The following is a 421,683-nucleotide window of genomic DNA, read 5'->3' on the forward strand; positions in this document are numbered from 1 at the left end:
AGTGCTTTATTGGCAGTGAAACACTCTGATGCTTCCTGAAGTGGTAAAAGGCACTATATAAATGCAGGTTTCCTTTTCAATTGACATAGAACGATTGTCCAGCAAGACCAGGAGCCGGTATGACCAGCTGACTGGGGTGGGGTGTGAATTCCCAGTGTGGACCAAGGCTGCTTCTCTTCAGAGGCCACTGAATACACTGTTGGAACTGGCCATTGGAAGAGGGAAGCCCAGTTACACAGTGGTTAGCACTGCTGCCTCACAGCGCCAGGAACTCGGGTTTAATTTCAGCCTTGGGTCACTGACTGTGTGGAGCTTGCACGTTCTCCCCCTGTCTGCGTGGGTTTCCTCCAGGTGCTCCGGTTTCCTCACACAGTCCAAAGATGTGCAGGTTAGGTGGATTGGCCATGCTAAATTGCCCCTTAGTGTCCAGGGATGTATAGGTTAGGTTATGAGGTTACCTGGATAGGGTAGGATGCATAGGGGAGGGACATGGGTAGAGTGCTCAAGAGAAGGGCAGGTGCAGACTCAATGGACCAAATGGCCTCCTTATGCACTGTAGAGATTATATGAATCCATAAAATTTGATTTTGGGATCTTTATTTTTGTGTTAGTTGTGCGAGCATACATAAAGAGTTCGTCCCATCATCCTGAACCATTCCCCTTTTTGAAGTTGGCATCCAATTCATTTTTGAAAGCTAATATTGATTCTACATCTAATACCTTTTCAGGAAATGCATTCCAGGTTATAACCACACTCTGAGCAAAAAAATAAACTTACCCATATTTCCTCTCAGGCTTGTTTACCACTTCTGTGCTCATTTACCTACCCTCCTCTCATTAGGAACACTTTTTCCCCAGATACTCTATAAACGCCATCATCATATGATTCTCACATCGAGAATTGGTCTGCCGCATCAACATATAGGGATAGATGTTGGTCTGGGCGCATTAATTGACAAGTGCCCACTTAATCCAAAAGGCCCAAAGATTGTTGAAAATTAAACGCCAGGCTCAGGCCATCAGAATACTCACGACAATGTTCCAGATTTGGTTAAATCACCATGGCAACTCACCCAAGCACAACTGTCAGCTATGCCTCATTGGTTGTGTTGTCACCAGATGGTTGTGGGTTCAAGTCCCATTCCAGAAGCTGGACACAAAAAATCAAGGCTGACACTCCAGTGAATTACTAAGGGAGCACAGTCAGTGGTGTAGTCTTTTAGAGGAGACAATACATCAAGACGCCCTTTGCTTTTTCAGATGGATGTATTTCAAAGAAGATAGGGGATCTATCCTCAGTGTCCTGGCCAATATTTAATCCTCAACCAATGTCAGATAGCAAACACAACTGGGAAAAGTTTAATATTCGCTCTCCAGCCCCTCCTAATGGCTGGGAGAGCCATTGGCAACCCCACCGCAGTCATTTCTCGCAGACCCATCAGGATTAAGCCCCTATCATGAAGCCCACTGCTGCCATTGGAGCTCTCAGTCTGACTGCGGCAATTTCCTGGCAGACATTTCCAAGCCTCGTATAACTTGTGGCCGATCAGACGCCAGTGCTGACAGCTCAACTGGAGTGGTGCTCACTGCCAGTACAACTGGGGATGAAGATCATCACTGGGACCCTGGAGTGCTGGTGAGTGGAGCAGGGTCATCGGTACCAATCAAGGCGACCCAGGCAATGAAAACAGGGGTGTTGAGTGTAAAGGGCAGTGGAGTGTCTTCCTGAGCTCTCTCCTTGCTGTCAGTGAATACCCCTATTGAGCACAGGATATCTGAGAGTGAGGGATGCTGCATCAGGCAGTGGGTATGTCTGTCAGAGTTTTATTTGGAAGTTTGCCCAAATAGCATGACCTCCACCCACAACTAGTTGAATAATAACCATGATAGGATGAGACCTTTAAGTAAAGTGGCAACGTAAGATCCACAATCAGTCTGTCCACCCCAAGTTTTCCCAACCATCTCTGGGGGGGGAGCAATAAATTCCATCCATTATCTGGTCAGTATCATATTGTTCTTTCTGGCATCTTGCTGTGTGTAAATTGGCTGCTGCTTTGCATGCAAAAAACAGTGACCACGCTTCAAAAAAAAGGGGGGGGGGGCTTTCAACGCATTGTTATATTTAAAGTGTTTGGAGCCTGTTTTAGGAGTTTGCATGGGACACTTTACAATCGTGACCCACAAATTCAACAGGAAGGATAATGCCTGCTCAGATTAGATTCACTGCTAAATTGCTATCCCTTCCATCTGTGCTTTTCAGTACAGCAAGTTCTGACTTCTACGACAACAAAAATTGGTTTTACATTGCCTGCAAGCCTAACCTTGAAAGTCACTTTTCACCCAGTGACGGAAATGTTGAATACTAAAATGGGTCAAAAATTAATTCAGTAGCTGAATTTGAGAACAATGCTAAAATGAAAGTGAGGCCTTTCAAGAGTGAAATATTTGACAACTGCAGTTTTCAACATTGAGGTCCTTAAGTATTTACTCAGTAAGGGTACCAAGGGACATGGAACAGCGGTGTTTACATAGAGTTGAGGGACCGATCGGCCATGACACAACTGAATATAGGATCTGTGTCAAGCTGAACTTCTACTCTTAATGTCAATGTGTTCTGAAACAAATTTCATTTAAAATAAAATAAGGGAATTGTGCTATTTTTTGTTTTTGTTTGGGTCTGTTTTTTATATGGCATGTCTGGATACCTATCTGTCCGCTTAGGAGTCTCCAAATTGGAGTCATACCTGACACAAAAGAACATTGTTGCGGTTGTTGGAGGTCAATCATCCCAGTTCCAGAATATCACTGCAGAAATTCCTCAGGGTAGTGTCCAAAGTCCAATCACCTTCAGCTGCTTCATCAATAGCCTTCCTTCCATCATAAGGTGAGAAGTGGGGATGTTCGCTGATGGTTGCACCAATCACAGCTCCTCAGAAACTGAAGTAGATCACGTCCAAATGCAGCAAAACCAGGACAATATCCAGGCTTGGGAAGACAAGTGACAAGTAACATTCAGTGCCAGGAAATGACCATCTCCAACAAGAGAAAACCTAATCATTATTCCTTGACATTCAATGGAATTACCATCGCTGAATTATCCCACTATCAACATTCTGGGAGTTACCACTGAACTGGAATAGCCTTATATATATTGTAGCTACAAGTGCAGGTTCCCATACTGGCCTCCCCGAACAGGTGGCAGAATGTGGCGACTAGGGGCTTTTCACAGTAACTTCACTGCTGCCTACTTGTGACAATAAGCAATTATATTCTAATTATTATTAGGTGAGGATCTAGGAATCCTGTGGCAAGTAACACCTTCTGACTTCCCAAAGCCTGTTCACCATCTACAAGGCACAAGTCTGGAGTGGGTTAGAATACTCCCCACTTTCCTGGATAAGTGCAACCCCAACAACACTCAAGAAGCTCAATACCAGCCAGGGCAAAGAATCCCGCTTGATTGGCACTCCTTCCAGATACATTCACTCCCTCCACCATCGATGAATATGAGCAGTAATGTGTGCTATCTACAAGATGCACTGCAGGAATTCACCAAGGCTCCTGAAGCAGCAGCTTCCAAACCCATGACTACTACCATCAGGGAAGACAAGGGCAGGAGACACATGGTAACACTACCATCTACAAGTACCCCTCCAAGCCACACACCATTCCGATTAGAAACATATTGCTGTTCCTTTACTGTTGCTGGCTCAAAATCCTGGAACTCCTTCCCTAACAGTACCATGAGTGTACCTGAACCACAGTGACTGCAGTAGTCCAAGAAGGCAGCTCACCTTCACTATCTCATGGGCTATTAGGATGAGTGTTAAACACTGGCCGAGCCACATCTTCTGTAAATTAATTTTAAAAGATCGAATATCGTGAAAGTCACATAAATAAAAATTTGCATTGCCTGAAATGAATTGGCCACCAATTCCATTGGCAAATTATAATCTGCCTCAGCTCGAAGAACTTGAGTGCAATTTGAAAATGGTCAGTGCTTACAGACACCCAAACATGCCTGGCATAGTGGAGCAATAGAAAACCAATTGCTCAAGCAAATGCTTCTTTGACCTCTTGCCATTCCCAAGAATAGCAGCTCCTTGTTGATCATTACACAACAGTCAAATATGGGTTTAATTGTTTGCCTCATCCACCAGGAAGACAAGCAGCACATTGCATATAATAATAATCTTTATTGTCACAAGTAGACTTACGTTAACACTGCAATGAAGTTGTGAAAATCCCCTCGTCGCCACACTACGGGTGCACAGGTGGAGAATTCAGACTGTCCAATTCACCTGACACCATGTCTTTCGGGACTTGTGGGAGGAAACCAGAGCACCCGCGGGAAACCCACGCAGACACAGGGAGAACGTGCAGACTCTGCACAAACAGTGACCAAAGCCGGGAAACAAACCCGGGTCTCTGGCTCTGTGAAGCAACAGTGCTAACCACTGTGCTACCGCGCCGCCCAATGCGCAATGTGTGGGCAGTATCCCATGGTGCATTGTATGAGCAGTATCCTATGTCCAAGGCATGGACATAAGCCAATGTAGTCAATGAAGAGTAGACCTGGGCACATATTTGTGATGACCCATTTAATTTTGGTGGAAAATTATTCTATTATATTCTATGATGGGGTGATGGTCCCTTCGCTTTCTATGGATGTTCAAGGATGGCACGTTGGCACAGTGGTTAGCAGTGTTGCCTCACAGCTCCAGGGTCCCGGTTTCAATTCCGCCTTGGGTGACTGTTTATGTGGAGTTTGCAATTTCTCTCCATGCTGGCACGGGTTTCCTCCGGGTGCTCCGGTTTCCTCCCATAGTCCAAAGATTTGCAAGTTAGGTGGATTGGTCATGCTAAATTGCCTCTTAGTGTCCAAAAGGTTATGCAGGGATACTGGGTTTTAGGGATAGTGTGGAGGCGTGGTCTTAAGTAGGGTGCTCGTTCCAAGGGCTGGTGCAGACTTGATGGGCTGAATTTCTGCACTGTAATTTCTACGATTTTATGATTCCTCGTAAAAAGCAACTTGTTCAAGGCATTTATCATGTGACCAAGCTGCCTGGGAGATTAACAATAACAAAATCATAGGGTAAACAAGAAATATATTGCAGGGAACAACTCTTCCAAGCAGTTCAGTTGAGAGCAAGCTGGCAGAAGGGAACATCCTTTTTAGCAGAAATCAGCTGAAATCATGGTGTTGCCTAAAAGACTAACTGAAGGGCTGTGTGAACAGTGAGATGGAATTCTGAGATATGCAAAGTTGAGAAGTGAGAGACAGCTCTGCCATGCAAGATGCCAGGGTTAAAGAACATTACAATCAGGAGAGTTCTAATCCACGGTGGCTATGCTTCAGATATTAACATTACTTGTGTTAAGCTGGGAATCTACAATCATAGAATCATAGAATTAAAGAATCATGGAATTTACAGTGTAGAAGGCGGCCATTTGGCCCATCGTGTCTGCACCGGCCCTTGAACACTAAGGAGCACCTAACCTAACCTGCACATCTTTGGACAGTGGGAGGAAACGGGAGCACCAGGAAGAAACCCACACAGACAAGGGGAGAAAGTGCAAACTCCACGCAGCCAGTGTGGATGGTTGGAGGACATTTGAAGCAAAAACATTGCCGGAAGTAAGTGAAAAGCCTAAGGAATCTCAATCCTTACATAAACTTTTTGAACAGAGCAGCACGGTGGAGCAGTGGTCAGTACTGCTGCCTCACGCCGCTGAGGGCACGGGTTCGATCCCGTGTGGAGATTGCATATTCTCTCCGTGTCTTACTGGGTCTCACCCCCACAACCCAAAGATGTGCAGGGTAGGTGGATTGGCCACGCTAAATTGCCCCTTTGGAAAAAAAGAATTGGGTACTCTAAAAAAATGTTTAAATCTTTGGAACAGCACTTACAGCAAGAGATTAATAGTCCAATTTCTGATACGTTTCTGACTGGAGTTTTTTGGGGGTAAGTCAGATGGGTGTGGAAGAAAATTTGAGTTCAGAAGTTCAGTTTAGAATATAGGTAACTGCGTTCTATGTACTTTGAATATCTTTAACATAACTGATTATTTAAGGTAGACTACAGTTATTAGAAGTCACTCCCTTTGTTGTCTGTGTGGTAAATTTCTTTGGTTTTACCAGTGAACCTTGTGGCTTTGTTCTTTTAGTAAATACCTGGGTTTTAGGATTTCAAAAAATAACAATGTTTCTGGTTTCTATAAAGATAACGTATTTATCAAATACTTAAACCCTTAGCACAAGATGTATGAACAGTAGGAAAAGCTAAAAAACAAGGTCTGAGGCAAAGCTACTGAAACTATCTAACACATTAGTAAAATATTCATTTTATGGACATTACTCTTCCATTATAGAATCAAGTTCAATTGAAAACATCTGGAATATCAAGCTAGCTTAGAAATGGTGAGCATGGGACAATCATCAGTTGTCATTAAAAAACCATCTGGTTGGGCAGCACGGTGGCACAGTGGTTAGCATTGCTGCCTCACAGCGCTGAGGACCTGGGTTCAAATCCCGGCCCTGGGTCACTGTCCGTGTGGAGTTTGCACATTCTCCCTGTGTTTGCGTGGGTTTCACCCCCACAACCCAAAGATGTGCAGGGTAGGTGGATTGGCCATGCTAAATTGCCCCTTAATTAGAAAAAATAATTTGGTACTCTGAATTAAAAAAAAAACATCTGGTTCACTAATCACCTTTAGGGAAGGAAATCTGTCATCCTTACATGTTCTGGTCTTTCTGTGGCTCCAAACAACAATGCAGTCGACTCTTAGCTGTCCCCTGAAATGGCCGAGTATGCCATACGGTTCAAGGGCAATTAGGGATAGGAAACAAATGCTGTCCTTGACAGTGACACTCACAACCCAACAAAAAAAGAAAAAGAATAATAACAAAAATAATTCTCCCACTCCTCTCAAAAGGAAGGAATTAACCATGCGCCTGTTTGCTCTGAATTTACTGAAGATTTATTTGAGAGGAGTTAAAATTACAAAAAAAAACATCCTCTTCTCCAGCATGTGCCCATGGTGCTGTTTACCACTTGCAACATCACCAAGATCACTAAAGCGACAAATCGTCCTTGAGGCACGTTAATCGTCTACAGAAAATGACAGGGTAAGAAAAATAGCTGTCACTATCTGAGTAAAAAAATGTACTACATCAGTTTCTCATCATCAGTCTTGTATTAAGCTGGAAATAATCATTCACTTCATGTAGTCCACACTTTACTTATGGGCAGAAATTACAGCTCTTTACATGAAATTGAAAAAATAATTATTTTAGGGAAAAATCTGTATGGAACATTATTGTTCTTTATGTTTCTTTTCGTGATTTTATTTTTCAGAAGAAAGTTAGGCGGGAGCTATAGAAAAGAAGATACATGTTCTCTTCTATTTTTTTCCCTTTGACTTCCTCTTATCGTTCTTCCTTTGCCTTCTGAGTGGAAAACTTATATTGCAGTGTGGTACCAACAGTGGAAGCTGCACCTTGACAAGTGACCATTCATACAGGTCCGTACACACACATACACACACACACACACACAAAATCACATACATACACACACATGTACACACACACATACATACACACAAGCACATACACACACATACACAAATGCATACACATACACATATTGACATACATAGACATACATACGCACACACATACATACACATGCACAAATATACACGCACACACACATACACATATATTGTTGCACGTTTTACTATGGGCGTAAAACGCGTTTATTGGAGTGTATTAACACGCCTCCGAGTTCGACGTGTGCTTAACACTACTAGGCTCTGTTCTATGTAATTATTTAGCTCTGGAGTCGCCAGTTGCCGTATAGGCAACGTCACAAGTATTCCAAGGTCAAGTTCAAAGTAATAAAGACGATACACCGATTAGTAAAGTTCAAACGATCAATATTTATTATACAGTTATAATAAATACTCATGCACACACTAAGAGACTAAGCTATAACTAAACTTAAGCAAACAGAATACTTATCTAACAGGAACAGGCAAGGTCAGAGAACGAGGCCTTCGTCCTGGTCTGGCACTGCAGCCTTCAGCAAGCGTTCTGGTACTTGGGAGTCTAGTGGGCTTGGATCGCGTAGCGAGCGTTGAACTTACGGTTTCGGCGGCTGGTGCTCAACGGCTGGAGTCAGGATGCAAGATGTCAGTCAGAGCCGGAGCACGGGTTTAACAGACCGGGGCTCTGTGGGGGATTTGCTTTTATACCCCTCTCTAATGTCCTTGCCCCCTTCTAGGCGGGCTCTACCTTTCGGTACCGATTGGAACGTTTCCAAACGGCTACCTTCGAAATCCTCCAATGCGGGGCTTTCCTCGATGTTGGGGGGTGGTTTCGATATTTGTTACTCTGGTGCCATCCTGTCTGCTCCACCAATTAAGTGCTACATTGAGATGGAAATGTTGCCATTGTGTGTGTGCCTGGATCTGGGCCGCCTCATCAGGATGTTAAGCGCTTTGCCATTAACACCTTTGGCTTGGAGATCTGCACCTGGCCAGAAAACTGGTTTGCTGCTTGCAAAATGCTAATTAGTTGAGAGCAGGCTGTCTGTTCTCACTAAACAGGCTTTCCCTGCTGTCATCCATTTCAGTTTGGCTCAGTGTCCATTTTGCGTGGCCAGCATGGCTACATTCCCTCCTTGTGATCCTCACAATCATACTATTGTGAAGGATCACCTACGTACTTTGCCTTCCTTGTGTTCTGACCTCTTGCCAGTTCCTGTTCTACTCTGTCTTAAACTATGGGAAGAAGAGAAAAAATTTTTTAACTAACATTTCTACTTGGCCCTATGTCAAAGGGACATGCATTACTACAACTGGGAACCTCTACCTATCACTATTAACCTTAACCTTAACTTAAACATTTAATCACTCTAAAACCTTAACCATTCACACCACAACATCACACTTCCCAACTCGGCAGTCGAGTATGGAACAATATAATACATGGCTGAATTTTTATTTACAGAGTGTTGTAATCAGTGAGGGGTTGAGGGGTTTGGTGGAATCCGAAGATGGGGGATTGAACTCTATAGATGGGTGAGGTGCTGGAACGAGAGGCTCTCCTCTTCCATTTCCTCAACCTGAGGGTCTGCACTAGGATGATGAGGATCGCGATCACCAACAGTGATTCGATTATATAGGACATGGAGTACCACGTCATGAATTTAGTACACCAGGTCTGAACCTCGCTGATCAGAGCTGAGCACTGGGGGTTTGCTGTAATTGAAACATTTACGGTGGGGGTTGTGGGGGAAACGTGTCTTGTTTCCACACATATACATATGACATTAAACAGTAATAAGTGGGCTTCCATCATTTTGCTGTTCTTCTTCTTTCTCTTCCTTCTTCCTCCGGTATTGACAATCCTGGCTTCGACCTCTGTCTCGTCCTTTGAAACCTTTGGGATCAAGCACAGTATCTGTCAATACACAGTTTAAGACCTTTACTTGTTAGTGCATCTGTCTTTCAAAACCCAATTGACCCTTTAAAATGACTGGCTAAGTCACACCCTGTGACTCCCCTCATTTTTTTTTTCAAAAAGCGAATTCAAAGACCAGCATACACCTAACAATCCTTCCTTCTGCGAGCCGTCTCGCAGGCTTTGCTGATTTACCATCCGAATGTTCCCGGATGTAAATAGCATGTGGGATGGTGGCCGAAGGGCTACCTAACGTAAAATGAAAACAAACTTTGAAATAAACATCCGAATGAGTTGCGTATGGGCCGCGACGGGTACGAGTTGGATGGGATCCCCGGGTAGGGCGTGCTGTGCCATACCCGAGCTTGGCTGACCAAGGGTTGGTTCTCAGACAGGGCGGGTCCTCAGTGCCGTTTGTCCACTGCCTGAGTAACCTGGAAAGAAACGGGTACGAATGTGTTGACCATGACTTGCAGCCTCTATTTCGCCGAATAGAGGGGCACCTACAAAACCAAGGGAGCCAAGATGCTCCAACTGAGGACATCACTGAAGTTCTCAGAGATATCTGCGGACAAGCTATTTGGCGTGTAGCCTTACAACTTTGGAAAGGATCTCCAATCAAACCGAAGTTCTCAAAAGTTTCGGCAGACAAGCTAACGTGTATGTGAGGTGGTCACAATCTTTTCAGCTGAAAAGAAGATGTCCATCCTCCAGCTGAACAATGTACAATCCTGAGACAAACAAACATAAAACGACGACAAACATACGTGCAGGTTCCATCAGAAAGGACATCGTTTCCCTCAAACGATTCCTATCTTACATCATCTGGACACCTCACTTTGATTCTGCCTCTGTGAACAGGGTCACAAAGGGGTTGCCGTGTCGGGAGTCAGACACCGTGTCATCCTGCTCTCCCGGATCCCACACCCTTGTGTGGATCAGGCATGAAACTTTGGAATTGTGTGACCGGGGGTCACTCTCGTCATTGCGGACAAGTCTGTATGAGTTGTCCCTGTGCCATTGTGTAGTGTCGAGTGTGTTGTCGGGGTAGTCGGGGTCGGGTGGTGGTTCTGGATATTTGAGGTAAGTGACTTCCATGGGGTCACTGGAGTCGGGGTCGTAGCTGGTGCAATGTGGGCTGTATGGCTGTGTGCTGTCGCTGTCTTCAGAGTCAGTGTCAGTCCTGCTGTCTCTGCTGTGGCAGCTTGTGGGCGTGTCGGGGCGTGGTCTGTAGTGGTCTGTGGGCGGAGTCGTGGGCGAGTCCGTGGATGAACTGGTCTGTGAGGGGGATGGTGGAAAAGTGTCTCTGGTGGGCGGGGTGAAGTGTTCTGCTGCATCCAGCAGGACATGGTGAGCATGGTTGGCCTGTGTTCCATATGCCTTTAACTGGTTTATATGGAACCACGCGGTCTTCCCATTAGGATATTTGATCCTGTAAACGGAGGGGCTAATTTTGTCCGAAATTGAGTAGGGACCGGAATATTTTGGAGCCAAAAAACTGCTGGGGTTATAAACAGATAACATTACCTGGTGCCCAACCTGGAATTCTGTGGTGTGTACGGTCTTATTGAAACAGGCAGTACGTTGCTGTCGGCGTTTCCCTAGCTGGACTGCGGCTGCGAGCTGTGCAGACCTCACAGTCTCAACTAGATCTTTAACTGCCTTTTCATGTGTGAGGGCCGTCACTTCGGGGCTTGTCATGTCCAGTCCTAAAAGGAATTCTGTACCTTTCATAGGGCGTCCGGTCATGAGTGTATGTGGTGTGTATCCTGTAGATGTGGAGACAGTGTTCCTTATGAACATAAGTGCAAATGGGAGCACTGAATCCCATGTGGAATTGTTCTCTTGAACCATTTTCCTGAGGGTCGTTTTTAGGGTCCGATTCATGCGCTCCACAATCCCGCTGGACTGTGGATGATACGCAATATGAAAATTTTGTTTGATGCCGAATATTGTCAGGACGTTCCTCATGACCCGTCCTGTAAAGTGAGATCCCTGGTCCGAATCGATACTTCGGGGTAAACCCCATCTCGTGAAGATGTGGTGGGTCAGGATCTTTGCAGCTGTCTTTGCTGTGTTTGTTCGTGAGGGAAATGCCTCTACCCATTTGGTAAAGGTATCTATCACCACCAGAACGTATTTATAGCCATTCCTACAAGGGGGCAATGGACCTATAAAGTCGATCTGGAGGTTTGTCCAAGGGCCGTTAACTGGGCGAGTATGCCGAAGTTGTGCTTTCTTAGAATACCTCTCCGGGTTATTCTGAGCACAAATCAGGCAATTCTCTATGTAATGTGTGACATCAGTCCTAAGATTAGGCCACCAACAGAGTTGCCTGAGGTGCCTCGTTGTTGCATCAATTCCCTGATGCCCGTGTCCGTCATGGAACAAGGCAATCATCTGATTCCTGTCCTGCTTCGGGACCACATAAAGTTGGTCCTTAATGATCACACCCTCATGTGTGGTCAGTGTGTGTTTAAAGTGCTCGTACGCAGGCACGAAGTTTCCCTTGAAAACCTCCCTGAGGTCTCCGTCCTGTTTCTGTGCTGCCACGAGATCTTTAACCTCTGTTTGTGAGACTTGTACTGCGCTCACAGGGGCGCTAGCTGGTGCGCTAGCTGGGGGGGTCCATAAGTGTCCTCTCCTGGAACCTGCCTTAGCCAATGCGTCGGCTTTTACATTCCCAGGGGGTGATGACCTATGGTGGCTGCGAACTTTTATAATGCCGAAGGTCCTGTCCTTCGCTTTCTCTAGGATATGCTGGAGTAAGGGGGCTGATGGAAGGGGTTTTCCGTCTGCGGAGACAAAACCTTGTGTCCTCCACAGGGGCAGAAAATCTGTTAGGCTATTGCAGACATATAAGCTGTCTGAATATATGTCTGCTGGGCTGGGGAAAGAATCGGGGTGGTCCACTATATACGCTATGGCTGCTAGCTCTGCTGCCTGCGCGCCTAAGTGACCTGGTAACTTAAGAGCTATCTCTTCGAGAGCGCGCCCCTGCGCGTCCTCTACATAGATGCCGCATCCTGTGATACGCTCACCATTTAAAACTGTGGAGGAACCGTCTACATAAATCCTCAAGGGTCCACACGTGTCTGTGGGCTGGGGGCTTTGTTTTGGGTTCCCTATCTTCCTGGGGGGTGTTTTTGCTAAAAAGGGTCCTGTGTTATGCAGGGGAGCTACAATTTCACAGTCATGGGGCTGTCCGGGGTATTGGAGGTTGTCTGCTAAGTATGTGTGTGTGCGGGTCCGTTTCACTGTAATGTCCCGTCCTTGTAAAAGTAGGGTCCACCTAGCTGCCCTAATCTGGCTAACTGAACCGTCCTTCAGTCGACCGTCTAGTAGTAGCTGTGTGGGTGTATGTTCGGTTAGAATGGTGATGGGGTTTAGTCCGGTTATGTATGAGAAATACTGCACTGCCCAGAAGACAGCAAGGAGGTGCCTCTCACAGGCTGAAAATCCTTGTTCTACCGGGTCTAACAGTCGGGAGGCATAAGCCACTGGTCTTAGCTGCTCGTGCCGTTCCTGAAGCAACACGGCCGAGAGGGTCAGATCGGTGCTCGCTACCTCGATTGCGTACGGTGAAAGTTGGTCGGGGACTAGCAGCGCGGGTGCTGCACTAAGGGCTCGTTTCAACTCTTCCACAGCGCCTGTATGCTGCGGAAGCCATTCCCAGGGGGCTCCTTTCTTAAGGAGGTCTGAAAGTGGGGCGGCTTTTGTCGCGAATCCGTCTCTGTGGTTCCGACAATAGCCAACCAGTCCTAAAAACGACCGGAGGGCTGATACATTTTGGGGAAGGGGCAATTTGACAATCGAATCAATTCTTTTGAATTCAATCTCGCGTTTGCCGTGCGTGATGACTGATCCCAAATACATCACTTTACTTTCCAATATTTGGGCCTTTTTCGGGTTAACTTTACAGCCAATTTCAGTTAAGAGTTCCAGGAGTTCGGCCAGAAGCGAAATGTGCTCTGCCTTTGTGTCTGTCTGCAGTAGTAGGTCGTCTACATACTGTACCAGACATTCGGGTCGGGAAAATTTTTCTAATCCACTTGCCAGCTGTCGGTGGAAAATGGAGGGGGAATTGTGGAATCCTTGTGGGAGGCATGTCCACGTGTACTGCTGAGTTTTGAAAGTGAATGCGAATTTGTATTGGCACGCTTTTGCCAATGGTATTGACCAGAATCCATTACTGATGTCCAATACCGTGAAGTACTTGGCGTTGAGACCCTGCTTGAGCATGGTCTCGGGACTAGTAGCTACCGTTGGGGCTACTGCGGGGGTTACTTTGTTGAGTTCCCGATAATCGATGGTCAGACGCCATGATCCATCGGGCTTCCTCACTGGCCAAATAGGGGCATTGTTGGTGGAGGCTACCGTTCTCAGTACACCTTGGTCCAACAAGCTACCTATAACTTTTTCTATTTCCACCTCTGCCTCGAGGGGAAATCTGTATTGCTTTTGCGGTCGGGGGTCCTGTCCGGTAACATGAACTTGTCCAGTCATTCTGCCACAGTCATGACGGTGACTTGCAAATGCTGTCCTGTGTTTGTTTAGTAGGGCCTTAATTTGTCGGTCGGTGTGGAGTGTAGTCAGGTCGAATGAGTACTCTCCCACTGCGCTAATCCGATTAGCGTAGTCTCCTACTGTGAGGGTGGCTGGGGCTCTGTCTGATCTAGCCATTCGCCAGACACACTGGTTCACTGGGTCGAACGACAAGCTGTGTGTGTTCATGAAATCTATCCCCAGGATGTGTTCTGCTGTCCTGGGAAGATTTACTAGAACTACGGGGTGCCTTATGCTAATGTTCCCTAGCTGGATCGCTACGGGTGCTGTGATATGTCCCTGCTGCGAGTGTCCGGTGAACCCGCTAAGTGTGATGGTGGAGGTGGTCGGCCACGTGTCTGAGTGTGCCGTGGTTGTGGAGTTAATGGTGGTGCGGGATCCTCCTGTGTCCCACAGTAACTCTATGGGCTTCCCTTTGACTTTTGCTGTGACTACGGGCCTCCCTGATGAGTCCCATAGTGTGTCACAGACCCAAGTGGGGGAGCCCGAACACCGTCAGTTCGTCTCGTCCACATTGGTGGGTCCTGACTGTACTGCTACATTGTGGATGGGTTTTGCTTTGTTGCGGTTCAGAGTGCCTGTCTGCTGGCCTCTCTGAGATCGCTGGGGTGCATTACACTCTTTTGCCCAATGCCCTAACTGTCCACAGTTATAGCATTCCTGTCCTTTCTGTTGAGGGCTGCTCTTGCCTTCATTTACCCATGCGGGCTTCTGGTGCTCTCTGACTGCTTGGATATCTGCAGCAGCCTGAGCCTCTTCTGGGGATCTAACTTTTCCTTTTCCCTGAAGCGATTGCTCCCAAGCGCGGGACAATCTTTTCAGGACCCATTTTTCGTTATGGGCCTCTTCTGAGGGGTCGTAACTATTGCAAGCGCTCTGTCCTGCTTCTGTTGCGTGTGAGATAATTGTGCGCGTCCACTTAACCATGTTTTCACGGGTTAAATGCGCTCTATCTAGCTGTCCGAAAACTGCGCTGAAATGAATCCACAGCCTTCCTGCGAATGCTGTGGGGTGTTCGGATCTCTTCTGCCTGCACTTATTCAATCCTTCTACGGGGTCACCTCTATTGTACCCGATGGCATCTAAAATGGCGGTGTGCATCTCCTCTAGGCTGCCTCCTGCCACGTTCTGTGGGTCGGGGAGGGCTGCTACTACGCTCTGGTCTAAGCTCAGCACGGTGAGGGAACTGCAGTTGAGTGGTCTACATGGATTTAAGTAAGGTTTTGACAAGGTCCTGCATGGGAGACTGGTGAAGAAGATAGAAGCCCATGAGATTTATGGAAATTTGACAAATTGGATATAAAATTGGCGTAATGGCAGGAAGCAGAGGGTTATGGCCGAAGCTTAATTTGTGACTAGAAGCCTGTGTCCTGTGGTGTACCCCAGGGATTGGTGCCCGGTCTCTTGCTGTTTGTAGCAAGCATTAATAATCTAGATGTGAAAGTAGGAGGTATAATTAGTAATTTGCAGATGACATTAAAAATGGTGGTGTGGTAAATAGTGAGGAGAGTTCTTTAGATTACAAGACGATAGAGGCGGGCTGGTCAGATGGCAGAACAGTGACAAATGGACTTTAACTCTGGAAAGTGTGAGATAATGTATTTTGGGAGGACCAGCATCTTCACAACAAGTGGGAGTATACTGGGAAGTACAAAGGATCTGAGGAACCTTGTGGTGCATGTCCCTCCAGGCAGCCTTAGTAGATAATGTGGTTAGTAAGGCCTATGAAGTACATGCCTTTATTGGCCGTGCTGAGTAGGAAAGATGGCTAACATTGTGCCGTGAGGCATGATGGTAAAAGAGGACAATGGCTAGCATTAAAGAGGCCAACAGAGAAAACTGCTGATCTCTGCAAAACAAATTCATGGGAGCAGCCAGAATGACTACTTGCAACAGGGCATTTTGCTGATAACACTTGGTTTTGGAACAGCGAGAACAAGGCTGTCGCAAGGACAAATGAGGCCTATGTGTGCGACAGGATTGTTAATATGAATGAACTATAAACTAAGAACTGAAACCTTATAAATAAGCAGCTTTTGAGATTTCAGCAGCGATAACCTGGGATTAACATTCGCAAGGCAGGAAGATTACAGTGCACACTCTCCAGAGCAAACCTGGCAACGTTCTCTCCACTGAGTAGTATTTTTTTGTTCAAATTGTGAGTCATGAATCTTGTGTAAATGTTTAAATAAGCACATAATTGAAGTCTTAAGTGAGTTAAATAAAAGCTGTTTCAAATCAAATTGTTGCGAGAACCGAATTGACTGTTTTGTCAGTTGCCACCAGCAGAGGGCAGCAACAGCCGGGACAGAGAATATAAGAGTGGTGAGGTTATGATTGAGCTGTATAAAATTCTTGTGAAGATACAGCTCGTGTACTGTGTGCATTTCTGGTCGCCACACTATAGGAAGGATGTAATTGTGCCAGAAAGACTGCAGAGGAGATTCAGCAGGATGTTGCCTGGGTTGGAGGGTTCAGCTATGAAGAGCGGCTGGCTCGGCTGAGGATGTTTTCCTTAGCACAGAAAAGGCTGAGGGGGGACATGATTGAGGTGCACAAAATTATGAGGGCCACAAATAGGGTAGATAGGAAGGAACCTTTCCACTTAGTAGAGGGGTCAATAACAAGGGGGCATAGATTTAAGGTAAGGGGCAGGTGATTTAGAGGAGATTTGAGGAAAACCATTTTGACTCATAGGGTGGGGGGAAATCTGGAATTCACTGCCTGAAAGTTTGGAGGAAGAAACCATCACAACATTTAAGAAGCATTTAGAGGAGCACGAGAAACACCACCGCATTGATCAAATGCTTCAAAATGGAATAAGAATAGATAGTTTCTTGATGGCCAGCACTGGCACGATGGACTGAAGGACCCTTTGTGTGCTATAGAACACTATGATACTATTCAGAGAACAACATGGTGTTCTGCTGGCAAATTTTAGCCAGCAGAGTTCAATTCTAGCTGCTAATGGTGTGGCAAAGGGAAGGAGAGGCCAGAGTACAGAACAAGTGTAAACAAAAACATGGTCAATATTGGAACAGGCTATTGATGTGCATATTACCGGTTGCAGGCACTCGATGTGAAACAGGGAAAGATAAATAGTGCTAATATTCAAATCGAAACGTGTTGACGATACAGTCTCTCAGTTGATTAGGACATCATGCCTTCATCGTGCTTTCACATTGCTTGGATGCCTCCCAATTTGGGAAGTTAATATTTTCTACAAAGTTTAACATGCCAGTCTTATCCTAAAGAGTGCAAGAGAGCAAAACATTAACTGTTGCCAACTTCTTTACCATTATCAAATGCTACTCTGAACCATATACTGTTACTCTGATAATGTCAGCTGGTTTATTTTTGCTGGGTACTCATTCTGACAAGCCAATGATCCAAATGTCATTATTTTTCAGAGCTTTGTAAAATAAAACATTTTGAGAATGTTTGATTTACTCGGTTCACAATCACACAAGCAAATGAGATGCATCGTATTGAACTTACACATGGCCAGTGGGAGACAGGACCGTTGGTTAATGCTGCTTCCATGAGATGTCAGTGACCATTCAAGCCTTTTCCCTTGGCCAATCCTGTAGGGCCATTAACATATGTTCAAGTGCGTAATGGCATTTGTGGGCAGGTTGATGCACCACGTTCCCAACTGCATCCAGTACCCCTTTATTGAGAGGGGGGAGCTTTCTGACCTTGATGTCAAATGATCTGGCACGCCATGCCCATATTGTTTTGAATACTGCCTCCATGAGAGCTTCTGAGAATGTATGATGTGGAGATGCCGGCGTTGGACTGGGGTGAGCACAGTAAGAAGTCTTACAACACCAGGTTAAAGTCCCGAAGCATGGCACATTGGCAAGACCATGCAGACACTGCGACAACGAATGAACAGGCATCGTGCGACAATCACCAGGCAGGAATGTTCCCTTCCAGTCAGGGAACACTTCAGCAGTCAAGGGCATTCAGCCTCTGATCTCCGGGTAAGCATTCTCCAAGGCGGTCTTCAGGACACACGACAACGCAGAATTGCCGAGCAAAAACTTATAGCTCAGTTCCGCACGCATGAGTGCGGCCTCAACAGGGATCTTGGATTCATGTTGCATTACATTCACCCCCCACCATCTGGCCTGGACTTGCAAAATCCTACCAACTGTCCTGGCTTGAGGCAATTCACACCTCTTTAACCTGGGGTTACCCCTCTCTCTGGATCTGTAATGATTTGATTACCCGCAAATGCTCGCATTCCAAGCATTGTCTGGCATCTCTGACTTTGTCTTTATAAATGTTTCTGGAACATACCTCTCCATTCGCCTGAGGAAGGAGCAGTGCTCCGAAAGCTCGTGTTTGAAACAAACCTGTGGGATTTTAACCTGGTGTTGCAAGACTTCTTTCTGAGAATGTAGGCACCTTGATCATGACAAACATTTCTGGTGCTGGTTCACTATCTGTCATGTCCCATTCATTTTCTACCTCATGAAGCTTTGGACTATCCTCCAAGTCCATTAAGCTGCAGCAGCCTTTCAACAACAGCAGCAACCAACAGATTCCTCTCTCCCTGGTACAGTGACAGATCAGTAGGCAGCAAAGTTCCTAGTTTGAACCAGCCCTTTGTGCTAAATTAGGCCACTTCCATCCAAAGGTGCCATCATATAAGTGGACAGAAACCTATCTGGATTTTTCTCCAGTGGATACAGAAAAGTCAAAGCCAATATTCCAGTACATGAAGCATACTGTTGGGTTATCTGACAGCATCTATTGTCAAAGCTGAGATTGTCCCGCATTGTCTGTTTTTGTTTCAGATTCCAGCATCTGCAGTAATTTGCCTTTATCTGCTGCGCTATCTGGTCTTTTTTTTCATGAAGTTGGGGAGAGAGCAAGAGTGAATCTTTCTCACATTGTTTACTTATTGTTGAATCATTTTTATGCCAATGCCATACCATAGACAATGAGCAAATCACATGCCATTGCAACTGGGCACATGCCATGGCAGCTTTTCGTATTTAACAGAACGGATGAATTTCTCCTACAATGGCTGGTGCTTTTTGATGAAGCGTCACTTGACTTGGTTAGACACTCACTGGACGGTGAGATCAAGCCCCGGTCTGCGGCTTGATCTTAGCTCCTTTTGACCCAGAACTGAACCATTTCATATTTTCTATCGCAGCGACTGAATTGACTTGAGAAAATCACGATGCATTTTTCAAAAGGTAGTCCAGCAAGTTTGGTACGAATGCAAGGAGCATTAGCCCAGATCTGGCAATGCATTCAAGTGATTGCTGCTTTCACTGTCATTTCATTTTCAGCTTTCATTTATTGCTGCAACTTAAACAAACGTCACGTTGAACCATTAAAATCCGTTAACCACCCCCCTCCCCGCCCCTTTAAGGTCTCACTAATTGCCATCGGCAATTTAAAACTCGAGCACGAGGTGGCGCGATTTCTCTGCACACTCTCCTGGAGGCTGTATTGTCAGCATTGAAAATAGCAGTTTTCAACTTTTTTTCTTAAAAGGCCGTTTGCCATCACATTACTGATGTATCTTTACAATTGTATTGCACCGAACAGGACCCGGGCCAGGGGAGAGGAGAGAAACACAAGAGAAAAAACCCCTCAAGCTTCAATGTAGGAGGGCAACAGGGCTCAGTTTAATTGACTTGCTTTGGAGATGGTTTCAGATACACAAGTACCAAAATACCCCAAAGTTTGCTATAATTGGATAGGCTGACAGTCTGGTTTAGTCTATAGACGGCCGCTGAAACTCTACACAGTGAGCACTGCCCCAAACTAGAGGGACTGAAGATGATCAAGAGATGAGGGATTTAATGATTGAGGAGGAAAGAGGCTGGAGAAGTGGTTCATTTCTCAAGGTTATTGCCTGTGGACTTTACACTGTGTTTAGCGGGATTTCGTTCTTCAGCAGACGAACTTCAAATTGATGCAGAGTGCGGTTTTGTTTTCATCTTTGGAAAAAAACTTGGGATTGGTGGAACTGTCACTTTAAAAACCTCACGTTCCCTTTGCCTCTTTGCTTAGTTTAATACATTATTTTTGTTTTAAACCTCATGGTCATCAGGACTTGATCTTGGAAGTCCATTTTAAGAAGAGTAAACTTTATTGCAGGTAAGAATTTAATTTGAAACCAATATAATCATCATCCTTGCTCCCTGAGATTGAAAGGTATTCATCTTATGGTAGCTGCTTACGAGTTGGTAGAATGCCGAGTTTAAATGCTTAGTGCAAAACATTAATTAGTTGTCTGCGTGCATATTTAAAGAATTATACCATGGCGTTTGTTTAACCTTTTATGTCAAAATAAGTGTATTCACCATCAGCTCAGTTGCCATGTCCCATCTGATGTTATGTTGAATTTTACATAATTTTGAGAACTAAACATTATATCAATTTGGGAGCATTATTTTGAGTTATTTTGGACATGCAAAGTGAACTAGAGGCAATTGAATGCTGGCAGGAAGTTTTGAGGGCAAACATCATATGGCAGCACGGTAGCATGGTGGTTAGCATAAATGCTTCACAGCTCCAGGGTCCCAGGTTCGGTTCCTGGCTGGGTCACTGGCTGCGTGGAGTCTGCACGTCCTCCCCGTGTGTGCGTGGGTTTCCTCCGGGTGCTCCGGTTTCCTCCCACAGTCCAAAGATGTGCGGGTTAGGTGGATGGCCATGCTAAATTGCCCGTAGTGTCCTAAAAAAGTAAGGTTAAGGGGTGTTGTTGGGTTACGGGTATAGGGTGGATACGTGTGTTTGAGTAGGGTGATCGCTGCTCGGCACAACATCGAGGGCCGAAGGGCCTGTTCTGTGCTGTACTGTTCTATGTTCCTTTCCAATCCTTGGCTCACATTCAAACTCCAGGATACTTGGCATCTGCTGCCTCCTGCCAGATCTCTTGCCAGATGCTGCCTGATCTACTATAAAGACCAGTGCATTGTTGCCAAAATGTCTTAGCCAGCTTTTATGTATAATCTCTCGGTGTGTTCACAGGTTTGATACTTGCTATTGCAGGCAGTTTTTTCCTGCTTTGGGCACCCAGTTGTCATTACCAGAGACAGAGATAAAACATACAAATGTACCCTCTAACTCAGAAAGAGTGCCCCTTTCCACATCGGAATGATATTTATAATACCAAACCAACTTTCTTTGATGATCTATCTAAACACCGAGTGATGTGTCAGTTCTTGTGTCCGAGGGAATGGCTTTCATCCGAAAAACAAAGAAAATAGGAGCAGGATGAGGACATTCGGCCCATCAAGTGTGCGCTGCCATTCAATACGATCATGGTTGATGCTCTATCTCAACTCCACATTCCCATGCTTTCCCCACATTCCTTTGTGCCTCTAACGCCTAGAAGGGGCTTTACCAAAGCTTGTGCATCCAGCCACTAGGGGATACTATGGACCATCCAACTGTCCCTGTCCACCAATTCCTTGTTTTCCCATTCTTATTATCAAATTCTTCTTAAATATATTCAATGATTTGGCCTCCACAGCTTTCTGTGGTGGAGAATTCCACAGGATCTCCACCCTCAGACTGAAGACGTTTCTCCACATCTCAGTCTCAAAGACCTACCCCGTATCCGGAGACTGTGACCTTGTTCCAGACCCTCCATCCAAAGGAAACAACATCTCTGTATCCAGTCTCTCCAGCCTTGTCAGAATGTTTTACATTTCAATGAGATCCCTTCTCATTCTCTTACATTCCAGTGAATATGTGACAAGTCGACCCAATGTCTCCTCATACAGTAATCCTGCCATCCCAGGGCTCAATCTGGTGACTATCTAAAGCCCTACCTAAACAGCAGGTCTTACATTAGAGGGTGAATTCTTCCACATTTGTCTCCATCTAATGCCCCAGATAAATTCCATGTTTTGCGATGGTGGCAGTGTCCTTTCGCACTGTAACAGAGTGGCTCCAGTGTAACTATGTGACGCCATTATGACATCTGATACTTGGGACATGGGTTTAAGTCCCATGCTATTTAAAGATAATAATAATATGGATATCATGCAGAGGACTTTCCAAGTTGTTGAAAATCTCACTTGGCATTAGAAGCCAGTGGATTGTTCATTGTTTTTGCTTCAGGGCGTTGCCTTCCTAAGCTCAGTATGAAGGTTAGTAGTATGTCTGCTACACATTCACATCACTGTTACCCTAATGTCAGTTATTAAAAGTAACCTGTCTCTTTAGTCTGCCCAACTACAACTATCAACAGCAAGAAGGGGGCTTTACCAAAGCTTGTATGTCCAGCCACTAGAGGATACTGTGGAACACCCAACTGTACCTGTCCCGCAATTCCTCCTTTTCCCATTCTTATCAGCAACCCTGTAGATAATTACCACTGGTTATTCTTGGTGCCTTGTGATATCAGTAGCAGAATGTGTAACTTAGTCCCGGATCTTAGATGAAAGCACTTTGGAACCAACATTGAAACAGTGTAACAAATGGGCTCTACACTGGAATTAAATTGTAATGAATTCTAAAGAGCCTAGCCTGAGTAAACAGACTGTTTCAATAACATGACGTACATATGATTTCTTGGAAAATGCTTTGGGCATCAGTCTGTATTCACAGAGTGAAAAATGAGCAGGATGAGGTTGAGATAAGCCCAAAGTATCTGGTACTCAAGTCAAGTCTACTATTTCTTTAGCCAAATCTAGGCACTATCTAGTGACTGCTCGCAGAGCCAAACCATGAGTAGGTATCAAGATCTGACGACCTTGATCTGACTCCCATGGCAGACTAGCTAGTCTGCTCTCAATATCTTGGTTTACATTCATAGGGGAAGTACTGAATGGGTGTCACTATGAGATCATACCACAGCAAATCTCCCCTTCAAAAATAAGTTAAAATTGGGTAAACAATCAAATCATAGAATCAAACTACATAAATATATAGGACCATTGGAACAGCAGTAGGTTATTTGGCCTTACCTCTACAAGCCGTTCAGTGAGATCATGGTTGATCGGCAACCTAACTCTACCTATCCACTGTTGCCCCATATCACTTATTACCTTTGGACAACAAAAATCTATCAATCTCAAATTGATCTCATATCAACTACTGTTTCTGGAAGAGAGTTTCAAAGTCCTACCACACTCGCTGACATGTCCGAAGATGTGTCCTTCATCCTAGAAACATTGAAAATACTAGGTTGTTCAGCCTTTCAAGCCTGCTCCGCCATTCAGTAGGATGATGACTGACCCTCTACCTCAACACCATACTCCCATGCTCTCCCCAAACCCCTCCATGCATTTAGAGGCTAGAAATCAATCTATTTCCTTCTTTAATATATTCAGTGACGTGACCTCCACAGACTTCTGTGGGAGAGAATTCCACAGGTTCACCACCCTCTGAGTGACATGGGTAGGCTAACAAAATGGGTAGTCAAGTGACAGATGGAATTTAACAAAGAGAATTGTGAGGTGATGCTTTTTGGCAGAAGGGATAGGGAGTGACGACATAGACTTAATGATAAGGACACTGCCACCATCACAAAACATGGAATTTATCTGGGCCATTGGATAGAGACAAATGATATATTGAGGGAGTGGTTCGCAAAGCATTAGGGATCTTGAGCTTCATTAAAAAAAGGATATTGGGCAGGATTCTCTGGCTCCCAGCCGCGTGTTTCCCAGTGGCAGGAGCCGCTGGCGGCAGGATTCTTTGCGCCCACTGCTGTCAATGTAAATTCTCATTGAAGCCACCCCAGGCCGCTAGGAAACCCAGCGGTGGGGATGCACTGCCAGCAGGACCAGTGAACGTCTGGAGAATTCTGGCCATTGAGTACAAAAGCAGGGAGGTTATGCTGAACTTTTATAAAGCTCTGGTTAAGGCACAGCGAGGGAGTTGTGTCCAGTTCTGGCACTACACTTTATAGAAAAGGTGTGAGGCTCCTTGAGAGGGTGCAGAGGAGATTTACCAAGATGGTTTGATGGATGGGGGATTTTAGATAGAAGTTAGGCTAGGGAAGTGGATATTGTTCTCTTTGGTGCATGGAGATTTGGTAGAGATGTATAAGATTATGCCAGGCTTGGGTGTGGGAGATAAGGAAAAATGTTCCCATTAGCTGATAGTACAAGAACTGTAGACCCCGTATGTGCAATAAATGACTCTATGATTTTATGTTTCTATTAATATTGCAGTCATTTTTAGCTTACAGTCTCCATGAAACTATTTTCAGATGTATGTAGTCACTATTTCAGCAGTAGCTTAAATAGAGCAAATTTATTATACCCTTCCAAAAGGACTGTGAATTTGGAGTGAATTAAGTTGGTTTCTCTGAAGGATCTCATCAAATTTTCTATGATGCAACAAGAATTGGTCAAGTTACCCATCAGCCTGCTGTTTCTCTGCACATGCTCTTGGCATGTTAACATCTCATTAAAGGGATTTTTGTTGAACAAACTAGTTAAAAATAAACTTTGTCACAGCATATAATCAGTGTATCTGTCTGCTTTCCATTATGGCTGCTGAGTAGGTTCACTGTCTACTTTTATTTTTGAAACCACATTAATCATTTGGAAATCTTTGAGTGCTGCCTTCTCTGTTTAATTTGGCAGTCCATTTTGGTGCCAAAGTGGCAACAGGCCAGTGGCTGAATTCTAATAGCTACATTTAAAACGGTAAAGGGATTCAATCGGACCAATATGAAGAAATCCTGAAGAGAAATCCAGAAGTAAGGTAGCGTAATCTTACCACTGCAGTTCGACCATTTACAGCTGAAAGCAGGTGGCACTTTTACTTGAATGGGTGGTAATCTAGGCTTAGTCATACAACTCTTACATTCAAAACCTGACCATAGAATTTGAGCATATGAACTTGGCTGATGCTCCAGTACTGAAAGAGTGCTGCACTGACAAAGGTGTCATCTTTCAGATCAGACATCAAACAAAAGACCTGTCTGTTCTTTAAGTCAGATGTAAAAGATCCAATGGCACTATTCGAAGAAGAACAGTCTAAACCGTGGAGTAGATTTTTCATCTTCACCACAAGGGTGCTAATCATCACCTGGCATGTGTACACAACAAATAATCTGGCAAGGAGCTTTGCTACCAGTCACAGAACCCACTGGATTTTCCTTCTATTTAAAGGTGCTAAAAGCACAAAGTTACCATATTGATACTATGAGTGCTATGCACCCTCGAGTAGTCACCAAAGTATTTCCATGGATACACCTTGACTGTATTAACAAGTAGCACAACTGCACAACTTTTGTGACCTGCTATATAGAATTCTGTACTATCAATCATGGCCTTTTTGGTAGTATCAGGAAACAACAACCTTTGCTGCTTTTCCACCATGTAAACCATAGGCACTGATCCGCATGCTCCCTTCACTTTCACAGCTGAGATCAACTGACCTGGAGTCTTCCCAGTTCACTTTGCTCACATGCCGTACATTTTATGAGCTATGCAGAAGACCAGTTGTGATCTGATTAACAATTCAGATGAGAGAAATTGTAATAAGTTTGGTATCTGGAACCTTGAAAAAAATGAACCAGCTTGCTTTGGGGTCAAAAAAATAAACCAGATGAATGACAGGCCAGTCAGCATTCCACAAAGAGAAAAGATAATTCTACCTTTTGTCATTCTTCCTGCTGTCCCTATCCAGCAGTTTTATTGCAGACATCTGCCATTTGCAATTTAAAAAATATATATCATTTTTAAAAATTCATTTATGGGATGTGGACGTAGCTAGTTAGGCCAGCATTTACTGTCCATCCCTGGTTGCACTTTTCTGAAAAGAAGATTGAGAGGGAGCATCATTTTAGGTCCTTCAGGATCACGGGATAATTACTGACAAAAAAGGCCATTCATCCCATTTTTGTCTCCCCTTCATGAAGGATCCTACATTCACCTCATTGTAGCATACTTTTGTTCCTTAAATGTTTTTACCTCGATCATCTCCACCTGGAAAGCTTAATTCCATATGTTGATCACTCTTTCGCCAAGATGGATTTCTAGCTATCATCCCTAACTCCCCCACACAGCCCATATCCTGCATGTCACCTCATGATGCCCCCACCCACAAAACCATAGCCACTCACACACCCCCATGCTAACCTATGTTTCGTTGCCCACCTCCCATCGCCTCTGCGCTGGCCTTCCGAAAAATCACCTACCTAGGCCCACTCCCCCGCCCTATCCCCATAACCCCACCTGCACATTTCTGGACACGACTGGACAGTTGAGCATGGCCAATCTACCCAACCTGCAAATCTTTGGACTGTGGGAAGAAACCTGAGCACCTGGATGAAACCCAGGCAGACACAAGGAGAATGTGCTAACTCCACACCAACAGTCACCCGAGGCCAGAATTGAACCCGGGCTCCTGGCACTGTGAGGCAGCAGTGCTAACCACTGTGCTGCCCTTATTTTATTGACCATCCAGTGGCGAAAGGGTCTGGATCTTACTGGGAGAGGGCATGATGGCACCTGATAGGATGCTAGGACAGTAGTAGAGGGTAGAAACAATGTTGACTGAGAATGACAAGAGATTTGGGCAGCACGGTAGCATGGTGGTTAGCATAAATGCTTCACAGCTCCAGGGTCCCAGGTTCGATTCCCGGCTGGGTCACTGTCTGTGCGGAGTCTGCACGTCCTCCCCGTGTGTGCGTGGGTTTCCTCCGGGTGCTCCGGTTTCCTCCCACAGTCCAAAGATGTGCGGGTTAGGTGGATTGGCCATGCTACATTGCCCGTAGTGTCCTACAAAAAGTAAGGTTAAAGGGGGGGGGTTGTTGGGTTACGGGTATAGGGTAGATACGTGGGTTTGAGTAGGGTGATCATGGCTGGGCACAACATCGAGGGCCGAAGGGCCTGTTCTGTGCTGTACTGTTCTATAGATTGACTTTCAATTGTGCCACTGAGAAATGAATAAACATTTTGAGGCTTTATTCCAAGGTAAAGGAAGTAATTGTGCAAAATTTGTGCTCAGGATATTAAGTGGGAGAGTCTATAATAGGTAGATTATTAAATTGTCAATGAGGGAATGGTATAATCGACTTCTTGCTGCAGGTTTTCTCATATTGTTATGTATCCACCCATGTAATTGCTTGTGAATTAGGCCGACAAGTTGACAGACTGTTGTACCATCAATTCAATTGCACAGACGTTTCACACTCTAACATTTTGGACTTTGATTTCAACTGATTTGGGGTAAAATGAGAATTAATAGTTACTGTCTCAACTATGCTGGTAAAACCCAGCACCCAAATTATCCTGCAGTAATAGCACCATTCCTATCACAGTCAATGTGGTCAATTGGGGAATTTAACATGTGTTCTATTTTCCACCCAAACCTCACCCAAATTATCACCATCGCTATTTAAATCTTAGTGTGAGCTCCAGAGCAATATCCCAGAGATGTATCCCAGATTGAGGAGACCGTTCTGTTTGCCACAGCTGAAGGTTGGTTATACTTAATCTATGTATTAATCATAGCTGCATGGTGCTCTGGAGACATTGACATGACTTTAACTGACTTGTTTAATTGCTCTGCAGAAAGTACCATTGTAGAAGGTGGATGTAAATTTTCGAATCGGAATACCTTTAGTCTTATATTTTGTAGGGGATGAAAGAAGGAAAGAAATACTTGCATTTATATAGTGACTTTCATGACCAGTAGACACCTCAAAGTGATTTACAGCCGATGAACTACTTTTGAAATGTCATTACTTCTGTAACATAGAAGTGGCAATAAACAACATGCTCTTAGCGAACACCTATAAAGAGCAATGTGACCAGAAAATATTGCTTTGTAATTGAGGGACAAATATAATCTTAGACTTTTAAAAATTATTTCAGGAGATGTGGCCATCGCTGGCAAGGCCAGCATTTATTGCTCATCCTTGATTGCCCTTGAGAAGGCGGTGGTGAGCCACCTTCTTTAATTGTTGCAATCCATGTGGTGTAGGTACACCTGCAGTGCTGTTAGGGAGGGAGTTCCAGTATTTTTATCCAGCGACAGTGATGGAACAGCAATACAGATCCAAGTGAGGATGTTAAATGACTTGGAGGTAAAGTTGCATGTGGTGGTGTTGCCATGAATCTACTACCCTTGTGTTTCTAGGTGGGAATATTGCAGGTTTGGAAGGTGCTGTCAAAGGAGATTTGGTGAGTTGCTGCAATGTATCTTATACCATCTACAAGGTACCATCTCCACGATACAGTGCAGTTGCTTTTGTGTTGGTGGCAAAGGGAGTGAATGTTTAACGTAGTGGATGAAGTGCCAATCAAATGGATTGCATTGGCATGGAAGATGTAAAGCTTCTTGAGTATTGTTGGAGCTGCATTCATTCAGGCAAGTGGAAAGCATTCCATCACACTCCTGACCTGTGTCTTGTAGATGGTGGACATGCTTTGGGGAGATAGGAAGCGAGTTACTTGCTGCAGCATTTCCTGACTTTGGCCTGTTCTAGGTAGCTGCAGTATTGTTATGGCTTGTCCAGCTCAGTTTCTGGTCAATGGTAACCCCAAGGTGTTGATAGTGGGAAATGCAGTGTTGGTAATGCTGTTGAATGTCAAGGAGTGATCATGAGACTCTTTCTTGTCATAGGTGGGCATTGCCTGGCCTATTCATCTTTGAAATAGTGTCATGGGATCTTTTACATCCATTTGAGTGCACCTTGGTTTAAACTCTCATCTGAGAGATGGCACCTCTGGCAGTGCAGCATTCTCTCAGCAATACGCTGGCAGCCTTCAATCTGGTGCTCATATCCTGCAGCTAGACCTGAAACCAGAATTTTCTGAGCTACAGGTAAGAGTGCCACCAACTGTGTCACAACTGAACACAGGAAATGAGGGATGAAACACGAACTTACTCACCAGGTTTCCAGACTAAAATTGACTTCTTTTTTAGACTTGACTCAGGATATTACACTTCTCCCCTTCTCAGGAAAATTGCGGAGACATGTTATCTCCTGGTTCAGGATCTTCATCTTATTCCTAACTGGTTAAATTTCCTTCCAGGCAGCATCTGATGATCATTAGATAGGCAGTGGTCAACCATGGTATAAAGCAAATTTACTGATGCTTCTCTCAGGCAGTCCATACATTTCATTTCTTTATGGAACAAAAGAAGCAAAGATGATCAATTCTGTTGCCCCTGGAGGGGCAACTAATGGAACGCCCTATATGAGAACCCACTCATGTCCCTAAACAAGAAAATGTTTCATTCGATTAAGGTAATGCCAGTCACTTTATATCCACCAACCAGGAAACTTTCATGATATTTTCATCATCATAGAATTCATAGAATTTACAGTGCAGAAGGAGGCCATTCAGCCCATCGAGTCTGCACCGGCTCTTGGAAAGAGCACCGTACCCAAGGTCAACATCTCCACCCTATCCCCATAACCCAGTAACCCCACCCAACACCAAGGGCAATTTTGGACACTAAGGGCAATTTATCATGGCCAATCCACCTAACCTGCACATCTTTGGACTGTGGGAGGAAACCGGAGCACCCGGAGGAAACCCACGCACACACGGGGAGGATGTGCAGACTCCGCACAGACAGTGACCCAAGTAGGAATCGAACCTGGGACCCTGGAGCTGTGAAGCGATTGTGCTATCCACAATGCTACCGTGCTGCCCATATGACATAGTTATATATTCAGTTAGCTGACTGATGAAAAGGGTTAAGATTAGGGTGAACAACAGCAGCACGGTGGCGCAATGCATATCACAGCTGCCTCATGGTGCCGAGGTCCCAGGTTCAGTCCTGGCTCTGGGTCACTGTCCGTGTGGAGTTTGCACATTTTCCCCGTGTTTGCGTGGGTTTCACCCCCACAACCCAAAGATATGCAGGATAGGTGAATTGGCCATGCTAAATTGCCCTTAATTGGAAAAAAAAATGAATTGGGTACTCTAAATTTATTTTTAAAAAATTAGGGTGAACAATCATTTGCAGTCATGATTCCTGCAAGGATCACACTGACTGAGGACCAACAGATCTCATGGGAGACATGTCAGTACAAAAACGTGTCATTGGTTAGATTGAAGATTTGTTTTATTGGCTAAATCAATCTTGTATGGGACTGACGAAGATGATGATGAAGACTGGGACGAGGTGGTCTACATTAACAGTTTAAAAGGTCTGTGCAGGAAACAGAGAATGTGGAAGATCACAGCCAAGAGAGAAAAGAGGACATAGCTAGTATCCGATACTTTTGATGAATTAATGTTGACACAACATGAAGAAGGAGCCGTGCTCCGAAAGCTCGTGTTTGAAACAAACCTGTTGGACTTTAACCTGGTGTTGTAAGACTTCTTACTGGACACAACAGATGAAGCAATTTGCAGACAAAGTCATCTGCAAACCAACACTTCACCTGTCATGAAAGCCATTACAAAAGTCCCTCTTGCTAACAATTCTGTGATTTGGGTGACATGGTGGCACAGTGGTTAGCAATGCTATCTCACGGCGTCAGGGACCAAGATCAATTCTGACTTTGAGTGACTGTTTAGCATTTGCACATTCTCCCCGTGTCTGTGTGGGTTTCCTCTGGGTGCTCCGATTTCCTCCCACAGTCCAAAGATGTGCAGCTTAGGTGGATTGCCCATGATAAATTGTCCCTTAGCGTCTAAAGGTCAGGTGAGATTACAGGCATACGATGGGAGGGTGGGCCTGGGTGGGGTCCTCTATCGGAACGTGCAGACTTGATAGGTCAAATGGCCTCCTTCTACACTGTAGGTATTCTATGTATTTACTTCACAAGACAAATTTATTTCAATTAGCATAACACAACTTACAAGGATCCAGAGAAATGAATTCAGAACTCTTTGTGGTCAAGTTACATTAACAAAGTTACATTCATCCAAAGAGGTTAAGCAATCCACAGAAATGGTGATTCCATATTAGGATGCTGTGAGATTTGGAGGGGAACTTGAGGCAGTTAGTGTTCCAATACACTTTTTGCCTTTGTTCCTCTAGATGGGAGAGGTCCTGGATTGATGAGTTGCTGTCTGGATCTTCAAACTAGTGCACAGTACAGGTACTGAGCACCAATGGTGGAAGGAGTAAATATTTAAACGGTGGACAGGGTGCCGATAAAGTGGGCTGCTTTGTCTTGGATGATGTCGAGTTTCTTGAGTGCTGTTGGAGTTGCACTCATCCATTGAATTAGAGGGTATTCCATCACATTCCGACTTGTACTCTGTAGATGGGGGGGGGGGGGGGGGGTATATGCTTTGGAAAGTCAGAAAGTGAGTTACCTGTTAAGCTCCAATGGTAACTCTGTAATACAAATTAGGAAGCAGTTCTTGATTTCTTTGACTCCAAGTTTATTGTGTTCAGAAATCACTTCTCCAGCAACACCACAGTGCCATCTGTGTCCCCATTATATTTGGCGCAATCTATTAAACAGTAAATGCAGTCCATTAAACAACAAGCACAGCCTATTAAACAATTAAAACCCTAATTCTAGCTTAAATACTAGGAGCTTTAAGTCATTCCTAAAATTACTCATGGTGGAATCTCTATGCCTTTGACCTACTATTGTAGTTGCAGTATTTGGATGGTTGGTCCCGCTATATTTCTAGCCAATGATGCTTATGATGGGGAAATTGATGATGGTAATGTCATTGAATATCAAGGGGAAATAGTTCAGATCCTCTCTTATTGGAGATGGTCATTGCCTGCCACTGATATGGCTCGAATATTACTTGTTATTTGGCAGCCCAAGCTCGACTGTTGTCCAGGTCTTACTGCAGGCACATGTGGGCATGGACTGCTTCAGTATCTGAGTAGTTGAAAATGTTACTGAACACTATGTAATTATCAGCGAACATCCCTACTTCTGACCTGACACTCAAGGGAAGGTCAGTTGGACCGAGGAGAATTACCATATCCCTTGGGTTACATGTCACTAATGTGTAACCATTGCCACTGGATTACACATCCCTGAAATATGTCACATCTTTGATGAACTGCTGCCTGGGACTGAGAAGATTGGCCTTCATCCAACAAAGTGGTCCCCTCCCCCTGATTGGCATTGACTTCAATTTTGTTAAGGCTCCTTATTCCCACTAAAATTCGCAGCCTTGATGTCATAGGCAGTCACACTCACCTTACCTCTGGAACTCAGTTTTGTTGTTCATGTTTGGATCAAGGCTAGAATGAGGTCTGTCACTGAGTGACCCTGGTATAACCTGTTTTTAGATGAAAATTCCAAGCAAAAGGATGAAAATTACCTCCATTGCCTGTTTGCAAGTTCAATGTCCCAATCTTATGGATTGGTCTGATTTGAGCAATCCATATTGTCCTTCCGATGGCAAGCAGCCACGTGGAACTTTAACACTTCAAGGGAGAAAGCAGACTGGACAGAGAAAAAAAAAATCTAATTACACTTTAGATTTACAGATTCAAATAACCATTGCACCAACACATGTAATTATGGTTTACACAAGTTCAATAATGTTACAGGGTCAGCCTAGACCATTTCAATCATCTGGCAAGATTGCTATTTGTTGAATAGAATGTTGGGAGCAATTTATGAGTTAACTATTAATCTCTTTCTATTTTACCACAGGGTTTAATGTCCTAACATTGCTTCTCAGTGATAAAGAATGGTCCTTCGAGCTATGTCTCGATTTTCATTTATCATCATAATTCTCTCGTTATGGGCTGGAGACGGAGCAAATGCAGAGAGAGCAGGTATGGTGCTTGTTTGATTATAGAAAGTACAACTGATCAGATAGGATTTTTTTAAAAATCCCTGTTCTGAGAGAAACAATGCTTCGTTGTCCACAAAGTTGTCGAACTCACAACACATAAAATCTCCATTTTACTCAAATATGAGTGTGATTTAGAATTTGGTTCCTTCGTTCAGCTCAACATTGTTATATTCTGAATTTTCAAATGCTTGTCTGATTCCATTTGTAATGTAGCTCTGATTTGGAAAGTACTTACGACAATTAAATCAGTGCAAAAAGTCATCTAACTTCTCACTTTGCGGGCAGCACGGTGGTGCAGTGGACAGCAGTGCTTCCTCACGGTGCCAAGGTCTAAGGTTCGATCGTGGCTTTGGGTCACTGTGGAGTTTGCACATTCTTCCTGTGTTTGTGTGGGTTTCGCCCCCATAACCCAAAAATGTGCAGGCTAGGTGGATTGGCCACACTAAATTGGCCCTTAATTGGAAAAAATGAATTGGATACTCTAAATTTAAAGAAAAAAATTCTCTCTTTGCACTGAATCTGGGCCCATTTGTCACTGTTCCAATCTCCTTTCTCACTGATCTTCCTGCCCAGTAATACTGCTGAGATGATAAGTTCGCCAACCACCTTACCATTGCACTTGCTCCAACAATTAGGCCGGCAGGTCTTAGGAGAACAAATAATAGAAAAGATATAGTTCGAGTACATTAGATGGGTCATTCTTTGTACAATGTGTGCAGGAGGGTTTCCTGACACAATATGTTGACAGGCCAACAAGAGGCGAGGCCACATTGGATTTGGTTTTGGGTAATGAACCAGGCCAGGTGTTAGATCTGGAGGTAGGTGAGCACTTTGGAAACAGTGACCACAATTCGGTGATGTTTACGTTAGTGATGGAAAGGGATAAGTATACCCCGCAGGGCAAGAGTTATAGCTGGGGGAAGGGCAATTATGATGCCATTAGACATGACTTAGGATGTGTTGGTTGGAGAAGTAGGCTGCAAGGGTTGGGCACACTGGATATGTGGAGCTTGTTCAAGGAACAGCTATTGCATGTTCTTGATAAGTACGTACCAGTCAGGCAGGGAGGAAGGGGCCGAGCGAGGGAACCGTGGTTTACCAAAGAAGTGGAATCTCTTGTTAAGAGGAAGAAGGAGGCCTATGTGAAGATGAGGCATGAAGTTTCAGTTGGGGCGTCTGATAGTTACAAGGAAGCGAGGAAGGATCTAAAGAGAGAGCTGAGACGAGCAAGGAGGGGACATGAGAAGTCTTTGGCAGGTAGGATCAAGGAAAACCCAAAAGCTTTCTATAGGTATGTCAGGAATAAAAGAATGACTAGGGTAAGAGTAGGGCCAGTCAAGGACAGTGGTGGGAAGTTGTGTGTGGAGGCTGAGGAGATAAGCGAGATACTAAATGAATACTTTTCATCAGTATTCACTCAAGAAAAAGATAATATTGTGGAGGAGAATGCTGAGACCCAGGCTATTAGAATAGATGGCATTGAGGTGCGTAGGGAAGAAGTGTTGGCAATTCTGGACAAGGTGAAAATAGATAAGTCCCCGGGGCCGGATGGGATTTATCCTAGGATTCTCTGGGAAGCCAGGGAAGAGATTGCTGAGCCTTTGGCTTTGATTTTTAGGTCATCATTGGCTACAGGAATAGTGCCAGAGGACTGGAGGATAGCAAATGTGGTCCCTTTGTTCAAGAAGGGGAGTAGAGATAACCCCGGTAACTATATGCCGGTGAGCCTAACGTCTGTGGTGGGTAAGGTCTTGGAGAGGATTATAAAAGATACGATTTATAATCATCTAGATAGGAATAATATGATTAGGGAAAGTCAGCATGGTTTTGTGAAGGGTAGGTCATGCCTCACAAACCTTATCGAGTTCTTTGAGAAGGTGACTGAACAGGTAGACGAGGGTAGAGCAGTTGATGTGGTGTATATGGATTTCAGTAAAGCATTTGATAAGGTTCCCCACGGTCGGCTATTGCAGAAAATACGGAGGCTGGGGATTGAGGGTGATTTAGAGATGTGGATCAGAAATTGGCTAGTTGAAAGAAGACAGAGAGTGGTAGTTGATGGGAAATGTTCAGAATAGAGTTCAGTTACGAGTGGCGTACCACAAGGATCTGTTCTGGGGCCGTTGCTGTTTGTCATTTTTATAAATGACCTAGAGGAGGGCGCAGAAGGATGGGTGAGTAAATTTGCAGATGACACTAAAGTCGGTGGAGTTGTAGACAGTGCGGAAGGATGTTGCAGGTTACAGGGTGACATAGATAAGCTGCAGAGCTGGGCTGAGAGGTGGAAAATGGAGTTTAATGTGGAGAAGTGTGAGGTGATTCACTTTGGAAAGAATAACAGGAATGCGGAATATTTGGCTAATGGTAAAATTCTTGGTAGTGTGGATGAGCAGAGGGATCTCGGTGTCCATGTACATAGATCCCTGAAAGTTGCCACCCAGGTTGATAGGGTTGTGAAGAAGGCCTATGGTGTGTTGGCCTTTATTGGTAGAGGGATTGAGTTCCGGAGCCATGAGGTCATGTTGCAGTTGTACAAAACTCTAGTACGGCCGCATTTGGAGTATTGCGTACAGTTCTGGTCGCCTCATTATAGGAAGGACGTGGAAGCCTTGGAACGGGTGCAGAGGAGATTTACCAGGATGTTGCCTGGTATGGAGGGAAAATCTTATGAGGAAAGGCTGATGGACTTGAGGTTGTTTTCGTTAGAGAGAAGAAGGTTAAGAGGTGACTTAATAGAGGCATACAAAATGATCAGAGGGTTAGATAGGGTGGACAGCGAGAGCCTTCTCCCGCGGATGGAGGTGGCTAGCATGAGGGGACATAGCCTTAAATTGAGGGGTAATAGATATAGGACAGAGGTTAGAGGTGGGTTTTTTACGCAAAGAGTGGTGAGGCCGTGGAATGCCCTACCTGCAACAGTAGTGAACTCGCCAACATTGAGGGCATTTAAAAGTTTATTGGATAAGCATATGGATGATAAGGGCATAGTGTAGGTTAGATGGCCTTTAGCTTTTTTCCATGTCGGTGCAACATCGAGGGCCGAAGGGCCTGTACTGCGCTGTATCGTTCTATGTTCTAAAGGAAGTTTTAAGGGATTTGTATTGGCAAACATTAGAAATATGGTGGACGGGATACTCTCAGCCCTGGGCCGGGCCGGAGAATCCCTGCAACTGGACCACGCCCCCCGACGCCGGCATGCGATTCTCTGCAGAGTGGAGAGTCGGCGCTATCGGCGCCGGCGTGGTTGGTGCGGTGCCGGTCGCAGTCCACTCTACGCGGCCGGCCCGCCGATTCTCTGGCCGTGATGGGCCGAGCGACCGCCGTGGAAACGCTGAGTCCCGCCGGCGCTGTCCACACCTGCTCTCAGCCGGTGGGAACTCCACATGGAGGAGTGGGTGTCGGCCTGTGGGGTGGGGGGTGGGGGGGAGTGGGGCTCTGACCCCGGGGTGGGGGGGCCTCCGATGTGGCCTGGCCCGCGATCGGGGCCCACCGATCGGTGGGCCGGCCTCTCTGGCTGGGGGACTCATTTCCTACGCGCCGGCCTCTGTAGTCCTGCATCATGTTGCGGCGGGGCCGGCGATGGAGTTTACAATGGCGTGGACACTCTGCCGCGGGATGAGAGAATCCTGCCCGGTATGTTTCTATCTGGGTCCCGCCGTACCCATTTTCTAGCAGCGGGATTCTCTGAACCAGCAGCAGACTTCAGAGGCAAATCAAACGTTTGATGCCATTTTAATAACAGTCTGGGAACCAAGAGTTAAAATGAAATGAAATGAAAATCGCTTATTGTCACAAGTAAGCTTCAATGAAGTTACTGTGAAAAGCCCCTAGTCGCCACATTCTGGTGCCTGTTCGGGGAGGCTGGTACGGGAATTGAACCATGCTGCTGGCCTGCCTTCAAAGCCAGCGATTTAGCCCTGTGTGCTAAATTGTGAATAGTTTGTGCAGCAGTCAAGACAAAGAAATCCTGAACTGGGTGAGACATAGACATCGAGACGGAGAACACAGTGCAGAAGGAGGCCATTCAGCCCATCAAGTCTGCACCAACCCGCTTAAGCCCTCACTTCCACCCTATCCCCATAACCCAGTAACCCCTCCGAACCTTTTTGGTCACTAAGGGAAATTTATGACGGCCAATCCATCTAACAGGCACATCTTTGGACTGTGGGAGGAAACCGGAGCACCCGGAGGCAACCCACGCTGACACGGGAGAACGTGCAGACTCTGCACAGACAGTGACCCAGCGGAGAATCGAACCAGGGACCCATGCGCTGTGAAGCCACAGTGCTATCCACTTGTGCTACCGTGCTGCCGACGGTGGCATAAAATCCTGGATTGGATTCACTGTCAAAAGTGGAGCCGAATCTTTGTTTAAAAGATTCATTTGGGAAACATTCGGATTTCGGAATGCAAACATCTAATGGAAAGTATTATTGTGGAAGAAGGTTTTAAAGCAGCTTTATGGGTGTGAAGTTTGGAAACTCTCACGTAACAATCACCTGGGGGGATGCTGAAGAGAAATCCACAGACTCTAACTTGGGTTCGGAAATGAGTATGTGTATTTACCACAGCCAATCTGTGTACATAAAGGGACTTTGTGTCAATGAGACTATTGTAGCTTAAGATGTATTTTGTCAGGAGAAGACAGGAGTATTGTATCATAATCCAAATTTTTCATGTTTAATCATTTTATTCTTGTTGTAGCAGTCCTGTGGCTCTGTTCCTCCATGTTTTGTATTAAGTAAGTAAAAGTTACAGTCTTTTGAGCCAGGGTTCATTCTGGGATCTTCCCAACCAGTTATAACACCAACTGGGATCATAACAAAAGCACAATGGACCTGTGAGTTGGACTCTGTATGTAGTCTTAATTTGTTATTGTGCCTATCAGTAGTGTGGGCGGCACAAAAGCATGGTGGTTAGCACTATTGTCTCACAGTGCTGGGGACTCGGGTTCAATTCCGGCCTTGTGTGGTTGTCTGTGTGCAGTTTGCACTTTCTCCCCGTGTCTGCATGGGTTTCCTCCGGGTATGTCGGTTTCCTCCCACATACCAAAGATATGCAGGCTAGGTGGATTGGCCATTCCCAAATGCTGCTTAGTGTCCAAAGATGTGTGGGTTAGATAGGGTAGGGGGTTGCAGAGATAGGTACCCTTTCAAATCAATTCTAACCGACTCAATCTCTCCTCATATGCCGGTCCCACCAACGCAGGAACAGTCTGGTAAACTTTTTCTGCACTCTCTCTATAACAAGAACATCCTTACTCAGATAATGAGAGGAAAACGGCACACAATATTCCAGGTGTGGCCTCACCAAAGTCCTGTATAATTGCAGCAAGACATCCCTGCTCCTGTACTCAATCCTCTCGCAATGAAGGCCAGCGTATCTTTTGCCACTTTATCGCCTTCTGTATCTGCATGCTTACCTTCCATGACTTGTCTACCAGGACACCCAGGTCTCATTGCACATTCCCCTCTCCTAATTTACAGCCATTCAGATAATAGTCTGCCTTCTTGTTTTTGCTACCAAAGTGGGTTACCTCGCATTTAATACTGCATTTGCCATTCAATTGCCCATTCACTCAACTTTCCCAAATTACACTGAAGGATCTCTGCATCCTCCTCACAGCTACCATCCCACCCAACGTGGTGTTATCTGCAAATTTAGACATATTACATTTTGTTCCCTTATCTGAATCATTAATATACATTGTGAATACAATATATTAATTCTGGATTCACATGTCGGCCAGACCAGGTGAGAACAGCAGCTTTTCTTCTCCAAAGTGTATTAATAAACCAGATGAGTTTTCACAATTGTTTCATGGTCACCATTACTGGAACGATTCAATTCCATATTATTATTAAAACGCAGGTCCCCAGAGAATTAGTCTGGGCCACTGGATTATTAGGCCAGAAATATGACCACTACATCACCTTTTACCTTTGGATGCATAGCAACTACTGTCATGCGCAGTCCCTCTAAGTGAGCCACTCGATTGGCAGTCTCAGCTTGGTTTCTGGAGTGCGCAGTAACAAGTTCCAAAAAATTCAGTTCATTTGGGCAGCAAAGTTCAACAAATCTTAAAACACATTCTTACACTTCCCTGTTGGCAAACATGCCAGTAAATGCCCATTACAGCTGTAGTTTAAGACCCACAGTAGCAGATGATTTATCACTTCTGACAGATGAATTGGCGATTTCAGGCGCTACTCAAGCTCATAGGTCATCTACAATGTAAACGTTAGCGATCACCCTTGGCTCAATGGTAGCACCATTGCTTGAGGCAGAAATTCATGGATTCAAGATCCCACTCCAGAGATTTGAGCACATAATCTTGGCTGGCACTTTAGTATCATGCGGAGGGAGTGCAGCGTTGTCAGAAATGCCTTCTTTTGAATGAGATGTGAAACCAAGACCCTCTCACTCTCAGGTAGATGTTAGCAAGCCCACTTCACTATAAAAGGAAGAGCACCTCTGCCCTAGCCAAAATATATCCCTCAGTCAACATCACCAAAACAGGCCACGAGCTCGTCTCTGTGCACAGGGCCTCACAGGGCACAAATTGATCTTCACTTTTCCTACATTACAGCAGTGACTATATTTCAAATAAATCCATTAGCTGCAAAAACAACTTTGTGACAATTCTGGACGACATTGTATAAATGCAAGTTCTTTACTTCTTATTTCTTAAATTAGGTTAAACTCATAAATGTGGTTGGGTACAGTGTTTGTGGTTCACCTCATGTTCCCACCACCGGTTCCAAAACCGGAGATCGAAATTTGGACCAATAGCTTGTAAAGTAATAAATTTTGGAAGTTAAAAATAGGAAAGAGGAATGTACCATAAATAGCTTGAATTTAAATGAAGTAAAGGAACAGAGAGACCTCTGTGTGCAGATACAGAGGTCATTAAAGGTAGCAGCCACAGCTGGAAAAAGGAAAAATGGTTTTCTTGTTTTTTCTTATCTAGAACTTTGGAACATAAAAGCAAGGAGATAATATTGAATGTGTACAAGGTGTTAATTAAGCTGCTGATGAAGACTGGGCCGCAATTCTCCAACCGTTGGGATTCCCTATTTACGCCAGCAGTGCACCCCCATCCTTGGGTTTCCCAGCAGCATGGGGTGGGTTCAATGGGAAACAACACTGACAAGCGGCGCGAGTATAGAATCCCACATCCAGCGAACGGCACGCCACCGAGAAACACACAGCTGGGGGACGGGAAGATCAAGCCCCTTGTGATTACCCAGTTGCAGGAAAATGATTAAATAAATGGAAATGTGAAGGGCCACAATGATATTAAGCTGCTCATTGTGGACAGCATGGTGGCACAGTGGTTGGCACTGTTGTCTCACAGCACCAGGGACCCAGGTTCGATTCCGACGTTGGGTGACTGTGTTGGGTTTGCATACTCTTTCTGCGTCTGTGAGGGTTTCTTCTGGGTGCTCTGGTTTCCTCCCATCATCCAAAGGTGAATTTGGCATGCTAAATTTTCCCTTTGTGTCCAAAGATGTAAAGATAAGGCGAGATTATGGGGATAGGGCGGGGGGAGTGGGCCTAGGCAAAGTGCTCTTTCAGATGGTTGGTGCAGACCCAATGGGCTGAATGGCCACTTTCTGCACTTTGGATTCTATGGAGTCATCTACCTGATGCGATCCTGCCTCTGAGCGATTTTGCCAGAGATGGGAGTCGGTTGCTGAGGACCTGGGTTTGATCCCGGCCCCGAGTCACTGTCCGTGCGGAGTGTGCACATTCTCTCCATGTCTGCGTGGGTCTCACTCCCACAAACTAAAAGATGTGCAGGGTAGGTGGATTGGCCATGCTGAATTCCCCCTTCATTGGAAAAAAAAGAATTGGGTACCTTAAATTTATTTTTTAAAATGTTTAAAAACTTGTAAAAAGATATTTGAATTTCCAGTGACTGACAAAGTGGATCATACAATGATACTTCAAGTTCTAAGACTTTTACTGTAACAAACAATTAAAAAGCAACTGTATATAAACATTACTCAATCTGCAAGTTATATTTTAAATTACAGAAATGTTTCCCCATATACTTTTCAAAATGACTGAAAATCCCCCAACATGGTTATACTTTATTCTGTCCCTTAAGTAGACACTTTATTCTCATTGTTATCGTGTGCTGGTCAACAGTCCACCCACAGTTATTATAGATGTTCCTGCTATTGCCCACAGGAGTGAATATATTGAAACATCTTCTGGGTAAATCAACTGCTTTCAACTTTAACCGCCCAAGTTTGTTATAAGGCAGAATTTAGAGCAGCTCACATGACCACTTCATTCTACCATTGCACCTTAAATAAAATGTAATTATGCATTAGTTGAATAGAATTTGGCAGGTGTCTTTTGAAAGCAGCACAGTCCATGGTCAGGCTGCATCTTGAGTACTGTATTCAATTTGCTTCACCAAAAGGAAAACATTTCAGGCCATGAAGGCCATGCAGAGAAAGGCAAAGTGACAGATCCCGAACATCAAAGGATTGTACCAACACAGACTGTAGAAGCTAGAGCCTTTTTGTCTTGAAAGAAGAAAATAGAAGTCTGCGGGATGGGATGTGGGCCTTACAAAAGTATACAAAACATTAAATATTGCATAAAAGCAAATTACTGTGGCTGCTGGAATCTCAAACAAAAACAGAAAATGCTGGAAAATCTTAGCAGGTCTGACAGCACCTGTGCAGAGATAACAGAGCAAACATTTTGAGTCTGGATGACACTTCGTCAAATACTGCAGATCAGGGGCGGAGGAGGGGAGTGGTGCCAACCACTCAGGGGTCGGGCCTCCCCAAAGGTGGGGAATTCTCCCCACCTTTGGGGGCCAGCCCCGAGCCGGAGCGGTTGGCACCAGAACACCGGCGCAACAAACCGGCGCCCCCGGCAGCGGGGCTGGCTGAAAGGCTTTCGCCGGTCCGCGCATGCGCCGGCAGTGACGTCAGCGGCAGCTGGCCGCTGACGTCACTGCCGGCGCATGTGCGATGTGTGGTTCTCTTCCGCTTCCGCCATGGCGGAGGCCGTGGCGGCCCCGGAAGAAAATAGTGCAGCCAGGGCACTGGTCCGGAGTCTGAGCGGGGGGCCCCGATTGCGGGCCAGGCCACCGCGGGGGCACCCCCCGGGGTTCGATCGCCCCCCCGCCCCCCCCCCCCCCCCCCCAGGACCCCGGGGCCTGCTCACGCCGCTGAGTCCGCCGTTCCAGAGGTGGTTTAAACCTCGGCGGCGGAAGAGGCCTCCCAGTGGCGGGACTTCGGCCCATCTGGGCCGGAGAATCACCGCAGGGGCCTCTCCGATCGGAGTGGCGAGATTCCGCCGCCGCCACTTCCCGGGTGGCGGAGAATCTCTGCCACGGCGGGGGCGGGATTTTAGGCGCCCCCAGGCGATTCTCCGACCCTGCTGGGGGTCGGAGAATTTTGCCCCAGGTTAATCCAAAACCCCACCTTAAATTATGCCAATATGTCAGGCATAATCCAGAACTAATGAAAGGCATGTTTCACGTAGGTGTTAGGAAAATCAATGGATTGATCAGGAGTTAGGATGGTAGTGGAGAAAACCTTAGGGGGAAACTATTATTATCTGGTGAGCAATTGAACTGGATTGGCTTCAGTTCAGTTCTTTAAATATATAAAACGAAGAAGGAAGCCAAAGTAAACAAATGAGACAATTGGAGAATGAGACCGGTGAAATTATGTATTTTAGGATGACTGGGGAAATGATAATGGGGAACTAGGAAATGGCAGAAGGGTTCATTAAGTACTTTGCATTAGTCTTCACAGTTGAAGACACTAATAATATTTTGTTCCGAATCCCGCTATCAGGTCGCAATTTTGAGTGGGTGGCCTGATACTGAGGTCCAGTAGCTAGCCCCTCTTCACCCATCATGCAAAACCTGTTCCCCCCCCACCCCCCCCCCCCCACCCTCCGCTGGCAAGTAGGGGCATCTTCCCCCCCCTCCCCTCCCACCCACCGGAATTCGTGGGTCACCCCATTTTTTGCACACGCGTATTCGGGCCAGGGGTACTCTGCGTGGGTGTTGAGGGGGAGCCAAGGGACCTCCCATAGTGCGTTCGGGCTGGCGGGTGGGGGGGGGGGGGGGGTAGGTCGGGAATCACTTTGGGGGTCTCGAGGATGGAATGTTATTGAAAAATGGTATCCCGATCTCTTGCTACACTGGGGAGTTCCAACGAGCAGAGCTCCCCAGTGTACAAAACGGGGCTATGTGAGGCCTCGGCAGCAAATTTCCCACTGAGGCTCCTTATTCAATGCGAGTCACGTTGAATAGCCATGTGTTTCTCGACGAGCGCTGGGAAACACGTGGTTAAACGCGCTCGCTATGCAACTTTGTTTCCATTTGGTTGAATCGAGCCCATAAAAGCAAACTGTAGCGGATGCTGGAAATCTGAAAGAGAAACAGAAAATGCTGGAAAAGCTCAACAGGTCTGGTAGCATTTTTGTTGCCAAATCTGCTGAGTTATTCTATCATTTTCTGTTTTAATAATGGGTGGAGACATGTAGCGTCGAGAGTCCATGCCCTTTGTACTGTCATCATATTTACAAAATAACAACATGATCTGTCCAAGTAAGGATAGTTTGTGACTTTGTGAGTGGAATTTACAGGTAGCGTTGCTCCCATGATATTGCTGCTCTTGTTCTTCTGGCCTGTCGAGCCTACAGGATTGTTGACACAATTATGAATGTTCCACGAAAGTATAATGAACGTCCAGTCAAGTGTAACATTGTCCCTGAAAACATTTTAGCAAGGACATAACCTTGCAGCTCCCTACTTTGTGCAAAACTAAATCTAATATTGGTATTCAAAAGGAACTTTCCTGCTGGGACTGAATGATGCATTGTCCTTTTCTATCCGGCCTGGTTTTGAATCCATTCCGTTATAAGTGATGAAAGTTTCCAATCCCTGCAGGTTATCAGGGCTTTCTTGAAATGGATTTGGCCAATTGTAACTGAATTTCTAATACATGGACCTATTAGATTGTAAATTTCACACTGACTGCCCATGAGCACAGCAGATGTGGAACTGTCACACTCTCAAAGTCCAGAATGTGAGAGGTAATTTTACATTTCCATCAAAGGCCCTGTGCGATGGAAGCATACGGGCTGATTTTCAGCTCGTACCCCTGCCGCCAGAGAGAACGGCAACGCGGGCGGGAAATCTGGAGAAAATTGGGAAACGTTTCCTTAATTGTTCACGCCTCTTGTTGGTGATGTCACAAGGTTCACGCCCACAAATGGTGCAAACCTTATTTTAATGGCTTTAAATACATTTGAAAATGATTAGGCAGTCCCCCTCAGCCACATGAACCCCCCTTCTGAACATTCAAACCTCATCAACAGCTTTTAAAAAACAAGATTGAGTCGAGGGGAACCCCTGGTGTGGGGGGTGGGGGGAAAGACGTAACTGTAAGTATATTCACTGGCGGGGCATGGATTAGAGGGGAGGGACATGCCCAGACAGTGCCCCTTGGCACTGCCCCCAGCACTGCCCCCCGGCTTAGGTTGGCATGGACAGCTTGCACTGCCAGGTTGGCACTGTACCAACCTGGCCAACTTGAGCCAAGGGGCAGTGCTGGAGGAAGTGCCAGGGGCAGTCCCTCTTGGGAGGCACATGGCGTGGGTGTGGTGATCCACTGTGTTAACTGTGTGCATCTGTATTAGGGGATGTACGGTAGTACCTATACTACAGGTTCGCCGGTAGTCCCTGCTGGCTAGCTCCGCCCACAAGGAGCCGTATAAATATACATGACCCCTCCTGATCAGCCAATCTGCCAACTGCATTAGGAGGCCACGCATCTGACTGTAATAAAGCCTCTGTTGTACCAATCCGAGTCTTTAGTACAATTGATAGTGCATCACTGGGGTTCCCATTATGCATTGTGGGAGGGAGCAGCTTCAAAGCTATTGAGGCATGGGGGGAAATGTGCAAGTACGGAAGGGGCGAGGGCAGTGGGAAGGGTAGGGGGGAATTCCGATGATACTTCCACGGTGGGAGGGCGGAGAGATCCCAATGATTGTGGGGGTGACAGGAGACAGAGTCCTCTGATTGTGGGGAAGCAGAGTGGGGAGAGAGATCCCAATGCTTGTGAGGGGGAAGGAGAATGATCCTGATGATTATAGGGCAGGGAGGAGATCCAAATGATTCTGAGGGTGGGGGTGGAGAGAGATCCCAGTGATTGTTGGGCTGGGAGAGTTGATGATCAGTTCTGATAGGGTGCCCTTTAAAGATGATGCCCCAATCTCTGTGGAGCGGTCCTTACTGCTTCTATCATGCCAGGCTGACGGTGAAAACCCCGCCCACTCATTTGTTTTGTCAGACAGGCTCAATATCAGGGGTGAAAACTGATCTGTGCAGCTGGAGAACTACACGCCGGTTTTCAGTCAGTGCCTGACATTTTGAAAAATATGGTCAAATACCACCCATACAGTCAGACATCAGGGCTGGGATTCATCCCTACCCGGCGGGGCAGGGGGTCCCGGAGTGGCGCCAACCACTGCGGTGTCGGGCCTCCCCAAATGTGCGGAATTCTCCGCACCTTTAGGGACTAGGCCCGCGCCGGAGTGGTTTCCGCCACGCTGACTGGCGCCAAAACCGGCGCCAGTGGCTGATCGAAAGGCCTTCGCCGGTCCACGCATGCGCCGGTGCATCAACGGCCGCTGCGTCACCACCGGTGCATGCGCGGTAGGGGGAGTCTCTTCCGCCTCCGCCACGGTGGAGGCAGTGGCGGCAGTGGAAAAAAAAGAGTGCCTCCATGGCGCAGGCCCGCCCGCCGATCAGTGGGCCCTGATCGCGGGCCAGGCCACTGTGGGGGCACCTCCCGGGGTCCGATCGCCCCGCACCCCCCCCCCCAGGGCCCCGCATCTCGCCTTCCACCATATCCCTTATTTATTGACATCATTAAATCCCTACTGTGCAGAATGAGGTAATTCGGCCCATCAAGTCTGTACCGAACCTCCAAAAGAACACCCCACCTAAGGTCAGATCTCACCCTATCCCTGTAACCAGTCCTAACCTTTTTTGGACACGAAGGGGCATCGTGCTGCGTATTATAAAGATTAATATGAACTCAAACAGTGGCACAGTGGTTAGCACTGCTACCTCACCGCGCCAGGGACCCGGGTTCAATTCTGGTCTCGGGTGACTATCTGTGTGGAGGTTCCACTTTCTCTCCATGTCTGCGTGGGTTTCCTCCGGGTGCCCCAGTTTCCTCCCATAGTCCAAAACTGTGCAGGTTAAGTGGATTGGCCATGCTAAATTGCTCCTTAATTTCAAAAAGATTGGGTGGGGATTACTGGGCTATGGGAATAGGGTGGAGGCCTGGTTTAAGTAGGGTCCTCGTTTCAGGGGCGGCTGCAGACTCAATGGGCCGAATGGCCTCCTTATACACTGTAAATTCTGTGATCCTATGAAAGTTTCCTCCCACAAGTCCCAAAAGACGTGCTTGGGCGGAATTCTCCGACCCCCCGCAGGGTCGGAAAATCGCCCGGGGCCGACGTAAATCTCGTCCCCGCCATGGCCGGAATTCTCCGCCACCCAGGTATTGGCGGGGGCGGGAATTGTACCGCGCCGATCGGTGTGCCCCCCCGCGGCGATTCTCCAGCCCGCGATGGGCCGAAGTCCCACCGCTGAGAGGCAGCACGGTAGCATTGTGGATAGCATAATTGCTTCACAGCTCCAGGGTCCCAGGTTCGATTCCGGCTTGGGTCACTGTCTGTGTGGAGTCTGCACATCCTCCCCGTGTCTGCGTGGGTTTCCTCCGGGTGCTCCGGTTTCCTCCCACACTCCAAGGATGTGCAGGTTAGGTGGATTGGCCATGATAAATTGCCCTTAGTGTCCAAAATTGCCCTTAGTGTTGGGTGGGGTTACTGGGTTATGGGGATAGGGTGGAGGTGTTGACCTCGGGTAGGGTGCTCTTTCCAAGAGCCTTTTCAGACTCGATGGGCCGAGTGGCCTCCTTCTGCACTGTAAATTCTATGAACCACCTCTGGTGGCGGAGGGATTGGCGGCGCGAGTGGGCCCCCGGGGTCCTAGGGGGGGCGCAGGGCGATCGGACCCCGGGGGGTGCCCCCACAGTGGCCTGGCCCGCGATCGGGGCCCACCGAACAGCGGGTGGGCCTGTGCCGCGGGGGCACTCTTTTCTTCTGCCGCCGCCACGGCCTCCACCATGGCAGAGGCGGAAGAGAATGCACCTGCGGTGACGTCAGCGGCCGCTGACGCATTGGCGCATGCGCGAACCGGCGAAGGCCTTACGGCCAGCCCCGACACCGGCCGGCGGGCGTCAAAGGCCGTTGGCGCCGGTTGTGGCGCCAGTCGGCGTGGCGCCAACCTTTGGTGAGGCCCGACGCCGGAGTGGTTGGTGCCACTCCGCTACGCTGGGACCCCCCGCCCCGCCAGGTAGGGGAGAATCCTGGCCCTTGTTAGGTAAATTGGACATTCTGAATTCTCCATCAGTGTACCCGAACAGGCTCCGCAGTGTGGCGACTAGGAGCTTTTCACAGTAACTTCATTGCAGTGTTAATGTAAGCCTACTTGTGACAATAATAAATATTATTATTATTAAGCTAAATAACTGCCTGTTATTATTTAACCTGACTGTAGAACAACAACATCTTGCAATTATGTAGCACCTTTAACAAAATAAAACATCCCAGGTTGTTTCACAAGCAATTTAAAAGTGCTTAAACAAAGTTGAAGTTCAGGAGATATTAGGACATGAGTAAGGCAGGGCTAGATTTTAAGAAGTACCTTAAAGGTGTTGAGAGAGGTGGAGAGAGGCAAAGAATTAGACAGGCACTTCCAAAATGTAGGCATGCTGAAGAAGTGATGACAATAGGGAATACACAGGAGACATGAATTGGAGGAGTGTAGAAATCTCTGAGGGGTGTAGAGCTGAAGGAGGTGAGAGGGATTAACCCTGTCATTTTTGATAATCAACACAGTAAAACAATTGTTCCTGAAGCTTTTTTTTAATAGGTTGCCATTCAATGTTTGTCAGCTTCTAAGAATCCCAAGAGGGGAAATAGTTTAAAGTTGAAGTGTTTGGCCTAAAGCAATGAAATTTCACATCAATCAAAGTCCAATGCTGCTGTTACAGTGCTCCACCTGGTTTCTCGGAGTGGAGAAAGACCTGAAAGGAGTACATTGAGATACAAATCACCTAATCCAAGATTTATACTCTAACAGTGCTCCAAAAACTTTAGTTTAGCAAATAATATCAATTTGTAGGGAAATGCTAAGGAATTGGGACTTAATTCATTTGAAAAAAATTTTTTTCAAAGTGTTCTGATTAGTTTTCATGATTGTGAAAGGAAATTACAAAATCCAGACCATGGCAAAGAATTCTAACATCGGGAACACAGTTATGTTAAACAGTTATGGTGTCACTTTATTTATTGTTGGGAAGCAGGAACATGTGTAGGCCATTCTGCCCCTCAAAGTTTTTCTAACATTGTGTTAGATCATGGCTGATTAGACCCTCAATTCCACTGAACCTAATACTCTCAAACTTTGTTCAAATCCTTTTTTTTAGCACATGCAGTAATCACCAATCCAGACAATAACTTCAGCAGTTGCTAAATAGAGCTCTCTGAGACCTCCGCTGCATATTATCAGGGGGCCAGTCTTCAATGAAATGAGTAATTAATTGGGCTGCTCCGCAGCTGCAGTCCGGGTTCCCTGCAAGGCTCCACTTGTGCCAATTTGTTGCACAAAGACCTTGACCAGTGTGGAAATGGTTGAGGAGAACCCAGCGTTGGCATGGCAGGTTGAGGCCGAGTGGGCAGGCTGTGGGATCTGTGATGAGGAAATGTTGTATAACGGTGACAGATTGATTGCATTCCTGCTGCCGCAGGACCTCTGCTGTTATTCCTTGGCATGGTGGTCTAAGCCATACAGGCTGGCGTGATGTGAGGTGAACAGCAGGTGGATTGGTAAGGTACTTGTATAGTGGGAGGCTTGAGTTGATATAAACCTTATCCAGGGGCTTTCTTGTTGCAAACTCCCTCCTTATGTAAGAGGGCAGAATGTTGCTCAGACTGGGAGCCTGGGGAGTTGAGTTGATTGGAGGTTATCTGAGATGAGGGTCGAGTAGACAATGGCAAGAGTTGAGGTCCTTAAAGTTTGAGCATCTGCACCCATGAAGAACCAGCAAGTTTGCTGAGGAGGTTGTTCTGCGTTTTGACCTGTGCTGCTGTCTTGCTCAGATGCTCTTTGTATATCAGTATTCGGCCAAGGGTAACATCAAGGTGAACAGCTTGTTGTTTATGATTCAGTTTCTTATCATTCCTGCCAGTTGCTGACTTGCATCGTCCTGACAGGAAAGTGGCACAATCCCTGGTCAGACAGCACATTGAGATGTTGAGTTCCCTCTTGGCGCTGGCATTATGGAGTGGTGTATAGTTGAGACTGTTGTGTTGCTGTTGGGCTGAAGGTTCTGTACTTTGCAGTCATTGGCCAGCTTTGCAATCATTACTTAATGTTGCCCCTGGTTTAGAAAATGTCCCAGCCTGAGAGCCACAGCAGATATTGTCAGCATACATTTAGTGACGGAGTTAGATCTAATGCAATGCCTTTTCTCTGCACGGTCTCCATGACCTGAATGTTTCTCTTAAAGTTCAGCAAATTATATATAGTACTCAAGATGCAGTCTGACCAGAGATTGTGTGGTTTAATAAAGAGATCTTCTAGCTTCTACCCAGCAGATGCAGAAATATAGTTGAACATCCTGTCCAGTCCATTTAATTCTGCTCTGTGCTTTCAGCAGCAACAATTTCCTTGATTGACTTCCATAACGTCAGTGGATGATTGTCAGAAACTCTGGAGAGACTTGTAAACAGGTCTTCAGTTGAGTTTCCACTTAAGTTACATCTTGTTGTAATCTCGCCCAGCTCCAGTTTAATATCCAATACATTTCTCCCTCTTTAATTCTGATGACGAGTCAAATGGACATGAAAGGTTAACACTGTTTTCTCGCCCTACAGATGCTGCCAGACCAACTGAGTTTTTCTGCATTTACTGTAAATTGCCTTATCTTCAATTTAATCTCCCACCCACGTACCCAATGAGAAATGTTATTTAAATCCTTTTTTGGAGTTTAACTGCAGGATCTATCTCGACATTCTTCCCTTGTTTAACATTGTTTATGAACTTGACCAGTTTGCATTGATTTTCTCATATCCACATTTATCTTAACAGCAGCTCTTAAAACATTCTTCTGCTTCTGAGCCAAGGTGGTGGTGCATGGGAGTGCCAAGGGGTTATTTTCTTGATAACACTTTGGCATTGACTTTTAAGAGATGCATGGAGGTTGCCATGTTCTCAGATTTTGCCCTCCTATTGCTTCACTTCCACTCAACATGTCTTATGTACCTCTCACTATCGGTACCAGGGTGAATAACGTAGCTCAGAAACATTCAATGACTACAGGCTAACATTTTAGCCCATTTATCTTTGCCTTGAACTAAGATAATGGATGGGATTCTCTGACCCCTCGCTGGGATTCGGCAGGGCGGGAATCGCGCCGCGCCGTTCGGCAGGCCCCCCGCAACGGTCAGCGGGCTCCCCGGGGCGATTCTCCGGCCTGTGATGGGCCGAAGTCCCGCCGTTGACTAGCCTCTCCCGCCAAAGTGTTATCAAGAAAATAACCCCTTGGCACTCCCATGCATCACCACCTTGGCTCAGAAGCATAAGAATGTTTTCAGAGCTGCTGTTAAGATAAATGTGGATATGAGAAATCAATACAAACTGGTCAAGTTCAGAACCACCTCTCTTACCGGTGGGATTGGCGGCGTGGGCGGGCGCCGGGGTCCTGGTTGGGGGGGGTGGGGCATTGTGAGCCCGGGGGGTGCCCACACGGTGGCCTGGCCCGCGATTGGGGCCCACCGATCGGCGGGCAGGCCTGTGCCGTGGGGGCACTCTTTTTCTTCCGCCTTCGCCGTGGTCTTCACCATGGCGGAGGCAGAAGTGACCCCCCTCCCCTGTGCATGCGCGGGGATGACGTCAGCAGCCGCTAACGGCCCGGTGCATGCGCGGACATCCGCCGGCCGGCGAAGTCCTTTCAGCCACGGCTGGCGTGGTGCCAAAGGCCGTTCACGCCAGCCGGCGGAATGGGAGCCACTCAGGCTCGGGCCTAGCCCCTCAATGTGAGGGCTTGGCCCCTAAAGGTGCGGAGACGTCCGCACCTTTGGGGCAGCCCGCGCCTGAGTGGTTCACGCCACTCCAACACGCTGGGACCCCCCCGCCCCGCCAGGTAGGGGAGAATCCCAGCCAATTTCACCAAATCACTGCTAGCAGACTTACCCCATCTCCTTCGTCAGTCTTTTCAACCTTATTAGTGCCTGCACTACCGGCTACAATATTGGTTTTAAGATAAGGTGAAATCATAGGTAGTCTCCTCAAATATCAAACAATTAGTCCTACCTTCAGGGCTTGATTCGGAATCCAGTACCCAATATGTTATGAAGTAGTATAGACTTGACAGCATCGGCTGGAGCAGCGGACATACTCCGGCACCGACCAAGAGCTGAATACCTGATAACCGTTGACGCCGGAGTGGTTCGCGCCGCTTTTCACGCCGTCATCAGAACTTGGCCACGGGATTGGAGAATCCCGGCCCTGTTGTTTCTTTTTATTCACTGATTTGTCCTTCAACTTCTTTCTTCATCTGAAAATTTCATTCCAAAGATGAGTCCAAAGATGTGCAGGTTAGGTGGAATGGCCATGCTGAATAGCCCTTAGTGTCCTAACAAAAGGTTGGTTGGGGTTACTGGGTTCCAAGGATAGGGTGGAGGTGTGGGCTTGGCTCGGGTGCTCTTTCCAGGGGCCGATGCAGACTCGATGGGCCAAATGGCCTCCTTCTGCACTTTAAATTCTCTAATTTTATAATTCTATGATTCTATGATCCCTGCTGGATTGTGTTCCATAAACATTGGCCATTTTTCTTATCGTCACTCAAATGGTTACACTTCTTCATTGTGCCTGGCAGCATGTTATTAAACTCTGTTGGGGTGGGGGGAGAACTTGAGCCAGATCCTGTCTCCACCTTAACTGACCACATTTGTGTGTTTTCCGGTATGGCAGACAGAGCAGCAATTAAATCCTGGAGATTTTGGCAGATTTATCCATTCCTTGGGACAGTTGGCACTGAGGTCGCCACTAACGTGGCTGTCTATCAGAACAATGTTGACATCTCAATGGGATCCGAGCCCTGGGGATATTTGTGGTGGAGTGTCTTCTCACAGGTGCTCTTTTAACGCTCACCATGTCTAAACACAAGGAGCAAATGTGACCATATTTAGCAAAAGTGAACTGTCTGGCTGGCAGCTTTTACTTCTGTGTTCCCCTTTCATCATTGTGGCTTGATTATGATAGACATTGTCGAGCAGTGCTCCTGGTTGCTTGGGCGGAACACTGTTGCAAAGTATACCAATTTAGTTGTGGGGTGGCCTGTAGCCAGAAAGGGCAGGCCCCATTGCTAACTTCGTGAACTCCATTTTTCAGATGTCTTGGGCAGCTAACCTCACACAGGCATTCGTCCCCTTGAATATGCTAATGTAGGGCCTAATGCCTGTTTCAGACCCCTTTACGAAATTAATTAACAACCAATGACACAATTGTCGGGTCGACCATTTTCAATGTTTTCAGTAATCGTTGCCCAGAAGGTGAAAACAGTTCAAACCCGTATTCTTATTTCCCATTTTACTGTTTTTACCTCTGGGTGGGCTACCAACAGGTAAACTGTATAGTGTTATAAAATAACCTTTCTGTGGAGCTGGAAGTTCCAACTTTTGCGTTGGGAATGTTTGTGCTCTTGTAGACAGGAGCAGAAGGCAATCTTGGACAGTTTACAATTAGGTGTGTTTAAGGTGTGCCCAGAATGCTTGAGCTGATCTTTAGCAATCTAAGACCTTAGTACTTGAAATTCAGTCTTGTTATCAATTGGAACAGGAGATGATGGTTTCAAGTCCAGAGACACACGTGCATCATCTCAAACCACAACCAGGACAGTGCCGGGGGAGTGCTGCACTTTTGGAAATACGTCTTTTAGATCTTTTAGATCATACGCTAAAGCAAGATCCCTTTGCCCTATCAGGGAGATGTAAAATATTACATGGTGCTATTTTGAAGAAGATTAGAGAGGTTCTCCTGGGTCCAAGTCAATATTTATCCCTCAAAATAAGAACAAAAAAAATAAGAAAAAGTAGCAGTAAACAATATCACACACTTAGGGCAGCACTGTGGCTTCACAGCTCCAGGGTCCCAGGTTCGATTCCCCGCTGGGTCACTGTCTGTCCGGAGTTTGCACGTTCTCCCCATGTCTGTGTGGGTTTCCTCTGGGTGCTCCGGTTTCATCCCACAGTCCAAAGACGTGCAGGTTAGGTGGATTGGCCATGATAAATTGCCCTTCGTGACCAAAAAGATTCGGAGAGGTTATTGGGTTATGGGGAGAGGGTGGAAATGAGGGCTTAAGTGGGTCAGTGCATACTTGATGGGCCGAATGGCCTCCTTCTGCACTGTATGTTCTATGTTTGAACCCCGCTGCCATTCAATAGAATCTGGATGATCTTCTACCTAAACTCCACTTTCCTGCCCATTCACCATATTCCGTGATTCTCAGAGACGCCAAAAATCTTTCAATCTCAGCCTTGAAAATACTCAATAATGGAGCATCCATACTCTCTGGAGTAAATTCGCGGGCGGTATTCTCCGCTCCTGATAAAAATCGGGATGGCTGTCGTGAAATCGTCCGCGCTTCACGACGGCCCGAAACGGACCTGCTCCCGAGCTATTCACTCCCCAGAAATGGGCTAGGAGCGGGGCCGCGGGTGTCACGCGTCAAATGACGCGAAAAGGCTGCGACTCCCGAATGACGCCACAATGACGCCGCTCCGCGTCGTAAAAAGGCGCGAGCGTCCCCCCTCTCCCTCCCTCCCCCCTTCTCCTTCTTCCCCCTTCTCCCCCCCACCCCGCTCCCTCTCTCTCTCTCCCCCTCTCCCTCCCTTCCCCCTTCTCCTTCTCCCCTTCTCCTTCTCCCCCCACCCCCTTCCCCCCACTCCCTCTCCCTCCCTCCCCTTCTCCTTCTCCCTCCCTTCTCCTTCTCCACCAACCCCCCTCCCTCTCTCTCTCTCTCTCTCTCTCTCCCTCCCTCTCTCTCCCCCTCTCCCTCCCTCTCCCCTTCTCCTCCCCACCCCTTCCCCCTCCCACTCCCCCTCTCTCTCTCTCTCTCCCTCTCTCCCTTCCCCCCTTCTCCTTCTCCCCCCACCCCCCTCCCTCCCACCCCCCTCCCCCCCCCCCCCCCACCCTTTCATGTGGCACTTTATCAAAACCCTTTCAGAAACCCAAGGGGAGGTTTTAGCATTGTGGTAATGTCACTAGACCTGTAATCCAGAGGCCCAGGCTAACACTCTGAGAACATGGTTTCAAAACCCCACCGTAGCAAATGGTGGAATTAAAAAAAACGTGATCAATACATCTGGAATTGAACACTAATCCCCATAATGGTGGCCATCAATTGCTGTGAAAACCCATTGGTTCGTTAATATCCTTGGGGAAAGGAATTCTGTCATCTTTATCTGGCCTGCTCTGGCCAACATGTGATTTCAGATCCATTGCAATGTGGTTGACTTTTAATTGTCGTCTGAAATGGCCAAGCAAGCCACTCAGGTCAAGGGTGATTTTGGGTGGGCATTGAATACTGGCCTTCCCAGCGAGACCAACATACAATGAAAGAAGGGTGTACTACACCTGTTGCCCATCCCTCTTTACCTACTCTACTTCATAAAATACTCTTATCAATTTGTCAAACACCTTTTCCCTTTCTTGACTCTGGCTGACCATACAATGGTTTTCTCAGTGCATTGTTAGAACATTCTTAATAATAGATTCCATTTCCTGACCACTATGTCAGACCAACCACTCTGTAATTCCCTCTATTCTTTCTCAACGCTTTATTCAATTGCAGTGTTACATTTTGCAACGTCTAATCCATTGGGACCATTCTTATTTCCTGGGCATTTTGGAAAAGCATAACCTGTACATCCATTATTTCACCAGCTTGCTCTTTTAGAACCCTAGAATGTAGCTTCACCAGTCATGGGGATTTGTTGGCTTCCAGTCCCTTACACTTTTCGAATGCTGTCAGCGGAATCCTCCAGTCCGCAGGCAGCGCACCCACTCCCACCAGTTTCTTGACTGCGCGAGGTGGCCACAATGGGAAATGCCATTGGCCGGCTGCAGGAACAGAGAATCCCGTTGCTGGCGGGGGTGCGCTGGTAAACGCCGTTGGAGGACCAGTGAATCCCGCCCTGTTCCTCTGTTGGGATTGCTTACTTTACGTTCCCCACTCTTATTAACCAATTGGTAACTCCCTTTATCAGGTATGTAAAGTATATCCTACATTGTTTTTGTTCAACGTCTTTGATATTTCCTCATTCCCCGTGATAATCTCTCCTACTTCCACTGCCACAGGATTAAGGCTTACTTTAGATATTCTCCCCCTTTTTATATACTTGTGAAAGCTCATGAAATCTATTTTGTTGTTCTGGCAAGTTTACTTTCATATTTGAAGGTTATCCTTTGCGGGTTTATAAAAATTTCCCAATCCTCAGCCTTAGTAGAATTCTTCGCAGCATTTTAAGCTTCTTCCTTTAATCCAAGAACATTCTTTTTTTAAATATCAATTTAGAGTACCCAATTATTTTTTTTCTAATTAAGGGGCAATTTAGCATGGCCAATCCACCTAACCTGGACATCTTTGGGTTGTGGGGGTGAAACCCACGGAGACACGGGGAGAATGTGCAAACTTCACACGGACAGTGACCCAGGGCCTGGATTCAAACCCGGGTCCTCAGCACCTTGGTTCCAGTGCTAACCACTGTGCCACATGCAGCCCTCTATCCAAGAACATTCTGAACTTATTTTTTTTTCATTGATTTTCTTTTTGTTTTTAATAGCATTTTGAAAAACAGTGTTTTTCATTTATTTAACTGCTTCACATTTTATTTACCACCATATTCAGTTTACCCAATCATCCTTAGCCAGCTTTGCTCTCATGCCAACAATATTGACTGCTTAAGTTTAAGATTCTTGCTTTGGACTTCAATGTATCACTCTTATACTTAATAATGCAATTCAGTTGTCTCATCAATATCTTTTCCCACTTATTTTTACTATGAGATGACCAATTAACACTGCCTTATGTATAATATTATATCTAAAATAGCTTTATCCCAGGGTGGTTCCATAAAGTCTTATTCGACAAAACTGTTACGATAGCATTCTGCATATTCTACACTACCTTCAGTGATGGAATTTGTTTGGTATGCATGAAGCATAGATCCTGTCGCATTGTGGTAGCATTCCTACCTCTGGGCCAGAAGATCAAAGGTTCAAATCCCACTTCACTACTTGATGGTCACTCAAGGGGCATTCGTAATAAGGTTGATTATGAATGAGTGTGTCAATCCTTCCAATATAGTGGTGAGCACTGCTGCCTCACAGAGCCAGGGACTGTGGTTCAAATCCAGCCTTGGGTAACTGTCTGTGCGGAGATTGCACTTTCTACCCGTGTCTGCGTGCGTTACCTCCGGGTGTTCCAGTTTCCTCCCACAGTCCAAAGAGATAGAGATAGAGAAATACAGCACAGAACAGGCCCTTCAGTCCACGATGTTGTGCCGAACTTTTGTCCTAGGTTAATCATAGAATTTTGGACAATTTATCATGGCCAATCCACCCAACCTGCACATCTTTGGACTGTGGGAGGAAACCGGAGTACCCGGAGGAAACCCACGCAGTCACGGGGAGGATGTGCAGACTCCACACAGACAGTGACCCAAGTCGAAATCGAACTTGGGACCCTGGAGCTGTGAAGCAATTGTGCTATCCACAATGCTACCGTGCTGCCCTTAAGAAGTTAACCTACACTCCATTATTCTACCCTAATCCATGTACCTATCCAATAGCCGCTTGAAGGTCCCTAACGTTTCCGACTCAACTACTTCCACAGGCAGTGCATTCCATGCCCCCACTACTCTCTGGCTAAAGAACCTACCTCTGACATCCCCTCTATATCTTCCACCATTTATCTTAAATTTATGTCCCCTTGTAATGGTGTGTTCCACCCGGGGAAAAAGTCTCTGACTGTCTACTCTATCTATTCCCCTAATCATCTTATAAACCTCTATCAAGTCCCCCCTCATCCTTCTCCGTTCTAATGAGAAAAGGCCTAGCACCTTCAACCTTTCCTCGTATGACCTACTCTCCATTCCAGGCAACATCCTGGTAAATCTCCTTTGCACCTTTTCCAAAGCTTCCACATCCTTCCTAAAATGAAGCGACCAGAACTGCACACAGTACTCCAAATGTGGCCTGACCAAGGTTTTGTACAGCTGCATCATCACCTCACGGCTCTTAAATTCAATCCCTCTGCTAATGAACGCTAGGAAACCATAGGCCTTCTTCACAGCTCTATCCACTTGAGTGGCAACTTTCAAAGATCTATGAACATAGACCCCAAGATCTCTCTGCTCCTCCACATTGCCAAGAACCCTACCGTTAACCCTGTATTCCGCATTCATATTTGTCCTTCCAAAATGGACAACCTCACACTTGTCAGGGTTAAACTCCATCTGCCGCTTCTCAGCCCAGCTCTGCATTCTATCTATGTCTCTTTGAAGCCGACAACAGCCCTCCTCATTATCCACAACTCCACCAATCTTCGTATAATCTGCAAATTTACTGACCCACCCTTCAACTCCCTCATCCAAGTCGTTAATGAAAATCACAAACAGCAGAGGACCCAGAACTGATCCCTGCGGTACGCCACTGATAACTGGGCTCCAGGCTGAATATTTGCCATCCACCACCACTCTCTGTCTTCTATCGGTTAGCCAGTTTGTTATCCAACTGGCCAAATTTCCCACTATCCCATGCCTCCTTACTTTCTGCATAAGCCTACCATGGGGAACCTTATCAAATGCCTTACTAAAATCCATGTACACTACATCCACTGCTTTACCTTCATCCACATGCTTGGTCACCTCCTCAAAGAAGTCAATAAGACTTGTAAGGCAAGACCTACCCCTCACAAATCCGTGCTGACTATCCCCAATCAAGCAGTGTCTTTCCAGATGCTCAGAAATCCTATCCCTCAGTACCCTTCCAAGATGTGCAGGTTAGGTGGATTGACCATGCTAAATTGCCCTTTGTGTCCAAATATTATGTGTAGGTTAGATCAAGGGGTTAATGGAATAGGGCTCGGGACTAAACTTTAATGGAGTTATCTTTCAGAGAGTCGGTGCAGACTCAATGGACCATGCGGTCGGCCCGCCAATTCTCCAGCCTGGATGGGCCTAGCGGCGGAAGAAAAGAGCCGAGTCCCGCCGGTGCCGTTCTAACCTGCTCTGGGCCAGCAGGACATTGGCATGTAAGGGTCGGGTGTCAGCCTTTGGGGGGGAGGGGTGAGGGGGGGTCCGACCCGGGGGGGGGGGGGGGGGGGGGGGGGGGGCTCCGATGTGGCCTGGCCCCAGGATCCCGCGGCGCGCAGTTCGCACCGGGATCTGCAGCTGGAGCGGCGCAAACCGCTCCAGCGCCGTGCTAGCCCCCTGTAGGGGCCAGAATTAGTTGTGGGAGTGGTCCGTTCACACAGTCGTAAAACGCGACGGCGTTTACGACAGCATGGACACTCTGCCGCGGGGTTGAGAATCCTGCCCACTGATTCTCTGATTCTATGCCTAATGGCCGGCAGTAACAATGGGAGATGTTCCTTGTCAGCTATACTGCAGAAGATAACATCACTGCAGCACTTTGCCAATCCAATGGAAGCCCATAGTCACTTTTGAAATCCCAGATGATGTTATAACTGGACAGGAAGATCCCAGAATGGAACCCTGACTATAGGACCGTAACTTTTGTTTTTTTATTAAATGTGGCGAGACAGAGTAAAGACCGCTAATTAGTTTCAAAAGCAAGAAAATAACACTCAATAAACATGGGAAAATTGGATTTTAATACAATACTACATTACTCCCCCCTTAGCTTAACAAATACACACAGCTTTAAAGATTAAAATAGATTAAAAAGCACATCTTAAACTACAATGGTCTGATGAACACAGAAAGTCGCATTTAAGCACACAAGATGACTGTGGTAAGACACACTCCTCTCTGAATCCAAGTATTTGGATCACGGCAACCGGATTCGCATTGCTTTTCGTGCTGAAATTAACACTTCGTCTAATTTTGGGAAAATTCCAGCCATTGTCTTAAAATATTTCAACACTATTCTTTGCATGCACCTTATTCACTGATGCACAATTTCCAATAAACTCTATTTCCCTTCCTGTCCTATTCTTGCCTTTATCCAAATCGCGAGACTCACTGTTACCTTGACTTTCTCTTCAGATTTCTAATTTTCCCTTCACCTGACCCCTTTCTCCCCACTTTTAGCTTCAAACCCTATCTACAATCCAGGTCATACAATTTGCCATGTTGCTGATCCTGATCAGTGTTAGTAGAACCCATCCCAATCAAACCCTCTCTTTCCTCAGCAATGGTGCCAATGCTCCATTATTCAAAACGCCTTCTTACCACTCCTCTTTTTGAGTGTAATTCTCAAATCTGCTTGACTCTGTGCCAATTTGCAGATGGCTCAGTTATCAATCCCAAGATTATTATCGTTAAAGTTCTGTCAAATAATTTAGAACCCAGCTCTTCAAACCATCTCATTCCTAGTTTTACCTAAATCAGTGGTTTCTTCATGGACGGACCCTGGCAATTAAATCCTCTGTTTCCTTTTGAAAACTCTTGTCCAGCCATTAGGAGATGTATTTAACCCTCACACAATCATCAGTACTGTCAGACACAGAGAACAGTACCTAATCCCCTCACTACCCTGTCCAATATCATTGGTACGTGCTTTCACACTCCCTGCACTTGAATGGTTTCCTGCATCACGGTGCTGTGGCCAGTTTGCCAATCCACCTGACAGACCTTCTTGTCACCCACAAAGATAGCAAATTACCTTATGCTTTTGATCAAATTCAAGGGCTGAGGTTCCTCCATTACTGAAATATATCTGGTAATCATCATATTGCTCTCTGTGTGAACTTGCTGTGCACTAACTGGCTAGTATGTTTTCATAGAACCATAGATTAGAACCATAGAATTCCTACATAGCAGAAAGAGGCCATTTGGCCCATCGAGTCTGCACGTCCCTCTGAAAGAGCACCCTACCCAGGCCCACTCCACCCTATTCCTGTAACCCAATAACCCCACCTAACCTGCACACCTTTGGGACACTAAAGACATTTAGCATGGCCAATCCACCTAACCTGCACATCTTTGGACTGTGGGAGGAAACCCGAGCACCCAGAGGAACCTCACGCAGACACGGGGAGAATGTGCAATCTTCAAACAGATACTCACCCAAGGCCCGAATTGAAATTGGGTCCCTGGCTCTGCGAGCCAGCGGTGCTAACTAGTGTGCCACCATGCGACCCTCAATATAATGTTTCCTGCATTGCAACAATGATTATACTTCAAACATACTTCATTGGTTGTAAAGTGTTTTTTGATACCTACTGATGTCAAAGCAAATATAAATTCTCTTGGGCAGCACGGTAGCACAAATGGATAGCACAGTGGCTTCACAGAGCCAGGGTCTCAGGTTCGATTCCCCGCTGGGTCACTGTCTGTGCGGAGTCTGCACGTTTTCCCCGTGTCTGCGTGGGTTTACTCCGGGTGCTCCGGTTTCCTCCCACAGTCCAAAGACGTGCATGTTAGGTGGATTGGCCATGATAAATTGCCCTTAGTGACCAAAAAAGGTTAGTAGGGGTTACTGGGTTACGGGGATAGGGTGGAAGTGAGGGCTTAAGTAGGTCGGTGCAGACTCGATGGGCCGAATGGCCTCCTTCTGCACTGTCTGTTCTATGTTGTTCTATGTTTCTTGCTTGCTTGTTTTCTTTCTGACATTCCTATGCTGAAGTTCAGGATGTATAAATCGCCAAGATCTTTGATGATGTGTGAATGGACTGTCAAAATCACCTAGCTGTGGGCCATTGCCATACCCACCTTAAACCTGGGCTCAGTCTATGCTTATTCGTTTAATGCGTTTTCTCAAAAGGAAAAAGCTGCAGCAGGTTTCACTCTGTCACAGAAACACCTCTTTATCCAGAGATGTGCCTAATGACAGGGTGCTGCATAGTCAGGTCAGTTGATAGGTTGAACTCAGCTGTGTTCATTCAGTAAACTGCAGTGGTGTTATTTATTGTGAATGACATGCCAGCTGGAACATAAATTTAGCCTTCTTCCGAACGATGGGTAGCCTGTGGCTTTTGGCCTTAGGTTCATCATAGTTGGTAATGGTCCTCAATTTGTGGAGCAACAGAGTGCAATCATCAGCGAACACCATTGAATGTATGATGGTTTGTTTAATCTTGGTATTTGTTTGTGGCCTGCAAAAGTTGATTAGCTCTTCTTCCCGGCAACTATCTGAGCATTACCTTGGTGTCATGTTTGACCCTGAGATAAGCTTCTGACTACATAGCCGTGCCATCAGCGACACTGCCTATTTTCACCTCTGAAGGATTGCCTGACTCTGCCACTGCCTTGGTTTATCTACTGTTGAAAGCCACATCAATATCTTTATTAACTCAGGACTTGACTATTCAAATGTACACCTGACTGGCCGGCCTTCCACATTCTACCCTGCCTGCTGAATATTCATAGAATTTACAGTATGGAAGGAAGCCATTCAGCCCATTAAGTCTGCACCCACCCTTGGAAAGAGCATCCTACTTAAGCTTATGTTTCCACCCAATCCCCATAATCCAATAACCCGACCTAACCTTTTGGGCACTAAAGGCCAATTTAGCATGGCCAATCCACCAAACCTGCACATCTTTGGACTGTGTAAGGAAACCGGAGCAGCCGGAGGAAACCCACGCAGACAGGTGGAGAAAATGCAAATTCCACACAGACAGACACCCGAGCCAGGAATTGAATCTGGGACCGTGGAGCCGTGAGGCAGTAGTGCTGACCACTGTGCTACCGTGCTGCCCACTCTGTCACAGAAACACTCTTTTATCCAGAGATGTGCCTATTGACAGGGTGCTGCATAGTCAGGTCAGTTGGTAGGTTGAACCCAGTTGTTTTCATTCAATAAACTGCAGTGGTCTTATTTATTGTGAATGACATGCCAGCTGGAACATAAATTTAGCCTACTTCAGAATGATAGTTAGCCTGTGGCTTTTGGCCATAGTTTCATCACAGTTGGTAATGGTCCTTAAATATTACAGTTGGACCCTCTCTGTCCGGAAGCAAAATCGGTGGCGACCCACTCAACATTGTCCGACCAACAGCTGTAACATGCTGTGAGTGGGCTAAACAAGGGCTGAGTGGGTTTTCCACTCCTTATTAGAGAGACAGTACTGCCCTCAGCCATCTCCATCAGTCCTGATAGCACCAGGAGGAATGTGCGGGCACTGCCAGAACTGCAATGAGAAAAAGAAGTAGGTCCATGTATCCTGGAGCCAGATAGGTCCAGGTCTAAGACAGGGAGAGACTGGGCAGGTTTGGAAGGGGGATAGAAACATAATGGGGGATTCAATCTTAGGGGGTCACGGCCCCTTATCTGCAAAGGCCAGCCCCGAAGAAAGAACCCCCACTTCATTCCTGCTCTTTGAAGGATTTATTTAAATAATTGTGCTGCCCATTACCATCCAAATGCCCACACCAAATACTTTATGTGGGCTGCGTAATATCTGGGTCAATTGGCAGGGTAATAAGCCGAATTGACCCATGATTATGTAATTGAATAGGTAATGTGTAGTGTGAGGGGTTAATTTCAAGGGTGAGTGGGAAGATAGTAGGGTGAGTGTGCTGGGCATCTACCCTATTTTATGTACCCCTTGCCAAAAAAAACGCCCGACAGGGAACATCATGCAAAACTCCACTGCCTATGACCTTACTCATCCAAAGTTCCATTCACCCATCACACCTATATTTGCTGACCTACATTGGATTCTGGTTAAGCAAAGCTTCCGTTTTAAAATTCTCAGCTTTGTCTTTAAATTTCTCCATGGCCTTACCCCTCACTGACTCGGCAATCTCCTCCAGCCCCATAGACTACCTTCCTCTAATTCTCACCTCTAGAACACTCCAACTTTAATCCCTTCATTATTGGTGCGCCTTTCTCAGCTCCCGAGACCATAAATTTTGGAATTTCCTCTCTAATGTTCTCTACCTCGTTTTCCTCTTTGAAGGCACTTTTTAAACCTTCTCTCTACTTCGACCAAGGTGTTGGTCATCGGCCCAAACATCTCGTCATACCTCCCGTGAGGTATCCTGGGACATTCTATGGCATTAAAGGCACAATATAAATAAAAGTTATTGTTCTATTCCTTCAGCATGGCCAGAGAACAGGCCAAGTAAGTTATATTTGACTCTGTTGGTAATAGAGAATGCATAGGATCTTGCCACATTTAGAACTCCTTTCTCACATCCCATCGTGCATTTTTGAGTAAAATTAATACATTTGTCCTCACAGACATGATGCCTTCCTTGTCTTTGGCTGAGATTTTGTACGTAGCTTCATTCAACTTTGTCCGCCAGCTCCTAATCCATTTATCACTGATGTGTTGCTGCAACGGCCTCCATGAATTCCTGACAGAACGTTGACACATTTCCAGTTTTGCCATGGTTATGACAGCATTTTGGTATGGATGAGAGGTGATGCGAAGCAACACCTTAAACCAGATTTGGGATCGGTCCATTCAACAGTCTGTTCCGCACTTGGCACAGGTATCTTTTACAAGGATACAGCCAAGTACTTGTTCAATTCCCTTAGTCTTCTTAGCTGTAGATGTTTTATTTCCACACCCCACTCCCCCCCATTCCGAAGTGGAGTTCTGCCCCAGGTCCCGCATTTCAAGTTTGTAGACCACCACTGCTCAACCATTGATGCTGTTTCCCCTTCTCAAGTTCCCGCAATTCCTCCCAGGATCCAACTTCCAATCTCTCTCCCCACTCAGCCTCCAATTCTGTTTGACCTCAGTTTCTCCCTCCCCAACCCACACTTAACTGAGAACCCCTATGTTACTTGCAACAACCCGATATACATTGGCTCTTCGCCAGCTGGTTCAGCATGTTATGAGAGCTTAACATTTAAATGACCTGAGGTCCAATATCAGGGACACCTTGGGTTTCAGATTTTAGATACAGGAATCAAACTCTGTGCACACCCATCCCCATCCGACCTGGTCCTTGCGAGTGCTGAAAAACAAACATCTCAAATTGTCTGTACACTGGACAGTGTTCCTTTTATTTATTTTCAAGACATTTTCAATCACAATATTCTAAAATCTACCTATTACTTCCTGATTTGCACTGAAAGGAGAAATGAAAATGGGATCTTAGATTCATGAAAACTCACCCTATTTGTTACATCCTCACCAATTGCTGATGATGCGAACACCTACAGAAGGAAAAAAAATCAAGAGATTGATCTCATCTATTTTTCTATTATTTTCAACTTTGGTGCCTTCACTGTGGTTGCTCAAAATAAACTCACCTACACATCTGTACCGCACTGGGTGGCGGGGATTCAGGGGGCTGTGGGGTGTGGGGAGATTGGGGAACACCGAGGCTGGGTCTGTCATGGGCTAGTTCTTTTAATATTCAAAAGCAGATTGGCAAATTTCCTAGAACGAGATTCTGATGAGTTTTTTTAAAAACCATTATTGGTCGGAACTTTATTCTGTTAGGAAAAGAATTCATGCTTCAAAATGTGATGCGAGTTGAATATTATCCTTCAGGAACAATTTGTGACTGCATTTCACTTCATGTCACCAGTCTTCAGGAGTTTAACACTCTGCAAAACATGGTATAGCTCTACGTCAATGTACGCAATTATTGCATCAGAAAGGTCACGGACAAATGTAGATAGGCTGAAGGTTTACCCTAATCAATCACCAGGACTCCTATTTACTGTCTAACTGCAGACACGTTGAAAATAAAGTTCCACTAATGATTTTCTTGATAGAAACACTGTCTGACATATTAGTGAGCTGTACAAATCAGCAAGGTCTTGGATTCAATCACAGTCTGTGTTAACCTCAGTTAAGCTAAATGTAGAAATGTATAATCAGTGCTCCCTTGAACTGATGAGGAAAGTAATCATCCAAAGTTACAACCACTGATCACTGTCCAGTGTCCTCTGCTGCAAGATGTAATTTGGGTGATGATAAGATTGACCACCCAGGATCAAATCAACATCTTTGAGAAAGGAGGAGGAAAAAGGTTCTTGGGGACAAAAAATACACTCCAGGAATTGCGCGCTTAAACTTGGCTAACGCTTTAATGCAGTGGTGAAGGATAAGATGTTAAACTCAAACCTGTCTGTCCTCTCAGGTGAATGTAAAACATTTCCATGATGGTAATTGTACAAGAGCCGATGACAACAGCAATATTTTTCCATCAACTGACTAATTCACTCATCAGTTATCCACTTGTTCATTTTGTTACCAATTATGAGAGTACCCTAAGTTCAAGTCAGTTGCTGTACTTCCCCACATTTCAAAAATGATGCACTTTAAAAAACACTTCATTGACATTAAAGGCGCTTTATAAAGATAAATGTTGTACATCCCTTTTAGCCAATGTACAAAATATTGCAATGTGTGAACTGCATTACATAGAACATAGAACTTACAGTGCAGAAGGAGGCCATTCGGCCCATCGAGTCTGCACCGAACCAGTTAAACCCTCACTTCCACCCTATACCCGTAACCCAATAACCCCCCTAACCTTTTTTGGTCACTAAGGGCAATTTATCATGACCAATCCACCTAACCTGCACATCTTTGGACTGTGGGAGGAAACCGGAGCACCCGGAGGAAACCCATGCAGACACGGGGAGAACGTGCAGACTCCGCACAGACAGTGACCCAGCAGGGAATCGATCCTGGGACCCTGGCGCTGTGAAGCCACAGTGTTAATCACTTGTTCTACCGTGCTGCCCATTATTTGGCAATGTGTCCCAAACATTTCTGCTGACGTTTAGTCAAAGGTAAAAGATCGCCAATGGCTGCGGAGGGATAAGGGAATGCCACACTGTGTGAATGGATTAGTGCCACTTGGCTGGAAATCCCAGGATAAAAAAAGAGCAACAAAAAATTTGACACGAAAGCAAAACTTTGGGAGTAAATTATCTACAATAAATCCACAGAGATGACAAAAATATCCACTCGGAGCTTAAAATAAAAACATGGAGCAGAACCCAACAAAGCACACATCTCCGTTTTGAATTGAAATTATGCCTTACATGTAATATATGCTAATATAAATTTTAAGTGAAAACACTTTGAAAACCACTACTGGAAGCCCTTTTTCGTTCAGGAATCAACATGCAAACAGCTTCCTTTAATACTTCAGTCTGATGAGGGCAGGCTTTAACAAACTGTAAAACGAGGCTGGAACTGTGTATAATAACAGCCTTCAATTGTGCTGTACATCACTTTAAGTGGACCTCCTCTCAAAACAAGCTCAAAAGGAGCTAAGTGAAAGGACTAGGCTTTCCTTTATCTTTCTGGAATCCACTGTTTCGAGGCAGCATGTTGCAGTGAAATGCTTTGGGGAGCAGTGCTGATGCTTTTCAATGTGAACCATGTATTACTTGTTGACTCTGCTTCTTTTAAAGGCTGCAAGAATGTCCACTATGACCTGGTCTTTCTGCTGGACACATCCTACAGTGTGGGCAAGGAGAACTTCGAAAAAGTCAGGCAGTGGGTGGCCAATTTGGTGGGGACGTTTGATATTGGTCCAGATAAGACGAGGGTAGGAGTCGTAAGCTACAGCGACAAGCCTTACACGGAGTTCAACTTGGGCGCATACCAGAACATAGAAGATATCAAGCAGGCTGCGGCAAGCATCAGATATCGCCGAGGAAATACTGTAACAGGGGAGGCCATTGGCTACGTCACCTTGAATAGCTTCTCACAACAGGCAGGCGGAAGACCCAATGACCCGAACATTCAGAAAGTGGCAATTCTCTTGACAGATGGCAGAAGTCAGGATGAAGTGTTACCCAATGCCACAGTGGCTCACTCTGCTGGCATCAGGCTTTTTGCCGTGGGTGTTGGTGACGCCCTTAAAGAGGAACTGGAGGAGATTGCCTCAGAACCCAAATCAGCTCACATGTTCCACGTGACCGATTTTAATGCCATTGACAAGATCCGAGGAATACTGCGTCAAAGACTGTGTCAAAGTAAGTACTTACTATTTGTTATGTGGTGAAGCATATGAGGAAAGACGATGTCACCTGAAGGTTTTGAAAAGCATTTAAGTTCTTTTAAATTATGAGTTCCATGTGCATGTGAACTTTTAAAATGTATTTTTAAAGGTATGTGACTGCAATCAACTATGTCAACCTGCCTGGGTAGGGAAACAGATATAATTGGGTAATCAAAAAGTATCCTTCGTTGCCAAGTTGAGTCCATATAATGTGAGATATTGTCAACTCTTTATCTTATCTGGGCCTGAATTACACCATGGAGTGAGAGGCAGGTGCTAAATCAATGTTCTCCTGCAGTTTGGTGTGGCATGAAATCACTCAGCTTGTCCACATAGGTGGTTTAGGGCTGTTAGGAGATGGGGCTTGTGCGAGCAAGATGGCTGGTAGAGGTCGTAAGTTCAGGGGGATAGAAGTGGTTTGGAAGACTGCTCCTCCTTCTCTCCCCCCCCCCCCCCCCCCCCCCCCCCCCCCACTAAAAGCCTGCCTGATGCTTGAATTGGAACTTTCTTCTGCTAATCGTCCACTTATCAGGTGAGATATGCTGGGACTGGCAATTGAAAATCCCTTCATGTGTTCCCTTTGGTGAGATGTCTGTCGCTGAAATGAGTATTCATAATTGGAAAACGTACGCTTGCAAAACTGCCACGTCAGCAGCAAAGGTTATTAAATTTGTCAAATTGACTTGTCTGAACTCCTGTGGATTTCAGTATGTATGAGGGAAAGCTGGATAGGCACATGAAGGAGAGAGGGTTGGAAGGATATGTTTAGGTGAGATGAATTAAGATGGGAGGAGGCTCTTTCGAAGCATAATCACTGCCCTAGTCTTGTTGGACGAAGTCATTTGCTTCTATGCTATAAATGCAATGTGATGTCTGTTTATGTTTGTGTCAGCAACTGCTGTCAAGCTAATGTGCTGCCCCATTCTTGCTGTTCCCCTCCCCCCAAAAATGTTGCAAATCTCAGATCGGAATTTTAAAAAAAAATGTTATTCAAGGGTGATTGAACACTTATGGGGGAAAGTGCAGATTTGTTTGACAGTGGTTCTGCAAATTTCATTAGCAACAGTTCAAAATATACAAGGGTACAGAAAAAAAGGTGTGGATTCTTTCCGTACCGAAATGGATTTTGCTCTCCTGATTTGAGCAGAAAGTTGGCAAATGAAAGTTTGCGGCATGAACCGACAAGGTGCCAACTCACTTCTTTTGGATCCTGAAGACTGGCAGCGATTTGCGCTGGGGAGTTCTTCGGGGCTTTTCCCACTCCAGCATTTGTCGAAGGATCGGGGTACTTGGGAAACTCCATCTTTGCAAAAGCAGGATTCATGCACCAACCTTCAACCAAATAGCAGCAGAGCAACACAAGCCCCAAAAAGTAGTTAACCCCCGTGAATTTAATGTTGGTAGATTGGGTAGCGGTCTCCAATTCGGGCTCTAGCAGTGAACATATTAGTGTCCTTTAGCCACTGAATTCGCCAGTTGCCAAAAAAAGAAGTATCATCACGTCTGGCCGAAGATAAGTGAGGTGATCGAAAATATTTCTACCCATGATTTATTTTCAGGGCTGCACAGTCAAAGGAAAACTAATGACAGATCGTTGCATTTTCACTGGAGGAAAACATTTCATTATTCATGAAACTAGCAAATGACTTGAAAGAAAGTAATTAAAGGGCACCGTCTTCATCTCCAGGGCGATAGCTGAGGCAGGCCAGCCATGAATCAATTTTGATTCAATGATGTAAGGCACATGGAGAGTGACATTCTCACAATGCAGTGTTTTCATGTGGATTACACCATACAGCAGGCATTTGGCAAAGGAACAGATCACAGGTTTGTCAAACGTGTTCTCATCAAGGCTATTCCCCTTTACTTAATTTTGAACTCCAGCAAGCCACTTGGCCGATGTGTATGCTGAATTTTCAATGCTAATCGAAGGAGGTGTAGTAAAAAGCTTGCAATCTTTGGCATATGAATCTAAAATTAGCCACTGTATGCACTGGTTCTGCGCTGTGTCACTGTCCTGGTGTCATTTAAGTTTCAGCAATCCTTGAACTCCTGAATATTTAAAAGACATCAGAGACTCATAGGAGCACAGAATCCCAACATGACAGAAAGAGTCCATTCGGCCCATCGAATCTGCAAAGACCCTTTGAAAGACCACCCTATCTCATGCCCTGTAACCACACCCCAAGGGGCAATTTTGCACGTCCAATCCACCTAACCTGCACGTCTGTGGACTGTGGGAGGAAACCGGAGCACCCGGAGGAAACACACGCACACACGAGGGGGAAGTGCAAACTCCACACAGACAGTCACGCAAGGTGGGAATCGAACCAGTGTCCCTGGCGCTGTGAGACAGCAGTGCTAATCACTGTGCCGTTGTGCTGCCCACATGTCACTAATGAGCATCTTTCAAGCGTCTCATTTCATTGTTTTATGCTTCAATATTGCTGGTTTGGAACTGCCTAGAAACGGTATTTTCTGCAGAACTTCAAGGATATCATGGCACGGCATTGCGCCCGGCAAGAATTTGGATGCTGCAGCAGGAGAGGCCAAAATCGAGATTCTCGGCAGGCACGAATCATTTTGGAATCTAACTGGCCTGGTCCAGATGGCGTGTTCCAGACCCTGCCGAAATATGGCACAACTGTCATTAATCCTGATTTTCATTAATTCCCATCTCATTATCGAGATAGAAATTGAATGTATTGGCCTCCCGGGAGTTGCATGAGAGGGAAGGATCATTTTGTCTGACATGAACAACTCATTTGAGACAGGTCGTCTGGATGAAGGGGCAATGGATCCTCATCTCTGTGGCACAGGCCAACCTCGCCATCAGTGAATACTCTTCTTAGTCAACCCCTCGATCTCCAAGGCTTGTTCCTCATATGGAGTGAGGACTCGGATCTCTGGGACTCAGCCCTCCCACATTGGCCCAGTCCCACTTATTATGGGTTATCTTCTCCTGCCGCGACAAAGAGAGGGGAATGTGAGCCACGTGCTTTACGGATCACAGGTCTATAGCAGGTGGCATGTGTGGGCACCCCAAGTAGACATGAAGGGGTTGTGCTGGTGGGTACCAGGAGGTGCTGAGGAACAAGCATGAAGATTGGATGTGGGGAGGTTGTAAAGTGTCAGCCAGTGATTTGTGGGGGGAGAGGGGGTGGGGCTGGGAATTTGAGGGGCGGCAGGTGGAACGGATGCCAGGAGACAGGCAGTCACTTACCCTTGCTGCTCAGTGGAGGTCGTTGGTCTTCTTCCGGCATTAGACTCTGGTCCTCCTGGTCATGCTGCCCACACTGACAGCTGCTGCTCTTGCCTCCTAGGCAGTGTTGCTGCTCCAGTGGATTATAAGTCTCTCTTTATGCCTGTAGCTCTTCTAACTTGTTCTTGGGATGTGGGTGCCATGGGAAAGGCCACAATTAAAAAGGGGCTGGTTTAGCTCACCAGGGGCTGGTTTAGCTTACATGGGGCTGGTTTAGCTCACTAGGGGCTGATTTAGCTCACTCGGCTAAATCGCTGGCTTTTAAAGCAGACCAAGCAGGCCAGCAGCACGGTTTAATTCCCCGGACAGGTGCCGGAATGTGGCGACTAGGGGCTTTTCACGGTAACTTCATTGAAGCCTACTTGTCACAATAAGCGATTTTCATTTCATTCATTTCATTTCAATTATTGCTCACCTCCCTGGCCCTGTGAAGATGCTGGTGGTGGGCTGTTAGCTTTACCTGATGCAGCCCTCTCAGAGATTTCCAGAGTTCTGACTGATAATACAGAGACAGCAATATGCATCCAAATCAGGATAATGGTATTCCTACAAAATTACTGCTTTTATTCAACTGGATGTTAGAAGTCCCAGGTGAGGGAGTGAACTAATCTAGGTAAGTAATTTAAATTTGCCATGGGGAACTGGGTGTTGCCGGCTGGGCCAGCATTTATTGCCCATCCCTAATGGCCCTTGGAATGAGTAGCTTTGCCAGGCCATTTCAGAGGGCATTTAAGAATCAAACACATTGCTGTGGGTCTGGAGTCAAGTGTTACCAGACCGGGTAAGGGCGGCAGAGTTCCTTCCCTAAAGGACATTAGTGAACCAGATTTTTTTAATGATAATCGACAATGGTTTCATGGTCATCATTGGACTTTGTAATTCCAGATTTGTTTCAAATTCAAATTTCACCATCTGCTGTGGTGGGATTTTAACCCGGTTCCCAGAGTATTGTCCCCATATTGTCCCCAGGCAGCACAGTAGCATTGTGGATAGCACAATCGCTTCACAGCTCCAGGGTCCAAGGTACGATTCCGGCTTGGGTCACTGTCTGTGTGGAGTCTGCACATCCTCCCCGTGTGTGCGTGGGTTTCCTCCGGGTGCTCCGGTTTCCTCCCACAGTCCAAAGATGTGCAGGTTAGGTGGATTGGCCATGATAAATTGCCCTTAGTATCCAAAATTGCCCTTGGTGTTGGGTGGGGTTACTGGGTTATGGGGATAGGGTGGAGGTGTTAACCTTGGGTAGGGTGCTCTTTCCAAGAGCCGGTGCAGACTCGATGGGCCGAATGGCTTCCTTCTGCACTGTAGATTCTATACACTGGATTACTTGTTCAATGGCAATACCACCACGTCAGCATAGTTGCAGCGGTGTGTCATGTCAATGGTACATTACACCATCCTGCGTTGCTTAGATGATAACTCTGTCCAATTAATCTTGCTCTTTCCCCATAGCTGGGTATTTTTGTCTTCCTTTAAATATATTTGAATAAGAAAATGGGCAGTTTTGTTTCAACAGAAGGGTGGTGAACATTTGAATTTTTCAGATGTTTGAACGGAAACTTTATCTGATTTTGAAAATGTTCCAGTCAACTAACATAATTAGGGGCCTCACGGTAGCATGGTGGTTAGCATCAATGCTTCACAGCTCCAGGGTCCCAGGTTCGATTCCCGGCTGGGTCACTGTCTATGTGGAGTCTGCACGTCCTCCCCGTGTGTGCGTGGGTTTCCTCCGGGTGCTCCGGTTTCCTCCCACAGTCCAAAGATGTGCGGGTTAGGTGGATTGGCCATGCTAAATTGCCCGTAGTGTAAGGTTAATGGGGGGATTGTTGGGTTGCGGGTTACGTGGGTTTAAGTGGGGTGATCATGGCTCGGCACAACATTGAGGGCCGAAGGGCCTGTTCTGTGCTGTACTGTTCTATGTTCTATGTTCTATAATTCAGTCGTTAAACATCCTAATTGATTCTACCTAAAAAGAAAACCTGGGCAGGATTTACTGTTCCCCGGCGGCGATTTTGTAATCGGCGATTGGGCGGAGAATCCTTTTTGGCGCCCAAATCAGGGGCAGTGACTATTTGGGGCAGGTTTTGTAACCTTTGCCCTCTCCGAAACGCACGCCATTGGGTTGGCGTTAGCGCGTCACCGGAAGGCCCTCTCTGATGCTCCGCCCCCCCATGGACCGTGTTCCCGACCGTGCGGTTAACGTGTGGTCTAGGCGGACGGGAACCTGGCGTGGCGGCTACGGACTGTGTCCCGTGAGAGCCTTGTTGCTGACAGTGGGGGGGGGGAATTCCACGAGGGCTGGGGGGACTGGTGGGGGTGGCCAGGGGGGCCACTATCTGGCAGGTCGGGTCCTGGCACGGCCGGCACCAGTTTTCAGCGCAACAGCTGCAGGCCATCACCGTCCGCATGGGCAGCCACGGACCTGGCCATTCTCTACCCGTTTTTACCATGGGAGCCAGGAGTTCTATGCGGCATCACAGGATCGTTGAGGGGTCGGCACCAATTTTTTTTAACGTAAAATGCCACAGATCCTCCCCACAAAAATGGGGAATCCAGCCCCAGATCTTGGCCCAATATACGTTGGAATGTAGCTTTGTCACATGTCGGTGGTTATTATTCACCTCAATGAACATCACCTATCTCACACGGGTGCCAGCATACCTTCAGATCATTCAGGAAATATTATCCATTTTAATCAGCGCAACTAAGTAACATCTGCGCCTTTGACTGCTGACATCTGCCAAGCTGTTGACACTTAGCACTGGGCTAGTGAACAAAGCCTGTGTGAGTTTGGTGCAGACAGTAATTCACAACATAAAGATTGCCAGGCCCAGAGTTAGAGATCTGCCTTTCTCAGTGTGTCTTGACACAAAACATTATTTTTTTTAAAGCATGAGTAACTTTATTCGTGACAGAATTGACATTTAAATAGTTGAATTATTTAGTTCCCCAATATTATCTTTCACAACAATGGAAAGTTCCTGTAAACTGGCTGTACTCTCTCCCACACAGCCACCCCACACACACTCCTCCATCGCATCCCTTACTGCTTCCTCCCAGCTACCCACCCAACTACGAGAATAAAAGGAATTAAATTAACAAATGGCATCGGCCTCTGGCGCCCACCTTTTCTGGCTGTAATGGAGGTAAATTCATCCTGACAACACAGATTTAGTGAAGCATGTCTCTTTCTGCATTCCATCATTTATCTTAAAGGGACAAACACAGGCACCACAGAAAGTGTTGAAAATGAAGGCTTATTAGTGCATTGGCATGGGCCCCCCTCATATTCTTCCAGTGGTGGACAACTAGATCCATTGTGAGGCTGTATCAATCAAATTATAAACTGCAAACCAGCTTTGTTAAAAGTAAACGTCAAATGGTAACTCAGAGCCAATGCAGCAGGTTGCCCTTGGTTACTGAATGTCACCGTTTTAAGGAGGTTTAAATGAGAGAGAGATTCTGTAACCATGGAAGAAACAGTTGAATATGTGATGTGAGGGCTTTAAGATCTTTCTCAACGGATGAATCTAAATAGAGAAACAACAATGCCATCTTCCGATATCAGAAAGTGTTATGAAAGGAATACTTTAGGTGCAGTAACTGCTTTATTCAATCTTGGGATGTGAGGGACACCGGCAAGGCTAGAATTTATTAACCATTTCCAATGGCCCTGTTGCATCTGAATGGATCAGTGGCTTGCTTGGCTACATCAGGAATGGGAATGGAACTACATATAGGTCAGACTACTACTACATCCGAGTGAATAGGGGTCGAATACCTCCCCTCTTTGCCCTCTCCTCATTTGACCGCTACAATTATTTTTGTTTGAAAAGGATATGCTTGCCAATTCAATGAGTACTTAATTGTTTACGCACTATCATCAGAAAATACTAAATTGGACAAATTTTCTTGGGTTTAACAAAGAAAGAGGTTCGCTTTATTATATATAAACATGTCTCAGTAAAATAATAATATACAAACCAACTTTTACACACACATATACACTTGAATTCACACGCACAAATATAGATTACAAGGTAGGAAAGAATAGATTAGCCAGATTAAAGCCTATAAAGAAATATAATAACATGCAGTTTTTAGTTTAGCGACCGTCTGACCTCGGGTAGAATTCAATGGCCTTGGTGTTTCTGATTTAAAGATACAGATGACTGACTTGGTTGTTCTTCGGGAGATGGTTCTACTGGAAAATCTCAGTCTGCAGTAGGTGTCCCTCAATGATCACAGTCAGCACATGGGGCTTGAACAAATGGTTTGGAGAAAGAAAAAGGCAGAGGCAACCCCACTTGGGTCTTCTCCCCAAGCTGTTTGTCCTCAGATCTGCTGAGAAAATGTGTTTGAAAACAATAAAGGGGCTGGCTAGTCATGTGAACTTCCATCTCCAATTGCCAGGGGATTTTAAAAAATGCATTGTCTGTGTATTCCAAGAGAGAATTGATCAGTTCCTGTCTGGAAGATAATTGAGCCAGGGTCCCAATGCCCAAGAATTAATGGCCCATCTCCAACAGTTGAACTCCTCAGGTGATTGGCATAGATGCCTTGCTAGCGAGACAGGAGATTTCAATCTTTCGCTCTCCCCTCAAATCACTGCCTTGATGAGTTTTGCAGACAGATTGACCCCAATCGAATAATTAGAAAGAAAGTGAAAGTCACGATGGTCCCCGAGGACCATGGGCTGCTCTCCCCTTTTGAGAGAGAGCTGACTGGTGGTGATTTAACCTGAGGGTCACCACACCTCAGGCGAGGGGCAAGGTTGAGAAGGCCGGGCCTTCATGAATAACTTCAGCCGGTCGGGGAATTGAACTGACTCGGTTGACTTTGTTCCGCATCACGAACGAGCAAGCCAGTCAACTGAGCTAACCGAATTTAAATATGGAAAGCATAATAATGCAAATTAGGTTTAGCCATCTTGGGTTGTGTGTTCAAACCACTTTAGTTTCTATGTATGTTTACAAAAGCTCACTTCAGATTTCCATGCAGTAGATTTAAATCGTTAGTTGGCACTAAACAATCTTCATGATACTCCATGGAGGTGATAGTATTCTTTCTTTAAGGGGTTTTAATTGGGCTTTTATGACAATCTGACAGATTCATGGTCACTTTCAATGGCATCAGCTTTTTATTTCCAGATGTTTTCAAACTAAATTAAAAGAGTACAATTGTTATGGTGGGAATTAAATCCCCGTTCTCTGAATTGCTACAGACCCCAACATTTTACCTTTCAGTTGAAGTCAGTTTTCTGCCTTGTCATAAGTGAAAAATTACCCTTTAGCCTCAAAAATTATTATTTTCTAGAATAATCACTTCAGTCTTTTTATCCGGACAGTAAATAAAAGGGAACGTGACTTTACATTGTTAGTTCTTGGTTGATATTTGTAAAAATCAGTTGGTCGTAATCTACGTTCCTGAGAGTAAGGGCACAATTCTCCGGCCCCGTTGCGTTCTCGCTCAAGCGTAATGAGCCAGGTGAATAGCGGGAAGAAGCCAAAAACGAGATCCGCGCCAGGTGCCAAATAGTTTGCGATGCAACCGGCCCGCACCCCTCGGGGAAATCGGGATCTCGCTGTGGTCAGAAACCAATTATCACCACTTAAGCCCAATTTCCATACAGTTAACGGGAGCCACCCAATATCCACTGGCCTCCCTCCACTGGCCTCCCGTCATTCAGTGATCTCCCCAGCAAGTACTCATGCTGGCACCTTAGTACTCCCTTTTAAAAATGTGAAACTGGCGGAAGGGCTTCTGTGGGGAGCCGAGAAGGTGAGCAGTCATCTTTGTTGACACACAAAGAGCCCGGGGGTGTTGGGACTGCCACCCCAGTGCTCGGTGGGAGGTGAGGGATCCTCGGCTGGGGGTGGGGGACCCCCGCAGAGGTGGGCTGCCATCGGGGGGAGGGGGGTGAAGGTGCTCTGGGGAGGTAACCGCTTGAGGCACCACCATGCCAACCCCTGGATTGTGTGTACCCTTTCCGGCGGCAATCCCTGTCCCTACCCTTCTACCCTCTGGGACTCGTCCAAACGGCTATGGATCTGCTGGAATATCGTTGCTCCCTATCATCTCCATCAGCCCCGAGTACCTCTGTACCACAAGCTCAGCATCAGGCTGGGACCCAGCTGGGTCTTGGGGTCCAGCAGCCCTCCAATTGTTATCTCGCCTGGGGGTTCCTGCCTCCACCTGATTGTGCCTTGGAGGCTGTCCATTAACATGTCCCACCGTGTTGCGTGTATCTGCGCCGGTGGAGGGTGGGGATGACAGCTGTGCCGCGACCACAGTTGCATCCTCGGAGCTTCCCTCCGAGGGGTTCTCCTCGGACTCAGGCGATAGGGCAGCAAGGGCAGCATGGTGGCACAGTGGTTAGTACTGCTGCTTCATGGCAGCGAGGTCCCATGTTCGGTCCAGGCTCTGGGTTACTGTGCGTGTGGCGTTTGCACATTCTCCCCGTGTTTACGTGTGTTTTGCCCCCACAACCCAAAGATGTGCAAGGTAGGTGGATTGACCACGCTAAATTGCCCCTTAATTGGAAAAAGTCAACTTTAAAGAAAAAGGAGAGGGGGTCACCCGGGATGGGCCGCCGCCATCGGCTGGAGGACCGACGGGAAAATAGACATGTGATCAGTGGGAGGGATGGATCAGTCAGTAAGGCAATAACAACTCACATTTGACAGGTCCTCCAGGTGGAGTCAAGTGGTTCCTCACATCTGCGGCGTCCACCAGCCTCCGCATGGCTGACCGATCAGTCCTTGGCCACGCCGGTCACCTCCAGGGCCCACTCTCCGTAGGAGGTGAGGATTCTTATGACTGGCATCCCTCCACCAGTATGGGCCTCTCTCGACGGTTATGGAAGAGCTTTTCCTGAGGAGACACACAAAGGGCATTGTTAGCCATATATGTGGTTGACAGTGGTGGGAGCGGGGGTGTGAAGGAAGGCTTGGGGGAGGTTGAGGGGGGAGTGGATGGAGTAAGAGTTTGGGGTCACATGAGGATTTGGGGGGTGGATTGTCTCTTGGCGGGGGAGGGGGGAGGTTGGGGGAATTGGTGTTTATTCACCTGTGCTACCTGGTGTAGGTCATTGACATTTTTTCAGCACTGAAGACCAGTCCTCCTTGTCACACTCCACAAGCTGCCACCACCTCATCCCAGGCAGCACTGACTGCCTTGTGGCTGACTCTCTGGGACCCTCGGGAGAACAGGAAATCCCTCCTGGCCTTATGGCGTCTAGAAGTCTCCCTAGGTCAGCATCTCCAAATCATAGGGCTGGTCTCCTCGGCGAGCTGGCTGGGGTTGGCTGAGCAAGAGCAGTTTAAGCGCTGCTTGACCTTGTTAGCGGGGGCTGGTGAGCACGGTCCCAGCAAATCAGCTGGCGCGCCTTAATTTGCCCGTAATTCCTCGTTAAGTGAAGCAATTAATGTTGAATTGTGTTGCCAGCATCGCTTGGCCGAGTGCCGACAACCTCGTGGCAATCCCCGCTCGCTACCACACTTACAAATGTTTCTGGAGAATTGTTCCCTAAGGATTGACGCCGAGGCAGGACTAGTGGACATCTACAGCAACAAAACTGGCTCCCCATATGGAACAATTCACCGACCATTGAGGAGCTAGTACCAGCGCAATGTGGAACCCGATCGATTTCAATGGAAAACGGTGTCGGATTCACCGGGGTTAGGATTGACACTCGGGAGGCTGACAAGCTACAGTCGTATATGAGCACTCCATTTCCTGCACACACAGCAGTCCAGTCAAGAAGATGGCACTGGTTACGTTGGAGCGCACCCATCCCGTTGATGGGTCGCAGGGGCCACAGGGTACCTTGGAGAGGTGTCCTGGAGAGGCAACCATACGACTCATGGCACTAAGTTCACAGTGGGCAGTCAGCAGCTTACACAGCCGCATGGCTGCCTGGCAGTGTGTGGCAATGGTGTTCCTTGCCCGTCCACTCTAACTTCACAGCCCACAGCCTGGCCACACCTCCCAGCCCTGGCAGAAGTCCCTAGCCAACGCCACAACTGTCAGGCACATTATGCCGATATTGGACAGTTTCCACAACCCCTCTCTCCCCCTCGGCAGCCATGGAGCCTGTTTCCCAATTTTTGAAAGCACAAGTGAAAATTGCTGATGGGAATTCCCCCAGCGGAGGCAGAGAATCACGGAGGCCCCAGAGAATACTGGGTCAGGCCCGCTGATGATATGCCAACGGCGTTTACTGTACATGCAGAATGGAATGCATTAACACCGCTGTTGAGGCACAGGAGAATGGCAATTTGGTGTGAACCCGGTGCCTGACACGATTTTGATGTCCATACCGATTCTCCGCCCAATTTCCTGTCCCGATTGCGGCGGCAGCTGATAGAGAATCACGTTGTAATTGGCGCTAAGCAACCTTGTGGGGGAAGAGCATTGATACACATTGCAGCAAAGCAGTTACATTTGGAAGAGGCAGAAGCATTATGGCACTTTGGGTAAGAAGCAAAAAAGCATTGCGATTCAACCAGAGACTAGAGAGAGAGCATCAAAATCAGCAGGGAGAAGAAGCTGTGGACACTTGATTACTTTTACCCCCAGAGTGTTGAGACTAATAATTGTTTGTGATGTTCAGAATCGGGCTGTCACACCAAGGGATGGAACTTACGTTACAGCTGTGCAGAGCTCTGCTGAGACCCCATCTGGGGTATTTCATTCATTTATGTGCACGGCACCTTTAGCAAGGATAAATTAACCTTGGAGAGTTTGCAGTGCAAATTCATCAGAGTAATCCTGGGCTATACGGATTAAATTGTGAAAACAAGTTGCATAGGCCAGATTTATATTCCCTCGAATATAAAAGATTAAGCGGTGACATAATTGAGGTGTCTGAAGTTGATTAAAGGACTTGGTAGGGTAGACAGAGAGATATTATGTTCGCTGCCGGTCGAGCCTGGAATAGGGTAGATATATCGTTAAACTTAGACCGAGGGATAGTGTCGGAAACCACTTCTTCACTCAAAGGGTGGAAATCTGGAATACTCTCACAGTAAAAACACTGTTGAAGTTAGGTGAATTAAACATTTTGAAACTGAGACCGATAGATTTTATTAGACTAGGTTATTAAGCGTTTCAAAACCAAAGCAGGTAGTTGGATTAAAGATACCCATCAGTTTCACCTGGTTAATGCCAGATTATGTTTGAGAGGCTGAATGGTCTAATCCAGTTCCTAGGTCTGAATCTTCCTGAGAGTTCGTGTAGGAGGGGTAGAGCTCTCCCGAACTGAATGTCCTTTTCATTCCTGATTGATGCTCTGAGCCTGTTAGAACCTTACCAGTTATGTCTATAGATTTATGATTGGAGAGGAGCTGCATTGCTGACAGATGAAAGTAATCTTGTGTGGGTACAGACTTTCTGTTGGCCACTAATATAATGTGGGAACTGTAATGAGCACATTGCAAAGCCCCGAGGGATAAACCAATCAATCATGGTCGTGTCAGATGGTGACCCTTCAACGGAAACCATTTGATGTCGCGTCTGAAAGATATACTTGGAATACTTTCAGTGCAATAGTGAGTTTCTCTGTTTAGAGACCAAAGTAATTTGTATTGTGTCAAAGGTCATGGCATATCAGAAGTGTTATAGTACATTACTGAAGTTATAATAGGATACTTAATAGATCAAGCAGATGCCATTCGACTCTCAAAAAAAGGGTGATAAATTTAGGTTTTTAGGTTGCCTGTTACATAAAAAAAACTCTCTTCATCCTTCACAACACCATGAACGTACTGAACTTTGATCCCTATATGCCCTTGACTCTAACTCTATGAGCTAGGTAAGCTGTTCTCCCAGATTAGATCTTGTGCTGTATAGTGGCAGCACGGTAGCACAAGTGGATAAGCACTGTGGCTTCACAGCGCCAGGGTCCCAGGTTTGATTCCCCGCTGGGTCACTGTCTGTGCGGAATCTGCACGTTCTCCCCGTGTCTGCGTGGGTTACCTCCGGGTGCTCCGGTTTCCTCCCACAAGTCCTGAAAGATATGCTGTTAGTTGAATTGGATATTCTGAATTCTCGTTTTGTGTACCCAAACAGGCGCTGGAATGTGGCGACGAGGGGCTTTTCACAGCAACTTCATTGCACTGTTAATGTAAGCCTACTTGTGACAATAAAGATTATTATTATGAAGCATCTATCCCTCTCCCTCCATTTTTAAAAACCCTAATCTATTGCTTCATTGATTTTCTTGGCCTCTTTGCCACCATCTTTCAGTTAACCTCAAACTGCCTGGCCCAATCCCTCTTCTCCATAAAACAGGAGCAGAATTAGGCCATTCGGCCCGTCGGGTCTGCTGCGCCATTCTATCATGACCGATATGTTTTCTGTCTATATCTGTCTATCTCTAGCGAATTGACTTCAAGATCCCTGACCTGGATTTTCTTATATGTCGACAGACTTACCACAACCAAAATGAGCAATCCTTTCCAGCCATAAATTTATCCCTGAATTCTCTACTTCTTTGCATCAGAAATGTGGGGCGCGATTCTCCACTCTCACGCCGGTTCGGAGAATAGCGGGCCGCACATATTTTCACGGCGACGCCGGTCCGACACCCTCCCGCTATTCTCCGAACCCCACACAAACTACACGTCGGCATTCCCAGCAAAGGCCTCGAAAGACCCCCCGACATGTCCAGAATCCCGACTTATTAGCCCCCCGCTATTCTCCGGCCCGGATGGGCCGAAGTCCCGACGTCATCACGCCATGTTTTCACGCCGGCCAACACACCTGCTTTTGAAGTTCGTCAACCAGTTGTGCTGGTCAACCAGTCGTGCTGGCTGACGAGAGCTTCGAGGAGGTGAGCGCACCGCTCAGCGCACAGCTCAGCGCACTGCTGGAGTCTGGCCACAACGGGGAAGGCATCCCGGAGACCGGGAAGGGGTCCAGAGCGGGGGGGAGTGGGGGAGACGGAGGGGGGAGTGGGGGAGACGGAGGGGGGAGTGGGGGAGTCTGAGGGGGGAGTGGGGGAGACTGAGGGGGGAGTGGGGGAGTCTGAGGGGGGAGTGGGGGAGACTGAGGGGGGAGGGAGGGAGACGGATGGGGGGGGAGTGGGAGTGGGGGGGGTAGGGAGAGAGTGAGCGAGTGACTCATCCAATCCCGGTTACAAAATGTCTGCCACCATGCCATGGCGTGCCGGTCACGAGAACACGGCCGTTGGTTGCCCTGTGGCTTACGGCCACAGGCCACTGACGCACCGGTGAAGAGGACGTAGTTAACTGCCCGTTGGATGCAGAAAGTGACCAGGGGTTAGGCTGCCCGCGTGTCAGCAGCGTGACCAGGCCACCGGGACACACAGGTATCCCGTGGCAGGCGGCTGCCGAGGTGTCGACTAACCTCCGTCTAACATGTCCCATTTCTCTGCCCAACACCACCCTTCTGTAGGTTAGCACAATGTCTGCGAACAGAACGGTTATGTTCTTCGCAGTGATTGGGGCCGCTGCACTGCATTTGGAGATGCAGAAACATCCACAGCCACAACCCGCAGTGCATGCAGGGCCAGCTGCAGCAGCAGAGGGAAGGGCCGAGGAGTTGCCAGTCGTCGAGCAGCATGGGGGGGGGGGGGGGGGGGGGAGGAGAAGGTGGGGGAGGAGGAGAGAGTGAGGGTGCAGCCACGGCACCAGAGGCGACGACCAAGGCCGAGGGTGTACCGTGTCCGGATCTCTTTCCTAACAATGACGGACATCACCTGCAGGAGGAAACTCCGGCTGAGTAGGCGGACGGTGATACATATCTGTCACTTCGTGGCGCACCTCGCCCCACGTGGAACGGGGGGAGGACACGCGATCCCGGTTGCCATCAAGGTGACGGTCGCTCTTAACTTCTATGCAACCGACTCCTTCCAGTCTCCGAGCGGGGACCTCTCCGGGATCTCCCAGTCATCGGTCCACAGGTGCATCTGGGATGTGACCGACGCCCTCTATGCCATCGCGGACCGCTACATCACCTTTCCCAAGGACCAAGCAACTCAAGACTCACAAGCTCGTGGATTTGCCAGCGTGGCCGGGATACTGATGGTGCAGGGGGCAATCGATTATGTTCACGTCCCCATGCGCCCGCCTGCAGGGGACAGGAAGGTGTTCACAAACAGGAGGGGGACATACTCCATGAATATCCAGGTGGTATGCGACCCCCACATGACGTTCATGAACGTCTGTGCAAGGTTCCCAGAGAGTGTGCATGACTCCTACATACTGGCGCAGTCGTACATCCCTGCGATGTTTGAGGGACGTCCCCCCCGGCTGAGGGGCTGGTTGCTAGGCGACAGGGGTTATCCGCTGAGGTCTTGGCTGATGACGCCTATACGGAGGCCTCAGACCAATGCGGAAACCCGATACAATGAGGCCCATGCAGCAACCAGGGGTGTGGTGGAGCGCTGCCTTGGCCTCCAGAAGATGAGATTCAGGTGCTTGGACCGCTCCGGAGGGGCCCTGCAGTACCAGCCCGACAGGGTCGCTCGCATTGTTGTGGTCTGCTGTGCGCTGCACAACATCGCGATGCAGAGGGGAGATGACCTGCTGCAGGAGGCGGAGGGCGAAGCCAGTGGCAGTGGTGCCAGCACAGAGGAGGAGGAGGAGAGGGAGGAGGAGGAGGAGGCTGGCGGAGTGGCGGGCGCAGCACGCAGACTCGACCCAGGTGCTGGTGATGTCCAGGAGGCGGCACGACGGACCCGGCGAGGACGGCGGGCACGCGACGCCCTGGTGGCAGCACGGTTCACGCATCGCATGTGACGTCCCCGATGAACACCAAACCACCACCTGCATCGCTAGTCATGCAGAGGGTCAACACACAACTGCCACCACCTCACCCCCCCCCCCTCCCCACCCCCTCTCAGTGTACAGTGCTCCACTTCGACATCACCCTTACCACTGGGTCCAGACAGTATGGCACAACATTGATGGCTGTGTCTGCGCGTGTGATCAGTGCCATGTGGAATGATGACAGCCCGCTCTGCGATGAGCTGTGAGCTCAGAATCGGTAGAGAGTGTTTGACCCATGGCAATAGCTGAACCATCCACCTTGGTGGCCGCTGAGTTCGTCACGGACACTCCATCACGTGTCCGTGTGGGCTAGCTGTGGGAGGGGGTGGGGGGAGGGGCAGGGACTGCACATCCGGCACCGAAGTTTCACCGCTCGTCAACCCCAGCGACACTCGGTAACCATCACGATTCCTGTGGCTGTGGAACAATCACACGGTATTACAAGTAAGGTGGAATAGTGCGTTTAATGTTAACAATAATTTACAGGTGCCCTAGCCCCTACAACTAAACTGTGCCCTTCACCCGTGCCAACTTACTCAGTGTCTCTCTTTGTTGCCTTACGGGCCCTACCACTACGTCTAAGTGACTCCCCAGATGATACAGCAGGAGTGGAGGAGGACTGCTGCGAATCGCCCCCTTCGACTAGTTTCTCCTTCGGCAAGCGTTTCATGGGGCGATCCGGCCTTGATGGGCCAGGCTGCTCTGCGGGCGTCTCGGGTGACGTTGTGCCACCCTGCTCTGCCTGCTGCCCACCCGATGCACCAGGGATGGGACGGGGGGAGGCCGAGAATTCCGGGACGTCCCGTGATGGAGTTAATGGGACGGGCCCCGAAACCTCCTCCTCCCTCGGGGAGCCCGGTGGCCCCCGGGCCTCACTTTGGGACAGAGGTGCGAGCGGGGAGGTGCCCCGTCGTGCCACCGACACCTGGCGCTGCCAGTCCTGGAGACCTGCAACGGTATCCACCAGGATCCGAAGGTTTGCAGAGACGCGTCTCAACCTGTTAGTGCACGACACCATCCAGCACGTGTCAGGCGGTTGATGCTCTCCGCGACTGACTGCTGGGACTGTGCCATCGACTGTTGTGACTGTGCCATGGCATGCTGCGACTGGGCCATGACCTGCTGAGACTCGGCCAAGGCCCGCAGCGCGCTGGCAATGTCGTGTTGGCTCTGGCACATTGCTGCCTGTGAGAGGGCAACCCTGTCCAGGGCCGAGGATGACGCGTGCACATTAAGCCCAACACCTTGCATAACCTGACCCATTGCCTCCACCGCGGATGCCACCCATGCGGTGTCGGCCTGGGTTGCTGCCATGAGCGGCAGCACTCCCTGCTCGTGGACGCAGTTCGACTCCTCGAACAGCGTCTGCAGAGTCTAGAAGACAGCCCTCATCCCGTCATTGTTTCCCTGGGTTTCTTGAAACGTCGGCTGTGCGGGTGGGTTGAGAAACTCCAGGAACTCGGAAAACGTCTGGGAGCCAGCTGCATGCTGGGCCTGGCCTGGCCTCCGCCAGTCCGGGCCCTCGCCTGCTCCGACCTCCACCTGCTGTCCCTGCTCAGCTGTGATGTGCGACCCAGACTGTGACCCAGGAGCTTCATCACTAAATAGGCCAACCGGGGTGAGTGTCTCTGGGATGGTAGATGGTGTGGGAGATAGCTGTGCCGCAAGCTCGAGGTCGTCGTGGGTGGACGCCTCCTCTATGTCATCGGCCCACTGAGAGGCCGCAGGGCGTTCGCGGGCCATTTCTCTCTCTTGCTCTCTCGCCGCCCTCTGGGCGTCCTGCTCCACAAATTCGGTTGGGGAGGATGGGACTCCCCGCTGATCGGGAACCCTCTGTCGTGCGGCCCTGGGTGAGGTGGGGGCAGATGCCTGTGTCCGCCTGGAGGCAGATTCGAGCAGTGTCTCCACGTCAGCCTCCAAGAGTCGCAGGGCTGCTCTCCTTTGCTCCGACATCTTGGCCTACAGTTTCTGTGCTCGCCCGCGCCTTTTTACGGCGTCGGGCGGCCTCACGTGGGCGTGTTCGTGTCGTCGCCGCGTTCCAGCGTCATCGCGCACGTGATTGACGCGGCCCCGTTCCTAACCCATTTCCCGGACGTGAATACGTCGGGAACGGGGCCGTGTCGGGCTGTCGCAAAAGTCGGCCGTTCGCGATTTTCCGCGGGTGCGGAGAATCGCGCCCATGTTTCTTTCCTGCTCCACGACACCAGCCTTGCATTTTTCAATTCTCTCCAAAAGTATTTTACTTTACTAATTCCCTTACTGCAAGACCATTTCCCCTCTCTCTGACCCTGGGCGAAATTCTCCGACCCCCAGCAGGGTCGGAGAATCGCCTGGGGCCGCCAAAAATCCCGCCCCCGCCGTGGCAGAGATTCTCCGCCACCTGGGAATTGGCGGGGGCGGGAATCACGCCACTCCGATCGGCGAGGCCCCTGCGGCGATTCTCCGGCCCGGATGGGCCAAAGTCCCGCCGCTGCGAGACCTCTCCCGCCGCCGAGGTTTGAACCACCTCTGGTGGCGGCGGGATCGGTGACGCGACCGTGCCCCCGGGGTCCTGGGGGGGGGCGCGCAGGGCGATCGGACCCTGGGGGGTCCCCCTACGGTGGCCAGGCCCGCGATCGGGGCCCCCCGGTCAGACTCCGGGCCAGTGCCCTGGGTGCACTCTTTCTCCTCCGCCGCCGCCACAGCCTCCGCCATGGCGGAAGCGGAAGAGAAACCCACATCGTGCATGCACCGGTGGTGACGTCAGCGGCAGCTGGCCGCTGACGTCACCTCCGGCGCATGCGCCGACCGGCGAAGGCCTTTCGGCCAGCCCCGCTGCCGGGCGGCGTGCCTGAAAGGCCGCTGGCGCCGGTTTTTTGCACCAGTCTTCTGGTGCCAACCGCTCCGGCGCGGGGCTTGCCCCCAAAGGTGGGGAGAATTCCCCACCTTTGGGGAGGCCCGACCCCGGAGTGGCTAGCGCCACTCCCCTATACCGGGACACCCCGTCATAGGGGAGAATCCCACCCCCCTATCTTTAGTCCCCCTCATTCCCCTCCCAAATTATTTTTCCTGCTTGGTATCCAATTTCAACCTTGCAATATGTCTCAATATGTGCGTTAAGGCAAGGAATGCTCAAGATGGAGCAAGAGAAAGGGCGAAGTTTATGCAGGTTGTTATTAGAATCAGAGCTGAAGATGTGGCAGCATTCCATAACCGGCCTGCCCTTGAATTGAGCAACACCAGTCGTGACCACTGCACGACTGGCCTCTCTGCTGGAAACAGCAGAAGTTAGGCAGCAACTGGTTTTGGCTCAACTGTGAACCGCTCCAAGATCTCTCCCCCTTCACTGTTTGGATTCATACATTAAGAATGATTGCTTGTTTGAGGTTGACCTGCACAGGTCATGCTCCAACATGTTCTACTCCCTTCAGGAGAGGAGGAGAAACATTTCAAAGGAACAAAGTCTGAAAAGAAAGTCTAATGTGTTTATAATGTATTCTTTCACAGGATGTGGGGCCTGCTGACGAGGCCAACATTTATTGCCCTTGAGATAACTGAGGTGCCACTTCAGGGGGTAGTTGGTTCTGGAGCCAATTATAGGCCAGACCTTGGAAGGAAGGCAAATTTTTTTTCCTAAATTGTGTGAATAAACTTGATGGTATTTTTAAATGTTTCATGGTTGCCATCTCTGATACTAGCTTTTTATTCCATATTTGTCAAATTAATTGAATCTAAATGCCTCAGGTTCCATGGTGGAATTTGAACTCACAATTTTGGATTATTTATCCAGGCTTCTGGATTATTAGTCTTGTTTCTGTGCTACTGTGCCCATTATGTAAGATCATATGAACGATATGGCAAATATTCCAAAATTACAAAGCATGCCTCGACCTCGCACTAGTTTTTCCTAAGTAACTGGCATTGACTATAATTACTATTGCCATTCATAAATCCAACACTGCTTGACTAAAGACTAGTGTCATGAAAATGTGCTGCAGCTTCCAAACTCCTTTGGGCATAATCGACTCTTTATGGAAGCCCTGATGTTTTTTTAAGGAAATAATGCAGGAGAGGGGCTAATGCTGGAATAAGGGGCAAAATTCTCTGACCCCCAGCAGGGTTGGAGAATCGCCTGGGGCCGCCTAAAATCCCGCCCCCACCGTGGCAGAGATTCTCCGCCACCCGGGAAGTGGCGGCGGCGGAATCTCGCCACTCCGATCGGAGAGGCCCCTGCGGTGATTCTCCAGCCCGGATGGGCCGAAGTCCCGCCGCTGGGAGGCCTCTCCCGCCGCCAAGGTTTGAACCACCTCTGGGACGGCGGGATCAGCGGCGCGAGCGGGCCCTGGGGTCCTGGGGGGGCGGGGGGGCGATCAAACCCCGGGGGGTGCCCCCACGGTGGCCTGGCCCGCGATCGGGGCCCCCCGCTCAGACTCCGGGCCAGTGCCCTGGGTGCACTATTTCTCCTTCCGCGGCCGCCATGGCGGAAGCGGAAGAGAACCCCACATCGCGCATGCGCCGGCAGTGACGTCAGCGGCCAGCTGCCGCTGACGTCACTGCCGGCGCATGCACCGACCGGCGAAAGCCTTTCGGCCAGCCCCGCTGCCGGGGGCGCCGGTTTTTTGCGCCAGTCTTCTGGTGCAAACCGCTCCGGCGCGGGGCTGGCCCCCAAAGGTGGGGAGAATTCCCCACCTTTGGGGAGGCGCGACCCCTGAGTGGTTGGCGCTACTCCCCTACGCCGGGACCCTCTGTCACGCCGGGTAGGGGAGAATGCCGCCCAAGGAAAGTTAAGAGGAAGCATGAGCAAAGGATTGCAGGCTATGCCAAAATAAATAGCAACATTTTCTTCAAGCATATTAATGGTAAAAGATTAGTAAAGGATCGGGTTTGTGAGGACAATGGTGTATGTTTCATACATCTCATCCGACATCCAAACATGCCCATTTCCCATCCAAACAACCATTCTGCTGCTGAAAAACTCATCTTTGCTGACAATAAAGGGATGGTAACAAGGTAACAAACCTTTTGACTCAACTATTCCTAAACTTAACCTTAACTGGCCAACCTCATTTGTTCCACCATCTGTTAACTTGAAGCCATTTAAATGATTGCTGCCCATGTTCTAATTCACGCCAAGCCTCATTTACCCAGCACTTCTGTGCTCCCTGACTCAGATAGAAAATGTGAGGCGGATTCTCCGACCCCCCGCCGGGTCGGAGAATCGCTGGGGGCCGGCGTGAATCCCGCCCCCGCCGGCCGCCGAATTCTCCGGCCCTCCAAAAGTCGGCGAGGGGTGAGTCGCGCTGCCCGCCCTGGAAAATGGCAGGGACCGGCGCGACTCAATGGGCCCCCGGGCTGCCCGAAGTCTCCGGCCCACGATGGGCCGAAGGCCTGCTAGTTTTTTGCCGGTCCCGCCGGCGTGGATCAGACGGGGTCTCTTACTGGCGGGACCTGGCGGCATGGGCGGGCTCCGGGACCCTGGGGGGGGAGGGGCGCAGAGCGATCTGGCCCTGGGGGATGCCCCCACAGTGGCCTGGCCCACGATCGGGGCCCACCAATCCGCGGGCGGGCCTGTGCCATGGGGGCACTCTTTTCCCATCACGGAGGCTGACACGGCCGACGCGTAGGTGACCCCCGCCCTACGCATGTGCGGAGTTCCTTCTGCCCCGGATGGCGTGGCGCCAAAGGCCTTCCACGCCGGCCGGCGGGGCGCAAACAACTCCAGCGCCGGCCTAGCCCCTGAAGGTGCGGAGGGCTCCGCACCTTCGGGGAGGGCCGACGCCAGAGTGGTTCACACCACCCCGTCCCACCGGGACCCCCAGCCCCGCCGGGTAGGGGAGAATCCTGACCGTGCTGTTTAATAATTTGCATCCTTGGGCGCGATTCTCCCAAAGGGAGACAAAGTCCCGGTGCTGGAGTGAAGACCGGCAAAGTTTCACTCCGGTGTCGGAGCCCGCTCCCAGCCGCCTATTCTCCCGCCCCCACGGGGCTAGGAGCGGGATTGCGTCTTTTCTGCGCGTTGCACCTTGGCGCCGCATACATGACGCGGCTGGCGTCGCGTAAAAGACGTCACCCGCGCATGCGCAGTTGCTGTCCTCCCCCAGTCCGCCCCGCAAGAAGATGGCGGATGGGCCTTGCGGTGCGGCGGAGGAAAGAAGGTCCTCCTTTAGAGAGGCCGGCCCGCCGATCGGTGGGCCCCGATCATCGGCCAGACCCGATCGCCGCAAACAACGCGATTCTCGTGGTGCTGGTTTGGGGGGGTGGGAGAATTGCGTGTGGGCATTGGGGCAGCGTGGTGCGACTCGCGCAGAGCACCGGCGATTCTCCCACCCGGCGTGGGGGTGGGGGGGGGGGGGGAAGGGGGGAGAATACCGCCCCATGTTTTCAAATCGTTCCATTGACTCATCCCTTCCTCCCTCTGTCACCTCTTCTAATTCCGCATCTGTCACAGACATCTGGGCTGGGATTCTCCCCTACCCGGCGGGGCAGGGGGTCCTGGCGGGATGGAGTGGTGTGAACCACTCCGGCGTCATTTCTCCGCACCTTTAGGAGCCAAGCCCTAACCTTGAGGGGCTTGGCCCGCACCGGAGTGGTTGGCACCCCGCCAGCCGGCGGGAAAGGCCTTTTGCACCACAGCAGCTGCTGACATCATCCCCGTGCATGTGCAGGGGAGGGGGTCACTTCCGCGTCCGCCATTGTGAAGGCTACGGCGAATGCGGAAGGAAAAGAGTGCCCCCACGGCACAGGCTCGCCCGCTGATCGGTGGGCCCCAATTGTGGGCCTGGCCACGGTGGGGGCACCCCCCGGTGCCAGATCGCCCTGCGACCCCCCCCCAGGATTCCGGAGCCCGCTCGCGCCGCCTGGTCCCGCCGGTAAGGTAGGTGGTTTGATTCCCGCCGGCGGGACAGGCATGACAGCAGCGGGACTTTGGCCCATCGCGGGCCGGAGAATCGCCGGAGGGTGCCCGCCGACAGGTGCTGGAGACTTTGGGAAACGGCGGGGGCGGGATTCACGCCGGTCCCCGGCGATTCTCCGACCCGTGTTCTTGTTATAACTCGCACAAGATCTACGGGACTGATCTACGAGCCCCGTTAGACTCCCGTGAGCCCTGTTAACTATGAGCTCCCCTGCTTGGGGGCGGAGAACTCATGGACAGAGTAATAGATTTTGATATAAAAGTCAGCCACACTTGGAACCAACACCACAGACCCAGCAGGGTTCTAAAGTGAACTGTACATATTATTACTTTGCAATAAAACCAGTTTCTCTTTATCCGTTCGCCTCAGACTCTTCTGTGGTCATTTAATCATCTTTATTGCCATAATTAGTCTTACATTAACACTGCAATGAAGTTACTGTGAAAAGCCCCTAGTTGCCACATTCCAGCGCCTGTTCGGGTACACAGAGGGAGAATTCAGAATGACCAAATTACCTAACAGCACGTGCATGTCTTTCGGGACTTGTGGGAGCACCCTGAGGAAACCCACTCACACACAGGAAGAATGTGCAGACTCTTTACAGACAGTGACCCAAGCTAGGAATTGAACCTGGAACCCTGGCGGTGTGAAGCAACAGTGCTACCCACTGTACTACCGTGGTTGGAATATTTGTCAACCATATCAAGATACGTACAAGTATCATCATAATGAAATAGGAGTATGACTATGCTGTCTCCAGGGAAAGATTGGGAAATGATTTTGTGTCAAGATACTGACCCCTTAAGAAAAAATCCGACAAAATACTGACTGTCGAATGAAGTCAGCATCAAAGTAACTGAAGCGAGACATGTGCTGGGGGGCTGCCAGACAACAAGATACCGATGACAGATATTTTTACCAAATTATCACATTTGCATTCCTGACTATAGTTAGAGGCAGCTTGTTGTCTACACTTGAGGACTGGACAGTAAATAAATCACTGGGAGGAGAGTGGTACTATATTACATGGCTCCCAATTCTGGATACTGACAGTTTAAAATAATCCGTCTCTTTATCTCCAAAGCTCCATAACAATTGGGATATTTTTAAAAAGAGGACATGGTGGGAGATGGTGACATAGTGCTCTTGTCACTGAACTAGTAATCCAGAGACCCAGGGCAAGGTTCTGGGAGCCTGGGCTCAAATTCCACCATGGCAGAATGTGAAATTAGGATCTGGGGCGGAATCGCCCCGGGCAAGCGTAGATCACGCCCCGCCGATCGGCATGTCCCCCGCGGTGATTCTCCGGCCCGCGATGGGCCAAAGTCCTACCGCTGACAGGCCAATCCCGCTGACGTGGTTTAAACCACCTCTGGTGCCGGCAGGATTGGCAGCGTGAGCGGGCCCCCGGGGTCCTTGGGGGGGAGCTGGGCGATCGGCGGGCGGGCCAGTGCCGTGGGGGCACTCCTTTTCTTCCACCGCCGCCACAGCCTCCACCATGGCGGAGGCGGAAGAGAACCCCCCTGCCGTACATGCGCCGGTGGTGACGTCAGCGGCTGCTGACGCACCGGCGCATGCGCGGACCGGCGAAGGCCTTTCGGCCAGCCCCGACGCCGGGCGGCGTAGCGCCAAAGGCCGTTGGCACAGGTTTTCACACCATCAGCGGAGCGGAAACCACTCCGGCGTGGGCCTAGCCCCTAAAGATGCAGAGAATTCCGCACATTTGGGGAGTCTCGACGCCGGAGTGGTTGCCGCCACTCTGCTACGCCGGGACCCCCGCCCCACCGGGTAGGGGAGAATCCCGGCCCTGGAATTGAAAGTCCAAACTGAAAGATGGTCATGAAATTGTTGTTGATTTTCATAAAAGCCATCTGATTCACGAATGTACTTAGGGAAGAAGATCTGGCCAACATGTAACTCCAAATCCACAGCAATGTGCTTGACTCTTTAACGCCCACTGAGATGGTGTAGCAAGCCGTTCAATTGTATCTAACCATTACAAAATCTAATGGTAATGAAACCGGATGGACCACCTGGCATCAACCTCGGCATCAACAACAGTAAATTCAGTCCTGTTGACCGTGTAAGGGCTTCTTTCCTACAATCTGGGGGCCTGTGCCAATATTGGGAGAGCTGTCTCACAGACTAGTCAGGCAAAAGCCTGACACAGTCATACTCACTGAATCATAATTTACAGGCAATGTCCCAGACACCACCATTACCATCCCTGGGTATGTCCTGGCAGATGCAGCAGAGGTGGTAGCTCAGTGATGTACAGTCAGGAGGGCTGCCCTTGGAGTCCACAACATCGACTCTGGACCCCGTTTAAACTGGGACAACTGGTGGTCCTGAGATGTAACAGTTAGCATGAACAACAAGCTGTGTGCAAACCATTTTGTGACATACAGATTACCAGCACAAAACTATTTACATGGGGTGAAATATGGATTAAACCAGGGGTGGGCAAACTACGGCCCGCGGGCCGCATGCGGCCCGCCAAAGGTATTTCTGCGGCCCACCAAGTCATAAAAAAAAAAAAAAAAAAAAAAAAAAAATCTTAAAAAAATTTTTTTTTTTTTTTTTATTTTTTTTTAAGGTTAATGGGGGGGGGGCTGTTGGGTTACTTACTGGTATAGGGTGGATACGTTGACTTGAGTAGGGTGATCATTGCTCGGCACAACATCGAGGGCCGAAGGGCCTGTTCTGTGCTGTACTATTCTATGTTCTATATGAGGCGCCCAGAATCATAACCGGGTGAAGTAATTATTTTACTTAATATACTATGCGGCCCTTTGTGAATTTTGAATTTCTGAATGTGGCCCTTGCACGGAAAAGTTTGCCCACCCCTGGATTAAACTGTTACAGCTGGTAAAAAGTCCATCACGTTTCATCCCCCCTGCCCCCCACTGTTTTGTTGGCTAAAGAAAAGGGACAAGGGCCAGTTGTAGACTAGTTTGTTACATAGACCTGGGTGTTTAGTAAGGTCATAAGCCCTAAGCATGTGATTGTGCCAGTCATCTGTGCTCTCACATTGGTGTCCTCTGGCTGGACGACATGGCATCCCATCTGTGTACCCAATGGCTGCAGAACTTGCTGCATAGCTCTCTGCAGGAGACTCCATTTTCATTGGTGTAGGGGGCCTGTCTTGTAGACTGGATGGCTGGGGTACTGTGACATTTGCTGGTTTCCTACATCCTGGGCACAGTCCGAGACTACCACAGAACTGATTGGTTGCAGGGCATGGCTGGTTACCACCGCCAACTTGTCATGGTCACGTGCGGTCTGGATCCTGACTGATCAGGTGTTAGATGGCCGAGGCTGTTGGCATCATGGTCATAGTACATTTTTACTCTTAAACGGCACTCCTTGAGGGCACCACTCACATTGGTTTCAATATTGGCATGAAGGAGAACTTTGGCAGTCGGAATTGTGGTCCTGAAGTGTCGGGAATACAGTCACTGTGCTGATGTGGGCACAGTAAGAAGCCTTACAACACCAGGTTAAAGCCCAACAGGTTTGTTTTGAATCACTAGCTTTCAGAGTACAGCTCCTTCATCAGGTGAATGAAGAGGTGGGTTCCATAAACACATATATAGACAAATTCAATGATGCAAGACGATACTTTGAATGCAAGTCTTTGCAGGTAATTAAGTCTTTACAGGTCCAGAGAGAGCAACGGGAGAGAGGGATAATCACAGGTTAAAGAGATGTGAAGTGTCTCAAACCAGGACAGTTGGTAGGATTTCACAAGCCCAGGCCAGATAGTGGGGGTGAATGTAATGTGACATGAATCCAAGATGCCGGTTGAGGCCGTACCCATATGTGCGGAACTTGGCTATCAGTTTCTGCTCGGCGATTCTGTGCTGTCGCATGTCATAGAATCATAGCATTTACAGTGCAGAAGGAGGCAATTCGGCGCATCGACTCTGCACCGGCTCTTGGAAAGAGCACCCTACCCAAGGTCCACACCTCCACCCTATCCCCATAACCCAGTAACCCCACCCAACACTGAAGGCAATTTTGGATACTAAGGGAAATTTAGCATGGCCAATGCACCTAACCTGCACATCTTTGGACTGTGGGAGAAACCGGAGCACCCGGAGGAAACCCACGCATACACAGGAGAATGTGCAGATTCCGCACAGACAGTGACCCAAGTCGGGAATCGAACCTGAGATCCTGGAACTGTGAAAAAATTGTGCTAACCACAATGCTACCGAGTCCTGAAGGATGCCTTGGAGAACACTTAACCGAAGATCAGAGGCTGAATGCCCTTGACTGCTGAAGTATTCCCCGACTGGAAGGGAACATTTCTGCCTGCCGATTGTCACACGATGTCCGTTCATCCGTTGTCACAGTGTCTGCATGGTCTCGCCAATATACCACGCCTCAGGACATCCTTTCCTGCAGCGTATGAGGTAGACAACGTTGGCCGAGTCGCACAAGTATGTACCGCGTACCTGGTGGGTGGTGTTCTCACGTGTAATGGTGGTACCCATGTCTTGCAGAGGTTGCCATGGCAGGGTTGTGTGGTGTCGTGTCGCTGTTTTCCTGAAGATTGGGTAGTTTGGTGCAAACAATGGTCTGTTTGAGGTTGCGCGGTTCTTTGAAGGCAGGTAGTGGGGATGTGGGGATTGCCTTGGCAGAGGGCAGCAGAGCAGAGCTTCTGATTGGCTGTTCCGGGGAGATTTGCATACGTGCAGTGCGGTCAGCGTAAGTTGAAGGTGCACCTGCATCAGTGACCCGAGGAGTTCGACGGAAGGTGAGCATCCAGCAGAGGGCAGCAGAGCAGAGCTTCTGATTGGCTGTTCCGGGGAGATTTGCATACGTGCAGTGCGGTCAGCGTAAGTTGAAGGTGCACCTGCATCAGTGACCCGAGGAGTTCGACGGAAGGTGAGCATCCAGCAGAGGGCAGCAGAGCAGAGCTTCTGATTGGCTGTTCCGGGGAGATTTGCATACGTGCAGTGTGGTCAGCGTAAGTTGAAGGTGGTTTGTGAAGGGGCTGTTCTCGAGTGACAGCTTTACCCGAAACACTACTTACGTAGTGTCTCCCACCCATCCTCCTCCTCTAACCAAAAAAAAAAGCTCTGTCCATTGGATTGCTAAACTAACAAGTTTTTTATTTTTTTATTTTTCAGTAGTTGGGAAGTTAGTTCAGTGGGAATGGAGGCTAGGGCAGTTGAATGTTCCTCCTGCAGAATGTGGGAGGAAAGGGTCACCTCTAGTGTCCCTTCTGACTACATCTGCGGGAAGTGCACCCAACTCCAGCTCCTCGAGAGCCGCATTAGGGACCTGGAGCTGGAGCTGGATGAACTTCGGATCATTCGGCAGGCGGAGGAGGTTATTGAGAGGAGTTATAGGGAGGTAGTCACACCTCAGGTAAAAGAAGAAAGTAGATGGGTTACCGTCAGGGGAGGGAGAGGGAACCGGCAGGCAGTGCAGGGATCCCCTGTGGTCGTTCCCCTCTATAACAAGTATACCGTTTTGGATACTGTTGCGGGGGACGACTTACCAGGGGTAAGCAATAGGGCGCAGGTCTCTGGCACAGAGTCTGTCCCTGTTGCTCAGAAGGGAAGGGAGAAGAGGAACAGAGCACTTGTCATTGGGGACTCCATAGTTAGAGGAACAGACAGGAGGTTCTGTGGGAACGAAAGAGACTCACGGTTGGTGTGTTGCCTCCCAGGTGCCAGGGTTCGTGATGTCTCTGATCGTGTTTTTGGGATCCTTAAGGGGGAGGGGGAGCAGCCCCAAGTCGTGGTCCACATAGGTACCAACGACATAGGTAGGAAGAGAGATGGGGATTTGAGACAGAAATTCAGGGAGCTAGGGTGGAAGCTGAGAGCTAGAACAAACAGAGTTGTTATCTCTGGGTTGTTACCCGTGCCACGTGCTAGCGAAGTGAGAAATAAGGAGAGAGAGGAGTTGAACACGTGGCTACAGGGATGGTGCAGGAGGGAGGGTTTTGGTTTCCTGGATAATTGGGGCTCATTCTGGGGTAGGTGGGACCTCTACAAACAGGATGGTCTTCACCTGAACCAGAGGGGTACCAATATCCTGGGGGGGAGATTTGCTAGTGCTCTTCGGGGGGGTTTAAACTAATTCAGCAGGGGGATGGGAACCTAAATTGTAGTCCCAGTGTACAGGATGTTGAGAGTAGTGAGGTCAGGGATAGGGTTAAAAGTTCGAAAGAGGGCACCGGCAAGCAGGACGCTGGTTTGAAGTGTGTCTACTTCAACGCCAGGAGCATCCGGAATAAGGTGGGTGAGCTTGCAGCATGGGTTGGTACCTGGGATCTCGATGTTGTGGCGATTTTGGAGACATGGGTAGAGCAGGGACAGGAATGGTTGTTGCAGGTTCCAGGATTTAGATGTTTCTGTAAGAACAGAGAAGATGGTAAAAGAGGGGGGGGTGTGGCATTGTTAATCAAGGAAAGTATTACGGCGGTAGAAAGGACGCTTGAGGACTCGTCTACTGAGGCAGTATGGGCCGAGGTTAGGAACAGTAGAGGAGAGGTCACCCTGTTGGGAGTTGTCTATAGACCTCCGAATAGTCCCAGAGATGTAGAGGAAAGGATTGGAAAGATGATTCTTGACAGGAGCGAGAGTAACAGGGTAGTTGTTATGGGGGACTTTAACTTTCCAAATATTGACTGGAAATACTATAGTTCGAGTACTATAGATGGGTCAGTTTTTGTGCAGTGTGTGCAGGAAGGTTTTCTGACACAGTATGTAGACAGGCCAACAAGGGGCGAGGCCACATTGGATTTGGTACTGGGTAATGAACCCGGCCAGGTGTTAGATTTAGATGTAGGTGAGCACTTTGGTGATAGTGATCACAACTCGGTTATGTTTACTTTAGCAATGGGCAGGGATAGGTATATACCGCAAGGCAAGAATTATAGCTGGGGGAAAGGCAATTATGATGCTATTCGGCAAGATTTAGGAGGTATAGGATGGGGAAGGAAACTGCAGGGGATGGGTACAATCGAAATGTGGAGCTTTTTCAAGGAACAGCTACTGCGTGTCCTTGATAAGTATGTACCTGTCAGACAGGGAGGAAGTTGTCGAGCAAGGGAGCCGTGGTTTACTAAGGAAGTTGAAGCACTTGTCAAGAGGAAGAAGAAGGCTTATGTTAGGATGAGACATGAAGGCTCAGTTAGGGCACTTGAGAGTTACAAGTTAGCCAGGAAGGACCTAAAGGGAGAGTTAAGAAGAGCGAGGAGAGGACACGAAAAGTCGTTGGCGGATAGGATCAAGGAAAACCCTAAGGCTTTCTATAGGTATATCAGGAACAAAAGAATGACTCGAGTAAGATTAGGGCCAATCAAGGATAGTAGTGGAAAGTTGTGTGTGGAATCAGAGGAGATAGGGGAAGCATTAAATGGATATTTTTCGTCAGTGTTTACACTGGAGAAAGACAATGTTGTCGAGGAGAACACTCAGGTTCAGTCGACCAGGCTAGATGGAATTGAGGTTCAAAAGGAGGAGGTGTTAGCAATTTTAGAAAATGTCAAAATAGATAAGTCCCCTGGGCCAGATGGGATTTATCCTAGGATTCTCTGGGAAGCCAGGGAGGAGATTGCAGAGCCTTTGTCCTTGATCTTTATGTCGTCTTTGTCGACAGGAATAGTGCCGGAAGACTGGAGGATAGCAAATGTTGTCCCCTTGTTCAAGAAGGGGAGTAGAGACAACCCTGGTAATTATAGACCTGTGAGCCTTACTTCGGTTGTGGGTAAAATGTTGGAAAAGGTTATAAGAGATAGGGCTTATAATCATCTTGAAAAGAACAAGTTGATTAGCGATACTCAACACGGTTTTGTGAAGGGTAGGTCATGTCTCACAAACCTTATTGAGTTTTTTGAGAAGGTGACCAAACAGGTGGATCAGGGTAAAGCTGTTGATGTGGTGTATATGGATTTCAGTAAGGCGTTTGATAAGGTTCCCCACGGTAGGCTATTGCAGAAAATAAGGAAGTATGGAATTGAAGGTGATTTAGCGGTTTGGATCAGTAATTGGCTAGCTGAAAGAAGACAGAGGGTGGTGGTTGATGGCAAATGTTCATCCTGGAGTTCAGTTACAAGTGGTGTACCGCAAGGATCTGTTTTGGGGCCACTGCTGTTTGTCATTTTTATAAATGACCTGGAAGAGGGTGTAGAAGGATGGGTTAGTAAATTTGCAGATGACACGAAGGTCGGTGGAGTTGTGGATAGTGCTGAAGGATGTTATAGGATACAGAGGGACATAGATAAGCTGCAGAGCTGGGCTGAGAGGTGGCAGATGGAGTTTAATGCGGAAAAGTGTGAGGTGGTTCACTTTGGGAGGAGTAACAGGAATGCAGAGTACTGGGCTAATGGCAAGATTCTTGGTAGTGTAGATGAACAGAGAGATCTCGGCATCCAGGTACATAAATCCCTGAAAGTTGCCACCCAGGTTAATAGGGCTGTTAAGAAGGCATATGGTGTGCTAGCCTTTATAAGCAGGGGGATTGAGTTTCGGAACCACAAGGTCATGCTGCAGCTGTACATAACTCTGGTGCGGCCACACCTGGAGTACTGCGTGCAGTTCTGGTCACCACATTATAGGAAGGATGTGGAAGCTTTGGAAAGGGTTCAGAGGAGATTTACTAGGATGTTGCCTGGTATGGAGGGAAGGTCTTACGAGGAAAGGCTCAGGGAATTGAGGTTGTTTTCGTTAGAGAGGAGAAGGCTGAGAGGTGACTTAATAGAGACATATAAGATAGTCAGAGGGTTAGATAGGGTGGACAGTGAGAGTCTTTTTCCTCGGATGGTGATGACCAACACGAGGGGACATAGCTTTAAATTGAGGGGTGAGAGATATAGGACAGATGTCAGAGGCAGTTTCTTTACTCAGAGAGTAGTCGGGGTGTGGAACGCCCTGCCTGCAATAGTAGTAGACTCGCCAACTTTAAGGGCATTTAAGTGGTCACTGGATAGACATATGGATGAAAATGGAATAGTGTAGGTCAGATAGGCTTCAGATGGTTTCACAGGTCGGCGCAACATCGAGGGCCGAAGGGCCCGTACTGCGCTGTAGTGTTCTATGTTCTATGTTCTATGTTCGTCTTCATCAATGACATGTAGAAGGCTGTGAAGAAAATATCATAGTTTCTCCGCTCCAGGGAAGTACTGAATGACGAAGGGTACTTTGTCGGTTGTGTCCCGTGTGTGTCTTCTGAGGAGGTTGGTGCGTTTTTTTGCTGTGGCGCGTTGGAACTGTCGATCGATGAGTCGAGCGCCATATCTCGTTCATACGAGGACATCTTTTAGCGTCTGTAGATGTTTGTTACGTTTCTTCACGTCTGAGCAGATCCTATGCCCTAAACACATTAAAGAAGCCATCCCCTATGAACAAGCCCTCTATATATACATTGAATCAAAGGCTCTGCCAACTCTGTGGAGGGAGGTATCTGCTGATATGGGCAAGGGTGCTTGAATATCAAAGTTTCAAGGATGGGGCTGAGAGTTCCTGGTTAAGACCGCTGTGTGGTGCTCCTGCTGTAACATGGAATAAACTTAGTAAGATAATTTGTCATATCAAGGAAGCTCTGCGAAGCGTTCTTGTTCATGGGAATGGCCATCTGTGGCATAGCCATTGTCTTGCCTGGATGTGGCTGACACCATCAGCTGTCAGTAAGTGAACCACACAGGGAACCTGGTTAACACATTGTGCATTTAGCAGGCTACTTATGAATTCCCCACCTTCTCAACCTTGCCCCTTGCCTAAGGTGTGGTGGTCCTCAGGTTAAATCACCACCAGTCAGCTCTCCCCCTCAAAGAGGAAAGCAGCCTATGATCATCTGGGACCATGGTGACTTTACCTTACCAGGATTGAGCTTTGGCTGTATTGTCCTGATTCTATTGAGGATGAGACAGTGCATATCCTGACTGTACCATCTTCCTTTAGTGCAGCCACCACTGTTCAAACCCATTCTGTGGCCTTGTCTATGGAAATTATGATTCACAGTGTCATCAATGAGTACTTTCTGCTGCATGGCTATCGATATCTTTCAGGGAGCACTAACTTGTTGGTACTGAGTTACCATTGAGTGCTGTGGAGGCTGAGTTGTTAGGTTTCTGTGGCTGAGCTCCAGTTCATTAACTTTGCCTCGTGCTCCTCACCTTGGAGGAATGACCGGCTACAGTGTTGCTTGTGCCAAAGGAAGGCTGCTGTGGTTTAGATCTGCAGCATTTTGCAGAATTATTCCACTTGACACATTTATTGCAGCATTTATCTAACGCCAAACCTGGAATCACATGGGATTCGGAGTGGGTTGGCTAGATGGATACAGAACTGGCTTGGTTATAGAAGACAGAGAGTAGCGGTGGAAGGGTGTTTTTCTGAATGGAGATCTGTAGCTTGTGATATTCTGCAGGGATCAGTACTGGGACCTCTGCTGTTCGTAATATGTATAAATGACTTGGAAGAAAATGTAGCTGGTCTGATTAGCAAGTTTGCAGATGATACTAAGATTGCAGGAGTTGCAGATAGAGATGAAGATTGTCAGACAATACAGCAAAATATAGATCGGCGACAAAATTGGGCGGAGAATTGGCAGATGGAATTTAACCCGGACAAACGTGAGGTGATTCATTTTGGTCGATCCAATTCAGGTGGGAGCTATAAAATAAATGGTAGAACCATCAGGAGCATTGAGACACAGAGAGATCTGGCTGTATAGGTCCACAGATCCTTAAAAGTGGCAGCACAGACTGAAATGGTGGTAAAGAAAGCATATGGCATGCTTGCCTTCATTGGATGGGGTATTGAGTAATAATAATAATCTTTATTGTCACAAGCAGGCTTACATTAACACTACAATGAAGTTACTGTGAAAAGCCCCTAGTCACTACATTCCGTCGCCTGTTTGGGTACACAGAGGGAGAATTCAGAATGTTCAATTCACCTAACAGCACATCTTTCGGACTTGTGTGAGGAAACTGGTGCACCCGGAGGAAAACCACTCAGACACAGGATGATGTGTAGACTCCGCACAGTCAGTGACCCAAGCCGGGAATCGAACCTGGGACCATGGCGCTGTGAAGCAACGGTGCTAACCACTGTATACAAGCTCGCAAATTATGTTACACTTATATAGAACGTTAGTTCGGCCATATTTGGAATACTGTGTCTAATTCTGGCCACCGCACTATCAGAAGGACGTGGAGGCTTTGGAGAGAGTACAGAAAAGGTTTACCAGGATGTTGCCCCTGGCATGGAGGTTATAAGCTATGAGGAGAGATTGAATAAACAGGGATTGTTCTCCCTGGAGAGATGGAGGCTGAGAGGCGACCTGATAGAAGTTTATAAAATTATGAGGGATATAGATAAGGTGAACAGTTTGAGACTTTTTCCCAGAGGGGTAATGATGTGCAATGCAAAGTTTTTACACAGAGGGTGGTGGTGACCTGGAATGCACTGCCAAGTGAGATATGTTAGCGACATTTAAGACTTATCTGGATAGACACATAAACAGACGGGGTATAGAAGGATATAGTCCAGATAGGACACGTGATTGGTGCAGGCTTGGAGAGCTGAAGGGCCTGTTCCTGTGCTGTACTGTTCTTTGAAAATGTGGGTGGTCTGATTCATAAATTTGCGGATGACATGAAGATTGGCAGAGTTGCTGATAGTGCCAAAGATTGTCAGAGGATACAACAGGATACAGATAGAATGGAGACTTGGGTACAGAAATGGCAGATGGAGTTTATTCCGGACAAACGTGAGGTGATGCATTTTGGAGGAACAAATCTCCAATTATATGGAATTATATTGTAAATGGCAGAACCCTGAGGAACATTATCATACAGTGGGATCTGGGCGTGCAGGTCCACAGTTCCCTAAAAGTCGCAAGACAGGTGGCAAGGTGATTCAGAAGGCATATCCCATGCTTGCTTTCATCAACCGGGGCATAGAGTTCAGGAGTTCGGAAATCACGTTGCAGCTATTCAAAACCTTGGTTAGGCTACATTTGGAGTATTGCGTGCATTTCTGGTCACTACATTGTCAGAAGGACATGAAAGGTTTGAAGAGAGTGCAAAGAAGGTTCACCAGGATGTAGCCTGGTCTCGAGGGTGCTGGCTATGAGGACAGGTTGAATAAACTAGGATTGTTTCCACTGGAAAGATGGAGGCTGAGGGGAGACCTGATACAGGTCTATAAAACTATGAGAAGTATAGACAGGGTGGACAGTCAGAGGCTTTTTCCAAGGGTGGAAGTGTCAATTACAAGCGGGGCACAGATTCAAGGTGAGAGGAGGAAAGTTTAAGGGAGATGTTCGGGGTGAGTTTTTCACACAGAGAGTGGTGGATGCCTGGAACGCGCTGTCAGAGGATGTGGTGGATGCAGGCACATTAGCGACATTTAAGAGGCATCTGGATGAGTACATGAATAAGGAGGAAATAGACAGATACAGACCGAGTAAGGGTATCATGATCAGCACAGGCTTGGAGGGCCAAAGAGCCTGTTCCTGTGCTGCACTTTTCTTATTCTCTGTTCTTTGTAGAAGGAGTCCATTCGGCCCATCGAGCCTGCACCGAACATCCGAAAGAGCACCCTACCTAGACCCATTCCCCTGCCCTATCGCCAAAACCCCACCAAATCTGCAATCTTTGGACACTGAGAGCAATTTAGCATTGCCAACCTGCCTAACATGTACCACTTTAGACTGTGGGAGGAAAAACGGAGCACCCAGAGGAAACCCACACAGACACGGGGAGCAGGTGCAATCTTCAAACAGACTGTATTATGTTCTTCACTGGAAATCCTTTTTAAGAATATCTCAAGGTCCTTTTCTCCTCTTCTATTTTAAGGAGAAAGTATTCAAACCTCTCAAAGGCCTCATGGCTCGCTAGATTGACTAAAGTGTATGCGTGTACCCTTTTGGATTTGTCTGATAACCCAGCTCTGCAGTAGATGCACCATTCCTTGTCAAATTTGGCCCAGTTGTCCGCATTGTTTTCATTGAACATGAGTTGGTCGGTGAGGCAAAGTCCTTGTGCCTTGCTGCCAACTCCTGACACCTTGTAGAAGTGCTGGGTTCCAATAACTGGTCACCAAGGACTTAGAACAATAACAGTTTATTAAGTACTCTGAGCAGACCCATCTCCATCGTCTGTTTCCTCTCTGTCCAGCGCTTCTGACACGTGATCCTTTAAGTAACTGTCATCATGTGAAAATTCCATCTACGAGAAGTGGGTAACAAATTTTCACACAGCCAACTCTCACAAATAGCAGTATGTTATTCGCCAGGTAATTTATTTTTGTGTTGCTCATTAAGCGTTAACTATTGGCCAGGAAACAGAATAATTATCCCGCTCTTCTTCAAAATAATACCTCAAAGTCCTTTGCATCTATTTAAGCTGGAAGATGGAGCCTCGTTTCAATACCTCATCTGGAAGAAGCATGCTTAACAATGCAACATTTCCTCTACATTGGACTGGAATTTTAGTATTAACCTTTGTGTCCATTTTTGGTGTGGGACTTGAATCAGAACCTCGTGATACAAAGGTAAGAGTGCCCGGAACTGAGCCAAATTGACATCCAAAACTGAATGACTATAGGTCAGATTTTCCAGAGAAACCAGTCTGAAGGGTAGTGAGAATGGTTGGATAATACAGGCACATCAAGGAAACGTACTTCTCCTGAATTGGCCTCCATGTCCATGATTTCATCCCCACTCCACCTTCATCGTCTCACACTGACCCCGTAATTTCTTCAACAGATCCTTGGCAAGCTATCCCCTGTGATCGCTTCAAGCCACAAACCCTGCACCATGGTCTACCCCATCCCAGACCCACAATGTCTTAAATCGATCATATTAACATCTCCATGATCTCCCCAGAACCTCTCCAAACCCCTGCACCCCTATGATTTCTCACTAATTCTCTACCCTCTGGCTGTGGGCATATAATGTCTTCATGCCTAACTGTGAGCCAGCCTCTGATAATAATAATAATTATCATTATTAGCGTCACAAGTAGACTTACATTAACACTGCAGTAAAGTTACTGTGAAAATCCCCTAGTCATCACACTCCGGTGCTTGTTCGTGTACACTGAGGGAGAATTCAGAATGTCCAAATCACCTAACAAGCACGTCTTTTGGGATTTGTGGGAGGAAACTGGAGCACCCGGAGGAAACCCACGCAGACATGGGGAGAATGTGCAGACTCTGCACAGACAGCGACCCAAGCTGGGAATCAAACCCGGGTCCTTGGCGCTGTGAAGCAACAGTGCTAACTGCTGTGCTCGTGTGCTCCTGTGCTAATTGACAGTCAGGCTAAAGTGGAGAAAAGTGTTCACTTGAGATACACATGCTATTAAATTTGGCAGGACCTTCATGTTAGCTACATTTCTGCTCTCTCTAAACTTCCCTGCAGATTTCAGAATTATAAAATCTCACAACACAGAAGGTGGCTATCCAGCCCACTGTGCCTATGCTGACTCTTCAAGCCAGCTCACCGATTAGTCCGACTTCACTGCTCTTTCCCCACTGCCCTGCAGTGTTTCCTTTTCAAGTGTATATCCAAATTCCTTTTGAAAGTTACTCTCGATACTTCTTCCACCATTCTTTCATAGATTGTCTTCTCAGATCTGGGGAGGTGATAAAGTACAAAACTGAGTGAGTATGTGAATTAAAGCTTCACTGCAGGCAATCCTGGAAGGTCAAATAATTATAGTTACACTGTTTGGGGTCTACAGTTGTCCCACACTTCTTCTGAATTAGTTCCCTGCCACAAGGGTAGAATCATGAATTCACCCATTAGAACAGGGCATGGGATATCTTTGGTCGGAATACATGACGGATAAAGAAGAATGAATGGAATGGCATATTTGGATTTTAGGGGAAACACGTGTGAATTCTTAGCATTCTGAGAATGAATTTAGTTTTTTAATAGCAAATAGCTCCCGATATTCTATCTATTCTTTCTATATAGGAGCTCTGACAGTGTTAACCAATAAGCCCAAGGCCTCTGTGACAAAGAAGGATATTTGGAGCCATTTTACATTACAGAGACCATCGACCACACTCACTGTGCACTTACTGTGAAAATTCACATGTGGAACATTTACTTTCCTAATAATAATAAAAGCAAAATGCTGCGGATGCTGGAAATCTGAAATTAAAACCAAAAATGCTGGATAAACTCTGCAGGTCTGGCAGCAGCTGTGGAGTGAGAAACACAGTTAATGTTTCAAATCCATATCATCCATTTACTTTGCTGCTGGAATTCTATCACCTTCTCTACTGCTTACCTCTGTTTTATGTTTGTGAAACTTAATTCGTAAAAGCAATAGAATAAGCCGCCCTTTTTCAGTGACTCTAATGACCACTGCTGGGATAACAAAAAGTTGCGCTTGGGAAAATGCTGTAAAATCTCAGCAAGTCTGGCAGCATCTGTAGGGAAAGAAAAGAGCTAACGTTTCGAGTCCGATGACTCTTTGTGAAAGCTGTGACAAAGCAAGGCACTGTACAGAGTGGCGGGAATTAGAACAGATGAACGGTGGCTGTTTAACCACCAGAACGGGGCTGTTTAGCACAGAGCTATATCGCTGGCTTTTAAAGCAGACCAAGCAGGCCAGCAGCACGGTTCAATTCCCGTAACAGCCTCCCCGAACAGGCGCCGGAATGTGGCAACTAGGGGCTTTTCACAGTAACTTCATTGAAGCCTACTCCTGACAATAAGCGATTTTCATTTTTTTCATTTCATTTCAAGCATTGAGACCTGGAGGGAGAGTTAAGAGAGGTAACTGAAAGTTTAGTCTAAAAATTGTGGGCAGGATTCTCTGTTCGCAACCGGTGAAATTGGGAAAGGCGATTGGGCGGAGAATCGGTTCCGACGCCGAAATCGCGGTAGGCGCCGATTTGACGGCAAATCGCAATGCTCCAGCACCTTGACAGTGGCGTCAATGCATTCCAGAACGCACGTACAGTAGACATCGTTTGCATATCATTAGTAGTCCCAACCCAGTATTCTCTGGGGCTTCCGCGATTCGTCGCCTCCAATGGGCCGGGGTCCCGACTGCATGGTTCACTTGTACTTTTAAAAATCGTGAAACCGGCATGTCGGCTGCTGAGGGAGAGAGAGGGTGTGCGGAGGGTGGCCAACATCGCCATAGTTTGCTGACAGTTGTGCTGCAGGCAGGGGTGGGGGGCTGCTGACAGGGCCGGGGGGGGGGGGAGTAGTGGAGGGTGGCCAGGAGGTGGCCTGTGGGATCGGAGTGGATGGCAGAGAACAACATTTCCGCAGCCGGCAAGGCAGCCATGCAACGGCGTATACCACTAAGAGCCCACTTTCAACTTGGTGCCATGAGCTGTGTAGGTGTCCCCACAGGGCACCCCCCCTGGATGCCCTCTGCCCCCAGTCGACCCATCAGCTGTATGGGCATGCTCCAATGCAACCAGTGCCATCTTGTTGGCTGGGTTGAGTGTGTGTGGTGATTGTAATGTGTATATATGGCTGCAGCTTGTCAGCCTCCCGTGTGTCAATCACGGACCATTTTTCATTGGAATCAATGGTGGTCCACGCGGCATCAGTGCTAACCCCTCAATTGTAGCAGAATCGGTCGAGGTCTGGTTTTTCTGTCGTAAAAGTCCACAGATTCTGCATTGCCGCCAATACTTAGTCTCAGAAACAAAGAATCCCACCCTGTGTTTTGAAATAATTGACAGTGATTGAGAGGAAAATGATGATCGACCGGGTAGGCCTGAGGTGAGGTTCAACTTTAAAGATTGTTGGTAAGGCCAAATTCAGATCTGGTTTCCATCATTTTTAGGGGAACAGACATCCTCAATAAAATGTTGGCTCCCTACTTTGTATGGTGAAAGGGCCTAATGCCTGTTTCAGCACCACTCCAGCTGGCTATATTTTGCCTTTACTAAGATAATGGGTGCAAGCTTCCAGCTGTTGCGATCTGCATATTATTTAACAGCCGTATTGAAAGGTTAGGACTCGATTTTCACCACGATAGAGATGTTCCCCATTATGGCAAAAATGGTGGATGAGCCCAAAAATCCTGAGTCCTGTCCCTGAACACAGCACTTAGTATTTTCCCATCGGCAGGAATGAAGTTGGACTGAAGTTCACACCTGCACAGTTTACAGAGGCAGCTGGTAATTTAGGATATCAGCTGCCTCCACTGAAGTGGGTATTTGGTACACGAGGAGTGTGAAACTTGGAGCGAGCAGATTATATCAGGTAATTAAGATTTGGTCTGTACTTAATGACCTATTTGTATAATTTGCATGCCCCTTTGGAAAGGTAAATTACCCCTTTGGATATGGCCCAGGGGCACTGTTTGGGAGAGGTAAGATACCCTTTGGAATTTTTTGAAGTAAACATGATTGTGCATAAACTCATTGGAACTATCAAAGCTGTCAAAGAACTGTAAGTGCTGTCAAAGAACAGTCAAAATTAATTGGAACTATCAGTCAGTGCTTGATATTTTAGTCTGTCTGTTGACATATGCCTGAAGGTTATCATTATCAAATTTGTGCTGTAATAACAGATTTTATAAAGTACCATTAGCAAAGTGGGGTCTCTGTTAAGTGAGCAGTTTTGGATGTGGATTTATTTTATTGTCACATGTACTGAGGTACAGTGAAAAGTATTGTTCTGCATACAGTCCAAACAGATCATTCAATACATGAAAAAAAACAGAGGACATACATATATACACAATATAAATACATTGACACAGCCATCAGGTGAAGCATACAGGAATTCACTACTGCATAGAAGAGAAGATATGTAAAGTGATTAGATCAATCCATAGGAGGGTCATTCAGGAGTCTGGTAACCGCGGGGAAGAAGCTGTTTATGAATCTGTTAGTGCGTATTCTTAGACTTTTGTATCTCCTGCCGATGGAAGAAGTTGGAAGAGTGAATAAGCTGGATGGGGGGGCGGGGCAGCACGGTGGTGCAATGGTTAGCCCTGCTGCCTCACGGCACCAAGGTCTCAGGTTCGATCCCGGCTCTGGGTCACTGTCCGTGTCGAGTTTACACATTTTCCCCATGTTTGTGTGGGTTTTGCCCCAGAACCCAAAAATGTGTGGGGTAGGTGGATTGAACACGCTAAATTGCTCCTTAATTGAAAAAATTAGGTACTCTAAATTTATTTTAAAACAGAATAAGCTGGGTGGGAGGGACCTTTAAAAATGCTGCCCGCTTTCCCAAGGCAGCGGGTGGTGTAGACAGAGTAAATGGATAGGAGGTGGGTTTGTGCGATGGACTGGGCTGTGTTCATGACTCTCTGTAGTTTCTTATAGTTTGATTGACAGCTCCAAGTATTGATAGAATAAGAATGTTTGTTTGTTCATAAATGATTGGTTGAAGAAACTTCAATGTGTTGGTAGTTTTTTAAGAGTGCTTTTTAAAACAAAGGTGTAATCAATAGACACTGAAGCTTTATTTCATGTCAGTCAGCCCTTGAGGTTTGCCCATAGTGCAGACTAGATGAGATGACATGTAGGGGGTAACAACAAAGGGTGGTGGGCAGGGCGCATGGTTTTCCAAGAATTGGCATTGCCAATAAATGGTCATGTGGATTTGGGAAGCATTCGGGAATGAGTGGACATGCCATGTGATTAGAAGGACAAGGGTTAGTTTGTGGGTATGTGGGGCAATGGAGGAATGAAGTGAGATACATGGGTTGCTTTCAGGGTATCAGGGACCATGGAGGGCGGGTGGGTGACATGATGTGGCATAGGCTGGAATGGATGAGGCATTGGGCATGGATGGGGATGAGGGTATTTGAGGGTTGAGGGTTGAGTTTCTGGTTTTTGCTTTAATCATTTATTTAAATGAATACAACAAAGTGTCGGAGCATATTGGCAGGCCTTCTGCCCATCCCGTGTCAGCATCCGGCAGCCTCTGCACTTCCCTACTCATTCTGGGGCAGCAGGCTGGACTTCAAATGGAATCCGCCCACCATCTACTCCCACCACCACCACCACCACCACCATCTCTCTCTCTCCCACCCCCCCCCCCCCCCAAAAAAAAACATTTTTAAAAATAAATTTCGCGAAACAGGGTTTTCTCTTGATTCTCCACACCCGGCCCAGGAGTGAAAGATCTTCAGCACTCACCTCGTATCTGAAAACTAAATCCAGCACAATAAAATCATGTTCCCTTTGAACTGGTTTATGGCACTTCTACATCAATTGTTCATTTCCTTTGTTACTGCTTTACTTGTTTTAAATCTGACAAAACTCATTAGATAAGGGCAACACAGTAGCACAGTGGTTAGCACCGTGGCTTCACATCGCCAGAGTCCCAGGTTCGATTCCCAGCTGAGTCACTGTCTGTGCGGAGTCTGCCTTTCTCCCCGTGTCTGCATGGGTTTCCTCCGGGAACTCCGGTTTCCTCGCACTAGTCCCTAAAGGCGTGCTGTTAGGTAATTTGGACATTCTAAATTCTCCTTCCATGTACCCGTACAGGTGCCGGAATGTAGCAACTAGGGGCTTTTCAAGGTAACTTCATTGCACTGTAAGCATACTTGTGATAATAAAGATTATCATTATCATAACCGTACACTGAGGAAGTCAGCTTTGTCAATGATATCTTTGCCACCTGCAAGATGAGAATAGTGCAATGCCCTCTACCAAGTATCCAGGAGCGGAAGGGAGAGGGAATCTCCTTTATCAGAAGTTTCATAAATTTATTGGCAGTTGCTTTGGTTCAGCGATTTAGAATGTTGAAGGGAGATCTTATCAAGGTCTTCAAAGTGATTCAATTGAGCAGAAACAAAGAAATTGTTTCTACTAGTAGAGGAATCCAGAACAAAGGACATCATTTTAAAATTAAGTCATTTAGAACTGAAATAAAGAGGAACTACTTTGTGTCCAGGGATATTGAAATTTGGAATCTGTACCCAAATGGCTGTGGGCACTGTGCCAATGTATGTTTCAACGGACATACCGTCTGTGCTCCAGGACAATGTAACTGGGAGGTACCTCACAAATGCACTGGAGAAGCCTCCAGCCCTCAGAAATTGCCTGAGTCGTGCAAACGTGGGCAAATGCCCTGCACTGAACAATCTGAAAATGTGATTGAGATCGCAAACTTTGGATGGGTCTGACTGTCTTACACCAGAATACATTTGAAGAATTTTTGTGAGGCCATGAAGAATTCAGCCCGAGTTTGTAGAATCGAAAGAAATAACTTTATTTACAATTACATATATATACACAACAGCAGTAGTACTCTACCAATGCTCTCTCCTCTAGCTGGTTCCACACTGGCCAGCTCTATTTCTGCAGGTAGCTCTGCCAATGATTTCTCCGCCTTCCTCATTGGGGGAGCTCATACGCACTAAGGATTGTCGGACAGCCAATCATCCCTCGCCAATAATAATCAGGCAGGTTATAACAAAGAATCAAAACCACTTCTGGTTACTGGTAATTAATGTACTGACCCGTACCGATCCCACACAGGATTTCAGCTCTCCCGCCCCCCCCCCCCCCCACTCCCCCGTTCCCGCACCCACAGGGGACTCCACCCACCCTCCCCCCTCCCCCAGACTCCCTTGAACCCCTCCCAACTACATCACCACATATCTCTCGCTCACGGGTCTCCCCATGTTCCCCAAGGGGACTCTTCCCAACCCCAAGGAGTCTCCCCTAACTAACCTCACTCCATGAGGTTAATCTCTCCCCTCCCCACACCGGGAAACTCACCAAGCTGCAACTCCCACCCAAGCTTGACCCAGCCCTACACCCATCCAATTTGCTTACTGTCTGACCCCACCCCACAATTATTTGCATGAGCTTCCCCTCCCCCCCCCCCACCCCCCCCCCCCCCCCCCCCCGCCCCATCCCCGTCGGTCTGCCATCTGTCTGTCCGTGGGAGATCTTTTTTTCTTTTTTGAATTTGGATGCATCACTGCTACTGGGTGCCAAGATATGGCACCAGACTTGAACTGTTATTGGGCAAAGGAAAGCTCTTTTCACAAGTGTCGTTGTGGAGGGCTTTCTTCAAGGTCAGGGACTCATGTCATTTCTTTATCATTGACTGAAAAAAATCTGAACTGTTATTCCTAATTCCCTCCAGGTTGCAGGATGGAAAGAGCAGGTTAATTCTCATGGAGGGAATGGGTGTGTATATAATTAAGAAAGGGCAACTTTTCGAAGAACCAGTATGTAAAAATTTCAATCGTCAGTGTGATCATTTGAAACGCTGTTCAGTACAAAACCAAATACACACAACAATCACGGCTGCTGGCGTAAACCACATAGGCAATCCTCAATTATATGGAGCACTGCAATGTAAGTGATGTTTACAGAGGGATTACACCCATCAAACTCAGGTTATAATTAGAGTATAAACCACAGCTATTATAAGGCACATATCATTATGTCAGTTTAGTTCCTCCCTTATCACTTAAAGGAAAATGGTTCACTGAGTCAAGTTCAGGATTCAAAACTCACTCCCACATCTCGAACATAAAATCTAGGCTGACGTTCAGTGCGGTACTGATAGCGTGCGACAATGCCTTTGGAACCAAGGCCACATGTGGGCCAGAATTCTCTGGCAGTTCGCTGGTGGTGGAATTCTGTGGTCCTGCTGGCAGCGCATCCTGGCCTGCAGGTTTCCCGGCAACGAGGGGTAACTTCAATGGGAATCCCTTTGACAGCGGCGGGAACAGAAAATCCTGCTGCCAGCGAACAGCGCGCCTCTGGGAAACACACGGTTGGGAGAATCTCACCCTTGCCCCCTCAGATTAAAGATTCCAGAGCATCATTTTTAAGAGCGGGGGTTTATTCCAGCGCATTGGCCAATATTTATTCATTAACCAACAACCCCAAGAGGTAGCTTATCTTTTCAGCATGTCTTGTTGTTTGTACGACCTTGCTGTGTGCATATTGGTTTCCTTCTGACAATAATTCACAAGTACTTGATTGGCGGCATAACACGTTGGGAATTCTTGAAGTCATTGTATTGAAACACAACTCTTCCTTTCAATAATACATCAAACATGTTAGCAGCCTGACTATTGAAGGAATTAGCATACCGAAAAATAAGTAGAGATGCCATTTTAGATGGCTGCATGATGGCACAGTGGTTAACACTGCTGCCTCATAACACAGGGGACCCGAGTTCAATTCTTGCCTTGGGTGATTATGTGGAGTTTGCACAGTCTCCCCATGTCTGCCTGGGTTTCAGATGCTCTGGTTTCCTCCCACTGTCCAAAGATATGCAGATTAGGTGGCTAAACCATGCAAAAATTGCCCCTCAATGTCCAAAGATGTGCAGGTTAGGTGGGGTTACAGGGATAGTGCGGGGTAGTGGGACTATGTAGGGTGCTCTTTCGGAGGGTCGATGTAGACTTGATGGGCCAAATGGCCTCCTTCTGCACTATAGGGGTTCCATGGAACTTTCGCCTTTCTTCTTGGCTCTAACTTTCTTTGTTTTGAGCAGTTCTATAAAACAATTCTGCTGCCAACCAGGCCTCTAAATCAACCTGAATTCATCTTCCTGAATAAAGTGCGGTCATTGTTCACATTGAATATGGGTGATGTGCATGGTTAAATAAAGTATATTCAGAGCAGGAAAGTGTAGTTGAAGCCCACTCTTAGGCCACCCTCATGTTGCAGCAAGATTCTCTGCTCTGAGTCAACTTTTTTCAGAATTGATATCTCTCCAGCAATACAACTGCTTACTTCCACATCTGCATCATTTCTTCCAGCTTTACCAAACCCCTCTGCTGCTGAACACCTCACACATCATGACCTTCAGATCTACTAAGGGGCTGGTTTAGCTCACTCGGCTAAATCGCTGACTTTTACAGCAGACCAAGCAGGCCAGCAGCAAGGTTCGATTCCCGTACCAGCCTCCCCAGACAGGCGCTGGAATGTGGCGACTAGGGGCTTTTCACAGTAACTTCATTGAAGCCTACTCGGGACAATAAGCGATTTTCATTTTTTTCATTTTCATACTGCTCATAATATTAGTATACGCTTCATGTGTTTGTATGCGACTCACCATCCTCCTATTACAAAACTATCACTTGCATATTTACTTGAAATATTTTAACATTTTCATTAAAATATTGCACAGATTAATGCTGCATGAACATTATCAATAATAACACCAACTACAATTCCCAGACCATAGAAAGTGTACTAATTTCAGCGAAGGTGGTAGTGGAGGATTGAGTTGATATCATTGTCTGGCTTGGAGGAGATATAACTGACCGGGTTCCAGTTCTGGTGGTTGCATGCAGGGGTAAGGGAACGCATGGTGTGATGTAGGAACTAGGTGGTCTTTCCAATGGAGAAAATAGGGGCTTGGAAACTTAGCTTCTGATCATGAAAGACACTGAGGATGTGAAGAGTCTGGCTGAGTTTGGACTGTCACTGGGCAGTGGAATGGAATCTCTGTTAAGGGGATAGAATTTGTGGCAGATACCAAAAGCAAAGAAAGCTGCAGCTGATTCAAATAACAGTGAAGAGGCAGAACTGGGTGTGATCAGTGCTTATTTGATCCCAGTAGCAGAATTTATAAACCCCAAAACGGGTCTGTCAGGTGGAATGTAAACGTTTTAAAAACCACAAACTCGAACACAAACCCACCTCCAATTCATACCAAACACACTTCCAGATTTAACAAAAGCAAAATGGAGACAGGCAATCAACTGCTTCACTGGAGGTAGGTTGGTCAATATCTAATCAGAAGACCAGAAGACCAATAAGACTGCTTCACTGGAGGTAGGTTGGTCAATATCTAATCAGAAGACCAGAAGACCAATAAGACATAGGAGCAGAATTAGGCCACTTGGCCCATCGAGTCTGCTCCGCCATTCAATCATGGCTGATATTTTTCTCATCCCCATTCTCCTGCCTTCTCCCCATAACCCCTGATCCCCTTATTAATCAAGAACCTATCTATCTCTGCCCTAAAGACACTCAGTGATTTGGCCTCCACAGCCTCCTGCGGCAAAGAGTTCCACAGATTTACTACCCTCTGGCTGGAGAAATTCCTCCTCATCTCTGTTTTAAAGGATCGTCCCTTCGTCTGAGATTGTGTCCTCTGCTTCTAGTTTTTACTGCAAGTGGAAGCATCCTCTAATCAGGCTGTGAGCCTCTAATTATATCTTCCTTCCAGCTTCAATGCTGGCCAAATGGGTTTTCCAGACCCTGGGAAATTCAGCAGCTAAATGGAGGTAAGGGTTGCTGTCTGGTGCTGCTAAGTGGTTTTCCAGCACGATCTGTACACCAGAGTGAATCGGACTGCCCCCTTCCCTGGGATTGCCACATTCCTAGCCTTCCAGGAATGCCGTTTATCCCCCGTCTTACAGCGGATCAGAACCCCAGCCTCACCCATGATTGACAACACCCTCTGCAGGTTTACTGATTCCCCACCTGCACCAGCATTCAACACATCCTTAACCCATCTATTCCTCCCCTGTCACCCCCCCCCCCCCCCCCCCCCCATCTATGGTTGGCCCCAGAGTGGATTTTACAGATTGAAGAGCATCCCATTCCCAACTTGGATTAGATCCCGAGGTTTCCCAAGCATTTTTGATTTCCCAAACAAAACCTTTCCTCCAGCAGAGAGATCAACAGTTAGAATCCATGGCCAGGATTCTCCCCTACCCGGCGGGGCGGGGGAGGTCCCAGCGTGTTGGAGTGGCGTGAACCGCTCTGGCGTCGAGCTGCCCCACAGGTGCAGAAGTCTCCGCACCTTTAGGGGCCAAGCCCTCACATTGAATGGTTGGCGCTTCACCAGCTGGCGTGAACGGCCTATGGCGCCATGCCAGCCGGGGCCGAAAGTACTTCGCTGGCTGGCGTAAGTCCACGCATGCGCCGGAGCGTCAGCGGCTGCTGATGTCATCCCGGCGCATGCGCAGGGGAGGGGATCTCTTCCGCCTCTGCCATGGTGAAGACCATGGCGAAGGCGGAAGAAAAAGAGTGCCCCCACGGCACAGGCCCGCCCACCGATCGGTGGGCCCCGATCGCCGGTCAGGCCACTGTGGAGGCACCCCCCGAGGTCAGATCAGCCCGCGCCCCCCATCAAGACCCTGGCGCCCGCCCGCGCCACCAATCCCGCCGGTCAGGTAGATGGTTTGATTCCCGCCGGCGGGACAGGCTTGTCAGCGGTGGGACTTCGGCCCATCGCGGGCTGGAGAATCGCCGCGGGGGGCCCGCCGACCGGCACAGCGCGATTTCCACCCCCGCCGAATCTCACGTGGCGGAGAATTCGGGACACGGTGGGGGCGGGATTGATGCCGGCCCCGGGCGATTCTCCGACCAGGCGGAGAGTCGGAGAATCCCGCCCCATGCCTTTAATTGTGTGTGTGTGTGTGTGGGGGGGGTGGGGGGAGGGGAGAAAAAAAAAGTAAATGGATCATTTGTATAATCCAGAACTATCAAGCTGAAGACAGAAAGTGTATCTATTTCTGGAGATCCCAGGCTACAACCAAATAGGTAAGTGTGGAAAGAAGGGAGCTCAGCCCATTGAGCCGGACAACAGAAGAGGGCCTTCAATGGAGGTTGACATGACCGAGGGCTGCTGAGAGGCTGAGAACAATGAGAATGGATATTGCAGTATGTTCGTAAAATTAGAGAATTTTGCTTGTGACTTTGTTAGGATGATTTTAATCCTGTGGCGGGGTGGGAACCTGATTGAAAAAAATTTAAACAGAAAAGAATACTCATGGAATTGGAAAGTGACAACACATTCAATGAACTTAAGAGACAAAAGGGAGATTCAATAGGCGAAATTAGGTGCCTGAAGTTGATTTTGAAAGGGACAGGAACAATCCCGGAGGGTGGGAAAGCATTTCTGATTTCAACTGGCATGGGGACCGAGGTGGGGATGTCTGAAACCTAACGGGAATGGCATAGAGGCTGATTTAGCTCATTGGGTTAAATCGCTGGCTTTTAAAGCAGACCAAGCAGGCCAGCAGCATGGTTCAATTCCTGTATCAGCCTCCCCGGACAGGCGCCGGAATGTGGCAACTAGGGGCTTTTCACAGTAACTTCATTGCAGTGTTAATGTAAGCCTACTTGTGACACTAATAGACTATAATTATTGAGAGAGTGGACATGTTATGGGGAACAGCTTGGATGGTACGCAATTGGGGAAAACCATCAAAAATAGGAGTCATTGAACAAACTGACAGCTGCTGAAGTATTGTGACAAATGGAGTGTCAAAGACTGATCTTGATTTTCCTACTCCCTCTCAAATAACAGTAAGAAGTCTTACAACACCAGGTTAAAGTCCAACAGGTTTGTTTCAAACACGAGCTTTCGGAGCACGGCTCCTTCTTCAGGTGAAGGAGGAGCCGTGCTCCGAAAGCTCGTGTTTGAAACAAACCTGTTGGACTTTAACCTGGTGTTGTAAGACTTCTTACTGTGCTCACCCCAGTCCAACGCCGGCATCTCCACATCATGCCTCTCAAATAAAACACGGGGCCTGTATATGCTTGTACATCGATTGTTTGGTATGGCCTCTGTTAACCTGATCGTTTGCACTGCAGTTTTATTTCCGTGGGAGAAAGGGATGATTTAATTCTGTGCCATCTTTCCTCCTGGCAGCTGGAAACACATCGAGAAAAATTACAGACTTCATTCTTTAAGAGACAAAAATAGTGAAATTTGGCATGCTCTGTGGTCTGGATCTCTTCCAGCGTCTTGAGCTAAATGCATACTTTAATCAAAATGAAAATCAGAGCATGTTGAAAATAAAGCAGCTGGCCATCAAACTTACAAAAACTTTTTTTCCACGCCCAACTCACTGAGGCAGCAGGACCAATTTTAACCCAGCCTACTTGGCAAAAAACTGACAGAATCTGGTGAAATTCAGGTTTCCCCCCTGACCAATTTTACACTCTGTCTTCTGCACATTTCTGGCACTTTGAGACCTGGCATATCATTGGCAGTTGTGAAAGCTGGTGAGATCAGACCAACCCTGCCTGGGCAGATGGTAGTGCTGAACCCCTTCTCACCCCCAGCCCTTTCATGCTCTTCTATTAACCAAGCTTCTGCTGTAGTTTGTAATCTCCTCAGTGGCTGATATCTCAGCATCTCCACTTGTTGTAACAGTTGACTACCATTTCTACACCTGCACCCAGAAACCTAGGAGTCATCGGCAGAAGAGCTTCTAGACAAGTCAATGTTTATACTGGAAAATACCAATACCAGGTTGGCAGTGTCAGGTAGGCAGTGCCAGGGGAAGGCCCTCTTGGGAACCCCATGGGGAGGCAGTTCCCTTTATGTGTCAGGAAGATGGTTGAAAGCGGGATGAGATAGAAAGGGGGAGAACCTGATCACACTTTATTTGCATTCATTATAATCATTACTGAGATTAAGGTTAAATGCAGTGGAGGCCCGAGAGTCACTCCCACCTACAACGGGAAGTCGCGCGGGCACCACTCACTGCTGCTCTGCAACAGCAGGGACCAGGCATCATGGACACCGCAGGACAGGAAGGAGGTGAGTCACCCTTTCCACATACCTCCATGCAGCACAAGGGCAGCGTATCTGCTGGCCAGTGCTGTGGTCAGGCCCTTCAAGGGAGCTGGGGGTTGAGGGCTGGAGGAGGTCAGGTCACGGTTTGCCCCTGGGCTGTGGAGCGATTTGGATATGTGAAACATTGAAGCCAACTTTATTTCTTGTGAACATCCATAACAGGGCAAACCAGAGCTGTGCCTGTCTCTTCTACAAATCACTCACAGGACAGAGCCAGGCTGCAGCTTGTCACTTGAAAGTTCATTTCAGCCTCCTTAAAGTTTCTCCTTTGTTTTTGCTTGTTTAAAGAACATTCCAGTTCCCTTAAAGTTTCCCCTTTAAGTCAATTTTAGCCCCCATGAAGTTTCAGTAGGCTCTGTGGTTTCAATGTTGCAGTCTGCCTTCTTTTATACCTTTGTACCTGGCTGTTTACATTCCAGTTCACACCCCATTGACAGTGACAAGCCTCGAGTTTGACAGATGAAGACAAGGAGGGATTAGCCTTGTTAGTCGTGATGGTATTTGATGGTCCATGAACTAAAGCAGGAGCAAATGGATGTCTTGCAATCTTTGCTGCCTGAAAATTGTGTCTGCACTGGAGGTGCATTAGCATCGTAGAGGCAGCTGGCAACACACATTCAGTAAAGAGCAGGGGTTCACCACTGAGGACCCTCTCACGGATAAAGGTTAACTATCTGGATGAGCAGAAGAGAGGTGAGCATGATCTCCCTGATGCTGCTGGCAGTGGCCTGGGTCTAAGGCTCCTGATCTGGGTGGGAGTGAGTGCAGAGTGAAGGTTGCCACTGCAAATGGCTTGCTCGATGGCACTCAGAGAGAAAGCAGGACAGTCATGTTAAGATGTTTGCAACATAGGCTTCCCATTTGGCTTAAAGCCACAGTGCAAGTTTTGGCAGCCCCGGTGCATCGAGTGTGAGGGCCTGACAGGAATAATAGCTCAGGTTGTCTATGGCTGGGTATCGGGCGTGCATAGATGTATCTCCCCTCATTGACTCGATTTGACCTTGTGTCCTCTCATCGTCCAGCGAGTCAGGCCACTACAAATACTTGGCCATCATCGTTATTTCTCACCACTTTCAGGGGTATTATTCTCCAAGTCTGGGTCAGGGGATGAGTCCCTCAATGGTAAGGGTTGAGGGTCACGGGCCAGGCAACTTGCTTGGTGGTCGAGGGCGCTGGGCATAGTGATGGGTGGTCAGCTGACAGCATAATGAAGACAAGGAATAGTGGGGAAGGTTAGAGCGGTTGAGGGTCCCAGGATGAATGATCTTACTGTCAGTCTCTCTCCTTCTCCACATCATCCCAGATAAAAAATGAATTTTAGAATTGATCCAGCTGAGATGGCAGGAAAAGAGTCGAGATGGGGAAAGAGACCCACCCTGTTGTAAAGCTTTAAATGACAGAGGCATTGCATGTTTCAGTTCTGACATATTTTAATGGTGAATACTTTATGTGACAATTATCCATACCCTAACTACAATTACTGACCTCACCAGTGCCCATTCAGCGCTCCTATATCTTCTGAATCTTCCGTGGTGTCTAGGTGTCTCCCAAAGATGCATATCAGAGGTGGGATGGCCTGTTGTGTTCCACAACTTGTGCCCTTTGATGTCGTTGCCGGTCATCCTCTGGAGGGCCACAGCCGACTTACTGGTATCAAAGGTGTTCCGTGACACCTGCTCTGGCTGTTGCCCTTGAGATGTGCCAGTGTCAAAGTGGGGGAGTTGGAAGAACTGGAGGCTGCCCGAGTCTCCTTGGTGGAAGGTCCAGGAATGGATCCCAGCGTTGGACATAGTTGGGCAACTAAGGGGCAACAGGGTAGCATGGTGGTTAGCATAAATGCTTCACAGCTCCAGGTCCCAGGTTTGATTCCCGGCTGGGTCACTGTCTGTGTGGAGTCTGCACGTCCTCCCCCTGTGTGCGTGGGTTTCCTCCGGGTGCTCCGGTTTCCTCCCACAGTCCAAAGATGTGCGGGTTAGGTGGATTGGCCATGCTAAATTGCCCGTAGTGTCCTAATAAAAATAAGGTAAGGGGGGGTTGTTGTGTTACGGGTATAGGGTGGATACGTGGGTTTGAGTAGGGTGATCATGGCTTGGCACAACATTGAGGGCCGAAGGGCCTGTTCTGTGCTGTACTGTTCTATGTTCTATGTTTCCTCCCTCAGGGTGCTCATGGGCCCCTGAGCAGAGGGACAGCTGCAGTGAGCTCTAGAATTGTCTGACTCATCTGGCAAGGCCAATCCTGGGGGCCCAACATTATAACAAACATACAACTTAGAACATACAGTGCAGAAGGAGGCCATTCGGCCCATTAAGTCTGCACAGACCCACTTAAGCAGTCACTTCACCCTATCCCCCGTAACCCAATAACCCCTCCTAACCTTTTTGGTCACTCAGGGCAATTTATCATGGCCAATTCACCTAACCTGCAGGTTTTGGGACTGTGGGAGGAAATGGGAGCACCTACAGGAAACCTATGCAGACACGGGGAGAACGTGCAGACTCCGCACAGACAGTGACCCAGCGGAGAATCAAACCTGGGACCCTGGCGCTAACCACTTGTGATACCTTGCTGCCAACTGTGGCAGCATTGTCTGCACCATGGTGTTGAAACCTTCAGCGATGGACCTCTGTGACTGGGCCAAGCTCTGGAGTGCCTCAGAAATGCCCAACTATGTCTGGAACATGACGTTCAGTGAATGAGAAATGATGTTGAGGCCCTCAGCCATTGTTATCACAGATTGAGCTGTGCCTTGGACTCCACGTTTCGGAGGTCATGCCCCAGAATTTCCACTGTGGTTGCCATCCTTGTGGTGTTACCTGGGTGCCACGGACTGCCAGCACCATAACCTGTGCATGAAGCCTTTGGGACTCCTCCAATGAACCCTGCAGTTGCATGAGCGGCACGGTGGCACAATGCTTCACACTGCTGCCTCACGGCTTTGAGGACCAAGGTTCGATCTCAGCCCTGGATTATTGTCTGTGTGGTGTTTGCACATTCTCCCCGTGTCTGTGAGGGTCTCACCTCCACAACCCAAAAAGATGTGCAGGATAGGTGGATTGGCCATGCTAAATTACCCCTAAATTGGGAAAAAAAAAATTGGTTACTCTAAATTCAAAAAAAAACTTTGCAATTGCAGGAATGTCACTTGCATCCCCTCCTGAACCTCATGGCTCTGGCTTCACATCTCCAACAGCTCAGAGAGAATCTTGTCCAGAGTCTCAGCATCTGGCTGGGGGCCAGATGTGCTCTGGGATCCAGCAGACCTCAGACTGTCGTTGGATGTTCCTGTTTCCATTTGATGCGCATCAACAACTAGTGTGGTGATCACCAGATATTGGCCCAGATGCCTTTCTGCTAATCTCGTCCACTGAGGTGTGTGTCTATGATGGTGAAAGGTACGGGTGACAGTTGGGATATATTGTCAGTGCTCTTCTTGGAGTTCTCCTCCAAGATTGTTCTTGGGTGCAAAGGGCCTGGCCTCATCAGCTGGTGAGCCAGAAAGACCAGGGACATGGGTTCAGTGAAAGGGGAGGACATGGTCTGAGATATCAACAACTCATTCAGACAGTTCATCTGGATGAAAGGGCAGTGGACCCTCACAACCCTGGCACAGACCAACCTAGCTTTCGGTCACTGCCCACTCCTGGGCAACCCTGCACTTTCCTCATAGGGGAGGGAGGAGTTGTACCTCCAGGACCCCCACCACCCCAGTCTTCTCCCACTTCCACTTATTAGGGGCTATCTTCTCCTGCTGGGACAAAAAGAGGACATTGTGAGCTGCATGTCTGGTGGGTCCTGGGCTCCATAGAAGGTGCCATATCTGGGCACTGCACCTGGACAGAAAGGGATTGTCACGTTGCATGCCAGGGGGATTCCGAGGAGCAATCTGAGAGGTCAGATCTTAGGAGAATGTGAGGTGGTAGGCAGTGAATTGGGACTCTTGCTCAACGTGTTTCACATGGGGGATCATTCTTTGGACTAAATGTGTGTGGATTGCAATCTGCATTGTGCCCATCTACCTGATGGGAAGCACCCCATGCTTCCCGCCCAAAATGACATGAAGGGTGGGATTCTCTGGCCTCCCAGCTGCGTGTTTCTCAGTGAGGGGAGATGGCATGCCGTTCACTGGCAACAAGATTCTCTGCTCCCATCACTGTCAGTGGGAATTCCCATTGAGCCCCCCCCCCCACGCCATGCCACCAGGAAACCCGCAGGGGCACTGCTGGCAGGACCAGAGAATCCTCCCCGATGGGAATGGCAAAAGAATTCTGACCTTAGTCATTTTACGGGAGAATTACGTCCGATATGTTAAAAATACTTCAGGTTATTGGGTCTGTTTGAGGTAGCACGCTGGCGCAGTGGTTAGCACTGCTGGCCCACAGCCCTGAGGTCCCAGGTTCGATCCTGGCCCGGGGTCACTGACTGTGTGGAGTTTGCACATTCTCCCCGTGTTTGCATGGGTTTCAACCCCACAACCCAAAGATGTGCAGGGTAGGTGGATTGGCCACACAATTAAGCAAGTTAGCCCCTTATTTGTAAAAAATTAATTGGGTACTCTCAATTTATTTTTTAAAAAGTTATTGGGTCTGTTCAATAAATGTCTACACCTGTGGACTTTCCAGTTAGTGTTCCTCAGTGATTTGGGGTATAAGCTCCAGTTAACTCAGCCTGCTCCCTCATCTTTATCGGCCAAGGGATGACGAAGCCCATTGAATTGACCCTGCTGTTAATTTGGCTGAAATGAATTGAGAATAGGCTGCAACTTGAATTTGAAACCTCAGGTAAGACTATTAGAAAGTCCAGAATGAGAATAATATATTGAGCCTATCAGGTTCAATCATCCAGCGCCCAAGTCTAATTACCCAAGCCTGAACCGTCACCTCACATACCATCTGCTGAACCTTACTTCAGATATATCTTTTCCTAACCCCCTGTGATAAAATCATACTGAGCTGATGATCTCCTAATTGATCTTCAGCCCCTTTCAACAAAATGGATCCAGATCCCGTTTCAAGGTGCCAATCTATCCCAAATTAGTTACTTTCTTCCCTGCATCTCTCAATACCGCAGCCTGCGATTTGCTTTTGCACTGAGTTCTGTTTTAAACACTAATTTCATTACAGCCACGGAGATATGTTCCTGTGACTGACAGTACAGTAAATTAATTTGGTACTTGTACCGAGGGTTTGGCATATTTGGATAGAAATAAATGCTCTATGTTTGAACCTTCCAGCTTAACTACCATAGAGAGAAGAAGTGAAACAAACAGAAGCTCCGTCCTCCTCCCATTAATATCCAAAATTACTTCAGAGAGCCCCGAGCCATGCTCTTCAATAGCTACTGGCTGGCAGTATCTATAATTCAGTTCATTGCTGACTCTCAGCAGCCATCTCAACGACAGCTAGACGTTAAATTTGATTTTTTTTTCCATCCAACCAGAAGAATTATTAGTCAAATGATTGGATGTGGCATGGCATCTCATAGCCCATCCCACAGACTGGCTAGTCTAGTGCTAAGACTTTAAGGCTGTGAAAATGAAGGTGTCACTGAGATTGAAAACCACATTTGCGCTAATTATTATTTGGTGCATTAATTTGCATTCTCCGCCAGCTTCTCCTTCAAAAGAAATTTGTTATTGAAACAGGCTGGTTTAGCACAGGGGCTAAACAGCTAGCTTTTAATGCAGAACAATGCCAGCAGCGCTGGTTCAATTCCCGTACTGGCCTCCCCGAACAGGCGCCGGAATGTGGCGACTAGGGGCTTTTCACAGTAACTTCATTGAAGCCTACTTGTGACAATAATAATAATAATAATATCGCTTAGGCAATAAGTGATTATTATTATTGCTTCTTATTACTATTATTTGTTTTTCTTAAATTTAAACAGAAATTGCTGGAAGAACTCAGCAGTCATGCAGCATTTTTGGAGGGGGAAGCAGAGGGGGTGATTCTCTGGCTACTTTGCGCCTGCCACAAATCCCACTTTAATCTTCCGGCGGAGGACCAAAGTGAGATTTGCACCAGGCATGAAATAGTTCCCAATGCTCCCGGTCTGCTGTTGCTGCAGAGCCTCAAAGCTAGGCGACACCCATCCTGGGGGAGACTCCCAATCTGGCCCCGTCCAGCTCAGCCCGTGACCCTCACTACCCAGCTCCCTTGAAGGACTGAAGGACACCCCCACCTACCCACCCCGCAACATGGATTCTGGACAGCGGCTGGTTTGCACTTGTGCGACCTGGAGAGAAGCAAAGAGGAGTACTCATCTCCATGCTCCCCCTGGGAGGCCATGGTGCCTGCTCCCCACTTTCTGGGCGAAATACTAATGGGACTTCATTTGTATTCATTTTAATCTCATTAGTGAGGCGAAAGTTGAAAGCAGTGTCCTCCTGGTATGAATCCTAGAATTTTCAGTGCAGAAGGAGGCCATTTGGCCCATCGCGTCTGCACCGAACCCCACCTAACATGCATATCTTTGGACGGTGGGAGGAAACCAGAGCACCTGAAGAAAACCCACTCAGATACGGGGAGAAAGTGCAAACTCCACACAGTCACCCGAGGCCGAAATTGAACTCTGGTTTCTGGAGCTGTGAGGCTGCAGTGCTAACCCCTAAACCCCCTATTTTGGGGGTTGAGTGTGCAGCATGCCTGCTGTATTCAAATAGGTAATCAAGGGTCAATTAGGCTTGTTTCACAATGCACGCTATGAAATGTTTGGCATGTCATTCAGGCAGGTGTGGGAAGCACTATATTTTTAACAAACATCTTCAAAGGGAGGGAAGAAAGGCAGGGTGACCTTTGGGGGCTGTTCTTTGCCAATCAGGGTGTGGCCCCATGTTCAAACCCCCTTCATACCCGCCCACAGTTCAAACACTCCCCACCCAAGACCACGGACCTACCTGTTCCGGGGATCCATGGGCCTTCTTCATCCTTCACCTGCAGTCCTAGCAGCGGCCACTGATGCGCTCTTGATTTGCCAGTTCTGATGGAACTGCTGGCCAATCAGATTGGCTGACAGCTCCAGGGGGTGGGACTTCCTTTCCAATGAAGGTCAGAAGCCCCACTTGATTCATGGCTGTGGGTGGGTCAGCATGGAGCATGTTGGCTCCATGTCGAATTGGATTCGTGGTCAGGGGGAGGTTATGAGCCATGTGCTTCCCTGGATTATTCAACTCTATGAACAGTAGAACAGTAGAACAGTAGAACAGTACAGCACAGAACAGGCCCTTCGGCCCTCGATGTTGTGCCGAACAATGATCACCCTACTTAAACCCACGTAACCCGTATACCCATAAATTCCCCCATTAACCTTACACTACGGGCAATTTAACATGGCCAATCCACCTAACCCGCACATCTTTGGACTGTGGGAGGAAACCGGAGCACCCGGAGGAAACCCACGCACACACGGGGAGGACGTGCAGACTCCACACAGACAGTGACCCAGCCGGGAATCGAACCTGGGACCCTGGAGCTGTGAAGCATTGATGCTAACCACCATGCTACCGTGAGGCCCTATCTTTTCTATAAATACGCAAATAAGCACCTGTTGATGTCATAATTCTTTCAACAGTTTAGTGTCAATATTTCCATTTCAGTTTTGCCGCATCAACTATCGTGGTGTTAGTTACAAATTCTATTTACCCGGCAGCTCTCAGAACCAAGTTACTTCTGTCAACCTCCTAACTAATCATTTACAAAAAGAGTTTCCAACATGCCATTGACAATGTCAAAAGGTAACTTACTGGTGTGGTTGTGTGAATGGCAAAGTCATGTATTTGTAATTTTCAATTGGTTGCATCACCTGGCCCGTTCATAATATGCACTTATACCAAGAAAGAGGATAAAACGTTGCTCATAACATTCCCACTATCCATTTTTGACTGGAATATCCTACAAGGCGATTTCTTTCCCTTTCGAATAGGTTGACAAATTCAATTGTTGGGAATGACCCCCTCTGTTCTGAGCTGCAAGAATCTTATCGAGGACGATTGGTTGAGTGCAGGAGCCAGATACTCCGAGATTTGCAGTTTTGTATATTGCTTCAGCTGGTGTAGGTAGGAGATAACTCCTAACCTCAGCCTCTACTCAGCATCCAATGCTATGGAAACCTGTACAAAACATTTGTCGTCCGGTTAATCTGATGTTCCATCCTTCTCTCAGATGTGAACCGATTCTATTTACGAGTGATTTGTGGAAAAGGGTGATGATAGGGGCACACACCCTCTGTTGGGAAATAGTATTTGGTGAGGGAGGATCTTAACATGACTAAGAAAGTGGTTAAAAGTGGAATCCCGAAATTCCTTCTCTGGAACCTCTGCAACGATTTTGGCTGGATTTAATTTTTGTTATAGCAGCTGAAATATCTGAATCAGTGCAATGCTCCTTGTAATGTGTTTTATTTGATGGGTGGGGAAGCAGAGCAAGGTTTAATTTTAACTTTAAGGTTTGTTTTATCTTAAAGTTTAAAAATATGCATCAAGTCATCCCATGCATCTCTCATAAGTCAGGCCTTTAGCATTGATGCCACAGTGGACACCACACCCTTACGGTGGGTTTGTGCCTGAGGTCATCAAGTGTTCAGTGTGCACAAAGATCAACAGTATGATTGAGACTCACTTTCAGCACAAAGCTCATTTAAATCCCAGCATGCAATCATTAATGTGGGATAAAGTTTCTGAAAAAATACTTCCTGAGTTAAGCATCCATATGAATTGCGCTCCAAAAAAGTAAGCCTCTTGCTTTTAGTTGCTTTTAGTGCAGCATGGTAGCACAGTGATTAGCACTTTTGCTTCACAGCGCCAGGGAGCTGGGTTCGATTCCCGGCTTGGGTCACTGTCTGTGCGGAGTCTGCATCTTCTCCCTGTGTCTGCGTGGGTTTCCTCCGGGTGCTCCAGTTTCCTCCCACAAGTCCCGAAAGAGGTGATTGTTAGGTGAATGGGACATTCTGAATTCTCCCTCTGTGTACCTGAAAAAGCACCGGAGTGTGGCGACTAGGAGATTTTACAGTAACTTCATTGCAAGCTTACTTATGACACTAAAAACAATTATTATAGTTGAACCTCTGGCCTGAATGTCACCATAGGCATCAGGCCTCTGAAGTCAGCAATGGGACTATAGTGGGACATGGATAGGATGGATGTGAAGGAACCTTTCCCCTTAGTAGAGGGGTCAATAACCAGGGGACATAGATTTAAGGTAAGGGGCAGGAGATTTAGAGGGGATTTGAGGAAAAACCTATTCACACAGAGGGTGGTGGGAGTCTGGAACTCACTGCTTGAAAGGGTGGTCAAGAAGGGAACCCTCACAACTTTGAAGAAGCATTTTGATGAGTACTTACAATGCCGTAGCAAACAAGGCTACAGGGCATGTGCTGGAAAATGGGGTTAGAATAGATAGGTGCTTGATGGCAAGCACATACACAATGGTCAGAAAGGCTGCTATTGTGCTGTAAAATTCTATGAATCTATGAGTAATTTTACCAGAGGCAGCTTCTTATTTGGTCATCTGTGAGACCACCATCCAATTTGGAATCACAGGTGGGCACCTGATGCTGCCAGCTTAATCAGAGGGTTAGCTGCTCTGAAGCCTCACCAGCGCCATTGGCAGAGGTGGCACTGCCAAGATGAAGTAGGAAAATAGAAGAGCATGCAAGCTAATGTATATGTCAATCCCCAGGCAGCACCTTGTTTCTTCAAGGCCAGCTTGGTGCCTTAGGTACGAAGAGAAAAGTGGAAGTGGAGTTGTGTAGATTGAAAAACATGGGAATAATTCAGCTGTCCATCTTTCTGAGTGGGCTTCACCCATCATCCTAATTGTCAAGCGAGACCAAACTATACATTTACGCAGTGACTACAAACTGACGGTCAACAGCGCAACAAAGTTGGACAAGTACACCATTCCCAATATCGATGACGTGTACACCAAGTTAGCTGGAGGCAAGTCTTTCACCAAGTCAGATGTGAATTATGCCTATTAGCAATTGGAATTGGACAGCACGGCAAGTGGGTTTTGTGACAATCAATACTTACAGAGGCCTCTACCAGTACCCCCGGTTGCCTTTTGGAGTTTCACCCACATGTGCCATTTTTTCAGTGAACCATAGAGAGTCTCCTGCAGGGACTTCCAAATGTGGTTGCATACTTGGATGATGTCCTCATCACTGGATCGACTAAAGCTGAATATTTAGCCAACCTTGAGGAAATGCTGAAAAGATTTTGTCTGACCCTGCACATTCAGCAAATGTCATTAATGGTTTGCAAAGAGCTGTGGGCATCCTTACGAACACACCTTTTATCTGAAATTTCTTGAGAAGGTGAAAGTCAATCATATCAAGAATAGCAAGCAATGTGTTCATGCTATGGGCGTGATTCTCCATCTGCGCCCGCCCGGCGACCGGAAATTCCCGCCCAAGGTCAATGGACCTTTATATGGTTTGCGTCCCGCCCGTGGCGATCTTGCAGCGGGCAGGGGGGGGGAAGAATCCAGGCTTGTGTTACAGCTTCTCCGATTCTTTTTTAAAATAAATTTAAAGTACTCAATTCTTTTTTTCCAATTAAGGGGCAATTTAACATGGTCAATTGACCTACCCTGCACATCTTTGGGTTGTGGGGGTGAAACCCACGCAAACACGGGGAGAATGTGCAAACTCCACACGGACAGTGACCCAGAGCTGCGATCGAACCTGGGACCTCGACGCCATGAGGCAGCAATGCTAACCACTGTGCCACCATGCTGCCCATAGTTTGTCCTATTCTACCACCCATGTGTTTAAAGTCAGGTTCCTTATTTAGTGCGAGCACCCTGACCCTCCAGGGCAGGACCGCCAGTTATGACGATGACAAAGACATTGAATTTTTGTGTAACAGCCTCAAGGGGTAATTAGGCAATTAGTCACACAGAGCACAGAGCAATACTCAGACTTCCAGCGATTGCCTGAAGTTCAAGATTTGCAGACAATCCAATAATGGACAATAAACCACAGGCGATGGACCTTTTGTTTCGTGGCCTTCTACTCACTGTTGAGAATTCTCAATCATCGCATCAAATCTGTGCATTATGCCCATAGGCTCCTGCTTTCCTTTGTACGAGCCATGAGTGTGGATGGGCATCTGGGATAGGCCCTAAACATCTGATTCATCCAGTCTGTGATTTATCACTGCCGTTAGCTCTGTAGATGTCACACTTTTGTTCCGAGTGCCTTGATGACTCACTATTGGGAGGACAGAATTGGGCGGAAAAGGCAAACAAAGCTTGATGTTATTTTAATTAATTTGAAGTAATTTTCACTGAGCAACAGAAGGAAATAGATTTTCCTTCACATGGATCTTACAAAAAGTGGTTGGATTTCTTCAGTTCAAATCCTTTCTCCCCTCCATTGGGAGTGCCAGCTATTTAAGGATCTCAGAGCACTGATAAATTGGTCACTTACAATCTCAAAATGCCAAGTTGGTGATAAAGTATCCACTATATTGTGGATTTATATTTAACAGATTATTTGCAGGACTATGCTTTAAACCTAATACTTGATATGGTACAGTGAGTCAGTCGACTATTTACAAATGACAGCTGTGCTCTTTTTATAATTCCCAACACTTACTGAGAATTGCAAAAGTACAGTCAGCAGGTGTGTGTTTGCGATTCTTCAGTCAGTGTATGTGAACAGCACCATTGTTTCACCTCTGAAGCACTGCCCGCAGTCCCCCTTTCCATTTTTCAAACTCAGATCAGAGCCATTATGAGGAGGGTGTCAGTATTGGTGCCAATTTCTGTTTATCTGTTCTGAGTTGCTCTGCACAAGTTTTTGGGGAGGTGATGTCACTTGTCCATTAATCCAGAGACCCAGGGTATTGTGCTGGGGACCCCTGATCAAATCCCATGCTGGTGATGGTGAAATTTGAGTTCGATAAAATCCATAATCAAAAATCTAATGATGTCGATGAAACCATTGTCAATTGTCATAAAAGCCCACCTGGTTTGCTAATCTCCTACAGGGAAGGAAATCTAGCCTGGCCTACATGTGACTCCAGAGCAATAGCCTGCTGGTTGACTCATAAATGCCCTCTAAAATTACCTTGCAAGGCATTTAATTCAAGGGCAATTGGGGATGGACAATAAATCCTGGCACAGTCAGTGACAGCCACATTCCTTGAATGAGTTAGAAAAAAATAAAGGTGTAATATTATTTAAAATAAGCTAAAATCAGCAGATAAATGTTAAGCATAGTAATGGTACACACCTAGTGACATACTGTGGGAAAGGGATGATACCATCTGTAATAACCTGCACGGGACACATCCACTGGGGGTTGATTGTTTCCCCCACGCTGATTGGCACAGGGACCTCCCTCACTCTGGGCAGGATAGCTTATCAGAACTGGAAAAAAGATTGACCAGTGTGTAGCCAATCAAAAAGGAGAGAGGACCCGGTGAGGTGTAACCTGGCCTTGAGTAGATAATATTGTTGTCAAATAAATGTCTTTACTGCAACTCGAGGTGGACTCCCTGTGGTGATAACCACTGTAGATATGCATACTTGCAGTAGGGGGATGTATGGCTGTACCTGTAATACAGGTTCCTCCGGTAAGCCCCTGCCGGCTAGCTCTGCCCACAGGGAGCTTGTGTATAAATATGCGTGTGAGTCACTCAGACCCTAGTCTACAGTTGCAGCCGGAGGAATAGCATCACACAGCAATAAAGCCTCGATTGTACTTGTCTCTCGTCTTTGAGTGCAATTGTTACCTCCCGCACCACTACCCTCGCCCCCTCCCTCCCTCCTAGAACAAGGATAGAGTCTCCCTCGTTCTCACATTTCACCCCACTAGCCTCTGTATATCCTCCGCCATTTTCGCCAACTCCAGCGTGATGCCACCACCAAACACATCTTCCCTTCACTCCCTCTGTTAGCATTCCGCAGAGCCAGTTCCCTCCAAGATGATCTAGTCCACTCCTCCACAATACCCAACACCTCTCCCAACACCCATGGCACCTTACCATGCAATCACAGAAGGTGTAACAACTGCTCCATTACCTCTTCCATGCTTAACATCCCATACCGGGCTGGTTTAGCACACTGGAGGGGCTGGTTTAGCACTCTGGAAGGGCTGGTTTAGCACACTGGAGGAGCTGGTTTAGCACATTGATAGGGGCTGGTTTAGCACACTGGGCTAAATCGCTGGTTTTTAAAGCTGACCAAGACAGGCCAGCAGCGCGGTTCAATTCCCGTACCAGCCTCCCCGAACAGGCGCTGGAATGTGGCAATTAGGGGCTTTTCACAGTAACTTCATTGAAGCCTACTCGTGACAATAAGCGATTTTCATTTCATTTCATTTTCATTTCATTCCAGGTTAAGCAGCGTTTCACTTGCACCTCTTCCATTTTGGTCTATTGTGGTCTTCTCTATATTGGAGAGACCAAACGCAGACTGGGTGATCGCTTTGCTGAGCACCTTCGGTCTGTGCACATTCAGGACCCTGACCTTCCCGTTGCTTACCATTTTAACACAAGACCCTGCTCCCATGCCCACATGTCTGTCCTTGGCCTGCTGCAATGTTCCAGTGAAGCTCAACGTAAACTGGAGCAACAACATCTCATCTTCCGGTTAGGCACGCTACAGCCTTCTGGTCTCAACATCGAATTCAACAACTTCAGATGATTAGCTGTACTCCACCTCGATCCATTTGTTTTCATCCCATTTCATTTTAACTGTTTTTTACCATTTCTTTCTGTTTTTTACCATTTCTTTCTGTCTTGTCTTTCTCTATATATATTCACCCTCCCCCCCCCCATCTTATCCACCTTTTGTTACCCTTTCTCCCCTTTGCTTCTCTCTTCCCCTCCCCACACATCTACATCTCTTACAGTTTACCCTCTGATGTTAGTTTCTCTGCAGTTTGGCCTTTCACATCTTTTGTTCTCTCTGGATCCTGCCATTAGCACCTTTCCCATTGCTTTCTGTGGCTATTAGCATCCTGTTTCCCTGGGTTTCTGTGGCTATGACTCATCTTTCATTCTCACTCCACAGTATAAATATTTCCCACTTTCTCTGTCTTTAGCTTTGACAAAGGGTCATCTGGACTCGAAACATTAGCTCTTTTCTCTCCCTACAGATGCTGCCAGACCTGCTGAGATTTTCCAGCATTTTCGTTTTGGTTATTTTAAAGGACTAAGGTACATTGCAAGTAGAGTAAACAAATTCCTTCTTACAGGAATACCACACACACAACACAGAGTTCACCAGCAATGCTACTGTTCAAGAGTAAACTGCAAACACAGTTTAATTTGTTAATACCACTTGATACTTCTGAGATTGTCAAGCAAAAACAACAAGCACAGATTACTCGGGGAGAACAAAACTCTACACAGCGAGTAGTCAATGAAGGAGAGCGAGCGCTAGCCAGAAGCTACACCATCAGTGAGAAATAGGAAGCTGCTGTGATCCTAAAACAGGACAGGTCCAATATCATACGCCGTGCAGATGGATGATGAAAGAGTTTGGTGATCTCATGCTGATCAGTTCCTAGCTTCACAAAGTGAAATCCCTGAAATTTCTCAAGAAGTATTTCCCTTGGAAAATTTAGAGAGCGATACTTTGGTACACAGAGACAAGTGCAGATTCTGTTCTTGAGGCCTTCCCAATATCTGTACAAATAGCCACTAGAGTAAAATACCAGAAAGTACCATCTACTGAAGGAACAGAGAACACTTCCAAGTTTGCGAGTAGTCAGGTCCAGAGCTTTGAATACAACCCAAAAGGAATAGACTTCTACCTGAGAGACTTCTTAAGTTGTATATATGTCCAGAGAAAATGCATAATTGGGTTTGTTGTAAAAACATTAAGTAGTTGTCATTGTACTAAAGTAGGGGGTTGGGTGTTATGTACCAGAGAATACATTCCCAATGGTGGGACGTCACGTGATCAGTAGTGACAGCGGCAGTGAGTATTTGCACAGGATTTAGTTCTACATCTTCATGGTATGAGCGTTATGTTTGCAAGAATCCAGAGTGTGGGCAGCTCCATACCTTTTCTCTTTGTGGAAAAGATGTAAAGATATAGGCCGGGATTCTCCCCTACCCGACGGGGCGGGGGGTCCCGGCGGGATGGAGTGGCGTGAACCACTCCGGCGTCGGGCCGTCCCAAACATGCGGATTTCTCCGCACCTTTAGGGGCCAAGCCCTAACCTTGAGGGGCTAGGCCCACGCCAGAGTGGTTGGCGTGCCGCCGGCCGGCGGGAAAGGCCTTTGGAGCCACACCAGCCGGGGCCAAAGGGACGGCTGGCGGAAGTCCGCACATGCGCCGGAGCGTCAGCGGCTGCTGACGTCATCCCCGTGCATGCGCAGGGGACGGGGTCACTTCCGCGTCCGCCATCATGAAGACTATGGCGAACGCAGAAGGAGCAGAGTGCCCCCACGGCACAGGCGCCCGCCGATCGGTGGGCCCTGATCGCGGGCCAGGCCACCGTGGGGGCATTCCCCGTGGCCAGATCGCCCCGCGCCACCCCCAAGACCCCGGAGCCCGCCCGCGCCGCCTGGTCCCGCCAGTAAGGTAGGTGGTTTGATTCCCGCCAGCAGGACAGGCATGACAGCAGCGCGACCTCGGCCCATCACGAGCCAGAGAATCGCCGGGGGGGGGGGGGGGGGGGGGGGGGGGGGGGGCGGGGCGGGGCGACAGGCGCGGCGCAATTCCCGCCCCCACCGAATCTCTGGTGCCGTAGACTTCGGGAGACGGCGGGGGCTGGATTCACGCCGGGTCGGAGAATCCCGCCCATAAAACTTACCCTGCAAACTTCCCCCACCAATGCAATGATGTGCTTCTTGCTCTCATTTTAAGTGCACTCAGACTTTGTGATCTTAAAAGGACACGTCATCTTAAACACAGCTCCGTCTTAACAGCAGGATAATACATCATGCGTTACAATAGCCCTCTGAAGAAGCGCCATATAGACTCAAAATGTGAACTGTTTCTCTCTCCACAGATGCTGCCAGACCTGGTAGGTTTTTCCAGCATTTTTTGTTTTTATTGCAATCATGCTCCAGTCATTATATAACAGATCATTTAATTTGAAGGGAACAATGTTGCCGGATTCTATAATAATGTTCTATTGAAGTATTCTCGCATTATATTTTGAGTAACATTTTATTCTTTGTTTCAACAGATGTGCTGTGTCCCAATCTGAAATTGGCAGGCAGTCAATACAAACTACAAAATAAAGTTTCAGCTAACATCCCAGGTAAGTGAGTTTTATATTATAGACACATCTGGGTACATTGCAGATAGTCTTTTTTTGACATGCACAACAGCCAAACGTCATGGTTATAAATTTTCAAGTTGAGCTCCTAAGAAGCCTGAACAAGTCGAATATTTCCATGCTATATATTAACCAGCTGGGGGTCGGGTTTCCCTGTTGGATGCGTTGGAACATTGCGCTCAAATTGCACTTTCACAGGTTGAATATTCGCTGGCTAGGTTGGAGTTTCTGCTCACATTTATTTGCCCAATGCCAACCATAAATACCTCCATGAACCAATGCAAGTGGACAGTGCAATGGACCATAATTGTTTATTTTCTTTCCATTCTAATGTTTTTTTATATATTGAAGAGAAGTAACGTGGCGCAGTTTTATTAATATATCGAAAAATGGGTTTATCACCAAAAATAAGCAAAAGGGTGTCCAGTCCTCCAGCTGAGTGTAACCCTGATTTCAAATCACTGAAATGATACTATACTGAACTATTCCAAGTGTTCATTGGTGCACTTCAGTTACTTTGGCCAGAATTTTACATTGCGTGGGCAGATGTGCGCCCAACCCGGAAGCGCACAAAATTGCGCCAAAAGACATTAAGTGTGTGTCCTGATGTAATCGCGCATATTAACAGACGGAGGGCACACGAAAGTCAGAATCGCGCCCACGGACAATCAAGCAGGCAATTTAACCCTTTAAGGGGTCAAGCGAATGCAATTTTATATGGCCCGTCTACCTTTAAGGTTGGCGGGCGGTCAGAGTGGCCAGACGCCAAACTCAATCCAGGGTGGGAGGAACTGTCCTGGCGGAAATAAAATGTAAAATGGTGTCTGGGGACTGAGGTTTGTGTTTGAACATACTGCCTGGGCACTCTTTGCTTAATTTTTTCCAATGCATTTAATTTTTTTTTGTACTGTCAGCAGCGCCTGTCCCCCTGAGGGAGTACATTAGAACTGGCAGCCCACACCATTGCTTTTCTCAGTGTACGCCCTCTACCCACCCTCCCCAGCAGCGCTCATTCTCTTCCAATACACGTTTCACACAGGCTGCCTGTTAATTGGCCAGCCAGCATGAAATCGTGTTCAGGGGCCACCCGCGGCCGGAAGTGCGTTTTGAGCCCACATCCGCGTCTGTAAAATGTGCACGCCCAACAGACGAGAAATTCTTTTCTGAGCAAATAATATACTTTTAAACATGCAAATACTTAGAAAAAGTGATTACCATTGCCTGTGCACCTATGCAGAGCTTTTCCAAACCAGTGCAATTAGCATAACATCCAGGTCAAAGCGGCCCGCTTATCAATTTCTTCTTTCACCAAAATATGTTTCACTCTGCCCAAATCGAAGTCTTCTGTGTGTCACGTGTTTGACAACTCTACTTCAGATTATGGAAAAGATGATAAAACATATCAGGGATGCAAGTGGTCTCCATCCGCAGTGTGAAACAGAATCCACAGCCTGTTCTACACTGCGCCAGCTTTTATTTTTCACTGATTTGGAAAATATTACCCAAAATCTTTTTTTGAATTTCAAACCAAGTAAAAGTTGACAATAAGACCAAGAAATGAATCTTCAAAAATAGTTTGAACTACTGTTCTGTGAACTTCACTGGAAGGAAGATCAGGCGCAGTCCAATACTGGCTGCTGATTCGCAATGTTTTGAACTGCTGGCATCCACCAATTTCACCCCTGTCATTTTTTTAAAAATCTTCATAACGTCAGTGTATTTTTTGTGGGTATTCAAACAGGTTTTGACCTGATGGAGCAGTTCCGTGTGAAAAGCATTATCGGAACGAAAGATGGAGGATTTGTTCGACTTGGAACGATGCCCATCGTTCAGATGACAAAGTAAGTGACAAAATACACTGATGTACTGCTCCTGAAGTCGCCTGGGTTCTGTACAAACTATTTCATTCCAATCCACTTTTCTTTATTCCATTCCACATTTCTCCGCTCCTGTCGACTGCACTCCAGTCCACTTTGTTCCACTCCAGTCCAGCCCACCTCATTCATAGAAACGTAGAAAATAGGAGCAGGGGGAGGCCATTCAGCCCTTTGAGCCTGCCTCACCATTCCCTGAGTGCCTAATCGCACCTTCCACCATACCCTTTGATCCCCTTTGCCCCAAATGCTATATCTAGTTGCTTCTTGATAACATACAGGCCACGATCTAATGAAAAAAAAGTTCATTCTGGGTGGGAGAAGAGCGACCCAGCTATCAAACAGCACTCTATTTTTGGGGGCCTCAACGGGCAATACCCTACCGAGGCTGCACTCAGTCGCATTTCCTGCACTGAGGAGCTTCACTCGCCATTGGAGGAAGAGATTGAGGCACCACTTTTAAATGGCACAGCGATCTCTCGAACTCCCGAGCCAACCCCTGGAACCCCCAACACCCAAACTCAACTATTGGGGGCACCCCACCTGATATGGGCAGGCTCCCGCCACCCCCCGGCCCGATCCACGGCACAGACAAAATGCCACCTGGGCACGTTGGCATTATCACCTGGGCAACCTGGAAGTACTGGGGGGGGCACCTGGGTGGCACTGCCAGTGTGCCCAGATGACACTTCCAGGGTGTCAGTCTGGCAGTGCCAAGGTTCCCATGTGGCATCAGCAGTGCCAGGGTGCCACCCTGCCCAAATACCAATCATCCAGGGCCCTCTGATCACCTGGAAGGCCTCCGAAGTGCCGTTCTGCCAGGTCCCCATTTGTAGACGTCGGTGCTAAACAGCGACCAGCTGGGGTCTCCTCGGCAAGACTGGTAGACCCCAGGAGTCGGTTCGATCTGGCGTTGTTAGAGTTCAGTGACCTTTTAAACTCACTTAACTCTTCCATTCTAGGTCCTGCCCATTGTGGGATCCAGATCGCATTGTCTCGCGAGATCTAATTAGATCGCGAGAGCTGTAACTACCGTTGGGGATCCAGGCAGAGGCATCTCCAGCGATATACCGGCCTCATCCCGTCCCAATTCCACTGGGATGTTGCAGGTAAATCACACCTACAGTGTTTTGGCCTGAACTATTTACTGTGGTAACAAATTCCACAGGCTGATCACAGGAAAACAACCAAGTTTATCCAATCTCTCTTCATAACTAAAACTCTGCAGCCCAGACAACCTCCTGGTAAACCTCCTCTGCACCCTTTACCGTGCTATCACATTTCTCCTATAATGTGGATTCCAGAACTGCACGCAACGGGCGGGATTCTCCCAGCCCTGAGCCGGGCCGGAGAATCCCCGTGAAGGGGCCACTCCGCCCCGACGCTGGGACGCGATTCTCCGCAGTGCAGAGAATCGGTCCAGTGGCACCGGGCTGGTTGGCACGGCGCCAGTCGCGGGCCGCTCTATGAGGCCGGCCCGCTGATTCTCCGGCCGGAATGGGCCGAGCAGCCGTCGGAAAAGAGCCAAGTCCAACCGGTGCCGTTCTAACCTGCTCTTGGCCAGCAGGACCTCGGCGTATAAGGGTTGGGTGGTGGCCTGTGGGGGGAGGGGTTTCAGACCCCAGGGTGGGGGCCTCTGATGTGGCCTGACCCGCGATCGGGACCCGCCGATCGGCGGGCCGGCCTCTGTGGCTGGGGACCTCCTTTCCTACGCGCCGGCCCCTGTGGCCCTGCTCCATGTTGCATCGGGACCAGCACGTTGAAGGAGGCCACTGCGCACACGTGTGTTGGCGCCGGCCCCATGCGCGGATGCCGCGGCGCACATTTCATGCTGGGATCTGCAGCTGGTGCAGCGTGAACCGCTCCAGCACCGGGCAGGCCCCTGTAAGGGCCAGAATTAGACGTGGAAGCGACCCGATCACGATGTCGTAAAACGCGACGGCGATTACGACGGCGTGGACACTCTGCTGCGGGATTAGAGAATCCCGCCCAATATTCTAGCTGTGGCCTATTTAACGTTGTATACCATTCGAGCATAACCTCCCTGTTCTTAAACTTTATGCCTTGGCTAATGAAGGCAAGTACATCATATGTCTTTCGAATCTCTGTATCCACCAGCTCTGCTAATTTAATGGACCAGTGTACATTCACATCACGATCCCTCTGATCCTTGGTGAGTACCAGGGTCCTGCCGTTTAGCATGTATTCCCTTGCTTTGTTTGTCCTGCCCAAGTGAATCGCCTCACACTTATCCGAATTGAATTCCATTTACCACTGATCCTTCTTTCGCCGAACCTGTCTAGTCTGGTTAGAATTTTACTCCATTCCAATGCACTCAACTGAATATCCAGAAAACTCTATCAGCATGATACTCAGCAGAAGCCCAACCCAGCTCTTCATTGGTCTTCACCTCACTTTACTCCACTCGTCACCACTCGGTGCATAGAAACCATTTCCTTGCAGTCTATCTTATTACACTCCAGTGGATGTAGTCCACTAGAATCTACTATGCTGTAAATAAATATCATTGCACACTGCTCCGTTAAATGCTATTGCAATGCACTGCTCTGCACTACAAAATACTGAGTAATCAGTCGGCACCCCAAATATGCCATTCCGGATGCAAGTCATGCATTATGTGCGGTACAGAAGCCAGACATCTCTCCTTAGGGATAGAGAGGAAATCAGAAGAAATGTATGACATACGTCTTTCAGCATCTGGTCTGATGTGACAAAGGGGTGGCAGATGGCAAAGTAGGATACCACTGCTGCCACACAGAGCCAGGGACCCAGGTTCAATTCCGGCCTTGGGTCACTGTCAGTGTGGAGTTTGCACATTCTCCTGTGTCGACTTGGGTTTCCTCCGGTGCTCCACATTCCTCCCACAGTCCAAAGGTGTGTAGGTTAAGCAGGTTACAGGGATAGGGCGGTCAAATGGGCTTACGTAAGGTACTCTTTCAGAGGGTCGGTGCAGACTCGATTGACCAAATAGCCTCCTTCTGCATTGGGATTCTATTCTCTGATGATATGTCTCCCCTTTTGATAGGGCATAGTGTAAAACGTATTCCAAAAGGAAATGTTGGAGGAGTGTGGATTACATTGTGATCTGGACCCTGGCCGTTTAAATCTTTGAGCAGTCACCCACACTGACAGGATGAAAATCTACATTGGGTGTGGGCTCAAAGAGCCCTATAATTATTCTGCACAGCACTGAAACCAGGGCCTGGATTCTCCCAAATTGGGACTATGTCCCTACACCAGCGTAAAAATGCTGGTATTTCACTCTGGAGTTTCCTATAAAAAAGATCAGCCAATTTACTCACCTGCAGGGGGCGAGCAAGGAGCCAGAGTAATTACACAGCTTTAGCTGCAGATACGGGCCCCCGCACTTCCAGTTTTGAGTCCACGCATGCGCACGGCGGCAGCCTTCAGCGGCCGCGCCGAACGTCATGGCGGACTCGAACCGTGGAAGCAGATGAAGAATGTCGGCCCCTCCGATCAGCCGCGCGCCCAAAGATCCGACTGCCCTGATCTTTCCCCCGGCCGCCCATAAGGCCCCCACCTGGTGTCCGATCCTCCCGCTCCACACCAGGGCGGCCGCGGACTGAGTCTGCAGCCACCACACGAGCTTCCCGAATGGTGATAGATGGTTAGAACCACGCCATCGGGAACTCGGCCTGTTGGGAGCGGAGGATCGGAGCGGAGGAGCAGCTGCGCGGAGTACTCCGTGAACACACCGATTCTCGGCTCCCGGAGAATCGCCGGATCGGCGGCGGGCTCAAATTTAACGTGAAATTGGATTCTCCGCCCCCGCGCCAAACGTGAATCCAGCCCCAGCTCTACGAATCCCTCAGCAGAAATCAATCCCTGAGTTTTTCAACAATAGGAACTAAATGGATAATTTTACTTGGAGAAGTCATGAGATGGACAGTGGTGAAAATTAGTTTCTGAGGCATATTGTTGGTGGAGTCAAGGAAACTTTGGCCCCAATTGTGCATCTTAGATTTAAGGGGTCTCATTGACGGGTGTCGAATGTACAGAGAAAACTATCCAGGAGATGGTGGGTAAGATTCTCCATTCACCAGCCATGTGTTTCTCAGCGGCACGCTGTTGGCCAGTGGCAGGATTCTATCTCCCCGCCGCTTGTCAATGGGATTTCCCATTGTATCCACACCACACCACTGAGAAACACGCTGGCGGGGGTGTGCTGAGTGAAAAATATTTTGGTGAAAGAAGCAATTGGTAGGACGTGAAACATTTACTGTAGCAAAGGTGCCCTGGTTTCCTGTTCTTGTGGTTTCATACCATGGAGTCTCACACAATATTAAATAAAAACATCAACTATTTGTATTTATATAGTGCCTTTAACTAGCGAGATGTTGAAGATGCTTATATATTCATAATAATTCTCATTAACTATTACATATATCCAAGTGCTAATGAAACACATTTTGTGTTCTACAGGGACAGGTTGACCTGGGAGTTCATGTGCATAAACCTTCAGAAAGGACAAGACATGTTCAAAGAGTAGTTAGCAAAGCATATTGATCAATTTCCTTTTGAAGTCATTCACCATCTCCACTTCCACTACCCTTGTAAGGCAGTGAGTTCCAAGCCGTTACTATTTGCTGCCCAATAAAGTTCTTCCTCACATCTTGCCCAAACTTTAAATGTGTTCCCCAGTCAATCATCCAATAACAACTTTTATTTGACAACCTTATCTGAGCCTGTCATAATTTTTTAAACCTCTATCAAAGTCTCTCCTCAATCTCCTTTGGAAAACAAACCCAGCTTCTCCAACCTGACCTTCTAGCGAACATCCCTCTCCCTGGGAGCATTCAGGTAAATCTCCTCTGCACTCTTTAATTGTCCGCACATTCTTCCTGCAGGGTAGTTGCATGAACTGGACATGACTACACAAGAAATAGGAGCAGGAGTAAGCCACATTGTTTAATATGCCAGCTCCGCCACTCAGTCTGAACATGGCTGATCTCGAGCTTCAATTTCAGTTCCCTGCCCGCTCCCATAACCCTTAATTCACCTCGAGACCAATAATCTGTCTATGCCAGACTAGAAGGTATTCAATGATGGAGCATCCATAACTCTCTGGGATAGAGAGTTCCAAAGATTCACAATTCTAGTTGTGCCTCACAGAGCATCATAAAAGTTCAATGTAACTTTCCTTGCTTTTGTGCAGAGTACCTCTATTTAGGAAGCAGAGGAGAGGGGTGGGATGGAAAAATCTCAGTCAATATGAGTGCAGCTTTAGTCACCGACATGTTTAATGAGGCAACGTGTGACCATTTAGTGGCCTTGTTTGATCTGTCACTGCAAATACGATCTGCATGCTGCATCTAAAGCCCTGACATGCAGTGAGGATTATAATTCTAAGGGGCTCTAATTTGTTAGTTTAGAAATGAGAGGTTTAAAGGTTTTGTTTAACAAATGAGCAAAATTAAAGCTGACACATTGAGCTCAATGAGCAGTAGTGGAAACAAGGATGTTGCAGGTTACAGAGGGACATAGATAATCTGCAGAGTTGGGCTGAAAGGTGGCAAATGGAGTTTAATGCAGAAAAGTGAGGCGTTTCATTTTGGAAAGAATAACAGGAAGACAGAGTACTGGGCTACAAGATTCTTGGTAGTGTGGATGAGCAGAGAGATCTCGGTGTCCATGTACATAGATCCCTGAAAGTTGCCACCCAGGTTGAGAGGGTTGTTAAGAAGGCGTACGGTGTGTTAGCTTTTATTGGTAGAGGGATTGAGTTTCGGAGCCATGAGGTCATGTTGCAGCTGTACAAAACTCTGGTGCGGCCGCATTTGGAGTATTGCGTGCAATTCTGGTCGCCGCATTATAGGAAGGATGTGGAAGCATTGAAAAGGCTGAAGAGGAGATTTACCAGAATGTTGCCTGGTATGGAGGGAAGATCTTATGAGGGAAGGCTGAGGGACTTGAGGCTGTTTTCGTTAGAGAGCAGAAGGTAAAGAGGTGACTTAATTGAGACATACAAGATGATCTGAGGATTAGATAGGGTGGACAGTGAGAGCCTTTTTCCTTGGATGGTGATGTCTAGCACGAGGGGACATAGCTTTAAATTGAGGGGAGATGGATACAGGGCAGATGTCAGAGGTAGGTTCTTTACTCAGAGAGTAGTAAGGGCGTGGAATGCCCTGCCTGCAACAGTAGTGGACTCGCCGACACCAAGGGCATTCAAATGGTTATTGGATAAACATATGGATGATAAAGGAATAGTGTAGATGGGCTTTCAAGTGGTTTCACAGTTCGGCGCAACATTGAGGGCCGAAGGGCCTGTACTGCGCTGTAATGTTCTATGTTCTATATGGATGATAAGGGGATAGTGTAGTTGGGCTTTCGAGTGGTTTCACAGTTCGCCGCAACATCGTAGGCCGAAGGGCTTGGACTGCACTGTAATGTTCTATGTTCTCTGTTTAAGTTTATGAATACAATTTGATGACCGCACTGCGCTTAAGTGAGAACACAACAAAGCCATGAAATCGCGGGAGAGCCTAAAATCAAGAACCGTACCGTGCGCCGGTCTGTTTGAGATCTAACTGGCCGCTTGTTATAACCTGTCTGCTTACCATAGGCTGAGGACTAATGACAATCCCACAATCCTGTGGGAGTATGAGCTTCCCCAATGAGGGGGGCGGAGAAATCATTATCAAACTCCCTGCATAAATACAGCTGGCCAGTTTGGAACCAGAGAGAGAGGAGTGGGCAGCAAGGGATGTTGCTGCTGCTGTTGTAAATATATGTTATTGTAAATAAATGTTATTTCTTTCTATCCTGAAAACTCGTCCTGGATTCTTTGTGGCCCTCACAAAAATGGCAATGAGGATGAAATTAAGTGAATAGCTGTCTACACTGCTGAAGCCACCTCCCTGGATTTTTGTTGGATACAGGTTGGAAGTTGTTTTCTATTACACCATGCCTCTGTATGGACGTTTGGATGTTTTTGATGCTGCGCTGGAAAGCTGGAACCAGTACGCATAAAGGATGTGTTACTATTTCCGGGCAAACAACATCACCGAAAACGAGCGGCAGGTGGTCATATTGCTCACCGCCTGCGGCCCTCATACGTTTGGAGTGATTAGGAGCTTTACGTACCCAGCTGCGCCGGACACCAAAACGTTTGATGAACTTGTGAACTTACTGGGGCAACATTTTAACCCAACCCCATCCACGATAGTCCAACGTTACCGGTTTAATACCGCTGAGAGGACCCCAGGAGAATCCCTTGCCGACTTTCTATCCAGGCTACGCAGGATTACGGAGAACTGTGACTATGGTGAGACCTTATCAGAAATGTTACGCGACAGTTTGGTTTGCGGTATTAACAATGCGGCCACCCAGAGAAAGTTGTTAGCCGAGCCAACATTGACTTTTCAACAGGCCATTCAAATAGTATCGTCTTGAGAGAGCGCAGAACGAGGAGTGCAGGAGCTGCAGGGAATGGAGGTGCATGCCATGGGGTGCAACCCCTTCCATCCGAAAGCATCCCCCCGCACCCCTGCGGTACCTTGTGCAAGGCAACGTCCGGATCGATGCCAGTGGCCGTCAGACATTCCTCCCCGAAGGGACCCTTCTCCAGAACCAATGGATGAGGAGCCATGTCCGTGTCAGACTTACAGGCGCCGACCCCGTCACGGACGCAAGTCCTGGGGGCGCCAGAGGCGCCATCGTTCCAACCGAAACTGGGTCCAGCCCAGGGGCTGTACCTTTCATTTGGATGAACCTGCGGCGACTACTCCCGAGGAAGTGGAGACGGAGGACGACTGCCTGCAACTGCATTGTGTGGCAGCTCCCTGTGTGGCCCCCATTAAAGTGACAGTACGGGTCAATGGTCACCCGCTTGAGATGGAGTTGGACACTGGCGCAGCGGTCTCCGTGATCGCCCAGAGGACATTCGACTACATCAAGCAGGGTGTACAGACCCTTTCATTAACCGACACACAGGCCAGGTTGCCCACCTATACGGGGGAACCATTGAACATTGCAGGAACTACGATGGTCCCTGTTGTTTATGGACGCCAGGAGGGGCGTTTCCCACTTATCGTGGTGCGCGGCCATGGGCCCAGCCTGGTGGGTCGGGACTGGTTGCGCCATTTGCGGTTGCAGTGGCAGCACATCCTCCAAACAGTTTCTGGAGGGTTGACTGAGGGGCTAGGACGATACCCAGATGTATTCCAGCCCAGTTTGGGGAAAATAAAAGGGGCTGTAGCCCGTATCCAAGTCGAACCAGGAGCCACGCCGCGCTATTTCCGGGCGCGCCCGGTGCCTTACGCCTTGCTCGAGAAGGTAGAAGGGGAGCTCACTCATTTGGAGACTTTGGGTATCATCAGGCCCGTCTGTTTCGCTGACTGGGCAGCACCAATTGTACCTGTAATGAAGCCAGATGCCACAGTTCGCTTGTGTGGCGACTATAAACTTACAGTGAATACGGCTTCCCGACTCGACCGATACCCAATGCCTCGCATAGAGGATCTCTACGTGAAGCTTGCAGGCGGACTCTCGTTCACAAAATTAGATATGAGTCATACCTACCTACAGTTGGAGCTGGACCCTGCCTCCCGGCCAGATGTAACGATTAATACACACCGGGGTCTGTATGAATATACATGTTTGCCCTTTGGCTTATCCTCTGCCTGCGCTATTTTTCAACACGTTATGGAGGACATTTTGAGAGGTTTACCGCGTGTTGCTGTCTACTTAGATGACGTTTTGATCACAGGGACATCGGAGCAGGAACATTTGGAAAATTTGGAGGCTGTCCTTAGACGCTTTTCGGAGGCTGGAGTCCATTTACGTTGCACAAAGTGCGTTTTTCAGGCAAAGGAAGTAGTCTACCTGGGTTATTGGATGGACCGCAAAGAAGGTGCGCGCGATTCAACAGGCCCCCGCCCCGACTGACACTTCTCGTCTTCGTTCGTTTCTCGGCCTCGTAAACTATTACGGAAAGTTCCTCCCCAATCTGGCAACTTCGCTGGCCCCATTGCACCTTCTGCTAAAGAAGAATCACACCTGAGTTTGGGGTCAGCCGCAAGAAACCTCTTTCCGGCGCGTAAAACAACAATTGTCGTCGTCTGGGTTACTAACCCACTATGATCCTGGAAAGCCTTTGCTTGTCAAATGTCATGCATCCCCGTATGGTATTGGGGCCGTCTTGTCCCACAAGATGGATTACGGGACCGAGCGGCCGATAGCTTTCGCCTCCCGCACATTGACTGCAGCGGAAAAAAAGTACGCGCAGATCGAGAAGGAGGGCCTGGCGGTCTTTGCAGTGAAACGTTTCCACCAGTAAGTATATGGCCGCCACTTCACTATCATGACTGATCATAAGCCTCTGCTGGGACTTTTCAGAGAGGATAAGCCAATACCGCCCATTGCTTCCGCACGGATCCAGCGCTGGGCTTTGTTGCTCGCTGCATACGAGTATTCTCTGGAGCACAAACCAGGAACCCAGATAGGGAATACCGGCGCACTGAGCCGATTGCCTTTATCGACCGGCCCCATGTCGACCCCCACGACCGGTGAGGTGGTTGCAACCCTAAATTTTATGGACACCTTGCCTGTCACAGCATCACAGATCCGTAAGTGGACCCTGACGGAGACAGTCCTGTCAAAGGTTTGGCACATAGTCCTGTATGGTAGGCAGCATAGACAGCTCCCAGGCGAGTTGCGGGCATTTTCCACCAAGCTTTCCGAATTCAGCATGGAAGACGGCATCCTTTTTTGGGGGACTCGTGTGATTGTCCCGGAAAAAGGACAGGAGCTGATACTGAGAGACTTGCACAATGGGCATCCAGGTGTGACCAAAATGAAAATGTTGGCCCGGAGTTATGTCTGGTGGCCAGGCCTCGACACCGACATTGAGAAGGTGGCCCAAAACTGCTCCATTTGCCAGGAGCATCAGAAGCTTCCGCCGGCTGCGCCCCTACATCACTGGGAATGGCCAGGATGGCCTTGGGTGCGCTTTCATGCGGATTTCGTCGGCCCTTTTCAAGGATCCATGTTCCTGCTATTAATCGACGCCCAGTCCAAATGGCTAGAGGTGCATAAGATGGGACGCACAACATCCTGTGCAACAATCGAGAAGATGCGTTTGTCTTTCAGTACGCATGGCCTCCCTGAGGTGCTGGTCACGGACAATGGCGCTCCGTTCACAACTGAGGGGTTTGCGAGGTTCAGGAAGATGAACGGCATACGCCATATCCGCATTGCCCCTTACAGCCCGGCTTCAAATGGGTTGGTGGAGCGCGCAGTGCAGACATTCAAACGAAGCCTCAAGAAGCAGTCTTCCGGGTCGATGGACACAAGACTGGTTCGGTTTTTGTTTTCATATAGGACCACCCCCCATGCGGTGACTGGGGTAGCTGCCGCAGAATTCATAATGGGCCGGAGACTTCAGCATGGTTTTCCTGGACATTGGCACAAAGGTACGCCGCACACAAGAACGGCAGGGACATGGTTTTTCTCGTCATCGGCCGATTCAGCAGTTTACGCCCGGTGACCCAGTGTTCGTTTGGAATTTTGCTGGTGGTGCCCAGTGGGTCCCTGGCATAATCTTTCATCAAACGGGCCCTATCTCTTACCAGGTACAAGCCCAGGGGCGTCTCCAGGGCAAACATGTAGACCATGTTCAGTCCAGAAGACTATCCCTGCCAAAGATTCCCCGCCCCAGGACCTCATTTCTACAGCCGCAGAGACCAGGCACAATGGAAAGTATTCCTCACAATCTTCCTCTGGTGCCTCACTCAAAGCCTGCGCAGGTCGTGACAGAACCGCGTGGAGATAAAGACGCCGAGATGACAGAGGCAGCAGACTCTGACTCCGAGATGGAGACACAAGACACCTCAGAGGGGGAATCCTCAGCCGTGGATGTACAACCGTTACGCCATTCATCCCGGAAGCGCTGGTCTCCATCTCGTTACATGCCGCCCGATCCAGCACCTCATGCAAATGGTGTCCGGCCTGCGGCAAAACGAGTCCGACGCCCTCTTTCGCCAGGGTCTTCGGCGGATTCCTTGGACTTTGGGGGGAGGGATGTTATAACCTGCCTGCTTACCATTTGCTGGGGAGTAATGACAATCCCACAATCCTGTGGGAGTATCAGCTTCCCCAATGAGGGGGGCAGAGAAATCATTAGCAGACTCCCTGCATAAATAGAGCTGGCCAGTTTGGAACCAGAGAGAGGAGTGGGCAGCAAGGGAAGTTGTTGCTGCTGTTGTGTATGTGTTTGTATCCTGAAAACTCGTCCTGGATTCTTTGTGGCCCTCACAAAACCGCTCCCATTGGCGAAATCAGGATCCTGCATTAATGGGGCAAGAAATCAATAAACACCAGTTAACTCCAATCTCCATACAATTAATGGGAGCGACCCTCTATCTCGGGGCCTCCCATGATCTAACGGGCACCCCAGCAAGTGGGAATGCGGCCGCCGATTAGTAATCTTTTTTAAAGACCTGAAGCTGGCGGAAGTGCTGCTGTGAGGACCCGAGGGGGTGGGTAGCCATCTTCACTCCCAGTCAGTGAGCCCGGGAGGGAGTACTAAAATTGGTGCCCCAGTGCTCGGACGGGGGGGGGGGGTGTCTCCGCGGGCCAGTCTCGGTTGTCGGCCGCCATCAGTGAGGAGGTGGGGAGAGCACAGCGAGGTGAAGGAGGGGGTGTGGCAACTCATGACCAGGTAGGGCTTGCGGGGGGACGATGGGGCCCTCAGAGTCTGTGGGTAAGCCATGCCAACCCTTGGATCTCTGTGGTCCTGATCCGGGGCAACTCCAGCACCTGCCCAATGACCACCCATAACTCCCACTGACCTCGGAGGCTTCTGGTTGAAGGTTATTGCTGATTGGAAATTGGCAATCATAGTTTAAGTGAGCACTTCACACCACTCAGGTGCATCCCCGTAGGTGGGTGTGCCATGCAGCATGTGGGGGTTATTGCCAAGCGTTCCACTCAGACCTGGTCCAGGTAACGTTACATGCGAGTACCTGGAGCACAGGGTGTGGGGTCCAGTGAGCAGGATCGAGCTTGAGCTGCCCCTACGTTATCTGGTTCTGCCAGCCTTGGCGACAGAATGGTGTCAATGCCCTCAGTGATGTTTCTCAGTAACTGGGACATGCTCTGGAGTGCCCCGGCAATGCCCACCTGTGACTGGGACATGTCCCCCAGCGTCTGGGACATGCACTGCAGCCCATTGGTTTTGCCCAGATGAGGCTGGGACATGTCCCGCTGCACGTCATCAAGGTCTGCCTGGTACTGGGTCAGACACGCTGTCGAGGCAGCCAGCCATGGCCATCACTGACTGAGACATACCTTGGATAGCTCCACTCATGATGCCGATGTCATGCACCAGGCTCTCCACTGCGGTAGCCAAACTAGCAGTGTGTTGTCCTCGGTGCCACACATTGCCGGCACCATCTCCTGTGCCTCTGGGACTCCTCCAATCGACTATGGACCTGCTGAAGAGTCGCTGACATGCCCCTCTGAATATCACAGCCGCACCCTAGCATCTGCATCAGCTCAGGGGGAAGCTGGTCCAGAGGCTCAGCATTTGACTGGGACACGGCTGGGTCCTTCCATCCCGCAGAGCCCCAACTGCTGTCTCCCCTGGGAGTTCCTACCTCCAATTGATGTGCATCAGTGTGGTGCTCACCAGAATGTGCCCCAGAAGCCTGTCCACTATCGTTGCCCACTGAGGTACGTGTTTCTGTGCTGACGGAGGGTTGGGATGACAACTGTGACGCTTTGACGATGTGGCATCCTCGGAGCTCTCCTCTGAGGGGTTCTCCCGGGAGTAGGATGTGCGGATCATCCCGGATATGTCAGTGTCATCAGATGGAGAGCCTGCGGGAGAATAGACATGTAGTCTGTGGGAGGGGTGGACAAGTCTGTATGGTATTGATAACTCACGTGTGGCCATTCATCTGAGTGGGGGCTGATGGACCCTCACCTCTGCGCCATATGCTAAGCTCTATGTTGGTTATTGATCTGTTGTTGGCCACCTCTGCGACTTCCAGGGTCCATTCCTCATGTGAGGTGAGGACTCTGATGTCCGGCACCCTGCTGCCCATCTGGGCCCTCTCCTGCCTGTTGTGGGCCAACTTCTCCTGCGGGGACACAGAGGGGGCGGTGTTAATCATGGGGGGGTTCAGGGTTGGGGATGGTATGCTCGGGGAGTTCGATGGGGGGTGGTGGGGTTGGGGAGATGGCCCATATGAGGGGGTGGGGATGTGGAGTATGGGGGGGGGAGGCTGATGGCATGGGCAGCGCTGATGGCATGGGCAGCACTGCTGGACACGGTGAATGGTGCTTGGCGCGGGCAGTGCCAGGCACATATACATGGTGGGGGTGTCTGGTGCCTACCCACCTGTCGGCATCCCCAAATCATGGGGCTGGTCTTCTCGGCAGCATGGTGGCAAGCTGAGTGGTGTTGGTTGTGCAGGAACGGTGTAAGTGCTGCTCTCCCTTGTTAGCGGGGGGCCAGCGAGCGCGGTCACAACGAATCAGCCGGCAGGACCGTCATTTGTGGCGTGAAGCTTGTGGGGCCTCGTTAAGTGGATCCATTAACATTTTATAATGGTGACAGCTTGGCTGGGCCGACGACGGGGAGCTCGTGGCAGTTCCTGCTCGCTCCCAATCACACCTAGTGCTTTCAAAAAAATTGAAAACATTAGAGTTTGACCAATTTACTTTTCTATAAATAAATCTATTTTTGTTTCTCATTGCCAGGTCAAATGTCATTTAGCTGATGACCACCTCATCTTCATTTGACCCATGTTATCTGTACTGTCAGATGTTGAGGACAGGCACAGAGAATTAACAAACCTCAAGCAAAACTTAGAGTTTGGAAGCATTCTCTTTGTACAGTGCAGTGAAAATATTTAAACTTTCCAAACTAAATTATATTATATTGATTTCTTCAAGTTAAACTGGCTGGATAAACAGTTCATTCAGCAGAGATTCAGGATCAAAATAGACAGAGATAAAGATTTCCTTTCAGACCTACTAGGAAAGTTATCTCTGGAATGCAAGAGGGCAAGGGAGGATAATATCGATGTTCCTGTCAGAATGGTGTTTTGGAGCTTTTGCATCACTGCTTTTGACAATCAGGAAAATAATTTACAGAGATTTATCTACCTATTCAGCATCGTTTAAGGGATTAACTGATTGGAATGCATTATTGTGTTTCTTGTACCTTGTTAAAAAAGAGTAATTTAAATGAGGTGAATGCCTATCCATTTTGTATTTTGCAGTGTCATTATTGGGATCAGAGTTTGGAGTCGGTTACAGTTAGGGTTTAGAATAGGGTTACAATTAGGGCGAGGAATTTGTATCATTATTCACCAACTCTCTCAGGAGACTAACGTGCAAGTCTCTATTTTTGAGGGCAGGTTGCCTTGACGATGCTCCAAATGGCCGACACTGAAAGACAATGGACTGTAACTCCCTTGCAATGGCAATCAAGTCAGATTGCCACTTTGCTCCTAGTTACCCTGAAGTGCAATTACAACTTTCTCGCCTGACTTTCCAACTTGGATCGGGTAAGAAAGGAGGGGTCAGTGTGTTCCTGAGGCCTTGTGTTAAGGGCAGCTGAGTTGAAGATAAGGAAGATTCAGCCCCTTTTTTAAAGAATGCTAGCTTTGGATTGGGCGAGAGCGGATTTTTGTAAAATAAGGCAGGATCTGGCCAAGGTAGACTGGGAAGAGTTACTTGTGGAAAAATCTACAGAAGAGCAGTGGGGGAGATTCAAAAAGGAAATGGGGAGGGTACAGGCTCAGCATGTTTCATCTAGGATAATAGGAAGGAGTAACAAGCCCAGAGAATCATGAACGACCAGAGATATTGAGGGTAGGACAGTTGAGGAACAGTGGCGGATGTTCTGGACGATATTAAATACCTCTCAATTAAAGTATATTCCTGAGAGGTAGAGGAATTGTAAAACGGAGAAAAAGTGGCTAAAAAAGTAAGTCAAAGAGGACATAACGGCAAAAGCTAGGGCATACCATATTGCAAAAGCTAGTGATAAGCTGGAGGATGGGAGAAGGTTCAGCAAAAGGCTGCTGAAAATAAAATCAACAAACCTAAGATGAACTACGAAAGGAAACTAATACTTATATCGAAAGCTTCTATAAGTATATAAAGAGGAAGAGAATAGGTAAAGCAAATGTTGGCCCTTCAGAGGACGATACTGGTGAGGTAACAATGGGGAACACAGAGATGGCGGAGACACTGAACCAATATTTTGCCTCTGTCTTCACCATAGAGGTTAATAAAAAAATGCCAAAAATTGCAGTCAATGCAAAGGAACAGGGCAATAACCATCACAAGGGAGAAAGTGCTGAATAAATTCATGGGATTAAAGGTAAATAAGCCTTCAGGACCTGATAGCCTGCATGTTAGGGTATTAAAGAAGGTGGCAGCAGAGATAGTGCATGCATTGGCTATGATATTTCAAAATTCCCTGGATTCTGGAAAGGTCCCAGTGGATTGCAAACAGGCTAATGTGATGCAACTACTCAAAAAGAGAGAGATGCAAAAAGTAGGAAACTATAAACTTGATCTCTTTGGTAGGGAAGTTGTTGGAACCAATCATTAAGGAGGAGATGGGCAGCACAGTGACACAGTGGTTAGCACTGCTGCCTAACGGTGCTGAGGACCCAGGTTCGATCCCCACCCCGGGTCACTGTCCATGTGAAGTTTGCACATTTTCCCCGTGTTTGCGTGGGTTTCACCCCCACAACTCAAAGATGTGCAGGCTAGGTGGATTGGCAATGCTAAATTGCCCCTGTATTGGAAAAAAAGAATTGTATACTCTAAATTTAAAAAATAATTAAGGAGAAGATGACTAAACATTTGGAAAGACAAAGCTCAATCCACCATTGTCAGCACAGTTTTATGAAGGTGTAAGTCATGCTTGAGAAACTTGCTTGAGCCTTTTGAGGATGTTAACAGCAAGGTGGATAATGGGGAATCTGTGGATATGGTATATCTAGAATTCAGGAAGGCGTTTGACAAGGTCCCGCATAAGATACCAATTCAGAAGGTGAAATCGAAGTGGACTGGGGGTTAGTAGTAGATTGGATTCAGGATTCACTGACTGACAGAAAGCAGAAAGTCTGGATAAATGGGTCTTTCTCTGGCTATAGACTCGTAGAACTATAGAATCGAAGAATCATAGAAACTACAGTGCAGAAGGAGGCACATCGAGTCTGCACCAGCTCTTGGCAAGAGCATCCTACTTAAGTGCACACCTCCACCCTATTCCCATAACCTAACCTCAGGGCAATTTAGCATGGCCAATCCACCTAACCTGCCCATCTTTGGACTGTGGGAGGAAACCGGTGCACCTGGAGGAAACACGGGGAGAACATGCAGACTCCACACAGACAGTGACCCAAGCTGGCGCTGTTGCCTCACAGCTCCAGGGTCCCAGGTTTAATTCCTGGCTTGGGTCACTGTCTGTGCGGAGTCTGCATGTTCTCTCCACCTCTGCGTGGGTTTCCTCCGGGTTCCTCCCACAGTCCAAAGATGCGCAGGTTAGGTGGATTGGCCATGCTAAATTGCCCTTTGTGTCCAAAAAGGTTAGGTGGGGTTTCTGGGTTAGGTGGGGTTGCTGGGTTACGGAGATGGGGTGGGGAGTGGGCTTGGGTAAGGTGCTCTTTCCAAGGGCCAGTGCAGACTCGATGGGCCGAATGGTCTCCTTCTGCACAGTAAATTCTCGGATTTTATGATTCTATGATTCTGCTCCTATTTCCTATGTTCTTGTATTCAGGATTTGATGAGATGGAAAAGAGAGGCTTTTAGCAAGTACGAGGGGAACAAATCAGTGGAGGCATTAGTGGAGTATAGAAAGTGCAGGATGGAGGTTAAGAAAGCAATAGGAAAGCAAAGATGGGATTCGAGAAAGCTGATCAAAGTAGGGAAAATTCAAAGGTAGTCTGCCAGTGTATCAATGGGAAGGGGATAACCAGGGAAGTATTCAATGCATGGCATGACACTGGGAGGTTCCGAGGAACAAAGGGATCTTGGCGTGCTTGTCCATAGATCTCTGAAGGCGGGAGGGCATGTTAATAAAACATAGAACATAGAACAGTACAGCACAGAACAGGCCCTTCGGCCCTCGATGTTGTGCCGAGCATTGTCCGAAACCAAGATCAAGCTATCCCACTCCCTGTCATTCTGGTGTGCTCCATGTGCCTATCCAATAACCACTTGAAAGTTCCTAAAGTGTCCGACTATCACAGCAGGCAGCCCATTCCACACCCTAACCACTCTCTGAGTAAAGAACCTACCTCGGATACGCTCCTGTATCTCCCACCCTGAACCTTATAGTTATGCCCCCTTGTAACAGCTACATCCACCCGGGGAAATAGTCTCTGAACGTCCACTCTATCTATCCCTCTCATCATCTTATAAACCTCTATTAAATCGTCTCTCATCCTCCTCCACTCCAAAGACAAAAACCCTAGCTCCCTCAACCTTTCCTCATATGACCTACCCTCCAATCCAGGCAGCATCCTGGTAAATCTCCTTTGCACCCTTTCCAATACTTCCACATCCTTCCTATAGTGAGGTGACCAGAACTGCACACAATACTCCAAATGTGGTCTCGGGTAATGAAAAAGGCATAAGGATCACTTGCCTTTTATCAATCGAGGTGTAGATTACAAAAGCAGAGAGGTCATGTTGAGTTGTATAAAACATTGGTGGAGCTGGAGTACTGTGTGAATTCTGATCACTACATTATAGGAAGGATGTTACTGCACTGGAGCAGGTGCAGAGGAGATTCATCAGGATGTTGACTGGAATGGAACATTGAAGTTATGAAGAGGGGTTGGATAGGCTTGGGTTGTTTTCGTTGGAGCAGAGAAAACTGAGGAGTGACCTGATCGATGTGTACAAGACCATGAGGGGCATGGACATGGTGGATGGGGAGCAGCTGTTCCCCTTAGTTGAAGGGTCAGTCATGAGGGGACACAAGTTCAAGCTGGGGGGGGAACAGGTTTAGGGGGTGATCTGAGGGAAAACTTTTTTACTCAAAGGGTGGTGACAGTTTGGAACGCACTGCCTGGGTGGGTGGTAGAAGCGGGTTGTCTCACATCCTTTATAAAGTACTTGGCAAGCCATAACATTCAATGTTATGGGCCAATTGCTGGCAAATGGGATTAGGTCGGTAGGTCAAGTGATTTTCATGTGTCAGTGCAGACTCGGTGAGCCGAAGGGCTTCTTCTGCATTGTATTATTCTGTGATTCTGTAACTAGCTGCCATAACGCAGGTAGTTTTAAAGTCCAGCCACTTTGAGAAGCCAGGGAGAGATTACATGTATAAGGTAAGTGGTTAGGATTGGAGCTGGAGTTGTGGTGGGGGTGGGGTGGTGGGGGGCGGGTACAAGGGTGAGTCAGTGAGTCGGGGTTGTCAGTTGGGGGGGGAGTGGGGTGGTCAGTGGATTGATGGTCAGTGGGGGAGGAGTCGGGTGGTCAGTGGGTACAGTAATCAATGTGGGAAGAGGCCAGTGCAGCACAGATAGTCAATGAGAGAGCTGTCAGATTAGTAATTATGTATTACTATTGTTATACATAACACAGAATATTGACACAAAGGGCTAGAGATTTGTTTTAGCCCATTTAGTGGGCCAGAAATAGATGGTATGCTGTGGTTTCAGTTGAAAGTGGAAGTAAAAATTGGGAGAGATATTCAGCAGGGTGTTTGAGTAGCTCCATTACAAACATTAGGTAGGAATCGTTAGTGGCTTCAAACTGGGTCAATCCAAGGAAATTCTTGTGGCAGGGCATCCTAAAACCAAAAACTTCTGAACCAGCCATCAAAGAAATCAGAAATCGCAAACATGGGCAGAGGAGCTATTCCAGTGTGGTTCCCCACAACGGTGTTAACCAAATGGCCCAATCGGAAGGGAGGTACTCATCGAGGCTAGACTCAATTGTAGCGTTTGAAAAAGAAGCAATGTAGAAGTGTTTGGGCAGAGCACAACGTTCGTATAAATAAAATATATATTTTGAGAAAGTTACCCTTGCTGCGCATTGCTTCTTCATTTAACGGCTCCTTGTCAGCAACATCCTCCGTATATTATCTTTAAGTCACATTGGAACATTGGAACAATCTGTTGCATCTGGGTTTCTGTGTGAAGTCTTTGAAGAGTTTTGTTTGAAAGGTGAGTGTTTCTGCAATAGTGAAGGCAACTGCACGGTACACATAAATTATTCATCTGCAGATCAAAGACACCAGAGTTAACAACTGTAATGTTTGCAGACGTTAATTCAAATCCATCACACCGTAACATTTTTGAAAAGAAGTATTGACGCTGATTTCAGCAACCCAACAATATCCAACCCAACCCGTTTTAGAGGCAGCTTGAGGGGTGGGCTAAAATATTTTAAAGAAGCTGCATGTCAGTTTAATTTTAGTTTTAATAGCGGCAGTGTGGTGAATGTGTAACCACTATAAATTCACACTGTACATTACTGTGTCCCTGTGGGCTCCACCTGTGAGCCGTTGCGCGGCTCTGCCCACAGGGGGAGATGAGGAGCATGTACAGGGCTCCACCCTTGGCTCCGCCCCAGCAGGAAGTATAAGTGCTGAGGTCCTGCGAGTCCGCCCTCAGTTCAGCATAGTCGCAGGCAGGCTCAGTTGTAAGCCGATTAAAACCACAGTTTACTTCAACTCGTGTCTCTGAATGAATTGATGGTCGCATCAATTTAATCAGCTTAAAAACTACTATGGAATCAGCCCTCAAACCTGACCGACTGGAACTCGATCCACAGGCTGCAGAAGCAAAGGAAATTCTTTTGCATTGGCTTTGGTGCTTCAAGGCCTACCTCCCCTCTTACAGAAGAACAGAAACTCAGTCTTCTCCACGCACGGGTGAGCCATCGTATTTCTACTCAACCTGATGTAACTGACTCTTATACAGAGGCCCTCACGATACTCGACTGCCAGTACGTGTGGCCCGTGAATGAAGTCTACGCACGACACATCTTTACAACTCGCCGCCAGCGCCCTGGGGAGTCGCTAGAAGACTATCTGCGCGACCTTAAAACCCTAGCACGCGAATGTAACTTCCAGGCCGTGACAGCCTCCCAGCACATGGAACTCGCCGTCCGAGACGTGTATGTTGCAAGGGTCCAATCCAATTATGTGCAACAGCGTCTTCTCAAGAAAGGGACCCAGGACCTGGAGGACACGGCTAAACTAGCGATCTTGTTAGAAGTCGCTTTCCAAAGCTTAACTGCGTTCCCGGCCGATCACATGACCCCATCATGGACCCCCGACCAGAGACTGCCCCAGGCCTGCGCCGCGCGGCCACCCGCCCACCACGGAGGGCTATCATTCCACTTTTGTTGCCAGCCCCAACACCCCCGGCAGCATTGCCCAGCCTGCAACACGACCCGCAGCAGCTGCGGGCGGAAAGGGCACTTTGCTAAGGTTTGCCTGGCGAAAGCTAAAAACTCGAACCCTAACCCGAACACTCGCTCCTCCGACTCCCCCGACTCCCAGGCCCGCAGACCCCGCAATGTGGCAGCGTGTCTGCCAACTCCGCCTCCGCACAACATATGTGACTCATGGGGGCCGCCATCTTGTCAATCCTCCCCCACGCGGCCGGCCATGTGCGATTCATGGGGACCGCCATCTTGGGCGCCATGTTCCTTGCCGCTCGCCACATGTGATCTATGGGGCGGCCATCTTGGACGCCATCTTCCTCGCCGCCCACCACGTGCGATCAACGGGGACCGCCATTTTGGCCATCATCCGCTACGCCACTCGAAGATTATGACCTCTGCAAACACGGGGCCGCTCCAGCACCGCCGACCACGCCACCGACTACCCGCAGCTCAGTGCAGTCACTTTGGGTCAGTCGCGGCCAAAGCACCTCAAGAGCTCCATGATGTCCGTCCAGATCAACGGATACGAGACACCGTGTCTGTTCGACTCCGGGAGCACTCAGAGCTTTGTTCACCCAGATCTGGTAAGGCGCTGCTTGCTCCCGATATTCCCGACACAGCAAACAATCTCCCTCGCCTCGGGGTCGCACTCAGTTCAGATACAGGGGCGCACTACTGCGACGCTAACAATACAGGGCGCCGACTACACCAATTTCCAATTGTATGTGCTCCCAGACCTCGACGCCCCCCTCCTCCTTGGACTAGATTTCCAGTGCAACCTCAGGAGCCTAACACTCAGCTTTGGCTCACCCCTTCTCCCACTCACTATATGTAGTCGACCCCCCTCCACTCTTCGCTAATCTCACCGCCAACTGCAAACCAGTGGCCACTCACAGCAGGAGGTATAGCCTGCAGGACAGGGTGTTTATCAGATCGAAGTCCGGCGTCTTTTGCGTGAAGGAATCAGTAATAGCCCCTGGAGAGGTCAGTAATAGCCCCTGGAGCGCTCAGGTGGTGGTCGTCAAAACCGGGGAAAAGCTCCGGATGGTGGTTGATTACAGCCAGAACATTAACCGGTTCACGCACCTCGATGCGTATCTCCTCCCCCGGATTGCAGACATGGTAAATCAGATCGGCCAGTACCGTATATTCTCCACGGTGGATCTGAAGTCTGCATACCACCAGCTCCCAATCCGCCCGGAGGACCGCCACTACACAGCGTTCGAGGCAGACGGCAGCCCTTTCCATTTCCTCCGGGTTCCCTTTGGCGTCACGAATGGGGTTTCAGTGTTCCAACGAGCAATGGACCAAATGGTGGACCAGTACGGGCTGCGGGCCACGTTTCTGTACTTGGATAACGTCACCATTTGCGGCCATGACCAGCAGGACCATGACGCCAACCTCCACCGATTTCTCCAAACCAGCCAAAAACTCAATCTCACATATAATAAGGAGAAAAGCATTTTCCGCACAACCAGGCTCGCCATCCTCGGCTACGTTGTGGAAAACGGGGTCCTAAGACCCGACGCTGACCGTATGCATACAACTTCCTCTCCCTCACTGTCCCAAGGCCCTCAAGAGGTGCCTCGGATTTTTTTCATACTACGCCCAGTGTGTCCCCCAGTATGCGGACAAAGCCCACCCACTATTTAAGGCCACGCTCTTCCCACTGTTAGCCGAGGCTCACCAGGCCTTAAACTGCATTAAGGCGGACATCGCCAAAGCTGCCACGTGGGCGGTAGATGAGTCCATCCCATTCCAGGTGGAGAGCGACGCCTCAGAAGTCACTCTCGCTGCCACTCTGAACCAGGCAGGCAGGCCAGTAGCGTTCTTTTCCCGAACCCTCTCCGCATCTGAACTTCGACACTCCTCAGTCGAAAAGGAAGCCCAAGCCATTGTGGAAGCCGTACGGCACTTGAGGCACTACCTCGCAGGTAGGAGGTTTACCCTCATCACCGACCAGAGATCGGTTGCCTTTATGTTTGACAACTCGCAGTGGGGCAAAATCAAGAATGACAAAATCTTGCGGTGGAGGATTGAACTCTCCACCTATAATTACGATATAGTATATCGTCCTGGGAAGATCAATGAGCTCCCAGATGCGCAAGATGACCGACTACAGGCTATCCACAATAACCTCTGCCATTTGGGGGTCACCCGGCTCGCCCACTACATCAAGGCCCGCAACCTTCCCTTCTCCACCGAGGAGGTTAAAGCCGTCACCAGGAACTGCGCGATCTACGTGGAGTGTAAACCGCACTTATATAGACCAGACAAGGCCCGCCTGGTAAAGGCATCCCGGCCCTTTGAACGCCTGAGTATTGATTTCAAAGGGCCCCTCCCTTCGAACAACCGCAACATCTGCTTTCTTTATATTATAGACGAGTTCTCCCATTTCCCTTTTGCCATCCCATGCCCCAGTATGACCACCCCCACGGTTATCAGAGCCCTGCACAGCGTCTTCACCCTGTTCGGTTTCCCCAGCTATGTCCACAGTGACAGGGGTTCGTCCTTCATGAGCAACTAACTGCCTCAGTACCTGCTCGGCAAGGGCATTGCCTCGAGCAGGACTACCAGTTATAACCCCAGGGAGAACGGGCAGGTGGAGAGGGAGAATGCGAAGGTCTGGAAGACCGTTCTACTGACCCTATGGTCCAGGAATCTTCCGACCTCCCACTGGCAGGAGGTCCTCCCCGATGCGCTCCATGCTATTAGGTCCCTCCTTTGTACGGCCACAAACCGGACTCCTCATGATCGCTTATTTGTCTTCCCTCGGGGAACTAACACGGGGGCCTCGCTGACATCCTGGTTGAGGATACCGGGTCCTGTCCTCCTTCGGAAGTACGTCTGGACGCATAAGACAGACCCCCTGGTAGAGAGGGTCCTGCTTCTGTACTCAAACCCCCACTACGCATTTATCGAGCACCCCGATGGCTGGCAGGACACCGTTTCCCTCTGGGATCTGGCACCCGCAGGATCCACTACCACTACAGCCGATGTACCTCCCACACTACACCCCACCCGACCCCCCATGCCCTGCGCCCCTGCACCTATTTGCTTATCGCGCTCCCTTCCACCCGTCACACCGGTCCGCAAGAACGAAGCGCTGGAAGAACCACCCCCGGTGTCCACCCTCGGATTCACACCAAACATCCTTCCACAGCCATCCGAAGCGGCTGCAGCACCAGTGCTTTGTCGGTCTCAACGCACGATTCGGGCGCCGGACCGACTGAACTTGTAGACCCGTCACCCCCGCCGGACTTGATTTTTTTAACAAGGGGTGAATGTGGTGAATGTGTAACCACTATAAATTCACACTGTACATTACTGTGTCCCTGTGGGCTCCACCTGTGAGCCGTTGCGTGGCTCTGCCCACAGGGGGAGATGAGGAGTATGTACAGGGCTCTGCCCTTGGCTCCGCCCCCAGCAGGAAGTACAAGTGCTGCCGTCCTGCGAGTCCGCCCTCAGTTCAGCGTAGTCGCAGGCAGGCTCAGTTGTAAGCCGATTAAAGCCACAGTTTACTTCAACTCGTGTCTCTGAATGAATTGATGGTCGCATCAGGCAGGCCCGGTTCACTGTGTTGAAGGAAAGAATTAAGGGCTGGGTTCCATCATGGAAGTATCTTTACCATTTTGTCTGTGGGCTAGGGGCAGTAGGAGTGGTTCCTCCCAGCCACCACGTTACTTCCGTGTGATGAGATGCCTGAGGTGAACCGATACCCTCTCTATCCCCCAGGATGACCAACTCCCTCTTCCCCCTCCCGATGTGTGATTTCTGCGCCACATTGCCCAAACCCCCATGTCAGGCTTCCCTCTTCCGCTGCTTTAAAACTGGTCCTGCGACTGAATTTACCAGGACCTTCAGGAAACATTGCTTCTGACTCTTCCCAGCTGCACATTTTCCCTGTTCCGCCACCCCTCCCTCTCCCCTTCCCTATTTCCTTCTGACTTTGCAGTTACTATCTGGCTCAAAGAGTCCGTCCCCATTCCAGTTGGCGTGACAAGGCATAGACCAATCATGGTGGGACTATTGGTGCAGGGCAGTTCAGAGGTGACAGCCTCCAGGAAAAGACCAACTAGAGTAGGCATCACTAAACCAGGAGGTGTCACAAATCGAATGCAGAAGAATTAGACTTAAATATGGGTGGCATGATTGGGAAATTGGGAGATGACACTAAAATTGGCCAAGTAGTTGATAGTGAAGAGGACAGCTGTCGACTCCAGAATTAGATCAATTGTTTGGCTGAATGGGCAGAGAAGTGGCGGAATTCAGTCCAGAAAAGTGTGAGGTGATACATTTGGGAAGGGCAAACAATGCAAGGGAATATTCATTAAACAGGAAGATATTGAGATAGTTGAGGAAGTGAGAGGCCTTGGACTGCACGTCCACAGTCCTTGAAGGTGGCAAGACAGGTGATCACAGTGGTCAACAAAGCATATTGAATGCTTTCCTCTATTGGGCAAGGTATTGAATACAAAAGCAGGGATGTAATGATGAAACTGTGCAAAATGCTGGAATTTTGTGTACCATCCTGGTCTCCACATTTGGACATAATTGCCCCAGAGAGACTGCAGAGCAAATTTACAAGAATGTTGCCAGGGTTTGAAAGTTTCAGCTATGAGAAAAGATTGAATAGGTGAGGGTTGTGTCCTTTAGAACAGATGAGGCGAAGGGGTGACCTAACTGAGGTGTTCAAAATTATGAGGGGCCCAGCGAGGGTAGACAGGAAAGACAGGTTGCACAGTGGCACAGTGGTTAGCACTGCTGCCTCACAGCACACAGACATGGGTCAATTCTGGCCCTGGGCGACTGTCTGTGTGGAGTTTGCACATTCTCTGCATGTCTGCATGGGTTTCTTCTGGGTGCTCCGGCTTCCTCCCACAGTCCAAAAATGTTCAGATTAGGTAGTTTGGCGATGCTGAATTTCCCCTTATTGCCCAAAGGTTAGATGGGGCTACAGGGTTAGGGCGGGAGAGTGGATCTAGGCTATGGTCCTCTTTGGAAGGGTTGGTGCAGACTCAATGGGCTGAATTGCCTCTTTCTGCACAGTAAACTTCCTACGGTTCTTTCTAAGAATACAGATAAACTAAACGGACAATTTCTTGTCAGGGGAAACTCTTCCTCAAGACAAAGGTATTAAAACTGAATGAGATTAAGTACTGAGGCAATCTGAAGAAGATATTTGTCATCTCATTCGAAGAACAGGAGTTGAAAACACAGTCTCAAAGGAAGACCTTGCATGATTTCTGAGTGTTTCCCTTGTCAGCCTGACAGCTAAAGTGTTTTTGCTTATGTTTTTATGCATCTTGAGCAGCTGGCTGTCATTTTGAAGTGAAGCTGTCTCATGTCTCCACACACCAAGGCTCCCCGTGGTCCACGGGTCAGTTAGTGTCACCCTGAAATAAACCTGAATCATTCAACTCGATATGGACAGACAACTACCTCACAAGATCAAAATAGCAATTGATTGAATTACAGGTGATTGCAACTGTCCACGCAGTCTGGTGCACATTAGAGCACCAGACACTTGCAGGTTTAATTGTGGGTACGTATATATGAGAACACAAACATTGGTAAGAGTACATCTGGTGCATAGTAGAAGATTGTGAGAAGTGTTCCACTTGGACAGCTGCTAGCCGTGTTCAGATTCCTTGGTCAAGGTCAGTTATCCCTGGCTGACAGATTTATGCATGACCCCAACCTAACTCACAACATCTTCTTGGCAGTGAGAATGATAAAAATTCGGAGACAGGCAACTGCTCCAAATTCATGGGTGTGTTTGCTACATCCTCTCACCTCACTCAGATTGAAGGATGAACTAAGGACAGACCCCATTGTGTGTTTTTTTTAAACATTCATTTTCTGGATATGACTCATGACAAGGTTGGCATTTATCACCCGTCCCCAGATGTCCTGACATTGATTATGATTCTGACTCAATAAGCCGCAAGAGTCAACCCATGGGGAGATGTGACTAAAGTCAATTATAGGGCAGGCCCAGGAAGGACAGTAGGTTTGCTTCCCTCGAGCACGTTACTGCTGACCATTTTGTATTTTTTAAATTAAATTCAAGTTGTTAAACTGCCATTGTGGGATTGAACTCGTACTCTTTGGATTGATAGCCAAACCAGAAATGAAAAGTTATTTTTGCCAAGAATTATTATGGTGCCATTTCTTTAGGCACAAAATGGCCACCTAAGTGTCCAAAATGGTGTGAGGAACATGCTCATTCATTCATGATTGTTCCTCCCACCAATTGGATTAAGCAGAGAAAATTGTTTTCCATTCTGCAAATAGGTCCTATCCAGATGGAAATCATAGAACCATGGGATGGTTGCAGCACTGAAGGAGGCCATTCAGCCCTTTGTGTCTGTTCTTGCTTTCTCCAAGAGCAACTCAACTAATGTCAATCTCCCCACCTTTTCCCCAAAGCCCTGCAAATTTTTCCTCTCCAGATTATTATCCAATTCTCTTTGGAAACTGACAATTGAACCTGCCTCAACCACTCTTGGACATTCGCCCATTCCAGATCCTAACTACTCGCTGCTTGAAAACCATTTTCCTCACGTCACCAATCTTTCTTTTGCCTATAACTTTAAAACTTGACTCAAAAAGTCTTGGGCTGAATTCTCCGCATTTGGAATGCTCCATTTTGCCGGCAGCTGGGGATTTCCCAACGGCGTGCTGCTGCTCCACAATGGGAAACCCCATTGACCAGCCGGCGTAACGGAGCATCCCGCCAGCGGGGTGAAACAGAAATGTGGCGCGGCGGGACGGAGAATCCTGCCCCTTACTAAAGGTACCTCTGGCTACTGAGCAACAACTTTTTTACTTCCCAGAGCTTGTTTTCTTTTCATGCCATAACCCTCTCTAAGCACAATTGAAGCACAGTTTGAACTGACCAAACCCCCACAAATACAAGCCTTTGGCATTAATCTAACTAGAGTTTTACTCATCTTATAAAGAACCTTAAAGTGAACCCACTTCGATCTATACCTTGGGCTGGATTCTCCAAACGCCCCCCCCCCCCCCGCCAGGTTGGAGAATCCCCGGGACGTGGTATGAATCCCGCCCTGACGCCGGCTGCCGTATTCTTCAGCGCAGGTTTTTGGGCGGGGCCATGCCGGTCGGGGGCCGCTGGAAGCGCCCTGCCCCCCCCCTGGCAATTCTCCAGGGCCCGTTTTGGCCAGTCCCGCCGGCGTGGATTGGACATGGTCCCACACGGCGGGACCTGGCGGGTAAGTTAGCTGGTGCGGTCCTTGGGGGGGGGGGGCGGGGGATCCGACCCAGGGGGGGGGGACCCCACGGTGGCCTGGCCTGCGTTTGGGGCCCACCAATCTGCGGGCGGGCCAGTGCCATGGAGGCACTTCTTCCTTCTGTGCCGGCCCCTGTAGGTCTCCGCCATGGCTGGCACGGAGAATACATCCCCCTTTGCATGCGGCAGAACACGCCGGTCGGTCTGCGCATGCGCGGAACAACGCCGGTGGTTCTGCGCGTGCGCTAACTCGTGCAGTCCCTTCGGAAGTGCTGAGAATTCGGTTACTTCCATTCGGCCTGACTCTGGAGTGGTTTGCGCTGTTTTTGACACCGGAGTCAGGCCATCGCGCAGATCGCGGAGAATCCCACCCCAAATCTCTAATATTTAACACTACAAATATAGCTAATCTCAAACTACCTCTTCTTTCCTGGCACCTGTAACTCTTTGCAATTTGGAAAAATGTGACAGAAATGTGATGGAGATGTCACGGTGGCACAGTGGTTAGCACTGCTGCCTCATAGCACCAGGGGAAAAAGGTTCAATTCCTGCCTTGGGTGACTGTGCGGAGTTTGCACTTTCTCCCTCCGTGGGTTTCCTCTGGGTGCTCTGACTTCCTCCCACAGCCCGAAGATGTGCAGGTTGGTGGATTGGTCATGCTGAATTGCCCCTTTGAGTCCAAAAGGTTAGGCGGGGTAACTGGGATAGGGAGGGTGCTCTTTCAAGGATGCAGAAGGTGGGTCAAATGGCTCCTTCTGCACTCAAACGTTTCTGTGTTTCTATGAGAAGCAGATCAAGGGTTTGAGTTAGCTGCTTTTTTGGGAGATGTTTGTAACCACGCAGTTTCTGAAATAGTCACAAGTAATATTAGCAACAAATTGTTATTTGAAAGTGTTGCATTACTTGCAGAATATTTTGGTTGTGTAGACTACTTGAGTCGTGTTGAAACTAAATACCTCCTCTGTGCTTGTATATAAACTACTACTCTCTTGCACCAACTAATACAGCATAGATTGGGGATTAAACCTGCAACCTTCTTGATCTACCTGGCTCTGTTACTATCCACCTAAACCTGCTGGATGTTCAAGGAGAACTCACTCTTTATTTTTATTGTTTCAGAGATGTGTTTCCTCAAGGCCTACCTGATGAATATGCTTTTGTTGCAACATTCAAGTTCCGAAAAGCTTCACGAAGAGAAGACTGGTACATCTGGCAAATTATTGACAAATATGGGATTCCACAGGTATACCGTCACGTGTTTCTTCTTCATTCAAAAATGATATGGCCTGGAAAACTGGATAGGTGTGAACAATTAGAACACAATAATTTGCCGCAAAATCATAGGCCAGGATTTTTAGGATGGCGGGGATTTCCTTCCCACTACCCAAATAGTTGACGGCCAAAGCATCTTTGCTGACATTGGCTCCCAGGAGCGTTAATTAGCTGAAGGGAGGACTTCGACCCTCAGTCTGGAGGAAGTTGTTGTTTCAGAGAACTGCCTGTCTAGTCTCAGCAGCACCAGAATCTTCAGTGGACAGAATCTGCGATTGCAATCAGTCCCCAGAGTTTAAGTCCTGGGCATCCAGGACCAGGTAAGTGTTGGAGTCTCAGGAGGGATGTGAGGCCTGAGGGAGGGTGAGCAGAGAGGGTGAGGTTGTTGGTAGAGATGCAGGAGGGTGGAAGGCAACACCTGCAGGGAAAGGCCTATTAGGGGGGGGGGGGGGGGGGGGGGGAAGGAGGGGGTCAGGGGAGGAGAGCGTGGGAGGTGATTGAAGTTGAAGGGAGACCATTGATATACCCAAATCCTTCCTGAGGCCTAAGCAGAGTTACTTTCTGGGCATTCCCTCCTGCCCTGAATTCCTCCTGACAGCCTGAAAAATAAGGGTGGGCAGGAAATGGGCTTCACATGGTCAATAGGTGGCCACTAAAAGACTCAATTGGAGCAAGGGTGAGTGCGGGTCAAGTGAGATGACCACCCAAGACACCCTTCCCCCTCACCTGCCACCCCAGCAGGGGAATGTAAAATTCTGCCCATAGAATCAATGCACATTGCACTGGGTGGGATTTTACACACACACACATGCACACACACACACACACACACACACACACATGTGTTCTGAGGCGGTGGAGATGATTTAGCGAGTGAAAACTGCTCATGGGAGCAGTGTTGGTGATGGATTTCATCTCCGAACTGAAAAGTAAGGATATCTTAGGGGTTATGGTTAAATCAGAAGATATATGACGAGAGCTAAGAACTAGGAGAGAAACGATCAAATTTCAGTCCACCAAACAACTGAAGTCACAAAGAGTTGAAGATCTGGGGACAGATCATGGAAAATATGCAAGATTCGAAACATAACAATATTAAAGATATTGACCATCCCAAGGTTATAGAATTCCTACAGTGCAGAAGGAGGTCATTGGGTTCATCGAGTCTGCACCGACCCTCTGAAAGAGCACCCTACCGAGGTCCATTCTCCGCCCTATCCCCCACAACCCCACCTAACCTGCACGTTTGTACACTGAGGGGCAATTTACCTTCACCAATCCAACCGGACTACCCGAAAGAAACCCACGCAGACAAGGGGAAAATGTGCCGGAATAGAATGGAATTAAAATAAATAAAGGTCAGCAAACAGAGGGATGTTTTTAAATGCATCCCACATAGCTTCAAAGATCAGTACATTTCGTCAGTTCTGAGAAATGAAATGGGTGAAATCTTCAATATCATCATCCTGTTATATATTTACCATGATCTGTCTCAGGATCTTCTTTCCTGTCTGATTCCTAATGTTTGCTAATATTGGGGTTAATTTGAGTGACGAGGCAGAGAACAGTTGGAAAATGGTGAGTAAAACATAAACTTCAAAACAAGAATAGAAAATGATAATGAAGAGACAAAGAAAAGTGTGCTGGGCTGGCAAAAGTCAATGTTCAGCATTAACGCCAAGTGATCTCGCCCAAATTAATTCTTGCAGATGCTCCAGCAAGCAGATTAATAGAACTAAAATGAAAAAAACCTTCAAACGGATGAATTACAAAATGCACTTGTCTAAGGAGAAAGGGTGAGCTCTGTGGATTAAAAAAGTGATTAAGACTCGGTTAGTTTGGAACTAATTTTTTCCTTCAGTAGAGGTGTCAGTAACCAGGGAACATAGATTTAATGTAAGGAGAATGAGAATTGGAGGGGATTTGAGGGAAAACCTTTCCACGCAGAGGGTGGTGGGAAACTGGAACTGACTGCCTGAAAGGATGGTAAAGGCAGGAAGCATCATAACATTTAAGAAGCATTTAGATGGAAACGTGACTCGCCATAGCATACAAAGCTACGGGCCAAGTGCTGGAAAATAGGATAAGAATAGATTGGTGCTTGATGGCCGGTGCAGACCCGATGGGCCCCTCAGTGCATTAAAGCTCTTTGCCTGCCATTCTACCACCGTGCTGGGAATGCCAGGTGAATCGCAGGAAAGGCCCAAATTGCGCCAGGCGTGAAAACTTGCGCAAGCCACCTGATTCGTAGCACCCGGTGCGATCTGGATCACACTCAGCCAGATATTCAATTTCAAATTATAATTTAAATATGCTCTTTTAAATATGCAAGGCTGCTTTGATGCTGCATTTACCCGGCGCCCGAGACTTAGCTCCGCACCAACGAGGCCTCAACTGCACACTGATTAGATTTGGTCTCCACAAGTGGTTAGGGACACGGCAGGGTAGTACCCTGGCACTTCCCCTGGCATCCAGGCAATGTCAACATAGCTGCTGGGGTGCCCAGATGGCATTGCCAGGGTGCCAGCAACACTGCCTGTGTGCCAAGCAGGCAGTGCCAGAGTGCTGGGATGCCAGGTTGGCACTGTCAAGGGTCAGGCCTGAAGGGGTCCATGCCCATGAAAGAAAGGGGAGGGGGTAAGAGGGGGTACGAAGGGTCGGGTGCGAAGAGGGTGTATGAAGAGGCCTCAAAAAGGTCGGGGGGCGTGGGGTGAAGGGAGACCAGGAAGAGTAAGTTTCTGAAAGGGGGATGGCTCAAAAGGGTGTGTGGGGCGACTTGAAAAGGGGGGCTTTCAGCAACCCCATAACAGCCCCACTTGGGCAGCGGGATAATGCCCATGTCTACGGGGAAGGGGGTGTCAGTACCCATGGGTGGTGGGTGTGGGTGACCCTCAAGGTCACTTAGAGATCAGGGCACCTTTTCAAAATAGCACCCCAATATCTGAGGAGCCAGTCTCACCGGCAAGTTCAGCTGCTCCCTGCAGGAAAAACTTCTAGCCCTGATCAAACGGTCTCTTTGCACCCGAATCGGTGACGCGATGAGGCCATTAAGTCTTGTGGGAGACCTCTGGCGAGATTTGCAATGCTCAGAACGCCTCGCAACATCTCGCCCAGCAAGGTCCGTTTGATAGCGGGGTCTTTCTTGGTCCTGCAGGTGCCGAGAAACAGCCCGCTATACGTGCCCAAAATGGGACTCTGTTTTTTAGCTGTTAAATCGCGCCGTCTAAGTGTGGTCTGGACCTGGGTGAAACTTCCCAGGCCCAAAAAGCAACTACGTGTGGGTGAATACCGGTTTGCATTTCATCCAGGAAGCCTGTGGGAAACTCCCACCCAAACCGACCCAAAATGACACACGGAATCTTTTAAGTGAATCATGCCCTTTGACAATGAAATTTTCAAGGAAACCATATGATAAAGATAGGGCTAAAAATACTCAAGAGACTCATGTGGCAGGATGCACCACCCCGCCGGGCCACATTTCTGCCTTAACCCGCCGGCAGGATGCTCCGTTACGCCGGCCAGACAATGGGGTTTCCCACTGTGACGCAGCCCCACGCCGTCGGGAAACCCCAGGGTTGCTGGCAAAACGGAGAATCCCGCCGGCGGAGAATCTCGCCCATGAGCTTTGCAAAACGTGTCATTAGGAAGTGAGTAAGGATATTTGAAGAAAAGGCAGATATAAAACAGTGAACAAGTAATCTTAAAAGAAAGAGTCAGGGCTTTTATAACCATAAAAACATTAAGTACAGTTAAACAGAGGACAGGCCTGCTGTTCCTTGCCATGGGGATGAAAGTTCTAGATAGGGTGCTCCGGTTTCCTCTCACAATCCAAAGATGTGCAAGTTAGGTGGACTGGCCATACTAAATTGCCCCTTTTTGTCCAAAGATGTGCAGGTTAGGTGAGGTTGCGAGGATGGGAGGGCAGAATGGAACTTGCTCAAGTGCCCTTTCACAGATCAATGCAGACTCGATGGGGCTAATGGCCTCCTTTTGCACCGTAAGAATTCTACGGTTCTATACAAGTGACATTCATCAGTAACGTGATGAAATCTACAAATATTGCCTTTTCTTCTTCACAGTAGTCTGAACGTGAGTTGTGAACTTGTTTAGTCATATAATTTTAACTGAGTCTACCCAGCTGTAAAGTGACAGAATTGGATCGGGCCACCCCACCTATTTTTAATTTCCGTTGCAGTCAAAAGTGACCGAGCCAGGCTTGACAGATGGATAAACAGTGAGCCACCACCCATGCATAAACTCAAATATAATGGCGTGGTCAATGTCTGTGAAACCGTCACCTAATGTAAATGAAGGCCTTCGGAAGAGGAGCATAGGAAAATGTAAAATTAAATAAATAATGATTGTAGATTAGATCTTGCAACTCGGGTCAGTGTCGCTGCTTCCAGCTGCTTCCAGATTCAACAAAGGGATTGTTGTGTTTGTTGTTGCCTCAGCTTGTGTCTAGAAGTCTGGATAAAATGATCAGGATCTACATGCACAATGATAGAGTCGTATTAACCAGGGCTGCTGGCTCATACTTGAGAATTAATACTGTGACAGATGATTCACAGGGTCAGTGGCTGAAATCAGTTTAAGTGGAAAGGCCTCTCTGCAGTCAGAATGACCAGTGACATCTTCCTTTGCATTATTCAGGTTTCCATTCGATTGGATGGTGAGAACAAAGCTGTGGAATACAATGCAGTTGGGCTGCGGAAGGATGCCGTGAGGACTGTTTTCAGAAACCGAGAAGTCAGCGGCTTATTTGATCGCAATTGGCACAAGATGGCACTAAGCATTCAAACGAGCAGCGTCTCTCTCTACATTGACTGCAAACTGATTGAAACGCTGCCAATGGAAGAACGGGAGAACATCAATATTCGAGGGAAAACAGTAATTGGCAAACGCCTGTATGATAGTGTCCCAATTGATGTGAGTAATGTCCCATTTTTGCATTAAAATCAGAAAATAAATTGTATCCTGAGGTTACCGAAAAAAATTCGTTTCAGTTCACTTAATTCGGACAGTGGCACAGAAATGTCATTACGCAGCATCCAATAAGGGTCCGCTATGGTGTCCAAGTGCTGTGCGCATGTCAGAAATGTATTCCATTTTGGTTAGAGAATCCCATTGTAGTCCCGGACCTGCCTAATGTCAGCATGCGATTTTACCAAATCAGTTTGGGTTGACAATAGTGGTTCTAGCTCCTTTACCAAATTGGAACTTAATTGCAATTAATCACGTACCGCACATGCAGAGGTCAGTTTTCTCAGGGGCAAAGCTGTCAACGAATGATTGTTAAACTTACAGTTGGAGCCTCCTACTAATAAGGTAAATGGGGAGGCGAGAAGAACAGGAATGCTTTTCAGGGCTCCACGTTACAAACATGGTTGTTGTCAGCCGCTGCTCTCCCCTTGATGATTTCCTCTCCTCTCCCTACTTGTTTGTTGCTCTCAGCTGGCATTCCAGGCAACCAAACTCACTTCTTCTTGTGTTTGATGAACTGTCTCTGTGCCTGGTCATATATAAGTGAGGTCACCAGATCATCTTCCTTTACTCCTGACGCTGGTCTCAGTGAGTGTCTCTGGAGGTGATGTGGAGGCTGAGGTTATATCATCAACTTCTACAACCTTCCAACAGAGACACACAATTGCTGCAAAATCTGACACTTGTCGAGAAGGACCATGGAATGGAATGGTTTCTGTACTGCTGGGGCAATGGAAATGTCACCCAGGGAAGCAACCATAGATCAGAGTGATGGAGGAGTAAGAATAAATGTATATTCTGGAGTTTTCTTGACTACTTGTCAATTCGGGAGAAATTTAACTAGGTTCTCACAGCCTTAGCTGATCGGCCAAGTATTTCTTTAGGTTTTCTGCCTACTGCATGAGATTCTGACATCTGGAATATTCCTCACATCTGGAACTGCTAGTATAAGTAGCATGTCAGACCTCTGGTTTGATACTTGCCTTGATCTGAATTAGGAGATCTCAGCTTGCCAATAAAGTTACTGTAATTATCCTCAGATGGGCTGGGGCGTGAGATCAGCCAGACCTTTCCCCTCCTTCCTTCTCCGTCATACTTAGAAGTATCCAGGTAAACAGATAAAAAGTGGTAAAGCTATTTTAAAATGAAAAGAGGCAGAAAGTTTTTCCAAGTACCTTTATAGAAAAATGGCTTTGAAATGTACATGGTGGGATTCTCCATCCCGCCAGCCCCGTTTTCCAGCACGCCCACGCTGGCAGCGGGATTCTCCATTCCCAAAGCCGGCCAATGCGGTTTCCCATTGTGGCCACCCCCAAGCCATCGGGAAATCTGAGGGTGTGAGTGCGCAGCCGGCGAAGCGGAGGATCACGCTGGTGGAGATGCATAAGAGGGGAGCTAAGAATATGGTTTAATGACATCAATTTATTAGAACAAGCAATAATTATCATCTATTAAGGGAGTTTTTTGAACTTGTATAGTGTTTAGAAAGGTTAAAGAAAATTCCACACTCAGAGTGGAGACATCATCCAGCAATATGCTGATGTGGCAAAGGACAAAGCCACCTGCAAGACTCGTATCAGTAACTTAATTTGTAGTAACATGTTTTTACTGTCTGCAGTTTGTTAAAGTAGCCGACACGGTTAATAGGGCTGAGCCAGTTAGCAACAAGGGAAGAGATTAGAGAGGAGACGTGGAGGGATCAGGATAAAAAATACTTGTGAACACCCGCAACTTGTTTAGTATAAAAGTTTGAACCATACAATGTTCAAATATAAATAAGGTTTGCCGACGTGACTCACAATGTATTAGCATTGCCTGATTTCTCAAGTGGCCAGAGTCAGCTTCAGGGATCTTTCTCTGAGGCTGTGTTCTCCCAACACATTGGTTAATGAACAATCGTTCTGTACCTGGGTATCCTGGGATTATTTTGTGTCATGATCTGCTCCACAGCAGTTATAATAATAATCTTTAGTGTCACAAGTAGGCTTACATTAACACTGAAATGAAGTTACTGTGAAAAGCCCCAAGGCGTCACATTCCAGCGCCTGTTCAGGTACACAGGGAGAATTTGGAATGTCCAAATTACCTAACAGCACGTCTTTCGGGACTTGTGGGAGGAAACCGGAGCACCCGGAGGAAACCCACGCAGACACAAGTAGAATGTGCAGACTCCACACAGACAGTGACCCAAGCTGGGACTCAAACCTGGGACCCTGGAGGTGTGAAGCAACAATGCTAACCACTGTGCTACCGTGTTGCCCACATTTGAAACTGGGCATTCTCTTGCTCTTTGGTAAATATAAAATTCATAGAATTCAAATCTCACAGCACAGAGCGAGCCCATTCAGCCTGTCTAGTCTCTTCTGGCTCTTTAAAAGAGCAGTAATGCTTCGTCAATAGAATCGTAGATACTTACGGCACGAAGGTCACTCCTCGTTGACAAGAATAGGATCGAGTCGAGTTATGAGGGTCAAATCCACAGAAGGAACAGGAAAGCTGGCAGAACCTATGAAGTGGAGGGTGCCAGATAAATTTGTAATATTCAATAACTATTTTGTAAAAATAAACTGTTGTGCTTCTACATCTTTCTCCAGTTTGATCTTCAACGAATTGTCATTTATTGTGATGCCAAGGATACGGAACTGGAGAGCTGCTGTGATCTTCCTAGCAACCCAGTGAGTAAAAAGTGAAGCATGCCAAAAAGGAAACAAATCGTCCTCACAGCTTTAGAGCTAATTTACATAGTTTTCCTCATATTCAACAAGTATTCTTTCAGGGAAACCATCATTATCTACAAAGCCCCATGCTTTCAGCCAACCGGCCAATCAGGACATTTGCTTCCGAAAGTATCTCCACTTTTCCATTCTCTATCATAGAACCATAGAATTTCTACAGCGCAGAATGAGGACATTCGGCCCATTGAGTCTGCACCCACCCTCTGAAAGAGCACCCTGCCGAGGCTCATCCTCCGCCCTATCCCCGTAACCTCACCGAAACAGCAGGTGCGGGATTCTCCGCACTGCGCACCACATTTCTGCCCCGACCCGCCAGCGGGACTCTCCGTTACGCTGGCCGGTCGATGGGGTTTCCCATTGTGGGGCAGCTCCACGCCATGGGGAAAAATCCGGGCACCGGCATAAGAGAGAGAATCATGCTGGCGGAGAATCCCTCCCCACATCTTTGGTTATCAGTGGGAAAAGTTTCAAAGGAATAATAGACAATAGAAAATAAAAAAATCTATTCCAATTTTTATTAACGTTGGTGGAAAATTGTTTTCATTTATATAGTTGGAAAAGATATGAAACCAACTACAGACTCCCTGGGTGGGATTCTCCCGCAACTGGCTGGATGGCCCGACGCCAGCGCCAAGAACCACTCCGGCGTCGGGCTGCCCGGATGTTGCGGAATCCTCTGGATTTCCGGGGGCTAGGCCGGCGGCAATGGCATGTTCTGGCGCATGCCAAGAACTGCCGCCGTGTTTCCTGCACATGCGCAGTGGTTTCTTCTCTTCAAAAATGAGAACCAGTCATGATGACCACGCCAGGGGCGCAGAGACGAGTATAGCCCTGGGCAGTGAGATACATGGCCTGGCACCCTAATCAGGTTGGCACTGCCAGGGTGCCAGGGGTCAGTAGCAGATTGACACTGAAGTGGGCACTGCTGGGGTCACTGAAGTGGGTATTGGCAAGTGCGCTCTGGCAGTTAGGTAACTATCCTCCATTGTGGGGGGGGGGGGAGTTCATATGTGTGGTGCGAGGGGGGAGGGAAAGGTCTGATGACAGCTTTGGAAAGGGGGAGAGCCCCAATGACAGCATGGGGGCGATGGTACAGAGGGTTGATAGTCTACCCTGATATTTCTGTAGTGGGGGGAAGATGGTACAGTTTCCCGATACTTCAGTGGTGGGGGGGGGGCGGTTGAACCCCATGACATTTCAAAGGTTGGGGGGTCGCCTTGAAGCTTCAGCGGGTGGTCCACTGTGTTCATGGGGGGGTTTGAGGGAACTTATTTTAAACTCAAATTGGGGCGCCCTTTAAAAATGGCAGCGCAGCCTCTGTGGGGCTGGCCTTTCTGCCTCTATCAGGCCCTGCCAGACCAGAGTGATGGCGCAAACCGTGCCTCAGACCTTCTCTGCGCTTAGTGCCAGAAAACCTGGAGAGAAACACGCAGGTTTTCAGCTAGACCCTGACACTGCCATTTTTGGGAGGAAATTTTACCCATAATCAGACAAAATGTCATGCTGACCCAAGGAAGAGGTGGTTTTAAAGCCGAGGTTGTAGAATAAGAGTTATAAAGAGACAGGCAAGTTTCAGGAGAAAATTCCGGAGTTTAGGGCCAAACAGAATAAGAATTAGGAATGGTACAGTGAAAGCAGTAAGGTGCGCCAGGAGGCCAGAGTTCTCAGAAGTGTAAAGACACAAAGAGATTCAAATGCAAGATGCAGGTTGGCAGTGTGAGATCAAAAAAACAGGGGGGACCTGAAAGGGGAATGGGGGAGGGGTGACGGCCTGGGCTTCCGGAAGCTCACCAGCAGGAAATCCCTCTAAGTGCAGCCGAAGCAGGGAGAAACTCTGAGGCCAAAAGAAATGGCAAAGTGTCATTGGAAGGATCAGTACGTTTGCAGATGGCACAAAGGTTGGCCGGGTGGTTAACAGTGAGGTTGAGTGTCTTGGGTTACAAGAAGATCGAGACGGGATGGTCAAATGGGCTGAAAAATGGTGGAATGAATTCAACCCTGAAAAGTGTGAGGTGATACACTTTGGAAGGAGTAATTTGACAAGGAAGTATTCAATGAATGGCCCAACACTGGGAGGTTCTGAGGAACAAGGGGATCTTGGCATGTTTGTCCATAGATCTCTGAAGGCAGAAGGGCTGGTTCATAGGTTGGTGAAAACAGCATATGGGGCACTTGCCTTTAAAAATTCAGGCATAGATTACCAAAGCAGGGAGGTCATGTTGGAGTTGTATAGAACTCTGGTGAGGCCACAGCTGGAATACTGTGTGCAATTCTGGTCACCACATTATAGGAAAGATATGATTACACTGGAAGGGGTGCAGAAGCGATTCACCAGGATGTTGCCTGGGATGGAACATTTAAGTTAGGAAAAGAGGTTGGATAGGCTTGGGTTGTTTATGCTGGAGCAGAGAAGACTGAGGGGGGACCTGATCGAGGTGTACACGATTATGAGGGGTATGTACAGGGTGGATAGGGAGCAACTGTTCCCCTTAGTTAAAGGGTCTGATAAGAGGGGACACAAGTTCAAGGTGAGAGGCAGGGGGTTTAGGGGGGATTTGAGGAAAAACCTTTTTACCCAAAGGGTGGTAACGGCCTGGAATGCACTGCCTGGAAGGGTGGTCGAGGCAGGTAACATCTCATCCTGTAAAAAGTACCTGAATGAGCACTTGGCACATCATAACATTCAAGGCTATGGGCCAAGTGCTGGCAAATGGGATTCGGTAGGCAGGTCAGGTGTTTTTCATGTGTGGCACTGGCGCAATAGGCCAAAGGGCCGCTTCTGCACTGTATTATTCTTTGATTCTGAGATAACGGTATGTTTATTGGCGCTGCAGCTGTCGCAAACCACCCGCTTAATGCGCCGCTCAGCGGACTTTAACTTCAGTCCGCTGAATCGCACCCGTTGTCAAGGAGGAGGTTAGAATTGGAGGGTGGGATACAGAGTTTACAGTGGGGCCAGCGGATAATGGTTTTGGTCTTGACTGTCTTTACCCATGTCATGGTGACTTGCGTGGTGGATTAGAATGTTGGCTGAGAGTGAAGGGAGTCCTTTCAGTGAAATATTCACTTTTGAGTTTTTCCTTTCAATAAATTTGATTATCTATGGTTTGCACCGAGATGCATGTCAATCAAATTGTCCTTATAGTTCTCGTCCACTCCTCCTCTATTTCTAACAACCATTTCTTTCTCGTTTGTTCCAGTGTCAGATTACACTCGCCACTCAAGTTCCTCAAGTGGAGATCTCAACAACACCACAACCACCTGCTGAGGTGGACAGTTCAAAGACCATTAACTGTTCCTGCCATAAGGGAGAGAAGGTATTTGGAGCGATTAATTGAATTAGACAATTGTCATTATTTCCCATGCCCAAAGCCAAAGGATAGAAGCAGGATAGTGGGTAAAATAACGCCAGAAAATGCTTGAAATAATCAGCAAGTTGGACAGCATGTGTGCAGAGAGAAACTGAATTGAAGTTTTGATGACTTTTTACCTGAAGGGTGAACGTTCTTTGGTTAACTTACAATAAATGGTAGCAGGCTGTGAAAGACCTGGGAAAAGACAGAGCGTTTTTGATTCTTGGCTTTTTCAAAAAGAAATCAATAGCAAATGATTAAACCAAGTATTACTTTGTGAGGACAGTGTTTTGAAGTCTCTCTCAAAGTAAACCACAACAAATTGTAAGTAGCACTGATATTCCTGGAAGTGAACGTGCCCTGCATTAGCAGAGTTTTCTATCACCTCTGGATTTAAATCTAGACCTGACTATTGCAATTGAAGTTGCCTCTCACCTTCTCTGCTGCCCTTGTTAAATAAGCTTAAATCAGTTTCAATCATGTTTCCTTTGTTGGTTCAGATTCAAAAAATGAACCAAAATGTAGTTTGGTGTGTAGTCTAGAAGAACAGGGAAAGAATTTTCACGTCTTTCTTTGAATTCAATTTATAATATAAACCCATCAATATAAAAAGTCACGAGGTTACTCTTATTTCAAAAGCTAATGCATACAGCAGTTACAGTACATGGTCTCTTACAAATGTTTCTCCACATTAAAGTGTTATTTTTATGAAAACTATTAAACCCTGACAGGTATCTTAATGTTTAGGTTAACATCTGCAAACATTGTGTGGAATTCTCCCATCCTGCCCACAATAGGTTTTGTGGTAAATGGGATTTGTTAGGCAGGTTGAAACTTTCCTAAAGACCGGTTAATGGGGGCCAGTTCGCCCACTGCCTGGCGGCGTGAATGTCATTTGCATTCATTTGCACCTCATGAAAACAGTTGTTTGCTTGAATCTCTTAGGTCTTCCAATCTCGCTCCACACCAGCAGGAAATCACGTCGGCCTCAAACCTGATTGAGAAAGAGTGGAATGCACAGACGGACCTGAATTCACTTGAGACTTTGAGTCCAAGATAAATGGTCTACCTGCCATAGTGCTGCGTTTCTCCTGTTATATTGAATGCCACTCTGTTGGGCAGACTGGGTTGTACCCTCCATATCCATACTGAGCTGGTCTTTATGGACAGCATTGAGTTGCAGGACTCATCGACCCTCCACTCCGGCAGACCAGAGTTTGACTGGATGTGGGGTGCAATGTAAGGGCGAGGGCTGATGAAGACAAAGATGAGCAATGTAGAAGGAGAGCTGTGCAAAGGCAGGAGAACAAAGGGTGAGGGGGCACGATGTAAGGCAGAAGGTTAAACAGTTGGATGAGCAAGATGAAGAATGGAAGGCAGAGGTAGACCAATGGGAGGGAAGATAAACCCCTCCCCTTGTTCAGCCAAGCCACAGTTCATAGTATAGGTAGATTGGCGATGATAAATTCCCTTAGTGACCATGTAATAGGCCTCAAGATGGGGAGAGGTCAGGTCTGAACGGGGCATTGAGGCATCATCAAAATCAAAGAGTTCAGGAGTCGGACAGGACTATCCGTGACCATCACTATTGGATCAAGGGTTAGAGAGGAAGCAAGAAGAATGATCGGAAGGAGGGAAACCTGAACATGATACTCCACCAACATGATTGGAGGGTTTTGTACAGCCCCGAGGGGAGGGCTGTATGAAATGCTCACAGATAAGGGGGTCAAAGGGATACCACATCATGTGCTGGAAGGAGATGCAAGCAGACTCCAGATAGGGTGGTTGATGTCCACATGGGGCAAGGACACCTCGCAAGTGATGGGATCGAGGGAAGGGTGGGAATATTCACCACAACTGGATCCAGAACAGGGATGGTTGCTGGGGAATAAGGGCTACCCACCTAAATGCCAGCTGATGGCTTTGGTGTGTCACCTTCAGACTCATACTGAGGAGAGGTATAATAATGCTCACAGCTCCACACCCTCCCTCACAGAGCAGCCTATAGTACTTCTGAAGATGTGACTCGGAAGGCTGGACAGCTCAGGTGGCTCTCTGTAATACACACTGGAGTGAGTTTCCTGCGTGATTGCAGTTCACAGTGCCCTTCACAACCTGGCTATGCAAATAGGTGAGCCCTCCCCAGAGGTCCTGAAGGTGGAATGTGAGTAACACAACAGATGGGATGGTGGTGATGTCAAAATGTCCATGAGAGAATGAATGCTGATATGTGCCCCACTAATGGATGAATGAGATCCATGAAGCGAATCACTGTTTGAATACATAATGGCATGAAAAGAGTTGGATAGTGGAGGGAGCTGAGAGAGCACTTCCTCTGGTGGAGCAGATGAGAAGATTCATGCTATTCCTGCACTGCGTGGTGCTTCTGGCACAGCTGCCAGCCATGCTGACCTCCTGGGCAATAACTTCCGAGACCGGAGAGGTGAGATTGGTGTCCTTCTTGGAGAGATCTCTTGGGTAGGTGACATGCCTCTGCACCCAGACTCCACAAATCAAAGCTTCAAGGACATGGTGGTTGAATCAGGGTGCAGACTTCTTCTTGAGGCTGCTAGCATTTTGCCTCTGAGTTCTGGACTTCCAGCATGGCATTGTGAAGACAGGTGGGTTGGAGAGAGTGATATAAGTGTACATGTGGAGCCCGGCAGCTGACAGTGGGTGGATGAATATGCCACTGGCCCATGAGTTGAATGCCACTTATGCAGAATTAAAGAAGCTCCAAGCACGGAATCGGGCGCATGTTCACATTATTTCAACCAGCAGGAACGGTGCTGCCAAAACTGCCCATCAATGCACTTAAAAAACAAAAAAGAAGAATGCTGTTCATTTATGCAGATGGAAAGACTTCAGATTGATTCAGATTTATGCTTCAGATTGATTTATTTATTCATTCCTCATTTCAAAAAGTGTAAGGTTTACCATGAGTTATAAGCGAGGAATGTTCACATCTCTTTTCCATGTTGCGAATTGGTAAGTTAATGATAACACCATGTAGTAATTAACGCTTCTCTCTAATGGTAATGTTTACTTCAGGTGGATACTGCCGACCAGACTTGTTTTTGTTCTGCACTGTCTGAAAGCAATGGCGAAAGACTGGCTACAGAAACGTCATATTCAAAACTACTTGCTGCTTGGAAATTGGAAAACCTCCTTAAAGTCCAACATTTTAAAATAAATTATATCTCTGGTACTTGATTGGAAAATAAAAGAAAGTTTATATTATTGCAACAATTTATGTACTGAATTTAGCAATCTAAAAATGCTGGGCACGATTCAACAAGACAAACATAAAGTGAAAGTGCTTTTTCGGGCGTATTTGGCAGTGTTTCTTGGGGGATGCAGTGCTTTTCAGCGGCACTTTGCCATTTATTTTGCCTTTGGAGGTTTCTCGGGTGAATACACATTTAGATGAGCCTAATGACTCTCTAGGCGAGATCAAGATCGTGCCGGGACTTGCGAGTCCGGTAACTCTCATGAGGTTATTCGCAGGCCGATTTTGGCGCCTACCGGGATTCAACCATTGTGTCCAGTTCCGAGCCGGCCGCCTGTTGAATGTAAGGATGAACAAGCTGAGCTCCTAACTCAGTAGGCCACACTCAGGTAGATATCCTGCACTGACACGCCAGCAAGACCGGCTCTTCGCAGATCAGGGCGCCATTGACAGTTTGAAAGGCTGCCCTGATCTCTAGATCACATTTCAGCACCACACCCACCCCCCAGCTTTCAGTATAACCCCCCACACTTCACCCCCCCCACCCCAAACCCTTTCTGTGGCCCTCCATCTCTCCCTCACCAATAATTTTATGGGCAACCTTGGGCCCAACCCCTGGCACCTGGAGACCTTGGCACTGCCATCCTGCCACCATGGCAGCACCCCTGCCAAGTTGGCAATGTCATCCACGAACAATGGCAATGCCAAGTCGGCACTACCAAGGTTCCAGGCTGGCAGTGCAAGGATGCCCATGTGCCAGGGGGAGTGCCAGGGTGCCACCTTGCCCTGTCCCCAACCATCCAGGGATCTCTAATCACCTGCAAAACCTCCCAAGATGCCATTACAGCTGATTCACATTTGAACGGCGCACAGTTGAGGCCTTGTCGGTGCAGGCGTTGAATCGTGGGCACCGGGTGAATTGGGTGAACGCATATTTAGAGAAGCCCAATGGCCCACTGGGCGAGTTCGGATTGCACTGGGCGTCGCAAGTCCAGTAACTCGCATGAGGTTTTTCACCTGGTGCGAAGGCCTATTTGGCATCTCCCAGGATTTGACCATCACTTCCTGACTCCAAGTCGGGCAAGACAAGGTTGTTGAATTATACCCAATAGCTCTTCCCTATTGACTGCAAGGATGAATTAACTGTGCTCCTAACTCAGTCGACTAGACAGGAGGTAGCTATAACATTCAGATACACAAATTCAAGAATATTGGGTGGGATTCTCCAACCCCCCGCCAGGTCGGAGAATCGGCGGGGGGCGGCGTGAATCCCGCCCCCGCCGGCTGCCTAATTTTCCGGCGCCGGAGATTTGGTGGGGGTGGGAATCGCGCCACGCCAGTCGGCGGGCTCCCCCCAGTGATTCTCGGGGCTGCGATGGGCCGAAGTCCCGCCTGTTCTATGGAGGTCTCGCGGGCGTATATTGAAGGTGGTCCCTTACCGGCGGGACCTGGCGGCGCGGGCGGGCTCCAGGGTCCTCGGGGGGGGGGGGGGGCGATCTGGCCCCGGGGGGCGCTCCCACGGTGGCCTAGCCCGCGATCAGGGCCCATGATCCGCGGGCGGCTTGTGCCACGGGGGCACTCTATTCCCACGCGCCGGCCGCGTAAACCTCCGCAATGGTCGGCGCGAAGGTGAACCCCCCTCCCCCCGTGCATGCACGGGGATGACGTCAGCAGCTGCTGACGCTCCCGTACATGCGCGGATCCGTGCCGGCAGGCGGAGTCCCTTCGGCCCCGGCTGGTGTGGCGCCAAAGGCCTTCCACGCCGGCCGGAGGGGCGCATACCACTCCGGCACCGGCCTAGCCCCTGAAGGTGCGGAGGATTCTGCACCTTTGGGGCGGCTGACGCTGGAGTGGTTCCCGCCACTCCGCCCCGCCGATTCCCGGGGAATCGCACCCCAGATTAGATGCACCCGAAGGAGGACAGATTACAAGTTGCTTTGTCTCACAGGAAGCTAATTGGCAAGATCATTGATTCCCATAAATAATCTCTTTCAAAATCATGAGAATAATGAGTTTAAGCTAAAAGCAAGTACCTGCAGAATCTGAAACAAAAACTGAAAATAATCTCAGCAGGTCTGACAACATTTATGGAGAGAGAGCAGAGAGCGAATGTTTTGAGTCTGGATGACTCTTTCTCAAAGAGTTTCAGCTTCTTTGGGTCAGTGGTAACTTGTTTCTGAATCAGAAGATTGAGTATTCCAAGTCCTGCTCCAGAAACAAGGGGCGCGATTCAGTGGACAACGCGTTTAGTGGGGTGTTTCTCTGTGGCTGCAGCACCGAGAAACACCTTGCTATCCAACAGCACTTTGCCATTTATCTTGCCCTCAGGTAGTTCCTCTCCGCCCAGGCCACACTAAAAAGGATTTTGTGCTGGAGAGCTTCAAGGCTGCTCATAGATCTGGACGCCATCTTGAAAGGCTGCCCCGATCTCCCCCCCCCCCCCCTCCTCCCGCCCTTTCAGGCCTGCCACACTCTTTTGACCCTATTCCAGCCTTGGGGAGGCCCCTGAGAACACCTCTCACCCCCCCCCCCCCACTGTACCTGGCAAGGCCAGACCCTTGGCAATGCCACCCACACATCATGGCAGTGGGAGTGACCCCTGTCCCCAACAACCCGAGGCCTCCAATGGCCTGGAAAACTACCCCCCCAACCCCCCCAAGCTGCTGTTATGACATTTGTGGAGACCAGTATTAAATGGCACCTTCGCAAGATCTCCCAGGTGCGGCTGGTGAGACCCGGATGCCAGCTGAATCCAGCGTCTAGGCTTTGGCTCACTTAAATATTCAGATCTGGATCACACCCAGTGAGGGCGAGATCCAGATCATGTCGGACGGAGCAAGTTGGGTATCCCCTGTATGGTTTCGCGCAAGGTGGGATTCCCGATTTGGGGCTCAGGCGTGATTCACCTGTTGCACCCAGATCCGCTCCGGTTGCAATGTACCTTCCCGTACCAGCCTCCCCGAACAGGCACCGGAATGAGGCGACTAGGGGCTTTTCACAGTAACTCCGTTTGAAGCCTACTTGTGACAATAAGCGATTTTCATTCATTTCATTTTCATTCATTTTCATTTATTTCATTTCATTTCATGTGAGTCACTGAATCGTGCCCAAGAGTATAAAATCTTGGTTAATATTTCACTGTAGTACTGGGATTGCTGCACTGTCAGAGTTGCTATCTTTCTGATAAAATGTTAAACTGAGGTCCTACCTTTGCACTCAGGCAGCCAGAGGAGCTCCAATGTTATTAATTTGAAGAATAGTGGTAGTTTCCCTGGTATCCAGGCTTAATAGTGATCTCTCATCTACAATACTAAATCAGATTTTGCAAGAGATTCTTTCTACAAGGATGTTTTTTCTCTTCTATATTTAAGTTTCCTCACTTTATACTACCATATCTTGTCCTATTAGGCTAACTGATAAGTCAATAATGTTCAGAACCTATTTGAGTTATTTTAGCTACTTCAGCGAGAAACTGTTATATATTTCCTGAGCTGATACCTATCCAATGAAATATTCTTTATATTCTGAGTATATCTGGTCAGATTAGCTTGTCATCCCTTTCTGCACTTCCCCCTATATGTCTGGCCATTGTTTATTTTATAGAGAATCCTTACCGGAGGATAGGCACCCGGAGGAAACTCACGCAGGCATGGGGAGAATATGCAAACTCCACACAGGCAGCCACCCAAGGCCGGAGTCGAACCCTGGTCCCTGCCACTGTGGGCACCAATGCTAACCACTGTGCACTGTGCTGCCCATTTTGAATCAAACCTGAACTAGCTGTTGCGGTCTCTATCTGATGTATTTCTAATATTTGTTTCTGAATAGCAATTTTTTCTGATACTTTGCTTCTGTTGCAATTTCCACAGGGCGATCTTGGTCTACCTGGTTTTCAAGGACCCAGAGGCACAAAGGTGAGTTTGGGTCGAGAGGACCAAGATTGTGACTTGTAATTATTTAAAGAGTTCTGTTCGGATTTTGCAGGATAATGTTGTATTAATAGACAAAGGGCAGGGTTTCCTGTGCCTTTGAGGTGTCGGAGATTGCCCGTCATTGGGCAGTGGCAGAATCTTTTGGTCCCGCCGATATTTACGAGGATTTGCGGGTCCTGTACCTTCCACCACAAAGGAACACACCATGGGGAAGTCACCATTGGAGGGACCAGAGCATCCCCCCAGTGGACATGGCTGCAACATTTTGGACATAGAAAATTTCCCCCCTAACGTGTCTGATGCAAAGTCCCTTCACTTGGGATAAGCAACAACATTTTCACCTCTGATATCCAAGTTGCAATCTAAAATTGGCTGGCGCGTTGGAAGCATGTTCCTTCTGTCAATTAAATGAATTCCATGTTAAATGAGTTTGGTCAATCCATAGTCACAACTCTCCACGACGAAACATTTGAGAGTAAAAGCAGAAACTGCTGGAAAACTCAACAGTGCTGGCAATATTTGTGGAGAGAGAGAGAAACACAGAGTTAACATTTTGAGTCCAATAGGACCCTTTTTCGGAACTGGGGAGAGGTAGAAATGTGATGGGTTTTGTGCTGCTGAAAAAGTGGTGAGGGGAAAGTGGAGCAAATGGAAGGTTAGGATAGGTTAGAGGGTGGGGAGTTAAATGAAAAATTGTCATGGAAAAAACATATAGGCAATGGTGATGATAGTATTAATGAAACAAACCATTGGTCTCGAACTGGTGTGAATGGCAGAATAAAGGCCAGCACTCTCTGAAAGCAAAACTTCTAAACAAGATACATACTAGCAGTTGGGGATTTAAAAAAAACAACATGGAAGACAGACAGAGTTTATGATCTGAAATTGTTGAACTCAACTGGCTGTAAAGTGCCTAATTGAAAGATAAGACGCTGTTCCTCCAGCTTGTGTTGGGCTTCACTGGACATTGAAGCCCATCGAAGACTGAATTGTGAGAATTCAAGGGAGGTGGTGAATTGAAATGGCATGTGACAGGAAGCTGGGGTCATGCTTGCAGTTTGGACAAAGGTGTTCTACAAAGCAGACATCCAGTCTGAATTTAGTCTATCCAATGTAGAGGATACTGCATTCTGAGCAGTGAATACCATAGGTTAAGTTGAAAGAGGGACACATAAATTGCTGCGTCGCGAGGAAGAAGTGTTTGGGGCCTTGGGCAGTCAGGAGGGAGGAAGAAAAGGGTCAGATGTTACACATCCTGCAATTGCATGGGTAGGTGCCTGGGGAATGGGATGAGAGGTGGGGAGTGACCACGGTGTCGTGGAGGGAAAAGCCCCTTTGGAATGCTGATAGGAGAGGAGAGTGGAGTTTGGTGATGGCATCATGCTGAACATGGTGAAAAATGTGATGGATAATCTTCCATATACAGAGACTAATATGGTGGATTGTGAGGGAGGGGAAAGGGGTGAAAGCAGATGCAAAGGAAATGGGCCTGATATGGTTGGAGGCCCTGTCAAGCACAGTGGGACAGAATTCTCATTTGAGGAATAAAGAAGATATTTCAAAAGCATAATTGTGGAGGGAATCATCATCAGAACCAATGGAGATGGAGAAGCTGGGAAAATGGAATAGAGTCCGAGAGGAAACAGGGTGTGAGAAAATGGAGTCAAGGTAGTTGTGGGAATTGAAACGAAAAGGAAAATGCTGGAAAATCTCAGCAAGTCTGGCAGCATCTGTAGGGAGAGAAAAGAGCGAATGTTTCGAGTCCAATGGGAGTTGGTGGGCTTGTATTGAATATTATTAGACAGCCTATCTCCAGAAATAGAGGCAGGACAGTCAAGGAAGAGAAGGTAAGTGCTGGAGACGGACTATGTGAAGCTCAGAGAAGGGGGGAAATTGGAAATTAAAACTGGTGACATTTTACAGATCTGGATAAGTGCACAAAGCGACATTTATCCAGTCAGCGATATAACAAAACATATTGTGGGGGGAGGCCTGAGTAGGACTGCTACGAGGAATGTTGCATATACCCCACAAAAAGACAGGCATAACTGGAGCCTGTGCAGATCACAATAGCTGCACCTTTTATTGGGAGAAAGTGGGATGGGTTACAAGAGGAATTGTTCAATTAGATCATTGGTTCAGCCAGGCGGAGGAGTATTTAGGTGGATGGGGATTGTTCAGGCCCAATGAAAAGCGGAAAGCCTTCTCCCACCCATGTTGGTGGGGGATGGAGGTATAGAGGGATTGAATGTCCATGGTGAAGTGGAGGTGGTTCGGGCCAGGAAACTAGAAATTCTTAAAATGACATGGGGCATAAGAATCACAAATGTAGATGGGAAGGGACTGAACAAAGGGAGAAAAGTGGAGTCAAGCTAGGAAGAAATAAGTTCAGTGGGGCAGGAACAGGCTGATATGATGGGTCTACTAGGACAGTCTTGTTTAGGATTTTGAGAAGGAGGTAGAAGCGAGCTGCATCGAATTGGGTGACTACAAGAGTGCCAAGGGCACATAGGAGTTGGCTGCAAGGGGGGTTTCTCCTGGGCTGGAGAGGCTCAGATCAGGGGTCTGTCCTGGGGTGAGGGTTGTTTGGCTGTTCTTCCCATCTGTAGCCTTTAAACTCTGTCTGTCAGTATCTCAAAAATAGTTTTGTGATAATAAGGTGAAACTATAGCCTAAACCCTTTAAACAGGCTGTCAGTATGCCAAGTTAAAAGATCTGTAAGATGAAGGTAAAAGTATTCCCTTTAATGTGGTGCAAACCTTTGATGTGATTTCAATTTCATTGCTCTTTAACCTTTTCTAGTCTGTTTGCAAGTGTAGAAGCCGAAAAGCTTTGTAGTGTATTTGTTACATTCAATTTCATGGACTATTGCCTTCGACAAGCTTCTCTGATGAACAGGTCCAGGCAATTTCAAAGGGAGGATTAAGATTGATTATTTATACAGCTCTGCAGCCATCTATTTTCTCAGAGGAACAGTGGTTTTTCTAACCGCAGTTTTTTTCAGAGGCTGTCTCTTTGTTCTCAATGCTGATTGTAGGGATGGTAATCACCCCCCCCCCCCCCCCCCCCCCCCCCCCCCCCCCCCCACCACCACCACCTTTCCATCCCTCGGACTACTAGATGCCAGGTTAGCATTGCCAGGGTCGGGGCCTGAAGGGGAAATAGCGGAGCAGGGTTGAAGGGTGGAACTGTGAGGGATGAGATAGGGAATGAGGGGGGGACTGAGGGAGGAGCTGAAGGGGGGATTGAGGGGGACCTTGCCAGCAATCCAGGGGGAGCACTGAAGCATCATTTTGACATGGGTTTGCCCTTTAAAAACAGAGCCCCGGTCTCGGAGGTGTGGAAACTGTCAGAAAGATTATTTCCTACCCCTCTCAGATCCAGGGGAAACTCTGGTGTGTCATTGAACGGCACTGAAAAACCGATTGAGGGTAAAATATTTTCTAAGTGCCACTGAATGCCACATCAATATCATTCTATGTGCCAGTTTTCCCGCTGGCGGGGACAGTTGTTGCGGGATTCTCCGTCGACGGGATCATCCGCTTCGCCGGCAGCACATCCACGCCCGCAGGTTTCCTGACGGCGTGGGATGGCCACAATGGGAAACGGCATTGGCTGCATGCCGGAATGGAGAATCCCGCTGCCGGTGGGGGCGCACTGCGCAGGAAAATGGGGCAAGTGGGATGGAGAATCCTGCCCTTAGTCTCCGATCGGGAGAATCGAACCCTTCATCACACATTTGATCCTGACATGGACTCGAATTGAATGTCAGTGAGTGTTGAGAAACTGGTCTTGATGCCAAGACAACATTCAGTCGAGAATGGCATCAAGGACTCTGAGAAAAGCTCAATTCAATGCGATTCAAAGGGGAAACCCTGAACACAAATTGTCCTTTTGTTGTCATTGAAAAACTGAGGTGAACGGCCAAGGTTTGTACATAACAAAAATGTCAAAATCCAGGTGAAAAGATGCACTAAATCAGATAGGTTGGTTGTTGAACCCTCTTGTCCCCTCCCTTTACACACAGACACATTTGCCTCCACCAAATGATAGTAATTGTGTCCGACTCCACTGGAAAAATGCTTGTGATGGGCCGATATAAACAAACCTGTGATTAGTTGCACAGTTATTGACTTGAACCTGAAAGCTTGTTTTTATTTCTTGCTGGCAGGGTGATACAGGAGCTTATGGTCCCAAAGGAGAAAAAGGAGAACCAGTAAGTACTTACATATTCAGTGGAAATTCTAAGTCAGTGATGGTAACATGGTGGAATAGCATGTTGGCGTTGGCGTCCTCAGTTCTGTCTCTGAGCTGGCATTTCAGTGTTGCATTGTCAGTTGAAATGTTGAACCTGAAAGCACCTTTTCACAAGTCTCAAATGGATGCAAAATAAAATGTGATATTATTCGAAGAGGAGCAGCGAAACCAAGTCTTCAGGACTCTTTGCAAGAATACCAGTATAAGGCGAAGACAACAATTCATATTGTATGAGAAGAGAGTGCTGATTGGCTGGCAAGTGTGCTCTGTTGTTTTCACCTTATATTGGTATTGTTGCAAAGTGATGAGTACACGATGAAAAGGTTTGACATGTCTGTTTTTTTCAGCAGTTTCTTGTTCAACCAATACCGGCAAAACAGAGCTGCTAGTCATTCATCTCGTAATAGTTTTATAGAGTTTAGCTGACACAGATGATTGCTGTGACTACCTCCATAATAAGTCACTGATGGTGCTTCATTGTTTCAAGGCATTTTGAGATGTTTCAGCGTGATTAGTTATGCCATGAAACTACTAAATGGCAGAAGATTTCAGCACTGAAAAAGGCCATTCAGCCCTTGCTCGGGTAATCTAAAACCTAATCTCACTGCTCTAGCCCAGCATCTTCCACTGCCTCAAATATTTATTATATTTCCATTTAAGGTGATTTGAACATTCCCCACTTAAAAACCCTCCGTGTGAAAGTAAAATGTTCTCCTTGCCGCTCCCATTCTAATTCTTTTACCAAACTAATGTGTGATACAATCACAGATAACGCTGAAGGAAAACTCAACATGTCTGGTAGCATCTATGGAGAGAGAAACAGAGGACGGGATTTTCCTACCCTTCCAGCCGGTGGGATATTCCAGACCCGCTGAACGCGACCCCCCTTCTGGGAATGATGGGTTCCCACTGGCAAGCTGGAAGATCCTGCTGGCAGCTAATGGCGAGCCATCTCCACCACTGACAACATGCCATGAGCGGATGGGGGCGGCAAGAATCAGAATTAACGTTTCAAATCATCCGTCTCTTCTTTGGAGCTGTTTCTAAATTCTGATTGTACCAGTTGTTCGCTCCACCTTCCATTAAATGGAAGAAACCATTAACAATTAAAAAACAAATATTCACCAAATAAATGATGCATGATGCAAATTGCATCAAAAGATATGCTTCATGACTAAAGTTTCATGTAGCCGCATCTTTGATCACATTTGGCAAGTGTTTCCGGGAGGTGAGATCAGTCCTCGGACTGTAGATCCCTGGCAATCCTTTCTCAGGCCTCCTCTTGCCATCAGCTGTCTTTGAAGAATTCTCTTCAATCAAGAGGTTCCTCCAAGTAGGTCTCTACTGAGCAGGCATTAATGTCTGTGATGCATTTCTTGAGGTAAGCCTTCAGGATGTCTTTGAAGCGCTTCCTTTGTCCTGCTCTTGTACAGGAGCATTTCTTGAACTGGGCAAAGATTTACTTTGGCAGTCGGGCTCTGACATGCTAAGCACATGTCCGGCTCAGCGGAGCTGATTTTGGATTATCATGGTGTCGATGTTGTGCTCTTGGCTCCTTCAAGGATGCTGATTTAAGTACACCTGTGCTCCCAGCTGATGCAGAGAATCCATCTCAGACATTATTGATGGAATCTCTCCATGGCCTTGACGTGGCATCTGTATGTAGTCCAAGTTTCTGAGCCTCATAGAGGAGTTTGGAGTACGCAAGGATCTGCACTGATGTCACAGTCATCAAGACTCTTGTCTTTATGCGTCCAAAGGAGGCACTGGTGAATTAGATATATGTTGGATCTCCGCATCGATGTCATGCTCCACATTTGGTAGCGTTTCTCAAAACAAATGGGAGCGATGACACATCCTTGCTTGACTCCAGTCTTGATCTCAAAGGTTCCTGTGTTATTTCTGTCAGTGGGGATTGTCGCAGATATCTTGTCATGGAGGAATTGGAGGCTGTTGATGAATTTCTCTGGACAGGCAGCCATTTACAGGGTCATCCATAGCACTTCCTGATTGACTGAGACAAAAGCCTTGGTCAGATCAATGTAGGCCATGTAGAGTAGTTGGTGTTGCTCCTGGAAACATCCTCTTGAAGTTACCAAGCAGTGAAAATCATGTCCTCTGTTCCATAGTTTGGTCAGAAGCCACATGGCTTTCGATAAGGATTTCTTCAGAGACTGGGAGAAGTCGGCTAGCGAGGATACAGGTGATGATCTTCCCGGAGAGTAGGGAGATTTCTTGGTAGTCCCCACAGTCCGCTGTGTCTCCTTTCTTGGTGGTGATGATGGCATCTCTGAGGTTGGCAGGGATCTTTTCTCCATCTCAGATTTTCATGAACATCTAATGGAGATGATGGGTGATCTCTTCTCCTCCAAGTTTGAAAATCTCCGCTGGAATCCTGTCCACTCCTGTGGCTTTTACATTCTTCATGTGTTTCATGGCAGCTTCGACTTCATCCAGGCTTGGCAGGAGTCCAAGATCACCTTTGATGGGAAGTTAGGGGATTTTTTCAATCACATTCTCATCTATGATTGTATCACGGTTTAGGTGTTCTTTAAAGTGTTCTCTTCATCGACGGCCGATGTTTTCTGTCTCCAAAGAGGGTTCGATCCTTACTCTGCACCAGTTTGAGTGGGTGTTGGGTCCATATATTGTGTTGGTGGCACTGAAGAATCCCTGAGTGTGCTGGTTGTCAGTGAGGAGTTGCAGCTCCTTAGCTTTCTCAGTGCACCACTGGTTCTTGATTTCCTTTGTACTCTGCCTGATTGATGAGCATCTCCTCTTTGTCTTGCTGGTTATGTCGTTTGCCAGGCAGGGAGAGCTTTCCTCTTCTTGTCGGATGAGGTCTTGGATGATGTGGTAATTCTCGTCAAACCAGTCTTGGTGTTTATGGTCTTTTAACCAGTGGTTTCTTCACAGTTTGAGATGATGGCTACCTTCAGCTTTTTCCAGTTTTCCTCTGCTCCATTAGAATGGACACTTTGGAGATTTCGGAGAAAACATTTTTGGAAGTTCACTGACACATTTGGCTCTTGCAGCCACTCAACATTGATGTTTTTCTGAGCTGTTTCTTTATTGTTCACTGCTTCTGGTGGAGATTGATGGAAATAGAGGAGCGGATGAGCCCGTTTCCTGTCCAACAGTCATCTGCACTAGTCATCGCTTTGGTGATGTGGACATCCTTTTGGTCTCGGGATCGGACGATGAGGAAGTCGATCATGAGCCAGAGCTTTGATCGTGGATATCTCCAGGAAGTCTAGAACTTGTCTTTTTTGTGGAACAGTGTGCGACAAGCTGGTGTTCCCTAAATTTGGTGAAATTCCCAACTCCTTCCTTTCCAATGGTTCCTTTCCAGGTTTGGGAATCCTTTACATCCCTTGTGTGGATGTCCCCAAGGAAGATGATCTTATCTTCCTCAGGAATATTGGAGAGTATGGTATCCATGATGGAGTAGGAGCCTCCTTTAAACTCATCATTGGAATCAAAGTTTGGGGCATAGACACTCACGAACGTTACTTGCTGGTTCTTGGCATGTTGTCGACAGAGGGTCATGAGGCACTCATTGATGCTAAGAAGGAGCTCTGAGAGTCAGTTGATGAGTTTGTTCTTGATGGTGAATTCAATTCCATGTGTCTTGGGCTGATCCTCTCCAGAAGAAGGTGCAACCTTCCATCTTTCCTCAGCTGCCCATCACCTGTACTTCAGGTCTCTTGCTGGGCAGCAAACACAATGTTGAAGTGCTTGAGTTCATGGGAAACGAGCAGTTCTCCGTTCCAGTCAATTGTTTTGCTCATTTTCCGTGAAGATTCACACGTTCCAGGTTCCAAAATTAAGTTTAACTTTGATTTTCTGACTGCAGGTATATGAGCTGGTGGGTGCAGTTTCCCAGTCAGCTTGGTGTCCTTTAGGACACCTTTTTTATTCGATATAAAGAATGCTGCCAAAATGCTCTAATTTCCATATTCCAACAGTGAGATGACTGAATCGACCACATGCCAGTCTGAAACTAGGGACTTCCAGATCTCATGCTCCTGTCCCCATTATCTCTCGCCATCGGGCTTGTCTGTGTGGAGAGTGGTGGTGTTGGTTTCATCTCGATAGATACCTGGTGTGGGGCATCTTTTAAAATGGCACATCAGCAGGCACAAGGTCCTTGACAGAGGGTAGGTCCAGTTCCAGTGGCAAGGGAACGTCAAAGACGGGGGGGGGGGGGGGAATCTCCCTCCGGCTGCAGCCTTTTTCACCATCGCAGCCATTAATGCAATGTGCGCATCTGCTGCCTGATCCACCATTGAGGACTTGTTTTGGATTGCGCTTTGTTTGGTTCCTCCCGTCCAAACTTTCCGTCAAGGGTGATCCTGCTGGGAGTTTCAGATTCCCGATGGCATTGCTCTCAAGATCAACAAAATGTTCAAGCCCTCCACTGCGACAAGGTGGCAATCCAAAGAAAGACTTATTTTAAATAATCCCCCTTCACCCATTTTCTTGTTGCTACACAATTTTACACCTATGTTTAAGAGTTAGTTACTCTCTGGAAAAATATCTGTTCAAAATGGAAGAGATTCCCCATAGTATCAGAACTCCTGATGAACGGTGTATACAGCTGCTTTAGCCATTTATGCCATCTCTTTCGGTGTCCACTGATCTGCCAACCAAAGTTATAGAGACATATTTCATGGAAATTCCAGATCCACATGTTTGACAAGTGCCTTCCCTTTAAAGGAGGCCTGCAGAAATTGAGAATGACCTGTGCAAAGTGGCCAACAAACCTTTGACAAAGTACCAGTTCTTTTATGATATAATTGAGAAAGATGGAACAGAATGGTCAGTTTAGGTGGGATATTTTTAAGTTTACATTAATGATGGCACTGGGAGGTAGCTTTACTGATAACCTTCTTTATATTCCAGGGCAGAATAAGCTCTACTTCACAAGGAAAAGGTGAAAAGGTAAGACTATTTTCTAGGCTGGGAAAATTCACTCTCAGATGAGGGTACATGTGTGCCAGTACATGTGAAAAAAATGTGTGAAAATGATTTGGATATAACTCTCCATTTTAATGCAAAATTGAAAACCATGAAAAATGTAAATTTGAAAACAATCCCAAAAGCAAAACTACGGTGGATGATGGAGGTCTGAAATAAAATTAGAAAGTGCTGGAAAAGCTCAGTAGGTCTGGCAGCATCTGTGGAAAGACAAACAGAGTTTAACGTGACTTCTTTGGGGTTTATGCTGTTGGACAAGTGGTGATGGTCAAGTGGAGTAAATGGGAAGAATAGGGATTGGTTAGATGCCGGGGAAGATTAAATGACAAAGATGTCTTGCAACAACAGGCAAAGGGAGTGATCACGGTTGTGTGAAAGAATCTAAACAATGGTCCCGAGAAGGTGTTAAGAAGATCAGTGTTAAGAAGATCACTTTGAACAAGCTCTACCTATCTCTATCTCCTTGGGCTGCATTTCGGACTCAAACAATGTGTGAAAGTAAGAAATTTGTATGAGGATCATCGGTCAAAATTGACTTCACGTATTTACACGTAACTTCTCCTGAGTCACATTGGGATGGAATTCACCAGCGCCTCTTGAAGCGAGTTTTTCCATGTGAAGGCAGCTCACCATGAGTTGCCAGTGGAATCTTGCGGTCCCACTGAAGTCGATGCTGATTTACATTCCTTGCCCATACCACTGTTGGGGAAAACCACAGCGGTGTCGAATTCAGCAAGACTGGAAGATCCTGCCCATGGGAAGAGCTGGAAACCACCCCTGCTTCCATTCATCTATCACCCCAGCTGTCTGTGCACAACATTGACAAACACTTCAATTTTTAAATTCTCACTCTGGTTTTGGAACACTTCCATGGCCCCAGCCCTCCCTATTTCTGTAACCTCCTCCAGCCATACAACTCTCTGAAATCTCCACTGATCTCCAATTCTGGTCCCTGACGCATTCCCAATTGTGATCACTACATCATTGGTGGTGGTGCCTTCAACTTCCACAGACCTAAACTATGAAATTCCCTCACTAAATTCTCTGCCTCTCTCTCTGTTTCTCCTCCTCTAAGACATAACTTCAATCCTATCTCTTTGACCAAAGTGTGATCCTATGTCACATTTTTGTTAATATTGATCTTGAAAGACACCTTAGACTCCTTATCACATTATGTAAATTAAATTTGTTGTTGCCAAAACCAGCCAGCACAGAACAACTTGGGCCAAACCAATAGCATGCACCAAGAGATGTGGGCTCAGTGTTTGGATGCTTCGCACATGGCACATCATCCTAAGCTAGCTCAGCATCATTTCTAAACCATAGCATGGGATAAGTCACAATACAGACGAGAGCTCTCCCTGGTAACCCCATTCTCAGAGATCCTTTCATATTTTTCCTTTCTCAAATATTTATGCCACAGCATATCCTTTTAAATGATATTTTGGTATCTGCCTCAATGTCTGCTGGTGATGTTGAACACTTTCTGTTCCCCCTTTCTGTCCCTCAGTAGCCACGGTGCCTTTTTCACAATTTGTAGAAGCATAAGTGAACCTCGTGTCGATAATTCACCCCAGTTGAGGCGTAGAAGCGCGGAGGTACCAGAGAATACCAGGATAGGCTCGCTAATGATAATGATTTCTGTAAGTGCATTCTGTAATGCGTTGATGTGGCTGACGAGGCAACAGAGAATTGCGATTCGGTGTGAAACCGGTGCCCACCACGATTTTGGCGTCAAAACCGATTCTCTGCCCAATCGCGTTTCCCGATTCCAGCATTCGCCAAGAGAGAATCCCGCCCCCAATGTTTTGGCCTCAACTACTTTCTATGGTAGTGAATTCCACAGGCTCACCACTCTCTGGGTAAAGAGATTTCTCCTCATCTCAGTCCGAGATGGTCTATGAGTTCTGACCCTGGTTCTGGACTCCCCCACCATTGGGAACATCCTTTCTGCATCTACCCTGTCTAGTCCTGTTAGAATTTTAGAAGCTTTTATGAGATCTCCCCTCACCCTTCTAAACTCCAGTGAATCCAATCCTAACCAACTCAATTTTTCTTCATATGTCTGTTCCACCCTCCCAGGAATCAGTCTGGTAAATCTTTGCTGCACTCCCTCGATAGCAAGAATATATTTTCTCAGATCAGGTGACCAAAACTGCACATAATATTTCAGGTTGGTCACACTAAGGCCCTGTATAATTGCAGCAAGACATCCCTGCACCTGTACTCGAATCCGTTTGTTCCAATTGACTTCTTTACTACCTGCTGCACCTGCATGCTTACTCAATGACTGGTGTACAAGGACACCCAGGTCTCACGATTGATGCAGGTAGGGCAATGGATGTTGTTTATATGGACCTCAGTAAGGCCCTTGACAAGGTCTCTCATTGCAGACTGGTACAGAAGGTGAAGTCACACAGGATCAGAGGTGAGCTGGCAAGATGGATACAGAACTGGCTAGGTCAAAGAAGGCAGGGAGTAGCAATGGAAGGGTGCTTTTCTGATTGGAGGGCTGTGACTAGTGGTGTTACACAGGGATCAGTGCTGGGACCTTTGCTGTTCATAGTATATATAAATGATTTGGAGGAAAATGTAAGTGGTCTGATTAGTAAGTTTGCGGACGACACAAAGGTTGGTGGAATTGCTGGTAGCGATGAGGATTGTCAGAGGATACAGCAGGATTTTGATCATTTGGAGACTTTGGCGGAGAGATGGCAGATGGAGTTTAATCCGGACAAATGTGAGGTAATGCATTTTGGAAGGTCTAATACAGGTAGGGAATATAGAGTGAATGGTAGAACCCTCAAGGGTATTGACAGTCAGAGGATGTGGAGGCTTTAGAGAGGGTGCAGAAGGGATTTACCAGGATGCAGCCTGGTATGGAGTGCATTAGCTATGAGGAGAGGTTGAATAAACTTGGTTTGTTCTCACTGGAACGTCGGAGGTTGAGGGGCGACTTGATAGAGGTCTACAAAATTATGAGGGGCATAGACAGAGTGGATAGTCAGAGGCTTTTTCCCAGGGTAGTGGGGTCATTTACTAGGGGGCATAGATGTGGAGATGCCGGCATGGGACTGGGGTGAGCACAGTAAGAAGTCTTACAACACCAGTTTAAAGTCCAGGTTTGTTTCAAATCACTAGCTTTTGGAGTGCAGCTCCTTCCTCAGGTGAATGAAGAGGTAGGTTCCAAAAACATACATATAGACAAAGTCAAAGATGTAAGACAATGCTTTGAATGTGAGCATTTGCAGGTAATTAAGTCTTTACAGATCCAGAGATAGGGGTAACCCCAGGTTAAAGAGATGTGAATTGTCTCAAGCCAGGACAGTTGGCAGGATTTTGCAAGCCCGGGCCAGATAGTGAGGGGTGAATGTAATGCGACATGAATCCAAGGTCCTGGTTGAGGCCGTACTCATGCGTGCGGAACTTGGCTATAAGTTTCTGCTCGGCGATTTTGCGTTGTCGCGCGCCCTGAAGGCCGCCCTGGAGAACACTTACCCGGAGATCAGAGGCTGAATGCCCTTGACTGCTGAAATGTTCCCTGACTGGAAGGGAACATTCCTGCCTGGCGATTATTGTGCGATGTCTGTTCATCCATTGTCGCAGCGTCTGCATGGTCTCGCCAATGTCCCACGCTTCGTGACATCCTTTCCTGCAGCATATGAGGTGGACAACATTGGCCGAGTCGCACGAGTATGCACTGCGTACCTGGTGGGTGGTATTCTCACGTGTAATGGAGGTACCCATGTCGATGATCTGGCACGTCTTGCAGAGATTGTCATGGCAGGGTTATGTGGTGTCATGGTCGCTGTTCTGAAGGCTGGGTAGTTTGCTGCAAACAATGGTTTGTTTGAGGTTGTGCGGTTGTTTGAAGGCAAGTAGTGGGGATGTGGGGATTACTTTGGCAAGATGTTCATCTTCATCAATGACATGGTGAAGGCTGCGAAGAAAATGTTGTAGTTTATCCGCTCCGGGAAAGTAGGGGGCATAGGTTTAAGTGCGAGGGGTAAGGTTTGGAGGAGATGTACGAGGCAAGTTTTTTACACAGAGGGTAGTAGGTCCCTGGAACCCGCTGCCGGAGGAGGTGGTGGAAGCAGGGACGATAGTGACGTTTAAAGGGCGCCTTGAGAAGTACATGAATAGGATGGGAACAGAGGGATACGGACCCCGGAAGTGTAGAAGATTTTAGTTTAGACGGGCAGCATGGTCGACGCAGGCTTGGAGGGCCGAAGGGCCTGTTCCTGTGCTGTACTTTTCTTTGTTCTTTGTTCATTGCTCATTCCCCTCTCTCAATCTATAGCCATTTCGGTAATATTCTTCCTTCTTGTTTTTGTTACCAAAGTGGATAACCTCACATTTAGTCACATTATTCAACTGAACCTCGTGAGATGTCGCAATGTGGATCTCGTCCTCACTGAGCATGATACAGATCATAATTTGACTAAATGATTCATTAGGCTCATTTAAATATGAATGAGCGAACAGCCTCCCCAGCGAGACCGCGCCATTATGTCGTTTTACATTGGTCCACACAAATGTGGACCAGGCGGAACAGCACCTGGGGGGAGGGGTCTCCCTGGCTATTAAACCCTGAGTGGTCGAGTACATGTCAGGATGATACCCTGGCATTCCCATTGGCACCACGGCACTGACAACCTGGTATCTTGGGTGGCACTGCCAAAGTTACAGTATGGCAGTGCCAAGGTACCCAGGTGCCAGGTTGCTGATGTCAGGGATCGGCCCGGGGGTGCCTAGCCCTTAAGAGGTGGGATGAGGGTTGGGCTTCATGGACCCCGGAAGAGATACGTTGGCTGTAGTGGGGTGGGTCAAAGAAGGTACAGTGGGGTGGCTGACGGGATTTGAAAGATCGGGGCGTTAGTGCAGGGACTTATGTAAGTCCAGCCTCAGCACGGCATTCCTCGCCGTGGCCAAAATAACTCAGCAAAGTACCACTAAATAGCACAATGTTTCTCGACGCTACACGTGCCGATAAACGCCCTCTAAACGCACCCAAAACGGGAATCTATTTTTCTCCCATTGAATCGGGTCCATAAAATATTGTTAATGGGGTCAAGTTTATTCCCATTATAGATACCAGGATGATTCACATGAAGCTAAGAAGCAGAAATAAACTATTGGGAGGCTTGGTGGGGTGGGGGTGGGGAGTTGGGGTGGGGGGGGACGATGATAGATGATGACAGTAAACTGCTGCATTTAGTCCTTTTATCATTCTTTGAAGATTTGAACAGCCATTCTCCAATGTTTAGAATTATACAAATTCTTAAGGAGCCAGTTAAACGTTTATAGTAATTGACACTGAGACCTCTAATAGCAATGCTGACTAAGTTGTTCTGGCTGGCGTCACTTACAAGCTGTTTTTAACACTGGAATAATTCTGGCCTGATATCTGATGCTCGTTCCAGCCCGAAAACACTTACTTCATAAAATTTATAAATGAATGCTTAATAACCTTAATCCAATCTCACCACATTGGTGTTGCTCTCCAGGATCTAACTAGCTAAACACTATGCATTGGTTGGGTTGAGTTGTCAGGCCCCTGCCTTGTTTGTGAGCCTATCTCTGTACTCAGTCTTGAGCCTATAAATCGAGGCTGATGCTCTAGTGCATTGGTGAGAGAGAGCTGCATGGTCAAAGGCACTGTTATTTGAGTTACATCCAATCAAAACCCATCTCAATTCGACTGGAGATTAAGTATTTTCCGGCATTAGTTGAAGAGTTGAAGTGAGGTGACCAACATTCATCCTTTAACAAAAACCAGAGTGATGGGATGTTCACTTAATTCACTGTTAAAGTCGCATCCTTGTGTGTACAATTAACATCTATTTTTCCGACACGTACATGATGACTCTGTTTGAAAAGTATTTAATTGGTTATAAGATTGTTCGAGCCTGCAAAGGAGATAATATGCTATATAAATGGAAATTTGCTTTTTCCAACTGTTAATTTATACTTATTTTGATATTTTGTTCTCAATCACTTGGCACCAGCCTTATCCCATTGTTATGATCTTGTTAGGGACAAGTAACACTTTATTTAAAGAAGACAAAGTTTGAAATCCCAGCAGGAGAATAAAGCTGCAAAATGCAATGGTTTTAAACAAACAAATTAAACTTTACTGTACAAAGTCAGAATTGGCAACATGTATCTTAGAAGCTAAAATTAAGAACTAACATGACATTAGTAGAATTGCCAGGATAACATGTGTTGAACACACCACTGTACATTAAGTAGCCGATGCGATCAAGGTAGATTCTACGGTTTCTGAGCAAACCTCCCAGGTGTCAGTGACCGTTGTGCATCACAATATATCAGGCGCGATTCTCCCAATTGGCTCCCACCAGCGGGAAAAGCAGAATGATTCCCGCTGGTGCTCGGAACAACCTCAACATGTCATTTGATGGCACTTAGAAATCAGCTCAGTCGGGTTTTCAGTGCCATTCGATGGCACACCGGGGTGCTCACTGGAACTAAGAGGGTCGGAACCTAATCTCTCTGTCAGGTCCTGCACCTCAGAGACTGCAGCACCATTCCTAAAGGGTGCCCTCATCTCAAAGTGCTGCTGCAGTCTCCCCCCCACCCCATATTGCCGGAACGACAACCCCGCCCCCACCCTAGTTATTGGCAAGCCCCTCCCTCATTCAGTACCCCCAGTCCCCCTCTTCAAACTCCCTGATTCCTGCCTTATCCCCTCATTCCCCCACTAGGCCCCGCCCCTTGACAATGCCAACCTGGCAAGTTGCAGTCCAACTGGTGGCAAGGGGGTATGTGCCCTCCCTATAATTGCCTACAGATTGCCAAGGAAGGTCCTTAATGGGAGATGTGGGTCAACGGGACTTGTGCTGCGCTGGAGGGACTCAGAGCTGGGGTCTTTACTGGGATGAGGCTCGTTTAGCTACTCTACCCATCTTCAGCCTTTAAACCCTTTAAACAGACAGTCAGTAGCTATCAATTAAAGTTATCTTATAATGAAGTAAAAGTTTTCCCATCTGTTCACCTAAACCCTTTGAGAAGTCTGCCAGTATGCCAAGTTTAAGATCTGTAAGACAAAGGTAAAAGTTATCCCTTTAATGTGGCGGATGATAGAAAAGAGTTCATGTTCCCCACAGCTTAAGTTAGAATTAGAATTTTAATTGTTTAATAGACCACACTGATTGTTTGATAGACAGCACGCACACACATATATATATATATATATACAGCTGACATTGGAATTGGAGGATAAGTGATAGTAGAACACTATAAAATTGAAGTTGATGATGTCAAGACTTGCTTTTGAGTTCTTATTAAAGAGATACTATTGGAGATTAACAATGATAGCAGAGGATGGTTCCTGCTGATAGGTAAAAAGGATTGCATACTAAGCTTTCTTTGAATGATAGACTATTCTGAATTCTAACCTAAAAGAGTGATTTCGATAAACTAGGAAAACAAACGTCTGAATCTAAGAGTTGGGGTATGACTATCCACCATTGTTTGATGAGTGTCAACCCTATGACTAATGGAAGAATGACGTTACCATTTGGACATGGGTTTATGTCCTTGCCCAAGAAAAAATGAATGGCCTTGGTATTTTTATTCCCATACAAAAGCAAAATAAGATGCAAGGTATTTGGATCAGTTGGACACAGATGAAGGTTTGGATACATCATTAACTTTCATGGATATAATTCACCAAAAGGATGACTTTTTAAGTGCTTATGAGGCCGGGCAGATTTTGACAGATTTGCAAAGTCAGAGGATACCTCCATAACAGAGTATATCATCAAATTCAGCAGAAATCCCTCAGCCAATACTGGCATTTAAATTATTGGACTGTGCTAAACTTATGGCAGTTAAATTTGCAGAAAGACAAACCCTATTAGAACAAATGTCAGAGGCTCTAAAAAGGCAAACATTCCTTCGCGGCAACATTCATGACACAAATAGGCCGATAGGTGATATGACAGACTTTGGAAGAGACAATGTTAACCGGACGGCAAGGTGGTGTAGAAACAGGCTGCAAGTGTCAATATGGAAGAAGATTAATAACTACAAATAATGAGGAAAGAATCACCTTTAACAATAATGGCACGAGAAATGAATTGGGATATTTCAACAGAAAATGAATTCCAGAAAAGTCCAGGGTGGGTCAATTGTTGTTATTAGGTGTGATTCAAAATTCTATTGTGTAATAAACTGTCCAAAGAGATATGATGGGGTATTTGAAACCAAGCATCAGACAGAAAACTCTGAAGAAGAAGAGGACGAAGCAGAAGAGGAGTGATATATTGATCAAAGCAAAGGCATTGTCATAGTAATGAGGAGTTTCAGTCCAGTGATGAATGAGCTGATCCGAGTCCTTCAATTGTGCTGTATTAGACAGCAATGTACATCTACAGTATCTGGAATAGACTTGTTGAAATGTTACCTGGATTCTTTTAAGTGACAAGGAACAAGGTATTTTTTTGTAAATTTAGTGTACCAAATTCATTTTTTCCAATTGAGGGGCAATTTAGCATGGCCAATCCACCTTCCCTGTACATAATTGGGTTGTGGGGGCCTAACCCACACAAACACAGGAAGAATGTGTAAACTCCACACGGACAGTGACCCAGAGCTGGGATTGAACTTGGTACCTCGGTGCTATGAGGCAGCAGTGCTACCACTGCTCCATCGTGCTGCCCTTGATTGGAACAAGGTTAAGGAATTTGGAAGTTCCATGACTTTCAGATTTGGGGATGATAATACCAATGAAAAGAGTAATGATTCCTTGTAAAATCACCTGAAGGAATAATTGATTTAGCACAGATGTTGTATCCGGTGAGATAACTTTACTATTGAGCTGACCCCCTACACCATGAACCTTTATGCAATAACCTTTTACGTAGCACCTTATTAATTATTTTTTGGAGATCTAAATATAGTGCATCTACTGGTTCCCCTTTATCCATAGCATATGTGCCTCCCTCAAAGAATGCCAATAAATTGGTTAAACATGATTTTCCTTTCACAAAAACATGTTGACCCTGCCTGATCGCTTTGAATTTTCCCAAGTGCCCTGCTGGAGCATCTTTAACATTGGCTTTTGATGTTTTCACTATGAAAATGTTCAACTAATTGGCATATTGTTTTCTACTTTCTGTCTTCCTCCCTTTTTGAATAAAGGAGTTACGTTTTCTATCTTCCAATCTAATGGAATCTTCCCGAATGTTGGGAATTTTGGAAAATTTTAATCAGTGCATCAACTATCTCATTAGCCACTTCTTTCAAGACCTTGGGGTGAAGTCCATCAGGACCCAGGGATTTATCATCTCGCAGACCCAATGCTTTTCTCAATGTTACTTTGCTGATAATTGTAATATTCCTGAGCTCCACCTTCCCATTTACTGATTTACAGCTATTTCTGGGATATTACAGGTGTCTACCACGGTGAAGATAGATTCAAAATATCTGTTTAATTATCCACCATTGATTATTTCTATTACCAGTTCACCAGATGCCTTTTCTATAGACCACTGCTCACCTTGTAGTTCCTTTCTTATTTAAATATTGATGCAAACTCTAACTGTCCACCTTGATATTGCTGGTTAGCTTTATCTCCAATCTACTTTTTCCTTCCTTATCAATCTTTCTGTCATTCTTTGACGTTCTTTATATTCTTTCCAATTTTTTGACCTAGCACATGTTTTTGTGAAAATGTGTGTTTTTTTCTTTGCGCACTGTTTAACTTTTTTAGTTAACCACAGATGATGGTCTCTTCCCTTGGAATTATTTGTTCTTAGAAGAGTAATTGGAAAAAATGAACTTAGGTCATCCCTCTCTAATGTGCTAGTGCCATCATTAATTAACAGAGCCACTCCACTACCTGTTCTGAACTTTCTGTTCTTTCTAAATGTTACACACTCTTCAATATTCAGGTCACAATCTATCATCCTGCAGCTGAGTCTCTACAATGGCTATCAATCATACTTATTCTTTTCTATTTGTACCATCAGTTCATCTATCTTGTTTTGAATGCTACCTGCATTCAGATGCAGAGCTTTAAGTTTTAGGCTTTTATTGTTTTTGTAGCTTCCAACCTTATCTGACAATCAAAGACTGTGAAATGTAAATAATCTTTATTATCACAAGTAGGCTTACATTAACTCTGCAATGAAGTTACTGTGAAAAGCCCCTAGTCGCCGCATTGTGGTGCCTGTTCGGGTACACAGAGGGAGAATTCAGAATTCTCAGCTGGTACGGGAATTGAACCCGCGCTGCTGGCTTTGTTCTGCATCACAAACCAGCTGTCTAGCCTCCTGAGCTAAACCAGCCCTGCTCGCTGAGCTAAACCAACCGTGAATTTGATGAACGCTAGTCTTTCCTTGTCAAAAAAAAACTTTTCAGAAATTTAATTCAATGGTTAACAGAGGTTGGAAGACCAAAAACCAGCTGGAAAAAAAAAAAAACCCTACTGGATTTCCTAAATCTCTGACACATATATTGGGGCTTTTCATCAAACAAATGATAATTGTCTGCCATCATCGCCAGAATCATCAAGAAAGGAGAAAAAGCAGACTGTGGGAACTACTGAGGAATCTTCATACTCTCGATCACCAGGACGATCATCACCCAAATCCTCACTAGACAGGTTCTCAAGGTCTCTGAAGAAATCCTTTCAGAAAGCCATTTAGACCTCCAACCAAACTATGGAACAATAGACATGAGTTTCACTGCTCAACAATTTCAAGAGTAATGCCAGGAGCAGCATCAACTACTGTAAATGGCCTTCATTGATCTGACCAAGGTTTTTGACTCAATCAGTTGGGGCCTCACGGTAGCATGGTGGTTAGCATCAATGCTTCACAGCTCCAGGGTCCCAGGTTCGATTCCCGGCTGGGTCACTGTCTGTGTGGAGTCTGCACGTCCTCCCCGTGTGTGCGTGGGTTTCCTCCGGGTGCTCCGGTTTCCTCCCACAGTCCAAAGATGTGCGGGTTAGGTGGATTGGCCATGCTAAATTGCCCGTAGTGTAAGGTTAATGGGGGGATTGTTGGGTTACAGGTATACGGGTTACGTGGGTTTAAGTAGGGTGATCATTGCTCGGCACAACATCGAGGGCCGAAGGGCCTGTTCTGTGCTGTACTGTTCTATGTTCTATGTTCTATGTGCTGTGGAAGACATTGTCAAATGGTGGCTGTGCAGAGAAATTCATCAACATCCTCTGACTCCTCCTCAACAAGGTGTTGGTGACAGTCCTCACTAGCAGAAATAAGACAGAAACATTCAACGTCAAGACTGTAATCAAGCAGGGATGTGTTTTTGTCCCTACTCTTTTCTTCATCTTCATCACCAAGATCCTTCACTTTGTCAAGGACAAGCTGCCCAGTGGAATGGACATCGTTTATCAGATGGATAGAAAAAATAACCCGAAAAAAGAAAACAATGCTGACATCGCTTGTGGAACTTCAGTGTGTGGATGAAAAGGCCTCCTCCGTTCTCTCAGAAGAAAGGGCAGCACGGTAGCATAGTGGTTAGCAGAAATGCTTCACAGCTCCAGGGTCCCAGGTTCAATTCCCGGCTGGGTCACTGTCTGTGCGGAGTCTGCACGTCCTCCCCGTGTGTGCGTGGGTTTCCTCCGGGTGTTCCGGTTTCCTCCCACAGTCCAAAGATGTGCGGGTTAGGTGGATTGGCCATGCTAAATTGCCCGTAGTGTCCTAAAAAGTAAGATTAAAGGGGGGGTTGTTGGGTTACGAGTATAGGGTGGATACGTGGGTTTGAGTAGGGTGATCATTGCTCGGCACAACATCGAGGGCCGAAGGGCCTGTTCTGTGCTGCACTGTTCTATGTTCTATGTTCTAAAGAGCATCTCCAAACCATGCTTGACACCTTCGTATAAGCATACCAAAGAATTAGTCTCAGCCTCAACCTAAAGGAGACTGAAGATATTTACCAACCCTCACAATGGCAAGTTAAGTTCCAGTCTCAGACTGTCAAGCGGGCTATGAAAAATATGACTGCCGGGAGACATGGCTTGCTTGTTTCTTCTTTAGCTGTCCGACGAACACCCATGCCACCACTGGGCTTGCAATGGCAGAGTTACTAAGGGAACGACAGCTCGGAACGTGCCTCAGCCTTGTTTTTCCTGATGTCAGTGCGCGGATCTGCCAATGACAGGAACGCTCCAGGATGGACTCGCAACTGCGCATGCAGCTGTGAGCCTGTCTATCTTCGGAATATCGACATCAGAGCTGCATGGATCGCTGCCGTGCTCCTCCGGACAACAGGTCTGGTCTCTGACTCAGTCCAGATGCAAGGGGATGAAGCAAGCCGCCACCTGGACCACATCTGGGGCCGCACATAGTAACCAGGGGGACAGGTTCGGGGTGCCCTGACTCGGGTCCGTGCGCAATCCCCCTCGCCACCCAGGGGGCCCTCTGAGGCACCGCCGAGATCAGAGCACCGCTCGCCGTCACCACCGTCTGCCGGGCACTGGGAGGCTGAAGTGCCTGATGCATCCTCAGAGCCATCCAACAATGATGACGACAATGACTCCAACATGGACACCGGCTTGCTCGATGACAGCATCCAGGCACCTTCGGTGCCAACACGTTTACCGGCCGCGACACTCCCACCTCGACGATCTACATGGAAACAGCAGTCGCTGGTATGCTACACACCTTCCAAGTCGGCCTTACCACTGTCGGACCCACCATCTGCTCCCCAAGCAGACAAGGAAACCTCTACCTCCACCTGAGGCTGCAGACGTTACTCCAGACTTAGGGGGGAGGGATGTTATAACCCCCCATGGCCAAGCACTATGTTTAATCCGATTCCACTGCTACACCATGGAATATGAACTCCCCCGGTAATTGAGGGGGTGGAACCTCCCTCCAGACTGGGAGCTGTTTCACAGTATATAAACCCCAGCCTGAGTGTAGGTCGGGACGGGTGTTCCTTAGGCTGAGGAGTTGTAGTACTTGTGGTTGTTGTGTAAAATATAAATAAACATTGTTCTTATACAGCCTACCGTGCATTCCATGAAGTCTGTTCCTTTGGCCATTATAATTAACACACCAGTTTCTGTTTGAGTTGCAGCCCACGTTGAATGATGCACCAAATTGTGAGTCCATGACAACAGGACAAATCTGACAGAACGGCTCTCCAGTGGAATTATCTCTGCCATTATGATTCTGAGTCTTTAGGTCGAGAAACATTCATACCCATTATATGGCATTAGCAATGGACAAGAAACAGATAAAAATTAATGAATAAACTTCAGCCAAAGTGAGGGTGGGAGAAGTTCTGAGGAGATTCCTGGTCATTATATTTCTATTAAAACCATTTTCATATTTGGAACATCATTGCAGTTGAAATTGCATTGCATTGCATTGCAGTCCAGTACCAGCCTCCTCGAACAGGCGCCGGAATGTGGCAACTAGGGGCTTTTCACAGTAACTTCATTGAAGCCTACTCGTGACAATAAGCGATTTTCATTTCATTTCATTTTCGAAAGTACGAATTGCACATTTTCACCTACAGGGCCAATTGGCCATTTGTGCATTTTCAAGAAAATAAATGATGTACTTCCAGTCTGACCTGAGGAAAGTCCCTCTTTCAAAATAAAGAATGGTAAAACACTCCAAGTGGATAACATCTGATGTTTGAAATGAAGCTGATGTTTACTTAGTCCTGGAGGAGGACAGCTGTGTGTCAGGAACAAGTCACTGTTTGAACTCTTCTGCCCTGCGACATTCTTAAAATGCTGCTTCAAACTCAATTGCATTTTTACAGCCACTACGTGGAGCTTTTAGCATTTATTTCTGGCAATCAGTAGCCCGAACTAAAACTGGTTGTTACCATGCTTCATGTTTTTGAAAGGACTACGTACGATGACCACAGTGAGACAAAATGATATACAATCAGCGTTCAAATGGATACAAACAAGCCAAAATGAACAGATAGGCATTTAAACAGTAGAGCCTTTTGACCTCGATTCCTCATTTTTAGGATTCCTCCGGTGAACTTTTCTTAATTTAAAAAATAATAATTTGTTCTTTGATGATAACAAGTAAATGCATTACATCAATGATATTCAGGAAATGTTTCCCTGAAGTATTACCTCAAGAAATGCAATGGAGACGTCAACGTCTGGGAGACCGTTACTCAGAAGAGACCTGCTTGGAGGAAGTTCCTGATGGAAGAGACACAATTCTTTGAGGCCAGGAAAAGAAGGCCGAGAAAGGAATACCAGCAATCGAGAGTCCAAGGACCGATCCCACCTCCTGGAAACACCTGCCAAGTGTGCGGTTGAAGATGCGGCTCTACGATCAGGCTCATGAGCCATGCAAGGATGCACAGAACCCATGTCCAGTGACATGGAGTGTCTTAGATGGACAATCGTACTTGTTAGTGAATGATCACCGAAGAAAGACAGGAAAAGTACCAATCCATCAGTCCACATGACCATGAGATATAGGAGCAGAATTAGGCCATTCGATCATGGCTCATCCCCATTCTCCTGCCTTCTCCCCATAACCCCTGATCCCCTTATTAATCAAGAAGTCCCTCGCTCTCAGCACTGAAAGGGAGCATGGACTGGAAACACGACCAGAACACTTGTGGCATGAATTTTTGTAAAAACAAAAGCGTTCCGCGCCTGAGCCCTGATTCCAGAAGTCCTGCTTCAAACCCCAGCACCCACCCACCATTTCACCTGGATTGGGGGGACGTGGTGGGGAACTGGGGGAGGTTATATTGGCAAGGATGTGGTTCCAGGGGGCAGTTGCTCACTTAAAGGTGCCATCTGTGTGATGCAATTATCTTCACCCAGGTTTTGAAACTGGACTCATGGTGTAGACATTTGAAGAGAAGGGCTGAAATGCTCTGTCCGTTCCCACTGACAGGATACTCCGGTCCCGCTGACAGAGACCCCTCGCTGCGGATAGTGCGAACAACCTGAAAAGCGATTGACAGCGGCGGAACTGGAAGATACTGTTGTAGCGGCCAATGGGGGGGGGGGGGGGGGGGGCTGCCTTCACCACTGCAAAATACACCATGGGCGGGGGGGCAGAAAATTCTATCCAAGGCCGCAACAGAGCTCTCTGAAAAGGTCAGGAAACCTTTTAGGGAACTAAGGTACACATTTACACAGGTTCAAAACATTTAATTTAGTGCCACAGAACTTCCACAAATTCTAGCATAGGTGTGTGGCTGACACCCAAGGGAGATGGAGGGTTGTACCTATGGCATTGAAAGGTAGGTGCATTTGCCCCTCATGATGACTCAGGGACCCAGAGGGCGAATGTGAGAGAAGGAGGGAAGAGTACACATCATGACAAAAGAAGCTGCCAAATGGCGATGGCACCTTTGCGCATTCCTGTCATAGAGGAGCATGAGGGTGACCAATATGAGGCCAGAGGGAAGGGACCAGATCAAGAGTTAGAGGGAGCACAGCACTAACCTGGAAGGAAGAGGACAACTAGGTTTTAGCCTGAGGCAAGAGTCCACCAACTACAGAGGTCCTATCACAATATGATAACAGCTAAAGGCGGCTCAAGTCAAGCTGTCATCTACATAGATGCCATTGTCCAGCAGGATCCCGAACCACAATCTGCCCATGCTCATGCCCTTTGATTATCTTCCACACATCACCAGCATCCAGTTTCCGGAGTGTGTGTCATCTGCAACAGGCAGTGCTAACAGAATCCTCTACCACCTGGAAGACAAAGGCTTCCAATGTCAGGGAGACCACGCAGGCACGCTTCCCTGGAGTATACAGGGCATCTTGACATACGGAATAATGACTTAAACAACTGTGTACTTCTCACTTACAGATGAGTGGCTTCAACACAGCACTCATACTTGAAGTGTCCCAATTGCAAGATTTCTCTGGCCATTAGGATTCCCTTTTACCGCTGGTAGCGTACCCTAGCCCATGGGTTTCCTTGCGGCATGGTCTGGCTTCAATGGGAAATCCCATCGACAAACGGTGGGAAGAGAGAATCCCGCCGCCAGTGAACGATGCGCTGCTGAGAAACACGTGGCTGGGGTGCCGGAGAATCTAACCCCATCTGATCTTTGAGTCCGATCATTGATCCTCCCTTAAAGACAATCATAGAGGAACAAGACTGTAAGGTGCATCTCAATTTGGTGTACTACTACCTGATGTGAAGGTTTGGAGCAGGAATAGCTTTTGACTATTGGTCTTGCATGGGCTTGTTGCTGATGGCATCAATGGGAGATAGACTTTGACATGCAGTCTTCAGAACCATCTACATTTTGTCAACATTAGTACAGAAAAGCAGACTAGAACATTTTTCACTACAGTGACATGCATTACAAAGGTGCTCATTTGTGATGTGAACAAAATTATAGGTGGCGAATCACCAGCCGCCTTGCACCCACCGCCAATCATGTTATGTCTGGGGAATTCTAGGAGAGACCCGCACGGTTGGGGCAATACGGTAGCACAATGGTTAGTACAGTTGCTTCACAGCTCCAGGGTCCTAGGTTCGATTCCCGGCTTGGGTCACTGTATGTGTGGAGTCTGCACCTTCTCTCCGTGTTTGCGTGGGTTTCCTCCTGGTGCTCCGGTTTCCTCCCACAGTCCAAAGATGTGCAGGTTAGGTGGATTGGCCATTCTATATTGCCCTTCGTGTCCAAAAAGGTTTGGGGTTACTGAGTTATGGGGATAGGATGGAGGCGTCGGCTTAGGTAGGGTGCTGTTTCCAAGTGCCAGTGCAGACTCAATGGGCCGAATGGCCTCCTTCTGCACTGTAAATTCTATGATTCCATGAAATGGATTTGAGTCAGGCACCGAACAGTTTCCGATGCTCCCGGCCCGCTCCAGCTGGAATTATCAGTTCACACCCTCGCTGCGCGTGAACCAGATTACCATATTAAATCCTGATTTAAATATGCAGGATTTCTTTTAAGCTGGATTCTCCCGGCTCCTGCAATTTTCCCACCACTGGCGCAGCATGAAGCTGGCTCGAATTAACTACTGGTCTCCCCAAACTGAGTGTGGTTAGATAGCGGTGGAGAAATTGCCAATGGAGCAGAAGAGGAACACCCAGCCAAACCCTCCTGAAATTACCCTTAGGGCGTGATCGAATAGCCACACTGTGCTGGAAAAGCTGCTCACTGCGGTGCATCATGGCAGGTAGGAGCAGGGGCACCCTGCTCCTGGGATCTACATGGCTCCGAACGCCTCGCGAGATCTAATGAGACATTGTGGGCTGGATCATTTTTTGGCAAATCCGCATATTAGAGTGAGACAGCTGGTCTTACTGTGGCATGCAATGTCCCGAAGCACCCGGGGTGTTGGGATCTATGTCCTTTGCCTTGGAGACCTCGGGCAAGCGCTGTTCAGTACTGGTCTCCATAAACTGGGATCAGACGGAACAGAACTCGTGGAGGACTCCCAGGGGATCAGAGGCCCCGAGGTCTGTGCCCTATGGGCAATGTGGTACCCTGGCAATTCTGGTACCACCTGGATGCCTAGGCAGTGCCAGCCTGGCACCCTGGCAGTGCCACCTGGGTGCCAACATGGCTTTTCCAAGGTGCTCAGGTGGCACTGCCAGCAGACAGGGGCACTACCAGGGTACCAGGTTGGCACTGCCAGGGTGCCAAGCTGGCATTTTTCGCATGGTGGCGATCGGGCTTGGTGTTTCCTGTGAGGGGATGCAGGGGGGCCCAAGGACGCATCATAGTAAGTTGGGGCTCGGAGGGAATGTTGGGGGTCATGTCGTGATTTCTTGCTACACAAGGAGACCCGGCGTGGGGACCTCCTCGATGCAGAAAATGGGACGATGTGCGGCGTCACCCAGATGTTCCCCGCTGAAGGCCCCAATCTAACCCGAGTGATATTTAATAGCGTTGTGTTTCTCGGCGCTCCGAGCATCGGCAAACACTCAGCTGAACACGCCCGCTATGGGACTTTGTTCCTATTGAGTTAAATTATACCCTTAGAAACTTTCCGTTAATTTGCGCCCAGAGTCTTTCAGATTAATTTGGAGTCTTCTTGACTTTATTCAGTTTGACAATGCCAAATGCAAACAGGACTCTCTGTGTTAAATATATTGGTATAAATATTCTGATTACTGCTGCCCAAGTTCAGCTGGTTCACCTAAAGATAGCTGAACTAAAAACAGAAAATACTGGAAATGCTCAGCAGCTTTGGCAATGTCTGCAAAGAGAGAAATAATAATAATCTTTATTATTGTCACAAGTAGGGTTACATTAACACTGTAATTAAGTTACTGTAGGCTATGTTAATTATTAAGAAGATTGGAGATTTTGGGATATTTGGCCACTTTTCCTCAACAGCATTTTTCAATCCAGTTGTCAAGGGATTCAGGTCATCATCTCGGCGAGGGAATGCTGGACATAATGATTTCTGTTTGAGTATACTGGAAGATAGTTTCTAGGGATCCACAGCCATTGGTGGGGATGGCTCATAAGGTGTCCACACCGAGATAGGGATTAAGAATCCAGCCCTGAATTCCATTCTGCATAGGAGACAAGAGAACACACCGACTGGTATGAAACTGGTGAAACTGAAAGCATTGCAAATGCAAATCACCTCTTAATACTCAGTAGTCTTCAAGAGACGTGCCAAGTCAAATTGTTATCTCTTACAGAGTGACAAAAGTCCTAATTTCTCAAATCTGTCAAGTGACTCCTTCAACCAAGGGATTCTATGCTGCACCTTTCCATTGGTTCTGGTCTAAAAATTTAATGAGCGTACCATGTGTTTTTCAAATCAGGGTAAACACATGTCAATTTAGTAGTAGGACCCAATTTAGTCCACTCCCTAATCTGTGCAGGAATGTGGTTTACTGTTAAAATTCACAGGCTCATGGTAAGCCACCTGCATGTGTGAACACCTGTTGAAGGCCCCCTGACTGAAATGAGTATAGGATGAGCAGAGAAGTCTTTCAACCTGCCCAGGTCAGATTCTTTGAACTGGATACCGCATCCTTCAAGAAGTGGTGGAATTTTAAAATATTTTTTAATTTTTTAAATTGAACTTCTCCTTCCTTCATCATCATACATTTTACTGTGAATCTCCTCTGTGGGTTCCATGAGCCACAGACTGGAACATGAATTACACTTAACCATTCAAGCTTTCCATCTCCAGGCAACATCTCCCTTTCCACTGAAAAATGTTCCTCCTCATCATTCTGGGAAAGAACAACTTGCATTTATCTTGTGCATTTCATGACTGCTGGATGTCCCCATGCACTTTACAGCCAATGAATTACTTTTGAAGGTTAGGCACCATTGTTATGCAGGAAGTGTGACATTTCCCAGGGAGCTTCACAATAGTGTTCCAAACAGAATTTGACACAAAGCCATTAAAAGGAGATTGCAAGGATAGCTGACCAAAATTTGGTCAGCAAATTAGGCTTAAAAGAGGAAAGAGAGGGAGAATGGCAGACAGATTTAGGGAGGAAATTCTCACGTTTGGAGCCTAGGTGTTTGAACGCAGAACCACCAAAAGGGCAACTGAGGGCATGCCAAATGCCAGAATTGAAGCAGCACAGGGACCTCAGAGGTTACAGAGTAAGGGAAGGGCAAGGTCTTGGAGAGATTTGAAAAGAAACATGAGAATTTTAAAATCGAAGCAATGTCATGGAAATTAATGGAAGGAAAAGGATGAATGGAAAATGTGGATAGTTCTAGAAAAGATATCTTTTTTATTTTCAGGGAGCAATTGGTTTCCCCAGTTTCCCCGATATGGACGGAATCAAAGGAGATAAGGTATAGATCTGAATATATTCACTTATTTAGCGAAAAAAAAAAATCACCAGTAACGAAACTTCCAAAGAATTTCAATCCCACCCAATAATAACTGCATAGAGATTTCTCACAATGGTTTGCATCCTCAAGGTCTTCATGTTTGTTCTGAAAATATTTGCTGTCCATACTAACACTGAAAACTTTGTGTAGGAAGTGACATTCCTTGTAGGTTTTTACAACTTGCCATTTTGAGATTACACAATTCATAGACTTTAGTGTGAAATAGTGAGTGCAACGCTACACATTAGCAAGTCCAGTTCAGTATTTCCTAATGGTCTTACCATCCTAATGATGGTAAGATCATTATCAAATATGCTGAGCTCTAATACCCGCTATCCCCGGATAGGCGCCGGAATGTGGCGACTAGGGGCTTTTCACAGTAACTTCATTGAAGCCTACTCGTGACAATAAGCGATTTTCATTTTCATTTTCATTTCATTTGCAGGGTGAGTGGTAGTTCTGTGATCTGACTCTGAGCTTTGTGGAAATAGTTCCCCACAGTCCAGCCATCTCAAACAGTAACATAAAGAACATCTTTGAAATTGTAGCCAAATTGTCGGACCATTCCCCTTCTACCTCCAAATATTCGTCATGACATGCCGGTAATATGATCACGGTGCGCTTTATTGCAAAGCATGATGGTGTAGCGTGTGGAAACACTTGCACGTAATGTTATGCAGTGGCAAGATGGCAGTCATGTCTACTGACTAAATTACTAATTTTAGTAATGCCCTCGATTGAAAAGGACAAACCACAACACAGAAAAGGAAAATAAACCATTTTGAAATAGTAACAGATTGGTTGCAACCTCCCAAAAAAAACATTCCAATTGGCAAGGAAAAGCAAGCTGGGTATGTAACAAAAGGTCATTCTGCTGCCGCCCTCAGCAAAGTTCTGCTTTATTCTCGTCAATATTTACCTCTTCCCAGTCTTTCCATTCTCTTAAAACTTTTAGACACTGTGTTGCCTGTTCCTTTTTGCTACTCTTTTCATGCTTCATGGTTTCCTGGTGTTGTTATTCTTGGACTTTCACCTCAACAAAATAAAACACCCTGCTTCAGTTTGGTTCAGTCGCAGCCAATCTTCTCTTTAGGCCACTTGCTTTTGAACTTGACAGCCTCCTCCCATGTTTGAATGCACAATCTAGGTTGGCATTCTAGTGCACTGTTGATTGTCAGATGTGTGACCATTTTCAGGAGATATTAAACTGGGATCCTATCTACCTCCTCAGGTAGATGTTGGAGATCTGTGTCATTTGTTGAAGAATGGTAAGAAGCTCTCATAGATCCTGTCAAATATTTGACATTCAATAAATGCAACAAAACTCTCATATTGATTATCACCCTATTTCCGATTTGTAATGTTGCGATTGTGAAATGGGCGCCATGGCTACCTACATAAAAATATTCACTGCATTACAAAAGTAATTTTTTGAGTGATCTGTTTTAAGACATTGCAATATGATAAATTCAATTATTAGCAAATAGTATAGAAGGAGATTGACTTCAGTAGAGTTTTAAAAAATCTTTAGAGATAGAGGCCGGGATTTTCCGTTCCCTGCCACAAAGGTCTTGAATCCCGATTGGGCAGAGAATTCTGCGTCGATCCAAAAATGGAATCGATGCCAGGCAGCTGGCCTGTTCTCAGTCTCCGCTACCACCTCATCCGCTTCCCACTCCCCGCCGGCAGAATAATACAAACTGTTGACTTGCATGGATTAGAATACATCCCTCCTTTGAAATTGTCTGGACCTATCTAGCTTGTAAAAGGTAATGGACCATAAAATTGAATGTGAACAATGCAGTTCATAGCTTGTAACAAGCCCAGAGTCTTAAGAAAGTTAAAGGGGAATAAAATTGAATGTGAAAAGACATCGATGGAAATACTTTTACTTTCATCTGCCAGATCATTGACGTTGACCTGATGGGAGAGACATTACAGGTTTGAAAGCTATAGAGGCAAGACTTTTACCTTCATCTCATAATTCTTTAATATTGACATGCTTAGAGAGACATTCAAGGCTTTGAAGGGCAGGATGATAGCACAATTGCTTCACAGCTCCAGGGTTCCAGGTTCGATTCCCGGCTTGGGTCACTGTGTTCTCCTCGTGTGTACGTGTGTTTCCTCCGGGTGCTCTGGTTTCCTCCCACAGTCCAAAGATGTGCAGGTTAGGTGGATTGGATGGGGTTACTGGGTTATGGGGATGAGGTGGAGGTGTGGGCTTGGGTAAGGTGTTCTTTCCAAGAGCTGGTGCAGACTCGATGGGCCAAATGGCCTCCTTCTGCACTGTAAATTTGAAGGTTACAGCGGGAAGACTTTTGCCTTCATCTGAGAGACCCCCGACCTGAGCCCCTCCCAGCCCAGTCCAAGCCCCTCTGACTCCCACCTCCTCCCAATGACCCCACTTGGCACACTGGAGGTAAGTGTAGAGAGGGTACTCAACCCTCACTCCTCTTCGAATGGCACAGCACTGCTCCTCACATTCCAGGACCAGTACTGATTGGCATCCACAGGCCATCCAGCTGGGAGTCAGGTGAACATCAGGAGGCTGCACCATTCCACTTAAATCTTGTTAAATAGATTGAAATGGATGCTCATGAGTTCTGATCAGGTTTTTGCCGTTTCTGGGCAAGAATCTGACCTCATCAGAGGAAGTGGGCTTGGAGACTCGTGACAGATTTGAAGCTCAGCAAGAGTCCATATTGGGTGTCATACCTGATTTAACAGGCCAGCGGGAATACCGGCAAGGCCTACCAGCCCTGCAAAATCACCCGCTAACAGTGTCAACCTGGTGAAGCTTCAACACAGGACCACTTGTGGGCCAAACAACATCAGCAGCAAGTGATAAACAGAGCTGCATAATCCCACAACTAACAGATCAGACATAAGGGGCAGGATTCTCCCCTACCCACTGGGGCGGCATCGGAATCCTCTGCACCTTCAGGGGCTAGGCCGGCACCGGCGAGGTTGGCGCCGCGCCAACCGGCGTCGAAGGGCCTCCGCCGGCCGGCTGAGTTGGCGCATGCGCGTGAGTGCCAGCGTGTGCTGGCGTCACCCTAGTGCATGCGCAGGGGGTTTCTTCTCCACGCCAGCCATGGCAGACCGTTACACCGATGACGCGGAGGGAATGTGTGCCCCTACGGCACAGGCCTGCCGATCGCGGGCCAGGCCACCGTGCCCCCCCCCCTCCGGGGCCAGATCCCCACCCCCCTCGAGGAACCCCGCAGAGTGAGGTCCTGCTGGTATGGACGTGGTGCATTTTACGCCGGCGGGATCCGCTGAAAACGGGTGGCCACTCGGCCCATCGTGGGCCGTAGAATCGCTGGGGGGGCCAACGGCCCCCAAACGGTTCAATTCCCGCCCCCACCGAAAAACCGGCGCCAGAGAATCTGGCAGCTGGCGTCAGGGCAGCGGGTCCAGATTCACGCCCCCCCCCCCCCCCCCCGGTGATTCTCCGGCCCGGCGGGGTGGTCGGAGAATCCTGCCCAAGATCTGCAGTGCTGCCACATCTCGCCGTGAATGGTGGTGGATAATTAAACAACTCACTGGAGGAGGAGGCTCCACAAATATCCCCACCCTCAATGATGGAGGAACCCAGCACTGCTGTGCAAATGATAAGATTGAAGCCAGAAGTGCCGAGTGGCCCCCAACATCACAGATGACATTCTTCAGCCAATTCGATTTATTCCATGTGGTAGCAAGCAATGGCTGATGGACTGGATACTGCAAATGCTATGGGCCCTGACAATATTCCAGCAACAGTCCTAAAGACCTCTGCATCTGAACTTGCTAAGCCCCTCACCAAGCTGTTCCAGTACAGCTGCAACATTGGTATTGATCCAGCATATGTACAGGAAACATGACAAATCCACCCCGGCTAATTACACCCTATCAGTCTACTCTTGATCATCAGAAAAATAACCTGCTCGTGGTGGTTCAGTTTAGATTCCACCAGGGTCACTCAGCTCCTGGCCTCATTACAGCCTTGGTTCAGACATGGGCAAAAGAGCTGAATGCCTGAGGCGAGGTGAGAGTGACTGCCCTTTGACATCAAGGCAGTATTTGAATGAGAATGGCATTTAGAAGTCCTTGCTAAACTGGAGTCAATGGGAATCAGGGGGAGACTCTCCGCTAGTTGGAGTTTACCTGGCAAAAAGGAAAATGGTTGTGCTGGTTGGCGGTCAGGAGGTCGACCTCTCAGCTCCAGTATATCACTGCAGGAGTTGCACAGGGTAGTGTCCTGGGCCCAACTAGCCTCAACTGCTTCATCAATGACCTTCCTTCTATCATAAGAACAGAAGTGCGGATGTTTGCTGATGACTGCGCAATGTTCAGCACCATTCCTGATTCCTCAGATACTCGACCGGTTCATGTTCAACTGCAGCAAGATCTGAACAATATCCAGGCTTGGGGTGACAAGTGGCAAGGAACATTCACACCACCAGGCAATGATCATCCCCAATAAGAGAAGATCTAAGCATAGCCCTATGACATTCAATGGCATTATAACAGAATCATAGAATTTACAGTACAGAAGGAGTCCGCCATCTCTGAATCCCCTACTATCGACATCCTGCGGGTTACCATTGATTAGGAACTGAACTGGACGAGCCAAATATATTCTGTGGCTGCCAGAGCAACTCATTAGCTAGGAATCCTGTGGTGAGTAACTCACCTCTTGACTCTTCAAAGTCTGTGCACCACGTACAAGGCACAAGTCAGGAGTGTAATGAAATACTCTCCGGTTGCCTGAATGGATGCAGCTCCAACAAATCTTAAAAAGTTCAATACCATCTAGGACAAAGCAAACTGCTTGATTGCTACCCCTTCCACAAACATTCAATCCCTGCCGACGAACAGTGGTAGCCATGCGCACCATCTACAAGATGCACTACGGGAACACACCAAGGTTCCTTAAGCAGCACCTTCAAAACCCAAAGCTAGAAGAACAAGAACAGCACATACCTGGGAACCCCGCCACCTGGACGTTCCCCTCTGAGTCACTCACCATCCTGATTTGGAAATATATTGTCATTCTTTCACTATCGTTGGATCAAAATCCTGGAATTCCCTTCCTAACAGCTCTGTGGGTGCACCTCAGGGACTTCAATGACTCAAGAAGGCAGCTCGCCACCACCTGGTCAAGGGCAATTAGGGATGGGCAACAACTGCTGGTCTAGCCAGCAAAGTCCACATCCCATAAAAAATTATTAAAAGAAAATCCCTTTCAAAACTATTATAACCATTACTTCAAAAGTCTGTGCTTGATTCATGTCCTCTTCATTGATTGCCCTTCCCCTTTCCGCCTAACGTTCTGGATTTAGGTCGGGATTATCCGTCTGTTCACAGGAGCGGGATTCTCTGGTCCCGCTGCCCTGAATGGGAGATTTGGTTGAGCACCAAATTCCCCATTCCGCTAGCAACGGAGAACCCCGGCCATGTCATCAAACTCTGATATCTAATACACCTATTCAGTCTCTGAATAGACTTTTGTAATCATCAAAGATTTAATTTTAGCAATGTTCAAACTCAAAGACAATTGAAACATATAAGTGGCGCGATTCTCCGGTCGCTGACCTCCGAAATCGGGTTCGGTAATCGGCCGGAGAATCCCTGTTTTTGCCAAAATCGTGGGCGGCGCTGGTTTTGCAATGTTCCGCCCCCTCGAAAACGGCGTACTTGAGGAGTACGGTGCACGCCGTCGGGATGGCCTCAGGCCGAGTTCCCGATGGGATGGGACACTTGTCCTTTTTATTTTTGTGAACCTAGCCGTGAACCCAGCATGGCGGCTGCGGACTGAGTCCAGCACCGCCACTGAGTCCAGCACCGCCACATTGAGGGGGGGGGAGGGGAAGGGTGCTGTTCCGTGGGCAAGGGGGGGGGGGGGTGTTCCCGGTATGGCAAGGCTGATTACAAGGGGGGCAGTTTTTGGCAGGCTCGATCCGTGCGTGGCCGGTGCCATGTTGCACGGCGCGGCAGCTGCAGGCTACCACCATGCGCCTGCACAGTCACGGACCTGGCAGTTCTCCGGCCGTATCCGAAGGTAAAGTCAGGGGCTTTATGCTGCGTGTCTGCTAGCCCCCCACTAGACGGAGGACCGGTGCAGCTTTTGCGCCGTTTTTTTCAGGTGTAAAACGCCACTGTTCCCACACCAGCGTCAGCACTTAGTCTTCAAACCGGAGAATCCAGCCCCAGAGGTCCAAAGGATCGAAGTTTATGGTGAGAAGAAATACCTAGGGACAAACTTGGTTTTAATCTTCCCAACAGCTTTTCCCCTTCGTGTCTTTCTGTAATTGAAAACTATGCAGATTGAAACAATTTCACAAATTCGAGGAAGAGGTGGGTGAATGAGGAGGAGGCAGGCATTGAAAAATTCAGACGAAAATATATTTTCTAGTCAGAAAACAAAGAGTTTATTCAGTATCAGCCAACACCATTGCAAGGTGGAAATAGGGAAGTTCGTATTAGCTGAAAGTCAGCATTAAATTGTTCCTGTGTGGTTAGTTGTATCAAATAATCGCACAACAAGGGCTGCTGAAATGGTTCTCAGCCATCTGGTACCTTCTCACCAAAAAGCTTCGGGGAAGTTTTGTTTATTTGTAATAGCAAATGCCATTAAATGTGCTGTGAAAGGACCACTGCGCCCACTGTTACTCAAACTGAAGTTTGCTTTAACGCTGTAGTAGCCATGGGTATTACAACTTTTGTTTAATGAATTAAAGCAATGCAAAGTAGGGATAGAATTTTCATAATAGGAAAGCTGTAAACTAATGAACAGAGTTATAAGGAAAGATTGGTAAACCTCGACCTAGAAACAGACAATGTTGATTTATTTTCAGCTATTAACTGGGACTGAAGGGTCCAATATGGCATCACCCACTTTGTACCATATGCCATCTTGGTGAATGTGCCCTGTAGTGGTCTCAAGCACATGCCTGAAATAGATGTTGGTCCCATTGCTTATGGATATCAATATCGCCAGATGTTTATTTCAGGTATCTTCCAAAAGCCGTCGACCATAGCACACATAATGCATTGCTGTCGTCAGTTTTATGAGATGCACATCAGCCAAGTATCATAGCATCATGGAATTATAGAATCTACAGTGCAGAAGGAGGCCATTCGGCCCATTGCGTCTGCACTAACCCTCTGAAAGAGCACCCTACCTAGGCCCACTCTCTCACCCTGTCCCCGTAATCCCATAACCCCACTTCGCCGGCACATCTTTGGACACTGAGGGCCATTTAGCATGGCCAATCCACATACTTGCACATCTTTGGACTGTGGGATGAAACCGGAGCACCTGGAGGAAACCTATGCAGACACGGGGAGAATGTGCAAACTCCACACAGTCAACCAAGGTCGGAATTGAACTTGGGTCCTTGAGGCAGCAGTGCTAACCACTGTGCCACCGTACCGCCCTAAAGTTGTCACCCAAAAACCAGAGGGAGCAGATGGTCTCATTTTAAATGTAGGCCACTGTCAGCCACTGCTGACCCCAATTTCGGCCTCCTCCCCCCCCCCCCCCCCCCCCCCCCCCCCACCCCACTCCAGACTCCACTGTGACATAGTTTCTCGAGCTGGCCTATTTTCATCTCCTTCATGATCACCCAACTTTCCCACGCACAGTAGGAAACAAGGTAGCCAATTTGCACATAGCAAGATCCCACAAACAGCATTATGATAATGATCAAATAATCTGTCTTTGAAGATGGTGGTTGACGGACAAATTGTAACAGCGGACATTAGGGACAATTCCGCTACTGACATTCAAAAAGTGCCGTGGGATCGTTTATGTCCAGCTGAGAGGGCAGACGGACATCTGTTTAATATCATTTCTGAAAACAGCATTGACAAGAGTACGGCATTCCCTCACTGCTACACTGAAGTACTGGCATACACAATGTGCTCAGGTCTCTGGAGTGAGGACTTAAAAGAGTGCTATGGCTGACACTGAGCAACGCTCTGCAGTTTTCACGCTGCAGGCTCGATACTCGAGTGCCAAAGATGACCATAAAAATACTGACAACAAGAATTAATTAATTAATTAGCCATCGAATAGGTGCCGGAATGTGGCGACCAGGGGCTTTTCACAGTAACTTCATTGAAGCCTACTTGTGACAATGAGTGATTATCACAGGAGATGGTTTAGCACAGTGGGTTAAACAGCTGGCTTGTAATGCAGAACAAGGCCAGCAGCGCAGGTTCCATTCCCATACCAGACTCCCTGAACAGGTGCCGGAATGTGGCGACTGGGGGCTTTTCACAGTAACTTCATTGAAGCCTGTCATAATATACACACAAGTATATGATGGCGCACAGACAGGCATTCATTGACACACAGGATGACCAATGATCACACAGAACACAGCAGCCAATCACCAAACAGGACACAACCACTGGAAAGCCAGAGGGCACTAGTTTTCCTGCTCTCTTGGGATCCAGCCTCAGTCAGAGCCCGTGAGCAACAACTAGAACATACACCATGTGGTAGTAAGATAGTCTGGTCAGGTTAGCCTCAGGTCTCCAGTCAACTCAGAATAGTGTCAACCCACAGTTAAAGTATGTATGATAGTTAAGAGTTCAATAAAATAGAGTTGCATTTCTTCAAGTGTTGGAAGCCTGTCTCTCTCACTGCTGCAGTAAACACAGTCCTCGCAGACCCAGCATACCAAACACATCAAAGCCTACTTGGGACAATAAGCTATTATTATTAGTTCATTTAAAAGCTAGTTGCAGAGGTAGGACCCGTGCCCCATTCTTGCATCTGAGGCGGAAATACTAGATTGAAGGAAAATGATGGAACAAAATCTTATTTGGTTATAAGTTTGAATTGCTTTGTCATAGTGGGCGCGATTCTCCGCTCCCCACGCTGGGTGCGAGAATCGTGGGAGGGCCGGGCGACTCACGACACGCTGCCCTGGCACCCCCGCGATTCTTCCACCCCTGCTCGGATGAATCGCCGCTCGCCGTTTTTCACGGCGACCGGCAATTCTCCGGCCCGTATGGGCCGAGCGGCCTGATGTTCCCGACCGGTTCACGATGGCGGCAACCACATCTGGTCGCTACCGTCGTGAACATGGCGCCAAAGGCTCGTTTGTGGCTTGTGGGGGGCGGAGAGGGGAGTGAGCACCACGGCCATGCTCGGGAGGGGACTGGCCGACGATCGGTGCCCACCGATCATCGGTCCGGCGTCTCCAAGTGACGCACTCTTTCCCCTCCGCCGCCCCGCAAGATCAAGCCGCCACGTCTTGCGGGGCAGCGGAGGGGAAGACGGCAACCGTGCATGTGCGGGTTGGAGCCGGCAGCCGTCGTGATATTCAGCCGCGCATGCGCGGGTTGGAGCCGGCCAACCTGCGCATGCGCGGGTTGGAGCCGGCCAACCTGCGCATGCGCGGCTGATGTCACTTATGCGCCGCCGTCGCGTCATTTTCGCCCCGCTCCTAGCCCCCTGAGGGGGTGAATAGAGTCCGAGGAGCGGGCTCCTCGTGAACTCAGCCCAGTTTCACGACGGCCTTCCCGATGCCACACGGGAGCAGAGAATTCCGCCCAGTGTCTTTCAGCTATGAGAATTAATTCAAAGACAAGACAGCAGATTATGAAATTATTGGCTGTATTTTCAGACTGAAGGTCACACTTAGACAGGTTCTTGTGATAATCCTCCTTGATGTCCTCAGGTTTGTCTGATTCAGTGGTGCAGTAGTGACTGGTCCAAATCAGTGGGAGTTTATGCATTTTCCAGTTGCTGGAACACATTTTCCTCCTCTGCACATTTTAATTGGACACAAAAATTCCCTTTTGATAACAAAGACTTGTTATGAAGCTAGTGACACTGATGGAAAGCTTAAAGTTGAACAGAAATTCTTGAATCTGGGTACTGGAGGATCAGTAGGAATTGGTAAAATTTGTTTTAGAAGATACCTTTCAATTTCAATCAATAGAGTGACAAGAATATATAATTGGAGTGATTGAAGTGAATAGCATAGATACATTTAAAGAGAAGCTAGATACGTGCATGAGGGAGGAAGGCATTGAAAGACATATTGATAAAGTGAGATGTAAGGTGAGAGAGGGGCTCATGCAGCACCGTGGCATAGTGGTTAGCACTGCTGCCTCACAGCTCCAGGGTCCCAGGTTCAATTCCAGTCTCGGGTGACTGTGTGGAGTTTGCATTTTCTCCGCGTGTCTGCATGGGTTTCCTCCGGGTGCTCCGGTTTCCTCCCACAGTCCAAAGGTATGCGGGTTAGGTGGATTGGCCACACTATATTTAGTACCACTTGGTATTTATTGTAGATAATTGTACATGTGACATCTCTTGGGGAGGCCTTGTGCCATAGTGGATATCGTCCTTTACTGTGAGTCGGAGGTTCCATGTTCATGCCCCACTCCAGAGCTTGATGGCCGAGGATGTGCATTAATTACGCGGCCGTTTGCGTACCAATTTGCAAATCATTCCAACATAAGCTACTGACAGATGGCAAGAGCGGGAAAGATTCCTGGTCAGCCATGTTATGGAAATAAATTGGAACCTTTACCATTACTATCCACAGCTCCAGGTACAATAAGAATGTAAAAGTGTATGTTGCCACAGCAACTCAGACAACTTGAACGGTTTGGTTGGCTCAGTTTCCGAGATGGCCAGTGTGGAGCAAATTAGTGCCAACAGCACAGGGTTCTTTTTGCCCATTCTGGCTGGGGGGGATTCACAACTTGCCTTCCGTGTGACGGAGTTGTGGTGCTGTGTCATATCTCGCCAGAGCAATTTCTGTTTACAGTTCCCCAATTTTGATCACTATATTCCGTGCATTTACATATGTACAATTTAATCCTGCCCTTATCTTTTCTTTGCCCTTTGGCAGCCGACAATTTCTTTGTTCACTGTCAACACTCAAGCCTTCCCCCAATTCCTTTTCCCTATTCCCCATCTTCTCTCTTTTGCCCTCACTGGTACTTCCAAAACTAGGCCCATTAATCAACCCACCTCCTGCCTTATAAGTTAAAATCCACCCCCATTACACAATTTACTCTCTGAGCCAGGACATTAGTCCCATTTCGGCTCAGGTGAAACCCATCTCTTCTGCTCTGTCTTTGCCTGAATGGTGAAGCCTGTGGCACAGGTAGTATTTCTGAGATTACTATCCTGGAGGTCCTGGGTTTCAACCTACTCCCTAACTCCTGAAACTGGTCCTGCAAGACCTCCAAGCTGCCCCTATCTATGTTATTGGTTTCCACATGAACCACAACCTCTGGTTATTCACCCTCCCTTTCCAGATGTTTATCCAGCCGATTTGTTATGTCCTGAACACTTGCACCCAGGAGGCAACAGACCATACGGGACTTACGGTCTTGGATGAAAACTCGACTGTCTATCCCTCGAACTATTGAGTCACCCACTATTACTATCTTTCTAATCTGCCTACCAGCCTCCCTCTCTTTTCCCAGAGTATCTTAGGGCACCAGGGTATTGTAGTTTTCCCTCGAGTCATCTACCCCTGAAAGACCACCCTCTGGAATAACTGTTCCAGAAACCGCTCTCCCTCATCCATGGTGCACAGTGAATAGAGTCGCTGATCCAAATCAGTTACATGTTGTTCAAGGACTGCTCAGTGCTGGCACTTAAAGCAGATGTGACTGTCTCTCTCTCTCTTTCTTTGGACACCGGTGATGCAAGCTCAATTGCACGAAATACTCAGATTGGTACAACTGTGGCTTTATTACAGTCAGATGCGTGGCCTCCTACTGCAGCTGGCGAAATGGCTGATCAGTAGGAGGTCATGCACATTTATACGGCTCCTTGTGGGCGGAGCTAGCCGGCAGGGGCTACCGACGAACCTGTAGTGCAGGTCCTACCTTACATCCCCTAATACAGGTGCACACAGTGGATCAGCACAACCGGGTCCTTCGTGGTCTCATTCTCACTTGTGGTGAGCAAGCCGACTTCTCCCTTTGTTGGATGCTTCTCTTGTTGAGCACCAGGTCATCCGCAATCTCCTTATCAGTTGTAGCGAGCGAGCTGACAACTCCCAGAATGCTCCTCATTCACTTCTCACTACCGCCCTCTGTTGGGACAATTTGAAATCCAGGTCCCAAGATGTAAGAACATCACCCTGGGCGTGATTTAACGGGAAAAAAACAAAGACCCTTTTTGGGTGTGTATAGTGGGGCATTTCTCTGCACCTGAAACACCAAATACGACCTTGCTATCATTGAATTTACAGTGCAGAAGGAGGCCATTTGGAGTCTGTACCGGCCCTTACAAAGAGCACCCAACTGAAGCCCACGTATCTACACTATCCCCGTAACCCAGTAACCCCCACTTCACATTTTTGTGGACACCAAGGGCAATTTAGCACGGCCAATCTACCTAACCCGCACATTTTTCGACTGTGGAGGATACCGGAGCACCTGGAGGGAACCCACGCAGACACAGGAGGCGCGATTCTCCGCTCCCCACGCCGGGTGGGAGAATCGCGGAAGGGCCGGGCGACTGACGACACGCTGCCCTGGCACCCCGTGATTCTCCCACCCCCCGCTCGGATGAATCGCCGCTCGCCATTTTCCACGGCGACCGGCGATTCTCCAGCCCGAATGGGCCGAGCGGCCTGATGTTCCTGACCGGTTCACGACGGCGGCAACCACACCTGGTCACTGCCGCCGTGAACATGGCGCCAAATCTTCGTTTGTGGCTTGTGGGGGGCGGAGAGGGGAGTGAGCACCACGGCCGTGCTCGGGAGTCTCCAAGCGACGCACTCTTTCCCCTCCGCCGCCCCGCAAGATCAAGCCACCACGTCTTGCGGGGCAGCGGAGGGGAAGACGGAAACCGCGCATGCGCGGGTTGGAGCCGGCAGCCGCTGTGTCGTCAGCCGCGCATGCGCGGTTTGGAGCCGGCCAACCTGCGCATGCGTCAAGGCCCGGCGGCCGAGATTTACTGGGGGGGGGTGAATAGGGTGAGAGGAGCGGCCTCCGAGGCCGTCGTGAAACTCGGCCGAGTTCACGACGGCCTTCCCGATGTCGCGCGGGAGCGGAGAATTCCGCCCAGGGAGAACGTGCAGACTCCGCACAGACAGTGACCCAGCGGGGAATCAAACCTGGGACCCCTGGAGCTGTGAAGCAACTTTGCTAACCACTGTGCTGCTATCAAACAGGACTCTGTTTTTTTCTTTTGGTCTCGGCGAGGGATGTCCTGCTGAGGCCACCTTCATTTCCAGTGCCAGGGTGGCACTGACAGGGTGCCCGGGTGACAGTGCCAAAGTGCCAGGCTGGCAGTGCCAAGATTGCAGAGTGCCAGCAGGAGTGCCAGTGTAACATCCTGTCCTGTCCATAGCCAGGCCACACGTTTGTGTGGACCAGTACTAAACAGCTCCATGGTGCAGTCTCCCAGACATGGGCATTCAATCCCAGGCTCTGGGAGAATCTGTGCAGAGATATTTAAGTGCTCTAACTGGTCAGTTAAATATGCAAATCTGGATCCCACCCATGAGGGTGAGATCCAGATCGCGACGCTTCACTAGATCTCATTAAACATGTGAGGCAGCCCAAACATCATAAATCTCACAAGAGGCCACTCGTGGGATTTAACGGCTTTGTTGCATCCTTTTCATGTCTCGAAAGAAACCTCTTAAATCTTCCAAATAATAGGGATTGACATTGCATTTGTAACTGATTATTGTTTATTGTTGGTGGGTGTAAATTTGGGAGCAAATGTGAAAACGGAGGAGAATAAAAATATATATTTTTTAAATCTTCCACAAAATGAGTTCAATTGCATTTCACTTGGCCTATACATTATAACAATTAACAATTCCACAGAACAAGCTGAACACTTTCCCCCAATAAATTGCTCTGGAACGTTGGGCGGGATTCTCCGACCCCCGCCGGGTCCGAGAATCTCCGGGGGGGCTGCGTACATCCCACCCAGCCGCTCCGACGCCAGCTGCTGTATTGTCCTGCGCCATTGGCAGCGTCCCCCCCCCCCCCCTGCAATTCTCCGGCCCAAATGGGCCGAGCAGCCATCCGCTTTTGGCCAGTCCCGCCGGCGTGGGTTATGTATGGTTCCACATGGCGGGACCTGTCTGGTAGGTCGGCGGGGTTTTCCTCGGGGTGGCGCGGGGGGATCCGATCCTGGGGGGGGGGGGGCCATGGTGGCCTGGCCTGCGATCAGGTCCCACCGATCTGCGGGCGGGCCTATTCCGCGGGGACACTTCGTCCTTCCGCACCGGCCGCCTTTAGGGCTCTGCCATGGCCAGCACGGAGAAGAGAAAGCCCCGCGCATCCGCCACAATGCGCCGGCTGATCTGCGCATGCATGGAATCACGCCGGCGGTACCGCACAAGCACGAGATCATGCTGGCCCTTTGGCGCAAGCGCAAACCCACGCCGTCCCTTCGGCGCCGGCTGGAGCAGTGCCAACCCCTCCGTTGTTCAGCTATCCCCCGAGACAGGTGAGAATTCCTCACCTTGGGAGCCCATTGATGCCGGAGTCATTGGCGCCGGTTTTCCCGCCGGCGTGGGGACTTAACCCCCGGAAGGGAGAATCCCGGCCATTGTCCGCCATTATATTACAGGTTGGATTTCTGGGAGGCACACCATTAAAATGTCCCTAAAATTGCCACGTGGTCCAATGGCTATGTCTCCATGCAAAGTGCTGAAACAGCACTGCACCAATGTGTCACGTTGCATTACCCTGAAGAACTGTGTTTGGTCAGAAAATATTGATTCACTCAATAAAGATTTATGGGGTTGCAGGATTCTGTAGAAGGAAGATTGAGTTGAGTACACAGTTGTTGCCATTGCTTCTGTTTAATGCAGTATGCTACAGATTTTATGAGATAGAAAATCATTTGGGATTCAACAAGCTGGCTCTTGGACGCAGAAATGTACACAGCATCACATAATGTGTTTCCACTTTTATGAAGATGAATGAGCGATATTAAATGAAGGGCCATTATGTGAGGAAAAAAAAATGAAAAATGCCATAACTGCGAGAATGAAAGAGAACAAAAACTTGCTTGAGGGAATAAAATCTAAAATCGGCATTCTTTTCAATCAGCTTTAAATGCACTGCCACACCCATATTGCTAAAGTAACCACATGGAACCATGAACAAGACACCATTCCAAAACTCTTGATTTTGAAGCTAGGATCACATTTGAAGGTAAGCAACATTGTCAAGTCGATTACTGAGTTAAAGTGCCATACCAGCTGCAATGATTGCTGATCTTTGGTGGACAGGACCCCTGGGAATAGGGATGCACTCCTAATTCTGGTTATCCACTTGACAGGGTTGGGAAAATCCACACCTCGTTATCTCTGATAACTCTGATAACTCCTTCTGGACAAGAGAGACCCTGACATGGTTCTGGGAAGGAGGGGAAAGGTCGAGGACAGAAGTATGGGAGATGGGTAGGACATGGTTGAGTGCCCTGTCAACCACAGTGTTGCGGGGGTGGGGGGGGGGGGGGGGGGGGGGGGGAGGACCCCAGGCTGAGGAGAAAGGCCGACGTATCAGAAGCTCCATTTTTGAACATGGTATAACTGGAACAGATGCAGCAGTGGTGGAGAAACTGGAAGAACAGGTTGGAATCCTCACAGGAAGCGGGATGTGAGGAGTTGTAATCGAGGTAGCTGTGGGATGTCGATGCGTCTGTATTAAATATTGGTGGTCAGTCCATTATCAGAAATGGAGACAGAAAGGTCAAAGAAGGGAAGAGAAGCGTTGAAGATAGACCACGGAAAGGTGAGAGAGGAGTGGAAATTGAACATAGAAAGAGGCACCCTGGTAACTGAAACAGCAGCCATCAGGGAGCTCATTGCTATTATTCATCTATAAGAACAATCATTGAATAGTAAATCTTCAGCTGCAGTCAATGGCCTCTTCCAAGGAAGGGGCTCCAAGAAGCATTGTCACGTGTGCTCCCACCTAGCCCAGTTGGCCAGGCTGCATAGCACAGAACAAGAGACCCCGCCTCCAGCATCAAAGAGCCACCCCCCTCCCCATCTCACAGCACCCCCCCCCCCCCCCCCCCCCCCCCGCGACCTCCAGGCTATCCCCTGACCTCACAGACCCCTGCAAACAAACATACAGACCCCCGCAAGGTCAATCACAGAGCTTCAACTACCCTTTTCCTGAAGCAGCAACATGTTCAACTGTACAAAGTGGATTCAGAGCCTTTTATGGCTTTGTTTCTCTACATGACTGTTTATCAGGAGCTGCTATATTCTCTGGACTATTCACAACTGATCATTCTGCAGGTTGTGTTCCACTTTTGAAATAGGGCAGGGCTTCTGTTGACAGAGATGCCTGCATAAATTATATAAGCAATGGATTTGAGACTATGCACATTGCAATGCACAATAATTTTGCCTTACAGAACTACGTACCAGCCTCCCCGGACAGGCGCCGGAATGTGGCGACTAGGGGCTTTTCACAGTAACTTCATTGAAGCCTACTTGTGACAATAAGCGATTTTCATTTTTTCGTTTCAATACTTCTCCAATTGTGATGATCACACAATTAGCAGTGGTGCTGCCACCTGGAGGAATGGATGGTATTGCGACTAACGTTCCAAATATTTCAACAAGATTTCAAATTATTCATGTCATCAGACTTGAGAAAGTTCAGTTCCCAAGTGCCAGGAAAGGCAGTCCTGGGTTACCATTGGCCAGAAACTGAACTTGACGAGCCATATAAATACTGTAGCTACAAGAGCAGGTCAGAGGCAGGGCAGCATGGTGGCGCAGTGGTTAGCACTGGGACTATGGTGCTGAGTTCCCGGGTTCGAATCCCGGCCCTAGGTCACTGTCCATGTGGAGTTTGGACATTCTCCCCGTGTCTGCGTGGGTTTCACCCCCAGAACCCAAAGATGTGCATGTTAGGTGGATTGGCCATGTCAAATTGCCCCTTAATTTGGAAAAAAAAAATTTTAAGAAAAAAAAGACAAAAAAAAAAGACAAAAAAAAGAGCAGGTCAGAGGCTAGGAATCTTGGAGTGAATAATCCACCTCCCCAAATTCTGTTCCGAATCTACAAGGTGCAAGTCTGGAGTGTGATGGAATAATGGGGCCTCACGGTAGCATGGTGGTTAGCATCAATGCTTCACAGCTCCAGGGTCCCAGGTTCGATTCCCGGCTGGGTCACTGTCTGTGTGGAGTCTGCACGTCCTCCCCGTGTGTGCGTGGGTTTCCTCCGGGTGCTCCGGTTTCCTCCCACAGTCCAAAGATGTGCGGGTTAGGTGGATTGGCCATGCTAAATTGCCCGTAGTGTAAGGTTAATGGGGGGATTGTTGGGTTGCGGGTTACGTGGGTTTAAGTGGGGTGATCATGGCTCGGCACAACATTGAGGGCCGAAGGGCCTGTTCTGTGCTGTACTGTTCTATGTTCTATGTTCTATGTTCTAATGTTGCCTTGCCTGGATGAGTGCTGTGCCAACAACATTCAAGAAGCTTCATACCATCTAAACACAGCAGCCCGCTTGATTGTATCCCATTCAGAAACATTTGCTCCTCCACTACTAAAGCACAGGAGCAACAATATGTATCATCTACAAGATGCACTGCAGCAACTCACCTTGGACAGAACCACCCAAACCCATTACCACTGCTATCTAGAAGGACAAGGGCAGCAGTTACATGGGAACACCACCACCTCAATTTCCCCTCCAAACCATTCACCATCCTGACTTGGAAGTATATCGGCGTTCCTTCAAAATCTGGGACAAAATCCTGTAAAACAGTCCCTAATTGCACTGGGGTTGTCCTTGCAACACATGGATAGCAGCAGTTCAAGAAGGCAGCTCACCACCACCTTCTCAATGGCAATTAGGGATGGGCAATAAATGCTGCTGTAGCCTGTGCAGCTCACATCACTTGAATGAATAAAAAACCTTGTAAGGACAAAGGGTATTAGGTGTGGGGGTTGGGGAGGGTGTGGTTTGGTAGGAGTTGGCATTATGTTCGCAAAGGGACTGTAAAGGTTCATGGAGGCATGTGGGGACATACCTTGTCATGGGGCCTCAGAGCATTGGTGGAGGCATGAAGTAACATGGGTTGGCATGGATGGGGCATGGAGAGTGTGTGTGAGGGTTGCATGGGGGTGACAGTGAGTGCTGCAGGTAGGCTTTATGTTTTATTCTTTCCTTTTCATTTTCGGACACAGCGCCTGTGTCCTGAGGCAGACCTCTGTATCCACCAACTTCCTCATTTCTTCCCGGATCACACTCCCCACACCTGGGGCGGGATTCTCCAATAATGGGGCTATGTCCACATGGCAGCATCAAAACACGGGCGTTTCACTCCGGACCTTCTTTTGGGTAGCATCAGGAATAAGACGGGTGCAGTCACAATGTTGGGGGTTTGCTACAGGCCTCCCAATGGCCTGCGGGAGACAGAGGAGCAGATAGGTAGACAGATTTTGGAAAAGAGTAAAAGCAACAGGGTTGTTGTGATGGGAGACTTTAACTTCCCCAATATTGACTGGGACTCACTTAGCGCTTGGGGCTTGGACGGGGCAGAGTTTGTAAGGAGCATCCAGGAGGGCTTCTTAAAACAATATGTAGATAGTTCAACTAAGGAAGGGGCTACTGGACCTGGTTTTGGGGAATGAGCCCGGCCAGGTGGTAGAAGTTTCAGTAGGGGAGCATTTCAGGAACAGTGACCACAATTCAGTAAGTTTTAAAGTGCTGGTGGACCAGGATAAGAGTGGTCCGAGGGTGAATGTGCTAAATTGGGGGAAGGCTAATTGTAACAATATTAGACGGGAACTGAAGAACCTAGATTGGGGGAGGATGTTTGAGGGTAAATCAACCTTGTGGGAGGCTTTCAAATGTCAGTTGAAAGGAATTCAGGACCGGCATGTTCCTGTGCGGAAGAAGGATAAATGTGGCAAATTTCAGGATCCTTGGATAACGAGGGATATTGTAGGCCTCGCCAAAAAGAAAAAGGAGGCATTTGTCAGGGCTGGAAGGCTGGGAACAGATGAAGCCTGTGTGGAATATAAGGAAAGTAGGAAGGAACTTAAGCAAGGAGTCAGGAGGGCTAAAAGGGGTCACAAAAAGTCATTGGCAAATAGGGTTAAGGAAAATCCCAAAGCTTATTACACGTACATAAAAAGCAAGAGGGTAGCCAGGGCAAGTGTTGGCACACTGAAGGACAGGGGAGGGAATCTTTGTTGTGGAGCCAGAGGAAATGGGTGAGGTACTAAATGAATACTTTGCATCAGTATTCACCAAAGAGAAGGAATTGGTGGATGTTGAGTCTGGAGAAGGGTGTGTAGATAGCCTGGGTCACATTGCGATCCAAAAAGACGAGGTGTTGGGCGTCTTAAAAATATTAAGGTGGATGTCCCCAGGCCTGATGGGATCTACCCCAGAATACTGAAGGAGGCAAGAGAGGAAATTGCTGAGGCCTTGACAGAAATCTTTGGATCCTCACTGTCTTCAGATGATGTCCCGGAGTATTGGAGGCCAATGTTGTTCCTTTGTTTAAGAAGGGTAGCAAGGATAATCCAGGCAACTACAGGCCGGTGAGCCTTATGTCAGTGGTAGGGAAATTACTGGAGAGAATTCTTCGAGACAAGATCTACTCCCATTTGGAAGCAAGTGGTCGTATTAGCGAGAGACAGCACGGTTTTGAGAAAGGGAGGTTGTGTCTCACTAACTTGATAGAGATTTTAGAGGAGGTCACAAGATGGTTGATGCAGATATGGCAGTGGATTTTGCCTATACGAACTTCAGTAAGGCCTTTGATAAGGTCCCTCATGGCAGACTGGTACAAAAGGTGAAGTCACACAGGATCAGAGGCAAGCTGGCAAGATGGATACAGAACTGGCTAGGTTGTAGAAGGCAGAGAGTAGCAATGGAAGGGTGCTTTTCTGTTTGGAGGGCTGTGACTAGTGGTGTTCCATAGGGATCAGTACTGGGACCTTTGCTGTTCGTAGTATATATAAATGATTTGGAGGAAAATGTAACTGGTCTGATTAGTATGTTTGCGGACAACACAAAGGTTAGTGAAATTGCGGATAGCGATCTGGACTGTCAGAGGATACAGCAGGATTTAGATCGTTTGGAGACTTGGGTGGAGAGATGGCAGATGGAATTTAATCCGGACAAATGTGAGGTAATGCATTTTGGAAAGTCTAATACAGGTAGGGAATATACAATGAATGGTAGAGCCCTCAAGAGTATTGACAGTCAGAGAGATCTAGCTGTGCAGGTCCACAGGTCACTGTGAGGGGCAACACAGGTGGAGAAGGTAGTCAAGAAGGCATATGGAATGCTTCCCTTCATTAGCCAGGGCATTGAGTATAAAAATTGGCAAGTCATGTTGCAGCTGGTAAGGAACTCAATGGAAAGTGAAACGCGGGACTTCATTCTTATTAATTATATTTCCATCTACACAGATTTAACAGTGGCACTGTTCGCTAAGAGTACATACAGCTTTGGGTAAGACACATTAATATCAGAAGGTTTACTGGCTTGTTGTTAATGTGACAGGAAGAGAAGTTAATAGAACCTTAGTTGGCACACTTGGAGTATAGTGTTCAATTCTGGTCGCCACACTACCAGAAGGATGTAGATGCTTTAGAGAGGATGTAGAAGAGATTTACCAGGATACTACCTGGTACGGAGGGCATTAGCTACGAGGAGAGGCTGAATAAACTCGGTTTGTTCTCACTGGAACGACAGAGGTTGAGGGGGCGACCTGATAGAGGTCCACAGCATTATGAGGGGCATAGACAGAGTGGATAGTCAGAGGCTTTTTCCCAGGGTAGAGTGGTCAATTACTAGGGGATGTAGGTTAAAGGTGCGAGGGGCAAGGTTTAGAGGAGATGTGCAAGGCAAGTTTTTACACAGAGAGTAGTGGGTGCCTGAAACTCACTGCCGGAGGAGGTGGTGGAAGCAGGGACGATAGTGACATTTAAGGGGCATCTTGACAAATACATGAATAGGATGGGAATAGAGGGATACAGACCCAGGAAGTGTAGAAGATTTTAGTTTAGACGGGCAGCATGGTCGGCGCAGACTTGGAAGGCCGAAGGGCCTGTTCCTGTGCTGTACTTTTCTTTATTCTTTGTTCCAAACTAACAGCCGCTGCCTCCCAGGTGGTACTAATCATCCTGCTCCTGGCCCTCCAACCCCCTCAGGAGAACAGGATGCCCCGTCTCTCATAGACGTCATTGAGAAGCCTGGCCAGGTTGGCATTGCCAAATTGAGGAGCAGGTTTGTGTGCTGCCATGCTTGTCTGTTTTTTTTAAATTTAGAGTACCCAATTATTTTTTTCCAATTAAGGGGCAATTTAGCGTGGCAAATCAGCCTACCCTGCACATCTTTGGGTTGTAGGGGCGAAACCCACGCAACACGGAGAGAATGTGCAAACTCCACACAGACAGTGATCCAGAGCCGTGATCGAACCTGGGACCTTGGCGCCATGAGGCAGCAATGCTAACCTCTGCGCCACTGTGTTGCCCTCGCCATGCTTGTATGACTGGGAATGAGTGATGGAACGTTTAAAAGCAGTTCCCCTGTGTTAGCGAGATACTGAGGCACAAATCTGACAAATCAGGCAGCAAAAGAGCCAGTAACCTCAAGAAGCTTGTGGAGCTAATTTCCGGCACTCAGTGCTGTTAAATATGGGCCGCGATCTCGGCAGCACTGCTGTCACAAAACACTCATGAAAAAGTATATATTTTACATAGAACTTTTCATGAATTCAGGATATCCCAATGCAGTTTATGGACAACGAATTTTAGTAATTAGTAATTTAGGTCTACAAAATTATGAGGGGCATAGACAGAGTGGATCGTCAGAGGCTTTTCCCCAGGGTAGAGGTGTCAATTACTAGGGGGCATAAGTTTAAGGTGCGAGGGGCAAGGTTTAGAGGAGATGTACGAGGCAAGTTTTTTTACACAGAGGGTAGTGGATGTCTGGAATTCACTGACGGAGGAGCTGGTGGAAGCAGGGACGATAGTGACATTTAAGGGGCATCTTGACAAATACAAGAATAGGATGGGAATAGAGGGATACGGACCCAGGAAGTGTAGAAGATTTTAGTTTAGACGGGCAGCATGGTCGGCACGGGCTTGGAGGGCCGACGGGCCTGTTCCTGTGCTGTACTTTTCTTTGTTCTTTGTTCTAATTCTGAAGTATCATTGCTGTTATAATGTCAGAAGGAGAATTCAGGTATCCACAAAAGGAGTTTGTTAAAGTGGCAGATGAAATTCATTACAGATATGTGTCAGGTATCTCAGTTTGGAAGAAAAAAATATCAGAAATCGAGCATGATGGTGCACTTTCATAAGTGGTACCAGGCCTCACTCTATAGCTCTGGGGCTCAGCTGCCCAGATTCATTTCCCTCCCCTTCAAAATAATCTTGAATCCTCTGCGACCTGCCTTTGTGCCAGCAAGCAAACTCCAGGCCTCATGCTCTTGGCCTGCTTGCAACCAACCTGCAGTGTGATTAAAAAGACCTGAGACTCAAACTGATGACATTGCTCCCAGTGCCCCACACCCACAGGTCAGAAAGCCGCATCCACCTTTACACACAAAGGCCGGATGTTCCGGTCCTGCTTCGCCCCGGGAATCATTGTGGACGGGACGCATAATTTGACAGATGAGTAAAAGATCCCTTGAGTTCAGGCAGGAATATCTGATCTGGAGCCATTAACACCCACCTAATATATCTCGAGATGGGTACATTACCGTGTTCATCCAATGAACTGTACCACGATCAAACTGAAAATGGATTTATTTCAAATTCCTTATTGACAAAACCTTGAATTCTATACACTGCTGTCATTTGATTTGATTTATTATTGTCATATGTACTGGTATACAGTGAAAAGTCTTGTTACTTGCATGCTGTACAAACAATGCATACTGTGCATAGGGAAGGAAGGAGAGACTGCAGAATATAATGTTACAGTTATAGCAAGGTGCAGAGAAAAGATCAACTTAATACTAGGTACTTCCATTCAAAAGTCTGATGGCAGTAGGGAAGAAACAGTTCTCGAGTTGGTTGGTACCTGACCTCAAACTTTAATATCTTTTTCCTGATGGAAGAAGGTGGAGGAGAGTATGTCCAGGGTGCGTGGGGTCCTTAATTATACTGGCTGCCTTTCCGAGCCAGCAAGAATTGTAGACAGAGTCGATGGATGGGAGGCTGGTTTGTGAGATGGATTGGGCTACATTCACCACCTTTGGTAATTTCCTGCGGTCCTGGGCAGAGCAGGATCCATACCAGGCTATGATACAACCAGAAAGAATGCTTTCTATGGTAGGTAATGCAGGCAATAGGTCATGCAAGCAAAGTAAATTTGTGGAGTACAAATTGACAGATAATCTTAAATATAATAACGACATTGCTTCAGTGTCGTGCAACACAGAAGTAAATTTCAAAAAATGGATCTCAGTTGTCAAAAAATAGATTTTTTAATGTTGGAGGTTTACTGTCCGTCCTCTCTAAATGAGACAGTGCAGATGAAATCAGAGCCAAAATGTGTACACAATGTAAATTCTAGACTCAATGAGAAGCAAAATACTGTACCTGCTGGAAATCTGAAGTGACAGAAAATGTTGAAAATGCACAGGGGCTCTGGAAAACATCGATGGAGAGAGAGAGAGAGAGAGAGACAGAGCAAATGTTTCAGCCCTGAGGAGACAGAAACTGATTAATGGATGGAATCTTGCGCTGCCCCCATGGCAAGTTCAATGCTGAGGGGTGCAGGGGGGGGGGGGGGGGGGGGGCTACCAAATGTAATCAGGCAGGAGTGTGGCCGGTTGAGCTCATGGCAGTGAGAAATGCTACCCCGAGGGATAAAGGACCTGCCGTTGGCCTATCATGTGCCCGAGTGGAACACGGTGTGGCTGGCCTTCCCACACAAATGTGATGCCTGGCTCTCACTGTCTCTCCAGCCAGCAGATGAGATTCCCCCTCACCTCTAGAGGATAAGGCCCAACATGTGTGAAGCGGTTGATTCCTGGGGTGAGGGGTTGTCTTGTGAGGAAATGTTGAGCATGTTGTGCCCATTGCATTTTAGAAGGAAGAGAAGGGACCTCACTGAGACAGATCGGATTCTGAAACCCTTTGATTCTGTGCCCATGTGAATAATTTATATCTAATGGAGATAATCATATCAGGTTCACTGGCTCCATTCCAAAGGTTGTTATCGCACCTCTAACTCTAATCCCTAAGTAAACATAGAAAATAGAAGCAGGAGGTGACCATTCGGCCCTTTGAGCTTGCTTCGCCATTCATTATAATCATGGCTGATCATCAAATTCATGAACCATGCTTGGAATTATAAATATCTGAGGGGTGTTACCAGCCTCCCAACAGGCTTTCATTTATCCAACATTTAAAAAATGTCAATCCCCAAACCAAATGTTGTCCAAAAATATATGAATCATGAAATTGGGCACTTTCGCAACACCCTGCCCTCAACTCTATTGAGCTAGTCTGTCACCAGGCAGCTGGTAAAGTCAGCAGCCTTGCTAAATGTTTTTTTAAACTTACCACGGCTGGGATCCTGATACGAGTGGGCCCGTTCAGAAGCCTGGTCCCTCCACTGCCCTCTGGAAAATGTTTGAAACCGAAGTGGGGCATCTGACCATATTCTCAATGGGAAAATCTGAACCCAAAAATCCAAGCATAGCGTGCCAGTTTGCAGAGGTGAGGACGTATTCCCCACCTCTCACTCGCCTCTGCAGAAAGGTAAAAGACAACATTTTCTTGTAAAGGTTTAAAATGTATTAACTGCTCATGTTGTTCCAACAGGGAGACCAGGGTTATCCAGGAGAACAAGGCTTTAAAGGCGTCGCTGGAACACCTGTAAGTTGATGCCATGGATTTCCCACTTGTAGTTGACTGTAATTGTGACTGCAAAGTCGAGTCTGTGTTTTGATGTTTGATTCAGTGGGGAGTGTTATCAATGTTTTATTTTCTGTCTCCAATTTTCCCCGCTCTTTTACCTATTTGAAATGGTTTAATCCTTTCCTGGCGTATATTTCCATGGATTAGCAGATTATTCTCCAGTAAATGTGACCTCTGTGCTCACTCCATACACTACTGCAGATGATGTTCAAGATCAGGAAACCTGTCCAAACATTCTCCTCTCTGACAGAAGGGCAAGCAAGGGAGCATTGTGGATAGCACAGATGCTTCACAGCGCCAGGGTCCCAGGTTCGATTCCAGCTTGGGTCACTGTCTGTGCAGATTCTGCACACCCTCCCCGTGTGTGCGTGGGTTTCCTCCGAGTCCTCCGGTTTCCTTCCACAGTCCAAAGATGTGCAGATTAGGTGGATTGCCCATGATAAATTGCCTTTAGTGTCCAAGATTGCCCTTGGTGTTGGGTGGGGTTGCTGGGTTGTGGGGATAGGGTGGAGGTGTTGACATTGGGTAGGGTGCTCTTTCCAAGAGCTGGTGCAGACTCGATGGGCCGAATGGCCTCCTTCTGCACTGTAAATTCTATGAAGAAGAGCACTGAGGCCAGATGCAGCACAAACTGTTGGCAATTTCTCAAACTTCAACTTTGACACAAAAGTTGGAGTCTTCATGCGCTGTCATGGCCCAGCTTCTAGTTTAGGGAGTTTGATCCAATTTCTCAGCATCTCATAAGAAATACTTGTTATTCTAGCTGACGTGGAGGGCAGCAGAGCTGAACAGTGTTTAATGAATTCTTTCTTTTGGAACAAATCGTCAGGCAAAAATATCAAGAATCCTGTATTTATGAAGCTGTCTGTGCCTTGTGCTGCTTTGGACTCTTTGTTTTTTTCTCAGTCATTTGTCAGAGTTAGGAGGGCACACTCATACAATTTACAGCGCAGAAGGAGGCCATTCGGCCCATCAAGTCTGCACCAGCCCTTGGAAAGAGCACCCAACTTAAACCTACGCCTCCACCCTATCCCCGTAACCCAGCAACCCCACCTAACCTTTTGAACACTAAGGGCACTCAGTCCAAATTGAACCAGAATTCACCTCTACTTCTGTGTTCAAATCATTATCATGGTTCAAAAATGGCTGCACACAGACTTAAACGTGTGTTTAAAAGTGGAAAGAATGTTGCCATTTCAGCCTGGTTAGCTTTGCAGCATTCAGGCTACCATCCATAGATATGTGGATACATAGACGATAGGAGCTTGAAGTGGGCTTTTGGCCCTTCGAACCTGCTCCGCCATTCATCACGATCATGGCTGATCATCTAACTCAATAGCCTAATCCTGCTTTCTCCCCATAGCCTTTGATCCCATTCTCCCCAAGTGCTGTATCTAGCCGCCTCTCTAATATATTCAATGATTAAGCATCAACTACTTCCTGTGGTAATGAATTCCAGAGGCTCACTACTCTTTGGGTGAAGAAATGTCTCCTCATCTCTGACCGAAATGGTTTACCCTGAATCCTCAGACTGTGACCTCTGGTTCTGGACACATCCATCATTGGTAACATCTTCCCTGCATCTACCCTGTCGAGTCCTGTTAGAATTTTATAAGTCTCTATGAGATCCCCCCTCATTCTCCTGAGCTCCAGCGAGAACAATCCCAACCTAGTCAATCTCTCCTCATATGACAGTCCCGCCATCCCTGGAATCAGTCTGGTAAACCTTTGCTGCATTCCCTCGAGAGCAAGACTATCCTTCTTCAGAGAAGGTAACCAAAACTGCACACAGTACTGCAGGTGTGGCCTCACCAAAGTCCTGTATAATTGCAGCAACATATCCCTGCTTCTGTGCTCGAAACCTCTCGCAATGAAAGCCAACATACCATTAGCCTGCTTTACCGCCTGCTGCACCTGCATGCTTACTTTCAGCGTCTGGTGCACAAGCATCCAAGAATAGTAAAACACATATATTTGGAGGTATAAGAAAGTGGCTAATGGCCTTTTCCTAGATCTGGCCCACAGGGCACATTCATCACATGTTGCAGAGTTGGACTTCTACCATGAGAACATTGAGCCAAATGATACGCATATAAATGGGAAGAATCATTCAGAAAATGCCTTTTCCTTTGTGTTTCCTTAATTGTTACCCAGCTCAGCTAAATTGCATGATTCCATTCCTTTGTTTTTACAAATTCAGAGTACCCAATTATTTTTTTTCTAATTAAGGGGCAATTAAGTGTGACCAATCCACCTAACCTGTACATCTTTGGGTTGTGGGGGTGAAACCCACACAGGCAGGGGGAGAATGTGCAAACTCTACACAGACAGTGACCCAGGGCCGGGATTGAACCCAGGTCCTCAGCGCCGTAGGCAGCAGTGCTAACCACTGCATCACCTTGCCGCCCCCATCCATCCCCAGAAGTTACTCCCCTTCCCACCCCACACAGCCACATCCTGAGTTCCCCCACTCTAAGCCTTTTCTTCCCAATACACCACTCACAGAAATGGAGGTTAGCTTCTATGTATTCTGATCATGAGGGCTTTATCTGTCCAATTAATTCTTCCCTCAGTCCATAAACACCTTGTCCACCATCAGGTTTGAATGAGTCATAACTTCCTCCAACTCAAAATCGTTAAGCCTCCTGTCCTTCGTCCACATTAGAAACTCGTAGATTCATCTGTATTGATTTAATCTTTCTCTCTCCAATGATATTGTCAGCCAGATCCAAACTGTTTATAACTTTAACATTCTGTTTGACCTTCAGCTGAATTTTAAACCCTGAATCTTATCAATCATCAGATTTTTTGCGCCCCAATACCTACCTCAACCCTGATAACTGATTTTTCGTTTCCCAATTCAATTCTTCAAATAGTCCTCTTGTTGGAATACAATCCTCTCCATGAACTAACTTTTGCACAACCAAGGGCGGTATTCTCCGCTCCCGATAAAAATCGGGATGGCCGTCGTGAAATCGGCCGAGGTTCACGACGGCCTTGGGGCCCGCTCCCTGCACCTAATTCACCCCCATCCGGGGGGGTTAGGAGCGGGCCTCCGTGCTTCTCGGCAGCGACCTCGTCGCGCCAAGAATGACGCGCGTCTGGCGCATTTGTGAAGTCATCCGCGCATGCACGGGTCGCCGGTTCCAACCCGCACATGCGTGGATGACATCAGCGCTCTGACGGCACGAACCCGCGCATGCGCGGTGCCGTCTTTCCCCTCGGCCGCCCGGCAAGACGTGGTGGCTTGATCTTGCCGGGTGGCGGAGGGGAAAGAGTGCGTCCGTTTTGGACGCTGGCCCGACGATCGGTGGACACCAATTGCGGGCCTGTCCCCTCACGAGCACAGGCGTGGTGCTCCCGTGCCAATCGGGCCCCTAGATGCCCCGAACGGGCATCTGGCACCCGTTTCACGAATGCAGCGACCAGGTGTGGTTGCTGCCGTGTTGAAACGGGCGTGATGGGCTGGCCGCTCGGCCCATCGGGCTCGGAGAATCGGCGTTTGCTGTGAAAAACGGCGAGCGCCGATTCTTCCGAGCTGGGGAGGGGGGAGAATCGTGGGGGGTGCCAGGGGGGGCGTAAAAAATGTCGGGGTGCCCTCCCGCGATTCTCCCAGGCAGTGTGGGGAGTGGAGAATTCCGCCCTTACTCTTTTCTATAAATACCTCAATGATCTTGATTTATTCTCCCATTCTTCAGTCCTGCCGACCTAGACTTCCAGTTCAACACTTTGGGCTGGATTCTCCGACTCTGCGGCTATGTCCACAGAATCTGTCTGGTCTCACGACCAGAAAGTCGGCGCCGCCCCTGCACTGATCCTCTGCCCAGTAGGGGGCTAGCAACTGTGCAGCAGGTTCCCCACCCGACTGTACACAGTATGCAGCCACTATGTGAGGTCCCCAAATGTTTTGAGGACATGCGCCCCACTCGTCGTGGACTCGGCCATCAGGGGTGGAGCATCGGGGGAGGGCATTAGGTGACGCCCTGAGGCCGTCCCGACAGCATGCGGCGAACTCCTCAAGTACGTTTTTGAGTGGCCGGAGTATTGCAAAATCGGTGGTGCCCCCGATTCCATCGTAAAAGTGGATTCTCCGGCCGATCGCCGAACACGATTTCGGTGTCAGTGATCGGAGAATCCAACCCTTTGTTCCTTTGGTCTGATTTTCATTCCCACTCCGTTTGCACCACTATTGCTGGGAGAATTCAACTAACTCATCCTGCTCTCTGTAACAGCTTCCTTCAAATTCTTGGCACCTTCACTTTTAAAACGTTTGCAAAATCCTTCTCGCAACTGAAAATTTAAATCACCCTTTGTAATCTTTCCTTTTGAACGGATTTAGTCCCCATCTTGCCATGTTTACCTTTAAAGCACTTTGTAAAGTTTCACTGCATTAAAAGCACAATAAAATCCAAATTGATGTTTTAAACTAATAAAGTCTTCTTCCTCACTCTTTTAGTCAAGGAGGAGCCCGGAAAGGCGAGTCAAAGTAGTTTATTTCCAACTCACGGTTAGGAAATGAGTATACAAAGCTACATTCAAAGTCCCAGCCACGAGCATTCTGAGATGCCGGCTCCTACCTGGGCCAGCCTTTATCTCATGGAATTAATGAGCCCACTGTTGAACCTCCATCCCTCTTACCCATGAGACCCACGGGGGTCAATCGGATTGTCCCCATGGGTCCATGGGGATAGTAACAAATACAAAAGCAAAGTATTGCAGATGATGGAAATCTGAACTTGTAATAGTGTGATATATCAACGAGGAGACTGCTTAAATCACCAAGTGATTTATACAAACAACAATGACGTAAAACTATATACAAGCATAGCAACTACGATACAGGTCTTTCTTTTCTCCTTGACTCCTGTGCTCACACCGAGTGTCCGCTTGCTCCCTGGACCAGCGCGCTTTCTTGAAATTAGCCAAGGTTTATGTGCTTACAATAACATGCCTTGGCCTGGTTATGTGAGCTGTGAATGATTTCCTCTTAAAGGGGCCACGCTACCACATCCCCTCAAGTCCCTTTGAACTTACGTAGATTTGCAACAATCTTCAGCCAGAAGTGCTGAGTGGATGATCTATCTTCGTCTCCTCCAGAGGTCCAAAGCATCACAGATGTCAGACCTCAGCCGATACGACTCACTTCACGTTATATCAGGAAATGGCTGAAGGCCCTGACAATATTCCGGCAACAGTACAGAAGACTTGTTCTCCAGAACTTGCCGCACCCCTAGCCAAGCTGTCTAATGTACAGCTACAACAACAACACTGGTATCGACCCGGCAATGTGGAACATTTCCCAGCTGGGTCCTGTACACAGGAAACAGGGCAAATCAACCAGCCAATTACCACCAATTATTAGTCTGCTCCCAAGCATCAGCAAAGTGATGGAAAGAGCCATCAACAGTGCTATCAAACACCACTTACTCAGCAATAACCTGCTCATGGACTCTCAATTTGAGTTCCACCAGGATCACTCAGCTCCTGACCTCATTACAACTTTGGTTCAAACATGGACAAAAGAGCTGAATACCAGAGATGAGGTGAGAGTGACTGCCCTTGACATCAGGCAGCAATTAACCGAGCATGGCATCAAGGAGCCCGAGCTAAACTGGAGTCAATGGGAATCAGGGGGAAACTCTCTTCTAATTGGAGTCATGCCTGGCACAATAGAAGGTGATTGTGGTGGTTGGAGGTCAAGCATCTCAGCTCCAGGACATTACTGCAAGAGTTCCTCAGGGTAGTGTCTCAGGCCCAACCATCTTCAGCTGCTTCATCAATGAACTCCATTCCATCATAAGGTCAGAAGGGGGGATGTTTGCCTATGACTGCACAATAGTCAGCATCATTCGTGACTGCTCAGATAATGAAGCAGTCCATGTCCCAATGCAACAACAATATCCAGGATTGGGCTGATGTGGCAATTTACATTTACATCACATAATAAGTGCTAGGCAATGACCACTTCCTACAAGAGAGGATCTACCCGTCGCCCCTTGACATTCAATGGAATTACCATCACTGAATCCTCCACAAGTAACATCTTGGGAGTTATCATTGATCAGAAACTGAACTGGATCAGCCATATCAATACTGTGTCTACCAGGGCAGGTCAAAGTCTAGGAATCCGAAGGCAAGTAACTCACCTCCTGACACCTTCAAAGTCTGTCCACCATCTACAAGGCACAAGTCAGGAGTGTAATGGAATACTTTCCACTTGCCTGGTTGATTGCAGCTCCAACAACGCTCAAGAAGCTTGCACCATCCAGGACAAAGCAGCCAGCTTGATTGCTCCCCCTTCGCCAAACATTCAAACCCTCCACCTTCGACGAACAGTGGCAGCCATGTGCACCATCTACAAGATGCACTGCAGTAACTCGCCAAGGTTCCTTAGCTAGCACCTTCCAAACCCACAACCACTGCCATCCAGAAGGACAAGAGCAGCATATACCTGGGAACCCCACCACCTGGAGGTTCCCCTCCAAGTCACTCACCACCGTGATTTGGAAATATCCTTCACTATTGCTGGGGCAACATCCTAGAAACTTCTCTCTAACAGCATAGTGGATGTACCTACACCTCAAGGACTCCAGCAGTTCAAGAAGGCATCTCACCACCACCACCTTCTGAAGGATAACTAAGGATGGACAATACATGCTGGCCTAACCAGCAACGCCCACATCCCGTAAATGAATTTTAAAAAAACATAACGGGTTAAACAGGTAACTATTGACAATGAGATAAGAACCACAAAAATGGGGTGATAGGCTTCAGTCTTTTATAAAGTTAGTCTATCAGGCAATTTCTGAGGCATGCTGAAACGCCTCAGTTCTCTGGCAGGTTTTACACCATAAAGGTAGTGGTGTCTTTAGCAACAGATGATTGTTTAAAGGCCTTAGGTGAGTTGGAGTCTCTCCTCTCTCCATTTTCTTCTGAAGTAGCAAGGGCCTCTTCTGAACAATCAGTTTCCTCACTTCTGGCTCTGGTGAAGAAACATTAGTAACCACTGGATCCATTTGTTTTGCTGTTGGGGCTGCCGCCTCTCTCCTTTTTGTATCCACCTGTTTTCATATCGGTCTGCCTTGTAGTTCCACCCAATAAGATACAGACCCAGAATATGATCAGATTCTCCCCGGTAACCATGTTCGACCAGCCCCAAGCTTCTAACAAAAACTCGATGATCTGCTTTGAAAGATCTGTCGCATTTGGTCGATTCATGGTATTTCTTTTGCATAGCTTGCCTCATGTCCACCCTCCCTGCCAAATTGGGCAACACCAGGTCCAGCCGAGTTCAGAGGTAATGGACCATCAACAATTCAGCTGGTGACATCCTGGTGGTAATGTGTTGTAAGAAAGGAGGAAATTGACTTGCTTGTGACGCAATGGCCTATCTGGCTGCTTTTTCATCACGGATTTGAAGGTTTGCACTGCTCTCAACTATTCGAGGCCAGATGATAGGGGCTATCCAGATGTACTGGATACCATTGGTCTGTACAAAACGCTGGAATTCTTCCCCCATAAAGGTTGTGCCATTATCCAAAACTATAACTCCTGGGAGGCCGTGTATTGCAAACATTTGTCTTAATATGTTGATGATGACTGCCAAAATCGTCTACAATTCTTGGACGTCTAACCACTTAGATTAGCGTCCACCAGTATTAAGAACATTTTCCCGAGGAAGGGACCATCAAAATCTACATGCAATCTTGTCCAATGGCGCGCTGGCCATTCCCAGTGATGTAGCTGAGCCGCAGGTCCCTTGCGTCTGTTGATCATTGCATATTTTCTGGAGTCTTCGTCGAGCTCAAATTGTAGGCAAATATGGCTCAATCGAACTTTCTATTTGTGAGGACAGTCACCAGCTATGTGTAAAGATCATCTATCCAAGAGATAGGATACCTGTGGAGTTGGGATTATTGATTCATGGCGAGCTTGTAATCGTCACAAATCCTGACAGTGCGATCAGGCTTTACCACGGGAACAATAGAGGCAGCCCATTCAGAGAACTGTACTGGCCTAAACGATACCTAATTCCTCCAAACATCTCAATTCAGTCTCCCCGTTTTGATGTAGAGCATATGGAATGGGCCAGGCTTTAAAGAGTTTTGATGTGCACTCATGGTTCATACGAATTTTGGTCTTGACCCCTTGTATATGACACAGATCATTTTGAGAAACATCATTGTGCTTACACAGAATCTCTTTAAAAGTACCATTCGTTATTTTTCTTTAAATTTTCAACCATTTAGCTTAATCTGCCATAGCCAGTCCAACCTCACAAGGCTTGGCTCCTGATCTTCCACAAAAATCATGGGTAATTGAGCAGATTGATGTTGGTGCGACACCAGTGCAGTTGTGATACCCAATATTTTTAGTGTTTCCCCGTGTAAGTTACTGACTTAGCAGTCATATTGCTCAGCCTCAGGGGTTGGAGTCTCCTTGTGGATACTTGTAGGCCCGTTCTCCAACCACCATGGCAGAAGGGTTTGTATCAACTCAATGGCCGCCCGTTCATCATGAGGACTATTTCAATGGGAACCTTCTTGTTCAACTTGAGCATTTTTAACATAGTCTTCCACAGAATCTTCCTCTGCTTCATGCACTGGAGTCACAGTGTGTTTTTTTTTAAACTGGGTGCACCCTATCTGGCGTGGTACCATGCTTGAATGTGACCCTTCCTGTTACAATTGAAGCAAACAAAATCTCTGCAATAACACTTATCCTGAGGATCATCCCGCTCACATCTGTAACACTCATCAAAATTCCTGGGCTGGCGGCCTGCTTTTTTCTTTTGCTTCAGTCTATATTCCTGCTTCTGGGATCTCAGTTCCGTCTCCTCTGTGCCTGTCACTGGGGGTCCCGACCAAGCAACCGGTCCCCTTCCACAGTAGATTCATCACTTCCTGCATGCGCTGTAACTCAGAAGCACCCTTTTCAGCACATTCGGTGGATTGAGCTATCTCTATTATTTATCCAGGGATATTTTTGTTTCTCCTAATAGTTTCCTTTGGATATTCTGATTGGTAACGTTGCAAACTAAATGATCGCATAACATATTACTTCATGAAGAACTGCATTCACAGTGCTCAGCCATTTGGCGAAGCCTTGCTACAAATGTAGAAATTGCCTCCACTGGGTCCCTGATGCCTGAATTGAATTTGTACCGTTGCAATATAAAAGAAGGTCTGCAGCTGTAAAGCTCTTTCCAATAACAGATCAAAGTGCTTGGTATCCGGAGCCTCTGGAAACCTTGGGCGAAATTCTCCGCCCCCCATGACGGGTGGGAGAATAGCGGGAGGGCCTTCCCGACATTTTTGCCGCCCTCCCGCTATTCTCCCACCCCCCGCCGAAGTCCCGACCCGAATCGCTGCCGCCGTTTTTTTACGGCCGGCAGCGATTCTCAGCTGTTAGATGGGCCGAAGTCCCAGCCCTTTCCGCCGTTTTCACGAACGGCAAACACACCTGGTCTTGCCGTTCGTAAAAACGGCATCACAAACTCGCTTTTTATAACCATGGCACCGATTGGCACGGCAGTACCACGGCCGTGCCAAGGGTGCCATGGGCCCGCGATCGGTGGGCACCGATCGCGGGCAGCGGGCCCGATGCCCGCGCACTACTTGTCCTTCCGCCGCCCCGCAGTATCCGCGGGGCGGCTGAGGGGCAACCCGGCCCGCGCATGCGCGGGTTTCGCGCAAAAACACGATGACGTCACCCGCGCATGCGCGGGTTGGAGTCTTCCAAACTGCGCATGCGCGGCTGACGTCATATGACGCGTCAGCCGGCGCTAACTCCGGTAAGCGGGCTTAACGATTTTCGTTAAGCCCGTCTTGCCGGAGCCTACGGCGTCGGGCTGCTAGCCCCGACCGGGGACCAGAATCGGTCCCCCGTCGGGAAGGGGCGCGCTGCCGTAAAACCCGCCCGGGTTTTACGGCAGCTTTACGATTTCTCCCGTTTTGGGAGAATCTCGCCCCTTAGACCTTTGATGAGGCCATAAGTCTGTGGGTCTGCATACCGTAAGCAAGATAACTTTTACGTTATCTTCGCCAGTAATATCAATAGCAATGAATAAGCTCCAAAGCCTCTGAATATATTGGCCCCAGTTTTCAGACCCTGATCAATAGAATCGTGTTTTTCAATTCGAGGCATTATTTTTCACTCACAGTTACCGTAGAGACCACGGCCAGAATTCTCCGGCCGTTCGCTGCTGGAAAGATTCTGGGTTCCCAGTGGCATAGGGTGGCTTCAGTGGGATTCCCATTGCCTCCTCCCACCAGCAAGAAACAGGCCTGAGAATCTGACCCACTTCTTTTTCCTTCTCTGGAGATCTCCGATAGCAACCCCATCCCCCTCGAATTCTGACACTCGTGGCTGTCGTCCAATTTACTCTTGTCACCAATGTACCAGCACGAAATATCAACGAGGAGGCTGCTTAAATCACAAACGTATTTACTCAATCAACAATGAGGTAATGCTATCTACAGGCACAGCAACTACATCAAAGGTCTCTAATCCTTGACTCCTGGACTCACACAAGGGTCCGTTTCCTTCCCAACAGCACTCTTTCTTGCCATTGGCCGAGGTTCACATGCGTCCAAGCAATAGGCCCTGGGTGGATCATGTCGCCTGCGAACAATTGCCTCTTAAAGGGGCCATGCTACCACAGAATTGTAAAACAGAACATGCTGGAAACACTCAACAGGTCAGGCAGGATCTGTGGAGAGAAATGGAGCTAACATTTTAGGTCGATGATCCTTCATCAGAACTTTAATTCCCATTATCTTCTGATTCACGATGTTACTCAGGTTACCAAAAGTTTTGATTTTTTTTGTCATCCCTAATGCAAACTGGACAGCATGGTAGCACAGTGGTTAGCAATGTTGCTTCACAGCTCCAGGGTCCCAGGTTCGATTCCCAGCATAGGCCATTGTCTGTGCGAAGTCTGCACGTTCTGCCCGGGTCTGCATGGGTTTCCTCCGGGTGCTCCGGTTTCCTCCTACAGTCCAAAGATGTGCAGGTTAGGTGGTTTGGCCATGATAAATTGCCCTTAGTGTCCAAAAAGGTTAGGTGGGGTTACAGGGATGGGGTAGAGGTGTGGGCTTAAATAGGGTGCTCTCTCCAAGGGCTGGTGCAGACTCGATGGGTGAATGGCCTCCTTCTGCACTGTAACTTCTGTGTAATTTCTATGATTATCCAAATCAATCCTTCCGCAGCCCTGTCACCCTTAGGTTGCTGATGGGCTGCAGTGGCTCCTTTATATGTCCAATTGTAAAATATATTAATAAACTTTGAACCCTTAAACTTACTCCCTCAGGTTATGGATTTAAACAAATTTGGTGGTTTACTAATCGAACTGCTAAATGATATATAACAACAGCTTCTCTTCTTAAAGCGCCATCCGTGATAATATATTGCAGACCACATAGAAAATGCATATTGATCAAAATCTGCTATAGGAAGTATTTCTATCCCTTCTAACAGTAGGTTGGAATAAATTAATCATAAATTAATTGACACCATGTCAAAATGACATAGCAAGCCTCGTGTTCATTATTAGAAGTGGTCACATATATCTGCTTTTACTAGATCTAGGTCTTGTTGCATTTTTGTTTCCAGGGTGTCAAAGGTGAACTTGGCCAGAAAGGATTTGGTGGAGAGAAGGTAAGAAAAGTACTTAGCACATGCAGCATGTTTGATTTGCTTTTAGGTAGCACCTAAACCTCATAAACTCACAGCACAAAAGAGGGTTATTTGGTCTATCATGTCTGTGCCTGCTTTGGCAATCCAAAACTAATCTCAGCACGGTAGCATTGTGGATATAGCACAAATGCTTCACAGCTCCAGGGTCCCAGGTTCGATTCCGGCTTGGGTCACTGTCTGTGCGGAGTCTGCACATCCTCCCCGTGTGTGCGTGGGTTTCCTCCGGGTGCTCCGGTTTCCTCCCACAGTCCAAAGATGTGCAGGTTAGGTGGATTGGCCATGATAAATTGCCCTTGGTGTCCAAGATTGCCCTTGGTGTTGGGTGGGGTTGCTGGGTTGTGGGAATAGGGTGGAGGTGTTGATCTTGGGTAGGGTGCTCTTTCCAAGAGCCGGTGCAGACTCGATGGGCCGAATGGCCTCCTTCTGCACTGTAAATTCTATATATTTCTATATTTCACTGCACAACATTGACTATTTCTGCATCTTTTTCTGCGAGAAATTCATTGAAAGAAGTTAGGGAAGAGATAGCAGAGGTGTTGTTTTACACTCGCACACGTAAAGATTTAAAAAACTCATTAGAAAACTAATTGAAACGTATCGGATTCTTAAGGGGTTTGACAGGGATTTTTTCCCCTCATGGGAGAGTCTAAGGCAGAGTTTCACAATAAAGTGGTGCCAATCTAAGACTGAAGTGAGGGGGTAATTTCTTCTCAGAGTGTTGAGAGTCTTTGGAGCTCTTTGCCACAGAGAGCTGTGGAGTCAGAGTCCTTGTGTATATTTAAGGCTGAGATAGATGGGCTCTTGATTAGTAAGGGAATCAAGGTTTACGGGCAAAGGGCAGGAAAGAGGACGTGAGGAATGTCGGATGAGCCATGGTGGAGTACGCTCAAGGGGCTGAATGGTCTACTCCTGTACCTAGTTCTTAAGGTCTTCTCAGTTTTAACTTGTTGGTTGAGGGATAAGAATTGGCCACGGCACCAGGAAAACCCCTTTACTGGTCTTTAGATAATGACAAGTGATCTTTATCATCAATCTTAGAGGACGCCTCATCATCCAAAAGGCGACAACATAGCTCGCCTTCAATGCTGCACTAAATTACTCATCTAGATCATGTGCTTAAGTCTCTGGAGCGCAGCTTTTCTGGTTAATTCACTGGTGAGCATGTGACTACTGAACCAAGACATGCACCTATCCATCAAGCCATTCTGAACTATGTATTTATATGGGAAAGTCAAACCATTCACAGAACATCTCCTCCGGGGAATACAAGTAAAAGCCCACAATGGGAGGCAGGGAAACCATTGCAATCTAATGCAGATCATCCTCTATGAGAATGGTTACATTAGCCATGGAGATAGACTAGGGTTATTTTACTTGGAGCAGAATTGAGGGGGCACATGATCGAAAGGTATAAAATTATGAGCGGCATAGATGAGATTAGACAGGAAGAAACCTTTCCCTTGGTGGAAGGATCATTGACTGGGGGAATTGGTTTATGGTAAGGGGCAGGAGGTTAGAGGGGATGTGAGGAAAAGTATTTTCACCCAGAGGGTGTGGGAGTCTGGAACTCACTGCCTGAAAAGGGTGGTGGAGGCAGAGATTCTCATAACATTTCAGAAGTATTTAGATGTGCACTTGTGATGCCAAGGCATTCAACGTTATGGGCCAAGTGTAGAAAAAAACGGGATTAGAATAGTGGTTATTTTTAACTTGCACAAACATGATGGGCCGAAGGGTTTTTTCTGTGCTGCAGACCTCTGTGCCTCTATAACTCCATGACTCTAGTGAAGAAAAGAACAAGAAGGGATCTTATCAAGCAATTTGAGATTTTTAAGGGTATTGACCAGTTGAATGACAAGGATATTAACAACCTCAAGAACAACAACAAGGAAGGATGGGATGAAGCTCAAAGGAGGAAACATGATCTGATATAACTGGCTCAAAATGAGGGTGCTGAATGTTTGCAATAGACTGACCAAGGAGACGATCAATATGGATAAGAGCAAGTTTGACAGGAATTCAACAAAGAAAGAAATTGAGGCAAAAATAGATTGAGATGGGCATTTTTGCTTTGAATGCTGGGGCTGTCCAGCTTTTGCTTTTGTAGCTTTGTCTGCGTTTTTAGTGGCTATCTGATGAATATCCAGAGATCAAGATACAGTTCAATGCACGAATAGGTCTGGAGATAAAAATCAGCAATTGTATTTGGTAGCGACTAGAATCGACATTTGCATTGGAAAATCACAACGGAAAGTTTCTCAGGGTTATGGGTGACTGAATATGCATTAAAATTAATGCCATCTTCCTTTTCCTTTTCTGAGGGGGTTCGTGGATTTGATGGATTTCCTGGAAAAATAGGTCTTCCTGGAGAAGTGGTAAGTGAAAACTTTCATATCAAACGATTCAACTTCGACTGGTCTATTCATACATACAGAAAAATGTGCTGAGTGAAGTACTAAGTTCTGCATTGCATAGCAATGGTATAATGATATTGTCACTGGACTAGTAATGCAGAGACCCAGGGTAATGCTCTGGCGACCCAGGCTCAAACCCCACCAAGGCAGATGGCGAAAGTTGAATTCACTAAAAATCTGGAAATGGAAGCCGAACGGTGACCATTGAAAGCCTAATGAGGACCATTGTCAATTGTCGTAAAACCTTCAGGGAATGAAATTTGCCATCCTTACCTGATTTGGCCTACATGTGACGTTAGATCCATAGCAATGTGGACTTTCAAATGCCCTCTGAAACGTACCAACAAACAACCCAGTTCAAGGGCAATTAGGAAAGGGCAATAAATGCTGGCCCCACCAGCGATGCCCACATCCCATGAATTATCAAAAGAAACTGTGATCAGAGAACTAAAGAAAAAAATATATATTGCCTAGTTCCAATTTAACCCTTAAGATCCCTGTAACTTCCATTAGAAATCAAGCCATACAAGTGCATCCCATAGAATTCCACAATCATCATGAGAAGCCTATGATCAGAGCAAAACAGCAAGAGTTTTCCCATACACCCTGATCAATTCTAATAAAATTTAGGTTCAGAATCCAGGAAAATGGTTGAATAATCATCATCTCCATGGGGCACGATTTGACTGAAAAAAAGTCCTTCCAAAGTGGGATCAGCAGGGGCGTTTCTCTGTTTCATTTCCGAGCCCTGGTGGGGAACGTCTCCTGAGCCTGAATGTTAGCTGCATTCTCTGCAGTGAGGAGCTCCTCAGTCCAGGAAGAGATCGGGGCGCCATTTTAAAATAACGCCCCAATTTCTCAATCCCCAACATGACCCCGGGACCCCTTAAATGCACCAACTCACCTGCTGGGGATTCTTTGAGCACCCACCCCCGTGGCCCACCACATACCAGCAGGGCACCCCCATCTTGGCATCACCAGACTGGCACCTTGACAGTTCCCCAGCCAGCCTGGCAGTACCAGCTGGGCGCCCTGTAAGTGCCATGTTGGCACTTGGGTGACACTGCAAGAGTATCCAGGTGGTACTGCCAGGGTGCCAGGCTGGCAGTGCCAAAATTCCCAGGTAGCACCAGCAGTGGCAGAGTGCCAACCTGGCCAGAGGCTAATCACCCAGGGAGCTCCGATCATCTGGGAGACCTGCCCAAGTGCCGTTTTGCCTGGTCCCCATTTGTGGGGATCAGTACCAATCGGCGCCCTGCTGGGGTCTCCTCAGCACGGCTGATATATGCCGGATGCCAGTTAGATCTGGCGGCAGCATAGCTAAGTGACCTTTTAAGCTCTTTTAACTATGCGAGTCTGGGTCTCGCCCACAGTGGTCTTGGGAGGCTTAACGACCATCAGGAATCCCGCGAAGGGGTTCTCCCGGGAACTACCGGCCCGGTCCCATCCTGCAACTGGTAAATCGCACCCCATGGTCTTCCAACTCACATCAGTTAACCTTTAGCTCCTCCTCCTACATAAAGGCTAATAGTATTTCTTTCCATAGAGTACATTCTGCAATACTGGCCAGATCCTCAGTGAATGGGATTGTGTCTCACTGATAGGTCCCTTAACATTAAAAGATTGATTATATGGCCTGTAATCCAATGAAGCAAGAACTAAATGAGGACATGACATCACCGAACATACCTTTATATTTCCTGACTGACATACCACTTTACAAAGAAAGAATGACCAGATCCTATGCTGGATGCCTGTAAAATATAATCAGACAGGATATTTGGGTAATGGATATTCCACACCTGCTGATGTTTTTCAAGCATCGCATCTGCTAAAGTTACTCCATCCAATGCTTCAGCTTCATGAGGGCCTGTAGTCTATACTTGCTTTAGCAGCTGTGTTACCTTTGATCTCTGCATTACTCCTTTTGGCAATAGGCTGCATTGGAAAGTCTGTGACCTTTGTCATTTTATCCTGCCAAACACTGACTGCCCAAGACTCAGATCCTGACATGAATCGAAAGCAGAAGGAAGTACATAGTTTGCAACAAGTCCTCCAGGGTGTTACTAGCTGTTGCTAGTAGTAAGAGGAAATGGGAATCAGAGGAATTATCTTCCACACAGGAGATTATTTACCTTTTAATTATAAACCCTATGTAGCCAAGTACATGCTGAGAGAGAGGAGGAAATGTTACAATTTCATGGGCAGACCTATGTGATTTGCAATCTGCAATTTAAATTTTTATATTTTCCTGATCCTGGAAAGGCCGACCTTCATTGATTCTCCCTTGCTATCAGTACAATTGCTAACAAGGCCTTTTCATTTAAAGGTCTGTCATGAGTGTATGAAACTGGAGTCAAATACAAGCAGGTCATTTAAGGGCAACAAGTTTCTTCCTCTGAAGGACATTAGAGAAATAATTGGAGGTTTTAATTACAGTTTAACTGATGTCAGCTTTTTTCTGTTGAAATGAAATGAAAATCGCTTATTGTCACGAGTAGGCTTCAATGAAGTTACTGTGAAAAGCCCCTAATCACCACATTCCGGCGCCTGTCCAGGGAGGCTGGTACGGGAATCAAACCGTGCTGCTGGCCTACTTGGTCTGCTTTATGTTGGTTTTGTTCCAAGTCTTTTGTGTGGCTTCTGAAGCTGTGGTTAAAATTGTTAATTAATGAATTGCGACACAGTGCAGCAAATGAGACCTCATGAAAATAGCAATAAGCAAAAGCATCAGGCGATTTAATAATTCAGAGGAAATTAATACTGTCTCAGCCTACAATTTGTTCTTGAGAATTAAATACTCTTTAAAAGGAAGTTGTAATTACTTGAAGGAGAAAAAATTGTAGCAAAATGGAAAAAGGACAAGGAAGGTAGTGGAACTAACCAGATTGCTCTTCGAAAGAGCCAGCACACAATCGATGGGCTGAATGGATCCCTTTCAGTGCTGTACGAGTTACCACACACCAAACAAAAAATTTAGATTTTGGGTCCAGTAGGTCGAATGGTGGTTGTGTTTTAAGATGGGTTGAATATAAAATAGGACATTTCACCAATGTGGTAAATGCAACTTTATGATAACAGTAAGTAACTGTCACTTTGTTCTGGGTTTACTCGTTGAAACAAAAAGAAAAAAACTAGATTTCCAAAGGACTTAGCAGGTAAATGCATTGCTCGGTTGGTCTGACAGGTGAATTGGTCCCAGGTTCAATCTTTGCTTTAGTCCAACTTCATTTAGACAGACGAGTCACAATTAACCTCAATGGCCCTGGGAGGAGAAAAAGTGTTTCCACTCCTGGTCACAACCTCAATGTTCTCTCCCTCTTCCACTTTGAAAAGTTTGTTTATGTGGATGTCAGCAAGTGTGACAGTGCGCTTGGCTGTGAAGTCCCTATAATGAAATAGCCCAATGAAATTCAATCTATCCCGAAAAAGGGCCATTTGGGTGAAGCATGCCACTGCATCTGTAACTGCAACCAACACTGGGCAGAGCTGCAGGAAAGTAGAACAAAGAAATTGAGGACAGCAAAAGAAAAAATGTTGCTGTGTGAAATGCCTTCGGCAACAACACACCAATTCATTAAAAGAGGCAGTTTTGGGGCAGATTAGTTGTGATTCTTGCAGTAATATCTCCCATGCTTCACACTCCATATTCATTCAAAACTCTGCTGTCCTTTTCCTAACTCGCACCAAGTCTTGTTCACACATTAATCCTGCTCTGGCTCCCAGTCCACTGATACACTGATTTTAAATCCTTTGTTCTCATGTTCCAATCTTTCTCTGGCCTTGCATCTTCACATCTCCATAAACTCTCCCAAACCCTTCAGGAATTCCCCCAACCCTTGACATTTTTGTATCCCCCACTTCCTTTTCCCTTGCATTGGTGGTTATGCCTTTAACAATCTGGAACCGAAAGCTCTGTCCAGAAAGAAAAAAAAGAGTAGAAATTAGGAAAATAAGAATACTGGGCTGAACTGGTCTTGTGTGCCTTAAAACCAGTAAAAACTTAGAAATAAAGATACTGGTCCGAATTTTGTTTTAACTTCGGGGTGGGGAATCTCTTTTAAGGCATTGCTTAATGCCTGCCTCATTGACCAGGCTGCGGATTGTCCGTCCTGATATCCCCTTTGACTTGGCATCAAATAATTTCCTGTCACGCTCCTGTAAATTGTTCCGGAATGTTTCAGAATGCAGTGAAAAGTTCCACACAGACAGAAGTTGTTGTTATAACCTCTTCTATTCTCAATCGCAGGGTGCAACTGGTAGTCCAGGTGTTGCTGGAATAAAGGGAGAAAAAGTAAGTATTAAAAGAAAACATTGAAAAATAAAGTTATGACAATAGACCAAGTCGTATGTAGTGGTGCGGGACCTTCTTGAGAAGGATCTCATGATCCTTTTTGGTATGAAGCTGAGAAAAAAGGCAGAAAATAATTTCAGTTTCTGACCCAGATTTTTCAATCGTTTTTTTGTTCTTCCCTGCGGTGTGGGTCTAGTTGGCTGGGCCAGCATTTATTGCCCATCCCTAATTGCCCTTGAGCTGTCTTTTTTTACAATTATGGAGCAATTTAGGTTGGCCAATCTATTCGCCCTGCAGATCTTTGCATTGTGGGGGTGACACCTACGCGGACACGGGGAGAATGTGCTGTTGCTCTGTTTCAGTCCCAACAGCGTCACCAGTACTGTGGGTATTTCTATTTATCTTAGTGAACCACAAGCCTTCCCTTATATGAATCAAATGACCACACAACCAGTTAGTTAGTTCAAAAGATGGTTTATTTACATACACAAGATACAAACATACAAACACAATATCCTCTATGAGTTAAACTACACCTATCAGCTACAATAACCCATACTTAACTTCAGGGCGACCGGCACTGTGGAAATGGATAAGGCCTTTATCTGGATTTCACTTGGCTGGTTCGAAGAAAGTTGCTCTGTCTCTGCTGGTCAGGTCCGTCAGGTAGCGATCATTGGTCTTGAACTTAGCTGGCTGTTCCTGCTGCAATTGGGCTGGCACAGGCCGGATCCAAAAGAGACAGAACACATCCCTGGTTTAATCCAAGATCTGCAATAAATTAATTAATTTGGGACAAGGAAAGAGTCGGAAATCTATAATTAACTGGAACAGTGGACGGAATTCTGTAATCCCGCGGCAGAGTGTCCACGCCGTCGTAAACGCTGTCACATTTTATGACCGGGTGAACCGATCCAGGCCGAGGACTAATTCTGGCCCCTACAGGGGGCCAGCACGGCACTGAAGCAGTTCACGCCACTCCAGCTGCCGATCCTGGCATGAACTGGGCGCTACGGGATCGACGCATGCGCAGTGACACCCGCCAATGCGCCGGCCCCGACGCAACATGGCGCAGGGCTACAGGGGCCGCCATGTAGGAAAGGAAGCCCCCAGCCAGAGAGGCCGGCCAGCCGATCGGTGGACGCCGAATGCGGGCCAGGTCACATCGGAGGCCCCCCCTAGGGTCGGACCCCCCTCCCACCCCCCCCCCCCCCCCCGACAGGCTGCCCCCGGACCCTTGAATGGCAAGGTCCCGCTGGCTGAGAGCAGGTGTGGACGGCGCCAGCGGGACTCGGCGTTTTTACAACGGCCGCGTAGAGCGGCCCCCAACCGGCGTTGCGCCAATTGGCGCCGATTCTCCACTCTGCGGAGAATCGCATGTCGGCGTCAGGGTGGCGTGCCATAATTAGCGCCAGTCATGGGGATTCTCCGGACCAGTGCCGGGCTGAGAGAAACCTGCCCCCTGAGTCTACAAATTGTAAGAATCGGCAATAATCAGGGGTGGGATTCTCCGTCTAAGTCCCCACGCCACCGCCGAGGCCCCTTTCGGAGTCAGATTGCCCCACCCCCCACCAGGACCGCTATTCCTGCCACGGGTCCGAAACTCCCGCCGGGTGGTACCAGATGTAAACTACGCAGGCGGGCACTTGGCCGGTCGACCGCGGAGAATCGCTGCAGGGGCCTCTTCCAACGGCACCCGACCAGTACCTCATCAACCACACGTGCACGACTGACAGGTCCGCGGAGTATCGCGGAAGTGCTGTCGCGCTGGATTTCCAGCATGAGCGGCTATTCTCCACCCCCGCGCCGGGCGCGATTCTGGCGTGGAGGGTCGGAGAATCCCGCCCCAGAAATCTGTCCCTGACAGCCATCTGGAGCTACAAGTGCAACAAAATATTTGTGTGGCTGCCAGATGAAGCCAAAACTTGGTCTCAGTCCTGATGTCCCCACATAGTTGAACAACCTGCCAAAATCTATCTGCTAGCCTCACACAAATAAAATGGTCACTGGGGAAATTAATGAGGGAAGCATGTCTCCCTTATTAGTATGTCTGCCTTATTAGTAAGTCTCTTTGGAGAGAAGTGAATAGAATTAGGAGGAAAACGAATGGTATCATTTGTTTCAAAACTGGAGGATTTTCTAACTGGGTGGGTCTGTAATTTTTTTCACAATGTTGCTCAATGCCCATGCTTGTCATTTTATGAGGAATAATTTCAGGCACACACATATCGATTTTCAAAGCCATAATTTGTTGCCTTCTTGGTGTTTCACAGGGAGAAGCTGGACCTCCAGGTTATCTGGGGAGTGAGGTAAGTGTTTAACTGGGGAAACATGTTGCAATGCGAAATAGAGTGACCTGTTAAAGAAATTAAAGAGTGGGCTGATATTTCAGCAACAGAAACATCCAATTTCCAGGCATTCCTGACTTCCCACTCTTCCCCATCATGTTACTTAATTGAGGTCAGAGACTATTTGGATTTCCTGGTCTGGTCATACTCAAAATTTGATAGAAAGAGGAGAGATTTACAGCCGGGATTGAGATTGGGTATTAAATTCCTTGGGATTAATTAATGTTGTGCACTTAGCACAAAGTTTCACCTCCCAGGAGGAACTGATCAGGAATTCAAGTGTCAGTTAAGTATTTTTGGATCCACGTCAATTTATAAAATTTCCCCACTTTTTCAGCGGCTACTCATTCAATAAAAACTTGGGGCAAGATCTGAGAAAATTGCACCAGAGTCCCGCAATGAGCATGTTTAACCGGGTGTTTCCCAGCACCCCCAGCACCATTTTTAAATGCCGTCTTAATCTCCCAAATCCCCGATGTGACCCCTGAACCCTCCAAAGCCCCATGTCACCTATAAGGGGATCCTCGGGCTCCACACCTCACCTCACATTGGCAGGACCCACCCAGGCCCAATCCCCGGTGCGAGCACAATGCCATACTGGCACTCTGGCAGTGCCCCTGCCAGCTGGCATTGCCACCTGGGCACCTTGGCATTGCCAGGCTGGCTGCCAAGTGAAACTGTCAGGATGCCAAGCTGGCACTGCCAAACTGCTCAGGTGTCACCAGCAGTGCGAGGCTGCCACCCTGCCCAGATGAAACCACCTGGGGACCTCCGATTCCCTGGGTGAACCCTACCCCCAAGTGCCATTCCAACTGGTCCCCGTTTGTGGAGACCAGCACTGAACGGCGCTCGCCGAACTCCGAGGCGAAGTGGTTAGATCCCAGGACCTGGTAGATCAGGCGATTGCATATTCGAGTGAGATTAGCTGGCTCGCCCAAACATGCAGATTTGCCAGATACTGATCTTGGCCAAAATGGATAGGATTTAGATCACAATGTCTCGCGAGATCACGTTTGAACGCGCGAGGCATGGTGAGCCGGGTAGATAGATCCCAGAAGAGGGATCTCTCGGCATCTGCTATCCATGGCACCGTTTGGGCGCAACGTGTTCAATAGATCGCGCCCTTAATAACTGACACCATGTCTGTGGAAGTAATGATAAAAAAGTTCCATTATTTTAAAATGGAAGTGAAAAGTTCATTATAGGTTTACTTTGAAATTCTCCAAAACATTTGAATCACCAGCGTTAAAGAAAAATTATTTATATTTTGTCACTTGGCAGTACAAAACTTGAATACTGCTGAAAATGGGACATGCTGTTGAAGCTTTTTTTCCCGCACTCATCAGGAAAGATGCAAGAATGCCAAATTTTAAAAGGAGAAATGTTTGACACTGTGACTCTGATTGGCAAGGCTTTGCAACAGAAAATGTATCAAGGAATTATTGTCCTCTATGCTTTTGTTTCATTCAATTAAAGTGCAAAAATTGGACATGTTCCTTATACTTGAAGAAGACAGGACCCTGTGTATGAATATATGCAGCTTCTTAAAGTGTAAGTGCCCAGTAGATAAACATAGAACAAGAACGTAGAACATACAGTGCAGAAGGAGGCCATTCAGCCATTGAGTCTACACCGACCCACTTAAGCCCTCACTTCCACCCTCTCCCCATAACCCAGTAACCCCTCCTATCCTTTTTGGTCACTAAGGGCTATTTGTCATGGCTAATCTACCTAACCTGCACATCTTTGGACTATGGGAGGAAACAGGAGCACCCGAAGGAAACCCACGCAGACACGGGGAGAACGTGCAGACTCCACACAGACAGTGACCCAGTGGGGAATCGGGACCCGGCGCTATGAGACCACACTGCTAGCCACTTCTGCCACCATGCTGCCCGATTTCAAATGGTTAACGTTATGAGTGCAACCCTTGAAACACTTTGGATTGTTCAGTAAGTATTCATATATAAAGACCTGTCCTCTGTAGGCAAAAGAAAAATGGCCAGGAATTGGACATTTAAAAAATTAAGCAAAATCCTGGGGGACAATAGTTCCCTGGTGTCTTCTCCATAGCAAATCCTGGACCCACTCAGAATCTACTTGCCAACCAATCAGTGTTTTTTTCTCATGCAGTATAAATTATTGCCCCCTTTGAAATTTGGCATTCTTGCATCTGTCCTGATCAGCCCAAGATGGAAAGCTTCAGCAACATCTCTTTACTCTCGGCAATTTCAGCATTTGCTATCTTTGCATCTATACAATTTTCAGTGGATGTATGTGTGCCTTACACTCTAGTGTTTCTGCTTGTTTGATGTTAATGACCAATTACTGAATCATTTCTTTCAGGTCGAGTTTGGTGGTTTAAAAGGAGAACCGGTGAGTATAATTCCCATACATTATCATAACAAAGCTAACTAAAGGAAATATTTGGACTATATATTGGAATATTATTCAAGATGGCCGTGCTTTACTGCTTAATTACTCTTAAGATACAAGATTATATGAAAGCTCTGGCAGAATATTCTGAAACAAAGACATTTTGAAATTAGAAGGTTGTTGACACCATCAAGCTCACTTCCAGTCACAAATTCCTCTATTCTGGATCTCTCCTCCCTCTTTTTAATCCCCAATTTAATCTAACTAATCCATTAATGTTGCTATGACCCTAAATTTCAAGGTTCCTTCTTAAAAGAATAAATTTACTGAAACTTATCTAGTTTCTTCTACACCATTGGTCAAACCTTTTCTGACAGGTGATGTAAATATTTTATGTGGTAACTGATGGGAACTGAAATAGCAGGATACAAATCATTACCATCAATCATCACAAATGAATAATGGCTAGTGGCAAGTTATCTCAGTGCCAAAATCATTACAAGCTGGTGATAATGCTCCATGCAAGGTTCCTCCCACCTTATTTCATCTCATCCGATCACCATATCCTTCTGTTTCTTTCTCCCTCCCTCCCTGGCTTCCCCTTAAATACATGCATGAGACTCAACCGGTAGCTCTGCCATTAGGACGAGATGGGGTGGAGGAGCAACAAAGAAGAAATGAGAGAGCCAAAGTAGCTTGGCAAAGGGGAGTAGAAAGACGCTACTCTCGAGGCAATAACCATAGTACTTATTCGGGGAGTGCTTCCCATACCTCAGCTTCAGTGAGAAACAATGAGTGAAAATTATTTGCTTTACCTCAAAAGCTATTGCTGAGTTGAGTCATCTATCATAGCCATAACCACAGCCTCAAACCTCATTCCTACTCCTGTAAGGTTGGAAAAGCTTATACTGTGACGTTCGGTTTGTCCATTCATTGCATGGCTTCTTGAGGTGCCAAACAGTCCAATGAGGTGCCTCTCACAACAGATCTTAGTGGGCAGGTTTACCTGATGTTTTCCATGATCTGGGGCTCATGGTTACCGTTAAATTTCAAGTTGTTCATCAGCTTCCACTTATGAAGCAGGTGGTTACATATTCAACGCTCAGCAATGATCTGTTGAGCAGTATCCTCAGTCAAAGGATGGTAAATTCTGGGACCTTTGCTGTTAGTGATGCTGTGTGGATTCTTTTTGCTGCATATTTAACCCAGTCATGGTCGAATATATATCCTTCACTGCGGCTGGTTTAGCACACTGGGCTAAAATAGCTGGCTTGTAATGCAGAACAAGGCGGCAGCGTGGGTTCAATTCCCGTACCGGCCTCCCCGAACAGGCGCCGGCATGTGCCGACTAGGGGCTTTTCACAGTAACTTAATTGAAGCCTACTTGTGACAATAAGCTATTATTATTATTATTATTATTTCCGGTATCGTGCATGAAAAATGTGAGGTTTGGGACGTGAAGTGTGTAAGGATCGGAGGAAGAGGTGAAGGGATAATAGAGGGAGATGAAGTAAGGCTTGTGCAGGACCACATAGACCATAAACACAAGCAGAGATATTTTGCATCAAATGCTTGTTTCAGTGTTGTAAAATTGGATCTACTTCCATGATATGTGGTGCGACAATTGTAAAAGAGTCAAGGGAATTTCTGGCAATTTTTAGGACAGTTCCCTTACAGATTGATGAGAAAATATTGAAAATATGAATAAAAATACATTAAGAATGAACCATTCTTATGAGTAATATTTACAGGTGCAAATGACTGTCCGAATACAGTACTTCCTTTTGGTTTAAATATAATGTTCTTTCCCTTTACAGGGTCGACCAGGACCTCGTGGCCTTCCGGGCTTGACAGGTCCTCCAGGGCCTTTGGTAAGATGTTCTTTTTTCACTTACAAGGAAGATAAATGAGCAAATCAGTGAACACAATAACAATATCACCAAACACACACACACACACACACAACATACACACACACATTGTGAACATGAGGAATCCAAAGCCTCCATTGGTGTTTGGTGATAATGTTATTGTGTTGTGTCACAGTCCAACATGAGATAAAGGGCCAAATCATTACGACAGATAACACTAACTTTTCAGAAACCATTGATATATCACAGAATCATAGAATTTACAGTGCAGAAGGAGGCCATTCGGCCCATCGAGTCTGCACCGGCTCTTTGAAAGAGCACCCTACCCAAGCCCACACCTCCACCCTATACCCATAACCCAGTAACCCGACCCTCAGGGCAATTTTGGACACTAAGGGCAATTTAGCATGGCTAATCCACCTAACCTGCACAAACTTTGGACTGTGGAAGGAAACCGGAGCACCGGGAGGAAACCCACGCACACACGGGGAGAATGTGCAGACTCCGCACAGACAGTGAACCAAGCCGGGCATCGAACTTGGGACCCTGGAGCTGTGAAGCAATTGTGCTAACCACCATGCTACCGTGCTGCCCACGCATATGTTTGTATGCATATGCCCATATGTTTAAGTTATGCTAGATAAAGAAACACCGCAACTGTTGAAGGAGAAAAAAAACTGGTTGCATGAAAATTGTGAAGTAGTTTGAATATATTGAAGAAAAGGAGATGATTTTGGTACAGTGGGCGTAAGGATGGCTGTGTTGATTGACTGGATGTCCATTAGAGGGCTTGGCAAAAGACAAGCTGCGAGATTCTCCTTCGGCAGGATCCTCCGCCCCGCCGGCAGTGCAAACCCACACTGTGGGTTTCCCGAAAGCGTGGGGTAGCCCACAATGGGAAATCCCATTGGCCGGCTGCAGGAACGGAGAATCCCACTGCCGGCGGTGGGTGGAAGGGGGGGGGGGGGGGGGGGGGGGGGGTGTGGAAGGGGAGAGAAATGGGGCTGGTGGAGCGCAGAAGGCATTTTCTGAAGTGACTATTTGAGTAGTTCATATGCGGCTTGAGGAAGCCGGTAGCATAAACATTTACACAAATCCCTTCCCACACTCCTATCTGCATGGCACACTCACACAGTATAGGAGTTCATACATATGGAGAATTCTGACCTATTTCTGGATCAACATCTAAATGCACATGTATTTTCTTGAATCAATATTTTTAATCAAAATTGTCAAAATACATGGAGGAAGTACAATGTTACAAAAGTACCAAACAAAAGGCCTGGCTCAATTCTGCAAAATGATTAGAAACTAATCACTATCACAGGTAGAAGGGAAATCCAATAAGATATAGCCTGGGGCAACTCTTTCAAACTTGCACAGTAAACAACTCGTGCTCCATAAGATAAAACAACATGATTTGTTTTCTAATTTTAGGGTCGTCCTGGTCTGGATGGCAATGCTGGCAAACCTGGATTACAAGGTCAAAGGGTATGTAAAAATTATATTCCCGCTGGGTTTAGACTGAAACTTTGTCAAGTGGAGACAGAATTTAGAAAGTGGAATTTGACAAAATCCATAAGATAGTTTGGATCAAATTCAATTCTACCATAGACCTAGGGTTTATCAGTTACTAATATTATTTTGTGTCTGAGCTTCAACATCACTAGCCTCAAGTGACACCAGCAATTCAGTCAATAAATGGTGTGGAACTGTGTCACATGGACAGCAGGAGGTCTTCTGGCACAGTGGTAGAGTCCCTACCTCTGGACCAGAAGCTATGGGCTCAAGTTCAATGCCAGCACTTGTTGGCCAAGGAAGGAGCCTTCATAACGCGGTTCACCAGGCTGATACTAAGCTTGGGAATCCTTCCACCACTTCCCCACTATTCCCCAAAGGGAAACATTATGCTAAAAGAACAGACGGGCTTCTATCGGTCCCAGGCTCAATGCCTGATTTGTGTTGTATTGGCTGATTTCACCCAGGAAGCTATAGCCTTCATAATTGATTAATGTCCTTGCTTCCAATACCTGGCTAATTGCTCCTGTTGAAAAATGGGCAAATCTTGGTTGAGGATAGGTTAAGGCCATGTTTCTTTACTAACCCCTTGTTGGTTAAATAGCCTGTCAATATTTTGCTGCCTGGACTCATCCAAGAAATATGGCAAAGTGGGTATGGTGCCAAGCTGCCCACTGGCTCAGTGAAGTGTGAAATCTGGGAGGATGATTAAAAGCAAAGATGATCTCAAGTACATGTTCAAAGCAGCTTGACCTCTGTGGAAAGACAGGGCATGAGCGTGAAGGTCAAATACATGTGCTAGACTTGTTCCCTGCTTTGCAGATTCATTTTAAGGAATCCTTCAATCTGAGCCATGCTTACTCACCATGTGAAATGAAAAAGAGGGGATTAAAACTCTGCATAGAAACCACAATCTGGTAAAACGTCTTCAAATAAAACTTTTATCTTTCCCTGTGATTGAGAGGTACTTCAAGAGGAAAGTGCTGGATGTTTTGTATTTCAGAGCCCTAGGATTTGCATGGAAGCAGGTGAATGCACAAGATCAATCTGCTAGCTGTCATACCAGTTCTCTGGCACAATCCCACTCCCAACCTATTTCCAAAGAGGTGAGGAGCCAGTTCAGCTTAGTAAGGCATATTGTCAAAACAGTGTAGCTGCCTGGTGATGTTCTCCCAAATTACCTCCCTGCCTGTCTGGCTTCGACTTCAAGCTGCCACGTGGAGAGGTTCCCAATCCACACTGAAGACATTCTTTATGTATGTTAAAGTTGAAGAAGTTAGAGACTGAGCACCTCCATCTTGTGGGTACCCTTTTACCTGCAAGGACAAGCTTCTGCTTCTTCAGCCCTGGCCATTATTTGGCCAATTCAGGGAAAATAATAATCTTTATTAGTGTCACAAGTAAGCTTAGATTAGCACTGCACTGAAGTTACTGTGAAAATCTCCTAGTCGCCACACTCAGGCGCACGTTCAGGTATACTGAGGGAGAATTCAGAATGCCCAATTCACCTAACAACACATCTTTCGGCACTTGTGGGAGGAAACCGGAGCACCCAGAGGAAACCCACGCAGATACGGGGAGAACGTGCAGACTCCACACAGACAGTGACCCAAACCGGCAATCAAACCCGGGCCCCTGGTGCTGTGAAGCACCAGTGCTAGCCACTGTGCTGCCATGCCACCGAGAGCTATGCCACTATTCCCCACTCAGCGTGGATTTCTGACCCGCATTTGACCCTGGAAGCAGGGTCCTGAAGTCTGCAGAGAAAACCCGACATACATAAAAGCAAAATGCTGCAGATACTATGTGGGAAGAAGGGCACAATACCAATGCTCGGGGCCAGCATGTATGCAGGAAGTGTCTCCAGCTGCAGCTTCTGGAAGCCTGGGTTTTCAAGCTGGCGACAGTGTGGGGCATCTGCAAGGTGGAGAGTATCATGGATAGTACGTACAGAGAGATGGTCACACCGCAGGCTAAGAGTCTACAAGCAGGAAGGGAATGGGTGACCACCAGGTAGAACAAGAGACCTAGGCTGACAGTGCAGGAACTTGCTGTGATTATTCACCTGCAAAAAAGATATACCGCTTCGAACACTTTTAGACTGTTGAGGGGAATGGCCTCTCAGGGGAAAGCAGGAATTTGTTGCACAGAGGAGTAAAAGGTGTGGGAATGAAATAGCGATAGGGGATTCAATTGTAAGGGGAACAGACAGGTTTTCTGTGGTGTAAACAAGACTCCAGGATGGTGTGCTGACTTTCTGGTGCTCGGGTTAAGGGTGACTCAGAGCAGCTACAATCCATTCTGGAGGGGGAAGGTACCGCTAGTCGTGGTGTACATTGGTACTAATGACATAGTTATAATAAGGGATGAGTTACTGAAAGCCGAATATAGAGAATCCGGGCATCCTGGTGGACTCGGCACCTCCCTAGCTTGGAGCTGCCGTAGGTGTTGCCCTGGATGGTCCGCCGGTGGGTAGCAGCCGGTTGGGCGGGGGAGTTTGAGGCGGGGGGGTGGGGCACCCGTACAGCCGGTGTCACTGTGGTGAATCAGGGGCCAAGGTGGGTGGTCAATGGGTGCGCAGCAAGTTGTCCGCCGTAATGGCAGTCCATACGTGGACACCGCCCCAGTCCCATGGGGGGTCACCTCAGCCGCTTATCTGTCCCCCCCCACCCCCCACCCCCACCAGCCCTGGCAGGGCCTCCCCACCTCAGCCAGTGTCCGGGCCAGCAGCCCATGGTCGCCCCTCACTGTATCTTACCTCCTATCTCTCTCTTCAGCAGCCACCAAGCCAGGTTCACGATTTTTAAAAGCACACATGGGCTGGGCTGTCGGGAACTTGGCCCATCGGGGGCAGAGAATCGTGTGTGGGCCCACTAATGAGATGCAAACAGCATTTAAACAATGCGCACTGCGCGTCGCATTTACACCATTTTCGAGGTGATGGAGAATTGCAATTTGGCGTCAAACCAGCGCCTGCTGTGATTTTGGTGTCATAAGCTATTCTCCGCACAATCCCGATGTCGACCGACAGAGAATCCTGCCCCATGTGTAATTGAATGAAAGAGCAGTGTGCTCTGGAGGCTGGATCATGTGCTGAAAAGCCCCAACAAGATCAACTTATTTGAATCCCATTGTTTTTAAAGCTTGCCAGTCACCCAGGCTCAAGAACAGGACTGGACTCTCCCAAACTCTCCAAGATCAACCTTCTTTAATGTCCGTAACCATTCTTGTGGGTCTCCAGCAGTAGCTTGACATTGAATAATCTCTCTCCCAGCCACGGCCAGAAAATGGCTCTGGCCAGGCTTGGTCAGGAGATTGAAAGGCTCGATGCAGTTAAAATCAGTCACTTTGTTCAAAACTTTGCCTGGTTCATTTTCCCCTACATTGATCCACTTACTGTCTCTGCTGAGCCAGTAAGAAGTCTTACAACACCAGATTAAAGTCCAACAGATTTATTTCAAATCACTAGCTTACGGAGCACTGCTCCTTCCTCAGGTGAATGAAGAGGGAGTTTCCAGAAACATTTCTATAGACAAAGTCAAAGGTGCAAGACAATACTTTGAATGCGAGCATTTGCAGGTAATTAAGTCTTTACAGAGCCAGACAACCAGGTTAAAGAGGCGTGAATTGTCTCAAGCCAGGACAGTTGGTAGGATTTTGCAAGCCCAGGCCAGATGGAGGGGGGTGAAGGTAATGCAACATGAATCCAAGGACCCAGTTGAGGCCGTACTCATGTGTGCGGAACTTGGCTATAAGTTTCTGCTCAGCGATTCTGTGTTGTCGCGCGTCCTGAAGGCTGCCTTGGAGAACGCTTACCCAAAGAACAGAGGCTGAATGCCCTTGACTGCTGAAGTGTTCCCTGACTGGAAGGGAACATTCCTGCCTGGCAATTGTCACACAATGTCATCCGTTGTCGCAGCGTCTGCATGGTCTCGCCAATGTACCACGCTTTGGAACATCCTTTCCTGCAGCGTATGAGGTAGACAACGTTGGCCGAGTCACACAAGTATGTACTGCGTGGCCAGGTACATGGTAGATACTCATGCGACTCGGCCAACGTTGTCTACCTCATCTGCCACAGGAAAGGATGTCCCCATGCTAGTAAGGATAATAATCTCCCTCAATAGTGAGACAGCAAGCAACAGTCAGTTTTCATCGTACTGATTTAAATCTTTGACGTTATTTTAATGCTGAGTCCATGACCATAATTTTTTGTTTAGATTTTGAGAAAATTAGATTTCAGCAATATGCTGCATGAAGCCAAGGCTGCAATTATATATAAATTAAAATTAAAATCCTGTTATCATGACTGACATCACACCACAATATTATGTCCTTTATTTTTGCCTTTAATTATGTCATGAAAGCTCATTTAAATGAGTTACCTAAGTGTTGGTCTTGCCATGTTGCTAAGCAACCAATTGGCATTCCACAGCTGGTCATAAAATCACTGGTTGAACAGGCTCAGTCCCTGATTTTTGGCAGAGGGTAATCATTAAGCTGCTACTTTAGAAGTGCTGTTAATTGATTGATTCCGTTTTGAGCCTTCAGAATTTCTTGAATTTCCCTCAATGCTCCTTCCTAATCAAAGAACCTAAAAAGTACAGCACAGGAACAGGCCCTTAGGCCCTCCAAGCCTGTGCTGACCATGCTGTCCGTCTAAACTAAAATCTTCTACACTTCCGGGGTCCGTATCCCTCTATTCCCATCCTATTCATGTATTTGTCATGATGCCCCTTAAACGTCACTATCGCCTTATCCCCTCAAATTATGCCCTCCATTGCTTATCCAGCCCCCCTCCCCCTCCTAAATGTCAAGCCTTCTCTCCCTTTTAAGGACCTTCAGGCTCCTCTTACGCAGCTCCTCCATCAGATTTCTTGAGCTCCAGAAAAGGGGAGCCACTGCTCAGGGTTTTGCACAGGCACTTCACCAGCAGCAGCTAAATAAGGGCCAAATAAGCAAAGTGGTTCAGGCCTAATGCTGACAATATCAACAGCCCTTTGTGATCCATGGGCACCTAAGCCACATGTTAAGTTGTAGAGGCTTTTCGATATAGTAGGTTGGAAGGCCTCTTGGTTGGGGCCTCAGCTATTTACCATCTATATTATCTTTGATGATAGAGAATGTATCCAAGTTTGCTAATCATTCAAAGCTGGGTGGGAATGCAAACTGTGAGCAGAGGACAAAAAGGCTGCAAAGAGATGTGAACAGGTTCAGCGAGAGGGAAACATGGTGGCAGAGGGTGTATAAAGGGGCGGCACGGTAGCACAGTGGTTAGAACTGTTGCTTCACAGCACCAGGGACCCAGGTTCGATTCCAGGCTTGGGTCACTGTCTGTGAGGAGTCTGCACATTCCTTCCGTGTCTGGGTGGGTTTTCTCCAGGTGTGCTGGTTGTCTCCCACAAGTCACAAAAGACGTGCTTGTTAGGTGAATTGGACATTATGAATTCTCCCTCAGTGTACCCGAACAGGTGCTAGAGTGTGGTGACTAGGGGATTTCACAGTAACTTAATTTCACTGTTAATGTAAGCCTACTTGTGATGCTAGTAAAGATTATAGATTATAGAAAGGCTTTGTAACACGGACCCCAATGTCTCTTGCGAGCTGAGGGCTGAGGCCATCTTGTGCACGCCACTCTTTATCAATTGTTTTTTAGACCAATGTAATTTCCTGCTGTGGTGATTGGAAGGCCTGATGGGACATCAGCAGGCAGCAGTTTTAATGAGCATTCTTGCTATGCAAATCAATGCAAATAGAATTCATATCAGCAGCCAGCGGGACGACCGACCCATCATTAACCAGCCTTTGGGAGAATTGTATAGAGATTTTAAGTCAGCGGATTTTCAACTTTTTGACTTCCACCAGATTCTGCACTCCTGCCCACCACTGGGATAATTCCACCTGAGATGTTGTTTTCCCTTGGCTGAGGAATCTAGAACCTGGATGCAACAGTCTCAGGATTCGGAACTGATCATTTGGGACTGAGACAAGGAGAAATTTATTCATCCAAGGGGTTGTAAATCTTTTGGAATTCTCTACCCCGGAGGATTATGGATTTTCCATTCTTGAATATATTTAAGCCTGGGATAGACAGACTTTGGAGCAGGGGAAGATTCTCTGATCCCACCTGCTAAAATCGGATTGAGAATCCAACAGGGGCCAAAAACGGGATGGGCGCTGGGCAGACCCATCCCAGTCTCTGTTGTTCTTAACAACCATTCTGCCCCATGCCAGCGGCAAACCCCCCCCCCCCCCCCCCCCCCCCCCCTAACGTTATCCTCCAAACGATTAGTGAGACTTGTTTGCTGGACTTTCTGGAGGACAGAAATTCAGTAAAATTGATCTTTCATAGGCATATCTGCAGATGGATGGGGCTGCCGAATTACAGCCACTACTCACCATAGTGATGAATAGAGATCAGCTTTGCTACCTTTGGAATACATCTACGCCTGCTCTTTTTTCAAATTTACATGGATCAAATTCAAAGTCGGCTGACTGGAGTGCAATGTTATTTAGATGACAGACTCATCATCGGTTCGAGCGAATAGTGATACTTGACGAATCTGGAGGCTACCCTAAACTGTAATAGAACCACAGCCTGAGAGTTAACAAGGAAAAGTGTGACTTTTCCCAAGTTATCTATAAATTATCTTGGTCATATCTTTGACAAAGATGGTTTGCATAAAGTGCCAAAGGAAATGTCTTCAAAATGTGACACAATTAAGGTCATTTTTAGGATTGACCAATTATTATGGTAAATTTCTGTTGAATTTAGCAACACGATTGAAGCCTTTACACACTTTGCTATGTGTCAAACAGGCATAGCACTGGTCAGAAGCATGTGAAGATGTTTACAATGAACTAAAAGAACAAAGAACAAAGAAAAGTACAGCACAGGAACAGGCCCTTCAGCCCTAAAAGAAACTTTACAGAAGTCAGCTGTTGGTTCAGTATATTCCAAAAATGAAGGGCAGGATTCTGTCAGCCCACGCCGGGTCGGAGAATCGCAGGGCTGGGCGCAATTCGCGCGACGATGCCCCAACGCCGGCCAGCTGATTCTCCAGTGGCCATTCACATCTGGTCTTACCCGGCGGGACTTGGCATCCATCCTGTCTGGGGCAGCCTGGTGGGTGGGGAGGGGGGAGTCCGACCCCAGGGGGGGGCTCCACTATGGCCTGGCCCGCGATTGGGACCTACTGATCGGCGGGCCAGCCTCTCGTGGTGGGGGCCTCTTTTGCTCCGCGCCGGCCCCTGTAGCCCTACGCCATGTTGCATCGGGGCTGGTGGGGAGAAGGGAGCTACCACGCGTGTGCACAGGTTGCTGTGCATGTGTGCATTCGCGCCGGTCTCAACATGCATGCGCAGACCCACGGCGCCCATTTGACGCCAATATTGGCAGCTGGAGCGTCGTGGGTCGCTCCAGTGCTGTGCTGACACCCTGTCGGGCAGAGGATTGCTACACATAGCGGTCTGATGACGCCGTTGTTAAACTCTCCAGTTTTTACGACGGCGTCAACACTCTGCCTTCAGATGGAAGTATCCCGACTGAAGTTGCAAGTAGCATGTGATACCTCACCCCATGGGTCTGGTGCCGTCTCGCACATTCTGCCTTCAGGAGAGGAACGACCGATAGCATTTGTGTCACGCACTCTTACGAGCACAGAAATGAATTACACTCAGATAGAAAAAGAAGCTTTGAGCATAATTTCCGGTGTAAGAAGGTTCCACCATTACCATTATGGGCGCCATTTTACCCTTTTGACGGACCATCGACCCTTGACTACAATCTTTGAGCAGTATAAAGGAACACCTTCATTGGCAGCCAATACATTGCAAAGGTGGCCATTGATATTGTCATCACACTTGCAATATCCAGTATCACATGTCCGAGCAGCATGCAAATGCTGATGCTTTATCACAATTGCCATAACAAGTTAAGCATGACCCAGAAGAAAATGTTGTCAATATTATATATTTCCCGCTCGTGGATAACGTATTTGGAAAGTAATCTGAAGTCCAAAGATATACAGGTACCGATCCACTGATGGAGAAAATGATGGATGTGGTCCAGAAAGGAACGCTGTCAGACGTTCGTAGAAAATGTGGACCTCAAGCCCTACATCACATGAAGACTAAAGTTGACAGTACAGAACAGAGTACGATTGTGGGGAATCCGTGTGACTAGTCCTCTGTGCTTACGTGGTAGAGTCTTTAACCAACTGTATGAGAGACATCCTAATGTGGTAAGGATGAAGGAATTGACACACAATTAATTTTGGTGGCCAGGATTAAATGCTCAAATTGAAAGGAAGTTGGACAATGCCAACCTTGTGCAAAACTATGGAACATTCCTCCATGACAATCGTTACGTCCGTGGAAATGGCCAACTCAGCCATGGAGGACAATACACATCAATTTTGCTGATCCACTGAAGGGTCGCGTTCTTGATGCTTGTGAACACCTACTCAAAATGTAGTCACATTAATGAATTCAACGATGACTGAGCAGACTATTGGACAACTAGACAAAATATTTGGATGATTTGGAACACTGGACCTGATTGTCAGTGATAATGGTACGTATTTTACTTTGAAGAAGTTTCAGGTCGACTTGAAAGCGAACAGTATACACCATATCAAGTCAGCTCCACATCATCCATCAATGAATGGATTGCCTGACTGTTTTGTGCAATCATTAAAGCATTCTATCAAAGCATCAAAGGGCAGCACAATGGTTAGTACTGCTGCCTCACAGCACCTATGATCTATGTTCGATTTCAGCCTCCGGTGACCTTGTTGAGTTTGCAAATTCTCCCTGTCTCTGCGTTTGTTTCCTCCGAGTGCTCCGGTTTCCTACCATATTCCAAACATGCGTAGGTTAGGTGGGTTGACAATGATCAATGCATGAGTTTACGGGGATAGGGCGGGAGAGTTAAAATAGATAAGTCCCCTTAGCCAGATGAGATTTATCCTAGGATTCTCTGGGAAGCTAGGGAGGAGATTACTGAGCCTTTGGCTTTGATCTTTACGTCATCTTTGTCTACAGGAATAGTGCCAGGAGACTGGAGGATAGCAAATGTTGTCCCCTTATTCAAGAAGGGGAGTAGAGACAACCCCGGTATCTATAGACCAGTGAGCCTTACTTCTGTTGTGGGCAAAGTATTGGAAAGGTTTCTAAGAGATAGGATGTATAATCATCTGGAAAGGAATAATTTGATTTGAGATAGTCAACATGGTTTTGTGAAGGGTAGGTCGTGCCTCACAAACCTTATTGAGTTATTTGAGAAGGTGACCAAACAGGTGGATGAGGGTAAAGCAGTTGATGTGGTGTATATGGATTTCAGTAAAGTGTTTGATAAGGTTCCCCATGGTAGACTATTGCAGAAAATACGAAGGCATGGGATTCAGGGTGATTTAGCAGTTTGGATCAGAAATTGGCTAGCTGGATGAAGACAGAGAGTGGTAGTTGATGGGAAATGTTCAGGCTGGAGTCCAGTTACTAGTGGTGTACCACAAGGATCTGTTTTGGGGCCACTGCTGTTTGTCATTTTTATAAATGACCTGGAGGAGGGCGTAGAAGGATGGGTGAGTAAACTTGCAGATGACACTAATGTCGGTGGAGTTGTGGACAGTGCGGAAGGGTGTTACAAGTTACAGAGGGACATAGATAAGCTGCAGCGCTGGGCTGAGAGGTGGCAAATGGAGTATAATGTAGAAAAGTGTGAGGTGATTCATTTTGGAAGGAATAACAGGAAGACAGAGTACCGGGCTAATGGTAAGATTCTTGGTAGTGTGGATGAGCAGAGAGATCTCGGTGTCCATGTACATAGGTCCCTGAAAGTTGCAACCCAGGTTGAGAGGGTTGTTAAGAAGGCGTACGGTGTGTTAGCTTTTATTGGTAGAGGGATTGAGTTTTGAAGCCATGAGGTCATGTTGCAGTTGTACAAAACTCTGGTGCGGCCGCATTTGGAGTATTGCGCGCAGTTCTGGTCGCCGCATTATCGGAAGGATGTGGAAGCATTGGAAAGGGTGCATAGGAGATTTACCAGGATGTTGTCTGGTATGAAGGGAAGATCTTATGAGGAAAGGCTGAGGGACTTACGGATGTTTTTGTTAGAGAGAAGAAGGTTAAGAGGTGACTTAATTGAGGCATACAAGATGATCAGAGGATTATATAGGGTTGACAGTGAGAGCCTTTTCCTCGGATGATGATGTCTAGCATGAGGGGACATAGCTTTAAATTGAGGGGAAATAGATATAGGACAAATGTCAGAGGTTGGTTCTTTACTCAGAGAGTAGTAAGGGCATGGACTTCCCTGCCTGCAACAGTAGTGGACTCGCCAACACTAAGGGAATTCAAATGGTCATTGGATAGACATATGGACGATAAGGGAATAGTGTAGATGGGCTTTAGAGGGGTTTCACAGGTCAGCGCAACATCGAGGGCTGAAGGGCCTGTACTGCGCTGTAATGTTCTATGTTCTAGAGTGGACCTAGGTAGAGTGCTTTTTCAGAGAGGCAGTGCTGACTTGACAGGCTGAATGGCCTCCTTCTGCACTGTCGGGATGCCATGGACCAGGGGACATTATCAAGAAGAGTACAGAAATTTCTAATATGTTCTTAGAATTCTGTACATGCTGCCATGCAAAGTTCACCGGCAATGCTGTTGTTTCAGAGTAAACTACTAAGATAGTTTGATTTTTTAATTCCACCTGACACTTCAGAGATTGTCAAACAACAACAACAAACACAAGTTGTTAGGAGGGCAAAAATCTGTAAAAGATGAGAATTTAACCAGGGAGAGAATGTTAGCTTGGAGTTACACCACCAATGAGAAATGGGTCCGAGCAAAGACAGTTCCAATATCATACACCGTATACATGGAGGATGAAAGAGTTTGGCAATGGAGTTTGACAATGTTACGCTCATCAGTTACTTGCTGCACAAAGTGGGTTTGCAGAACTTCCTCAAGACGTGCGACCTTTCGAAGGTCAGGAGAGCTATACTTTGTAATGAAGGCCAGAAACAGTAACTAGTTAAGATTCTGTTTCTGATGACTTTCCAATGCCTATAGTGACAGATACTGAAATAAATACTCAAGAAGTACCATCCACAGAAAGAATTGAGGACACTTCTGAGGTCGCAAGTAGCCAAGTTCAAGAACGCCGAATTCTACCAGAAAGGACTAGCCGTCCATCACAGAGACTGTCTTATTGTATATATGTTTAGGAATAACACATCAGGGGATCTGTAGTCTAAATGTTAATTATTGTTGTTGCACTAATGAAGGAAAGAAGGAGGAATGTTATGTATCTGGGAATACATACTTGCTGGTTCACATGATGTGCAGTGATGTCAGCAGTGTGTGTGCGTGGGCTTTGAGCAGATCACCATCTTGATTGTTTGAGCAACTCCCTTAATAAACCTTTCATCATGATTTACAAGAATCCAGAGTGTGGACACCGCCATACCTTTTCTCTTTCCAGCAACAAAGAAATATAACATTCATTAAAAGCGATTGTCACTTCCCTGGCATTCACTATTTTTTCTGATATGTTCTATCATTGATTCTGTTATCTGTGCTGCTCTTCAGGGAAGGAAGGGCGATCGGGGGCTGCCTGGTGAGCAGGGAATCATTGGATATCCGGTAAGTTCTTACCTTCAGAGAGCTTTCCCCATGAATAAGTGAAGCTTAATCCTGACATATTTTCATTTTATATGATGCTGCATTAGCCAGATTTTGGTTATTAATTGATTTTTAAAAAATGTTTAATATTTTCGATTTACGATAAAAATACATCCATTATCCTTACTGAAATCTCTGGGAATGCTTACCTTGGTGTCAACCTTGGCTCAATAGTTGAATTTAAGGCCTTGAATGAGAAAGTCATGGGTCTAAATGGGATGCTGGGATTTGATCATATAATCTGAACAGAAATGACAACACAATACTGAGGGAGTGCTATACTCTTGGGGCTCTGTTTACCTCAGTGAGCTGGACGGCTAGTTCATGATGTGGAGAAATGCCAACAGCATGGGTTCAATTCCCGTACCAGCTGAGGTTATTCGTGAAGGCCCCAACACCTCAACCTTGCCCCTAGCCTGAGGTGTGGTGACCCTCAGATTAAACCATCAGCAGTCAGCTCGCTCTCAAAAGGGGAGAGCAGCCTATGGTCCTTGTGGTACCAGCAGTTCCAGCACCCTGCCCTGCCCAAAGGGCATGCAGCTGGGGGCCTCTGATCCCCTGGGAGACCCCCATAAGTGCTGTTCCATCTTGTCCCCCCATGTTGGGAGCAGTGCTGAACAACGCTCGCTCGAGGTCTCTGAGGCGAAGGGGTTGAAACCCAAAGCCTTAGATACCTCGAGAATCTGCACATTAGACTAAGGCTTACTGCCTCGTTCTAATACGCAGACTTGCTAACGTGAGATCGCGTTGAGTCTCACGAGGCGTTGTGTGCCGGGTAGATCATGGGAGCAGGGTCTTCCGGCTTTCAATGGCTACGCTGCACCACGGCAAGCTTCTTTTCAGGCGCAGCCTGGCCGGAGGTTCGTGCCTATAGTCTCCCAAATGGAGAACCTTAGGCCTCAGCAACAGAACTGCCTCTAATTTGACATCAATTGGTACAAAATTACCAACCCCAGATTTTTGCAGGACAGACAGCGTGAATATGTAAAAAAGATGTCACACTTTTGGCACAGGGATGGATCTCTGAGATTGGGACAGAGGTGTCATTCGGGCAACATGATGATTTTGGATTATTTTTTGACCTGAGGATTCTTGATCCTGTTACTTCAGGATGAAATGGGAAGTGTTGCATTCCCAAGCGTCAACATTCATTTCGCAAAATCCACGAGGATAAATTTAAAATAATCATTCACAAAGCATGGTATTCTGCTGGTACAAACTGTGAAAAAAAGAATAATTGTCAGTAAAGTGTCTCCATGCGAATCCCATGTATCATTGCACTAGACACTGAAGTGGTCAACTACCTTGTGAGAGATAGCTTTAAATTTAATAAAGGGTGTTGGAGAAATAAGTGAAAGTTACCAATATACAGGCTGGCACTTTTATTTCAAAAGGAAATACCACCATCTTGTGGTCAAGAGATGTAATGTAAACCTGTGCTGCAGAATCTCTGCAAGTTTGACCAGAGCCTCCAACACTGGGAGAAATCTTGTATCGGATCTGCCAGCCATCATACTTTCTGTTTCCTATCTGCCTGTGCTTATACTGTGGGGATGCCACAAATGCAAACATTTAATGTTTTCAAGGCATGCCAGAAGCACGGTTCAATTCCCGTACCAGCCTCCCCGAACAAGTGCCAGAATGTGGTGACTAGGGGCTTTTCACAGTAACTTCATTTGAAGCCTACTTGTGACAATAAGCGTTTTACATTTCATTTCATTTAATTTCATAGGTATGAGATCACAAGGGCTAAAGTGGGTAAACAGAGTAGAATTATTGATGAGCCATGATCTAACTGAATGGTGGATCAGGCTCAAGGAGCTGACTGAGGTGGTCTGTTCCTACATTCCTAATGTCCTTCCTCTGTAACTTTTATAGTGATCCTGGCAAGCTTAAAATGAAGTGTTTAACAATCTGCAAAAAGAGCAGAGGAATGAATATGAGCTGACTCTGTTAGGTAGCTAAATGTTTTGGAACATAATTTCAGGGTCAAAAATCACAAATGTAAGTATAAATGTGAGACACCATTTGGACCTCTCGGCTCATCAATTCATAGGTGATTACTTGTGACCTGCATCCCAGCATATAACTGCCTCTCGAACGCTGCCAAACCTTTTTGTCTCCGTTTGTCACCAGCTTTCTGTCAGTGTGAAGACATTTTTTCTGATATTAACGATGGACTCACCTCTGTTTTTAACCCTTGCCCTGCAGTCATTGGTCAACTTGGAATGGTGCTTGGATGATTTACCTCATCTATTCCCAAAATTATCACATACCTCTGCACGATCCTTTCTCATTGACCCCCTTTAAAAGGAGAAGATTCAACTTTTGAATCCCATGCTCACAATTCAATTCCTGAACAATAGGGATCAACCTCATTGCCCTGGATAAAAGAAAATTACTGCAGATGCTGGAATCTGAAACGAAGGGGAAAATGCTGGAAAATCTCAGCAAGTCTGGCAGCATCTGTAGGGAGAGAAAAGAGCTAACGTTTCGAATCCGATGACTCTTTGTCAAAGCTAGCAGACAGAGAGAGTGGGAAATATTTATACTGTGGAGTAGGAATGAAAGATTCCTACACCACAGTATAAATATTTCCCACTCTCTCTGTCTGCTAGCTTTGACAACGAGTCATCGGACTCGAAACGTTAGCTCTTTTCTCTCCCTACAGATGCTGCCAGACTTGCTGAGATTTTCCAGCATTTTCCCTAACCTCATTGCCCTGATTGACAAAAATACCTGGGCTTCATCAAATCATATCTTCAAGAACACTTCAACCCCTTTAACCAGATGATATGTAAGTAGATAGAAAGAACATCAAACATTGAGAAAGTGAATGCAGCCAGGGCACCATAGTGGCCCTGAAGTCCTTGGATAATGTAGAGTGGGTTCACAACCCAGAGCTGACAGCTTGATCAAAATGTAGCAGTAATATTTTCATTACTGCGCTATCAGTATGTGAAAAGTCAGGATAGCTGAGTCTAACATTTTCAGATAGATTGACCCACTGAGTATTTCTAGCACTCTTTTCTTTCGTATTTGTGGATGAAACATAGCCAAAATTGAACCTCTTCACACTAGGTATAATGAGAACAAATATTCTACATCACAAAAAAAATCTACTCTGACCCAATTTTGTACCATTTTTCAGGGATCCCCGATCACTGCCTAAAACAGGTATTAGGCCCCCTTAAATGTAAATCAGGGACCTAAATGTTTTTTTGATTCCCTGATAACATTTAGTTTGAGATGAGAGGAAAGGAAACCATGCTTGCTCCACCTGGGATTATTTGGCCAGAGGTGAGGAGTTTCGCTGTCAACTTTAAAGCAGGATGTCTCCTTCAATTCCACAGGATGTCTCTTTCCATTTTCCCAATTGCTCTGTCCTCTTCCCTATTGCTGTTTGGCTCCCACCCCGAGATTTGATTTAACACCGCTATCTGATATGAACCTGTGGAGGCATGGCCCCTGTAGACTGCTCACTCAGCTGATGCTAATGATACAGAAAGTCTAATTCTGGAGCAATTTTGTGCCTCCGCCGTGCACGCTGCCCAGAAATGGGCACAGAGAGGTTTTCAACTCACAAAATAAATAGTTCCATTTATTTTTTTATCTCTCTCTTGATAATGCTTTTCACCTCAAATGCAGAAGATATTGACTCTCTCCAGAGTTAAGGCTTCACAGGCCCAAGTGTCAGGCTCTCATGAGCCTGCACTTGTTATAATCTGCATCTGGAAAATGTTCAAGGTTTAAAAGACATCACCCAACCGCATTTTGACATAACATTCACACAGATGTACTTTCATGCTCAGACTATTGGATGGGGGCCAATTGCCCCCTCCCCAAGATAAAGGCACTGAGGTTAAACATGACGTTCCTTCTGCCATCCTGGATACGATTGTCTACCTGCAAAGACAGGAGTGAACCAACAGCCTTCCTCGTGTGTGTCTCAACCACTTGGCAAATTACCTCACTGAGTATTGGGAGAACATAAAATGAATAATTCTCAGCCATGTACTCTGTTACCTTTTCTAGGGTATGAAAGGAGAACCTGGTTTCATTGGACCAACTGGACGTCCTGGAGAACAGGTCAGAAAATTTGCAGATATTTTCTATCCAACTGAACCTTACCATATTATTGGAATAAGTGAACATGAATTATCAGTTGAGACACTAAATGTTAACACTCAATGACCATTTCAGGTTTTCTTGTTTTTTTTTCCAAATTGAAGAGCAGGACCAATTTTTCGACAGCTGAATGGTGATAATGGTCCATATCTTTGCGGCAACAGCACTTCTAAAGTGCCTGCCATTCATTAAAATTAGTCGCATGTAGAGGTCATAGTGGTATTGGCATTGGACTAGCAATCCAGAGACCCTTCATAATCATAATCCCACCCAATTAAAAGTCTATTGATGATCATTATTGATTGTCACCAAATCCCATCTGGTTCGCTCGTCACTTAGGGAATTAAATTTGCCATCCTCACCTGGTCTGGCCTACATGTGACTCCAGACCCACAGCAACGTGGCTGACTCTGAACTGACCTCTGAATTTATCCAGCAAGCCATTCAGTTCAATGTTAATTTGGGGTGGGGCATAAATACTGGCCCAGTTATAGAGGCCCACATCCCATGAATGAATTTTAAAAAGTTTGCTTTTAAATTGTTTGTTGAGAGTGCGAGCTAATAATATTGCAGCAAGGGGAACAAACATCTGACACCTAAATGAACATGACAAGTACTTGCAAATATCTGCTTGACAAATCAGACTGAAAGATTGTGAAATTAACAGTACAGGTAATGAGAAGGGAGTGTAAATTAGAATGGATGAATTCAATGTCAGATAAGGTGCTGGAAGAGAAATAAAGTGAGGGGGAAAACAGATTAGATTAGGAGAGAGAAAAACTAAGACAGAAAGGAAAAATAAGGAAAAAAAGTTGACATGTGTTAAAACTCCAATAACAATTAAAACCTGAAAAAAATGAATCTCTACATTTGTAAGTTATTTTCGGGTAAGGTGAAAAACAATAATTTAGTTACTGCACTATTAATAGGGTACTTATACTGGAAGAGAGTAGTTTCTCTGGTGACTTTATTTTCTATCTGCAGCTCAAATACAGTAACTTCATATCATTCAATATGTTTCACACAGTGAGATGCTATTTTTGCAAAGTTAATGGCGAAGCAGCACAACTTGTACAGCAAGTTTGAGTTTAACCATGCACCTGTCCCTCACTAGAAGTTGCTGTGTCATTTGTACATAAAGAGCATTGCGCCCAAAAATCCGCCTTATTATTTTGACAGCAAATTAGAGCCCACCTTTATTCTTTTAAAAACAATTCCAAAGAGTTGCAACACAAGATTCACGGAGGACAGATGTGTGCTGGCTTAAAAGCGTGGAAGTGGCTGGTTTAGTACAGTGGGCTAAACAGCTGGCTTGTAATGCAGAACAATGCCAGCAGCGCGGGTTCAATTCCCGTACTGGCCTCCCCAAACAGGCGCCGGAATGTGGCGACTAGGGGCTTTTCACAGTAACGTCATTGAAGCCTACTTGTGACAATAAGCGATTATTATTATAGTGCGAAACCAATCAGCAGTCTATTTTACATCTTTCCAATATTTATTTTCAATTATGTCACTGTTTTTGTTGCTAAGTCTGTGGATATTTCTAGGTGTTTTGGCCTTGGCTTTTCCAACTGGTGCTTTTACAGTATGAGCTTGGGTTAGTGTGGTATGGCCCTGTGTGCTAAATTGGTCAAACAAAAAGTATCTGTGCAGACTTTTCAGTAACTTAGTGTAGAGACTCTGAATGGTAATGGAGCTTCACATATGTTTGACTTGTAGTTGTCCAATCAATAATTGATAGGCAAATCTGGGGCTGGATTCTCTGGACCCCCAGCCCCGTGTTTCTTGGCACACGCCGTTCGCTGGTGGCAATATTCTCTACTCCTGCTGCTTGTCAATGGGATTTCTCACTGAAACCCATGGGTCGGGGTGCACTGCCGGCAGGAATAGATAATCCCAAAAGGAGGAGAATTCCAGCCCTTATGTCAGGAAATCTTGGTCACTTTTTTGAGAAATGCAATCAATGGTTTAAAGCAGAAATTTAGCACATTTTTATTTGATGATGATCTGATTTCTTTGCCTGCTAATGAATATTTTCTATTTGCTAGGGATTGCCAGGTGAAATTGGCTTTCCAGGAAAACCAGGCCCAATTGGAAAACCGGTAGGAATACTGTCATTTTGCTGTTTGGTGACAATGTTTGTGGAGAGGGGATGGGGGTTTCAAATCTTGCTGCGCCATTTTAGCAAGAAATGTATTTACTGGATTGTAGAACTTCCTTAATTTTCTATTTTAAGAAAGATGTTAATCATTGTGTTTTAATAACATAAAAATAGAAGACAGAGAAATTTCATTCCAATGTTCATTACTGATATTCTACTGAACAATGTTAATCCTAAGTCTTCTTTAAGTAAAGGCAGGTGAAAGTTATAACATGGTTCACTGAGCTTTACTGGAGCTCTCCAATATCTAGCACCAAATTGGCACAGGCATTGTTCTCATTGCTAACTTCATGGCACCCACTTTTTAGGCTCTGCTTTCGGATGCAGAAACTCAGCCTTTGACCTCTTGAATGTGTAAATCAGGGGCCTAATACCCGTTAAATAGTCACTTTTGAAAATCCATCAATGAACAAGAGTTAAGTTATTAAAACAAATGTTTTCTTAAAAAGCCCTTCTGGGGAGCCAAGAGGGGCAGCATGCAGAACACCCCCCCCCCCCCCCCCCCCCCCCCCCCACACACACACACAGATATACTGAAGAGATACAATTGTAGCCTTCTTACAGCAGGGTCCACAATAGAGAAAGTTATTGGCTTGTTCAGAGTGCAGTTCTAGTGCCTTGACCAATCCGGTGGCACCATTCAATTGAGGCTAGCATGAATCTTCTGTGTAATAATGGTGGTGGTGATGCATCCTGCACAATGCCGCACTTCAAAGAGGAGTGGAGTAGGCACCAGTAGATGGTGGAGAATAGTTGACACACTCAGAAGAGGGGGACAAAGAGGAGGGGGAGCTGGCAGAGCACGAATATCCAGAGGGGTCATGATGCCACCTGCAATAGACAATCATGTCAGTGAAGCCTACGGTATCCTTATCAAAGCACGCTACAACTGAGTACATGCAGTGCTATGTATTGAATCCATGCAGTCTGGAGCCCTTTGGCTTCAAGCAAGTAGAATTCTTGCTGCAAAGAGCCAGCCACCCACTACATCCTCAATTTTTTATTGTCACTGACCAGCATTCCCTTCACCATGGCCAATGTGGAAGGGAACAAAGACAAAAAACCATGACATTGCCAGGGTCAATCAACACATGTTTATTTGAAATATGCTTTCCACATGACATTACCATTGGAATATGCACTCAATTAATTCCTTCAGTGCTACTAAGGTCGTTTCTGCATCCTCTTTTTCTTACTTCTGTGTGGTGTTATCCCTGTGCCTGCAGCAACGCCTGAGTCAGCAGCTTGTTCCCTTGTACTGACAACTGAAATGACCTCTTTGGTATTTTGAAGACCACGAAAGCTCTGCCAAAGACTCCCCCACCTCCATCTGTTCACAGACAGTCTTGGTCACAGATCAGGAGGCAGTATTTGTGGCTCTCTTACAGGTACAGCCTGTGACCTGGGGAGGGGGAGGGATGGGTACCTTAAGGAGAGCCTCCAATGGCATGAGCCTTTTCCCTCTCAATGCCCACCTGTATTTTCCTGCTAAGTGTGGGAGAGCACTTGGTTGAATTTGAATGCTATGTTCACCCTTCATGGGAACTGTCTGTTCTATGCTTCCCAAGATTACCATCATATGGAGGGCCATTGTTTTGTTCCTCCATCCACTTGTTCACTTGCTGTCATGATTCCTCATGAAGTTGGTCACTCTGTAATGGAGGTCCTCATGCACTGAAATACCTGAGACATTACGGCAGGCCTGGTAGAGATGGACTCCTTCATCTTCAGTGAAAGGGTATGTACAGACTCTGGAAATTCTGACAGGTCTCCAAGATGTTTCTTTGCTTCTCCTCAAATCCCAAAGTAATGCGTGACTCCTAAGGTTCAGCATTTGCAGTGAGTTGAGCAGAGCTGGAAGTTTCCCTGGGGCACCTGCTCCCACTCACTTGTAAAGTGCTTGTCACCTTGTGCCACCTCGCTTTCTATCAATGAGGTATGACACACTGCGGTAAGTTTATCTGCTGTTGGAGGAGCACGTGAATCATATGATAGTGCTTCCTCAGAATGTGCTCCTCCTCTGAGAACTGCGCAACCTCCTCTTGGTGTGCTTTTGGCAATGCCCCTATGAGAGATGAAAGTTAAAGATTCGTAGAAAATTTGGTAATCGAGGAATCCATGCCTGGCAAGTTGCAGCCCGTCATACTTACTAAACTGGTGACAATGGTACTCCATGAGTGATAGGTTAGTGTCAAATGACAGTGTGATATGTAATGTTTTCACTCGGTCTCTGTGCCACCCCAATCTCTCCATTGGCAACAGTGTGCACTGTTGCCACTCTGCTGATTTCCAGTCCATCATCCTCCATTGTCATCAGATGGCATCCTCTGAAGATATTATTCCATGTGGCCACACATTATGGGCCACAGAAGAAATCTGTGCTGCAGACATCTAAGGGGGAAAGAGAGTGATGGCTTCGAGCTAAGAGTTATCTGACCCTCATCCTGCCTGAGCACAAGAGATCACTGAACTATTTTCTGCTCTAGATCCACATCCACTGACCCACATTCCAGCAGCCTCCACCCTCCACAATCTCCAGCCAAATATGGTTTGTGAGATTCCTGGGCCTCCTCCTGCTATCCATTCTGTAACAGCACCTCCAGGGACATGTCTATGAAAGAGAGCCTCTTTCAATACCCATCCATCACTTTTGCTTCTGATGCTTTGTCGTGCCAGCTAATTGTGTGGCAATCCCCAAGCTAATTGATTACCACCCTTAAGGTGGACCTCATTGCAGCAGGGTCTAAATGCGGTAGCTTCCACCCCATGTGACAAAGTTTCCTTATCTGATTTAGAAGAATTACCCCAAGATATTCAACCTGTCTTATATATTTTCAGGGCGCGCCTGGAATAGATGGGAAAAATGGCTTCCCTGGACCTCCAGGAGCTGAGGTAAGTGTTTATTTTCTCTTCTATTGCTATTATCACTTTGAGCATAAATCCTATGTTAAACGTGCATTATAACGTAGCAAATTTAGATTGATGCACTTAACGAGCACTATGTGGTCTCGCATTGTGAATGTTGTTGCGTCACCCTCACAAGTGCACGGTCAATTCCAGCCCCACCTGCTCCAGAGTCACAACACAAGTGAATTAACCAATAATTCTTATAAAAAATACCCAAAGTCCTTAGCTGCCCGATAATTACAGTCATCAGGTTTGTAATCTAAAACACAATTCCTGTTTATTTATAACAAGAATACTGACAAAATATATAATAAATGCAACTGGATAATAACAAGCTACCCTACAACCACAAACTGTCCCATCCTCCACCCACACATACAAGACAAACAAACACAGAGGTGGGAAAAGGGTTAAAATAATAAGGATGAAGGTCAAAAGTTAAGTCTTTGCTTCCAATGGGGGTTCTGTAGCTCACAACATGCTTGCTGATTAAAGTCCTTAAGTCCTTGTTTTCAACCTGTAATGATCTTCTTTGTAGTTTACGAATGTATTACTCTCAGCTTTTCTCAGAGAGGCCCCTTTGCTTCGCATCAAACTTTGCTTTTAGTTTGTGGGTTATTTCCAGGCCTCTGCCTTTTCTGGAGAGAGTCGGTCAGTGCTCCCCTGCTTGCACAGCGTGTATTGGTTCTTCTGTCCATAGATTCCCCAGGCTCCCTGCCAGTTCAGAAGCACAACCTTTCTAGAGAAAATGGAGAATGGAAAGGACAGCAGTCCTCCCTCAGGTCTGCCAGGAGTCAAACTGAAACCAACAACTTAACCATTGAAACTCTGAAACTTTCCAGTGGGATCAGATCCAATCATCACCAGTTACCAAGCAGAGCACAGCCTTTTGGGCCAATTCATTGGCCACCCACCAAACCAATCAAACCGAGTCATCACTGACGCGGGCCAATCTCTGTCATTGGTGCCGGCCCGTCTGCAATCACCAATTTAAATCAGCCTTCTGGGTGCTTCTGTTTGAATTAAAGGTACAGGCTGTTTACAGGTGACTTTGCCTTAAAGTCCATTAAACATCCATGGATGAAAAATGTAACAGCAAAATTAAAAGAGAGGGGAAGTGAGGGAATGAACAGGGATTAAAGAAGAACAAACAGGAAGGGCCATTACAATGTGCAAAGTGACGACTAAGAGCAATCTATACAATTCAGTTCTCTTTCATCATTTCTCTGCTGGCTGACTCACAAACCAATCCAGCCAAATGATTGTGCTGATGCAGATTTTGTTGTTTCGTCACACCTTGAGGGACATTCCCAATTATTACACAGTATTTATTCTTGCTGAGCATAGAATTTACCCTCTCCTTTTTCCTACTGTGAAACATCACGCCTCTTCATGTCATTAATTTTTAATGCAATTGCAACAAAAACCACTGGTGGGATTTTCCACTTCTGCCGCAGCACCTTTTTCAGCAGTGATGGCCTGCCATTGGCTGGTGGTAGGGTCCACCAGTCACACCACTGTCAATTTACCATTCTTCACACCCTCTGTTGTCGGCGGGATCAGGAGATTCCACAGGCGGCAAGGCTGCAAAATCCACACGGATCCTGACATGGTGGCCTGGATAATCACCGTGTCAGGTTAACTTGGGAGCCCTTTAAAAGTGGCGGGCTGGCCCTGATTCCAGGATTCTCCACCCCATTCCGGACTATTTTATACTCGTGCAGACAATCAACCATGTATTACAGTAAAACGATAACTACTTAAAATACAGTGGATACGATCAATAATTTTCAATGATCCCAGCTGATTATATCCCAGATTCATTCTGCTCTCACCTTTAAATAACACAGGGCCAAGCAGGAGAGCACGGATTGGATGGTATCCCTGGAAAACCTGGTGACATGGTAAGGGAAAAGATATAAATGTATTTATGTGCACTCAGGATTTATTTTGAATGTATTAAACAGCTCCTTTGCGCTGCGGCAGGAACATTGCTTGTGTGTGTAACTTTCTATTCCTTGTCGCACAGGGAGAAAGCGGTTTACCAGGTATCACAGGGCCCAGTGGACAAAAGGTAACTAAAGTAACTGTTCTCAAAACCTTGAGTTTAACTGATGAACAATGTAATTTCTTCCTTATTGCTGACTCCCAAATTTTAAAGAGTGTGGCTCCCACTGAATCACAGTGCAGGATTAATCCTGATTATATAATTCCCAGGGTAATTCCCAGCTAAGTCCCGAACAGGCGGCAGAATGTGGCGGCTAGGGGCTTTTCACAGTAACTGCATTGAAGCCTACTTGTGACAATAAGCAATTATTATTATCGATAGCCAATCTGATGCATTGCTGTGGGCAGGAATCAGTCAGAGAAGGAGTAGGAAAAAGTAGGGATTAAATTACCTTCGCTGCTACTGACTGTTGGCGGGATTCTCTGGTGCCCCCAGCCGCGTGATTCTCAGCGGCGCACCGTTCACCGTTTTCTACTCCCGCCGTTTGTCAATGGGATTTCCCATTGAAGCCACCCCATGCCGCCAGGAAACCCGTGGGTGGGGGTGTGCTGCCGATGGGAACAGAGATTCCCAATGGTCGGAGAATTCTGGCCATAATCTTGTTGGCTAACTCAGACCAACACAGGGGGTCACATGACCAACAGAGAACACAAAAAGCTGCTAATACTTCTGATAAAGAAAGTTCAGATCCTGGATGAAGGCTGCAGGTCAAGTGGGAAATACATTCATATTTTTCTATGTTTAAATATTTGGCTGTTTCTTCATTCCTGTCCCCATGTCATGGTAAGGAACATTTCCCTAACCAACAAGTTGGGAGTTACAGCCAAGATCAGTAACCAACCGGGTGCCTCTGATCATTATCTGTGGGCAAGTGTCCAGTCACAATCACGCATCTTCGCCAGCAACTTGTCTGCTAGTTCTCAGTGGCCTGGGGGAGCAATTCTTCTCTTCACTAGCTAAAAAATGTAAACAATGTATAATGAGAATATAACTGAGTAAAATCTTCCCAAACCAGCTCCTTCCTATTCCCCACCTCCCCACCACACGATGATAGCCTCTCCATAAAGGTGGGTTCTAATTTTGCCATGATGTTAGCAAAGCTATTGAGGGAGGGGGACAATCCCTCCCATATGAACTGAATCAGGCTCATCGGTCGTGGAGGCCTAAACCAAAGGCACATGAGCCGGGCAAGAATAGTAACTGTGTGTTTTGTTGGTATAGCATGAAGGAGAAAGTCCTGTGCTGGGCAAAGCAGTGGGCAATAGCTGGTATAGGCATATACCAGGACTTTACAGTGGAGCTGGCAAGGAGGCGGGCTACATTCAGCCAGGTGAAGAAGGCACTGTACATCAGCAAGGTGCAGTGCGGAATAGTACATCCAGCTAAGTTGCGGGTGACCTACAAATCCAAGGACTTTTACTTTGGGACGGCGGAAGCGGCGGAGGAGTTTGCGAAGGCAGAAGGACTGTGGCAGAATTGAGAAATGGTCGTGTACCGATGTAGCCTCATGTTACTTTATTCTTTCACTGAGTGTTGGTGTATGTACTAAATGATGCAATGCTGTTTATATTTGGACAAGGGAAGAGATGGGACTTTCATTTGCAATGATGGTTCTTTGGGGCTTGGGTGTGTATGTTGGGGTTGTGTGCTGAAGGGGATTTCTTGGTTTTCCTGGGACCGGGCAAGGTGGAAGGAGACCCGGGCGGGGGCTTCCATGCTGGCTGGTTTAAGCTGGCCAGTGAACGGTAGTGAGGTGGGGGGAGGGGCTGCGGCCATCGGAGCCTGGTAGAACAGGTTTCGGTGAGTCTAGCCGGGGTGAAAAGTTGGGGAAAGGAACCGTGGTTGGGGGGAGGAGTTTAAAAGAGGAAGTGGAGGGGTTGAGTCTGGGAGGTGGTGGGGGGTGTCTACAATTCATGGGTGTCATTCATGGTACTCTTTCGGGGGTTGGATGGCATTGAATATTAGGGGGGTGGGGTTGGGGGGTGGACTATATATGTCAACGATGACCATAGGCGATTCCTGATTCCTTTTTCTTTTTTTTCCACGTTGGGAGAGTTTGTTTTATTTGATGCTTATATTGTCAGGTGGGTTGTTGTTTGGGGTGGTGGGAGGATGGGACGGTTGTTGTTACTAAGGGGATTTACATTGTCTTTGTTACCGTTTACTGTTTGCTGGTGGGGTGTAAATTCTGAAGAAAATGTGAAAATGGAGAACAAAAATATTTTAAAAATAAAAATCGATCCGATTCCCGCCAGCCCTGTCCACGTGTGGTCTTACCTGGTGGGACCTCGGCATGCATCTTTTTATCTTCCTGGGGGCGGTCTGGTGGGGGTGAGGGAAAGTGGTGGTCCGTACCCGGGGGGGGAGGCTCCGCTGTGGCCTGGCCCGCGATCGGAGTCTACCGATCGGCGGGCTGGGGGGGCTTCTTTTGCTCTGCCGTGGCCCCTGTAGCCCTACGCCGTGTTGCGTCGGGGCCGGTGCGGACAAGGAAGCCACCACGCCAGTTGCTATGCATGCATTGGCGCCGATAGCGTGCATGCGGAAACCCGCAGCGCCCATTTGACGCCGGCATCGGCAGCTGGAGTGGCATGGGTCGCTCTAGTGCCGTGCTGGCCTCCTGTGTGGCTCAGAATAGGTGCTCCTGGGGGCCTATTGACACCATCATAAAACGCGACGGCGTTCACGACAGTGTCAACACTTAGCCTCAGGATCAGAGAATCCCACCCCATATGTAGCGCAGTGGGGAAGCTCACTGCCACCTTCTGTTGGGACAGAAAAACCTGGTGGCCGGAGGCATCCAGTTTTGAAACATATTAACGCAACTGATGAACTAATTCCTGTGAAATGAACCATTCAATTGTTTTAACATAGTGTAGTTTATCTCAATTCCTGTTTAGCATGGTTTATATTTGATATCAGTTTAAACTATCATACAGCGATATTTCTTCTGTTTACTATTGAATCTTACTCTCTTTCAGGGAGAAACTGGTCTTCCTGGATCACCCGGATTACCTGGTTCAAGGGGAATGAAAGGAGAGCCGGTCAGTGGATTTGTTTCAACCTTCTATGGACAGGATAGCACATGATATTAAGTTAAAAATCTACGGCAGATGTTTAAATCCAATTTTGAGAAGGCGTTGTGGTCAGCTTCTTCCGCCATGTTCTCCATCGCCTTGCTACCAACTCAATTCCCTTCACTGCCATTATCTCAGATTGAAGCAAATATCTCATAACCGTGAGCCAACTCAGATTGTTTCCATTGCAATGACCGCCTGCTTCAACCTTCGTATTGTCACATCCCCCAACCTCAGCTTCCCTACTACTGAACACTCATAACTACTTCTGTCACCTCAAGCCCTAATGAGACTAATGCTGTTCTGGGGGGTGGGTGTGTCTTCAATCTTGCTGCATCCATAAACTGTTCAGCGAAGAGATTGGAGGACCCATCACCCGCTTTTGGATGCCTCCCCTAAATTGGACACCCCAGAGAAAGACAGGCTGAGGAGTCTCTGCTGGTTACAAATGTAGGGGAGGTTCTTTTTTATTAACTTGCAAAAGCCGGAGGAGAAACACAGCTCCTCCTGGCTCGACAATGCTACTGGCAATTGCTTTCAGTCCACTTTGCCCCAATTCAATTGTCCGTTTGCCCAGGACAGACCTGACTGCTGTCAGCCAGGGAGCAAAGTGGGTGAAAATCAGCCAGTTGACATGGACTAGCTGCCTCACGTGGTGCTCTAGGCTCTGGGCTGACTTAACTATATGAAAGGCGGCCAAAGCTCCAATCTAAAGCAAGTCTGGGAGCTACTGTTTTGGGCATATGCTGCCTGCCATTGGTTATATTTTCTAAAAATCAATGCCTAATCAATTTTACCCAGAAAACAATTGGGCAGATTGTGTTTTGGTCATTAAGGTCCAGAGGGCAGCCATTTAGCTAAGTGTGTCCATGCCAGCTGTGTGTAGGGAAATCCAGACAGTCATATTCTCCACTCTATCCCTACTGTCTGCAAGTTTATGTTGCTCAAGTGCCCACTTATTTCCTTATGAAATCATGGATCATCTCCACTTCCACCATCCTCATAGGCAGTGAGCTCCAGGTCAGAACCAGTCTTTGCCTAAAACAGGTCTCGCTCACATCACATTGTATCTCTTGTCCAAAACCTTAAATCTGTGTCTTCTCTTCCTTGTTTTGTTCTATCAATTAAGAGGAAAATTATTTATTTCTCTGCATTATCTAAACCTGTCATAATCTTCTCCACTTTATCAAATTTCCTCATCCTCCTTTGTTACAAAGAGTTCAACCAAAGTGATCAATCTCAGCTTATCATCGAATTTACAGTGCAGAAGGAGGCCATTCTGCCCATTGATTCTGCATCGGCCCTTGGAAAGAGCACCCCAGTCAAGCCCATCTCTCCACCCTATCCCCGTAACCCCACTTAACCTTTTTGGACACTAAGGGCAATTTAGCATTGCCAATCCACCTAACCCGCACACCTTTGGACTGTGGGAGGAAACCGGAGCACCCGGAAGAAACCCACGCAGACACGGGGAGAAAGTGCAGGCTCCGCACAAACAGTGACCCAAGCCGGGAATCAAACCTGGGACCCTCGAACTGTGAAGCAACTGTGCTAACCACTGCGCTGTGTGCTTCTCATCCCCCAATCCATTCTTCATTCATTTATACATTTCACGAGTGTAGGAGATGACGAGTCAGGCAGAATAATATTGTGATATGACAGGTATAGTAACAGGCAAAACTAGTCACTTTTTTATGGTTTAGAATGTTTATGACCCACTTTTGTGTTTATCACAGGGAGAAGCAGGGAAACAAGGTTCAGTTGGCCCAAAATCAGACAAGGGTGAAAAAGGGAATGAGGTAAGAAATACTTTATTCAGATAAGAATTGAAATGCAAAGCAACATTGGACCTTCCTGTATTTACTTTTGTGTCCTTTACCTTGTGTCCTAGGGATCAGTCGGACCTCCCGGCTCTCCAGGTTTACCAGGGACGGTGAGTAAGACCAAATACGCAAAATACGATTCCCCATTTGGAGGAATCTGTGCTCCAGTAATATTCACTGATTTATAAAGAGGACGACTGATGGTAAACACAGGGATGTTCCAAATCCAAGAATGGAAGCTCGAAATGCCTGCTCTCGACTGTGTTTTTGCAGTTTGGTATAATGTGAGGAAGGGTGTATAGACCAGTGAAGGATGTCCTAGACATTTTTGTGAAGATTTGAAACAAAATAAATGTTTATTAAAACACACAAATAGAAAATTAACTGGAAATACAGTTAACTACCTTATACACAGTGGGCGCCATGCAGCAACCCCGGCATCAGGCATGCTAACTGAATACCAGGAGAGCCCCAAATTGGCTCCGCGCAGGCTTCTGACTGATCATGGCTCACCCGGCTTGCTTCGCTTGGCACAATCTCACTGGGCGAGATCCAGATCTGCATATTTAAATTAGCTATTAGGCTTATTCAAATACTTGCAAGACCACGCCAAGGCATTGTTTAGTACATGTCTTCTGTAGGGCAGTAGGGACCCCCTGGTGGTCGGGGCCAGGGAAGGGTGGTACTCTGCCTCTCCCCTGGCAGCACTTCCAGGATGCCAGGCTGGTAGTGACAGAGTGCCCTTGTGCCAGGTTGGCGCTGTCAGGGTCAGGCCTGGGAGTGGGGGGAGGCTTGCCAATTGGTGGGGGGTTCCTAAGGGTCTCGGCAAGGTTGGGGGTCTGAGAGTGGGGCACAGAAAGTGGGGGGAGGGCCTGAAAGGGGGGTAAGGAAGATCAGGGCTGCCACTCAAAATCGCGACTGATTTGCAAACAGCCATCCTGCTGACCAGCTCGCCAGCAGGAAATCTCTCGAAGTGCGGCCTCAGCGGGGAGAAATTTCCCACGGCCAAAAAACACCCCTGAAAAGTGCTGTTGAATAGCAGAGTGATTCTTGGCCTGGAGGATTTCAATTTTTGTCCGCTGAATTGCGCCCAATATCTTTAAATTTATCCAGTTCCAGTTCTCCTTATTCTCCTTTTTTTAAATTTAGAGCACCCAATTAATTTATTCCAATTTAGGGGAAATTTAGCGTGGCCAATCCACCTATCCTACACATATTTGAGTTGTGGGGCTGAAACCCACACAAACACGGCGAGAATGTGCAAAATCCACACGAGCAGTGACCCAGAGCCAGGATCAAATCTGGTTCCTCAGCGCCGTCTGGCAGCAGTGCTAACCATTGCACCCCCAAATCTCTTTATTCTCCTAACCTCAGAGATAACCTCTCCAAACAACATCCCATCAGCTTTAAGACTATAGGCAAAATTCAGCAATGGTTACCACACCAGACAGTTTCATCTTTCTGAGTGGCTTCTGATGTAGGGTAAAACAATTGGTTTCTCAACAAGCTTCTTTCCAAGCGCAGCTTTCTGGGGGTTCACGCAGCTTCCTGCTTTGGGCTAAACTCTCAAAAACAGCTAGCTTGCACAGGCTGAATTTGCTCCCAGTGTGCTCGCTTTCCTTTTGATCTTCCCCATTCTGAATTGCCATTCTTCGAAATAACTCTTTATTATCTTCATTTTGTGAGTTCACTTCTTTTGTTGTGACTGGCCTTTTCCAGCACTGCAGCCAAGTTCTCTGCATGACCCCACAGTTGCTGACTTCCATTAACTTCCACTTCGACCTCTACCCAGGCTGATTTCTACGTAGGCAATAACAGTGATTTCACTGACTGTTTCAACAATTGCACCATATGGATACAGTGACAATAAATTCATATTTGGGGGAGCAATTCAATAATTGCAACCCATATAAACTGCTCAAGATCTTTTCAATTCATTAGAATAAGTGGAAGACTTCAACCTGCCTGGGCGCATCATGTTATTCACTGTAGTTAGTTCATAAAACATGTGTAATTAGATTCTATTTTATCAGTAACATCACAGGGTAGAAATTAAATAATTAATGAGCAATCAAGTGGAATGATTGAACAACATAGGTCTCCACTGTCAGTGAGAAGCATTGGAGCCTTCAGGTATCTCTGTGCAACACTTTTTTTAAGAGGCCAGAAGAAAAAGGCTGAATGGTTTAATCAGCAGTTATGAGGATTGTGCAGCCCTGACATCTTCCCCCCCCCCCCCCACCCACACTTTTCAGGCTTCACCCCCCTCACACTTTTTTGTGCTCTACTCTCAGAATTTATGTACAGTATCTAACACCTGACAAACCTATATTTCAATATCTCAAAAACCTCATAAAACACCAAGAAGGGCGGCACGGTGGCATAGTGGTTAGCATTGCTGCCTACGGTGCTGAGCACCCGGGTTCAAATCCCAGCCCTGGGTCACTGTCCGTGAGGAGTTTGCACATTCTCCCCGTGTCTGCGTGGGTTTAACCCCCATAACCCAAAGATGTGCAGGTTAGGTGAATTGGCCACGTTAAATTGCCCCTTAATTGGAAAAAATGAATTGGATATTCTAAATTTAAAAAAAAACAAAAAAATAAAAATAAAACACCAAGATATGGTATTCTAGAGAAGTAGACAGGTTAAGATTGAAGCCAAGGGAACATACTCTTGAAAATCATATGTAGTATAAAACAGGTCACTTATTCACTATGAGCCCTTTATACACACCTGTCCTGGCAGTTTCACCCTGCAAATCATACTCAATTAACCTTCATTAGCAAGAAAATAAACAGAACTCCAGCCATGATTCCAACCTCTGTCCACAAGCTAAATAAGGACAACAAAGGACATCTAGCCCAAATCACCTCATGCATCCAAATGACATACAAACATACAAAGATATGGACTTACACTTTCAGAACAGGAGTAAGCCATCAACCCCTCAAGCCTGACCTGCCATTTGATAACAGAGCTGACATGCTGGCACAGTGGTAATCACTGCTGCCTCACAGCGTCAGGGACCAGATTCAATTCCGGCCTTCAGTTAATGTCTGTTTTGAGTTTGCACATTCTCCCCAAGTCTGTTTTGGTTTCCTTTGGATGATCCGGTTTCCTCCCGCAGTCCAAAGATCTGCATGTTAGGTGGATTGGCGAGACTAAGTTGCCCCTATGTGTCAAAAGGTGTGCAGGTTAGGTTACAGGAATAGGGTGGAGGAGTGAGCCCAGGTAGAATGCTCTTTCAGAGGGTTGGTGCAGACACTCAAGAATATGAAAAAGTGGAAAGGTTTATATAATGATTAGAAGAAAAAGTTACAGGAATGGAAAAACAGAACAGTAGTCCAGAGCCCTGGAGTCAGAGAAAGAAGTATCATCTATCACTACAAGTAATGATCATGAATATAACTTGAGTAGAAGATCATAAACAGGTCACATGTATGGAAAGAATATAGTTACATCCTGGCACAGGATTTGCAGATGTCAGAAGCAATAAGCAATGCTTCACCAGATTGTCGAAAAACAGTATCTGAGAGGTGCAGAAAGTACAAAACATTTAGTTGTGCGTAGAGGTCATCTTTGTTTTTTGCCATACAAACAACCAGACAGACTACCTAACTCTGATCAATGTTGGAAGTTTAGGTGACCAGTTGTCAACTAACTAGGGCTACCCATGAGCAAGTTAGACGGTGCTACCAGTCCGACAGATTGGACAGTCGGTTGACTTTGTCCAGATGCTCAACAAATCACTCAAGAAGCTGGGTGGGATTCTCTGATCCTGAGGCTAAGTGTTGACGCCGTTGTAAATGCCGGAGCGTTTTACGCCGGCATCATCTGGTCCCTACGATCAGTGATTCTGCGCCACACAGGGGGCCACCATGACACTGGAGAGCCTCACACTGCTCCAGCTGCCAATCCGGACGGCGCGGGTCCATGCATGCGCGCTACGGTCAGCGTGAGTTCGCACATACGCGTGGGTTGCCTTCTCCACGCCGGCCCCGAAGCAACATGTCGGAGAGCTACAGGGGCCCGGTGCGGAGGAACATAGGCCCTCACCAAGATAAGCCCGCCCGCCGATCGGTAGGCCCCGATCATGGGCCAGGCTACTGTGGAGGCCCCCCTCGGGGTTGGATCCCCCCTCCCCTTCCCCCCCCGACCAGGCTGCCGCCCCCACAACATTAACGTCGAGGTCCCGCCGGGTAGCACCATATGAGAATGGCGCCGGTGGGCCTCGGCCTAACTCCGCCGTCGGCACCAATTACAGCGATTCTCCGGTCGCTGGAGAATCGGTGGACCGGCATTTGAGCGGCGTCGCATGAATTGCGCTCCTTCCCCCTCCCCCCTCCACCAGGATTCTCCGACCCGCCACAAAAAGCTCCCCAATGGTGAAATTTCCATTTTAAACACATGCATATGAAATTACATGAATAGAATCCTAGAGAGCGTAATGATCGATAGCCACTTCTTTTCTTTCCCTTTATCATCTTTAGGATTTGGATGGAGCAAAAGGAGAGAAAGGAGGTGCAGGAGAACCAGGAGAACCTGTAAGTTTGAGCCCACCAAACTAAAGTCCTTTACTTAAAGTATTGTGTCAAAGTGACTTTGTTGCCACTTTTCATGAGGAGGATGAATACAAGGACAGTGACAAAAATGATCAATGATTAAAGCAGTTGCGAACTACACTTTAGACTCTTCAAGACTTTATGTTTCCCGGGCAATTACTGTACATGTGTATGTTCCAGAATTTCTGTAGGGTCCCAATCATATCACAGATGTAAGTCCAAATTTTACTGCTCTGGGTTTCGGAGGATTCAGGTTGTCATCTTTTCCTTATCACATTGGTGTTTGTGGGAGCTTGCTGTGCACAAACTGGATTCACATTTCCAACATTACAACAGTGACAACACTTCAAAAGTATGTCATTGGCTGCATAGCACTTTGGAATCTTCTGGTCATGAAAGAAGCCATATAAATATAAGTATTTCTTTTCTTTTATGATATAAAGGCATTCCTTCAAGATAACACAAGAGCGACCATCCCCTGCGGATTCCCAGCTGGCAGGTTGCGCGAGACATGCAAAAACGGCACAGACCTTGGTGGGATCAGAAGCCATTTCCGCCATGAGAAACCAGCTATGGGGGGAGGGAGTGCGAGGCTGCACAATTACAGCCAAAGTCTGGAACATGCCCCCCCCAGTGGTTCAGTGAGGAAATGCACTAGCTTCCACAACACTGATCCATTCAGACCAGGAAAGTCTTGATCCCTCAGGCTGAATTTTTCTCCTTTGTTTGCAATCTCCACATCGGTCTCAATTCCGGGAAATAGCGAAAACAGGATGACGGTTGTGATGTTTCTCGGAGGCCTGGCAGCTAAGGATGGGTATGCATTCCAAGGATTTGCAGCGCAGGCCTGCAGTGAGGTCTGGCCAACAGCCTGACTAGGAAGGGTGGGTGCTGCTGAGGCAGGCAGGAGAGCATGAGGGTGCCTCAAAATTGAGGCACTTTCTGAATTATTCTAAAATTATAAAAATGGCCACAGTTGCCAGGCCATCATGGTGGAGGGCAAGCCTGTTGATGATGGGACACCTCCAGACAAGTGCAGGGTAATCAACAGTGCTATCAAGCAGCATTTACTCTGTAATAACCTGCTCATTAATGTTCAGTTTGGGTTCTGCCAGGACCACTCAGCTCCCGACCTTGGCTCAAACATGAAGAGAAGTGCTGAATGCCAAAGGTGAGGTAAGAGTGACTGCCTTGACAAAGCAGCATTTGACTGAGTTTGGCATTAAGGAGCCCTACCTAAACTGGAGTCAATCAGAATCAAGGGGAAAACCCACGCTGGTTGAAGTCATACCTATTTGTGGTGGTTGGAGATCAATCATCTCAGCCCCAGGATATGACTGCAGGAGTTCGTCAGCATTGTGGCCTAGGCCCGACCATCTTCAGCTGCTTCATCATTCATGACACCAGAAGTGGGGATGTTCGTAGGTGACTGCACAATGTTCAGCACCATTTGCGACTCCACAGATAATGACGCAGCCCATGTCCGAATGCAGCAAGACCTGGACAATATCCAGGCTTGGGCTGACAAGCGGCAAGTTAAATTCGTGCCACACAAGTTCCAGGCAATGACCATCTCCTACAAGAGAGCATCTAACCCAGCACCTTGACATTCAATGGCATTATCATCACTGAATCCCCCACAATCAACATCCCGGGGTTACCATTGATCAGAGACTGGACTGGATTAGCCACACTGATACTGTGGCTACCATGGAAGGTGAAAGGCTAGGAGTCCTACTGCGAGTAATTCACCCGCTGACCTCCCAAAGCCATCTACAAGTTACAAGTCAGGAGTATAATGCAATACTCTCCACTTGCCTGGATGAGTGCAGCTCCAACAAATCTCAAGAAATTCGATAAAGTAGCTCGCTTGATTGCTCCCCCTTCCACAAACATTCAAACCCTCCACCACTAACGGAAAATGTCAGCCGTGTGTACCATCGACAAGATGCACTGCAGTAACTCACCAAGGATCCTTGGGCAGCACATTCCAAACCCACGACCACTACCATCTAGAAGGACAAGAGCAGCATAAACCTGGGAAACCCACCACATAGAGGTTCTCGTCCAAGTCACTCACCACCCTGACTTGGAAATATATCGTTGTTCCTTCACTGTCAGTGGGTCAAAATCCTGCAACCCCCTCCCTAACAGTACTGTGGGTGTACCTACACCTCAGGACTGCAGTGGTTCAGGAAGGAAACTCACCACCACCTTCTGAAGGCAATAAAAGCTGGCCTAACCAGTGACACCCACATCACGTAAATTATTTTTAAAAAAGTGTTGACCCTGAAATTAGCCACATTGGTTAATATTACAAGGCCATTTGGCCAGGGATTAGATGGTAGACACATTGGGCGGAATTCTCTGCTCCCGGGAAAAATTGGGAAGGCCGTCGTGAACTCGGCCGAGTTTCACGACGGCCTCGGAGGCCACTCCTCTCACCTTATTCACCCCCATCCGGGGCGCTAGGAGCGGCGTTCCGTTATTCTCGGCCGCCGGGCCTTAACGCTTGCATCAAGGCGGCGCGCCGAGAGTGACGCGACGGCGCCGCCTATGTGACGTCAGCCGCGCACGCGCAGGTTGGCCGGCTCCAACCCGCGCGTGCGCGGCTGACGTCACAACGGCTGGTGGCTCAATCCCGCGCATGCGCGGTGGCCGTCTTCCCCTCCGCTGCCCCGCAAGACGTGGTGGCTTGATCTTGCGGGGCGGTGGAGGGGAGAGAGTACGTCGCTTTTAGACGCCGGCCCGACGATCGGTGGGCATCGATCGCAGGCCAGTCCCCTCCCGAGCACGGCCGTGGTGCTCACTCTCCTCTCCGCCCCCCACAAGCTTCAAACGGGCTTTTGGCGCCCATGTTCACGACGGCAGTGACCAGGTGTGGTTGCCACTGTCGTGAACCGGTCGTGAACGGCAGGCCGCTCGGCCCAAACGGGCCGGAGAATCACCGGTCACCGTGAAAAACGGCGAGCGGCAATTCTTCCGAGCGGGGGGGTGGGAGAATTGCGAGGAGCGCCAGGGGGCGCGAAAGCAGTCGCCCAGCCCTCCCACGATTCTCCCACCCGGCGTGGGGAGCGAAGAATCGCGCCCATTGTTCAAGAGCTCGAAAACAGCCTCTTTCAGAAAATATTTGATGGTTGCAGAGAATGCCTGGATGTTTCACTGTGAAAATGAGCTATGAACTGTGAAAGAGAGCTGTGCAAATGTCAATGCTTTGACCTCTGGTTTATGTTATGAACATAGAACATAGAAAAATACAGCACAGAACAGGCCCTTCGGCCCACGATGTTGTGCCGAACTTTTGTCCTAGATTAAGAACAAATTAATCTACACCCTATCATTCTACCGTAATCCTTTGTACCTATTCAATAGCCGCTTGAAGGTCCCTAATGTTTCCGACTCAACTACTTCCACAGGCAGTGCATTCCATGCCCCCACTACTCTCTGGATAAAGAACCTACCTCTGACATCTCCCCTATATCTTCCACCGTTCACCTTAACTTTATGTCCCCTTGTTAAGGTTTGTTCCACCCGTGGAAAAAGTCACTGACTGTCTACTCTATTCCCCTGATCATCTATTCCCCTGATCATCTTATAAACCTCTATCAAGTTGCCCCTCATCCGTCTCCGTTCTAATGAGAAAAGGCCCAGCACCTTCAACCTTTCCTCGTAAGACCTACTCTCCATTCCAGGCAACATCCTGGTAAATCTCCTTTGCACTTTTTCCAAAGCTTCCACATCCTTCCTAAAATGAGGCGACCAGAACGGCACACAGTACTCCAAATGTGGCAGTACCAAGGTTTTGTACAGCTATGTTAATTGAACTCAGACAGGATCAAAATAAGAGCATTAAAGTTGATCGCAGGAACCCTGAAGATGGACTGGCACTCTCACTGTTTACTGTTACCCAAGTCAAAAGCAGGACAAAATCAACCCACCACCCAACCAATGGGCAAATGGTCTTGTAACATTCACGATCACTCGAACATGAAGTGTGGTGAGATGGGACGGGTACCAGAATACTTAGGGATGGCATGGTGGCACAGTAGTTAGCACTGCTGCCTGATAGCACCAGGGACCCGGGTTCAATTACAGCCTCGGCAACTGACTGTGTGGAGTTTGTACAGTCTCCACGTGGCTGAGTGGGTTTCCTCCGGGTGCTCCGGTTTCCTCTCACAGTCCAAAGATGTGCAGGTTAGGTGGATTGGCCATCCTAAATTGTCCCTCGGTACCCAAAGGTACGTAGGATTATGGGGATTGGGTGGGAGAGTGGGCCTTTGTAGAGTGCTCTCTCAGAGAGTTGGTGCAGACAAGATGGGCCCAATGGCCTCCTTCTGCACTGTAGCGATTCTATGAGGGACAGTCCTGGAATTGTACCCATTATTAGCTGCAAAGCGAAGAAACCTGGTGAGAGAATCCACCCTCTCTTCAATGCTCGGTCAACCTGTTGAATTTCATCCAACACTGGTGAAAAGAGAAATAAAGAGAAGCGGGAACTTCCAATGCAAGAATGTTTCTCCCTCCATATATCTCCAGAAAGGGTTCTCTGAAATCTATTTTTGTCTTTAAAAAGCTGTCAAGTTTGTTTTCCGAGAAAGATGCAATTACCTCCCTTCAGAATCACACTTGTTATTCGGATTATAGAATCCTGACAGTGCAGAAAGAGGCCATTCAGCCCCTTGAATCTGCATGGACCCTCTGAAAGAGCACTCTACCTAGAGTCAGGCCCCCATCGCATTCTCGTAACCCCACCTAACCTTTTGGACACTAAGGGGCAATTTAGCATGGCCAATCCACCTAACCTACACATCTTTGGACTGTGGGAGGAAACCAGAGCACCCGGAGGGAACCCACGCAGACACGGGGAGAATGTGCAAACTCCCCCAAGGCCAGAATTGAACCTGGGTCCCTGGTGCTGTGAGGCAGCAGTACTAACCACTGTACCACCGTACACCAGTTTGTGCCACCATTGCTGCCTCAGCTGGACTAGGATCGATGCTCGTTCAGATTGCAAACTGGATCAAGCTTTTTGGTGAGAAAGGTATTGGGAGATGGTTTACTGGTGCAAGCGGCAGGGAAGACAAAAGGAAAGTCCGGCAGCATCTGCGCTGCTTTTGTCAGGTCCCGAAAGAATGAACAAGCATGCCGTAAAGCCAGTCAATTCAACAACCCTTCCAACAGTGAGTTCAGATGTAACATTTGCAACTGGATCTGCAAATCATAATACGAGACAACGCCAACCTAGATGTGATCAACACCTTGCTGAACGCGTATCTGTCAAAGTGAAGAGAGAATCTATTATCAGCTTGATGTTTCATTAAGTTGATTGGTCTCCAATGTAAATATTGTTTTTTTTTAAAGTTTTGTAGTATCCTTTGTGTCCAATCCCAGCAATTTTACCTCCACCCCCTCCCTCCTTCGCATTGCTCGGTGATAGTGGCATTTAAATACTTGAGAACCTGTTTGGGATTAGCGGAAGTTAGCTGTGTGTATTTCTATTCACCACACAGGGGCAGCACTGAACCATTCCTCTCAACATGTCCTGCGATGAAAGGCTCAAAGTCAATGGCCCAGAAGTTCAATTGGACTATGCAAATAGGACAGATGGTGCCGATATTTGCTGGTTCAAACCAAATTGGATTGTCACTGAGCCCTGCAAGTTATTTCACAGACCCACAGGCTACATCAAAGGTCCTTAAAAGTTCCCTAAACAAATTAAGTGCAGAAAGTTTGACTGATCTGGCTGTAGCAAGAGACATCCTCTTGACTTCACATTAAAACTATTGCTGCCATGTCGCACGCCCCCACATATCCTGACGCCTCTAGAAAAAACCTAACTTACCATCCACCCCCCTCCCTGGTGTTGCCTCCCTCTCTTGTGTTGCCTGCTGCCCTCAGTGAGCATCATAACCAAGCGTTTAGGGTCCCCACTAGCTCCTGTCGCTCTTCGGTGATAAATGAGACCATGGGGCAACTTTCTGTGGACCTGCCACTGGCCTTTATAGACACTGCACATGAATTTGAGGTGAACCAATTTCCAGGCCAATATTGGACCTGATGCACAGGGTTTATTTACCTATGTGCAAAATTTAGGTCAAGTACCTCTTCCAATTTCACCGTATATGCCTTATTGTGACTCTACGTGAATTGTAAAGCCTGTAAAATGTTGACAGTAATATTCATTTTCAGCGACCTCTGCTTCGCATGACTGGAAGCATTGGGGCAGGAGTGAGGAGGGGAGTGATGTTGGATTTTCTTTCATCGCTCCTTCCACTCAAATCATCAACACAATCATTTTCAAAGTTTTTGCTCGTAGTATCCAACAGACCAAATCTCCCACTATGTTTACGATGCTGCTAAACACTGCGATCAGAGGAAATCAGGGACATGGTAATGGTATTGTCACTGGACCAATACCCAGAGGCCCATGAGGCTAATACTCTGGGAACATCTGTTCAAATCCCACCTTACCAGCTGGCCAAATTTTAAATTCAATTAATAAAATCTGTAATATAAGGCTGGTCTCAGTAATGGTGACCATGAACTCATCATTGACTGTCGTAAAAACCCACCTCGTTCACTAATGCCCTTTGGAGAAGGAAATCTGCCAACCTTACCTCATATCAACCTTACACGTAACTCCAGATCCACCCTCCTGCGTTGACACGTACCTGCCCTCTGAAGTCACTCAGTTCAAGATCAATTAGGGATAGGCAGTTAATGCTGGCCTTGCCAGAGACACCCATTTCCTCTGAAAGAATTTTTAAAAGAACTTGTCCCACTGTATTTAACTTGTTATTAACAAAGGTTGAGGTTTCATCCTTGACTCACTGGTAGTCCTAATGCCTCAGAGTCAAATGTTCATGAGTTGAAGCCCTACTCCAGTGGCATGACTACATAATCTATGTTGGCATTTAACGTAATACTGAGGAAATTTTGGAGTTCTGGAAAAATTATTATCTGTTAATTTGAGGCCGCTTCATGTCTAAGGCCCTCAGTCTTCATCAGTATTCCTGTCTGTGTGAGAGGCTTTATTGAATTGGCCTTAAGATGCCTGCCTCCGGAGACAGCCTCGTGGTACAGTCACACATCTATGGAAAGCCAGGGGCGTCAATCAAACTGGTTAAGTTTCAAAATCTAAACAGAAGCAATATTTACTTTCCGAGGTGGATAGAAAATATGATATGCAAACATGCAGCTAATGAACACATAGAATAGGACACAACCAATGAGCAATCAGGGCACTCAGGGGTGGTATTTCACTATAAAAAGGATGAGGCACTCACACCCCGCCTCTTTCCACAGACCAACATCTACAGAGTGAGACAGGGTGTATCCTCAGCATCACACCAACAAAATCTTCAAGCACTACATATTCAAGCAGCGATTGCAAGGTAAAGACGAACCCTTCAACCCATATTTAACTAACCTTAGACAGCTAGCGCAATCCTGCAACTTTGGTGATATCACTGACTCCATGATCAGAGACCAAATTGTTTTTGGAGTTCATTTTGATCCTCTGAGACAGCAGTTACTGAAGATCAAGCATATGACCCTGCCAGTCGCGATTGAAACATGCACAGTGCTTGAGCACGCTGAAAATCGCTATTCCCGATACAAAACAGCAGTAAATGATAAACTAGCTCCCACGAGGCGGAGAGTGTGCAGGCCATCTTCCGGATGCAGCGTCACAACATTGACGAAAGCGGCCATTTTGCGCGCTCTTCCTGGGGCCCGACGCATGCGCGATGTGAATGGGATAACGAAGCGGCCAAACCCGCACTGCGCAGGTGCAGAAGTCTGAGAACCACACTGCGCATGTGCAACGATGTACGTGGCGTCAGGACGCCAACATCATGCCGTGTTCGAACTGTGGCACCGCCCATTTAAAGAAACACTGCCCTGCAAGAGGCAGACGCTGTTTAAACTGCGGGAAGCCAGGCACTATGCAGTCCTGTGCAGATCTGCACCACCAGTCAGGGGCCAGCACTCCCAATTCCGATGATGGAGTATCCGGAGTGTGCAACAATAACTACAGGATTCTGATTCTGGCAGTGCAACGGATCCAGATGATGAATGCCTGGACAATGCCTACAGTGTGGGCATTATTACAACGTGTGAATATGCCACACCAGACTCATCGCAAGTCCAGTCAATCCTAGCTGTGGATTCCAAGGACAAATGGCAAGTAGTGACGAAGGTTAACCACTGCCCCATCCAGTTCAAGCTGGACACAGGTGCCTCTGCCAACTTCCTCTCACAGGCAGACTTCAGACGCATAAAGAAGCCCCCACAGTCCTTCCAGCTGCAAGATCCTGGGTTACAAAGGGAGTGCCATCACGGCACTGGGATCCTGCATCTGCACGCATCCAACCGACACACACAAGCATGGTTACGCTTTGAAATTGTTACGCCAGACACGGCATCCCTACTAGGTGCGCACGCCTGCAAGCAGCTGAACCTCATTCAAAGGGTTCACACCACGGCATCCTCCCATGTGGATCTTCAGGCCGGCATCGACGACATCCTCGCCTAGTATCCAGATGTGTTCAATGGGATAGGCACGTATCGATACAAGATTCTGCTACGACCTGATGACAAGTCAGTGGTCCATGCACCACGTTGTGTCCCTGCTCCACTGGGAGAGTACCTGAAGGCACAGCTCAAGGATCTTCTGCAAAAAGGCATCATATCCAAGGTCACCGAACTGACTGACTGGGTCAGCTCGATGTTGTTCGTAAAGAAGCCTTCCGGGGGACCTGCACATCTGCATTGATCCCAAGGATCTCAATAAGAATATCATGCGGGAACACTACCCCAACCCGAAGCGGGAGGAATTCACGAGTGAGATGGCATGCTTCTTCACCAAATTGGATGCATCACAGGGATTTTGGGAAATCCAGCTGGAAGAGTCCAGCAGAAGGCTCTGCACCTTCAACACACCTTTCGGCAGATACTGCTACAATCGCATGGCAATTGGCACCATCTCGGCATCAGAGATATTCCATCGCATCATGGAGCAGATGATGGAAGGCATTGAAGGGGTTCGTGTGTACGTGGTTGACATCATCATATGGTCCACGACCCCTGAAGGACATGTGCCCTGTCTACAGAAGGTATTCCGCCGTGTACATGCCAATGGCCTAAAGTTAAACAGGTCCAAATGTTGTTTTGGCACATTGACGATCGAGTTCCTAGGTGACCAGATCTCACAGCATGGTGTGCGCTCGGACACAGACAAAATCAAGGCCATTGAGGCGATGAAGGTTCTCGAGGACAAAAAGGCGGTGCTGTGCTTCTTGGGTATGGTCGGTTTTCTGGGCAAGTTCATTCCAAACATGGCCACACACACCACGGCCCTACTTAACCTGGTGAAAAAGTGGAAGGCGGCACACCAGACAGAGTGGCTGGAGCTGAAAGCCAAGCTCACCACTGCACCAGTCCTGGCATTCTTTGATCCGGACTGGGAGACAAAGATATCCACAGATGCAACTCTGGATGGCATCAGTGCGGTGTTGCTTCAATGAGATGACACATCATCCTGGGCACAAGTAGCCTACGCATCCAGGGTGATGACTCCCACTGAAACCAGATATGCTCAGATTGAGAATGAGTGCTTGGGTCTTCTCACCGGCATCCTCAAATTTCATGATTATGTCTACGGTCTGCAGACATTTACTGTCAAGACGGAGCATAGGCCTCTGCTTCACATCATCCACAAGGACCTGAACGACATGACACCTCGGTTGCAGAGAATCCTGCTTAAGCTTCAATGACTTCAACTTGGTGTACACACCTGGCAAGGAACTCAACATTGCTGATGCATTGTCCCGCTCCGTCACCTTGCCCAGTGAGCTGCTGGAGATCATCCAGCGCATCGAATCTCAGGTGCAGCTGTGTGCTAGCACACTCCCGGCGACAGATGAGAAGGTAATTCTCATCCGTGATGAGACAGCCAAAGACCCCCTCTTGCAGCGCGTCATCCACAACCTCACCATTGACTGGCAGAAAGGCCAGTGCCCACAATTTTACAATGTGAAGGATGACCTGACGGTGATTGATGGTATCCTCCTCAAGCGGGACAGGATTGTCATTCCGCTCAGTCTCCAGAGCTTGGTGCTGCGCCAGATTCATGAGGGACACCTGGGCGTCGAGAAGTGCAGACGCAGAACCCGGCAAGCTGTCTACTGGCCCGACATCAGCCAGGACATCACAAACATGGTCCTGAACTGTGCTACCCATCAGCGGTTCCAGCCAGCACAGAGCAAGGAGACGCTTCAACAGCATGACATAGTGACCTCTCCATGGTCTAAGGTTGGCATCGACCTCTTTCATGTGAATGGTCGCGACTACAGTTTGATCATCGACTATTTCTCGAATTACCCTGAGATGCTGAAGCTCCCGGACCTCACCTCTCGGACCATCATCAAAGCCTGTAAGGAGACGTTCTCAAGGCATGGCATCCCAATCACCGTCATGAGCGACAATGGCCCGTGCTTTACCAGTCGAGAATGGTCCACGTTTGCCAGGTCATACAATTTACAGCATGTCACCTCCAGTCCGCACTATCCTTAGTCCAATGGAAAAGTCGAGAAAGGGGTGCACATTGTGAAACAGCTCATCTGCAAGGCCGCGGACTCTGCTTCCAACATACACCTTGCACTGCTCGCGTACAGGGCGACTCCATTGTCCATGGCATGTCGCCGGCTCAACTCTTGATGAACAGGGAACTGCGGACGACTCTTCCAGCCATACACCTGCCCAACCTGGATCACCTCCCGGTGCTGCAGGAGATGCAGCAGTTCAGAGACCATCAAAAGCACTGCTATGGTGCCCATGCCACTGAACTGGCCGTGCTATCCCTTGCAGACACTGTCAGGATCAAGATACGGAAGGTGCGTGGTCTGCGCCGACTGTCGTTGTTCGACAGTCCGTGCGAAGGAATCGACGGGCACTGCGCAAAGTTGTCTGCCTGCAACCACTTTCTCCTCCATTTCCATATGTTGAATTGCCACCTCCTGATACCTCGCACCACAAGGCCACCAGTCAGACTTCCAACCCGCCTGCCGCCGTCCTCTCCGCCACCTCTCCAGCGGTCGACCAGGATCAGACGCAAGCCTCAGAGACTGGACTTGTGGACGTTTGATTTGTTTGCTCTGTTCTGTTGTCCTCCGTCAGTCATGTTAGACAGACTCATTCACACGTAAATACATTCATATGTGCCAACAAAACATTAAAAAAAAGGGAGATGTCGTGAAATGCAAACATGCAGCTAATGAACACATAGAATAGGACACGACCAATGAGCAGTCAGGACACTCAGGGATGGTTTCTCACTATAAAAGGGATCGGGGAATCAGCCCCTGCCTCTTTCCACAGACCAACATCTGCAGAATGAGACATTGTGTATCCTTAGCATCACACCCCAGCATGTGGCTTACAGCAAGGCTGGTTCAGTTAGACTGAGTTACTGCATTCAGATTAGCAGAGAGTCGAACTCATTGATGACTGTGCTAATAGTTCAATAAAACACATTGAACTTACTTCAAAGTCTGGAGCATCTTTTGCTCAAAACTGCATCAAGTGGCAGCTTGTGTTATTCGAAATTACATCACACAACAGAAAATATCTCATGATATTGCTTACATGAAGAGTAGGGGAATGCAACCTGCCACCTTGACCAATATTTATCCCTCAACCAAAATCGCTAAAAATGGATTAGCTGGATCACATTGCAGATCATGCGAACTTACCATCCGCAAATTGGTTGACCTGTGACCTACTTTCTATATTTCAAATAATACTCAATTGGCTGGAAAGGACAACCTAGCCTTGTGAAATTATAAACACAAGTCATTTTTTTTCTTTCAGAGGCATCTTCCTGCTGTGATTACAGTATCATTATCCTATAGTGAGCAGAGGAGATGTTTCTGCCCTGTTTGCTTTCTTCTTCTCCTTTCCTTTGTATTCTGTCTCATTAACTCCCTTATATGGGAACATAACGATTGGAGAAAGCTATTTAGCCCCTCAGGCCTATTCACTGAGACCATGGCTGATTTTCGATCCTGGATACTCATCCAGATAGTTGCTATTCACGGGCAAGCTTTGATGGTGACAGCAAACAGGCAGGTTGTCTGTCGGGCACTATTTTAGCCCGATGTCACGCAGCTGCACTTCCAGCAGGTGCAGCGAGAAAATAAACAGGAGCAGGAATCTGGCACGCTATCCTGTTTCGAACGTACTGGGGTTGTTGTGGTGCACTTTATCCAGTCTAAGCTTGGATAAGGATAGGCCTTCTATGCCTGTATGGCTCAGATATCCAGTAGACAAGTTTACTGACCCACCAAGGACCATGTGTAATGTTGCTCACAGTCTGTGCTTTAAACAGCTCCTTTATTCACATTAACTAGCTGATAGTTCAAGATTTTGGCTGATCTCTTCAACAATACATATGTTTCCATTAATTCTGTGATGTCGATCAACCCAAATTTGTGCCCTTGTTTTATTTTGTTGAGAAATTTAAGGAAACGGCCACGGGTCATGGAGCGTGGTGCGACATCAGAAATAGTTGGAGCACGGCAGAAGTTTGTGTCCAGTGAAATGGCAGCTTTATTTAAATGAGTCATTGTGCGTTTGCATCTCTATAACAAATGAATTTTCTTTTTAGGGTTCCCATGGAATACCAGGTGCAAGTGGACCTGCAGGACATTCAGGCCCAAAGGTAACATTCATTTGCCTCAAGGATGTGTGATATAATTTTTTTTTTTGAGGTATGGGCCTGAATTCTCCGATCTCGCCTGGGATTCTCCTGTCCGCTGCTGTGACTGGAGTAGCTGAGCGCCAGATCCCCCGTTCTCGCTGGCAGCGGCGACGGGGCGAACTCAGATCGGAGAATTCCGGCCCATGATGTTTGCAAGTCCAGCAATAGTTGCCCATCACTAACTGGCTTTGAGAAGATGGTAGCGACTCACTTTTTTCAACTGCTGCAGTCTGTATGATGTGGAGATGTCGGCGTTGGACTGGGGTGAGCACAGTAAGAAGTCTTACAACACCAGGTTAAAGTCCAACAGGTTTGATACAAACACGAGCTTTCGGAGCGCAGCTCCTTCCTCAGGAGCGCAGCTCCTTCACCTGAGGAAGGAGCTGCGCTCCGAAAGCTCGTGTTTGTATCAAACCTGTTGGACTTTAACCTGGTGCTGTAAGACTTCTTACTGCAGTCTGTATGGTGTATGGACACCCACAGCGCTATTAAAGAAAGAGTTCCAAGATTTTGATTAAGTGATAGCAAAGGAATAGTAATATGGTTCCAAGGCCTGTGAATTGGAGGGGAATGTGCAAGAGGTTTCCACGCATTTGCTGTCCTTATTTCTCTCAGTATTTGAGGCCACAGGTTTAGAAATTCTGTCAAAATGGTCTTGGCGAGTTGTGAAATGCATCATGTATGGTACACACTACTGTCACTGTGTTGGCGGAGGAAGCTTTTTCTCAGAGTGGAAGAGTCAATTACTAGGGAACATAAGTTCAAGGTGCAAGGGCAAAGTTTATAGGAGATGTGTGAGGGAAGTTCTTTAAACAGAGGGTAGTGGGTGCATGGAACTCGCTGCCGGAGGAGGTGGTGGAAGCAGGTCCAATAGTGAAAGCGGGTACGATAGTGACATTAAAGGGGTGTCTTGACAAATACTTGAATAGGATGGGAATAGAAGGATATAGACACCGGAAGTGTAGAAGGTTTTAGGTTAGGTGAGCAGCACAGCTGGTGTAGGCTTGGAGGGCTGAAGAGCCTAGTCCTGTGAATGGGAGTGAATGAAGTGATGGATGGAGTGTATTATGGACGCCTGGCCAGCTCTTAACAGTGGTAAAAGACTGGACTAGATGTCAGAACTTTTTTTAAATTTGAAGACGGAGCAGAAAGATCGATTCATTCCAGGAGTGATAATATAAGAATAGGGCTTGGTTATTTTATAAACAAATTTTATTAAAACAAAAGAAAAAAAAACAATATTTAAACTTATACTTCAGCTCTAAAACTAACAGAGTACATGCAGTTTCTTATCCTTAACACACTCGTTCCCATCAAACATCACTTTCAAAACAATGCCACTCTCATACCACTTGCACAGACAGACAAAGGCAATACTTGCATTTACAAAACAATTTTCCAAAGTCTGCCTTGGTGGCAACTTTCATGACCTCTCTGGTCGATTTACAGTCTTCTGTCTGTAACTGTTTCATAAGCATTCTTTCTCTCTCTCTCTCTAAGCTCCACCCATCCCCTCAAGCACAGTTCTCCCTTGAGGTGGCCAGACTTCAATCCGTTATTGTTACCTTGGCTGTCAGATTTTCACTCGTGTTTCTACAAAAGAACAGAGGTATAACTTCACATGCAACTAACATTCCAATGATAGACGAATAGGTCATCAGGTTCTGTGATGGAATAATGGATGGTCAAACAAGGTTTTCTCGAATAACAATGGATCTTGAGTGGATCACCCTGCTGAGATGGGCATCCTGGGAATTCCCACTAACGAGGTTAAGTCTGAATGAGACAAGGTAACTCTTAATCTGGCATATCCCTCTGACTCTGCTGCTAGCAGTCGTGTCCCTCAGTCTGATTAACCCTAAATTGCCTGCTACATCTTGGACCACATTTCTGAATCCCAAGTTCCTAATATCTCCCGAACACGACATCTTCATTCCTAAAAAAAATGGACCACCAATTTCCACAAATGGCTTCATTTTCTGAGACCTTCTCAATTCTAAGAATTTCTTAAAATTTCATATAGTTTATTTTTAAGACTGTATATTATCTCTTTTTTTCATTTTTAAACGAACGAACATCCCCTGGATATAGTCCATTGTAATTTTTTCCCATACCTCACCATATCACCAGTCACTGAATGTTGAAAATTGGCTGACTATTCTGGCTGCATTTGTACCAGCTCTTCAGCCTCCAGATTCCGTATTCCACCATGGACAATGCTCTCTGTGAAATGGTGATGCAGCTTTGTCCTTTATCTGTCCCTCCTAACCATTTTAACTCTCTGTTCTTCCATGTGAGTTCTGACGACTGCAGAAAATGAATCTTTAAATTCCTCTCAAATGATTATATCCCAAAGCTCTTCACACGTTCAGTTTACTATAAGTGCCCTTGTCCACCTATCAAAGTTGGCTTGTTTGATTCTTTTGAATTCTAGATAGGTCTGACCTGGTTCTTTTTTTAGAATTCTAATCTTTTGGCACATTAGTTTGTCGGCTCTTAATATGGCTTTCTTCACCACATCATAATCCCCAGATTTCTCCTCTGACGGTGAGGCAAAAACATCACCCGCTCTACCTACCAACTTTGTTTAAACCAACATGGTTTTTCACTAATACAATTGTTTAGCTACTTTCTCAAGGGATATAACGTATGTTTCAACATCATTTTCATTGAATCTTAGCAAGGCTTGCATATATTTAAACATATTCCTACTGAACCTTTGACGAGGGGGTATTTCTTCTTCCCCTAAACCTTTCTCAGCTTCTGCCTTTGCCTCCACCAGTTTCCAAAGTTCAAATTCTCTTTATTTTTCCTTTGCTTCATTCCACCATCTCCATTTCTCTCCGTTTTTGCTGCATTTCCATTTCTTTCATTTTTAATTGGATATTGTGTCACTGGTAAGTTTAAATATCGAGCTAGGCTTTGTATTATGTCTGCTTTCTTGGCCCCTTTTGGCAGGGCTAACTGCAGTTTCTCTGCTTTTCTCTCAGCAGCTTTGCTTTTGATCCCCTTTGCAAATCCTCCCAAATGAATTCCTCTATCCCCAGGACATCTTTTGTGAGCGTAAGGGCCATTTCCAGTCACTACCTATCCAATATTTCAAACCCGGAATGAATACAATTAATCCACACACACTCATTGTGTTAAAGTTTGATAATCCAAACCAAACAAGGAATTATATAAAGGAATCCCGGCTATGGGCCCCCAATTCATTACGGATGCCAGATCAGGTCTCAACAATGGCTAAAAGACTAGACCAAATGCTATAACATTTTTTAAGAGCAAAATGATCAATTCATTCCCGGAGTGACTGTGTAAGAAATATGGCTTGGTTATTTTATAAACAAGCTTTATTAAAGCAAAATAAAATAAAACAATATTTAAACTTATACGTCAGCTCTAACACAGAGTACATGTGGATTCTTAACCTTAACACACTAGTTCCAATAAAACATCACTTTCAGTAACCATGATGTTCTCATGCCTCTTACACAGACAAAAGCAATACTTGCATTTACAAATCAATTTTTCTTCTGTGCGGCACATTTGCTCAGAATCCTTTTCCAAAGCCTGCCTCGGTGGCAACTTTCATGACCTCTCTGGTCAATTTACACATCCTGTATTTAACCTTTCAGGACAGCGTTCTTTCCCTCACTCTCTCTAAGCTCTGCCCACAGCTTCAAACAAAGGTTCTCCCCTGAGGTGCCCAGACTTGTATCCATTATCATTATCTTGGCTCTCTGATTTTCCACTCCCGTTTCTACAAAAGAATAGAGTTATAATTTCATATGCAACTAACATTCCAAGAAAGGCAAATAAGACATCAGATTCTGTGATGGGGTAATGGCTGGTCAAATCAGAATGACAATGGATCTTGAGTGGATCATCTTGCCTGAAGTGGGGCATCCTGTTTATTCCAACTAATGAGGTCAAGCCTGAATGGGACAAAGTAACTCAGGTTGTGGGCATATCCCTCTGACTGTGCTGCTAGAAGTCTGTTCCTTCAGTCTGTTTAACCCCTAAATTTCCTACTACGCCTTGGGGCCATTTCTAGAACCAAGTTGTTACTATCTCCCTAACATGACAAGTGTCAATCAAGCATGCTGCTGTCATTTCTTGAATGTGGTTGAAGTTATTTTACTCAGTGACTAAGTGTGGTATGCTTCCTGGAAATCTGGAACTTACAATTGGTCACATGAAAGGGAGAGAACAATTCCTGTTTTACTTTTGACCCTTCATCAGAACTGCAACAGTTGTCCAATGGAGTGCCTTATACTTGTATACACTAATCTCAGCCATGATAAAGGATGGATAAAAGATTTGGTTCCCTCTAGCTGTCACTTTACTTCAAAGATGGGACAAGAACCATTTGTCTTCCAATTGTTTACAATTAATAATGTAACTCTGTTCTCCAAGACACAGCCTCCAAACCAAAAACGTTGACAATAAACTTTGCTGATATAACAATTACACTCAGTGGATCAGATCTTAGGATAGCGGGGATAAGTAGTATGAAGAATAAAGGTAAGGTAAAGGCGGCATAGTCCCAGATGAAAATAAACTGCTTTCCCCTTTGAGGCGGGAGACTGGTGGTGACTTAACCTGAGGATCACCACATCTCAGGCGAGGGACGAGGTTTGAGAATAACCTTCATGAATAAGCTTCATGGTTATTCAGTATGAAGAGTATAGCACAGCTAACATCAGTTATGAGACTTGTCAGAGGCCTGTGAATATAACCCTAATACAGACTTGGGCCTTTTTGAAATTGGTATTGATAAGCATCAAGAGAGAGTGAAACAGAAATCTAGTTCCTATTTTGTGTTGGTACCAACCCAATCTACTGGTTCAAAGTTTTGGCCTGTAGTGCTCATTGTACAACCAGGCAGAAGTGAATTTGATTGTCTGCCCCCCTGCCTTTCATGTAAGGTCAATGTAACTATTACCTCATTTCTACTGAGCTGAAGGCCACTCTTGATTTTTCAGTAAATGGGAAGAAATGCTGTTATGAAGTGAGGATGGTCCTTTGAGTCCGTAGGCTTTACAGATTTAATCAACTCCCTATGTTTCCCCCTTCTGGGAAGTCTTTGGAATTGATGAGTAACTGAAATCAAGAACTCAACACATATAAAACTTGGTCACATCCCACATTGAAGAAAACCTGACAATATTTCACTCTTTCGGATATTTTATAATTGTTATATTGTACAGTGCAAAGCACATGGTACAGAATTGAAAGCAAAAACATCAACAATAACCTCAGACAATAATAAATAATCTTTATTAGTGTCACAAGTAGGCTTACATTAACAATGCAATGAAGTTACTGTCAAAATTCCCTAGTCGCCACATTCTGGCGCCTGTTTGGGTACACAGAGGGAGAATTCACCTAACAAGCACGTCTCTGGGGACTTGTGGTAGGAAACGGGAGCACCCGGAGGAAACCCACGCAGACACAGAAAGAACATGCAGACTCCGCACAGTGACCCAAGCCGGGAATCAAACCAAAGTCCCTGGTGCTGTCTAGAAACAGTGCGAAGCACTTTGCTACCGTGCCGTCAATACATCCATATGTTTTTAACCAGTCTTCTAAAAGTCAGGACACTTTCAGCAGTCAGCATGGCTCCTAATTGAAAATTACAGGAAAATAGAAGTGCAAGTTGAAACTGGTCCATTAATTAATTTTCAAAGTTCACGCTTTTCAGTGTCTATCTTTATTTATTTGCAGTGTTACGAAAACTCTGAATTAAAAAGTTGAAGTTAAAAATTTGTTATGCTATTTTAGACCATTTTGCTGATCAATCATAAAGTGATAAAATGTGCCAACAGCAAAGCAGCACATGGAAATAGTTTGAGGCTCCAATTTGTAGTGTAAAGTTGTAATTTTGAATATGTAAATAATAGTCTTTATCATCAGTGATGTAAGGTTACATGATAGAGTATGCTGAGCGATATGTGAAGCCCTGTGCTAAGTCTTGTATTGCAGATGGCTACTCAAATATTCAATATTTGTTTGTCAACAGCAGTATGTATAGATCCTCCCCATGTACAGCCTCATCTTAACACAATAACTATGTACACAATAACACAAAAACACAATAATTATAACAATTGCGAGAGATTTAGTTTACTATGAACTTGTCCATGGCATACTCACTTTTGTTTGAATTAGTAGTTCCTAGCTGCACTTTGTACTCTGATGTTTTTATGTTTGTCAGTCATACATTTGCATTAGCCATATTAAAGTCCCGAAAGACGTGCTGTTAGGTGAATTGGACATTCTGAATTCTCCCTCTATGTACCCGAATAGGCACCAGAGTGTGGCGATTTGGGGATTTTCACAATAACTTCATTGCAGTGTTAATGTAAGCTTACTTGTGACAATAATAAAGATTATTATTATTAAATGGATGGAAATCAGTCAAATATTTAGCTTATGTGCCATTTCTTTAACTTCCAGGGTCAACAGGGTGATCAAGGCTCTGCTGGTGTTCCTGGGGAAAAGGGTGAAATGGTGAGTATTTTATTAATATGCAATTAACTATGCTAATAAGTTCATAATGTCGATTGTTTTCTCTGCCAGTTTAAAGACATAGTGCAGCATCCGTCTGAATGGCTAATTGACAGATCTATTCAATTAGTTGACGGTGTTGAATCGCACAGCAAGTTCAAGGGGCCGAGTGGCCGACTCCGACTCCTAATTTGTATGTTCAGTTTCAAATGTTTACGTTTTTGAAAGTTACCTTTGAAACTGCCACCCTTTAGGGCAGCATATTCCAATAACGAAGAACACACACTGGACAGAATTCTCCGGCCCTTGGGGTTCTCTTTTCCCGCTGGCAAGGCACCCCGCCCACGGGTGTCCCGGCGGCATGGGGTAGCTTCAATTAGAAATCCCATTGCCAAGCAACGGGGAAAGAAATTTGCGCCACCGCGAAACACGCGGCTGGGGGACGGGAGAATCCCGCCCTATGAGTAAAAATATTCCCCCCTCGAATCACAAGATACTGCAGGATGTGACCCCATTTTACCTCCTCGTCAATGTGATGGTTACAGAAACACTCTGGAGGCTTCCAGCAGTAACACGGGGGTTTATTAACGAAAGGTAAAGGCTGGTTGCTATATATACACACATATAGAACACAATAGGGTGGGTCTTGTCCCTTCTTTGGCTCCGGTGTCCACGCTTCCCAGGCCCTTGTTCCAAGGCCCCATTCTCTCAATTGGCCAGGGTTTGCGTGCTCCTGTACGATTGGTCACATGGTCCGCCAGGGCCACCGCTCCCTTAGAGGGGCTACACTACCACGGTGACAACTTGGCAGATACAGCTTCTCAGATAACGCAACTCGTGATTATCCTGGATGTCTCCTTCACACAGTAAATACCAACAACTGGCATTTGTATAGCAGTACCTTTCAATGTAGAGCGAATCCGCAGAGGTTACAACATAGATTCTGAATTTAAATTAGATCCTGCAATTTTCTGATTCAAAATCAAGGGTGCAAAAACTGACAATATTTGCCGAGAAATTGGAAACAAAGGATAAATTAGGAAAAATAAAAAAACTGCTGACCAATTGTGGAGGCAAGGTGGCAGAGTGGTTAGCACTGCTGCCTTGCTGCACTAGGGACCCCAGTTCGATTCCAACCTCAGGTGACTGCCTGTGTGGAGTTTGCACTTTCTCCCCGTGCCTTCCACCGGGTGCTCTGGTTTCCTCTCACAGTCCAAAGATGTGCAGGTTAGGTGGATTGCCCATTATAAATTGCCCCATAGTTTCTAAAAGTTAAGGTGGGGTTTCAGGGATAGGGAGGGTGCTTGGGCCTAGGTTGGGTGTTCTTTTGGAGGATCGGTGCAGACTTGATGGGCTGAATGGAATTCTTCTGCACTGTAGGGTGGCACAGTGATTCATACAGCTGCCTCTCAGCACCAGGGACCCGGGTTCAATTCCAGCCTCGGATGACATGTATGTAGTTTACACCGGTTTCCTCCCACAGTTGTGCAGGTTAGGTGGATTGACAATGCTAAATTGCCCTTAAGTGTCCAAAACGTTTAGGTTGGGTTACAGGATAGGGTGGAGGGGTTGGTGAAGACTCAATGGGCCAAATGGCCTCCTTTTGCACCGTAGGGATTCTATGACTTACTGGTGTCTTGAACCCTTTATACTATTCCTGTCATTTGCCTTCTATTCTTAACTCATGGATGACATGAAATTTCTTCTCGCTCAACTTGGATAACACCAAAGCCTAACAGTCAATGGCAGGCCACATACACACTGCCAAATTGTTTCTGAATGCTTCTGGAACATATTGAGTACTGCCACCTCAGATCCCAGTTGCTATTCCTCACAAAGTACGTGCAGCATCGACTCAGATTTATCACACAATAGGAAGAGCTTCCTCACAAAGTCTGGTAGCCACTTCAAAGCCAATAGACCAAATGACCAAATATTTGGATATTTGTCCTCAGCAAATTGCTTTACAGCTTAATTTCATATTTAAATTGTAATTTATGTGTTTAATGTGTTTTTTTTTTAATGTCATTTTTCTTTGAACTTGTCTCGTAACAGGGTATTATTGGAAGATCAGGCCCAACTGGTCCACCTGGCGTGCCAGGAAATGAGGTACGTACAACAGAATCATTAATTGTGGGAATTCCTTTACCCTGGGGTGCTGTGATGTTGGGGATGGGGCTTGGGAAGGGGAATGTGGAATGAAAGGGATACTTGTACAAATTGTGCTGTTAACTGATGACAACAACTTGCATTTAATTAGTTCCTTTAACTTGGTAAATGTACCCAGACCTTATGCAGGAGCGTTTCAAACAAAATTTTAAATCAAACCATATAAGGAGATTTTAGGGTAGTTGAGGAATGTCTGAAAGGAGAAAAGAGAGACAGAGGGTGCAATCTATGGGCCACGTCTGTCCGGACGGGAGAACAAGCGGCTGGTTATATAGTGGGTGAGGCTGAAATTGGGAACCATGCTGGGCGGCGATCGGTGTCCGATCCAACCGGGCCCGCTCCCGTTGGCAAGATCCAGGCCCGCCGCGATGTGACAAGCAGCCAATAATCACCAATTTCAATCCCATTAACGGGAAGGGACCCTATCCAATGGCCTCCCATGATCTGACCGCCTCCCCAGCAAGTGATCAAGCGTACACCGTTTAGAACACTTATTTAAAAACATGAAGCTAGTGAACTATCTGCTGTGGGGATCCAAGGAGGTGAGTAGCCATCTTTGAAATCAGGCAGTCAGCACAGGGGCACTGGGCTTCTGCCCCAATGCTCAAGGGAGGGGGTGGTTTGTGGGGAGTTGGGGGGGCGGAGAGGGGGAGGGCTCAGTTTGGGGGAGGTGGGCCTGCGTCGTTGGAGGGGGGGGGACGTCACTCCTGGTCCAGGGTGAGAGGCAGCACAGCACCTTCAAATAAACACAACTGTTAATATCTAATGCTTCACTACACAGGGTGTCCCAGGAGTTGCTGGTCCCCCAGGCAGCAAAGGTGAGAAGGTAAGTGTGTGGTCAATCTTGTAATTCAGCGATTTATAACCTGAGGGAGAGGGGGGCTGGCGGGGAGTGTGTAGATTCTAATAAAGACAAGTTAAAGCATCTTAGTAAGAAAGATAGCTAAAGGCACACATTACTTCAGTTACAAACACACCAACAAATGCAGAATTGGTCATCTCAGAGGATTGATCAATGGATGTTACACTGAGACAATCAGAAGACTGTTCGGATGGAAATAGCCTCAGGAGGTGGAGACAGCTTGCTGACTACAAGTATACAAATTAGGTACAGGAGGTAGGTGGCAGCCCACTTGCACCCCAGCCCCTTTGAGCCTGCTCTGCCATTTCCATAAGATGTGATTATAACAGCCTCAACACTACCACATTCCCAATACACCTCCAGTAACTGGCTCCTTGAAAATATTCCAAGTTTCTTCCATTATTCCAAGTAATTTAATTGCAGTTATGAGAAAAAATTCACAGTAATTTCATTGCACTGGTAATATAAGCCTACTTGTGAGACTATACACACATGAGATATTAAAGGGTAAGGGGAAAGAAGTATCAACTTCACCACTCTTCCTCTTTCTATAGGGGGGAGCTGGTACAGATGGTGAACCAGGGTTACCTGGAATTCCTGGTGATACCGGGCCAGCTGGAGTGCCTGGACGAGCAGGAGAAGGCAAAATTGGAAAACCGGTAGGTCATTACTGGTCAAAATATTCTGGCAGGGTCGGGAAGGAGATAAAAGTTGTGAGTTTAAGACATTTTTTATTCTTACAGGGACAGCCTGGTACACCCGGTTTGGCAGGACTCCCCGGACCAAAGGTGAGCTTGTATGCCAAGCCTAAGCTAACACTATAATAAGACTAACATTTCAAGGTACACAAAAACATTGTTTCCAGCATCATTGCTGATGCTTTTATTCATGAACAAATCAGAACAGAAGATAATGAAGTCTTCAAAACATGCATGCAGGGCAGTCAGTCTCTGCTTGGTTGACGGGAGACAGCAGGCAGGATGTTTCAAGCAGGAAGTGACTAATAATCCGTTGGTCCAAATGTGGCTCTACTTTCCATTTTGCAATGTCTGAAGGAGTTTAACGGCTTCTTCTCCCTCGACGCCCTCCCCTCCTCCTCCTTCTCCTCCTACGTCTCCTTCTTCCACCACGTCGTCTCCCTCGTCCATAGCTTCTCCGAGAGCGGCTTCTTGCCATCGCAAATCTTCAGCTTAGCTCTCACTGCTGCTCTCATTTGAGATGATTTGCCATTTTATATAGCTTACAGTTTCCCCGGCACCCATTGTGATGTGCAAAAGTGCACTTCAAGCCCATTGTGAAGTAAGCAAGTGCTTCAAATGTTATGCCCTTGTAAGGTAGTGATGATCGTATTAATGTATGCAGCGTGAAGCAGTGAACATTTCCTGCCCTTTTTTGGTCATGACGTGGACGTGCATTTAACATTCATTGTCCCTTATTAAGCATTATTGTGGATGTTAAATCCGATTTTCTGAATGTCGCCACGTGAGGTGGCTGCGCACAACTGTATAAAAACATGCACAATGGCAGAGGCAATTTCTCTTCTAAAGCACAATACAAAACAGCATCAAGGAGTTGGCAGTTGAGTTTGAGTCAGCTGAAATGCTGCCAGCAGGAACTGAAGCTCACTTGAGAATTGCAGCTGTGATGGATCCCAAAATGCATCCAAAAGGGATAATAACGCAACGGATCTAGGGCCGAAGCCAGGTGAGCAACCCTGAACCTGGGAGTCAATGGGGCACAGCCTGGAGTGCGTGCCTGAAGTTGGAGCCCCTCGGATGATGGTCAAAAGCAGAGTAGGAATGAAAAGAGCGAATGAAGTCATTGTGAGAGTTGAGCAAGCTTGAATTGTAGTCAGGAACTGGATGTGAAGTGGGGCTGGATCGACATGAACGAGAGCAATCCTTAATCAGAGCCATATGAAATAATTTATGTAGAATCATATATTAAGACTAATAAAAAAAATATTTAAATTTTACTGAGAATGTGTGTTTAATACTGCAATTGGGCCCTTTAAAGAAACAAATCGGGTACTTTTTTTCGAACGAGGCCACCTGCATGTTTCACCCATTTGTTTCGGGCAGCAAGGTGACAGCAGTGGTTAAGACACTTGACTTTCTTTCTTTGCTACCCCACAGCGCCAGGACCTGGGTTCAATTCCAGCCTGTATGGAGTTCTCACTGTCTCTCCATGGATTTCCTTCCCGGTGCTCCAGTTTCCTCCCACACGGTCCGAAAGGTGTTTAGGTTAGTGGATTGGCCATGCTAAATTGCCCCTTAGTGTCCAAAGATGTGATGGTTCAATGGGGTTGCGGGAATAGGATGGGGGAGTGGACTCCCTGAGTTGGGGTGTGCTCTTTTAGAGATGGTTGGTGCAGACTCTCTTGGCAAAATGGCCTTACACATCTTTTTTCCTATGGATATCAATGGGTTTCTATTGCACCAGGGAGGGGTTAGCTAGCTCGAGCGTCTGATGTTTTCAGGCTGTCACCTTGTCAGCTGACCACCAGCAATAAGTGTTCCGAGACCCCTTTGCAATATAGGCATTAGAGATGACAGCAACTATCGGTGAGTCATACAACCACATGATTAAACAAGCTCATTTGAACATTGAGGGATCGACTGTCAATTTCAGCACCCAGCCAACTTACCAATTAAGGGGCATTTTAGTGTGGCCAATCCACCTAACCTGCACATCTTTGGGTTGTGGGGGTGAAACCCACGCAGGCACGGGGAGAATGTGCAAACTCCTCACGGACAGTGACCCAGGGCCGGGATTCGAACCCGGGTCCTCAGCGCCGTAGGCAGCAATGCTAACCACTGTGCCACCGTGCTGCCCTCGGTCAGGCCCATCTTTAGACAGCTGTGGGAATTCCCTGGTTGGCTGTGAATGCTCATAGTTAATGATGTATTTGCCTGAGATTTGATACTGACCAGCACATAGGGTGGCACGGTAGCATGGTGGTTAGCACTGTTCCTTCACAGCGGCAGGGACCGGGGTTCAATTCCTGGCTTGGGCCACTGTCTATGCGGAATCTGCATGTTCTCCCCGTGTCTGCATGGGTTTTCTCCGGGTGCTCTGGTTTCCTCCCACAAGTCCTGAAAGATGTACAGGTTAGGTGAATTGGACATTCCGAATCCTCCCTCAGGGTATCCGAACAGGCGCTGTTGCTACTTTTATTAATACACCACAAGCTGCGAGTGTTTCTTGTATTGACCAAATGACCACACAACCAGTATGTTAGTTTAAAAGACAGTTTATTATTAAACACAAGACTTATCTCTCTGTGTGCAATGATACATGTGGCTACGCATTAAACTACACCCATCAACGAAGATGACCTTTACTTAACTTCTGGGTGACCGGCTTTGTGCAGGTAGATAAGGCCTTTATCTGAATCCCCACGTGTGTCGGCTGGAAATCGTCAGGTTCGTCTCGGCTGCAGCTCGTCTCTCTCAGGTAGCGATGACGGGTCTTGAACTTGGCTAGTCGTTATGCTGCAATTGGTGCGGGGGCAGGCCAGTCCCGAAAGGGATCGATCCCTAGTGCGCAGGGCCTCTTATCCTTCTTCTCTTTTGCGCCCTTTTGGACGGGGTTAACTCAGGATCCAATGGATTGATAGGGTCTTGATCACTCGGATCAATACTGGCCAATTAAGGACGGGTAACTTGATGGCTGGGCAGGTCCTAGTCATTATTGTTCCAAGTGCATAGGCCTTTCCAAATAAGGGGGAGTGACACCAGGCAGTCTGCTACTGTTGCTATTCCTTGATATGAGTCTATTGTCCTGGGGAAATCGGTGATTGATCTTTAACAGGTGCATGTTTCAGTCGGTCTGGCTTTCCTTTGCTCAATACACAGAGGCTGTGTACTGTCTGTGTCCCGACTTGACCACAATTCTCTTTATCCTTTGTGGAAGGCCATTTTAGATGGCCACAGCGCCGCAGTGTGGCGACTAGGGGATTTTCACAGTAACTTCATTGCAGTGTTAATGTCAGTCTACTTGTGACACGAATAAAGATTCTTATTATGCCAAGCGAACATGATTTGCAGAAGATGCTTCAATAGCTTGTCTGTGTCCAGTTTTTAAAAGTATTAACTGAGAGTGATCACATCCTGGCATGAACAGATGCTTGCCCTTAACACTTTACTTAATCCATCTCCTTTTGAACTTTATACTTTGAACATTATACTTTTAGATCTGACCATGCCTTTGTTAGTGTAAACAAAGTGTACAGCATGACATTTCTGAGAAATAGAGAAATTATTTTGTGAAAATAGGGGGAACCGTTCTTCTGAATTCAAAGGTGTCAGTATTATCGGAGAAGGAAAGATTGATCAGTGCTGAGTAAATTGCTCACATACTGAATACCAAATTACATTACATGGAGTTTCTTGCACAGTAAAAGTGCAGGCGGATCAGCTGGTCTTTCCAGGTGTTTATGTTCTACATAAGCCTTCTCCCACCTTTCTCTCAACCTTTTCTAAATAGTCTTCTGTACATTTCTCTCATAAGCATATCTGGAATTCCAGTAAATGGATATATGCTCTTTATTTTAATATTTCGATGTCAAAGCATGTTCCAAATTCCAACCACTCCAGATAAAGGAGTTTCTCCTGAATTCATTAGTGGTTATTATGTATTTATGGCCGAGTTTTGGACTTCCCCCACCAATGGAAACATTCAGAGATCCCATTGTGCACGGCACGGATCCGGATGTAATTGGTGAATCGCATGCGAGCCCCAAATCGGGCTCCCCATTGGGCACAAAACCTCATTTGCTCATTACCCAGATTCACCCAGTGCCCAGGTGTACTCGCAAGACCTCGCTAGGGTGCCATTTATCGCTGATCCCCACAAACGTGGATCAGTGGTAACGGCACCTGAGGGGGGAAATCTCCCAGGGCATTGCCAGGGTGCCAGGGACACTGCCAGGCTGGCTGTGGTAGTGCTCGGGTGCCAGGTTGGCATTGCCAAGGGTCAGGCCCGGGAGGGTGACCTTGCCAGGTAGAAGGGGGGTTTCTGGGGGGTGGGGGCGGTGACAGGGTGTCAAAAACATGGGGGTGGCCTGAAGTGGGGGGGGATAGATATAGGGGCTACCAGACAAAATGGCGAAGCTCACCAGCAGAAAATGACTCGAGCGGCGGCATTCTCCGCTGCACCCGCCCGGCAACCGGAAATTCCCTTACGTCAATGGACCTTTACATAGTCCTCGTCGTGCCTGTGGCGATCTTGCGTTGTGTGGGGCGGAAAAACCTAGCTCTAAGTGAGGCCTCGGTAGAGATAAACTCCACGAGGGCAAAAAAAGGCACAGCGCTGTTGGAGAGCGGGATATTTCTCGGTGCTACAGCTGCCGAGAAATAGCCCGCCAAAGCTGCCCTTTAGCAGGCTTTAATTACCGTCCGCTGTCGCGTGCCCCAAATAGAAAGAGGAAACAGAAATCATTTAAACTTTCAAATGTCTATAGAGGCTGATAATTTCTGCCAGAGAAGTTAATTAATCTGTAGACATATGTTGATGACAGGAATGAATTTACTTGTGATACGTCGCAGGATCAATTATCCCACTAAAACTCACTGTCCAGAATCACATATCAAGAGTGGCCATTTGGAATGAGAACATTGGAAAGAAATAATGTTAAGATAAAAAGGGACAGTGCAGCAAGTTATGTACTCTCGTGCCTTCATATAAACTGTTTATTCTTAAGTTAATGTTCTTGTTTTCCCCTTCTTGCAGGGTGATCTAGGGGATCCGGGTTTGCCAGGGTTACCAGGAGACAGAGGACCTCCAGGAGAAGGGACAGCAGGAACACCAGTGAGTCAATTCAATACATTTTCCAAAATAACCCAAAACTCGAGCCAAGTAATTGGTGTGGACGGCAGTTATTCTCTGGGATCCTGTCAGATTGCAATTCATGACATTGCTGCTGCAGCAACCAATTTTTTTTTCTCCTCATTAATTAATCATTAGAAAGCAGGTGTATTTTGTTGATCAGTTGACGGTCCTTCCAGGACAAACTTGGAAGTGCACGTATTCACAGAGTTCTTATTCGACAGATTAACAAGTGCCTGCAGCACAACAAACAGGAGATAAATACAGTTACAAATCAGAGTAACTGAAAACACCAAACCATATGGAGGCAAGGGGAAATTATGATACTGTACTACAGATTGGTATTACAGTTCCCAAATCTGAGAGGCAGATGGGGCAGAAACAACAGTCCAGAGAGCAGCAATGGCTTTTCCAGTTTTCATTTGCTTGATAGTTAATTGCCCAGTGTGTTCAAGTCTCAACTCAGCAATGACCCTGTTGGCCGTTAATACAGTTCTCGATTGCACAGTGCCCTTAGCACTTGGCGTAATGATTGCTTCTTGTGTGGTTGGGAGATCTCATTCAGGCAGCTTCATTTATTTTGTCACAGCAAACCTTAACAAACCAAAGGATCCAAGAGTTGTTGGTTGAGAGCATTCATTTGTAGTTGATTGTGTTACCCAAGGTCACATCGTAGCTTCTGAAAGTAGTGTCAGTTCTCAGGGCACAGGTCTGGAAACCCCATGATAGTTGCGGCAAAAACATAGAGAAGAAGGAAAGCAATTTGGCTGAGCCTCCACGCCGTTCCTGAATTTTAGAACTGAGGGATAGGCATTATCCTGCAACATCAAAACTTAGGAATTGTTACACAAAAAAGGGCAATGTTCACCCAGTTTATATTTTAACACAGCTCTGCAGGCAGAACATATTTATTCTTTACCTTTCCAGTCAATTTACAACAGGGACTCAAAACTCAGAGAGAGCTGACTCAAATGTCAAAGAGAGAGCTGTTCTTTTTAAGGCCCCAATTTGGAATAATTCCTGAGCATTCAGATCTCCATACTGCAAAGTATTTTCATAAAAGTATCAGTTTTAATGGGCGTATTTTAAAACCCCCCTCCGGGCTGGATTTTAAAGCCTAGACCCCCCCAAACCCCCTGCCATATACACACACACACACACACACACTCCAGCTCAGTGGCCATGTTTTTGGCAGGGGTAAGCATGTAAAACATGGAGGTGAGGTAACAATGAACTACCCTTGACATCGAGGTGGCAGTTGATTGAATATGGCATCAAGGAGCCCGAGCAAAACTGGAGTTATTGGGAATCAGGGTGGAAACCCTCCACTGGTACAAAGGAAGATGGTTGTGGTGGTTGGAGGTCAATCATCCCAACTCCAGGGCATCACTGCAAGAGTTCCACAGGGTAGTGTCCTAGGCCCAGCCACCTTCAACTGCTTCCTCAATTACCCTTTTTCCATCATAAGGTCAGAAGTGGGGATGTTTGCAGATAACTGCAGAATGTTCAGCACCGATCACAACTCCTCAGATATTGAAGCAGTTCATGTCCAAATGCAGAAAGACGTGGATAATATCCAGGCTTAGGCTGTCTTGCGCAAGTAACATTTGCATCACACAAGTGCCAGGCAATGACAAACTGCAACAGGAGAGGATCTAACTACCGCCCCTTGACATTCAATGGTATTACCATTACTGAATCCCCTCCTATCAATATCCTGGTTTCAACATTGACCAGAAACTGAACTGGACTACCTAAATTAATACTGTGGCTACAAGAGCAGGTCAAAGGCTAGGACTCCTGCAGCGAGTAACGCACCTCATGACTTCCCAAAGCCTGTTCATCATATACAAGGCACATGTCAGGAGGGTGATGGAATACTCCCCACTTCCCTGGATGAGTGCAGCTCCAACAACAATTAAGAAGCTCAACACCATCCAGGCCAAAGCAGCCCACCTGATTGCTCCCCCTTCCACAAACATTCAAACCCTCCACCACCGACGAACAGTGGGAGCAGCATGTATCATCTATAAAATGCACTGAAGGAACTCACCAAGGTTCCTTAGGCAACACCTTCCAAACCCATGCCCACTACCATCTAGGAGGACTAGGGCAGCAGATACCTGGGAACACCACCACCTGAAATTTCCCCTCCAAGTCACTCATCATCTTGACTTGGAAATATATTGCCGTTCCTTCACAATCACTGGTTCAAAATCCAGGAATTCTCTCCCTAACAGCATAGTGGATGCACCTACATTTTGGGAACTGCAGCAGTTCAAGAAGCAGCTCACCACCACCTTCTGAAGGACAACGAGGGATAGGCAATAAATCCTGACTTAACAAGCTATGTCCACACCCCATAAATGCATTTCTAAAAAATATATTGTGTGGCTAGCCCACTGTTATAACCTCACTGGAGGTCCTGCGATCAGGACTTCAAGCTGGCCCGTCGTCTCCCTGTAATATGAACTTCCTCTTTAAGACAGGCAGACCTTCCCGTTTAAAAAGGCGAGGTTTCCTCTTTACAAGTAGAGCCTCAGTTGTATAAAAACCCAGGCTTAGTTACAAGTTCTGGAAGGAGACCCTGAGATGAGTGGAGGAGTACTGTAATTATATCGAAATAAACCTTGTTGTGTAATTTCACTTACGTCTCTGCATTCTGCTACTGCCACCTTCCCACTACTCACAACTAGCCCCGATTACACCGGGCCAATAAGCTGCCAATCAGCTCACCCATCCTTGCACGTAGGCCTATTGAGGCCCATAAGTGGCCAGCTATTGTCCATTGAAAGCCTCTAATCCATATCCAATTCTATAAAATGCTGGGCAGTGGAAGAAAGGTGAGAGTGGGAAGATAATTTTAGAAAACGGTGAAAAGGCAGGAAAGAAGGAGGCGTAATTATTTTGGGAAGGGGGTGCTCTGCACTGCAAGTACCCCTCCAAGATGTGTCCCCCCCCCCACGACTTTGTGCACAGTGCCTCCTCGCCTGGCCGCCAAAACCTAACCCCTCACCCCCACTCCCCCTGGCTAGGATGCTCTATCCCTTTCAGTCCAAAAAGCCCAGGACTTCCCTGGGAATCACATCCATTCCCAATCCTCATGGGCCTGCTAGCAGTCCCAGTAGTGCTCACCATTGAGTTCTGGCGCTTCAGGAACTGCAAGAGCTGCTGGCCAATCTAATAGTATTTGTTGTCTATAAGGGGCTTGGTTAAGCTGCTGGCGGTATGTTACCACTGCAAGGTGCCCTTTTTTAAAAGATGGCTGCTTTCCAAATATTGTCAATATGAGACCTGGGGTGCGATCCTCTGGCCACGCCGCGCCGGAAAAGCAGCTTGCCAGGGCGCAGCATTGCTGTTGAAAGCCAGGAGACCCCGCTCCCGGGATGTACCCGGCTCGCAACACCTCCCGAGATTCAATGCAATTTCGCCCACATTGCGTGGATCACCTTTTTGGTAAATCTGCATATTAGAGCGACATAGTTAGCCTTACTCTAATGTGCAGATTCCCGAGGTACCTGAGGCTTTGGCAGTCAATCCCTTTGCCTCAGAGACCTGGGGCGGGGTTCGCCGATCCCCCCGTCGGGTCGGAGAATCACTGGGGGGGGGGGGGGGGGAGTGTATCCTGCTCTGACAATTGCAACTGAGTTCTCTTGTGCCGGATTTTGGGCGGAGACGGGCATCGTGCCGCGCCGGTTGGGGGCTGTTGGCAGTGGGCCGCCCCCAGCGATTGGGCCCCAATGGGCCGAGTGATCGCCTGTTTTCAGCCAGTCCCGCCGGTGGAGAAATGGACAAGGTCCATACCGGCGGGACCTGGCTTTGAGGGTGGCCTGCAGTGTCCTCGGTGGGGGATCCTGCCCCGGGGGGGTGGCCTGTCCCGCAATTGGGGCCCACTGATCTGCGGGCGGGTCAGTTTCCCTCCGCGCCGGCCTGTGTAAGGCTCTGAGAAGAAACCCCCTGCGCATGTGCAACACACCAGCGGTTCTACGCAAGCGGCAGAACATGCTAGCGCTCCTGCTCATGCGCCAACTTGCGCTGGCTGGTGGAGGCCCTTTGGCGCCGGTTGGCGTGGCACCAACCACTTCAGCACCAGCCTAGCCCCCGGATGTGTGGAGAATTCCTCACCTTCCAGGCGGCCCAACGCCGGAGTGGTTCCCACCACTCTTTGGCGCCAGTACCGCCGATTGCGGGAGAATCCCACCCCTGGATTGAATGCAGTTTGGTACCAGCCCTCCCATATTGTGTTCGGGCTTGGGGGGCGGTCGAGTTTAGTTTTGCTGGCCTCAGAGACGGAGACGTCGACTTTAAATGGCGCCCTTACCTCTCGCTATACATGGTGAGTTCCAGCGAGCAGAGCTTACCACTGTACAAATTAGGGCTCTGTGCGACTTTGGTCGTGCGTTCTCGTTTCAGGCCCCTTATTCAACACGAGTCGCATTGGGTTAGTGTTAGGGCACTGAGAGTGCTGGGAAACACGCAGCTAAATGCGCTCGCTAAGGGACTTTGTCCCCTTTTGGGAGAATCATGCCCCTTGATCTGGCCATACGGCAAGAAAGTGAGTCCTGTCAAAAAAGATGATTGTTAAGCCCCTTGTCCTCATATTGAACTTAGTTAAAGGCACAGGTCAATGAAGACTATGAAAATCATCTCAGTTGGAGTTTTGGATTGAAGCTGGTTGAATTGGATTTTTTTTCAATCCCTGGAAAATCTGAGCCTCTAATTATCATTGCCCATAGAAAATCTTCCATTTATATAGCACGTTTCACAACCCTTTAAGGTGAACAAAGTGCTTTTCAAAGCAAAATGTAGGAGAATATACCGGCTTCTAAGTTGTAACAAATTGTTAAACTTTCATGATAATCTATACTAATGATGTCATTCCAGCTCTAATTGTTAATAGCATTTTCTGAAGACAAAGGCTGTACCTTATGTGAACATTTACCTGGCAGGTTTAATGTCGATGAAAAGGATTTTCCAAAGCTTAAATCTGTATTGTGCAAGTCGAGAGAATTAATCTAATCAGTCCCTGTATTGAAAGAGAGAGTGACCTCTCCAGGGAAACACACTTCACTGAAGTCTGGAGTCACCTTGGATCACACTCCAATTATAGGCTACATTTACACTGTAGGAATTTGCCTGACTTCCCAGCAGAGTGCATGTAATGACAAACAATCATTATGATCACAGTATGTGTCACTGTAAAGCCAAAAGCTTACACATAGTAGTATAAATGTACCCTTTATAATGTTATGGAACTGCTCCTGTCTACAATATTTACCTCCACAGTTATAACAATTCAAAGGATACTTTAGAACATTCTGAAAGCAGTGACATAGATGTAACTTCTTTTATGCATCACACATAGATTATTGACCTATTTGGGCCCATGATATCGCCTTAGATGTTCGCCAAGCCTACTGCTTACACAAACCATGTGTGGACTCGAGTCACATTGTTGCTCATTCGTAACTTCATGATTATATAGAGAATATAGCCCACCAGAAATTGTGAAAGTATATACATGAGAAAAAAATGTTGTTTCTGTTCTGTTCGTCTAGGGCCTTGCAGGACAACCTGGTGAACGTGGCCATCCGGTAGGACAACATTTATAGTAAACATTCAGTTCTTTACAGGAATTAAAGTTGAAAGTTCAACAGTGCAGAGCAACAACAAGCCATGGATTTCTTTATTAAACGGTCTTTCTCAAAGTTAATATCAGAGGGTGGGATTTCTGCCCCACCCCCCACGGTGAATTTTCTGGTGGTGGAGGTGGCTTGCTGACAGGACTTTCTGGTACCAACGAAGCCTATGCCGTTTTGTATGGCTCACCTATCCAACCGCTGCGGAAGCCACCATGGGGAGTAATCACCTTCAGCAGGAAGATCTCGCCATCGGGAAGGGCCGGAAAATCACACCCTATGATTCAATTGAATGGTCCAATGTGATTCCATGGGTTGCCGTAACTCCATCATGGAAGGGACAATTTGGCCCATCATGGCTCTTTGCTGCCTTTGTATCTCCTTCCATGACCTCCCCTGACAACGCATTCCAGGCACTCACCACCCTCCATGTAAAAAACCTGCCTGACACATCTCCTCTAAACTTTGCTTCACGGACCTTAAACCTGTGCCTCTTGGTGACTGACCCCTCCGCCCTGGGAAAGAGTGCCTGCCCATCCACTCTATCCATGCCCCTCATAAACTTGTAAACCTCTATCAGGTCACACCTCAACCTCTGTGGTTCTAATGAAAACAGTCTGAGTCTATTCAGCCTCTCCACATAGCTAACACCTTCCAGACCAGGCAACATCTTGGTAAACCTCCTCTGCACCCTCGCCAAAGCCTCCACATCCAGAAGTGACCAGAATTGTGCACAATATCCCAAGAGGGGCCTTACCCATGTTCTATACAACTATAGCATGACTTGCCAGTTTTTATACTCAATGTCCCGTCCAATGAAGGCAAGCATTCCGAATGCTTAACCACTTATCCACTTGTGTTGGCACTTTTAAAGATCTGTGGACCTGCATGCCCAGGGCTCTCTGACTTTCCATGTTCCTAAGAGTTTTGCCATTTACGGTATATTTCCCCCCTATGTTGTTCCTACCAAAATGCATTACCTCACATTTGTCTGAATTAAACTCCATTTGCCATTTCTCTGCCCAACTCTCCAACCTATCTATGATCTGCTGTATCCTCTGACAATCCTGAACACTATCTGCCACTTTGATGTCATCCGCAAACTTACTAATCAGACCAGCTACAGTTTCCTCCAAATCGTTTAAATAGAACATAGAACAGCACAGCACAGTACAGTCCCTTCGGCCCACAATGTTGTGCCGACCATTTATCCGAATCTAAGATCAACCTAACCTAAACCCCTTCAATTTACTGATGTCTATATGCCTGTCCAAGAGTCACTTAAATGTCCCTAATGACTCTGAATCCGCCACATCCACTGGAAGTGCATTCCACGGACCCACCACTCTCTGTGTAAAGAACCTATCTCTGATGTCTCCCCTATACCTTCCTCAATCTCCTTAAATCTATGTCCCCTCATGACAGCGCTTTCTTCACTGGGGAAAAGTCTCTGGCTATCCACTCTATCCATGCCTCTCCTCACCTTGTACAGCTTTATCAAGTCACCTCTCTTCCTTCTTCGCTCCAATGAGAAAAGCCCTAGCTCCCTCAAGCTTTCTGAAAAGACATGCCCTCCAGTCCCGGCAGCATCCTGGTAAATCTCCTCTGCACCCTCTCCAAAGCATCCACATCCTTCCTATAATGAGGCGACCAGAAATGGACATAATATTCCAAGTATGGTCGAACCAGGGTTTTATAAAGCTGCAGTAAAGCCCCACGGTTCTTAAACTCAACCCCCCCGTTAATGAAAGCCAACACACCATACGCCTTCTTAACAACCCTATCAACCTGGGTGGCAAATTTGAGGGATCTATATACGTGGACCCCAAGATCCCTCTGTTTCTCCACACTTCCAAGAATCCTGCCTTTAACCCTGTATTCAGCATTCAAATTCAATCTTCCTAAATGAATCACTTTGCATTTATCTAGGTTGAACTCCATCTGCCACTTTTCAGCCCAACTCTGCATGTTGTCAATGTCCTATTGTAATCTGCTACAGCTCTCGACACTATCTACAACTCCACTAACCTTCGTGTCATCGGCAAACTTACAAACCCCCTTCCACTTCCTCATCCAAGTCAGGGCACCACTGGTCACCCACCTCCAGGCGAATACTTGCCATCCACTGCCACTCACTGTCTTCTTTCAGCCAGCCAATTCTGTATCCAGACAGCCAAATTTCCCTGTATTCCATGCCCCCTAACTTTCTGAATGAGCCTACCATGGGGAACCTTATCAAATGCCTTACTGAAATCCATATACACCACATCCATTGCCCAGTCTTTATCAGTGCGTCTCATCACATCCTCAAAGAATTCAATGAGGCTTGTGAGGCATGACCTACCCCTCACAAAGCCATGCTGACTATCTTTAATTAAACTATGTTTTTCTAAATATTCCAAAATTCTATCTCTCAGAATCCTTTCCAATAGTTTGCTTACCACAGACATAAGACTGACTGGTCTGTAATTACCAGGGATTTCCCTATTCCCTTTCCCAAACAGGGGAACAACATTTGCCTCCCTCCAATCATCTGGTACTACTCCAGTAGAGAGTGAGGATGCAAAGATCATCGCCAACGGCGCAGCAATCTCCTCCCTCGCTTCCCGTAGTAACCTTGGGTATATCCCGCCAGGCCCAGGGGATTTATCTATCCTGATGCTTTTCAAAATTTCCAGCTCATCCTGCTTTTTTTTAAATTTAGAGTACCAAATTAATTTTTTTAATTAAGGGGCAATTTAGCATGGCTAATCCACCTACCCTGCACATCTTTGGGTTGTGAGGGCGAAACCCACGCAAACACGGGGAGAATGTGCAAACTCAACACAGGCAGTGACCCGGAGCCGGGATCGAACCTGGGACCTCGCCACCGTGAGGCAGCAATGCTAACCACTGTGCCACCGTGCTATCCCTCCTTCTTAATATCAACTTGTTTGAGTTGATTAACCTGGTTCATGCTGTTCTCGTGAGCAACAACGTCCCTCTCTCCAGTGAATACTGAAGCAAAGTATTCATTTAGGGCCTCCCCCATCTCCTCAGACTCTCGGCACAAATTCCCTCCACTATCCCTGATCGGCCCTACTCTCACTCTGATCATCCTCATATTTCTCATGTAAGTGTAGAATGCTTTGGTATTTTCCCTAATCTTTTCCACCAGGGCTTTTTCATGCCCCCTTCTCGCTCCCCTCAGTCCATTTTTGAGTTCCTTCCTGGCTACCTTATAACTCTCTAGAGCCGTACCAGATCCTTGCTTCTTGAGCCTTACGCAAGCTTCCTTCTTTCTCTTGACCAGAAGCACCACTTCTCTTGTCATCCAAGGCCCCTTCACCTTACCATTCCTTCCTCATCTCAGTGGGACAAAACTATCCAGCACTCGCAGCAACTGTTCCTTAAACAATCCCCACATTACTGTTGTGCATTTCCCCAAGAACAATTGTTCCCACTTTATGCTCCTCAGCTCCTGTCTAATAGCAGTATAATTTTCCCTCCCCCAATTAAATATTTTCCCATACTGCCTGTTCCTATCCCGCTTCATGACTATGGTGAAGGTCAAGGGGTTTGGTCACTGTCACCAAAATGCTCTCCCACCGAGACATCTGACACCTCGCCTGGTTTGTTGCCAACCACCAAATCCAATATGGCCTCCCCGCTCGTCCTTCCTGTACACACCTGACATAATCTGCTCCATCCAAACCATTTGCACAAAGAAGGTTCCAGTCAATATTAGGGAAGTTGAAGTCACCCATGACAACAACTCTGATTCTTCTGCACCTTTCCAAGATCTGCCGCCCAATCTGTTCCTCCATCTCTCTGCTGCTATTGGGGGGGGGGGGGGGGGGGGTCTATAGAAATCTCCCAATAAAATTACTGCTCCTTTCTTGTTTCTGACTTCCACCAATACTGACTCAGTGGAAAAACCCTCCTCGATTACCTCCTTTTCTGCAGCTGTGATGCACTCCCTAATTAACAATGCCACTCCACCTCCTCTTTTACATCCCTCCCTATTCTTCTTAGAAAATCTAGACCCCGGAACATCTAACAACCTTCCTGCTCCTGTGAAATCCATGCCTCCGTAATGGCCACAACATCGTAGTTCCAAGTACTGATCCATGCTCTAAGTTCATCTTCCTTATTCCTGACACTCCTTACATTGAAACAGACACGCTTTAACCCATTCCATTGAGTGCAATTTTGCCCCATCAATTGTCTATCCTTCCTCACAGATACGCTGCATACTATTTCTGCCTGTTCAACAGCTACCCTATCCTCTGATCCACAGTTCTGGTTCCCACCCCCCTGCCAAACTAGTTTAAACCCTCCTGAAGTGCTCAAGCAAACCTCCCACCGAGGCGTTTGGTGCCCCTCCAGTTTAGGTGCAATCCATCCTGCATGTACAGGTCTACCTTCCCCAGAGGTATCCCAATGATCCATATATCTAAAGCCTTCTCTCCTGCACCAGCTCTGTGGTCATGTGTTCAGCTGCACTCGCTCTCTGTTCCTTCCCTCATTTGCACGTGGCACTGGTAGTAATCCTGAGATTACTACTCTGCTTGTCCTGCTCTTTAGCTTCCAAGCTAACTCCCTAAAATCACTTTTTAGATCCTCATCCCTTTTCTTAGCTATGTTGTTGCTGCCTATGTGCACCACGACTTCTGGTTGCTCACCCTCTCCCTTAAGAATCCTGTAGACTCGATCCGAGACATCCCTGACCCTGGCACTCCGGAAGCAACATACCTTCCGAGAGTCTCGTTCACGACCACAGAATCTCTGATCCGTTCCCCTAACCATTGAGTCAGGTTCAGTGCCAGAGAGTTGGCCGCTAGGTCCTTCCCTCCCAACAGCATCCAAAACGGTATACTTGTTTTGAAGGGGAACTGCAATGGTGGTTCCCTGCACTGTCAGCCCGTTCCTTTTCCTTCCCCAGGCTGTAACCCAGCTCCTCTTGTCCTGAACCTTGGGTGTTGCGACCTTCCTGTAACTCTTCTCTGTCACCCCCTCTGCTTCTTGGATGATCCTAAGTACATCCAGCTCCAGCTCCAATTCACTAACGCGGTCTCGGAGGAGCTGGAGTTGGGTGCACTTCCCGCAAGTGTAGTCAGTGGGGACACCAGTGGTGTCCCTCATCACCCACATCCTACAGGAGGACATGCAACTGCCCTAGCCACCACCCTCACTGATCTGAATTCCCACAACGATTTAAAAGAAAAAAAAGATTAAACACCCATTAGGCCCTTAAAATATATATATATATATAGCTGCTACTCTCTCAAGTGAAACCTCTAAATTTGGTGATTCTGCTAAATTATAAAAAGATAGCTTGTTGCTCCCCCCCAAAGAATCAAACCAAAAAAATTGGCGATAAAGTCATAACAACTTCCACTCATTGTCCTCTGGTTAGAATGGACGGCAAGCCTTGGTTGCAATCCTTGAAGCCTGATCTGTATATTTAAAGAAGGACCTCATCTGTTTCTCACCGCTGTCCGACTCAGAGGTTCAGTCCATGATCAGAATTAGTGAGAAGTGAACTGAACCACCATGGGTATGCCCACGAGCAATTTAAACTGCAGAATCTCTTCGCATTAATTTTCCTGGATTTGCGCCAACGTCATGCTTCACTTGTGAAGTGAAATCACACCACCACCATCTTAAAATCGCTCCAGATTTTACAATGCGTGCATGACTTTGCTGCGCAAAGTATACAGTGGAGTTGTGTGCTGAATATTACCTCCTACACTGAACAATCTGATTACTTAGCACTGCCTTGATGGCTAGCCAGTCGTCTGTGATAAAGGTAGTGTGTAACTGAGCTATTGTTACCAGGGGTAAAGTTCCTGTGCCAGTCCTGCACTGCATAGTGATTTCTGCTGAAAACAGAATTTGGGGGACATGGGAGCATTGCATAAAAATGGGATGAGATTCTGAGGGAAGCAGTCTTGGAGTGATATTGTCACTGGTCTGGTAATCCGGAGATCCAGGGTAATGCTCTACCCATAGCAGATGGCAAAATTTGAATATTTTAAATAAAATGTCCATGGAACCATTGTCAATTGTTGTAAAAACCCATCTGGTTCACTAACGTCCATTAGGGAAGGAAATCTTCTGTCCTTACCTGGTCTGGCCTACATGTGACTCCAGACCCACAGCAATGCGGTTGACTCCTAACTGCCAGTCAGTTCAAGGAAAATTAGGGTCGGCAACAAATGCTGACCTTGCTAGTAATGCCCACGCCCCATGAAAGAATAAAGAAAAAAAGATAAGGCTACGATGTCAAGCTTTGTTGACAAGGCTGACATAGGTCGTGCTTCAGGAATAACCACTTGAGCTTGGAAGCAAAGGGTGGCAGCACCCAGTGCAAAATAACACCTACATGGGGAGGAATTTGGAGGGGAAACTGCCCAAAGCTACATATTTGCAAAATATTTTGGTGACACAGCATTATTTTTTTCTCTTGTATGTGAAAGTTATTTAAAGTTGCATTTAATTCATCTAGAAGTACTGTGTCATCGTTATTATTCAAATTTAGATGATTATTTTTGTACAAAACTGAATTTTCATTTTTACTTGCCAGGGTCCAAGAGGCACGCCTGGAACCGCGGGCCAGCCTGGGAATGATGTAAGTCTTGCTGAAATCCTTAAAACGTTTGTCACTTCAGCATAAATAACTGAGTAACCTGAATAATCTTAAGGTGTCACACCTGCTAACAAATCTTACAGACTGCATTACAGTTAGATTTCACCCCGGATGGACCAACACAGGAGAAGGGAAGTCTTGGAAGAACCATCACGGTCTGCATTCACACACTGTGAAGTGGCATTATTTTAGATCTGAGAATGGATTAGCCTGTCATCCACCCTTCCAGTGGGTCAAGCCCAGCACAGGAAGATTCAAGTAGAGCGGAAGGAAGGAAAAGCATTTCACATAAAGAAGTTTCCCATTTAACACTGGGAGCAATTAAGGACAACAGTGTAAAACGCGTAATATCACTTGGGGCGATCCATTGAAGTCAATGGAAATGAAAATCAGGAGAGATCATTAACAGGTAGCCAAGCCAAAATTGGGCATTTTGCACTATGGACAATAGCCTGAACTTAGTAGGATAGTAATGTGAACATTCTGAACTATTTATATATGTTGGAACTAGATGGAAGGGAATTCATCCAGTTAATCCAGTTAATTTAGTGTTATCCCATCAATTCATCAATTAAATAACTTTTTTTCCCGAAAAGCACCTCGTTTTTCTAGAATGGGAAAAACAAATGTGAGCCAATCTGGATAAGGAATGTATCAATGCTCTCTTAATTGCACATTGAAGTTTGCTGGAATCCGCTTTATCTGTTTTCCCCTCTTCACAAAGCTGTTAACAGTTATGGTTAAAGTAAACATGCTCAAAACTTTTGAAGCACAAGGTGTAGCAAAGCATTTTCTACTTTAAAACAAATCAGATATATTTGGGACGTTATAGTTCCACCCTCAACTTTTCATTCATTTGCTCTGCCAATGATCTAACTAATTGAGACTATTACAATAGAAGATACTTGATGGGCTAATGAGGGAACAAAGCAGGGTGGTGGATTTGGGTGAATAAGTCCAAAGCTCTTGCTTCTGATTTCTCTGTGGTGAAACTGTCTTGAAAATTTGTCGGTGGATTCTCCGTTCCTGAGACTAAGTGCACTTCCAAGACAGCAAAGCTGGTGTCGCACCTGGACTGATTCACCGACTGTAAAGGGGCTAGCACTGGCATCATGTGGAACACAATCGATTCCAATGAGAAATGGTGCCGGATTAGCTCAATTCGTGATTGACACTCAGGAGGCCGAAGCCGCATACACACACTTCACTCCCCACACACACCATACCAGCCAATAAGATGGCAGCAAGGAGAGCAGCCCCAGATTCATGGACGCCAAGCTTGAGACCCTCATGGACACTGCAGGGCAAAAGCAGGCCACCCTGTACCCCGCCCTGGTGGCAGAGGCAGTAAGTGCCACCAGCAGCGCCATCTGGGCCGGCCTGAAGTCTGTAAAACAATGTGCACGACCCCCAGAGGGTGGCCAGAATGAGTAGGCAGCAATGTGCCTCTGGCACCAACCCCATCCCACACACCTACAACCCCCCCCCCCAGCCCCACAACCACCAGGAAGGTGGCTAAACCCCCACCATGCACCACATGCCAGCACCCATGCCGGTCGATATGGCCGGGTGCCCTGGCCACTGAATCTACGAGCTACCCACCTCCTAGGCTGCAGTCATTGGACTGTTTTTTGTTTCCCCCTCGGCCCCTCCCATCGCGCTCCAAGGAGATGGCCACTCATAACCACTGGAAGCGGGAGAAGACTGGAAGGTGACCACTGGACCCATGGCAGAGCAGCGGGCCCTGGATGTAGTCCAGGAAAGGGCAGTTGCCGGGGTGGAGTTCGGCCTCGGGCGAGGATGTGAGACCCCGCAGAGTTGCAGTTCCCACTACCACATGTGCCCATACCCCTCCCCCAACACCATTCTTACCTTCGGGTTTTTGGCTTCTGGAATGGACGGTCCCATCGATCGTGGAGATGCAGTCGGAGAGCCAGGGATTACAAGAGGGGTTATCAGCAATCATCCAGCACCTGCAGGTGCAGGCAGAGTCCAACCGCGTGCAGGAACAGAAGGTCGTGCCGACTATATGTGCCACCCAGGCCAACAACACACAGATGGTATCCACGGTGAAGGCCTTGGGGGCTAGAATATCGGCAAAGGATCAACATGTTCATGTCCTGGGGCATAAGGCCAGAAAATTAATCACCGGCTAAGATGACATGGGTGCAGGGCACAGTTTAGCAATAGGGGCTAGGGCATATTAAACATGTGATAAAACCTGCCTCGGTGCTCTGGCAGAAGTGTGTGAGTGGTGGCTGGCCCTCACCGGCAGCAGAGGGGAGGGGGGGGGGGGGGGACTTTTAAGACGTTGGGGATGGACTTGGTTCAGGGACTGCAGTTCAGCCAGCGCTCACCGCACCAGTGTCCCCCCGCCCACCAATCCTGCCTCTGCCACCGCAGGGATTGGATGGGATCACGTGATGGAATGGCCAGCTTGAATGCAGGGCTCACCCGGGGGGCGCGGTGCAAAGTACTGCAATGGGCAGGGGTCAGACATTGTCATATGATGCGGAGCAGCAGAGCTCATCCAAGAGCGGGTTACTAACATCCTCCACCTCATGAACCAGGCCCGGTGTTATTGCACCTCTGCTGCGCGATGTTGTGGAGGAAGCACCAGGCCACCATGATGTGGGCAACCTTTTCAGTGTCATACTGGAGGGTCCAGGCACCTGAACCACATCTTCAGCATGCCAAAGCATCGCTCGATCACACCTTTGGTCGCTGCATGGTGTCGTTGTAGCGAGTCTTTGTGGTCTGTGGCCTTCGGATAGGCGTCATCCGCCACATCCGCAACGGATAAGCCCTGTTGCCCAGAAGCCAATCCCCAGCCAGGGGTGTGCCTCGAAGAGGCCGGGGATCATCGAGTGTGCCAGGATGTCTTCACACTGCCCATGTATCAGGTGCAGACGTGCATGCTGCGCATCTGATAGTCACATATCAGCTGCACATTCATCGAGTGGAACCCCTTTCGGTTTGTGTAGAGTGGCCTGTCCTCTACAGATGCTCATAGGATGACATGCATTCCATCGATCACCCCCTGGACCCTGGGACATCTCGGTGATGGCAGTGAATCCTGCTGCCCAGGCATCCTGGTCGGCTCGGTCCACATTGAAATGGATGTATTGTGCTGACTGGGTATACAGGGCCCCTGTGTCACCGTGGATGTGCTTGTGCACCAAGCTCTAAGGGATCCTCACTCAATGCCTGGAAAGGACCCATCACCTTGACAGCCACCAGGAGCGGGTATCCTCCCCTATTCTCCCGCGGTGCCAGGTGTGCCATGATCTGCCAGATATGTTGCACTATCCCACTACTCAGGCAGAGTCTTCGACAGCAGGCCTGGTCTGGCAGGTCCTCGAATGGTGCCACTGTTGAGGCACTGGAGAATTGCAATTTGACGTGAAACCGGTACCCGCCACAATTTTGGTGCCCAAAATGATTCTCCGACCAATCGCGTTTCCCGATTCTGGTGGCAGCCAAAGGAGCATCCCGCACTATGTTTGAGCAACACTGGGAGGTGGCACAGCTGTGATGCCCTTTGATGGATTTTCCATCCCCCTCCTATTTGGCGGTATCTTCTGCTCACGGCGAAGGCGACCCTGCAGGGTGGGTCTCCGGTGGTGCAGCCGCAAAGCAACACAAATGGCAAAGATCCCACCAGCAGCCAATGGCAAGCCACCAGAAAACCCACCGCATGGAGGTCGGAAAATCTGAGCCCTGTATTGCAATTCACAGTCTGGAACAATAAATGAAAAGAAACGGACCAATTGCAAGTACCAGAGGTTTTCTTTGCCGAAGGAGCTGTCTTCAAGAATAATATCCTTGAGGAAAGAAGATACTAGTTGGTCATCCCTTGAGTTGACATGGAATTTTAAAATATGGTTAAATTGTTTGAAGTGAAATCTAATGTTCAGCATTGCAGCCGCTTAATTGCCTCTTCAGGATTTTGCCAGAGGGAACTATTTCTCACAATCCCAGCATAATATAAGTAATATACAGCTCGGACGATGTTGAGGGTAACTGCCTCATCACTGCACTACCAACATTCCCACATGCGAACCATTCTGGCTGTCTGGGGGAATTAGCTCAAGTGGTAGAGCGCTTGCTTTGCATGAAAGAGGTAGTGGGATCGATGCCCACATTCTCCAATTTGATTTTAAGGGGCTGTTTAGCACAGGGCTAAATCGCTGGCTTTGAAAGCAGACAAAGGTAGGCCAGCAGCATGGTTCAATTCCCGTATCAGCCTCCCCGAACAGGTGCCGGAATGTGGTGACTCGGGGATTTTCACAGTAACTTCATTTGAAGCCTACTTGTGACAATAAGTCATTTTAATTTAATTTTATTCATTTCAGAATGTAGTTCCACTTTTGGATCATTCACTGGGCTGCAACAATTTGGAATTGCTGTATCAAACTATTCTTGGCTACTGAAGTGGTTGATTTTTGTGAGATGTTTTCTGATTTGTTTTTCAGGGTTTACAAGGCCTTCGAGGCGATCCAGGACCTCCAGGAGAACCTGTATGTTAACTTTCCCAAATACGCCATTACTACCTTTTCATAGAAACAGTTTCATTTTGCTCTTTCGCTTGCTCTTACCATTTATCTAGTCACAGTTATCTTAATTTTCCTCACTGATGGCTGATTATTCTTCATTGAAATTTTTTTTCTCTTTGGCTTTTTTTACTCTTTCTAGTACCCAGTATCACATTCTCTTTCTCGCATTTGTCTCCCTTACACCGTTATAGTTCCTCGGTTTCTCTTTGTTCTTCCCAGCTCCATAAGGGCCTCTCAGAACTCTGACCATATGTGAACCCTGAGCATATCAGAGGAAGCACTTGTGTGTAATCTGATCCAAGGTTTCTCTCAGTGATACTCTGTGCTGTCCCTCGGAAGGGTCAGATGAGGAACCAAGGGTGACTTAGCTTCATAATTTCATCAAAGAGAAATGTGTCCAAGTTTGACCAATTTTACATGGCTATATTGAAGATATACGGATGATGCAATTTGAAGTGCATCTAAATGTTGACATTATAAGATGGCTGTTTGTTTTTTTGCTGCCATTTTCACCCAAAGTCTCCCTACAAGATTGTGTCCGATGCCATTCAGACTGGGAGGCAGGCTCACCAATGCAAGACAGACAATCCTCTGAAATTCCGGCTCTACCCAAATCTCTATGCTGCTGAGCACAGGAAATATCTCAATGTGCTGGTTGTATTTCCACGTACATGTAGCTGAAGAGACTGGAGAGCCTCTGTGTTTCAGTACATTATCGTAAAGATTAGGAGCTCAAGGGCTTTGGGGATTGGACCTTCAGCCGCCTTCTTCCTCATGCTAAATCGCTGACTATGGGTGTGCCTCTTTATAGGAATTTGGAGCAGAAGTAGGCATTTCAGCCCTTCGAGCCAGCTCTGCCACTGGATCAGGTCAGGGCAGGTTCAGCATAGTGGGCTAGATAGCTGGCTTGAACAATGCCAGCAATGCGGGTTCAATTCCTGTACCAGCCGCCCTGAACAGGCGCCGGAACGTGGCGATTAGGGGCTTTTCACAGTAACTTCATTGAAGCCTACTTGTGACAATTGATTATTATTATTATTAGATCATGGCTGATCTTCATATTCCCTTCTTTCGCCCCTCCCCTCTTTTTGCAATTTTAACATGAGCATCTCATCTCCAAACCAAAGATGCTAACTTTACCATATTCAATTTGTGAATACATTTATTTCAGAAAAGAATCAGAGATAAAGAAGCGTAGCTAACATTGCCTGTAAAATTGATTAATTCGTTACAAACAAATGCAGCATCAGCATAGTTATGTTCCACTGATATAATAGTATTTTCTGACCTACAGGCATCATTACCTCTTATTTCAAGGGGACAGATAGAATACATGGTTCAGGTGAGTGGTTTGGTGGTCTCATATACAATTGGCTTGTGGGTGGGGTTGGGGGTGTGTGGAAATTGTCTGGCAATTTAAAGCAGCAGGCAGTACTCAGTACTGAGATAGTTGAACCAATGCTCGGTAAAACAATCATTGTGACCACACCATGCCTTACCATGGACAACTTGTTGTCGTCCTTAGTGCTGAGAGTGAATCTATAATTTGCTAATCCATTTATAGGTCAGCACCTCGTTATAAAAAAAGGTCATGTGATGTTTAATGGGGGGACAAAATATACACCAGAATTTGGTAAAGTTCTTGCTTTCTCTGCTATCACAAGAAAAAAAGACCCTGCAAATTCTCTCCTGTGCTTTCGTTTTTCAGTATCGAGAATGAAAAATATGCTGCCGCATCTTGTTCATTTCCTCTTGCTTGCAGCTATTCCTATTCCTAGTACAGCACTTATTACTATTGTTCTCAGTTATTGAACTGTTTTGTAATGATGTCACAGTGGTTGATTGAATATTACCCTAAGGTAGATCCTGTAAGATTACCTCCTGATCTTATTAACCAGAAGGTAATATGAATGTCAATGACTCTTTAATTGACTAATCAAGCATTCTGTATGACATCATGCATTCTGTTAGCCAATTCATTAACAGTTGCAAGTGTTGTTGAAAGATGATTGTTTGTGTTATTACGGTGAATAAGGTAACGACAGTTGAAGTGTTGGTAATCTAATTTTCACACCAAGAGATCGTGAGTTGAAATGCAGGTTAATCAATTGCATTTCAAGGAAAACAGTGAGGGGTTTGGGTACTGTTCCAATTAAGGGGGGATGTGAAGCTACATGTGGGATATTAAATTAAACTCTTGGGCGGGACTCTCTGGCCACCCAACCACGTTTTTAGGGGTGACACGGTGGTACAGTGGTTTGCATTGCTGCCTCACAGCACAAGGGAACCAGGTTCAATTCCAGCCTTGGGTGACTGTGTGGAGATTGCACATTCTCCCCATGTCTGCATAGGTTTCCTCCGGGTGTTCTGGTTTCTTTCCACAGTCCAAAACATGTGCAGGCTAGGTGCATTGGCCATTCTAAATTGTCCCTTAGTGTTCAAAGGTGTGCGGGTTAGGCGGGATTATTGGGATACAGGGATGGGGAGGGGAGTGGGTCTAGGTTCGGTGCTCTTTCAGAGGGCCGGCGCAGACTCGATGGGCTGAATGGCCTCCTTCTGCACTGTAGAATTTCCCACTGCTGTCAATGGGAATTTCCATTGAATCCAAGCCATGTCGGCAGGAAACCTGAAGTCGGTAAGACCAGAGAATCCCGTTGCCACCGAACAGCCGGAGAATTCTGGCCCTTGTCTTTGTCTACTGAAAATTGAAATAAGACTGATCCAGCTTAAAAATTTAAGAAATTTGTTGACATGCATTTCTGATGAAATGCTCACAGTGCCCCATAAGGTGTGGACACTGCCAAAACTATAAAACGTAGAAGTAATATCAAGAGTAAAAGTTTATTGAATTGTCACTACTGTTAATAAGGATAAGTTAAGGTGACATTTGCTGACAGTTTTATTGTATATTTTGGACATTGGGCTGGATTTCTATGGAGCTGGGGAAACTCTTGCGGAAGTGTAAAAATGGAGCACGGGTTGAATGTGCAAACTACACACGGACAGTGACCCAGAGCCGGGATCGAACCTGGGACGAGGCGCTGTGAGGCAGCAGTGCTAACCACTGTGCCACCGTGCTGCCCTATGTTCCCTCTAATTTAACTTCTGTGTTGCCCAGTTGTGGTACTATGCAGTCCCTTTAATACTGTGATACATCTTAAAGGGATCACGTTTTGTGTCTGGCCGATTTGTGTCAAATAGCATACCAGAAATGTGGGGGTTTTACGACTCCCTGCAGGGATGGAACTTGAACTGCATTCAATTTCTCTCCTACACTTCAGAGTATGAGCTACCCAGGTGACTAGAGCGCTGAGCTTATTCCCAATTTGAAGGAACTCCCCACAGTATATAAACAGGAAGGTGACCCTGCGGAGAACGGAAAGGAGGGATTGTTGTAACTAGTGTGAGAATAACAGTTGTATCCTGTCAGCCTGGCCTCTTGTGGAGTTCTTGCCTCTGTCTACAACACTGGCGATGAGGATAAAGTAGAGCTGCCGCAGCCACACTTTCTGCCACTAGCCAGCCTCCGTTATGCCTGGAGAGGCCTTTCCCACAACTGGAGCGATGGCGCTCTGAGGAAAACTCAAGCATTTCGACGGCGACTCAGGTTATTGGGTTCAGTATGTCGAAAGACTTGAACATTTTTTTCGCACTATTGCTATCACCAATGACGAGTGACAGACCGTTACCTGACTGATCGCCATTGACACACCAACTTATGTACTCATAAGGAACTTGGCTTGCCTGGGCAGGCCGGATGCACTGCCATCTGTCATGCTGATTGATCTGGTGGGCCATCACCTGAATCCAGAGCCCCTGGATTATGGTCCGATGGTACAGCTCCTCTTCATTTGTGGACTTTGGGACCGGGCGACGCAGTGCAAGTTGCTAATAGAGACGCCACTGACCCTCGACAAGTCTGTCAATGTTGGTTCAAGCCAGGGTCCGCATCCGGAGGGAGAAGTGCATTTTTCAAGCGACGGAGATCACATAGCGCGGCTCCCAAATATACAGTAGGGGCGCCTCCATCCATAAAAATTCTATGCTTTATCACAAGAACACATATGTCTGCACTATCCATCCTGTTCTTAAGCTGTTTAGATCACCGTCGTTTATTTTAAGGTACATTGTGATGCTTCATACTCACAAAGGAGGGAGGGATTTTTAAAAATATGAGTGTAGACCAAATACGTTTATTTTAAAAATATCTCTGCTAAAAGATCTACATCCGGCCTACTATCTTTGATTATTGTGTTTTGTTAGGCAGGTTAATGATGAATCATTATTCCATCCTTTTCATGGTCATTTGTTTACCTCACAATGCAGCCGAGTGCAGCACTTCTTTTGGACTAATGAACTCCATTGGACATCAGCATCATTTGTTGTTTTTGTTCCTTCTGAGGAGCAGTGGAAAATATAGGCCGGAGCACCAAAAGAGACTCAAAATTCTTCACCTCAAAATGAATCTGGAATGACTGCCATTTTACCAGTGGAATCAAATCTCAGTTGATTGGGAACTACTGTTGAACTGGACCATGCAAATTGGCAATCCTAATGGTCAATAGAATGAAAATGGATTCTTTCTGACATCACTTTTGTTTGGCTCCCTCAGGACTTGTGCACCAGCTGCCCAGTCGGTCCACCTGGACTCCAAGGTCTACCAGGTTTGAGAGGAAGCAAAGGTCATGCAGGTCCCGTTGGGAAAGATGGAAAAGATGGCCTAATGGTATGTGAGCACCAAGGGCTTCAAAAGCAAGAGTAAAATCCTGACGGACAAGCTTTCCCAGAATAAACCTGTTTTAGTTTTTATTCATCCATGTGGAAGTCCATACGCTGATTGTACACTATGATAAGGGGAGGTGGTGGCATAGTGGTACTGTCTCTGGACCAGTAAACCAGAGGTCCCAATAATGCTCTTGTGACCCGGGTTCGAATCCCGCCACTGCAAATGGTGAAATACGAATTTATTTTTTAAAATCTGGAATTAAAAGTCTAATGATGACAATGAAGCCATTGTTAGTTGTCGTAAACACCCATCAGGCTCACTAATGAACTTTAGGGAAGGAAACCTGCCACCCTTGCCTGGTCTGGCCTGCATGTGACTCCAGACCCACAGCAGTGTGTTTGACACTTAACTGCTCCCTCAAGGGCAATTTAGATGAGCAATAAATACTGGCCCAGCCAACGACACCCACATCCCATGAATGAATTTAAAAAAAGATTGGAGAAGCAAGCGCAATCTTCTTGGAGAAGAGAAGCTTTACAGAAGATTTGATTGACATGTGCACTTTCGTGATTGGTCAAGACTGAGTAGATGGAGAGAAACTGTTCCCAATGGCAAAAGGGTCAGAGACAATTGATTTAATGTGAATGGCAAAAGAACCAAAGGCAATTTGAGGAAAATCTTTTCTACACAGTGTGTGGTTAGAATCTGGAATGCACTGACAGCGTTGTGGAGGCAGATTCAATTGTGGCTTTCAAGAGAGTTTGTATAATCACGTCACAAAGCTTGTTGCAGGGCGACAGGGTGGAGAAGTGGAAAGTGGGAAAGGGACGAGCTGCGTTGCACTTACACAAAGCCCGACATAATTTGACAAGCTGGGCGAGGTCCAGATTACCAGTCATAATGAAAACAGGGGGGAGGGGAGGGGGGGTTCCAAGGTCATTGGAGGCTCTAGGTGGCAGGGCTGTGGGCAAGGTAGTACCCTGGCACTCCCACTGACACCTTGGCACTGCCACCCAGGCACCCTGGCATGTGCCTGGGTGTCAGGTTGCCCATGCAGGAGTCAGACCCAGGGGCGCCCTACACTTGAGAGATGGGGTGAGGTGGGGGGGGGGGGGGGAGACTTGAGGACACCCAAGAGGTAAGTTGGGGATATGGGGTGATGTGGGTGGAGGGGGGAGGGCGGCAGAGGCTGTGGTGAGGGAGTGTCGAAGGATAAGGGCAGCATTTACAAATGGCGCCCCGATCCACGAGTCATCATCCTGCACTGACGCTCTGAGCTCGTCAATGCAGGAAATTAGTGGTGCCACCTCGACGGCACTGCAGGCGCCGAGAAACACCCCGCGATAAGCGCCCAAACTGGGACTCTGCTTTTTGCACATTAAATCACGCTCTGGTGTTGGTCACTAAGGGCTTGGCAATGCAAAACCAAGAAATTCTAGCATTGTGATTTTATATTATGAGGAAAGTTTGAGGAAGATAGACATGTTTTCTTTGGAAAAGAGGAGAAATAGGGGGGAATTAATTGGTCTTGAGATTGACAGATTGTTAATCACATCTTTGGGAAAGACAGGTGGGCAGACAAAATATTTTTGCTCCATGAACTTGTAGAATGGATAAAGACCACACAAACAAATTCAAGAAACAACAAATTGCATTTCTTGATAAGATGTTTACTGAGGGATATGACTAAGTATATTGAAGTCAGCCAGTAAGTTAGTTTTTAAAACATAGAGTATTTGGGAATTTACTTCCCTCAGAAAGCGATTAAGCTGTTAAGGGGTATATCATCCTGTTCTCTCATTTTAAAGTAAATTGTGATGTGTTATATGCACAAACGTTGTATACTTAACTTTTCTTTTGCATTAGGGTGAGCAAGGACCACCAGGGCCTCCAGGACCACAAGGGCCAGCAGGAACAGTGGTAAGAAAACACATAAATTTCACAATGTACTTCTCTGAATCAAAGATCCTGAAAATATTGTCCTTCCCTCATTGAGAATAGAAGTAGACTCTTGCAATGATAATCTTGCCAAAAACAATCAGATATCAATATGCTTTTCCCCCTCCTTGCCCACGACGAGAACTACATCTGTTATCCCAGAACCTGCATGGTCCAGTAAGACTCCCAGCATAAACCCATGCGCTGACATGGCCTGAGGTGGCTGCAGGCAACATCCAGAAGACTTGGAAGCACAAAATAAGCTATTTGCTTCAATGAGAAGATTGAGCACATTCCTACCTGGTTTACATCATTTTCAATTCGCTGCTATGCTCTCTGGTCCCTCGGTTCTGAGGAAAGGAGATGGAAGAAACAGAAACATCCCTCCCTCATCCTGTGTGTTACTGCACGAGGCCTCAACTTAATCCAGAAAAGTCAGGGCTGTGCACAATGAGCAGAAACCCAACAAGCATATTTCTTGTTGTAAGGTGATGTACGTTCTATTCAATAGGTCTCAGAAAGAGGTTTAGAAGATTGTACATTTTGAACATTAAAATGTAATTGGTAACTCATAACTATATACAGTTTGGCTTCTGCCAGCATAACCTGACCTCATTACAGCCCTGGTTCAAACATGGGAAAAAAAGCTGAACTCCAGAGTTGAGGTGAGACTGACTGCCCTTGACATCCAAGCAGCATTTGAACGAGTACAGTATCAAGGAGCCCGAGCAAAAATGAAGTCAATGGGAATCAGGGGCAAAACACTCCACTGGTTTATATAATAATGAGGGGCATAGATGAGGTAGATAGTCAACATCTTTTCCCAAAGGTAGAGGAGTCTAGAACTAGAGGGCATAGGTTTAAGGTGAGAGGGGGAGATACAAAAGAGACCAGAGGGGAAATTACTTCACATAGAGGGTGGTGAGCATCTGAAATGAGCTGCCAGAGGCAGTGGTAGAGGTGGGTACAATGTTTTCCTTTAAAAAAAGTTAATTACATGGGTAGGGTGGGTATAGAGGGATATGGGCCAAATGCGGGCAAGTGGGACTAGCTTAGTGATAGAAACTGGGTGGCATGGACAAGCTGGGCCAAAGGGCCTGTTTCTATGCTGTAAACATCTATGACTCTATGGCTGGAGTCATACCTGGCATAAAGGAAGATGGTTGTGGGAGTTGGAGGTCAGTCATCTCAGTCCTGGGACATCGCTGTGGGAGTTCCTCAGGGTAGTGTCCTAAGCCCAACCATCTTCAGCTGCTTCATCAATTATCTTCCTTCCCACATCATGTCAGCAGTGGGGATGTCTGCTGATGATTGCACAATGCTCAGCACCATTTGTGACTCCTCAGATACTGAAGCAGTCCATGTACAAATGCAGCAAGACCTGGACCATATCAATGCTTTGACTGACAAATGCCAAGTTACATTCATGCCACACAAGTGCCAGGCAATGACCATCCCCAATAAGAGAGAATCAAACCATCACTACTTGAGATTCAATAATCTTTATTGTCACAAGTAGGCTTAAATTGCAATGAAGTTACTGTGAAAAGCTCCTTGTGACCACATTCCAGTGCCTGTTCGGGTACACAGAGGGAGAATTCAAAATGTCCAAATTACCTAACAGCACGTCTTTTGGTAGTAGTGGGAGGAAACCCGCACAGACACAGTGAGAACGTGCAGACGCCGTACAGACAGTGACCCAGTCGGGAATCGAACCTGGGACCCTGGCACTGTGAAGCCATAGTGCTAACCACTGTGCTACCATGCTGCCCAATGGCATTACTATCAATGAATAACCCACTATCAACATCCTGGGGGTTACCATTGACCAGAAACTGAACTGGACTAGCCAAATGTACTGTGGCTACAAGAGCAGGTCAGAGGCTAGGAATCCTGAAACGAGTAACTCACCTCCTGACTTCGCAATGGTTGTCCACCACCTACAAGAAATGTGATGGGATATTCCCCACTTGCTTGGATGAGTGCAGCTCCAACAACACTCAAGAAGCTTGACACCATCCAAGGCAAGCAGCCCTCTTGATTGGCACCCCTTCCACAAACGTTCACTCCCTCCATCACCGGCGCACAGTAGCAGCAGTGTGCACCATCGATAAGATGCACTGCAGAAACTACAGAAAGGTACCCCTTAGTCAGCACCTTTTCAAACCATGACCACTACCATCTAGAATGACAAGAGAAGCAGATACCTGAAAACGCCACTAACTGGAAGTTCCCCTCCAAATCACTTACCATCCTGACTTGAAGATAGATCACCATTCCTTCACTGTCATTGAGTCAAAATCCTGGAACTCCCCAAATGTCAGCAAATTTAAGGAGCTGGTCATCGACTTCAGGAAGCCAAGTGTCCTACACACCCATGTCTGCATCTATGGTGCTGAGGTGGAGATGGTTGACAACTTCAAATTCCTCAGTGTAAACATCATCAATAATCTGACCTGGTCCACCCACATCGACGCTACAGCCAAGAAAACACAACAGTGCCTATACTTTCTCAGGAAACTAAGGAGATTCGGCATGTCCACATTGACTCTTAACAATTTTTCCAGATACACCATAGAAAGCATCCTATCTGGCTGCATTACAACTTGGTATGGCAATTGCTCGGCCCAAGACCATAAGAAACTACAGAGAGTCGTGAACATAGCCCAGTCCATCACATGAAACTGCCTCCCGTCCATTGACTCTATCCATATCTCCCGCTGCCTCGGGAATGGGCAGCATAATGAAACAACCCTACCACCAAGGTTATTCTATCTTCCAACCTCTTCCATCGGGCAGAAGATACAAAAGTCTGAGAACTCGCAGTAACAGATACAAAAACAGCTTCTTCCCCGCTGTAACCTGAATGAACCTCCAATGGACTGAACTCATCTCTCTAGGCATCTTCTCTCGAGTTGTAGCACAATATTCCATCTGCTTCACCCGATGTCTATGTCTATATATTTACATTGTGCATTTAGCATATGCCCTATGTTTTTCATGTATGGAATGGTGTGTCTGGACTGTATGCAGAACAATACTTTTCACTGTACCTCGGTACACGTGCCAAATCTAAATGCAAATCCAAATCCCTAACAGCACAGAGGAGGGTGTACCTGCACAACATGGACTGCAGCGGTCCAAGAAAGCAGCTCACCGCTACCTTCTCAAGGACGATTAGGGATGGGTAACAAATGCTGGCCTAAGCAGGGAAGCCCACATTTTGTAAAAAAATTATTTAAAAAGAACTAATATGAATTAGAATTTTGTAATCTCAAACCAAAACAATTAAATAATTTAAATACTTCCATGATATATTCTTTTAATATGCCAAATAATTTCAATATTGCTACTTGAAGAATTAGAATGACAGACTAATAACAACAATAATTTTGCCCCCCCTCCTTGCTGTTCCCCTTCTCTTTCTCCCTCCTTACTATCAATGCCCCTCATCATCTTGGAAACCTCAGTTTGTGTTTTGTATTTCTCTCTGCTCCGAGTAGAGCATATAAACTTTCCTTCATCATTCCTCCCTGGAGAGTGTTTTCACTTCATTATTTTTAACAGTTGAATTTTCACTGGCCATTGAGCAGGTTGTGCTGGTTAAGACTTTACAACACTCGCATATCCCCCACAAAGGAGCACCTCCTGTGGTTGCTTGTGACCCCAGTCACAGCAGGTATCATTTGTGACCCCTTCCCACCCCGTTCTTCCCTGAATCACAATAATCATTGGTGCGTGCCAGAATAATAGGGACAAGTTCTAAATTAACAGCAGCAGCCTTGATCTTTTATTCGCTGCTTAACACAGAAATGTTACTGCATTCCAACCAGCGTCTAACACTCTGCTCTTCTTTCCCATGTATTAGGGAAGCAAAGGAGATCGGGGTTTGCCTGGTTCATCTGGTGGAAAGGGTGAACAGGTAACTTGTCTTGTGAAGTTCCTTTAGTAGTAATAAATCAATTTGACTTGCTACCTTTATCCGAACATGATATCAAATATAAACAAACCTAAACATTATACCAAACATAACCTAACCTCCTTCCTTCCGGAGCTGAGATCCACCTTAAGCGGAATTAGTGGTTATCGTTTCTTCACTGTGCAGACACAGTGAAGACACAATGGGCTGAATGGCCTCCTTCTGTGCCTTAACAATTCTGTGATTCTGTGATAGTCTTATCTTTGAATCTTCAACATGGTTGCCCTGTCTCTATTTTGTTGGGCACTATCGGATATGATAGACTCACTGGCCCAGGTGATGCATAGGATTGTGGTTTCAGAGATTCTTTCGGAAAAAGAAGGAAGCAAATCTTGGGAAGTAGATTCAAAGGGCAAGTAGATGTCTGCTTCTTTTGGAAAGTTATGTTGGAGGTTGGCGGTCAGATCTGAGTATAAAATAGTTTTTTTCAAGTGGCAACGTCAACATCCGGAAACTACAACAGCTACAGTTTATCATTGAGTTTTGAATAGTGTAATGTGTTCACATCTAACACTGTTTATCATCCTAAAATCCAGTTCTCTTGTTTTATGCTGATCAGTAGCTTTTCAATGACTACAAAATGACTGAGGTAGCTACTCCAGGGATTCTTTCAATTCCTGCTGAAGCTTGCTTGGTTAAGTTTTAACATGGAGTTTGGTTGACTGGGTGAACACATCATCAACTGTGGCAGGGAGGCGATGGCGCAGTGATATTGTCACTGGAATGGTAATCCAGAGACCCAGGGCAAGATCTGTGGACTTGAGTTTGAATCCCACCACAGCAGATGGTGAATTCAATAAAAATCTGGAATTAAAAAGTCTGTTAACGATGACCATGAAACTAATATCGATTGTCGTAAAGACCCATCTGGTTCACTAAAGTCCTTTCAGGAAGTAAATCTGTCACCCTTGCCTGGTCTGGCCTGCATGTGACTCCAAATCCACAAGAATGTGGTTGACACTCAAATGCCCTCTGAGCTATCCTGACGTCCTGGATAAATGTGTTTTTTTTGGCCAGTGTTTGGGTTGATAGCTGTTATTTTGCTGTGTAATCAGTGTCCCCAGGATGAAGACAATTAAAAACCAGCTAAGGTTGCCCTTCCTGATCACTGTCAGTGGTCGTCGGGTGCTCATGATTGTCATGTTGTCATATATTTCATACATAAAGAGAAAGATTGTTTTAACTAATGCTTGTTGCTTGTTTTTGTTTAGGGCAGTCCAGGACTGCCAGGTTATCCTGGACCACCTGGAACTGCCGGCCAACCTGTAAGTATAAATGTGTGCATATGTCCTAATTTTTATCAGGAACTTTTCATTCGAAGGAACTAGTGAAATGGGGCCATCCATCCAATGTCTCCCTGTAACACTGTGTAATATTATTGCCTTTGAGAAAATACAGGGGTCATCAATCAGAATGATTCCCAACATCAGGTAACTAAGTAACGAGTAAAAAAGGTTAAGTAAATTTGGCTTTTTTTTGGGAAAATATTATTGAAGTGACTTATTTGGAATTTTCAAAGAACTTGAAAATGAACAGGCCACCCATGCCTGGACGCACATCAAAAGCATTGACAGGACGAAGGAATGTCAAGGTGATATCATGCCATTCCAGTTTTGCAACTGACACCCAAGAAGAGAGGAAGAGATAACAGGGGCGGGATTCTCTCAGCCCAGGGCCGTGCCGGAGAATCCCCGCTACCGGGCCACACCGCCCCAACGCCGGAACGCGCTTTTCTGCAGGGCAGAGAATCAGCGCCATTGGCTCCGACGTGTTCGGCGTGGCGCCGGTCGTGGGCCGTTCTATGCTGTGGGTCCGCCGATTCTCGTCCCGGGAGGCCGCAGTTAAAACACTGAGTCCCACCGGCGCCGTCCACACCTGCTCGCAGCCGGTGGGAACTCTGTGTGCAAGGGTCGGGTGGCGGCCTGTTAGGGGAGAGGAGGGCTCCGACGATCCCATGATCGGGGCCCACCAATCGGTGGGCCAGCCTCCCTGTCCCCCTGGCCTCTTTTCCTACACGCCGGCCCCTGTACTCCTGCGCCATGTTTCGTTGGGGCTGGCGCGTTGAAGGAGGCCACCGTGCATGCGCGCGTTGGCGCCGGCATGCGCGGATCCCGCGGCACACAGTTCATGCCGCTATCGGCAGCTGGAGCGGCTTGAACCAATCCTGCGCGGTACTAGCCCCCTGTAGGGGCTAGAATTACTCCTGGAAGCGGCCCGTTCATGGCGTCGTAAAATGCGACGGGGTTTACGACGGCGTGAACACTCTGCCGTTGGATGGGAGAATCCCGCCCCAGTACTTTATAAAATACATCTAGGAGTAAATGACTGTTCTTAACAAGGTTACCAGTACCCTCTGGCAGAATTTACTAGAGCTTTAATAAGGCCTTCAAACACCTGTCAACTGGTTAAAGTTTAGTTGGGCCTAATGAGGGCAGATTGCCAATGTAGAAATACCAGATGGCTGCAGACACTGTGAATCTATTGATCTTTCACTTGAACTGACTTACAGTCTGGAATTTTGTTCACATGTTGGGAGTGAGCTTGGAGGCAGGAAGGGCATTTACATAAGTGGAAGAGTGGTGTACCATGTTCCACTGATCCGCCCCATCACCAATTGAGCCCATTAAGTGTCCACTTAATGACCACTTAATGGCTGCATCCCACCACCACAGTTATTAGCCAGCTGTGGGCAGGCCTCTCAGCTTGGAGTATGAACAACAGTTGAAACCGTCTTATCAGCTGTAGGGTCAGTCCCTCGATCACTGCCTGATCGACAGTCTGGATTCTGGAAAGGAAGGAGGGCCGACTGAGAGCCTCCTACTTGCCCACTCTGCTTGCCCTACTGCCCCCTTCGCTCAACAGTTCCTACCCTGCCATGGAGCAGCTATAAAAGATGGCCATCTCTCACTGCCTCCCTGAGGCACCCATTAGTGGTCTTTTCACATGGCAGCAACCCCTCCCCACATGACAGAAAGGACAGAAAGCAGGCCTAAATTGGGCACAATTGGTCGCCTGCCTCCAGTCAGCAAACTGCCGCTCCATTACTGCTCCCATGCCTGGTAATATCCTGTGGCTCCCCTCCCAACTCCCTTCTGTTGCCATTTTAAAAGGCCTCCTGTCACCCAGCCTGTTTACAGAGGACTGGGAGAAGCCCAAACACAACAAAACACATCTTCCTCGCTGTAACCTGTCAGCATTCCACGGGGACCACTCCTTCCATAATACCCCGGCCCACTCCTTCCTCACACCCAACTTCACATCTCCTTCCCACAACACCTTCCATTACAATCACCGAAGGTGCAACGCCTGCCCCTCTATACCTCCTCTCTCCTCACTATTTGGCCCTAAACACTCCATTCAGATTCAGCAGCATTTCACCTGGACCTCCTTCAATTTGGTCTACTGTATTCACTGCTCCCATTGCAGTCGTCTCTACATTTGGGATACTAAACGCGGACTAGGTGACCGCTTTGTGGAACACCTTCACTCAGCCCACAAGCATGACCCTGACCTTCCTGCTGCTTGCCATTTTAACTCAGCACCATGCCCTCATGTCCTTGGCCTTTTGCAATGCTCCAGTGGCGCCCAACACAAGCTGGAGGAGCAGAGTCTCATCTTCTGATGAGGCATGTTACAGCCCTCAGGACTCCACATTGAATTCAACAACTTTAGACTCTGACCTTTTTCCTCCATCGTAACTCCTCTTTTTTGATATCTCATACATATTTTGTCTCAATGCAAAAAAACCTCCCTCCACCACTGGACCATTTTTCACTTGTTCTTAAGCTTGCTACATCTTTATTGCAGTCTCTCCCAGCTCACACTGTTCTAGATGTCCCCTCTTACACAGTGGGCTGGACACTTCTGCCGTTCCCACTGCAAGATCACCACGGGCGGAATGCAAAACAAGGTCCATTGACCTAGGGCGGGAATTTCTGGTTGCTGGGCAGGCGTGGCTGGAAAAACCTTGTGTAATATCCAACACATTTTCCATCTCTTTTCATTCTGACAAAGAGTCAAACAGACTCAAAACATCAACTCTGTTTTCTCTCCCTACAGATTTTGTCAGCCCTGATGTGTTTTTTCAGCATTCTCTGTTTTGGGTACAAATTCAGCCTTGGTGCCCGAGTTAGTTCTTTGTCAAATTTGACTGTCAACTGGATAACAATAGAATTGTGTGTTGGCTTTTGTTAATAAGTCTGCAGCCAAACTCTCCTTTACAAGTGGCATTAGGGACATGAGCTCAGCAGCATTCTTTTGTTCTTCCCAGGGTGCTGATGGTATTCCAGGACCTCCTGGTACACCAGGCCTGCGTGGAGAGAAGGTAAGATCGAGATAGATTCAAATAGATTGGGGAAAAGTGACTTTCAAAGAAAATATATCCTCATCCATGTGCAACACTAAGTTGTTCCAAGCTTTAGGAAGAAACGCTGTCCAACCCCACTCATCATAGTCCAATCCGCCAAGTCAAGGGACAGCAAAATAATCTGTAACCGTGGAGACTGCCATGGTAAACTGGTAGCAGATATAAATGTTCTGGAGGAATAAAGGATAAACAAAAAGAAGCCAGAATTATCAATAATAATATTGTTTTATGATATCATAACAAATCATATCATCTAAACAAATAAGTCAGAAAGATATGGAAATTCACAGTAGGCCCATCATCAGTTTCTGTAACCGGAAAGCGAGTAGAGATCAGAACAAAGCCAGTGGGAGATAACAGAGGGAAATTCAACTCTCTGGTGGAGCACCAGTTAGTGCAGGTTGACAGTGAGGGAAGTGGTCTCTATTTTAATGGGCAGGTCCATCTAAATGTAGCAAGTGATCTGCCTGGTTCTACAGGCAACTTGCTGGATTCGCTGACTATTACACCATGGGGTGGGTTAATAGGATCTTATTGAAATGTACAGGACACTGAGAGGCTTAATAGTGTGTGCGTGAGAAGATGTGTCCACCACTAGTAGAAACTAGATACCCAAGGGCACAGTTTCAGACTGAAGGGATGAGCCTTTAAAACTGAGATGAGGAGGAATTTCTTCAGCCAGAGGGTGGGGAATCTATGGAACTCTTTGCCGTAGAAGGCTGTGGAGGCTAAATCACTGAGTGGCTTTAAGTCAGAGATGGATAGATTTTTTTTTTATAAATGTTTTTTATTCAGTTTTCATGTTTTATATTGAACAAATTACAAATTGTTAGAGAGAGAAAAAAAAACACGCAAAAATTAACATATATATTTACAGGTGAGCATCTTCGTAGTAATAACTGTGGCCTCCCCCTCTTTGCCGGCATACATATTTTACATTCCCCAACATGTTTATTGGCATTTATTTAGTTTGGTTTTGGGCCTTAGCTAGCCATCAAACCCCCGTAACGAGCCCGTAGCCCCCCCCCCCCCCTCCCCGCCGGCTACCTTCCCCCGACTATTCTTCCTCTTGTACGTTGGCCACAAACAGGTCCCGGAACAATTGCATGAATGGCTCCCACGTTCTGTGGAAGCCGTCGTCCGACCCTCGGATGGCGAATTTGATTTTCTCCATTTGGAGAGAATCCAAGAGGTCGGACAGCCAGTCTGCAGCTCTGGGCGGTGCTGTTGACCGCCAGCCAAACAGGATTCTACGGCGGGCGATCAGGGAGGCAAAGGCAAGGGCGTCCACCCTCCTCCCCAGGAATAGATCTGGCTGGTCTGAAACCCCGAAGACCGCCACTATCGGGCATGGCTCCACCCTCACCCCCACCACTTTGGACATAGCCTCGAAGAAGGCTGTCCAGTACTCCACAAGTCTGGGGCAAGACCAGAACATGTGGGCGTGGTTGGCCGGGCCTCTTTGGCACCGCTCACATCTGTCCTCCACCTCCGGGAAGAACCTACTCATACGGTTTCTCGTTAAGTGGGCTCTATGTACCACTTTTAGTTGTGTCAGGCTGAGCCTTGCGCACGTGGAGGTGGAGTTGACCCTATGCAGTGCTTCGCTCCAGAGTCCCCACCCTATCTCCATCCCCAGGTCGTCCTCCCATTTCCTTCTTGTTGCGTCCAGTACGGTGTCGTCCCTATCTACCAGTCGGCCATACATGTCACTACAGTTCCCTTTCTCTAGGATACTTGCGTCCAGTAGGTCTTCCAGTAGTGTCTGTCGTGACGGTTGTGGGTACGTCCTTGTCTCCTTTCGTAGGAAGTTTTTGAGCTGCAGGTACCGTAGCTCATTCCCCCCAGCTAGCTGAAATTTCTCTGTCAGTTCGTCCAGTGTTGCGATCCTGTCGTCCGTGTATAGGTCCCTGACTGTCAGTGTCCCCCTGTCCTGTCTCCACCTTTTGAAGGTGGCGTCAGTCAGTGCTAGTTTGAACCTATGGTTGTTGCAGATGGGAGCCTTGTCCGACATTTTGTTCAGGCCAAATTGCTGCCGCAGTTGGTTCCAGGATTGGAGGGTGGCTGTCACCACTGGGCTGCTGGAGTGTTTTTTGGGTGGGGATGGGAGTGCTGCCGTGGCGAGGGCCCGGAGGGAGGTCCCCATGCAGGATGCCTCCTCCGCACGCACCCACTCGGCTTCTGGCTCCTGGATCCATCCCCTTACTCGCTCGGCTGTTGCCGCCCAGTGGTAGAATTGTAGATTCGGGAGGGCTAGCCCCCCCCTGGATTTTGTTTTCTGTAGGACCTTCTTTGGGATCCTAGCATTTTTACCCCCCCATACGAACGCCATGATAAGTTTGTCCAGCGCTATGAAAAAGGCCTTGGGGATGTAGATCGGAATGGATCTAAACAGGAAGAGGAACCTGGGCAATACGTTCATTTTGATCGTCTGGACTCTTCCTGCGAGGGAGAGTGGGAGTGTGTTCCGAGATGGATAGATTCTTGATTAATAAAGGGATCAGGGATTAAGGGGAGAAGATAGGAGAAGGGGATGAGAAACATATCAGCCATGATTGAATGGCGGAGCAGACTCAGCAGGCCGAATGGCCTAATTCTACTCCTGTGTCTTATGGTCTTAATGTGAATGGCGAAGTGGGGAAAAAGGTGCCAATTTGTATCAATTCATAGGCAACCTGCTGAATTAGGCTAAAACCGCCAGGGAAAGTGCAGTGTTTGTTTTTAAATAAAGCTGTTGGGGAGACATCGAGGTTCGTGTAGTGTTTTTGTTTGAACAACTTTGCAGGGAGTTTCTGCCAGGCAGAGAGTAGAGTGAAGTCAGTTAGTCAAATCCCAAATAAGACCAAGTTGGGAAAGAAGTGAATAACCTCGAGATGCTCTATGCTGGAACTGATCATGGTCAAACTTGTGGAGTGGAATTTTCCATCCCGCCAGTCCTGTTTTCCTGGCACGGTGCACCCCTGCTGGTAGTGGGATCCTCCGTTCCAACAGCCAGCTAATGGGGTTTCCCACACTGTCGGGAAACCTGCAGGCATGGGTGTGATGCTGGCGAAGCGGAGGATCCAGCCAACGGAAAATCCAACAGGTGGTCCTTACGTTGGGCACATATTTTTATAGCCAGGGGAGCTAACATTTTCCCAGCACAGCTTGTCCATATACTCACAGGGTTGTCTCCACCCTCCATTTTTAATTCTACTTCGAACTCACCTCCTCAAGGAAATGCCAAGATTTCCTCTCCCCTGATGACTGGACTAATTGACATTCCACATGCTTTACTGGCAGTTTCCTATCATTACTTAGATGAGGTCCAGCCATGAAAATGAGTTCATCACCTTGCTGGCGCCATCATTCGACCCACCCAATACAAACAGGATCCAACACAAAAATCAATGTCATTCAAAGAACAGGCCAATACCTTGTGAAGGTTTTAGAGATTGAAAATTAGTTCAATTGGGAGTTTTAGGTGAATAACGATATGAATTGTAGAATCTAATTATTAATACAATATAGCCCTGTGATTGCTCTAAGAGATTTAGCATTGATACAGGCTATTACCCAGAACTATCTTAAATATAAAAGTTCCAGCAAGAATGAAAGTGAGGTGTTCTTTGGAAAGAGCGATGACAGTACAAATGAACAGGCAGCTCAAGCTATTGAATATAGCTGCCACTTAACAAATGGAAAAGGATTCCTGGTCAGTGTTAATGGTTGAATCTGTGGCTATTTCTAGGGGAAGGAAGGCACACGAGGAAATCAAGGGCCTGCCGGATTGTTAGGACCACCTGTAAGTAATCCAGCTCTTCACATTCTTTTCTTTTCAGTCCAGGGTTGCTTGGGATAATGGACAGCACTGTTCAATTCTCAACGCACAGACCTCCCATCTGCCTCTTCCTCGACTGTTTCAAAAATGCTTACTCTCTGCCCAATTTCTTGCCCTTCTCCTCTGAAAATTATTTCCCCCTTCTTTTGCTGCTCTTCCAAATGTGTAGAGCCTTCCTTTGTTTCACTGTCCTCTTCCTCTGTTTCCTTCTGTTCCACCTGTGTACTTTATCTTTGTTGACTTTGCTGCTGATCCTTCTTGCATGTTGCATCCCCCCATTTCTTCTTTTTCCCTATCCTTCGCAATCACATCTCTCCTCCCCCACACTTTCCATTTCTCGACCTGCCATTTTAACTCTTCTTGTGAGCTCTGCTGATTTCATTGTTCTTTGAGCTACCTCTCGCACTCATGCACGGATGATGTTCTTTTGTAAAGCTTTGACAGTGAGGGGCTGATGCTTTTGTTGGCTCCTCAATGTGGTACGAGTTAATTTCATTTATGCATGTGTTGGACCTGGAAAAAAGGTCCCCAAGGAAAAAGTACAGGTGAAGATCACTCTACCCTGCAACTAAGTAGGAGTCAACTATCATTTTTTTCACAGGGTCTTGCAGGAAATGATGGAAAAGATGGGAAGCCAGGGCCTGCAGGGGAGCCGGTAAGGAACTGAAACATTCTTCTTCATATATCCAGTGTTTAAAATGACAAATGCTATATTCTCCTGGAAAACAAAAGTACTTGGGTGTGTGCTTGATTAAAGTTAGTGCCTAACATGGCCAAAATTCTTCCAAAAGTTTTAATTGGAAGAAAAGTACATTGATGTTTGCTTCACAATTTGGCTCCATCTGAATTCAATAAGGAATCATTTAAAGGATTATTTTTGCACAGGCAAAATTATTCAACAGTCTTTACTTTTGCATTTAAGGGCAGGCCAGGTAACCCTGGGCCTCCTGGCAGGAATGGACTCCGAGGAATCCCTGTAAGTATTGCATCTCAAATTAACATATTTATAATTAACATAATCAACAAATACAAAATACTGCGGATACTGCTATAGCTTCCTCAGAGTGGCAATCAACGGCTGATTACCACTCCGTACCCACTTACCTGCACTTAAGTTCTTAAGTGCCTGTCTCACCCGACCATTCTGACTCAGACCGGGTGAGATTCAGGCAGCGCAGCAAGTCCCGGCTCCAATGGCAAAGTGTAAAAGAAGTGGAGTGAAGGAGGACGTTCATTCCCCCTTTTTTACTGCAGTAGCTGCCATAAAGCAGGTGAGTTTAAATGTGCCATCAAAAATAAAAGGTCAGCAAGAAAGTAAGTGTCTACGTGAAGTAAATCGAGGTGTGTGTGTGGGGGGGAGCTGGAATGGGGGTGGAGGTTCAGATATTGGGGGGGAGATGGTGTATGACACCGGTGGTAGGGAGTCAGACATGGGGGAAGGATGAGAGGGAAGAATTGTATAACATTGAGGTGGTCATTAAGATCAGGGGGATGGTCGGGTCGGTGGGGGACTGGGTCCAGTCAGGTCAGGGGGGGGTCAGGCCAAGGGGGGGGGGGATTGTGGGGAATCCCATGCAGGTGGGGAAAATCATGGGGCGGGGTGCTTATTTTAGGTCGGGTGCACGTGTCCAGTGGGGCTCATTTTGGGTCTTTTAAAATAGTTACACTTGTGTTAGAAGTGCTTATACATTTTCTTAGTCATTCAAGAAACTATGAGTGCAAATCTGGCCGAACCATCCAAAGTTAGCGCAGCGCACGTCTGAACAATTTCCAGGTAAAGCCTTGCCTGGGAACTTCCGAGAGGAATTCCCCAGCACATCTTAGGGTACCCCCAAACCCAACGCTGGAGAGCCAGGAACGTATGGGCCAGAAAGTTCTGGAAATTCTCAGCAGGTGTTTTGTGGAGCATCTGTTACAAAATAACATTTTCCAGTTTGATTTGACTGGTTTTCAGGCAGGTATGAGTAAGCACATTTAAATTGTATAATAATGTTGGATTGATAAGAATCATCATATCTTCAGTCAGTATCACCATAGCCAGGCAGTGCTGGGCACAAGGAATGCTAGTATGTTCTTGAAATGCTCTTTTGCTGAGGCAGTACATTTGAAAAGGCCACATTAAAGCACTAAAGTGACCACAAACCTACAAATATTTAATTTTGACTCAATTTAGTGCTGCCTCTACTGTTACAGATGTTGAAACCACAGCAGCTATTACCCTAGTCCAGAATGTGAAGTGGAAAGCTCGCTCTTGCTGGAAGCCTGATAGTCTGTGGCAATAGTAATGACTAGTGACTAAAGGGGGCTCCTGGCTGGTGTCCAAAGTAACAATTGGAGGACCTACAAACTTGAAGAAAGAAAAAGGCAACTTTAGGGTCTTCTTCATCTATCTGAGATTCTCCAATCTGTGCATGGACCTGCACCAGGCTCATTTGGTACCAGTTAGTTTGTGCACCTAACTGGTGAACTTCAAGGAAGATTAGGCTAGGAATGCCCCTCCTTACCTCATTTAGATGCCAATGCTCTACATATGTTTGTTTTAGACTGAGGTACTCGTCCAATTTAGGGAAAGATGCTGGAAATCCCTAAATAAGGCAAAGGAGTAGAGATGGCAACATAGAAAATAGGAGCAGGAGGCCATTCGGCCCTTCAAGCCTGTTCCACCATTCATTATGATCATGGCTGATCATGCAACTCAATAGTCTAATCCCGCTTTCCCTCCATATCCTTTGATCCCATTCACCCTAAGTGCTATATCTAACTGCTTCTTGAAAGCATACAATGTTTTGGCCTCAACTACCTCTTCAAGTAACAAATTCCACAGGTCAACATTCTCTGGGTGAAGACATTTCTTCTCATCTCTCTCCTCTCCATATCCTCAGACTGTGACCCCTGGTTCTAGACATCCCCCACCATTGTGAACATCATTCTTACTTCTGTCTAGTCCTGTTAGAATTTTATATGTTTCTCTGAGATCCCCCCTCATTTTGCTGAACTCCGGCAAATACAGTACTAACCAACTCAATTTCGCCTCAAACATCAGTCCCGCCATCCCAGGAATCAGTCTGGTAAACCTTCTTTGCACTCCCTATATGGTAAGAACATCCTTGCTCCGATAAGGAGACCAAAACTGCACACAATATTCCAGGTGTGGCCTCATCAAGGTCCTGTATAATGGCAGCAAGACATCCCTGCTCCTGTACTCAAACCCTCTCCCAATGAAGGCGAGCCTACCATTTGCCGTCTTTGCTGCCTGCTGTACCTGCATGCTTACCTTCAGTTACTGATGTATGAAGACACTCATCTTCCATTGCCATTCCCATCTCCTAATTTATGGCCAATCAGATAAGAATCTGATTTCCCATTTTTTCTACCAAAGTGGATAACCTCGCATTTCTCCAAATTATACTGCATCTGCCATTCATTTGCCCATCCACTCAACTTGTCAAAATCACACTGAAGGATCTCTGCATCCTCCTCACAGCTCATCCTACCACCCAACTTTGTCATCGGCGTAATCATAGATCATAGAATTTACAGTGCAGAAGGAGGCCATTCAGCCCATCGAGTCTACACCGGCTCTTGGAAAGAGCACCCTACCCAAGGTCAACACCTCCACCCTATCCCCATAACCCAGTAACCCCACCCAACACTAAGGGCAATTTTGGACACTAAGGGCAATTTAGCATGGCCAATCCACCTAACCTGCACATCTTTGGATTGTGGGAGGAAACCAGAGCACCTGGAGGAAACCCACGCAGACACGGGGAGGACGTGCAGACTGCACACACACAGTGACCCAAGCCGGAATCGAACCTGGGACCCTGGAGCTGTGAAGCAATTGTGCTATCTACAATGCTACCGTGCTGCCCCTTTTGGCAATATTACATTTTGTTCCCTCATTTAATCATTAATATATATTGTGAATAACTGGGGTCCCAGCACCGATTCCTGAGTACCCTCCTTTTTGTTTCCCGCCTGCCAACCAGTTTTCTATTCATCTTCGTACAATACCCCAATCCCATGAGCTTTAATTTTACGTGAAAATCTCTTATGTAAGACTTTGTCCAATACCTTGGGTCTTCATCCTTATTTGTTTCCTCTTTTTTAATTGTGGGAAGTATCCTTGGTTGATTAGCAGAGGAATATATAGGTCTATATCTCTGGACTGTGGTCATGGGGTACCACGGAAACAATAAGGTTGCTTATCAAATATCATTGAGACTCTGTCAGACTCTGGAAAACCCTTGTGGCCCTGGGCTGGGTTGTTTTCAATTCACACATCGTGTTACTGAAGGTCGCAATGATTTAACAGTAATAAAGCTACTGAGACATTAGTAAAAGCATCATTACTGGCATATTAACCTTAACTACAAAACTGAACCTCGAAATAACCATCTCATGTTGTAAACAATACTTTTCAAATCCTCCTAAAGGTGACATACTCTGATTCTTTGGCTTGGCTTCATGCAAGATGACTTGGTAGAATCTTTATTCAGAATACATATATTTAAATGAGAGATTGGAACAAAACATATCTGATGAAAAAAATGTTGATTTGAATTATTGATTGCAAACTTACTTTACACAGGGTTTTAAAGGTCCAAAAGGTTCTTCTGGCTCAGTTGGCCTACAAGTAAGTAATGGAAGTATGGAACACAAGCAGAAGGTTGGAATGCAAAGACGTGTCACAAAATGGGTGGGATTCTCTGATCCCCCAGCCATGTGTTCCTTGGCAGCATGGCGTCCATTAGCGGCAGGATATCTATTCCTGCCGCTTGTCAAAGGGATTTCCCATTGAAGACACCCCATGCCGTAGGCAAACCCACAGGATGGTGTGCGCTGCCGGCAGAAACAGGGAATCCTAATGGCCAGAGAATTCCGGCCAGGGATTTAAGAAAGCTATTCTTGTGTCACTATAAACATTGTGCCAATGTGCAACCACTGGGTCTCAATGTCCCTAGACAATGGAGTGGGAAAATCACCCAGTGTTTCTGGTCCTATTCCTACCGGAAAAGAAAGTGGATATTCCCTCACTAGACCGTAAGCAGATGCTTGACTTTGTCTTGTATAATTAGCTATTAGAAGAGTTACAAACCCAAAGATAGATGGGGATATATTTAAACGGTTTAGCAAATAGTTGGTTTGTAGATAATGTTGAGTGTGAGACAGTTATTTCATTGTCAGCCAGTTACCCGTAGCGTATCACAAATTTCAGTGGTGGGGTCACTGGGAATGAAATTGTTTTCTGCCAACAACGGAATACACTGTCATTTGTTCACTGTGTTCGATCTTCTTTCCACTGAAGTTCACAGAACGATAGTTCAGACTGTTTTTTGATGATCCATTTCCTCATCTCGTTATTGTTTTGGTTTGAAATGAAAAATCTTGGCATTCTTTTGCAAGTCAAAGGAAAATAGAAACTGTGTAACAGGCTGCCGACTCCTCTTGAGCCCGTTTCGCGCTGCTGGCATTGAACAATTTCATCTCTCTAACGTTTTGACTTGAATGATAATTCAAAGTTGGAAATTCTGTCCAAATTTGCAGACATAACAAAATTTGCAGCAGTGTCCAATGATGTATTCCAATGCACAGAAATTCAAAGGAATCTATACATCAGTTTGATTAGAGGAGGGGAGAACACCAATTCAATTTGGGAAATGTAAGGATAAGAAATTTGGCAGAGGGAGGGTGATGTCCATCATGTACAAAATGGAAATTCATTGTACTAAGACTAAGCTTAGAGAACTATTAAGGAATATCATAAAAGTACTTAAAATTATGTATTCCTATAATTCCGGATCTGCTAGTTTGGCCTTGAATTAAGCCCAAGTTCCAGGACTTTGCTTGAGCAGATTTAAAGATCTTCTCTACTACCCTTGCACAGGTAGAGAGGCACTTGAAGAATTTTTTGGCAAAATATTTAGTCCACACAAGCAAAAGCTGGTCAGTTGACATTGACCAAAATATTGGCGGCTTAGATCTCGTATTTGCCTCATAGAATTTTAGAACCTTCAAGAAAAACAAAACCTTTGCCACGGGTAGTCGATTGGTAAGCCTAGACCAGTTCTGAGTCAAAATAATAGATAGGCATCCTACTGATCTGTGTGAAAAAATAAATAAGCATGAACATTAATTTGTGTTCTTCAATTACAGGGAGAACCAGGAATGGTTGGGCCACCAGGTCAGCCAGGTTCATATGGGAAAGACGTAAGTTTCCAACATGAGTTTTTTTTATTTATTCAAGGGTTGTGGGCTTTGTTGGCGAGGCCACTGTTTATTGCCCATCCCAAATTGTCCTTTAGAAGGTGGTGATGAGCTGCCTTCTTAAAACACTGCTGTTCATGTAGTGTAGGTACACCAACAGTGCTGTTGGGGACAGAGTTCCAGCTTTTTGACTCTGTGACAGTGAATGAACAGAGATATATTTCCAAACCAGGATGGAGAGTGGCTTGGAGGGCAACTTCCAGATGGTGGTGTTCCCATGTATCTGCTGGCCTTGCCCTTCTAGATAGTGGTGGTCGTGAGTTTGGAAGGTGCTGTCTGAGGTGCCTTTGGAGAGTTGCTGCAGAGCATCTTGTAGATGGAACACATGGCTGCTACTCTGCCATCGGTGGTGGAGGATGTGAATGTTTGTGGATGGGGTGCCAATCAAACGGGCTGATTTGTCCTGGATGTTGTTAAGCTTTGTGTTGTTGGAGCTGCACTCACCCAGCTAAGTGGAGAATATATTATCATACTCCTGACTTCTGCCTTCTAGATTGTAGGCAGGTTTTGGGGAGTCAGGAAGTGAGTTTCTCACCACAGGATCCCTAGCCTCTGACTGTTCTTGTAGCCACAGCATTTTATTTTTACTCATTTACGTGATCAGGGCACCGCTGGTTAGGCCAGCATTCATTGCCCTTCAGAAGGTGGTAGTGGTTTGCCTTCTTGAACTGTTGCAGTCCCTGAAGTGTAGGTACACCCACAGTGCAGTTAGGGAGGGAATTCCAGGATTTTGCCACAGCGACTGTGAAGGAACTACGATATATTTCCAAGTCAGGGTGGTGAGTGGCTGGAGGTTCCCAGGTATCTGTGGCACTTGTCCTTCAAGATGATAAGGATCATGGGTTTGGAAGGTGCTGTGCAAGGAACCTTGGTGTGTTACTGCAGTGTATCCTGTAGATGGTACATATAGCTGCCACTGTTCGTCGGTGATGAATGTTTGACTGTTTGTGGAAAAGGGATGCAATCAAGGGGGCTGCTTTATCCTGAGTGTTGTTGGAGCTGCACACATCCAGGCAAGTGGAGAGTATTCCATTTCACTCCCGACTTGTGCCTTGTAGATGCGGGACAGGCTTTGGGGGGGTCAGGAGGTGAGTTACTCGTCGTAGGATTCCGAGCCTTTGACGTGCCCTGGTAGCCACAGAATTAATAATATGGCTCGTCCAGTTCAGTTTCTGATAATGGTAACCCCTCCAGGATGTTGATTTGGCTGGTCCAGTTTAGTTTCTGGTCAGCGATATCCTCCAGGATATAGGTAGTGGGGGATTCAGCCTTGGTAATGTCATTGAGTGTCAAGGGTCGATGGTTAAATTCTCTTTTGTCGGAGATGGTTATTTCTTGTCACGCGTATAGTATGAATGTTACATGCCACTTGTCAATCCAAGCCTAGATATTGCAGGGACATTATTATGTCGTTCGTAAGATGACCAGGAACTCAGAGTTGTGCAACACCTCATCCTTGCTCTCAACGCGAAACAAGGCTGATCCCATAATCTGTATGTGCATAAGTTTTATAAGGACATATCCAGCAGTCTGGATTGTGAGTGGGGCAGTTTGTGGGAGAATATTTCATCTGAAGGGCAGTAACCCAACAGCTATCTAAACAATTCTGAAAAGTGGGAGTGTATGCTTGAGGCACAAGTCCAGTTTCTGGTGCAGAGACAGGAGCTTATGAGCCAAGCACGGTATAGATCTGGAACTGGTGAGCAGTGTGCTGTTCCAGTTGATGGAGGCTGTAAGGCACCAGGCAGCATCAATGAAATCTAAACCATCAAGTGGACCTTCAAAACCTAGTTACTGGGCCACTTGGGATCCAAAATGCAAATGTAGTAACAAGCTCATATTTATTCTACTGCTGTACCTGCTTGCTTATATCTGTTTTATTATGGATCACTGTTTACCTTTTTAGGGTGAACAAGGACCTCCAGGACCTCAGGGTCCACCCGGTTTCAGAGGCGATCAGGTAAAATACATGCATGTGACGGCCAGTTCAGATCACTGAGGAAGCCACTGCCTTCTGTCTACATCCTTTGAACCTCCTTACGGCTGGTTGTGATTGAAATTAACCAACACACTGGATGTGAAAGTGCTGATTCAAAATCTTTTAAATATGCCTCAGTCCCTTGCATTCTGTGCTGTCTTTCCTTAGGTCTTTGCAACAAAGCTTCCATGGAGTCATAGAGGTTTACAGCACAAAAAGAGGTCCTTTGGCCCATTGTGTGAGCACTGGCAGCTAAGCACCTATCTATTCTAATTCCATTTTCTTGCACTTGGTTGATAGCCTTGTAATCTCTATGATGTTTCAAGCGCTCATCTAAATGCTTTGTAAATGTTGTAAATCTCCTTGCACATCTACATACGTAGTTTCCTCACTATATTACACCCAAAACATACGGAGATTGTGCTGAACAAAATCTGTCTTTGTCCTCCAGTGCTACTTCTGATGCTTAGCTGCTTCAACTGGATTAACCTTTCTCCCACTTCACTGGCTGGCATGTTGCATGAGAGATACAGTTCGCAGTCCAGTCCAGCTGGCTGAAAACAGCAAACTCTTAATTAAACCAGCATGTGTTCCCCCAATAGCTTTTCACAATCCATCATTCTTCTCAGTAATTTCTGGGCTCTTACAAGCCGAACAGAAACTCCACATGTGCAGTTTTCTTAATCACTGGCCTGGTTTCCCTCTTGGGGTATTGTGGCATAACTCCAGTGAGTGTCGGTGACATATTTGGCCTTGGGAGGGTAAATCTTGACTTAGTTGGACATTGGCTGTGCAATAGTGTAAAATGACGATAGTAAATCAGAAGCCCACTTACATATCTTCTCATCCTTATTTCTATTGAGGTCAACCAAAATAAGAGATGTGAAATGGGCTGTTGATGTGCAGTCACACATGCTTCACTTTTTCAGAATATCAAAATCTACCTGATTTTTTTCTAATTATGGTGGGGGGTGGGGGAGGGGGGATTGTAGAGTCAGGATAATGTAAAAAAAAAACAAAGGGAGAATTAGAATAAACATTTTTGACGCAATGGGCTGAATTTTACAGGCCACCCAGAGGCAGGAAAGAAATTAGATGGAGCCATAAAATAGGTGGTATGACCTCCACCAGCTTGGCTGTCCCACCACAATTTTACGAGCGGCTGCCAAGGACATTGGGTAGGCGACCTTATGTCCCAACTGAGGTCCTTGAATGGGCAATTAATGCTCATTCAAAGACCTCGTCCCACCACCCCTCAGTTTTTATTTGGCCTGCACCCAACGTGTAGACCAGTAGATTTGTCCCTAAGGGCTGATTAATAGTAAAAGGAAGGGGGTGCCTTTTATCAAGTTCCCTAGTGTCAATCAGAGACTACCCCTCTCCCTAAAGCTGTCCAATATGCTCCCCTCACTGGGGTCTGGCGGAGATCCCCAGTGGTCCAGGTTCATCGCTAATCACGTGCTCATTGGCCTAGCTGTAGTTTCAACATTGGCTAAGTCACCTATGGCACTGCCAATGCCGCAGAGCTGCCAGCTTGGAATTGGGTCAGCAGCTCTAAGAGATGGAACGACCTCTGGAGGAGGGGCAGAGGTCTCGCTTCATAATAATTAAAAGTCCAGTGACTGAGTTGGCCCACCATCTACATTTGCAGGAAGCCTAACGGGCTAATAGCGCGTGGTACATTTTTCCGGGATTAGCTATTGGACAGATGATAATTTTAAAAGGACGGGAGAAAAGAGCTAACACCAACCTGGATGTCATGGACCAAATCGCTTTCTTCAGTGGGTGTCAAACAAAATGACACCGTGTAATCTGCTTGGTTTGATAGAGAACGTCACGATCATGAAGGTTTACAGGAGAACAAGTGAAACTTTTTTTCACAAGCTAATGTGATGACGATAAGACTAACTTCAGATGATCGGAAATAATTAATGGAAATTAGAAGAAATGTGTTTCAGAGGCTGGATAAAATATATAATTCAACTATTGTCGAAAGAGAGTTTAAGGATGTTAGTTGCTTGAAATTAAAAGGAATGTTTCAGGCCACAGGAACCAAGGAGAGATTGGGGCAGGACTAGATGACCTTCGGGACATAAAAAAACACTGTCAAGGACTGTCTGTCATTGTATAAGACACTGCCCTCATTACCTATGTCATTGTGTTTATAGGGTAAAAGCGGTCCGCCTGGACCCGAAGGAAAGTCTGGTATCCCAGGTCTCCAGGTAAAACTTATAGTTAATTTTCATTATATTTTGTTACACTGGTACAGGATTTGCCTTACAACAGCTGTGCCTAAACAGAAAATTTGACTGACCACGATCTATGGACGCTGAAGCCACTTATTTTGAGGGGAAGAAATAGTTATTCCAGCACCTGCTCCTGTCAATAGGCACCTTACTTTTAAGATATACTGGTTGGATTCAAACAGTGCAGACTTGCCCCGCGCAGGGTGACCCGCTGGCACAGTGGTTAGCACTGCTGCCTCAAAGTGCCAGGAACCTGAGTTGAATTTCGGACTTGGGTGACTGTCTGTGTATAGATTGTGTGTTCTCCCTGTGTCTGGGTGGGTTTCCTCCGGGTGCTCCGGTTTCCTCCCACAGTCCAAAGATGTGCAGGTTCGGTGGATTGGCCATGCTAAATTGTCCTTAATGTCCAGGTTGTGCAGGTTAGGTTAGGTGGCGTTACGGAATTGCAGGCATAGGGTGAGAACCTGGTTAGAGCACTCTTTAAGAGGGTTTCTGCAGATTCAATGGACCAAATGGCCCCCTTCTGCACTGTAGGAATTCTATGATTCTATGAATTAGTTTATTATGTTATTGAGACATTAAACTGTAGCCTGGTTGGCTAAATCGCTGGCTTTTAAAGCAGACCAAGCAGGCCAGCAGCACGGTTCGATTCCCGTACCAGCCTCCCCGGACAGGCGCCGGAATGTGGCGACTAGGGGCTTTTCACAGTAACTTCATTGAAGCCTACTCGTGACAATAAGCAATTTTCATTTCATTTCATTTCATTGTTCAGCTGGATATAAAAGTATACGAGGCATTACTTAAAGTGCAGATGGATATTCTGCTGGTGCCCTGGCCGACATTAGTCCCCTAATCAAAGCCATCGTAACAGGTTATTGACCTCAGTTGTAGTTTATCTCTGCTTGTGGTTGTATTACATAATCAAGATATCTGTCTTACAATTTGTGGGATCAGCTGTTCAGTTTCAACTCTCTCAGCTAACTCACTACAGCACTCTATCAATAGCTTCTATCTTCCTCAGCTATTAGACATTCTCTGGATATCACACATTATTTGTTGTTTCTCTCGACTATCTCGCTAATATAAGTGAATTGCATCACATTTTTTTGGGATACAGTGTTTTCCTTATCGTTTAGAGGTCCTCTCTCACAACTATTGCATTCTTCGGGCATCATTTAAGATGGAGATGAGGAGAATTTTATTTTCTCTCAAGAGGGTCAAGGTTTTGTGGAATTCTCTTCCCCAGAGACCAGTGGAGTCAGGGTCATTCAATGTTTTTAAGACTAAGTTAGGTAGATTCTTAATTGAGAAACAGGGAGTAGTCATAGGGTATAATAATAATCTGTATTATTGTCACAAGTAGGCTTACATTGACACTGCAATCAAGTTACTGTGGAAAGCCCCTATCCACAACATTCTGGCGTCTGTTCAGGTACACAGAGGGCTAATTCAGAATGTCCAAATTACCTAACAGCACATCTTTTGGGACTTGTGGGAGGAAACCGGAGCACCCGGAGGGAACGTGCAGACTCCGTACTGTGACCCAAGCCAAGAATCGAACCTGGCACCCTGGCGCTGTGAAGCAACAGTGCTTACCACTGTGCTACTGTGCCGGGGGTAGGAAAGTGGGGTTGAGACCACAATCAGATAAGCCGTGATTGAATTGAAAGGCAGAGAAGGCTTGATCGGCCAAATGACCTACTCCTAATTTGTGTTGTTATATCCCACATTCAGGGTCATTTCTCATAGATGTCAGTTCAATTCCTGTTCAAAACTCTACTGAGTTAGCATTGTCCATGTTGTCACATGTCAAAGTATTGTGGGGTCGCCAAGGGTTGGGAATTATGACAAGTGGGGTGGAGCTTTCGGTTCAATAACTTACAGTTGTCCAGATACAACAAAGAATATTAGGGGCAGCAGGGTAGCATGGTGGTTAGCATAAATGCTTCACAGCTCCAGGGTCCCAGGTTCGATTCCCGGCTGGGTCACTGTCTGTGTGGAGTCTGCACGTCCTCCCCCTGTTTGCGTGGGTTTCCTCCGGGTGCTCCGGTTTCCTCCCACAGTCCAAAGATGTGCAGGTTAGGTGGATTGGCCATGCTAAATTGCCCGTAGTGTCCTAATAAAAGTAAGGTTAAGGGGGGGTTGTTGGGTTACGGGTATAGGGTGGATACGTGGGTTTGAGTAGGGTGATCATGGCTCGGCACAACATTGAGGGCCGAAGGGCCTGTTCTGTGCTGTACTGTTCTATGTTCTATGTTCTATAAAGTCAAGGTGAATGTTTATTTGTAGATATTCAGACGCCCACTTAAACAGAAAAAGGAAATGAACACCTGGCTCTTCCTTGAGCCTAACTTCACAAACAGTTCTGCACAAGGCAAATCGTTCACTTTCCACGTCAGGCTCCTCACTCACAAAGTGGACTTCTCTTCCAGCAGGACTCAGTACTCTGTTTACGTAGTCTGACCAGGAGGCACAATTTACCCTCATTGCATGAATTCCTAATTTGTCTGTCATGTCACTTCTTGTGGCCACCTTTGTGGGGAAAGCTCTTGTCCAGGAACTGGAGGAAAATACTGTCTTTCCAGCACACAGCCTGGTGACACCACACCATAGTCTCATCATGCTGCACAAGTGGAGGACATAATACAATATAACTGCAGTTTTATAGTAGTTCCTCCACTGACACTCAATAGAGTGTGGAGACTTGGTATGTTTCTTGTAGTGATGCGGTTCAAAAAGAGTCTTGTGCTACATTGTTCAATACTGTATATGCTTCTGTATCAGGAGGCTGCGTATTAAGCCAAGTATCCCTTGTTTGTATTATTTTGAGCAGTACTATTGTTAGTCCACCACATTTAAAATTCTTGTGATTGTTTGCTTGACAACTTAGTGAAAACTCAGAGATACGGCAGGAATGATCTGTAAATCTGGGCAATTAGTTAGCCTGTTCTAATTGCTCGAACTGCCATTGGACGATAAAGAGGAAGATGTGGAGTTACCACATCTTTTGAAAAATGTGCATCTGTGTCAATATTAGGCGGGAAGAGGGTCACCTTCAATGTTGATATCTTTCAAATGCATATCTTGTCAACACTCACAGAAATTTTGTGAGGTGAACAGAAGACCTTACCATCTGTGGAAAAGAGGAAAAAAAATTGGGACGTGACTAAAAGCAAATATTTCTGCATCCTTGAAGTGGTGAGGCCAAGATTTGTCAATGTCAGTGTCCTGTCATCATTCGAGTTTCAAAGAACATTACTAATTTTTGGTTGGGAACATTTCTTCAAAAAGGATTACATCCCACTAAAAATATCATCATTCTTCGACAGACTATGAGTTGATTTATGCACTTTGTATTATTTTCTAGATTTGAGGGAATAGACTATTTTTCACCTGAGCTTGTTTGAATTTTAGGGATCAAAGGGTTCTAAAGGAACAAATGGAGAGCCAGGTTTTCCAGGACCCCAGGGTATACCAGGATCACAAGTAAGCATTTGTTTTTCTCACAACAGAGGAGTAATTTTTATTTTTAAATATAAGGAAAGACAAACTTTCTGTTTAAAAGCAACATAAAAGGATAGAAGAGACAACCCTCAGCCTGCAGCAGGCCAGCAGTGTTTTCTCAATTCTGATTTCTTGGCAGGGCTGTTTTCCAAATCATAAAACATTAGAAAAGTTACGGCACAGAAAGAGGCCATTCATTTTAATATCACTTTCCAGCACCTTACAGGTTGCAGCAGTTCAGGTACAGATCCAGATACCTCCTAAATGAGTTGAACGTTTCTGTCTCAACCATCAACTTGAGTAGTTGGCACTGTAATTCTTCTATCAATCACCTTAAATATATACTGCCTGGTAAATGGCTCCTTAGCTTGGGGTCCAGCCCAACCAATCTAGGCCCCTCATAATTTTGTCCCCCTCAAATCCTAGAATAAAGATTATGTGTCCATATTGTTGGTGGGTCATACAGGAACACTATTAATTAGTACCCTATGGATTAATATGCTCAGGGAACTCCATGGATCCCCTGTTGGCATCAGCACTTAGACTTCAGAATGGAGAATCCAGTCCCAGATCCAGCAAGCTGATAGAATCATTCAAATTACATTTCCAGATCCCTCAGTGCAAAATGAATATGTTCTAATTCCTTTTATATTAGTGCAATGCTTTTTGTTCAGATCAAAAAACTATTCGTTTTCAGATGTTGCTACTTGTCTATAACCTTCCATGAACTTGTCTCACTTTGCCTCTTCTTGCAAGCTAGTGTTTATCATCTTCCTTTCTTCATGAACAGGGACAGCCAGGAGAGACGGGGAACCCAGGAAAAACCGTAAGTAACTATATCTATCTTCACATTCTTCTAATAGTAACCATCTGGTTCGTAGCCATTGTTGCTCTTAATCTAAATAGAACCACAGGATACATCTCCTCGTTATGTTCGAAATGCAATAGTTTGAAGACTGCCTTTGCTCTTCTGTGCAGGGATCTCCAGGCAAATCAGGTGCTCAGGGGCCCAAAGGAGAGAGGGTAAGTGATGGAATGATGAAGACAATTTTAATATCACTGATACTGTCAAAACAAGCAGAAAGCTAAATAAACTGATCTCCGATCCATCAAACAAGATACAGGTCCAATGTAAAAGGGTCCAACTGAATGTGCAGTGTTATTCATTTCATCGTTAAGCTATGTCCATTGCTCCTGAGGGCAAATATCGTTTCCCTGGTGAAATCATCACACACCTCAGATCAAATCTGGAATTTGTTTGGTAATGTGGCTTGTACTGCGATGGTTAATATATTTGTTCACGAAGCCATCAAGACGACATCAAATTCAGTTTTAAAAGGACATAAGTATGCAGTGTATTAGTGTCCCATAACTTCCTGGTTCACCAGCATCACATTTTGGGGGTACCCAAATGGTGTGCTGGGGAATCCCTCCAGGAGATTATCACAATAATTACCCAACAATTGCCCAGAAGCGCTAACTTCTTCTGCACAATTGCATGGGATGGGAACCATCAGACAGAAGCAATTTAAATGACTAACCTTGGATGTTTCGACCATTTTTACCCTGATAGTTACTCTTCAAGCATTAGACAGAAAAAATATCACTTCTAACTCCAGAGTAACATTTTAAAAACTCAGCTTAGCCTCACAAGGGAACACCCGGCACAGGTATGATGACCCAGAGCACCCAGAACACCAACCTCACCTCCGATCCAACACCCCACCTCCAGACCACTCCCTCACCACCTCTCCGGTTCGACTTGACCCCCCCCCCCCCTGCTTCAGTGCAATCCAATGCCCCCATTCAGTCAGACCACACCAAACCAACTCCCTCCACCCATCCCCAGGTCCGACTTAACCAACCCAGCCCCGCTCCCCCCCCCCCCCCCCCCACCCCCCAACAACTCCGGTCCGACTTGCCCCCACTCTCTCCAGTCTGACATTACTCACGTTCCTCTTTGGCCTGACCCTCCACCACCCAACCCTCCACCCCCACTTCTCCTGTCTGACTCGACCTACAAACCTATCCCCTATCTCACCTGTTGTCTGAACTATTTTCCTTCTAATTGTCCCTTTCAATACCTTCTTTATGGCAGCTAGTGCTGTAAAACGAGTGCATCTCCTACCTCTCTGCGCCGCAATTACTCCACACCGATGTAGTCAAGAACTAACTTCCTGAGTAAGGAAGGTTGGGCGAGCCACGGGCTTTGGAATTCCAGCCTGGGTAAGTCCATCGACAGTGGCAACCCGCCGGTGATTGCCAATCTGAGGAAGTTATGGCCTTTATTAGGAATGTGGGGTGGGTTTTAGTAAATACCAATTGCAGGTTGTTAAACATTATCCAAATGGAATACAGAAGAGAAAAACTGCAAGAATGAATTCAAGCTGTGAGCAGAACTCAGCAATTTTCCTCCACTGAAATGAATCAAATGGTTTTGTAAGGCGTGTGCAACCCTCCATACTAGAGTTTTCTGTGCTTCACCTTAACCGGGTGTTAACCTGGTTGATGGCCAGGATTCCATCTATGGTTAGCTTGGCATCCTAGCCAATATTCCTCCTTCAACCAACACCACTAGAAATAGATTAATGACCTTGCTTGTCATTTGTGGGATCTTGCTGTTCATGTGGATGGCATACATGACAACAGTGATAGTTCCTCAAAAATAATTTAATTGTTGTGATGGCATATCATTGGAACAAGGTACCATTATAAACACAAATTTGTTTGATCTTTGATTGAAATTCAGAGAATAATTGTGCCAAAAGAAAGGAAAATAAATAACACCATGAGAAATATTTTGAATAGACATAGAACTTTTGGAAGATTTATGTCCTTTTTGTCGTTAGCTGCAAAAATGTTCAGTTGCTGTGTTTCATAACGTGAATATTTCCTATAATCTATTTCTATTTCCAGCGAAATATAGAACATAGAACATAGAACAGTACAGCACAGAACAGGCCCTTCGGCCCTCGATGTTGTGCCGAGCAATGATCACCCTACTCAAGTCAACGAATCCACCCTATACCAGTAACCCAACACCCCCCCCCCCCCCATTAACCTTATTTTTTAGGACACTAAGGGCAATTTAGCATAGCCAATCCACCTAACCCGCACATCTTTGGACTGTGGGAGGAAACCGGAGCACCCGGAGGAAACCCACGCAGACACGGGGAGGACGTGCAGACTCCGCACAGACAGTAACCCTGCCGGGAATCGAACCTGGGACCCTGGAGCTGTGAAGCATTTATGCTAGCCACCATGCTACCGTGCTGCCCCTTTTTAGTAAAACCTAATAAATAGGTTTATTATTTTATTAGAAGAAGTGATCAGAGGAAATCTTCCAACCTTGTCCATGATTCCAGTGACCAAACCATTATGCCGTTACCGCATAGTCAATGATTTGATGGAGTAGAAAAAAGATAGGGTTAAATGAGAAAAAGTGCAACAACAAATTTTATTAAGTATTCTGTTTTTTAATTCTTTTATTTCCAAGGTTCAATTTGTTTTTCTTTTGGGCAGGGCGATCGAGGCATCAAAGGTGAAAAAGGAATCCCGGGAGAAAAAGGACAATCTGGTGATCCAGGGCTTCCCGGTATAAAAGGACACACTGGGATAATGGGTCCAGTGGGGCCTCCAGGAGAAAGAGGTTCAGTTGGATCACCAGGACAATTAGGTCCTCCTGGTATAGCTGGAGAAAGAGTAAGCACCTGAATACTGATATCACACCAAGTTACGAATTGTAAAGTTTAGGATTTTGAGATATAAAACCCTTCTAATTAAAAAAAAAAGTCTTAAGTTCCAAATTTTTTCAGTATCTAACATTAGGTTTCCTCAATTGTGCTTTACCTACAAGATATGGACGACTATTATTTGTGAATTAGACAAAATTTATTAAGTAAAATGCAAATACATGCAAATGCAAAAACTAGTAAAGACATCTTGGATAATCTATCCTCAAGGGCCCAGGATTCCTTGGTCCCTGGCAGCACAGCCAGTCTGATTTTTTTCTGCCTCAAAGCTAATGGTCAACCATGACTCAGAAGAAATGTGCCATTAAAGCAACGGTAAACTGTGCCATCAAGGAAACTAATTCTATAAAATCAGGAATAATATTTTGAAATCATAACCCTGACCAGAAAAATATAGTGGGAATCTGCATTTATATTTTCTATCCATTTAAAATTGCTAGCCTAGACACTTGCTATGTACTGTCTGGAGGTAATGTTCCCTTTCAGGAGCGGAGTTTGGTAAAATTACCCCTCATACATTGACACATGCGCACTTGGCGTTACTTTCCCTAGGGTGAACCACCATCCTCTGAGCAACTGAGAAGACTTATACGGGAAGAGCTGTCGAAGCAACTTGATGGTAAGTTGCACTTCACATTTCTATATTCTCTCTACTGCACTTCTGTAATAGCACAGTCTTGGGGCCAAAGTTTCAGCCTATCCTTTAGAAATGAGGTGAAAATATTTCTTTCTCTGATTACTTTAAGTGCAATGCATTTGGACAATTCCAAATGGGTAGAAAATAGTGACTCCCATCAAAGATGTGCAGGTTAGGTGGAGTTATGGGGATGGGACAGAGGAGTGGGCTTAGTTAGGGTGCTCTTTCAGAGAAAGGGTCAATGCAGATTTGATGGGCTGAATGGACTAATTCTACACTCGACAGATTCTCTGGATTCCAATTTAATCGAACCTAGTGGTAACCTCCAAGATATTGTGACTGGACTTTTTTTTACAATGAGTAAAATAAGGGCTTTGTAATATTTATTTTCAGTGCGGCTGTCCTACCTCATGTCTCAGTTTCAACCAACATCTGTGAAAGCACCACCTGGGAAGCCAGGGCCTCCTGGCCCACCAGGGATGGATGGTTTCCCTGGGAGGCCAGGTATCCCGGGAGAACCTGGACCATCTGGACAACATGGCTCCGAAGGACCTGGTGGGCCAATGGGTCCAAAAGGTATGAATTTTCTGATTATTTTAAAACTCTTCTTAAGTATATTAGGATAAAAATCATCTGGTGGTTTCAAATTTGAGACACAAGTTCTGATTCATTTATTCACTTATTTTAAAATTGGTCAGATGATGTGGTCAGTGACCCTTTCAATAGACAACCTAGTAATCCTAACATAATAATAATACATGTTAATTATTTCAAATATCAAGGCAGAACAGCGGTTACACCATAGAATGGCAAAATGTAAGACATCATAATCCACACGCACATTTTCAAATGATTCTGGTTGATTATGTTATCCTGTTATTTTAGCAGCTTGCTAGTAAAACCTTACTGTTTGTGTACTGGTTGTGATTTGTACTAGTTGCCATATTACTTCATATGTGATGAATTAAAGATTGCAACATTATTGAAGGTTGTTGCAGAACAATGGCATGAGCAAAACTTCATGTCAAATTCACCACCAGTCACTTATAGAGGATACTTCACTGTCACCAATTTAAATGATCAATTATGTCTCCTCAACAGGTTTAACATCAGAAAAAAAGTAGATAGAATGTTAATATTGATAATGTGCATGTAATTCCTGGAAATATCATGATCTGGCAAAAGTTCTCATCACACATACGCACGCATACCACACACACCCTTCTGAGTGTGCGATAATTTTCGCCCTAACCCTGGGACCAAATGTAATATTTTAGTTAACGTGTCTTTATATTAAGGAGGGCACCAAAAGTTGATTTAAACTAAAGTACACATATTCCTGGTCTGTTACAAGTGGTGCTCTTTTATATGCAGGTGACAGAGGCACTAAGGGTGGAAAAGGAGAAACTGGTGTTGGACAGAGGGGTGATCCTGGTTCACCAGGCCCTGCTGGTAAGATCCTTTATTTTATTCTATATCGTTAAACATTGCTATAAATTATAAAGTACATGTTTTTGAATCTTGGTTGAGATGTAAAGAATGATATATCAAAATAATAATTTCCTTGTTCTAGTTTTTCAGTTATTGTTTGTTGTAGAACTTGCATGAATCAAGAACGGGACTCTTTCTTCTCCTACCAATTTCCCAATGGTGTTCTGTAGTCAGACTACTTATGGATGCAAATGTCCCAAGAATATCTCCCTCACTCTGGGCGAAATTCTCCGCCCCCCACGACGGGTGGGAGAATAGCGGGAGGGCCATCCCAACATTTTTGCCGCCCTCCCGCTATTCTCCCCCCCCCCCGCCGAAGTCCCGACCCGAATCGCTGCCGCCGTTTTTTTACGGCCGGCAGCGATTCTCAGCTGTTAGATGGGCCGAAGTCCCAGCCCTTTAATCCGTTTTTACGAACGGCAAACACACCTGGTCTTGCCGTTCGTAAAAACGGCGCGACTAACTCGCTATTAATAACCATGGCACCGATTGGCACGGCTGTACCACGGCCGTGCCAAGGGTGCCATGGGCCCGCGATCGGTGGGCACCGATCGCGGGCAGGGGGCCCGATGCTCGCGCACTACTTGTCCTTCCGCCGCCCCGCAGTATCCATTCGCGGGGCGGCTGAGGGGCAACCCGGCCCGCGCATGCGCGGGTTTCGCGCAAAAACGCGATGACGTCACCCGCGCATGCGCGGGTTGGAGTCTTCCAAACTGCGCATGCGCGGCTGACATCATATGACGCGTCAGCCGGCGCTAACTCCGGCAAGCGGGCTTAACGATTTTCGTTAAGCCCGTCTTGCCGGAGCCTACGGCGTCGGGCTGCTAGCCCCGACCGGGGACCAGAATCGGTCCCCGGTCGGGAAGGGGCGCGCTGCCGTAAAACCCGCCCGGGTTTTACGCCAGCTTTACGATTTCTCCCGTTTTGGGAGAATCGCGCCCTCTGTTTTACATTTTCTGTTTCCAAGTCTTCAATGATGTTGACACATATCCACCAGTGTCAGAATGAAGATCAGTAGGGAATTGTGATATCATCCCTGAACTGATTGTACTCATAAAATCATACTTACACTGTAAGCCACTTACAAGGGGGAAACTCTATATGGTGCACTGCCAGTATACTTCCCGACATTGCAGCATTCAGCATCCGATTCAAAACCAGCAATAGTCATTTGTACTGCTACCATCAGATGGATTTACACAGAACTTTACTGGCCAAATTGCTCCTGGTCACTGGTAAAAAGGAATTGTAGAGGGATATCTAACTGGTATTAAACCTGATTACTGCATCGGAAGATTGGTTGATACTGTTAACATGGAAGAAAGGGGTAAAAGCCATCCGATTTCCCTCAAATGAAAGAACGTAAGTAAATTTTGATGTTGAGGTTAGGCTGTGTTAAAATAGTTAGGTGCCTTTTATCATAGAATTTTTATCATAGAAATTACAGTGCAGAAGGAGGCCCATCGAGTCTGCACTGGCTCTTGGAAAGAGCACCCTACCCACACCCACACCTCCACCCCATCCCCATAACCCAGTAACCCTACCCAACACTAAGGGCAGTTTTGCACACTTTGGGCAATTTAGCATGCCCAATGCACTTAACCTGCACATCTTTGGACTGTGGGAGGAAACCGCAGCACCCGGAGGAAACCCACGCAGACACGGGGAGAACGTGCAGGCTCCGCACAGACAGTGACCCAAGCCAGGAATTGAACCTGGGACCCTGGAGCTGTGAAGCAACAGTGCTAGCCGGTTTGCTACCGTGCTGCCCTGCGCTTTCCACAACTCATTATCTTCTGCTAAAGTTACAATGAACATGAAAATGAACCCACTTGGAAATTCACCCCAGAGACCAGTCTTGTCACTCTTCTCTATTCTGCCTCCAGGGATTGAATATTTCCTTTCCTTTTCAGAAATTGGCACAGTATTTACAGTGTGGTTTGAACAGCAGTTCCTTTGACTTGAATTCCATTGTGTTGGCTACATAATTAGTCACTCTTTTATATGTGCTGATTGCTGTTCCACATTGGTTGGACGTATTGGGCTGGACCTTTGTCAAAGAGATGGGTATCAGGAGTCAGGAAATTTCCAACATACAAATCCATCTCTGTTGAGGAGGCCCCCACCAACCTTATTTTCATGTTGAGGAGGCAGAACAGGGTGCAGTGTGGCCCACTGCCTTCGAATACAGGACCAAGGTGGCAATGGAGACAGACAGCAGGTTAGAACGTCCACCTCTTTATGCTCAGCCATGACCCATTTATGCCCCCCATATCTTCCTTACCTCCTCATATCTCCCATGCTTCTCATGCTATGGCTGGTCCCCCTCTATCTCCCATGCCCCCATATCTGCTCATTGCATTATTCTCATGCCCTTTTCACACTCCCACTGTACAAAGAACCATTGAACCAGCATTAAGTCTGGAAAGCCTTTGAAATGATTCTGAAAGATTTGAAAAGATGCTTTGAAAAAAACTGCTCAGCTTACAAACTGCACAACTCCCAATCAACCTCAGCCATTCTCAGTGGCAGGATTTACGGGTTGTTCACGTCGGTGGGGGAAATTCCGGTCCCACCCTGACGCATGGGTTTCCCAGCGACAAGGGGTACTATCAATGGGATTTCCCGTTGACAACAGCAGGACCGGTAGATCCGCCTTGCCTGCCGGAAAACAAACGACGGGCTGGTGGGAAAATCCCGCCCAGTTTATTTTATTTATCTCTATTTATTTAACCTTGATTTATCCGGGTAAGTCAATTGAGAACTAATTCTCATTTACAATAAAGACCTGGCCAAGAGGCTTATGCAGCAACAACAGAAATAATGCAGCAATCCAATTCATTTAAACAATAAAGTACAAATTAACGGTGAAAGAAAAGAACATGTCTCAGTCAACAGTCTTAACCCTTTGGTGAAAGGCATCTATGGTGATAAAATTAGTCAGCTACAGCTTTACTTGTACCTTGATCCAATCACCAGCAGCCGCAAACTGCAATGGATTATGACCAATGACGGAGCTCCCTCTGGAGTGACCATTTGATCACATCACATGACCTCAGGTTATGGAAAGAGACACTAAAATGTGACAAACTTTTCAAATAGGCAGGTGTTTTACCTAGAAAGGCTCAATAAACTAACAGAGGCTAGTGGAGTTGGCACCTTAGGAGTGATTTAATGGGCAACAAAGAGTCCCATTTTGGGTGCGTTTAGTGAAGTGCAGAGAATGACCCCACTATCTAAGAAGACTCTCGTTCTTGGCCCCAGCACTTACCTTCATTTCCTGTACTGATGAGATCATTCACAGGAAGAGATCCGGGTGCAATTTTAAAAAGCTGCCCCAATCTCCTGACCCACCCTCGGACTCCCACTGTGGCCTCCGGACCCCCCAACGCCCCAGTTAGAGGGTCAACGAGCCCCCTGCCCCACCCCACCTCAAGATCAGAGCACTCCTGGACCCAATACCTTACAGTGCCACCCTGCCACTGCCAACTTGGCACTGCTCCTGTCAGGGTGCCCTGTTGGCAATGTCAAGGTGCCAGGGTACCACCATGCCCAGAGCCCGACAACCCGCCGGCATCCAATGGCCTGGGAGATCCCTCCCCCAGGTGCCATTACACCTAGTTCACATTTGTCTTAGACATAGAACAGTACAGCACAGAACAGGCCCTTCGGCCCTCGATGTTGTGCCGAGCAATGTTCACCCTACTCAAGCCAACGTATCCACCCTATACCAGTAAACCCCCCCCCATTAACCTTATTTTTTAGGACACTAAGGGCAATTTAGCATGGCCAATCCACCTAACCCGCACATCTTTGGACTGTGGGAGGAAACCGGAGCACCCGGAGGAAACCCACGCACACACGGGGAGGACGTGCAGACTCCGCACAGCAAGTGCTAAATGGCACCATGGAGAAGCCTCCAAGGCACGGGTTTTCAGTGATGGCGAGATCCAGATCGTGACATCCCCAGATCTTGTTAGATCTCACAAGGCGCTTTGTAAATCTCACGAGAGGCTTCTCGCAAAATTTAACGGCTTCGCCGCATCCCGAGTTGGGTGCAACGAGGCCGTTCAATCAGCAATAAGGGTCAGTTAATCAGCGAGTACAGGTCACAGTGGTGGATATGAAAAGGAATAAGTCACAAATCTAATTGCAGAACAAAAGCAGATATCTAACTTGCCAAGAAAGGCTTTGAAGGGCATTCTATAAATGAGGTCACCGTAAACAACAGTGAGCAGCATATGAACAATGATGTGTCTGATAGAATAAGTAAAGCAGAACATATTGCAATACAGAAAACCAAGTCTAGATTTAAGCTGAGTTTATAAAATGTCAATGTGGAAATTAAAAGTCAAAGCGTGGTCCAACCAGATTACAAAATATTTGGAAGTGGAAACCTGCTCAAGTTCAGAGTTAAAAAGTGCTAAAATGTTGTGATGACAGATAGAGTAAGATTTTTTCCTATTAAACAGCATAAACTTGGTTTGAGTCAAGGTCAACTGAAGATGAAGACAAAAAATGCCTGTTGTACATTGGTAAAAATGAGTCGCAAATTGTTCGAAACAAAAGGAATGTAGAGACCTACAGAATATAAGATTGTGGTAGTTGCAGATAGATGAATAAAAGAGCTCTCTTGATTGAACAATATTGAGCGTGATTAAACTAAATCGGAACAAGTACCATAGCGAGCACGTTTAGCCGCGTGTTTCCTGGCGCTCGCAGCCCCGGGAAATATAAAGCTATGGAACGGCACTCAGGTTAGATCGGAGTCTCAGTAGAGAACGCATGGCTGAGGCCACACATAGCCCCATTTTCTGCACTGGGGAACGAGAGATCAAGCACCATTTAAAAATGGCATCCAGATTTTTGCAGCCCCTGACACAACCCCCGACCTCCCCCAAGTCTCAACTCGCTATGGGGGGGGGGGTCCCCAGACCCCCCAGCACCTGCACAGGGCACCCCCAGCCCGATCGCCATTGCACAAAAAATTCCTAACACATTCCTAACACTGGCAGTGACACCTCACCAGTGTTAGGAATTCACCCAGATGGCACTGCCAGGGTGCCCAGGTTACACCAGCAATGCCAAAGTACCACCCTGCCCTCAGGCACATGGGGGCTCCGATCCACTGGGAGGCCTCAACAAGAGCCATTCCATCTGGTCCCTGTTTGAGGAGACCGGTACTTAATGCTACTCGCCCAAGGTCTCCGAGGCAAAGGGGGTGGATCCCAACATCTCGAGTGCCTTGGAAACTGCATATTAGAATGAGGCTAGCTGTCTTGCTCTAATATGCAGATTTGCCACAAAGTGTTTCCGCCCTCAATGGGTGGGATTTACATCACATCTTGTGAGATCGCGTTAGATCTTGCGAGGCATTGCAGCCAGGTAGTTCCCGCAAGCAGGGTCTCCTACCTTCTATCGGCACGTTGCGCCACAGCACTCTGCGTTTTGGGTGCAACATGGTCATTCAATCGCGCCCATTGTTTACGTAAATAGACAAAAGAACAGGCCTAAAATAGAACCCTGTGGACACCCTTTTTAAATGTAAAACTAGAGATGCTTTTTCAATAAGTTTTTATCCATTTCAGGTGTCTTAACCTTGAGTGAATGAACATAAGAACATAAGAACTAGGAGCAGGAGTAGGCCATCTGGCCCCTCGAGACTGTTCCGCCATTCAATGAGATCATGGCTGATCTTTTGTGGACTCAGCTCCACTTTCCTTCCCGAACACCATAACCCTTAATCCCATTATTCTTCAAAAAGCTATCTATCTTTATCTTAAAAACATTTAATGAAGGTGCCTCAACTGCTTCACTGGGCAAGGAATTCCATAGATTCACAACCCTTTGGGTGAAGAGGTTCCTCCTAAATTCAGTCCTAAATCTACTTCCCCTTATTTTGAGGCTATGCCCCCTTATTCTGCTTTCACCCGCCAGTGGAAATAACCTGCCTGCATCTGTCCTATCTATTCCCTTCATGATTTTATATGTTTCTATAATCCCTCATCCTTCTAAATTCCAACGAGTACAGTCCCAGTCTACTCAACCTCTCCTTGTAATCCAACCCCTTCAGCTCTGGGATTAACCTAGTGAATCTCCTCTGCACACCCTCCAGTACCAGTACGTCCTTTCTCAGGTAAGGAGACCAAAACTGAACACAATACTCCAGGTGTGGCCTCACGAACATCTTATACAATTGCAGCATAACCTCCCTAGTCTTAAACTCCATCCCTCCAGCAGTGAAGGACAAAATTCCATTCGCCTTCTTAATCACCTGTAAACCAACTTTTTGCAACTCATGTACTCACACGCCCAGGTCTCTCTGCACAGCAGCATGTTTTAATATTTTATCATTCAAATAATAATCCCTTTTGCTGTTATTCCTACCAAAATGGACAACCTCACATTTGTCAACATTGTATTCCATCTGCCAGACCCGAGCCCATTCACTTAACCTATCCAAATCCCTCTGCAGACTTCCGGTATCCTCTGCACTTTTTGCTTTACCACTCATCTCAGTGTCGTCTGCAAACTTGGACACATTGCACTTTGTCCCCCAAGTCCAAATCATCTGTGTAAATTGTGAACAATTGTGAACCCAACACTGATCCCTGAGGGACACCACTAGCTACTGATTGCCAACCAGAGAAACACCCATTAATCCCCACTCTTTGCTTTCTATTAATTAACCAATCCTCTATCCATGCTACTTAATGCCATGCATCTTTATCTCATGCAGCAACCTTTTGTGTGGTACCTTGTCAAAGGTTTTCTGGAAATCCAAATATACCACATCCATTGGCTCCACATTATCTACCGCACTGGTAATGTCCTCAAAAAATTTCACTAAATTAGTTAGGCGCGACCTGCCTTTATGAACCCATGCTGCGTCTGCCCAATGTGACAATTTCCATCCAGATGCCTCGCTATTTCTTCCTTGATGATAGATTCCAGCATCTTCCCTACTACTGAAGTTAAGCTAACTGGCCTATAATTACCCAATTTCTGCCTACCTCCTTTTTAAACAGTGGTGTCACGTTTGCTAATTTCCAATCCGTCGAGACCACCCCAGAGTCCAGTGAACTTTGGTAAATTATCACTAGTGCATTCGCAATTTCCCTCGCCATCTCTTTTAGCACTCTGGGATGCATTCCATCAGGGCCAAGGGACCTGTCTACCTTTAGCCCCATGAGCTTGCCCATCACTACCTCCTTAGTGATAACAATCCTCTCAAGGTCCTCACCTGTCATAGCCTCATTTCTATCAGTCACTGGCATGTTATTTGTGTCTTCCACTGTGAAGACCGGCCCAAAAAACTGTTCAGTTCCTCAGCCATTGCCTCGTCTCCCATTATTAAAACATCCCTTCTCATTCTCTAAAGGACCAATACTTACCTTAGCCACTCTTTTTTGTTTTATATATTTGTAGAAACTTTTACTATCTGTTTTTATATTCTGAGCAAGTTTACTCTCAGAATCTATCTTTCTCTTCTTTATAGCTTTTTTAGTAGCTTTCTGTTGTCTCCAAAAGATTTCCCAGTCCTCTAGTCTCCCACTAATCTATGCCACTTTGTATGCTTTTTCTTTCAATTTGATACTCTCCCTTATTTCCTTAGATATCCACGGTCGATTTTCTCTCTTTCTACCGTCCTTCCTTTTTGTTGGTACAAACTTTTGCTGAGCACTGTAAAAAATCACTTGGAAGGTTCTCCACTGTTCCTCAACTGTTTCACCATAAAGTCTTTGTTCCCAGTCTACCTTAGCTAGCTCTTCTCTCATCCCATTGTAATCAAATTAAAAATAGTAATTCAAATCAACCCAAAATAGTTAGTTAAGTCAAATTTTAAAATGTTTTAATAGTCATTCAAATCAACTTATAAATGGTAATCTAAGTCAAATCAAATCTAGTATTTAAATCTGTAACTACAGATATTCAGTAAGAAGTCTTGCAACACCAGGTTAAAGTCCAACATGTTTGTTTCAAACACGAGCTTTCAGAGCACTGCTCCTTCCTCAGGTGAATGAAGAGATATGTTCCAGAAACATTTATATATAGACAAATTCAAAGATGCCAGACAATGCTTAGAATGCGACTTGATGTCAGTGTCTATATGCGCGATCTTCCTGGAGATCCTCTGCACTTTGAGCCGGCTGTTTGCGGTGTCGATGGTAGCCATGATGTACAGCTAATTCCATTGGCAGAACTTTACAATCCCAATGTGGTAGTCACCACTTGCTGTATTCTATGTATTACGGTAAGATACATATATTCGAGGTACATGGGTAAATCCCTGCCTGCTGGCTCCGCCCAGTAGGTGGCGTATAAATGTGTGTGCTCGCCATTGTTGCAGCCATTCTGGCAGCAGCTACAGGAGGCACAACATCTTTGCTCAATAAAGCCTCGATTATTCCACTACTCTCGTCTTTGTGGTAATTGACAGTGCATCAATTTATTGAGCAAAGATTTTTAAAACGATGGATCTTCGCATCAAGCCTGATCGCCTGCAGCTGAGTCCTCAAGCAGCCAACGCTACATCCACTTTTGACCACTGGCTAGCCTGCTTCGAAAGCTACCTCCGAACATCCGCTGCGGAACCCTCGAACGCACAGAAGCTACAAGTCCTTTATTCATGGGTGAGCACTGACATTTTCCTCTCATCCAGGATGCGCCCACTTACACCAAAGCAATGGAGCTCCTGAAGGGACACTACGTTCGACCAGTCAATCACCTTTACGCCAGGCACCTCCTGTCCACGAGACAGCAACTCCCCTGTGAGTCCATGGACGATTTCTGGCGTCATGGCCCTGCACATCCTGGGGAGGAACTGTCACTGCCAGGCAGTTTCGGCAGTCCAGCACACCAAACTTTTAATCTGAGATGCCTTTGTTACGGGCATGAGGTCTCCGTACGTCCGCCAGCGAACCCGTTAACAGTGGCCTCCCATAACGTCCAGTCGTAAGCCCCGACCGTATGGCATCCTCATGGGCATCGTGAGCCCCACCAGCTGCCAACTGCCAAGCCTGCGCCGCGCGGCAATCAGCCAACCCCGGGGTGCCCAAATGCTATTTTTGCGGGCAGAACAAACACCCCAGGCAGCCCTGCCCAGCGCAGAGCGCAACTTGCAACGGATGCGGAATGAAGGAACACTTTGTTTCTGTATGCCTGGCCCGGTCGGTCGCCGCTGTTTCTAGGCCCAGCGTTCCTACACCCCCCACGTGTGACCCAGGGGCCCCACCATTTTCCTCCTCACAAGCCACATGCGGCCTGTGGGCACCGCCATCTTCTTCTCTGCAGGCCACGTGCAGCCCGTGGGCGCCGCCATCTTCGGCGCCATTTTGGACGGCCATGCTCGTCTGGAAGCTCATCTGGCCGTTCATCACCTGCCGCTACCTCCACGACCGCTGACCAGCCCGGGGCCTCCCAGCATCTGCCGCAGCTCGCCTCGATCACCCTGGACCAGTCCTGGCCTCACGACCACAGTGACAACGGTGAAAATAAATGGGCACAAGACATCCTGCCTTCTTGACTCCGGGTGCACAGAGAGCTCCATCCACCCCACGATGGTAAGGCGCTGTTCCCTTGCGGTACACCCCATCACCTAGAAGACCTCCCTGGGCTCCGGATTCCATTCTGTGGAAATCCGGGGACACTGCATCGCGACCGTCACCGTCCAAGACGTAGAGTTTAGTAACTTCCAGCTCAATATCCTCCCCCACCTCTGTGCTGTCCTGCTAGTTGGCCTCAACTTCCAGTGCCACCACCAAAGCTTAACCTTAAAATTCGGCGGACCCCTACCCTCTCTCACCATATGCAGCCTCACGACCCTTAAGGTCGATCCACCCTTGTTTGCGAACCTCACCCCGGATTGCAAACCCATCGCCACCAGGAGCAGACGGTACAGTGCCCAGGACAGGACCTTCATTAGGTTGGAGGTCCAACGGCTTCTGCAGGAAGGGATCATTGAGGCCAGCAACAGGCCCTGTAGAGCCCAAGTGGTAGTAGTAAAGACTGGGGAGAAGCACAGGATGGTCATTGACTACAGTCAGACCATCAATCGGTACATGCAGCTGGACGTGTACCACCTCCCACGCATATCTGACATGGTCAATCAGATTGCACAGTATCGGGTCTTTTCTACAGTGGACCTGAAGTCCACCTACCACCAGCTCCCCATCCGCCCTGAGGACCGTCAATACGCTGCATTCGAAGCAGATGGCCGCCTCTATCACTTCCTTAGGGTTCCCTTCGGCGTCACTAATGGGGTCTCGGTCTTCCAACGTGACATAGACCGAATGGTTGACCAGTAAGGATGCGGGCCACCTTCCCGTACCTAGACAACGTCACCATCTGCGGCCACGATCAGCAGGACCACGACGCTAACCTCCTAAAAGTTCTCCAGACCGCGAAACTCTTTAACCTCACGTACAATAAAGAGAAATGCATGTTCCGCACCAACCGTTTAGTCATCCTTGGCTATGTCGTGGAAAATGGAGTTCTAGGGCCTGACCCCAACCGCATGCGCCAATTTCATGGAACTCCCACTCCCCTACTGCCCCAAGGCCCTGAAACGATGCCTGGGGTTTTTCTCCTACTATGTCCAGTGGATCCCTAATTATGCAGACAAGGCCCACCCACTCATTCAGTCCATAGTTGTTCCTCTGATGGCTGAGGCCCCCAGGCCTTCAACCGCATTAAGGCAGACATCGCCAAGGCCACGATGCACGCGGTCGACGAGTCCCTCTCCTTTCAGGTCGAGAACGATACATCGGACATAGCTCTGGCCGCCCTCAACCAGGCGGGCAGGCCCGTGGCCTTCTTTTGCTGCACCCTCCATGCCTCTGAAATTCGGCTCTCCTCTGTCGAAAAGGAGGCCCAAGCCATTGTGGAAGCTGTGTGGCATTGGAGGCATTACCTGGCCAGCAGGAGATTCACTCTCCTCACTGACCAAGGGTCGGTTGCCTTCAATGATAACAGCGGGGCCAGATCAAAAACGATAAGATCTTGAGGTGGAGGATCGAGCTCTCTCCACCTATAATTACGAGATTTTCTATCGCCCCGGGAAGCTCAACGAGCCCCCTGATGCCCTATCCCGTGGTACATGTGCCAGCGCACAAGTGGACTGACTCCGGGCCCTCCACTATGACCTCGGCCACCCGAAGGTCACCCGGTTCTTCCATTTTATCAAGGCCCGCAACCTGCCCTACTCCATTGAGAAGGCCAGGACTGTCACCAGAGACAGCCAGGTCTGCGCGAAGTGCAAGCCGCACTTCTACCGGCCAGATCGAGTGCACCTGGTGAAGGCCTCCCGCCCCTTTGAGCGCCTCAGCATGGACTTCAAAGGACCCCTCCCCTCCACCGACCGCAACACGTACTTTCTGAACGTGGTCAATGAGTACTACCGGTTACCTTTCGCTATCCCATGCCCCGATATGACTTCTGCCACGGTCATTAAAGACCTCCTCAGTATCTTCACTCTGTTCGGTTTCCCCACCTACGTCCACAGCGATCGGGGAATCCTTTGAGTGATGAGCTGCGTCAGTTCCTGCTCAGCAAGGGCATTGCCTCGAGCAGGACGACCAGCTACAACCCCCGGGGAAACTGACAGGTGGAGAGGGAGAACGGGACGGTCTGGAAGGCCGTCCTGCTGGCCCTGCGGTTTAAAAATCTCCCGGTCTCCCGCTGGCAGGAGGTCCTCCCCGACGCGCTCCACTCCATCCGATCGCTCCTCTGCACCGCGACTAACGAAACCCCCCATGAACGTCTCTTTGCCTTCCCCAGGAAGTCCACCTCTGGCGTCTCGCTCCCAACATGGCTGACAGTTCCTGGACCTATCCTCCTTCGCAAGCATGTGCAGACCCATGTCGGACCCTTTGGTCGAATGGGTCCACCTCCTACACGCGAACCCGCAGTACGCCTACATGGCACCCTACCGATGGCACCAAGACACAGTCTCCCTCCGGGACCTGGCACCCGCTGGATCCCCACCCACGACCTCCGTCCCGACATCCCCCCCCCCCCCCCCCCCCCCCCCCGGTTGCCTCATTCACCCCTGCGCCGCTCACCCTCACACCAGCGAACCTCACCGCATCCCCAGCCTCAGGAGGATCCGTCCTCCCACTGGTTCCACTCCGGGTTGATGAAGACGAGGACAACATGCTCCCAGAGTCACAGGTGATCAAGTCGGCGCCCACATCACCACCAGGACTGAGGCGATCGCAGAGGAGGATCAAGGCACCCGACAGACTGAACTTGTAAAATTTTTCCACCTCCCCCGCCGGTCTCTTTTTTTTAACAGGGGGTGAATGTGGTAGTCACCACTAGCTGTATTATATGTATTACGGTAAGACACATATACTAGAGGTACATGGGTAAATCCCTGCCTGCTGGCTCCGCCCAGTAGGCAGCGTATAAATATGTGTGCTCGCCGGTGCTGCAGCCATTCTGGTCGCAGCTACAGGAGGCACAACATCTTTGCTCAATAAAGCCTCGATTATTCCACTACTCTTGTCTTTGTGGTAATTGATAGTGCATCACCCTCACCAGCAGATTTGAAGATGGGGGCTTATAAAATGCTCTTTGAGCCCTGCCGACCACCTTCCCATCTGTCCCAGATGTGTCTCCCAATTACTGGCCACTTAAGTGCCTCATGCCATTCCTGCCACTATTATAGCTGTGATGGGGAGAGACCCAGGCCAAATGGGTGGCCTAAGGTTTTTATGTTGGTATTGGGTGAGGGAGGAGGGGCTACCTCCTTAGCGGTTGCCCTATGCCCAATGGGAAAACCTTCCCTTCTGAAGTCATGCCCTGCTTTAACCCACGCAGCACGTCTCCAGCCCCCAGCCTCTCAAAGGGACTCTCCCAACCCCTCAAACCCACTCGCTGGGACCACCAGTCAGACCCCTCCAATAACCCAGACATGCCTTCAGTCTGGCCTTCATTAGCTCCTCTTCCTCAAGACTGGCTGTCGTCCCAGCAATGGCCGCCACTCTGTGGAAACTGGGCTACCAACTGACATGAGCCATGGGTTGACAAGAAATCCAAACTTGGAGTAACTTGGAGTAAAGGGTTGAAGAACAAAATGTATTTTTCTCATTTGTAGTCTTTTGCTTATATTGTCATAACTTGTACCATCTATTTCTAGGTACCCCTGGTACACCTGGCTACGGGAAAGATGGAATTCCTGGTACCCCCGGGCCAGCAGGAGAGTCTGGCCTACCTGGTGGGATAGGCCCTCAGGGACCCCCTGGGCAGAATGGAGTGTGTGATCTGGCTCAGTGTGCTTACTACGCAAGCCTTGCCAGCCGGCCGTCCAACCAAAAAGGACCTTGAACCAAAATAAGGAAAGTCTGAAGAGTTGCAGGATTCAAGAGGCTGTTCGACAAACACACAACAGTAATATTACCATCAGCACCCTGTACAGCGATCACTCCCAGCACTCTTGCTGCCCGCCAGATGTGTTTCGACGTGAAGTTCCTGCCTTTTGTCCTAGGACAGTAGGAGAAATATACTGTATTCCAGCCATTAACACACACACATACACACACAGTCCCTTCCTACAAATCAATACCAGCTCCCAATTGTGACTTAAATGTGTGATTTTTAAAGCTCTCTAACTGTACATATTCTCAAAATCTGCAGCTCGTTCCCTGCATTGTTGTACCTCATCTTTAGTACAATCCACTGCGGCATATTTTAAATGTAATTTTCATACACTAGATAATTCAGTTATTCTCAGATTTCAGTGTTGTGAATATATATATATATAAAGTAAAATTAATAACAAAAACTGCTGATTTCCCCATGCTTAATTTAAAAGTAAATATCTCCCCACTGGCCTTGCAGGGCAGTTTATTTTCACTTTGCACAAATGACGTACTTGAGTTTTTAATCATATATTTTAACGACTATTAAATTTTCTATCATCTTCGTTGAGAAAATGGTAATGCCTGACCTTGCTGGTGGATTTAATACTTGTGCCTTAGTTTCCTCTCCACTGCTCTGTTTTTTTTTTAAATTAAATTTTAATTTATTGTGCTCAGCAAGGTGAGAGATTTTAAGACTCCTAATAGAGCACTTTCCATTACAAGAGCCCAGTTTCTGCATCAAGCACTCTCTGGTCACGTATAGATCTGCCTAACATGAAGTCATGCGCAACCTCTGCCTAGTTTGCCTAGCTCCCACTTCAGAAAAGTACTCCCTATTGTGTTGTTGTGATTTATTTTTTAGTCCATCGCCCACACTAGCCATATTAGGACCTTGAGGAGCAAAATTTCCAATTAGTTCTCTCTGCTTTCTCTGACTGAACTCTGGTTGAGGTTGGAGATGGGGCAATTGGTCCTCAACTCTCCCACTTCCATGGGGGCAAAAAGAACCAACTTCGGGACGCAGCATTCTGCATCTGGTTTACAACTAGATCCAAATCAGCAAAGGCTGAATTCCAGGTGTCCTATACAGCTGCCTTTGAATCTTAGACCGAATGCCTTTTCACGAGCTTTGATTAAAATTTAGCAGCTATGAGCAGAGCTGAAGTCCGATCTCTTCCGTGCAATTGTGTGGTTCCTAATAGGACTATATAGATAGAGGCTTCCATCGAAATAAAAGATATTTATGTTTTTTGTAAAATTGCCTATATGCAGAGCCATAGGAAGAAGAACTCCTCCTGGTTTCACAGCACTACTTTTCCATTGTCATTGAGAAGGTGCCCAACTAATTTTCTAACTAGCATCCTGCCTTTAGATGCCCAGTTGGCATATGCAGCTTACTGGAAATTGGTTGCCCAATTGGGTACAAGCCTTGGAATTCCATAATCAGAGTGCACCACCTATTTCAGGTCAAAAACAAACCAAGACCAATTGCTAGGCCATTGGCTCATGCTGGGTTATGGATGCACTTGGAACTGGCAGCTATCAGGCACTTTGCTCATAACTCTTTGTGTCAACTAATAGGATAGTGAAAACCATTTACTTAAGCATGGAGACTATCAGAGCCATGCAAAACCCTGCCTTCAGCCAATGCACACACACCCACACTCATTACAATAGAGTAAGACCCATGGCCAATGTTATTTTTCTTTCCGTCCCTAAGAAAGCACTTGAAGCCATGTGTAACTCCCAGCTCCTGCTTCCTGAGATCCAATTCCTCAAGATGGACCTAGTTTTATATCTGTGAATAAATATGTGTGAATTTACCCATTCAACCATTTGATCGCATGGCTGTGGAGAATAATAGGATATACTTGCCAGTGAAGTAGTCATTCCTATTCATTCACTCTAATGAGCACAACTGCAAAATGGGCAGGCGTGATAATCAGCCTCCTGAATCTGGAGGCAAAGACAGATGAGGAATCTCCATGTGAAAATGTCTCAGTTCCCACATTGTTTTGACTTCATATTAGCATCGAGAAATGAAGTCCTTAAATACTTATTTTTGAGTCACCTCAAACTATCCGTTAACCAGTCAGCCTGAAATCTAAACTAATTTGCCAGCTTTCCATCCATCCAGTTTTTGTAAAAATGTGATTTAAAAGTGCAGGGATCCCCCACACAGATCCAATCAGCAGGGAGAAACCTTTTGATTTTAAAAAAATCAGTTTGTTCCGGCAACTCATTGCCTTTCTTCCTCCAGCTTCCACTGGCCATAAGGACTCCACCACTAACCAGGTTTGTTTGTCAATGGAAAATGGAGAAGCCTCACCCAGCAAACTACTAACCCCCAGGCTGGAAAACCAACTGGGGTCAGGAGGTATTCCATTCTGCAGAGAGGTGCTTCCCTCGACCTTGAGAAATGGTAATTGTTATCTGAAGACTGTGATTTTACTTGTTGTATGTGAGTTTGTCATTAGAAAAGATTTGTTCTATAGTAGTATAATACTGCCGCTGTAAAGTGAAATGTAATGTTACTCACTTGACAATGGAAAATTTCCAACAGCTTCCACGTGCACATGATACGTCACACCTTAACATTCTGTATGAATTAGCATTTTCTAACAGAAATCAGGCGCTAAAGAATAGCACAATAAAGTTAACAGCATTTTTATTATAAACATGTATATAGATATACTATGTACATAAAAACTATGCTTACACTTGTATAAAGCTCACAGTGAATCGAATCAGTGTGACAAGAAGAGTGGTGCTTACATGAAAGGGTTAATTTTAGCCTAAATGAACGACCATTAAAATTGGACTGGGTGTAAAGTGGGTAGCAGTCAACTTGATTGCACCGGATTCAAGTCAGCTGGGCAGGCTAGCGTTACCAGTAAAATGTGCAATTGTGTACAGAACTTTTAATATTAAACTACAGATATCTAAATATATATATATATATATATATATATATTTCCAATTAAGGGGCAATTTAGCGTGGCCAATCCACCTACCCTGCACTTCTTTCGGTTGTGGGGGTGAGACCCACGCAGACATGGGAGAAGGTGCAAACTCCACACGGACAGTGACCCAGGGCCAGAATCCATACGGCCAGTGACCCGGGGCCAGAATCAAACCCTGGTCCTCGGCGCCGTGAGGCAGCACTGCTAACCACTGCGCCACCATGCAACCGTGATATCTAAATATTTTATAAAGCATAACCAATATTAAGGAGAGCAGAATTTCTCTCATAATTCGATGAGATCGAAACCCCTTGCCACAATTCACAAAATTTGGAATTTGCAGACTGATAACTGACTTTGTATACATTTTTCCTTGGGGGGAGCTGTGACCACTTTTTGATGATTTAATGAAACACAAGGCTGTGTGGACGCTTACCTAGTGGGATGCAATGCAAAGAGAATGCAGATTTTTATTATTTATCAATTTTAAAAAAGAAGGGTGTTTCAATGAACATATATGGATTAAATAACTTTCCAGTCAAATGTATAAATTGTTGATGTAGCAGTAAATAGAATTTTATTAACAAAAATACACTCAAAGCTGATATATTTTGTGTAAGTATTAATAGCTGAATATTTTATTAACCCTGAGTGGAAACTCTTATGGATTGGTAAATTCACATTTTTGGGATGCAAATATCACATTCAGAAGTGTTTAAGTGCACTGTAAGCCTGAGTGGTGAGTCAAATTCCCCAGAATTGGGTAAAGATCACTGTCGCGCATCATCCTATTCTCATGCATCAACAGATATAGTTGGCCATGCCTGGCCCTAGGCAAAGATGCAAAACCAGTACAATTTCTTGGAGTAGTTTTAATAGATCATATTGATACTGCAATATGCACAACCCTTTGGAAATGCATTATCACCATTTAAGTTGTTCCCCTTTATTATTCCGGTTCCCATGGCCCTGTTTCCTTTTGAATTAATTAAATTTTTCAGCAAGATTCCCCAGACCTCAAACCTGCTTCCTTCTTCATCTTGTCTCTTCCCAGAATCTGTGGGCTCTTGAAACCCAAGCTCGGCACCAACTAAATACCACTGCGTTCTTTGCCTCATCTTGAACTGTTTTCATCTTGAACTGTTTTCATCAATGTATCTTAAATAGCCTAGTCAAGACAAATAGGTGTCAGAGATAATCTGGCACCGTCTGACACAGTGACAAAATGGCATCTTTCCATGTCCCTTTAATCCTCATCCCAGCACTCGGGTTGGTGGTTGATGAAGGAAGGAGGATTGGAATTTAAGCACTTGAGTAGCTTTGCACTTCCTCGGCACTGTGATGCATCTTTCTGTTCTACCTTTATCTTTTTTTTCTTATTTTGTTGTGATTGATGGTCGATCCAGCCTGCCAAAATTGCCATTGAAACAACATCGACATAAGAGTTTTCACCACGGGAACAGCGACTGACTATGGTGTGGTTGTTAAATTATTTTGAAAAATTAGATTTATCTTTTATTACTGTTTTTTTTTTGGGGGGGGGGGGATTTGCAACAATGTTAAAAGATGACCACCTTCAAAGGAAGACCAGGTCACTGTTAGGCTTCCTTTTGCTTGTCACAGAATGGAATTTTACTTCTTCCGCAGATGTATCTCATGGTGCTATTCCTTGAAAATGTTTGACACCTGTGTAGAATTATTGTTTATGTACATGGTTGTGTATAAAATATAAAGGATGAGTGAAAAGAATTGCGCTATTGCAGCATTATTGATTCATGTGTCACCTTCTAAAAACTGTTTAGCTCTCGGGGAGCGGGGGAGGCAGTGGATTGGGCTGATATTAAATCTCCACCAAGCAGGAATGGAGCCGAAAATTGCAGCAGAGCACAAACCACAGAATTCCCAACGATACCTGGGCTGTTACCATTTTGAGGGGGGTCCTTGATATGCAACAATCGGTCCATTGAATTGGGGTTCTATAATATGTGCAATTTGACGTACCAAAGGACAGAGTTAAGGACAGTGAAAGAAACTTGAAAGAAACTGCAGTTGGTCACTCAAGAAAAGGTCTATAAATGACAATTGTGAGATCAGGAGTACTGATGCTCCCCCAGGCCCCATTCATGCAAATGCTCCCTTGTGCTGCGCAACCTTCAATGGTCTTCTCTCAGGATCGTACCCATTGGTTTGACATACCCTGCTGCTCCGACACCGGCTGCCGAATTCTCCGGCACCGGTTTTCGGACGGGGGTGGGTATCATATCGCGCCAGTCGGTGGCCGTTGGCAGCGGCCCCCCCAGTAATTCTCCAGGCCCTGACGGGCCGAGCGGCCACCCATTCATGGCCAGTCTTGCCGTTGTGAAATGGACATGGTCCATCCAGGCGGGTCCTGGCTTGTTGGCCGTGCAGCGGAGTCCTCGGGGTCACCCTCCAGCGCTGGCCTAGCCCCCGGAGGTGCAGAGGATTCGGCAACTTCCGGACAGCTTGACGCCGGAGTGGTTCACGCCGCTCTTGGCGCCGGTACGGGCCGCCCCGCCAATTCCGGGAGATCCCGGCCCATAAGACCATAGGACATAGGACAGAATTAGACCATTTGACCCATCGAGTCTGCTCCGCCATTTAATCATAACGGATAATTGTTTGGAATGAGGTTGATAAGGGCCAAGAATGACAAAAAGACAAGTGCAACAAAATATTTCTGTGGCCAAAGACCGGTAGATGTGAAATCTTTGACAAGAGTAGAAAGGAATGTTTCTTATTTCTCTATTGAGCAACGATGATAGTTTTCAAGAGGTCTGCCACAAACCGGTGGAAATCTGTTGAGCTTCCAACTTTTGTGAAAATTTGGAAGGCATTTTAACTTTGAAAGCATGCTAAGAAACAGCCATTTCGTAATATAGTCCCGAGCAACACAGTTACCACTTCTACTGGTTGACTGTCGGCGCAAAACGTTTAAACCAAATGCCATTATTCAAAAGTGACACTCAAGGGACAACAATGTTGGGAATCATTTTTCAATCATATCGTAGTATTACGGAAAGAAGGGAGATTATTTAAACAGTCCTTCGGCTGGATTCTCTGTTTTTGGGACTCTGTCCCAGTGCCGTCATGAAAACTGTGATCCTTTATGCCAGGAAAATTGCCGTCAAAAGGTCACAGATTCACAGCCTTGCAGGGGGCTGGAAGGCAGCAGTCGTGGAACTCACAGCTCCAGCTTCCGATACGGGCCCCCGCACTCCCGGGTTAGAGGCCGTGCATGCGTATGGCGGCGGGCTCCAGCAGCCGCGCCGTGTTCCATGTCGGGCTCAGCCTGACTGGACCGCCCGCGTACAGTGCCCCCAGTCCCGAATGAGGATACCCCTGTCCTCCGATCGGCCCGCCCCCGACTGTGACAGCCACTGACTGAGTCTGCAACCACCTCGCGTGTTTCCTGAACGGCAGGACGGGGATGGAGAATAGTGGGACAGGCCTCAGGCGCGGCACTTTTCAGGGGGGGGGGGGGGGGGGGGGGAGAATTGCGGAACCAGCGCCTGTCCCAATTTTGTGCAAGACAATGGAGTCTCCACTCCGTCACCGAACGCAATTTCGACGTCGGGGTGCGGAGAATCCAGCCCCTGATTCCTCCTCTCACAACCCATCCATAAACCAAAAGGTGTTTTTGATTTGCCAATTTATAAATATTAGCATATTTGCCCCAACCCTTGAGTTTGGACTTGTCTGATCTGTTTTAATAACATCACGTCAAATCCAAGATAAGTTAAAATAAAAGGGTTGGTTAATTTTAGACACACACCCAAACACGGGAAGGGGTTTCGCAATACATAGATACATAGAACAGTACAGCACAGAACAGGCCCTTCGGCCCTCGATGTTGTGCCGAGCAATGATCACCCTACTTAAACCCACATACCCGTAACCCAACAATCCCCCCATTAACCTTACACTACGGGCAATTAAGCATGGCCAATCCACCTAACCCGCACATCTTTGGACTGTGGGAGGAAACAATGTCCTCGCTTTCTGCACTCAAACAATAAAAGAGGGATAAGGGAAAGAAAGATGGTACAGGGCAAGACCACAATAACATGAAGAGTAATGGACATGAGTCCCGAGTCAAAATGTATTCCTTCGGAGGATAGCAGGCTGAAGCTTGTGCAGGATGACCCATCTTCCCGGAAGTGACAGCTTCCACAATTAAAGATAGCAGAGATTAATTAGTTTGATAGGCACCGAAGCAGGAGTTCCAACATTCCAGCAGACCACATGCTCGATGCAGGAGAAGCCAAAAACGAGAACTACACCGGGCGGCAAACTGTTTGCTTTGCAACCGGCCCACTCCCATAGGCGAAAATGGGATTCCGCTACAGCGTTACGAGAAACCAATTGTCACTACTTAAGCCCTGTTTCCATACAACTAACGGGAACCACCCCATATCCAACAGCCTCCCGCTATTCAGCAGCCTCGTTGCACTCCCGCTCGAGCGAAACAAGGCTAGAGAATCGTGCCCATAACACCTCATTAGAATATAGGCACCTTTTACAGTGAAACAAAAGCTCAAGTTCCCCCTTCGCGTACAAATACAGAAAGGTAAATTAAACTGAAATCAATTTGTAACACCCACAAATATGAATACAATTTACTTATTTTGTGGTCCGTGACACTTTGTCAAAAGCCCAGGAGAAGAAGAGAGGTGGTGTGTCACATAATCTCGCCCCCAGCTGCAAGAACCTGTAATATTGCCGTGTGGAATTGAACCCATTTTACTACCCAATAGGCAAAAGCAGAAAGGACTCTGTCCAGGTAAATTGCCTGGCCCTCATCTAGCATGTGTTCTGTTGAAATGTTGGAACTCCTGTTTCGGTGCCTATCAAATGAATTATTCTCTGCTATCTTCAATTGTGGAAGCTGTCATTTGACTTGTTCAGACAATATTGCTTCCCCCGAAGCTGTGTTGGAAGCAGATCCAATAGAAACTTTCACAGAGGAATAATTGGATATTAAAACATTGCATAGCTTTTAGAAAATGCTGGGGAGTGAAATCAGTTAGATGGCTCAACCAAAAAGCCAACAAAAGTATGACAGGCCAAATGCTTTCCTTCTGTGCTGTATCATTGTACATTTGTGTGAATATTTGCCAATGCTTGTAGATTTGTCCATTAACATTTCAGCCCAATTCACTCCGCAAATGCGGTCCAGTGTCAGTCAGAGGCTGCCAAATTGGATTTTAGAGGCCCTGGTGTGCCCTCCTGCTCCTCTAAGCAATGTGAAAAAGCTTGTATTCATACTGCAAAGTGTGCAGCCTCCATGCAACAAATTGCTAAAATTGGATTCAGAGTTCTACATACACAAGATCTTGCTTCTATATCATATAAGAGATCACCAAGCAATTCACTGAAAGACACCCAATCGTACGACCTGCAAAACAGAGCATTGGCCCCATCATCAATGGTAATGGGATAAGCCAAGCTATTTCAATTGACACCCCATTTCTGACGGGCGAGTCCCTCCCTTCTTCTTGTTCCAAGTCCAGTCGGGGAAATGGCTACCGGGAATATAGCATCACGTTTCACGGAGGGAGCCCTCACCAAACCTCTGGTTAGTTTGGAGCAGGAGCATGACATCCTGTACCTGTGATCGGCGACAGTCCAGCCAACAAGGTCACTAACCCTGCCCGGGAGGCTGTGGCCACGACAGTGAGTGCCAGCTAACTCCATAAGAGGATGGGGCAATTGCATAGAGGTTCAGAACAATAGTAACTTTCAGGGCCACAGGCAATGGGTAACCTCCCAATCAATGTGGTGCCAACCCTTGCAGCATCTGACACAGCGGGTGCACCGTTGCAGACAGATGTAGTCTTCTCTGGCACTGGACTTCTGACATTAGGAGATAGGAAGTTCCACGCTGGAATACCGTGGCTGGTAATGTCTTTTCTGAGGCCCCGCCATCTGTGGCTTCTGGAGGATCAACAGGCCCTGCTTCCCCCTACTCTGCAGTGAGCTGATCCTGGCCACATTCAGCAGCACATCAATGTCGCTGCTGCTGCTCGATCGTTATCAGAGAATTGCCAACTCGACTGACTCCTTGACTCACCCAAATCAAAAACTGAAAGGAAGTGAACATCAAAAGAGGGCAGCACGGTAGCATTGTGGATAGCACAATCGCTTCACAGCTCCAGGGTCCCAGGTTCGATTCCGGCTTGGGTCACTATCTGTGCGGAGTCTGCACATCCTCCCCATGTGTGCGTGGGTTTCCTCCGGGTGCTCCGGTTTCCTCCCACAGTCCAAAGATGTGCAGGTTAGGTGGATTGGACATGATAAATTGCCCTTAGTGTCCAAAATTGCCCTTAGTGTTGGATGGGGTTACTGGGTTATGGGGATAGGGTGGAGGTGTTAACTTTGGGTAGGGTGCTCTTTCCAAGAGCCGGTGCAGACTCGATGGGCCAAATGGCCTCCTTCTGCACTGTAAATTCTATGAAAATGAGCAATGAGGAATCCTGACAATGACCTAAACCATAGCCTTCTCAGGATCTGCGGCATCCACCCACATGCATCCCCCTGTGTGAGCACTTTCCAATTAGCCTCACCTCCTCCCCTGTCACACAATAGCCTCTTCACCACAGTTTCCCCGCTCAACTCCAATTTACAGAATTTACAGTGCAGAAGGAGGCCACTTGGCCCATCGAGTCTGTACCAGCTCTTGGAAAGAGCATCCTACCCGAGGTCAACACCTCCACCCTATCCCTATAACCCAATAACCCCACCCAACACTAAGGGCAATTTTGGGCACTAAGGGCAATTTATCATGGCCATTCCATCTAACCTGCACATCTTTGGACTGTGAGAGGAAACCGGAGCACCCGGAGGAAACCCACGCACACACGGGGAGGATGTGCAGACTCTGCACAGTCAGTGACCCAAGCCGGAATCGAACCTGGGACCCTGGAGCTATGAAGCAATTGTGCTATCCACAATGCTACCATGCCTTGACCCGTAAGAGCCTCAGTGGACCATATGACTCCTCAAAGGGTGAGGTGTGAAGGAAGTTAAGTGCATTCACTGGACCTGTATTCTGGTCTCACAAGGGAACGAGACATTGTCGCCCATCACCTCCTGACTGGGGTGACTGATAAGCGAGTTCACCATAACACCGTGCATTGGGTGCCACATCTGTCCACCTGTTATGGAGTGGTGAGTATTTGCCTTGGACTTCAATGCCAGGGGTTTGGGCTTCCGAAGGTTTAACAATTGCGCTCCAAGCAGTGACACACATGCATCAGTGTGACGTTACGCCAGCTCCTGATGAATATCCAATGATGGGAAAGTCCCGGCAGGAGGCCTTGCTAATAGGATTCCAACATATTTAAATGACGTGATGCACAATCAATGGGCACGAAATGTAGATAAAGTCCGAACGATAGGCTTTAATACACAAGAAGTGGACTCGGCAGCAGACCTATAGAAGAATGGCTGACTGCCGGGGAACACGGGTTCTTATACCCCACCTCATAGGTGGAGCTACCTACCTCTGAGCCAATCGGCTGAGAGGCACATGACATACCTGGGCCAATGGGCAGCGAGTCCTCTGCACCAATGGCAGCTCACACTCCCAGGTACCGTAATACCCCTAGTCATACTACCACATGACGCACCCAATCTTCTGTGGCGATCTCATCCCCGAGAACCGCGTTTCCCCGAGTCTCATCATATTTTGCGCCTGCGGCATCGTTCTCGCTGACAGTGAACACGGGCTGAAAATCGCCCCCAAATGCTCCTTCAGAAAGTGAAGAACGGACATCCAGTTTGAGAACAGGGAAATTCTGTGAGAAACATTTGGATTCAGTCTCAGGTTGACAGGTGGGTTACGTTGATCTTGAGACTTTGATTATTCATCCACTTTGTGACAGATTAAAGTTACCCCTTAGCATTTTCGTGATGCATTTGGTTACTTTGAGGAAATCATCAATCGGAATGTGGTTGCTTCTTCTTTCACAATTTTATGCCGTAAAGCTGTTGCACGTCTGATTTCCGCTTCCCACCCCCCCCACCCCACCCCCGCCCACCCCGCTTCCACCATAAGAGATTCATAGAATCATAGAATTTAAAGTGCGGGAGGAGGCCATTCGGCCCATCAGGTTTGCACCGGCTCTTTGAAAGATTATTGTGGTTAAAAAAAAAATTAAAATCTGTGAGCTTTCAAGTGAATTAGCACTGCTGCTTCACAGCGCCAGGGTCCCAGGTTCGATTCCTGGATTGGGTCACTATCTGTGCGGAGTCTGCACGTTCTCCACGTGTCTGCATGGGTTTCCTCCGGGTGCTCCAGTTTCCTCCCACAAGTCCCAAAAGACGTGCTGTTAAGTAATTTGGACAATCTGAATTCTCCCTCTGTATCCGAACAGGGGTCTGGATTCTCCCCTACCAGGAGCCGGGGCGGGGGTCCCAGCGGGATGGGGTGGCGTGAAGCACTCCGGCGTCAGGCCGCCCCAAAGGTGTGGATTTCTCCGCACCTTTAGGGGCCAAGCCTTCACCTTGAGGGGATAGGCCCGCGCCGGAGTGGTTCACGTCCCGCCGTCAGCGACTGCTGACGTCATCCCCGCGCATGCGCAGGGGAGGGGGTCACTTCCACGTCGGCCATCGCGGAGGCTGTGGCCGATGCGGAAGGAAAAGAGTGCCCCCACAGCACAGGCCCGTCCGCGGATCGGTGGGCCCCGATCGCGGGCCAGGCCGCTGTGGGGGCACCCGCCCGGGGCCACATCACCCCGCGCCCCCCCCCAGGACCCAGGAGCCCGCCCGCGCCGTCAGTCCCACCGGTAAGGGAGGTGGTTTGATTCATGCCGGCGGGACCGGTATTACAGCAGCGGATCTTCGGCCCATCGCGTTGCCGGAGAATTCGGCGGCCGGTGGGGGCGAGATTCACGCTGCCCCCCGGTGATTCTCCGACTCAGCGGGAGGTCGGAGAATCCAGCCCAGGAGCCGGAAGGTGGCAACTTGGAGATTTTCACAGTAACTTCATTGCAGTGTTAATGTAAGCCTACTGGTGTTCGTGCTGCACTTGGGGGACCAGGAGAGGGAGATAGGGGAGCTCCCGTTGAAGAGAGCGGAGAGGAGCATTAGATATCATGGCGTCCAGATAGCTAGGAGCTGGGGGGCCCTACATAGGCTAAACTTTTCGAGGCTGGTGGAACAGATGGAGGTGGAGTTTAGGAGGTGAGATGCGCTGCCACTCTCCTTGGAGGGCAGGGTCCAGTCTGTTAAGATGACAGTGCTCCCGAGGTTTTTGTTTCTCTTCCAGTGTCTCCCCATCTTGATTCCGAAGGCTTTTTTTAGGAGGGTTAATAAGAGTACCCTGGGGTTCGTGTGGGCGCGGAAGACCCCGAGAGTGAGGAGGATATTCTTGGAGCGAGGCAGGGAGGTAGGTGGTTTGGCGTTGCCCAACCTATGTGGGTACTACTGGGCTGAAAATGTGGCAATGATCTGTAGGTGGGTGATGGAGGGGGAGGGTGCCGCATGGAAGAGGTTGGAGGTGGCGTCCTGTGTGGGCACGACTTTGGAGGCACTCGTGACGGCCCCGCTCCCACTCCCCCCGGCAAGGTATTCTACGAGTCCGGTAGTGATGGCTTCCCTCAAAATTTGGGGGCAGTGGAAGTGGCATAGGGGGGAAGTGAAGGCCTCAGTCTGGATCCAAATACGGGGCAACCAGCGATTTGCACCAGGGAGAATAGATGGTGGGTTTTTGAGTTGGCATAGGGCAGGCATCAGGCGGAAGGGGGACCTCTTCATCGACGGGAAGTTTGCGACTTTAGAGGAGTTGGAGGGGAAGTGGAGTCTCCCCCCGGGAATACTTTCAGATATATGCAGATTAGGACATTTGTTAGACGGCAGGTGGCGGAGTTTCCGCTATTGGCACGAAGGGGGGTGCAGGATAGGGTGCTCTCGGGGACGTGGGTCGGTGAGTGTAGGATCTCAGCAATTTATCAGGTGACGCAGGAGGGGGAGGAGGCCTCGGTGGAGGAGCTGAAAGCGAAGTGGGAGGAGGAGCTGGGGGAGGAGATCGACGAGGCATTGTGGGCAGATGCCCTGGGGAGGGTGAATACGTCCTTTTCTTGCACAAGGCTCAGCTTAATTCAGCTGAAGGTGCTGCATAGGGTGCATATGACTGGGACCAGGCTGAGCCGGTTCTTTGGGGGTGAGGACAGGTGTGGGAGGTGTTCGGGAGGCCCGGCGAATCACACCCACATGTTTCATAGAATTTACAGTGCAGAAGGAGGCCATTCGGCCCATCGAGTTTGCACCGGCTCTTGGAAAGAGCACCCTACCCAAGGTCAACATCTCCACCCTATCCCTATAACCCAGTAACCCCACCGAACACTAAGGGCAATTTTTGACACTAAGGGCAATTTATCATGGCCAATCCATCTAACCTGCACATCTTTGGACTGGGAGGAAACCGGAGCACCCGGAGGAAACCCACGCACACACGGGGAGGATGTGCAGACTCCGCACAGATAGTGACCCAAGCCGGAATCGAACCTGGGACCCTGGAGCTGTGAAGCAATTGTGCTATCTAAAATGTCCGGCGTTGGAGGGGTGGCACGGACCTTGTCCAAGGTGGTCGGTTCCAGGGTGGAACCGGCCTGGGGGCTCGCTATCTTTGGGGTAGCATTGGAGCCGGGAGTGCAGGAGGCGAGAGAGGCCAGTATTCTGGCCTTTGCGTCTCTAGTAGCCCGGTGCAGGATTCTCTTACAGTGGAGGGACGCGAAGCCCCTGAGCCCGGAATCCTGGATTAACGACATGGCTGGGTTCATCAAGCTGGAGAGGATCAAGTTTGCCCTGAAGGGTTCTTCCGGCGGTGGCAGCCTTTTCTTGATTTCCTGGCGGTGTGTTAGGGGTGGTCAATCTCAGCAGCAACCCGGGGTGTGGGGGGGGGGGGGGGGGGGGTGGGGGGGGGGGGGGTGTTAAGGGGGTTTGTTCTTGCAACTATATGTTTGTTATTTTCTTTTGTTGTTAATTTATTGCTTTGTACTGGGGAGGAGGGGCTTTTCTTTCTGGGTTTTTTTCTATGCCTTACTTATTTCATTGTTGGGAGAAAATTTGTCATTAAAAAATGTAAGCCTACTGGTGACACTAATTAAGATTATTATTAACTAATGACTTCATTTCAAGTGTCATGAGAATGTCATTTTAAGAAATGTTTGGCTGCTCATGTACCTGCAGTGATGTCAGAGCGTGGGTGGAGCTGAGCTTTAGCTCTGCTTTTTAGTTTCACTTTGAGAAAAGCTTGGGTGTGTCTGTGTCTTTTTGGTTTCCTTTTCAGTGTTGGAGCTGAAGCCAGACCAAGCAGGTGTACTGCTGTTCTCTCAGCCATTAAAAGATTATCTCTTAATCATTTGGTGAATTCAGAATTATAAATGTTCTCAGTAGTGAATGTAAACCTAATGTGCCTCTGGTAAAAGGTGTCTCAAGTTGTAAGTATGTTCAAAGGAAAGCTTAAAGGATTACTAAGTGTTGTAGTCTTTGAGGGTTGCATTTGAATTAATAGTTGCTAACATGTTCACTGTATGTTTTAAAAAGGTGAACTTGAGTTCACAGAATAAACATTGTTTGGCTTTAAAAAATACTTTTCCATTTCTGCTGTTCCACACCTGTAGAGTGGGCCATGTGCTTCCCGTTCCACACTCTATTGAAAGTTGTGGGTCAGGTGAACTCCATGATACACTTTGGAGTTCTCTAAACACTGGCTCATAACAGATTGGGGGCTCGAGGGGGATAAAAATCTATCTATTGGTTTGGCTTTGTGAACATCATGACAGTGAGGGGTGAGCATATTGTGGTTGCTTTTCAGGTGTGGTATTTTAGTTTAAGTTTAGTTTAAGGGAGTGCGTTGTGGACAATGGCTCTTTCAGAGGCTCTGAAATTTTTGCGGGTGGATATAATCACACGCAGTACCTTACGGATAGAAACTAAAAGCAGGCTGTTACATTTGGCAAAAACATTGCAGTTAACATTGCCTGACAAAATGCGAAAAGGTGAGGTAATTATGGCGTTGGCCAAGCATGTAAAGTTGCCTGACTCATTGGAAATGGCAAAAATTAGTTGAAAATTAAACAAATAGAACATAAGAAAGAATTAAAGCAGCTTGAATATGAAAGAGATAGAGAGGAAAAAGAAAGAGAAAGGGAGATACAGATCAGGGAAAAAGAAAAAGAGAGTTTGAACTTCAGAAAATGGCCATGAAACATGACAGTCAGTTAAAATTGGCAGGCATTAAGGGAAACGTACAGTTGGATGATAGTGATGAGGACAGTGAGAAAGAGCGTCATAGTTGAAGGCTTCGTGGGGATCTATTTAAATATGTCCAAGCATTGCCAAGATTTGGCGAGAAGGAAGTGGAAGCCTTTTTTCATTTCATTTGAGAAGGTAGCTAAACAGGACATGTGGGTATTACTGATTCAAACAAAGCTGATAGGTAGGGCTAGTGAAGTGTTTGCATCACTACCGGAGGAGGTATCTGAGTCATATGAGGAGGTGAAAAAATCCATCTTAGATGCATATGTACTAGTGAAGCTTAGAGACAAAGGTTTAAAAATTTATGGAAAGAATTTGGTCAAACATACATGGTGTTTGAAAGGCTCAAACAAAGTAATTTTGATAGGTGGATAAGGGCTTTGAAAATAGACAAAACGCATGAAGCTCTCAGAGAAATTATACTTTTGGAGGAGTTTAAAAATTCAATTCCTGATGTAGTGAGAACTCATGTGGAAGAGCAGAGGGTTAAAACTGCGAGGTCGGCAGAAGAAATGGCAGATGATTATGAATTAGTTCATAAATCAAAGCTTTGTTTTCGACATCAGTTTCAGCCTGTGAAGGATAGAATCTGGGGACATGAGAAATACTCAAGTGGTAAAGGTAAAGGTGATCTGATGGGAGATAATAAGGAGAGTGTACCTCAGATTTTAAAAAAAATCCAGGAGGGTGGAAAAGAAATGAAAACTTTCAAATGTTTTCACTATCATGAACTAGGCCATGTAAAGTCATAGGGTTGGTGTTTGAAGAAAAGCACTGGGAAGGTTGATGTGGTAAAACAGGATAAAACAGTGGCGTTTGTGAAAGTGGTAAAGGAAAGCCCAAGTGAAGCAAAGGAGGTGCAAAAGATTGTACAGCCTGATCAAGAGGTGATTGATAAGAAGGTGCCAGATCTCTTTAAATAATTTACTTGTGTGGGTAAAGTTTTCTCATGTGTATCAGGAGGAGCAGGTAAAGAAGTCACTTTTTTAAGAGATACGGGAGCTAGTCAATCTTTAATGGTAAGAGATGAGGAGGTATGTAGTTTGGGAAGAATGTTGTCAGAAATGGTGGTAATATGTGGAATTCAGGGTGAGAGGAGTAGTGTTCAATTGCATAAGGTAAGGTTGGAAAATCCATTGAAGAGTGAAGAAGTGGTAGTCGGAGTAATAGAGAAAGTTTCTTGTCCAGGAAGACAGTTTATCTTGGGTAATGATATGGCTGGATTGCAAGTGGGAGTGATGCCTACTATGGTTGATAAGCCAGTGGAAAATCAGACAACTGAAGTGTTGAAGGACGAATATCCTGGGTTTTTTCCGGATTTTGTAGTAACAAGGTCGCAAAGTCACAGGTTAAGACAAGAGGAGAAATTGAAGTGCAATTATCAGAAACGATTTTTGATCAGATGGTTGAAAAAGAATGAGAAAAGGTGGAGGATGAGGCGGATATTTTTAGTTCAGGAAAATTGGTGGAGTTACAACAGAAAGATATAGAAATAAAACGGATGTATCAGAAAGCATATATGGAAGAGGAACATGAGTGCATACAAGAGTGTTATTAGCGTAAAAGCGATATCTTGATGAGAAAATGGAGACCTTTACATATGCAGGCGGATGAGAAGTGGGCAGGAGTTCATCAAGTAGTACTGCCGGTAGGGTATAGAAAGGAGGTGTTGCGAGTTGCACATGAGGTACCAGTGGGAGGTCATTTGGGAATAAGGAAAACTCAAGCTAAAATCCAGAAAGTTTTATTGGCCTGGACTACATAAAGATGTAGTTACATTTTGTCAATCATGTCACACATGTCAAGTGATAGGGAAATCTCAAGCAGTGATAAAACCAGTGCCCTAAATACCCATTCCAGCATTTGAGGAACCTTTTACAAGGGTCCTAATTGATTGCGTAGAACCGCTTCCTAAAGCAAAAAGTGGGAATCAATATCTTTTGACTATAATAGCTGTGTCTACTAGGTTTCCAGAGGTCATTCCAGTATATTATATTACAGCAAAAAGATTGTGGAGGAGTTACTTGAATTCTTCACTAGATGTGGACTACCCACAGAAATACAATCGGATCAAGGATCAAATTTTACCTCAAGGTTATTTAAAGAAGTTATGGATAGCTTAGGAATAAAACAATTTAAATCAACTGCATACCATCCAGAATCACAGGGAGCATTAGAAAGGTGGCATCAGACATTACAGACAATGTTGAGGGCTTATTGTCAAGACTAACCAGAGGATTGGGATAAAGGAATTCCATTCGTACTGTTCGCAATTAGGGATGCACCTAATGAGTCAACCAAATGTCGTCCTTTTGAACTAATTTTTGGTCATGAGGTAAGAGGACCACTTAAATTGATTAAGGAAAAATTGGGGAGTGAGAAATCGGAAATTATATTATTGGGTTACGTGTCAAATTTTAGCGAACTAGTAAATAGAGCAGGTGAATTGGCTAGACAACATTTGAAAGTTGCACAATGTGTGATGAAACGGGTAGTGGACAAGAAATCTAAAGTTTGTAATTTTGCCATTGGAGATAAAGTTTTAGTGTTGTTATCAGTGGTAGGTGAACCTTTAAAAGCGAGGTTTTGTGGACCTTATCAGATTGAAAGGAAATTAAGTGAGGTGAATTACATAGATAGATTATGTGGTAAAAACACCAGATAGAAGGAAGACTCACTGAGTGTGTCATGTGAATATGCTTAAAAGGTATTTTGAAAGGGAAGGAGAGAAAAAGGAGGACGTTTTAATGATTCTAACTCAAAGTGACAAACCAAATCCAGATAACTTGGAATTTGACAAACCTCAAATTAAATTGGAAAATGAAGATGTTCTTAAAAATTGGGATAAATTGTTGAGTTACCTTCCCGTACCAGCCTCCCTGGACAGGCGCCGGAATGTGGCGACTAGGGGCTTTTCACAGTAACTTCATTGAAGCCTACTCGTGACAACAAGTGATTTTCATTTTTCATTTTTTTCAACTGACCTGAAAGTTATTGATATCACATGGGCAAGTTTGTAGAGATAAATTGGGAATACTAAAATGGCTATACATGATGTAGATGTGAGAAATGCTGTTCCAATCAAAAAAAAAATCCATACAGACGTAACCCTTGAAATTTGCACAGGTTAACAAAGAGATTGAGAGTAAGCTTAAAAATGGCATAATTGAAGTGGGTTGCAGCCAATGGAGCTCACCCATAGTGATGATACCAAAACCATACGGTAGCCAACAGTTGTGTGTGAACTATAGAAAGGTTAATGCTGTTACAAGAATGGACTCTTATCCTATTTCACGTTTGGAGGATTGCATTGAGAAAGTGGGACAATCAGCTTTTATTTCCAAACTGGATTTACTTAAAGGTTACTGGCAGGTACCTTTATCCGAAAGGGCAAAGGAAATTTCAGCTTTTGTGACTCCAGATGGCAGATACCAATTCAAAGTTATGCCATTTGTCATGAAAAACGCCCCAGCCACATTTCAAAAGTTAACTAACAAAGTTGTTTCAGGATTAAACAATTGTATGGTATACATCGACGATCTGGTAATTTTCAGCCAGACATGGAAAGAACATTTAAAACATCTGATGGAGTTATTCGATCGACTTCAGGAGGCGGGTTTGGGGTTTGTGATTATATGTAATGTGGTAAACCACTGCCTTCATTGTGCCATCAATGAACACAAGATGAGTAGTGAACGTAACTGAGGTTTAAAAAACTAAACAGAAAGCCTCCCGGCCTCTGATCCCGAACTGGGGCAGAGGCAGAGACCAGCCACCTTTATACTGAGCTGTTGTATCTTAGGATTTGAATCCAGTTTTATTTAATTTACGGTTGCCGGTTGTTGTTGAGACATTGCTGAAACTCAGTAGAAATTCAAGTTAAAAACTTGTCAGGTGCAAATAAGAATTGTTTTATTGAAGTTCATTGGTTACAACTTGAAAATGATTTAAAAGGTAGTTTGTAGACAATTTGATTTTCTTCAAAGAATCACAGGAATTATCTTCTGAGACAATAGCCTGAACACAACTTTAAAAGTCAAAGGCTGAAGTCAAAGTATGAAAATGAAATAGGAACACAGAACTCTTTTCTAATTCTCTTCCTTTACTCTCTCTCTCTCTCTCTCTTTCTGTCTTGTTCTCTTTGTCTCTTTCCTGTCTCTTTCTCTCTGTGTCTTTCTTCTGTCTTTCTTCTTGTCTTTCTGACTTTCTGTCTTCTTGTCTTTTCTCTTGTCTTTCTAAAATGGTGACCAAATCATCCATGGATATACTCTTTGATATCTGTCTTAAGCGATCCGATCACACCCCAATATAATCCTAATTGGTTTAAGCTATATTCAAAACACATTTGATTTGATAACAAGCCATCCATCCTCCCAATGCAACGCCACTTCCAATTGTTGCTTATCTGCAACAATTAAGACATTATGTCATCTCATCATACTATAATTTAAACTGTTTTTTTGACACAGTTCTAAAATGTTTCGGCTTGTATACGTTATGGAATGTGGTTCAGGCTGTTATCATAAGTGGCTTTTGAATCAGAACAATGGGTCCTTTGATTATACCACCTTAAAACCCATGGGATTTCGTTGCTGCCCTTGAAAGAATGTGATGTTTTTATCAGTGGTTCTGTTTTTCCCAAACACATGTCTGAGTTTGGAAGTTATATATTTCTTTCATTTTAAAACTGGGATTTAATATTTCTGTCTTAAACAGTCTTCTTACCTATATTAAGTGTATTTAAAATACCTGACTTCTACATGAGCCCAAGGGGAGGCGGAGCCATCAGGCAGTGGTTTACCACATTACATATAATACAGTGGCAGTTTACCACAATACACCTATTATATGCAACTGGTTCGGAGCCAGCAGGGACAAGCCCAGGCATGTAACAATACAACAGTTCAATACAATATAATACAGTGGTTTACCACAGTGATAAACTTAGCCAAAAGTGAATTTGTAAAAGCCCAAGTCACTTTCCTTGGCTAAACAATCGGACAGGGTCGAATGGTCATACAGGATGTGAACCCAACATTTATTGAGGAGTTTCCAATACCCTCAAGACGAAGGGAAATAATGCGATTTCTTGGCAAAAGTGGATTTGATCGAACATTTGTGAAAAATGTTTGTAGCGTGGTTGCTCCACTGATAGACTTGCTGAAGAAACTTTGAAAATTTCAGTGGACAGCGGACTTTCAACAGGCATTTGACTGCCTGAAAGCTGTGATAACCAATGCTAATGTGTTGGAGAATTTCAAGGGACTCTGTGATCAGATTGAACTAAAGTATCTGACTTTAAAGAGAAATACCGAGGGGTAGCGAAATGGACGAATCGTGCAGAGACATTCTTGTTCAACGAGACTGTCAATCGAGAAGGATTCCAGTGGAGGTTGAAAAAAAAATGGACTATATTATTATACCCGTTTGCGTGGTTTTTTTTAAACAAAAAAGTATATTTACTGTGTGCATTTCTTAATGGATAGTGAAAAGGTGAAAATGAAACCGTCTTGAAGTTGATGGGGTTTTTTTTCTTGGGGGGAGGTGTCATGAGAATGTCGCTTTAAGAAATGTTTGGCTCCTCATGTTACTGCAGTAATGTCAGAGTGTGGGTGGAGTTGAGCTCTGGCTCTGCTTTTTAGTTTCACTGAGAAAAGCTTGGGTGTGTCTGTGTCTTTTTTGGTTTCGTTTTCAGTGTTGGAGCTGAAGCCAGACCAAACAGGTGTACTGCTATTCTCTCTACCATTAAAATACTATCTCTTGATCATTTGGTGAATTCAGAATTATAAATGTTCTCAATAGTGAATGTAAACCTAATGTGCTTCTGGTAAAAGGTGTTTTAAGTCATATGGATGTTCAAAGGAAAGCTGAACGGATTACTTAGTTTTGTCGTCTTTGGGGGTTGCATTTGAATTAATGTTTGCTAAGATGTTCACTGTATGTTTTAAAAAGGTTAACTTGAGTTCATAGAATAAACATTGTTTTGCTTTAAAATATACTTATCCATTTCTGCTGTACCATACCTGTAGAGTGGTCCGTGTGCTCCCCATACCACAATTTATTAAAAGTTGGCGTCAGGTGAACTCCATGACACACTTTGGAGTTCTCTAAACCCTGGCCCATAACACAAGCAAATGCCGGAGAAACAATCAACCTGCCAAGGAGCCTTTCTCAATGATACAGGGTGTGTAGCACATCATAGAATCCCGGCAGTGCAGAATCGCAGAATCAGTGCAGAATGGCCCATCAAATCTGGACTGACCCTCTGAAAGATCACCCTAACCATTTCATAGATTTTACAGTGCAGAAGGAGGCCATTCGGCCCATCGAGTCTGCACCAGCTCTTGGAAAGAGCACCCTACCCAAGGTCAACACTTCCACCCCATCCCCATAATGCCATAACCCAGTAACCCCACCCAGCACTAAGGGCAATTTTGGACACTAAGGGCAATTTATCATGGCCAATCCACCTAACCTGCACATCTTTGGACTGTGGGACAAAACTTGAGAACCCGGAGGAAACCCACGCACACACGGGGAGGATGTGCAGACTCCACACAGACAGTGACCCAAGCCGGAATCGAGCCTGGGACCCTGGAGCTGTGAAGCGATTGTGCTATCCACAATGCTACCGTGCTACCCAGGCCCACTCCCCCGCTCTTACCCCATAACTGCACCTAAATTGCACATTTTTGGACACTAATGGGCAATTTTGCATGGCCAGTCCACCCAACCTGTACATCTTTGGACTGTGGGACAAAACTTGAGCACCCGGAGGAAACCCCCACAAACATAGGGAGAATGTGCTAACTTCACATAGACATATTTGTCGTTGTTATCTTCCTACTTTTCATTACAATATTTTTGATTAATTTCTGACCTAACTATACTATTCCATCAGCTGATTTTCCCATATCACCCCTCAGCCTCGGGGCGTCACAGTTCCCATGATGACTCGGCCATCTTATGTCTCCAGTTTACCATATCTTCTTGACGTGATCAGCAGTGAATGCCTGTGAAACCTGTTATTGGGAAATATGCTGGGCTAGCCACTTCTGGAACCAACCTTGGCCAAGGATCCCATAATAACTAGAAAGAACTCTCAGTATATTTGTCTAATCTAAAGTTTTTAATACATATTTTAATATCAATAAAAAATAAAAGAATTTTAATTATCCCACTTCAAAATTCACATTCCCCAAGCACAGTGGTCGAGGAATAAAGGGAAACCCATCATTTTACCATGTCTCTGAATCACTTGTATCATCCCATTATCACCCCATGCAGTCAACTAGGGCCTTAATGCACCTGTAGAGGTTAAATACTTTGGCCTGGGGTGTTTGCTATGCATGTATGCAGAACGCTGCAATAGATTTCCAAAGTAAAGTTATAACCAAGCTATTGCACATATTAGTATTAACCCAAAACGTAAATCTTCTAAGAATCAATGTGATAACACAACATAATAAATTGCAATTGCTTTATCATTGGAACTGAACCTTCACAAAGTAGTGGGATTTACAGTAAATAAACCATTCTTCGATTTTTCTTTAACTATTTGATGATATCTGCAGCAGGGAGTCCTGTGGCTTCAATTAACTGTTCTTCACGGCTGTCTCCAATTAACCTGTTGGTAATTCTGCAGCAGCAGGACAGATCAACTACTTTAATGTTTTGATCTTGCTTTTTAAATATATTGTGCTGGATTCTCCGTTCTGGAGACAAAGTGCTAACCACAGAGTTGAAGGTTGGAAGTATGGAGTGTTAATGTAAGCCTACTTGTGACAATAAAGATTATTATTATAAAGTGTTTGTTTTGTACAATTATTTTATTAATTTAGAGTACCCAATTATTTTTTTTCCAATTGTGGGGCAATTTAGCATGGCCAATCCACCTATCCTGCACATCTTTGGGTTGTGGGGGTGAAACCCACGCAGACACGGGGAGAAATCCTATCAACTGTCCTGGCTTGAGACAATTCACACCTCTTTAACCTGGGGTTACCCCTATCTCTGGATCTATAAAGACTTAATTACCTGCAAATGCTCGCATTCAAAGCATTGCCTTACATCTTTGACTTTGCCTATAAATATGTTTCTGGAACATACCTGAGGAAGGAGCAGTGCTCCGAAAGCTAGTGATTTGAAACAAACCTGTTGGACTTTAACCTGGTGTTGTAAGACTTCTTTCTGTACTCACCCCAGTCCAATGCTGGCATCTCCACATCATAAATAAATAAGGCTAAGTTATTCAATTTTATTTAACCTGAAAGTGGTGGCTATAGGGAAAATATTGAAGATTTTTTTCATATTCTGGGCAAGGTAAATTTTAAAGAAGGATAAGCATAATAGAATGTAGATTAAAGAAATTAAAGACTACTTCGGGAAAGGTTTGAGAGTTATGTGAAGAATGGTCATGTAAGACCTCTTGGAGTGAGTGGGAAAAGAACTGTGAGGAAGCAAATAGAGTGGGAGTGAGAGAGAGGGACAGAGAGGGAGAGTCAGAGGCAGGCTCTGTGACATACTTCCCCTACAGGAATAGTAGGTTTGCCTTTCTAGAATTTTTATAGATTAAATATTGATAAGGGATTGTTGTCTAATGACATATTTATTTGTGAGTCTAACTGTGTAGGAAATCTGTTTGGGGAATGTTGTGATAGATTGTCAAGTTTTCCTTTGGAATTTAGTTTACATGATATGTACCACCTGCCAGATCTTAACACTGTCTCGAAAACGTTTAGATTCCCTGTTGTGTTGTCCACCAGTCTGTTGAACTCTTTCTTTTTCCTACTCTTACTTTCGTTTGTCCTCAGAACTTTCTATATTCAGCCTGGCAACCGTCACTAACACCTTTTTCATCCAGGACACTTTGGATCGGTTTACATATCCCTCCCTTGTGACTGTACCACAACTATTTAAAGGCATTGCTTTTTTCAATTTCAGGTCCAATTTACCTGGGCTAGACCACCAGTTCTCACCCCAAATGAAATTGGCCCTTCCCCAAAATAATAACTTTTATTCTGGATTGCTCTCTGTCCTTTTCCCCAACATAGAGGCGCGCGCATTGTTTACTGGTGTCGAAAGGGGCGGCACGGTTGTACGGTGGTTAGCACTGCTGATTCACAGAGCGAGAGATCTGAGTTTGATTCCGACCTCGAGTGACTGTGGAGTTTGCACATTCTCCCCCTCTCTGCGTGGGTTTACTCCGGGTGCTCCGGTTTCCTCCCACAGTGCTAAGATGTGTCCCTTAGGTAGATTGGCTATGCTCAATTGCGCCTAGGTGAGATTGTGGAGATGTTGGGAGAGGATTTGGCCTGTGTAGGGAGCTTTTTGGAGGGTCAGTGCAGACATGATGGACTGAATGGCCTCCATCTGCACTGTGGGGATTCCACTGTGTGGGATGTGTGTGCCATTTTGTCCCCCATGCTCTGCTGCAGTCAGAGGCAGCAGAGTGCTTTCAGTCGGCGCGAACTGGCGGCAGCCAGGAAGACGCTGCTCCAGCAACTCCTGGCAGCCCGGATTGCCACAGATTCATCCAAACAAGTGGTTGACTCTCGGGTGAGGTCAGCACGGCGCCAGCAGCTAAATTCCACCGGGGTCCACCACAGAGCACCCAGGGTGGCGGCTCCCGTGGGATGGGACGGACATTGTTCGGCCAGCCCGATTGCTGGATGAATGTCACATTTCAGAACCAATGTTACACAGCGGGGTTGCCGGGCAACCCCAGAACGGCGTGTCGCTCTCAGAACGTCGAAACATTGTTGCCGAGCTGAATGAATGGATGGTCCAGGTGGAGGGGGAGGAAATGTTCTGTTTGTCTTTCTATTACCAGTTTAGATTGAATTCGCTGTCTGTCTACAAAGGAAGGGGGAGGGCGGGCTGTCCATAGGGCGCCTGGAGTGTTCCTACACCAACAGCCTGTCGCTCTGTTCAGCCAGGCGTGCGCCAGAAAAGCTCTGGAAGTACAGGATGGAGAGCGAAGCCCGCAGCGACGGCGGGAAGAAGTTAAAGCTGAGGGGCAAGGAGCTGCTGTCCGTCCCGCTGGAGATATTCGAGCTGGGGGAGCTGCAGGCGCTGGAGATGAGCCCGGAGCGGGAGAGCTGCCTGCACTACCGGATGAGCCGGCTCCCCCGCGCCATCGGCCAGCTGGCCAACCTCACCGTGCTGAGGCTGGACACCAACGACCTGAGGGAGCTGCCGCCCGAGGTAGGGGCGCTGCACCGGCTGGAGGTGCTGAGCCTCAGCAATAACCAGCTAAGCCGCCTGCCCGCCCAGGCGGAAGGGCTGCAGAGCTTGCACAGCCTGCACTTGGCCAACAATCACTTCGAGGAGCTGCCGGCCCAGGTCTGTCAGCTCCGGCGTTTGTCCTTTCTGGACGCCAGTGACAACAAGATAAAGTTCATCCCCGCCGACATCGGCAACCTGGAGCGCCTGGAGACCCTGCTGTTGTACTTTAACGCCCTGGAGAGCCTGCCCGACTCCATCTGCAGCCTCGGAAGCTTGTGCACCCTGTGGCTGGGGAAGAATCACCTCAGAAGCCTGCCCAGCCGCTTCGGGCAGCTGGCGAACTTGGAATGGGGTCGCAGCCATTGCTCCTCCAACTTCGAGGACAACCCGCTGGAATCCCCCCCTCCTGAAATCTGCAGAGGTGGCCCTGAGGAGATCAGCCGCTATTTTGCTGTGTGGGATGAATGAATACCAAATGCCCGCTGCATCCTTCGGAAAATGTTACCATGTGCTTGGGCCAGCTATCCAACTGACCTGAACTGAACAAATGTAATTAAGGGAACATCGTGGCGCATTAGAACAGAAAAAAAATCTGGTTCAGTGAACGAACCTTGATAAAGATGGATTTATAAGTATCCATGTTGTGCCATGTAACTCCCCTGATTTCCGAAGCCTGTCCACCATCTACAAGGCACAGGTTAGGAGTTTGATGGATACTCTCCACTTACCTGGATGACTGCAGCTCCAATAACACTCAAGCAGCTCAACATCATCCAGCACAAAACTGCTCACTTGATTGGCACCTCATCCACAAACATTCATTCCTTCCCCACTGATGCACAGTAGCAACTGTCTGAATCCTCTGTACCATCTACAAGATGCACTGCAGGAACTCACCAAGGCTCCTTGGGCAGCGCCTTTCAAACTCATGACTGCTACCATCTAGAAGATGGACAGATACATGGGAACACCGCCACCTGGAAGTTCCCACCCAAGTTACTCACCATTCTGACTTGAAAATATAATCGGCATTCCCTCACTGTCGCAGGGTTAAAATCATGGAACGCCCTCCCCAACAGCACTGAGGCGTGCCTATACCACATGGACTGCAGCGGTTCAAGACGGCAGCTCACTAGCACCACTTTCTCAAGAGCAATTAGGGATGGGCAATAAATCTGGTCTAGCCAGCAATGCCCACATCCATAAATATATATATTTTTAGAATGTCACTCAGAAGTGTTTAATGTAGTCAAAACACTTATATTGTCCAGTCGTTAGAGATATTTAAAGTTACGGAGAGATGTTAAAAGTGCCTGTTTCTGGGGTAACGTGGGATGAACATGTACTCAGAAAGAGAGACAAATTTGGAATCAGGCCCTCATTTGAATTAAACTGGCAGGCAGGGGAGCCTGCCAACTAATGCCTTAGGAATTTAACCAGCTCCAACATTACAACAGTGATTAACACTTCAAAAGTATTTCATTAGCTGTAAAACATTTGAAAAGTTTGATGGTGATATAAGGGCCATATAAATGCAAGTCCTTTTCTCCCCGCAGGTAGGTCTTGGCGAGCTAGAGAATCGAGCCCCAGTGGACAATGGCCTATTGAACTTTTATACCTCCTGGCTCAATAGAAAGTAAACTGTTTAAAAGTTTTCTTACTATTTTATGCACAGATGCAAACAGTCACTTTCAAAACTTCTGATTTGGCTGTTGAAGAACAATGTGTAGAGCATATGCAGTACCAGTTCCACCCACTTGACGACTAATTTTGCTTCAGGAACCTCCAGCTAGCAGGTCCCAGATTGTACATACAAAGCATCCAATTCAGTTCAGCATCATGCTCATTTAGAGGGTGCCGACTACCAAATGACACATCGATCCGGTGCAAGAGGACACAACCCAGAATTCACTATCTCAAAAGAACATTTCTTAGCTCCAAGACAGTGCAATAATATGTACCCAGCCCCACACACAAGCATGAGTGTAAGCTGGATTCCAAGACCTGAGTGTATAGGAACATGCCAGTCAGCCCCAAAACAATTTCACCTTTATGTTTGATCATGGCTGAATTGTATTTCAAATTTTCTCACCTGCCTTTGATCCATATTCCTGACATAAAGAAATCAATCATTCTATCAGCCAGCATCCACAGCATTTTAAAGTGTAGATAAAATAGGAATTCTCTCCTATATGTGAAAAAGAACTTTCTGATTTCACTGCTGAATGGCTTGGCTCTAATTCTAATATTGTTCAAATTTCAGCCACTATCATAGAATCCCTACAGTGCAGAAGGCGGCCATTTGGCCCATCAAGTCTGCATCGACCTTCAAAAGACCACCCCGCCATTGCCCCATCCCCGGCCCTATTCCACACTCAAGGGCCAATTTAGCACAGCCAATCCACCAACCAGCACATCTTTGGACTGTGGAAGGAAACCGGAGCACCGGAGGAAACACAGACAGACACGAGGAGAAAGTGCAGACTCCACACAGTCACCCAAGGTCAGAATTGAACCCAGATCCCTGGCGCGGTGATGCAGCAGTGCTAACCATTGTGCCACCATGCCGCCCCACTAGCATAAATCCCTTCCATGTATCTACCATATTGAATAATTTTATCATTTTAAACACCTGAATCAATCAATCCACAGATGTCTAAACTCAAGGAACACTATCTTCACATGTTATCCATCTCGGCCAAGGTATTATCTTGGTGTTTCTTCACTATACATCTTCCAAGGCCAATATACCCTAACTAGGTATAGTGACCAGAACGGAACGCAGTTTAACAGGTGGGGTATAACAAAGGCTGTGCATAACTAAAGCATCATTTCTGCCACTTTGTATTCCAACCCCATGAGATAAAGATCAACAATACAGAAGACTTTTAAATTGCTTTTGTACCTGCGCACTAGGTTTAAGTGACTAGCGTACTTGTACATCCAAATCCTTCCAAGAAGATATTCTGATTTGCCCCTTTTTGGATCGGAAATGCATGGCCTCACACGTCTCCAGATTATACTCCAGCTGTCACTACTTTTCCCAGTCAATTAATCCGTCTGTCTTTTTTATAACTTTCTACACCCACCTACACACTGACTGCACCTCTCAACATGGTCACTTATGTATATGGTGAAAAGCTGTAGCACAAGTGCAGAACTAGGTGGAACAATGTACATAGACTGACAAAAGCATTTGATAAACTGACACACAATAGACTTGTTAGTAAAATTTAAACCCATGGAATGAAAGAGGCAGTGGCATGGTGGATTCAAAATTGGCAGAGATGACAAGAGTCGGAGCAAATTGTTGTCTTTCACCCTGGAGAAAAGTAAACAGTTTGGATTTCAAGGCCTTAAACAAGGTAGGGAAATGTACTTTTAATTCTTTCTAGGAAATGTGGGTGCCACTGGAAAGGCCAGCAGTTATTGCCCATCCAATAGAATCAATAGAACATTACAGCGCAGTAGAGGCCCTTCGGCCCACAATGTTGCGCCGTCCTGTGAAACCCCTCTAAAGTCCCTCTACACTATTCCCTTATTGTCCATATGCCTATCCAATGACCACTTGAATGCGTTTAGTGTTGGCGAGTCCACTACTGTTGCAGGCAGGGCATTCCACGCCCTTACCACTCTCTGAGTAAAGAACCTACCTCTGACATCTGTCCTATATCTAT

The 421,683-nt window shown here is 46.9% G+C and overlaps 2 protein-coding genes across 2 annotated transcripts; both read left to right on the forward strand.

The window, feature by feature from the left end:
• Positions 1–19,635: 19,635 nt before the first annotated feature.
• col22a1 (collagen, type XXII, alpha 1) lies at positions 19,636–395,530 on the forward strand. Its single transcript, XM_038808788.1, has 61 exons — positions 19,636–20,161; positions 32,580–32,704; positions 66,440–67,006; positions 133,620–133,694; positions 135,454–135,553; positions 164,379–164,502; positions 169,185–169,460; positions 172,109–172,189; positions 175,450–175,566; positions 182,701–182,745; positions 186,935–186,979; positions 191,926–191,964; positions 236,549–236,602; positions 248,258–248,302; positions 250,663–250,716; positions 255,005–255,049; positions 257,323–257,358; positions 259,744–259,773; positions 261,591–261,644; positions 263,082–263,135; positions 274,755–274,808; positions 278,883–278,936; positions 281,024–281,077; positions 283,975–284,028; positions 285,894–285,947; positions 286,073–286,117; positions 289,030–289,092; positions 290,862–290,924; positions 291,017–291,058; positions 295,439–295,492; positions 308,178–308,231; positions 314,730–314,783; positions 316,836–316,889; positions 317,731–317,775; positions 318,366–318,470; positions 318,555–318,599; positions 323,545–323,622; positions 329,199–329,234; positions 335,848–335,892; positions 340,386–340,430; positions 341,761–341,808; positions 345,079–345,192; positions 347,059–347,112; positions 350,999–351,052; positions 352,321–352,374; positions 355,380–355,433; positions 359,206–359,259; positions 359,897–359,950; positions 360,218–360,271; positions 363,887–363,931; positions 365,452–365,505; positions 367,469–367,522; positions 369,709–369,762; positions 373,201–373,272; positions 374,081–374,116; positions 374,269–374,313; positions 376,813–376,992; positions 377,595–377,661; positions 378,073–378,255; positions 379,054–379,131; positions 392,312–395,530. Exons 2-61 carry the CDS (start codon positions 32,617–32,619, stop codon positions 392,497–392,499), a joined length of 4,623 nt encoding a protein of 1,540 aa, XP_038664716.1. The 5' UTR covers positions 19,636–20,161; positions 32,580–32,616; the 3' UTR covers positions 392,500–395,530.
• Positions 395,531–417,202: 21,672 nt separating this feature from the next.
• On the forward strand, positions 417,203–418,773 carry LOC119972122 (leucine-rich repeat protein soc-2-like). The gene is made up of 2 exons (XM_038808456.1): positions 417,203–417,337; positions 417,617–418,773. The coding sequence occupies exons 1-2, from the start codon at positions 417,203–417,205 to the stop codon at positions 418,472–418,474; spliced, it is 993 nt and encodes a 330-aa protein (XP_038664384.1). The 3' UTR covers positions 418,475–418,773.
• The last annotated feature ends 2,910 nt before the right edge of the window (positions 418,774–421,683 follow it).

This window comes from Scyliorhinus canicula, chromosome 10 (assembly GCF_902713615.1).
Source record: "Scyliorhinus canicula chromosome 10, sScyCan1.1, whole genome shotgun sequence".
Lineage (NCBI taxonomy): Eukaryota > Metazoa > Chordata > Chondrichthyes > Carcharhiniformes > Scyliorhinidae > Scyliorhinus > Scyliorhinus canicula.

Coding starts and splice junctions, on each gene's coding strand:
- LOC119972122 (XM_038808456.1), top strand. CDS start 417,203: ATGCTCTGCTGCAGTCAGAGGCAGCAGAGTGCTTTCAGTCGGCGCGAA. Junction 417,338..417,616: donor AACAAGTGGTTGACTCTCGG/GTGAGGTCAGCA, acceptor TTACCAGTTTAG/ATTGAATTCGCTGTCTGTCT.
- col22a1 (XM_038808788.1), top strand. CDS start 32,617: ATGGTCCTTCGAGCTATGTCTCGATTTTCATTTATCATCATAATTCTC. Junction 32,705..66,439: donor AGCAAATGCAGAGAGAGCAG/GTATGGTGCTTG, acceptor CTTCTTTTAAAG/GCTGCAAGAATGTCCACTAT. Junction 373,273..374,080: donor AGGGTATACCAGGATCACAA/GTAAGCATTTGT, acceptor CTTCATGAACAG/GGACAGCCAGGAGAGACGGG.